This window comes from Pholcus phalangioides, unplaced genomic scaffold, assembly GCF_987345545.1.
Source record: "Pholcus phalangioides strain wild (caught in Gottingen) unplaced genomic scaffold, Ppha-v1.0 ptg000017l_1, whole genome shotgun sequence".
Lineage (NCBI taxonomy): Eukaryota > Metazoa > Arthropoda > Arachnida > Araneae > Pholcidae > Pholcus > Pholcus phalangioides.
In genome coordinates, this window is record NW_028301610.1 from 55,684,647 (window position 1) to 56,202,119 (window position 517,473).

The 517,473-nt window shown below is 37.1% G+C and overlaps 5 protein-coding genes, 2 non-coding genes and 1 pseudogene across 13 annotated transcripts; 5 read left to right on the plus strand and 3 right to left on the minus strand.

Moving 5' to 3' along the window:
- The first annotated feature begins 9,004 nt into the window (after window positions 1-9,004).
- Hexim (Hexamethylene bisacetamide inducible) lies at window positions 9,005-10,476 on the plus strand. The gene has a single exon (XM_089246691.1). It carries the CDS (start codon window positions 9,159-9,161, stop codon window positions 10,065-10,067), a length of 909 nt encoding a protein of 302 aa, XP_089102817.1. The 5' UTR covers window positions 9,005-9,158; the 3' UTR covers window positions 10,068-10,476.
- Window positions 10,477-59,859: 49,383 nt separating this feature from the next.
- Window positions 59,860-59,933, minus strand: TRNAI-AAU (transfer RNA isoleucine (anticodon AAU)). Its single transcript has one exon. It is a non-coding gene; the product is annotated as a tRNA-Ile (tRNA).
- Window positions 59,934-74,616: 14,683 nt separating this feature from the next.
- On the plus strand, window positions 74,617-400,931 carry LOC149074142 (uncharacterized). Of its 7 annotated transcripts, none has more exons than XM_089246470.1 (23): window positions 74,617-75,035; window positions 111,650-111,714; window positions 189,585-189,632; window positions 197,366-197,429; window positions 224,878-224,970; window positions 245,406-245,740; window positions 247,260-247,394; window positions 256,491-256,587; window positions 258,180-258,321; window positions 276,651-276,791; window positions 292,118-292,223; window positions 318,924-319,031; window positions 324,267-324,419; window positions 324,923-325,109; window positions 327,552-327,778; window positions 333,468-333,630; window positions 334,417-334,877; window positions 345,618-345,821; window positions 363,467-363,653; window positions 367,438-368,226; window positions 388,265-388,378; window positions 389,355-389,588; window positions 395,654-400,931. In XM_089246470.1, the coding sequence occupies exons 5-23, from the start codon at window positions 224,904-224,906 to the stop codon at window positions 395,947-395,949; spliced, it is 4,146 nt and encodes a 1,381-aa protein (XP_089102596.1). In that variant the 5' UTR covers window positions 74,617-75,035; window positions 111,650-111,714; window positions 189,585-189,632; window positions 197,366-197,429; window positions 224,878-224,903; the 3' UTR covers window positions 395,950-400,931. The 7 variants fall into 7 exon arrangements, with proteins under 7 accessions (XP_089102596.1, XP_089102600.1, XP_089102599.1 ...); XM_089246474.1 differs by having other exon boundaries at window positions 363,491-363,653; XM_089246473.1 differs by having other exon boundaries at window positions 318,927-319,031.
- Window positions 204,752-205,252, plus strand: LOC149074143 (uncharacterized). The gene has a single exon (XM_089247338.1). It carries the CDS (start codon window positions 204,752-204,754, stop codon window positions 205,250-205,252), a length of 501 nt encoding a protein of 166 aa, XP_089103464.1.
- Window positions 205,361-206,011, plus strand: LOC149074144 (uncharacterized). The gene has a single exon (XM_089247339.1). It carries the CDS (start codon window positions 205,361-205,363, stop codon window positions 206,009-206,011), a length of 651 nt encoding a protein of 216 aa, XP_089103465.1.
- Window positions 215,644-216,402, minus strand: LOC149074145 (uncharacterized; annotated as a pseudogene).
- Window positions 400,932-405,253: 4,322 nt separating the features above from the next.
- LOC149074146 (sclerostin domain-containing protein 1-like) lies at window positions 405,254-441,224 on the minus strand. The gene is made up of 2 exons (XM_089246495.1): window positions 440,713-441,224; window positions 405,254-406,002 (listed from the first exon to the last, which is right to left on the minus strand). The coding sequence occupies exons 1-2, from the start codon at window positions 440,882-440,884 to the stop codon at window positions 405,683-405,685; spliced, it is 492 nt and encodes a 163-aa protein (XP_089102621.1). The 5' UTR covers window positions 440,885-441,224; the 3' UTR covers window positions 405,254-405,682.
- Window positions 441,225-455,414: 14,190 nt separating this feature from the next.
- Window positions 455,415-455,486, plus strand: TRNAW-CCA (transfer RNA tryptophan (anticodon CCA)). The gene has a single exon. It is a non-coding gene; the product is annotated as a tRNA-Trp (tRNA).
- Window positions 455,487-517,473: the final 61,987 nt, after the last annotated feature.

The window sequence follows — 517,473 nt, forward strand, 5'->3', positions numbered from 1 at the left end:
GTCACTCAAGTAGGCCCTGGCACATTTACAGATCCCTTAAGTGACATGCGGCACAGTTTTAGAGCATTTAAGCGGCCCTCAGTGCGGTTCTACATCACTCGAGTTATCCGTGGCACATTCCCAGAGTACTTAAGTGATTCGCGCCACAGTTCCAGAGCATTCCAGTAGCTCGCGATATATTCCTAGAGCACTTAAGCGGCTCACACACATTTCCAGATCATTTGAAAGATTCGAGGAATATCTAGAGATCACTAAAGTAGCTCTATAGAGAACTTATCAATAGGGGAAGTTAGTTCAGTTGCCCACAAACTAGGGAAAGGGTTTTTTCTCGTTTTGTAAAGGGGCCATAAGAATATTTTATATTTTTATAAAGGGTGGTTGATGACGTAAGCATCATTCCAACTTCCAACGCTCCCCTTGTCATCCAAAGTCAGCAACCCCCCCCCCCCCGATGCTGACGTAATACTTGAATAACCCCAAGATCATATAGACATTTTTCACCGAAGTACATATTTTCGGGGAGGTATGTAAAACCGAGTCTACACCGGCCACGCTACGCGAGTTCGGGCTGCGTAAAACCGGTTTTTTTGGGTGTGCTAGCACATAGTGGATAATTTTAATGGTCAATTTTGCGTAGCCACACCAAAAAAACCGGTTTTGCGCTGCTCGAAATCACGTGAAGCGGCCGACGTGGACCAGCACCTCCTAGAGATAGGCGGCCTCCGCAGTGTGCTTGTGACGTCAGTAAGTAGTCCATTTTCCCTCAGAATATTCAGGGGAAAAAAATTCCCTGCTCGTGTCAGTATCAGCGTTATGAGGAAAAGAAATTACTATTTCTCAGAATTGACTATTTCTATGTCCCACATCCAATCACTATGCGGTATTTGTGATCCATTCAGGAAGATTCTACGCCAAAATAAGAAGAAACGAAATAGGGGATGCTGTGTTTCAAAATGTGGCAAACTTGCTAGGTAGTCTGAATGACTTTTATGGCAAACAGTGCACAGGCCTTCTATCTCTAGGAGGTGCTGCGTGGACTCAGTTCAAGCTATACAGGTATTTGTCACAGAGGTAAGCAAGTCATACAGGCATTTTTTACGGTGGTACGCATTTTCAAAGGATGTTCATATGCCATAAGCTTTTCGCGGAGGAAAGTCATTTTCAAGGTATGTTGGGGTTAGTATGCTTCTCAGGGAAGGTGCATAAGTCATATTACTCGTATTTGGGGGGAATTTTGAGCAAGAAAATTTTGGAATCGCAATAAAAAGTCCGCTATTTCAAGACTAAAAACTGGACTATCCTGTTAAAGACGAAACGTATGAGCATCCTAATGATGAGATGAAACCAATACCACACCATGTTTCTAGTGTGATGTTGGCCGGATTTGGGCAGGTGCCCAGGATGCAACAGCACCGGTCCGCGAAGTATTAGGGAGGCCTCTTCAAACTAGAGTGAAGTACATCGAGGGCGTGTTTAATGTTGTCTTTAACGGGCCTTAGATAGCCATTCTGACCGTTTTTGTCTCGAAAAATGACCAAAAGAAGAAAAAAAAATCGAATCATCATGATTATTATCGTACAGCAAAGTTATCGGATAACCTAACAAATCGATGTATTATCAATAAATCACTCGATTCGCACGCGCGCGTCTCCTTTGACAGATGCGTTTTTGTTTTTTTAATAGTTAGTGTTATCAAAGCGTCTCTGAAGCAAGAAATATAAGAAGTTATCTCTGGGAAAAGAAAATGCAGTATGTGATAAGTCTTTAGAGATAAATTACGATAAGACATTTTTGTTTTCGAGGCAAGAAAAATAACAGAAAGTTTCAACGTTAACGTACGATATATTATTCACAAATGATAACGATAATAATAATAATAATAATCTCCACGGACACGGATTTAGAAAGTTGGATTGCGACATCGTCTGTCGTGTCCCGGGAAATGAAAAGAATTCGATCGATAATGAGCTCTGGAATTTTTAAATTTAGCCAAATGTTTTTTCCCTATTTTAAATCAAAGTCTAAAGTATCGAGACACAAATTCCGGTCCACGAAGATATTTGAAAGGATATTTTTCCAATTGATTCTAAATGTTTTTTATCGATTTTAACTGCGTTTTATTTTGCCCTCAAACTAGTTCGGCTTTAATAAGGCGCAACAAAAAATAATTTGCTTATGGGCAATAATAATTCAGCTTTCAAAATTAAATATGGCCCTCGACCAAGTGACTCAGCTTTTATACGGCCCTCCATGGAGTATATATAATTAAGATTTTTTCCATACGGTCGTCAATCACATAATTCAGCTTTAATACAGCCGTTGAAAGAGTATATAATTCATCTTTTACACATCCCTCCCTGAAGTAATTGAGATTCCATAACCCCCTCGATGAAATAATTCAGCTTTTATACGGCCATCGACCAAGTGATTCAGCTCTCTTTTATAGGGTCTTTTATATAGTAATTAAGTCCCCCCCCCGATAAAATAATTCAGCTTTAATACAGCCCTTGAAGAAGTAACTCAGCTTTTATATACAAATACAACGCCACAACAGGCAAATTGCCCAACGAGGTGGCTGACTTAAGAACATCATGGATCCCCGAGCCATTTTTTGGAGACCCTGCCTACTACTGCTACACCACACATGCGCCCCCCCCCCCCGCGGAACCCCCCAACGAACCGGTACATGCGGGAATGTGCGTGTACGTGTAGTGCAACCTGACGTAAAGTTTGTTTCTGTGTAATGCTTGTTATGTGTAGTGCTGTCATATGACCAAGTGATATACATAATTTTTAATGCCCTCCATGGAGAAATTAGGATTTCTCTCTCTCTCTTATAAAGCCCTTATAAAACACGCGCGCACACACACACAAACGACTATAAGTATTTCAAATGCTATAAGGCCCTCGATAAAATACTTAAGCTTTTATACTGACCTTCATGGAATAATTCAGCTTTTCTACTGACCTCGATGGAACAATTCAACGTTTATTCAGCCTTTGAAGAAGTAATTCAGCTTTCATGCTGACCTCGGTGGAATAATTCATCTTTTATACTAACCTCGGTGGAATAATTCAGCTTTTATTCAGCTTTTACACTGAACTCAATGGAATAATTCAGCCTTTGGAGAAGTAATTCAGCTTTCACACATGCGGCCCTTGATGAAATATTCCATCTCTTACACGTACTGACCTCGATGGAGTAATCCAGTTTGTATGCTGTCCTCGATGAATTAATTCAATTTTCATACGGCCCTCGATGAAATAATTCAGATCCCATACGGGGCTTGCGATGAAGTGGTTAAGCTTTCATATGGCCAAATAATTTTTCTTTTATACGGCTCTCGAGCTAAATTCAGCTTTTATTCGGCCTAAAAGGCCGAATAAAAGCTGAATTTTTTAGGTCCTTTGTGAGGTCCAATTTACATATTTGTTTTTTTTTACGCTAGGACTAATCAGAAAGACCCACCGATTAAATAAACGAAATTATTCGGATTCGGTTACAACGTCTTTCAATCAAGTTGTTGGTGCTCTAACCATTCGGTGTGGGGTGGGGGCATACCGTGGTCGTCTTGTCACCATTTCTTTTGCAAGAAATATTTTGACAAGGACTATCAACCTCGTGACATCCTCAACGTCATCCTACCACGCCAAGATGATTCGGAAAGCGCTGTTGCCCCCCTCCATAAAGACAGTGACTCTTATAAGGTGTGTACCGTAAGATAATTTATGTACTTTTATATTTCAAAGTAGAAATCTGGTTCCCAACCAGGATATCACGATAACTTAAGGGTCCACTGGAGTGCCTCAAGATCGAGAAGGGGTGTCGTTTACCATTTTAAAGGATGCCGTGGACGTAAAACTCTGGGAATCTGTGTTATATGAAACTTAATTAACGTGGGTTACACCCAGATTTACATTGCGTCCAGTTTTCTGTCTAGAATTGGCGACTTTTATTTTGGCGTGATTTTATGCTGATAGTGATGATAATAGGCTGAAAAAAATCAGACAACTTTAAGGCGACAATCTGCCACTTTTCTCATATTCTGATTTTATTCTGATAGTGGTAATGACAGGCTGAGAGAGAGAGAGAGAGAAGAAACCAACCTACCGTAAGGCGCTAATTGGCGACTTTTCTCATATTGTGATTTCATTCTGATACCGGTAATTGACAGGCTGAAAAAAAATCAACCTACTGTCAGTCGTCAATTGGCAGCCTCCCTCTTGGTGTGATTTTATACTGATAGTTTAATGACAAGCAGAAAAATTAACCTACTCTCAGGCGCCTATTGGTGACTTTCCTTCTGGCGTGATTTTATTCTGATAGTGATAGTGACAGGCTAAAAAAATCAACCTAATTTAAGGCGCCAATTGGCGAACTTTCTCAAAGTGTGATTTGATTCTGATAGTGGTGAAGAAAGGCTGAAAAATATTAACCCCCCCCCCCCCCCCCTACTGTCAGACACCAATTGGCGACCTTTCTGTTGGAGTTATTTTATATTGATCGTGGTAATGTTAGGCACCGCTAGGTGCCACTTGTGGTGAATTTTCTCATATTGAGATTTTATTCTGATAATGGTAATGACAGGCCTATACAAAAAAATCAGCCTACTTTCAGGTACCAATAGGCAACATTCTTCTTAGAGTGATTTTATACCGATCATGTCAATGACAAGCTAAAAAAATCAACCTGCAATTAGGTGCTAATTGGTGACCTCTCTGTTGGCGTGATTTTATTCTGATCGTGGTAATGGCAAGTTTGAAAAAATCAACCTACAGTCAGGGGCCGATTGGCGACTTTTCTCATAATGTAATTTTATTCTGATAGGGTATTGACAAGCTGAAAAAATAAACAAACCGTTAAGTGCTAATTGGCGATGACTTTTCTGTTGGCGTGATTTTATTCGGATCGTGGTAATGATGAGCTTAAAAAACTTGACCTATTATTTGGTGTCAGTTGGTGACTTTTCGATTTTCGCGATTCCTTTCTGATGTAGTGATTCCCAAAAGGTATGCCATAGACACATCCTAAATAAATTTTTCGGACAAAAGAAATGAAATTTAATTAAATTTATATAATTACCACAACATCAATATTTCAATTTTTGATATGAAATTTCTAATTTTAAGAAATTAAAATTCTTAAAATCCAGACGATCGAATATGGAAAAAATAATCAGCCATTAAATAATTAAAAATGAATAAAATTCCAATCTAATTAAAATTTAAATTAATTAATTCAATAATTATTTTCTTTTTTCTGTACCGACTGGTCCTTAATTAGGCATTCTTTAATAATGGCAGCCCGAAGTTTTTTTAGGGTAAGTATAAAAATTGAAATAAAAGACAGATCCGGTTAAATTCTTAAAAAACAGTGGCCTCAAATTTTATGTATACATTGAGTTCGACGTTGGGCCGCAAAATTATTAAGGCCTTTAACTGGAGATTCATTAATAATGGGGATATTTTAAGGATATTATAAAAAAATTAAAGTTCAAATACAGATCCATTCAAAATCTTAAAACACAGGGGCCTCAGATTTTGTAAATACATTAAGCTCGAGTGGGCCGTAAAAATATTAGGACCTTGTAACAAGATTCACTAATAATGGCAGCTGAAGTTTTAGCGTAGGTATAAGAATTAAAATTAAAAAACAGATCCAGTTAAATTCTTAACAAACAAAGGCCTCAAAATATGTTTATAAATTAAGTTCGAGTGGGCCGCTAGGGCCCTGTAACAAGCGATTCATTAATAATGGCAGCGGAGGTTTCAGGGCAAGTCTAAAAATTGCAATTAAAAGACAGATCCAGAAGAGTTAAAAACATGGGCCTCAAACCTTTTGAAAAATCAAGCTCCAGGGGACCCGCAAAAAAGAAATTAAGGCCCTCTAACAGGACGACTCATTAATAATGACAGCTGAGATATCAGGGCAAGTACAAAAATTGAAATAAAAAGACAAATCCAGTAGTGTCTTAAAAAAATCAAACTTCAAATTCTTTAAAAAATCAAGGTCTTTGGCCCACAATAAATTAGGGCCCCTGTAGCAAGACTTTCAAGCTGAGATTTCAGGTTAAGTACAAATAATATTGAAACAAAATGGCAAATCCGGAGTCTTAAATTCCAAAAAAAAAATTTTAATTAAAGTTTAATTTTAAATAAGATTGAGTTAATCTCAACCTTTTGCTTCATTTTATGAATTCAACAGTTTCCTTTATTTTTAATCAATTTTTATTCAATTACATTGATGTCATGGTATTTTATCATGCGCGTAAGCTGTTTTTAAATGCATTTTTTTTTTAAATTCACAAAAAATTAAGTATCTAAGATATGTAAAACTGTATACCAGCATAGGATAGCACATATAATCAAAAACATATGTAAAACATTTGGAATAAATCGATGGTTAAATAGTAATTTTAATGATATTTCTATTAGAGCATAGTTTTTCACCATGTTAAAAAGCGTGAGACCCCCTTAAAAAACATGGACCTCAAATCTTTTGAAAACTCTATCTGTAGGGGAGGGGGGGGGGGCACAAAATATTAGTGCCCTGCAATATTATGACATTCGTTATTAATGACAGCTGAGATTTCAGAGGTCTTCTTTTCGGTCATTTAGTTGGAAAAAATCCCATCTGGTTGTTTTCATTGTTATATTTTGGTAGTTGTTTTTCTAGTCTTTTTCAAAAAAATTTTCCCGTGTACTAGTAGTCTATTATTAAGGTATCCGACTTAATAATAGACTTTAATAATACCTTTCTTGTCACTTTTCTTTAAAATGGTTCTGCAGTGAACTTTAAATACATTTTTTGATAGAAAGTGCCTCGAAATGGTGAAAACAGTGACAAATTTTGGTCTATCTATTATATTTTCTATGAAAAAGTCGTTTTTATGTCAAATTTTAGGTAAAATTCTTGTGATATTCGAAACACGATTGCAAAAAATTTTATTAATGAAATGCTTTGTGATTTTCACAGTGCATTTAGCTAGTAATGTTGCAGGTTATGAACCAAAATTTAAAGGGTTGCGTGATATGTTCATAAGTTACACCAAAATATGTTTAAGTACGTGTGAATTTTTTGAAATTTCATCCTACATTTTGTCTATAAAACACTGTAATTCAAAAAATATATGTGATAGACCTTAGATTTTGGTTCATGACCTCAACAATATATAGCAAAATATTACATTAAAATTTCGTAAGGATGCAATGAATCAATTTTTACAAATCATGTCACAAAGTCAAGTAAAATGTCAAAAATAGCATTCTTCGTAAAATACGTTTAAAGTCTTTATTCGCGTATTACTTGTATGTAAAAACGCAACACTAAAGTGAACGTAACTTTGATTCTAAGCATCATATCAACAAAACAAGGCCCGTTTTGGAATCACAACAAATAGGACTTTTATAAAAAATAAAAAAATGAAAATCCATATTTTCTTCCAAAATGACGTTTTCAACGTAGTCGGATACCTTAAATTACGCAAAAATACGGAAATGTCCCGGGAAATACTGGACGCATGGTTATCTGAATAATGACTGAAATCAATTCTGGTTGTTTTAAGCCCGATTTCTAGTTGTTTTTGATGAAGAATCTAGTTGTGAAGATTTTTTGGCTCAACACTGGACCCACAAAATAAATCACAGGGCAGGACATTCATTATCAATTAAAGCTGACATTTCAGGGTGAGTATAAAAATTGAAATAAAAAGGTAAATCCAGTTGAGTCTTAAAAAAACATGCGACTGAGTTTAAAAATCAATGTAAAGGGGTCCGCAAAAAAAAAAAAATCGGAGCCCTGTAACAGTACGACATTCATTAATAATGACAGCGGAGATTTCAGGGTAAGTACAAAGATTGAAATCAAAAAGCAAATCCCGTAGAGTCTTGAAAAACATGAGCCTCGAATCCTTTGAAAAATCAAGCTCAAAATTAGGGCCCTTTAACAGAACAAAAAACAAATTAGGGCCCTTTAATAATGACAACTGAGATTTCAAGGTAATTACACAAATTGAAATAAAAAGACGAATCCAGTAGAGAGTCTTAATAAAACATGGGTCTCAAATCCTTTGAAAAATCAATCTCCAGGGGAAGCCCCGAAAAATTGGGGCCTTTTAATAATGACAGCTGAGATTTCTAGGTAAGTACAAAAATTGAGATAAAAAGATAAATCCAGTAGAAAGTCTTAATAAACACGAGCCTCAAATGATTCAAAAATCAAGGCCCAGGGGACCCGCAAAAAAAAATTAGGCCCCTTTAACGAGAAAAAAATAAGACCTTTTAGTAATGACAGCTGAGACTTCAGGGTAAGTATAAAAATTGAAGTAAAAAGACAAATCCAGTAGAGGCTTAAAAAACAGGGCCTTCCCCCCTCCTTTGAAAAATTACGCTCTAGGCATGGCCCGTACATTCTCGATCTGGGTCCCTAGGCTGGGATATTTTTTTGGGCCCCCCCCCCCCAGACCAGACTTTCACAGGCCCCTTTATGATGAATTTATAGCGTGAAAAAACAAAAAATTATGAGAATCGTCCCGGGCCCCAAGGCTCGAGCCCTGTCAGCCACACCCTTGTGGGGGCCATGGCTCTAGGCGGCCGCAAAAAAACACGAGGGCCCCGTAAACATGATCGATATTCTTAAGACAATAACAACACACACACACACGTTACAGAAACAATTACACAGATGGCAACACGAGCACGGCAAGAAAATTTTTTTAACGCGTTTCGGTTTGTGGATCGCGGCTATTGTTGTGTTCCTACGCCGGGAAAAAAAAAAGCGCAACAAAAAAGGACATATTAATTAGAACAAGATAATTAATAAAATTTAAGTTAACTAAGTATACAAAAGACATTCAAATATACATCCGAAATAAGTTTGGGGTATGTTTGGCGATTTTTAGGCAGACAGATGGCGAGTTGGCGAGCGGACTATATCTTCACGCGGAAGGTTACGAGAGTAACGGAGATTTTTAATGTAGGGACTAGTTTGTGCGCTGTCAGAAAAGATTTGGGCGTCGGCGAGTTCGGATCGGAAAATAATCGGATCCCGCTCTCGTTTTTTCGGAATCGATTTATCTCGCGATGTTTAGGGATTTTCGAGTGAATTATTTTTTTTACGGCTTCACGAGATTTTAAAGAAGTGAAAAAAATTGCCGAAAATGAGTCAAGTGGACGTACTTCTACCACAAAATTCGCTAGTTTGCGACCTGCGGAAGTCTTCGCCACCTACCACCAGCACGACCTACAACGTCAAGGAAAGAAGTAGTGCTGCTGGTGGCGGGGAGCCATCTGTCGGACATACCGCGAACGACAAGGATAAACAACAACAACGCATCAACGGAGGAGGCCCGTCATCATCGTCAGCGCCGGGATTCAATACCAAAACCAACGAGCAACGCAAGAAAACGGTGTCCTTCAACGGCGACGCTGCCAAGGTCCAGCAGCAGCAGACCCGCAAGAAAAAGCACCGAAGGGGTAAGAAACGCAAATGGAAACCGTACAACAAGTTGACGTGGGACGAACGCAAGGAACTGCAGGAACGCGAGGCTCGCCGGGCCGAGCGGATCCGGGCCGAAATGTGCGCCTGTGGGCTGACTCTAGCGCCGTACAACACGACGCAATTCCTGATGGATGACCACAACCTGCAGGAACCCGATTACGACCACATCCCGGGCACCCACCACCGTCAGAGGACCTGCGACAACGATTCGTCCGACGAGTTCTACAGCTCGCCGTCGGACGAGGAGGACTTCCTACAGCAGCAGTTCACGGAGACCTACCGCAGCATGCACGCCGAAAGACTCAGCGACATGTCCAAAGAGGAGCTAGTCCAAGAACTGATGTCCATCGAGGACCGGTTGGAGGCCCTCCAGAAGCGGCTGGACGAACTGTCCGCGGGGTCCGCGGCCAAGGAACGCGAATCGTCGCTGAGAGACCGTTGTTTGGAGGAACAGCTCGAGAAGATTCGAGTCTTTAAGGAGGAGATATCCAAACTGACCGCTGAGAATGACAAGCTTCGACAGGAGAATGACGAACTTAAAACGCGTTCGGGATCAGTGTTGTGTTAGTGTTGACGCGTCTTGTGTGGTCAGTGGCGTCAGAGCCAGGGGTTGAGCGTTCAAGGAAATTTGTAGAAAGGGTCCGAGCACCGCAAGAATTGATTCATAAATCAATTTCCTACATGAAACTGAAGACGAGCACCCATGGGTCTGGAACACTTCCGATGCCCCTGGTTTCTGGAATTACCTCGGACCATCTTAATTTTTTCATTGTTAATACCACCGGTTTTTTGTTTTTCATTTTTTTTTTTCCTTCGAAATTTTCAGCTGTCACATTGTGGAGAGAATATATATATATACATATTAATTACAACAATGTCTATGCGCAACAAAGTCAAATTATGAAAATGATGTAAATAAGTAAAAATTGCTCGTATTGTTGCGTGGGTCATCCAAAAAAAAAATTTAATGTCAAATATTTGATGTATTTTGTTCATTTTTTGCAGTTTTTATTCCAACAAAGCGTTGACCACAACAAAAAAAAAAGGTGAGTGGTTATACATTTATTAATGCATTGTTGAAAAATGTTTTAGTTAACCCATTTTTGACCGGTGCTGCATTTGCCCAAGGCTTTGTTTTAAAAAAAAAAAATTCAATTATTTTTCATACAAATTTTTCTATGAGAAATTAACATTTTTGAAAATTAAAAGGTCTAATGAGTTCCACAGAATTTTTTTAAAAATTTGTATACAAAGAAATTTAATTTTTTTTATCACTTTTCTAAAATGGAATTTTTTAAAATTTCCTGATTTTTGATAGAGAAATTTATTTTCTACGACCGTAAACAGAAATAGAACTTTAAAAAAAATTGAATTTTTTCGTGATCGTGAGGTTTCCCAACATCATAATTACTAATAATTTTAGTGAAATTAAGTTAATTCATTTATATAATAATTAAAAAGTTAATTAATTGGAAATTTACATTAATTACAAAAAAAAAAAAACATTCTAAATTAATATTCAATTTTTTGAAACAATTTTTCACGAACAGTTTGCTCATGAATTTGAGGAGAGGTCAAAAATGGGTTGAAAGTGTATTTTATAGGAAGTAAGTATCGGTCAGTATTAAGATGGTCAACCAAAAAAAAAAAACCATCATTGAGTAAGTAATTTAGAAATTTATTCTTGATGGTCAGTCTTAACGGAATGGTTAATAAGGTCATTAAACTTCAAAGAATTTCTGAATTTAAATTAAACAATTTTAAAGTAATCCTAATTCAAAAAAATCCATCATTCTAATAATCATTTAAATGATTTTTTAAAATTATTTTTTGAATTGATTTTTGAGTCCTTTTTTTCACGATGACAGCGGCCATCTTGGAAAATTTAGCTTTCGGGAGTGTTTTTATATTTGTTATTGACAGCAGGGGGGTCCCACATCCTGCAGCCCCCCCCCCCTATAGTGATTTATAGTGAAAGTCCAAAAAGAAAGAATCGTCTCGGCGTAGGGGCCATGGTTCACGGTGCCGTCTTAACACCTGGGCCCCCTTGGACCCGGCTTGAGGGACTCACGGAAATAAGATCTGGTTGAAATTTTCGGGAGTAAGCAAGAAAATTTGCTAGGTAAGGTCAATGAAAAATCTTTTGCCCCGGGGGCCCACGATAAGCTTAAGACAGCCCTGGATGTTGATGGAATTTAATTAATCTCATTAACTAGCTTAATTAGGTCAATATATATGTGTGCTTCATTATTCATCAAGTCAAGATTTTGGGGGGGTTAATTTGAGAGAGAAAAAGTGGGTCATATGCCATATTAGATACACAAACGGCAACTCACGATTTTGCCCTTGCAGTCTATCGCCGCCCTTTCCAGACGCGGGGCCCAGAGATGTCTGAATGCATGATTTCGCCCCCCCCCCCAACCTTAGCCCAGATTGCATATGTTCTCTGGAGGAAGGGAATACCGGGCGTCCAAAAATTTAAACATTTTTTCAAAATACAGTGTACAAAAATGCTGAAAAATATGTAAAAAGAAATAATATAAACACAATTTAAAAAAAAAATTTTAATTGATGAAAAAATAATTCAAAAAACCAATTAAAATTTTCATGTTAATAAAAAAATTATAACCTAATGAAAGAAATTATCTCCAACTAATGAATATTCAGAATCACGATGAATCGAAAATAAGAAATATAATTTGCCAGAGATAATTCCAGAGCATCCATGATAATTCAGAATAAATGAAAATATTTTTGGAATTGAAGGAAATTCGGAATACATGAGAGAAATATTTTTGAAATATTAATGAAAATTCAAAATAAAAGAAATACTTTAGAATCATCGATGGAAATTCTAAAAAAATTCGGAATTTATATGGAGATGCAGAAAATTTCAGAATTATTTCCTCCTAGATTTAAATGCAGTTTTTAGAATTGATAAAAATTTAGAATTTATGAGAAAAATTATTCCAAAATTGATGGAAAATTCAGAATGTACGGAAAAATTATTAATTAATTAATTATTATTATTTTTTGAATAACGTGATCTTCACGTATTCCCGAGGGATCAGCATGATCCGTCCAGGGAATTTGTTAGTGTTAGTAGACATCCATGCCCGAACCGGGATGTTATATATATTGTAAGTATATATTATATATATTGTAAGTACGCCCCCTCCCCCCCAAAATAACGCAGGGCCCAGTGCAACCGCAACTTTCGCACACCTCTAAGGATATGGCTGTAGATCTTATATTTATCGTAACTTATTATTTTCGTCTTATTAATGTGAGGGTTATACTATGGCCGCCCCTTGTCGGACGCGGGGCCCAATACAAAAATAATTTCGGGGCTTCTTAGCCCCGATTTTATGTTTTTTTTTTTGGGGGGGGGGGAAGAAAAACGGCATCAAGATATATGCATTATCACAGAATATACAGGAATGCTCAAAAATATCTACTCACTAATGGGAATTGAGAATTTAAGAAAAAAAACCAGAACTGATGAAAATTCTGAATTAATGAGAGAAGTAATTCCAGAATTGAGAATTCACAAATAATAAGAGAAATAATTCCAAAATGAATGAAAATTCAGAATTAATGAAGGAAAAAATCCCAGAAATGATGGAAATTCAAAATTAATGCGGGAAAAAAATCCTAGAAATGATGGATATTCAGAAATAACGAGAGAGAGTATAATTCCAGAATTGATGAAAATTCAGAATTAATGGGAGAGAATATATTTTTTTCACTTCTCTAACTGCAAGTGCGAGGCCCGGTGCCCTAAGGGCGGCTCTAGTTGATACATTTGAGACCCCCGAGCAGAAGCGAATGCGAGAGGGGGACCCGTGCCCCTCTCTTGAGTTTTCTTTCAGCTCGAAACATCATTGATTGTTTATTTTTTTGTCGTCCATTACCAACAGCACTAAAAGAGAGATGGGCGTTCAGAAAACTCACAAATGACTTCCTGCTGCTGCTGTTTGTTGGCAAAATGCGGAACGATTTTTGCTCGCTTTATTTATTTATTTATTTTTTTGCTTTAACGTCTCTTTGGATCGTGAAAGAAAAAGAGCTCTTGTGAATATTTAGAGCTCTTTTTTACGCTCTTTTAGCTCTTCTTAAAACGCACTTCTTTTCTTTTAGCGAATCGAGACAGTTCGCAGATTCTGTCACTTCTTAAAACGACATCGAATAAGATCGTCGGTGTATTATTTACATCATACATGCTCAACTCATTGCTCGTTGGACAAATGTGGCTCTCCGAGTCATCTCTGATGTGGCCCGCTATTCCAGGCCTTATTTATTTAAAAATGAACTGATTGCGCATATTTACAAACCACCTAAGTGACCCGCAGCACATTTACAGATCGCTTAAGTGAACCCTGGCACATTTTTAAATTACTTAAGGGAGCCGTGAAATATTTACAGATCACTTTGGTACCCTGTGGTACAATTCCATAGCGGGCCGTGGTACATATACAACTGCAAGGCCACAACAAGTAAAATGCCCAATGAGGTGGCTGAGAAAAAGATGCTCATACCAAGTATGGATGTGATATATTACTAAAATACAGCAACCCAATTAAAAATGCAATTACAAACAATATACAGTATATATACATGATAAAATATTATACAATGCCCATAACGAATACTTATGGTTGTCTTATTCTAACTATGGATAGCTTCTCGATTTACCCCAACATGTTTATCGTATTTCTTTTTAAACGTGTAGAATTTACTACCCCCGAGGGTAAGCTGTTCCATTTTATTAACAACTCAATTAGAGAAAAATTCCCTGCGACACCATAACCTAGAATTGTTCCTTGTAAAAGCAGTTGATTGACGGTGAATTAATAAATAATGGTCCATCCTATCCATACCGTTGAGCATTTTGAACACTTCAATCATATCCCCCGACATCTGCGTTCATCCAATGAAAACAAAAATTAATTAACAAATTAATTTAAAAAATTAAGTCTCTCTTCATAGCACAAGCCGTGTGTGTGTGCCAACGAGGACACGCGTATCTCTTCTCTGCACCCCTTCAACCAAATCTATATACCTCCTTTGGTATGGTCTCCAAAACCTTAGAGCATACTCCAGTCCAGGGCGAACTAAGCCTCGGAAAAGCGGAAGAATGACTTCAGGAGAACGCGAAGAGACCTTTTTCAAAATGAAACCGCGAGCATTCTATTCGCTTTTTCGACATCCGCTGAACAATGTGCAGAAAACCTAAGCCGCTCGTCAATGAGAATTCCCAAATCAATCACCCTAGTTGCAGACGGGATAGTGACACCATTCAACTCGTAAGAGAAACGTGGGTTGTTCGAAACAAAATGAGCGACCATGCACTTGTCAACGCTAAACTTCATGCTCCATTCATTTGCCCATGTTCCGATCCTGTTCAAGTGGGTGTGGAGCTACTCCCTATCGCTTTGATGCCCAACTACCCGAATTAGCTTCACGTCATCTGTGAATTTGCTAACAATCCCAGCGATACCCTGATCTAGTTTATCGATAAGAAAGTGAAAAAAGTATGGGCACAGGGCACTTCCTTGAGGAACTACACTAGTGACGCCTGCTCAATCAGAGATTTCACCGTTCACCATAACCTATCTGTGACCTATCTCTAAACCACGGTTCTATCCAATTCAGCAAGGACTTCACCATGTTGGACCCGATCGAATGCCTTCTGGAAATCAAGGTAAACAACATCTACATTTTTGCCCTTACCAAAAGCCGTAGTCACGGGATCATAGAAGTAAAGGAGGTTAGTCACACATGACTTCCCCTTCCTGAACCCATGCTGATTATCCAACAATACACTATTCTCGTCTAGCCATTTAACCAATTGCTTTATGATAATAATCTCCAAATTTTTCGAGAGGGAGCTCGTCAAACTCACTGGACAACAATTGGACACAGCCTCTCTACTACCTTTTTTAAAAATCGGAACAACATTAGCAAGCTTCCAATTTCTTGGGACGATATCCTCAGCAACACTACTCATGTAAATCTGCGCGACTGGCCCCAATTCATTAGTACATTCCCTGAGGACCCTAGGATAGATATCATCTGATCCTGGTGCTGTGCTCGCACATATATTTTTTAGAAGAATTAGAACCTCCACATCTTCCACTTGAATATCGGAATTTTGATTGATTGAAGATTTTGAAAATTGAAGATTTTATTACTCCATGCAACACCCGTACATTGAATATCGTATTCTCTATTGAAAACTGACGTGAAAAAGTCATTGAAAGCACTACACGTCTACATTGCTCTCTATCCTAGACCCTCCTATCGAGAGGGGCGGGTAAACTGTCCCCTTGCATCCATTATTGACGGACCTAAAAATGATTTTGGGTCAGAGCCAATGTTATCTGCCAACCTAGATAAGGGATAGTAAAAGGAATAACTTCCTTTTTACTATCCCTTACCGCTTTCTTCAACGCCCTTCCTGTATCAGTAAACAATGACAGGTCACCTCATCCACTTTTATACCCTCTGAATACTCTTTTCTTTTCAAGATAAAGGTTACGCACGCTATATCCGTGAACTATAGGGGCAAGATGTACTCGTATAACCACGCTTTTTTTCTAACATAGGGAATGACGTCGGGCAAAACAGAAGATAGCTTCGTACTAAATTATTTCCATTGACTTACCGTCCCGGCTGATTCCAACCGATCTTTGAAAACTTCTGCTCACCTTTCTCTCAAATCATCGAAGTTAGTTCTCCGAAAACAAGGAACCATTCTTTTGTTATCAAACTTACTCGAAGAAAAGTTACAGTGAAAACTAACGACACGATGATCACTGGAAGAAATCTCTTCCCCCACCGAAACATGTTCAACCAGATCCTCAGAACTAGTAAGAACTAAATCCAAAATAGCAGTACCCCTTAAGAAAGTCTTTTTCATACTGATCTCTAGATGAAAGATGCTCCCATTGAATACCTGGGTCATTGAAATCCCCTAGTATGAGAACCCTCTTACGCTTACACATGTAGGAAATTTCATCATGAAATTTGGCGATGTAGTTTGAATCCCTATTCGGTGGATTGTAACAAACCCCAACAATAAGTTTATGATGCCTTTTGTTTTCAAGCTCAACCCATATAGTTTCAATATCACTTCTCTGCACGTTACACTCTCTAGCCTTCAAACATGATTTCATGTATATCAACACTCCACCCCCTTTCCTATCAGATCTATTTCTCAAAATGTATCGTATCCTGGGATGTGTAAGAAAGATTCATCCCCATCGTTTGCCCAAGATTCTGTAATGGCTATAAAATCCAGGCCCTCCACAACTATCATAGTTTATAAAAAAAATTTCTTATTACCCAAGCTCCTGGCATTTATTAGCACACATTTTAATTTGCCCGGTGATTTATTGTCAATCGAGAAGCCATCCAAGTCAGAGGTGGGTAATTTTCCCCGTCAGTACTGTTGTGATTATCATTAACTAACACGCATTCTCGACTACGTGGTCTGGGAGTAAAAACCTTACCTAAGACTATCGTAAACCTCCCAAACCCCCTCCTATGTAGAATCCCATCCTAACGAAGCCACCTATCGGTAAATGCGGGAAGCTCCAAGAAGGTGACCCCAAGTGAGGAGGAAATGTCCTTCAGGCCTAAATTGAATTGCTGAATATCCCAATCCTATACCCCTTACTACCCCTTGGCAGTACTGGAATCACAACCACATCTGAACCCCCCCCCCCTCCCTACCGGATAATAGTAAATCCAGGTACTCTGACAGAGACTCACTAATATCTGCTCCTACCTGATTCGTTCCCACCCACAGGATTACACGCAAGGGCAACTTTCTGCGATAAAAAGCGTTTCAAACATTGCCAATCATTCCCCCAGGAGGACAACAGCGCTCGAAACCACGAAAATCCCTACGCATTCTGTTCCCTAGTTTCCTAACCATGGAATCGCCGATGATTAAACTCGTATCACTATCCCTCTCTACGTGATCCACGACCATCCATTCACTCTCTAAACTGTCATCGTTCGTGGAGATTGCTTCTTCATCGACAGGTGGCTCTGTAATAACCGAGCCCTCTAAAGTCCTAACTCTATCTCGTTACGCTTCGACCTCGAGTTCCAACCTTGCCCTATCCAAACACCCCTTACAGTAGAAACTATCACCTACTATCCCCCAGATCAGAGAAACCTCCCGTCGCAAGCCCTGCACAGCACTAATCGAGGTCGAGGCATACTAACACTATTGCTAAAAACTAGATAATAATACTTAGAAAATAGGAAAAATGAGAAACGTTAACAGGAAATTAAAATAACGTAAAATACATTACAATGCGAAATATACGTAGAAGATTGTACGAAAAAATTAAGTTAAATAAAATGCTCAATGCTAAATCTCGAAGAAAATATATATATATATGAAGAATGGAACACACCCCTGAAAAAAGTATTAAGATACAAAGTAAAATTTATACTTTTTAGTTTAGCTAACTATGTATTAACTAACACTAAAACAGTAGGACCCAAAATGAAAAAAAAAATTACTGAGAATACCCGGGAAAAAGTATACACTGTTCGCTAACAGTAACACCCAAGAAACTCACGAAATTGTATCAAAGGAACGGGAAAAACACGAAAATGGCGGGAAACAAAGAACTAATTATTCCCTCCTATAGGAGCACGTGAGCAAAGAAATTGATTATGGACAAAAAGCAACGGTCACAAACCTGGCGAAAGTACAATGAAAATGAAATGAGAACGAGAAAATAAAATATAAGTCGCGCGCGACAGAAAATACAAAACGAAAATTTAAAAGTTGAGAGAATTAAGAAAACACACTTATCACACAAATGCAGCAATGGAAGTCCTAAAAATCTAATGGCAAAATCAAACTAAAGAGAATGAACTCACAATCTAGAAAAATAAAAAAAACACCGCAGAGTTTGATCCATAACAAATAAACACGCTAAATAAAACTCACGACAACGAAAAAAAAACACAAAATGGCGCACCGACGCCACAGATAATCCTTCGGCAACGATTTCGGATATAACTATTGGTCTGCTTGCGGAGCGCGATAAGAACACGTCCGATCTCTACCGTGGCCAAGACGAGAGGGATGGCTTAAGTGACCTGCAATGCAGTTCACATTACATAAATGACCAGTGGCTTATTTACAGACCACTTAAGCGCCCCACGGCACATCTACAGATCTCTCAAATGACCCGCGACACATTCATAGATCACTAAAGTGACCCGCGGCACAGTTCCATAGCACTTAAGTGACCCGTGGTACATTCATAGATCACTTAAGTGACCCGTGGTACATTCATAGATCACTTAAGTGACCCGCGGCACACTTACAGGTCACTCAAATAACCCGTGACACATTCATAGATCGCTCAAGTGACCCGCAGAACTGTTCCAGAGCACTTAAGCAGGTCATGGCACGTTTGGGGCCATTCAAGTATTACGACAGCATCGATGGGGAGGGGGTGTTTGAATGATGCTTACGTCATCAAACACCCTTTAAAAAAATATGAAATATTGTTTCATGCGTTTTCCTTGAGTGATTAGCTGGACTCTCGTACATAAGCGGATACATGCTCTTCGAACGGAAGAGATATGGTTCACCGAGTGTGTGCACGGTGATCACAGGAAAGTTGTCTATTTTCGCCCTGCCACCTATGCTAATGATACAATTTTTCGTGAATGGTGTATCGCCCCCCCCCTTCTTGTACCGTCTATGCTGCTGTATTAGGTGGACGAGAAAACAAGCAGCGATGGTTTACGGGACAAGCGAGGAAACTACAGCTCGTGAAAACAACTTTCTTGTACGCGTTGGGAACCTGTGTCCGAAACCGATTTGTGCGTAGGTAGCAAACGTTTGGTGTATTGATTTACTTGTTGCCCTGAAATATTTGATCACGCGTGCTATGGGCTCACCTTGCACTAGGAAAAAATGGAATCCGGAAATTTCGCCCCTGGCACGTTTCGTCCCCGGTACATTTCGCCTGCCTTGACCGTATGAATGATCGACTGAGTGACCAAGTGAGTAAGTAATTATGTGAGTGACCAGTTGAGTGAGTGTGCTAGTGACCGTATAAATGATCAAGTGAGTGACCATATGTTTGGTGAAGTGAATGCCGCATGAGTGACCATATATACTCACGCACTTTGACACTCATCCGGTTACTCACTTCATCACTCTTTCGGTCAATAACTTGTTTACTAATACGGCCACTCACTTAATCACTCATCCGGTCACTAACTTGATTACTAATATGGTCGATCACGTGATCACTCATACGGCGACTAACGCACTTACTTGGTCACTCAATAATTGAATTGAACCTTGAACCTATCCATAACGGACACCCATGGGACCAAAAAGTTTGTCCGCTAACGGAGACGGGTGAGACGTACAGTGAGAGAAACCTTGTTTATACGCCTTTAACATTTAAATATAAGACATTTGGCTTCGGTCGCAATTTGTTCTTAAAAATATATATGTTACTGTAAAAGTAATACATTGGGGTGGTTTTGCTGGTCACCAATCGTTTCGATATAAAGAAAGTTTGATTAAATTTTACTACATTAACCACTTTAACCGACGATTATGCATAATCTATGTACGTATATGAAATAACAAGTCCTAACTTGACTGATTGATTCATCATCGCCGAACAGAAACCGCTAAAGCTGTAAATATCAGATTTGGTCAAAAGTTTTGTTTCATGGCGTAAATACTCACTAAGAAGGGGTTTCTCGAAATTCGACCCCTGGGGGGGGGGGTCATACGGGGAGTTCAAAGGTAGCATAGAGAAATCACGCCGAGCCGAAACCGCTGTGTAAATTTGATTAGTATCATGAAATTTGGTCAGAAGTTTTTTTTCATGGCGTAAAGGCTAAGCCGGGGATTTTCAAAATTCGACCCCTAAGGGGATCATATGGGGAAATCACGTCGAGCCGAAACCGCTGAAGCTATAAATATGAAATTCAGTCAGTATTTTTGTATTGTAATGCAGAGACTCACTAAAAAAGGATTTTTCAAAATGCAACCCCTAATGGGAGGGGGTTCGAAGGTTATACGGAGCAATCGTCACAGAGCCGAAATCACTGAAACCATAAATATGATATTTAGTCAGTATTATATTTTATATTGTAGTTGCCCTAAGACGGGATTTCTGAAAATTCATCTCCCCAAGCATGGGGAATCATCGCCGAGTAATTTTCCGATTACCAAATCCACGCGAGCGAAGCAATGGGCATCAACTAGTTCCCAAATAAAGTTGGAAAGTCCGATACAAATACAACGCCACAACAGGCAAAATGCCCAACGAGGTGGCAGAGAAAAAGATGCCCATAGCAAATATGGATGTCATATATTTCAAAAATACAGCAACCCAATTAAAAACACAATCACAAAATTTATAAACAATATATACATATGATAAAATACTATACAATGCCCATAAAGAATACTTATGGTTCTTATACTAAGTATGGATAGCTTCTCGATTTACCCCAACATGTTTATCGTATTTCTTTTTAAACGTGTCAGTTGTGTTATATAAATATGGGAAAAAATTTATAACCTTTCTCCTCTTTTCATTAAATCAATAATTTTTGTCCATACATGATACGCAGGGGCGTAGCCAGAAATTTCGTTCGGGGGGGGACCACTTTCATTTCGGGGGGGGGGGGCCAAAGTGACAGAACAATAGATTTGGCCATCTTTTTCCCTTTTTTCGGTCATTTTCTCACATTTCGGGGGGGGGGGGACCAGACCCCCAAGTCCCCCCCCCCTGGCTACGCCCTTGATGATACGCGTACTACACATATTTGGCAATAAAAATTAAATTAAAATAAACCAGATTGCCATTCGAATTCATCGACTATAAAACCGTTTTACCCACATTTAATTCTGTTTTTTTCTCAACTTTCCTCCGTTTTCGGAATTTGAATTTCTAAGACTTAGAAATGTGGAATTTTTTTTTTTTTTTGGCATCAGGAGAGACAGGGCAACAACTTTCTAATTGGATTTTTGGACACACGGGGATCGTATAAAAAGTTAATTTCTTTATTTTCCTAACCATGCAAACCTTTGCGAAATGAATGATATACGGTCGAATCGCGTTATAACGAAGTCCAAGACACCCGAGAAATCACTTCGTTATAATGAAATTTCGTAATGAAGGAATTCCAGGCTTTTGTATTGTCCCTATGTAAACTTATCTGGGGGTTAGAAAGGTGTTCCTTAAAGCGAGATATTCGCTATAACGGTATTCCTTAAAGCGGGGTTCAACTGCGTCTGAGTCTACACGTTATTCGGACACTTTTTCCAATTGAAAGTATGCCCCTAGGATCAACGGTTCGCCAGTAAAATACCGTACGCCCCGTTAACTATGCAACCTGTATGTTCACAAGTATTGTTAGCACCCTGTATATAGACTAGCTGTTACCCGCGGTTTCGCTCGTGTGAATTTGGTAACATGCAAATTACTCGGCGTTGATACCGCCATATCACATTGACATTTCAAGGCCTCATGACACCCCTTGAGGGTTGAATTCTCAGAAATCCTGTCTTAGTGGGTATCTACATTATAAAATATAATAAATACTGAACAAATTTCATAATTATAGCTTCAGCGGTTTTGGCTCGGCATGATTTCTCTATATAACCTTTGAACCCCCCTTATGACCCCCTTAGGAGTCGAATTTTGGAAAACTCTGTCTTAATGAGCTCTTACATCATAAAATTAAACTACTGACTAAATTTCATATTTATAGCTTCAGCGATTTTGGTTCGGCGATGATGAATCAATCAGTTAGGATATGTTATCTATGTACAGGGTGTCCTGTAAGTGCTAGCTCGGCCTTTATCTCATTGACCGTCTGTCGTACAGGTATGATTCCAGTTTGAAAAATGCTCAACAGGCGTTCAGAAATTACCCTGTAACAGTTTTGAGAATGAAAAATACAGTGTGTGGGAAAATTAAAAATATAGATTTTTATACGGTCCCCCTGTGCTTTAATTTCCAATTAGAAAGTCGCTGCCCTGTCTCTCCTGATGCCGACAACAAAAACTTCCATGTTTTGGAATTTTTTGAAAATTCAGAAAAGAACAGAGTTAAATGCACAGAAAAAGTGTTTTACCCGAATTTAACGCTGTTCTTTCCAAAATTCCCTCCGTTTTTCGAATTCAAATATCTGTGAATACTTAGAAACATGGAATTTTCTTTGTTGGCATTAATCGAGACCGCGCAACAACTTTCTAATTGGAAGTTAGAGCACAAGGGGGGGGGGGGACCGTATAAAAATTCAGATTTTTTATTTTATTTTGTGACACACTGTATTCTCACTCTCAAAACTGGTACAGCGTAATTTTTTAACGCCTTTTGAGAATTTTTTTAAATTGGAATCATACCTCTATACGACGGACGGTTGATGAGATAAAGGCGGCAATAGCACTTACAGGACACCCTGTATATAGATAGATGCTGTTTTAAAAAGTTTCGGTTAAAACAATTATAATTTACGTTTATTATTATTTTTTCGTATTGCGGTCAAAATGACCGCTGTCCGCCGGCCTTTCGGAATTCCCGTCGCGTGTTCTAGCGTCAACATATACGAAACACGTCATAGTTGTCTTCACGAGTTTTAAACATGATGAAGACGCCTACTCTATTCAATGTAGGGTGCTACTGTCGAATCATTGGAATCTATCTCCAACGCACATGATTACGGCCTAGCTCTTGCCTTCCCCCGTTTTTTTTTTTTGGTTTTTCTACCTTACTTAACAGGACTAGTTTGTTTTTTAAGAAACCAAGATGTCCTTGAATTTGTCCACAAGAAGAGAGAACACGTTTTTCTTCGCTTATTTACTACTTCGCACTCCAACATCAGCCCGAGTTTCGAATTCGCGATTGACTTTCGTAATCGTTGGTTCAATGGTTATTTTTTTTGTTTCTTTATCATAGCATCATTATTATTCTGAACCGCTTTTTCGAACCATGAACTTATATATGTGTGTGTGTGTGTGTTTGTTATTTATTTATTTAAGAGTTGACTAATTCTTGGACGTTGCAAAACTTCACGCGCGAGATAAAGAAACTGCTTTTTTTCTCTAGGTATAGTGTATAATATATTCCGTAGCGTGACGGATCGACCAAAGGGAAAACAAGAATGGCCACCAATCATTAAAGCAAGGACCGAAGAAACCATGGAGACACTATTTAGTGACATTTTCTCGTCGAAACAAACCAAACAAATGCCCGTTTAATCTCCGATTTGCATGATGAACTCACGCGCTTAAATGGGATTAATTCAAAATGTGTGTAACATCGAGTCGTTTCGACATTATTTTGACCTCTTTCGATTGAGGAGCTCATTTTCAAAAGGGGGAACATTTGCAGTTTTTTTTTGTTTTCCAAATGCACTTTTTAATTGCTTCTGAATCTTTGGGATGAGCTGTGCCGACAACCTTCTATAGCGGAAAGTCTCCGCAGCGAAGCTCGTGACGTCACTGAAGTCGTCCATTTCACCTGTAGGCATTGAATGTACTGCAAAAAAAAGTCAAAGATTTTTCGCATACGTCACGTCGCCCTGCTTTATCCAGTGGCTACAGGTGAAATGGATGACTTCAGTGATGTCGAGGCTTCACGCGGATGCTTTCTGCTATAGAAGGTTTTGGCTGTGTCGTATTATGCAACAGGGTTTATTCAAACGGGAATAATTTTGGTCGTTGACCCCCCGGCTTTTGAAAATACACTAAAAATGGTATATATATATATATATATATATAAAATACACATACATACATTGAGTACATGTTCTTTGCCCCCCCCCCCCCGGGAAAAAGTTGAAATGACGGCCCTGGAGCTCTGGGTAGCGGTCGTCTATCCCTGACAGCCCTTCCATTGTGGTGCCGTGTGAAAGACATGGACTCCCTAGGTTGTGCTCTTTGGCGAGCCTCTCTGTAGTGAATGTATAGCATACATGCTTAATCCATGACCCGCGGGCCCAATGTGGCCCTCGGAGAAATCTAATGTCGGCCGTGACGGAAAACCTAATTTTGTGGGAATGAATTGAACGACACATTTCCAGATCACTTAACTGACCAACGGTGCAGTTCCACAGCACTTAGGTGTCCTGCGGCACATACCCAATCACTTGAGTGACTCGCGGCACATTCCCAATCACTTGAATGACCCGCAGCACATTCCCAGATGACATGAGTGAAACGCGGCATATTTGCAGATCACTTAAGTGACTCGAGACACAGTTCCGGAACACTTAAGTGGCACGCGGCACAGTTTCCAATCACTCAGACAGCCCTCAGAATATTTATAGATTATTTAAGTGACTTACGACACAGTTCCAGATCACTCAAGCGGCCTATGGCACATTACCACATTACTTAACACTTTATTTTCCGGTCATAAGTTAACTCATGTTTTTATACTCATATGTAGCCGGTGTGTGATGAGTGAGCTTTTCCTTTTAACATCGGTCTACAGTTTTCACTTTCCGCTATTACTACAAAGGTTTCGACAGCTGGCTGATGCGAAGACAAATCCAGGAGAGAAAATTCAACTGGCTTTGCGGGAAATCGAACCCACGTCCTTTCACTTGCCGGGTGAGTGCCCTAAGTGAGCAAGGCCATTTGAATTTTCTCCCCTGGATTTATCTTCGCATCAGCCAGCTGTCGAAACCTTCGTAGTAATAGTGGAGAGTGACATCATCCCCGGATAAGTCGCCATCTAGTGGCAGTGTCACAGTGTCAGAAATTGTGAGCTTTGGCTTGAGTTAGGTCTGGTTGTCCATGTACGTTCAGCACATACGAGCTTTAAGGAAAAGGATTCGCTGGCGTCCAGTACGCTCACCCGGCTAGTCAGATAACCTGGGTTCGATTCCCCGCAAGGCCGGTTAAATTTTCTTTGCTGGATTTATCTTCGCATCAGCCAGCTGTCGAAACCCTCGTACAATTTGTTATACTACCCGCGGAACATTTGCAAATCATTTAAGCGACGCGCTATCGGGAAAAACCATTTCAGAGGGCCGCAAAACACTTATGCCCGTCCCTGATAACAACGCGGTTGTCCTCTACTACTACTTCACCAAACACCAACTCTGGCCATATCGCAATTTACTGTCATTAGTGAGATGGGTTGGAAGTGAAGGCGCTGTCTATCGGTGGTCGCCTCGAGTTCGTTAAGGAAAATATCTTATCTAGATCCTCCCTTGGGTTCGAACCCGGGACCCTGACAACAACCTTCATGATGGTAGACGAGCATCTTACCACCATGCCACTCGGGCACGGTTGTCCACTACTGGCGCGTTAAGGGATTTTTTTTTTCAAAACTATTTTGTCCACTAACGAGGAGTGTCCGTTAATGGATAGTTAAATACACCGAGTCCCATCGACGTATTTCAAGTGTCCGTTAGTGAGATGTCTGCTAACAGGAGTGTCCGTTATGGGAGGTTCCACTATAGAATGATAGTGTTGTTTAATCCTGTCATTCACGAGAGCCTTACTTGGCTAGGTGAAAACTTTTGGAATCGACGGGTGGCGTAGAAAAATTTCCTATTTTTACAGAATTAATCAGCTCCAATTTTGATCGAAAGGTAAAATTTCTACTAATTTTCTTTTGAAACGGAACATTTACAAAATTTGAATGTGGATAACTCCCTTGAATGTCGATCAAGAAAAAATAATATATATAAATATTCTTATACTACCTGTTAGGCTATTTTCTACTTTTGTAAAGCAGTCCATTCCGGTAAAAAGGGCTTTTTACTTCGACTGTAAATTTAACAAATATTTTATTTATTTATTTATTCAATATTGCTTGGCCGAGGCCTATACAAGGAAATACGGTGGTGAAGTTTGACAGATGAGACGATTGATGTTACAAAGGAAATCAGAAACGATTGTACAATCAATAATGTTTGACGGGAGGTTGTTTCAGTCGGTTATTGTTAGAGGAAAGAAACTAAATTTGAAACAATCTGTGGATGCAAAGATGAGCAATATGGAAATTGGAAATACGGAAATATTCCTTTTCGAAAATAAGCTCCTCAATCAAAATACGTAGAAAAACAAAGGCAAGTTATGAGTATTTATTAAGGTACTAAAGCAGTATTTTAACCACAGAGTAATAATAATATAGAGAGAGCGCGAGGGTTACAATGTGAAGAAAAGATCGAAGTCACGTGACTCCGGTCAAAAGGCTGGTCAGGGAATCTCGCTGGCAATGCTTTCCTTATGGCTGTTCATACGACGATCTCCACATGCTGTCTTATTTTTGATTACAATGGCCAACACTTGCGCAGCTTTCGGATGTTCTGAACGGTTTAGGAAAGGGGCACCAGTATCCTTTCACAAGGGAATAATTTTTTGCTTATTTCCCTTCTTATAAATTAAAAATTGGAATATTAAATTGACGATTCAATGGATTTCTGGCGTAGTCTCAGTTTTTTACGATTTCATTTTGGATTTAATTCAATTAAAGTTCCAAGTTTTGGTAAAACTCAAATGTGTCACGAGTCATTATTAAATGTTTTAATAGAATTTTCGGTAATAAATGATTGAAGTAATGAGTTTTATTAAGTTTTAACTGAAATATACGTCATCGCATGATTTGGCGAGATTTGGCGAGCTAGCGAGTTCGTTCGAGTTTCGCTCAACTTGAAGAAAATATGCTTTTCAGAATGAGGAATTTATGACAAATATTTTATTTAAATAGAATGTAATGAAAACTCACCCCCACCCTCTGGACAATGGCAGTTTTGCAGCAAAAATAGTAATATTTTTACCCCTCTTCAAGCCTGAGATAAAACTATTACAGAAAAGAAATTTTTTTATTGATTCATTTGTGTTTGTTGTATGTGAAATTGCCCTCAAACAAGAAAATCAATTAATTAATTTTAAGTCAATATCTTTATTAGGACCATCTGAGTTAAGACGTGAAGTCACTACGTGTACCTCTCATTTTAACTATAAAAAAGAATCATTCTAAAAACTATTTAATACTTTAAAAAATGAAGATTCACATATGTATACTTCTAGAGCAACGAGGTTACACACATGTAACATATATTTACATACTTTAAATTATTACATATATACAGTCAAACCTCGTTAATGCGTCATTCTTGGGAGAGCAAAAATATGATTTAGTAAGTGGAGTGACTCGTTAAACGGAGTAAGCCTGGGGTCTAGGTCAATTCGTCGGATGCATTATAATTATATACTCATAATAAATGTATGATTAGAGTAATTGTAATGTTCTTGGAAGATAATTTTTTCTGTTTTAATAACCCCTAGTTAAAATAAATTTTCGAAATTAAAAGTGCCAAAGTGAATGAAGAGAATATTTAAAAATATAAATGAAATAGGCTGTACATAATAGATCGGCTATAGAGCTAAGAGACAGAATCGGAATAAGATTTGAAAACTCAAAAGTCTTAAATTATTAGGAATTATCCCTTATGGAAAATAAAAAATTTTAGTTTTTCAATATTTGTTTATATTATATAATTGATTTTTTTTTTTCAAATCCCACATTCTCTAAATATTTTACAAAAGAATGAATGAAATTCATTGAACAATTGAAGGAAAGTTTTCATCAACTTGATCGAGTCAAATTTCGTTACAGCAACATCCCAGCGTTAACACGAAATCACTGCGGGGGTTCTGCGAAAACGCGCCAAATGTGATAGCGCAGAACCTGTTCTTTCCCCGACAATACTGCTCATCTTTTCTTCACGTTCGACAAGTTTTATGAATAGCGTGCGCCGTTTAGTATATCTTTAGTCTATGATTTTAACAAATTTACCCACGAACCGTAGATATTATGCATAATCTCCGGTAACAGCGATAATTACTTTAGTACTTATCAAATTTACCAGCATATTTTATAATATATATCTATAATATATAATGTATAATGTAATATATATAATCAATACAAATATACATGTATATTTCCACTATAATTCCTTACTTCTTTTTCTTCATTTTGGAAAAAAAACAAAACAAATTAACCTATTGAAATGGATTTTTTTTTTGGCATTTGATTTACAATTGAATGAAATATTTTTCAGTCATTTTTGAAAATCGACTTCAGGGAACCTGACATTCCTTAAGGGGAGCACCTCCAAGTGCATTTTCCAGTGAAAAAAATTAATGTGTTCCCTTTTCTCGTAAACTACAAAAGATATGCCCTTTAAAAATTCGTAAGGTGTTAAAAAATTCATAAAAATTTCAGGAATTGGTATATATATATATTTTTTTTTTTCATCACTGTTCCGCTTACAACACACAGGCGTGATCTTTTCTAAATTATATATGTATATGCATAATTTTCATAAACATTTTAATTATAAATGTTTCATAATTATAAATGTCAAAACCATTTTAATTATAAATGTTTCATAATTATAAATGTCAAAAACATTTTAATTATAAATGTTTCATAATTATAAATGTCAAAAACATTTTAATTATAAGTGTTTCATAATTATGAATGTCAAAAACATTTTAATTATAAATGTTTCATAATTATAAATGTCAAAAACATTTTAATTATAAATGTTTCATAATTATAAATGTCAAAAACATTTTAATTATAAGTGTTTCATAATTATGAATGTCAAAAACATTTTAATTATAAATGTTTCATAATTATAAATGTCAAAAACATTCTAAATTATATATATGCACAAATTTTCGTAGCACATTTTACTACACATTTTCTAACAGAAAATTGACTACAATTTTTTACAGTATGATTTTTAAAATTTCATTTCTGTGTGTTACCAACATAACAGTGTAAAAAAAACATCGCAATATCTTGTGTGGTTTTGAAAAAAAAGGGAAAATTTGTTCAACCTCCCTTCGCGTACAGGCCGTTGGCGATAAATTTGAATAATCTGTATTAGACGTATAGGCGATAAATATGGTAGCCTTGTTCGCTCGTCAAAAAAAGGAAGAAAAGGAAAGAAAAAACCAATAAGGGTGGGGAAGAAGAGTACAGAGACAGTAGATAATTTGATAAGAGACTTACTGAGAGATAATAGATGCACAGTACCTTGATTTTTCCGCCCTCGCCTACGTATTCTATTTTTCGCTTCCATATCCGGTATATAATACTGTAGAAGGATTAGTACCGAGAAAGATACATTATATGTGGGAGGATGCCATGGAGAAGGAAGAAAGGGGGAGAGCTAATGAGAACGGGGGGAACGCGCACACACAACTTTGTTTCATAAGCCCCGTTCACATGTGCATTAAAACATCCCGGAAAGTTCTCGGTAACGGGGATTTTCGCTACAAACCATTCACATGACGTTTAGTTTATGCCGGTAATCCCCCTCTTCTTTCCGGAAGTCGTCATTGATTACGTGGGTTGAACGGAAGTGGTTGATTTAAGATGGCTGACGAAGGAGCTTACAGTAGTTTTCGCGGCGCAAAGGACTATGGGAGAGAAGGTCGGTGTCGACCACCAATCCACCCCAAGAAAGATGGGCTTTTTGATGAGCTTCTCTCCCATCTTTTTCTTCCCTACGAGGGGAAAAAAGTTGTCATGGCGGTAATTATCACCAAAGCGACCCCCACACATGTGAATGGGGCTATAGAGCTACATTAAAGCTTCGCGATGAGGAAAAAAGACGTTGAAGAAACAGTCAGCTGGATTAAATTAATTCCACTGACATTTGGACGCAATATTGCAATTACTTAGAATAATATGGATTATATTACTTAGAATAATAATAATCCATACTTAGAATGAGGTAACCATAAATATTTTTTATGGGCATTTTATAATATTTTACCATGTATATATATTATTTGTAATTGCATTTTTAATTGGGTTGCTGTATTTTAGAAATATATGACACCCATATTTGTTATGGGCATCTTTTTCTCAGCCACCACTTTGGTCATTGTGCCTGTTGTGGCCTTGTATTTGTACTTGCCTTGTATAATAATAATAAGCAATAAAAAAAATGTTTATTTTTTTTCCCAATTTTTTTCGGAGGTGCTCCTCCTTAATTCGAATATTCACCGAGTTAAGAATGTCCTTGAAAAACCGTATGAAACCGACTTGAATCTAGCGCCTCAAAACAGAGATCAATGACGAATAATGGGCTCTGTCTTGCTTAACTTCGTCAAATGGCGATCGATTTCGACCAATGCACCGGCCGGCGGTGGAAACAATGGATGACAGAGGTTTGAAGGAGCCGTGTTTGTTTTGTTGTGTTATTTGACGCGAAAACTTCCAGCCACTATGTAGTTTTTGGTGGAGGGAAAAAGGGATCGTCTTTTCTCTTGTCAAGTAAAGTTCTGGCTCTGAAGACAACAAAGCCATTTTATTTTGGTTCTTTTTCTGACAGCCGATCCGTTAACTCCGCGAAAAATTTTTCCCACCGCACAATTTGCATTATTAATGGCTCTTGGGCATTTTAAACTTTCGTTATTTAAAGATGACAGCTGTCTATTTCGTGAGAGAAAATCTTTTGCATCGACGTTTATATTATGACGTGATCCTCAGATGAGATCTTGTCATGAAAAATAGGTAGGATTACCTTCTTGTCTTGACACGAAGTTCTTCAAACAGCTTTTACACGACGTGGCCAAAAATAAAGTGATAGTATCAGTGTTCCTACTATTCAAGCCTAAGAAAAGAGTATCATCATCCAACACGGTATCTATTTTGGCTGATTTAAGTTCAGCAATACTATGCAGCCTCGAAATAAAGTCGGTATTTAATAACCATTAATGGGTATTTGTTTCTCTGAAGGCGATGGCTCGAAATATAGTGTCCCACAGTCGACTGATGATTTTCAAAATGGGATAGCAAGAAAACGGTGACAGATATTAAAGCCATTCTAGTGGAATATGAATGTGTGAAGTCAGGAATTTCAGATACGTCAGAAGCGTGTGAAAAGACTAAAGTGGAAGAAATCATTTGGACAAAAACTAACCTTCTAGAATCTTTATAAAAACAACTAGAATCGTGATTTAATCCTTAAATGTGCAGCTTTGCATATATATATATATATATATATATATACACGTCAACCCTCGGTTTGTGAACTTAATTCGTTCCTGAAATTTTTCGTAACCCGAGAACTGTTCGAAAGCCGAAACAATTTTTCCTATAAGAATCAATGTGAAATGAATTAATCCGTTTCTGACATTCCAAAGTTTTCTAGCGTGAATTTCTCAGCAGATCCTGTGCATAACGTGGAAACCAATGAAAATAATTAAAATAATAACTTTACTGAAAAAACTAGCCTTAATGTCTGAAAGATACGAAATAAAAACGATGCTGACCATGTCTGGTTTCATTATTATCATCTATAATCCCAGTATTAAAGCTCTGCCCGCAACGAAATCTCACAAAATCCTCCAAGCCGAATTCATAATTCTGTAAAATATTTGCTGCTGAGCTTTGCCAATGATAGCAAATCCATTGGAGAAGTCATTGAGAGTGTTTTATGCTAAAAATTATTGTGAAACATTTTTGAAAAAGTGGTGTAGAGCTTCTTGAAGTTTGAAATGACCTGCTGATCTATGAGTGAATAATAACAGTCGTATTTTGGGGTATGAACACATTACTCAGATGAAATTCATGAACACATTACTCAGATGAAATTCATGAACACATTACTCAGATGAAATTCATGAACACATTACTCAGATGAAATTCATGAACACATTACTCGAATTCTTGAAATATCCTTTTTTTCCGCGCTTTTTGTGTGTTCGTAAAGCAAGATTGATTCGTAAACCGAATAATTTTTCGTTGTTCGCAAACCGAGGTTTGACTTATGCAACGGCTTCGTTAGGCCAATGATTCTTAACCGGGGGCACGGCAGAGCATTTTTGGGGGGGGGGGGGTGCGAGATGGGAATAAAAAACTGTTACATGTTGAGACTGATTTCTCAGAAAAATTGAAATAAAGACCCGTTACAGCGTTAAGTAAGATTAAGTACATAGTTAACTAAATTTTAAGTTGTCAAGTACTTCAAAATGTATGCAGACGATAAGGGCCGTCTGTTAGTTGGTTAATGATTAAGTGATTTAGTAATTTAGTGGTTAAGTGGAATATTGTCGGATCTATTTTTTCGATTAAGTACTAGTTTTTCGATTAGGCATGATGCGCATGCACTAGTGGACGCGGTCTCGTATTATCCAATGAGCATTTACTAAATCACTTCAATAACTGGAAATTTAGTTGGCTACAAAATCACTTAACACGTGTAAACGGGTCTTTACGGGAAGAATTTAATTATCTTTTTACAAAGTATGAATCATACCGACATTTTCACACCTAAATTTTCGGTGACATGAAAAATTCACGTTCTAAAAGTTTCTGTTCAGCCCAAAATATTATGTAGTATATTTACATTCGTACCTAGTGTTATTAGCATGCCGCGCTTAGATTTGATATTGGCGCAAGTCTGACTCAGGAAAAACTTCGGAAAATTTAATAAATGTTAAAAAAACATATATAATATTGTTTTTCCGCCTGGAATCAATAAGCGAAGAACAATTCATTTTGAAGCTTTTCATCTTGAATTTCGAAAAATGTAAAAAAAAATAATTTTTAGTTTAGTTTTTGAATTAATTTTCAAAAAGAGTCAGGACCAACTGTTAACCATAGACCAAAAAATAAATTAAACATCTGTAAAAGAATTTACAAAAATTTATTAATGGATAATCAGTGTAATTTAACTACAAAAATTGAATTTCATAACAAATAGAAAACGCATTATCCAAGTTGGTGAGGGATGAATTTTTTTATATATGATAAATGGTTACTTAAATAACATATTTTAGAAATTTCAAAAAATTGTATATTAATTTCGCATGTTTTTCTTTGTAATTTGCATGTTTTTAATGTAAAAATTTACAATTATTTAATATTTAATTATTATAAATTAATTAATTTAATGAAATAGTTACTGATTATGACATTGGGAAACCTCATGTATAATGCAAAAAATTTTGCGAAAAATATTTTTTCTATTTTTAAAAAATTTGCTTTTTTTCTGTTCAATGGTCGGGGAAAATCAGGGCAAAATTTCCAAAAATTTCATTTTCGAAAAAAAAAGGCATAAAAAATTAAATTTCTTTGCAAACAAATTTTAAAAAATACTATGGCGCTCATGGAACCTTTTAATTTCCAAAAAAATGTTAATTTCATGAAAAAATTTGAATAAAAAAAATTAATTGAAATTTGATTAATCAATTGAATTTTTTTTAAACAAAGCGTTGCGCAAATGAGAAAATCGAAATTTTTACACGGTCCCCTTGCCCCCTAACTTCGAATCAGAAAGTTGTTGCCCTGTATCTCCTCAGGCCAACATGAAGAATTCCATATTTCTATAAATGCAGTATTCGTTAATATATTTGAATTCCAAAATCGGGGAAAAGTTATGAAAGAACAGCAAAAAACACTAACGGACAACACTCCTATCCGTCATTTACACTGTCCTTTCCCAACTTTTCTCCGATTTTTTAAATCAAAATATCTCAGCGAGTACTGCACTTAGAAACTTAGAAAATTTTTTTTTGTTGGCCTGAGGAGAGACAGGGCAACAACTATCCGATTGGAAGTTAGAGGACAGAGGGACGGACCCTGTAAAAATTTTTATTTTGATACACACTGCACTTTCACTCTCAAAACTGGCACCGGGAAAATTTTTGAATGCCTTTTGAGCAATTTTTAAATTGAAACTATACCTCTACGACGTACAGTTGACGAGATAAAGGCCGCATTAACACTTACAGGACACCCTGTATAATTAAAGCACGAAAGGCAACTCATAATTTTGCACTCACATTGACACAAATACTCGAAACGTAATCACAAAAAGAATACATACAATGCAGAAACAATAATAGTAAACAACTCGCGAAATATCAGCTAAACTGATTCCGGGGAGCCGCAGGTAAATCGTGAATCGGGCAAGGGAACCACAAGTGACGAAAGTTTGAGAATCACTACGCTAGAGTACATAGTCGCCTTATTTGCAAGCAACACTTCGGTTGGAAATGCGCGTCATAAACCAAAGGTGCTCAACCTTTTAGAGAATGCAGGAGACACTTGATTCGTTCGCCACGTAAGCGAACTGTAAATGTACCGCGGGACACTGAAGTGATCTGGAAATGTGTCGCGGGGCCTTAAACGATCTGAAACGGCACCTCGGGTTACTTGACCATTTAAGTGGCAATGGCGAGATATCTCGCCTCCATAAAAGCCCCTTATTTTGGCATTGACGAGCCCAGAAATTTTTGTAACGATTTCTCAATGGAAAACTTTTCCCCATATCCTTTAGTTTGCACCTGCAAAATACCTGTGTTCTAATTGCCGCTGGAAGGGTTAAGTGATCTGTAAATGTGCCGCGGGTCACTTAAGTTGTCTGGGAATGTGTTGTGGGTCATTTAAGTGGGATGAGAATGCGCCTCGGGTTAATTAAGTGATCTGGAAATGTGTCGTAAGTGAGTTAAGTGAGAAAAGAATGTGCCGCGAACCACTTAAGTGATCTAGAACAGTGCCCCCAGGTCACTTAAATGATCTGTAGATACCCCGCGGGTCACTTAAGTGGTCTGTTAAATGCCGTGGGTCACAACTGATCAGAAAGTGACCGGCCGGTCACTTAAGAGATCTGTAAATGAGTCGTAGGTCATTTAAGGGATTTCGGAATGCGCCACGGGCCACTTACACGGTCTGAAACAGCGTCGCAGGTCGCTTAAGTGAACAGTAAATGTGCCACGGTTCACTTTAATGGTCTGGGAATGTGTCGCGGCCACTTAAGCAATCTGAAACAGCGTCACAGGCCACTTAAGTGATCTGTAAATATGCCGTAGGTCACTTAAGTGAGGAACGAATGCTCTGCGAACCACTTACGTGATCTAGAACATTGCCCAGGTCACTTGAAGGATCACTAAATATGCCACGGGTCACTTAAGTGGTCTGTTAATGGGACGCGGGTCACTTAAATGGCCTGGGAATGAGCCGCGGGTCAATTAAGTCCTCTGTAAGTGTGCCGTAGGTAACTTAAGCGAGAAAATAATGTGCCGCGAACCACTTTAAGTGATCTAGAGTAGTGCCCTAGGTCACTTAAATTATCTGTAAATATTTCGCGGGTCACTAAAGTGATCTGTGAGTGTGCTACAGGTCCTTCAAGTGGTTTGGAAATGTGCCGTGGGTCAGTTATCTCGAATCTGGTGATGTGCTGCTTAGTTCATTTTCACAAAATTAAGTTTCAGGCCACGGGTCACATCAGATGATTCCAAGAGTCACATTTAGTTCGCGAGTTCAGCGTGTATGACATAAATGGATCCGAACGTAATCGAAAATATTAAGGATATCAACGAAGTCACTCACACCTTTGAAAAAACGGAAAGAGTGACCACCATTCCCCAAACAAATATTCATCGAATCCTCTTCAAAATGTCATCTAATTTGAATAAATTCAGGACATCAATAAACGGTATTCGGTTCCGGGCGAGGAGAAAAAATCGATGTGCGATCGATTCCCTGCCATTAGTGAGTAGGTAAGTGAGTAGCAACGGGGGGAAAAAATGCAAATCTTGCTTAAAAAGAGGAGAAATATTTCAAAAAGCACACACACACACACGTCTCTTGTCTCATTTTGAAATAAGAAGCCATTTAAAATATGGTTCTTAGTATTCAGCTGCGAAAACATCGTAACAGCTGTCGACAGCTGAGGTAGTGGTTTTAGCGATATTTCTCAATTTATATCCGATATCGCGTAATAGCTATTTTCGATGGAGGTTTAGTGACGTTATTTTGAGGTATTTCTGATAAAAACAAATATATTCGATTAGAGCGTCTGATAATCGATTCCAAAAACACGGAGAGAAAATTCGATTATTAATTTCGGCATTCGAAAAATAATCGATTTATTTTCAATTTTATCGCATTGTTAAATACGGACGTTATTGATATAATTTTATAATGTACAAATTGGGACTGGTCTGATTAATCGATTAATCTGGTCGGTTAATCGATTATTTGTTAATCGCAGTTAAAAATTTTATTTGAGTTGATTGACTCGATCAGTTCGATTTAAATTTTTATTAAAAAGTTTGTGAATTAAATTGATTTTTTTTTGAAAAAACCAATTAGATGTCTTTGAAATCACGTTCTATACAGAGCATTTTGTGGATAAGTAACCATATTTAAAAATATTTCAATCATTATTTTGATCAAATTTGATTTTACGAAAATTGATGATTTCAGTTTCAAATTGAGTTTGATGGGAGTTTTAGAAGACGACCAAAAAATGTATTGTCTCCACTATGAACAGTCGTTTTCCATATTCTTGGAAACATCAGCTAATCTCCTCACAAGTACCATTCGACAAGAGTTTCTAGGAAAACATGCAACAGTATAATCGAAAGTAGTTTTTCGAAATCGGTGAATAATAGCCAAAAAAATGATTTTTTAAAAAAAAAACAAGATCCAAAGTGAAGAAATTGTTTTTGGCAATTATGTTCAGCACATTAAATTTCTTGAAGCGGGCAACACAGCCTTAATTTCTTGACCTATTCCTATGTTTGTTTACATCTACCGAATAGGTGAGTGAAATAAATAGGATATATATTTTTATAGCATCTCTATATTAACCCTTCCAATGTTTCTGACGTAATATTACGTCGGAATTTCTATGGAAGAAATACAAACATCATTCTTTTGCTTGCCGAGGTGATAATAAGTTGAGATAAATAAGAAAGTAACCTTGATTGAGTAACCTTTTTTTGTGTGAATAGAGATAAAAAAGGTTTTTTTTTACTTTTGCAATCTTCTTTTCCTTTCTTCCCCATGCTTGTGTTTGCGTGAGGGGTCGTACATTAGAATTATTTCGTATTTAAAACTGACTAGTGTGTGCGTTGTATCGAACCAGAAACGATATCAAGTGCAATATGCAAAGGCGTGAATTTATTGGAAATATTGTGGGGGTGGAGGAAGGATGCGCTAACTCCAATATTTTTATACGTGTTGTCGAGATGGTGGCAAATATTGAAGGGACTCGGGCTTATGGAAAAGATACAAGTATACGCCTACAATAATCCGGCATTATATAGTTCGCTAGCAGTTTATTTGACATTATACATTACCTTTCAATTATATAATACCCAATAGCTCTTTTTCGATAAGGCCGGTATTACACTATAAAAGTTTGATGAAATCCCTTGTATAAAACTCAAAAAATTCAACCAATAAAGCTCATAGGTTGCATTCGAGCAAATGAAACTGATAATCTTATTGGTGGCATTTTTCAAGTTTTATAAAATTACTTTTATCAAACTTGAAAAAACAACCGATAAGACTATTGGTTACATTCGCTCGAATGTATCCGATAATCTCATAGGTTGTATTTCTCAAATTTTATAAAATAATTTTTAATCAAACTTTTATAGCGTAATATTGGCTTTAGACCTATGTGTGTGTGTGTGTGTGTGGGTGCTCATCTTTTAATTTTGTGCTCTAAAACTCTATCTATAAATCTCTTCTGGATATGCTGGACATGGTGCTGCAAAATAATATGGTTGCTCATAAATTCATAGCACCCTCGACTTCGAGCCGCAACTACATGCTTGGTCAGCCGGGCAAGCATGGGTTTTGGCTCCCCCTTACAATATTGAGGAATAGGTTAAAAGGTGAAATTTGCGCCCCCTTCTGGTCCGTACCAGACACGACCCAGGCTCTGTCCCACCCGGGATATAAGCCTTTTACCCGTGTGGGTTGGATCGTGCTGGGGAGAATCAGCCGGGTCGCCCACCGGTGATTATCCGGAAGGCGCCCCCTCCCGGCACCCCTGACCCTCTGACTAAGACCCTAGCTGCAAGCGCGAGGCCTGGTCTTTAGGGTTTTCTTCCTTCTATCTGCGGCAGCAGCCCCCCCCCCCCCGTCCAGGCAGCCAACCACCGGGAGAAGCCCACAATATACATTTGCGCCGTTGAACGTACATGCTGTTTCGTGGCCGCCCAAGCGACACATGCCCCCGCGGGGCGCAGCTTCCTATCTACATATTCCATCACATGTTTCACGACAGTTTTTGTGTTTGATCACTGCTGTCTGGTGTAGTTGTCTCGGTGGACCCTTATTTGGTCGTTGTGGGAAGCCCAGGTGCTGGGCCACTTCCTTGTCTCCACTGGCTTTTTGGCTCGGGTGAGCCCGCTGTTCGTGGCCAGCCGGGCCACTTCCTTGTCGCTACTGGCTTTTTGGCTCTAGTGAGCCGCTGTTTGTGGTCAGCCCAGGTGCTCGACCACTTCTGCCTTGGCTGGTCGGCCGTCTGTCTATTCGAGTGGTCGGCCTGTGTCTGGGCCTCCTTGTGTGATCTGAAAAGAATAGAATTTGACTCTCGTGGGAGGGGACTTTCTGGTGTCTTTTTTGGGCTCTGGGCCTCTTTTTTGGGCTTTGCCTCTTTTAACACCAAGTCTCTTTTTTACCCTAAATCAGGTCTGTCTCGGATACCCAGACAGGGTATCCCCCCAGAAGGGGGTATTCGGCTGAAAACTTCACATATTATAAGCAAAAACACGATTAAAATTGTAATTTTTATAGAAAACATTTATATTTTTATGAATATACGTGCTCAAGAAAATGCATAAAAGTATTTTACGAAGTTAGTGCAATATTTTGTGAAAGTTACAGATTATTTGCATTTTTTTATCGTACAAGGTTGATCAAAAACTTTTCTTTTTTATTTGATTTTATGGTCTGCCTCCCAAATGCACTCGTGACTAAATTTTCACTGGAAATTGTGAGTGCAAGCATAGAACGAAACGCGAAATTTCAGAACGATTTGCCCAGTATTTTTTCTAGAAATTCGAGAAAATGTCTAAACTTCCAAAAAGGATACAGACTTTTGGTAATATAGTGTATGTATATACCTCAGTTCCTAACTAGAAAAGAAGTATATTAAAACCTTTCAAAATGAAGGTATACATATGTGTATCTCTGGAGCGAGAAGAGGTTAAATTCAGAATAATTCTCTTAAATTTGGACATCAGTGTATGTAAGAAGCTTTGCTTTTTCCTCATCTCAATGATTCTCGTGTGTTGTGAGAGAAAAAACGTGGCTTGACTAGTAAACACACACGCAGAAAATAAAACAAGCATGTGTGAAAGGAAAGCTTCAGGCGTATGAAAATTCATACAGCGTAGTAAATAAGCGAATAATACTCTGTCTATACACACACACACAAAACCGGTTGTCGCGTTGCCCTTGTTGTGGGCCAAAGATTATAGTTGAACAACAAGAATAGATACGTAATGTTTATTGCAGGATAAAGTTCTGAATTGTATGTGTATGCAACCATAGAGAAAAGTCCATCTAAAGACTTTTTGCAATAAGCTGTTGCCGCTACGGCTGCCTCGATGAATTCTGGAGAGCCTAGAGTGGCCAGATGTCCCGGATTTTCGCTATTAAATTCACTGTTTCGGGACGCCTATTTTTGTTCCGGTTTTTCTTTGCGCAATGAACGATCGAATGTGAAACAGAATCATTTTCAATTACAGTCCGTTCCGCTTAATTGGGCAACGGATAAAATCTTCTGCAACCAAAATTTCTCACATAAAGGCAATGTTAAGTTTCCCCGCTTACCTAATCGAATATTACGATTCACACGGTAACTGTAAACGTACATTAACCACTATGTACATAATTTGTTTATTATTATTATTATTTTTGGTAGAATATTTTAAAATTATGACAAACATATATTGCCAGTTATGAGACTAAAAAAATCTAGACTTAGGGACTTGAAGTGTCTATATAAGCTGTCTACCGTACATATAATTATGTACAGTACTTTATTTTATTTTTGTTCTCTGTAGAGGCAATAGAGGGCGCTAACCTTTTTCACTGAAAGTAAAAATCTGCACAAATGTCATGGCTTCATGAAATATTTTGAAATTTGGAAAATTACCGATTAAGGATTTCTGTTTGTGAAACAAATTAAAAGCTTTGAATGCAATTTAAAAAAATTGCTCCTCTTCCACGGTGTACGCCTTTCAATTCCGTATACACGGGACGTTCGACATTCATAGCTCTATCCTGATATTTCACTCATTTTGGCGCCTTGGTGTAGAACGGTGATTCTCAACGTGGAGCCCGCGCCCCACAAGGGGACAATTTGAGAATAAGTTTTTCTGTTGAGGCTTGTGTGCGTGGAACTTTTCAGAACTCCCATAATTTTTTTATATCGGTTCAAATTTATACTTTTTAAACAATATGTCTTGACGAATTCTTTCTTTTACCTTTCTTTCGCCGTGTTTTCTTTAGAAGGGGTTTGACCAAGCATTCTTAATGTTTTGTGTTTCACGGACGATTTGTGTCAGTAAGATGAAGTCCACAGACCCCTTGTGCCCTTACAATGAAGTCCACTGACCCCTTGTGCCAATGAATGACCCCTTTACAAAATAATATTCTGTATATAGCAATGTAAAAAAATTAAATTAATTGTTTTTTCCTCCAAGCTCGTGGAGGAAGCCCCTGAAGTTTCTCCAAGGACTCCTGGTTAAGAACCACTGCTTTTTGACTCCCTGAACGTGAGAGTTTCCTTCTTGAACAACAAGAATTACAAGTAACAGGGAAAAGGGTGGGAGGCAAAGCTCCCGAGGGGGTAAATTCAAGAATGAAAGCCACCGATTGGCAAAAGAGGAAAAGCAAAAAAAGAGTGGTTTTTACATTGAAAAAAACTTTGTTAGGGGACTATGAGGTTTCTTGGAGGAGGGGGTGGGGGGTTTCCTTTCCTGACAAAAATTCTAGTTACGGCTCTGACGGGGTGGGGAGGGGAACATCAGGATTTCGGAGATGCTTTGGTGGGGCATGGCCTAAAAAAAGGTTGGGAAACACTGGTGTAGAAGCAGCAGTGTTGTAATATTTTCCTAATACATTGAAAGTTTGCAATTTTATACTGTAATGTCCCCACAAAAAAATGTTTCTGAAATGTCCCGATTTTTATTAATGGATTCAGTGTTTTGTCCCGGTTTTTAATTAGGAATTCCGGGATTTGTCCAGGTTTCTCAGGTACCTCATTCCTTTGATCGTTAGACGTGCCATAACTAACCATAATTATTATGGTTAGTTATGGCTGATTACAGGGCCGCCACCAGATACTTTGTCACCCGGGTCAAGTCGGAATTTTGGCGCCCCTTGCATGTAGAGGAAGCAGTTGAAGGGTGCATTCGGCGCCCCCTTCTGGTTCAGTGCCCGGGACACCAGACCCGCCTGCTCCCCCCTAGTTGCGGCCCCGGCTGATTATAATATAAATGACTATAATTATCACCAAAAAAATGCGCCAACGTGGCGATGACCTCGAATCATAGGGATCGATATAGGGATACATGGGAACAGGCCAAAGCCAGGCGAAAATTTCGGACGTTGGCCGGGTCAACTGGGCTAGCCAGTTCGCAAAGTGGCCAACTTCGGGCTTCGGCAGTAACATTTACAAAAAAAAAAAAAAACACTTTGAACTTGTTTTTCTCAGATTGCAATTTCATCTCTTAAGATTAAAAATAAAACGGCTGCAACAAAAATCCTGAAATTTTTTGCAGAAATGTTCATTTGACATCTGTTAGTAAAATTGACCTCGAACTTTTATTAGTTAGAATTTTATGAATTTTTTAAGTTTGAAAAAATATATAAATCTCGAAAATCTGTATAAAAATTCAACATTTTTAAAAAAATTCTTCTCATCAGTCAATTGCAAAATCCGTGGTCCATTTTACAAACAAAAATGTAGAATAAACATTTCTTCAAAATTTTAGGAATTTTTGTTATAACTTTTTTTAATCTTAACGGAAACTCGAAAACTGCAGTCTGAAAAAACTACTTTCAAAGTGTTTTTTCTTGTAAAAGTTACGATATAAATGTGATATATAAATCGGTTATTATATATAATAACCGGCTGTTACTTACAAACTGTATACTTACAAATCGTCTGGATAAGTTTCATAAATTTATCACTTTTACCGGCGAATATGCATAATTCTCAAGCGTCGTTAGTAAGTTGGATAAATACTTGAAATTTATCGCCCTTATCTGTGATTATGCATAATACCTAAGTGTAATTGCTGAATTTGATAGATATGAAAAAAATTCCGAGTCTAGTATGTGTGATAGTCAGACCCCGATATAATAACCAATTTTACGATCGTACCCCGATAATAATGATACAATACATGTATGAATTATCATGTATAGTATACCATTATAGTATTAGAGATTTATTATGTGTGTTTTCCAACGACGTAGTTATGCATAATCACCGGTGAAAGTGTTACATTCAGAGAAAATTATCAAATTCACCCAAATGCTTCGTAAGTATGCATAATAACCGATTATTATGTATTATAACAGCATATATTTGTCGCATTTACTGTTACATATACATTTACACTATAATTCATTACTTTCTTTCATTTTGAAAGAACAAATGAACCGATTGACACGACATCTTTAGTATTTTATTTGCAATTGAATGAAATATTTTTTGAAGTCATTTTTGAAAATTCGACTTCAAGGGTCGCGACACCCCTTAAGTGATCCGCGGCAGTTTCCAAGATCACTTAAGCGTTTCGTGGCACATTTACAATCACTTAAATGACCGGGTGCTGTTTCAGATCACTTGAGTGGCAAAAAATTGACGTACTGACTATGACGAAAACCGTCGTTAGGCATGTCGAAGGGTCGGATTTTTTTTTTTGACCCAAAAAATTAGTTAAAATTCTCATCGATAGATCGCTCTATTTGGTGGTACATTCTCACTTGAATTAAGTGTAGAGAAGTGAGAAATATACAACGAGGTTCCTTGTTTTTTATGGTGGGGACAGCGCCATCCTATGATGGAAGCTGTAGACACATAAGTGATCAGCGGCACCTTGCCAAACCATTTAAGTGACCCTCGGTTCGGTTTCAGATCACTTAGGGCCGTATTCACCGACATGGTTTAAACTGTAGTCACAATTTTTTGATAAGAGATCGACACGGATTGGTTAAATTCAGGTTTTTAACCAATCTATATTGATCTCTTATCAAAAAATTGTGACTATAGTTTAAACCATGTCGGTGAATACCGACCTTAACCCTTTGAGCAGCATTGACGAGATATCTTGCCTCCTAAAAAGCCTCTTATTTTAGAATTGACAAGCCCAGATATTTTGTAAGGTTGATTTCTTAAGGGGCCGTTCAAGTAAAGCAAATTTACGTAAACAAATTTTTAGCCATTTTTGACCCCCTCCCCCCTCGTCAGCAAAATTTCGTCATCAGTACTGCCCCTCTGAATCCTAATGCATATTGGTGGGATCAGAGACGTACACGGGGTGGGGGGCATAGGGGGCTCTCGTGCCCCCCTCCCACGATCAAAATTTTATTTTTTTAATGCAAAAAAAATAATTTTTTTTAAATTTAAATTTCGGAAGACAATACCTTTATATGTTATTATAATCAATTTCTGTTAATTTCAATGTTATTTGAAGGCTATGAACCCAAAATTTATCTTTAATAAATTCATTGCGACCCACCCTCTATATATACCTATATAGTCAAACCTCGTTAGTGCACCACCCGGTTAACACGTCACTCCGCTTACCGGATCACTTTTTGGAAGTCCCTACTATCTTCAGGCAGGAAATGGTACAGCGCTATGGCTTACTCCGTTTAATAAGTCACTCCGCATATTAAGTCATATTTTTGCTCTCCCAAGAGTGACTCATTAACGAGGTTTGACTGTATATAAGCCATATAATGATAAATCACATAAAGGTCCTTGCCCCGCGGACCAAATATGGCCCTGGGGTTATCTGATGCGGCCTGCCCTCTTCAAACCTAATTTTGTAAAAATGAACTAAGCGGCACATTTACAGATCGCTTAAGTGTCCCGTGGTACAATTCCAGAACATTTAAGGGGCCCGTGGCACATTTTCAGATCACTTAAATGACCCGGGACACGGTTCCAGAACACTTAAGCGATCCGTGACACATTTCCAGATCACTTGGATCCGCGAAACATTTAAAGATCACTAAAGTGGCTCTGTAGGGCACTTATCAACAGGGGGATGTTACTTCAAGTGCTCACAAACTATCGAAAGGGTTTTCTCGTTTTTGGCGCGCCGAGTAAGATGCCATTTAAAATATTTCATATTTTCATAAAGGGTGGTTGATGACGTAAGCATTATCCAAACCCCCCTTGTCATCGAGGGGCAATATAGCACTTAGAAACTTGGAATATTTTCTGTTGGCCTCAGGAGAGACAGGGCAACAACTTTCTAATTGGAAGTTAGAGGACAGAAGAGACCGTATAAATTTTTATTTTTTTTTTTATTTTGTTACACACTGCACTTTAACTCTCAAAACTGGTACAGGGTAATTTTTGAACGTCTTTTGAGCATTTTTGAATTGAAACTATACCTTCACGATGGACGGTTGATGAGATAAAGGCCGCATTACCACTTACAGGACACCCTGTATAATGCCGCGGCAGTTTGCACCAAAATATTTCAAAAATACTTTTAACGCAGGTAGAAAAAAAACTCAAACAGTGTTGGACGCAGAAAATTTTATACTAATTGAAAAATCCTGAAAAACATGTTTTTTAGGAAACAAACCCCCTTAAAATATTTCTTATATCGATGATTTTAAATTGACTTTGGGTCTCTAGCCACTGATCTTCGGCCGGGATTACACTGCAAAAGTTTTGTAAAAGTGCTTTTATACAACTTGAAAAATACAACCAATATTACTGATCGGTTGCATTGGCACGAATGTAACCGATCAGCTTATTCGTTGTATTTTTCAAGTTTTATACAAGCACTTTTACAAAACTTTTATGGTGTGATCCCGGCCTTCGGTAAATTCAATTTCTAACGTAAAAGCCATTATGGAAGTCAGTTATTTATCCAATTAAGATGTCGCTGGAAAATCTTACGTCTTAAGAAAACACCAGAGGTAACGGAATTTCTGTTGACGACATCCATTAAGTATTGATCGTAAATTTCTGTGTAAGATGACTCTGTTACGCTAAATAATAATAATCCATCTCTAATACAGGGTGATCAGCGAATAAGCCCTTATTTCAAAATTAAATATCTCTACAACAAAGATCAGTAGAATTATGCGCTAAACGGTACGTTTATTAGCAGAACTGTAAGAATGTTGTACAGAAATTTCGAAAATTTAGTTTTTTTTTTTAGTTTTTTGAAATTTAAAAAAAAAAAAACTGGAGATTTTGGAGTTCCTAAAATCCTCATTTGTGTGAAGAGAAACCACTGCATTCGCCTAAAGTTACTGCATGGGCTGCAGTATGCGCCAGGGGCATTATCGGCCCCTTCTTCGTGCGAGAAACGATTACTACTGAACGTTACGTTACAATTTTGGAACAATTTGTCAGCACACATGGCGCATACCGCAGCCCATGCAGTAACTTTAGGCGAATGCAGTGGTTTCTCTTCACACAAATGAGGATTTTCGGAACCCCAAAATCTCCAGTTTTTTTTTTAATTTTAAAAAATTACAAAAAAAACTAAATTTTCGAAATTTCTGTACAACATTCTTACAGTTTTGCTAATAAACGTACCGTTTACCGCATAATTCTATTGATCTTTGTTGTAGAGATATTTAATTTTGAAATAAGGGCTTATTTGCTGATCACCCTGTACCTAGAAGATGTCAAGGGGTTTGGTATAAAACATGACAAATTTTTATAAGATTTTCTCGTGTTTGCGCTATTTTTGTTTTTGTTTTCCCGTGGGCTTAATCTTCCGTGATATGAAGTCATTTGGACTAGAAGAAAAGGGATATGACATACTCGCAAAAAGCTTTTGCAGAAGAAACGAGGAAGAAAACAAGAGATGATGGTTTCTCCTCTCGAGAAAAAAAGGGCCATCGACCTGCCGGACGTCTGTCATTGGGAACGGAAAACGGTCAAAAGGCCATTTCAAACAAAATATATGTTACTGTCGAAGCGAGGCCAATTCGCGAAATGGCCGGAGATCCCTGGTCAAAGTTCTGTGTGCTGTTAAGAGATGCTCTGGGGTAGGGTGACGGGTGACATGACGAGGTACCTGAGAAACCGGGACAAATCCCGGAATCAGAGGTGGCTTAAGCGAGGGTACAAGAGATGTGATCTGGGCGGCAGATGGTAAGGAGAGGCAGTTTAGGCTTCCGTTGTTAACCGTTCATAAACATTTGAAAATTATGACAAATATATTGCCAGTTAAGACATATGAAACCCAGACTTAAGGGCTCGAAAGTGTCTAAGGCCGGGATTACACTATAAAAGTTTGATAAAAGTCCTTTTATAAAACTTGAAAAATGCTACCAATAAGATCATCGGTTGGATTTTCTAGAATGTAACCAATAATCTTATTGATGGCATTTTTCAAGTTTTATGGAAGTACTTTTATAAAACTTTTATAGTATAATGCCGGCCTATAAGCAGTCTTCAGTACGTAAATTCAATTACTTTATTTTATTTTTATTCTCTGTAGAGCCAATAGAGGGTGCTAACAATTTCACTAAAAGTAAAAATCTCAAAAAATCTGCTCAAATGCCATATCTTCAAGAAATATCTTGAAATTAGAAAAATGATCGCGAAAAGAAAGGATTTCTGTTTGTGCAAATAATTGAAAGTTTTGGTAAAAATTTTGATGGAATAAAAAAAAACTCCTCCCTTCAATCCCGTATATACGGGACATGCGACATTCATAGCCCTAACCTGATGTTTTACTAATTTTGTCACCTTTGTGTAGAAGCAGTGTCATAATATTTTCGTAAATACCTTGTAAATTTGCAATTCTATACTGTAATGTTCGTCAAAAAAGGGTTTCTAAAATGTACTGGTTTTTAATGTTGGATTCCGCGTTTTGTTCCGGTTTTTAATTAGGAATTCCGGGCACAGGGGCGTCTCAAGTTTACCGGCCGCCTGGGTGTAAAGCCTGATGTACCGCCCTAATGACGACCCTGGCAGGAGGCTTACAGGGCTTTATCCAAGATGACTCAGGGATATACTAAGGGATTTAATTTTGCGTGTTGGACAATTGGCTCAACAGTAATTGTATCCACCAGTTGGATCTCCAACGATCCCTTGGATGGATTCTCTTTCTTTTGTGTAATGTACGTTTTGTTAATGCGATGAATAAAATTGAAATTGAAATATACCTGATCTTTTTCTTGGTACAAAGCCACACGCCATTGCTTACTAAACAAAATATCCGTGACCTTAAGCAGCACCTCCTAGAGATAGAAGGCCTCTGCAGTCTGTTTGTGACGTCAGTAAGTAGTCCATTTTCCCTCAGAATATTCAGGGAAAAAAATTCCCTGCTCGTGCTAGTATCATTGTTGTTCGCCCGAGTGGCGTGGTGGTAAGATGCTCGTCTATCACCGTGAAGCACGGGGCCCTGTATGGCCGCGCCTGTCGCACACCCTTTACGGTGGCTCTGTTCAATTTGGTCGAATGTTAAATATGCATGTAAAATAACTTGCCATGTTTGTTTGTAGTGCATTTAGGGTGTAAAAAAGCAAAATGAGAGTCCTATTTGCTCCTATCCCGCCTTGTATGAGCCATGATAATAACTGCTGACCCTCTTGGGACAGTCATCGGTCAGCTATACATATACAATATAGAATAGTCTCCAATGCGCGGGGGGTGAAAATGTTGGCTGGATCTCCAGGTGTGTCCAACCTTCAGGCTCAGGCCGCTGTGGTGGTCGAGTGGTTATAGTGACGGACTCGCGATGCGAGGATCCGGGTTCGAACCCCACAGTGGTGGTCGGCTGAAGTTGGTTTTCTGTGGTTCCCAACTTCAAGGCGCAAATGCGAGCCGATCTCCCCGTTAAAAAGTCTCGCCACAGAGAGCAACAGTCCTACAACGATAAATCATTCAATCATAACACTTCACTCATAGTTTGAAAAACTGGTGGCAGATGGCAGCACTACACATAACAAGCATTACAGAGAAACAAAAAAAAAACTTCACGTCAGGTTTCACTACACGTACACGCACATTCCCGCATGTACCGACTCGTTGGGGGTTCCGCGGGGGGGGGGGGTGCATGTGTGGTGTACCAGTAGTAGGTAGGGCCTCCAAAAAAAATGGCTCGGGGATCCATGATGTTCTTAAGTCAGCCACCTCGTTGGGCAATTTGCCTGTTGTGGCGTGGTATTTGTATTTGTATATCATGTCAGATGGAGAGCAGGAAGCGTTATGTTGTTCTCAATGCTCAAAATATCCAAGCTCTACAGAATATGTAGGCCTCATGGCCTATGAAATTTAAGCATTAACTTAAAACAATGACGAAATAGGTATTTATGGCAGAAAAAATTCAAAAAGAGGAATTTTTACAAAAACATCGAAAATAGGCAAAAAAAAAGCATTTATGACATGAATTTATGCCTGAATTTTCTGACTCTAATTACTATATATTGAATCTTACTTTTAAAAAAAACAGAGTCCGTAGAATGAGAAATGCCGCGTCCTCAAAATTGCATACGTTTACAAAATAAGTAAACTAGCAAGCAATATTAGGGTGGATTCACATCTACAGACACTGACCGTGTCGTGTCAGACCATGACCTTCTATATAACCTTATGCTATATAGGAGGTCGTGGTCAGACACGGCAAACATTCTTTAACATGAAACCACATCTATCGTATCGTGGCTGAGCAGGCACAGACAAACATTTTTATGTTAAAGAATGGTTGGCACGTCTGACACGACAGTATATAATTTCTATGGCGGAGCGCTTGCTTGACTCGAGGAGCCCTGTATTGTATATAATTTTTATGGCAGAACCTTGTAGCCCTCTCTTATTTACTTATCTATCAGATTTACTGATTCATTTCATTTTCTTCGAGTCGTCGCGGAGCCCCTGGGAGGTGCACACGGAGCCCTTGGGGCTCCGCGGAGCACCGGTTGAGAACCGCTGGGTTAGAGATCCACTACTCCCGAAATCGAAAATTTTCTCTTCTAACTACTATTTCACGTCACGTGACCTCAGGAGCGGATCTACAGCTTTTTCTGTTCGGAGGGCTGATTTTACACATAGCTCAAAAAATTAGCTTCCGCATGAGGTGCCCATATGTCCCGTATTTGCTTTGACAGTCCCGTTTTCCTGGTTTTCTTCCTCCATCCTGACTTTTTTGAAACATGTCGGTTTCATCCGTTTTTTTAAGCTAAGTTTTCTTGAATTTGTTGTTGCAATATTATCATATAGAAGTTCTGAAAATTGCATGAACTATCGCATTTCGCTTGGGTGGGAGGTTGATCACCCTCCTCATATAAGACAACCATAAGTATTCTTTATAGGCGTTGTATAATATTTTATCATGTATATATATTGCTTATAATTTGTGTTAATTGCATTTTTAATTCGGTTGCTGTATTTTTGAAATATATGACAACCATATTTTTATGGGCATCTGTTTATCAGCCACCTTGTTGGGCATTTTGCCTGTTGTGGCGTTGTATTTGTATTTGTATATATCCGCCCGTGCGTGACCTTACGTACCGGTAGTTCGTGGTTCCTCTCAACTACCGGTAGTTGAAGCGGTCCTTAACTTCGATCCTCCGACCGGTAGTCGATTAGGATCGTAGTTCCAGAGATATGGTTTACCCCCTGATGTAAGACGGAATAATTTCTCTGATGTCTTGACCGGAATGTCTAAAAATTCTCAAATTGAAGGAAAATTATTTTCAGATCAGATTTTTTTCCCTTCAAATATCTCCCAATGGTATATTTAGATGTTGAGAGACGTTTATCTCGGTATAAAACTTTATTTGCAGAAATTTATATATATATTACGGGGAATGTGACAAATCGGTTATCATGCATACTTACTAGTCGTCTTGGTAAGTTTGATAAATTTATCACGTTTACCGGTGAATATGCATAAAACCCAAGCGTCGTTAGTAAATTTGATGAATAATAAAAAAATTACCACCTTCACCAGGGGTTATGCATAATACAAATACAACGCCGCAACAGGCAAATTGCCCAACGAGGTGGCTGACTTAAGAACATCATGGATCCCCGAGCCATTTTTTGGAGGCCCCACCTACTACTGCTACACCACACATTCACCCCCTCCCCCGCGGAACCCCCAACGACTCGGTACATGCGGGAATGTGCGTGTACGTGTAGTGAAACCTGACGTGAAGTTTTCTGTTTCTCTGTAATGCTTGTTATGTGTAGTGCTGCCATCTGCCACCAGTTTTTCTAACTATGAGTGAAGTGTTATAATTGAATGATTTATCGTTGTAGGACTGTTGCTCTCTATGGCGAGACTTTTTAACGGGGAGATCGGCTCGCATTTGCGCCTTGAAGTTGGGAACCACAGAAAACCAACTTCAGCCGACCACCACTGTGGGGTTCGAACCCGGATCCTCGCATCGCGAGTCCGTCACTATAACCACTCGACCACCACAGCGGCAAGTGTCGTTGGTAAATTTGATAAACACTAAAAAACTGATCACTTTTACGGGCGATTATGCATAATGTCCTAGTGTAATTGGTGAATTTGATAAATATGAAAAGAATTACAAATGATTCTGATATGTATGAATATGTTCGGTCCCCTATACAATAATTACAAATTTTACGATCGTACCCTGATATAATGATACAATACATGTATGAATCATCATGTAGCGCTGAGTTTTCTAAACTTTTTGTTCTCCCTTCTTCAGAAATATTTTTCTCTCATAGCCCCCAACTCAAGTCACGACCCATAGTATCCTATGTTATTTCCTTATCTTTGATCGCCCCTGGGCCATTCCGCCCCCAGGGAGCGATATTGCCCACTTCAGGAAACACTGAATTAAAGTATATCATATATGTACAATTTATCATGTTTACCAACGACGCGACGCTTGTGCGTTATGCATAATCGTCGGTGAAAATATTTTTTAGTACTTATTAAATTTACCAACGACGCTTGGGTGCTATGCATGATCGCCGGTAAAAGTGATTAATTTAGCGAAATATAACAAACTTACCAAAATCAAAATGTTCGGCGGTTATGCATAATTACCGGTCATTATGTGTAATTACCGGATTTATAAAATTTACCGTAACATATTTGATATATATATATATATATATATTAGAATTCAGATTTCAAAAATTTATTCATAATAAATTGGAAATTGTTGATTTGAAAAATTTCATTTACCGTTTTTGATGGAATGTATTGTTGAGAATAAATTTTTTTGCATGTGATTTTCAATTTCCATTCATTAATTTTATTTCTTACAAAAATTCAAAATCAAAATAAAATAAAACCAGCCAAAAGGTCAAGAGATCCTGGTTGACACATTCCAAATTTACAACAACGATCATTTATAATTGCAACTTATAGCAACAAATTTATAGAACAAACAAAAAACATATTTATAAACAAAATGGAAGAAAAAAGGCAATCATTGCGAGGAAAATAAAAAAAATAATAATCAACCCCCTTCGCGTACAAGCTGTTGGTGATAAATTTGAATGATCTGTATTAGACGTGTAGGCGATGGATATGGTAGCCTTGTTAGCTCGTTAACCCCTTCACGATCAGGGACATAATATTGCATCCAAATGCCAGGGGAATAAATTCAATCTAGCTGACTGTTTCTTCGACCTCTTTTTTTCTCTCATCGAGAAACTTTATTGTAACCCTATAAATCGGGGCCGCTGTGGTGCCGCTGTGGTGGTCGAGTGGTTATAGTGCGGACTCGTGATGCGAGGATCCGGGTTCGAACCCCACAGTGGTGGTCGGCTGAAGTTGGTTTTCTGTGGTTCCCAACTTCAAGGCGCAAATGCGAGCCGATCTCCCCGTTAAAAAGTCTCGCCACAGAGAGCAACAGTCCTACAACGATAAATCATTCAATCATAACACTTCACTCATAGTTAGGTGACCACTTCACTCAAAACTGGTGGCAGATGGCAACACTACACATAACAAGCATTACACAGAAACAAAAACTTTACGTCAGGTTGCACTACACGTACACGCACATTCCCGCATGTACCGATTCGTTGGGGGGTTCCGCGGGGGGGTGCATTTGGGTTGTAGCAGTAGTAGGTAGGGCCTCCAAAAAATGGCTCGGGGATCCATGATGTTCTTAAGTCAGCCACCTCGTTGGGCAATTTGCCTGTTGTGGCGTTGTATTTGTATTTGTATTTGTATTTGTATAAAATGAAGTTGTGTGTGTGTGTTCCCCCCCCCCCAGTTCTTCACCCCCATCGTTCTCCACGACATTCAACCCCCTACATACAGTGTATCTTTCTCAGAACTAATCCTTACATTATATACTACACACTGAAGTGAGAAAGAGAACACGTAGGTGAGCAGGGCCGCAACTAGATGCTTGGTCACCTGGGGCAAGTGCATATTTTGGCGCCCCCTTGTAATGTTGAAAGAGATTTGAGAATAAAATTTGTGTCCCCTCTGGTCCAACGCCCGAGGCAGGAGACCTGCCTGCTCCCCCCCCACCCCTAGTTGCGGCCCTGTAGGTGAGGGCGAAAAGCATAAGACACCGTACATCTCTTGTCTCTGTAACTCTCTTATCTAATTATCTACGGTGTGTACTATTCCTTCCCACCCTTATTACTTTTTCCCTCTTTCTTTCTTTCTTTTTTCACCCACTTCACGTACAAGCGTTTGTCAAAAAAATTGGATTATCACTATTTGCCGAATCGGTGATAAATCTGGTAACCTCGTCCTATCCTAACCGCACGTTAGAAAAACGAAAGAGAAAGGGAAAAAAATATATATAAAGAAAAAGAATAATCGATAAGGTAGATGAGAGAGTTTTTTGTTTAGAGTCTCTTTTCAACCTCACCCTGCGTGTTCTCTTCTCTTTCGCTCATACATGTATAGTAGAAAGATACATTATACAGGGTGTTCGGTCAATGGACCGACAAACTCCATAAGGTTGTTAGTAGACATCAAGAGGAACAAAAACTGCAATGGAACATGGTGTCGCAAACCATGTTGAGAGGGTGAAAATCGCGAAAAACGCATGCAGGTTCTGAGTCCAGAGGAGACGAAAGGTGGATGTCAGTTGATCGCTGAATGCGTTCGTGGGTTCGCTCACCATATCTGACGTAAGCAGTATCGCAAAACGCATGCGCTGGGGTAGGATCACGCGCTGCGGACGGCGTAAATTAGCCCGAACGCTTGAATGGAGCAACGTACTTCGTTTTTCTGCAACATGTCCTCCCGGAATTGCTGCAAAGTGTGCCGGCCGCAGTGCAGCGAGGCACGTCGTTCATACATGATGGTGCCCCTGCACATTTTTCCAGCGAGTTGCGTAATCACCTCGATGTTACATACCCAAGGAGGTGGATTGGACGCGCGGGACCCGTTGCTTGGCCTCCACGTTCACCGGATCTCAATCCGTGTGACTTTTTCCTATGGGGTCACCTTAAATCACTCGTTTATGATATGATGCTTGTGGCACACTGAAGGATCTCATAGCGCGGATTGTTTCCGTTGCGGCAGACATCAAAAGCATACCTGGTACCTTCGAGTGCGTCCGGGAATCGTTTTTACGTCGTTGTAGACTGTGCAATGACGTCAGCTGCCGCCACTTCCAACAACTCTTGCAATAATTAATCGAATTAATCTTTTTGTAGTTATTATTGTACTTTTTGTCATTCTAGCGTGACGTCGAAACGTGCATGCGTTTTTCGCGATTTTCACGCTGTCAACGTGGTTTGCGCCACCATGTTCCATTGCAATTTTTTGTTCCTCTTGATATCTACTAACAACCCTCTGAGTTTGACTGTCCATTAACAGAACACCCTGTCTGTAGGTAAAAAGAACCACTATCAGGAGTATAGAAAAAACGAGGAGCAAAAAAAAAATATGGTTACAATAAAGCTTCGCATGGTAAACAGAGAGGAATGAAACCACAGAGAACTTGTTTGAATTTATTCCACTGGCGTTTGGACGCAATATTATATCCGTGATAGTAAAGAGGTTAAATGCTCATATCTCAGGAAGTACCCAACCCAAGTCAAAAGCAACGATACAATGGCATCGTCAGATGCTCATTGCAAAGGTGCATCCAATGATATCACTCCGGTTTCAATACCTCATCTCGTCTGGGCAGCGGGCCCACTGCCCTGATTCGTAACAAGTTGTTTTACGCTGTATCTCGAGCAGTACACAACGAAAGTAAACGACATTGGTATCGTTTATTAGCTATTCCAAAGACGAAGTCGATGATACCGACATAATGTACGTACCACGCAATACAAGGCATAAAAACGTATTCACGTCCAAACATGCGGCCTTGTCTGTGACACGGCCTACCCCAATTTTTTAATTTTTAGGGTATTTTTTCGAGTTTTTGGGCCATTTTTTTGTGGTCGCTTTCCAAGACTTTTTAGGTCAACAACATCCGGGCCTTACTGATGAATATAGTAAAACCCCGATATAATGACAACAAATTTTATTATCGTACCCCTATATAATGATACAATACGTGTATGAATTATCATGTATTGGTACGATTTATCATGTTTACCAACGTCGCGGTGGTTGGATATTATGCATAATCACCGGTAAAAGTGATAAATTTAGGGAAATATATCAAACTTGCCAACGACACTTGGGTACTATACATAATCACCAGTAAAAGTGATAAATTTAAAGAAAATTATCACACTTTCCGAAATGCTTGGTGATTACGCATAATAACCGGTTTATTATGTACAATAACCGGATTTATCACACACATTTATCGTAACATACACATTTCCGAGAAAAATTTGAAAAAATGTTGATATAAAGGGATTTATCGTTGTATCGAGTATCTTTGTAGCGAGGTTTGACTGTAATTAGTTAAATTTAATTACTAGTTTTTTTTTCCTTTCAACATCAATTCCAAATCATTTGAATATGAAAACTTCCTTAATGTGATTAGATATTACACGGAAGCAGGGGAAAAGAGAAAAACAATGTCTGTTTCACAGTATTATTATTATTTTTTCTGATTGTTGGGTTTGCCACGCTCTGTTGGCTTGATCGGTGTTGTTTCACAACTGTTATCATTCGGCCAAGGACTTTTATTTTATCCTGACATCCTGTCTTGAAAAGTACTGTCCGAAAAATCTGTTTCACATTCAAAACTCGGTTTTAACGACCTCGGTTGTTACGCCGCCTCGGCTATAACGTCAACTATTGATGGTCCGGACTGATGCCCATAGGGCAGGGGTGCGCAACCTCCAACCAAAAGAATTGGCGAAAACCAATGAAGTTGCCAGTTACTGTCAGAAAAAATTGTCGAAGGCAAGTAAAGTTGCCAATTACAGTCAAAAAAATTTCTAATTACAAATAAAGTTGCCAGTTACAGCCAAAAAAGAAATTGTGTAAGACAAGTAAGGTTCACATTTAAAGCCGAAAAATTGTCAAAGGTAAGTAAAGTATGCATTTGCAGCCGAAAAATTAATAAATGCAAATGAAGTTGCAAAAGAAAGTAAGGTTGCAAATTATAGCCAAAAAATTTCAAAGGCAAGTGACTAATTACAGTCAAAAAATTTCAGCTGCCAGTTACAGAAAAAAAAAATTGTGTAAGACAAGTAAAGTTGATATTTAAAGCCAAAAAAATTGTCAAAGGTAAGTAAAGTTGCCATTTGCAGCCGAAAAATTTGTCAAAGGCAAATAAAATTGTCAATTACATCCGAAAAATTTGTCAGAGAAAGGCATACAAAGGTACCATTTACAGCCGAAAAAATTGTCGACGCTTTTAAACTTACAGGTTACGCGTAGAGACGTCACTCTCCTCGTTAATAATACAACAGATTCGGAAAACTGGCTGAGTGAAGAAATATCGGTGTTTCAGGGAAGGAAATTTCATCTCTGCCCTCACGGAGACTCGAATCGCGGTCTCTCGTTTGCCCCCCTCTCCCACTAGTCATTCAGCTTATGTATATGCTGAATGTTGACTCCGTGCAATGGATGGAGGCAACATTCTGCTAATGGTTCGCAAATGACACCAGAGCCACCAGATGGGGACGTAGCCATTCAGCATATACATACGCTCCAGGAAGGGGGGTGGAGAATTCCATCTGTCTCCATAGCTTAGGTGGTGGAGCACTCGTCCGGGAAACGATAGACCGGGGTTCGAGTTCCCGTGAGGATAGAGTTGAATTTTCTTTCCCCAATACCAATATCTCTTCTTCACTCAGCCAGTTTTCCGAATCTGTTGTATTACAGGTTGCAGTCAAAGAAAATTGTCAAAGGCAAGTTGAGTTGTCATTTACAACCGAAAAATTAGTCGAAGGCAACTGAAGTTGACAGTTACAGTCGGAAAATTGTCAAGGACAAGTAAAGTCGCCATTTATAGCCAAAAAAATTGTGGTAGGCAAGTAAACTTACCAGTTACAATCAGAAAAAATTGTCGAAGGCAGAATAAAAAAGTAAAGTTGTCATTTACAGTCAGATGTTACATAATTCCTGTAATCTTTTGCCAAAATTACGGGAATATCGCATAAAATACGGGTCTTATGGTCACATTTCATATACAGCGCGTGACCTAGAAAGATTGTGCACCTCTGCCATAGAGAACAATGTTAAAGAACTTTGCTTATAACGTCGATGAAAAGTAACCCAGTTCGGATATAACGACAAATTTTTCGTCGCTGTGTTATTTCCGTTTCAATGACGTTTTCGAAAGAAATTCTTAAAATTAGAGCCGATCACAATCAGAGAATGTTCGTGGGTTGTTCTATTTATAACTAACGTTGAAAAAATATTGATTGCATGTTTGACATTCGGACATGCTCATTGGCAAAAAAAATTTCCTTTCATAAATTCTGAACTTTCATCAATTTTGGAAATGGTAGTAATTTTTCCGTCATTTTTGCAACTCTGAACTTTGATCACTTTGGAATTATTTCTTTCATTTATTTTGAATTTTAATGGCTGCTGGGGGGGGGGGGGGAATTATTTGTCAATTATTTTTCTAATTTTCAATTCGCCGATCCTGAATTTTCATTAGTTCTCAATTTTTTTCATTCATTGCTCGTGCAATTATTCCATTCATCAATTTATTTAAATTTTTCCTCAGTTCAAAAATTTCATTCATTTTTTTTTTTTTTTGTAAAATTTACATTCAACCGTGTGTGTGTATTTTTTGTATAGATATATTTCCGCATTCCTGTCAGCCATGTACGGATTTTTTCGATGCTAAATTCCCTCTCCCACAGAATATCGGGGGCAAGGGGGGGGGGGCCTGAAATTACGTATTAAGACGTAGAGCCGCAACTATATGCTTGGTGATCCGGGGCAAGCATGCATTTTTGCACCGCCCTTGTAATGTTGTAGGAGATTTTAAAATGAAATTTGTGCCCCTCTGTTCCAGACCCACCTGCTCATCCCAAGTTGAGGCACTATTAAGACGCCTCCGGCCCCTCGTCTGGTAAGGGCATCCCTCTCATCATCCATTTTTTAACGTTTTTTATTTATTTTTTTCACGGATATTTTTCGCTATGAATGATTTTCCTGTTTCACACGAAATTCGAATTTAGGAAAAAAATTCAAAGGTATGGTTCGTTTGGGGATCGAACCCACGACCTTCGCGTTATTAACGCAATACTTTAAACCAGTGTTTCCAAAGTGGGCAATACCGCCCCCCTGGGGGGCGATGGAATGGTTCAGGCGGGCGATAGAAGTGACGAATATAACAGGATCGTATGGGCATGCTTCACTTGGGGGGCGATGAGAGAAACAAGTTTCTGAAGGGGGCGACGGAACAAAAAGTTTGGGAAACTATGCTCTAAACCAGTGTTTCCCAAAGTGGGTAATATAGCCCCCTGGTGGGCGATAGAATAGTCCAGGGGGCGATATAAGCTGCGAGTATAACACAGGATCCTATGGGTTAATTGTTCGGGTTAAAAATTCTAAAGAAGGGGGCGACGTATGAAACAAAAAGTTTAAAATTATGCTCTGATCTAAACCGACTAAGCTAACGGGACGATGACAGTGGACCATCATCGGGATCAAAATCTGGATCGTATAAATACGATCAAAACACAAAATATTAACATCATTTCTGTGTAGAGCCATTTAACTGACGTTGACCCATCTTTTCCTAGTCACAAGCACTGCCTGTACCCATCATGGAAAGAACAGCACCCTTACGGGAAGTTTTACATACCAATGCATGAAATCAGAGAATGATTTCAATCCTTCAATACAATATATACAATATGTTTGTTTGGGACATTGATCAAGTGCTCACGAGCACAAAATCAGACGCGAGCATCGAGCATTCTGGGTGTTTCAGGGAGCAACGTGGTGCTCACGAGCAACGGGTTGAAGATGTCTGTTCCAAAAGAAAGCGGGAAATTTCATTGATTTAGAAACTTACTGCGGGCCACTTGATCTGGAACGGCGCCTCATGTTATTCAAGTTTTTGTATTTTTTGCGCTTACCCGATAAGAGTAGACGCGGTCCAGGACCTGGCCTGGATACGGTAGAGGGCTCACTAGACCCACTAAGCCGAGAGGAGAGATGAAGCCCAGCACCTGGGCTGGCCACAGCGATGCAGAGGGCTCACCCGAGCCACCACGCCGAGAAGAGTAGACATGGTCCGCGCGCAGCCGGGACCTGTCCTGGCCACGGTAAACAGCAAAGGGCTCACTAGAGCTACAAACGCCATGGACTCGAAACCGTTTTTTCTATTTGTAATTTTTTCTCTAATTGCTATTGTAAATTTTTGCTGTATTTGTAGTGTTGTTTTTGTTTTATTGTCGTGCATGTAATACATTATAATTTATACAGGGTGTCCTGTAAGTGATAGCTCGGCCTTTATTTCATCAACTGTCCGTCGTAGAGGTGTGATTCCAATTTATAAAATGCTCAACAGGCGTATAAAAATTACCCTGTAGTAGTTTTGAGAGTGGAAATGCAGTGTTTCACAAAATATAAAAAAATCTAAATTTTTATACGGTCCCTGTGTGCTCTAGAACCCAGTTACAAAGTTGTTTCCCTGTCTCTCCTGATGCCGTCAAAAAAAATTCCGTGTTTCTAAGTACAATATTCACATCGAGATATTCGAATTCGAAAAACGGAGGAAATTTGGAAAAGAACACCGTTAAATGCGGGAAAACCACCCCAGCAGAACCGCCTGTAAGGGTGTTGGGCAGGTCCGGTTGCACCGAGCCCCACGTTTAATATTTCTTTAATTTAAAAAAAAATCAATTTCTAAGAATTCTGAATTTTCATCAAAAAAAATTTCGGAATAATCAATTTTCGTTAACTTTCCTGTTTCTCAATGCGAAAATGAAATTCACAAAAAAAAAATGCAAAACCATGGCCCGTGGGGGGATCGAACCCACGACCTTCGCGTTATTAGCACGACGCTCTAACCGACTGAGCTAACGGGCCGCTGCTTGGGAATCAAAATGTATGCAATCAAAACACAGAATATTCATGTCATTCCCATGTAGAGTCGTTTAAGTGACGTTGAACCGTCTTGACCCTTCGTGAGAGATTATTTCACTTCCAAAGCCAGACAGAACTAGTTTCTGAGATTTGGAAAAATAATAAGAAAACGAAAAACTGCAAAATCTGCATAATTGTGCTGCCATCTAGTGGTGAAAACATACAATAAACACCTTGAAAGTATTTCCCCCCCTCAACAACAACAGCGCGGAAGCAGTTTTTGAAGATTGAGGAGAGAGAAATGGCGTCACGCCTCCATTGTTTGTTTCAATGGCGATCAGAGACGTCACGGTTTAAAAGAAAAGAAAAGAACAACACACACATACAAACAGTGGAATCTCGTTTATACGTCGCTCGGTTATACGACTTTCGCATTTGGACGACGTTTGGCTTCGGTCGCAATTGCTTCCGGCAAGCCCCCTTTTCAACGGCTTAACTGGTGGGCAGGGGCAGGGCCGCAGCTAGAGGGGGGGGGGGGTCTCGGCGCTGGACCCGAGGGGGAGCAAATTTCATTCAGAAACCTCTCCTCCAACATTACAAGGAGGCCGTCAAAATATGCGCTTGCCCCGGGTGGCCAAGCATCTAGTTGCGGCCCTGGGCAGGGCCAGTGGCATATTTATAAAGGGGGCTCATAGCGGGATATAGCCTGGAGCGGTAAATTTGAGAAACGAGGGGCCAAGAAAATTAGCTTGGAGGAAAGGTGACAAAACTTGAAAATAACCTCAATAAATCTGCCTCTGCCCAGACAGCAAGGAACTATTAGGTCAGTGAGTGACCAAAAGAGTGGCCTAGCGTGTTTGCAAGCACATGAGTGAGCAAAAGATTGACTTAGAGCGGAAGCAAGATGTGAATAACCAAAAGAGTGACTTAGAGCGGAAGCAAGATGTGAATAACCAAAAGAGTGACCTACAGAGGGAGGGACCAAGTCAGTGAGTGACCTAGAGGGTGTGCAAGCATGTGAATAACCAAGAGAATGACCTAGAGAATGTGTAAGCGTGTGAATGATCAAAAGTGTGATCTATAAAACAAGGAACCATGTCAGTAAGCTACCAACTAGAGTGTGTGCACTCATGTGAGTGAGCAAAACAGTGTGCAAGCATGTGAATGACCAAAACAGTGTGCAAGAATGTGAGAGACCAAAACAGTATTCCAGCATGTGAGAGTCTGTTTGTGAGGTATGTTTTATGAGAAGCCGATGTTTTTTTTCTTGCAAGCATGTGAGTGACTAAAAGAGTGACTGAGAGACACGAGTGCATTTGCAGGAGTGGGGGTGACCAAGCGGGTTATGCCAATCTATAGCAGAAGGCCTCCTCGCGAAGCTCGTGACGTCACTGAAGAAGGCCATTTCACCTATAGCCATTGGATAAACTACAAAAAGGGGTATAGATGGCGCATTCGTCGGCGAGATGGCCGACGAATGGCTATAGGCGAGATGGCCGACGAATGGCTATAGGCGAGATGGCCTTCAGTGACGTCACGAGCTTCGTGCGGAGGCCTTTCTCTATAGGTGTTGTTGGTTATGCACAGCGTGACGAATTCGAAAAAAAATTAGACTAGAACGGGAGCAGGGCAGTAAAACCTGTGTAGCCCACAGGCTTCAAAACCATAAGTGCGCCTCTGGTCAGGGCCGGACTTAAGCAGGCGCGAAAGGTACATCCGCTAAATTTTAGGGGCCATAAAACGGAATAAAAATTATTTTATTAAGTTATGTTGAGTAACTTTTTGACTGCTTAATAAAGCAATAGCTTCAAATTCTTTCCAAGACCAACAGACTTAATGTTTTGACCTCAAGCCAAGAGTGCACACGGGTTCGGTACTTCGGGTGCTGGACGTAGTCGTCTAACCCTGACAGCCCAGTGAAAAGTCTGACCGAGGGGCAGCCGACAAAGATCCCAGCCTAAAGCCCTGCTCCAGGATGTGAGGGCATGGCTATGGACATAGCCTTCTAGGCTGTGCTTTTTGAAGAGCCCTCAGAACAGATTTTTCCACGGCCTATACTCTTGTACTATAAACCTACTATAGAGAGGAGTGTGAGTTATAAGTTAAAGAAACAAAAAATAAGAATCGCTGCTGCCCTGTCAGCCCCACCCTTGCGGGGCCATGATTGTTAAGCAGTTATTCTCAACTTTCAAGTACCCGGGCCGCGCTTACGATTTTTCTCCCTGGGCGGTGGGTGCTATCGCCCGAATTTATTGAAAAATGTTTTTTATTACCATCATAAAGCAGTTCACAGCCTGATAGTCGTTTTTGGGTACTAGTGTAAATCTGGTGGAGTGCCCATGGATACTGAAAGATCAGGGAGATAAACCACATTTAAGAGGCCCACAAAGCTGTTCTCGCATCGGGCCGCAAAATACTCAAGTCCGTCCCTGCTGGTGGGGTTTTTGGCCCACCATAAAAAATGCTCACTCATGGGCAATGGCCTATTGTTTTTTGTGAATCATTATGACTCCTCTATACGGTTGGATGCCCTTTCTTTGAAGTGGCGCATCAGTTTGAATTTCTTATATAAAATGGCCTGGCTTCCTGTGCACATTAGAGGTTCGAACCCCACAGTGGTGGGCGGCTGAAGTTGGTTTTCTGTGGTTCCCAACTTCAAGGCGCGAATGCGAGCCGATCTCCCCGTTGAAAAGTCTCGCCACAGAGAGCAACAGGCCTACAACGTTACAAATATTCAATCATTACACTTCACTCACAATTTGAAGTATAGATGGCAGCACTGAAATATCATACACAACACTAGCTACACACTCAGACCGTTAGTTGTACACACTCACTTTGTTCCAGACTCTGCCAGGAAGCTGGACTGGAAGAGATCTCGGCAACGGGATAAGTCCGGTGGCAGAGACCCTGGCGTTCATTCATTCATTCATGCGCACATTAGAGTTTATTTTCAGCAGAGTCGCCCTCACCAGACGCGGGGCCAGGTGCGAAAATAATTTTGGGGCACCAAAAATGTTTAGGAACCCCTTTGTCCCTATTTTATATGCAGGGTGTCTCAGCACCAGGTTTACAAACCTCTAGGAGGGATAGGGTGCACCCAGACGAGACTCGAAATCACGTGTAATGCTGGGTCGGATATGCTTTCCTGACGTGTTAGATGGCGTTATACGGGAACGGTGGTTCCGGGAGTTTGGTGAATTTGGGTCTGGTCGGTCAACCGGCTTCTATCATGCCTTGATTACTTCTCCCAGAATCCCCGGACTGGAGACATATCAAAACATTGGTGTATGACACCCCCACCTGAGATGTGAGACCCGCATTCCGAGTCGTCTAGGTCCAGTGTCTATCATCCGCCGGGCCGCAGCCCGATACAATACCTCCTAAATACTACGTCTATTTAGGAGGTATTGCCCGATAACGGGCCCTACCATCAGTCAAATCGGGCCGTCAGTGATTCACTGTTTCACTTTTCCTCATTTATTTTCCATTAGTCGTGTGTATGATCGGGCCTTCACAAAAAAGATATCAACCGGGCCACGGGCTTCTAAAAGTTGAGAATCACGGGTCTAGGAGTACCCTACCCCTCCTAGAAATTTATGAAAATTCAGCCCTGAAGTTAATTTTCAACTAATGCGAGCGAAAACTCCGGTGAAAATTTTAGAATTGGGAAATTAAAAATAATTGGAAGAAATTTCTTTTTCATTGGGCTGAAATTATAATTCCAGAAATTAATGAAAATTCAGAGCCAATGAAATTCCAGAATTGACAAAAGAAATAATTCAAGAATTAGTGAAAGAAATTATTCCGCCAATTTGTAGAAATTTTTTATTTATTTAACGACACAAACACACACACCATACCATACAAGACAAAAATAAAAATACAGATGAAAGACAATACAACAAAACGACACTTACGCTATACAGCTCTTAGGGACCAACTTGGTCCGCCCTCCAGCGTAAAAAAATTCCTGTATACAATTAACGGCATGCTCAAGCATACAAAAAAATTCCGTAATTGATGAAAACTATGAATTAATGAAAGAAATAATTTCAGAACTGATCGAACTATTGAAAGAAATAATCCCGCACTGAATGGTATAAAAAATTTCAGAGTTGATGAAAATTAAGAATTAATGCAAAAAGTAATTTAAGAATTGGTGAAAGTGTCCAATAGTTTACCGTGAGTGCGGGGCCTCACAAAGCGGGGGGAGGGGGCAGTGCGGCCATGCCTGTCACACGCCTGTAAGGGCGGCTCTGATCTTCAGGGATCCCACACCTACATTGCAACCGAGAATTCCCTGGGAATCTGAACCAATTTCCCGGGATCTCGGAAGAAGATTAAAGTTGAACCACAGATCACATTTGTGTACTGAATTAGACACAGGTGCCTGAGAAATTTTCATCACTAGAAGCATATACAATTTCAGAAAGTACAATCAATAAATTTTGAGTAAAATGTATGAATTACGCACAGCATATTCAACCTTTTAGGTGGCATTGACGAGATATCTCGTCAATCTGTTTCCTCTTATTTTAGCATTGACAAGCCCAGACATTTTGTAATATTGAAAAAATTTCCCATAATTTGTCGGACAGTGGGAATCTGGAATAAATAAATCACTTGGATTTTTGTTATTTTTATTCTCCTAAATTCATTTATTAACCCTTTAAGCGGTACTGACGAGATTGCTCGCCTTCATGAAAGCCCTCCGACCCCCTTATTTATAGCTAGTTTATTATGAACCGCACCATTACTAAATAGTATTTTAGGCTTAAAGCACTATTGGCAATCCGCGAGATTCATTCACCCCAACAGACACATTGACCTGTTTTGTGGTCGAACCTTCGGTGAGAAGAGAATAAATTATTTCCATACAAAAATCAATGTACGGTCGAAACCCGTTGTAACGAACTCCAAGAGACCGAAGAAATCACTTCGTTATAAAGGAATTCCAGGTTTTTGCATTGTTCCTATGAAAACTTATCTGGGGGATTAGAAAAGCGTTCGTGTTAAAACGAGATTTTCGCTGTAAAGGTATCCGTTAAAACGGGATTCGACTGTATTTTGCATGTCTGTTGGGCAAAGATAATTTTTTTGAGAAAAAAAATAAGTCTCAGTTGTGCGACTTACGCATTTATACGACGTTTTGACCCGGATACTTGAACGTCGTATAAACGAGGTTCCACTGTACTAGTAATAATAATATGAAAAGAATAGTAGGCCTATATGAGAAAGATAGCAATTGTGAGTAATGGAGTATTCGGTCTAATTTCCTTCATCTAATTACGCATCCGTATAATTTCTATCGTTTCTTTTTCTTTGCAAACAATACCTTTGTGAGCAGTGACCGGTTGCGCGGTGACACGCATGACCGCGATGTGGCATGATCAGGTTTGGAATGATTATGATGGATGGACCATGGACAGCGGCTCATTTATTATCGAACTGATCAGCTGAGACCAGATTAATATATATACAAATAAATTTTATGTATATAGCTGGTCTTTTTTTAAGTGGTAGTTATTGTATCTCTGCAAGTTCAGTTAGATAATGTATCGCATTGTTATCGGCTTTTGTCACTTCCTGTGACGGTCACACCATTGCCATTATTCGTTAGCGATTTTTATTAAATATTAAGCCAGTGGTTCCAAAACTGTTTACGTCGTGGTGCGACACGCTTCTGATAAGAACATGGCGGCACTTTACAAGTACTGCACACAGTTGTGCAATTGTTCGGTGGGGCTTCTCTTTGGCACTGCAAAAAGCACATCTTTATGATGTACACCAGAGGTCTTCAACCTTTTTCTAGTCGCGCGAGCACTGCCTGTACTCATCATCAGAAGAGCACCCTTACGGCAAGTTTGACATACGAATGCAGAATGCATGAAATCAGGATGATTTTAATCCTTGAATATAATTTGTACAATCGGGGGGGAGGTTGATTAAGTGCTCGTGAGCATGAAATTAGACAAAGGCATAGAGCACTATGGGTGCTTCAGGGAGCACCGTGGAGCTCGCGAGCATTAGTTTGATGTACCTAATGGTAGTTGGTACTTTGCTACCAGGTGGATGTTACGTTTTGTCTTTTTGTTCAGAGAAAGAGAAGGTCACCAACCGCCCCAAAAACACTTAATTCAGCCTCCCCACTTCAAGCATATCATATTATAGCCTAACAACAAAAAATGTCACCTATAAGTAGGAGGGGGTTTACCCCAATGTAGCCACTTAGAACATTTGAGAAAAAAATATATAATTTATCAATAATTTTTCTTGATTTTATGATTTTAGCAAATAAGAGAATATGTAGCTGAAAATTTTATAAGTTTTGTCCAGGTCACATTTATCACATTTTTTGGAGATTAAATGAGAAAAATCAAAATTTCTCTGATCTCCTGTAGCTAAAATTTGTTTACATATAAATCAATAAAAAAGTAAATAATTTTGTGCTGCCATCTGATAGGTTTACTGCATCTTAACATTTTTGAACAGGTGGTTTCGTAGCGAAACAGGTCTTACCGTTTAGCAAACGTTTGGAAAGTTTAAACCGAGTACCATGTAAACGGGCCTTTTAGATAATGCAACCACAATTTTTATGGGCAGTGTATTTTATCGTAATCATTTGTTTATATTAGTTTTATTTTAGTGTGTATTTGTTTTCTCGTGATAATTGCTCTTATATTGGGTTGCTGTATTTTCGTTACATTTGACATCTATATATTTTATGGGCTCTTTTTTTCAGCATACAAATACAAAGGCCACAACAGGTAAAATACCCTCTTTGTATATGTAATTTGTATATAAACTAAAAATATAAGAGATCACACAGGTATCCCTCACTTTACGCGATTTCGTACACGATTTTTGAAAATTGATTTTAGGAATTCCAACCTGCAAAATTCGGCGTGGTTTAAAACGCTTTTATCCAACAAGCCTTTGAAATGGGCTTGCAAGTTAAAGACATTCATGGTGCATGGGTAATAGGGCGTATGGCAATGTATCATTTTACTGGCGAACCGTTGAACCTAGACGCTTCCAATTAGAAAAGTATCCAAACAACGTGTAATTCTTTCTCTAACAGATACATTATTCGAATTGGAAGGGGTGGTATAGTTATTGAAAAAATAATAATAACTTTTTTACACAGTCGCCGTGTGCCCAAAAACCCAATCAGAAAGTTGTTGCGCCAACTCTCTTGTTGCCAACAAAAAAAAATTCCACGTTTCTAAGTGCAATATTCACTGAGGTATTCGAATTTGAAAAACGGATGAAATTTGGGGGCGAAAAACTGCATTAAATGCGGGCAAACCAGTTTTTCCGCATTTAGATCTGTTTTTTCCCAACTTTCCTTCGTTTTTGAATTTGAATATTGAACTTACTTCTCGGTGAATATTGCACTTATAAGGAAAGGGTCCAAAGGTGTCATCCTCAAAAAGTTTCGAAAAAATTACCACGAATTCTACTCATTTTACTATGCACATAAATATAAAAACATCCGGTGGAATTATTATGGGTCACTCAAAAACTCAAAAAAAAAGCAACCGAGATTGAAGATTTACAAATTAATGAAGTGGGAAACTTGGTCAGCGCGATATTCTTATCCTCTGAAGACGATACCGATAGCGTGTCGAAATGTATAAGAAATTCTTTAGTATTTCCTGGTATTTGCCTTATTCGTTGACGATTTCTTGAATATTACTATGATTTTCGGGTTAAAAATATGATCTTGTTGCACAGAACGACTTGGGGCGAATGATATTTGTGGGAAGGATGAGATTATGGTACCTCATCTGTTGATGAAGTATGACCTGGTACAATGTGCCAGCCGCCCCCCCCCCCCGAACCCGCCTTCCTACGCCACTGGTTGGTGTGAGGGAGACTGTCGTGGAACGAATTATTTGAGTTTCCATTAGGGTTGCCCTTTAGAGTGTGCGATAGTTGCGGTTGCACTGGGCCCTTTGCTTTGAAGGAGGGAAGCTGCACTCACGGTTATAGAAGTGAAAAAATTTCTTTAAAAATCACCAAATTAAACCTTTTTCATCCAAAATAATTGAGGGATCACAAAAATATGTTTGCCGCAAGTGATCAAATGCATTTCAGATGTGATACAAAGCCCTGAATCTAACAAGGAGACCCAAAATTATTAAAGGCTTTCATCAATTCTGAAAATTCTAGAAATGTAAATTTTCGTCAATTCCTAAAATCTAAAAATTTTCATATATTCAGGAAATCTACATTTTCATCAATTCGGGATTTCTGAATTTTCATCAATTGTGAAATTCTGAATTTCCACAGATTCTGTAATTTTGAGTTTTCATCTCAGTTCTGGAATCGGAATCATCATGGGTGTTGAAATTATCTCTGACAATTGTTTTTCTTATTTTCCATTCATCAATTCTGAATTTTCATTAATCCTCAGACAATTTCTTTCTTTAGGTCCTAATTATAATTGGCTAAATCAATTTACAAAATTTCTAGTTCAAAATTTCCATTAATTTTTTTTTTTTTTGGGGTTTAATTTGTGTCTATATTTTTTGTATGGATGTTTTTCGGCATTTGTTGTATACTGTATTTTGTAATAATGTGCGTATTAATTTTTGGATGGCCCTATTCCTAGGGTTACCTATCGTCCTCCTTTTCAATGTCATTTCATGCGTCCTCCTACGTTTCGGAAAATTCGCCATTTTGTCCTATTTAGGTTTCCGGGCATTATATTTCCCACTTTGCAACATATATTTTTTCATTGGTATGAGTATTTTTTCATAGTAGTTTTTCATTGGTATTTTTTTCTCACAACACATTCACCAATAGTGTTGAAATTCCCAGAATTTTTTCTGTTTCTGCTTTTTTAGCAGTTCTGTTTTGGAGTTGGGGAAATTATTGTTGTAGCCGGTTTTACTGTTCAGAATAGTGGCGCCATCTATTGTGAAAACTGGAATAAGCGCCGTTACTAAGGGTTCTTGCAGCCGTACTCCTTTCGCAGTTTTCGAACCTGCAAACCCTATTCCTATTATTCCTAGAGTATTTGTCTCGATCGCGGGAAGAGGGAAATAGGTAGGGTTACCAGATTCGCAAACTCAGAAAGGAGGACGCCTGTGCACGTACCATTTTGGTGACGTCATTTATCTCGATTTCCCCAATAGATGGCGCTACTATTACGATCAGTAAAATCAGCTGCACTGATAATTTTTCCCCAACTCCGAACCTCTAAAAAAAGGCAGACACAGAAAAAAATTCAGGGAATTTCGACGGTTTCTTGGTGAATATGTGGAAAAAACACCATATAATTAAGATATATATGTTTCAAATTAAAAAAAAAAAATTGCCCCAAGGAAAAAGAAAGATAATTCCGGAAACGTGAAAAGGAGGGCGAAAGGGTGAATTTTCCGAAACGTAAGGAGGACGTTGAAATAACAAAAGGAGGACGGTTGGTAACCTTATCTAGGAATGTAGTTTTGTGTGCTGCCATCTGGGAGTCTTGTTTTAAACGTAATGACAAAGTAACTAAATACAATGACCATACGTCCCGGATTTTCCGGGACAATCCTGATTTTTTCTGTTTTTTGCTTGTCTCGACTTTTTTTTGCAAAAATATCCCGGTTTTTCACATATTTCAACGAAGCCAACTTGACTTTTTATTCTTCAAATCAATGATTAACGTTATCTTTCCACCTCAGAAATTACATTACGATAATTACGACAACAAACAAGAATATTCATTTCACTATTATTATTATTATTCTTTTTTTTAATTCACAGAAATTTGAAGTGGCGCTCAGTTTCCGTGATTGGCGACTTATCTATGATTTTAGCATGAGTTGGCGACTTTGCTTACTTTTGGCATAATTTTTGGTGATGATTCACATTGTCCCGTATTTTCCCGTATTTCGAAACTCAATTTCCCGTATTTCTCACGAGCAAATATGGTCAGCCTATATACAACTAAAGAAGAGGATCTCCAACGCATGACCCCGCGGGCCAATGAGGAATGCAGAATTTGTAGCCCTCAGAGCTTCTTGTACTGGCAGGGGCGTCTCGAGTCAAGTGCCACCCGGGTGCGAAGCCTTATGTACCACCGCTAAAGGCGACCCTGGCAAGAGGCTCACAAGGTTCCCGTCTGGGAGACCTCGAGATGAACCTGATTTGTTCCAGAAGAAAGCCGCACACCATTGTTTAGCGTGAGAAATAAATTCCTGTGACCTTATGCCCATCTTTTAAAGTAGGATTTTTCTGCTTTTTTGGTATTATATGGTATCCTTGGTCCCCACATCCCGGGGCAAGGCCCTAGGCTGAGATCTTTTGCTGGCCCCACAGCAACATCAATCGTCTCTGTCTAACTTCACCTCCGCATTCCCTTGTATAGGCCTCGGCCAACCAATATTATATAAATAAATAAATAAACCTTGTTATATTACGTGTAGCTTACATGTTAGCTTCGTTCATTATGTTGGCAAATTTATCACTAGATTTTTAAAGTGTTAGCCAAATGAGATCTGTTTGAAATTTTTTTTAACTAAAGCAACACTTTTCCGCCAAAATGTGGCAATTTGCTATCCTTCTTTGATAAGTGAGGGAAGACTTTTGAGGGAAGATGCATACACACAGTGCATAGTGTTTACTGAGCAATCGTTTTCTTTTCCGTCTTTCGAATTAAATAACACGTTTGTCAATATGTTTTAAGTAATTTTAAACTTTCATCGGAATTCTGTTACTCGTAAAAACAGCTTCAATGAAGGATGTAAAAATGGTAGCTTCTTGTGACGAAGATGTGACTGGTGGAAACAGTAAAATAATAAATACAAATACAACGCCACAACAGGCAAATTGCCCAACGAGGCGGCTGACTTAAGAACATCATGGATCCCCGAGCCCGTACCTACTACTGCTACACCACACATGCACCCCCCCCCCCCAACGAATCGGTACATGCGGGAATGTGCGTGTACGTGTAGTGCAACCTGACGTAAAGTTTGTTTCTGTGTAATGCTTGTTATGTGTAGTGCTGTCATCTGCCCCCAGTTTTACTAACTATGAGTGAAGTGTTATGGTTGAATGATTTACCGTTGTAGGACTGTTGCTCTCTGTGGCGAGACTTTTTAACGGGGAGATCGGCTCGCATTTGCGCCTTCCATTTGCCACCACTGTGGCGCATTTGCCACCACTGTGGGGTTCGAACCCGGATCCTCGCATCACGAGTCCGGCACTATAACCACTCGACCACCACAGCGGCATGATGAAAAACGATTCATTCAGAAAGTTTTAATCAAACTAATTATCAAGGAAACAGTTATTTTCCGGATATTGTTCTGAGGTGAGCTCGGAAAGAAAAGTCATCACGTCTCCGCCGGGACTCGAACCCAGGCCCTTCAGAGCCTCACGACACAGTGCGTGAAATTTGGAAGGCAGATTCATGTGTCTCCAGTGGTGTAGATGGTAGCATGCTTGCCCGGTATGCAAGAGGGCCTGGGTTCGAGTCCCGGCGGAGACGTGATGACTTTTCTTTCCGAGCTCACCTCAGAACAATATCCGGAAAATAACTGTTTCCTTGATATCTCTGGCTGAGAAAAAAGCCATCTATATCTCTCTAAACCGTCCCACCCGGGGGCCATTTCCTGAAGTGTAGAGAGGCTACTAATGCCTCTACTTCAGCGCCTCACGACACAGTGCGTGAAATTTGGAAGGCAGATTCATGTGTCTCCAGTGGTGTAGATGGTAGCATGCTTGCCCGGTATGCAAGAGGGCCTGGGTTCGAGTCCCGGCGGAGACGTGATGACTTTTCTTTCCGAGCTCACCTCAGAACAATATCCGGAAAGTAACTGTTTCCTTGATATCTCTGGCTGAGAAAAAAGCCATCTATATCTCTCCAAACTAATTATTTTCGGAATTTAGATATTCAATACAATTAGTGGGTTTCTCGGATTTTTTATATTGATTACTCATCGAGTCATATTTTCATACCAATTTATACATGTTCCAACGATGATTTTTGATTTCCTTGTGACTGCAAATCATATTTATATATCGTGCTGAAATGTTAATAAATATACAGGAATTAAAATCAAAACCCGAGAACAGGGAGACTTGCTTGAATTTATTTTGAATATTACGTCCTCTCTTGATCGTAAAGTGGTTAATACAAGTTTGACCGATTTCAAATAAATACGCTGTGCCCGAATAAATATAAAATGTCTGATGCGTTAGTAAGACACGGGAAGTGTTACCAATACGTGTAATATTCAGAGAAAATACAAATACACACACACACACACACACACACACACAGTATATAGACAACCCTCTGTTTATGTACCGTAATTTCACACAACTATGGTCCAAACGCCTGTGCTCACTAAAACATCGATAATCGAAATGCTAACATCTAGTGCACTATTTAATTACTAAAGCAAAGAGCATAGATAGTGCAATATGGAGATGTGGTTAGGAGAGACGCCCTCTCTCCGATACTTTCCCGCGAATCAGCTGTTAGTTGAGGGTTATGTTTTTCATGTTATATTGTCAGCTGCAAACTTAGCTACAAGTTACTACAACAAGCTGTTCTGCGCTATTGATGTTCTGTATATTACAGGTAATTTAGTACTTACATATGTTTAATAAAAATTTTTACTATTGCGTGTGCATAAAAATATTTATAGGAAAAATATTAGAAAATTCTACTTTTTTCTCCCAACTATGATCCAACTATTTTTATTGACCACAAGCTGTTACCAGGGCCGTCTTAACGCATGGGCCCGTCCGGGCACGGCCCGGGCCCCTCAAGAGAAGAGAGGGCCTCAGAAAAACGAGAAGCAGTTGAATTTTTCGAGAATTTCCCAGGTAGGGACAGAAAAATCACTTGGCCCGGGGGCCTATGATGTTCTCAAGACGGCCCTGGCTGTTACCCGCAGCTTCACTCACGTGGATTTGGTTATCTGAAAATTACTCGTCGATGAATCCCCCGTAACACATTTGAACCCACCCTCGGGGATGAATTTTCAGAAATCCAGTCTTAGGGAGTATCTACACTATGAAATATAATTTTGACTAAATTTCATGTTTATGACTTGAGCGATTTCGACTCAGTGATGATTGCTCCATACAACCTTTGAACCCCTCCCTTAGGGGGTTGAATTTTGAAAAACCCTTCATAGTTAGTCTTTACGTCATGAAACGAAACTTCTGACCAAATTTCCTGATGATAGCTTCAGCTGTTTTGGCTCGTCATGATTTCTCTAAAAAACACCCTTTTTACCCCTTAGGGGTAGAATTTAGAAAAACCCTTTCTTCACCTTCTAGCAAAGAGGATAAAGATGGATATATGATATAGTTGTACTACATTCTCTCAACTATGGTTCTTTCGCAAGTGATTTGTAACATGAAATATTTCATGGACTATAGTTGGGACTTCATAACACAACTATGGTCCAAAATTTAATTTTTCAAAAATCCATATTTTAGCTGCATAGGAATAAAAAAGTGTTTAATATTAATGCTTGATCTTTCTACAGGCAATATCAGCAAAAAAACTTTTTTTTGAATAGCTTGAATACAGAAGTTATGATGATTAATGTAGGAAATGGTGTTATTTTAGATCATAGTTATGTGAAATTACGTTACTTAATTCGTTCCTGAAATCCGTTCGTAAACCGAAACAATTTTTCCCCATAGGAATCGATTTAAAATGAATTAATCCGTTCTTTGTACTCTGAAGATTTCTAGTGTGAACAGCTCCTGGCATAAACAATGGATATCATCAAACCTACACTGAAAAAATTACAATAATTTCGGAGGAGATGAAATGCAAAGGGAATGAAAATTATGCCAGCGCACTGGTTTCGTGAATATAAATCATCTATAATGTCAGTGTCTAAGTCAACGAAATCTCCGTTTTCAACACTATTTGGCCACGAAATATACTCCCAGCTGCATTGATGGTTCTTTGTAATACACTCACTGCCAAGCATTGTAAATAAGAACTATGCAATATGTGTAAGATAATGTTTCCAGAAGTTACTGACTGTCAGTTCTAGGTGAGATATTATTGCAAAACATCTTTGAAAAAGCTGTTTCTCCGGAGCTTCGTTTGAAACGACCTACTGATCCGTGGGCTGTGGCAGGAATTTTACTCTGATGAAATATAATTCTTCAATCAAATTCTGTCGAAAAAAAATTTAATCTCAGACTTCTGAAATATGCTACCTTCGGGATTTAGCCCGTTTTTTTCATGTTCGTATAACAAGATTAGTTTGCAAACCGAATTGTTCACAAACCGAGGCGTTCGTAAACCGAAGGGTTGACTGTATATCTCTAATAATGCCAACTCGTCAACCACAGCCTACAGCAGCTGCCTATACAGTCGGCCGTGCGTCTACTCAAGTTATCGCGTTTTCAAAATTACCCATCAACGTTTTTGATTAAAAATAAATTCAAGAAAAAACTCCCACTAAAAAAACGGGGAAAACCGAGACATTTCTGCAAAAAAATCGGGACTGACCCGGGAAATACGGGACATATGGTTACCTCAGGAAATCGCCAAAATTGAGGAAAAATACGGGAATGTCACGATGAATACGAGACGCATGTGGTCAGCGGAATGATAAAAAACACAACTTCACAATCACATGTTACTATAAATACCCGCTGGATGGCGCTCCAATCTCTTGTTTAACACATTTCCTATACTGTTGTATTTCCTCTGTAAAGGTAAGTGCAATAGCTCGAGTAGAAATTCGCTTGAGACACGTCTCGTGAGATGTTATGGTATCGAAAAAAAGAGCATGGTTATTCTTCTCCTTTACGAAATTTATGCACCACTATGCATAAAATTTATTTCATGTTTATGACTACGGTGCTCAGAATTTTTTGAAGTGCTCCTTTCATAGAACTGTGGAAATAAGTGCACATATAATAGGCTCCATTCCCGGCTTTAGTCATTTATATCCTGTGAAATTTTTGAGTGTGGATTTAAATTTATTTAAATTATAAATTACAAGATCAAGAGAACATATACACTCTCTCAAAAATAAGTGCAGCAACTTGGGAAATTGTCTAAAAATAATAGACGAAGTGTAGCATCAACTGCTTATCTGTCAGCTGTTTGTAAAGGTAAGATCATCAAGAAAAATTTACTGAGATACCCCATTGATACTCTTTATTTGTTTATATTCAAATGCACTATAATTGTATTAAATCAAGAAACAGTATATATGGTAAATAATGCTCACTGTAAACATTCCTCGTTATTTACTTGATAGCTAGAAATAATTTGTTATGATCTACTTGAAATGAATGAAATATCTTTTCGGGTATGTTTTACAAATCCCTATATAAGTGCATAAAATACATATATACATTTTGCTTTGCTTAAAATATATTTTCATTCAACCAATCATTATTCGAGAGAAAAGTTTCAGTATACACTACAATCTCTCTTGGCCTGCCTAACTGGGATTGAGAGTCAGCTGTATTAGAGAAAGCCTGCTTTATTGAGAGGGATTCTAGACTTTTTTTTATCACAAAACAGGTGGAGTTTTTTTCCCACCAGCCTTCCTATTTGGCCTATCAGTAAAGAGAAAAAATGTTCACTTGTAGCTAATGATATATTGTATTTTTTTTTTTTTTTGTCAATCATTGACTCCCACCACACTGATTGATACCCTTTTTTTGAAGTAGTCCACCAGCTGGAATTTCTTATAAAATGACCTGGAGAGATTGTTACTAGTTCTATATTGTTTATGTAATAGCTAAAAACCTTGCGCTGTCCACGTTTTCTCCATATACCGACAGCATTAAAGAATTTACTAACTTTTGTAAAGGGATAAACATATCTGAAACGTATTGTTTGGGAACAATGGTAAACATTTCAAAAGTCATTATTCAGGCCCACAAACCATTGTTGCTTGACAATTTTTCCTCAGCACTGACAGTCTTGAAGTAGTCTATCGATAGATGTTCAAGTCAGGTTCTGTTAGGTAGGTTATATCCCCTAAACAGAATGTTTTGCATTGTTCTGCAATGAGCCCTCAGCTGACTGAAAACTTTCGTGGTAAAAACTCCCATAATAGTGTTTTTTACTCTTTAAATTTTTCTTTGAAATTGTTCTGAAGAAACACTGGTCACTCTGCGACGTGTATCACAGTTTTCAGCATATTTTGCTTTGGAGGTGCTATATATGCAAAATTTTATTTTATATGTACAGATTGTATATCAAATCTTTTAGCTGGAGACTAACTTGAACAAATGCACTAATAACTTTCAGTTAAAATCAGATTTTTTTTTCAGAGCAAATAGCAATTTACATGTTAGAAAATTATTGTTCATTGTGTAATAAGATCATAAAAACCAAGCAATATCTGGGTTTCAGATTTGTTCCTTATGATGCTGAAACTTGTTACCTCTATGCAGACAATTGTGCATTGTAATGTTGAACATTTTTCCTTTAGAACAGTATCGATGTAATACCATGATATTTTTTATAAGTAACATTTGCTCACTTTTTTATAAGTAATATATATTTTTTGTAAGATTCTCATGCTACCTTCTACTGAAAAATCTGACTTTAAAAAAATTTCTTTAATTCAGTGTTTCATAACTTTTTTTGGCTGCAAAACATTTCTTTAAGAAATGTCTCTTAAAGACCACTCTCAGTTCCTCAGAAAACAAGCCCTTTGGAGACTCAGCCATTTGATATTAATATGTAAGGCAGGACTTGACAAATTGCTGAAAAATCTTGGCACCAGATAAATTTTTTTTTGGAGCCAAGTAATTTTTTCCATGAGAAACTGGTCTAAAATAATATTTTCTTTCGACTTTTTGAGGGCATGCTGTCCTTCAATATTGATAAATATGCTGATATAAATTCCAAAAATTTTGTTACCCTCAGACTCTAATTTATATACTAGCCACACTTAAAAATTTGTAGGTGCCAATCAGAATGATCTTAAGAGCACTATAGCCTACCGGGCAAAGTGATGTTTTGAGCTCCTTATCTAGCTTGAAGTACAATTCTACTAATTTAAATGCTTACTCTTGAAAATAATTCATACAAAATCTCTTTATCAAGAGGCTGGGTGGGCCCCATGCATGAAGAAAGCTTTGGCAGTAATAACATTTTGTAGGCACCATGGCATCTGTCAAGCCCTATCTTAAGGGAAAAATTCTGGACTGAAAAAAAAATTACTCGATAAGGAGGTTGTGTATTATATGCAATATGGAACACTTAGTTGCAGTTCCCATTTTGTTACATTTTTTGTCAAAGCTGGTAATATTGTAACATTAAAATATAATAAGATGTCTTATGTGAGAGATTAAAATAAGTTAATATTGAAATAAAATGCGTTTTTGAAATAGATGCATTAATTCCATTTTTCAATGTAATGTTCAATATTTGTTTGGCCACTGGCTACTAATTAAATCTGTCACCGAGTTGCTGTGTGAAGATTTATTGATAATCCATTAAAGGTTTATTGATTCATTATATTTCTTGATTCCTTATTGATTGGTTTGGAATTTATTATGACAACCATATTTTTATAGGCTTTTTTTCCAATATTCGTTTTTTATATATATTTATTTTCTCTGATATTCTAGTCACCTTATTGGGCAATTTGTATGTTCTGATTTTGTATTTTATACAATAATGTCACTCATGGTTCCTTGGGGGGGCATTTGAGCTGATGTATATTCATGAATATATAATGCACATGTTTCTCCCTCTTGTCAGAACCACTGATCACATTGCTTGACAATTTCTGCAGAAGTTTTAGAATAAGAATTGTGATGTAACTTATGATATAGTTTGAGGAAATGAAACAAACCGATCCATAAGAGAAGATCTCTGGTATTTTATTCAACTCGAAAGGTATAGATTGTATACTGGAGAAAAGAGCAGGGTGATAAAAAAAAAACCGCTCTTATATAGAGCATTGTGGAATTGATCATAGAAAATGTGACTTTTCTTATGTATGAAAACTGATTTTGAATGGCTAGTAGCAAATGTGGTTTTTTGAAATTTCAATTTGTAGCAATCAATATAAGCATGTGTAGTATTTCACATTTTGCCCAATGAAAAAACATAGTTATCTCTGACTGCTGTTTCTTAGTCAGCCACAAACATGCATCTGTAAAGCTTTTCTACATCATTTGGAGGCTTTTTCCCGTGCACGTGACATTGTTTTAGACATCCACTGATCCAACTAAAGTCAACAGTGAGTGATTGCCAGGGTTTGACAAATCCCAGGCGCCATGGCGACTAGAAAATGGGTATTGACGCCTAGTATTCTCTGCTTGTAATTGCTAGATGCTGCAGTGTATAACATCATTTAGGATAGTTTTTCTTGAGCAGAAACTGTTAGCTAAAAATTTGGCTGATACCTAAATATTTTTTGATTTGTCAAGCTCTGGGGATTAGTCAAAATAATCTTGATGGCTGGCATGCGAACAAGAGATAAGGGGTCGTTCAAGTATTACGTCAGCAGATTTTAGCCATTTTTTACCCCCCCCCCCCTTCTTGTCAGCAGAATTCCGTCAGCTCTGCTCCCTACCTCTTAACGCATATTGCGATCAGAAACGTACGCAGAGGGAGATTTCGTGCTCCTCAGACAATCGAAAATTTATTTTTTTGCTGCAAAAAATATTAAAATTTTTTGGAAGAAAATACCTTTGAATGTTATAATCAATTTCTGTTAATTTCAATGCTATTTGAAGTTAAGCACTCAAAATTCATTGCGTCCCACTCTCTAAGCCATATATGCTAAACCCATTACCGATGCGGCCCGCCACCTCAAACCTAATTTTGCAAAAATGAACTAAGTGGCACAATTCCAACGGCTCGTGGCACATTTTCAGATCACTCAAGTAGTCCCATCGTGGTACATTCACAAATCACCGACCGACCCCCTTTTTTTCGACAATTTCTGTTTCTGTACAGCCCCTTGGTCTATAGTATATGCCCATCCGAATTGCAAGCATAGGTTCATAAGCATGACTTTAAGAATAATCCGGAAAACACTACCAAGGAATGATTCTTAAGGTCACGTGATGGAAAAAATAAAAGAAATCGCTTTCCACTCAGGGAAAGCACGATTTTTTCCTTGGACCGATAACCAATCAAAATTAAGCGTGGTATACACAACTACTATACATTTACTAAATTTTTTTGTTCAACGACGGTGGCAACACAAATTCATTTTTAGTGCACGTGCAGTTTTTGTTTTTTTCACATTTTTTAACGTTAAAAATTGAAAGTGTTAGGGGCTAGATATTTGTTTCCTTTTTTAATGGGTAAGATGGAAAACAGAGGAAGTAAGAGTTATTTTTGTAATTAAATACATATATATCAGTATATGTATATTATTTACGAGGATATTTCAGCATTATAATTAATTTATCCAAGTTATTTAAGCCGTGTTTCAGTTCGTAAAGAACTGCCGAAATCACAGAGATACGGAATAAAAATGTATTTTCTCCCATTGAGTATTTTGGACTTGGGTAATTATTATTTTGCTTCATTTATTTTATGTATATATAATTTTAGGATAATAAATTTACATCGAGTAATATACAGTGAAATCTCGATATAACGATTCTCGGAGGACCAAGAAAAAAAATATCGTTTTATCGAGAGGCAGCCGTTAGAGTACAAGCATTTTTAAAAAAAGACGAAAAAATATAGTAGAGAGATTTGTCGTTATATCGAGTATCGTTGTAGCGAGGTTTCACTGTATACTACGCGGGGTAATGCAGGGTTTTCAAATTTGCTCCCCGGGTAGATACCCATTTTCCCCCCGGGCTGGGTTTTTTTTGGGGGAAAATAGTTTGTTTTCGAAGAAAATGTGTTGCTTTCAGGTTAAAATTTTATTTTAAGGTTAGTTTATGTATTCTAAAAATTGCTGCATAGTGCAGTGTTTAGAATATGTATATTTTAAAGTATTTTTAAAAGATTTTTTTGGGAGCAAAAATGTGATACTGAATTTTCATTCAAAAAATATTTACATGTTTGCATTACATTTTTATAAGATTGTGAATTGTTGGATTATTATTAGAGCCCGGATTATATGCACTTAAAAATGCAGAAATATACACTGAAAAATGCAAAAATATGCACTTAAAATACAAAATGTGCGCTTAAAATGCGAAAATAAGCACTTCAAATGCGAAAATGTGCACTTCAAATACAAAATGTGCACTTCAAATACAAAATGTGCACTTCAAATACAAAATGTGCACTTCAAATACAAAATGTGCACTTAAAATACAAAATGTGCATTAAATACTCCAGAATATGCACTAGAAATCTTGAAAAAGTCAAAAATTTCGAAGTATGTACAAAAAATGAGAAAATATGCATTAAAAAATTTACCATGCGAAAAAAAGCAGATGTGTTTTTAAAATGCATCTTTTCTATTTCGTAGTGCATATGTATTCATTTATAAAAAAATATTCCCTCATATAACACCCGCATATGCAAATAAGTTCTACATATTTTTTATTCAGGCATTTTTTAATTTTTAGTTGTAGTTGCTCAATAACGAAAATACCAGTAACAAAAGAATTTCGACACTATTTCTAAAAAAAAATGAACACTTTAACATCTGTAAAAATAGCCTAACAATAAAACGGCCAATATTCGTAAAATACTTTATAAATATGTATTCACTAAATTTCACCTGCGGGAAAAAAAATCGATGTTATGAAAATATTTATTTGACCAATATTATTTCTAATCAACAATTTATATGAACAACATTTATTTGAAAAATTATAAAAAAAAATTAAGTGAGCTTAAATAAACCTTCAAAAATATGTACTTATACTGAAAATTCTTTAATTTTATGCATTTATATGCATTAATGCTAAAAAAAAAGTCCAAAATATGCAAAAGCATACGCACATAATCCGGGCTCTAATTATTAATCCAACAAATCTAATGCACCCAAAATTCTCAATTTCGACCTCCACTCGGAGTCTCAAGAACCTCATCTCCACCCAAAAGTCCAAGTACCTATTCCACTCTTTACCAAATTACTTAAAAACAAATCCTACCAAATTTTGGAACTTCCTCAGACCTAAATCTGTTGGACCCACTTCTCTCAAAATCTCAAATAAAAAATTCTGCTCATTTTTTTCAGTTTTGATCTCACTCCACCACAATACTCATTCGTTGATTCTGTCCGTAACTCATATCCCGCCCTTTTCACTAAAGAAGGTATTTCGAAGTTACTAAAATAACTGAAACCCCATTCTGTAGGCCTGATGACATTCCAAACTCCATTCTAAAAAAATTGCACGTAAGAAATCTCCGACTATCTTCTAATCTTATTTAATGTCTCACTGAACACCGCCATCCTCCCCACCGATTGGAAAATCAATAAAATTATTCCCATTCACAAAACCGGTCCCCTCTCAATAGACCAATATCTATTAGGCCTACTTCATCCCGTTGTAAGATTTTCGAACATGTTATAGCGAGGGAAAAATCTGCGCTCATTTAGACTCCATTTACTTTTTCTTTCCCAACCAACACGGCTTCAGATGATCCCTTTCTACTGCATCCCAACTGTCCCTTTTCATGCATGACCTTTCCAAAGCCATTGATAACAAGTTACAAACCGATATCATCATCTTGGATTTTTCTAAAGCCTATGATTAAGTTCCATACAATAGACTCCTCCTTAAACTTTCAAATCTTGGTCTTAATGTACAATTGCTCAAATGGTTAGAAGCTTTCCTTAAAAATCGTAAACAATTCGTTCATTTTAAAGATCACGGGTGCAAGCGCCCTTCGTCCATTTTGGAGCAGAAATTTCGAAAATGGAGCAGAACTAAAAACTAACTATATCTGCAGTATCAGATGTAATTTTTCTGTGAAATGCCAAGTTTTGCCAAAAATGGTTGGAACAAATAATTCTAAATAAATTTCATTCACAAATCAAAATCCATTTAAATTTTTTCTGAAGTATCTTTTGTCACTACTAAAACACGCATTACTGAAATGACGAATAAAAATTATTAGACTATCTTCAAATTAAGCACCATGCATACTGAAAATCTAGGCAGCAAGAATTTCTGCTGCTTGAACATCAAAATCTTATTCATCCTGATATAGTAAAAAAGTGTGTGCAGAATATAATAAGGATTTCCGTGAAAAAAAGTTAGCTTCTCACAGAATTTAAAGAAATGATTAAAAGCAAAATGCGAAAAAACGAGAAAAATATAAATACCTCGTTTACTTAATTTCTCAACATAATAACATGTTAATAGATTAAAAATGTGGGGTTTTTTTTTTCTGCTGTTTTCTCAGCCTGAAGCCTGTTACAATATTTTCTATACGAATCACTTTCAGAAGTTCAGCATCTTATTGACAATTTTTTCTGAATTTTTCATGACCTTGAACATAAGAGAGATTTTGTGTCTTATTCCATTAAAGTATTAGACTCGGGTACTCCTCAAGTAGCGGTTCTCTTGCCTTTATTGTTTTCAATATATATAAACAATCTCCCTGAAACCTTCAACTGCACCTCTAGATTTTTTGCTGATGACTGTAATCTACCGCACAATTAATCACAAATCTGATCAAGAAACTCTCCAACGTAATCTTGTTTCCATCTCAGATTGGTGTTCATTTAGGCATATGCCTATCAACCTATCTAAAACAGTTTTCGTGAGAGCTACTCATAAAACTCTTCCCCACGAATTCTCATACTAGATCAATAACCTAACCATATCCCAAGTTTCTCAATTTAAATATCTGGGAGTTGGCTGATCTCTCTCTCCCCCCGTTGGAATAATTATATCGATTATGTCTACCAGAAAATGTCTCAACAAACTTTTTCCTTCGCCGCAACCAAAAACATTCTACTCGTGACGTCCGACTTCTCTGCTACCAAACGTATATTTCTCCCATTCTTATGCAGCTGAGGTCTGGGACCCCCACCCCTCTAATAACATTGACAAACTTGAATCTATCTAAAATAAATCCTCCCGCTTTATTCACGACTGCTGGTCATCTTTTAGTTCAGTTTCCGATCTTAAACTCGAACTTAATCTCCACCCATTCGCTACTCACCGACTTATCTCCCACTTAGCCATGCTTTACAAGATTATTCATGGTCATTTAAATTTCGATACGTCCAGTATTTTGTCTAGGCCTTCCTATGTTTCGAATAGACTTGACCACCCCAAAAAATTAAAACCTATTTTTGCTTCTACAGATTGTTTTAAATTCAGTTTCTTTCCCAATACCATAGGTGAATTGAACAAGCTCCCCTCTACTATTGTTAACTCCCCACGATCTTCGATTTTTTGTCAAATGTTTCAAAGCATGTGTACAAATCTACCGCATCTTTTTGTATGGGCCTTGGGCAAACGATATAGCATAAATAAGTTTTATACAGGTACATCAGACTTTCATAACTGAAATATCAAGAGACAAAAATAACATTATCTCATAACAAAAAGAAAATAACTTTGTGGGATTCTTGAATTGAGCATTGGTAACGAACACCTTCAAGTGAAACAACAAAGTATAGTTTTCTCCAATAATAAGACCTAACCAAAAATAAGCCTTAGCTTGATTTTTCAAGATGCTCATAATATAAGCCCCCCCCCCCGAAAATTAGCCTGTTAAAATTGCCAGCAAGATGAAGGCATTCTGTTGCTGTATATGGCAGGTTGTCTTGTATAAAGTGATATTAATATACAATAATGTTATTGACATTTGTATTTAATGATAATTCACATTATTCTGTAGTTTTAAGTTCCCAAATATGGCTAATTTGGACAAGTGGAAAACACCCCATGGTAATGAATCTTCAGGATGACTGCTATCTTATATCCGTTCTTTTCGTTCATGTTTTGCCAAGCTTGCCATAACCTTCTCTTGCTGAATAATTAAAAAGTCAAAGATGCCCTTGAAATGTGCGCTTTTTAGCTACTAAGAAAATAAAAAAAAAACGTGTATGAATCGGAATGGGATCGGACGCGTTATTTTTTTTTCTTCATTTCAAAAAGTGAAAAAAAAGTACGACCAATATATACGAGGGTAAGGAGAAAAAATGGTGTTTTAACATTTTTTTTCGACAATTTTTATATCTGTATAGCCCCTTGGTCTATAATATATGTTCATGCTTATTCTCACCCCATCCGAATTGCAAGCATAGGTTCATAAGCATGACTTTAAGAATAATCCGGAAAGCACTACCAAGGAATGATTCTTAAGGTCACGTGATGGAAAAAATAAAAGAAATCGCTTTCCACTCAGGGAAAGCACGATTTTTTCCTTGGACCGATAACCAATCAAAATTAAGCGTGGTATACACAACTACTATACATTTACTAAATTTTTTTGTTCAACGACGGTGGCAACACAAATTCATTTTTAGTGCACGTGCAGTTTTTGTTTTTTTCACATTTTTTAACGTTAAAAATTGAAAGTGTTAGGGGCTAGATATTTGTTTCCTTTTTTAATGGGTAAGATGGAAAACCGAGGGAGTAAGAGTTATTTTTGTAATTAAATACATATATATCGGTATATGTATATTATTTACGAGGATATTTCAGCATTATAATTAATTTATCCAAGTTCTTTAAGCCGTGTTTCAGTTCGTAAAGAACTGCCGAAATCACAGAGATACGGAATAAAAATGTATTTTCTCCCATTGAGTATTTTGGACTTGAAAAATTATTTTTGGACTAATGGACTTATAAAACGTGTGTGGGGGCGGCTGGCTGATACACACAAACGTCGTCCCCCGCAGCAAGCGCATCGTGACCCACACACCTGGAATGCCACTTCCGGGAATGTTGGGACGTTTAATAAAAAAATAGCGTTACGGGGGGGGGGGGGGGGGAGATTCGAACCATGAACTTTTCGGTTGCCTTGGATTGTACACGTCGTTGTCGTAACAACTGCTCAACAGTTGCTGCTTGCGACTAATTAAATGTATCAGTTCTTGAATATCTATTTGTTTCTAATGCGCACGTACTCTCTGATTCGACACCTAAATTAACCACTAGCGCTAGACGTCAGTTTCTATCGGATATCCTTTTATAAGTATGGGGGAATACCGATAGTACCAAAATTTCCCTTTTATCCTTATATTGTCATAATCGGTTCGGATACGGATCGCATTCCGTAGTACTAGATAGTACTTGCGCTTGTCCAGCACTAGTAATATCCATATGGGTTCAAATAAAATTATGCTTTCATACTTACGTTCACCATCCATCATCGAGGAGAAAGCAGGATATTGGGGTCTTAAATACAGGATATCACTAAATTTTGCCAAAAATTGTAATTCATTGCTTTAAATGAAATTTGCTAATTGTTAAAATTACTGAAGGCGTGGAAATAAAAAAAACTGCTGCAAATCGCAGTAAACAATCACATATGAAAAAAATATTAAAATGATCTGATGACCATATATCTCATTGAGAAAAATAAAATTCGGTCAACTGGTATCTTAAATAATAATCCGTAAAAAAAAAAAAATATATACGGGACATCGCAAATTGTTATCAAAAACCTTGTCAGTAGTAGGCATGATCACCGATCGTATTTAAAACTCCAAAAATATTGAGGACAAAACGTTAACACCTGACAAATATGAGAGATGAATATAATTTATGATTTTTGCCATAATTATAAATATATATACCACAATATAATTTATATTATGAAAACGCTGTGTATTCACGACTTTAGTAAATATTACAAATTCAAATATATATTGTTGAAAAAATGGGACAACTGGAATGTCCCGTAATACGGAACACGATTGGTCCGTCAAATCGGTTGACATTTTACCGGTCCTTGTTTTCAGAAAGGTTAAGAAACACTGATCTAGGTAATCATTGATACTTGAAATGAAACCCTTATTGTGCATAACATTAGACTATATCTAGCAATCAAAATACTAAATTGTAGACCTAAAATGTCCTTTAAAATGCTGATTATATATAATGCTTGAGAAACTCGTGACTTATTCTTAGTGCAAAGATAAGCATGACTAAGTTTGACTCTGGTATGTATCGACTCTCATTTATAATGCAATGGTTTTCCAATTGACGCCGTATCTAAACATGCAAAACAATGCTTTGAGCATTAAGTCCTGCCAGCTCTGCTTTGAAAATACTCCTTAAAACGTTGGATTTATACATACGCTGGGGATAAATATCTGGTAGATCAGAAAATTTAAAATATCAAAATTGAGATATTTTATACTCGCGGTAATTATACGGTAATTCAAAATATAAAACACTTTAATCTACATAAAATAAGTTGTTTATTATTCAACATATCTATCAGATTAAAATAAAGTATTTGACAACATTGACACTAAGTTTTTTGACTGTTTTAATACTGTGTTAGTTTCTGAGGTCAAAAACCTGACCCTGATCTCCTATCACATATTTTGAGTAAACAGCTCTATTTCGCTTAGTAGGCTATATTGAACACCGATAACCAGTAGTTTGGATGAAATGGACCATATAAAATTATGTATATATTACCTGTTCTAGACTCTTTGTGTGTTAAAAAATTCAAAATTGCTAATTCTAATTAAAATTTTGTTTTAATTATTGTAATAAATTGGTATTTAAAAATAAAACGCAATATGCAAAAAAAAAAATTTTCATATTATATATCAATTGTGTTCAAAATATTACCCAAAGGCATTCATTTAGGTTTTTGACAGTTAAAACCAGTTTTTGACGTTAAAAATCCAACCCTTATACACACACACACACATACATGCCATATAGCAGTTTTTCTCAAAGTGCTTGTCGCGGTGACCTGGAGATACTGATTTGTGTGCCTGTTCATGCTTTGAAGGGGTCCTCGTATAAAGAAAATATCTACTAAAGTATTTTGGGGGAGCCGCATACGAACCACATCAATTAGGTAAGGGAGCTGCGGGTGACAAAAGGTTTGAGAGCCACTGCCATATGATGACGTTATTTCCTTTGATTCAAATTTGTAATAGAGTTGTTCAATTTTCCCATATTTTCCTATCGTACACAGATTCCTAAAAAAATTGTGCCGAGAGATCAGTCGGATGTGCCGCAAAATCTTTTATTTTGAATGTTGAGACTACAGTCGACTCGCAGAGATTACCGCGAATAAACCAAACTTTATGTCGTTCCGCTCATGCTAGAAGCACGAATGTGCAATGTCCTTGGAAAGAAAAGAACGTGAGAAATGGCATTTGAACGTTTACTCTACCCATGTTACTTTATGAAAGTTGTTTTCCTAAAATGTTTCGGGTGCGACAGTGGTTAAATTTGAAACAGCAATTTTTTTTTTTGGGAAATGCATTTTCATCTCTTGCCGTTTTCTTTATATTTCTGCAAAAATATTGGTGTAGGTCGGCAATGCTTCCTCTGCCAATTCTTTCACACACTAAGAACTTGGGTACGTGTCATGAAAATGCCCCATTTCCGATTTGCATACGTATTTTTCCGTTACGAAGGTTCAATGTAGCAAGTCTTCCACTTCATTTGATGTCGCCTTAGCCTCATTAACACTCAGCCCAATTAGGCTGTCTTTTAATAATGTATCAAAACTGCTTTCAGTACTAAAATCATGATTATACAATGTATCCGAAGACATTTGGGTAAAAATATGATAAATCTTTTCTTTTCATATCTTGTCTCAAAGCCAGAGGCTTGTTTCTCTTCATAAGGTGGTGGAAAAAAAGTTTCAGGACAACCGAAAAACCGCAATTTCTGAAAAACTTGTGCTTGTTGGATGCACGAAAATTTTAGAGTGATAACTAAAAGTGAAACAACATTTTCCACTGAAAGTAATTGTGATAGGTGCTGCCCTTTTTCAGAAAAAAATTATTGAAGTTATAGTATATAAAAGTCAAAACCTGGAAAAAGATACAAGGCACGCGTGTTTTCTGATGTCGAAGGAAGAAATTTGCATTTTTCTCATGTTGGCGTAACAGTCGAGCGTGTTTTGATCAGTAATGCTCTGTGAAATCAAATTTTTTTTTCTGAAAGGGCGAAGAGGCCAAATAAAAAATTTATTCAATATTGGAGGGCAAAAAGCTTGCTTTTTCAGAGACATGATGCTTTGTCATAAAATTCCGAACATTATACCTAAAATGACCGATAGCAGTCATTTTGACTGCTACGTCTTTTTAGTGCAATATATTTAATCGCACTAAATTTTTATAATAAAAATCAAGCATTATCGCGCATGGTTAATTTTGAAGAAATTTACCTTTTCTTAAGCATACAGGGTGTCCATAAAATGACTTTCCAACTATAAATATGAAAATTTGGAGGACAACTGTAGACAAGATTTACCATGAAAAAATATCATAGCATTTATATCACATCGTACATCGCTCCATTTTGTGATATAAACCTTTTATATGTATATCACGGTCTTTTTTATTCACTTTATTTAGTAGTTCGCGCACAATATACATATACTACTATGCCTGCCACCTTGAATTTGCAATATCGAGAAAAAACTAGGGCACTATTAAAATTTCATACCAAATTAACTTAAAGAACATACTATCACATTACGTATGTATATACACTGCTGGCCACCGTAAATGCAACACCCTGAAGGAAGCATGCAAATAATATGAAATTTACAACATGCATTAGCGGAGGTGAGATATGCAAATGATTAGAATTTCAGCGCAGACGCACATCACGCGCGCCTGTGGCGCCACTTCAAAGCGCTATTTAAGGCTTGGAGATTTCGACGATTTGAAGTACGGCAATTGTGTTTTTCTTGTGGTTTTTTAAAAAAAAACGATCAATTATGCCTCGTAGAAAACAGCGATCATCTTTTGATCAAGTATCCGAGTTCGACAGAGGAAGGATAGTGGCCTACCGAGATTGTGGATTATCTTTCAGGGAAATCGGTAGTCGTGTTGGACGAAACCAAACAACTGTAATGCGGATATGTGATCGTTGGATGCAGGAGGGTACGACGGACCGACGTGTTCGATCGCATCCACCTCAGTGCACCACTTCACGTGATGACAGGCGTATTGTGCATATGGCAGTGACGGATCGCTCAGCCACATCACGAACCATAGCACAGCACATTCAGTCTGTACCGCATCATCCAGTGTCTGCGCGTACCATTCGACGCCGTTTACAGCAGAGTGGTCTGTCCGCAAGACGTCCATTGTGTCGTCTACCCTTGACGCAGAACCACAGATGTCTCCGCCGCCAATGGTGCGATGAAAGAAGGATGTGGACGGCACAATGGAATGAAATTGTCTTTACTGATGAGTCACGCTTCTGTATGCAACACCACGATGGTCGGATTTGAGTCTGGAGACACCGTGGAGAGAGGATGCTGAACAGCTGCGTTATGCACCGCCACACTGGTCCTGCACCGGGTATTATGGTATGGGGCGGTATTGGATATCACTCTCGCACTCCTCTAGTATGCATTGCCGGTACTTTAAAAAGCCAGCGCTACATCTCCGAGATGTTGGAGCCAGTTGTCCTTCCTTACCTTCAGGGCTTGCCCACAGCCATATTTCAACAGGATAATGCGCGACCACACGTGGCACGCATTGTCCAAAGGTTCTTCGTCAATCGCCAGATTGAATTGCTTCCCTGGCCAGCTCGCTCTCCGGATCTTTCGCCGATAGGAAACATGTGGTCCATGTGGAACATGTGGTTGCTCAACGATTGACCCAGATTACATCCCCAGCTGCCACACCAGATCAACTTTGGCAACGCGTGGAAGCTGCTTGGTCTGCTGTACCCCAAGAACACATCCAAAGTCTCTTTGAATCAATGCCGAGGCGTGTGGCAGCGGTGATCTCCAACAATGGCGGCTACTCTGGCTACTGATTTTGGCAGGAACCACACTTCACAGAAGTCTATAAATTTAATCATTTGATGCTTGATCAACATGTTATCTACAAAATATATATTGTTGCGATATCTCTTGTCTTTCTTGGTGTTGCAATTTGGGTGGCCAGCAGTGTATATAATATATATATATATTTTTTTTTTTGTCTTTTTCATCAGTACTATCTGATTCAGACCATTCCGAAATCATTACTTTCTCTTTCGGGTAAATATAGCAGAAAATAATGATTTTCGTTGTCTAAGTTTGCGTCGTGTGTGTCTCAGCCTCAGATTTATGTCTGAAATATCATTTATTACTGACAAAATATCGTTGTTATAATGCACCCGTCTGTTAAGAGCCGTTTCTGCACACTCTGAATGAACCCGTTTTTTAGGGAGCTTTCAAAGCAGATGGTGGCATGAAGAGTTATGAAATGTCAAACAAAAACTGAGCTTTGCCAGGTGAACGATCAGAAAAAAAGATTCCTCAACATTTGATAACAGACTATAGCTAAATAATATAGTGTTTTGATTGTGGATACATACTGTCCCTGTCAATAGACATTTTAGACTGTCCAGTAACAGGATGCAAAACAAATAAAATTATTTAATTTATTACTTCTTATTGATATTTTACTCCTGAATATATGTTGTGTTGTGTGTGCCATCAGGAAAAGCAAAAGTGTACATCAGTGCATACCACAAAAAAACATACAATTTACACATAGGAGTCAAAATGACTGCTCTTGGCCCCGTTCTAGGTATAAACGTCGATATCTCCGAACGAAACCTTCAATATTTTCAAATTTTGTTACACAGACAAATGCAGAAATAATGAAATGTCACCAAAAATGAAGTGTGTACGTTGAATACTGTCGAGATTATAGCGTTTTCAAAATCGAAAACCGTCAAAATCACTGCTCCGGCCGTTCTAGGTTTAAATGTTACTACCCTATATAATGACAGACATATTTTGGAAATATAGGCATATCAGGACAATTTCGACAATTTCTATTTTCTGAGGCATTTCTCATAACTTTTAGACAGTTTTTTTTTCTTTCAACAGGACAATGAAAAACAGGAAACCCTAAAAGAAACAGGACCTCTTATTGCAGTTGCAAACAAGCTAGGAAGATGATTACACAACTAGTTATTGACATCCCGAATGATAAAGATTATAAACAAAAAGTTAGGACCTAACTAATATACAGAACCTATCTGTTTTGGTTAAAATGAAAATTTGCGCGCAATTTTTAATTGTCTTTATACTTCTTTCCACGTTTTTGACCTTTACTATAATTTTGAAGTGTTCTTTTTGCTGAAACAGCGCAACACTCATCTAAATCATTTTTACTGGAACAAGTTTAGCTCCAATTGTAGTTATCACTCTAAACTTTTCATACATCTACAAGCATTCGAAGTATCGCAGTTTTTCGGTTGTCTTTAAACTTTTCTCCACCTCCTTACTGATGGATGTTCTCCGTACCTTTTTCTTCGACAACAGTGCGATTTCATCAGCGTTTAACACTCGCTGATGTGCATAACTCGCGTGAAATATGTTGTCTTGATTATCTTGGGAGAAATCCATTAGAGGTTTATTTCCACAAATTTTTACGTTACGTATGAGCGTAAGCTGAATCACATTCGAAAATTCCGAACTTTTTTTGCCAGCAATGCGAAATTTGACGCTTCATTAGTTTTTTTTTCTTTTACAGAGGAATAAAATATCTTTTCCTTTTCTTTCAACGTCTTTAAAATAACAGAAATAAATCTTATAGCAAGCTATGTACAAAAATGAAAAAAAAAAAAGTTTTGTATGAGAGCCATCCCATTGCCGATTGCAGAGTAATACTTTTTAACTGGGTAAAATTATGATAAAAAAATATGGAAAGAAAATCACAAACACCAAGCGTCAAGGGTATATTTAAATGGTAAGTAATAGACACCACACAGTTCTCGTTCTAAACGAGCTTGATTTAAATCAGATACTTTTGATATTTCAAGCTATTTTAAGTAATATGATTTTTTTAACTTATATGATAAGTAAATAAGAGATAATAAGATTCATATGTTATTTATTTGCACAATATCTAAATAAATGTGATAGACATTTATTTTTTGGGTGAAAAGTCTGGTTGCTGTATAGAATTACGTTTTTCTCAGGTGGTTAGAAACCTTTTTCTAAAATCTTCTGAAGTCTCTTCCAAGAACTTTCTTTCCCATAGAGAAAGTGAAGTCATTAAAGAGAGCGTTAACTGTATAAACAAGATTTCTATCCCTGGAATATGGAATTTACTACAGGCTTTGTGGAAGTGGCCAATACACTATTTATGGAAATAGTTGTCGCAGTTGGGAACGAGATATGTTTCTTTTCAAAAGTAAATTTCAAAACTCATAATAAAAACTCAATTTTCCACAACTCTAATCCCCTTCCCCTCCATGCTTTTTCAATTATGCTACAACATAGAGAAATTTTTCATAGCTCGTAATAAGAAATTTTTGTCATTAAAGGTGGTCCTTTTTTTTCAAAGAAAAGGAAAGTTCATGGTTTCGCAGTGATATTTTATAAAGATATTACTCCAGAATATTTAAATTCGTTAAATTAATGAATGTTAGTTGCATATACTGTATAACTATGTGCTTTTTGGACTTTTCTTACCAAGTACACATTTCAATATTGTTTTAAACATAGACTGATTTATTCTTGGATACCATTGGTATGATAAATGGGATTTTTTCGTAGTTTAAAATGCTAATGCGATTTTTTAAAATAAATGCAAGATCTTTAGAGCTTGATATTGTTGTCTATAAGTCAAAATGTGAGAACTATACCTGTTATGAAAACTATTTAATACCCCCTAATAAGTCAACATTTCAAACTTTAATTTAAAATGTGTGAGTAAATATTGAATTTAAATTTAAAAAAATGGAATTGATTTGATTTTTTGAAAAAAAAAATCATGATTTAATTAACCCTGGACTTGATAAAGGATAAAATTAGCAGAAATTTTATAACAATTTTCCCTCTATATAATATGTTGCGCTTAAAAGCACTCTTCTCAACTATTGCGTGTTTTTTTTTTAAATTTCTGAAGCATAAGCAAACGGACCAATTGAGTGTTATGCCGGATACTAATCTGCATACTCACTGTCCTATTCTGTTTTCCCTCTTTTCTCCTTTCGTTACATTCTTTTTTTTCTGGCTAAGTGATCCGATGTCGAGCAATAAATTTTTGTTCTATGTATGACTATGCAATTATTTTATCAAGTTCAATATTGTCTAAAAAATTGGTGTTAGTCTGATTTCTATACTTAAAAAATATACTCATCTTTAGGATTGAATATTTTTCAGTCATATTTAGACACAATATTTAAATTTAAAATTTATTACTTAAATTTTAGGGATAATATTTACAAAAATTATTTTGTAAATAATTATTATTAGAGCCCGGATTATATGCACTTAAAAAGTGGCAAAATATGCTCTAAAAATATTCTGAAATATGCAATTAAAAAGGCTAAAATATGCACTTAAAAAGGCTAAAATATGCACTTAAAAATGCCAAAATATATATATATCTTTACACTCATCCACCATCTTTTTTTCTGCCACCTCGTTATGCAATTTGCCTGTTGTGTCCTTTGTGTTTGTATTTGAAAAATCCTGAAAGAAGTTAAAAATTCGAAAATATGCGTTAAAAAATCACTATGCAAAAAAAGCACACGTGTTTTTGAAATTCATATTTTCTATTTGTTAGTGTATATTCATTTACCTTCTCATTTATGCATATGCAAATAACTTCTAAATATTTTTTATTCAGTCATTTTCAATAAGAAACGAAATAACAGTAAAAAGAATTTTGAGACTATTTCTAAAAGAATTTAACATTTTTGACGCTAACGCTGAAACAGTTGATATTTTTAAAAAAAAAATCTTATCTGCGGGAAAAAACCCGATGTTATGAAAATATTATGAGCAATATTCATTTGGAAAACTATGAAAAAGTGATTGAGTTTCAATAAACCTTCACAAAAAAATATGCACTTCTGAAAATTCTTTGATTTTATGCATTAATGCTAGAAAAAGCCAAAATATACAAATGCATATAATCCGGGCTCTGATTATTAAAATTTAAAATCTATTTTTTTAATTTTAAAAAAAAATAGTGGTTCTTATCAATCTTGATAAGCGTGATTCTCAATCAGTTCATCACGGACATTTGGAGTGCCGCATAAGTTTTTCGAGATCGACAGACGTGCCACAAGATATTCAAAAGTTTAAATCACGTATCCAACGGTACCGCGGATGTAGAAAGTTAGGAAATCCAGATTTGAAAGGAAAATCTAGATTCACTCATTATTCTCTAGCACGTTTCATGTATGCTTTGCGTTATGTAAACATTTTTCATTTTATCATTTTTTTTATCCATTGCCTGACCATTTTTTTCAAGTTATTTTAATAAATTATTGTACTTTTTTTTGAGAAAATATATAAGCTTAAGAATTTGGTCTAGAGGAATTGTGATTTCTAACCGTTACTTTTACGTCCACGTCAAATTTTCAGTAGAGTCGGCAGCGGTTTCGACTAAGCCATCTCGTTTGTCCAGAGGTGACCAGTCACAAGAGAATGGGATGACTACATTGCGGAGAGCAGGAAGACAAGCTCAACTAATTTATTCTTTTGTGTTCATCAGTTTTATTAAACTGTCCGGTATTACTGCGTTTAGAAAATGCACGTTTGATTTTCTGTGGATTTTTCAGGTCGCCATTAAATTGACCAGCATCCAAATTTTCAAGCACCAAAAAAAAAAAGCCTTTCGAGTGAGCCAAGCCCTTTTTCATCTTGTCCAAAAACTAAGCCACTCTTTGCAGTAAAACCACTGACGCGCGGAAATTTCGGGAAAAGGTCTCGTAGAAACTTCATTCATGCATCCGATGGGACACCGCTTGGTAAGTACTGGGGGGTTTCCAACTCTAAGTTCCAGTGACCCAGGTGAGTTGGAACAAAGTGACTTCACTGTATGATAACTACAGAGGGTATTCTCTTATTTGGTTGTGTTACGCTCAGGTCCAGTCGTTCCGATGACAGACGTTTCGTCTTTTTCTCAGTGCCGGTCTAGATTTTGATATTCTATAAAGTTGGATGCCACATCTTGCTTGTATATAAGCACGGCCGTCTTTACTTCATATATAAGACGCTGAAACAAAGAAAATTTCAATGGGAGATTTTAATTGGAACCTAAAGTTTTTCGCCACAGATATAGGTCTAGACCACGGTTGGCCAACTTTTTTCCAACTCGCGCCACAACCAAGATTATTTTCGATGCTCTTGCTACTCTGCAGATCTTAAACGGGACGTATGTTCTGCTCGTTTCACGAGACATGACCATTCTCTCCGTTCTTGCAAAATATTGTTCGGCTGTTCTTATTTTCCGTAAAGATGTACAGTTTGTTACTCTTTTGAGTTCTAAATTGTTTTTATTTTTGAGTTATATATAAGTTCGATTATCGCAATGCAGATTATGTATATCTGTAGAAGTTCATCTAACCTACACTATGTTGGGCATACATGCCAGAACCTGAGGACTCGGGGTGCTTGATTTCCCCCTCCAATAAACTCATTAAGAAGGCTTAGCCTCCACTCCTAAGAATTCATGGAAAAACAGGGTATGTCCCTCGTGAGAACTATTTTGAATCTTGTACACATGGGACATCCAGCAACTATGCCCAAAGATGAAAAACAGAACAAAAACGCATTGACTAGAAAGTCATCACTTAGTAGTGATTTATCATTTTAAGAGTGCATATATAATCATATATATATACACACACACACCATACTAAAGGTACAGGTTTACCACAAGATCACAATTTATAACAAAAGGATTGTTTAAAAGTTGGGGAGAACATCTTTTTGATTCAAAAATGAAATAAAATTTCTTTAATTTTTAAAAAGCTTTCGCGTGCCACTCGTGATACCATGATGTGCCAGTTGTGGCCACCCCTGGTCTAGACGAAATTTTTAGAAACCAAAATTGCTTTAGATCATGGCTCTTTTTCTGGAATTTACTTACCTTTACACCGTCAGAGAAAGCCTGCATTCACGAAGTAATTGATACCGATTTGTCATTACATATCTTGTTAGGATACGATAGTTTGCCTGATGTTTTAGTCATTAAAACACTGGAAAAATGTGATTTATATTACAATGTGTTCGGCTCAAATTTTTAGGGAGAAAACAGATGCCCTTTGTGCTGGTTTGTTTAAACTTCATTTTTTTAGATTTTTTTTTCACTCGAATCGTTCCAGTTTGCGATTGATTTTCATAAAATGCCATGCTATGCCATCTCGATTGCAGATGCTTTCCAGATATCAAGGAATGAAAACACAACGTGAGCAAGTTCAGTGTTTGCTTCGGTTAAACAGAGTGAAGCTTATCGAATCAAAGCATTTGAGCCAGTGAAGGATTCATTGATAGCACGCAAGGAAACGCGATACATTTCGCCATTGAATGGCAATGTTCGATGAAAAATAGTTATTCTCAAGAGTGTCGTTCGTAAGAGTTTCGTGATAAACACGGCTACATCATCATGCATGTCTAGGAACCCTGGGGAAATTATTGGCATTGAATTTGATGTTTACCAGATTTCGTCCATGTTTATCGAACTCTACTTACGAATTCCTTCAGTGTCGATCAGAACCACCAAACGATATTCGCAAGTGGTCTTCGGCGAGGCAAATAAGATTTTTTGTGATGCTATAAATGATTTTCCTCGGAAGGTGGTTGTAGTAATTGGATATGACATTTTGCATGCAAGCTCTTATAAAAAACGATTGCTAATCTAAAATATGAATTAATGGACAATTCAATATTTCACATAAGAAGTGATAAAAAATGCAATGGATGAAGGAATAAACAAAAATCTAGACGGAACTGTCACATTAACATTTAATTCCCCTGAATACTCGGCCTCGTTTCGAATACACATCCATCATCCACCTCCATTCACAACAGTTCAGGAATTTTTTTTAGTACTTTGTCTGCTCGTGACTGCCTTGATCTTCATCCTAAAGTGGAATTAAGACTGTTCAATGTTTTTGTTCCCCAGGAAATTTTCACATCAGCAGCGATTGGCAAGATTGACACAGCGTTGCCGTCATGGAGGATGAAATCCTTTCCCGATTTCTCGGTTTGTCTTCTATGTTTGTTATTATTGACTGGAAAACGCAGCGGAATGCTTTCAACACATACTAGAGCTATGCTGAACAACAATTACAGTCTGCTATCCAAAAATGCACTGACGAAGCTGACGTGAAACAAAGGCGCACCGATCACGAGTTTACTCGTGGCCGGTAAGCAACGTTTTGGCATGACGACACGAGTTAACTCATGACCGGTCAACAATGTGTTAACAATGATTGGGCCTTTTCGAATCCCCTTCAAAGTCCGAAATTTCTGTAGAGCAGCTACTACGGAATCAGCTGTTTTGGCAAAACAATTCTACTAACAAAGCGCGATCTCGTAAACGATCAGTACAAGTAGCAAGTACATTGAAAACAGGATCTCCGCGAATGTTTGCAAACAGCTGCGGCGTGACGTCGAAAACAAATTACATGTATACTACAGGTTTCCAAAGTAATGCGCCCTCAAGGGGCGATATTTGGAACTGTTTTGTTGGCTGAAAAAATTCCCATCTCTTTATAATGATGATATTTTCCCCCCTCCCCTTTCATTTATTACACAAAATATTGTACGTAAATTTGACGGTAGCAGTTAAATTGCCTGAAGTGCATTGAAAAGAAAAAGATTCATAATTGCTCTGAGTCTTCTACAGTTTTCACTTCTTTTTTCGAGTCACTAGCACCCATTTGTCAACTACGTTCGAATCGGCATAATGCTAATCGTTGATTGTAATCTGAATGGAGTGTTTAGAGTATTAATACCTCGTGCGTATGAAGTCAGACACAAGCAGTGACCATGAGTGATCTAAATCAACTACCTGACTAACCACAGGGTATAATCGCTCCAAGCACAAACCTTCGGACTCGCCGAGTGACCACCACCTTATAAAATGGACATTTTTCAATAGGGTTGCCCTTACATGACATGCTTAGTTATGGGAAGCGCCAATTTATTTTACGGTGATAACTTCAATTCAGACCGTTTTCCTAGATCAGTGATTCCCAACGTGGGCGTTAACGCCCCGTGGGGGCGATGGAATGTTCCGGGGGGCGGTAGAAGCTACAGGTATAACATAGGATTCTGTTGGGGGGCGATGGGACAAAAAAGGTTGGGAAACTATGCCCTAGATTGTTTTGGAAGATACGTTTGTGTCTTACATAAGACATCAGGGAAAGACGTCGATTTCTGTACGTGTCCCCATTGGTTCCTTATCTAAGCAAGATGGACACCGTTAAATCCCTCTTTGCTCCACCTGAAGAGGCGATCCCTGCATTGAAAAATCTGAAAACTAGCTATACGCTGCCCTTCAAAGGGGAAAAAAAAGATTCACAGTAATGTCTCGATACAGTAACTAATTTTTTTGTTATAAACCTACTTTAGGGTAACATATATAAAGGACAAAAACTTGGGGCAAAGAGAAGTAGAATTAACTCAATGACGACTGACAGATTATGTCGGTGCCCAGCTGAACAAACTGTCTGCTATCTCTCATCAAAACATGCTAATCATTGAAATGCAATTTCATCAGCTTGGTTTTGCAGATTTCTTTATCACGTGAAATTTAATTTTTGAGATAAAAGACTAGCGAACAAATGTAATACTATAAAACGTAATCCCCGATGGTGAATGTGGATCCTTTGCTTAGTTTAATAATTGGCTTCTTGGCCACAAAAGGCACCGTATGGTTAGAAGATGAACGTTCAGTTCTACAGGGCCGGGTAAAGCTTGCTTTTTATTTAACCAATTTTAATGCTATAAAATTACTTATGCATCCAAAATATAACAGGAGAAATAAAATTCTCAGGAATTAAATAGCTGCTAAAAATAATGATGGATCACTATCATTTTTAAATATTGTGCTGGTTGAAGTGAAAACTTTTATACTAATCAGTGTTTCCATACATAGCGTATTCAGTTTTTTGGCAGAATTGAACGTGATTCCAAAATAACTGAAGTTATTTAAAACTGCCCCCCCCCCCCATCCATGAATTTATTAAAAATTTGCATTGCTTCATTGTGTTATATATTTACCCCTGCAAAACTTTAAGTTAGACAACTAAATGCTACATCAAGACTGATTCTGTTTTGTCGCACCATGTTGCTCAGAGCTGATGATAATAATGTCTCATTTTAATTGTTATTTATGCCATAAAAGTCATTAAGGTTCCTGCGTGTCGTGAATAAGTGCGAAGTGATATTCAAATGTCAAGTGCTGAAGTTTTCCCTCACCGTAAGTTTTGGTTAAGGACTAATGCTTTCTTGAATGGATTTTTTTTCTGCATTTATGCTAATTTTGTGAAATCGTGCATTTCTGTCATTTGTCTGTAATGACCTTGTGAATAAGCGTGTTAAGAAATCCACATGTATCTGCAACAAATTTCGTTATTTGTGTGCTGTCTTTCCCAATATTGATCCGCGATTCGTATACGTATTGGATTTTCTGCAATATTCACGCACTTGACAAATCTGAATAAAATTTTGACAACAAGCCAATTTTATTCGACTTCTCTGAGACTCAGCATGCCTACCATCACGGAAAGGAAACGTCGACATAAATTCCGAAATTTTTGTGTTCACTTTAATTTTAGCATTCACGCAAATTTTTTACTCACCATACATCTGGGATTTTTTAATCCCTATCCATGTGTGATACGGTTCTTTTGATACGAGTAATGTGAAAAGTGTATGATTCTTCCACTTTTCTATTTAGGATTCTTAATTATTGTTACATCCGAAAGCTTGTCCAATGCATTTTTTTCCTCAATTATCACTTTTAAGACTTCTTGGTCAAACACTAAAGAAACTAAGCCCCTCCGTTGGCTATGACTATGTATATACTCTAATTTCTGCTTTTTATGGACCTATTTTTTTTAAATATCACCGGTCTAATGAAATGAATGTGTTGCGTAGACTGTATAGTATTTTTTATTAATAACCTGTTTTCTTTGAGAGGATTTTTATGTACGTGTATTTCCGATTGTTTTATGAAAAACTAGCTGTTACCCGCGGCTCCGCTCACTTGGATTTTCTGAAAATTCCCCCTTAAGAGACCTTTAGGGGACTTAATTTTGAAACATACCTTTTCTTAGTGAGTTTCCACATTATAAAATAAAAGTGACCAAATTTCATGTTTATACCTTCGGCATTCGACTCGGTAATGTTGCCCCATATAACCTTTGAAACCCCCAACCCCCGCTTACAGAGAGGTTGAATTTGGATAAATGTCTACTTAGTGTGTCTTCAGAGTATAAAATAAAACTACTTACCAATTTTTATATTTATAGCTCCAATATTTTCGGCTGAGCGATGATGAATCAATCAGCCAGGACATGGTATTCTGTATGTATAAATTACATCTGAAATACTCTTTTGCAAAGAAAACTAAGTACCCCTAAAAAGTAATTCGATTATCTCGAAATTTTGCATGCAGATTTCTTTATACGGTCGACGTTCGATATAACGACCCCATCTGTCCCGTCGAAACAGATGTTATATTGGGAGTGTCATTATATCTTAAGTAAAATATGATAGTCGTTCTGTAAAAACATTTGGGACTTACCCTATTGGTCGTTGTAATGGAATTGTCGCTATAACTAGCGTCGACTGTAGCAAGTCCAGTAACAGCTTTCTTGGATTTGTAACGTCTTGCTGTTTTTTTAGTGTTTTTTTATAATGATAAATTACGTGTGTATGCAAGTGATTTGCATTTTTCACAGCCAGTGAATGTTAACTCCAGTTCTATTGCACAACTGAAATAGCATTAAACAGGTAACAATGGTTTATCTTTTCTCGTTGTTGGCGTTGCATTTCCCTGAAGAGACAACTTTGCTGTTGCGACGGACCTTATTGCCAATTGGATGATTTCGAACGTAGTTGCATAGTCGAGATGCTTCAAGCTGGTTCGTCTTACCATGCATTGGCTACCACCAGCACAGTATGGACACTGCTATGTGAAGGTGCTGGCAGCCATGATTGCTGCAAGAAACTTGGCGGAATGAAGGCTTGGGAAGGCCTGACGTGAAATTTTTTTTTTGTTTCTCTGTAATGCTTGTTATGTGTAGTGTTGCCATCTGCCACCAGTTTTGAGTGAAGTGGTCACCTAACTATGAGTGAAGTGTTATGATTGAATGATTTATCGTTGTAGGACTGTTGCTCTCTGTGGCGAGACTTTCCAACGGGGAGATCGGCTCGCATTTGCGCCTTGAAGTTGGGAACCACAGAAAACCAACTTCAGCCGACCACCACTGTGGGGTTCGAACCCGGATCCTCGCATCGCGAGTCCGTCACTATAACCACTCGACCACCACAGCGGCAACGTATTATCACGTATACAAGCATGCATATCGCCGCCAGAGATTTTACCAATTACTGATTTGAACACTCCATGTGCAGTTGCTTGCCATTAATGGTTCGTTAATGGTTCGTTTTGAAGTTAAGTAAAAGATATTTTATCAAACGTTTATAAAACTAAAAAAACCCAACCGATTAAGCTCTTGCGTTACATTCCAACGAATGCAACCGATAAGCTTATTGGTTGGATTTTTCAAATTTTATAAAAGGACTTTTAGAAAACTTTTATAGTGCAATCCCGGTCTTACGCATATTTAATTTCAGTGGAAACCATAATTTTCTTTCATGGTGCTGTGTGTGTGGTTTTTTTTTGCAAAAGAGTATATAGATATCCTCCCCTAAAGCACAGAATGCTTTGCATTATTCTGCAAACAAGCCCTCAGCTTGTTTTCAGACGGAAAATATGTTCTACAATAAAAATTCCTAAATAATGCTTTCTAAATGGATGGCCGGGATAACACTATAAAAGTTGTATAAAAGTTCTTTTATAAAACTTGAAAAACGCAACTAATAAGCGCATCGGTTATTCGCTTGAATGTAGTAACCGATGCACTTAATGGTTGTTTATTTTTTCAAATTTTGTAAAAGAACTTTTATAGGGTAATCCCAGTCTTATAATTCTTCCAGACACACTTCTACAGCAGCACTCATTGTTCTGCGACGTACGTCGCAATTTTCGGAACGTTTTGCTTTAGGGATATCCTAATGTTACTGATGGAATGTTTTCAAATTGGCACTTACCCGAAGACCTCTTGATCAAACACCGATCCGAATGGTCTAAGGCTGGGATTACGCAATGAAAGTTTCATAAAAGCTGTTTTATAAAATTTGAAAATTTTAACCGATAAGGTTACCGGTTGCATTTGCTGGAATGTATCCCATAAGCTTTATTGGTTTGAATTTTTCAAGTTTTATAAAAAAGATTTTCAAACTTTTATAGTGTAATCTAGGCCTTGGGCCGGGATTACACTGTAAGAGTTTCATAAAAGTTCTCTTATAAAACCTGAACAATGTAACCAATAAGCTGATCGGTTACATTTGAGCAAATTCAAGCTAATAGATTGAATTTATGAAGTTTTAATAAAGTTATGAAGTTTCATCAATATGATGACTAGGGCTCGAATGTTTGACCTAAAAGTCAAATATGCCAGCATTTATGACCTAAAAATATGACCCTATGATTTTCCCATTATTTTATCTTCTTTTTCAGCTATTGTTTCTTATCTTATTGTGTTAAAAAAACAAAAAAATCATCAATTTATCCTTTTAATTAAAATTCTCTCACCAGATTCAAATGAAAACCATGCCTACCTTATGCTGAATACTGTTCTTTGGTACGTTCTAGAATCATCCTGAATTTTACGAGAAGCAGTTTCAGATGTTAAAAAAACTTCTGTTTAGTTTCTTCTAAGAAATATTTGAGGAAATTACTTTGCAAAGGTTTTTTTTAATTCGATAAAAATTACCAGATGGAGTAATATCTGAAGGCGGCTTGGCATAAAGCAGACTGGTTTCTGCAATCTCGTTGATTGTTTCTCAAGCTAAATCGGTTTTTTGCTGGAACTTTTAACATATTTTTAACAAAATGAAGTACAGTGTGGTACCATTGCACCTCCTTTTAAACCAGGCACAATTTCGGTCTACCGTCATCGGGCACAATTTACTACCACTTTAGATGTGAGTTGTGCCGCAAAAGTGTGTATATGTTCCAATAACTTATATACTTAACCGTCCGCGTGTGTATCTAGTGTTGTGCGTTAGTGCTTCCATCTGTATTTCGAATTATGAGTGCAGTGTAATGCTTGAATATTTGTACACTTGTAGGTAGGACTGCAATTTTTGTTTTTGATTGCGGTCATGGTTGCAGGATCTGTTGCGAAACTTTTCAATGGGCAGATCGACTCGCGTTTGCCCCTGAAAACCAACTTCACCCAAAAGCCAAGGGTGGGATTCGAACCCAAGTCCTCGAGATGCAAATCTCTCACGATTTACTCTTCAGCGGCTACCATCGATGCTGAAAACGTTCTCCCCAATGGGCTGGGAAAAACCCCTAACTTCTTAACATTTTTAACTATTGCAAACACATGCAAAGTATACTAATAGAATACACAATGAGACAATGCACGCATGAAATTGAGCACACACACGCACACGAGATATCTATGTGGCTCCAAGGAACAATTGTCCTTCCAGGAAACCTACAAGGTTGATATCTTTTGAGTACACAAGCAAGGAAAAAAATTAAAAATAACAAAAAAAATTAAATAAGTTATATATGTACATATATTTTCTTTTGAATAAATGAATACAAATACAAAGGCCACAACAGGCAAAATGCCCAACGAGATGGCTGAGAAAAAGATGTCCATAACGAATATGGATGTCATATATTTTTAAAATGCAGCAACCCAATTAAAAATGCAATTACGAAAACTAAAAATATATACAGTGGAACCCCGTTATAGTGAACCGTCTGCGGACCCAATAACAAAGTTAACTATAACCCAAGGTTCACTGTATCCTATACACAATTCCTATAAAGAATACTTATAATTGTCTTGTCTACGAATAGATAGCTTCTCGACTTATCCCAATATGTTTGTCGTATTTCTTTTTATACGTGTCAAAATTGTGCTAGAATTGCTACTCCCGGGGGGGGGGGGGGGGTGGTAAGCCATTCCATTTATGAGCAACCCTATTAGAGAAAAACCCCTTGCAGCACTACAACCTGGAGTTGTCCCGTACCAATCGATACTGCTGCCCCCATGTCGAAGCAGTTGATTGACGGCGTATTAATAACTCGTGTTCTTATCCTATCCATCCCGTTGAAAATTTTTAACAATTCTATCATATCTCCCCCCCCCCCCCCCCAGAAACCTACGTTCACCCAATGTAAACATATTCAAAAAATCAAGCTCCCTTCATAACTCAAGCCCCGTGTGCCAACAGCGACACGCGTAGCTCTTCTCTGCACCCCTTCAACCAAGTCTATGTCCCTCTGTAGGCACTCCAATGCAGGACGAACTAAGCCTCGGAAAAGCGGAAGAATGACTTTATGGAGTTATGAATATTTCACATTCGTTTAGCGGCCAATTTGAACCAAAGTACATTACAATGTTATTAGGTTTTCTATTTGCATGAAAACAAAGTATTGAGATAAAATTTATTAAAACATATGTAACAGACAATTGACTCAAACACTAAACTTTAGACAGCACCCGAATTAAAGTGGGGGGAGGGCAAGATTATCGGGAAAAAATGGAAAAATTATTTTTATTTAAAAACGTAATGCAAAGAGCATTGTTATAGAGCTTTGGAGTTTTACAGCATGTGCAGAGATACTGGGGGGGGGGGCATTGCCCCCCCCCAAAGGTGGAGTCGACTGATCTAATGTATATATGAATTGACATCATCGTGCCCCCGCCCCCAGACTTCCAAGTCTATCTCCGCCTATGTTTTACAGTGATGAGGTGCAGCACTGAAAAATCAAACAACACTACATATGCACTCAGACTGTTAGGTACATACACAGTTACACCTCCGGCACAACTCACTAGGTAGTAAATCACCCATAAATGGTGATAGACCGAGTTGTGCTCGGTTTGAAAGAAGAAAAAAAAGTGATGAGGTGCAGGTGGAAAAATCAAATCTGCCCCTCATGACAAAAATCCCCGTGTTTAAATGCATGATGGAAGTGCATTGAACGCGAAGATTTGGAGAGTCCGAACGGATAAAATCTTTCGAAAGTGCTTGGCGTGCCATTCAGAAACATAGCAAAACGATCCTCCGAAAACAAAAAAAGTGGCTACTCGGAATGCAAAACTTTTTTTCCCAAAAAAAAAAAAGTAAGAATTCATTGCAGTGTATATATAATATATGTTAATATATAATATCTCTTTCTGAAAAAAAAAATGGCCACAGATTAAAATGTTCGGTAACAAGGACCAAAAAAAATCGATTGCTTGAAAATTCATAAAATATGACTGATCGCTCAGAAATGCTCAAAATATAGCCAATAATAGCTCGAAAATGGCTAAAATATGATGTCTATAAAAAAAATGACGCCATAAAAATTCCGAGTCCTAATGATGACCCTAATTTCTGCTTTATTCTGAAAAACGTGCCGTAGACCCCTCAGCAAACCACCTGCAGACTACGTTTTAAAAGCCACTGATCAAGTAGACAATTTTCTCTCTTTTTATACATATTCTATGGTCGATCTTGGAGAAATTTTTTTTTTAATTATTTATCAGATTCCGATAAAATTTCCGAGAGAGAGAGAGATTTAATCATTGTTATTTTATCGGATTCCGATCATTCCGCTCATGTCAATTGGATTTATTACCCATGACACAAGCCCTGACATACTGATCTACGTCAAGTCCAGTGAATTGTTTGGATGGTATGTTATTCGCTATTGTAACGGTCAGTAATATTTTCTTCAGTAATCATACACCAGATATACCTTCAAAAATAAAATTTCTATCGGTGGTAATGGAACTATATGGAGTTATGTATGAAATGCAAGCATTTTCCCAATAGAGTTTCAGCATAATGATCTTGCAAGGCTATCGCCGTTCATTTTTTGTTAATGGCTGTTGTGTGACGTAGCCTTTCAGTGGTGGTGGTAGATTGGAAATGGCGAGTTCATTCTATATCATTGCAAATAGTATTCTCTCTTTGGCGGATTCCCTCTTTTGATCAATACAGAACCGTCGTTTTCCTCCAATGCGCTCCCGGATCCTTTGTTTTGTATCTACCTGCGATGTAGTGCTAATATCGTGCTGGTTGTATGTGTATGTAGCAATGTAAGTTGAAGTTTTGGGTGGTTGTGGTGTGTTCCTGCCTCGACGGCTGGCAAGTTTTTATTTTTTGTTCCTGAAAATCCGGCGTCGATCCAAGGTCGCTCACGTTCTGCTCCTGCGTTATTAAGCTCTCGAAATCGCGGCCGCGTGACCCAATTCCCGGAGACAGTATCGTGACTGTTCTCTCTCTCCTGATGATGGTGGTACCGTTTTTTTTTTCTTTTTTTTTCCCATTTGGCTGCGTGCAAGTTGCCGTTTCTTAGGAAAACGCTAGGGGAAAAAAACGATGCTTTCACGTCAGAATTCCTGGGAAGTGTGCGTTACTAAGAGGAAATACCGCACACATAATAACACCCTATTTATCAGAATTGACAGCACTCCATGGCTGATGTTATTGAATGGTACTAATTTCAAAATTCTTTGCACCGTGTGTGTAAATGTTGTAGATGAGGTTTCCATTAGTAATTCCGTCAATCGTTTCTAGATAGCTGTATAAGAGTTTTTGCCGGAGTGTGTGCAAGTTTTTTTTTTCTTATTAGGTATGAGACATGCGTAACCTATTGGAAATTGCGGTCCACTTCGGGTACCCGACTGTTTAAAACGTTATTTTTGGAAGAATATTTCGATTTTTATTTTTTATGAAAGCTCCGTTTTGGTCGTATGACATTAAGAGCTGAAATTACGCTCACTTTAGTGTTGTGATTTTACATCAAGTAATCTGTGAATAAAAACTTTAAATGCGTTTTATGAAGAATGCTAATTTTGACATTTTTTTACTTATGATTTCTAAAAATCTATTGAAACTTATTTCATTGTATCATTCAAAACTTTTAATGATATTCTTTTATATATTTTTATGAACCGAAATTAGGTCGGAACCGGGTTATGAACCGAAATCTGTGGTCGATTACATGTATTTGTCTAATTAGTGTTTTATAAATTTCGATAAATTCACATGGACAATCAGATTTAGGTATAGCTTATGAGAATATCATAAAATCCTTTAAATTTTGGTTCATAACTTTCACCATTTCTAGCTAAATGTACTGTGCAAATAACATTACATTCATAAAATTCTTTGCGCTCGTGTTTTGAATATTATATGAATTTTGATTAAAATTTGACATAAAAATGACTTTTTCATAGAAAATGACATTAGGTAGTACAAAATTTATTGTTTTCACTATTTTGAGACACTTTCTATCAAAAAATGTTATTAAAATTTACTCTAGTACCATTTTGTTCAAAAGTACTATGAAAGGTACAGGGTGATCAGCGAATAAGCCCTTATTTCAAAATTAAATATCTCTACAACAAAGATCAATAGAATTATGCGGTAAACGGTACGTTTATTAGCAAAACTGTACAAATGTTGTACAGAAATTTCGAAAATTTAGTTTTTTTTTTAATTTTTTTAAAATTTAAAAAAATAAAACAAAACTGGAGATTTTGGGGTTCCGAAAATCCTCATTTGTGTGAAGAGAAACCACTGCATTCGCCTAAAGTTACTGCATGGGCTGCGGTATGCGCCATGTGTGCTGAGTAACTTTCAGTAGTAATCGTTTCTCGCACGAAGAAGGGGGCCGATAATGCCTCTGGCGCATACCGCAGCCCATGCAGTAACTTTAGGCGAATGCAGTGGTTTCTCTTCACACAAATGAGGATTTTCGGAACCCCAAAATCTCCAGTTTTGTTTTATTTTTTTAAATTTTAAAAAAATTAAAAAAAAAACTAAATTTTCGAAATTTCAGTACGACATTCTTAAAGTTTTGCTAATAAACGTACCGTTTACCGCATAATTCTATTGATCTTTGTTGTAGAGATATTTAATTTTGAAATAAGGGCTTATTCGCTGATCACCATATATTTGGATACCTACTAAGAGGCTTGAAAGAAAATGAATAAAAGAGATACTTTTTGGGAATCAAACGCAAAAAAAACTACGTGTCAATAGATTTCTTGAATTAAAGAACACAAAAGAAAAATTATAAAAATATTAAGAAAATAAATCTGAGCATGATTTTCTCAGATTCACTACTTTAAAGCTCCAAAAATTACATAGAAAGGTTTTAGGAGTTCGCGAGATTGAAAAAATATATTGCGCTAAAATTGTTGAAATTTTCCTGGAGTATTTATACGGCTTGCGTTAAGGAAATCAATCTCCATTTTTGATGTCCGATAATTTGTCAAAATTTTATTAAGTTAAAAATTTTTTTTAAATTTTAATACTTTGGTTTGTCGCTAGAGATTTATTTTATTAAATCCCTCTCACAAACTTATTTCATGCCATAAAATTGATTTTATCGGCTTTATTTCTTTCAGTACGCTTACGGATAATTGAAAATCTCAGCTTGAGATTTCAGAAATATTTTATTTGATTCGAAATCGTGCTAACGAAAATAAAATTGCTCCAAACAAGCAGATTATCATCAATGAACTTGTAAAATAATTGAATTTATAGGAGTAGATTTACTACTATGTATCAAAAATAAAAGAAATAGGGTAATATATTTTTGATTCACGTAAAGGCCACACTTCACGTTTCGGTATACTTGACGTACCGTATGTATAACGACCAGGTCTTCCGTACATACGTTCGAGTTTTCCTGTACGGGCGTACTGAAACGTGTATCCCTTTCAGGCCCGAACATTCGTTTTTTTGGAATTTTCAAGATGCTTTTGCATTTTTGATACTCAAAAAATACATTAACATAAATGTCAACAAAAAATGTTTTTTCACGTTTTTGTGAAGAAGTTCACTTGGTTCGTTTTTTTCCCAGCCAAGATGATGTAGGGTATATTCATCTTCACAATTTCTTTCCAGAATTATATTGCTAAATTTCATGCAATAAATCACACTTTTCCCGGTGGCACTTTCTCCTGGAAGCCATTTTGAAAAACTCCTGAAAGTTTAGCTTTAAGTGCTGCCCCCCACCCCCCGGTGGAAGCCCCCTAAAGTTCATATTCACTATATTTCTAACTCAAAACTTACACAATCCTTTAAGTCTGCTTAACTCCGTGAGGTAAAAATGTAAAATGAAAAAATTCTACAGTGAGGGAAAGTAACCCACACATCAACGCCACACACTTGTGGCACCAGTGTCAAAGGGGTATAGTGGCCCGAAAAGTCGTGATGATACTTAAGTGATCAAGCAACTGATTGCGGGTCACAAAATGATGTGGTGCAGAGTTTCGTTTTTAAAAAATATTTTTAATGCCACAATGAGGATATTGAACAGACAATCAGGATCATAATTTTCAATTCCAAAAACTATATCAAAGTGGCAGCGTGTATTGGGTTTTGATGTTGGCCTACAGTATTTTTCAACCCAGACCAACATAATGCTTACATAACAGGAAAAATTGAAGCATTTACCATCTCTACTTCAAAATATGGAAGATGGGTAGCAGCACCATCAAGAACACGAAATAAGCCCAACTCTGATAACATGAATACGTTAGGGACACGCATATATGCACAACACGTTTCAACATGTACCGATTTGTTAGAAATTCAGCAGAGGAATGTGTACGAGGTGCATATACGGTTCAGTAGTATGTATTTTTCACTACAAGTCCGTTGGCATTGACAATAGAAGCTGGAATTTAGCAGAAGATGGCATTCGATCTGTAGCCAGCAGCCGGTATTCCAAGAATCGAAAACAACTGCTATCGGAAATTATAGTTCCAGAATATGCACTCTATAATTATTAAACTCAAAGTAATTGATCTTTTATGATCTAACAATGTTCTCATTTTTTATTCAATACTGGGCAGTCCTGAAATAACTTTTTTTATATTGTCACGAAGCAAATGAGACGAATAGATTTGTCGAATCTAAGCACTACTAGCGTTACAGGTAGACTGACTGCCATCTCCGTTTCAGAGGAATATTTATACAGAGAACAGGAAATCGATACATGCAAATCAAATGGAGAATAGTCTAGAAACTCCTAGAACCAACACAGGAAATGAAATAATGCAAATGAGAACTGGTTCAACAATTAATGAAAAATTTCCATCCATCTGGATAAAAGCTGGGCTGGAACCCACGACTTTTCGACTATCAGCATATGCCTTACATCAGTCGGCGCAGTTGGATAACTTTTCTAGCTGGCAATATACGAGCTCCTAGCAGCAGCAAAAATCAACGAATGTGAATTAAATTCAAAATATAGTTGTTTCAGAGTATGCGCTGGAGAATGAGATGAGAAAAAAAAACATAGCTCGCGGTTACGGTTACAGCAATGAAATTTCTAACAATGCAAATGGGCAACGCTCACTTTCAAGCATCGTAGAAAAATATCATTAATGGCATTAGAACGGTACCTGTAGCACCATAAACGCCGGCGCTATAAGCAAGCAAAGAAACGTGTGAGAAAACAATCCAAGATCACATTTCTGCCGCTGGAAGTTCCCCGCCGAGCGTTAGCACACCAACCCCTCGGTGAGATCTTTGTCTGCGTCGGCGTTTATGGTGCTATAAGGACTAATGCCATTGATGGTTGTTTAATGTGCCGATCAATCTGTCATGCATGAAAGTGAGTGTTGTCGTTCGAATTTTTCGAAATTTTGTTGCTATAATCATAACCACGAGAGCTAGGTTTTGGTTTCTCTACTCATTCTCGAGCGCATACTCTGAAACACCTTAATATCATTTGTATTCGTTGATTTTTGCGGTCGTTAGGGGCTCGTGTATCGGGAAAGTTATTTTATGACCACCTTGTATATTCGGACCACTAGCTGAACATGTATGGCATACTACATATATACAGGGTGATTCAGAAAAATATCCCTAAACTAAAAGGGCAATTCAGGCATACGATAACAATTCAAAATCTCATAGGACCATAGGTGCGTTAACGCCATCCGGAGCCGCAGCAGGGAGTTGTTGCGTCACACACTTTTAAAGCAATCCCAAACTCAGCGAGCATGAAGTCGCAATTCTGACGACATAAATACTTTAAGAGACACACGTACTCAGAATACACATTCCGGCATGGAACTGCATGCTTGCTACTACTACTTAGCCGTACATTCCTCGGCGAAATTTCTAATGAATCAGTACATGCTGGAATGTGTGTTCGGTGTATGGCCCCTAACGTATTTATGTTGTCAGAATTGCTGAGTTCGGGATTGCGTTAAAAGTGTGAAGCAACAACTCTATAGCGACTCCGGTTGGCTTTTGCGCATCTATGTTCCTATATGATTTTGGATTGTTATCGTATGCCTGTGAATTGCCTTTTCAGTTTGGCGATATTTTTCTGAATCACCCTGTATATACATATTCACACCATATTTGGTATTGATGTACGAAAAAATTGTCACTTTTTGTGATACTGATATTAATTAGTTAATCGCGGCAGTACCCAATTGTCCGGGGAAAATATGTAAAAGTTTGTATGGTTTTTTTTTTTACACAAAAAGTGTTCCAGACTCTGCCACGAAGCTGGGCTGGAAGAGATCTCGGCAACGGGATAAGTCCAGTGGCAAAGTTCTGGCATTCATTCATGTGATACTGATATTCGTGTTACTGTAAATTTCAGGTACACGTGGCTTGATCGGGCTATACCCTGGGTTTCTTGAGAAAATGCTAAGGAACGGGGGAAAGGTAATTATGTTCTGTGCAATATGCAATTTTGTTTAGGCATTAATAATGCATAAAACTTATCGAAATCATTTCCGCTAACGTGCATTATGGCTATGCCGCCAGTGTTGTATTGATAAATCTGTAAATTACTATAGTTATACTAATTATGAGTTTGTTTTTTGTTTTGCTGTAAAAAAAATAATTTAGTTTGTTATCCGAAAGATTAACTTTTCTGTTTATAGAAAATATATTAAACATTTTCTCCCTGATGAATTTTCGCCAGCCATATTGTCCACTCAAGGGAGAAATTGTCAGTATTTTTGCTCTTGTAAAATCGAATAATGCCGGTCTTTCAGCGTAATCACCATAGACCGACATCGTATGAAAAACAAAAAGCAGTATAAGGAACTATTAACGGAAGAAGTTCCGGCAAAAACAACATAACCTTCTGATGATTACCTTCTGCGCCACTATTACCGAACTCCGGACATTTTTTTTTTTTAAGTCTAAATATATTTTCTAACTGCTCCTCTCACAGTTACCATAGCAGCGGTTCGAAATTCGTGTCTGTAACGTGTTAACTGACCATTGCCAGGATATCGCAAGACATGCTCATTGAGGAACTTGACGTCAAGATGAAAAGGCGGAGCCTAATGTCGTTGCCAAAATGTTTGCTTAACCGCCCTCCCCTTTTATTTTTAGTGTTTCCGTTATAATTTTGAATTGGCATATATCTTACACATACATAAAACTAGAGGGTTATTGTGATATTTAGGATGTGATCTTTTTTCGCTATACCCTAACTTGTAGTACTGATAAGCATATATTGTGGGATTCTGGACGTATTTATACGTCCGTTATCGAAAATTTAGCCCTAAGTTAAGCCCTTAGTTGCCTTTAAAAGCAAATTTTAAGAAACATTTATAGAAATATGAATGGCTTGCAGGTGGATTTTGTTTTTAAAAGTAATAAATATAAATTTCCGTGACTGAGGGGAATATATATCGAGCATTATTAAAGAACCAAACCAATTTTTAAAACGTGTGAATGACTCGCCGGACCGTTTTGAGAACAATAAGTGTGGTCAGAGGCGTTCATTACTTTTTTTTTCCTTCTCTCCCGTGAATGGTATCCAAAGTCCATCTGACATTTGCGTGTTCAACTCGGTTGCCACTTGAAAAAAACTGAAGCTTTTGACATCGTTATTGTAAAGCAGAAAGGTAATAAAACAGAGAAGTAAAGTTGGTTCGTGTGGCGCACCTTGAGCCAGTAAATCAGTAAAGTCTCGTGATATATGCTGTCTTTCAGGCGTGCAACCTTGAAAAATCGTTCGTTTTGGGTGTATTTATATCACACTGCGAAAGTACAATTGCGGATAATTAGAGGGATATTTATAACTCTTTAATCTTCGCAGGGGTTTTATGACTTTTAAAAACTCTCGTGGACCCACTACCGGTCTCTGATGAGTTAGCTGCACGTGAGTGAATTGTTATTCATTTTGTCCTAGCTGTGGAAGCGAATTATTATTTTTCCATAATTTTCGCTATTGTCGCTGAATTTTTCCCTCACAAGCTATTTCATAGGCTTTTTTAATGTACAATATTCAGTTAACACGAGATAACGAGATATACTGGAAATCCTGTTAGGAAGTCTTGCATACGCTGCTAAATGCCAAATTTTTTTATTCATCAATTCCATTCCTGTTGCCATTTATTTCTTGGTGTTATATATATGTGTGATTTTTTTTTTCTTTTTTTCTCTGGTTATTTATGCCGACAGATATGTATCGGATATTGTTTTGTGGGCTCACAAACTTGCATAGCCCCTAAATGTTTTGTAACTGTGTTTAAAAATCTTAAATAAAGGAAATTTGAAAGAAAAAAAAAGTATGAAAGAGAGATCTGGTGGGAAAGAGTAGAGCCTTATTAGAAAATCGGTAAGCTGGAATTATGTTTGATAGCTGTTAAGATAATTAATACCGAAAGCAGCCATGACTCTTCGGCTCTATCTCGAAATTAAATATAAGCTCGTTATCCTGAAGAATTGGATCATGTTGGATGTGGATATTTAATAAAAAAATATATATTTACTGCCAGCTAACTAAGTATATACGACACTTAAATTATATTTCGGGCGGGCTAAGGCCGTACACAATGAGGCGACCGCGAGGTACAGGAGTGCATAATAGGGACTAGCGACGAAAACAATTGTATTCTTTTGTTCTACACCGCACGTACTGGAGGAGCGAGACAAAATAGAGGAAGAGAGCACTCAACGAGGTGTGCGACTTGAACAATCCTGTTTTTGTTTTCACCTCGATCTGCTGATTTTCGGTGTTTGCTGATTGGTCCGTTTCTCCCTTTTTGTTTCCCTCTTCTGCGGAGGGATCATCATCACACCTTTACATTTCAGAACCCCTCCGGTCATTTTCTCTATCCTCTCCTCCACCCTATGTATTTTTTTCTTCCTAGTCGCTATTCTTGGAACTCTTATCTCTTCGCTCCAATATGACCGCAGCCTAACGACGACATGGGAAGAAGGATTCCGCGAAAAAAAGAGAGTTCCAAACGTCACTGATAGAGTAGGGATGGAACGAATAGTGATTTGGGCCGAATATTCGCCTGATGTCTTGACCGAATATTCCGCGGGCGAATATCAATTTCCTTAAAATTAATCAAAATTATAAATAAAATTGTCATTTTTAATTGAAAATAAAATTGTCAATTTCGAACAGTATGTGAGACTGGTTTCTTCAAACTTCTGAATCCTGCCTTTCAAAGCATTAACTAATAGAGGGCTTTTACGTAGGTTGTGCCGGTTTCTAAACTCACGAAAAGCGGCGTCTGCATCGTACGGATGAAAATGGAACACTTCCACAAGTAAATGCGCTCTGCTAACCTAAGGCCTGAAATACACATGCTACTAAGTAGCACGAAAGCATGCCATTTTCTAACATATTCACCCGATGAGCTTATTGGTAACATTTGCTCAAATGCAAACAATAAGCTCATTGGTTGCATATGGTGAAATGCAAGCAATAAGCTTATTGGTTGCATATACTCGAAAGTGGCATGTTTTCGTGCTAATTAGTAGCATGTGTATTCCACGCCTAAAACGCTTTTGATTTTTTATGATTTTTTTTTGTAAGGATTTTGGAAAAAAATTCTTAAAAAAAAAATGTCCCTTGATCATTGGGTTGCCAACTTCTACCGTATAGTAATCAATGGAAACAAAAATTATTTAAACTAGTTTTCTTGAAATACTGTGAAACCTCGATATAACGGTAATCTGCGGACCAATAAAAAATAGTTGAAGAGGGATTGTCGTTACATTGAGAGGCAACATTATCACCTGTCAAAATATTTATGTTGCAGTTGGCATCTTTTCTAAATCTCAGCGTTGTTAGTAAAACCAAAGATTCGCTTTTGAGTATTTATTCGCCGTGAAAAATTTCAATTGATTAGTTGATAAACAAAATTCAGTTAATGTGTTGCCCCTGTAAAGAGGTTTATTGCAACACACTTTGATGTATCGCACAATACCGAAAACGTCAACACTTTTGATGATCAAGTGGTAGCAAATACCGATATTATTAGAGGCGTCCTCGATATAACTAAAATATGTAACGAGTTAAAAAATATATTGAATATTTCGAGCGAAATATAGAAAAATTTCGTTGTGGATTCAGAATATCGTTATAGAGGAGTTTATCGTGGTAAAGAATATCGTTGTATCGAGAGGAGTTTAACGTTAGACTATAGGCGATTCCAGTATCCAAATAATGTGTCGCACACAGATATGTCATTCATGTTGCAAGGGGTTGTGTAGTTATTAAATAAAAAAAATTAACTTTTTATACGGACTCAAAAACCCGAGCAGAAAGTTGTTGCCCTGTGTCTCCTGATACCAACGAAAAATATTCCACGTTTCTAAGTGCAATAGTCGCTGAGAAATTCGAATTCGAAAAACGCATGAAAGTCGGAAAAAAAACAGCGTTAAATACGGGTAAACCGTTTTATCCGCATTTAACGCTGTTTTTTCCCAACTTTCCTCCGTTTTTCAAATTAAAATATCTCAGCGAAAATATCTCACTTGGAAATGTGATTTTTTTTTTTTTTTCGTTATCAGGAGAGAGAGGCAACGACTTTTTAATAGAGCACCGGGTGTCCGTATAAGAAGTTAACATTTTTATTTTTAAACATTTTTTATTAAAATAAAAAAGGTTGTTATTAAACAAATTAACAAATTTTTATTTACAAATTAACAAATTTTTATTTACAAATTAACAAATTTTTATTTACAAATTAACAAATTTTTATTTACAAATTAACAAATTTTTATTTACAAATTAACAAATTTTTATTTTAATACAACCCCTTTGCATCATGAATGATATATCTGAGTACTACCACTACCTCCTATATACATGTATATAGGAGGTAGTGGTACTACGCGCTATTTGGATACCCTTTCTAATTGGAAATATGCCTCTAGGATCAACGGTTCGCCAGTAAAATGTCATACGCCCTGTTACCTATGCACCCTGTATAATACAATGTCTCAAAATAAATGGGATTATAGAAATAAACTCGCAACATTGTATTTTCAATATTGACCGGTATGGGTGGGAAAAAGGCTTTTTGTGTTTAGAGTGATTTCCGATGCATTATAGGATTATCTTACTTAATAATCTTCTCGGTCTAATTAACCTTTTTATCAATTTTTGGTTTTTTTTCATTTCTCTGCGTTTTTAATTCGCTTTCCACGGACTATTGCCGTGAAATTCGCCTTGAGATATCCCTAAAAATAGCCTCTGTGTGATCAATTGAGTAGACTGCGTGCTTAACGAGGATTTATTTTTAGACTCGGGGAAGTTTTTAATATCGTTATGGTACTACAAGGATGCGTGCAGCGTTGCGTGATTAGTTATTGTACATGTTCTGCCATACTGGGTGTTTCGAAAATGAGCGGCGAAATTTTAGACGGTGGCAGGTGGGTCTAATTTTTTTCTTTTGTTAGAGAAAGTGAAAATTTCATGTTTAGGTTTTAGGGGGCGCTGTTTTTTTTAGGTGATTTGATAACATCGTTTATATGGTGTAAGGCATATATGCCCAACCCATGGCCCAAATATGGCCCTTTATGTCATCTGATATGGCCGCTACCTCAAATCTGATTTTTTAAAAATGAACTAAGTGGCTTACATTTACTGACAACTTGAGTGACCGTGGCACATTCACAGATCACTTAAGCCTTTGCTGTCCAGAGGTTTTTTCGGCAGTTCGTACTATGAAACGCCTCTCACCGCAATGCAAAAGGCCCTTGGATGTTTGTCCCTTTTGCAGTTTTTGTATAGCTTACGAGTCGTGCTAAGAAGCCGAATTCACACGGGACCCTTCCTATTTCCGTAAGGAGCCGTCGTAACAATGAAGTACCGTTTTCCTATGTCGAGTCCACCTCGACTTAAGACTGCAAAAAGTTAAGTAACTTGAGGTGCAGTTCCACATTGCTTAAGTGACTCGCGGCATAATTCCAAAACTCTTAAGCGTTTCGTGGTACAGTGGCCCGCGACACATTTCCAGATCACTCAAGGGATCCGTTGCATATTTACAAGTCACTAGTGGCCCGGGACACATTTAAGCCCCGTTTACATGTGTAATATTGATGTAGCATTGGGAGTTCAATGTTTCATGTAGAGATGCTCATTTTTGGAAAGAAAAATTCACCTCCGCCTCTACGGGGACACGAACCCACATCCTCTCGCATTCCGAAAGAGTGCGCCACCACTACGCTATACAATCAGATAGAATATTTCTTCCTCGAAACGTATATATATGTTAAACGGTACCGTGCGATGGACGGTGTCAGTAATCAGCTAATACAGTGGTTCTCAAACTTTTGTCACCCGCGGCTCCCTTGCCCACTTCATGGTTCCTCTGCGGCTCCCCAAAATAGTTTACTGCGGTGTTCCCCAAAGTGGGCGATATCGCCCTCCGGGGTGACGTAAAGGTCCAGAGGGCGATAGAAGCTCTGGATTTAGTATAGGACCCTATTGGGTTTTCTTGAGTTAAAAGGGTGGTTAGAATAGAAAAATTTTGAAGAGCAATGGAACAAAAAGTTTGGGAAACACTCGTCTATAGTGAATATTTTCACTTATGAAAAATAGGCGCACAAATTAATATCTCAACTCGCCGCGACGTATATTTCTAGCAACATTGAACACATTGAGCTTATGGCTCGTAATCAAGGCCAACAGATGGTGACTTGAATGCACAGAAAGATGTTCTCTCCACTTGTTAATGCAAGATATAGGGAAAACTGGCTGTTATGTAGATTCTGCTATTTTTAGAAAGAAAAATTCACTGCTGCCTCTACGAGGACTGGAACCCACGCTTCTAACGCACTGGTCCGGAATGCAAGAGGATGTGCGTTCGAGTCCCCGTAGAGGCAATGCTAAATTTTTCTTCCCAGAAATCGGCATCTCTATATAACAGCCAGTTTTTTTGTTTATCTTGTACTAACAAGTAGAGAGGACTCCACTTTGCCACAGGTTTTTTAAATACCCGATACGTGAAAAGAAACCAAAATTTTTCTTAATGCGTTGAGACGTCGCGTCGGTTGTGGCGATAATTTTTTGGCTTCGGGCCGCATTGGTCAACGGCGCTTGCAGTGTTGAGTATTCGAGTACCGGGACGATAAAATCTTATCTTAAACCGTCGTTAACATACATACGTAACCACTTCTATTATGTTAGTATCTCAGTCGCAAGTCATCTCCAGAACGTCTTTGCTCTAGAACAGTGTTTCTCAACCGCAGGGCCCCAGATATGAGTCAAACCGGGCCGCGATACATTCCACTTAGTATTCGCAGTTTTATTTTTCCCATTATTTCCTAATTTCATATTCCATGAATATTTTATAATAATGTTGTCCCTGGTTTATTGCAGAATGCAATTGCGGTGTCTGAATCTATCATTAGAATAATATTAGTAGGACTAGGATTTTTATGATTTTGCATATTTCGTAATTTTTGTGTGAGGTTTTTTCACGATTTTCTGTCATTTTAAAAATATTTTCAAATTTTTCTGGTGATATTTTGCATATTTAGGAATTTTCATTAAAAGAACATTTTTTTTTATTTGCCATCCTATTTTCTACTGAAAGCCTTATGTAAGATTAAGATGATAAAGACAGTACCATCTCTTTCTTCAAGCTGGAGTAGAATTAAACTGAAGCGCACACCTGTTCACACACCAGGCATATCCTGAAGGTCGTCTAGTGCAGTGGTGCTCAACGTTTTTGCCCTAGGGCCCCGTCTTACCCAGGGCTCCCTACCCCTCATGCAGGAGCGACACCCTTTCTACCTATTGAATTTAGCCAAAACTGAATTTCTAATCAACACAATTTTATAAGATCATGCTATGGAACCCTTGGCCAGATCAAGAACAGGTGGGGGTGTTGATCATTGCTCCCTCCCAAGAGCCGAATTACAGTGAAACCTCGATATAACGATTCTCTGTAGACCAAGATCTCTGAGACGATCTAATGAATAAATCGCCCTTCCGAACACATCGTGGGTCCGCGCCTACCCTGGGCTTTTTTAAAGTCCTTTTGTGGAAGTTCTGTGCATGGATCCCCGGCTAGAGTGATGTTCGGGGGCCTCGTTCTTAGCTGGAAGTATGCATGCACCCAGCTTACATATTTACATACATTCGAAAGTCAAAGTACCAAATCTCATTATGTGCCCCCCTCGACATGATGCCCTGGTTCCATGGAAAGTTCCGCTTTATTTTGAAAGTGCGTAGTCATATTTTCCCTTAAAACTTAAAAAATTTATTTCTTCAGATTTCTCTGTGGCCTCATTTGTCGTAGTTCCCCTTTCATTTGATTTTCACCCATGGTCCCTTATATAATATCCCAGGACCGCAAAGGGCGCCGTATGGTATGTGGGCTAATATTCCTCCTCAACGGTTTTAGCAACTTGTAGAGTTGTAAAGAAATTATATTTGCATATAATATATAAATTATATATTATATGTCTAGAAGAATATCTGCTGTCATCAAAGCCAAAGGAAGTCCCACACGATATTAGTGGTGAGTAGCAGGGTGTTCCTAATATCTTGGCCACTGGGTGTATGCTCGTGTTTAAATGGTAGTTCGAAATGCTTAGCAAAATGCCTGACCACGTGGCTGAGAGAAAGATTCCCATAAGAAATATGGATGTCATGTTTCAAAAATACAGGAACTCCTAATTAAAAATGCAATTACAGAAACTAGAAACAATATATATACATGATAAAATATTATACAATGCCCATAAAGAATGCTTATGAATGTCTTATTCTACGTATGGATAGCTTCTCGATTTACCCCAACATGTTTATCGTATTTCTTTTGAAACGTGTCAGGAAAATTTAGAAACCACTTGAAGGGTTAATTGTTTGCAGTTGTAAAGGAAAAATTGTCTTTCATATTTGCTATGATGCCGTGGTAGTCCTCAAAGCCGCCCCCTTCATTTCTTAGCATAAAAGTTTCAACTATAAATCAATGTCTCAATATGTCCGGTAATCCAAAAAATTTTCTTTTCGTTTTTGGCCAGCTCCGAAAAAAGTATGCCAATCACTGAGAGTGATCTGTAAATGTGTCGCGAGCTGTTTGAGTTATCTGAAACTGTGCCGTGGATTACTCAAGTGATCTGTAAATATGCCACAGGCCTCTTAAGTGATGTAAAGCTGCACCGGGGGGGGGGGGGGAGACTGCCCCGTGCGGAAAACTTTAGAGATGCGAAAACTTTTAAGAAATAACAAAAAAATGCGGTTATAAAATCATGAAATTTTACAGTGGGGGATAGGTGAAGTTGGCTTTCTGTGGTTTTCCGGCTTCAAGGCACAAATGTGTGTGAGCCGATCTCTCATTTGAAAAAGTCTCTCCGCAGAGAGCGGGCAGGCCTACAACACGATACTGACAAAACATGAAAATTCAAGCATTTCCATCCTTACTTCAGAAAATGGAAGCCAGATGGCAGCATGAACACCAAATAAGCGCAACTCGATAACATAAATACCTTAGGGCCAAGCATTCACTGAGAACTCACATTCCGGCATGTACCGATTCGTTAGAAATTCCGAAGAGAAATGTGTACGAGGTACATGTTCGGTTAAGTAGTTGTGGGAGGGGACAAAATAATGTTTTGTACCCACTCACAAATGTCCTAGTTATGGCGCGGTGTGGACTGCTTAACTGCTCACATATATTAAATTCTATTCATAACATTAACAAAAAGTACATTGCTCAAAACAAAGAAAATCCGTCGAAAGGATCGTTGTCGACTCATACAATTATTATTTAGTTAATTTTCAAACACGAAAAAGTAAATAAACTAATCATAATAAAAACAAACAGGAAACAAAAGGAAAAAAAAAAACACAAGACAAACATCTATGAATATGACAAATACATACACACACAAAATGTCACGTCGACTTAAATTAAGATCGGGGATTTTTTTTTTAATTCATACAAATTAATGAGAAATAATGAGAAGCAAATAATTAGTATTAAAATAAATAATGACAACAACGGAAAGTGCGATTCAGAAATTTTTGAGTGATGGGGTAGTGTTTTGTTTGTTTTTTTTTTAGCTCAATTGAAATGGGGGAAAATATTGAGTATTAAAAATAGCTTTCAATATCATTTATGGAGAACATTGTTTGAGACGTTTTTTTATTACGAATAATGAAGTGCAGTCAAAAATGTCGAATGGCAGTTTGTTGTAAAATTTCGGAATAAAAAATGTGAAACGATTTCTTTTTACTGTTTTATGAATAAGTAGTATAGATAAAATGTATTGCTAAATCTACTCGATGTTTTTGAAGTATTGAAAGGTGAGTTGATTTTTATTTAGAAGGATTATCGATCTGTGAAAATATAGATAACGAAGAGGTAGGGATATTTAGGTGGCCAAAAAGTTCTGATGTGGGAGTGGAATCGTTAGTAAGTATTTTAATTATCTTTTTTGTATTTGAATAACGGAGCGTAAAGACTGTTATCGCTCCCCCACACAGTGAGGTCATATAATTTGATGTGAATGAATAACGACAAAATAAAATGACTATAGGAAATATATATACAGATATATGTACCGTAAGTTTTGGAAGAAACGTTCACACACACACAAATCTGAGTTTAAATTAAAACAAAAATTGTACTACTATATATTCTGGCCAATTTCAAGTGCCCAGATTTTGACACTGGCTGTAAGGGTATGGTCGCAGAGGCACCGACATCGGTCATCCGACGGGCTGGTCACAGTACCTCCGACAGTTCGGAAACCAAAAAAAGGGTATTCCATCATTTTTGAGTTTAGAAACTAGTCCCACGTTAAAACATTTATTGTTAAAAAAGAGGAAATGTGTGTGACAACAATGACGTTTGTGAATAGAGAAAAGCTCTGAGAATTTCGTACGTGTTTCACCGAGTACTCAAACAGGATGACAAATTTTTCAGGTGTATGAGCATGATTAAATGAATTTTTTATTAGATATTGGAGAACAAAATATAAAAGAGGTATATGAGAGATCGAAAGATAAAATCCAAAAGCACAGTGAAACTTCATAAAGTATGAAATAATTTTTTTCACCTGAAGAGAGAATTATTTCATAATGAAACGATATACGTCGATCGAATCGGCCCATAAAAACAGAATGACGGGTGCCTGACGTCGGTGTAATGTCTGGACACACATTTCCGTACCGGGCCAATACCGTAGCTTAGTCCTTTGTTGGCCGTGTACTCGGCTTGTCCCCCTTAAGACTGCTAGCTTATGTCAGTCCGAGCTGTGTCAGTCTTTGTTCCATGTGGTTCCCAACTTCAAGGCGCAAATGCGAGCCGATCTCCCCGTTAGAAAGTCTCGCCACAGAGAGTAACAGTCCTACAAACAGTACAAATATTCAGTCACTACACATCACTCACTTCACTTCTGAGATATAGATGGCAGCACTGAAAAATCATACACAACACTAGATACGCACTCAGACTGTTAGGTACACGCACTTACACTTCCGGCACAACTCACTAGGTAATAAATTGCCTATGGCAATAGACCTGAGTTGTGCTCGGTTTGAAAAAAAAAAAAAAAGTAAGTCTTTGTTCCATTAAAATCTGGTGCGTGTGTATCATAATTATTCGGGGTGTTTAGTCTGCCAGAAATTTTTTTTTTTCAAGCTCATGTGGCAACTATGGAAGTTGTACTCGATGTTAAAATCTCGCCAGGATTCGATAATTTAAAGCACTCATTGCCGAAGTTCCACTCGCTGAAGCATCCATGTCGGATATTTAGCACAAGGGTACTCAACTTTTTTGGAGTAACGGCCACCTAATTGGTTTGGAAATATGTCGCAAGCCTCTTGAGTTATCCGAAAATATGCCTCGAGCCCCCAAAATGATTTGTAAAAAATCCACGGGGCGCTCAAGTGATTTGTAAGCTTGCCTCGGGCCACTCAGTGATCTGGAAATGTGCCGCCAGCTACTCAAGTTATCTGCAAATGTACCACGATCTACTAAAAGGGACTCCTTTTATAGTAAAAAATTTTCTCATGCAGTAGGGTATTCCATCATTTTTATGATGATTTATATTATGAAAAAAGTATTATTTATCTATTGATTTATTTCTCTCTCAAATTTTTACCACATATATTTGATTGTATATGCTATCCTATGCCAGTTTGCATATTTCTAATACTTAAGTTTTTTTTTTAATTTTTAAAAAATATTAAAAACAGCTTGCGCTCATAAAATAACATAATACAAATACAAATACAAATACGACGCCACAACAGGCAATTTGCCCAACGAGGTGGCTGACTTAAGAACATCATGGATCCCCGAGCCATTTTTTTGGAGGCCCTACCTACCACTGCTACACCCCAAATGCACCCCCCCCGCGGAACCCCCCAACGAATCGGTACATGCGGGAATGTGCGTGTACGTGTAGTGCAACCTGACGTAAAGTTTTTTTGTTTCTGTGTAATGCTTGTTATGTGTAGTGCTGTCCCCAGTTTTTCAAACTATGAGTGAAGTGTTATGGTTGAATGATTTACCGTTGTAGGACTGTTGCTCTCTGTGGCGAGACTTTTTAACGGGGAGATCGGCTCGCATTTGCGCCTTGAAGTTGGGAACCACAGAAAACCAACTTCAGCCGACCACCACTGTGGGGTTCGAACCCGGATCCTCGCATCACGAGTCCGCACTATAACCACTCGACCACCACAGCGGCATGTAGACGCGAATGAAATTAATTCAATATGAAAAAGGAAACTGTTCAGTTCAATAAAATGGCGAGAAAAGATTTCGCAGATCCATTCGTAAATACTTGGATTATAAACAGATTTTTTTTCAAATTTGATCTTGAATGAGATTGAGACGATAAAATCACAATTTTTTCATCATTTTATGATCTGAAGTTTCCGTTATTTTGAATCTATTTTTTATTCAATTACATTGATTTCATGCAATTTTATCATGCGCACAAGCTGTTTTTAATGCATTTTTTAGAAAATTCGTAAAATTTTGTACTGGCGTAGGATAGCATACGCAATCAAATATATGTGGTAAAAATTTTTAATAAATCAATGTTTTCAATAATATTCCTGCATAAGAAATTTTTTTACCATGTTGAAAGGTAGGAGTCCTTAAGTTAACTGAAGGTGGTCCGCTGGTAGATTAAGTGATTTTTCGAAATGTGCTTGGGGCCACTTTTTTGTCAAGGGCCACATCAGATGATTAGTATTTACGAAGGCACATGAGATGATTGGGACAGGTTGAGCATTTATGAAGTAGCATGTTGCGTGATCTGATGTAAGTACTAACATTAAAATGTCTCCTATATTGTCATATACGGTTAAAAAAAATGTTTGAACCGTTTTTTATCTATATAAGTGCATGTGCAAACCAAAATAATGTTTCATTTATAGAAGCTTTGGGAATTATAACTACAATTATTTTATCAAGCATTTTGACAAAAATCTCCCCGGCGCAACTTCGTTATATGCTATGAAACATAATTTTAAACTTAACTTTTGCATTCAAAGTTGTGAAAATGTTTTTCCATGTGTTTTCTTTATATTCTGTCAGGGCCACCTTTACTAGACGCGGGGCCAGGTTGCGTCTCAACAATTTCGGGGCACAAAAAATGTTTAGGATCCCTGCCTCGATTTCATAAATTTTGTGGGGAAGGGAGCATACAGAATATACATGAATGCAGAGAAATATCCATAACAAAAAAAATACACAAATGTAAATTAACACAAAAATTGATGGAGGTAATTTTATTAAGCAGAGATGCCGCTGACGCGTCAAATACTCAGAATTTTGGGAAAGGACGCATAAAAATTTTGTTCGCGTCCCACGAGTTTTGAGGAAAAGGTATGGAGGGAAAAACCCCTTTCTCTGTACTTTTTTCTTTATTTTTCTGACCGTCTATCATTATTGCGCTACGTCGTGACCTTGAAAAATATTTCACTAGTACAAAAGGAGTACTATACTATATTGGTATAAAATAAAGCCCCGCGGGCTATCACGAATAGGCTGACGAGGTATCAAATTGCGTCCAAGAATGAGCGGCTATTATACCGAATTTTCCAATTTCTGAGGGTTGTATATCGGAAATTACGGTACTTTCGGCTACTCACCCACGTCAGAGACGGCGTATTTACCGAGTAAATTCGCTTCGTTCCCACAAGATTGAACATAAGAATCGAATAGGATTGGATCCCCGTTCGAATTTTAAGAAAATTTTCCGAGATTGCAGGAGAAAAAAAACCGAATCTGCAAAAGCTGGATCATCAATATCCGCAGTTTTGTTATCTAGCGCGTGGGTTTCTAACTGGGGTGCCGCATGATCAAACGCCATGGAACCCTTAAAAATCCCGGGAACCATGACAGCTTTCAAAGAGGAAAACTCTTTTTTGTCACTAATACTTGCAAAGATGTTCTTTATTCTGAACTTAAACGAGATAACTGTCTTTTAAAAGAGCCAGACCACGCATTGGATGGCTGAAAACTTTCATTTTTTCACATCAAATTTTTGAACCAGACATTCATGAATGTCATTTTCCGTTTTATCAGGAAATAATAAGTTATAAAAACGCTGCTTTTGTTTTGAAAATTTTCATCCCCTAGAAGTGACAATTCTTGATAAGATCTGACTCAATAACAATGAATATGTAAGTTAAACAGTGGTGCCTAAGCCCTCTTTTATTTTGCCCTGGATCTATGAGGCTGTTGAGACGGCAGTAGGAGAACACTTTTATTTTGTACAAGTATTCAAAAATTTGAGTGTAGAACAATCTCATTATAATCAAGGGTTCCGCGGGAAGTTTTACGTATGAAAACAATGATCTAGCGGGTATTTGGTCGTGAGTTTCACATCGCCAAAATCCGGGTGTGGGACCCTCTCTAGGTCATAATTTCCCAAACATTTTGTCCCATCGCCCCCTTCTTTGGAAATTTTTCCCTCATCGCCCCCTCCATAAATAAAGTGAACCCATAGGATACCATGTTATACCCGTAGCTTCTATCGCCTTCCCTAACCATTCCATCGCCCACTTTGGGAAACTGCCCTAGGCCGTTAATGCGAAGTGGATTAAGATTTTCTGAATTTTTTTATTTTTCAGTTGGCTATCCTTTTGAAAAAAGATCTGTTGCCACGACGCAGAGGTGGCTCTTGGGATATGCGGCCACACGGGGTGCCGCTCTAGGAGGGTCGCTGAGTCCGAAATGAAAGGGTGAAAAAAGTTATATTTTTTTCAGGGGATAGAGAACAATTGAGATGGGGGGAGGCAGGAGGGGTGCCCGAAACAGGTCCTGCACGGGTTGAGATTTTATCTCGAGCTGCCCCTGCCATGATGGTCAGCAGACCTACAACGCAAATATACATTAAATTGTAAATCCACACATTAGTGATTTGGAGGATGGATAGCACCACTAACAATGCCAAGACACTCTCAATCGTGGAGACACAAGCACCCTGTAAGGTTTCACCAACACAAATCTGACATAGCTTCCATATTCAGGTGTGAAATATGTGGCGATTAAATGGGAGTAAACCACATAGATGTGGACCATCAGGGAAGAAAAAGATCCTTCCAGCTGGACACATTGCTAAAAAAAAAAGGATTTACAGTCGATCCCGCTTATAACGTTCCCATTTACAACATTTTCCCCAATTTGTACGACTTATTTTCGTGGTTCCAACTCTCACAAATTCTCATTAAGATTTCCCGTTTAAAACGTTTTCCATGACGATTTTTTTTGAAAAAGGTTATAAGTGGAATATATATCCACTGTATATGAATTTGTTTTACATGTTAATTCCTCAGTCTTGATGGGTCTCTGTAATTTTTCTGTACCAGTAGAATATTTAGCAACGAATTCAAATTAAAGGTAGTTATACTAGTAAATTACATTTTTTGTGAGTAAATCTTTAGACTGAACATTTTTTCAGTAATGAATTATTTGTTTCTCAGGGGGTACCTGTAAATTATGTGATAGTGTTGGGTGCCTTCCAACTCCATTTTCTTTTTAATTGAAACCTACTTTTACTCAAAAAGGACCCAGATTTTGCCAATAACCTGGGTCCCGAGACCCATGTAAATTTAGAGTGGAGCGGCATCTCTGGTGAGAAACCATTTCCAAAACTAATGAATAGAGCCCGGAAGTTTTTCAGGCAAAATTCCATAAATTCCCTTTTTTGCCTATTTTCAATTTTCTTTGTGAAATCGCCTTTTTTGTATATTTCCTGCCATAGATGCCTATTTTAACATTTTTTTAAAGTTTATTCGTGAATTTCAGAGGACATATTATGTACAACTTGGATATTTTGAGCATTGAAAACTTCAAACGAATTGCTCTTTTTGAAATCTCTAGCTCAGTATCACAGTAATTATTATCAGAAAGGCCCCCCACGCGAATTATACCGTATTTACTCGCACATAAGACCAGGAATAATTTTAGCGATCGAAATAAAGTAAACTAGATTTACTAATTCAACTCCGTATTTCGTTTATTCACAGATAATAGCATAAGATTTTTAGGGCGAGACACATAGGCTCCTCTACACACATTTAGCTCCTCTGGATCTGACGCCACAGTCGGGATCCCTGCGTCTGACCCAGGTCCCTGAATCAAACGGGTCCCCAAAGGTACTGAAAACTTTCTGAAATTATGCCTTTCGTAAATTCTGAATTTTCATAAATTCTGGAACTATTTCTCATTAGTTCTAAATTTTTCATGTGATAAATATATAATTGATGGATTAAAAATAATTGAAAGAAATAATTCTCTAGTACCAATGAAAATTCATAATTGATGAAAAAAATAATTCCGTAATCGATGTAAATTCAGAATTAAAAGAAGAAAAAGTTGTAGAATTGTTGAAAATGCAGAACCAATGAAAGAAATGTCAGGATTGATGGAAATTCGGAATTTACGGAAGATGTCCAGAATTACTGAAAATGCAGAATTAATGAACGTAGTGATTCCAGAACCGATGAAAATGCAGAATTAATGAACGTAGTAATTCCAGAACTGATGAAAATGCAGAATTAATGAACGTAGTGATTCCAGAACCGATGAAAATGCAGAATTAATGAACGTAGTAATTCCAGAACTGATGAAAATGCAGAATTAATGAACGTAGTAATTCCAGAATTATTGAAAATTCGAAATTAATAATAGTTCCAGAATTGATGAAAATTAAAAAAATAAATGAAATTAACAATTTCCGCAATTGATGAAAATTTAAAAGTGAAGTAAAATAATATAAACGAGCTTTTTTAAAAAAAAAAACTAAAAGCTGCTCGCCGAGACAGCACAGTCACTGCAAACTGAAACTAAACTATTCGCTGACGGCTCAGACTCGTTGCTGTATCGGCGCTCAGCCGAGATGCGGAGATGTGTGAACGGCAGCATTGTTTAGTATTGTGCAATTTATTTACCGAGTGATGGCGGGCACGGTGCGGATGTGTGTCCAAACCTTTAGTCATTCCTCATTTACACGAAAGAATTTGTCATCCTGTTCGTAGGGTTGTTGAAACCAACATATGAAATTTTTCGTACTTTTCTCTATTCATAAAAAAACGTGATATTTCCTCTTTTTAACAATTAATGTTTTAACGCGAGACTTGTCTCCAAACAAAATAATGGTGGAACATCTATTTTTTTTTAAATCTACAATCACTGAACTGAAGTGAATAACTGTCGGAGGCAATGTGACCACCATACTATCGGCCCATGTCAGAAAAATTAACCGACAGCAATTCACCGAATGGAAAATTTATCGCTGGGAAAATTCACCGACAACAGTTCGAGATTAAAGGAGGCTACAGTACCGGCCTGTCACTAGAGCTAGCTCGCTTTCGCTCACTCACTCGCTTTCGATGACTCAGTCAATCACTAGGTAGCTCATTCTATCACTCACTTGCTCACCAGGCTATTCATTCACGATGTCACTTGATCACTCTTTCAGACGGTCGGTCACTCACTTGATCTCTAGGTCGTTCATTTACTCCCTAGGTCACTCACGCTATCATCAACTCAATTAGTCGCTCATCACTCGCTCACTTACTGACGCCAACGTCTGACGAAAATGATCGGGTGAACGATGTCGGTGCCAATGTGATCATGCTTAATCGGGCGATGCGGTCGGAAGCAGTGAGACAACCTGTATACCTTTTGCTTTGTTTGAAATGATCGAGTGACGCCGGCCGTCGGTGAAATCACCCGATGTCGGTGCCACTGTGACCATACTCTCATACACACAAAAGATCTAGTTATGAGAAACTGTGGGCTTACAAAAAGCCGTCCGAACCTACTGTACGCCAGCTTTCCGCTACAAGAGAACAAAAATTATTTCAAACACTTTGCAATGATCTTTTTGGCGTGAATACGTCTTTTAAATCACCTGACGATACTGGGGAGCATTCGCAAAAAGTTGCGTGACAAAATTCTTTAAACGCCCATATCTCAAAAAGTACCCAACGCAAGTCAAAAGCAATGGTAGCGTGAAATGTACATGGCAAAGGTGCATCTCCAGTGACATCACTCATGATATCACGCCAATTCTTTCAAGATCAAACTGCTATTCGGTCATTTTTTTTGATAAAATATTTCTCGAGGTGTTACTGATTTTCGCCATGTGCTGAATAAACAGACAAATCCATTCCAAAGCTTAAACATTGAAACACCGAAACTAAACGAATGACTGTTGTGTGTACGCCCAACGTGACTCCACTACCACCACCGCTGTTTAAGCAACAAATTCTCGCTCACGTGCAACATCTGGTATTTCATGGTGAATAACGTTTTCATGTATTATATAGTTTAGCCACACTTTTTTTTTCTTCTCTTCCGAACATCTTTTCTCGACAACTGATAAAAGTTTCAGAACAGCAGCACTTGTACAACTCTTCAGAGACTTTGAAAGCTCAGGTTTATATTTAGTTGGCCGTGTCGCCAGGACCGTCAGATGTTTCTGACAGCGCGCAAATCCTTGAATATTATTCCCTAAAGCCTTTAGGAATAGAACATAGCTTTTTATCCGGTAGAACAAGTAGATGAAAAGAAATGGGTTTAAAAAAAAAATGAACAGAAAAAAACGAGCTCTTCTACCTACTGCAATCCTGTTCAGCCTCGTATCATTTCCGCGTGACTTGTTTTCTATTGGGAATCCTAGTGGGAGAAGAAAATGTTGAGCTTTTCTTATTTCTCAGAAAACTCGCAAATCTTAAGCATAGCTTCTTAGTACATCGCTACTGACCGTCCAGAGAATAGAGCCGAGGTAAAGACGCTGTTTTGACGTCTATCCTGCCATTATTCCATTTATTTATTAACTGCTTTTATGACCTGTTTGTTTTGTCTATTAGACGTGATGTCGGTTTTTTGGTTGTTTTTTTTTATAAATTCAAAAAAAAAAAATGTTTTTTTCATCCGTATAGTGGCATATGCCTTGAAGTTCAAGAGTGAAACAATCGCTTCTGAGGACGACAAAAAAAGTATAGTCGGCGATCAAAATTGTCAACCACCCAAGTACATGTTTGTGTGAATTTTTTCTTCCAATAACTGCCGTTATTGCTAGTATTTTTCTTTTTTTTTTTTTTTCCTGCTTAGTTATTTTCGCTAGATCTTCCTGTTTGAATGTTTATTCAACAGCAAAAATATTAGATTTCTGCTCTTTCTCTTTGCAAGAATTTTCAAAACTATATTATTTATGGGCTGACGAAGGAGGAGGTAATTAGTCTTATATTGATGCTGTGTGTGTGAGTGTGTATTCATAATTTTTCGTCACGTATGTAAGTGCAGCCGGACGTTTTTGTTCATACATGAGATTCAGTATTAAATGCTCAAACTCTTCGTTGATTCCTGATCTAAGCCTGTGAAGTGCTGCTCTGGAGTGAAGTTTAAACGATCGGAATTTATATAATTTATGAAATATTACAATCTCCGAATTTGAGAAACAGACTTATGTCAAGACATGTTATTTTATATACAGGGTGCATAGCAAACGGGAGGTATGGCATTTTACTGGCGAACCGATGATGCTAGAGGTATACTTCCAATTAGAAAAAGTTTCCAAATAACGTGTGTGTGTGTGTGTAGTACTCAGTTCTGTCATTCATGTTTCAACGGGTTGTATAGTTATTAACATTAAAAAAAAACTTTTATACACACAGTCGCAGTGTGCCCCACAACCAAAGTTGTTGCCCTGTCTATCCTGATGGCAACAAAATAAATTCCATGTTTCTAAGTGCAATATTCCCCGAGATATTCGAATTTGAAAAACGAAAGAAATTTGAATATCTCAATGAATATTTCACTTAGAAACATGGAATATATTTTGTTGCCATCAGGATAGACAGGGCAACAACTTCCTAGTTGGGTTTTTCAATCAAAGAAACTATACAACCCCTTGAAACATGAATGTCAGATCTGAGAACTACACGTTATTTGGAAATTTTCTCTAATTGGAAGTGTACTGGCGAACTGTTGATGCTAGAGGTAAAATGCCATATCCGTTTGCTATGCACCCTATATATAGATAAATTAACTTTTTATATAGTCCCCGTGTGCTAAAATTTCTAATTATTGAAATGTAGATCCCGCTCAGAAAAGTCATTTCCAATTAAATTCACTTTTTTAAATACAATATTTATCGAGATATTAAATCCCAATGTGTTTTGGCAACTTATTGATAATGTTGGCTAGTTTTAATTTCCTCAAAAGTTGCCATTTTTAGGGACTGTACACAAATAGAATTAAACTCAACTATTTAATTTTTTTCATTCATAAATAACATTTACATTTTTGACAATTACAGAATTTTACAACTTTGACTTTAATTCACGTTTCGCCATTCGTGAATCCCGCCCTCAATCGCTGGAAACTTCAAAGTCTGTCTCCGTTAATATCGCATTTAACAAATTCAATTTTTTGTAAATGACTTCTCAGCGACGCATTTACATTTCCCTGACTGGAAGTTCTAGCACAGGGTCTACATAAAAAGTTTTATTTCCCCATTGTGTTATGTATACGACCCCCTTGGAAAATTTAAGATATTGGGAGCAACCGCACGTCATTTGAAAAGTTTTTGCAATTAAAAGTATGTTTCTAAAGTGAACGATCACAGATAACCGCTGTGATAACAATTTGCGATAGCCTGTATAATGACTTTGCTGAGCCAATGGCATGGGGAGATACGAGGGGTGGGCATGGGAGGCGTTGCCCCCCCCCCTTTCCCCCAGCGTCAATGACGGAAGTGACTTATCTAATGTACAGTGAAGCCTCGCTACAACGATACTCGATATAACGATAAATTCCTCTACAACGATATTTTTTCAAATCTTGTTTGGAATTGCCTGTAGTCTAAGGGTAACCTACGCTCGATACAACGATATTCTTTACTAAGACATATCCTTCTATATAACGAGATTTTTTAAGATTTTTTAAAAACCACTACAACATTTTTTAATAATTTGCTCAAAATCGTTTTGAATTTGATTTCAACTTCGTCACTTGTTTTTGTTTTTCTGAATGCCTCTTATTACATCGGTATTTTGCACCGCAGGATTACTGAAAGCGTTAAAGCCGGGTTTTCCTAGGAGCCTTTTTACAGCATTTACTGCGTGAAAACGCTGATTGGTGAAAAAACTTGAATTTCAGGTTTTTAACCAATCAACATTTTGATGCAGCACACGGCGCAGAAATTCTACTCCTAGGAAAACCCGGCTTAAGGAAGTAATTGGTGTCGCTACTTTTTGTGTATGTGGCATCACAAGTGTAACGTGGTAAACAACTTTACGGATGGCGATGCATCTGACATTTATTAATAAAGTAATTAATTATAATTTTTTTGCGGCGAATTAAATGCATAAACGCACAGTCTAGTGTTACTAACTGTGCCGATTTAGAAAAGATAATATCATAAATTTGAAATGTGATCATGTTGCCTCTCGATATAACGGTAATCCCTCTACCAAGATATTTTTCCTTGGTCCGCAGAGTATCGTTATATCGAGGTTTCAGTTTATATGCATGTTACTGTATATGAATTGGCGTTATCATACCCCCACGTTTTTCATGTCTATCTCCGCCTATGGCCAAGGATCTGTTATGAATGCTAATATTGCATTGCCATTCTTTAGATCAATGTTTCCTAAACTTTTTGAATCGCGACTCCTCTTTTGACCAAAAATTTTCTCGGTGACCCTGTACATAGACATATCTCAGAAAACCGGGACATTCCAATTTTTTTTTGCTAGTAAACGTATTGTCCCGAAATCACTTATCAGAATGCTTGTTTCGGTAATCTTAATACATTTTAATTAGGCGATATTGAGTTTTAACGGTGTTCAATATTTTTTAAATATATAAATGTATTTTTTTTCACACTTGTCTTGGCCGCGTTAGGGATCGGACGTGCTTTTATCGCGCTCCACTATCCGACCAATAGCAGTAGTTTTATCCGGAACTGTTGCCGAGGAATTACGGAAGGATTATCTGTCACGTCGGTGCGCCATTTTGCGTTTTTCTTCGTTCTCGTGAGTTTTATTTAGCGTGTTTTTTTATTTTGGATCATGCTTTGCGGTATTTTCTTTATTTTTCTAGATTTTGTGTTTAATTTACTCTTTAGTTTCATTTTGTCACCGGATTTTTAGGACTAAACATTGTTGGATTTGCAAGATAGGTTTTTTTTTAAATTGCTCCCAAGTTTTTAACTTAAATTTTTTTTCCTCACTCTTCATTTTCATTGTACTTTCGCCAGGTTTGTGTTTTTCCCGCTGCTTTGAAATAAATTCGTGGGGTTTTTTTTTTTTTTTTTTTTTTTTTTGGACGTTAGTGTTAGCGAACAGTGTATACTTTCTCTCATTAACTGTTTTTTTTTCATTTGGGCATATTGTTTTAGTGTTAGTGAATAGAGATAGTTAGCTAATATATACTTATAAGTATTCGCATCATAATGTATTTTACGTTATTTTAATTTCCTGTTAACGTTTCTCATTTTCCTATTTTTTAAGTATTATCTAGTTTTTAGCAATAGTGTTAGTCTGCCTCGACCAGTGTTGTGTGTGTTTCTTAGTGTTCCCTGTTCTAGGGGGATAGTAGCTGATAGTTTCAAGTGTGAGGGGTGTTTGGATAGGGCAAGGTTGGAACTCGAGGTCGATGCGTTACCTGAAAGAGTTGGGGTTTTAGCCGCCCTGGTTATAATGGAGCCACTTGTCGTAGAACCACCTGTTGATGAAGAAATCTCCACGAACAACGACATTTTAGAGGGTGAAAGGGTGGTCGTAGATAAGGTAGAGGTGGATAGTGATAGGGGTTTAATCATCGGCGATTCTATGGTTAGGGAACTGGGGAACAGAATGTGTAAGGATTTTCGTGGTATCGAGCGCTGTTGTCTTCCTGGGGGTGGGGAAGATTATCAACGTTCGAGACGTTTTTCATCGTCGAAGGCTCCCCGGGTGTGTAATCCTGTGGGTAGGAGCGGATATTAGAGAGCACCGAGACTTCTGATTCCCCCTCCCGAGCGGATAATATGTGGCAGTGATTACAGTACTTCCAAGGGGTAGTAGGGAGTATAGGAGTAGGATCCACCATTTCAATTTAGCCCTGAAGAACATTTGATCCTCACTTGAGGTCACGTTCTTGGGCCACTGTGGTGGTTGAATGGTCATAGTGACGGACTTGGGTCGCGAGGTCCCGTGTTCGAACCGTCGCCACAGTGGTGGTCGGCTGAAGTTGGTTTTCTGTGGTTCTCAACTTTAAGGCGCGAATGCGAGACGATCTCCCTGTTAAAGTCTCACCACAGAGAGAAACAGACTTACAGCGTTACAAATATTCAATCATTACATTTCACTCACAATTTGAAGTATAGATGGCAACACTGAAATATCAGACACAACACTAGCTGCACACTCAGACCGTTAGGTGCACTCACTTTGTTCCAGACTCTACCACGAAGCTGGGCTGGAAGAGTTCTCAGGAACGGGATAAGTCCGGTGACAGAGCACTTTTGGCGCTCATTCATTGATTCGGTCACGTTCTTGGATCTTCCCACATTTACGGATAGGTGGCTTCGATGGGAGAAGATCCATCTGAATTGGAGGGGGCAGGGGTCTGGGAGGTTTACGATAGGCTTAGGTCAGGTTGTTAATAAATAGAATAGCTTACACCCGAAGGGGTGGTGCTAAATTCTAACACAATTGACACGTATAAAAAGAAATACGATAAACACGTTGGGGTAAATCGAGAAGCTATCCATACTTAGAATAAGACAACCATAAATATTCTCTATGGGCATTATATAATATTTCATCATGTAAAGTATATATATTGTTCGTAATTGCATTTCTAATTGGGTTGCTGTATTTTTGAAATAGACATCCATTTTTGTTATGGGCATCTTTTTCTCAGCCACCTCGTTGGGCATTTTGCCTGTTGTGGTCTTGTATTTGTATTTTTTGATGTACTTAGTGTCCCTTATGCAAGATAGAAATGTAGCTAGGTATATGCGCTCCTTGATTTTCAAACACGGTGATTAAGAAAGAATCATCCTACACTTGAAGTCAACCGTTAACAAAAATTGTTCATAAAATTGACATTTCCCCCAACAACTCATATATATGTTATGTATACCATTAGTATCATACATATTATGTACAGGGCGTCCATAATTAAAAGACCCTATTTTAAAGTTGTCTACAGTGCGAATTGCGAAACCAGTCATCAGAAAAGTGCGAAATTTTGTGGAGGACTTCACGAAGTGATGGGAATTTGTTTCGGGGAAAAAATTAGTTCCACATGTCGACATTAGAGGACGTTTCACTTTGAATACCTGTAATAAACATCTAAATTTATGTGATGTCACGCAGCAGCTGTTATAAAACCTAGAAACATTCGCAGAGATCTTGTTTCTCAATGTGTTTGCTGCTCAAATGACGATAAGTTTACGAGATCGCGCTTTCTTGGTCATTGTTTAACCAAAACAGCAATTCCGCAGTAACTGCTCTCCTCAAATATCGGACTTGGAAGAGGATTCATAAAGGTCCAATGAACGTTAGAAAACTTCGAAACCACAGGATGCAGGATGGCCTTGGAATATATTCTGGACAGACGAATTGTATTGTCACTTGGATGGTGCAGTCAATACTTACAACTGCCGAATTTGGGAACAGAATATCCGCACGCTGTCATAGAGGTTCCGTTGCATTCACCAAAAGTGGCGGTATGGTGTGAATTTACTGCATCATTTATTCTCGGTCCCTACTTCTACGAGGAGTTACGTTCTACAGATCCAGTGACATGTTCGATCACCGGGAAGTGATATGCATTGCTGTTACAGAACGAAATTGTTCCGGCTCTGCAAGCACGTCACTGTCTTGCAGACACAATCTTTATGCCAGATGGAGCTTTTTCACACTTTGCAGTGTGTTCAGAATGTTCTTAAAACACATTTTACAGAAGAACGTGCCATCAGCTTGCACTTGCCTAATCTATGGCCTCCCCGGAACTTAATTTATTCGATTTTTGGCTTTGGGGGTATTTGAAACGTCTGGTAAGTCGTGACAATCAAAGAACTTTACCTGACCTTAAAAGCAGCATTTCACCCCACGTGCTGTACATTTCCCCGCACACACTTCGGTCACTTGAGGAACATTCCATCTTGCGATTTCACACGGTATCTGAAAATGGCCATCATGTGGAACATGTTTTGTTGCAGTAACAATTGTAAAAGTGTTTAATAGTTGTTAAAATTGTAAATGTTTGCCTAAATGTTTCTTTTCTTAATAAAACGCTCTCTGGTGGTGACATGTGCACCTAATTTTCCCCCTGAAACAAATTCCCATCACTTCATGAAGTCCTCCACAAAATTTCACAATTTTCTGATGATTGGTTTCGCCTGTAGGCTACTTTAAAATATGGTCTCTTAATTATGGACGCGCTGTATATCATATCATTCTGTGTTTTTGATTTTTAAGAAATATACGATTTTGAAATCGGGTGATTCTGAGTCACCCTGTATAAGTATTAACTTGATACACATATATATATTGATTGTTGTACAAGTAGAATTTGATACAATTACATTGTATGATGCATGGCAATTAGCTCAGCTGAATAAAGGCATTCTTTAGTTTTGACATTTTTAAAATAAAAATGAATTTCTTATTTGGGCGATTTCATTTTGGAAATTCTCTTGCGACCCCCCATAGTTCATTGACGCGGCCACCCAGGGGGTCATGACCCGCACTTCGGGAACCATTGCTTTAGATGATTCTAATGAGTGAACGATCGGAATCCGAAGAAAAATACGTGTTGAAAAGCTTATAAATTCGGCTAAGGTTAACTATAGTTTCGTTGCTCAGTCTAGTAAATATATATAGCTCTTGTTTCGAAAAACTAAGTCTATTCTTTACGAGTGTCGTGATGACTGCTGTATTTTGACTACGATTTTGGATTGGGGATTTCTTTTTTTTGGATGTCTGTTTACGTAGTTGCTCTCGTTGTCTTGACCCACTGTGGAAAGCTAATAACGCCGTCAAATAGGGAAAGGACCTTGGCCTCGGCTGGCGGCTGCTTTTGCTACCGCTCATTTTCAGAAACTGGGTCAATCGTTACTGCAATCTGGAAAAATTTGAAAAGAGAAGGAGAGAGAGTTGTGTGTTGTGTATGGATGGGCTTGAGTTAGATGGCGATGTGTGTGCGGTGCGCCACCCAAATCTCTCTTGATAGTATCGTTTGCCGCCTTGTTTGGAAGTCTGTAGGATGAGACTATCTCAAGACAATGAAAACGAGTCCTTCAACTCGATATACAGTCAAACTTGATTAATTCGAAGCTCAAGTGGACAGCAAAAAAAGTTGGAATTATCCGATTCATCCATTATAGGATAACGACTTTCACAAAAACTCGTAATAATTATTTTAAAATCTATTGAATGCTTTTTTTATTGAATCACTTTTTATTCACTTTATTTGCTTTACTATGCCACTTTCCTTGTTATTCTATTAAGTGTCCGTAATCTTAAACGATCACGAAAACTATTTCATTTGCAATTTTCATTTTTCTTCTGGTTTTCATTTAATAACATTGTACAAAATTTTCAAGTTTATTCAAGAATGAAAGATGCGATTTTGAGCTTTAGGAATCGAACCCTTTTCTAACTTGTACGCAGCTTCTGCAAGTAATAAGAACCTCTATCGTTTTCTTAGGCCGGTATTGCACTATAAAAGTTATATAAAATTCTTTTATAAAACGTGACCAGTGGGCTTATTGGGGTTTTTTTCAAGTTTTGTAAAAGATCTCTTGTCAAACTAATATATAGTTTAATCACGGCTTTAGATCTGTTTTCGTACGGTTCATGCGATTCTATTTTTTAACCGTATCCTCAAGTCAACCACAATTTTGCTTTTATAGAGTTGAATAAACGTATGAATGTTGATTGAACATGGTGAAAAATATTGCTAAGCTGCATTGATATACCTGAATAAATGAGCAATAATGCTAGAAAGGTACGCGAATCTTAGGAAACATTTTCATCAGGGGAATTACAGCACTCAAGGTTTTAACAATTCTGTCTAATAAAGTTGATTACTACACACGCACTTTCGTATTTTCGGAGTAGTAAGTAACATGTGTGCTACTTGCTACTCCGAAGCTTACCTACTACGTCATTGAAGTCATCCAAAAGATCCATTGAAACTCTAACAGACCGTGAAAAGACAATAGCCAGTGTGTATGTAGTAACGAAATTATTGGTTCTTGCTTGCAGCCGCATCAGAAAAGTTCAGATTTTGTTGATTGTGACTCCTTTCTTTTTTAATTTGTTGCATATTATATTCTGGGAAAGATCAGTAAAGCACGGAATAAGGAAAAAGATGACAAAGTTAAGAGAATTTGCCGGTAGTTCTTAGAAAAGACATTTTGCATGTGGCATACCCGATTCAAATTTCCAGTTATCCAAATATTAGGAAAAAAATCGAATTAAAAGGGTAATTTCAATGGTAAATTGAATAGGAAACTCAATGGGAATTTTTGAAATTCAAATTAACCAAATTCCACTGTAATTTCATTTATTTTCGAAAAAACTACCAGTTACTTTCTGGGTTCTCTCTCAAATGCTTTCGCCATTATAGTTTCGCCCTCGGCGTTCAGAGAGGATTTTGTTAATTTTTGTTGACCATCGAAAAAAAGGGTTAAATCTAATTTCTCAAAATTGCCATAAAGTTCATTCAATCCTGCCAGAAGTGTTAAAGAATGATGTGTATAATACTTGATAATTTACTTAGATGAAAAGCTTAAATGTACAAAGTCCGTCATAAATTCATCGTGTACATGCTGTTCCGTGGAATGTGGTATAATTTTCTGCGTTTATAATGATTTGATAATCGAAGACATGATTTCTGAATAGACTGGTGTTGTCGTAGCGCTTCCGGGTAACGTGAAATCGGCCAGGCATGCTGCGAAATGTTTTGGTAAGAAAATTATATTAAAAATGCGGTATTAAAATACAGTGAAACCTCTGTTAACTGTCACCCCTCTAGTACGGCTAAATGATAGTTGAGTTTTATTTCCAAGGTTTCAATAGGAACCGCCTTTTTCGGACGATTTTTTTTTTTTTTTGCCTCTCCAGTGTACGAAAAAGAGGGGTTTTACTGTATAAACATGGTAACCTCGTTCAAACTTTTCTCCAACTCCCAACCCCATCTCGTCTAAAATCACAAAATTTGTTAACCGCGACAGTACCCAATTGTCCGGGGAAAATATGATGTAAAAAATTTTGTATGTTTTTTTTTGACACAAAATAAAGTGTTCCGGACTCTGCCACGAAGCTGGGATGGAAGAGATCTCGGCAACGGGATAAGTCCAGTGGCAAAGTTCTAGCGTTCATTTATTCAGTAGCCCCGTTCACATGTGCAAATATTGCGGTAGCATTGGGAGTTCTAGCACCCACTTGTCGACTTTTTTTTCCTTCGTAAAGATGGAAATGGAGAGCAGTTATTGGTGAAAATTCTTGAAAATTCTATTTCCCATGTGAACGGGGCTAGTGAGTAATTTCCAAGGGAGGGGTCTTGGCAATCTAGAGTTCTTCTAAACTGCATCAAGATCTTCTTTCATCTTTAGCTTCACTTAAGAGCACCCACTTCTAAACTTATTGATCAGGTGCAAAATATGTAATCTCTACCAACCATCGTATTGTTAGAGATGTACAGTATATTCTAAATAACTGCGGCTGTGGTGTTCAAGTGGTCATAGTGACGGACTCCTATCGCGAGGATCCGGATTCAAACACCCTACCGTCGCCTTAGTGGTGGTCAGTTAAAGTTGGTTTAATGGGGTTTCCAACTTCGAGACGCGAATGTGAGCCGATCTCCCCTTTACGATCAGAGACGTAATATTGCGTCCAAAAAAAAACGCCAGTGGAATAAATTCAATTCATCTGTTTCTTCAAACTTTTTTTTTCTCATGGCCAAGGTTTACTGTAACCCTGTGAAACAAAGTTGTGTGTGTTTTTCCCTCTCTGTTCTCTCACCACCATCGTGATATCTCAACGAGATAACGATGGTAGCGGTTCTCCTCAGCTTTTCCCCCTCCTCGTTCTCCACGCATTCCCCGCCCCCCCCCCCAACACATACACATATAATGTGTGTGTGTGAGCTATTCCTCAGAACTAATCCTTCTATTGTATACTAGAAAGTAGAAGTGAGAAAAAGTAAAACAACCACAAAACAAGTTTGCAGGTGAAGTACTAATACTCTTATCCAATTATCTCTGTACTGTTTCTCCCTACCCTTATTTCTTTTTCTCCCCCTTTCTTCACGTGGAACAAGACTACCCCATTTATCGCCTATAGGTCTAATACAGATCATTCAAATTCATCGCTAACAGCTTGTACGCGAAGGGGGTTAGAAGTCTCCACAGAGAGCAACAGCGGTACAATTATTTAATGATTTCATTTCACTCATGGTTAGGAAAAGCGATGACAGATGGCAGCACTACACATAACAAGCATTGCACAGTGACTAACTTCACGTTAGGTTCACAACACGTACACACACATTCCAACATGTACCAATGCGTTAGAAATTCCTCCGAGGAATGTGGATGCGGTGCATGTATGGTTAAGTAGTTGTTATATTTTAAATTTCTTCCGTTATTTTAGTGTTTTATGGTGATTTAACCATGGGACTTCGCATGGTGATTCAGTTTGCGCTACTATCTATTTTTTAAGTTAGGAGTGTTTGAACGTAATGCCGGATTATTCCTTTAAGCGGCACAGCAGTAATCACTAAACTCTTTATAAAATGTCATACTTTTTTTAAAATAAAGTACGCTTTCTTTCGATTTCCACCAGGCACAAAGTAAGGGAAAGCTTTTCGTTGAGAAATAAACTTATAATTATAATAAATATGTGGGCTTGTCGATGCGCAATTGAGAGGCTTTTTAAGAGGCGAGTTATCTCGTCAATGCCTTTGAAAGAGCTAATGTATTTTCTTGTTAAACATTTCTATCTGGTAAGCGATCAATTCAACAGGTTTGGTTTTGAACATGGCTATATCGATCCAGCCAAACTCGGAATCGGCTATAAATTATTGCTCCAATTTGATCAACTCAAGTTCTTGAAAAAGTGTAATGTGATAGAACGTGAAATTAGTTTCGTTAGCGAAAATGCTTTAGGAAAAAATCTCGAGTCTCGTGTGAGTTGCACAACATGCTGTCTTTTACAGTATGATATTTTTGATAGGTAAATTGAAGCAATGTGAATTAAATCGTGAGAGAAGAAACAAATGTTCCCCCCCCCCGCTGAAAATTCGTGTATAATTGCATTAATTGGAATATAAAGTTAATTAAAAGGCTTCTTTGATAGAGAAATATTTTTTTCTATCAATTGTTTCTTTTTTTTTAAAGACCTAAGAAAAGCTTGTAATTGGCTGTTGGTTGCCACTCCTTTATCATGTTCAGTCAAAAGTAATTCTATTTTATTTTTCAAAGAGAATTAGTACTGCTGCAATTTAGCAGCAGTATGGCATTTTTCTGTTGTAATTTTTTAGAAGATTGTTTTCAAGTTATTTTTTATTTATTTTTATGGGTAAACAACAAAACTTACTTGTTATCTTCTGAAAAATAAATGCGTGTTTATTGAGATTCACTCGTAATAATAAATTCGTGATTATTGATCGGTATGATAAGAGCAGTGTGTTTGGGTAAAAGATTAAATATATGGACTGATTATATAGGGTTAGGCAAGTTTCAAATACAAATCGCACGCATTGGAGGAATACAGTATTTATACACGTAGGAATTTTTCGTTCTTTAGATTTTCTGAAGTTATCGGAAACTATATCTGCTGTATCGTAACTATCCGATTGGTTCGAATTTTTCCGCTAGTGTGTGCGTGCATATTTGCTAAAATTTTGCCTTTTGCACTGCACGTTTTCTAGCCCTACAATTTTCTGCTTTTTTTTCTTGCTTCAATGAAATAGAATATGAAGGACTAAAAGGAACTTCTCAAATTTTTGCAATTGAAAAATGTAACTTTCAATGACGAATTTAAAAAATTTCAATGGAAAATTAACGAAATTTTTTTTTAGCGTTGCAGTAAGTTTTCATTTTAAAACAAATCCTTTTCTAAATAAAATTTCATTTCATGGAGGCCAATATTTGTATTTTATACGAGTATTCTCTTTGTGGTGCTTTTCCCCACAAAATCTTCAATTGCGCAGAGAAAACGTTTCCATTCTCAGTAATATGTCATTTTTGATGCAAAAACTATCGAATCAAATTGTTTTTTTTAACACTTAAACGACCTCTCACGAGATTTCTCGTGTTTCAATGCTGAGACGTAAAAGACCGGCAACGAGATTTCTCGTGTTTCAATGCTGAGACGTAAAAGACCGGCAACGAGATTTCTCGATTTTTAATTTCCTATATGTATTTGTTTTTCATTTCCAAACGAGAAAGTCACCGGTCTTAGAGTAAGCCTACGGGAAATAATACGCGGTAATTTAAGTGTTAAGACCAGTTGCTCGCTCGTATAGAGATTGAAGGAAGAGCGATTTGGCCGAATAACCGATTACCGACTATTCGGTAAATTTCGTGGCCAGAAATAGAATTTTTTTCTTAAAATTCATTACAATCATAAATGAAATTGGTGATTTCAGTTTTGAATTGAGTTTAATTTCAAATTATTGTGATAGATGTTTTGGTGCCTGCGATTAATTTTTTAAACATTATAAAAAACTGAATTTACTTCGATGCTGTGATACCGATAAAATCAAATGGTGACGGAAAGGGCCAATATAGCCTACCGTCCCCTCCTAAGCAAAATCGTTAATTCTGAAAATTTGTTTAGAGTTACAAATAATTAAACTGATTTAAATAACACAGCTCTATACCTAATAGTGCTGCAAGTGTGATAGTGCTAAATAAATTTTTCCTAACCCAAAAAAAAAAATCAAACAACGCAAATTTTGGATTTTCATTGAAAGTGTCTTAATTCCGTTTCCCCTTTGAAGTTATCTACACCTTTATTTTATTTATTTATTAGTTGTACTATATATATAATAATATATACAAAACTCAACGTACAAACTTTTAGGGGAGGTAGAAAACACACAAAAAAAAAAACAATCACATAGGAATGTATGACCGGAAGCCCCAACATGATGAGCTGGATGATAAATGAAGATGCAGAAATGACAAGCCAGTGATGGATGAAAAAACTTTTAATTTAGCGATACTTTACACGAGGACAGTACGTGCACACGTTAAGTTTCACAACTCAACAACTGCTCAAAGTTTGTACGTTGCGTTTTGAATCACCCTGTATATACATTATCTGGCTATGTGTGCACAATGCCACGCGTGTGTATAGGATGCCTAACAAACGGGGTATGGCATTTTACTGGCGAATCATTGATCCTAGAAGTATACTTCCAGTTAGAAAAAAGTTTTCAAATAACGTGAGTAGTAATTAGATAGATATATGTCATTCATGTTTCAGGGAGTTGTGTAGTTATTAAAATAAAATAAAAAATTAATTTTTTATACAGTCCCTTTGTGCTTCGAAGTTGATTTCACGCTGTAACAAGTTGTAGCAAAAACTATTTTCGAAAAGTCAGAGCGTAAATGAAGAGAGGAAAGCAACTTGCGTCACTGCAAGTAGTCAACTGAATGGTTCTGAAGAGTTTCCTGGCGCTTCCGTAAGGTAAAGCAGCTCGGCAACTCTCCTAGAGGTGTACTTCCAATCGGAAAAAAGTTTTCAAATAACGTGTGTAGTAACCAGATATGTCATTCAGGTGTCAGGGAGTTGTGTAGTTATTAAACTGTACATGCAAATTAGACGGGGGAGACGAGTACGAGTTTCGGGCGCTTTCCCTTATACTGTATATCGTATTTTAATAGTACTAGAAGTATTAATTTTTTTATGAACACTTATCACAATTTTAGAACAAATCAATAGCACCTAAAAACCTAGGGCTCGACAAATTAGAAGCCAAATATATTTATTTCTATTAGTGAAATAGAAATGTCTTTGAAACTTCATATAATTTTTTTTTTCTAATTTACGATATTTTTGAAGACAGATAAATAAACATACAAAAATAGCGTTTTACAGAACCCTATAAGGGTACAAATACAGTGTAACCTCGATATAATTATGCTCTACGGACCAAAAAAATATCGTTGTAGAAGGGTTATCGTTATATCGAGAGGTCTTCTGATTTGGCGTTGTTAGTACCACCATAAACGCTATTAATACGTATTCGCAAAAAATATTCTAACTGATTTCTAACTGATTGCTTGATTAATAAAATTCAATTGGTGGTTTCATCCTGTGAAGTGGTTTACCGCATAGCACTTCGGTGAACTGCACAGAGTGGTGAAAAATACCAATGTCATCTAACGTTCTCGAAGGAACAAAAACTAAGAATTTCGAAATATATTTAAGGTAATTTTGAGCGAAACACAAAAAATATTGTATAAGTTGCTAAATCTCTTCAAAAAGTATAGTTATAGATATTAGTGGTAATTTGTAATTTCATTGTAATTTATCGTAGTTGTAGATATCGTTATATCCGTGATATATTGTGATCGTTACATCACACCCTCTATGGTTCACGGATAGCGTGCGGAACCTTTATCTTGAAAAGAAAAGAGCATTCAGAGAGTATAAAAGTGGACGTGGTGACCTATCATTGTTTACTGATAAAAGAAGACTGTTGAAGAAAGCGATAAGGGATAGTAAAAAGGAAGTTGAATCTAGGTTGGCAGATAACATTGGCTCTGACCCAAAATCATTTTTTCGATACGTCAATAATGGATGTAAGGGGGCAGTTTGTCCCCTCTCGATAGGAGGCTCTAAGGTAGAGAGCAATGTAGGCATGTGTAGTGCTTTCAATGACTTTTTCGCGTCGGTTTTTAATGGAGATAATGATATTCGATATACGGGTGTTGCATGGGGTGATAAAACCCTCAACGATATTCAAGTAGAAGACGTGGAGGTCCTAAATCTTCTAAGAAATGTATGTGCAAGCAAAGCACCAGGACCAGATGATATCTATCCCAGGGTTCTCGGGGAAGGTGCTAATGAATTGTTGGGGCCAGTCGCACAGATATACAGGAGTAGTGTTGCTGAGGGTATCGTCCCGAGAGATTGGAAACTGGCTAACGTTGTTCCGATATTTAAGAAGGGTAGTAGAGAAGTGGTGTCTAATTATCGTCCAGTGAGTTTGACGAGCTCCCTCTCGAAAATTTTGGAAATTATCATCAAAAGGCAGTTTGTGAAGTGGATAGACGAGAAAAATGTATTGTCGGATAATCAGCATGGGTTCAGGAAGGGGAAGTCATGTGTAACTAACCTCCTTTGCTTCTATGATTACGTGACTAAGGCTTTGGGTAAGAGCAAAAATGTCGACGTTGTTTACCTTGATTTCCAGAAGGCATTCGATCGGGTACAACATGGCAAACTCTTGAAGCGTTTACACGAGATTGGAATAGGGGGCAACTTGCTGAATTGGATAGAATCGTGGTTAAGAGATAGGTCGCAACGAGTTATGGTGAACGGGGAATTCTCTGGTTGGACAAACGTCACAAGTGGAGTTCCTCAGGGAAGTGTCCTTGGCCCCATACTTTTTTCACTTTTTATCGACAAACTCGATCAGGGTATCGATGGAATTACTAGCAAATTCGCAGATGATGTGAAGCTAATGGGGGTAATCGGGAATGAAAGCGATAGGGAGTTGCTCCAGACCAACTTAGACAAGATTGCAGCATGGGCAAATGAATGGAGCATGACGTTTAGCGTAGATAAGTGCATGGTCGCTCATTTTGGTTCGAACAACCCACGGTTCTCTTACGAGTTGAATGGTGTCACTATCCCGGATGCAACTAGAGTCACCGATTTGGGAATTCTCATTGACGAGCGACTTAAGTTTTCTGAACATTGTTCAGCGGTTGTCAAAAAAGCGAATAGAATGCTTGGTCTCATTTTCAAAAAGGTCTCTTCGCGTTCTCCTAAAGTCATTCTTCCGCTTTTTCGAGGCTTAGTTCGTCCTGGACTGGAGTATGCGGTAAGGTTTTGGAGACCATACCTACAGAGGGACATAGACTTGATTGAAGGGGTGCAGAGAAGAGCTACGCGTGTCCTTATTGGCACACAGGGCTTGAGTTATGAAGAGAGACTTCATTTTTTGAATATGTTTACATTGGATGAACGCAGGTGTCGAGGAGATATGATCGAAGTGTTCAAAATTTTCAATGGGATGGATAGGATGGACCATGAACTTTTAGTACACCGCCAATCAACCACTTTTACAAGGGGACACCAGTATCGATTGGTGAGGGACAATGCAAGGTTATGGTGTCGCAGGGAATTTTTCTCTAATAGGGTTGTTAATAAATGGAATAGCTTACCCCCGGAGGTAGTAAATTGTAACACAATTGACACGTTTAAAAAGAATTACGATAAACATGTTGGGGTAAATCGAGAAGCTATCCATTCTTAGAATAAGACAACCATAAGTATTCTTTATGGGCATTGTATAATATTTTATCATGTGTATATATTGTTTATAATTTGTGTTAATTGCATTTTTAATGGGGTTGCTGTATTTTTGAAACATATGACATCCATATTTTTATGGGCATCTTTTTATCAGCCACCTCGTTGGGCATTTTGCCTGTTGTGGCGTTGTATTTGTATTTGTATATCAAGAGAGTTTAACATGGACACTAAGCAATTCCAAACAAGACTCTTTAAATTTATCCTCTCCAAACTAACCATTAAAAAAAATTTCTGATGGATTTGTGTTTATTGTAGGTGAAAATGCCCTTTAAAAAGAAAAAATTAATTTGGGTCGATATCTTTACCAGGACCATTTGAGTTAGGTACCCTTACGCATACCTCAAGCCTTAATTTTAAAAAATAATCATTTTACTGTATAAAACCATTTAGAACGAAGGTACACGTGTTTATACCTGTGGTGCAAAGAAGTAATCGTTGTGTATAGACTATCGTTGTAACGAGGTTTCAGTGTAGTTATTACAATTTATACAAAATTTGCAAGGTAGATGCCAGCGCCAGCTTCACGCAACACCAGTTGCGTACTGAAACTGCTTGCTTACGCATACTTCTGGCACAATTCACCTCTGAAAGGTAGCCAAAAGGGTGACAGACCGAGGTTGTGCTCGGTTGAGAAAAAAACTCAGTTCAGAAAAAACTCGGTTTAAGGAAATTTTAATAGTTTTATGGTATATTGGGACTGCTGATCCCGAATCTGGCATTTGTTTTGTCAGATTATCTCAAAAACTAGAGCCAAAGTGAAAATCAAATTTCTCAGTGGCAATGCATAAGTACACTGGTGTAAGAAATTAAGAGAATTTGCAGACTTGGTCGATTATCTCTAGAACTACTGTACCGATTTTAATGAAATTTGATATGTACATACATTGATACAATACAAAACAACCCTTCAATAATTGTAATACCCACGCATGATCGTGCGTAACACTCGTTGGAGTCGGAAGGTATGAAACAGCGGTTGCAGAATAAACAAAAAAATAGGTTAATAGGGGGTATGGTCCCCTCTTACAGATATACAGGTCTCGCAGCGTGATTTCATACTTGAAATAAGGCAGTTTATCATTTCCTGTGGCAATTGGTCCCACACGTTCAGCAACGCTGTTTTCATTCCCTGGATGGTTCCCGGAGGAGGGTTGCGAGTTGCAATTGCCCTCCCCAGAGCGTCCCAGACATGCTCTATAGGGTTAAGGTCTGGAGATCTGGCTGGCCAATCCATCCGGCGAATATCTCTAGAAAATCGTCGAGCAGAAGAGCTCTATGTGGCCTCGCGTTATCGTCCATTAAAATGAACTCAGGGCCAACTGCACCCCCGAAAAGGCGAACATAGGGCTCCAAGACCTCATCCCTATATCTCACACCAGTCACAGTGCCTCTTTCAAAGACATGGAGAGGTGTGCGGCCATCCAACATGGTGCCTGCCCAGTCCATTAAACCTTCTCCGCCATAATGGTCGATTTCGCTGACATTGGAGGGTAGGTAGCGGGTCCCTGGTTATCTCAATATGAACGTACGGCGAGAATCAGTGCTTAGGCTGAACCGGGACTCATCAGTGAAGAGAACGGTCGCCCATTGATCCATACTCCAATCTCTATGCACCATGATAAACGGATTCCCCTGTCCGTAGAAGTGAGCGGGACGCAAACAGCAGATCTTCCTGCAAATGACCCTCTCTCAGGAAGTCTTTTGGAAACAGTCACCCTTGATACACGGGTTCCTGTGGCTGCATACAAGTCACGAGAGAGCTGAGAAGCTGTAGCACTCCTGTTACGCCTCGCTATAATCGACAAATGGCGATCTTCTCTGGCCGTCGTGGCTCTTGGACGACCTTGCCCAGGCTTTCTCTCGATGGATCCGGTATCCTGGAACTGTTTCCATTAGTTACTCACGACGCTGGGCGTTAAATTGAACTCTCTACAAATCTGGACTTGAGATTGGCCTGCTTCTAGCCTCCCCACAATTTCCCACCTCATTCCATCATGGTGGTTACTCATTTTTACTGTTACAATTTGAAATTAACCGATTGCTGCAAAGTAATACCAAGAAATTCGCCGAGGTGTGCTAGCGAACGAAATGCGTCTTAACTTACGCGCGCTTATAAAGCCTGTTTCTCTACTGGCTCCGCCTACACACACGTGTACGCTTACGTATTTGACGTACAAGATTTGCATTTTTGTCTAGAAGCAGTGGTTTTACATTCAGTTCAGTTCTTTTCATGAAATTCGATAAAATATGCAAATTCTCTTAATTTATTTCACCAGTGTAGTATAAAAATCACATTAAAACTGTACGTATTAAATACACTCATGTCCATAAATTAAGGATAATTCAGAATCACACGGAAATCGAAATCTAAATTAAAAATTTTACCTGTAGAATTATCACACACATCTGCAAGAATGATATGCAAATTTCAAGAAGCCACCAGATGATGCCGATAGTACGTCACAATGACGAGAGTGTAAGGGGGGGGGGGGTATATAAGGAATGGTGGCAAAGAAGTAAAATTGTTCACAAGAGTTCTGTAAGGCGCTCAGTGCCATAAGCGAATAGTTATGACACAGAGGACGCATGTGGATGATTTTTTATGTGGTAGAATTATTGGCTGCCTGGAATGTGGGCGTACTCAGATGGAAGTATCCGAGGAACTTGGAATTGCCCAAAGTGTCATCTCTAGGCTTTGGCAACGATTCCAAGATAACGGAAATGTCAGTAGACGTTACAGTACAGGTCACCCCCGAGTTACAACGCCGAATGAAGACCGGTATTTGGCAGTAACTGCCAAAAGAAGCAGACGGAGCACAGCATCCGACCTGTCTCGTCAGCTATCTGCAGCCACGGGCACCACAGTTTCAAGGCAAACCATGTACAGACGTTTGGGAGATATTGGTTTATATGCTCGCAGGCCTGTCAGATGTGTTCCGCTCACGGCAACTCATTGTCGGCAGCGATTAGCCTGGAGTAGAGAACATGCAATGTGGACATCGTCACAGTGGGCTTGTGTGATGTTTTCCGACGAGTCCAGGTTTAGCTTGCAGTCTGATTCACGTCGGACTTTCATATGGAGAACGCCAGGTACCCGTTACCACCAAGACAACATTGAACGACACCGTTACGGTGGTGCAGCATTGCTCGTTTGGGGTGGAATTATACTGGGTTCCAGAACAGATCTGCATGTTCAAACCGGAACCATGAAAGCCCAAATTTATCGGGACATCATTCTGGAACAACATGTACGTTTGTTTAGGGGTGCCATGGGCGCAGAATTTGTGTTTATGGATGACAACGCCCGTCCTCACCGAGCAAACATCGTAAACGAATGCCTTGAATCTGAGGATATAACCCGTATGGAATGGCCAGCATTCTCACCTGACTTGAATCCGATAGAGCATGTGTGGGACATGCTTGGCCGACGAGTTGCAGCCCGTCAACCACCTCCTACATGTGTACCGGAACTTCGGAGAGCATTGCTTGCTGAGTGGAGTGATCGTCCCCAAGATCAGGTCGATAATTTGATACTCAGCATGCCTAGGCGTTGTACGGACTGTATTTCATCGCATGGGAGACATACAATTTATTAACCATCATACCAACCATGTAATAGTATGTTTTTGTAAAGGTGATATTTTTTACAATTGCTCCAGGGAGCAAAAATCGTAGTTTTTATGAATAGTATCATACATACACCATCGTTTTTGCTCTTTATCTTTTGTTTAATAAATGGGTTTTATGAATAAGTAACGTTTGTTTTGTTTCTGAACCTTTATTTGCCGGAGCTGGCATTATCCTCAATTTATGGACATGAGTGTAAATACAGTAAACCATCGGCAAAGATATTTTAGTGATTTTGGGACGCTAAATTCGATTCTGGTATTGGTTTCGCCGAATTAGCTCTAGTTTTTAAGATGAAGTGAAAATTAAATTCCAACGGTAATGCCACACAAGCAGCGTACAAACCACGGTGAAACTGTGTTATAAATAATTACAGTAAATTATTGACAAAGATATTTCAGTGATTTTAGGGTGAGTTTAGAGTGCTGATTCCGAATCTGGCATTGGTCTTGTCTGATCGACTCTAGTTTTCGAGATACCATTTAAATTTAAAATTTCCACTTTAACGCATAAGCATCATACAAATCACATTGTTGAGAGAGTGCATTATCCCAAAAACCAGAGGCAATTTAGTAAATTTAATGCTAGATTCGGAATCAGCTCCTCAAAATGACTGAAATCACTGAAATATCCTTGCCAGTGATTTACTATTTTTGTTTATAATGTACAATTTCAATGTGATTTATACTCTGCTTATGGTATTATATTGAAATTAAATTTTCACTTTATCTCAAAAACTAAAGCCAATTTGACAAAACCAATGCCAGATTCGGAATCAGCGGCCCCAATATACCCTAAAACCACCGAAATATCTTTGAGATCAAAATCAGTGTTGAGCAATGTTATCATATCCATCATCTGAAATTAAATTCTCACTCGCCAAGATTCACATAAACATGGTACAAGTCGTTGAATTTTCTTTTTTCAATGACCACATGGTATGGTTTTTTTTTTCATCAACCAGATTTTTATCTTTCTTCGAAGTGGAAGGACTCTGTCTATAAAATGTCTATCTATTTATCTTTTTGGAGATTAAAATAAAATTTTTGTTATCTTCTAGACATGTATTGTTTGTGTAGATACTGGTGTTCCTATGGGTAGCCTGTTTTCGATTGGATGTTTGTGGGTACTTGGGCGTAGCAAAGTGGGTTTGATCGATCACCGTCTCGTGATATCAAAAGTTTCCCCTAACATTTGTTAAAAGTTTATGAAAAGTTTGGAAAGTTTCGGGAAATCGCTATTTTCCATCGACTAATAGCATGCCATTGTTGGGGAAACTCGGTGTTTTCTCTTTGAATATCCCACCCACTTCAAAAATTACTTTTATCTTACTCTTCTGTTTTTTTCTATGCTCGGTCTACGCCGATGGTTGTTGATCCAAATAACATCAAATAGAAAATCATTTTCCATGTTAATTTTTCAGCCGTAGCGAGTTGTTTATTAGGCCAAGAATACTATATTTTCTTGCCTGCCGTGTGAACACACTCAGTTTGATCAGCGATATTTAAAACAGAACTGCGTAATAAAATGATAGGAACTATTCAAAATCATTTATGAAATTTTTCACTTTTTAATGTTCAAGTCAGCATCTTGCTGTGATTTGATACGTAAATGTATTTATTATACCGATACATTTCATATACAGTAGTTGTCCCCAAAGCAGAATGTTTTGTGGTGTTCTGCAACGAGCCCTCAGCTGACTTAAAATGTTCTGCGGTAAAAATTTGCATATACATAATAGCGTTTTTCTACACTTTTCTTAAAATTCTTCCAGATTGTTCTGCAACAGCACTGGTTGTTCTCGACGTACGTTGCACATTTCGGCATATTCTGCTTTGGGGGTATGTGTAATTACAAAAGTGATGAATCCGTTGATTTATGGATAATCATTTCAAACTACTAAACATAAACTAAATATCGGATTTTCCGGACGCTATGTCAGTCTGGAATAGTGTCGTGAAGTAATTTCATTTTAATGAGATTTATTTTATTCCATCTTCGTCATATGGCTGTACTACAGTGTGACATATAATTTTAAGAGGCCACAAATAGTCACGAAAAAAACGAATATTATCACAATAATGAATTTCATGTACATGTATATCGGTCATGTTGTTTACAATTGTGAGTGAAATTCAAGCACGTCCAAGGAAAGTTTTTGATATTTTAATATTTTTGGGAATTCCAGTTAGAAAATTTAAGGACAGAAAGATGACTTTTTCATTTCCACTATTTTACAGTAGTGTAGCACTGCGTTACTTTATACAAATCGTTTTGTTACGTCACTTCTGTATCACTGGATACTAAACTAATAAAAATATATCCTTTTTACTAACTATCTCATTTTCAACGGGATGAGCAGGATGCACCATGAGTTATTAACCCTTTAAGCGACATTGACGAGATATCTCGCCTCTTTAAAAGCCTTATTTTAGCATTAACAAGCCTGGATATTTTGTAAAGTTGATTTCTCAATGGAACACTTTTCGTTATATCTTTTAGTTTGCACCTGCTGAAAATCGGAAAAAAGTATTTCATTCAAAACGATATAGCATTCCTCTTAAATCTTATCTATTATATTATATTAATTATTAGTTTTTTCTTTCATGATATATGCTTTTATATGGGCTACTGTATTTTGGTTATATTTGACCTCCATATTTTTTTTGTAGCCACCTTTTTTCAGCCACCTTACTGGGCAGTTTGCCTGTTGTGGAGCTTTTGTGTTTGTATTTATATTTAATGAAATAAGTTACTTATCAGGGATTGTGTTAAATAGTCCGTACTGATTTTATAAAATGAAAATAAAACCCTCCAGTCGCCTAATATCGAGGATTTGAATATAATTGATCTGGAGTGGGAACTTTTAAATACCTAATCCTCACCTTTTTGTGGCGCCTCCCGTAAATAACCATGAAGGTAAAGTAAGAAGGCTTCTTTCAATTTGATCATTTTTGTCGCACCATGGTCATTTTCTGCACACAAGGGGTAATTAGACAGAGATCTACAGTTTATTACTGATTCCGAACGGCACCTTTTTTATACTCACTGAGAGATTTGTGCGCTAACCCCTCGATGTGGGACTCCCTGTAGTAGCAATATTTTTCTGTGGTCATGTCGCCGTTTCTGTTGTACCCCTGTGCCAGAAAAGGCTTTCAACCCATAATGGTCAGCAGACTTCGCCAATGCTCATCTGGATTCTTGATTCACACATGAAAACTCAATATATACTACTACCAATTTCGTTGAGGAGTAAAAATGCTTCAAATTGCAGGTATTCGCTCAATAGTTATTTCTGTTTTGCATTTAAAAGCAATCCCTCTTTTTACAAAAAAAGAACCTTAAAATTTTGAAGAGTCAAATTACAGAATTATTTTTTTCAGATAGCACTGCTGGTCAGCGTGGGTATTTTGGCCAAAAACAAAAAATATAACCTAAAGGAAACCTTTAGGTTATATAAGGCGGGACTCTGGCCAAAAGTTTACATAAGTTCGGCGTTCTGCTGTTTAACCGCTTCGCTTACAAGCGATTGACAAGAAATTTGCATTATCTCTGTTTGACGAATCGGCGATAAATATAGTAACCTTGTCCTAACCTAACTATGTTAGAAAAAGGAAGGAAAGAAAAAGAAAAGCAAAAAAATGAGAGATATATACTTATCCATTATACTCTTATCTTCACTCCCCAACCAGTGATACAGATGATAGAGTAGGTACACGAAGTAGATTTTTCTTTCACGCACATATACATGCCTGTTCTCTCGCTCTTAGATGTATATAGTAGAAGGATGCATCGCGAAGGTAAAAATAACTGTTTTTTTCCGTAGGGTTGCAACAAAGCTTTGCGATGAAGAGGAAAGAAAACAACTTTTTAAATTTATTCCATTGGCGGTTGGACGCTGTATTACGTCTTTGATCGTAAAGAGGTTTAGAATACTCACTCTCAGCAAAAATATAAAATGTTTCCCAAAAAATAAATTCTATGGCTTTTCAACCAAAAATGGAGAATAAAATTCATGACATCTTGATATGACATCTCGCAGTTCAAACCAGCGCTTATGTTTCATAAATTCAATATAAAAGAGCTCCAATAAACTAAACAAACCAATTGAACGCGAAAAGACGGTCAGCATCAAGCTAGAGATTACGTAATTCGGCATGTGGCCGAATTTAGTTTGCTTGCCGCCTGGACAACGAAAGCACCGTTGTGTTATCTGGGTTGTCGAGTCTCAGAAGTTTCGGGGCGCCCATTCACTTACAGCAGTATTTCTCAAATTGGATGTCGTCAGCCTCTCTTAGGGACGTCGCGGCGAGCTGGATGCATCGATTTGTGTGCCTATTCACGCTTTGAAGTGGTTCTTTTATAAGTGAAAATATCCACTAAACCAGTGTTTCTCAAAGTGTGCGTCGCGGCTCCCAGGGGTGCGCCAATTTTTGTCCAGGACGTCGCTACGAGTTGAAAATATTGTATTATATATGTCTATTTATACTTTGAAGTAGTTCTCGTATGAATGCCCAATATCTGAACTACTTTGAGGAGCCGCAGATGAACCTTGAATAGGCTAAAGGAGCCGCGACTGACAAAAGTTTGAGAACCACTGCTCTACGATAAGCCGGCTGGATTTGACTGGATAACAAAAGGATCTAAAAGAACAATATAAAAATTTAGAGGAGCCCTGCATGGTCATAATGGGACATCCCTTATATAAATAAATGATTAAAAAATTTTTGAAAATTGAAGGAATTGTTATATTTGAGTGCGGTTTGCGAAAGTTATTCTCAAGAAGAGGGATTATTGTCGATAGAAGCTGCACGGGACCAAATTATTGGAAGTATGCAAATCAGAGTCCTATGAAATGCAGGGTGTACGATTATTTATTTACGCACATTTGAATAGGCAAGTATGGTCCAATTATAGAGGTCGAAGAGAAAAGAAATACAATAAAATAAATATAAATGCATAAACAAGTGGAATGATTAAAAACACGATACCGAAAAATGCATAAAAACCTGGTACAGAAATCCAAGACAGATTGATTCATAGATGCAGGTAAATAATAGTGATATTCAAGGAAACAAATTCAGTAAATAAAGGGTGGGCAAAAAATCCGTAAAAACCGGAAAAATAATCGAAATAAAAAACTGTTTGCAGGGATAGCATCGCTAGGTCACGGGAATATTTTAAGACAGGAAAAAAATTCAAAAAACGACCGATAGGTGGTGCTGACGTACACAAATCAAAGAAAAGATACGCAAATAAAGAACAGAATTCCCCCAAATCGTTTATTACAGCAGTATGTGTTCCACATGACCAACCACCACATTTGCATATCTCCACCGAAGTCGCTCGTACCAGCGTCACCTATTGGCTGTTTTTTGTTATTTTTTTCCTGTCAAAAACATTCCCGTGACCTAGCGATGCTAACCCTGAACCGTTTTTTATTTATTTTTCCGGTTTTTATTCATTTTTTAAGTTTGTACGGACTTTTTGCCCACCCTGTATACGTATTTTATTTTATGTATACGGTATGGTGTTTTACCGGCGAACCGTTGATCCTATGGGCATACTTCCAATTAGAAAATGTATTCAAATAACATGAAGTGTTCAGACATGTCATTCATGTTGCAGTGGGTTGTATTAAAATAGAAAAAGAATTAACTTTTTATACGAACACCCTGTGCTCAAAAACCCAATTAGTAAGTTGTCCTGTCTCTCCTGATTTCCACAAAAAACTTCGAGTAAGACGAATACTGTTTTACCCGCATTTAATGATGTTTCCCCCCCCCCCCACTTTCCTCCGTTTTTCGAATTCATATATCTCAGCAAATATTGCACTTAGAGGCGTGGAAATTTTTTTTGTTGGCATTGAGAGACGGCAACAACTTTCTAATTGGGATTTTTGGACACAGGATGTCCATTAAAAAGTTAATATTTTTATTTCAATAACTTCGCAATATGAATGACACATCTGAGTACTACATGTTATTTGGATACTTTTTTAATACTACTTTTTATAATTGGAAGTATGCCTCTAGGATCAACGGTTTGCCAGTAAAATATCATACCATGTTTGCTACGCATACTGTATGTATGATATAAAGAGTGCATATCAAACGGGGTACGGCATTTTACTGTTGAGCCGATGATCCTAAAGGCATACTTCCAATTAGAAAAAGTATCTAAATAACGTGTAGTACTCAGATATGTCATTCATGTTGCAAAGAGTTGTGTAGTTATTAAAATAACTTTCTATACAGTACCACGTGTGCCTAAACACCCAATTAGAAAGTCGTTGCCCTTTCTCTATTGATGCCAAGAAAAAATTGTTTCTAAGGGAAATATTCACTGAGATATTCAAATTTGAAAAACTAGGGAAAAACATCGTTAAATGCGTAAAAACCGTTTAACCCGCATTTAACGGGGGTTTTTTTTTCAAATTTATTCCGATTTTTGAATTCAAATATCTCAGTGAATATTGCACTTAGAAACATGGAATTTTTTTTTGTTGGCATCAGGATAGACAGGGCAACAACTTTCTAATTGGGTGTTTAGGCACACATGGAACTGTATCTAAGTACTACACAGTTCCAGTTCGAAACTTTTTCTAACTGGAACTATACCTCTAAGATCAACGGTTCGGCATTAAAATGCCCTACCCCCTGTTTGCTGTGCACCCTGTATATACCTGTGTATTCAAATATTTAATACCATTAAAAATAGAACATAAATTTAAATAAGAATACATATTGAAGAAACTTAAAACAATACGATAAATAGAATTTCTTATAAAGATAATTGAAATTTTTTTTATGCCTTTGCAATAAAACGTTTTTCATATGAAATCTCGGCTTACATTTCACTTTTTCGTATATTTTGATTGAGAATAGATACATTACCAGTTATTTTTTATACGTCCCGATATCACATTTGTTAAAATGATTTATTTTCTTTAGTTTAACATAGAAAGTTTCGTATTTTCTGTCCACAATTCATTTTTTGTTCCCTATTATTTTTCAATTTAATTTGAAATTTGGTCTAGAATAGAGGTAACCCTAGTAATGTACAAATCGGCAAAACTATTTCGGGAATCCCTATGAAATTCTAGGAAGGCATCTCCAGCTTACTGGTTCGTCATTCCGTTGTAAATAGGTCACCCGATATTCACAATAATCGAATGTATGCGGCATCAAATGGATTTTTCTATTTTAATGCCAAATAATGAAAAGATACGAAAAACGAATAGGTGCAAAAATAAATTTTATATATATATACAGGGTGCATATAGCAATTTTTTGTGTAACTCGAGATAAACCGTCGTTATTTTGTTTTGTATTATATGAGGGAACAACTATAGCGCGGGACCATCAAAGTGGTCGAAACGATATTGTCTCAGTAAAAATGTAATTTGAAAAACAATGTTTGATTTTTCTCTTCAATAATGCTCGGATTACACTGCAAAAGTTTGATAAAATATCTTTTGCAAAACTTTTGCAACCAATAACGGTGTGAGTGGCAACAGCGAACGATGTCAGTTGTGTTTACTTGTCGCTCCGTAATGTTTCTTCATATTTATTCATTTTCAAGTAGTTTTGTGGCTTATTTTTGATTAATAAGTTCAAATAATTGTCAGTGAGTCGATTATGTGAGTAACTAAGCTCCATTCATTTAATTACATCGTTTAATCATGTTGACGTATGACACGTGCTCGGATCGAGTTGAGGTTTCCGATTCACTAAAATGCAACGTGTGTCAACAAAGTTTCCATTTTACGTGTGGCGGCTTCAGCGGTATGACCATGCGAAAATTTTCACGGGATAATCAGAAGAAATGGACTTGTGTAACGTGTACGTCCTCTCACAATAATTCTTTTGCTGGCAACGGTGATTCCACGAATATTTCTGATTTCGTGGAGAAGATAATGCAACAAAACACCGAACTCAGGGACTTCGTAACCAACTAGCTGGAACAATTCAAACAAGTGATTGATTTCAATAATTCTCTGTCGTAAAATATCTGAAGGATTCTATAGTTCAGCTACAGAACAAAAATAAAGAATTGCAATCCAGAAATGAGGCGCTCGCAATCGAAAATATGGCGATTAAATCCGAAATGAGGGGAAACGGCAATATAGCATTACGGAGTTGAAGCAATATTCAAGACTCACTAACATGGAGATTACTAATGTCCTGCAATCAGAAAATGAGAATCTGTTCCAGATCCTATCGAAGATTTGGCTGAATGTAATATGATCAACAACATAGTGGTCGCTCACCGTTTGCCTATTATGAATAAAGGCAAACCTGAACCGATTATCTTTCAGTTCTCGTCCAAGCTGGTGAGTGATCAGATATTGACGAGAAACTGAAAGATAAAAAAGAATGTACATCACACACAAATCAATTACCGATTTTCTGATATCCCGATATATTTGAATGAGCATTTCACTTCTGAGCTGAAGTTGTTCTTCCTTATACGGAAACTCGAATCTGAACATGACTAAGTTTGGTTGGGGTACGTGACGGCAAAATTTTCTTACAAAAGAAAGAATCATTCAGAGTTTTACGAATAAACTTTGATAAGAACTTATCTCTTCGATTTCTTAACTGATATAGTACCTGAACATGATAGTAAAATTATCTTGCTCTTTGCCAACCAAGTACAATTCAAATATATTTCATATAAATATTCAGTCTGCGAGCTAGCTATGATAATTTTTTAGCCGAATTTTTAGGTTGTTTAAACAAATTATCTTTATTAATTTTTTTATGAAATCTGAATTTATAGTAATGAAGTGAACTTTTGTAAAATAAGTAGTTTTTCTCTAAAACTAATTATTATTACGATGGAATTAATATATATTTGATTAGAGACTTCGCTGTAAATAATGTATTTAGAGCACCAAGTTCATAAATACCCCATTTCAACTTGTATTTCATAAGTCACTAAAACGGGCTACCATTACTCTCATTTCTAAAGCTGACGATAAAAATTCTCTTCTGAATTATAGGCCTATTTCAATTTTAGAGGATTTTTCTAAAATTACTGAAAACATTCTTTCAATTAAAATCTAGAATACAAAAAATTATATTTTTTTTTGCTAGACACCAATTTGATTTTATAAAAGGACGAGGGGCTGAAAATAGCCTTTTCAAAATTTATTTATAATAGCACTGACAAGAGCAAATTTACTGTGGCAATATTTTTAGATATTTCGAATGCTTTTGAAAATACAAATACAACGCCACAACAGGCAAAATGCCCAACGAGGTGGCTGATAAAAAGATGCCCATAAAAATATGGATGTCATATGTTTCAAAAATACAGCAACCCCATTAAAAATGCAATTAACACAAATTATAAACAATATATACACATGATAAAATATTATACAATGCCCATAAAGAATACTTATGGTTGTCTTATTCTAAGAATGGATAGCTTCTCGATTTACCCCAACATGTTTATCGTATTTCTTTTTAAACGTGTCAATTGTGTTACAATTTACTACCTCTGGGGGTAAGCTATTCCATTTATTAACAACCCTATTAGAGAAAAATTCCCTGCGACACCATAACCTTGCATTGTCCCTCACCAATCGATACTGGTGTCCCCTTGTAAAAGCGGTTGATTGGCGGTGTACAAAAAGTTCATGGTCCATCCTATCCATCCCATTGAAAATTTTGAACACTTCGATCATATCTCCTCGACACCTGCGTTCATCCAATGTAAACATATTCAAAAAATGAAGTCTCTCTTCATAACTCAAGCCCTGTGTGCCAATAAGGACACGCGTAGCTCTTCTCTGCACCCCTTCAATCAAGTCTATGTCCCTCTGTAGGTATGGTCTCCAAAACCTTACCGCATACTCCAGTCCAGGACGAACTAAGCCTCGAAAAAGCGGAAGAATGACTTTAGGAGAACGCGAAGAGACCTTTTTGAAAATGAGACCAAGCATTCTATTCGCTTTTTTGACAACCGCTGAACAATGTTCAGAAAACCTAAGTCGCTCGTCAATGAGAATTCCCAAATCGGTGACTCTAGTTGCATCCGGGATAGTGACACCATTCAACTCGTAAGAGAACCGTGGGTTGTTCGAACCAAAATGAGCGACCATGCACTTATCTACGCTAAACGTCATGCTCCATTCATTTGCCCATGCTGCAATCTTGTCTAAGTTGGTCTGGAGCAACTCCCTATCGCTTTCATTCCCGATTACCCCCATTAGCTTCACATCATCTGCGAATTTGCTAGTAATTCCATCGATACCCTGATCGAGTTTGTCGATAAAAAGTGAAAAAAGTATGGGGCCAAGGACACTTCCCTGAGGAACTCCACTTGTGACGTCTGTCCAACCAGAGAATTCCCCGTTCACCATAACTCGTTGCGACCTATCTCTTAACCACGATTCTATCCAATTCAGCAAGTTGCCCCCTATTCCAATCTCGTGTAAACGCTTCAAGAGTTTGCCATGTTGTACCCGATCGAATGCCTTCTGGAAATCAAGGTAAACAACGTCGACATTTTTGCTCTTACCCAAAGCCTTAGTCACGTAATCATAGAAGCAAAGGAGGTTAGTTACACATGACTTCCCCTTCCTGAACCCATGCTGATTATCCGACAATACATTATTCTCGTCTATCCACTTCACAAACTGCCTTTTGATGATAATTTCCAAAATTTTCGAGAGGGAGCTCGTCAAACTCACTGGACGATAATTAGACACCACTTCTCTACTACCCTTCTTAAATATCGGAACAACGTTAGCCAGTTTCCAATCTCTCGGGACGATACCCTCAGCAACACTACTCCTGTATATCTGTGCGACTGGCCCCAACAATTCATTAGCACCTTCCCTGAGAACCCTGGGATAGATATCATCTGGTCCTGGTGCTTTGCTTGCACATACATTTCTTAGAAGATTTAGGACCTCCACGTCTTCTACTTGAATATCGTTGAGGGTTTTATCACCCCATGCAACACCCGTATATCGAATATCATTATCTCCATTAAAAACCGACGCGAAAAAGTCATTGAAAGCACTACACATGCCTACATTGCTCTCTACCTTAGAGCCTCCTATCGAGAGGGGACAAACTGTCCCCTTACATCCATTATTGACGTATCGAAAAAATGATTTTGGGTCAGAGCCAATGTTATCTGCCAACCTAGATTCAACTTCCTTTTTACTATCCCTTATCGCTTTCTTCAACAGTCTTCTTTTATCAGTAAACAATGATAGGTCACCACGTCCACTTTTATACTCTCTGAATGCTCTTTTCTTTTCAAGATAAAGGTTCCGCACGCTATCCGTGAACCATAGAGGGTGTGATGTACAAACCGCTTTTTTCGAACAAAGGGTATGACGTCGTGCAAAACAGAGGACAGCTTCGTACTAAATTCTTCCCATTGACTTACCACCCCTATTGATTCCAACCGGTCTTTGAAAACTTCCGCTAACCTTCCTCTCAAAACAATGTAAACCATTATATTCTCATTCAAAAACTAAAGTCAGTTGGTATTCGTGGTTACGTTAAATTGGTTCACGTCATATTTATCGAATAGAAAACAGTCACAAAATACAGTACAAATTGAGTAATTATGTCCAAATAAATATGAGTCCCACAAGGATCTATATTGGGTCCTTTGATTTTTCTGCTATTCATTAATCTATGTAATTTAGAATTTTACGGTTCAATGATAACTTGTGACGATGATTCTGTATTAATGTATTCGTGTGATGATCTTGACAGTCTTAAGAATTATATTAACCACATCATTTTGATATTTATTCAAAAATGGTTCTATGCTAATGATATAAAATTAAATTTACAAGAAAAACAAAATACGTTAACTGTAATCTTATGTAAATTTATTTTACATCTTAATCTTATAATTTCACACCCTTGCTTGTGATTTGCGACCTCATTGTAATTGCAAGTCAATTCAAGAAGTAAATAGTATTATAAATACTTGAGTTTAAATATAGACAGTAATTTGAAATGTAAATTCCATGTTTATGAATTAGTTAAAAAAACTTCGTAACTATAATTTTTAATCTATAATTAAAACTTTTTAAATTATCATTTTTATTATATAAGTAAGAAAGTTTCAAATTTTTCAAAAGTCCTTCACTATGCAGAGTCTTATTCACTTACAAATTACAGTACAATTATATAGGGTGGTGATTATAAAACTAATTTGTTGCCTGTATTTCCAATCAAAAAAAGGATGTTCAAAATTTTGAGTTGGGGTCAGTTTCATTATTCTACAATTTTTGGAAATCTTTATTTTTTGCGCCATAATGCTCTTTTCAGTATTATTCTTTTCTCAAACCGTAATAAAAGCTTATGCAATTTAAAAGATAATGCATCCGATCGAAAGACCTCATATAATTTACCTTATTCCTGCTTTTAGGAAAGATATTGTTCGTAAACATTTTTATTATTTAGCTCTGAAATTAACAGAGAAACAACTTCAGCCGACCACCCCACTGTAGCGCCAGTAGGGTTCGAGCCCGGGGACTGGCAATGCCAGTTTGTCACTGTGATCACTCGACCGCCACCACTAGAAATACAGAATGCCACGCACGCTGCATTTAAAAAAGCGTTATTTAAATTATTAATTTTATTAGACGATGTAGACTCTTATTTTGACCTTTTAGGAGGGCTCCTGTTTGTGTTGTCTATGGTATAAATGTGCGGTATTCTTTTTTTCCCCATGTATTTTTATTTAATGTTTTGTTTATTTCACATTTCTGGTCATACGTTTTTGTCTTTGAGTAATTTTTTTTAATCATTACGTTTTGGCCTTCATAATTTTGTCTTGGTGTTGTATATGTGCCTTTTTTTGTGTCTGTTTCATGTGGTATTTATTTTATTTCATTTTAAGTTTTCGATCATTCGTGCAGGCATCGTAGCCTCTGGATGGTAAATGTTTTACAGAAATTAATTTTAATTCTTTTTGTGTATGTGTAAATGAATAAATTTAATTTGATTTGAAAAATTTGATCTTTTTCTATCCCGCAACTACCATTAAATATTAAAATATGCGTATCTAAAAACACGTCATTTCCAATTTATATAATCACCTCTTTTTCTTTAAAAAAATGAAGCCTATTTTCGCTCGAATGCAACCGAAGCGCTTACTTGTTTTTTTTAAACTTTTGTAAAAGATACTTTATCAAACTTTCTAGTGTAGTCCCGGCCCGGCCAAAAAATTGAAAAAATTATACAATAGTCTTAAGGCCGGCATTATACTATAAAAGTTTTAGAAAAGTTCTTTCATAAAACTTGAAAAATGCAACCAAATTAGCGTATCGATTACATTCGAGCCAATGTAATCAACAGGCTTATTGGTTGTTTTTTTTCCAAGTTTTGTAAAAAATATATTATCGAATTTTCATAGTGTAATCTCGGCCTGGAAAACAGATGGAATTTTGTGCGTTGTCAAAGTGTTAACCCTCTATAGTCCCGTGTGTATTTGAGTATATATGGTTAAAAAACCCATTACACTCCATTCGTTTCTCAATTTTTTTGGTTTTTTAGAAAGTTTATAAAAAATATCGCCTAATAAGTATACAATAAATTACCATATTTTTAAATATTACATATTACGAAGTCTTTGGCAAAGAATATAATATTTTTCCCATAGGATTAAGTTCCATATAATAAGTTATCTTTCAAAAACAAAGTATGAATGTGATTTCTTACTTAGTTTGCGACCCCTTTAAGATACTCTTATATTTTGTTTCTTGATTTTTTTTCCTGAAAAATCATGCCCCTCCCCCAGCTCTCAACTTTCAAAATGAAAGCCATCTCTTTACTGTTTTTTCCTTCTGAATATTGTTTCATTCACACATTCATGACACACATGAGATACCGTAAAAATTTTGTACTGTATTTGTTAGGCTTCATCTTGACAATTTGTAACTGATCGATTTCATTCAACAAGATAATTGTGTTAATCAAGTTAATTGCTGTGATTGCATCTAAATCTTCGGGAATTTCTAAATTGGAACTGGCAAAGAATTTAGTCTCAAAATTTTTATAGTGATACTTTATTCATTTAAACAAGACATCAAATACAAACACAAAGGCCACAACTTACGAATTGCCCAACGAGGTGGCTGAAAAAAAGATACTCATTAAAATATGAATGTCGTAGAAAATAATTAAAATAAATGAACACAGACGTTGTGCAACTTTGATCAAAGCAAAAATATTTTTATTTTTGGGTATAATAACCACGTAAAAATTTGAAAAGTGTACACACACAAGGGAAAAAAACTGGTTAGCTTTCTCGATTTCTCTTAGGTTTAATAGAATATTACCATCTTCAAAAAACACCAAGTTATACAATTAGCGAAAGGACTCCGCTTATCCATGCGAAGCTTTTTAACAACTGGCTATTGCGAAGATGAATTTTTGAAAAGAGAGAATTCAAGTGCCTTTGCGGGGAATCGAACCCACGTCCTTTAACTTTCCGGATGAACGCACTATACTACAAAGGCAACGAATCGCTCAATCTTTCTTTGGAGCTCATGTGCACCAAAGCCGCTTGTAAGTACTCTTAATGCAGCTTTGGTGTGCACCGAAAAGGGACCGTACATGGACTGCCGGACCCGACTGCTGACGCTGCCACCAGATGGCGACTTATGAAAAAAAACCTTCATATTATACGTTTAGTGTACGTTCGGTGAATTGGCAGTATTATGAAATGACGTAATCGGTTTTTAAAGCGTTATAACTCCATAATTATTGGTCAAAATCAAAAAACGGACAACGGCGGAAATCGAGACACCCCGCTACGCTTTGCTGATCGTGAGAGCGCGGACACGTGACGCTGCTGTTGAGCCGCAGTTTTTCATGTTTCACTTGCCCTTTTCTTCGGATAGTCAAATTTCTCTTTCTCGAAAAATAAAATCCTTTCATTTACAGTACTAAATCAATGCATTTTCTCGAAGTTATTTTCAAAGAACTCTCTATCTCGAAGGTCAAGCCCAATGATAGTGAAAAGACGGAAAATTCCCTTTCTTTCGCTTAAATCTGGCTTTTCTCCGGAGGTAAAAAAAAACTGATAAGAAAGGAGGTATTCGTATCACAGCCAGCCGTCTTAAAAACATCATGGGCCCTCGGACCAAGTGGTTTTTCTGAGGCCCTACCTGATAAATTCTTGAAAATTTTAACTAGATCTCGTTTTCGTGAAGCCCCCTCTACTCTTGAGGTGCCCGGGTGGGCCCATGCTTTAAGACAGCACTGATCACAGCCCATTGTGTTGATGGATCTTGTTGATCACAGCCCATAGCTGGACAAATCCCAGGCGCCAGGTCGCCATGGTGACTAAAAAATTGGCATTGGCACCTAAAATTTTATTTGCAGTTTCTAAATTGCAGCAGCATAAAATGTTTGGACTTCATAGCAGCATATTTTCCAACGAAAGAGTCGCTATATACGCCCTCAAATAGTCAAAAGTAGTATTATTTTGAACCTTTTTCTTCGAGAAAAGATTTTCTTCGTGCCTAAGAAATCTTTCTGGCACCTAGGTTATTTTACGATTCGACCAGCCCTGTCATAGGATGGAGTGGATGGCTTGTTTAGCATGACAAAAAGTCGACCAACAGACAATTCAAAATTGCTTCCAGAAGAAGCTGCGGTCAATCATCTCAATATGAAGGAATCGGATCTGGTAGTTCACTCGAATTGCGTGAACCACCAACTATGCGGAAAAACCGTTTTAACCGCATTTAACGATGTTCTTCCCCGAATTTCTTTTTTCGAATTCGAATATCTCTATGAATATTGCACTTAAAAACATGGAATTTTTTTTGTTGCCATCGGGAAAGACAATGCAACAACTTTCTAATTTGGTTTGGGTGCACACGGGGGCTATAAAAATTACAAATTTTTATTTTGTTACACTATTTTTTCACTCTCAAAACTGGTACAGGGTAATTTTTGAACGCCCGTTGAGCATTTTTTATATTGAAATCGTACCTCTACGACGGATGGTTGATGAGATAAAGGCCGTGCTAGCACTTGCAGAACACCCTGTATAATCACTGGTAAAAGTGGTAATTTTTTGGGATTATTTCAGCAATATTCTGGAATTATTTCTTGCACAAATTCTACGTTTTCCCCAAAATTCTGGAATTTTTTCCTTCAATTTTGATGAAAATGCAGAATTTGTGAAGGAAATTGTTCTAGAATTTTGATGAAAAAATGCAGAATTTATGGACTTACAATTCTGGTATTCTGCATCTTCATCTAGAAAGAATTAATTCTAGAATTCTGTGTACTTTCATCTGGAAAGAATTATTTTTGGGATTGTTTCTTTCATAAATTCTGAATTTCCACCAATTCTGGCGTTGTTTCTTCAATAAATTGTGAATTTTCGTTATTTTTGGAATTACGAATTTCCATTAGGTCTAAAAGTCTTTCTTTCATTTATTCTGAATTTTCATGGGTGCTGGAATTATCTGTTGTTTTTCTTATTTTCGATTCATTGAGTCCGAGTTTTAATTAGTTCTGTCTCTTTAATTAGGCTTTTTTAAGACATGTATAGGCATTTAATGGCGTATATATATATTTTTTTTTTTGTATGGTTATTTCTCAGCATTCCTGTGTATTTTGTAGTAATGAATGGTTTTTTTTTTATGCCAATTACCCTCTCCCACAGAGTGTATAAAATCGGATATGGGGGGGCACGAAATTATCATGACCCCTCTGGCCCTGCTATAATTTTCGCAACCCCCTCCCCGCGTACAGTAAGGGCAGTCCTGACGATATAGCTCCCTCTACAATATTTTTTCTTGGTCCGCTGAGTATCGTTATATCCAGGTTTCACTGTATTTACGAATTTATGAGGCACTCGGTTTTACCCTTTCAGACCATTCATTTTTTGGAATTTTCAAAATGATGTTGATTTTTTGATACTCAAAAAATGAATTAAAAACCTAAATTTCAGCAAATCTTTTATTATTTCAAATTTTTCAATTTTTTTTGTGCAGAAATTATTCACTTCGTTCAAAATTTTTTTAGCCAAGATGATGCAAGATATATTTATCTCCGCATATAAATTTTTCCAGAATTTTACTGCGTAATTTTATGTAATAAATCACTGGAATGCACGTTCCCCTGGAAGCCATCTTAAAAAACCCCTGAAAATCCAAAAAATTCAACTTCAAATGCTGCCCTCTGATGAAAGGCCCAAAAGTTAATATTCGACATATTTCTAACTCAAAACTTAAACAATCCTTCAAGTCAGGGCTGAGGTTAAAAAAATTTCTACATCCCTGGTAAGAGTGATAATTTTTGTAGTATTTATCTAATTTACCAACGATGTTTGGGTATTATGGATAATTGCCCGTAAAAAAGCGATAAATTTAACAAACTTATCGAGACGATTGTCGATTAGGCATAATTAATCGATTTATCACATTTACCGTAACATAATGATAACCTCTCTACAATATTTTTCTCTTCGTCCTCAGTATCGTTATATCGAGGTTTCACTGTATTTGAGAATTTATGGGGCACTCTGTATAACGTGCATATACGGGATTCAAAAAAAATAAACTCGAATAGGTCTGCGAGTTGCGTGCGCATAGAGAAGAAAATTGTTATTTAATAATTGAATTATTTCTTTACAGTTGTATATCTAAAAACCTTTTCGATGTCGTACTCTCATGACAATAGTCTTTTAATTTTTTTTTTGCTGTATATATTATACATATATCTCATACCCACACGAACCACAGCGGTCATTTCTTTTATAAATTCTGAATTTCATCAATTCTGGATTTATTTCTTTTATAAAATCTGGAATTGTCATCCTTTCTAGAATTCTGATTGTCATTCAATTGTGGAATTTTTTGAATTTTCATCAGATCTGAAATTCTGAACTTTCATCAAATTTGGAGAATTCTGAATTTTCGTCTAGAAAGAAATATTTCTGGGTTGTGCGGCCCTGACGATAACATAACCTCTCTATAATATTTTTTCTTGATCCGCAGAGTTTTGTTATATCGAGGTCTCGCTGTATTTACGAATTTATGGGGCACCCGATATAAAGTACACATGAGGAATGCAAAAAACTAATAGGTCTGCGCGTTGCATGTGCATAGAAAAGAAAGTTATTCCACAGTCAGCCGATGTAATTGATTTTACAAGTAAGCTTCAGTTTTGTGCAAAACCGTCTCGAAGTCGTATTCTCACGACAATAAAAGAAAGCCTTTTATTTATTTATTTTTTTATTTATTTATTTTTTGCTGTTCTTTATATTATATATATATATATCTCGTACCCACAACATTAGCCACAGCGCTTTTGGAAAAAGGCAAAGGTTAACCGATCAGCGGTATCCAGCAGCGGCAGCCGAAGGCACAGGTAGGTAACTTGTGCGTAGGCGATTCGAAAATTTTCTAGTGGTGGCCGTGTAGTAGTGTGCCTTGTGCTGTGCTCGCTCGCAAGTCGCCACTGTGTGTCGTCGTGTGTTCTGGCAGCAGCAGCGCTCCTCGATTCATAAAGTTCTGGAGAGTGAGCCATCGGACATATTCCACCCAAGAGAGGCCAACAGATCGCTGACGCGCGCAAGCCAACTACTCCTTTTTGTTTACCAAACTGCTCGAGCGTGCTCTATCTTCGTTCTCTTTTTAACTATAAGCTCCCTTTTTGAAATATTTATCGTCTATCGTACTGGATAAAGACTAGATGGACGAATTTTTTTTTTTAAAAGGTATGTGTTTTCGTTTTCAGATTCATTCGTGTTTTTCTGAGTTTTTATTTCCCGCGTGTTTTGCTCTTACTATTTCTGTCAATCAGCTGCTGCAATTCGGTTGCTGTTCTCCGTGAACCCGAATCTTTTTTCAAAGGTAAGATTCATTGTTGGTGACCGACCAACTCCGGGTCAGAGTTCCTGAGAGAACCGACTAACTTCAATAACATTTTTTTTTCTGATAGTGTCCCAAAATGGTAAACAATAATAAAATTTTTGGACTGTCATTTTGCATGAAGAAGTCCTTTTTTATGCTTCTAATTCATCTAATATTCAAAACGATTGCAAAAAATTCTTATGAATTTTTTTTTTTTCGCAGCACATTCAGCTAGTAATGATGCAGGTTATGAAGCGGAATTTAAAGCATTGTATGCTCATAAGGTACACCCAAATCTGTTGATATACGTGTCAATTTTTTGAAACTTCATTTTATATATCGTGTATAAAACACTTTAATTAGACTGATACACGTGAATAGCAGATTTTGGTCCATAGATTTTCTGAAATCATGTTTCTTACTCAAATAAAATGTCCAAATAACATTCTTCGTAAAACGCATTCAAATTTTTCATTCATAGATTACTTGACGTGAAAACACAACACTGAAGTGGAAGTAACTTCGGTTCTAAGCATCATGTAAACAAAATAAGGCCCGTTTCAGAATCATAAGAACTAGGGCTTTCATGGAAAATGGCAAAAAAATCTATATTTTCTTTTAAGATGACGTTTTCAACGTACCCTGTGATACCTTAAAACTTTTTATTTCTGTCTCTTTACTACTTCTGATTGATCCTAGTCAGTCTGAATGTTTTCTTTCCTGAAGAGCCTGATAACTTATTTAATGAAAGCAGCCGATGTTCAATTGACTTTCTTTGTCTCTGTATAAAAACTTTAGAAGCAAAGCTAGAAATTTCTGAATATCCCTCGCAAATATGACAATTATAAATTAATTAAAATCGTTTTCTTCGATTAAAATTCTTATTCCATTGTCAATGTGTTACCAAAAGATGATCATGGGTGAGATGAATTTGAGCGTTTCTTCTCTCGATACTCATCAACAAATCCAACTCGTCTTGTCATTTTAATTATGTCATGCTGCTAATTTGCAAGCCCATTTTCAAGATTAAAATCATAGTGATCATGATTCAAAATTTTGAAATTTCATTCATCTAAATCATGATTTTATAGTTATAGCGAAATCGCGTAAAACGAAACAGCGTAAAGCGAGGGATGCATTTTCTAATTCGTTTTGAGTAATTGTGTCAATCAGCTGCGGCAATTCGGTTGCTGCTCCGAATCTAAATCCTTGTTTTCAAAGGTTAGATTCATAGTTGATGACTAGAGCCCGGAGGTTCAGGCAAAATGCCATAAATGCCTTTTTTTTTTTTTTTTGGCTATTTTCTTTTTCTTTTTTAAAAAAACGTCTTTTCTGAATTTTTCCTGCCATAAATGCTTTTTTGACATTGTTTTAAATTTATTCGTGAATTTCAGGAGCCCTGCAGAACTTAGATATTCGAGCATTAAGAACTTCAAAAAAATTTCTCTTTTAAAATCTCCAACTCCTTGGTATTAGTTATTACCAGAAAGCCACTGTGTTGCCATGCATCAACTTTACTTTGGCCAAATTGCGTTAGACACATAGGCATACGCAAGGGTGTTTCTCGGGAATGGGGTCGATTTTTTTTTTTTTCTTCTGAAGGGGGGTTTACCCTTTTTTCGGCTAATCTCAGCTCAATGGGGGAACTCCCCCCCCCCCCTATTGCGTACGCCAATGCTTAGACATGAATGTTTTTGTTTCAGATGAATGCAACCCATGTATGATAACTTATGATGAAAGATGCGATGAATTAGTCCACATAATCCAACAAAAATTCCTCCACATGCTTCACATAACACATCTTGCTCACGCATTGGACTGCATTGCATAGTTGACTGATGACTGTCCCAAGAGGTCATCGTTTGTCTCGGGTAGGAGCTGACGGGGCTCTGGCCCTGTAGCCCACATGCTATTTTGATTTTTTTTTATTTTTTTTGCACCATAAAATGCACTGCAAACGTCCATTGATATTCATTTTAGATACATATTGAGTATTCGATTAAATTTACCATAAGTTTTTGGTTAATAATGGTAAATTTACCATTAAATTTACCTCAGAAATGTGCGACAAGTGTGACCACATCGTCCTAATCGACCTAATCCTAATGAAAGACAAACACGTTTTTTTTTGGCGTGAAATCAATTCATAATAACTGCATTATTATCTGTGTTTAACTATAATTAAAACAGTAGAGTGAATGCAACAAATTTTCAGCAGGATTGCGGACCCTTGATTTAGTGGTTCTCAAAGTGTGCGTCGCGGCTCCTAAGGGCGTCGTGGTGAGCAAGCGATATGGATTTAGGCCTGTTCTGTGCTAAAAAGATTTGAGATCCATTCATAAATACATTTGTTATAAAAAAAAGAATATATTTTTAGATTTATATACATAAAATTTAATTTTAAACAAGATTGAGTAATGGATTCTCAATCTATTTTATCATTTTATGAAAATTGAACAGTTTTCTTTAATTTCAATAAATTTTTATTCAATTACGTTGATGTCATGCTATTTTATTTTGCGTGCAATATGTTAATAAGACATTTTTTTTTTTTAAATTACAAAATATTAGGTATTGGAGGTATGTAAAACTTTGTACTGACACATAGGACAGCACATACACTTAAATATATGTGTATTAAATTTGAAATAAATCAACGGTTAAACAATATTTTTAACGATATTTCTTTAATATTATAACGGGAAAAATCTTGTGATCTGTTTTTTTTGGGAGAGGGATTTTTACGAAGCTTAATCCAGAATAACAAGCGTTTTTTCGTGAAATGTAAAACATTTTTTTTTCACTTACGTAAACGTGTGAACACGTTAAGCCCCTATTATCTAAGGGGGTTCGAACGCAAAGATTCGTCGTGACTGACGAGGTACTCAATTTATCGTTTTTTATTTGCATCAATCTGCAATTGGAAGTTTATTGTGGTTATTACAGTTTTTATCACTGGGTGCACGATGAAAAAAAATCGTTTCCATTATCAAGAAATAATTTGCGGGAGGAGGGGGGGGGGTTCTCTGTGAAGACTGGCCTTCCTGGAGAAGCCGATGAAGTCTTCTGGGTTTTAGAAGGTACGTAAAATCCCAAATTTGCATGACTACAAAAGGTTTTTTTAACATTATATTGGAAGAAATCGGACATGCGGAGGTCTGAGCAAAGTTTGGAAACTTGGGAAAACCACGAAGAATGAAAATTTAAAAATCCCTGATAAATGTCTAAAAGGAGAGTAGTTTTGATAAATTTCTTTAAAACAAACTTGAAAATCAAGTGATACTGATCAGCGTTTCTAAATCTTTCTGAACTTAAGGACCACAAGTGTGAAGCAATTCAACTGACCAGTAATCTAAATCTTTAACTAAAATAATGTATCGAATCGGATGAAATAATTGGGTCTATGTAATATATTTGTGTGGCATACAATTTCGATAGTTTTATTGGAGATCAGTTTCAAGTCGCCCTGCGGACCATGAGCCGGGTTTTCCTAGGAGCAGGTTTTCTGTGCCGTTCGCAACGTGAATCGCCAAGCGCGACACGCCGTCGACTCAGCGATAAGAAAAGCAGCCTGACTGTTTTCCTACAGAGTGCAATACGGCTCACGACAGCGTTTTACGTCAGGCGTGGTTGACCGACTGCTTCTGGAGGAGTCAAATGCGTCGTGCGCCGCGCGGTTTGCCGATGTTCTCTTCACTCTCTTGTTGTCTTTCTTTCTCTTTCCTTTAAACCGGAGCATGAAGACGACAGAGTAACTGTTGCCAAGGCCATATATTATGATATAGCCGCCCTGATCTGATGCGCCACGCTAGGAAAACACCTATGCGTAGCGTGATTATGTAACACGTTTCTGCCGGCGCGAAATGGTTTAATTCAGTTCACACAGCGCAAAATCCTAGGAAAACCCAGCTATACTCTCGCAAACGCTGATACAGGTGATGCTGACCTTAACGTGTTAACTGTGATATCTCTATCGCTGAAGTTGAAGGAGCAAGCAGTTAAAAGAAAGTGAAAATGTGACACTTCGTATTTTTGTGGCAATGAGAATGAGCAGAAATTCTGGTGTATTTTATGTTTGAAGTGTTGAATGATTCAGGTAATCAGCAAATCTCTGACATTTAGAAACAAACTATTTTTATGATGTGAAAAATGTTCCAACTGAATTTTTTTTTCAGTGTCATTCAAGGACTCGCTGAATTATAAGAAAGATAGTTTTGGCCACGATTTAGATTAACCCCTTAACTGTAAAATACACTTCAGAAAAATGCCTCCAAATTACAGATCTTTTTGACGTGAATACGTCTTTTAAATCATCTGACGATACTGGGAGCATTCACAAGAAGTTGCGTGACTAAATTCTTTAAACGCTTATATCTCAGAAAATACGCAACACAAGTCAAAAATAATGGTATTTTCAGATGCATATTGCAAAGACAAATCCAATGATATCACTCTGGTTTTAATATCTTGCCCCGTCTGAGCACCGGGCACGCTGTTTCTAACAAATTGTTTTCCACTATATCTCGAGCTGTTCACAACGAAAATGATGGCATTGTCTTTGGAATAGCTAATAAACGGTAACAAAGCTGAGATGATAATGACAAAGTTTCATGGGCGCGGTAGCCCAGGTCGATAAGATACTCGCCTAAAGTACCAAAGGATGTTTACGGGTGTCGAGAGTTCGATACCCGGTTCGTCCTTGTCAGAAAAACTTCCTGACACAGGGGTGCAGCAGAAACGGCGACATGACCGCAGAAAAAATTGCTACCGCAGGGAGTCCCCCATCGAGGGGTTAGTGCACCAACATCTCGATGAGTATAAAAAACAAGCCTGCCTTTCGGAATCGGTAATAAATTGTACGTTCCGGTCTAGTTAGCCCTCGTGTGCAGAAAATTACCATGGTGCGACAAAAATGATGACAAAGTTTCTTCATGTCTGTACCTACCGCACGATACGAGGTACGAAAACCGTATTCACGTCAAAACTTGCGGCTGTGTCTTCCTACCCCAGTTTTTTTTTTCTTGTTTAATTTTGTGTATTATGTCAATAAAAAAATTAAATGAACTCGATGCGGCTTTCACGGAAAAGAATTTTTTTCTCGTCATACAAATAATCGTCTGATCACAAACATTGCACCTTTTACCTGCCCGAACTGGGTTCAAGTGACGCAGGTAAAGGGTTTCAATAGAAAGTACTAGAGGTATGACATTTCTTAAGCTTGAGCATAGCCAAAACAAAGAAACTTCATTCTATCCAGGAAATTTCACTTCCAGCAGTAGAAGATATGACAAATCAGTTTCGAAACAAGTTACCGGAAGATACTGACTTGATTCTTCTCTCTCAAATGACATCATCGATCGCAGAATCAATGATATAGTAGATAACATTGAACTCCAGTAAATCGTAAAAAGTTGAGAGCCTCTAGTTTGCGTCACAAATAGACGAGACTGTTGACGTTACAAATGATTCGGGTGATTAGGTTTGCACGTGATAAAAACTTTCATGAATGTATTTTGTTCGGTAGACCTTAGCAAACCCCAAAAAGTGGAGAACAAATATTTCACCAGTGGCATTAGATTTATTTGTTTCGTACATTTTGAAGGTTGAGAAATAATTGTCTATTGGAATGAAAGACACATATGAAGGGCGTTATCATACCGCAGATGATTCCGAAAAGCCCCGACCAGTGAAATTTCCGTTTAGTAAACCACTATTACACAATTGTTGTTTTGCGAAACAGCAGCCTGATTTGATTTGGTCTTGCACATACTTCTCGGAAAATATTTGAGTATTTTTGATGTTGGATAAAAAATTTGATTTGCTAGCTTTTTTTATTGTGATATATGAATAGTTACGTTACAAAGTTTTTTCGAAAAAAAAAGAAATAGAGAGACATTTTTTTCAAGATTTCAAATTTATTCTAGTATTTTAGCTCCTCAAATCGCAATGTGTACAGGCTTACAACATTCGACTTCATTCACAGATGTTTTTGTCCTCAACATGCGTTATGTTCTCATTTGTTCACTATTTCAGTATGAAGCGGTGTTCTTTTTGAAGCAACCTGAAAACACGTAAAACTTCTTTTAGACGAAACAACTTCGAATTGTGTAAAGGTTAGTTTATATGTATAATACTGTACTTTTTCACTCGGGTCAGTCTTTACGCGTTCAGTCTGGCTTCAGGTATGATAATGTAAGTACTTCATGAATAGCATTCAAAAAAAAATAATAATGGGGAAAGCTATCGTACATTTTTTTCTGAGTTTATTGTGTATTGTGATAGAATTCGCTGGTGTGTGTGGCCACTTCTATAAACCGGACTTAGTTGTCACGTTTTCTTTTTTGCTCATTAAATACGTTTTCTTTGTGTGTAAGACTATCGCTGGAACTACTTCCTCCCTCATGATTTAAAATACGACTTGAAACTTTTGTGTTCGATGCGATTATATGCTGATTTGCTATAATATAAACCAACTTTCGTCACAAGAATCTGCGTAGCTTGTACATTCAGGCAAAGATAGATCTGTTCGCCTGAGATTTCTTACTTCTTCTTTAAGGTACGAGCATAGTGGCTGCTAATTTCTGATTCTGCAAGTCGGTGCCGTTATGGATCGGTTAAAAGAACCTGAATTTTAGGTTTTTTAACTAATCCGTAACGACGCCGACCTGCAGAATCGGAAACCAACCGCCACTGTGTTTGTAGACTTGGATGTTTTAATGCGGAATGTGGGCAGATATGAAGGGAAATGAGCGTATGATTTGATAAGAATTATCTCACTACGTCGTTTTATTGCTTTTTTCCCCATTCGGTACGTGACATTTTCTTAATCGTATAAATTTACGTTTAGATGCATGGAGATACTAATCTCATGATTATTTGCGAAATGGGTCCGTTTCAGCTCAAATAACTGATGAACCGAGTCAGCTACAGCCATGAAAGTGGTGTTTAGGTATAGTAAAATGGATATGCGCTACACAGTGGAGTAGCTCCTTACTTATAGCCTCCTAGTGATAAATAAATAAATAAAAAATAAAAAATATAACTTCGGACGAGTGGGCATTTCGTATCCCGAAAACTAGAAGATACGACAAAACATCCCATTACAAAGTTGTAGAATATTATCGATTTAGTAAGAAAAAGTATATTTTTCACATGAATATGATGAACAACCGCCTATACTACCAAAAATATCCGAAACCGATGCGAGACGTTTTGTTTACTTAAAAAACTTGAATTTTCTCCGAAAGCGGGGCGAGAAAGTTTTTTTATATATAAGCGTTGGTTAAACCAAAAAAAAAAAAAAAACACAAGCGTATGCAAATAATTACGTAAAAACTTTTTCCAACATCCTTTCGACGGACGAGTGGGCATTTCAACGCGATGCGTATCGAACCCGACTTCAGCACACGTTATTAGCGTTTACAATCCCGTCTTTTCTCACTAAATCACTAATGCTTTACAACTTTGTAATTGGATGTTTGGTCATATCTCCTATAGTTTTCGAAATACGAACTCTAACTCGGAAATTTACCGCTAGGGAGAGCTGTGAGATACTTCATTGTATAGCGCATAGCTTTTCACCATTCCAGAGACCAGTGATGGTAGCTCGTGGGAAATTTCCCATATTCGTGGGAAAAATTCACCAAAATTGGTCCATTTGGGAAATTTCATGGCGTTTGTGGGAAATTTTGAGAGTTCAACAAACAAAAGAATTATAAATAAAAATAAATGCAGTTCAATACTTTCCTACTGTAAAATACTTGACTCTACGTATTTCCACCGATGGATGACAGCACAGTTTTCGAAATGTGTGGAAAAAATTTAGTCGAAAAGGAAATTTGGCTTGACATGAGGTTACCATCACTGGGCTAGAGACCCCATTATCAATTATTGGAGTCGAAACGTACTTCAGTTTTCACAGAACCCACACAGCTGCACTACGCAGCTTCAACCTGCGGAAAAAACTATTTTGAGGTGTAGCTAGCACACGCGAGCTATTTTATTATTCGATTTTGCGTAGCAACTCCACAACCAGTTTGGTGCAGCTCAGAATGGCATAGCGCAGCTGGTGTAGGCCCGGCTGCACGGTGAATATGATGAATCGATAATTATGCATAATCACCAACCGTCTCTGTAAGTTTGATGAATTCATCGTATAACTTTTACTGGCTTTTGTTTTCCAAGTGAAATTGGTGAGCTTGATCCCATCAGAAACATTTTATGTAAAAACTGAAGCCAAGTCTCGAGATTATTTAGCCGTAAAAAGTTGTGATATCTGATGTAGAGCCAAGTCTAATGCTGTTATTTAACTGTGAGACTTCGATTCACAAATCACCCCAAGCCTGTACACCTTTAGTTGAGGAACATTTTGGGACTTGGCAGTTATGCAGCATGAGAATGTGTCGGTCGTGGTTACATTTTATTATTCACGCCATTAATCAAATTCCATCAAATACTGTTTATGTAAGGATATCTGTACTTTTAGCGTTGACTTAATTTTACATAAGATAGTAAGATGTAATATGTGCAGTCCAAGTCCCAAAATGTTGAACTAACGGTGTACAGGCTTGGGGTGATTTATGAATCGAAGTGTCACAGTTAAATAACAGCATTGGCTCTACATCAGATATCACAACTTTTTACGGCTAAAGAATCTCGAGACTTGGCTTCAGTTTTTACATAAAATGTTTTTGGGATTTCACCTTTTTGTAAGTGTAGTCCTCTTTTTTGACGTTACATACTTTTGGACACCGTTTTATTTATTTTTAAAATTATATTTCGTACGTTTTTTCACCATATAATGTAAAGTACACGAGTTGAAAAGCCTCGCTATGGTGACTGCATGATCCGCATTTTAAAGGATATTCGAGCAATTTTTCTGTCCCTACCCTACTTTTAAAAATGTGTTCAGGTTTTTCCAGAGGCGCATTTATGGTTTTTCCGCCTGTGGTTCTACACGAATTCTGACGCCCTTCTCCCATTCTAGTCTAATTTTCTTGACTACTCTTCCCTCGAATTCGCCACCCTGTCCGATAACCCGCTTATTCCCCCCCCCCCCACTCCTCCAAGTACAACTGTGACTCTCAGTGCGGTATTCACCGACATGGTTTAAGCTGTAGTCACAATTTTTTGATAAGATATCGACACGGATTGGTTAAATCCAAGGTTTTAACCAATGTATGTTGATCTCTTATCCAAAAATTGTAACTACAGGTTTAAACCATGTCGGTGAATACGGCCCTAAGTCACTCCTTTGATCATTCCCATGCTAACACCCTCTCTTAGCCACACTTTGTCACTCACGTGCTTGCACATTGTTTTGGTCAATCACATGCTTTCGCACTGTTTTGTTCACTCACATACTTGCACACGCTCTAGGTCACTCTTTTGTTTGCTCACTGACATGGTTCTTTGCATTATGGATCACTATTTTGATCATTTACACTTTTACACATGCTCTATATCTTTTTTGGACATTCATATACTTTCACTCAAGATATTTTACTCAAGTCGTGTGTGTGTGTGTGTGTGTGTGTGTGTGTGGACAAAGATAATATGCATAACTTATTATATTATGATAACTGTTAAAAAAAAATTGTGTATGTTCATCTCATATTTTTGTCGTGCATATCAAATACACACATTTTAACATTTTATAGGCCGAATTCAGATTTGTTTTCATTATTTTTACCCTTCTCATACCCTTCTTTAGAGAAAATATCATCCGAGAAGTTCATAAGGAAAAATATTTCCTGTATGTTTTTTGGATTCGTCTTTTTGTCCATGAAACAAAATTGGAATAAAAATTAGATCGTTTTTTCGATCAGGGAAATGGGTGATTTTAGGAAAATATATCAATCATAATAGTGCTATAATGAATAAAATTTTTGTTTTCGAAATTAACACTGAATTTATATATTGAGACAGCACTAAACCAACACCACTGTCGATATATGTAAAAAACTTCTTTCCCGGTCTTCGGCAAATTTGGAACAATTTCAACTCTACTTGGCAATCTTGCAATCATTTGGCATTGTTTTTTGGCGACAATTGGTAATATCCCGAATTTTCCCGTAATTCCAATCCTGAGGGAATTTTCCGGATTTATTTAATTTTTCCTTGCTTTGTATCCTGAACACTATCCTCATACCAAATTTCATGTTTCTAGGGCTGCTAGAAGTGCCTGGGAGTGTGGATGATCGGTGAGTCAATGTCAAAAGAACGAAACTTTGAGTTCAAATTCCTCAAGAACTACAAATGGTAAAAAAGTGAAATTAAGATTTAATTGAATTTGTAAAATGCTCTGGTCGGGGATTATGCCATGATCACCGGATTTATCACATTTACCGTAACATATATATATTAAAGTCACTCATACGGTCACTTGGTCACTCACTATGTTACTCCTGCGGTCATTCCTATGGTCACTCATACGGTCAGGGCAGGTGAAATACCAGTGGGAAAATATCATTAATCAAGGTTTTTAGGCATGATTGCGAATCACTTGAATAAGTATAGAATGAGGAGTTATTTTAGAAACCCGTTTCTACAAATGGGATTGTTTGCCATTCATTTAAATAATCAATAATCAATTCTGTACCTGTATTTAAATAATGTTTCTCAACCCACCGAATCCTGGAATTGTCATTCAATGGTTCTCAAAGTGTGTGTCGCAGCTTTCAAAATGCATTGGCAAAATGCCCAGTGAGGTGGCTGAAAAAAGATGCCCATAAAAAATACGGATCTCAAATATGCAGCATCTAAAATACAGCAACCCGAAAAGGTAGCGATCATCACGAAAAAACTAATAGCTATGATAAAATATAACACGCTGCCCATTACAAGATTGTTTGCGATATCTACGTTTGGATAGCGTCTTGATTTATCCCAATATGAATATTGTATTTCTTTTTGAAACAAACACTAGTAAAATTCACGACACTCGAGGGTAAGCTATTCCATTTATTCACAACCTTATAGGAGAAAAATTTCCTTGCGACACTTCAACCTGGAGTTGTCCCTTTGTTGAAGCAGTCGATTGATGGTGTATTAATAAATCAAGGTCCATCCCCTAGAAAATTTTGAACATATACCCCTGCCACCTGCGTTCTTTCAATGTAAACATATTCAAAAAGTCGTCTTTCTTCGAGGATATACAGGTTGTAAGTAAACTGATGGTCAGAACTCTAAGGGGTGATCGCTAAACAAAACTCTTCTCTCTTTACTTTCACCATACAATGTGGGGTTGGAAAGCGAGCCGCGAGAGAGCGCCTTCTTGATGAAAATGGGGAACACATTTGAAGACGAATAATGAAGGACGAAGAATTTTTATTATCGAAAAATTTGCAACAAATGCTCAAATGAGCGACCACCAGCTGCAATACAGGCGTCACATCGGCGTCAGAATGAATCTCGTACACGTTGGAAGATTCCTGGCATTTCACTAACGTCTGCAGCTGCGACGCTAATTCGAGCAACAAGGTCCTCTGGTGACTCGATGGGCGACTCGCCCATCGGTCACCAGACGCAAACGACGTCACCCAGCGAACGACGCTTTTTAGCTTGTCTTTAAAGAAAAAATATCTAGGCAAGATAAATCGGGTGGCCAAGCGACGGGCCCACCGCGGCCAATCCATCTGTTCGGAAAAGAAATGTCCAAGTGGTTCAGCTTGATCCTGGGAAAATGTGCTTGAACCACTTAATCCACGAGTTGCCTGTGCAAGTGTTGAAATGTTCTCCGATCGGGTACTGCCCTATTTGGAAATCGCTCCTGGTAAAGTCTTGGGGTATGTCCACACTCATATACAAAGTCGCGCAATAAATCGCTTCATTTGTCGATCGACAAGTCGCAGAACACGTGTTGCGCGATTTTGTATGAGTGCGGAGGTGTTCTGCGACTTTTCGTAGATAAGTCGTGGAATACCCGATTTATTCTGCGACTTAGAAGAGGTAAGGGTGCGTTCACACTCATATACAAAGGCATTGCCGTTTGCAGCTCCGTAAATAAGGAGCATATCGGCCTTCATTGCATTCGAATATTGCCGCATCTCTGGCGACGAATAGCAGCTGAATGACGGTTTCTGCGAAAGACGACGTTTCATCCACCTCAGAGAAAGCGCCCTCTTGCTGCTCGCTTACTTTCCGATACCACATTGTATGATGAAAGTTGTTTGTTTTGGCAAGTTCTATCACCCTTTTGGTTCACGGAAACTTTGCCCCCGACATCTTGCCCCTAGCAAGTTTCGCCCCGGACGTTTCATCCCGACATTTCGCTTGCCCTGACCGTGTAAGTGAGCAATGAATGAATGAACGCCAGAACTTTGCCACTGGACTTTTCGCGTTGCCGAGATTTCTTCCAGCCCAGCTTCGTGGCAGAGTCTGGGACACGTATGAGTGATCAAGTGAATTGAACATTTACACCCTGACATTTAATCTGCCCTGACCGCATGAGCGACAGTACGAGTAAACATATGAATGATGATACGAGTGACCGTATGAGTGATCACGTGAGCTGACATTTACTCCCTCACATTTAACCCTCCCTGACCGTATGAGCGATGGGATGAATGATTAAGTAAGTGATATTTTCCCACTGGTATTTCACCTGCCCTTGACAGTATGAGTGACCGCAGGAGTAACATAGTGACCAAGTAAGTGACCGTATGAGTGACTACGTGAGTCGAACATTCAGTCCCAGATATTTCATTTCAAAACCGGTAATTTGTCCCTTGTGTAAATGTTAGGTAAGCGTGGCAAAAATTTGCACATTCAGCATATAATATCTATTGCTGTCACAAATGCATGGGACTACGTAGGAAACGTGAGGGGGGTACCTTAGGGGATTTTAATGTTTTATTCTCAGGACTGTTATAATTCAGCTTATGTTGAAAAATTTCGCAGCAACGTAAATTCGGGAAAAAATAAATATTTTATGCTTCACTGCAAATTCCAAATTATCAGGGTTAATTAAAGTACTACGTAACCACCTATGAGAAGGGAGATCATCTTTACAGACACTCAACCACTCACTTGGTCACTCACTTTATCAATCACTCACTTTCTAACTCATACAAGCAATCACTTGGTACTCACACGGTCAAGCAATCACTTGGTACTCACACGGTCAATCACTCACTTGGACACTCATACAGTCACGTGGTCGGTCATTCTGTCACTCACTTAGTGATTTGTTCGGGCATTCCACGAAACAAAATTCATCCAACTTAACCACGACCTCCTAGATTACACACCTATATTATAAAGGGTGCCCATATCAAATGTCCCTATTTGATCAGTTCCTACACTTAACAAACTGTTTGAAAGGGTGAAAAAAGTATATAAATCGAAAGCAACGCTCAGTTTTGATAAAAAAAATCGGTTCACTTCCATATGTGCTTTTGCTGCCAGGATGAAAAATGGCCCAATGGCCATATCACGTGAAAGCTTTCGCCACATACTGATTTTTGAGGTTTTTTCTTTGCACTTAAAAAATTACATGGGGGATTTTCTGAGCCCCGAATTTAGCAATTGTATTTAACCCTGTTAGACACATGAAATGTTGCCTCGTCTGAAAAAAGATCCTGGAGTGGAAATAAGGTTAACCGACGACGAGAGAGAGTGTTAACATATCCACGCAAAACAATTTGCACTTTCTCTTATAGTGACACCATTTTTCTCTTTGTCTGCTCGTAATAACGCTTTCAGAAAACTTTTAATAAGCTCTCAAAGATAGTTGGACAGCCAGATTTTTCTAATATCGACACCCTTCGTGGCATTACTGATTTTTAATCGCTGTTTGAAATTAGGGACATATGATACACCCTATATATTTATCAGGTTATCTAGGGCAGTGTTTCTTAACCGTTTTTCGTTCGCGGGCCCCCGTTGGACCATATTTTCTTCTCATGCTCCCCCCCCCCCGCCCCCATCCAGGAGTGAAATAATTTCTTATTGAGTAACTTTCGAGTGAATTTTTGGTTTTTTTTTATAAATAAGGTCAATGTCAAGACCCCAAAGCTAGTTTTCTTGGGTGATTGCTCCATGCTGGGCCATCTCAACATCATGGGTCTCAAGCAAAATGATATTCTGGGGTTTCTAGAATTTTCCGAAGGTCCATTTAGGTGGAAGTTATCCATCTAATGTTGTAACATAAGTTGCATATTTACATACTTAAACTCGAAGGTCATCGCACCAAATCTCATTGTGCAGCTCAAGACAGCCGTCTTAATAGCACCGTGGCCCCTTGAAGAAAGTGATGTTGTGGGGGCCCCAGATTTTGTGGATTTCCATTAGCTGGAAGCTTTCAAGGGCATTCGACTGGAAATACCAATTTACATACATGAAAAAAATCGTAGCATCATATCTCATTATAAAAGGAGACAACTATCTGAGACATGCCCGAAAAGACCATGTCCCAGGTTAGAAAAGATAGCCCTGCACACGGTCCTCGTTCTATGAGCAAATCTGCTGGATTCTAATAGTGGGTCACATCTTTTTTCCACAAATGTTTCATTTTAAAGCATAATTCATTCAGTCCCCCCCCCCTTGTAAAAGCTCTCTGGCCCCCTTCCATTTGATTTTTACTCATAACACCCCTCAATGTCTCGCTACCGAAAGTGGATCATACAGTGTATGAGAAACACTGATCTACGGAGTCGTGGCTGAACACAGATGTTGCAGCCGTCCAATCGTTACGGTTTGAAGAGTTTTCTTTATTTTCGGATAATCCGATACTGAGAATTGTGTCGGAAATGTTTCTCCAGGAAATTCCCACTATACATGTATCACGCCACAAACATTCATGATATTCTCTATAGCTATGCATCCTTATGTAAGCACACGCCTTTTTATTGATTCCAGCGATGTGTTTCTGGATCATCATGTTGAGTGGAAAAGAATTTACTGCTTTTTACTTCTTAATCATCTCGGCTGTTTTCTATTATGTTCTATCTTAAAAAAAAATTTCTACCCTTCACTCTCGTCATCTGTTAGTTGTCTTAGATATACATAGCTTGTTTAACTAAAAGCAAATTTGAACGTGATGAGGTTTGCTCCATAAAAAAAACTGTAAAAAATCCTATCGTCACAATTGTCTTTCTTTTGTTTACTTGTTTGTAAAATGTATTAGTGAAGTATGTGTGTGGGTTTACTTCAACATCCAATAATTATTTAAATGGGTATGTAGTGATAGTTTTTTTAATGGTAGACCAGTTTTGTACGTGAGAAGAGATTTGTTTTTGTGGAATCGTAGAATTTTCATACCAAGGCGGCCGTTCAAGTATTACTTAAGCAGAATTTTGACAATGTTTGACTCCATCCCCACGTCAGCAAAATTTAGTAAGCTGGGCCAAAACCATCTAGACTGGTATTGGTCTCTATCCAGGAGGCTTCAACGAAAAATTAAAACGTTTTTGTAAAATAATTTAAATATTCAAGAAAAAATGACTTCATAGTCTGTTATAATGAAATTCCGTAAATTTAAAATCATTTTTCGGAAGATGGTAACTCAACACATCTCTGAAAGATTCGCCTTGTGACCCTCTAACCTTCAATCTACTATTGTGCCCCCCCCCCCCCATAAAGATGGGTCTTATGTATGCCCTTCAACCATAAGTGGATACGGGCTCTTCGAACGGGGTTGAGGATCAGTAGGGAACGGGAAGTGCGGATTTTCTACCTATGCCAATGATACCAATTTTTTGAGGAACGGGGGGTGGTCAAACCTACCTCTCTCCCGTATCCGCCTATGCCTTCAACCTTTTATTCTCCCACTGATTGGAAGAACCTTAGACCTGAATAGACCTGGCATTTCTCGGAAGAAAAACCGATATAGAACTAGTCAAACGACACCTCGGCTATAGCATCAATAATTAGCTGTTCTGGCTGCTTCCAACAGACAATAATGTTGATGAAACTTGCGTATAACGTCAAGGAAAACGTAATGACCTCGGATATAACAACATTTTTCGTCGCTTCCGTTTCTATGGCGTTCTCCCGAGAAATTTCTAGAATTAAAACTGATCATGTTCGCCTGTCATTCTATTGAACGAGAAAAAAAAGCGATTTATCTCATGCTCGTTGATGTGACATTAACCGTATACGGGACATTCCCGTATTTTCGCCCTTCGACTTTTTTTTTTTTACAAAAATATCCCGTTTTTCAGTTTTTTCAACGAAGCTTTTAATTTATAATCTTTGCTAAAATCGGGGATGAAGAATATTTAAATAATTTACCACACTTCGCGAAGTGACTGAAGATTCCTGGCCAAAGTTAGATGTGCTGATGTAAGACTGCCCGGTAGGCGCCACATCTATTTTTTTTCGTTGTCCGCATCGCGCCAGATGATACGCGTCAAAAGAAGAAAACGCCGTCCAGATAAAATTGACACGAATAAGCCAATGTCTTTGATGTATGTACTTCCAGTGGAACGCACTCCTATGAGAGTAAGGACACGCAATTTTGCGCATCGTACACATTGACCGCGCTCTCGCAGCTCACCCCGAAAACTGATTTTCTGCTGCTCAGTGCTCGAGTGTGGATACGTCTTCAAAGAAACTGGCTCATTCTTGCGCATTCTATTTGGATGGCGTTTTTTTCTCCCCGTCCGACCCGAATCGCTGTCTGGTGCGGTGATGGTTGATTGGTATAAAAAACTGATCGACCACTCTTAAAACCTCGTTCCGTTCAGTGTTTCTGCACTCTTCCGCTCTGAGCTCTTCCACTTTTAAGCGGGCAAGCATAGGCGGAGATAGACTTGGAAGTCTGGGGGGGGGGAACAAGATGATGGTGATAATTCATATATGCATTTGATCAGTTGACTCCACCTTTGACGCTGGGGGGGCATATCTCCGCCCATGCGGGCAAGCCTGCGTTCATAGTGGAGCGAAGAGATACGATTTTCAAGAAGAGTGACAGGGAAGAAAAAATTGCATAGGGGTGGAAGAAGAGATGTCCGCACATAGTAAAAGGGAAGGAGGGTAAAGAAAATGGCCAGAGCGATTCTGAAATGTAAAAAGTTTAATGATGATTGATCCCGATAATAATGCAGAGGAGAGAAAGGAAAAACGGACCAATCACAGCAGATAGTGAAAATAAGCAGATCTTGGTAAAAACGAATCGGAACAAACAAGTTTGTTCAAATCGCGCACCTCGTTGAGTGACCTCTTTCTCTTTTTCGCCTCGCTTCTCCAGTATGTGTGGTGTAGAACAAAACAGTACAATTGTTTCCGTCGCTAGTCTCTATTATGCACCCCCATACCTCTTGGTTGCCGCACTATATGCACAGCCTAACAGTTCGTGCGCGCAGCGGGTGTGTACCCGGCTTTACTCAGCTTGTTCGTGTGCTGCTTGTATGGTTTCGATCATCTCTTTCTTAAGCCGAGTCTACACCCGCCGCGCTGCGTGACCCCATACCGCGCAAAAACTGATTGCGGCTGAAAGCAGAGCAGAAGATTGCAGAATAACTGAACGGAGCGGGTTTTACTAGTCAAAGGAAGCTTGTTCCATGTAGAGCGTGCCCTAGTACTGATCATCGTACCAGACAACGATACACGCCAAAAGATCACGCCGTCCAAATAGTGTAGAATGCACGCGAATTAGAATTTCTTTGATGTATTGACTCCTAATGGATCGCGCTCCGACGAGAGCGAGGATACGCAATGTTGCGCTGTTCAATGTCCACATCAACCGCTCTGTGCGCAGCTTCACCTTAAACACCGGTTTTCAGTTCTCATGGTGCGTTTGTGTCTTACGAGTTTGGAAACCTCCCGAGTCTTTTTGGTGTATTTTATATGCAGCTTTAGTACTTTTTGGCAGATTCTCCTATTTATTTATTAATACTTATTCAATTTTACGGGGAAAACATGATATTTTAATTATTCATGAGGCCGTCTGGGCAATGTGATATTCTGTGACACCTATCTAGTTGGCAAGACACAATTCACATGTACTTATTCTCGGTCATAGGACCAAATCTTAATATCATAAAGGCTCTTCTTAGGCACCTGAGCCGTGCCGTCTTAACGCTTATTTATGTCCAGTCCAGTCGAGTATGGTCCGGAGGTGGGGGCTTGTGATGAGATTTTGCGCAGTGACTTTCATGAATGAGTAGCTTATATGGATTTTATATATATATATATTAGGCAAGCACTTTCAGCTAGGCAAGGCCGGATTCATATGTTTGGAGGCCCTAACCACTTGAATGGTTTTGGTGCCCCCCCCCCGTCCCTAAAAGTATATTTTACTCGATATTGAATCTATAAAGGGGGAAAAATTTGTATGTCAGAAGAAAAGCTAGTCTAAGGCTGCATTCATAGAGGAGCGAAAAAAGTCAGAGTTCCAAAAATATATAAGGTTGTGATGATCACTCCGCAGAAGAGGGAAAGAAAAAAGGGAGAAACGTGGACAAATCAACAAATAGCGAAAATCAGCAGATCGAGGTGAAAACAAACATGTTTGTTCGACTCCCATATCTCGTTTAGTGGCCTTTTTCCTCTTTGCCTCACTCTTCCAGTATGTGCAGTGTAGAACAAAACAATACAGTTGGTTCTTTTTCGTCGCTATTCTCTATTATGCACTCCCGTACCTCGTGGTCGCCTCACTGTGCACGGTCTAGGCTCTAAGGCAGAACTGTGATGTGAATATTTCTAAGCACGGTCACATTGAAAGTCTCTTCCTCCCTTTTTTTCTACTTGCAGTCTTTGATAATATCTCTTGGGATTTTTTTTTTAATATCTTCCAAAAAAAACTTTCAATTTTTAAAAAATTTTAAGATATTTTTAGCCATTGGCGGCTTGTCAGGATTTCATGAACCAGCTTCAAAAGCAACTACTGAATCTTGGCATGGCCGATGTTACTCAGAGGTATCTTATTTCTGATAAACCACAGTCGTTGGGTACCTTCTTTTCTGATATATTTTCAAGTTGTAATATGCATCTGTAATAAGCATTTCTTTTACTTCTACGGTGGATCGAACTATGACTGGGATTACACTATAAAAGTTTCATAACAGATTTAAAGACCCACATTATGCCCCTAAATAAAAGGTATCAAGTTGGTGAGATATCTTGTCAAAATGCTGCTGTAAGGGTTAAGAGATGGATGTTCTGGTTTACTTCTTCCAAAACTGTTTTTGGACTGTCTTCTTCATACACGCATGACTATTCTTGATCTGGCTCATTAAGTAATGTTGCTTCTCAAAAATGGATTACTATGAAGGTCGATCAATTCAAATTTATTAACGCAGGTTAAAGGTAAAAAAAACAATGCTAGATATTAAATATTACTAGTTGCATAAATGCAAACATAAGCTTGCGGTTTGCAGTGGTTTAAGATGGTTCCACCCTGAGCATTAATAGCAGCCGGTTTTTGTAGATAGTCTTGGAGTGGATATATATACAATATAGCAACAGGAGTGGTGAAACCCAGCCACAGAATAACATCTCTTTTACTTGGAGGCAACTTGTTTTCTGCAAATTTTGATGGCGATCAGTTAGTGTATAAATATATGTTGGGGAAAACACATCACACACTGGTGAAGAATATTATGGGAGGGGCTCAGATAACACTTCATATCATTTTGCACCAATGATGTTTCATAGATGTCTTAGAAAACCGCCAAAAAATTCAACCCAAGAAATTGTGTACAGATGTGTATATATGAAATAAAAATTTAGGCATGAAGTGTTATTGTGCCATGGAAAGACAAATCCAATGTGTTACAATTATGCTTTTGAAAATTATTTCCAGTATTTCAATGTTTCTCAAATTTCTTTGTTTATTTTTAGGATTTTCATGATTTATTCTACAGCTTATCTGACGATGGGGTATTTTAAGTAAGCATTCCTTTTACACATTTTTAATTTTAAGTAATGTGTGTGTGTGGCATGACCAGACACAAATACAATCGGTACACATTACATTCTCTATAAAGGTTTCAATCTAAATGTGTCCAATAATTTTATTCCAAAAATATGTGTGTAATTGAGTGTCTAAAATAAATTTCTTTCAGTTTCCCAGAAACAGCAAGATTATGCTTATCAGTTTTTCTCTTCCCATTATGAAGCACTTTATTCTCTCTCATAGCTTGCAGAGTCCATTTTTCAAGGGAAAAAATAGTACATGATGCACATGTGAAGAAAAACACATGACTTTTGGCTCTTTGGAAAATTTTTAGCGCAATTGCTTTTTACCATATTTTTTAACAATTTCATCAGTGGAACCCTGTTAATATGACATTCGAGATGTAAATAGCAATTGCTGATAAATAAATGGAGATTCAAAGGAGAATATAATTAGATTCACTCAGTATAGAAATCAGACCAACACCGATTTTTCAGAAAACATTGAACTTGATAAATAATAGAATAAGTGCATAGTCAAACATATAGAACAGACATTTATTTATATATGCATAGAGGGAAAAATTTTACAAAATTTCTGCCAATTTTATCCGTTACTAAGTTTGAGGTTGATGAAAAATCATGATTTTTTTTTCAGAAAAATCAAATAAATTTTTTTAAAATTTGAATCAGATTTTTTCTTAATTCTATATTTACTTATTTTTAATTTTGAAAAAAAAGTTATTTAAAGTTTGAAAATCTAACTTATTAGGGGTATTAAATAGTTTTCATAGCAGTTATAGTTCCCATTTTAACTTATAGACGGCACGGTAGCCCAGGTTGATAAGATGCTTACCTAAATTACCAAAGGATGTTTAGAGGTGTTGCGCAAGTTCAATACCCGGTTCGTCCTTGTCAGAAAAATTTCCTGACACAGGTACCACGAAAAACAGTGACATGACCACAGAAAAAATAGCTACCGCAGGGAGTCCTCCATCGAGAGGTTAACGCACCAACCCCTCAATGAGTATAAAAAACAAGCCTGCCATTCGGAATCGGCAATAAATTGTAGGTCCCGGTCTAGTTAGCCCTTGTGTGCAGAAAATAACCGTGGTGCAACAAAAATATATATGATCAAATGATTAACTTATAGACTTATATTAAGCTCTAGTGATCTTGCTAATAAAAAGTCCCATTGGCATACTAAACTACTAAAAATCCCATTTATCATACCAATGTCATGTAAGAATAAATCATTCCATGTTTAAAACAGTATTAAAATTTATACTTCATAAAAAATTCCTAAGCACATAGTCATATTATGCAACTAACATTTATTAATTTAATCAATTTAATGCCGCCGTCCATGTCCCAAGCCTTTCGACATATATATATGCTCCAAGGTTAAAATATTCTGTTTCCATAGCTTAGTTGGTAGAGCACTCATCCGGCAAACGAGTGAATGGGGTTCGAGTCCCTGTGGGGGGACAAGAGATGAATTTTCTTCCTTGCAATCATCATCTCTACAAATAACCAGTCTTTTGATGAATCTTGTATTAACAAGTGGAGAGGACATTTCTATATACATGTGGCCATCTGGTGGCCTATGCCATTCAAGAGCTATTAGTTGATTGCTGCTACCATCCATGTACAGAGCCTTCCAACATAGAATATTTCAACCTCGGAGCATATATATGTTTCTGTAGCTCAATTGGTAGAGCACTCATCTGGCAAATGAGAGGCTGGGTTCGAGTCTACAAGGAGGGGCAAAGATGAATTTTCTTCCTTGTAATCATCATCTCCATAAATAACCAGTCTTTTGATGAATCTTAGTGTATTACCTACTTGTGCAAAGCCTGTAGTAAAATATCAAACACTTTACTCAGTCTTGATAAGTGTTCTGTTGGATCCCCCAACTGCAATATCATCCTGGACAATCTTCCTCCATTCCAACAGGGAACTGATATATCAGTTTCTGGAAAATAATTGGAGCACATGATATTCCAAATGGCATGCCGGTGTAATGGTAATAACCCCTATGTGTCGAAATTGCCAGATACTTCTGTGAACATTAGTTGACTAGAAGAAATGTGTCCCTTCAGATCGATGACGCTAAACTCTACACAGCCATTCAACTTTCAACATCCTCAAATGTTGGATACAGATATGACTCAGTTATCATGTAAGGATTTATTGTGGATTTGAAATCTCCACATAGAAGAATTTGTCCAATTCTTTGTGACATAAACAACAGGAGAAGCCCATCCAACAATTCATTGTTTACATCCACTTGTTTTAGTGTTTCATTTTGTACCAGCCTGTCAATTTCTTTGCAACACACAAGGCATAAGGAACGAGTCGTGCTTTCACAATTTTAAGCAATGTCTTTTCACTAAGCTTGATGTTGACTTCAAAGCTATTGACTGTTCCCATGTGTGACTGATCATAAATGTCAGGATATTCCTTGAGGATTTGTGACAGTTTCTTTCAAATCTGAAACTACAGTATTTACAGAATATGTCGGTCCAATGTGGAACACCTTCATGAGATCTTTTCCCAGTATAGAAACATTCTTTCCAGGTACCGCTGTGACGTAACATGTTTTGGTTGTTGTACCAATTCTAATGTTCACTTTTGCATCACCAAGTGTAGCAATAGGTTGGTCAGGGTATGCCAACAGTTGTTTTGATTTAGACAATCTTGGTTTCCCGCGATTTTGTTATAAAGAACTTCTGGGATGAGTGATTTTCCTGACCCAGTGTCATACTGAAATTTGGCATAATATCTGTTCACCAAGGCATCAATTTCATACTTTTTATCATCCTGACTGACACGAAAAATATGCACGAACTCCGCGTTTCCAGATTTCACACAACTTTCTGGAAATGGCTTTTTCCAGAACATACTTTGCACAGAGCATTTTTGGCTTTACATTTCGCCCATTTCCTGTGTTTCACTCCTGCGCAACAGATGCACACCTTTTGTTTGTCTTTTCCCTCATGATTGGGCATCACTATGATCTTTGGCTTGTTTTTCCTTTGATTTCACAGTGTTATCACAGACGGTTGCATAGTAGCCAACACGCGTTCAGGCTTAATCCCGGATTTGACAGCTTGTCTGTTAAATAGAGCAGATTCATTGTTGGCAGCTGATTTTCTTGACTTCATTGAGCGTTGCAGCTTTGTCAGTGTGTTTGCAGAATAATAATTCTTGGATTTGTAAATCGCTGATTCCCAGAATGAGTTGATCCCGTAAATGCTCATCCATATTAGTTTTGAACTTGCAGTTCTCCACTAGCATTCGCAGAGCTGATACATATTCCTTGACTGTTTCTCCACTGTGGTGATATCGCTGCATGAACTTTGTACACTCTGCATGTATGTTCGTGGCCGGTTTGTAATAAAAGAGCAAAAAGTCCTTGATCTCAGCATACGTTTTTTCATCCGGTGAGATAGGATCAAAATCCCTGTTCACCAGTTTGAAGCGATGCAGTCTCATACATCGGAGAATAAGATCATATTAATAACTTCACTACATCGTCCGTGATTCAGAAAACATGAATAAATAATGATGTGAAAAAATAATTTCAACTCAAAATAGTGAATGTAATGGCGTATGTCATCTTTTCTGAACACAAACTCACCAAAATGAAATTTGGTCAGATCACGTGGAGTTATTGTTTCATTCTGGTCTACTTGCGCGGCAGTTCATGTTGTTCAGTCATCTTGTTCATTCTTTTCCTCTCTGCCTGAAATGTATGGTATTTGTTTTATTAAGCTAAAGTTACTTAATTCAAGACTGAAATACAAAATAGAGACGTTCCCATTCTTCGAGACGGACCATATGTCCGTATTCGTTGTTGTCTATCTATGTTCTCTCTGGGTCTTGTCATCGTTGGCACAGTAATACTGTTCTTCGGTGTTGCCAGATACTCCAGGTGGTAAGAGGCTGAAGTATGTTTTTGCTAAGACTTTAATTTTGAAAATCCAACAGAACTTGCAAATAAATTTACTCAAGAGTTTATCACAAGAAATATAAATGATGATGAGGAAAATGCAGATAATTGTACTTGTATAGAACAAGAAGGCTCAAACACATCAATAAATTCCATGTTCTACCGCGAAACAAAGTCATATACTGAGACAAATTGTGGCAAAAATTAAAGAAAATAAAGCAAGAGTGGCTCTTACGATCGAATCACACCAAAAATGATGAAAATTATCTCTCACTACCATATACAAATACAAATACAACGCCACAACAGGCAAATTGCCCAACGAGGTGGCTGACTTAAGAACATCATGGATCCCCGAGCCATTTTTTGGAGGCCCTACCTACTACTGCTACACCACACATACACCCCCCCCCCCGCGGAACCCCCCAACGAACCCCCAAGGAATCGGTACATGCGGGAATGTGCGTGTACGTGTAGTGCAACCTGACGTAAAGTTTTGTTTTCTGTGTAATGCTTGTTATGTGTAGTGCTGTCATCTGCCCCCAGTTTTTCTAACTATGAGTGAAGTGTTATGGTTGAATGATTTACCGTTGTAGGACTGTTGCTCTCTGTGGCGAGACTTTTTAACGGGGAGATCGGCTCGCATTTGCGCCTTGAAGTTGGGAACCACAGAAAACCAACTTCAGCCGACCACCACTGTGGGGTTCGAACCCGGATCCTCGCATCACGAGTCCGGCACTATAACCACTCGACCACCACAGCGGCTAGATGTATTAGGATTTAGTGGATTCCTCAATAACAAATGGAGTATTTTATTCTGAACTAAAAAAAAATTCCCTCGTACATCCTATACTTAAAACTTTAGATTCCAATGATACTAACAACTATAGACCTATCTCAATTCTCCCGGTTTTTTCAAAAATTTTAGAAAAATGTTTGAAATACCAACTGCTCAATTTCCTGAATCATCAAAAATTCTTTGCAGCCAATCAATAGGGATTCCAAAAAACAAAAATACAGACATGGCAATTCTAAAATTAATGGGCTTGATAAACAATGGAATAAATAAAAATAAATATTCGATAATAGTTTTTTTGGACCAAAAAAGAGCATTTTATTATGTAGATCTAAACATTTTAACAGAGAAATTATATTCAGCCGGTATAAGAAGAAATATCTTAGAATGGTTTAAATCATACTATTACACTAGACGACAAGCTGTCATAATAGAGAAAAAATTAGCAATTTTCAAGAAGTAAAAAAAGGCGTCCCACAGGGGTTGATTTTAGGGCCGATACCATTTTTAATTTACATTAATGAAATGAGTAAACTAAATCTAAATGGTAGCATTATATTTTTTGCAGATGAGACAGTTTTATATGTTGAGGATACAGAAACATAATTTGGTTAAAAGAACAGAGACATCTAACAAAAATATATCACTGGCTAATTAAACACAAATTAAAAATAAATACACAAAAAACTAAATTTATGTGCACAAAAACAAGAAATGTAAATGACAGTACACAGAAATCCACGTAAAATTACACACTCACTGTCAATCTCAAACTATATCAGTATGCAATTATGAAGAAATAGGTAGTGTTCAATTATGAATACTTAGGAATAGCTATACAAGATAACCTAAAATGGAACATACATAGTGAAAAAATGATAAAAACTCAGAATGTATTCACAAGTCATTTATAAACTTAAATACATAGTTGATAATAACTTCTTGAAACATATCTTCTATGTGTGGATTTATTCAAATATAAATTATGGAATATGTGTCTGGCGAGGAGCATATTACGAAAACATCAGCAATCTAGACAATCTTTACAATAAATTAAGAGAATTAATAAATGTTCCAATAGAAAACAAAAACATACAGTACCACATATTGACACTGAGACAGAACTACATGTACAGAATTTATAAATTTATCATCATGAAGAATAGTTAGTAAAAAATGAAAATGGAACTTCAAATAGATATAAAAATATCTATCATATGCCTAAAAGTAACAAAACATCATTTCAAAAAAGTTTTTGTTACACCGCACCAAAAATAATGAACTTCATCTATTCTAGTAATTACAGAAATAGTAATTTATTATGATCAAAAACACAGATATTAATGCAGTACTTCGAAATAAATTATTGCACCAATGCATATATTATATACTAAAATACATCTAATGAAGAAAAGAGCTGTTGCTGAGGGAGAAAATAATGTAATAAAAATCATATATGGCCTGCTGGAAGGACTCGTAGTCCCTTGGGGCTACATAGTGTATGTATTATATGTGTGTGTTTTGTGTGTCGTGTAACATATGTTTATATTTGTATATTGTATTATATATTTGTATATCGTATTATATATTTGTATATCGTATTATATATTTGTATATCGTATTATATATTTGTATATTGTAATTTGCTGTTTGTTCGTTTTAATTTAAAAAAAGGGGGCCCCCGGAACCACTGTTCCCTTATAAATACATCCCCATAACGAAACTTCATCTGAAAAATTGACAAAGTTCTGCACAAATATCATATAGGCTGAAATAGATTTTGAAGGCGTCAAATTATTTCTCGTGAAAACGGAAAGTAAATTTATCAAAACAGCACGGTTTCATGAAAGACAAACTTTCGGTGTTATAAAAATGAATTGCAGTCACAAGGAAATGAAATTTTTTTATTGTAACTTGTGTCAATTTTGTATGAAATATAAATAATCAGTAGGAAAAAAATCTAAAAACACTAATTGTTTTTAAAATGTAAATTCATAAAATAGTTTTATTAAAAGTATCTAATTGAATCATCATCATTATTAATTTACTATTTCCACCAGTCACACCTTTGTCAAGCTACCATTTTTCATTGAAGCTGTTTACATGTAATAGTTGGGATTGAAAATTTAAAATTACTCAAAAAATATTGCCTGGTTTTATTGATCAACATTTGGTTTAATTTAAAAAAAAAAAAAAGAATGAAAACTATCTTGCAGTAAGCACGTATGCACCTTCCATCAAAAAAATTTGACTTGACAGTGAAGGAGAGAATTAAAACATTTTGGCAAAAAAGTATTGATTTTGGTTAAAAAAATTTTCAAATAGATCTCATTTGGCTAATACTTTGCAAATCAGGTGATAAATTTGCCAATATATTGAGTGAAGGTAATGCATAATAATATCACTCTATATGAAGCGAAAAAGAGGTAATTGGGAAAAAAGACCGAACATGTCTTCTAATGGATTGAATATTTCAGTTAATTTTTGATATTCATTTAACTTTCAGGTCACAAATTTACTTATGTTGGGTGTTTGGCGTATAACTGACGGATCACAAAACTTCAAAACGTTATAACTCCCAAAATATTTTTCTGATCCTAGAATGGAAAACACTTTTCTGTATGTTCTCTGTATTAGTTTTCATTAGGAATCACATGTGTAATTATTGGGCGGTTGATACTATGCACCCTGCATAATTTTTTTAAATAAGATTCTGAAAAAAAACAATGCAATGAGTTAGAATATTTTAGTTTTCATATATTTTTGGATATTCATTAAAATAGACATCACTTTTCAAATTGATCAAAAACTCCCAAGAAAGACATTCTTACTCCAACATACTGAATTGTTAATTCATTAGGATTTGATCTGTAAAGTTCACTGAATGGAAGTTTCTCTTAGTTTCTATTGATTAAGATTCTCATGTGTATGTATTAAATTTATCATCTGATTTAATTATTTACTCTTTTTATATAGGATGTGATTACAGACCAGCTCGTTTTTGGGAAAACCACAACATATCACCCTTTCTATGAACCTAGTAAGTAAATTATGATATTATATCAAAGTGTTGCAGAACACCAATAACATTTTTAAGGTAAGGTTAAGGATAAAGGTTCATTTATAGTCCATGAAAACAACCTTATTTCTTTGAATTTAGAATTTTCCAATGAAATTTTATTTCAGCTGTGTATAATTAAATAGTTTTTATATTGCATATACAAGGGAAAATTAATCTGCTGTGTTTGAGAGAGAGGTCTTTCACATCAGTTGGGCACAGGAGTTGGTCATCAGGAGATCAAAAGTTGTGTGAAAAAAGCATGGAACAGATGAACCCTCTTCATATTAACAAACTTTATACATGTTTGAGCTTGGAAGAAACTAGCTTCCTATGATTAGTCACAATAAGTTACAAAGTAATATGTCATGAGCTGTAGAGCTGTAGGCAAAACACCTGCTGCAGTAAATAATGCAGACTTATTTTTTAAAATTGCAAATATGGTTATGGAAATGGCATAACCCAAAATGTGTGGTCCTGAAAAAGACCTTTTTGTTACATGAGTAAAATAAAACACCCATCAAATTTAAAATAAAACAAATTGAAAAACACTAGCATCTGCAATGATAATAAATGAACATAAATTCAATGTTCTTGGCATCATTTCAGGCAAGTATGGCTACAAATATGAAGCTGAACCTCTCTTTGTTGTTGTGACCGCATCTATTCATCAGGGTAGGCTCTTGACTAATTTTTGATATACCATCGGCTGAATTATTTTTTATTCTTCAGTGTGGTAAATATTTCCTGGTTTTTTTTTTGGCCAAATAGGCTTTCAACGCAATAGACGTTCCAGTTCATCAAGTAGGATGAATTGGATGTGCAATAGGATTCAATGAAACTTTCAGCAGGCCACTAAAACGATTTCACATGATTATCTCCTCACTACGTATCAAAAGTCTATGCTTTGTTAACAGGAGCATTATCCTGCTGATAGAGAAAAGAGCCTACCCTGAACTATTGCCACAATGTGGAAAGCATGCTATTGCACAACTCACCTTCATATGTGTCTGCGTTCATTTTGATTCCAATTAAAGCTAATGGGCCAAGCCCTAACCAAAAGAAGTAGCTCTGTACCATAATGCTTCCACTACCAAGTTTCAGAACCAAAACTATGCACTCTGGCATTGAACTAATACAACAGTTCAGCTAGTAACTGGGAAAAAAATGGTTCATAACAGTTATGTTCTGTCTGTGACCTCTTCTATGCCTAATTGGCATTGTAAGTCTTTTGCTATTGCAGAGAGTGGTGTCTGGGGAGGGTTCCAAGAACACACTTAGTTGTACAATTGAATAACTGACGTTAGATTAACCCAGGGCCGGTCTTAGATCTAGTGGCGCCCAGTGCAAAGAAAACAGTAGTTAGCACCCCAAGTGGTTTTTCTGAGGCCCTACCTAGTAAATTCTAGAAAATTTTAACTAGATCTCATTTTCGTGAGACCCCTCTACTCTTGAAACTCCCCGTCCACACCCAGGTGGGCCCATACGTTAAGGCGGCACTGGGAAGGAGTTGTTAAATAGTTTTTTCCTCTCCATAGATTTTTTTTTTTTTCAGGGATTTCGACTTTAATTTCAACGATAACGCATAGTTCTTGAAGTTTGAGCTGAACATCCCTGATGTTAAAAAAAGAATATCTAAATTGAAAAGCAGCAACCCACAAGTTTGTGCATACTAGGTCTAAAAGGATTATGCATAATTACCGGTAAAAGTGATAAATGTTTGCAAAATTTATCAAACTTACAGAGACGATTGGTATTTGTGAGACTTGCACAGAGCGAACTACTCTGAAAAAAAGAGTTTGATTTATGGTTCTATTATTTCGAATTTTTGCTCAGTTAATCGTAACTTCCAACTGTTCTTCCTGCATCTCCTTGTAATGACAACAAAAAACCATCTAATCTGCTTCTGGAAAATCTTGCATTTCTCTCTTTTTCAGATGTTATTTTTCTATTTCCTAATACGTGGTCATAAAAATCACACTAGTTCTAGGACTTCTTTTTTCTTGTTTCGCGGTGCCAATCCAAATATTTTCCAATACGTTTCCCAAATGTTTTCCACTGTGCCTCAAATCGTAATTAATACATAAGCTTACCTTACAGTTACAGGCAGCTAGATTTAGTTCACACAATAATTCGTATTCCTAAATAATGTATAACATAGTGGAAAAATTGCATATTTTAATAAACTGGCACACTATTTAATTAATAAATCTATTTAGTGAGACATATTATCTCTTACAGCTAGTACCTTACCAAGGTGCAAAACAATGACCTGAAGCATATTTTAGGGACAACGATACCAATGGAATAAAACAATACATATTTTGCACCTCAAACTTTTTTCTTAGTTTCAAAAACAGAATTGAGGGGATCATGATTGTGTAATCTGATTTATAAAAAGCTGTTTAAAAAAATAAAATTTAATTTCTAACATACGTTCCTCATTAGTTTCTTCAAAGGGAAAAGATGTCTTTTTAAAGTCCCTTTGTGGCCACACCTTACCAAGGCCTCATAGACAGACATACCGTCTAGGAGCCAAGCCTCATAGGAGGCTTTACCGTTACTCACCGGGTATCTGGAACCAGATCCATGAAACTCCAAAAATATTTTCAGTTGTGTATGTGCGGTTTGTTACAATTTTCCACACACACACACCATACGTTGGACTCAGGGGCAGCTCGAGACAAAATCTCGACCCGAGCGGGTCCTATTTTTCGACCCCCTGTTCTCCCCAATGAAAAAATTTTTTTTTTGTTTCAATCACTTCGTTTTGATGCATTCAAAGGAACAGCGATATTTTATGTCATAACATGTATCAAATTTTTTTGCCCTTTTACCTTGGCACTCCTCCTAGAGCAGACAGAAATCATTTTCCCATTTTTTCATCCTTTTACCTCGGACTTAACGTGCCTCCTAGAGAGAGCACAAATAAGTTTTCTTAACTTTTTTTTTGCGGTTCCACTTCAGATATCACGCCCCTCATAAAGCAAGTAGAGATCATTTTCTGTAATTTCTTTCACCCTTTTACGCCGGATTTGATGCTCCTGCTAGGGGGGGCAGAAATAATTTCTCTTTTTTTTGCCCTGTCTACTTCAGACTTGGGCGCCCCTCTTACAGTGGGCACAAATAATTTTCCCCAATTTTTTTGGATCTTTCACTTCGGATCTGACGCCCTTCTAGAGCACACCCAGTCCCTGGTTGTGCAAATAGGAAAGTCTGGCGAGTCGGGAGACTGTCCAGTGATCGGGGACGCCAAAGTGCATGGGTTTTCTCGTGTGAGCACATTTTCTTTCTCCTCTTGTGACAGGTAGGAACGGGGCCCAAGTGCAGGATCCCTTTCCAAAATGGTCAGCAAATCATAGGTTTTAATTCATTCATTGGTTCTTTTTAAATATTTATTCAATATCTTTTTTTTCGAAATACTGTACTGTATTGGCGATTCGATTCATCGTTTTAAATAAAAGTAATACAAGTCGGGAAAAAGATTCATGAAAGGCCTTCTAGCTCAAAATCTTTCCCACATCAGAAGACAACTTCAATTTTATTGTTAGTAGAAAAAATTAGGTGACCGAGGGCGATTACTCCATTATTTTTTACTGCACAACAAAAGAGAAAGAAATTGCATTTCCCCCAAAATCTCCTGCAGGGGTAAACGAAAAGAGCTCAAGATAGAGAGAGCCTGTATTTTATCTGACCAAAATCGCTATGTACTGCACGTATATAGGCGCAATGCCCATCGATTCTTTTCTTTCAAAAAATAACCCTAATATTATATACACACAAACCTCCAATTTTTCTCTCATCTCAGTCATTTTTCACATGTATATTTTATAGTTATTTTACAAGATATTTTTCTAGTGTAATGTATATTTATAGCGTTTTGGCGCCCCTCCTCATTTGGTGCCCGGTGCAACTGCACCGGTCCCACTGCCCTTAGACCGCCCCTGGATTAATCCGAAATTCCAGAAAGAACACGGCTATCAAAATTCCAGAAAGAACACGGCTATAATAATTTGGGTTAATCTAATGTCAATTATTCAATTGTATTTTCAAACCCAAAAGGTAATTCATTTCTGTTATATTATCACTTTATTTAAATCATGAAAAACATCACATACACAAACACACAGAGCATATCATTACTTGTCCGTTACCCTTCCCATCCGGACGGCTTTGACTGCCCAATTCTTTGGCTGGTGATGATGATTATTACACATCTCCCCCCCCCCCTCTTTTTTCATAGGTTGAGCTTATTAGGGGGATGAACAATCCTCCCACTTCTAATGACATAAGGTGCCCTGACAGCTGAGTTGTCACTCAAATTTGACGGAGTTGCTGCAGGACAGTGTTCTAATGAAGGAAAGTCCAATTCTTCTTTTTTCTCTGAGTGGAAATTTGGTGATGGGATTAGATGTCTCCCATTTCTTCTATAGATGTTATTTCCCGATTTAATCAGATAAGATCTTGGGAATGAAGTCTTTTTTAGTACTACACCAGTAGCTCTTCTGTCAGTTATCAATACTTCTCCTTCCTGTAATTTCTTGAGATCTCTCACCCCATGTCTTTGATTGTAGTTTTGGCACTGTCTTTTGACTCTTCTTTCTTCCTTGACCTCGATGGTTTTTCTATCCACTGCTTGTGGTTACAATTGACCTTTAGCTATTGGCAAAGTTGTTTTAATCCTTCTACCCATTAATAACTCTGCTGTACTGAATCCGTTTACTAGGAGAGTTGCTTGATATGTCATCAAAGCAATGTATGGATCTTCCGACTTCTTAATCAGCATTTTAACTGTTTTAACTGCCGACTCAACCAGTCCATTACTTTGAGGAAACTTTGGGCCACTAGAAATGTGTGTGAATGCATACCCTTTAGAAAACGTTTGAAATTCTAATGTTCGCACTGGATTAAACTGAGACCCATTGTCTGATCGAACAATATCTGGAATGCCATGTCGAGCGATTATAGACTTGCAATGGTTTATGATTTTAGCAACTGTCGGTCTATCAAGTTTTGCAATTTCAAGAAAACGAGAATAGTAGTCAGCTAAAAGAAGATGCCATGAATTCTTGTACTTGAACAAGTCCATACCAATCATCTCCCATGGTCTCTCAGGAAATGGTGTTGGAATGAGAGGTTGGTACCTGTACTTAGATTCTTGGATACAAGCCGTGCAATTTTTTTACCTTTTCTTCTATTTCTTTACTTATTCCAGGCCAATAGACACAACATCTGGCTCTAGCTCTGCATGTTGTAATTCCAAGATGACCTTCGGGAATCTGATTTAGAACTTTGATGTGATCGAGGAATGATGATTCTACAGCCTCTCATCACTATCCCATCTTGAATGGAGATTTCGTAACAATGTTGCAAGAAAGGTAGACAAGAGGAATAAACATCTTTCTTTGCAGGCCATCCCTTCATTATATATGATGAAAGTTTCTGACAAACTTCGTCAGCAAGTTGTGCTTCTTTCAGTTCTTCCAGTCTTTTCGATGAAGCTGGTAGAGTCTCTTTAACCATTTGAACATATGCATCTATTTTGTCTTCCAATTCATTTGTCTGGTTTGGATACACTTGAGGACTCATGGATAAAGCATCTGCTGCATACAGTTCCTTTCCTGGAATGTGAACGATGTCATAAGAGTATCGCATCATCCTCAATTTGACCCTTTGTAGCCTTGGTGACAAGTCATCCAAATGTTTTCTGGAGAAGATAGGAATCAGAGGTTTATGATCACTCTCTATCTTGAAATGAGTTCCTGTTAGGTAATCCTTAAATTTCTCACAACCCCATGCAATAGCTGATGCTTCCTTTTCAATTGTTTATGATGATCACTCTATCTTGAAATGAGTTCCTGTTAGGTAATCCTTAAATTTCTCACAACCCCATGCAATAGCTAAGGCTTCCTTTTCAATTTGGGTGTAATAAGTCCCAGCTGTGGTTAAAGTTCTGGAACCATAGGCAATAACACCAATCTGACCATCATCTTGCTTTTGGCGTAAGGTGGCTCCCAAGCCATATAAAGATGCATCGACAGTAATTATGGATTCCTGGTTGGGATTGAAGATTTTCAAAACAGGATCAGATGACAGTATCTCCTTCCATTTGGGAAACGCATTTTGCTCTGAGGTATATCCCAGACAAAATCTATTTTGTTGCTGAGAAGCATAGTTACAGGAGAAGGCTCGTTTCATTCCAAATTATGGAAAGTGCTAAGTAATTTGCCATGTCCAACATCTGTTTCAATTCCTTCTTATTTGTTGGTGACTTATTCTCCTTGGGAACAATGATTTTCTCATCATCTGGGTGAATTCCTTGGCTATCAATGATGTGACCATAAATTTAATTTTGCTCGTTGAGAAGATACATTTTTCTTTGTTCAAAGTCAAATGAACATCCTTCAGTTTCTGGTAAACTTCTCTCAATCTCATATCATGCTCTTCTTGAGTAGACCCCCCCCCCCACACTAGTATGTCATCCATGTGACAAACTGTTCCACTTGTGTTTTCCAGAATTTGTATCATTCTTCTTTGGAAATGTTCTGGAGCGGAAGAGATCCCAAAGAGCAGTCTAAGAAATCTGAATCTTCCAAACCGAGTAATAAATGTTGTGAGATAAGATTTGCCAGAATCCTGAATTTGCATCCAGTTTTGAGAACACTTTAGCACCAGATAAAAGAGACTTAATGTGTATTCCACTTTGGGTAAGGGATGTAATTTCCGTAGAACATTTTTGTTCAGCTCGATCAGATCCACACAAATTCTCACCTTTCCATCACTTTTGGGCATTATGACAACAGGAGACCACCACTCTGTTGTTTCAGTTATGACTTTTTGTTCGACCATCCTTTTTATCTCAATTTCTGTCTTTTTCAAAAGAGGTATAGGTACTCGTCTTGGCGATGTTACAGCATATGGAATAGCATCAGGCTTGAGTTTTATGGAATAGCATTCTTTCAGGTGTCCAAGTCCTTCGAACAGTTCAGGAAATATATCGCGCGCGCCGTTCGATTGCTGGGCGATTCGAGTTCTGGCGGCCATGGCGGTCGGTTGTGTTTCTCCGTAGCTATTGTACTAATGTTGGAATAAAGCTTATTTAGGGTATTGTGTAATTCCACATGCTCCTTCACTCTGACTCTTATAAATGTCTGGTGAGAGACGTTTCAGTGGCGACGAAAGATGGGATTATCGTCATTCTGCAGGAGTTGAAAATCATTGTCTCGGCAGGACAGGAACAAGATAGAAGCAAGCTCTACTGACGTAGGCTTAGTTTCTTCAAGCGATTTCCTCATACGCTCCGGATGGCGGGTTTCGGTGTAATCGGAGAATTCGACCGCGCGAAAGAACCGTTTTCGGAGTATGCTGAGCGATTGTATCAGTATTTTGTTGCGAATGAAGTTACGGATGACGTCCGCAGGCGTGCGATATTCCTATCGCTGGTGGGTGCACCGACGTATGGCTTGATCAGAAGTCTGGTGTCCTCAGCCTTACCCACGGAACGAACGCAAGCAGAACTGATAGACGTTCTCAGTAATCATTTTGAACCGGCTCCGTCGGAGATCGTAGAGCGGTTCAAATTCAACTGTCGCTGCAGGAAGCCGGGAGAATCTGTGCCAACCTTTATAGCCGAACTTCGAACTCTCGCCAGGTTTTGCAATTATGGGTATACTTTAGCGGAAATGCTACGAGATCGGCTCGTGTGTAGGATAAATGATGACGGCTGTTGGCGGACAGAGATGTCTTTCGATCGGGCGTCAGAGATCGCGATGTCGATCGAAGCGACCTCAAAAAAAGGCCTCTAACATGCGTAGTGACAACGCGTCTTCGCGGCAGTGCTGTTTGTAAAGCAAAGACAAGAAAAGCAGCCACGGAAGAGTTTCAGAGTTCATCAGCCGCCGCAAGCCAAGGTTATGTTTTTCTGCTATGCTTGTGGTGTGAGTGGACACAAGTCCTCAACTTGCAAGTTTGCCAAGAGTACGTGCCATTCATACGGAAAGACGGGACACTTAGCCAGAGTATGCCAGTCAGTGAAGAACAGATGGAGTGTCGGAGTCAAAGGCCAAGGACGCTCTGCAAACAGAATCAATCAAGTCGACCAGCTGGATAACTCGTCTCCTGCGTTCGATGTGTTGACGTTGAACTCGATATCTGATTTCCCACCACCTTGTACCGTGCAAGTCGTGATTCAAGGGCTACCTATGGTAATGCAGGTGGACATGGGAGCACCTTTTTCGGTGATGCCTTATTTGATGTTCAAGAAGCACCGATGTCGATTTCCACCTTTGAAAGACACTCATACCAAGCTCAGGTCTTTTACAAGGCATAGCCTGAAGATAGTAGGCGCGATGGATGTTTCTGTGAAGTACGAATCCAAATGTGAAATGCTTTCGATCCTGGTGGTGGATCAGTGTTCCGTGATCTTGATGGGACGACACTGGATTCGCGAACTAGGGGTGTTGAGCACTATTGATCCGACTGGCTCTACAAACACGATCCAGGTTGACGTGAAATCTTCGATGATGAACATCAAGAACTGTTTTCGGGGGGCCTCGGGAAGGTGAAAAATGTGAGGGTTCGTCTGAAAAGAAAAGACTGTGCTTTACTGAAATTCTTCAAAGCTCGTCCCGCGCCTCACGCTTATAAGAAGAAGGTAGAAGAAGAAATAAGTAGACTTTTGGATTTAGGTGTCTTGGAACGAGTGTCGTCATCAGAATGGGCGACACCTGTAGTACCAGTCCTGAAGGCGAACGGTAGGATTTGCTTGTGTGGTGCCTTCAAGCTCACCACCAATGTTGCTACAGATCTTGAGAGGTATCCGTTACCCAAAGTCGAGGATTTGTTCGCTCGTCTTTCAAATACAAATACAAATACAACGCCACAACAGGCAAAATGCCCAACGAGGTGGCTGATAAAAAGGTGGCTTTCAGGGGGAGTGACTTATTCAAAGGTCGACTTATCGGATGCGTACTGTCAATTGGAACTGGATGAAGCTTCCAGGGACTTACTAGTAATTAACCCTCATAGACGTTTGTTCAGGTACATGAGATTGCTTTTTGAGGTTGCGTCAGCTCCATCAATTTTTCAGAGAGATATACAAATACAAATACAAATACCACGCCACAACAGGCAAATTGCCCAACGAGGTGGCTGACTTAAGAACATCATGGATCCCCGAGCCATTTTTTGGAGGCCCTACCTACTACTGCTACACCACACATGCCCCCCCCCCCCCGCTGACCCAAGTAACCCCCCAACGAACCCCCAACGAATCGGTACATGCGGGAATGTGCGTGTAGTGCAGCCTGACGTAAAGTTTGTTTCTGTGTAATGCTTGTTATATGTAGTGCTGTTTGTTATATGTAGTGCTGTCATCTGCCCCCAGTTTTTCTAACTATGAGTGAAGTGTTATGGTTGAATGATTTACCGTTGTAGGACTGTTGCTCTCTGTGGCGAGACTTTTTAACGGGGAGATCGGCTCGCATTTGCGCCTTGAAGTTGGGAACCACAGAAAACCAACTTCAGCCGACCACCACTGTGGGGTTCGAACCCGGATCCTCGCATCACGAGTCCGGCACTATAACCACTCGACCACCACAGCGGTGGTGGTCGAGCGATATGAACAAGCTCTTGCAAGGGTATGAAAATGCTTTGTGCTACCTATACGACTTGGTGATAACAGGCAGCTCTGTTTCGAATCATTTAAGGAATTTGAGCAAAATGTTGTGTACTTTGCAGGAAGCTGGTATCAAGTTGCATCCCTCAAAGTGCTCGTTCATGCAGACGTCGGTAGAATATCTGGGGCATAGAATCTATACAGAAGGACTACATCCAGTGCAAACGAAGTTGGAAGCCATTGAGAAGGCTCCCGAGCCAAAGAATTCGGATGAACTGAGGTCTTTCATAGGTTTGCTGACGTATTATGCAAAATTCCTTCCAAATATGTCCTCTATACTGGCACCATTGTATAAGTTGTTGAATAAGAACTCCTGTTGGAAATGGACTGAGCAAGAGAGGAGGTCCTTCCAGGAATCAAAGAAAAAATTGTCTACGTAGTCTTTGTTGGTCCACTTTGATGAAAGTAAGGAAGTGCGTCTCGAATGTGTGTGTGTGTGTGACGCTAGTCTGTATGGAGTAGGAGCTGTGTTGTCCCATCCCTTAGCTGTGGGCGATCGTCCTATTGCTTTTGCGTCTAGATCCCTGACGAAAGCAGAAAGGAACTACAGCCAAATCGAAAGAGAAGCCTTGTCGTTGGTCTTCGGGGTTACATGGTATCGGAAATATCTTCTTGGAAGAACATTCACTTTGGTAACCGATCATCAGCCCCTAGTAAGCCTATTTTCTGAGACTAAACCAGTGGCTCCAATGGCTGCTTCTCGCATTCAGCGATGGGTGCTTGTACTGTCAGGGTACTCGTACAACAGTGTGTATTCGAAAGGATCTTCTCATGCTGATGCTTTCAGTAGGCTACCTGTGCAAACCACTGTGACTGATTCTCCAACGCCTGCTGATGTAGTATTATTGTGACCAGATTTTATTTCCAGAAGGAGTTAGATGCTGATCCTGTTCTGTTGAAAGTGAAGAAATACATAGCACAAGCCTGGCCCAGGCATGAAACGGCTGAAATTCGTCCTTTCTGGCTCTGCCGAACTGACTTGTCGGTGGAAAACGGTATTATTATACGTGCGAATAGAATATATGTGCCATCAAAGTACAGGAAGTACGTGGTGTCAGAGCTTCATGGGGGTCACCAAGGTATGGGTGCTCTCAAAGCCTTGGCTAGACAGTCTGTGTGGTGGCCGAATATTGATAAGGACATGTACATATCAAATTTCATTAAAATCGGTGCAGTAGTTCTAGAGATAATTGACCAGGTCTGTAAATTCTCTTAATTTCTTACACCAGTGTATGAAAATTATTTGGTACTTGTTGTTTCCATTTGATTGTCCACACCATTTTGAAGTACTTCGAGAACTTAACATCAGTGATTCCTGTGACATTTTTGACCTCACTACCACTTTTTAACAGTAAAAACCAGCCCCTCGACGACCATCTCGAAGCTACACACAAGTGAGCAGAGCAGTGAAAACAAAATATCTTGAATGCATTGCTCTTGTTGCTGAGTTCCCGTTCTGCTGTGGTGCGTGGCACTATACGCAGGCACATTGGAATCTGTGTTTGATTTCGCTGCTCAGATCTCTTCTCTCCTCGTTGCTGCTCTCCGTCTTACTATGTGTTCAGCCGAAGATCTCACCTCTTTCTTGAAAGACACTTAGTTTTTGTTTATTTGAACATCAAACACATGTTTTATGCTGAAGCACTGTTTCCTTTCTCTCGTAGCATTAGACACATGGTATTGCTTATCTGATAATACTGACAGCTAATTCTTGAAATAAAAATCAAATCATACAAATAAACTAAGAATTTGTGTATATCAGCCTTTGAAATCGTTAAGACAGTTTTATAACCCTGTAAGAAATAATGCAAACTCGTACGATTCCTTTTGTAACAATTTTCCTCCCACCAGTCACAATTTTTTTCAAATGATTAAGTGCTAGTTGAGATTTATTTATAATATAGGCTGGAGAGTTTTTTTGAGATGATACAAAAGAGCAAGGGCCTTTCAGGCAGTCTTTCATGGGCCTGTGCTTGTGCTGTGGTGTATTAAAATTAGAGAAGAAAAATTGTTGAGATAAATAGTGATATGAATAATGAAGACACGCATTCCAGACATGGTGTCCATTCAGCGACAAATATTTTACTGACATCTCCTGTTGCCTACACACTGAAAACTAAATAATATAGAACAATCAATGTCTATCTAAAACTTTATAGATATGTATCATATTTCTCCCTTTTTATAAGTTGAGTCTCTCTCTGGAGGTTTTATGCTTCTTTTAGTGTGCTGTAGAGCAGGGGTGGCTTAAGTGAGGGTGCAAGGGGTGCGATGCACCCGGGCGGCAGTGCAGACTTTAGACCCTAAAATTTAACACAGTAAAAATGTTCATGGCATCACAATTTTGAGTCATATCTCGACAATGGGAACGTTGAGAAAATAGACGGCCTTTAATAACAGAAACAAGAATGTGTAAGCTATCACAGCTGCTCAAGAAATCTGCAACCGTGCTTGACCTATTTTTTGCACCTATTGCCTCCACGCCATAGCTCCTACATCGTGCGTCAGGGACCTTAGACTGGGATCTTTCGCTTAACCCAAGCCAAGATTTTCCATGGGGGCCCCTCTACAGTTAATTTATAGTGTGGAAAAAAAAGCAAAATTATAATGAATTAGTCCTGGGCTCTCATGGAGCCGTCATCCCTACCTTTGGAGGTCATGTCCCTCCCTCACGACTTATCAAAGCGATTCCTAACAAAAAAATTTCTTTTGCCCTTTTATCTCGATTTTGCACCCCTCCAGAGCAGACAGAAAATTTTCTTTGATTTTTTCGGGCAGTGGAACTTTTTTACCCATTCATCTCTGATTTAGCATTCTTCTTGAACGCCGCCCTGTGTAGCCCCAATGGGTCGCATGGCCAAGTGCCGCTCCTATATTCTTATCCCAATGAGCAAGTGCCCATTTTGGTTACGTCACCCTTGGCCCCCACAAGGGCAGGACTGACAGAGGTCTAGCCCTGAGGCCGGACAATTCTCATAATGTTTTGGCTTATTCACTCTATAAATTAACTATTGAAAGTCCCGTGAGAAGTCTGACTGAGGGACTCGCAAAAGATCCCAGCCTACTGGCCCCCGGCCTGCTCTAGGAGGGGGGATTGCCATTCCCTCACCCAGAATTTGTTCCAGAATAGTCAAATGAAAGCAAAGGAACAATTCGGCTTCTCACTTGGCTGGTCCCTGGAGCACCAGAAACACCTTTGAAAAAAATTTCTATGTAAAAATAATCTTGTTACTTATCGTTACAGGATACGTGATGGTGGCTCACAAAAATAAGTGCTATTTCAAGGATCAAGTTATCTAGCATTATTAAGAATGATAAGGTAATTCTGGAATTTAAAAAAACCAGGACAATATACTTCAAAAGCGGGACATATGGCCACGCACATTTTTTACACAGTAAACAATATGATGTGCAGCTTTCTTCTGAAAAAAAATGAGGTTTATCTCGAGGTCCCCCTTCACTGAAGCTCTGTCAGCCACCTGCCCAGGTCGCCATTAGAGGGGGGGGGGGCATATGAGACTTCACACCCGGGCAGCAGCAGGGTTTAAGCTACGGTCGCATTTTGCAAAAAATGCGACCGTAGCTTAAACCCTGCTAAAATCATAGAATGCAAAAAAAGTAGCAGCCACTTTCGCAAAAATGCATACAGGAGGTACGCAACAAGACGTCCAACCATCAATCATTACATTAGCATTGCAGCATTTTGCTAAAGCTCCCCCCCCCCATTTCCGCTTTTTTGCGAAAGGAATTTTTTATCCAGCTTAAACCCTGGGCAGCAGGTAAGCTCAAGCCGCCCCTGCCAGAGAGCTAAAAGTGTCTGGAGATTTGAGAGCAGGATCTGGTACTTTAACAGAACGTGGTTGAGTGGTACTGCCTGCAGGTTCTGGGGATAAAATAATTTAGTAAACAATAATGGTGCTGGTGATGAACCATATGTTCCCTCAACATGGGCGAAAATATGTGGGGGGGCCCCAGCATCAAAGGTGGAGTCGACTGATCTAATGCATATGGGTATATATGAATTGAGATCATGCATAATGACTGTGCTCCCCCCAGACTTTCAGGTCTATCTCCGCCTATGTCCCTCATATGATAGTGTTGGCATAATAGCTCAGGCTAAAGATACAAATACAACGCCACAACAGGCAAAATGCCCAACGAGGTGGCTGAGAAAAAGATGCCCATAAAAATATGGATGTCATATATTTAAAAAATATAGCAAAAAAGGCAATTAACAAAAATTGTAAACAATATATACACATGATAAAATATTATACAATGCCCATAAAGAATATTTATGGTTGTCTTATTCTAAGTATAGATAGCTTCTCGATTTACCCCAAAATGTTTATCGTATTTCTTTTTAAATGTGTCAATTGTGTTACAATTTACTACCTCTGGGGGTAAGCTATTCCATTTATTAACAACCCTATTAGAGAAAAATTCCCTGCAACACCATAACCTTGCATTGTCCCTCACCAATCGATACTGGTGTCCCCTTGTAAAAGCAGTTCATTGGTGGTGTACTAAAAGTTCATGGTCCATCCTATCCATCCCATTGGAAATTTTTAACACTTCGATCATATCTCCTCGACACCTGCGTTCATCCAATGTAAACATATTCAAAAAATGAAGTCTCTCTTCATAACTCAAGCCCTGTGTGCCAATAAGGACACGCGTAGCTCTTGTCTGCACCCCTTCAACTCTCTCTGTAGTCCCTCTGTAGGTATGGTCTCCAAAACCTTACAGCATACTCCAGTGCTTTACTTGCACATACATTTCTTAGAAGATTTAGGACCTCCACGTCTTCAACTTGAATATCGTTGAGGGTTTTATTACTCCATGCAACAGCTGTAAATCGAATATCATTATCTCCATTAAAAACCGACGCGAAAAAGTCCTTGAAAGCACTACACATGCCTACATTGCTCTCTAACCTAGAGCCTCCTATCGAGAGGGGGCCAACTGTCCCCTTACATCCATTATGGACGTATCGAAAAAATGAATTTGGGTCAGAGACAATGTTATCTGCCAACCTAGATTCAACTTCCTTTTTACTATCCCTTATCGCTTTCTTCAACACTCTTCTTTTATCAGTAAACAATGATAGGTCACCTCGTCCACTTTTTTACTCTCTGAATGCCCTTTTCTTCTCAAAATAAAGGTTCCGCACACTATCCGTGAACCATAGAGGGTGCGATGTACAAACACGCTTTTTTCGAACAAAGGGTGTGACGTCGTGCATAACAGAGGACAGCTTCGAACTAAATTCTTCCCATTGACTTACCACCCCTACTGATTCCAACCGGTCTTTGAAAACTTCCGCTAACCTTCCTCTCAAAACATCAAAATTAGTTCTCCGAAAACAAGGAACCAGTCTTTTGTTATCAACCTTACCCGAGGAAAAGTTAGTGAAATCTGACTATATGATGATCACTGGAAGAAAACTCTTCCCCCACCGAAACATGTTCAACAAGATCCTCAGAACTAGTAAGAACTAAATCCAAAATAGCAGTACCCCTAGTGGCTTCTGATACATGCTGATACAAAAAATTTTCGAGCACCAACTTAAGAAAGTCTCTTTCATACTGATCTCTAGATGAAAGGTTCTCCCAATCAATACCTGGGTAATTGAAATCCCCTAGTATGAGAACCCTCTTATGCTTACACATGTAGGAAATTTCATCATGAAATTTGGCGATGTAGTTTGAATCCTTATTCTGTGGATTGTAACAAACCCCAACAATAAGTTTATGATGTCTTTTGTTTTCAAGCTCAACCCATATAGTTTCAATATCACTTCTCTGCACGTTACACTCTCTAGCCTTCAAACAGGATTTCACGTATATCAACACTCCACCCCCTTTCCTATCAGATCTATTTCTCAAAATGTATTGTATCCTGGGATGTGTAAGAAAGATTCATCCCCATCGTTTGCCCAAGATTCTGTAATGGCTATAAGATCCAGACCCTCCACAACTATCATAGTTTCTAAAAAGTTTTTCTTATTACCCAAGCTCCTGGCATTTATTAGCGCACATTTTAATTTGCCCGGTGATTCATTGTCAATCGAGAAGCCATCCAAGTCAGAGGTGGGTAATTCCCCGTCAGTACTGTTGTGATTATCATTAACTAACCTGCATTCCCGACTGCGTGGTCTGGGAGTAAAAAACCTGACGTAAGACTATCGTAAACCTCTCAGACCCCCCCTCTTATTTAGATGGATCCCATCCGAACGAAGCTACCTATCGGTAAATGCTGGAAGCTCCAAGAACGTGACCTCAAGTGAGGAGCAAATGTCCTTCAGGCCTATATTGAATTGGTGGATCTTACTCCTATACCCCCTACTACCCCTTGGCAGCACTGGAATCACTGCCACATCTGAGCCCCCCTCCCTATCGGATAATAGTAAATCCCGGTACTCTGACAGAGACTCACTAATATTCGCTCCTACCTGATTCCTTCCCACCCACAGAATCACCCGCAAGGGCAACTTTCGGCGATGAAAAACATCTCGAACGTTGTCAATCTTTCCCCCAGGAAGACAACAGCGTTTGAAACCCTGAAAATCCTTACACACTAGGTTCCCAAGTTCCCTAACCATAGAATCGCAGATGATTAAACCCCTATCACTATCCCCTCTACCTCATCCACGACCACCCATTCGCCATCTAAACTGTCGTTGTTCGTGGAGATTGCTTCTTAATCAACAGGTGGCTCAATGACCAGAGGCTCCGTTATAACCGGGCCCTCTAGCACCCTAACTTTTTTCTATAAAGCTTCGACCTCGAGTTCCAGCCTTGTCCTATCCAAGAACCCTTTACAATTGAAACTGTCAGCTACTATACCCCTAGACCAGGGAAACCTCCCGTCGCAAGCTCTACACAACACTAGTCGAGGTCGAGGCATACTAACACTATTGCTAAAGCTAGATAATAATAATACTTAAAAATAGGAAAATGAGAAACGTTAACGGGAAATTAAAATAATGTAAAATACATTACTATGCAAAATATACGTAAGAGATTATACGAAAAAATTACGTAAAAAAAGAATGCTCAACACTAAATCACAAAAAAGAAAAAATATATACTGTATATACTCGTGTATAAGCCGAGTTTTTTTGTGGAAAATTCGTTCCTCAAGTGGGGGGGTCGGCTTACACTCGGGTCAGTTTTTGATGAAAAAATTTTTACCCCACAATCAGTAGTCATTTTTTGTAGCAGTGTTCGAGTAACCGGCATTATTGCTTTGGGATATGTTCAAAACCCCGATAATGTCAAAGACGAGGTAAAGAAATCGAAAACATCATTGGCTTTGACAAAAAGTGAACTAATGTCGATTGTAAAGCCTTATGTCAGCATCAACAAGTCTTTCAAAGACTATTTGAGGAATTTGTGCATCAAATGGATGAGTTCCGATAAAAAAACTACAAAAAGTGGTGCCTTTAAGAAACCTGACATTGGCCTAGTGTGCCAATGGGTACAGGAGGCGTGAAATTCAGTTTCCACCGAAATTATCATCCGATTTTTCAAAAAGTGTTGCATTAGCAATGCGATGGACGAAACTGAAGATGATATCCCTTTTTGAAAGTGACAATGGCGATGAGACATCCCAGATGAAGATGAAAACAAAGATGCCGCACTCCCTATGATGATCTGATGGATTACGATGAGCTTGCACACTCCTAAGAAACGAATAAAGTTTGAATCATTTTCTATTGTAAATTTCCATAAACTATTAATTTTGCATGAAAATATAAGATTTTTTTTCCCCTGAAATGCATGGATCTTTTGGGGTTGGCTTATACATGGGTTTTCAATTTATTGCGATTTTGGTGGTCCTAAAGTGGGGGGGTCGGCTTATATACTAGTCGGCTTATACACGAGTATATACGGTATATATATAAAGAATACAACACCCTCTAAAAAAAGTATTAAGCTACAAAGTACAATTTATACTTATTAGAATTAGCTAACTATCTCAAATCACTAACACTACAACAATAGGCCCAAATGGAAGGAAAAACAAAGTTATTGAGAGTACCCGGGAAAAAGTATATACTGTTTGCTAACACTAACGTCCAAAAACCTACGAATTTATATCAAAGAAGCGAGAAAACACAAACCTGGTGAAAAAACAATGAAAATGAAATGTGAACGAGAAAAATAAATTCAAGTCAATCAAAAATACACAACGAAAATTTATTCAAATTATTAAAGTACGAGTGAGCAGAGAAACGAATTGAAGTTTAATGGATACACAAAAAAAAAAAGCTGTCCGAACTGAACGAAAGCAAAACAACGAATGTAAATAAAACATGTGTTGCCACAAATAAAGTATTAAAGTATATCATGGTTAACAGGTAATTTTTAAATATTCAATATTCCCCCTAAAATTAAACATGCTAACAAATCAAAAAAAAAGAAAACAACCAATACATAAGCACAGATGCAAGAATACTGAACGGATATAAAAGGAAAAAATATATATATATATAACGATACACAATGCAACACATCATTTTTCTTTCAATGCACACATCCCTATCATTTCTTTCAAATGATTAAACCTTCCACAAGGAAGTGGCTTAGTGAATAAATCAGCAGCTTGCTCTTGAGTCGAACAGTTATGCACATCTAGTTGTTCTTTCTGGTACAGTTCTCGAATGAACTTGTATCTCACATCAATGTGCTTGGTTCTGCAGTGAAACTCTGGATTTTTTATGAGTCTGATGGCACTCTGGTTGTCGACCTGTAGCAAAGGAACACCACTTGAAATACCAAGTTCTTGAAACAAGTAATGAAGCCATACTATTTCTTTTGCAGCTTGACTCGCCGCCACAAACTCAGCTTCAGTTGTAGATAGAGCTAGGCATTTCTGACGTTGACTCTTCCATGTTATTGCGCCACTGCTGCACAAAAACACCATGCCTGAGGTTGATCTCCTTGACACAGGATCCCCTGCGTAATCTGAATCACTGAATGCTTCTAAAGCACCAGCTTTGGAATCAGATGAGTACAAAATACCCCAATTCACTGTACCCTTTAGATATTTCAATGTCCTTTTCACAACATTCCAATGACACTCTTGAGGTTTGTCTAATACCCGAGAGAGCATACCAAGCGTGTAAGCTATATCAGGTCGAGTGACTGTAGCTAGAAACATGAGGCTCCCAATAGCCTCTCTGTAAGGAACATTACGGGCTGGAGCAGCAGACATCTCTGCTGTTAAACAACACTTTTCAATAGGCGTGCCTACCGGATTTGCATCTGTCATATTGAAACGGGCTAAGGTTCGTCTGCAATAAGATTCCTGATGGATGAAAATCGATCCATCATCCAAATAATTAATTTGCATACCCAAAAAGTACTTGGCATTATCTATTACAACTGCAAATTTAGATCTGAGTTGGTCAAGAAATATATTTAGCATTTTTAAGTCCTTGGAAAATATCAGACCATCATCCACATAAAGGATAAGAAAAAGGTTTTCTCTGCATTAGCAAACAAGCATGGATCTGAACTTGAAGATTTTAAGCCATGATTTCCTAGAAATTTGCTGAATTTTTCATTCCAGCACCTGGGGGACTGTTTCAGTCCATAGATGCTCTTCATCAATTTGCAGACCTGATTTGAACCATTCTCGAAACCTTCTGGCTGGTTCATGTAGATTTCTTCTTTTAGTTCTCCATGAAGAAATGCTGTTTTGATGTCAAACTGAGCAACCTTTAATTTCTTCTTAGCAGCCACGCTTAACATCGTTCTCACAGTATCCCAGCGAACAACTGGACTGAACATTTCAGTGCAATCTACACCAGGTATCTGTCCAAATCCTTTAGCGACCAGACGTGCCTTATATCTTATCACTGCACCATCTGCATTTTTCTTAGCTTTGAACACCCATCGACTTCCTATGGCTTTTCTATCACTTGGCAAATCCACCAGCTTCCATGTCTTGTTTTCAATTAGAGAATTCATCTCTTCTTGTAAAGCAGCTTGCCAATGACTTGAATCCTTTGATGACATTGCTTCTGTGTAAGTGACTGGTTCATCACATTCTGCCAGCATGACATAATCATCAAACTTGGATGGCTTCTTCAGCTTCGACCTGTCTCGTAAATTATATGTATCTGTGTCTGGCTGTGATCCAACTTGCTTGGAACCATCTGTCTCTTCGGTAACTTTTTCAGTAAACTCTGGATTGTTGATGAAAATTTGCTTGCTCGTGATTTCATTCTTGAACACAACGTCCCTCGAAAGCACTATTTCATCTTTACTGGGTATCCATACCCTGTAGCCATCTTTATCGCCACAATACCCAACAAAATATCCTTTCTGAGCTTTCTTATCAAACTTTTTTCTTTTCTGTTTTGGAACATGCTCAAAACATTCAGCACCAAACACACGTAAATGATTGAATGGTGACTCTTTGTTATACCACAGTTCATAAGGAGATTTTTCCTCAACACTACTCGGTCCAGTTCGGTTGATAACATAGGCTGCGGTATTAACAGCTTCTGCCCATAGCTTTTCTGGCAATTCCTTGGCATGTAGCATAGTCCTGGCAGCTTCCACAAGAATCCGATTTTTCCTCTCAATTGCTCCATTTTGCTCTGGTGTGTATGGCATTGAGTTTCGGTGAATCAATCCAATTTCTTTTACAGTGGATTCAACTTCGGAATTCTTGAACTCTGAACCACCATCAGTTAGTAGCTCTTTAACAGTATGACCTCGAGTTTGTACTTCAGCAAGAAAATGCTTCACCTTTGAAGGAACTTCAGACTTTGCCTTCAAGAAGTATACCGATCTGTACCTCGAGAAGTCATCCTTGAATACAACATAATATCTGCTTCCACCCAACGATTTTTCAGGCATCGGCCCACAGACATCTGCATGGATCAGTTCACCAACTGTAGTTGGCCTCGTTGTTTGGGTACCGAAACTGAGTCTATGCATTTTACCATATGCACATGCATCACAAAAATTTCGACTGAACTGAATGTCCATACCTTTACTTTTGAGGAATTTCTGTACATGTTGATTGTTCTGGTGACCTAGTCGCTCATGCCACAGTTGAATATCAGAATTTTTCACAGCAAGACAAGCTTTAGAAATTATGACACGCATCAAAAGCTTGTACACACCACTGAGTTGACGAATTCCAACAGCAACAGTCTGCTTCCCATTTCTGAACTCTCTTGTGCTTTGTGTAGCAACTTCGATGAGACCATGATTCAGAGCAGATCCCGATGAGAACAGATTCTGGTCAGATTTAGGGACATACCAAGCATTTTTCAATTGACCTGGTTTCCACTTCCCACATACCAGCATTTCCACATCAATCGTGCCGTATCCTTCAGCATACATGAAAGTTCCATCACCGAGACGAAGCAGTTTTGGCTCATCAAAAGGAACATACGAAGAGAAGAAATCCGAACGAGTCGATATGTGATGAGAAGCCCCCGAATCAATTATCCAACAGTCCTTGTTAACATCTGTGATGGACATGAATGCTTGTCCCTGAGAACTCTGGTCAGAAGTTTCATAATCTTTACTTGAACGGCAATTCTTTTTGATATGACCGACTTTCCCACAGGAGTAGCACTTCACAATTTTCTTCTTCGGCTTTTGAGTTTTCGAAGTTTCGAGCTTTTTCTTAGCCGTCGAACTAGCATTTTTTGCAATAAATGCTACAGTGCCCGGTTCGGAACTGCTAGATCTCTGTTCTTCAAGTTCTCTGTTCGTGAAACCTGAGACGTTCAGTCAAAGTCGCTACACTTGTTTCGTTATGCGGAACTGACTCCCAAGCGTTTTGGAACTCCAGGTACTCACTCGGAAGAGTATTGAGTATCCTATTCAGCAACATTGAAACAGGAAGACTTACATTTTCTTCTTTGAGCTCCTCTTGCAAATCTTGCCAAATTCGTCGCAGTTTTGATACATGGGAGGCGCTACTGTCAGCTGGATCCTTGGTGTAGTTAAATAGCTGCGAATACAGTAAGTCCAAGCGTCTCTCATTTTTCTGTTCGTATACAGTGTGCTATGCATTCCACATATCTCTGCCAGATTTGCAGGTAAGAATATGCTGCTTTGACTCACCACGAACACTCGACCCGATTATATATTGTGCAATAGCATCAGCCTCCTCAAAAGCTTTGACATCAGTGGCAAACTTCGTGCGTTCAGGCTCGGTTGCGTTTTCATCCAACGAAGCAGGATACGTGACTTGTCCCGAAACGACCGGCATCACTTTTTGGATAGTCAGCTGTAGTTCCACATCGAATTTCCAGCTTGTCCGGTTCTGTATACCTTCCAACTTATCGATGGAATGAAGCTTCTCCATTTTCCCACTTGAATTGGAAACTTAAGCTCGAAAAGTAAACAGATACTAAATTTCGTTTCCGAAGTCAAAATTCCGCAACCGTAGACACACGACCATTAAACAAACTCACTACGAAGTGGAGGGTCACTGGGCCCATAACCTATTCAAATTATTAAAGTACGAGTGAGCAGAGAAACGAATTGAAGTTTAATGGATACACACAAAAAAAAAGCCGTCCGAACTGAACGAAAGCAAAACAACGAATGTAAATAAAACATGTGTTGCCACAAATAAAGCATTAAAGTATATCACGGTTAACGGTTAGCAGGTAATTTTTAAATATTCAATGAAATTTTAAAAAAAATAAGAGCAATATAATAAAAAAAACACTTATCTCGCAATCCAACGTGAGCTAAAAAAAAAGAAAAACACTGCGGAATATATGACCCAAAAATAAACAACACGCTAAGTAAAACTCACGAGAATGAAGAAAAACACAAAGAAAGACACAAAATGGCGCACTGACGTGACGGATAATCCTTCGGTAATCCCCCTGCAATGGTTTCGGATAAAACTGCTACTATTGGTTGGTGAGCGGAGCGCGATAAAAACACATCCGTTCCCAACCACGGTGAAGACAATGATACTACACAATACTGAACAAATTTGGTCACTATTTCTTCTCCCTAGCTGATTTTGTATCGATTCAGTGTACTGTAGTCTCTGGTAATAACAACACCGAAAATCCACTTCTTGTACGGAGATCTGTAATCTCTTACAGACATGATTGACTTATCTCCTAAACATGATCAAGACATGTGGCTCTTTCTGGTATTTGCTTTATCTTCTTTGACGATATCAAGCCGTGATCAGTCTAATCTAGTATGTAATTCCCTTTTTATGAATAAGGAAGCTTGGCTATATTCAATAAAAACTTGGGGGTTCTCTTCTGTAAGCTAGAAGGAAGATAGTATTTTTTGTAAAGGCAGGTGTTTATTTTTGAGACATCTAAGGCTTGCATCTCAAGTTGAAAATATGTCGTTTCGCCTGTGTCTATTTGAAGCTGCATGAAATGAGGTGATGTATGCCACATGACTTCAGGAACTGTTGAATTTTGCCTCCCAAAAACATACTTTGATTGTCAGACTATTGTAACAGGCATTCCACAGAGGGCAAACAAAGAGTCAAAATTACTGATCAATGTGTTCGGATTCGTGTTGGGAACAATGAGAATTTATTGCCACTTGAAATAAGTATCAATAATTAAAGGGGTCATCAGCTTGCTGAATGTTTATGTATCCGTTTACAATAATGCTAAAAATTATGGCTTTTCTGGCGATAATATTCATAAAAATATTCATTTCAGTGACGTCTTTTGCTACCTACAAAAAAAAATGTAAATCCTATTGACAGAAATGAAACTTTTACAGAGTTTCATGGTTCCAATTGAAATAAAAATGCCATGTAATTGATGTTGTGCGTCTAATAAATTAAATATTTTAACATTAATATGTATAGGAATAAACTGCAACCGAAACCAAACATGTATAATGAATGAGTAAATGAGTAAAAGTCGTATAAATGAGAGTCGTATTAACAAGTGTTCCACTGTATTGTGGTTTTATGAGTGTTTCTGTGTATACTGAACCCCACTATGTGAGTATACAATACTTGAAGAGTAACTCCGTCACTATTGAATCTCAAATGTTTGTACAAATGAGAGAGGTGGGGAAGGGGAGAATGGCATGGCATCTCTTGGGGGGGATGTGTTGGTGACAGTATCTCTGGGATGAAGCTAGCCAATGGGCACTCTCAAGCAGGCCATACAGTAATAACTAGAGATGTGAAATTCTCGAGAATAATCTTTCGGAGAATATTCTTATCGATGAGAATATTTCAGAATATTCTCTGATAGGACTACTATTATAAATAACTTGAGAATATTCTTAGAAGTTTTTGATGAGAATATTCTCTGGTTATTTGTAATATAGTTGCATATAATATCCTTGAGAATATTCTCTGGAAGGACTACGTTCATAAATTATGGGGGAATATTCTTATAGAAAATAATAAGAATTATTCTGAAGTTATTAATAATAGTCCTTCCAGAGAATATTCTTCAGTTACCAAAATCTTTCCAGAGAGTATTATCAAGAATCAGGCCCTTCATTTGGGGGGGGGGGCCTGGCTTTTGAAAATACATTAAAAATGGCATACATATATATATATCATTATAAATACATTGCGTGCGTGTTCTTTGCCCCCCCCCCCCGGAAAAAGTTGAAATGATGCCCTTTCGAAAATATATGTAATATACATATAATAATCTCAATGAATAACTTGAGAATAATTATTATTTTTGATAAGAATATATATATTCTCTAGTAATTTATAATAGTAGTCCTTTGAGAGAATATTCTTGAGAATATAGACTACTAGTATACATACTTGTACATATTGAAACCTTGAAAAATTATTTTAAAATTAGATAAATTTTCAGAAATACGTTCACAACAAAAGAAATTAAATCAAAGTTGACTGATAAAGGAAGCTATTCTTATACAATCACCTTCATTCTAAGAAGATACAGAACTGTTGTTTTCTTCAATGTACATACACTTAAATTCTGTATCACTCACATTTCTTTAAAAGTTGTGCAATTCAGCCCTGTTGGCTTAATTTTCTTGATTCAAACTTTAATATTGTGGTCTACTAACTTAAAGGACTACTGTCTCTCTTCCCATCAAGAAGATCAGAATATTGAAGTTTGTAGACCACAATATTAAAGTTTGAAAGCAAGGAAATTAAGCCAACAGGGCTGAATTGCACAACTTTTAAAGAAATGTGAGTGATACAGAATTTAAGTGTATGTACATTGAAGAAAACAACAGTTCTGTATCTTCTTAGAATGAAGGTGATTGTATAAGAATAGCTTCCTTTATCAGTCAACTTTGATTTAATTTCTTTTGTTGTGAACTTATTTCAGAAAATTTATCTAATTTCAAAATAATTTTTTAAGGTTTCAATATAAAGGTTTATAAAATCTTTATAACCAAACTTTTAAAACCTCTCATCATGACCTGGAGAAGATTCTGAGAATATTCTCAAACTTAAATTTGTCATTGGGGGTGATTACACCAAAAATTGTTTTGTTGTAAATATTTCAGGCAATGAAAACTGATTTATATATCACAATATAACAAAATTAGTAAAAAAATTATTCAATTTTCTTTTAAATAATTTAATTCTCGATTATTCTTTAATTTTTACATGCAGGAGAATATTCTCACCTCACATCTCTAGTAATAACAAACCATAAAAAAATACCAATCAAGACCTGGGTACCAATACCAATCTGACCAATATGTCAATGGATTTTTAGGAGCTGTGTTACGCAAGATGAAATTTAAGATTATTATAACCAGTAATTTCATGCTGAGATGCAGACTCATGTAAAATTTCTTTTTGTTTGATTTTTTTAAATTGAATATTTGTTTTTCCTCTTTTTTTGCGTTCTTTTTGGATTGTTTTCTTGTTATCATTGAAAAATTATAGAAATCAACATCTACATTTTAACATCAAAAAAACATTTTTCCTTGTTTTTATTTTCCATTTTAAAGTTTCAGTGTTTGCATGTGTTTCTTTAGTGCCTGCTCAAGCTAGAACAGTGTTGACAGCTTAGTTATTTTCCAACTAGATTAGGCGTTTTTCTTAGCCATTTGGATGGAAAAATACCCATCTAGTTGCTAGTTGTTTGTCCTTTTCAAAAAAATTTCCTGTATGTGTACTAGTAGTCTATTATTAAATCATGTGAAAATACAGGAATGTTCCGGGAAATATGAGACGTATGGTCATTGAAATAATGATTTAAATTAATTTGATAAAGAGATGAATCTATTTTTTGAAAAACTTTATAATTTTTCTTCATATGCTATACAATGTCATCTTGCTTCCTTTTGTAGTTGCAGTAATTTTCTACCTCGCATGTTTTTTATATTGTTTGGAATCAATGTCAGCACCATGTAACCCTCTCTAATCATGTTGCATACTCTTGTTTTTTCCTATTTAGTTAATTTTTTGCATACCTTCGTTTATCTATTTTTATAAATGTTGTACACTCCTGTTCTGCATGTGCTATACAATTTCACCTTCTATCCTTTTGTATATGTAATAATTTTCTACCTCACATATGTTTTTTATATTGTTTTGAACCAATGCCAACACAATGTGTCATTATCCCCATTGTCATAATTTTTGGTTGCAGCTCGCTCTGTAAACTTCTGATAGATTTCTTGCTATGCTTTTTTCAAGTTTGTACATCGCCACCCTCCCTGTTTTGCATATGTTATGCATTACACAGAGAGAGCAAATTATAATTAATGAGTTTAATAATTTTATTAGTTAACACTTTTATTAATTAATTTGTTAATATTTTTATTATGATTTGAAATTTTTGCCTGCTATGTCATTTGTACGAACATACTGGAGCTTACTCCACTTCGAGTGCCCTTTTTTTTCTAGTGCCCCACCAGTTTAAATTTCTTATAAAATGGCCTGATGTGAGTCCATCACCATGTCCACCTGACCCCCACAGCTGCTGCAATTTAACATTGTCCATTCAAAATAGTTCACAACAAGCAAGTAGAAATCGTGACAGACAATCTGCTTTTCCATTCTTTTTGGATTTCCTGTATCAAATATAAAACAGAAAATTTTGTAGGAGAGCAGAGAAGTACCCGTGTAGCACATAATCCTAGTAATCAAGGGTTACAATGATCAATGTGAATCTGCATCCCATTCGGTAATAATGAAACGTTTCAATATCCTATTTTATTGCAAGGCCAGTATTATACTATAAAAGATTGATAAAATTTCTTTTACAAAACTTGAAAAATGCAACCAATAAGCATATTGGTTATTAAAAACTTCTCATATTGAATTCCAATAAACCTACTCATGTTGCGAGAAATCTCTATTTTATCAAGTTGAAATCTGTTTAAACTTTCAAAATTTTTCCTAGTCTTTTGAGACATTGCTTGTTTATCCAGTCAATACTGGTTCAAGTTTGTGAATACACTTGTGAACCAAATTACTCATATTTGGAAGTTTTACTTTAAATATAGCTTATTGGTTTGGTTATTTTTTTTTTTCTTTATTGCCATTGTTTAAGAACAAAATCAAGTCTTTACTGTGTTCTAATTTCCTCACATATAGGTATAGCATGGAATGTATATGTTACATGTTATAAAATACTTTGCATGATTTGAATGCTCTTGAGTGTCTTAAGTTTTTGAATTTGTTTTGTTGCATTTCTTGTTTTATTTTGAAAATCTGTTACATTACCTTTAACCAATATACTCACTGTGTTCTCTTCAAAATGTGCATGTTTTATTTTTTTCTCTCTTTAAGCATGTTCCTCTTCTTTTGTAGAATTTTGTTAGCTTGAAGTAATTTCCATGCCGTTAGCTATAAAACCTCAAATGTATTCTTTGACAGATGCATGTATGGGTTCCAAGTTAAGGAGTAAGTAGTTAATATATTTGAGATTTTCCTTCATAACTTCATGATGCATATTTAAAATATCATTTAGTGAGGTATGAAAGCAATTTTTTTTCTTTGTTATCTCATTCACTGTTGTTGTAAATTTTAAAGCTTTGATAGCTTAATGTGTCACTGGAACATATTTACCCCTCGTATGTCAATACTCTATTGCAAAATGTTACAATCACTATGAATTTTTTCAGCCCACCACTATAGAGTAACACATAAGACTGTATGAAGGTTTTTAACAGCTGGCTGATGCGAAGATATATTTAGAAAAAAGAGAGAATTCAACAGCTCCAAGCAAAGATCAATATATTCATTGCCTTTGTAGTCTAGGGTGCTCACCCGGCAAGTGAGATGACGTAGTTTTGATTCTCCCTAAGGGCAGTTGAATTTTCTCTTTCCTAAATATATCTTCGCATCAGTTTGTCAATAAGGTAAGGAGGTACACCTCTGAACACCTATATATATACATAGTCTTGTAGGTTGATAACCATAACATACGGGGGAAAAAATAAATCTAGTTCAACCTCAGCTTCAAAATGTGTGAAAAAAGCGTTCTCGCAATGTAAGAAAATTGATAACATAAAATGAAGTCCGGGTAATCTATGGGGGTAATCTAATACTATCTCCCATGTTGGTCCTTTCCATACTTTGTGAAAGTGATAACAATACCCTAATTTATAACATTATTCGTAATTCTGTTAAGCGGCTTCTATTGTATTACCCTTACTTGTGATTTTTACATCATATTTTCTGATAGTAATCCTTATGCCTTGTTTTTAACCCTCAGGCTAATATCACACTTTTTTATTCAGCCATTGTGAGGAGTTAAAATGAAACCATTTGATGTTGGAGATTTGCAAATAGTTGGAGATTTACTTACGTCGTCTGCTTGAGTAATTTTTTTTTCAGATTTATTTTATAAAAAAACTAGCAGTTACCCACGGCTTCGCTCACATGAATTTGGTAATCTGAAAATTACTCAACGGTGATTCCGTAAATAAAATTTAGCCCCTTATGACCCCGTTGGGGATGAATTTTCAGAAATCCTGTTTTAGAGGGTATCTACATTATCAAATATTATACTGACTAAATTGCATATTTATTGCTTCAGTGATTTTGGCTCAGTGGTGGTTTCTCCATATGACATTTGAACCCCCTCACTAGGGGGTTGAATTTTTAAAAATCCCATCTCAGTGAGCCTCTACGTTACACTACCTGTTAGAAAATGCTGACCAAATTTTATATTTATAGCTTCAGGGGTTTCGGCTCAACATGTTTTTTCCATATGAATCCTTTTAGGGGTCAAATTTCAAAAACCCCTTCTTAGTTAGTCAATGAATATAAAATGTCGATGTCATGAAATTAAACTGCTGACCGAATTTCATGAATGCTACCTTTGAACTCCATTATGACCCCCCTTAGGGGTCAAATTTCAGAAACCCCCTCTTAGTTAGTTTCTACATCATGAAATAAAACTTCTGATAAATTTCATGAATATTAGCTTCAGTGGTTTTGGCTCGGCGAGATTTGTTACCTTCGAACACCCTTTCAAATTTTGAAAAACCCCTTCTTAGTTTGTCTTTACGTGATGAAATAAAATGTCTGATGAAATTTCATGAAATTCAACCGTTTTGGCTTGGCGTGAGCTGTTACCTTTGAACCCCCTCATTTAACCCTCTCCCTTAAGCCCCATTTACATATGCAAGATTTAGGGTTGCTTTGGCCATTATTACTTGCATGGTAACTTTTTACCCTCGTGGGGAAAAAAGGAGGGATGAAGATCTGTCAAAAGAGTTCTATCTTTGTTGCGGAATAATGGTGTATGACTACAACCTCCTTTCCCATAATCCTTTGTGCCGCGAAAACTACTGTTAGTTCCTTTGTCAGCTATCTTGAACCAACTACTTTCATTTAACCCACGTGACCAGTGATGGCTTCCGGAATGAAGGAATATCAGCTTAAACTAAATGCCATGTTAATGGGTTGTAGCAAAAATCCCTGCTACCAGTTACAACCCGGGATATTTTATTTCCCATGTAAACAGGATTATAAAAGGGGTTAACAAAAAGGGATTAAAATAAGGTTAACAAAAACCCTTCCTATACTTGGTCTTTGCCCCATAAAACAAAACTTCTGATCAAATTTCACGGATTTTGCTTCAACTGTTTCATCTGGGCGTGATTTCTCTGTTACCTTTTTGAACCCCAAAGCAGAATATGCCATAATCTGCAACGTACATCGCAGAACAATCAGTGCCACTGCAGAATGATCTGGATGAATTTTAAGAAGAATGTAGAATTATTATATGGAAATTTGTGCTGCAGAACATATCCAGTCAGCCGATGGTTCGTTGCAGAACAATACAAAATATTTGGCTTTGGGGCCTTTAAATCCCCTTTTAACCTCCTTGGGGGTCAAATTTTGAAAAACCCCTTGTTGGTGAGTCTTTACGTCATGAAATAAAACTGTTGATCAAAATTGATATTCATAGCTCTAGGGGTTTCGGCGCAGCATGATTTATGATATATATCATAATATATATATATTATGACATATTTATATAACCTTTGAACCCCCTTAGGGGCCGAATTTTGGAAAACCCCATCTTAATGAGTCTTTACATCATGAAATAAAACTACTGACCAAATTTCATTAATATAGCCTCAGAGTGGGTTCAGTTCAGTGATGATGAATCAGTGAATCAGTCAATCAATTAATCAGGACATATTATTTTATATGTATAGATAAATGCAATCAAACATAAATCCAATAAAATTGAAAAAGTGGGTAATACAATACAAGCAAACCTGTCAGAGAAGAAAGAAAAGGGGGGGGGGAATAGAACATTCATATTAACAGTAAAACACCTTTTGCAGCCACCGGCAGGGCAAAAAAATTCTTCCTTGAAAGAGGGGTGACCGTTAATCAGGGTATGAAATGCATCCATACTTTTATTATATAAGGAGAAATTATTATTTGGCCATAAAAGAAAGGTGACCACATCTGAGGGGGTGTCCGTTCAAAAGGGTTTTACTGATCCCTTTTTTGCTATTAGTGAGCTTAAGAATTTTCTAAAAAAAGCAATCAATAAACATAATCATTGAGTCATTTATCACTGAACATAATCATCAGAAGATGATTAAGCAGATGATGAATATTCATTATCTGCAGACAATGGGAGCAACTTAAGAGTTAACATATGTTTATCTGACCAATTCCTTCATATTATTTACCCATTCATATTGTACTTGAATTGTGTACAGTTGAAACCTCATATCAGTCATATATTATCATCATACAGGATGATTATAATTAAAGTTGCTACTGCTGTAAAATTAGAACCACTTTTCAGAATGGCTTGAAAATTATGAATACTCCTTGAAGCAATGGAAATTTGTTTGGCAAAGGAAGAAAAAAAAAAGTAAAAAAATCAACCAATAGGTCTCTCTGAATTCGCGAAACAAGAGAAAAATGGGTTTGGAAAATAAAAAACAATAGTTGGCCGAGGTAAAATAACTATTTAATTAACATGCCAAAATTTCATAACTCATAGAAACAGCACAAATGAAGTCACAAAAACGGCAGGAACTAGAGGGGAGCAAATGGGGTAACTGCCCTGTGCCACAAACTCTTTTGCACCAGTATGAGGAGGTGAACAACTTTACATCAATTACATTTCTCCCAATATTTCAACACAATACTAAAATACATTTCTCACAATGTATAAACATGATTCCCCCAAATATTAGTACAGGACTCAAGATGGGAATTTCCTTAGAGGTATCATGTTACTAGGGACGTCTTGTCTCCCCTCTGGCATATAAGCCGCAACAGTAAAACTTCCCGAGAAACTCAGATTTTAATATGCCATGTGTAATGTTGGCTAATATAACATGTAATTTAATTAGTGATGCTTTTACCCTTGGCCAGAAAACCTAAAAAAAACTATCTCTACCCATGTGGGACCTATTTTTTGTGGTCCCTGTTTACATTTCCCAGGCTGACAAAGCTTTCTTTTTTGCCCTTTCAACTTAGATTTCGTACCCCTCCTGGAGCAGCTGCTGCGCAGCCCAAGAGTCACCCTTGCTCTCAATACTGCATCAAAAATTAGTTTTCTCTGCAAATTCAATTGTGTACCTTCATAATTTAAATTCTAGAAACAATTGTTTGTTTTTCTGCAATTGTTTTTTCCTGAACATGATTTGGCACCCCTCCAATAGCAGCACCCCATGCGGCCACCCCTCTGTCATAGTGGTTTCAATCACGAAAATCTGGGTCAAACACCCACACATTTGCAGTGGCTGAATATGACATTTTTTTGGTTGAATATGAATTTTTGTGGTTTTTAAACATTAAGGGCTCTCATACCTTTTAAACATAGTGAAAAACCCTACTCTAATAGAAATATTAAAAATACTACTTAGCCATTGTGTAAAAAAATTTGAAATAAATCATATTTTTCATTATACCAACATAATATAGTATATATAAAGTTTTGTATACCTCTAATACACTCAATTTTTTGCAAATTTTAAAAAAATATATATTAAAAACACCTTACACACATAATAAAATACCATGACATCAATTTAATTGAATAAAAATTGATTCAAAGTGAAAGACACTGTACAGTTTGTGAAATGCAGCAAAAGATTGAAATTTCATTGACTCAATTTTATTTAAATTTTTAATTTCAAAATTTAAAATTCAATTTCAATTAAGATTGTGTTAATGAAATCCCAATCTTTTCCTTCATTTCATGAACTGAACAGTATCTTTTGCTTTGTATCAACTTTTATTCAATTAAATTGATGTCATGGTATTTTATCATGTGCGCAAACTGTTTTTAATGCATTATTTTGAAAATTTGTAAAAAATTAATTATTAGAGATATGTGTAAACATTAAGTATTAGAGATATGTGTAAACATTAAGTATTAGAGATATGTGTAAACATTAAGTATTAGAGATATGTGTAAACATTATACTGACGTAGGATATCATATATAATCAAATATGTGTAAAAAATTTGAAATAAATCAGTGGTTTAGTAGTATTTTCAATGATATTACTTTTAGGGTATAGAGTTTTTCACCATGTCAAAAGGTAGGAGGACCCCCTTAAGTCTGCTTTCCCTATAAAAAATGGTTGCAACAAAAATCAAGACTTACAACACAAAATAAATATACAGTATATATATTCAGTTACATATCTACTCGTATGCAATTTGGCAGATAGTTGGCATCAATTACTGAACATGCAATTTTTATTTTTATATTTTAAGATTTTTCTATAGAATGATTATTAATTTAAAAAAAAATTGAAAAATTATGATACAAAATTTTTTCAGCCAACACAAACTGCTACTGTTCTAGACAACATTCCTTAGCAACCAAAAAAGTGTGAGTCATGTCTTTAGGAAAAGTTTGTCTCCATGCAATATGACAATTTATTTTTTTGATACGTTTTTGTTTATTTTTTGTTATCAATGCTATATATATTGCAGCTTCAACATTCATTGTTTTTTTTTCTAAAATTAAATTTTCTTCCCTAAAAACTGTTCCAAAAAGGACTTCCCTGGTATAATAAGAGCGGTGGCGTAGCAAGGTCTGGTGGCACCCGGTGCGGAGTTTTAACTTGTCACCCCCCACGTCCACCAAAATATAAAATGAAATTTATTGATGAAGTAATTTTTTTTAATAAGACAACAAATAAGAGGCAAATACTAGGAAATACTAAAAACTTTGTTATGCATTTCGGCACGCTATGGGCAGGGACGGCTCCAGCTTACCTGCTGTCCGGGTGTGAAGTCTCGTATGACGCCCCTAATGGCGGCCTTGGCAGGTGGCTGACAGAGCTTCAGTGAAGGGGGACCTCAAGATAAACCTCATTTTTTCCCAGAAGAAAGCTGCACATCATATTGTTTACTGTGTAAAAAATGTGCGTGACCATATGTCCCACTTTTGAAGTAGATTTTCTTGGTTTTTTTAATTCCAGAATTACCTTATCATTCTTAATAATGCTGGATAACTTGATCCTTAAAATAGCACTTATTTTTGTGAGCCACCATCACGTATCCTGTAACGATAAGTAACAAGATTATTTTTACATAGAAATTTTTTTCAAAGGTGTTTCTGGTGCTCCAGGGACCAGCCAAGTGAGAAGCCGAATTGTTCCTTTGCTTTCATTTGACTATTCTGGAACAAATTCTGGGTGAGGGAATGGCAATCCCCCCTCCTAGAGCAGGCCGGGGGCCAGTAGGCTGGGATCTTTTGCGAGTCCCTCAGTCAGACTTCTCACGGGACTTTCAATAGTTAATTTATAGAGTGAATAAGCCAAAACATTATGAGAATTGTCCGGCCTCAGGGCTAGACCTCTGTCAGTCCTGCCCTTGTGGGGGCCAAGGGTGACGTAACCAAAATGGGCACTTGCTCATTGGGATAAGAATATAGGAGCGGCACTTGGCCATGCGACCCATTGGGGCTACACAAGGCACTGTTCAAGAGGGGTGCTAAATTCCATATGAATAGATAAAAAAAAGTTTCATTGGCCGAAAAAAATCAAAGAAAACTGTCTGCTTAGGAGGGGCACAAAATCCGAGATGAAACGGCATAAGAAATAGGAATTTTTTGATAAGTCGCGAAGGAAGGGCATGACCCCCCAATGGTAGGGCTGACAGGGCTCCAGCTTGGGAGCTCGGGACTAAATCCTTATTTTTTTTTCAAACCATAAATTACCTGTAGAAGGCCCCCCATGGAAAATCTGTCTTGGGTTAAGTGAAACATTCCAGCCTGAGGTCCCTGATGCATGATGTAGGAGCTATGGGGTGGGGGCAATAGGCAGGAGCAAAAAATAGGTCCTGCACACGTAGAGTCCCTTCGATTGCTTACAGTTTTGTTTTTTGTATTACAAGCCCTGTCTATTTTCTCAACGTTTCTGCTGTCGAGGTATGACTCAAAAGCGTGATGTCATGAAATTTTTACTGTGTTAAATTTTGGGGTCGTGACTAAAGGCTGCGCTGCCGCCCCTTACTACCTACTAGTAAACCAGACATGCACCTCGTCCATATTCCTCCTTGTCTATATTCCTCTAACGAATTGGTATATGTTGGAATGTGCGTGCACATGTAGTGAAACCTGACATGAAATTTGTTTCTGTTTAATGCTTGTTATGTGTAGTGCTGCCATCTGCTACCAGTTTTTCTGAGTGAAGTGTAATGATTGAATGATTTATCGTTGTAGGCCTGTTGCGCTCTGTGGCGAAACTTTGGAGAGATTGGCTTGCATTTGCACCTTGAAGTTGGGAACCACAGGAAACCAACTTCAGCGGAACCACCACTGTGGTGACGGGGGGGGGGGGGAGTTCGAACCCAGATCCTCGCGATGGAATTCGTCAGTATGACCACTCGACCACCACAGCGGCGCCCCTTACAACCTGCTGCCCGGTTGCACTGCACCCCTTTCACCCTCACTTGAGCTGTCCCAGCCATGGCCCCCACATGCTAGTGCCGGGCCCCCAGGCCAGGATTTTTTGCGGGCCCTACTTCCCCCCCCCCCTGAAAAATTTTGTGCACCTCCCTTGAGAAAAGATTATGGTGTATTTTTTCAGTAAAAAAAAAAAAAGAAGCCCCTTTCGGGAAGAAAAAAATGTTAAATGCCCCCCCCCCCCCCATGAGAAAATCCTGCATACGATACAGCATTTGTATATGCAGCAAAACATCGCTACAACAATAATCGATAATAAATACATCTACAATGATATTTTTTTCAAATCTTGTTTGGAATTGCCTGGCTTAATGTTAAACTCTCAGTACAACGACATCATCTACTATGATAAACCCCTCTATAACCTGATATTTTTAAGAGAATTTTGAAATTGCTACAACAATATTTTTTATATTTTGTTCAAAATCGTTTTGAATTTAATTTTAACTTCACCACTTGTTCTCGTTCTTTTGAAGACGTCTGATGACATCAATATTTTGCACTAAATGATCACAGAAAGCTAACATTATTTGTATTGCTGCACTATGTGTACAATACAAAAGCACTATGCAGTAAGCTTCTGTACAGGGACAATACACATCCAAGTGAATTTTATAAATAAACTAATCAATTACAATTTTTTGTAACGAATAAATACATAAAAGTGCATTTTCTGATGATATTAACAATGCCGATATAGAAAAAATGACAATAGCATAAATTTGATCACACGTGAGGATAATGTTACCTCTTTAATCTATCTAATACAATATTTTTTTTGGTTCGTAGAATATTGTTATATCGAGGTTTCACTGTATATTTAAAGTAAATACTAAAATATAATTGTGTGTGTGTGATAAATATTATCACATTTCGAGATATGATTATGGGATTTGTATATAATTTTACACAATACAATAGAGCTCCCCTATGGGCCAGTTAAGAGAACGAATTGGTTATGATATGGTTGGAGATATGGTATTCCCATAGAAACTTGTGATTGCCATAGGCGTATTGCCATTTTCACGAGGGGGGGGGTTACGTTCTTTTTTCCTGTGATAATTTTATAGTAATTTTCCCTATAATCTCGGCTCTGGGGGGGGGGTTAGAACCCTAAACCCCCTTTGCATACGCCAATGGTGATCGTGATTCATGGCCGGCAGGGCCGCAACTGGGGGGCAGGGGGACAAGCAGGTATCTTGCCCAGGACCATAAGAGTGTGCAAAATTCACCTTTTATATAGCCTCTTTAAAATTACAGGGGGGGGGGGATGTCAAAATATGTGCTTACCTCAGCTGATCAAGCATTTATTTGCGGCCCTGATGGCTAGTGTTTAATGTCAAAGTCTCTCGATTAACGATAATACCTCTATTATGGTATTTCTCTTCGTCCGTAGAATATCGTTATATCTATATATAATATATATTTGATTAAAGAGTTTGCTGCAAATAATATCGCATTTATCACAAAGTTCATAAATACCTCATTTCGATTTTCTGTTTTTCCTGAGTTACTGAAATGAGCCACTATTACTCATGTTTTTGAAGCTGGCGATAAAAATTCTCTGCTGAAGTATAGGCCTATCTCAATTTTACCGGTTTTTTCTAAACATAATGAAAAAATTCTTTCAATTAGAATATGTAATTTTTTATATTCTGTAAATTTTTTTTTCTAAAAACCAATTTGGTTTTATAAAAAGACGAGGTGCTGAAAATACCCATTTGGCTTTTTCGAAATTTATTTATAATGCCATTGACAAGAGTAAATTTACTGTTACTATATTTTTAGATATTTCGAAGGCTTTTGACAATGTGAACCATTATATTCTCATTCAAAAACTCAATTCAGCTGGTATTCGGGGGTCGTATTTTAAATAGTTTCACTTAATATTTGACTAATTTATATATGTCCATAAAAATAGAGGAGGAGAGACAAGGATCTATATTGGGTCATTTGTTTTTTCTGATTTTCATTAATGACCTTTGTAATTTAGAATTTAACGATTCCATGATCACTTATGCCGATGATTCTGTATTCATGTATTCATGCGATGATTTTGACAGCCTTAAGAATCGTATTAACCCCGACTTCATATTAATTCAAAAATGGTTCTATGCTAATGATTTAAAATTAAATTTACAGAAGACAAAATACGTTAATTTCAATCTTATGCAACCTGATTTACATCTTAATCTTAAATTTCACACCCTCGCTTGTGATTTTCAATCTCATTGTCAATGCGATTCAATTCAAGAAGTAGATAGTATTAAATACTTGGGTATAAATGTAGACAGCAATTTAAAATGTAAATCTTATGTACATGAATTACTTAAAAAACTTCGTTTTGTTTTATATAATTTTTATTATATAATTAAGAAAGTTTCCACTAATTTCTTAAAAGACCTATACTATGCTTGGTTTTATTCACTTATAAATTATGGTACAATTATATGGGGTGGTGATTAATATAAAACTAATTTATTGCCTTTATTTTCAATACAAAAAAAAGAGTTTTCAAAAGTTTGAGTCGGGATGTCTCATTCTTCTACAATTTTTAGAAATCTTAATCTACTTCCTTTATGCCATAATGCTCTTTTTCGAATTATTCTTTTCTTAAACCGTAATAAAGGATTATGCAGTTTAAAAGATAATGTTTCCGAGTGAAGACCTCATATGATTTACATATTCCTACTTTTAGGAAAAATTTTTGTTCGTCAACATTATTATTTAGCTTGGAAATTATATAATTCACTACCACTAGAAATACAAAATATACCCACACACGCAGCATTTAAAAAATCATTATTCAAATTATTAATTTCAATAGACGATGTAGACTCTTATTTTGACCTTTAGGAGGAGCAATAAAATTTATTCACTTTAGCTTTGCCACTTTAATTATGTATATTTTTTCAATTAAAAACCAAAATTGTTCTTGTTTGTCTTGTCTATTGTATGTGCGAGTTTCATTTTTTTTCATATATTTTTTATCTAATGTTTTGTTTATTACATTTCTCGGCATGCATTAATAACTGTCTTTTTTGTGTTCTGTGTGAATGTTTTTTGGTTCTTGATTTTTTATCTTTAAGTTATTTTTTATTTGACATTGATAATTTTGTCTCGTTTATGTTGAATAAGTCTTTTTTATGTTTCTGTTCAATGTCGTATGTTTTATATATTTGATTCGTTAATTACCATGTAAATTTTCAATCATTCGTACAGGCATCACAGCCTCTGGATGATAAATATTTTTTAAAAAACTATTCTAAATTGTATGTTGAAAATGGGTATAAATTTTTTTTTTTTTTTTTTTTGTTCTCATACATCTCTATTTGTTACCAGTTAATTACACTGCTCAAAACAAGTAGGGGAGCAATCAAAAAAGCGAAGAAAATCATGCGAGACAGCCACGTATTGGCATACAATGGATAGTACACGGGTATCAATGCGCAATACAGAAAAAAGACGTAAAAAAATTTGGAATTAAGCTTTAATTCTTTGAAAATATGGAAAAAAGATGATTTAGGGCAACAATTTGGTTACATGTAAACGATAAAAAAAAAGTACTGTTTAGACATGATGCATGAGTTTTAATAGGGCGTGTGGTCTCCTCGAACAGCTAAGACTGCTGCACACCTGTTTGCCATGGATGCGATGAGGTTATCGATCAGACTTTGGGGAATACTGTTCCACTCCTCAAGAAGTGCAATCTGCAAGTCTCGGACAGTAACAGGCGGCCTTGGTCGTGCAGCAATGCATCGTCCAGGATTCAGGTCAGGAGAGCACGCTGGCCATTGCATACGCTGTATTGTTTCAGCTTCAAACATGTTCTCCACCAGACGAGCTCTATGCGGTCGGGCATTATCATCCTGGAAAACAAAGGAATCTTCAATGGCTCCAGCGTAAGGGATGACATGAGGTCGCAGTATCTCGTCTGCATACCTTCGGGCCGTCAAAGTGCCATTCCGAATGATATGCAGGTCCGTACGCCTGCCTATGTTGATTCCACCCCATACCATCCAACCAGCTCGTCTGTATTGTGACCTTTCACGAACGAATGCGGGGTTATTTCGAGTGCCCCTGTCCCTCCATACCAGAACACGTCGGGTGTCACACTCCAGACTGAATCGGGACTCGTCTGTAAACAGCACTTGGCTCCAGTCATGTTGCTCCCAATCTCTATGTTCAGCAGCCCATCTTCTTCGGGCCGCACGGTGGCATGGGGTCAACGGAATGCAGACCATTGGCCTACGTGCATAGAGCCCTCCCTCATGAAGCCGATTACGTACTGTTTGGCTGGACACCCTTCGTCCGGTTGCCAAGAGCAACCGTCTTTGCAGCTGCGTAGCATTCTCTGTTCTGTTTCAACGGGCTGTTAACCGTATATACCTGTCATCAGTTGCTGTAGTGGCGCGTGGCCGACCTTGCCCTGGTCGACGTCTAACATTTCCTGTTTCTTGGAATCGATTCCACAGCCTTGCAACAACACTTCTGGAGACTCCAACAGTGTCCACGACACTACGTTGTGTTTGCCCGGATTCCAGTCTGCCTATAACACGCCATGCCATGGATTCCGGTAAATCACGTTGTTGAGACACCAAGTCACCTTGTCTCAAAAAAAAATACTGGCTACACTCAGCGGATTTTTGATATGGTTATGTACACCATGATTATCTAAGATTGTCGAACTCTGTTTGATCAGTCTGCAGTTCACTAAAGCCTACATTTCTAAGAATGCAAGAATAAAAACGTACTCACCCAATATAAACAATCCACCCAAGAAAGCACATTCCTCTTTGTCACATTACTCAGAATTAGCCCCTATACACATGTTAAATGATAACAACACCCTGGGGTATGAACGGGAAAATCGAAGCAGCGCACTGCAAATTAGATATCCCTAGAATCCCACTCTCTTGAGAGGCCAATGTTTCATAAATGGAACATGCATTTTTGAATGCGCATAGCTATTTAATTTTTAACAGTACAAAGAAATTAATTGATTTACTTTGATTGATATATTAAGTGGTAGAAATGCACAAAATAATTTTCAATTTACTTCAAAATTGAAATTTTGGCAAATTTTAATCGAAATGGGGAAAATATACCCCAAAAATTTCAAATTTCCTTGAAAAAAAAATTTCCTTGATTGATAATGAAAGATGAACTTTCATTATCAATTTATAATTCTTGTTGAATTCTTCCGAAATTTCCAGTTTTTTAGAGAGAGCGTTTTTTGTTTTTTCCGACATTACGAACGACGAATTTGACACAGTCAGCAAGCAGTGCCGTCTGAATGCATGGACCCACCTGAGCACGGCCCGGGGGCCTCCAGAGAAGGGGGGGGGGCTCACAAAAATGGGAAGTAATTGAAATTTTCAAGAATTCTCTAGGTTGGGCCTCAGGAAAATCAATTGGCCCGGAGGCCCATGATGCTCTTAAGATGGCCCTGTCAGCAAGCAAAGCACCACATCGATAGAAAGTTCTGCAGGAAATGATCGAAAGAACTTACTGTGCATGTGTATTTATTTTCGGCAGACCTGTACCCCCCCAAATGCTTACAGTAGACTTTTTCACCCTCTCTGGATAACGTTGAAAACATAGGGAGAGAAAAAATTCTGAAAGGTCATATGGCCGTCAAAACAATTGAAACCCATTTCTTCGGGACTCTCTACATCTGCGTATTCTCAGAAAGAGGCAATAAACAAATCACCTAGGTGTCCACTCTAAATGGTCATCAGCCATCTCACTGGCAATTTTCGTATACGTCAGCAATCACCCTAAAATTTATGTCTTTTGCGGTGACAATATGCTAGAACTGTTGCAGCAACGTTTTTTCACTGCATACAAAAATTTTGTGCACATTTGATGGATATAAATTACGTTTTTCTTTTTTCAAAAGTTTCCGAGTTTGAGTCGAAGTGAAAACATCGAATAATTGAGGTTTTACGTTAAATAAATGAATGAAATATTTTAACATTAAAATGTATTGTTACCAATTGCTACCCAAGTTAAACGTCATATAAACATGAAAGTTTTATAACTGAGTGACGTATGAACGAGGTTACTCTGTAATTTGTAGATATGCCCTATTAAAAATGATCGTTTTTAAACTTTATGAAACACAATTCAACAAACATTGCAACTGGCCTCGATACAGGGACAAACTCTTCTGACATAGATTTATTATAGTTAACTCTTAATGCTCAAAATAAAAATTTTAACAAAAATTCAAATTTTTAGCTTTGCTTACCGTTCTTTTGGGTTAGAACCGTAGGATTCATCCACGTGGGAAAAAATCAATCCTTTATGTACGTAAACTCGTTCAACTATTTTACTAAAAGATTTCGAACAACTGTATTTTTGCAGACGCGAACCGTAAATATTTTTCTGTGTCACAATATCGTCTGTGAATAGAAGTTTTGAGGGGAGATGTGTCCTCAAGACAGTACAGCGAATAAAAAAGGCCAATGCGGAATGTAGCCTTTTTTTTTTCAGAAGCAAGGAAAAAACCCCTTGATTTGTTCAGACTGGGAGAGGGAGGGGGTTACTAGAGGGGCCGTGAGCGAAATCACGTGATTCAGTACACACGTCATTACAGCCATTTCGTAGAATACTTTTTGCGCGAAAATGCTTTAAACGAGAAATCTCGATGAGTATCAGTAATAAGAGTTGGCACCAGAGAGTTGCAGGACACAAGGAAGAGAAAGTAATGCGGGATCCACTGTATACAAAAGCTTGCAGCAAAGCTGTCTCAGTATCGTAACCCGCCCACGATAGTGGGGCTGGCGGAGCTTCAGGCCTGGGGCCTGGACCATTCTTGTCATTTTTTGTCTTTTTTCCACACTATTAGTTCACTATAGAGGGGGTTCGCTGAAGAGCGCAGCCTATGGGCCCCTATTCCAGGATGTTGGGGGAGGGGTTCATGTGCTTTATCGGCACCCAGAGGCAATTTCACTGTGGAATACGACATCTGTTTATTCCAATTTTCATTCTATCGAGACATTATGGCCTTCTACGAACTGAAACAGCAGGGGTCGCGCGGTAGCCCTGTAGGTCCCTACACACGCTAGACGACTAGATAAGGATTCTTCTAGTGGCCTCCCTTATTCTAGTGGCTATAGTCCTAAGGACACACAAAATGCTGGTGTCCTTGATGTCTCAGTAGCCATGACGATTACAATGTCTTTTCTTCCTTCCTAGGAGAACGACTGCCATGAGAGCCGGGGGGGGGGGCGTTGTACAATGTTCTTTTCTTCGTTTCCGGGTTTTTTTCCGTTTACTTGTACATGTGTATAGTTAAAAAGAATCTCAATGAGATCTACGGTACGTAGTTGAAGATATCCGTCCATACGAGTACAAATTGATATGATTGATATTAAAGAGTTCTGTCTATTTTCCTATGGGACATATCTGAAAGAAAGAAAATCAAAAAGATCTTTCCGCGGGCCCCCCCTGACTCCCGGGCTCCAGGGCCAGAGCCCTGTCAGCCCCCCCCCCCCATGTGGAGGCCTTGGCCCCGGTTATGGGCGTCATCTTCAGAGAATAATAATACCACACTGACTGAACACGCAGGCGCTTTGCTTTATTATTGCCACTACGTTTTGAAGCGTTTGTCTTGCATTTCCCTGTTCTTTATTAATTTAACCCCAGTGATCATTTGATCATTGAATGGATGACAATAATGAATGGAACAAGACTTTAGTTAAATTATAAACATTTATTCTATTAACTATTAATAATTAGTACAATATTTTTACAAGTTATCTTCTCCGTTAGCCTTTTCTCTCAAACATTACAACGAGACAATAAAATAGCACTCTCTCACAGCTTGTCCAGGTATTCATGTATTAGTTCACATCGTCCACAAGACACTCCAAGATGTCTCAGTCAATCAGTGGCCTTCTATACACTACGGTAGGAGAGACCCTGATACCAGGTTCAGACGGGTTAGAGTCTTGAAATATCTGTTGAGACTATAGGTCAGCCATTGTGTAGGAAACAACTGGAAGCAGACGTCAAGAGAGGTCCAAGGGTAGTTGGTCTGGCCACGAATCAATCCGCAGGCGATGGGATCATGGCGACGTTTGATTACCACATGAGCTCAAGCAATGAGACGGGTGAGGTTCCAAAGGCACACCTTCCCGAATTTAACACATTGTTACAACTGAGAGACTATCTGGCTCACACCTCAACAGGGCGTGACACCTTAGTAACGAAGACAGGAAATTAGACGGAAGAAGTAGTCATCGTGCACATCTCTCTATCTGGTTTTTATGCAGGAGCATTCCCACAATGCTTCATGACAGAACCAATCACAAGATTGAAGGTACAGTATTGCGCTTGCGTCTAATTTACATAACTTCATGAGAGGAAGGAAATATTGTAAAAATATAACACCGAATCTGGGAACCAAAATAAAGACTGTGGCCAACCGGTGGACATAGGATCCCGCCAATCGATCCAGGAAACAAAATAAGGTAAAACAAATTAAAATCAATTAAAAATGACTAGAATAAGGACGATTTCCACGTGGGCCTAAAAGGTAATATTGCAGTTTGACTCCTATAGTACTCTTTCCGCTGAGCAACCGAGATTGAAGATTTGAAAATCATTCAAGTGGGGAAACTCAGTCAGCGTGATATTCTTATCCTGTAAAGACGACACACCCATAGCGTGTCGAAATGCATAAGAAATTTTTTAGTATTTCCTGGTATTTTTGCCTTATTTGTTGACGATTTTTTGAATATTATGTTCGGATTAAAACTACGATCTTGTTGCACAGAACGACTTGGGGTGAATGATATTTGTGGGAAGGATGAGATAATGGGTCACCAGCAGGGCCACAACTGGGGGGTGCAGGCGGGTCTGGTGCCCTGGGCACCGGACTAGAGGGGGTGCAAATTTTACTCTTTAACCTCCCCTTCAACAGTATGAGGAGGCGCCAAAATGAGTGCTTGCTCCGGCTGACCGAACATCTAGTTGCAGCCCTGGTCACCAGGGTCAGCTTTTTGTTTATTTGAGCACCAACACAGTTCAAAAGAAACGAGACAACACCCCCTCCCTTACGTACTTCGCAATAATACTAAATTATTACAGCATCACATCATTCACCCACAATTTTCTGCAATTAGCGATTGTAAAGGCCCATGTAAATTATTTGACATGTTATTTTATGTAACAAAAAAGGCACATTAATATAAAACTGGTAATTTTTTGTCACCCCCCAGATCTGGTACCCAGTGCGGGCCATACCCCCACACCCTCCTTCCTATGCCGCTGTATAAGAGGACCTGGGTTTGATTCTAAAATTTGTTTGTCCCACATTTCTTTCTAAAGATTCATTTCTGCATAACATGCAGAAAATTAATTTTTTAATTTATATGGGTCATGTCACGAACATATTAAATTAAAAATAATGAATGCAGAGGAAAACTTGCAGAGGCATTACGTAGTTGCATAAATCATTTATTTGGTTCAAATATATTTTTAATTACTTTTCTTTTCTTTCAAACTGAGCGCAACTCGGGTCTATCACCATCTGTGGGCTATTTACTACCTATTCAGTTGTGCAGGAAATGTAACTGTGTACCTAACAGTGAGTGCGTATGTAGTGTTGTGTTTTATTGGTTTTTCAGCGCCGCCATCTATATTTCAGAAGTGAAGTGAGTGATGTGCTATGATTGAATTACATTTGTACTGTTTGTACAATAATTGTACTGTTGTAAACTTGTTGCTCTCTGTGGTGAGACTTTTTAAAGGAGAGATCGGCTCGTATTCGTGTCTTGAAGTTGGGAAATACAGAAAACCAACTTCAGCCGACCACCACTGTGGCAATGATGGGGTTCGAACCCGGGACCTCGTGACACAAGTCCGTCACTATGACCACTCGACCACCACAGTGGCATTTTGAATTACTACTAAATTCTTCAATCCAGTTACTAAACAATTAAATTGGGACTTCAGCCATGGTGAAAGAATGACAAAAAGGAAACTTCACCTTTGGAAAAATCATGTTAAAAACCGCTAACCTTAGATTTATGCTAATCAGGACTGCACTATAGTTTCAGCCTGTTGACTCATCAACAGCTAGTAATGACATAACCATCCAGATAGCAACTTGCAACAAAACGATAAACCTCTCCATTAATTATACAAAGCATAATTGCCTGGATACCAAGCGAAGATGAATTTCAGAAAGAAAATTCACATTCCTCTATAACTTAGCAAAAAACACCTAAAAAGCACTAGTGTACGTAAGACTCATCTACCATTCATTTTCTGTTTTTGGCTTCTGTGGCGGGATATACTCTCATGTGCTCTACATTTTATAATTTTTAAAACACACACAAAAAGATTAACTTTAATAGGCAATAGACTGACTGTTCCTGACATTAGAAGTACACCACAAAGTGTGGCATTATCAAGAACCACACCTACAGATATTTTTCTTTTTGGGGATGTTTATTGCTAAAGATGATCACATAGTAGTTTTTTGGCATTCATCTAGACGACATAATAGAGATAATTTGTTTTGGCTGCAGTGAAATCCAAGAAAACAAGATAATTTGATATAGAGGACTTCAAGAGCATAGGCGGACATAGACTTGAATATCTGGGGGGGGGGATTGCGATAATTGCTGGAGAGGGCATAATGATGTCACTTCATATATACTTTGCCTTTTGCCCCTCCCCGGTATTTCTGCCAATGTTCATGAGGCTTTTGCCAAAGATAAGTCAAGACAGCAGGCTGTAGATCAGTAAGAAGAGCAGAAGGAAAGTTTTTCAGTATGATTTATTATTAAAAGAAATTTTATAAGTACTTAAGGAATTGAAAGTATATAAAAGTAATTATATATATGTGTGTGTGTGTGTGTGTGTGTGTATATATATATATATATATATGTATAAAAAGGAAAATGCTCTTGTTATACATTTCAGGCCAAAAAAAAATTTATATACTGTCGCCATCTGGCACAACTATGTCTGCACTCCATGCTTCAGACTAATAATGTGTGTTAAAAGGAAATGTTGATTATGTTTCTCATGGTTGATACACTCAACCGGTTTCCAAGAAGACTGGGTTAGATTCCCAGAGGAGGAAAACTTTTTTTTTCCAAAGATTTGTTTTTTTCTGCATAACATCCAGAAAACCATATTTCTCAAGTCAGTTGAATATTTTAAGTGTTGTCAAACTATCACAGCAAAGCAGCACAAGCCCAGCCAGACAGCTGCATCAATACTTCATCCTTGACTTCAAGATCACTGATCGATGAAGATGTTCATCACTCATGCAAAGTGAAACAAAAGTTTTACCACATATTCAGTTTTCAAACAGCCCATAACCCTTCTATCATAATACAATCGATAGTCACAAATATTTTTCATCCTATAAAATAGGGTCAAATATAGTAAGACATCTACCTCACTGTTCAGAAAAGCTGCCAATCTTTTTATTTTCATTGAAATCTCAAAACATTTCATTCAAAACATGACTTATTTGCTATTGAACCTAAATCCTCACTGCTCTCTCCTTATACGTACAAAATTTGGAATGTCTATTAACTGCAAGATGAATTTTTTATATGTATACCAAGCAGAATCTGGCTTGGACACATTTTTTTCTGCCATTGCTGATAATCTTTAGCATATCCTCTAATAGCTCGACATATACCCTAAGAGGTATATCCACCATATAGGTTACATTAAAAAATCACTGGTTTACATTAAAAAATTAACAAAATTTGACAGATTTCTGAAATCATCAAAACACTAACAGCAACAATTTCTTAGCTTGAATAATAACTTTAAATGTTTTTCTTTAGTTATGGTTCCCAAATATTTTTTCAAAAACTTTTGTTTAGGCTGGACACAGTCAGGTGGAGAGCAAAGAAATGAGAGAACTTTGAGCAAAGCTACAAATTCAAGCAAATGAATCCCTATCTCACACACACACTTGGTAGTGTGCACTGCAGCCTGACAACAACTCAACAGTGCATACAATTGTGATTATGTTCTTTTAAAACTCCTAATGAAAATTAAAAACATAAAATTTTTCAAAAACATTTTATACAATGTTTTGGCATGGCCTTTTAATCCTCATATAAACAGGGTTGAACTGTATTTTATCATCAAGGGAATTTTCTTTTTTACACATAATTATTAGTAGGGTATGAAGTAATATTCTCATTATGAGTTAATATTCTGACTTTCAGCATCTTCCATCCAGATATTTAGCTTGGCTGCTATATATAGTGTGAAGTGTGATTTCGTAATTCCCCTTTCTGCATTTTACTGTCAAACTGTTGATCTTAGAGAGAGAGAAGCATACTTCCAATTAGAATAAGTATCTAAATAACATGTAGAATTCTGATACCTCATTCACATGTTGCAAAAAGTTGTACAGTTATTAAAATATGAAAATTAACTTTTTATAAGGCCACCCTGACCTCAATAAACCCATTTACAAAGTTGTTACTGTTTCTCCCAAGGCCAAAAAAAAAGTTGCTGAGATGTTTGAATTCAAAAATTGAGAAATAACAGCATAAATTAAGACAATACTTCCCCCCCCCCAATTTATTCTGTTCTTTCCTGACCTAAAATATCTGTGCCAATATTGCATTAAACGCGTGGATTTTTTTTTGGCCTTTGGAGAGACAGGACAACAATTTTTTAATTAGGTTTTTTAGGACAGGGATTCCATATAAAAAGTTCATTAATATATTTTAGTATCTATACAACCCCTTGTATCATGAATAACATATCAGAGTATATTTGGATATTTTTCTAATTGGAAGTCTGCCCCTGGGATCAGAGGTTCACGAGTAAAATGCAGCAAGGAGAATTACAGAATCACCCTGTACATTTTTTTAATTTTACTGTAACACTCAATTTTTCTTATGTAAAGTATTTTATTTATTTTTAGTTCCAAGTTTTGTGGTGCGGCGTAGTCGAGGCTGTGCCGATAACTACATAAGTATGACTCACCAATATCCATCAAGTAGACCTCCTCGGCTGGAGAAGCAAGAAGAATTTGAAGTTGAAGATGATGTGGTGTATATGCCTTCGCCAGTCACAATACAGATTGAAGATGGAGGAAGCGGAATGGAGGAGGGGACTGGCGGTGAACTGCTCCATCGAATAAATGGAGACCCAGCTGAAATCTTGGATAGTAAAGAGGGTAGTGGTGATGAAGTCTCAAGTGAAACTAATGTGGCTGTTGAGAAAGGTAGCGAGGAAGAAACCAAGACAGACAGAAAAGTTAGTCTTAATTTTTTATGAATAAATTTGAGTTATGTCAATTATGACTTGTGCATTTTTATTTTTTACTTTCATGTGAGAATAAAATATAAAAATTGGAAACTAAGATTTTATATAAAAATTTATTTATGTAATTTTTATCAGATTTTTGCATTTTTATAAGACTTCTGTGATCAAGACAAGCAACTAGCAGTAAAAATTTGAAAAGGTGCCTATTCTTGGTGGCAGCTAACAGCTTGACTTTCAGACAGTAAGAGGATTTATGAGCATGAACTCTGAACTTCTGCTACTGGACTTGCCCCATTGCAGTGATCTCTTTGAACTCAAGTTTGCTTTGTGGCAGAGGAGAAAATGGGAATGATAGCTATTAGAGAAAACTCTAGGATTTCATTAGGATGAAGAATGTGCTATTGTGTTAGAAGTGATTAAAGGGCTTTCGCCATGTCATCTTTTATCTTACACAGGATATATTAAAATGGAAGTTTATGAGAAGCTTCAAAGAAAGTGCATGGTAGTCCCAAACAAAAAAAAAAATCAGTAAAATATTTTTGCTCTCTGTACTTTACTCCATGGTACTTATATAAAAATTCATTGATATAGCACTGCAATCACTGCATTCTAATCATTTTCTCTAAATGATGTAAGAATATAAATTAAAATTTGCATGTGCATAAATCTTAATGGGTTAAATTTGTTTTGATATACTGGAGAAAGTCCAAAAATTTTACTAATTGGGCTTTTTTGATTGGAGACAATATAAGAATTTTAATTATATTTCTTCTTATTAGCTAGTGGGAATGAGAATGCTATGGTTGATTCTTGTGAAGATTCTTTGTTAAATGCCTGGTGTATACATGTCCATAAACACACACTTGTACATTTGACCTGAAAATTTGAAAATGATACAAATAAAATTTTTTGTTCTTGTTCTTTAATTATACATTGGTGCATGTACTTCATGCATGGAACTTGTATGACTCAGAAACTAAAATGAAAAAGTGAGCTCTTTCTGATAAGCGAAACTTCTCAGCTTTTGTACATTGTATGCAGACATTGACTGCAACTAGAAACAAATATGTACTTGGTCACCTGTGGCAAACATGCATTTTCTTCCTCTTTTTATGCTTAATGGATGGTGAAAGGATAAATTTTCAACACACTTGAGTTCATTGTTGGTGTGCCAGATACACCTGCTAGCACCCGAGTGGTGCAGTGGTAAGATGCTTGTCTTCCACTAACGAAGGTTACCATCAAGATCCACAGGTTAGAATCCAGGTAAGAACATTAGAAACAAGTTCTTTACCTACCAAGCCTGGGACTACCACCTATAGATGCCCCCTTCATTTCCCACCCAACTCCACTGGTTGGTAATTGCACTATGATGATATATGACTGGAGATAGTGTGCAGTAAAGTAGCAGGTACACCTGCTCCCGCTCCCTCCCAACTGTGGTTTTGATTGTACCTTTGATGAAAATTACATTTTATGTGCATTTATTATGAACTAATTTTTTTTATAGGTTTCTGGCCGAGTGAAACTGTTAGTTCGGAGTCAAGCTGTCCATGATGATGCATCACCTCCACCAGATCTAGATACAGTAATAGCTAACTCAAATATGCTCAGTGTCACAAATGCTCCAGCATTTGCAACTCAGGTGAAATTTCATTAAAAACAAATTTCTTAAAAGTTCTAATGGTAACAGAACATATAATTATCTTATTGCAGAAATATTTTTGTCAGCTATTTATACCAACCCACTCACTCTTTTTCTGTGTGTCTATAAAAAGCTGTAATAAAAAAAATCTCTCCCTCTCGGGAGCTTTTAATCATCAAGTTTATTTGTGTTCCATTGCAAAAACTATTTTTATTTTATGAATAAAAAATACAGAATGACTGATAACTCATGTAATGCTTCTTCATAAACAGTAGTATTAAAATATATATTGCTAGTTTATGAACAGCACTAAAATATATATTGCTGACTGAACAAGCAATATATATTTTAGTACAACAAAATTTCGTTGATTAAATTTTTTATTAATTTGAATTTTACTAATTTGAATTTTTGGATGATTCAAATTTTACTAATTCCTCTTGAGTTTCCCATTCAATTTAACGTAGGAATAAAATTGTTTAATTCAAATTAGTTTTCTAATGTTTTTGGTAATTTGAAGTGTGATTCAGATATGCCATTTGTCTCTTTTCTCTGAATTCCTAAATTTCAGTCATCTTATTCTTTGCTCTACAGCTTACTTATTTTTACCAGAATATAACATGTAGCTAACATTTAAAAAGTTACAATTTTAACAATCACTTTTAAGTCACTTTTGCAACAAAATTCAGATTTTGTTGTAAAAGTGACAAAGCTTTAATTTTGTTTTGGCTCTAAGTGAGATGCAATGATTTTATCATCAACACTCACACACTGGGTTTTGTTTTTCTGTTTACAGCTAGAGTTTTACCGGATCTTGGATGACTTAATTAATACCTGCCAATGGCAGATGCAATGAAGGAACACTACTCAGGCATTAGCTTGGTCAGTAGTTTTATTTCATGTCGTAAAGACTCGCTAAAAAATGGTTTCTCAATTCAACCCTCAGGAGGTCATGGGGGGGGTGGGGGGGTTGAAAGGTTACATATAGAAATCGCACTGAGCCAACACCATTGAAGGTGCAAATGTGAAATTTGGTCAGTGGTTGTATTTTATCACATACCCACTAAGAAGGATTTTTTGAAATTCAACTCTGGGAGAGGATGTCATAGGTAGGTTCAAAGTTTATATATAGCGAAATCATGCCAAGCTGAAGCTACAAATATGAAATTTGATCCATTTTATTTCATTAAGTCCAAACTCGCAAAGAAGGGTTTTTCGAAATTCAACCCCTCAGGGCTCATAAGGGGGTTCAAAGGTTGAATAGCGAAATCGTGCCAAACCTCGAATCTGCTAAAGCTACAAATATGAAATTTGTTTGGTAGTTTTATTTCATGGCCTAAAGACTCACTAAGAAGAGGTTTCCGAAATTCCACCCACAAAAAGGGGTCATAAGAGGGGTTATATCAAGGCATCACAACAAGCTGAAACCGCTGAAGTGAAAAATAAGAAATTTGGTCAGTATTTTTATTTCATATTGTGGAGACTGAGAAGGGATCTCACTGTGAAGTAACTCACTGAGAAATGATTTTTCAAATTCAACCCTTGGCGGGAGGGGCCATATCAAACTGTGAAGTGCTCATAAAATTTGTACCTTATTATATTCAAATAGTACCTAGAACAGGGGTGACCAACCCACAGCACACATGCCATAAGTGAAACATCATGGTATGAAAAGCGGCATGCAAATGCTTTCTAAAAGTTGAAGAAATTCTATTCCATTTTTTAATCAAAGAAAATCCCTTCAACATCTAAACAATCCTTTTCTTATGTCTTATGAATGATAGTCTTATAGGCTGCCAAACTTATTTTCAGCATCGTAGGCACCATGGGCGGAGATAGGGGGGGGGGACATGGGAGGGCTGACCGATATTATCAGGGCTCCCACTCGTCCTACTTTTCCTACTTTTTGGTAAAATGTCCTACTTTTGTCCTACTTTATCGGTTTTGTCCTACTTTCTAGTTTTTGTCCTACTTTTCCTACTTTTTTACCAAATCCTATCGACAAAATTTGTGTAATTGATTTTAATTGAGCAGAAAATCATTGATATATTGCCAAATATTACAAATGTTGAAGAATGCAATTAATGATTCTGCCAAAGCAGAAATTTCATCATTTTGGGGGGGGGGGGTGTATGTGGACCATTTAGTTGATTAATTTTTCATTTGCTTAGTTTGAGGGTTCAACAAGTATAGTGGTCATAAAAAACTTCTGTCTGGATGGGAAAATAATTTTGCATTTATTACTTCATGGTCTTGGACAGTAACTAACATTCATAATTCAAAATTATGTTGCAAATAGGTGAAGCAACAGTTTGCATTTCAAAGCAGTTGGATACATAGGCCTATTCTAGGTTTGATGATTTTGATGCTACCCAATAGCATTCAGTTGTCTTCTGTATTTTTAAGGCATTAAGAGGCATAAACAATATTTACAATGTTCAGCAAAGAGCTAGAAATGGAAGTGCTTCATTTGTCAAAAATTATTACACTAGCATTTTGAACAGTAAAATGTGAACAAATCCCTTTAAAAAATGATGGGCAACTCAGAAAAACAGGTTCACCTTGACTTATTTACATCGGATCTTGTAATCTACACATTTCCACTGTGCTTTTGAAAGGGGTCTCGAAGGAGCGTCATTCTTAAAAAACGTAAGTCTTCAAAATTTGCTGTGCCTTGCCAAAGAGAGTTGACAAGCACTGCACTTTGGAAGACTCCAAAAAAAAGAATGCTGTCTCTCCTCATATGTATTACAAAGAATTATCTTAGCAAGAATTAATTATTGCGAGTACACTGTTTTGGCCAAAAATTGGTTTTGTAACCAAGTCATTTATCATTTTGCTTTCGCTTAAGTCAATCTTATAGGAAACTGAAATAGTGCTATGAAAAAAAAAGTTAATTCAAAATAAATTTTTTTTTTTTGCAAAAGAAAAGCCCCCCTCACCCTAAAAAAAATTTTTTTTTAGGAATTATTTTCCATTATGCTATGATTATGTTGTCTAAGAGGGTTACCCTACCCCATCCTACTTTTTAGTCCTGCGATTTCCTACTTTTTCTCATTTTTTGAGTGGGAGCCCTGTATTATGTTTATTCATATATATTAATTGACATCATCATGCTTTCCATGGCCCCCACATCCTGGAGCAGGGCCCCTAGGTTGGGATCTTTTGTGGGCCCCCGACCAGACTTTCACGGGCCTCTTTATGATGAATTTATATCTTGAAAAAGCAAAAAAATTAGGAAAATCGTCCCGGGCCTCGAGACTGGAGCCTTGTCAGCTCACCCCTTGGGGGGGCCATGATGCTCCCCCCCCCTCAGCCTTTCAAGTCTATTTCCGCCTATGGAAGGCATTCTTAAAATAATAAATAAGAGTTTCAATTTAAATGTGGTTTTCTGCAGTTCTGCAACTTCAAGGTGTGAATGCAAGCCATTGTCCTATTTAAAACGTTTTTCCACAGTTCAAGCAGCCCTATGACATGATACTCACATAGCATGGATAATTCAAGCATTAACCATGTTTACTGTAAAATATGGAAGACACGGTGTAGGAGCATATGTCTAAAATAAAGTTCCTTCTGAAAGTTTATGTGAAGAAATAGTTTTTTAATATAAAATACATTAAAAAAAATTAAAATTTCAAAAGAAAGTACCTTTATATGTTGTTATAATAGATTTCTGTTAATTTCAATGCTATTTGGAGGCCAAGAACACAAAATTTCTCTTTAAGAAATTCATTGATACCCACCCTTTAAGCCATATATGGTAAACCCTTGACCAAATGTGGCCCTGAAGGTTATCTGATGTGGCTTGCCCCTCAAAGTTTTTTGAGGGGCACCCAATTTTGTAAAAATGAACTAAGCAGCACATTTACAGAGCAGTTAAATGACCCGTGGCACAATTTCAGAACACTTAAACAATCGTATCACATTTAGAAATCCCTGGAGTGACGTGGCACAATTTTAGAGCACTTAAGTATCCCCCCCCCCCCCCCGTGTGGTTCTACATCACTCAAGTTACCCACAGAACATTCCCAGATTACTTAAGTGATTTGTAGCATAATTATGGATCACTTGAGTAATGCATTGCACAGTTCCAGAGCACTTAGGCGGGCCGGACACATTTCCTGAGCACTTGAAGAATCCTTGAAACATTTCGAGATTCCTGAAGTGGGGGCTCTGTAAGGGATTTATCATTAGGGAGAATGCTGGTTCAAGTGCGCACAAACTAGCGAAAGATTTTTCTCATTTTTGGCGCACCGAGTGTAAGATTACTGTTCATCAAAGGCTCATTAACCATTTAAATGCCAATTTTCCATAAATGGAACATAATTTGTATCTGATATATTTGTAAAAAAAACCAGATTCGAACATTTCCAGTTTTTTAACGCAAGTTCAAAGTATTTTTTGAAATCAATTCGGAAACTTCAGGTTGATACAAATATTTTTGACACGATTTTGGAAATTTGAAATTTTTGGGGTATATTTTCCCCATTTCGATTAAAATTTGCCAAAATTTCAATTTTGAAGTAAATTGAAAATTATTTTGTGCATTTCTACCACTTGATATATCAATCATAGTAAATCAATTAATTTCTTTGTACTGTTAAAAATTAAATAGCTATGCGCATTCAAAAATGCATGTTCCATTTATGAAACATTGGCCTCTCAAGAGAGTGGGATTCTAGGGATATCTAATTTGCAGTGCGCTGCTTCGATTTTCCCGTTCATACCCCAGGGTGTTGTTATCATTTAACATGTGTATAGGGGCTAATTCTGAGTAATGTGACAAAGAGGAATGTGCTTTCTTGGGTGGATTGTTTATATTGGGTGAGTACGTTTTTATTCTTGCATTCTTAGAAATGTAGGCTTTAGTGAACTGCAGACTGATCAAACAGAGTTCGACAATCTTAGATAATCATGGTGTACATAACCATATCAAAAATCCGCTGAGTGTAGCCAGTATTTTTTTTTGAGACAAGGTGACTTGGTGTCTCAACAACGTGATTTACCGGAATCCATGGCATGGCGTGTTATAGGCAGACTGGAATCCGGGCAAACACAACGTAGTGTCGCGGACACTGTTGGAGTCTCCAGAAGTGTTGTTGCAAGGCTGTGGAATCGATTCCAAGAAACAGGAAATGTTAGACGTCGACCAGGGTAAGGTCGGCCACGCGCCACTACAGCCACTGATGACAGGTATATACGGTTAACAGCCCGTTGAAACAGAACAGAGAATGCTACGCAGCTGCAAAGACGGTTGCTCTTGGCAACCGGACGAAGGGTGTCCAGCCAAACAGTACGTAATCGGCTTCATGAGGGAGGGCTCTATGCACGTAGGCCAATGGTCTGCATTCCGTTGACCCCATGCCACCGTGCGGCCCGAAGAAGATGGGCTGCTGAACATAGAGATTGGGAGCAACATGACTGGAGCCAAGTGCTGTTTACAGACGAGTCCCGATTCAGTCTGGAGTGTGACACCCGACGTGTTCTGGTATGGAGGGACAGGGGCACTCGAAATAACCCCGCATTCGTTCGTGAAAGGTCACAATACAGACAAGCTGGTTGGATGGTATGGGGTGGAATCAACATAGGCAGGCGTACGGACCTGCATATCATTCGGAATGGCACTTTGACGGCCCGAAGGTATGCAGACGAGATACTGCGACCTCATGTCATCCCTTACGCTGGAGCCATTGAAGATTCCTTTGTTTTCCAGGATGATAATGCCCGACCGCATAGAGCTCGTCTGGTGGAGAACATGTTTGAAGCTGAAACAATACAGCGTATGCAATGGCCAGCGTGCTCTCCTGACCTGAATCCTGGACGATGCATTGCTGCACGACCAAGGCCGCCTGTTACTGTCCGAGACTTGCAGATTGCACTTCTTGAGGAGTGGAACAGTATTCCCCAAAGTCTGATCGATAACCTCATCGCATCCATGGCAAACAGGTGTGCAGCAGTCTTAGCTGTTCGAGGAGACCACACGCCCTATTAAAACTCATGCATCATGTCTAAACAGTACTTTTTTTATATCGTTTACATGTAACCAAATTGTTGCCCTAAATCATCTTTTCATGGTTTTTCCATATTTTCAAAGAATTAAAGCTTAATTCCAAATTTTTTTACGTCTTTTTTCTGTATTGCGCATTGATACGCGTGTACTATCCATTGTATGCTAATACGTGGCTGTCTCGCACGGTTTTCTTCACTTTTTTGCTTGCTCCCCTAATTGTTTTGAGCAGTGTATTTATCCAGGTACACGTTGTCAACTGAAAAAAAATGTCTGGTCATTTGATGGCTATTCTATTCTGTCCGCGACGCAAGGACAGTGTGCGGTTTGCCAAAAAAACATTGTATAAATGCTACCAATGCGACAAACGGGTCCATCAGATATATATGTTTTATTTTCTTTTATCACAGACATCAGAAAAAAAATTTGAATTTCCTGCACACATTTTTATGTTCAATGAACCAGTATGTGTTGCAAATTTGAATTTGTAGCAGAAAATAGGAAATTTCGTATGATAATTGTACTCCAGAAATAAATAACGTGAGAATATAGGCGATACCAGTTTCCACTTTCAGCTCTCCACAAGTGCCAATGTTGCATTTATAGAACATTGTGAAAAACAAAGAAAAAATTTTTTTCTTGAAATTTCAAATTTGATCTATGTATAGGTATGCAAAAGGACCTCAAATTCCAAATTTCAAAACAATGAGTGACTTTGTTCATAGTTCGGCCTTTAAACAGTTAAGAATATTTCATATTTTCTTAAAGGGTGGTTGATGACGTAAGCATCATCCAAACCCCCTCCCCCCTTGTCATCAAAAGTCAGCAAACCGGAAACCCCCTTCCCCCATCGATGTTGATGTAATACTTAAATGACCCCTAACTATACAATATTGAAATTAAAATGAAGAAAACTGTTCATTTTTCATAAAATGAACAAAAGATTTCAGATCCTTACATAAATATTTGTTTAATAAAAAAGATAAATTCTTTTTTTAATTTTTGAAAATTTAAATTTTAAATAAGAATGAGTCAATGAAATTTCAATATTTTAGTTCATTGTGTGTGTGTGTGTGTGTGTGTGTGTATGAAATGAACGGTTTTCTTCATTTTAATTTCAATACTGTGTGGTTACATGGATGTCATATCATTTTATTATGTCGTGTGCATAAGCTGTTTTTAATGAATTTTTTTAAAACTTTTTAAAAAATTAAGTATTAGAGATATGTAAAATTTCATACTGGCATAGGATAGCATATTTAATCAAAAATGTGGGAAAAAAATTTCTAATAAATCAATGGTTAAATAGTATTTTTAAAGATGTTTTAACTTGTACCAATGTTAACCACTTCATGTACAAGGTTTTGGCAAGAAATTTGGATTATCTCTATTTAACGAATCAGAGATAAATATGGCTACTTTGTCCTAACCTAACGGCATGTTGCAAAAAAGAAAAAGTATAATAGATAATATATATATATATATATATTCTAACTTATATATTTATATATATATATATATATATATATAGAGAGAGAGAGAGAGAAAATTTTTGTTTTTATAGTCCTCTTTTCACCCCAACCTACGTATTCTCTTTCACTCTTACATGTATGTAGTAGAAAGATACATTATAAAGAAAGTAGGGGGAAAGAAAAAGCAACAAATTTATTTTACTGGTGTTTGCACGTAACATTATGCCCATGATTGTAAACAGGTTAAATAATATGTGATCTCTTATTAGAAATATTTTGTACAATAAATATTTTCCGCACTGAAGTAATCAAATTTGTACATTTTGGTTCAGTTAGTTATCGTAGTCTGCAGAATCGCCATCAGATGCATCGACAGTACATAATTACATAATTGCAAATTTATGCATTTTTTTTCATCCCCTTCCATTTGCACATTTCTGTACATGGGAGTTGTGCTGTAACACCAGAACACCTCTCAGTTTTACACATGCAATTATTAGAGCCACATGCAGTTAGTTCTATTATAGCATCTGGCGCAGGTGTTAAGTCAGTCATAACTGGAACACAACAGTTATCTTCTTTTTCCAACCATACAATTCTAGCGGAGGCAGAGCTGCCATTGGCCAAAACTAAAGCTTGATTATGAGCTTCAAGTGTGTGATGTTTAAGAGTCTCTCTCTCTCTGGATGTCTTCAGGATCCTCCACATGGGGACATGCATTGTATGATAAAATTACATTATATACCCATGAATTCTTGGGGAAGGGGCTAAGCTCTCTTAGAGTTTATTGGGGGGGGGGGGGAGCTGAAGTACCCAAATCCTCAAGTTCCGGTGTCCAACATGGTGTAGGCAACTTTCACTAATATACATACATAATCTGCATTGTGAAAATCGAATTCATGACTCAAAAATAAAACAATTTAGAACTCAAAAGAGTGACAAATTGAACACTTATACGAAAATATAAGAATAGTCGAACAATATTTTACAAGAACGGGAGAATGTTCTTGTCCCTGTAACGAAATGCATGGTCTGTGTGTTAAAATCCATAGAGTGGCATGTGCATCGAAAATAATCTTGATTGTGGTATGGCTTGGAAAAATGTTGGCCACCCCTGACCTAGAATATACTTTTTTAAGTTTAAAAAATTTCAATTCTTATTTATGTGTATACTTGTTTTTCTCATTTTGCCAATTTTGCTTGATGTATATAATGTGTTATCAATGTTGCTTACAGGTAATCATGTATTTTTCAAATATTAACAACAAACAATTTTCTTTTACGTTATTATGGTATTCAAGACACCTCATTTTCTCTATATAACTCTCAAGGCCGGGATTACACTATGAAAGTTTTCTAAAAGTTATTTTATAAAATTTGAAAAATTCAACCAGAGTAAGATTATGGGTTGCATTTTCTCGAATGTAACCTATGAGCTTTATTGGCTGGATTTTTTTGAAGTTTTATAAAAGGGATTTTATCAAACTTTTATAGTGTAATGCCTGCCCTAAAAATTTTTTTTTGCAAATTTCAATGTTTACCAATTAAAAAATTAAATATCTACATTTTTAAATATTCATGTGAAGTTTCCTGATTTTTGCATTTAATTATTTCTAGACCCAATCAAAATCACCTAATAAAAATCGATTAGGTCGTCAAGGTAGCTCTCAAGGAAGCCAAGGAAGCACAGAGAGTTCATCGGGATTATCGAGAGGTAGGTTTCTTTTTTTTTATCAATGAGTATTTATTTTGGCATATTTTTTTTCCTATGTTTAATGGATATGTATTTTTGCTCTTTATCAATCTTGATCAAGTTTTCAATGGGATTGTTAGTAAATTTGTATATATGAGACTAGTATAGTTTGGAATTTGGACTTTGGGAAGTTGCTCTAGACCCAGCGGTTCTCAACCGGTGCTCCGCGGAGCCCCAAGGGTTCCTCACACACACTTCCCAGGGGCTCTGCGGCTACTCGAGGATAATAAAATAAATCCATAAATTTTATAAACAAAAAAAGGCATAAAGAGTACCGCCACATAAATAATATACTAAAAAGGGCTCTCCGCCAAAGAAATTATACACTGAAAAATTCTCCACGAGTCAGAAAAGGTTGAGAACCACTGCTCTAGACTGATTAGTGAGCAATCGTAGTATGGGCAGATCAATGCATGACTTTCAGTGTTGACAAGTGCATGGTTGCTCATTACAGTTTTAATGACCCACAGTTTACTTAAACGTCGAATGGTAAAATCATGCTAGATGAGACTGGACTGATTTAGGATTTCTAGTCATTGAGTGGCTTAGGTTTTGTGAACAGTGATGTTAAACAAAACTAATAGAATACTGAGTTTCATACTTGAAGAATCTCTTCTTGCTTTCCTAACATTGTCGTTCTGCTTTTCCATGGCTTATTTCATTGAGGCCTGAAGTATGCCATACAATTGTTGTACGTTGTATTTGTATATAATTTTGAAAGCTGTATAGGTTTGATGCTGGAAGTAGTGACGCCATCTTGTATAAAAGTATATTTAATTCATCTATGTATATGGCAGGAATAAAAAGACTGAAGTGAAATAATATAAGACATTCTTCCTGACAACTGTGGCTATTGACGAGCGCATTTGAAAATCAACTAATTACATTGTTGACCACCTGGACTCTGGTCGTGTGTGTGCGAGATATATATATATATCACCTTGTATCGTTATGGAATTGTGGACTGTCCTGGAAGAATCCTGGTATTAACTCCCTCTGAAATACCTTCACACACTTCACACATTAAAGGGGTCCATGCCATGACTTATGACAGTTCTCCCTGCTGGAGGGGGACCTACACAATATTAAGTTGATGTACCAGTCTTTCTGGCACTTCAGTGTAGAAATGTTTCTGATAAAAATTCCAATTTTCATTGCATGTTTTATGCTTATAACATGTGGAGTTTCCAACCAATTTTTTACAAAACTTAAAAAAAAATTGATGCCATACATGCGAGACACCATAAAAAATATTAAAATTTAACAATTTAGTGTTTGATAAGAGACATGGAATTTTTAAGTAAATGATTTTTACTTTATGCGTGCATGAGAAATATCAATTTATTTTTTTCATAACTTGTTGCCAGATTTATGCAACTTATATAAAAGTTTTAATAAAGTGGCTACACTCGGTGTATAATTGGATGTCTACTGTATTGCATTGGATTTTGGTTTTTGTGGCACAAGCACCAATTAAGTCAAACTGTGCCAGTATTGCTCAAAACAATGTATTATATTTTGCATATGAACACTTTAACTTATTCATATTTCAGATTCAAGTACTGAAACATACACAGATTCAACAGGTGTAGACCTGCAGCAATTCATTATTGATACATTACATAAAAACCAGAAAGACAGAATTACAATGTTCAAAATTGAACAGGATCTTATTGCATTGATAAAAGACAGCAGGTATGACATTTTTCCATCAAAATTATCTAATGTATTTTAAAGTATTTTTATTTTATGATACATTGTTGCATAAAACATGGTGATAAACTTGCATCAAATATGTACGAACATATGTAATATATACAGAGCCAGGACTGCAAGTAGAAATGAAAATTGACTCTGTTCTCTAAGGTCAGTATTTATTTTATTGGGGCTCACTCCCTGTAATTTTAACCACAAAAAGTAAATTCATTATGTTCCTTGGTCCAGGACGCGGGGATCTAAACACCTCTGCCCTCCCTTAGTTGCAGCTTGTACAGTGTCTCCACTTTTACAGTTATCCAATAGCTAATTCCTTAATTGCTAGTCTTAGATGAAACTTTGTAAATGTCAATCATCATTGTGGAAATCATTTCAGTCAAAAAAATTTTCTTTAAATTTCTCGCATTATGGAATTGAATATTCATATGCTTTGTGCTTCATACAATCTTTTTTATTGTAAAACACTGATCAATTTGAAATAAGAAAATTTGAATCAAATATCAGACTTAATGGAGCCTAATTTCAGGTTGTTTGCAAAATTCAAATAAAATATTTATTTAGAATAAAAAAAATTATAGTTTAGACCGAAACATAAAAAATTGAAGATGCATAAATAAATGCAAACCTGTGATTGAAATATTGGTTGAAAAAATGGATATTAACATAAACACAGGTAGTGTGAGCAAAAAATAAATCAAACTAACAGATTTGTTTCCATATGAAATAGATCTAAGAATTTGCGTACTGTATTTATCTTGAATAGATGATAGGATCCATGGGGACTAGATTCAAGGGAGGTTATTTTTTGCTTTTGTCTTGATTTTGGTCTTCTGTAAAATTGGGTACTGTGCCATAATAAAGCATATTCCTTTGTGTCTATTGAAATTTTCCTCGTGTTTATATATCTCTGTTGCTTTGCGTTTCAGATAGGCTAGTAATGTGATTCAGGAGAAAGGATGTTGGTGTTTGGTAAAGGCATGTTCAGTGACAGATTTTTCTATTAGTCCCAGGTGATAGTGGTTTTGGTGTTCAATGATAAGGGTTTTAATAGAGCATAAAGTTATGTTAATAAAGACAGATCCATTGTTTCCAACTGCTACGGCGAGGTGACAACACCATAAATCAGAAGGACAACACCATGCCAGGTTATTTAATCAAAACAAAAACAACTATTTCATATTGAATGTTAAGTAAAATGTAAGGGAGTGAATACTAAAGCACAGTCCTTTTATCTGTGACTCTCTCCTGATCACTTGCTGCACTATCTTATTAGCATGTGTATACGCCACATACTTCCCTCTCAGTATACCAGCGGTATGTGGAAACTAACTTTTCTACCGCTTTGAGTATGGTAATCTGAAGTTTTGCACTGGACTCCGCTTGTTGGTCGAGTGGAACAGAATGGGCAGGCAAAACTCGTTGCTTGACATAAGTAGGCTCACACAGGTCCGATGATCCGGCTTCTGCAGGAAGATCTTCCTCCAATATGTGTGCTGGCGTTATGCTATCTTTGGCGACAATCTTCTTCCCTGCCAGGAGCTTTGAGATAGCCATGATCTGTGCTCTCCAACACCTCGAACAGACCATCATATGCCGGTTGTTTTGCCAGGACCCCTGTGAATAAAAACATACTTGCAAGTATTAAGTTCTTTAGGAACATAAGTTGTTTTATTGCCATGTCAGACTACCGAAACTGGTCTAACTTGTTGAAATAGTCATTTTAATGACTTTACATACTTAGGTGCATTTATATTAGTGGGACTTCGTATGAAAAAGTCTCCAGGGAGCCTTAGTGTTGCTCCATATACAAACTCGGCCAATGAGGCACCCAAGTCTTTGTGAAGAGTTGTCCACAGACCAAGCAGGACCAATGGCAAGGCATCCACCTAGCTGTCTTTTGCGTGACGCATGATACCTTGCTTCAAAGTCCTATGGCTCCCTTCCACAAGCCTGTTTCCTTTGGGATTGTAGGTGACTACACTGCATATTTTTGTGCTTAGCATTTGGTTTAGGGCCTTAAATAGAAAAGATTAAAATTGAGATCCTTGACCACATGTAATTTTTAATGGAATTAAGTACCTTGAGATCAAGTTCATGATAAATGCATGGGCCACAGATTTGGTTGTGCTGTCCTCGAGAGGTATAGCCTCTGGCCATCTCGTAAATTGATTAACCATAGTTAAACAATAATTATAGCCTTGACATGTAGGCAAAGGCTTGACAAGATCTATGTGCACAAGAAAGAATCTTTCACTTGGAATATCAAAGTCACACAAAACGGAAATTTTGTATGTATATGAACTTTAGTCCTCTGGCAAGTAATGCACGACTTGCACCAGGATCTAATATCTTTATGCATATGTCTGGTTGTGTTGCGGAAATGCCAGGGCACGCCACATTGTGAATTGATCACTTGCTGCACTTGTAGCGAGTAGTGTATTTACAGGAGGCTAAGTGGGCTAAAGCCCAGGGCAGCAAATTTGAAAGGGCGGCAAATTTTGAGTATAGAAAGAGAGGAGAGAAACTTTTTTTAAATTCACATTTCATAAACGCGGGGAAGTGCCATGTGTCATTTCTATCGTAAATAATATATAATTAATATAGCATATTACTTATTTTTATTTGTTTGTGTTTTTTCCACACAAAATGCTGTTGAAGCAAAAAAATACAATTAATCTAATGTATGATCTAACCTTCGTGTTTACATTGTTATTCGCTACCTTCACAAATAGTATTGCCACAAGTAGTGTTGGGAGGGTGAGTAAGCATCCAGCAAAGTAAAGCACTGAAGGTGTTGGAAAAAAAGAGTTCAACCAACATCCCTTAAAGAAAAGGAGGTGGTATCTTCTTTTAAGGGCTATCTTTTAGAGCTGGCATCTGCAACCTGTTGCTCCAGAGTACCACAGTGCTCCAAGAAGCACCCGGAGTGCTCGATGCTCATGTCAGATTTTGTGCTCACATGTACTTGATCAGCGTCTTCATTGAACGGCTTGAAAAAGTCCATTCAAAGATTAAGATCATCCTAATTTCAGACATACGTATGTCAAATTTGCCGTATAAAGGCAGCTTCTCACTATGACTGGGTCCAACACAGGGTCAGGTAATTAAGGTAAAAGATAATAAAAAGTCTTGAGAGTTCTTAGCCTTCTAATAGCATTGCTAACAAAAATTATAATAACATATATGATATAGTTTTAAAGCTTAGACTGGAGTTAACGTCTTTATTGAACATACCGGACAAATACACAACACACTAGTACTAATACTGTGAAAATAGAACAAACATGAACAACAATGTGGAGCCATCTGCCGAGGACTTCACAAACTCAAATCATTTAACATAATTTACTTCAACACTTTCCCCTGTTAATTGTTTGATTTGTATCTTATAAGTCCCATTTGACAACATAAAGTCAATAGTCTTGACTTCATTAGGGGTTTAGTCAGGATATCTGCCACCTGTTCTTCTGTTGACACTTGTTCAACATCAAGTTTTCCTTGGAGCACTTTCTCACGGATAAAGAAGTGTTTCAGTTCAATATGTTTAGTACGCCGATGGTATTCAGGATTATGTGATAACTTTATAGATGCCCCGTTGTCCACTTGAAGGATGAGAATGTTCTTTGAATTCACAATATCTTTGAGAATCCTCTGGAGCCAAATAACTTCCTTGGCTGCTTCTGATGCTGCAACAACTTCAGCTTCAGTTGTTGATGTGGCTAAAATTTTCTAAAAATAGTGAAAAAATATGTTCAAAGTCATCTAAAAATTTTGATGCCCATACTGGGGTCCCATGAGAGAACTGATAGAACTAGAGAATGAAAAAGTTTCAATGCCACCTTAACTGAACAAACCTTTGTCTTTGTCAATATCGGCCGGGAACTCTTCATCGCTGTTTTGGCCTTTGCCAAAAATATACTTTTTGCAGCGCAAATTTAACCAAAGCTAGAAAATTGAACCCCCAAATATGTATAATTTGACACTACTTCCAGCTTTTCATTTCTGTAGAACCAACGCTCGTGTTTTGTCAAGTGTCCACCACGTCTACAAACCATAATCTTTGTCTTGCTTATATTAATTGACAGACAAAGAATTGATAACATTTGAGAAGTAACATGAAATAACATCGGTAGACCATGACGAAAAGCTTCCAGGGCCAAATCTGGCCATGCGTTGACCTGTCAATGCATTTTTTTCATTTTACTCAGCTCTTTTGACCACCAAGGCGCTAATTTCTGTGATTCAACATTGGTAGTCTTACAATTTTTTTTAAAAAGATTGGAGAATGACATGTTGCAGCTGGTAAACAGACTGCTCCAAATCGAGTATTGAGGTAAACTTTCCAAATTGACCAGATGTCAAGGCTTCAAGATCCTCTTTGTAAGCAACCCAATTAGTTAACTTTGGGTTTTTCTGCTTACTGTTACTGTCTTAATTGGTCCTGTAACAGAGTAAACATGATCAGACGGTGGGCTGACTACATGATTTCATTCCATGATTTCAGTCTTCAATGTGATCATAATAGCATGAGCTATTATATAATGTAATGTCAATAACCTCAATTCTATTAAGAGTAACAAAAGCAGGTCCATTACCTTTATTAAGAATGTACAGATTGTAATGTAATATATATTCTAAAAGATCCTAACCTCGTTTATTGCAATCACTGCTCCCCCATAAAGCATGGTGAGCATTATCATCGCAACCAAGGATGAGTTTCTTTTTACCCACACTGCAATACAATTACAATTATTACTGCAACAAAACATGTTCCACATGATGGCATAATTTTCAGATACTATGTGAAATCACAAGATGGCATGTTCCACAACTGACCGAAGTGTGTGTGGGGGAAATGTTCAGCACATGGCGTGAAATGCTGCCTTTAAGGTCACGTGAAGTTCTTGGATTGTCAGGACTTATCAGATGTTTCAAATGCCCCAAAGCCAAAAATTGCATGGATTAAGGTCTAGGGATTCGGAAGGCCGTAGATTAGGGAAATGCATACCGAGGGCAAGCTTGCATAGCATGCACATGGAGCACCGGTTGAGAACCGCTGCTTCAATGGGAAGTTTCCCAAACATCTTGTTCCATAGTCCTTATCTTTCAAAAAAATTCCTTACTCATCACTTCCCCCAATTCACGCCCACCCATAGGATCCTATACTAAACCCCCATAGCTTCTATCGACCCTCTGGACTATTGCACACTTTGGAAAACACTGCTTTAGTGGCCATTCTTGGTTATTATATAACTTAATTTAATGAAAGGTCACCCAGCAGGGGGATGGGAAATTGACCTTTTTATTTTTGATTTTTTTTTTTTGCACTATTTATAAATTTGTTATGATTAGTCCTTTTTTTTTTGCATTTACATATTTTAACCTCTTTTCAGCATTAATGTGTGTATAAATGTATGTAATTGAAGAATTTTCAGAATAAGTGCATATTTTCAAGTTGTGCAGAAGATTAATTACATTTTTATAATTTTTAAAATTAATGTTGCTCATAACACAATAAAAGTTTGTTATAATGACAGCTCACAATCACGAGAAAAATTTTCGTTGTATCTTTTAGTCCGTCCTTCACTTTTTAGTCTATAAGGACACAAAATTATTGAAAATTGCTGCTTTATCTGCATTGCAATGTCGATCATTTCATTCTAATATTAATGAATGAACAGAACTCTAGTCATGAAATTGATTTTACATCTCAAAGCAGTTGATTCTCTAAGACATTTTTTCATAAAATTTTGTATCAAAGCGGTTTAGATGACCAACTGAACAATTAAGAGTCTGAACTATTACATTCATTATCACAAAAATTTGAAACTTTGCCTGGTTTTAATTTGAAAACGTGACAATTTTCGTATAAATATTACATTCATGCTCACTTCCATGGATATATGGATCTGTCAACATTCCATTGAATCGGAAATTCAACATTTTAAAATAGTTTCATGTTTGGCTGCTCAACTCCAAGGAACTTCTAGCTACAATGGGCCATACCTGAAGCCTAGGTGCTTTATTTGCTTGCTTTTTTTTCAAGTAAAAAGTAAAATCTCTCAGGAGAAAAATCCGCCCATGTTTGACACTATTTATGTTTTGTTACTAGTGTGCACGTGCAGTTTGCTTCTTTTTCAAGCAACTTTTTCTTTCTATTAGTGAGCAGCTATAGAACTAGTAACTAGAAATTCCTAAATAAAATATGTATAAGTCATTTGCATGAAAATATTTTTCTGCAAATGAATGTGCATCAAGGCAAATAGAAAAGATGCATTTAAAAACGTATTTGCATTGTTACTTGTTCTTTAATATATTTTCTCAGTTTTAGTGCATATTTTGCCATTGTTTAGTAGGAAATTCAGGCTCTAAATTATAACAGTCAGTTCATGAATTGTTACCAAAGTGAATGGGGCTGCCCCTGAGCAGGAGCGTACCCAAGACCGATCTATGGGGGGGGGGCACAGAATTTCTTCCAGAGAAATTTTGAGTTGGTGCAAATTTTCCAAAAGCATTTCATTAACAAATTTATTTTATTGTGGGGCATACACCTCTGCCATTGAGCCCTATTTTAGTTTGATCATGGTCCAAGTAAAAATATACATTCATTCTCTTTCATTAAAACCGAGCATAATGCCAGTCTATCGCCATAAAAATCACCACTTTGTATACATTACAGCTTCATATGAAGGCAGAAACACATTGTACTAACATGACAGGATTATTCCGAGTCTAGGTGTGTAAAACGTATCCATGCGATTTTTTTTTTTTGGTGGGGGGGGGGGCCTCGATCCCATTGGCCCAATGCAAGTTTACGCCTATGACAGGTTCCAAGCACTTCCCTGTGAAAAATCTGGGTCCTTGGAAAAGATCTCGGTCTAAAAGCCTGGTCCAACGATATGTAACTCGGAGACAGGATCATTTTAGTCATGGAAGGAAGAATATGTAATTTTTTCACCCTCTCCACTGAAAAAAGTAGATAAAAAATGGTATTTTTTATCTCCCCTCCCCCCCCCCCCAGAATTAGCAGCCCCTCTCAAGATTTCTGCCTGTTAAAACTGCCTTCTTCCCTAGTTCCACCTTGGCTACCTAAGTGCTGGGTTACTGGAAACTGGGCTGTAACTGGGGGGGGGGGGGGGGTGTATCAAATGCCCAGGGTGCCGGACCAGAGGGGGGCACAAATTTCACCCTTCAACATTACTGGAAATATTTAAAATTTCTAAGAGTGCTGCGAATGTAAATAGTTTGGGAATCCCTGATTTGTAAGGAGGAAATTTCATATTCCTAGTATTTAGAATGCAATGGTCCCTGACGCAGGTGCTTCGAAATTTTCCATTCATTTTTTGTAATGGGGCTGAGCCTCCCCCCAATATTTCTGAAAAACAATGCAATGCATCCTCTGTTTCCTTCATATGCGCTTGAGTCCCATGTATATGGGACGGCCAGCAACTTTCAGTGCCCTCTTCCACCCAATGTTAATTTCCTCATGTTGGCGCCTCTGTTTTGAAGGCTGGAAAAATTTTATGGACCTTCAAACTTGTTAATAAGCTTATTCGTTGTTCACTTTACCTCCTCCCACTTTTTTTTTTCTTTTGTCTCGTGTCCCCTTCTCCAAGGGTCACACTCAACAAAAGAAGAGATGCTCTTGACACTACAAGCAAGAGAAAACATTTCCCCCTCCAAGATATCTCCAGAGGTGCCCTCAGGCAGCAACAATTGGCAGCACTCTGGGAGAATGCAATTTTGGATGGATGCTGGGGTGATTGTGAGATAGGATTACTATTTTCATAGAACAAGATTGTCATAGAACAAGTGGATTGAGATTTTAAGGAAAAGTAAAAAAATAAAATTTCGAGTGGATTTCTACTATTTAGAGAAATTTTTTGTCAAAAAGTTTTTCTGAGTCAAGTGTAAGAAACAAATCCACCCAAATTTTTGAGGGGGGCCGAGCCAGCTCTTCAAAACTATTGGCATTACACAGGGTGTTTCAAAAAGAATCATTTGATTAAAAAAATCGTAACTGTTCAGCTTTTATTCCATTTTGATCAAATAATGTATGAGTAGAAAGAGGGAAATCTCGAGTTTCACACAGTTGCTGACAGATGCTCTTCCTTCTGCCAGCCACATTCAACAGAATGTTACCAGTAGTCTGATTGGTTGCTTTTTTCACGTTTTGTAAAAGATTTTTTATCAAACATATATAGTTTAATCCCAGTCCTAGACCTGTGGGTGCTCATCTTTTAATATGGTGCGAAAATTATATTTATAAATTCCTTCTGGATGTGTTATAAGCCACAGTTATACCCAGGGCCACAACTAGATGCTTGGTCAACTGGGTGAAGCATGCGTTTTGATGAATATTGACGATTCCTTGATTATCGTGACTTTTCCACTTTAGGTGAATATTTGCCAGGGAAGGAAAAATGAGTTTCACGGAAAAAAGAAAAATTCTAGGGGTTAATATAATTGAAATTAAGTAGAGGAAAAATTGAATTTGTATGTATGTATATATATATATGTATTGAAATAGCTGTACCCTGCTTCAGGTTATTTCTGAAATGGTTTTTCAGCAGCTGCTTCACTGGTGTTGTGCCCTTCTATTGTATCCATTCTGTGAGTAAAATTTCGAAACTCTACAAATACAGTGCTGCACCTATCAGTGAATTTTTAAGATTTTTTCCTTGGCTAAAAATTCTATTGCTGCAGGAGTATTCATGCAAATTTTCAAGTCATTCTGACCAATGGTTCTTAGTTTACTGCATTTTTAAATCGGAACTTTAGTTATAATCCTCATGCATATAGCTGATTGTTTTTCATAAATTACTTACTATAATTCAGTAGAACCTCAATTTAATGGGGGTAATGGTGAAAGTATAACAAAAAATAATAGATATTAACCCTTACAGGAGCAATCCCCAGATGTCTCAGGTTCTTAAAATGCTCTGAATTTGGCATTAACGAGCCCAGATACAGTTTTAAGTTTTCTTCTCCTGATAACAAGTTTTTCTCTCCTCCTGTTATTCTACTGCTAGCGGGCAGTTAGCTTTTGTTCTAATTCTGATAACAGAAAGGGAGAGACAATGTTTTTGTTTTCTCTTTGAGGTAGTACAGTATTGTTGCATATAGCGTAAATAACAGAAAACAATAGTTTTTTCCTTTTGTTTCTTTTACTATTAATATTTTGTGTGGGAAGTGAACACATTTATCAGCTCGCAATTGAAAAAAAAATCATCTTGAAAATAGGCGGCAATTTTGTTTAGAAAGTTATTTCCAATTTGGCAGTTATAATTTGGATCAGGAAAATTTTAAAACCCACTTAAAGAATTATGCCTGGTGGTGGTATATTATATGTGCTGCTTCTTATGGAAAGAAAATGTCTGAGGTAATGAACTACTCTACATTGGTGTTTGTCCTTTATGGCAGTAGGTGTCATTATTGGATTATAAGGCCATCTGTGTGTGTGCCTCAAGCAGGTGATGATAAAGTCACTATTGTTGCTTCTTTGTGGGAAAGAAAACAAAAGTGTGTGAGATGAAATGCCACTTCATATAGATGTGTGATGCAATCCTCATTCATGAACTTGCTAACAACAGAATGTAGTCAAGGTTAGAAAATGTAAAAATTAAAAATTTTGGCTGCTATATATAACTTTCAGTAACTTAGATATTTTATTTGGAAAAAAATATGTATATTTTACCCACTTTCATGAAATTTTTTGAAAAAAAACTTTTCACTTTGTGAAAACCAAACAATCGTGGTCATGAGTAAATGCTGTTCATTTGTTTCTAGTTGAGAAATATCAAAGAAATGGCAGGGACAACACCAACACAAACATTTTTCAATGGGAAATAAAAATATTTGAGATTTTGAATTTTTATAAAATTTATTCTCTGGGGAATTTTAATTTCGCAGCAAAATTTTGAAATTTTCTTCAGCATCCTTTTAACAGTAATCGAAAAAAAACCTTATTTAAGACACATGGCATAGCCTACAAGACTATTATTGATAAAAAAAAAGATGAAAATTATAAAAAATTGGACAGAATTTCTTTGATTAAATAAATATAATTTCTGGGATTTTTGAAAACCTTCATTTGCCACTCCTGATACCATGGCGTGCCACTTGTGGCTACCCGTTGTTGCCCTATGCAACTTCTAATCAAACTAATTATTTTATGAATTTTCATATTCAATATAGTTAGTGGTTTCTTCCACATTTTTTTTATTGATTATTCATCGAGTCATATTTTTATACCAATTTATACATGTTGCTATAAATATTTTTGATTTCCTTCTGACTGCAATTGATATTTATCGTGCTAAAATGTTAATAAATATACTTTACCTTTTTATGAGAAATATTTTGACACAACTTCAAAATTTATTCCAGCCTAAATCATTGTCATTTTTTGAGATGAGTTTTTACATTCTGGGCGTATTTATTACAGGGCTTTTGCTCCGGGCCCTTAGCAGACATGGACTTCTGGCTCTTGTCACCCTAGACAGAAATTTTACCACCCCTTTCGAGATGCTCTTATATTTTGTTTCTTAATTTCATTTTCCCTGAAAAATCGTGCCTTTTCCCCCTTAGCTCTCAATTTTCAAACTGAAAGCTGCCTCTTTACTGCTTGTTTTTTAAATATGGTTCTGAGTATTGTATCATACACACACTCATAACGTAAATGAGATGTCTTAAAAATTTTAAATTGTATTTGTTAGGCTTCATTTACGCTTGTTGTAACTGTGATCAATTTTATTCAACAAAGCTTATTGTGTTAACCCTTTCCAACTAAGTGTGCCCTATCTGGGCTCACCTAAAAATCCATTTTCAAGCACTGAGAAAATAAACGATAGATAAAATGAAAATTAGTATAGGGATTACTTTGAACCTTTTTATCAACACTAGATAAAGACTGGCACCACACAAGCTGATCTATACTTTTGGCCTGTGTTGAAATGGAATTCAAATTTAAAAGAATTTTTTTTTAATATTTTGTTTATAAAAAATATTTCTGGAAAAAAAATGTATTTGACATTTTGTTGGTTGTATACTAACCTCTTTATTCTGTATAAGTTTTAACTTTTTACATTGGAAGCTTGCCTAAAATTGAGTCCCGAATTCAAAGTGTGCCCTCTTTGTGTACACCCTCAAAATTAAAATGGTAAGTGCAATCTTTACAAAATTATAATTGTGTACTCTTCTATGCTCGAATAGACTGCCTACAATTTTTTTTTTTAAAATTCCAAATTTAAAGGGTAGTGTGCCGGAAGGGGTTAACCAAGTTAATTGTGTTACAGAATTAAGATCAAATTCCTCTATGCAAAATGTAAATCTCCCAAAACTTTCAAATTGCAACTCAAAAAAAAATAATTGCATCTCAAAATTGTTAGCGATATTTTATTCATTCAAGGAGTGTTGTGACCCCTGAAGTCGATTTTTTAAACATGACTAAAATATATTTCATTCAAATGAAAATCAAATGCAAAATATTTTGTCAGTTGGGTTAATTTGTTTCAAAATAAAAAAAATTATACATAGTGCAAACGTGAACAAGAAAAAAGCCTAAAACATGATTCTCTCAAATTATAGTTTTTGATATATTAAAATGAATACAAATACAAGACCACAATAGACAAAATGCCCAACGAGGTGGCTGAGAAAAAGATGCCAATAGCAAATATGGATGTTATATATTTCTAAATTACAGCAACCCAATTAAAAATGCAGTCATAAAAACTAAAGACTATATTATAAATGCATGATAAAATATAATACAATGCTAATAAAAAATATTTGTCTTATCTAAGAATGGATCTCTTCTCGATTTACCCTAACATGTTTATTGTATTTCTTTTTGAAGGTGTCAATTGTGTTACAATTTACTACCTCCGGGGGTAAGCTATTCCATTTATTAACAACCCTTTTAGAGAAAAATTCCCAGTGACAAGACAACCTAGAATTGTCCCTTACCAATCTATACTGGTGTCTCCATGTCAAAGCAGTCGATTGATGATGTATAGGCCTCCGACCACGAGATGAATTTTTGCTGTGTCATGTCACGTCACGTCACGTCAGATGATTTTATTCGATTTTTTTTGGTAAAACGATTGCACATCGAGAAAAGTTCACCAGTGACTGAGCTTCCACGATTGGCATGTCATTCTAGGATAAAATAGAACCGTTTGACGTGACATGACGTGCCGTAGCCAAATCTCATCTCGTGGTAGGAGGACTATATTAATAATTCATGGTCCATCCTATCTATCCCGTTGAAAATTTTAAACAGTTCATTCATATCCCTGACACTGCGTTCTTCCAATGTAAACATCTTCAAAAAATAGTCTCTCTTCATAACTCAAGCCCCCATGTGCCAACAAGGGCAGGTGCATAGCTCTTCTCTGCACCCGTTCAACTAAGTCCATGTCCCTCTGTAGGTATGGTCTCCAAAACCTACAGTACTCTATCTAGTCCAGCATGAACTGTCTCTAAAAAGTGGAAGAATGACTAAGAGAACATGAAGAAACCCTTTTAAGGATGAAACTGAGCATTCTATTCATGTTTTTTTTCACCACCGCTGAACAATGTTCAGAAAACCTAAGCTGCTCGACAGTGAGAATTCCCAAATCTGTGACCCTAGTTGCATCCATAAGAGAAACGTGGGTTGTTTGAACTAAAATGAGTGACCATGCATTTGTGAACACTAAACGTCATACTCCATTCATTTGCCCATGCTCCAATCCTGTTTAAGTTGGTCTGGAGCGACTCCCCTATCGCTTTGATTCCCAACTACCCACATTAGCTTTATGTCATCTGTGAATTTGCTAACAATCCCATTGATACCTTGATCGAGTTTATCGATAAATGGTGAAAAGAGTATGGGGATAAGGACACTTCCTTGAGGAACTCCACTTGAGATGCCTGTCCAATTAGAGAATTCCCTGTTCATCGTAACCCATTGTGACTTATCTCTTAACCACGATTCTATCCAATTCAACCAGTTGCCCCCAATCCCATTCTCGTGTAAAAATGCTTCAAGAGTTTACAATGTTGGACCCGATTGAATGCCTTCTGGAAATCAAGGTAAACAACATCTACATTTTTGTCCTTATCCAAAGGGTTAGTCACGTGACCATAGAAGCAAAGGAGGTTAGTTACACATGACTTTCCTTTTCTTAGCACATGCTGATTATCCGACAATATATTATTCACTTCAGTGGTTGCTTTTTGATAATTTTGAAGAGATTAGCTCGTCAAACTCAATGGATGCTAGTTGGACACAGCTTCTCTACTACCTTTTTTAAATATCGGAACAACACTAGCTAGCTTTCAGTCTTTTGGGACGATACCCTTAGCAACACTGCTCCTGTAAATCTGATTACCAAACACGTAAAAAAAACAACTGCTTCACCAAAAATTCTGAAATTTCAGAGGAATATTTATTCATGTCTTAGTAAAATAAACCATGAACTTCAATTTCTGATTATCAATTAGAATTTTATGAATTTTTAAGTTTCAAAAATCTGAATTCAACGTTTTTAAAAAATACTTCCCACTGGTTATTTATAAATCTGAGGTTCATTTTACTAATGCATTGTGAGTAAACATTTCTTTGCAAAATTTTGGAATGTTTGGGGCAGTCTTTTTTTTAATCTCGTGAATGAACTCAAAAACTGCAATCAAAAAAAATTGTAATAACAATCACATAAAAATTTGAAAAGTGTAACATACACATGACAGAAAAAAAACTGGTCTTCTCTCTCTTAATTTTCTCTTAGAATTAACAGAACATTAATACCTTCGAAAATGTTAATTTATACATTTGTTGAATTTAGCAGGATTATGAAGTCATATCATCAGTTTTTGATGCATTATAATTCATTAATTATTTGTCACATAAAAACACTTTCTGATATTACTTTTTCACAAAGAATCACGCGAATAATTATTGGGCAGTCGGTCATTACCACCCTGTATATACAATACAGTAGAACCTTGATTATTCATGAGTAGATTAACCGTGCTACAAAAGTTTCATATTCAGTACTTTCCTATTCTGTTGATGTTTTTTTTTCTTTCCATTGGCTATGTGAGATTATGTGAAGGTTTGTGATGCAAACAAACATTCCGATTTTGTAGAACTACTAAACCATACATGTGCTTCGTCCATATTCCTCTGTGGAACCTTTAATGAATTGGTACATGTTGGAATGTGCGTGTGTGTGTAGTGAAACCTGACGTGAAGTTTGTTTCTGTGCAATGCTTGTTATGTGTAGGATTTCGTAAAACTGGATTCTTTCGTTCTTTTGCAGAACCCCCCATTCTGAGAGCTGATCTCCCATGTCAACATGTTGAATGAAATAACGGCCCCCATATGCATACACGAGAATCAGCATTGTCTTGGAGTAATCTGCACTTCAAGATTTACAGCTGATTACCAGAAATGCCAGGAAGTTAGTTAAAATATATTGCTTTTTTTGCAACTGAAAGATAAGGCACAAGAATGGTGTAACTTTGAATGTGGTTGCATAATCTATGGCTCATTGGCTGGACCAGCATTATTCCTTGTTTGTGTCATTCTCGTAGTACATTTTATAACTGTGTAGAATCAGAGATGCCACCGCTGTACTCTAATTTACCTGTGTCCAAGGACCCAGGTTATTAGAAAAATCTGGGTCCTTTTTGAGTTATGCACCCCATATAATTCACCGGTATCTCTATGAATTTTCTTCCAGCATGCCCCAGGTCTTTGATCCACCTGCTTATATTTCTTCATTGAAACTCAGTGGTGGGCCATGTTCTGGGTAGGAGGAAATATTTGTGAATCGAGTAATTCATTTCTAAAAACATGTTCTATCCAAAGGTAATTTACTTTAATTGTCTACTAGTAGGAAAAGCTTGCAAAGAAGCTCATTAGCACTGAGAATTTAAACGTATAGAATTCCTCACATGTAATAAATCTAAAACACATATACAATTGATCCCGCTGATAACGTTCCTCCGATTTAGAACGTTTTTTCACTTAGTACAACTTATTTTCATAGTTGTAACAATAAGTAATTCTCATTAAGATTTCTCGTTTAAAGTGTTTTCCTGTTTACAATGTTTTTTATGACAGTTTTTGAAAAACGTTATAAGCAGGACCGAGTCTAATTAACAGTTGGAGATGCACATTTATATATTTACTAATAAATGAATCTATGAATTCCCTTCTGATTGATTTTACATTTTGTTAAAAAGATCGTAGTATTTCTTTCAATACCTCCTGATCAAATTTAAAACAAATTCGATTCTCTCTCAGACACTTAACTTCTGATTCCCTATTCATACTTTGGTTTTCCTGGTAAAATGATTTTTTCCCCTCACTGATGTGGTCCATCACTCTGATCCGTCGCCATTTAACAGACACATATTTTCACACCTGAATATGGGAGCTGTCAGATTTGTGTTGGAGAAACTTAACAGTGTGCTTATGTGTGTATGCCCAGCATTTGGTGTTTTGTGTTCAGTAGGTGGTGCCATTTGTCTAGCGCTGCAACTAGATACTTTCTCAAATGGGGCAAGCACACCCATGTAATGTAGAAGAAGCAGTTATAAAGGGTGAATTTGGTGCCCCCCCTCTAGTCCAGAGCCCGGGGCACTAGACCCCCATCTTGCCAGTTGCTGCCCTGCATCTATCCTCCAAACTGGTAATGTGTGCATTTGAAATTTAATGTATACATATTTATGTTGTTGGTATGTGATCGCCGTGGCAACCAGAAGTCTTTTCAAAGGAATTGCCAACTTAATTTCTTTTATACTATCTTTTAATTTAAAATTGTTTTCCAGTGTTAGTGACCCAAACTTTCTGTGAAGAATCAGATCCTTGTGCCCCTCCAAAAGCCAATTCTGCTTACACAACCATGATTTTCACGATGCGAAACGGTGACTACCACATAGCAGCTAGAAGAAAAAACTGGATATTCAAGGTCGAGTTTTTACAGAGATTCGGTTTTTTCCATGATCTCGCAAAAGTTTTACAATTAGAACGGACATTCCAATCCTTTACGATTTAAAAAAAAAATGTGCATTCACAATATTGTAGGAACAAGGAGAATTTACGCCGTATAGACGCTGTCTTTGAATGCCGGCACATAACTGCAAAAGTACCATAATAATACGTAACCGGAAGGGGGAAAATCTGCAGGGGAATAAAAATCCCAAAATTTCAGTACTCATATTGTCGTATTCATGTTGCTCACTGAGGAAGGTGCTAAGCAAGATGGCACGAGTGATCCCTAATTGTATATATTCCCCAACATAAAATTTCTACTTTGTATTTTTTTCATCAAATTCACCGGAGAGACTGAACTCAACCCAATAAAACTGATGCTGGCTTCTAGTCCACAAGTTATTGAACCCATTTGCTCACCAATAAGGTGTTAAATGAAATGACTCGCTCCGATGTATATTTTATATTTCACAATAAAAGATTCTCATTTCGTTTTTTTTTTTGTATCCTGTATATATAATATGGCAAGTGTAAGATAACAGATGAAATGGCATGGGGGCTCCCTCAATTGCTTTTAAAACATGCCTTCAACCTAATATGTGTACATTCATCCGTCTTAACAAAACCCAGAAACTTTTCTTCAACTCCCAACCCCATCTCATCTGTAATCACCACAATTTGTTAATCGCGAAAGTACCCAATTGTCCGGGGAAAATATGTTGTAAAATTTTTTTTTTTTTCTTTTTTGACACAAAATAGTGCTCCAGACTCTGCCACAAAGCTGTGCTGGAAAAGATCTTGGCAACTGGATAAGTCCAGTGGCAAAGATCTGGCGTGCGTTCATGCCCCTCATCAGGGACGTAGCCAGAAATTTCGTTTCTGGGGGGACCACTTTCATTTCGGGGGGGGGGGGCCAAGGTGACAGAACAATGGATTTGGCCATCTTTTTCCCTTTTTTTTGGTCATTTTCTCACATTTCGGGGAGGGACCAGACCCCCAAGTCCCCCCCCCCTCGCTACGCCCTTGCCTCTCATTCAGGGAAACAACTAGATATCCCTTATCTTATTCTTCAACAACCCGTTTGTATATCAATATAGTACAGTGTACAAAGTAGTAAAATCACTTTTTCAAGGTCGTGCAATCATGATACATGGTAAAAAGAAAGGGGAAAAAAGTTGGTGGTTTTTCTCTCTACTTTTTTTCTTCTTAGAACTAGAAAAGAACGCATCTTGAAGTATGCCTGAACAAAATTCTTATGCGTCCTTTTCCGAAATTACGGGTATTTGATGCGTTATAGCATGTCAATGGCATCTCTGGTAGAATGGCTGAAAGGAAAAGGATAACCATGTTTTTTTTTCGGTTATCTGTGGTTACCTTCCCCAACATTAGCCCAGATAATCTCACTCCTGCATTTCTACCATCAAAGAAACCCAGTATATTAGTAGTGTGGCTATCTTTCAATAAGTGGAATTTTTTATTAGATTTGTTTTGCATTGATAATGTGAATATATAGGCCTATAATGGATAGTTATTTTAAATCTTTTTTTTACTCCCAGCAGTTTAAGTTTTTTTTAAAAATTATCCTTGTCCACTTTCCTCACCATTAGTCCAGATAATCAGGGTTCTACTGTACTAGTTATTTTAGTTTTCTCTTTTAATAGAAATTTTTGTGATTTTGTCTTTTTATAAACTTCATTTCTAAAACTCAATATCTTGAAATTTTCTTTGTTCCTGTCAGTTTTGAGATAGGTTCTACTGTGAACTTGTCATTTTCCAAGTTAATTTCCAAGTGTGTGGTCAAACATGAAAAGTTATTAAATAAAATTGAAAGGGGTGTGTGTGTGTGTTTTGGAACTATTGGGAAATTTTATCAACCCAAAATCTCAACCTATGTTACCAAATTGAAAAACAAAACCTCCCTTTACCAGAAAAACATACGAATAGACGTTTGACGTTCCCCAAATCATAAATATTATAAAAAATTATAATTAATATTATAAAAAGTTAATGGCTGATAAGGAACAGAAAAAAAAATTGCTGATTCCACTTGCGGATGCAATTGGGTTGAAAATTGATAATTATTTCCAGCTTTCATTTTATGGAATCACAAAAAATTTTGCTTATCCAACTATGTAGTGTATAAATTATTAAAAATATTCTCAGTCTCGATTCTTGTTCGCCCCATTGGTTCTCTTTGTAATTTCCTAAGTAAACTATCCCAAAACTCATGAGAAGCTTCTTATGCATTCTTGTTTTTCTGATAATTTTTTCTTTTTTAAATTTGTCAAGCCTTGGCACATATATATTATTTTACTTACAGAAGACATACCCAGAAATTTGGCCAAATGAGCTCGTACAATAGAATGTTGGTGCACAGAGTAGCTGCTTTTTTTGGACTAGATCACTATGTTGATCCAAGTGGAACGGCAGTAGTTGTAAACAAGACAAAAAGTACTCGAATGTGAGTTTTTATTTTTATTTTCTACATGAATTACCAAACAGTGGAATTTAAATCACAATTTTAGCAATGCAGCACTTTAGTCACAATTTAATGTATATAATATTTAGCGTCGAAGCAGAATGTTTTGCATTGTTCTGCAATGAGCCCTCATTTGACTGGAAACGTTCTTCTGTAAAAGTTCTCATAATAGTTTTCTACACTTTTCTTTAAATTATTCCTGATTGTTCTGTGATGTACGTCACAGTTTTCGGCGTATTCTGCTTTAAAGATATTTAGTTTCTTTTTTATTACTAGTATTTTACTTACAAAAACCCATCTGTTGACAAATTTTTTTTACATGCAAGTGAATCTTGAATTATGAATGCATACAATTTAAAAGCAAAGCATATCCTAAATATTTTAATTAAAACATGAGAGCAAGTCAAAAAATATTCTTCGAAACCATTGTTAACTTTTTCATGGGCCATGGGATCTATACTTCCCGTATACTTCTTCTTAAATACTTCTTCGGGAAGTTCATATCACACTATAATAGTTTTTGGTTGTCATTATATGACTGGGATCACTTGTTGCCACCTGAAGATTGTGAATTTTTTGGGGGAGGGGGGTAAGATAACTCCACCCCAAAAAATTATTGAAGTCCAATATATTTATAGGAGAGTGTGATAATGAATTTTATGTATTCGACAGGAAAAAGCATTTATTGATGTTGTAATTCAGAGTGTGAAAAATGGTAAATATACATAACTATTTTGTTTGGTTATGACAATCAGAATGTTTTTAAAGGAATCTATTAGGCATGACGAGTTTGTGTGAGTGTTTGAGATAAAGTCATGAAGTTGTTGAATTGAGACTTCTTCGTTTATTCCGGCATGATACTGACACAAACCGCAAACAACAAAAAAGTAATTGGTGACCAAGAGCATGATTAAAAGGACTCGACTGGAAAGTGATGTTGACTCATACACAAAATTCTGATATGGCGGGAAATTTTGAAATGCAAGTCGGCGAGGTCAGTATCAAAATTCCTCCGTTTTGGGTGGACAAGCTGGAAATTCAGTTTTACAAAGTTAAAGCGTAGTTCCAAATAAATGGTATTTCAAAAGAAGACAGTGAATTCAACTATCTTGTAGCGCAACAGAAACCCATGTGTGTGAATAACATCTGGGACATCATCAGACAAAAAAATCAGGGTTAAAAAAAAATTTTAAAAATTAATTTTTTTTATTCAAATCTGATTTTTTTTATTAAAATTGACTGCTTATTAATTAAAACAAATCTTGTTTCTTATTAAGAATGCATATTTGTTCACTCAATCTCTCAAATTTAATTAATCATTAATGAATAAACAAACAATGAACAAACTACAAACAAGAAATATGAACACCAAAAATCTTTGTTTATGTAACATGAAAGGTCGTTGAGCCTGAATTAACTTTATAGATTAACATTTTTCTTGTAGAATGCTTTTATTCATGAGCCCCCTCCCCTTCAAAGTAAGTGTTTGGTGGTGACTCAGTATCACATGTAGAGACTTTCTCAATTCGCTGAATGTACAACCTGAATGTCATTCAGCATGAACTAAATGAAGAAAATTCTACTGATAAGATTGTTTTTTCCCTATTGATGGATGCATTTATTATAATGTGTTTACAACTTGCATGATTTGTTGTTTAATAATTTACACATTTTCATTCCTTCACAGATTTAATGAATTTTGTTAAAAAATAAACTCCTAGATTTTTCCACTTTTTGTATTAAAATTTCAAGTCCAATGGCATTGATGTTGGCACAACATCTATTATTTTAAATCAGCAATTTTGGCATAGAATTCAAGTCTTAAACAAAAAATAATTTCTCTCTCGATTTTTTTTTTATCAGGGGAACTTTAGCACCCCATTGTAATGTACTGTGAATACTTGATGCAGTTTTATCTGCATTTAGCTTCCTATATTTTTTACAATATTTTTCCATACACAAAATCTTGAGACTGAACAGCTATCTTTCTGCACCGTATCTAGGGATTAGGTTCAAGTCTATATTCACCACACATCTTCTATATTTCTTTTAATCAAGACCTTTATATCGCATTTTAATAACATGCATATCATACTAGGTTACTTTTACTTCATTATCATTGAAGTTAAATAAAGAAAAAATTGAATTTAAATTTTGTGATTTAAATCAATTTTTAAAAAAAATCAAGGTTATTTAAATCAGCGTACCCTGCAAAAAACCCAACAAATATTTGGAAGCCAAGAAAAGACTGCTTGGCATGCTTCAAGGAAAGTTAAAATAAGATGATCAAGAAGCTTATCACAGGACTGGAACTGGTAGACATGGGGGGAAAATCTGCTACAATTTCCGACTTCTGCTACAATTTCGACAATTTGCCCTCATTTGCTACATTCTGCTACAAAAATGCAGAAAATTCTTGAATTCTTCGCCATCTTGCACCAAAAACAAAATTCTCTTAAGAAACTTTGAAGTTGTGTCACAATAGAAGCTGACTTTTTGATGACGTCATTTGTCCTCCCTGCAATTTTATTTCCTGATGCTGCAAATGGAATTAGCTTGAAGACCCCCTCCCCAGGATTTGGCACCTAGGCTTCCAACAACATATGAAATTGAGTCAAACTATGCGAATTGCCGTTCATCCATAGAACAAAAAAAAAAAAAACCCTTCAATTGCTGTTTCCAGCTATTTTTTTTCAAAAAAAAATCGACTCCAATTTATTTTAACAAAAAATTCAATCTGAGTACATCTGTTTTCACTCCCTATTTTTGACTGATTTGTGATTGTTCCATGTATTTTATTTTTTAGCATCTTAAACAGATTTTCAGTCTCTCGTTTTGCTTCCAAGTTTTCTATTATTCATTTTCTTCTATTTTTTCCCTTGATATGTCATTTCCCTTTTACTCTATTCACCAGCATATTTAGTGTTCAATGGAAAATGGTTTCCAGCTGTGCATTAATTAAAATTACCTTGTTTAGACCATGGTCGTGGTTAGTTTGAAAAGGGTATTTGATGTAAGATTTCAGCAAAGCTTATTTAGGCAAACAAGCAGAGGTCAACAAAAATTCACAAAACTTTCCTTTAGGTATGTAGTAGACATTCTGATAATGAAAATACAGTAACAAGCTAGCATCCCTCGCAGCTGCAGTGAATATTTTTGTCACATTATCATATTCTGCATACCAAGGCTAATTGTATTGGGGTCTACAGTTTATCGCCGATTCCAGAGGACGATGATCGCCCCATCCAAGATCTGAATACTATGAGAAACATTGGTCTGCATCATAAAATACGAGATGATCTAGCAAACCTATGAAGTAAGTACTCTGGACCTGTCCTCTTTTTTTAATGGCCATCACACATAGGCTACAGTGCTTTGAGATAGAGCAGTTGTATCGACAGCTAGGGGCTTCCACATCTGGGAATGTGTGTGGTTTGCCTAGGTCATTATTTTATATAGACACTCGGGTCACAATTTTTCATGGGTCCCTTTATTAAAAAAAAGAATATAATATTCCCAGTGCAATCATGTGAAGAAGCAGGGAAGGCTTGAAACAAAATTCTCACCGGTGCAAGACATAATTTTGGTGCCTCTCTGGTACCATGAGTAATATGGCGAGAGACAACATAGGTAGTTTAGTCATTAAAGCTCTTATCCTCATTATTCACTTACTTCATCAACTTACACATATCTACTGTATATTATCCGAGTTGTGTTCCAGCTAGATGAAATAAATCAGAAGTTACAATGGTTTCTGCAAATTTTCCATCCAATACAGGCATATATTGAAATTTGCAGAAAAAAATTTCATTTTCATTCTCCTTTTTGATTTGGAAGATAGATGGCACCATTTTTTTGAACCCATAACAAAAATGCAACAGTTAAATTAATTATCTTTTCATTCCTTTGTGTGAAACCAACTACGACCATGGTCTAGACCAGTGATTCCCAGCCTGGGCATTAGCGCCCCTGGGGGACGATGGAATGTTACAGGGGGCAGTAGAAGCTATGGGTATAACTTAGGATCCTATGGGTTAGATTGCATTGGGGGGACCATAGTTTCCCAACTTTTTTTGTCCCATTGCCCCCTTCTTCAGGAATTTTTTTCTCCTATCGCCACCAACACAATCTAGCCCATAGGATCCTATGTTATACTAATAGTTTCTACCGCCCCCTGGAACATTCCATCACCTGTGTTGGGAATCACTGGTCTAGAGAAAGTAATTTTAATTAATGCTCATCTGGAAACCATTTTCCATTGAACACTAAATATGCTGGTGAATGGCTTAAAAGGAAATGGAATATCAAGAGAATAATTAGCAAACTTGGAAGTAAAACGAGAGACTGAAAATCTGTTGAAGATGCTAGAAAATAAAATACATGGAGCAATCACAAATCAGTTAAAATAGGGAGTGAAAACAGATGTACTCGGATTGAATTTTTTGTGAAAATGGAATCATTCTATCAAATTTCTAATAGTTTAATCATTATTCTATAATTTTTATTTCTATAGTTTAAATCACAAAAATAATTTAATTCCATAGTTTAAATTAAAAATGATTTTGTCCATAGTTTTTAATCACTCTATTAAATTTCTGAGAATTTCGAATAAATATTCTAAGAATGACCCAGGAAAAGAAGTCATCTCAAAGTATGTTGAATCAAACAAGAGCGAACTCAAAAAGAAACACTTATTTTAAATATGAAATGGGTAAATTATGGGTAAAAGAAGCGAGATCAAACATTAAAAATGCTTGAAACTGAAGAGAACAGAAGCACCACTTTTAGACTTGCATCAGCAGCAAAAACAAAGAAATCACTTTTCTAATGAGTGTTTCGAGCCTTGTCTTTAGTGATTTTTTTAAACTAGTGATTATCAAGTCTACAAGCTATATCTAAAAACACTCATTTTCAAATTAGTTTTGAAATCTGAAATACCATATGTGAAAATGTCTATCTTAAAAGCCTCTCATTTGTTGATATTGTAGAGAATGTAAAAATATAAATATATCAAGAAGTGCCGTAATTTTTTTGATTTAGAAATTAAAAAAAAACTTTCTTCTGGAGGAGTAGATTATTTATTATACTATTTATTACACTATTTCTTCTCTCTGTATTTTTCGCCTTGGGGTGGGGGGAAACCCCCTTCTGAGCTGAGATGACACTTTTTTTTAAGTGAAAAGTAATCCTGTGTATAGGTTAGGTTTTTCACTCCCAGACCACGTAGTCGGGAATGCGGGTTAGTTAATAATAATCATAACAGTACTGACGGGGAATTACCCACCTCTCACTTGGATGGCTTCTTGATTGACACTAAATCACCGGGCAAATTGAAATGTGTGCTAATAAATGCCAGGAGCTTGGGTAATAAGAAAAACTTTTTAGAAACTATGATAGTTGTGGAGGGTCTGGATCTTATAGCCATTACAGAATCTTGTGCAAACGATGGGGATGAATCTTTCTTATACATCTTAGGATACGATACTTTTTTGAGAAATAGATCTGATAGGAAATGAGGTGGAGTGTTGATATACGTGAAATCCTGTTTGAAGGCTAGAGAGTGTAACGTGCAGAGAAGTGATATTGAAACCATATGGGTGGAACTTGAGAACAAAAGACGTCATAAACTTATTGTTGGGGTTTGTTACAATCCTCCGAATAGGGATCAAAACTACATCGCCAAATTGCATGATGAAATTTCCTACATGTGTAAGCGTAAGAGGGTTCTCATACTAGGGGATTTCAATTACCCAGGTATTGATTGGGAGAACCTTTCATCTAGAGATCAGTATGAAAGAGACTTTCTTAAGTTGGTGCTCGAAAATTTTTTGTATCAGCATGTATCAGAAGCCACTAGGGGTACTGCTATTTTGGATTTAGTTCTTAATAGTTCTGAGGATCTTGTTGAACATGTTTCGGTGGGGGAAGAGTTTTCTTCTAGTGACCATTGTATAGTCAGATTTCACTGAACTTTTCTTCGGGTAAAGTTGATAACAAAAGACTGGTTCCTTGTTTTCGAAGAACTAACTTTGATGTTTTGAGAGGACGGTTAGCGGAAGTTTTCAAAGACCGGTTGGAATCAGTAGGGGTGGTAAGTCAATGGGAAGAATTTAGTTCGAAGCTGTCCTCTGTTATGCACGACATCATACCCTTTGTTCGAAAAAAGCATGTTTGTACATCACACCCTCTATGGTTCATGGATAGCGTGCGGAACCTTTATCTTGAAAAGAAAAGAGCATTCAGAGAGTATAAAAGTGGACAAGGTGACCTATCATTGTTTACTGATAAAAGAAGAGTGTTGAAGAAAGTGATAAGGGATAGTAAAAAGGAAGTTGAATCTAGGCTGGCAGATAACATTGGCTCTGACCCAAAATCATTTTTTCGATACATCAATAATGGATGTAAGGGGACAGTTGGCCCCCTCTCGATAGGAGGGTCTAGGTTAGAGAGCAATGTATATGTGTAGTGCCGCGGTTCTCAACCTTTTTTGACTCATGGAGCCCTATCCAGTATATAATTTTTATGGCAGAGCCCTTTTTTGTACATAATTTTTATGGCAGAGAGAACCTGTAGGCCTCTTTCATTTATTTATCTATCAAATTTACTAATTTTTATTTTCCTTGAGTCGCCGCAGAGCCCCCACTGGTTGAGAACCCCTGGTGTAGTGCTTTCAATGACTTTTTCGCGTAGGTTTTCGAAGGAGATAATGATATTCAATATATGGATGTTGCATGGAGTAATAAAATCCTCAACTATATTCAAGTGGAAGACGTGGAGGTTGCAACGTATGTCTCTATCTGCCAATGAACACAACAGTTTCGAACAACTATTTATTTCTATTATTACAAATTAAAACACATTAGTTAAGACATCAATTCAAGGGCAAACCCTTCACTAGTAGGAAAATCGCAAAGTATACTTATGGTGAAACGACTAGGGCGGAAGTGACACTCAGCTATGGTCTTCAAGAAACGATGCTCGACCACAGATGTCAGTAGAGTCACACATAGAGCTCGGCGACGAACCCAAGGCGTCGACGAGGCGGCAGAATCGGATCATGGACGTCGACAGAACCACACTTGGTCTTCACCGATCAAGCAGTAGAAGTCAGATGACAGATATCGTGACGAACCCAGGGCGTTGATGAGGCGATATTAGATCACGAACACCGGTAGAACCACACAAGGAATTCAGCGATCAAGTGGTGGAATCCAGTTAACGGATATCTCGACGAACCCAGGGCGTTGACGAAGAGGCGTCATTAGATCGCTGGGATATATTTCCCTAATCGGGTTTCCTGCCAACTTGGCAAAATCTCTGTAACAAGTTTGGTGAGTTTCATATTACCCATAAAATCAATTTCAATTCATTAGTTCTCATTTAATTGTAAAATCGACTTTTTCTTCATATTCGTGACATCACAAGATGCTATGACGTCACATAGAGCTGTTCTAACACAGCTGCCACATATAAGCAAGTATCACACATTAGCGAGAAAAAAATTTCGCCAAGTTGGCACGAAACCCGATTATGGAAATATAGCCCCTAAAACAGTTCATGACACGTCGGCACTGAAAACGTCCGTAAGTAACAAAAGTTTTTTTAGTCGACAGAAAATAATTATAAACATAAAGTATATGATAGACATAACACAAACTCAATAATAAAACATAACACATGCACTACCATTACATAAGGGGTAAAGGTCAGGCGAGCGCCAACAAGGCCATGTTACAAGGTCTTGTTGGTTGTGCCTACATCTGCTGTGAGGAGACATCTTTCAAACTTCCTGACACATTCTCAATTTATTTGGTGGAACTGTACGCTATCGTTCAGGCTCTCCGTCATATACGGCTCAAATGCCACCGACGATGCATCATCTATAGTGACTCTCTCGGCTCATTGCAGTTACTGTTCCTCTGAGTTTCATACTCATCCATTCATTCATGCTATTTGTCATGAATTACATTACCTCATCCATCACGGTACCACAGTAAAATTTTACTGGGTACCATGTCGGAATACCGGGCAATGAGAAAGCAGACACTGCAGCTCGAACAACAACTAATATTGACTTGTTGCCTTTTGGTACCTGCCAATGGCCACTTCTCAATCCTCCGAGAAGTGCTGCATTGCCACTGGCAGGATCATTGGAACAATCAAATTAATAATAAATTACATGCCCTCAAGCCCACACTTGGTCATTGGCATTCGAGCTGCAGCACTAACCGAAAGGAAGAAGTCTTGCTCGCCCGGTTGCCTATAAGACACAGTCGCCTCATGCAATCTTATCTTTTATTAAGAGAGAGTCAACCAGAGTGCCCACATTGTCGAAATCCATTGACCATTGCTCATGCTTTTACTTGTTCACATCATTGTCATTACTTTACGACCGCTTTTGGTCATAATCATCTTTCACTTCTTGACATTTTAAATGCCCATCGCAATGCATCTCAGATTTCTAAATTCATCAAAGCCATTGGTTTATATCACAAATTATAGTTTTTACAATCTATGTCATTGTTTTACGTTTCATGTATACTTTTACCCTTTAGCATGACAAGAACAAGCCTTGTATTAATTTTATATGGACATTTGTTTTGACGCAGCTTGACCTAGATGGTCCTTGTGCAAAAACAATCAAAATCCAATCCAACAACGATTATTAGAAACTGCTGAAACGTGTTCTTCAAAACATGTAGGGCAGAAAAAAGTGTAACACTCGTGAACGTTTTGAGAAAAGGCAAGATAGTTATCAGCAATCCAGAAAAAAAAACATTGCATGGGATAAAAAAATTCTTTCTAGAATTCGATCGAAACCTCAGCTCTGGATTCCATTGGGAAAGATTTGCCATATGACCATTATAGCATGTTGGAAATTCATTCAGAGTTGCGAGAAGCAGATCTTATTTTGCATTTGGAATTACGAAGAGAGTTGGCAATGAACCTTCTACTGAAGGAGGGGTTAATTATTCACCCAGGTCCATTTTGTCAACAGTGGCGTAGCCGGGGGAGCGATTGCTTCCCCCAATCGAAATTTTGCCTACATTGGCATAATGACTTTGGATCTTTAAAAAAACTTGAAAAATATTGACTTTCATTTTCTACCTTCATTGACTAAAATGATGAGTAAGGGGAAAAAATCTACATTTATATTTGCACCTCTTGCAGTTTCACAGTGATTAGTACAAACCCAATCTTTAAAAGAAGTAAAAAAAGAAAGTGGAGGTTTTTCATTACCATTTTTGACAATTGCTTTCAAGCTCTTTATCTGGAAGCATGTTCAGATCAACCTCTGTTTCCCCACCTTTATTAAAGGACAGAATCTTGCCTGCTTCTAGCTGTAACTTTTTTCTCTTGCTATTGGTCGTTCTCGGTATAGCTTCTAGAAATACCTTTCATGGGTATGAGGATATGCTGTTCACAAAATGCTCATTCTTCTATTCTGAAGGGCCACCAAGAGCATTGACTAAGGTGCCTTTTGAAGAAATTAGGCACAGGAACCTATGAAGTAATGGCTAGGATTCAAGCTCCAAGAAGTATTGCATTTTGTTTGGGCGCCTTAGGTAGTTTGAGCTGATATTTTCGAAAAACCTTTGTCAGTGGTGCCCCTGACAAAGATTGGAGGCGCACCAGGGTGTCGCGGTGCACAGTTTGAGAACCCCCTGGCCTAATGTAAAAAAACAAACTACAAAGAACTGAATGAGCATGCATCATTACACCAACACACTGAGACGTCCCTCAAAAAATGGTGGCGATGAGCTAGGAGCACACACACTTTGAGAACCCGTTGAATATTTCTGAAATAATATAAATGCACTATATATACTCATTGCTTTTTAAAGCAGAATTCCGGGCATTATTTGTTTCTTTATTTCCCACAACAACACATAGGTGGTCTACGCAGAGTCATCTTATGAGCATCAAAGGGACTTTTCTAAGGCCCTCTACCTGTTCAGAAATTCCTGCCTAACAGTTCACTTTCGAAAACGTTAACTGGATCTCATCTTCATGAAGTCCCTTTTGCATTTGAGGCGCCCATGTATTATGAGGAAAGTTTAAAAGTAACTGAAGATACATACATATAGTATCTCAGAAAAACAGAAAGTGTCCACAAAAACCTTTGGGCACTGTTGAACATACCAAAGGTTTTTCAAAGAGATTCTTTGTTAAACTGCTCTGGGGAGCCGCGGGTAAGCATTGATTAAAGTAACAGGGCAGCACGGATGGAAAAGTTTGAGAACCCCTGCACTAGTCTGTACCATTCATCACTCATATATTTTCATTCTTCTCTGATTTGTTATAAAACACATCGCATGAATTTATTTCACTAGAAATAAATATACATATACTATGCACAATGCCTTTTTAAGGTTTTCAACTTCAAGCAGAGAACTCCCCTTTAAATAGTATCTCCAAAGGAAGCCAGAAGCCCAAGTTGTCGCCTGACGTCAATAAAAACGTTTTTTGGAAGTCATAAAATGTCTCAAACATGACGTGATAAAATGGTCATTATGACCATTTTGCAAACGTCAAAAATAACGAAAAAAAAAGACCATTTGCAAATAGTTCGACTTTCAGAAGGTAGATGGCACTATTTGAAGAGACGGGAGGAAAAAAAGTATGATTTTCAGGCGCAGGTCGGATTCAAACCCAGTTCATTCGAGGATTGTCCCTATGTATCTCACGCCATGCCTCTACCGATCGCGCTATCATAGCGGTAACCACCGGGTGTTATTTAATGAAGACTTTAAAAGTATTGATTAGTTATATTACAATTACCGTTTAATTTATTGCTGAGTTTAGCCGATGGCAGTTATTTTTTCGTTTTCTTTTATTTTTTTATCCTTGAAAAATATAGTAATATAATTATAAATATAATTATTTGCGTTATTTATAGTTATCGAAAAAAAAAAGATTTTAAAAAAATTCATTTTTTTAGTTCAACGTACACGTCAAAGAATTTGTTGCATCTTTTTCAATTGTTGACAGATTCACAGACCCTCTGATCTTCCGTAAAAAACATGATATGGCTGCAATTATAATTTATATAACGTGTTGATAAATTTATATGAACAATTACTCATTGAAAAATTTTGCATTTCCACTCAAAACAAAATCGCAATTAAAAGTACTTCATTTATCTTGTGACAACCAGTAGCGAATACGCCTAGGGTAATTTTTAAACACCCTCTGAAGGTTCATTGACAAACATTTCGGATAATTTTGATATTTTCATCCGGAACAGAATTTTTCAGTTGGAAAGAAATTCGTGATTTTTATGACGCAAAATCATTTACGCCATCAAAAATCACGTCATTTAATGACCTTCATGGCTAATAAGGTCATGAAATGACCTGATATTTCATTAAGGTCATCAAGAGTCACGTTGTTTCCTGACCTTTACTGTTCGTGGTCATTAAATGACTTTTAAATGACGTGATTTTTTTTTGACTGACGTCATTCAGAGAAAATTACCAAATTTTCACGTCATATTTGACGTCAGGCGACTACTTGGGAGATAATAAAACAAAAAATATTTCAATCAATTCATACACCTGCCACTTTCACTTTGATTCGGAAAATGAGCAGTGGCATTACAAACATGCCTCAGATATATTTAAATAGATTACTGACACATACAGACAATTTCTCGCGCACACTAATTCATTAGAAGAAGTGGTTACTAAACCTTTTTGGATTCAGGCCACCCTCTGCTTGTGCATCTGCAGTCTAATGGTATGTGATAACCACTGCAATCGTATGGGCATCATGATGGATTCATCCTGGTGTGAACCCCACTAGTGGCACATTGGCGGTTGACTGAAGCGAGTCTTTTTTTCCAATTTCTAGGTGCGATTGCTAACCGATCTTTCGTTCAAAAAGCCTTCCCGCAGAGACCAAGAAGGCTGTCACCGTGGAATTTTCATAACACGAAACTTCAGGGATCTGCCAGTTTTACTTCTAATATGGAAGACAGATGGCAAAACTTCTCAAACTGAAACCATGCTTAACTATGACGTCATATATACATTATGGTCACGCATAATATAAGAAAGAACTTTCCGGCGTGCATTAATTTTTTAGAAATTCCATAAGAGAAATGTCTTCGAAGTACATGCAAAATTGAGTAGAAGTAGTGTACATGTGATACGTGCTTAAGATAAGAGATACATGATAAAAGCGATTAAATGGAAGCATGAATATTTCTCTGTACTTTCATATCTTGGAATAATTTTAGAGAGAGAGAAAATATATATTTTTCCCTTTTTATTTTATTCTATCAATTTTTTATTTTTTAATCTAAATAAGAGAAATTTCAATTTTCAAATTTAAAATTTTTTTTCAAACTACCTTTTAGGGTGACTTCCCAGTTGTTTTTGGTGTTTGCATTTGTATAAGTACACAAAACATAAAATGGAGTTTACATTTTTAAAAATTAATTAAAAATAAAAATATATTAATCAATTGAAAGGTAATTAATTTAATTTGAAAAATAACATCAACTGAAAACAAAATAAATTTGGTTTTTTTAAATTGGGGAATTTAAAGTTCTTTCCACTAATGCACAATTTTAAGTTTGCACCTAAAGCACGAACAAAAAATGGCACCTTTTACAATTTCACTCCCCCATGGACCAAAACCTGGCTATGCCACTGGTTGTCAACTGAAAAAAGGTGCCAGGTCATCTGATAGCCATTATATTGGGTCTGCAATGCAAGGACTGGGTGCGGTTTGCCAAAAAACCCTAAATGCTATCAATGTGACAAACGGGTCCATCAAATATGCTTTCCTTCTTTTATCACGGACATTATAAAAACTAAATTCTCTGCACACATTTTTATGTTAAAAAATCAGTATATATTTGTAGTAGAAAATTTGAATTTGTAGTAGAAAATAGAAAATTTGAATTTGTAGTAGAAAATAGAAAATTTCGTGTGATAACCGTACAGAATAAAAAATTGTGAGAATATAGGTGATACTAGTTTCTCCGCTTTTACCTCTCCCCAAGTGCCAATGTTCCATTTATGGAGCATCGTGGAAAACAAAGAAAAATTTTTTTCTCTCAATTTCAAAGTTGATCTATGTATAGGCATGCAAAAGGACCTCAAATTCCCAATTTCAAAACAATAAGTGATTTTGTTCATAGTTCAGCCTTTAAATGGTTAAGTAAGTAAAACTTATGGGAAAAAAAACATTGATGCCCATTGGATTTAAGTTGCTTTGAGTTATTTTTAAAATTTAACTTCATTCTTTTTACCATCTAGAACGCAAATAAGTAATTTTTTTCTTTAGAATCATTCTGCTATAAAAAATTTTTATGCATGTTGAAAACGGAAATTCTGTTATAATGAAACTTTGTTATAGCAAAGTGATTTCTTTTGTGTCTTGGAGTTCATTATAATGGGATTCTACTGTATTTTTTATAGTATTTTGTGTCGAATATGAAAAAGCTGTATTACAAACTGAATCAAGGATACTATGTCACATTTCAAAGCGTTTCATGTTCGACTGTGAAAGGGATTAATACTTTATATAACTAGAATCATTATTTATGATTTTTCTTATTTTGTTAATGTCGCATATAGACAACACTTTTGTTTTTTTTGTATTGCTAATGTTGTGCTTACAGGCAACATCCCATATTTTTTTTAAATATTGGCAATAAGTTTTCATTTTATGATGGCATTCAGTGTGATATCCTTAGAAAAATGTTTTGCAAATTTCAATGCTTGCCAATTAAAGGGTTAAACAATCACCTGTATGAAAAGACAATATTTAGAGGAATAAGGAGATGCTCTTTTTTAGAAGAATTTTTACAGTATTAGCATGAGCACAAACAGAGGGAATCAAGACCATAACAAACTTCGCACAATGAACAAAATATATTAAAAAATGCTCATAGTAGATTAGTCAACTCTCTTCTATGCAAATTTGCCACCACCCAACCATGTAATTTTATGGGCTACATGTTTCATATAAAATTATGAATACCAATGTTTTTAACTTCATAAGAGTCCACAATTTATGCTTTGTTAAAATGATCAATATCCATCAGAGTGCTGTGGTTGATATACTCTAATTAGTAAAAAGCTTTGCAGCACTTTCTTCACACATGGCACACACATAACACTAAGTTGCTGAGGGCATACAGATGACCACTGATCACCTAGAGCAGCGGTTCTCAACCTCTTTTGACTCGTGGAGCCCTTTTAAGTAAAAAAATTCTATGGCGGAGCCCCCGTAGGCCAATTTTTCTTATTCATCAAAAAGTTACTGATTTATTTTTGCTATTTAAAAATATTTATAATTATTTTTTTAATTTTACTGTTTTTTTTAATTTTCCTCGGGGGCCGTGGAGCCCCTGGAGAGTGCGCAAGGAGCCCCAAGGGCTCCGCGGAGCACCGGTTGAGAACCGCTGACCTAGAGAGATCATCTTAGGATGGTTTGTGCTCTTTCCCAAAGGGATGAACGGTCTGGGAGTTGCTGAGTACAGTAGGTACGGCTTATACAGGGTGTTCTATTAATGCTCATAGGGTTGTTAGTAAGCATCAAGGGGAACAAAAATTGCAATGGAACATGATGCCACAAACCACGTTGAAAGGGTGAAAATTGCAAAAACTACATGCAGGTTTCGACATCATGCTGGAACGACAAAAAGTACAATAACTACAAAAAAAATGTATTGAAAAAAAATATATTATATTAATAAAAAATCTAATTAAAATTTATTTGATTCATTATTACAAGAGTTATTGGAAGTGGTGGCCGCTGACATCATTGCACAGTTTACAATGACATAAAAATGATTCTCGAAGGCGCTGCTCAAAGATACCAGGTATGCTTTTTATGTCTGCAGCAGCGACGACAATCTGCACTATGAGATCCCCCAGTGACATAAGCGATGCTGCTTATGTCAGATATGGTGAGCGAACGCATTCAGCAATCAACTGCATCCACCTTTCGTCTCCTCTGGACTCGGATCCTGCATGCATTTTTTGCAATTTTCACCCTCTCAATGTGGTTTGCGACACCATGTTCCATTGCAATTTTTGTTCCTCTTGATGCCTACTAACAACCCTCTGAGTTTGTTGGTCCATTAACAGAACACCCTGTATTTAAGTCATTTGTATAAATTCATTTTCTAATATTTGAAGTTTATTCAATTCAAGATGATGAAAGTAATGGTTTTGAAACTTTTTTGTAGTTTTTGTTTAATTTTTTATTTGGATTGCTGCAATTCTAATTTGTAATATTCATTTTTTTTTATAAGTTTTTATTGATATAAATTATATGTAAATTTTCAGCCCTGATTCTCGTTTTCAAGATTATTGTAGAGATGAATTATTTCCTGAAGAGCCTAAAAAGTCTATACTAAAACGTGATAGTATATCTTTTGAAGAAGGGAAAGAAGTGAGTTTGTTGCTGATTACTTAGTAATTGTGTATTTTTAGATTATTTGGCCATAGTTAATTTTTTTTAAGGAAGTAGATTGTTGGTGTAATTATAGGTTTGTGAAGAAAGTACTATATTTTTTACACCGTGCCCTTATGTTTTTAAAAACAATTTTTAAGGCACTTCCTCTGATGTAGGGCCTAAAATAATTTTTTAAAAATCAGTCTTCAATTGACCATAAACATTATCTTAAAATATTCAAATATCAACTAATTAAATTGCATTGAAACTGTTCAGTAATGGATCTTAGAATCTATCAACAATTCTTAATATCTGTTTGTAGAATATGAAAAATACTAATTACGCTAAAGTTAAAATTTTTTCTGGAGAAATTGGTATCTCACCCTAGTGCTGCACATATGTTGAATAACCTTAATTTTTTGTGTGTTTTTTCTCTTATACTGCAATAAGCCAGATAAGAAATATAGTACCATGAACATGGGCTACTGGAACATGGTCCTGGGATGTTGGTTTGTCTCAAAATGAAAAAATGATGTGCGCCACACAAGCTGGTTGCTTCAGGTTTGCATAGTAGCCAACAATTCCATGTCCCATTTAATGTCTCTAAAACCCAGTGCATGCGGTTTTATGTTGAACCACGAATTATAAATTTTGCAGACATTGTCACTGACTCATATACTCATTCAATCACTAACTCTATTAAATTTCTTGGAATCAACTTGCAACATATAAGTTAAACAACTATTATACATAACATTTGCGCCATCTCAGAAAAATATCTGGACTATTATATCGTAACAAAAATTATATGAACAAAAAAGTTTTTTCAGTGCTTTATCATTCACATGTTCAATCTCACATTAATTATTGTATATCTGTGTGGAGTAATCCTAATTACAGTTGCTTTGATTGTTTTCACAGAATCCAGTGCCAATTCATGAAACTCCATTCAGAAATCTCATAATGCCTAATCTCATAACATAATCACGATCTTGTAACCAAAATAATCACCCTAACACAAATGAAACTAATCTTCTGGTCATGAATAGCCTTTATGCCTTGAAGTTATGTATAATAATGTTTCAATGAATTAAAATGAACAGATATCATGACATCATATGCAACAGCTCTCAACATAACTATGCCACAAGGAATTGTAACATACTCATCCCACTCCAAATCAAAACCGAATATATGAAATGCAGTCTAAATTTTGTTGGTCCAGTGATGTGGAACAAACTCCTCAGCGGTCTCAGAAATCTTAGCTTTTCAATTTTCAGGAAATATTTAAAAACATGGTTACTCAATAGAAACACTTTTACAAATTAATATAGATATCGCAAAACATGTTCAATATCTATTTTGGATTTTATAATATTTTCTTTGCTTTTTTTTTCCTTGTTTGGAATGAAGTGCTATATAATTCTGGAAATTGAGAAAAAAATCCAGCCTTTCTCTCTTTTGGTTAAATTTATTTGTAATATTTTAAGACCTCTTAATCCTGGAGTTCATTGTTGCCAAATGTGGCAATGGGAACCAGTCAGGGCATACAATTTTCCTTTTTTCCCTCTGCCAGCTCAATAACACTCACAGAACAATAATCATGATCAAGTTTCTTTTTTGTTCATTAGCATTGGTTTATGTGAATTGCCCGCTTGCTTCCATAAATCTGACTTTTTTGTCTTTGCCTAATTAATTTTTGAAGTTCAAGTTCCTCATCTTGGAGCTACATAGGTGACATCTGCTTGTAATTGATGATAAGAGGTGAAGAAATAGCATCAATCTCTCTTCTTGCCAGGGTGTTAGCAACAATGTTTTCAGAACCAGTGACATATCTACTGTCAGTGGAGAATTGTTACACAAAGTCTAGGTACCTTATTTGTCTTTGTGAACACTTATCTAGCTTCTGGTGGAAGGAAAAGAACAAAGGTTTTTTGATCAGTGTAGATGGGGATTTCTGGCCTTCAAGTATGTGCCTGGATCTAGAGACACTGGTGTAGATTTCTAACAACTCTGTCTGAATGGAACTTGTGATGATACCAACATATGTCAAATGCTCTCGTGGGACTTTTCTTTTGGAAATGGGTCTGGCTCCAACCCAGAGAATGACTGCTGGCTTGTCTCAAATATACAACTTCTTGTCACAGTTGTTGTATTTCCCCATCAGCTCTGAATTGAAGGAAACAGCGCTTGCTTGAGAAATCAGGGGTTTTGTAACCTCTTTGATTTCAATCGGCATTGACTCCATGATCTGATCCACAACTTCATTTTCTTTCTGTGGCGTGAGAGGTTTTACAGAGGCTAGAACCAACATAACATTAGGCAGAAGCTTCTGTAGGAAGAGTTCCAAGAGAAGCAAGTCAGCAATGCTCCGATTTGCTGCCTGATGCTGTATGATTTAGAGAAGTTTGGTTGGTTTCCGGTCACCCAACTGTTCACCAGAGTGTAGATGTGTGATTTTTCTTGTGTTTTAAATTTGCCACATCATTTGATGATGAATGCTTTCAATTTTTTATGTGATTGTCTTTTCTCCACAGCATGATGAAATTGTGTATCATGGTGGCTATTTCTGGAGGCAGGTGAGAAATGCAGTGGTTGTACCTGGTTTTCGATTCTGTTATCAGCTTGAGTGCTGCTAGTTTGAAGGTGGCTTTGCACATTGCAAACATCAAGGTGGGATCCAATGCAATAAAAATCTGTCTATTCTGTCTATATCGCAGATGCTTGTCATGCCGAAAGGGGTAAACGATACCATAAGACCACAAGGCAAATGAGAAACGATGGAAAAATAGTTCACATACCTAAAATGGCTACTTCTATGTCACCCTTGTTCTGATGATGGGTGATGGGCTTCAAGGAATGATGATTATTCATGTTCAATAAAATGTACTAAAATTTATTAAAATAAACTTATTTACAAAACATAATTTGAAGACTGCTTCTTGCTTATTGCTATTGCAGTGGTGGAGAGCAGTTGCCAAATATCAGCAGTTAGGCGACATATGTTACTCTGGTTTTATCCTCTCACAGTGTGGAGACTCTTGTCTCTTCAATTTTCTGTCGCTGATTTTCACTTAAAAGAGCTGCATCTATAACATCTTTCTCATCTTCAAATTCAAATATATCTTTGTCAGGGAAGTTAAAATCTGTGTCTCAAATATAAGACTCATCATATCTGAGACAGTATTATATTCATCCTTTCCTTGTGTTTATTCATTCACTTTTTTTGCCCTTGCTTTCCTGTGACAATCAGATAGATAAAGTTAAGGGGGTTAATTGAGAGGGAGAAACACTTCTGCCAGCTTCCCCATTTATAATTTTTTTTGGCCTACTTTTTTATTCTTGGGTTCGAATTGGTGTTCTTTGAGGAAGTCCAAAAAGTGATTCAGCAATGGCAGTTTCTGGAGTGAAACCACTTTTTTGTGAATCTTGATAATTTACAACTTTTGAAGCCAAAATAAGTTAATTTTGCTGAGCACTTGAACGCTAGATTTTTTTATTAAGTAGAGTACTTTAATAATTAACCTTGTCATTAAACTTGAAAAACAAATTGTGTTGTTAGTTCAGTTCACTTTTGGAAATGAATTTAGAACTTTTGATTTGGGAAATATTTTTCCAATAATGTGAAGGTAGGCAGATATAGACTTGAAAGGCTGTGGAAGCACAATGATGAAAGCTTGGGAGGGGGGCATGATGATGATAACAATTCATATATATGAATATACATTATATCAGTTGGCTCCACCATTGATGCTGTGCCTCTATGCCTCCCACCACTGTATCTCCATTTCCCCCCACATGGGCATGTTGAGACTTGTTTATCAGCTTTCCCTTCAACTGCATACTTTCAAGCACAGAAAAATAGAACATTGTTCAATTCAGTAGCGTACTCTTCAATAAAATTGCTTATTTCAAATACATGTGCTAAAAATTTGCTTATTGGTAGCATAAGTTCAAAAGTAGCATGCTTTCATGTTACTTAGTAGCAAATGTATCATGGGCCTAATGAACCATTCCTCAAAGTCCTTGGAAAAGGAGGGCTACTTTTAATTTACAAATTGTACAACTGTTTTGATTTATACACCATGAATGATTAAAACAAATGCCCAGGTCCTGTGCCTGCATACTTAATGCTGGTACACACTTAATGCTTTCCTAGTCATGTACACTGTGAAGAGCTTATGATATGATCAAAATGTTTCAGTCCTCATTTCGTTCTACATTTCAATTTCCCTGGGGGTGAACAATCCCACTTTCCTTATATAATGCCCGTTCAGTGGTTGTCGTTAAGGAACATTCCAAGGAAAATTCCTTAAGCTGCACTCTCCCCTTTGCTTTGAACATTGTCCTTATGATCACATGACTGGTTGCGGAGGAAAATACTTGTCTTTTGGTTCATTCATTTGGCTAGACAAGTTTATTAGAAATGTTAAATTACAATTTTTTCTGAAAGATAATTTTAATTTCTCATGGCATATTACCAGTTAGAGGTTAATACAGCAGCTGTGTCATACTCATTCATGGGGGGGGGGGGGAATATTGAATTATTTTCCAAGTCTATGAATTTATTGTTCAGGTTTTAATGTTAATGGTACTTGGATTTTCTTACTTGGGAAAATGCATTGCGATTTCATTTATGTATCCATCCATCAAGTCTTCATATGTTGGAACGGTAGCTATTTTCCCCCTTATATACATATTTTACATATACCATTCATGCTATATATTTTGATATTACTAGAGCCATGTCATTCTGCACCATATCTTGCAATAAAATTTTAATTTTTCTTCAATACTCCAATCATTTCATTAATTTTTTTGACAACATAACAAGCTATCAACTGCAGTGGATCCTGCTTATGTTTTTCAAAAAAACTGTCATGAGCAACTTTGTAAGCAGAAAAACACTGCGAACAGGAAATCTCGATGAGAAAAGGTAAAAGTTGCGACCATGAAAATTAGTCATTCTAAATGGGAATGTTATAAGTGGGATCCAATTTTTTATACATATGGTATAACGTTACATTTGCACATAAAAAAACCTTATTCTAACTGTTAATCTAACTGTTTCATAATTTCAGCTGCATCTAATAAAAAAAATTATAGCTCTAGATAAATCAAAATCAACATTTTATTCCATCAAGCTGTTTAAAACAGTGTTCTATGTAACTAATTCTAGATTTATTGTAGTAGAAAAATAATTGAACATTTGTAAATATTTTTCTAATTACAATCACAAAGGAAACAAACTCATTTACTGCTTATGATCATGGATAAATTTTGTTAGATAAATGTGTGTACAGTATTAAGTATTTCATACACATATGTGATTGCAACTGTGTATGAATATACATATAAGTGCTGGTTAAAAAAAGAAAAATGGAGTTGTTGCTCAAAACAATTTCTAGTTTTACACTGGTAGGCCATAACTTGTGTCATTGCAATCAACGTTTTTACCTGAAATGAAAGGGGGGAAGGGTAAATTAAAAATGTTTTGAGTATTGAACTTTGTATACATCATAAAAAGTTCCAAAGATAAAAATGAAAAAGATTCAACATACCTGAGAAATCTATGGCTAAATTCATCAGTACACTCCATGAGCACCAATTTCTATGTCTTCAATAGTGATGTAATGTTTCCATTTTGTTACTCTCTCACTTAAATAAATGGTGAAGAACCTAATAAGCATTTCAAATAATATATAACAAAGTACCAAAATATATAAATAATAGTTATAAACATATTTTAATGTATGCATTGTGATAGAATAAAGTTACATGTTAGTTGTCAACTAAAACAATTTGCCAACAAACTGCTAGTGCTATTAAACCACATATGAACGTGATAAAATTTTTCTGAGGAATTTCTAATTGACATTTCTTAGAAAGTGTTATGCACATACATAAGTTTTTGTGTTCCTAGGAAATTTGTTCTAGCCCCAAAGCTGAATGTGCCGAAATGTGCAACGTACGTCGCAAAACAACCAGTGCTGTTGCAGAACAATCTGGAAGAATTTTAAGAAAAGTGTAGAAAAACGCTATTATGTATATGCAAATTTTTGTCTCAGAACATTTTCAGCCAGCTGAAGTCTCGTTGCAGAACATCGCAAAACATTCTGCTTTGGGGTATTCTAGTATCTGAGGTATGCATGTTTCATGTTTGACGTACTATCATCTATTTTCCATACTGAAAGTTAAGATGGCAGGTGCTTGAATTTTTGTGCTCTCTGAGTACCGTATTATCAGGACTGGCAGAAATTTTGCCTTCACCAAGGGGTGAGGGGGTGCTCAAAGTGAGGGGGACCCTTGAAGGTCACCCCCTTATGAAGAAAAGAAGAGAGAGAAGGAGGCGAAAGGAAAAAAAAGGCAGTCAGAGTTTTGGCTGGTGAAGAGAGAGGAGGCAAACAGCAAACTCCAAGAAAGAGAGATGGGCGGAATGCTCGGTCCGCATCTTGGCATTTTTCAATGTGCACAATATGCGTGATATATACATACGTATGTAATATAAAAATTTCAATATTATTTAATCCAGAATAAAATGTCCAGTGAAAATTAACTAGTTTCGTCTCAATTATACTATGGCACCGAAGAGACAGACTGACACGCTAACCGACATTGGTGCTCAGCGGTGCTATCGATAGATCTAATGCGAATCCTGAAAGAATCCTATATGGACACAAAATAAATGGTCTTTCTGGACTGTAGAACAGGAAATGGACAATCCGTGCTGACTGAGGTTTTGCTACCTTAAAGGTGATGGTGAACTATCATGCACAACTTTTATGATCTTCGAAGCTGCCGTGTGAACTTTATCGTCAAACTTGACGTTAATCCATTAATGAGTTCTATCCGAGGATATCCTGGAGATCGGGAAGGAGCATTCCGGCCTTGCGCATGCAGTAACGGTAAGTGACAATTGCTTCACTTAACGCGATCGCGGGGAATGACGAATTTCCACATTACAGTTTCGTTTCATATTATTACTATTTTTTCTTTGATGTTTGCATACATATGTGTGTATATATATATTTCTTTTTTGACGTAACCCTTGCTAACTCTGCATTATGGCGTTCTTATCAAAGTGCCGGAAGTGCGATCTAGTAATGCTGGCTGAAGAGCTAGGGATCGTGGTCTCGCCGGAGGTTAAGGTCCTCGAGTTAAGAAATTTCATATTAGAATGTGAAGCATTTGAGAAGGAGTCGGCCCAAGTTGTAATGAGAATTATAGAAGGTGACAGGAAGGCGAGGGAAGAAGAGCAGCGGTTTAGGTTAAACCTGGAAAAGGAAGAAAGAATAGAAATGGAAAAAATTAGACTGGAAATAGAAACCAGATCAAACAGTAGCCCTACCCCAGGACAGAACCCGACGGAGAGGTCCGTGGAGGAGATGGTCAGGACAATACGGGTCCTGACGGTTAAGGTACCACTCCAGGCAGAGGGGTGGAGTTATTTTTTTCGAGCCTGGAAAGGGCATTCGCGAATGAAAATATTACCGAAGGGTACCAAGCCAAGATCCTCATAAATTTGTCGGGGGAAAGGGCAGCCAAACTGTTGGCACTCATGGAGGAAGACCAGTGTGGGTGATTACGAAGAGCTAAAAAAAGATTGTTCTTAGGGAGTACAAACCATCTCCTCAGGTGTGCCTTAAAAATTTCAGAGAGGCAAGGAGAAATCCAGAGGAGACTTTTGTGCAATACTCCACCAGAGTGACCTCCATGTGGGACTACTATATGAAGCTTAGAGGCGTATCCGATTTCGATGATCTCAAATAACTCATAGTGTCCGACAAGGTAATAGAAGGTCTAGACAACGAGACCGTCATACATATTGGCCTTAAACAAGGAGACAATTGGCTTCCACCGAGAGATTTAGGAAAAGAATGTGATGTGTTCTATTCGGCGAAGGGGAAATCGTATGCATGGAGGAGAGAGGGCAATGGAAATCTTCAGGTAACAGACTCGAAGATTAAAGCCAGGCATAGCCAAATGGAACTGAGTGGGAGGCAGGAAAACCCGGAAAAAGGTTTTAAAAAATTATAATGTTTTGTTTGTGGATCTAGATCCCATCTCAAGCGGAATTATCCCAGGGCAGGGAAAGAAAAACGGAATTTGCCAGAGGAGGGGGAAACACTACAGGAACGGGTGGGTCCGTAGTGGGCGCAAGGGTAGATCCATTGAACAGGGCCTCCAGGAATCCAACAAAGGGGCTATGCGAGCTGCAAAGAGTCACAATCAGCGTGAATGGAAAGGCAGCGTTGGCCCTCATCGACTCAGGGACCAAAATTACGGTGATAAGGAAAGACCTTGTATCTGATGTGGAGGTAGAGGGGGGGAAACCTCTATTTTTTTTAAAGGAATTTTTGGTCCAGCTGTAAAATGCCCATTAGTTCATGTTCTCTTATCGGTTCACATGGGTGGCAGCATCAATATCCACCAGGAAATTCTCTGTGCTGTAGGGGAAGGGCATGCTTAGGAAGTTTTATTGCCCCCAGATGTTTAAACCACATTGAAGGGCAAGGTACCACCCTTTTATGAGATTAAATCTTCCTTATATGACAAAGGAGTGAAGTCTGTCTTCAAGGGAGAAGGCGACATCCAACAACTAGAAGTAGAATACGTGGCGGCACCCACAGAAGTGAGTGGAAAAGGGAGATTTGAGTCATCAGCGAGTGATGAAGGGGAAGGGCGGGATCTGAGAAAACCCCCCAAGGAAATGAGGATGCGAAAGAGAACAGCAAGAAATCTGAGAAAATGGGAATTTCTATTGTTGTCCGATTCCTGAAAGAACAAGAAGGCTGTAAACCGCTGGAGGATGCCTGGGGCAAAGAAAGGGAAAGATGACTACTAAATTGCAGAGGGTTTTTTTTTGTTTCACAAAGAACGAGTGTGGGAGGAAGTGCTAGGACAGCTGGTCTTCCCAGAATGTCGTAGGAATGAAGTTATGGAGCTTGCCCACTGTTCGGTGTTTTGGGGACACATGGGAGTCCGAAAGACCTTGGAAAGAATACAATACTCTTTCTTTTGGGAGGGATTGAGGATGAATGTTCAAAGGTTTTGCCAATCATGTGAGAATTGCTATCTAAGGAGACCACTGAAGGTGAAGGAAAGAGCGCCCATTGTCCCGATAACGAGACCCGAATTACCGTTCCAGATTGTAAATATAGATGTTATTGGACCCATCGATCCTCCCAGCTCAAGGGGTCACAAGTATATCTTAACTCTTGTAGACCAGCACACCAGGTGGGCCGAGGCGGTCCCACTCACCAGCTTAAATACCAAAGTCACATGCGAAGTGCTATTGAGTATATTCTCCCGCACTGGCATCCCGAACGTGATAGCCTCAGACAATGGAACTAATTTTAATGCTAAATTGACTATATGACTATAGAGTTTGAGACACGCATAGGATCTTGTCCTCCGTTCTCAATGCTGGTGTATGTCCAGAGAGTCCAATGGTTTAGTTGAACGCTTTAATTCGACATTGAAGAAAATTCTCCATCATGTGATAAGGGAGGAAGGCAGGGGTTGGCATCTGCAAAATCCATGTGTGTTGTGGGCGTATAGAGAGATACCCAACACCACCACGGGGGTATCGCCATTTCGACTGATGTATGGGTGACAACCTCAGGGTCCACTATCAATATTGAAGACATCCTGGACAGGCAAACAGAGTGCTGTGCAGTTAGATTCCACCCCATTACATGCATATTTGCATAATTTAAGAGAACGGTTAAAAAAGGCTGCAGAGCAGGCCAAATTGACAGCCCTGACCGAGCAAGAAAGACTGCCCATCATTATAATCTTAGGTCACCTGTAAGAATTTTTGAGGTTGGGGATAAGGTAGTCATTCTGATCCCAGATTCAGCCAATAAACTGTATGCGAGGTGGCAAGGTCCGGGAACGACTGTGGAAAAGAAAAATATACATTCATTTATCATAGAAAGGCTGGATGGCTCTAGAAAACACATTCATCAGAACAAAATACGCAAATATGTGGCACAGGTAAAGGCTGTCAACGTTATATTCGAAGGGGAGGAAGAATTTGGAGAAGTTGAGACTTTTCCAGAACAAGGTAAGGTAATGAATTTGTAAGGGCGGTAAACGGGCTAGTGATCCCAGATTTGACCACAAACCAGGCTGAACGATTGAAAAACGTAATCTTACAACATAAATTGCTTTTCACTCATCCCGTTCAACCTGCAAACGTAGGAGGAGCACACAAGAACTGATCCCAGAAGTCGAACGCCGTAGGCCTCATAGCTACAGTGTACCAGTTGCGTATCGCCAGGGAGTGGACCGGCAAGTGAGGGAGTTGTTGGACTTGGACTTGATTGAGCCATCAGATTCGGAAGTCACCCATCCCATAGTCTGTGTAGCTAAAAAGGATGCTACTATGCGGATGTGCGTAGATTTTAGGGCGCTCAATGCCGTCACCAAAGTTCCAGCGTTCCCGATGAAGGAGATCCCAGATCTAATTTTTGAAGCGGGGACGGCTCATTGGTTGACCAGCCTGGATCTCCTGAAAGGATACTGGCAGATTAGGATGGAGGAAAAGAGCAGGCCACTGACAGCATTCACCACCCATAGTGGAGTATACCAATGGAAAACCATGCCGTTTGGTCTGTCCAGGGTGTCGGTCCCATTCCAGAGAGAGATGAACTGGGTATTGGGGGAGCACAGTGGCTATGCCCAGGCTTACATGGATGACGTGGTTGTTTCGCTAGAACTTTTGAAGAGCATTTGGAGCACTTAATGCAGGTTCTTGATAAGTTAGAAGAACTAGGATTTTCAGTAAGAATTGACAAATGCGCTTTCGCAGCAAAGAACATCAAGTATCTCGGTCATACCATAGGAGGGGGGAGTCACGCTCCAGAGGACGGGAAGATTGAAGCCATAAGAAAGCTTAAGAGACCCAACAGAAAAAAGGAGGTGAGGTCTGTCTTGGGGCTGATGGGGTTTTATCGATCCTATATCCCAAATTATGCTGCCATTTCAGCTCAATTAACAGAGCTAACGAAAAAGAAATGCCCTACAAAAGTTCACTGGGGATACCGAAGAAGCGGCCTTCCAAAAGCTCAAAAGTATGTTGTGTGAAGTAACAGCTTTAGCCACCCCTAATTTCAAGTTACCTTTTCAAATTCATTGTGACGCTTCAGATTTGGCCGTAGGTGCTTGTTTAACCCAGGTAGATGCCAACGGCAACTATAGGCACATTGCCTTTGCCAGCCAGAAACTTTCACAGATGCAAAGGAACTGGTCAAGCATCGAAAGGGAGGCTTGGGCTGTACTCTTCGGGTTGAACAAATTTGACAAATGGGTTTTCGGTAGCCACTGATATCTGATAAGTCCCAAGCTGACTAGATGGACTCTTGCGTTCCAGCGGTATAATTACTACATTGCACACCGACCCGGCATGCAACACCGCAATGCCGATGCTTTGTCTCGATTGTGAGAAGGCGTGGCATATTGCACGCTATTGGATCTGATGTGTATACATTTTCCATTGTTCATGCACATTCTTTGAATTTTTATTTAATGGTGGTATATTATACATATGTGATTTTTTTTTTTTTTTTTTAAAGTTAGAAATGTGTTGTATTTTATTAGCATTGCGCACATATTTTGCATTTTTACCTTGTACATATGTGGAATTTGGTAGTAACCCTGGCAGATTGCTGATTTAATGATTTTTTATTTTTGTAATGAAGCAATTGTCACTACGTGAAATGAAAATTATCACTTTGACAGGAGGAACAGACCAATTTCTGCCATGTGATTTGTGTGAGTGAAATCAGCTTAGAAAAAGCTAATTTCATGCTAGGTTGGGGCATGTCAGGACTGGCAGAAATTTTGCCTTCACCAAGGGGTGAGGGGGACCCTTGAAGGTCATCCCGTTATGAAGAAAAGAAGAGAGAGAAGGAGGCGAACAGCAAACTCCAAGAAAGAGAGAAGGGCGGAATGCTCGGTCCGCATCTTGGCAGTTTTCAATGTGGACAATATGCGTGATATATACATACGTATGTAATATAAAAATTTCCATATTATTTAATCCAGAATAAAATGTCCAGTGAAAATTAACTAGTTTCGTCTCGATTATACTATGGCACAAAGAGACAGACGGACACGCTAACTGACACCTATTAAGGGTCTATCTGTTTTCTGCAGACAGATATATTTCTTTTCGGAGGGTTTTTGGCCGTAATCCTCCACACTGGCCAGTGTGGGTTGAAGGAAGCCCATCTGCATCCATTCACTATGTGTTAAACATGGCTATTTATAGGCTGCACCATGAGAAGGTGCGGATAAGACTTTAAGCCTCTACTCCTAGTCGATTCCTTTAAGTCCTCATAATGAAGCAATTAAAGGGCCTTCTCCTAGTTAGCAAGCAAAGACTATTCAACAGCCCTTATATATACTTCAGCCACCTCGTTGGGTATTTTGTTTGTTGTTGCCTTTGTATGTATATATATAATTTGTTACATAGGACAAAAAATATACCTAGAAGCAAATTATTAATGAATAATCTACCCTCAAGTCAATTATACCATTCAAACAACTATATTTAACACTTGTAACCATGTTTCTACTTAATAATTATAACACAGTAGAGAGAGTATAGACAATTGTTTCCTCTAATTTTTTTTCATAGACCCATTAATACGAAGAATTTGTTCTTTATAATTTATTATTTTTAATGCTCATGGGGGGACCAAGCAAAAAGACCCCAAACTTGAAATCCTTTTCCACCAGTGATTTCAACAAGTTCATGAAACAAAATTGTACAGGCCAATTTTAAATGCATCATTTAATGCAAATGACAAATATTGTGCAATATATCAAAAGATTTAATACATAACAGATAATATTGAACATTTTTCAATCTATGTCTGAACCAACCTATCACTAAGTGTACTGCAGTAATTTAATGATTAGAAGTTCCTCAGAGAATGTGGAGGAGGTGCTTGTGTGATTTAGTTGCACAAATGAGATCTTCATGTAATTTTTGACAGCAAGTATGTAAATTGCTCAGGTATTTCTAATGTAGGTGGGCTTCAGAAAAATCATTTGGCCTGGTGGTCTATGATGCTCTTAAGATGGCACGAAAATATGTACTAACACAGAAATATAAAATGTGACCTTATCGATATAGTACAAACATATAATACATTGTTATTGTAATACTTGCTTTCCATGTTTATGAACAAATTTAATATTTATGAATATAGCTTGCATATATGATCTTGCTTATCAGTATATATTTTAGGAGGTTGGTCAGTAGGATTTTTTTACCCAGTCTCAATTATTTATAAAAAATTCACTCATTTTGAATGAATGTTAATGTCATGTTATGAAATCAATTTTTTTATTTTTCTTAAGTTAACACCTACCCTCCACTCAATAGTAAGTCTTGTCTTCATCTATGTCTCAAACTCCTTACCATGGCCCCACGTGCTAGTGCCGGGCCCCCAGGCTGGAATTTTTCATGGGCCCCGCACCCCCCGAAAAATTTTGCTTATCTCTCTCCCTACCCCGAGCTGAGATTATGGTTTATTTTTGCAGTAAAAAAAACAAAACCTCTTTCGGGAAGGGGGCACCTCTCCCCAGCATCAAAGGTGGAGTCGACTGATCTGATGTATATATGAATTGACATCATCGTGCCCTCAGACTTCCAAATCTATCCCCGCCTAGGCCCCCCCCTCCCCAATGAGAAAATCCTACAGAGTTTGTATATACAGTAAAACCTCGCTACAACGACACTCTATGATAAATGTCTCTACAATGATATTTTTAAATCTTGTTTGGAATAGCCTTGTATAATTTCCAACTATCGATACAGCAATATCCTTCACTACAATAAATCCCCTCTATAACGATATTGTTATATAGAATTTGAAACCAGTATACAAAGATATTTTCTTATTTCTCAAAATTCCCCTGTCATGTTTTTAAATTCTTCAACAGTTTTTGCTCTTTTGAGCATGTTTGATAAACATTGGTATTTTGCACTATCTACCTTTCGAAAGTGTTTATTAAGCTGCCGTGAAGCTATTTTCTGTGTAGTACACAAAAGGGCTGTGCAGTTAATCATTTTATAGTATGGAATTTTCTGGTAGTCCATGGTCAGCGGGGCCGTAAGTCGGGTGAGGGGAACAAGTGGGTCTCTTGCCCCGGGCCAGAAGGGGGCTAAAATTTCACTTTTTAACATCTCGAACATTAAATGGGGATGATAAAATGTGTGCTTTCCTCAGCTGATCAAGCATCTAGTTGAGGCCCTGGTGGTCAGTATTCAATATGAAGGGCTTTCAATTTAACAATAACAGCTCTACTATGATATTTTTCTTCGTCCATAGAACATCATTATATCGATATTTCACCTATTTTTATTATGAATATACACTATCAAATTTATCCTCAGTTTCTCTCATATATCCACCGCATCTCATCAGTTTCTTTGTTCATCAAGCAATATACTCGTACTATTCTGCAATATTGTTGGAAATAATGTATTTTTATAAAAAAAATATATTTATAAAAATTTACTACAGAAAAATCGTTTTTCCATTCAGAGTAATTTCAATATTTATAGAACAATCCTTCGAACAATTTGAGCTAGGTACAGTGTACTCTCACCTATACACCCTCTCACTTAATATGGCTTTAAGAGAATTTTCTGCACTCCCGGTCAAAGATATATGCTATTCCATTATACGCTTCTCTCACTTATGCGTCTTTTTTTTTCTTGTTTCCTTGCGCCGATGCTTAAGTGAGAGATCACTGTTCATTTTATATTTCAAAATTAAAAAAACACATTTTATTGACTTAGTTTTGAAACAGATTTGCCATTGCAAAAAGATTTCACATCCTGAACTTACAGTGGCCCACTAGTTAATGAATGAATTCAAATGAATGAAAAATAAAGACCTGATTCAAAGTTACTTGTTTATTCTAGATTCTTACTGCCAATCAAATTAATGGAAGTTTTTTTCAACATTTCAAAATGTCTGGGCTGGTCTGCTAAAATAAGGGGAAAGAGATTCACTAGACATCTCATCAATGTTGCAAAAAGGGTTAAATACACTGTGCACTGGTATGCAAGAGGGCCTGGGTTTGAGTACGGTGGAGACAAGATGACTTTTCAAGTTCATTTCAGCATAATATCAGAAAATGTTTCTTTGATATCTTGGGCTGAGAAAAATCTCTTTCTACCGTCCCACCTGAGGAAGGAGGGGTATTTCCTAAAGTTAAGAGAAACTGCTAATGCTTCTACTTCAGCACCTCACACCACAGTGCATGAAATAAGGTCTCCAGTGGTGTAGATGGTAACATGCTTTACCGGTATGCAAGAGAGCCTGGTTTTGAGTCCTGGTGGAGACAAGATGAATTTTCTTTCCGAGTTCTTATCATACTATCCAGAAGATGTTTCCTTGACACTGTTGGCAATTGAATAATTTATCTAATAAGATCAATTTTATTCAAAATTTAATGATTGAAGCTTCTAAAATGCATGCTTCTGGTGATAAAAATTACTTGGGTATGTCAACATATGTATGAAACTAGAGTCTCTATATAACAAACCACTTTGAACAGTCTTTTACACAAAACAAAATTTCTATATAAACTTTCAATTTTCCTTTAATTTAGAAAAAAAAATCAAAGGTTATATTCCTCTTATGTGAATTTTCTATACAAGGCTTTTGTGGATAAAACAAAGTGATTCCGTTATGCCAGGTGATTCACTATAAGCGTCCAAAAAAATGAATTTATTGCATAGGCGGAGATAGACTTGGAAGTCTGGGGGGGGCAAGGTCATTATTGCTGGGGGGGGCATAATGATGATGATGTCAATTCATATACACACATATACATTAGATCTACCCAATCCACTTTGGGCAGATCTAATTGGGGGGGCAGAGATACCCCCCCCCCCGTATCTCCGCCCATGATTTATTGAATGAAAGATTAAATGGCAGGACCGTAAATAGGCTAAGGCAACCGGGGTACTGCCCCTGTACCCCAATCCAAATGGGGGCCCCACAAATGTTTAGATTTGTTTAGCATAATAAGAGGGACCCCCAAGGCAAAGGCTGCCCTGGGGCTCTGAGAAAGCAAACTGCGGCCCTGGTAAATGGAAATAATACTGAATAACTATCTTCATTGGCCTTGGTCAAAGCATTGGCCTACAAAATGGAACTGAAATAATACAAATATTCATGTTCACTCTACCTATTCAATGAAGCACTGTCTTCTTGACAATTCTGTTAATTTGTAGATATGGCCTATGAAAAATAAACGTTTTACACTTTATGAAACACATAAGGCCGCAACTAGATGCTTGGTCAGCAGGGTCGGTGCTCCCTTAAAACGTTGAAGGAGAGATTAAAGTGTCAAATTTTTGCACCTCCTTTGGTCCACCACCAGGGGCACCAGACCTCAACTGCTCATATCCCCTGGCCCTGGAAACACAATTCAACGCTTCAGCCGTAGATTTATAGAGAGTTAACTAGAGATGCTCAAAACAAAATTTATCAAAAATGTATATTATTTTCATTGTTGCTTATCATTCCTTTGGGTTAGAAGAAACCATGTTGAAAATTCATTTACGTGAAAAAAAAAATTAATCCTTTATGTACGCACCTTGATGTACAACTAACTTACTAAAAGATTTCTAACAACCTAATAACTATTTTGTCACAGATGTGAACAATAAATATTTTTCGGTCCAACCCAGAAGTTTTGCAGGGATATATGTCCTCAAGATAGTACAGCGCCTTAAAAAAGATCAATGCAGAATGTAGCCTCTTTTTTTCAGAAGCAAGGAAAAGAAACCCCTTGATTTTTTTGGACTGGGGGAGATGTATTGTTATACAAACGCTTGCAGCAAAGCTGTCGCTTTATCATGGTCTGCCTACAAGGGTGGGGTTGACGGAGCTCTAGGCCTGGACCATTCTCATCATTTTTTATTTTTCCACACTATGGATTCACTATGGGAGGGGTGCCATGTGATTTATCGGCACCAACAGGCATTATTTCACTGTGGACATCTGTGTTCATGGAAATTTTCATTTCATTCGGACATTATGGCACTCTCTTCTACGCATTAAAACAGCAGGGGTCACATTATAGCCCTGAGGTCACACATCCCAATGCTGGTGTCCTTGTTGGTGTAGGGGAAATACTGCGGTTGTCAGTAGCCTTCGTTGAACGATAACCACAATGTCTTTTCTTCCTTCCTTGGAGAAGGAATCCGAGAGTGGTGCCTTGTAAATTGTTCTTTTCTTTGTTCCTTTTTTTTTTGGTTGCTTCACCTTTTTTTCAACAACACCCAATAAAAAGAATAGTAATACTTAGTTCAAGATATCCACTGATACACATACAAATTGATACGACTGATGTTAAAATGTCCTGTTTCTCCTATGGGGCATATCTGAAAGTAAAAAAATGAAAAGGTCATCCCACTGGCCCCCTTGACTCCCGGGCCCCTGGGCTGGCGGCCATGCTTCTCACATAGCTCGCTGTATTTTTTGTTACACTAAATATTTTTTACATTAAATGTGTGTATCAAGCATTAATAGTATGGAAAAACAAGAGAATTTTTTTAGTCAAATATCTTGATTATACATAGTGACCAAGGGCGTAGTGAGGGGGGACTTGGAAGTCTGGGCCCCTTCCCCCAGAAATGTGAGAAAATGGCCGAAAAAAGAGAAAAAGATGGCCAAATCTATAGTTCTACCACTTTGGTCCCCCTCAAAATGAAAGGGGTCCCCTGAACGAAATTTCTGGCTACACCCCTGATCATGCCGTCATTACAGAGAATAAAGTTGTCCTTTTACACTGAACGAGTGAGTCTTTGTTATGTAGGGGAAAAAATTATTTCTTATTTAAGGAAAGGCAAGCACGTTGTGCTGAAATGTTCCCTTTTTTGTTAAATAATGACAAACAGCGGGTGTAAGGAAAAAAATCTCTCTAAGGACAATCCAGGTTCACTCCCTGGATTGTCGGATAAGTTAGTTTCACCAAAGTTTATGAGATTTTTATTGCGTATGTCTTCCCATTTCAAGGTTGTTGAGGAACTCATTAATTTATTCTTTGCTCACCTCCACTCTTGATGTTCTGCGCAAATCTTGTGTAAAAAGTTTGTGTGTCTTGCCGAGAAGGGAATGACCCAATAGGATTCTCAGGAGTCATACTATCAGCAGATTGGCAACTCTTATTCCATTTCACATCAAGTAGTTTTGCACAAGCAACTGTAATTTTTTTTCTGGTAACTGGGAAACCCCACTCTGATAGGACTTTGAGGCAAACAATAAAAACTGCTTCCATGCTTATATCTAAAGCTGTTTGCTCCTGATGAAAAAAATCTTTCCTTTAGTTAGTTAGTGATAATCACAACAGTACTGACGGGGAATTACCCACCTCTCACTTGGATGGCTTCTTGATTGACACTAAATCACCGGGCAAATTGAAATGTGTGCTAATAAATGCCAGGAGCTTGGGTAATAAGAAAAACTTTTTAGAAACTATGATAGTTGTGGAGGGTCTGGATCTTATAGCCATTACAGAATCTTGTGCAAACGATGGGGATGAATCTTTCTTATACATCTTAGGATACGATACTTTTTTGAGAAATAGATCTGATAGGAAATGAGGTGGAGTGTTGATATACGTGAAATCCTGTTTGAAGGCTAGAGAGTGTAACGTGAAGAGAAGTGATATTCAAACTATATGGGTTGAGCTTGAAAACAAAAGACATCATAAACTTATTGTTGGGGTTTGTTACAATCCACCGAATAGGGATTCAAACTACATCGCCAAATTTCAGGATGAAATTTCCTACATGTGTAAGCATAAGAGGGTTCTCATACTAGGGTATTTCAATTACCCAGGTATTGATTGGGAGAATCTTTCATCTAGAGATCAGTATGAAAGAGACTTTTATAAGTTGGTACTCGAAAAAATTTTTTGTATCAGCATGTATCAGAAGCCACTAGGTACTGCTATTTTGGACTTAATTCTTACTAGTTCTGAGGACCTTGTTGAACATGTTTCGGTGGGGGAAGAGTTTTCTTCTAGTGACCATTGTATAATCAGATTTCACTGAACTTTTCTTCGGGTAAAGTTGATAACAAAAGACTGGTTCCTTGTTTTCGAAGAACTAACTTTGATGTTTTGAGAGGAAGGTTAGCGGAAGTTTTCAAAGACCGGTTGGAATCAGTAGGGGTGGTAAGTCAATGGGAAGAATTTAGTACGAAGCTGTCGTCTGTTTTGCACGACGTCATACCCTTTGTTCGGAAAAAGCGAGTTTGTACATCACACTCTCTATGCTTCACGGATAGTGTGCGGAACCTTTATCTTGAGAAGAAAAAAGCATTCAGAGAGTATAAAAGTGGACGAGCTGATCTATCATTGTTTACTGATAAAAGAAGACTGTTGAAGAAAACGATAAGGGATAGTAAAAAGGAAGTTGAATCTAGGTTGGCAGATAACATTGGCTCTGACCCAAAATCATTTTTTCGATACTTCAATAATGGATGTAAGGGGACAGTTGGCCCCCTCTCGATAGGAGGCTCTAGGGTAGAGAGCAATGTAGGCATGTGTAGCGCTTTCAATGACTTTTTCGCATCGGTTTTTAATGAAGATAATGATATTCGATATACGGGTGTTGCATGGGGTAATAAAACCCTCAACGATATTCAAGTAGAAGACGTGGAGGTCCTAAATCTTCTAAGAAATGTATGTGCAAGCAAAGCGCCAGGACCAGATGATATCTATCCCAGGGTCCTCAGGGAATGTGCTAATGAATTGTTGGGGCCAGTCGCACAGATATACAGGAGTAGTGTTGCTGAGGGTATCGTCCCAAGAGATTGGAAACTTGCTAACGTTGTTCCAATATTTAAGAAGGGTAGTAGGGAAGCGGTGTCAAATTATCGTCCAGTGAGTTTGATGAGCTCCCTCTTGAAAATTTTGGAAATTATCATCAAAAGGCAGTTTGTGAAGTGGATAGTCGAGAATAATGTATTGTCGGATAATCAGCATGGGTTCAGGAAGGGAAAGTCATGTGTAACTAACCTCCTTTGCTTCTATGATCACGTGCCTAAGGCTTTGGGTAAGAGCAAAAATTGTCTACGTTGTTTACCTTGATTTCCAGAAGGCATTCGATCGAGTCCAACATGGCAAACTCTTGAAGCGTTTACACGAGATTGGAATTGGGGGCAACTTGCTGAATTGGATAGAATCATGGTTAAGAGATAGGTCGCAATGAGTTATGGTGAACGGGGAATTCTCTGGTTGGACAGACGTCACAAGTGGAGTTCCTCAGGGAAGTGTCCTTGTCCCCATACTTTTTTCACTTTTTATAGATAAACTCGATCAGGGTATCGATGGGATTACTAGCAAATTCGCAGATGATGTGAAGCTAATGGGGGTAATCGGGAATCAAAGCGATAGGGAGTTGCTCCAGACCAAGTTAAACAGGATTGCAGCATGGGCAAATGAATGGAGCATGACGTTTATCGTAGATAAGTGCATGGTCGCTCATTTTGGTTCGAACAACCCACGGTTCTCTTACGAGTTGAATGGTATCACTATCCTGGATGCAACTAGAGTCACCGATTTGGGTTATTCTCATTGATGAGCGACTTAAGTTTTCTGAAGATTGTTCAGCGGTGGTCAAAAAAGCGAATAGAATGCTTGGTCTCATTTTCAAAAAGGTCTCTTCGCGTTCTCCTAAAGTCACTCTTCCGCTTTTTTGGGGCTTAGTTCGTCCTGGACTGGAGTATGCTGTAAGGTTTTGGGGACCATACCTACAGAGGGACATTGGTTGAAGGGGTGCAGATGCAACGTCCCTTATGGGAGTTGCTTGCCCGGTTCGAAATATCCAGTAATAAGGTGGCAAACGACAAATGGAAAATGATTGCAAATAAACTTTCGCATGAAATATTATTTATTAATTTCAATATAAAGTTAGTCAATTTTAACAATAGATTAGTACAACATGGAGCCCTCTATTTGACATTAACAGAAAGATACTGGCTCACCAATTGATGATCATCAACAGTCAAACTTTTATGCTGATCGGACATCCGATATTGTTAGTCACTTCGACGTAGTTTTTCCCCACAAGTATCAGTGAAGGTCTCTCGGTTGAGAGCCGGATCGTTTTGATTAGCACCAGGAGGCCTCTCAGTTGAGGGCCGAACCACCTTGATCAGCTCCAGGAGGCCTCTCGGTTGAGGGCCGGACCACCTTGATCAGCTCCAGGGGGCCTCTTGGTTGAGGGCCGGACCACTTTGATCAGCAATGAAGAATTTTGACTGTGAAGATTAATTAATGTTTTCGATTCCGGACCTGCCAGGAAACAAATTCAAATACTATAAACTATTTCATTTTAACTAATTATCAGCTTATTTTCCCAGCCTAAGGCCAATGGATACGGTAGCAAGACGGTGAACCGTCCTACTAGAGGGCTTCAGTTGAAAAGAACAAACAAAGGATGAACACAATGTGAGAGACAAAGAGGGAGGAATTTATACTCCTATTTCACAAGAAATTTGGGACCACATGTCCTCGCAAGGCCTTTTCACCTCAACAAAAATATCGGATTTACATATTCATGCGTCACTATATTATAAACATTACAATTGAATTATTACATTGGAATCTGGCAACATGACACAATCCGGAGAGCTGATCAGACTCTCCCGATTATGTAAACAATACCAACAAGACAATAAGAAATGAAATGTTCCGACGGAGGTCTGCAGCCCCCCGCCGAAAACAAGTGAGTACAACACTATATTTTCCGTACAACGAGACTTGTAACAACTCCCCCGGGAGGTTCTTTAATAAAAATATTTAACCTGGCAAACCCTTAAGCCTAGCCCAAACTATACATAATCTGGACCAGACCCCTCCACGAAAATAGCGACATCGTCGTCATGAGGGAAATTAATTTATGTGGGACATCAGTAGCCCGACCTCTGGCCCGTTCTCGTTCGACAGCCGAAAGACCCCACCCGTCGACTGCCGAACTAAGCAAACATTCTGGCCATTACCGGTTTGCCAGCGGGTCCTCTGGTGGTTTTCGGTAACTGAGAGGTCCCTGGGGTCTAAAATAAGAAGGAATTTCCCACATAACGACAAGATCACCATTAACGTAGAGGGATCGGATCCTGATACGTTACATTCCCCCTCACCACGGAAGAATTTTTCCCCAAACGAAAAAATTCTATAGGTTAAAAAAAAAAAACCTAAATTACATAATTACTTGCAAAATACTATGTTAACATATCACCTGGTATATTAAATTTCCCGTTAAATGAAAAGTTATCGACAGCCAAATCAGTATCCCGATTTTGTAAGTACCGCGAAATTTCAACACTACTTCTGAATTTAGTCCCTTCGGGAGAGTAATAAGACGTCAATACAAGGTTCTTTTTTCCTCTTAACAAGAACCCTTTGTCACCCTCTCTGAATCGGAACCAAAAACCTAGAGTAACCGACGGAAGATTTAATGAAATTCGTTTTTACCAACTTAGGAGTGGTGTCTTCCTCGGGATTTTGCCGGTTAAAAGACATACTAGCGTTAGTGCAGTTAGCACTATTTAAGGGCGTTTGTGAAACTTGATGTCGACTCGTATTACTGGAAATGTGCTGTTCAAGGACCTCTTTACTCTCAGGTGACTGCGGGACAGTTTCAGGAACGATTTGGTCACTACTAACGAATCATTTCAAGTCACAAGCATTGACTTTATAAACATTATCATTGGACAAATCCACTATCAGGTAGACAACAGGTGAAATTTTTTCCAGGACCCTACACGGGCCGTCCCATCGTGGTTTCAACTTCGCCATAACATTGCCCTGCGCACTAGAACGGAAATGTGTTGTTCTTAATACCAAATCATCCTGATTTAAAGTGTGCAATATTATTTTTTTGTCATATCTTTTTTGTCTCCTTTGTTGTTTTTTGACATTTTCCTTAACTTGTTTAAGTAAGTTTTCGGGCAAACTCACCCTTTCCCAAACCGGTATGTCCATAGTCCAGTCAAATGGTAAAACTAATTCTCTACCAAGAAATAATTTAGCTGGCGACTGACCCGTAGTTTCCGAGGGAACCGACCTAATAGCAAGACCAAAAAAGGTTAAATTTTTGTCCCAGTCTTTGTTTATCACCAACATAAAAGGAGATCATATGTTTAATTGTCTTATTAAATCTCTAGGTAAGGTTTGATTGAGGATGATAGGGGGTTGTGAACCTTTGCTTGACCTGGAGAACTTTACAAGTTTCCCTCATAAGGTTTGATATAAAACAAGAACCATTATCGGAAACTAATCTTTTTGGAAAGCCATATCTCATGCAGTACTCATGACCAAACTTTTTAGCAACTGCACTTGTTGTAATTCGTCTTAGTGGAAACAACTCTACCCAATTTGTAATAATCGACTACGACTAACAGATGCATGTTCCCTCTGGAAGAAACGGGAAAGGGACCCATGGTGTCACTCCCAACCATTTCTCCTGGATGCTTAACAGAGGTTGACACCATGCCTCCCCATCAACTCGTATTGTCGAATTTGCATGTTTGGCATTTTTTACAGGACAGGACAAATTTTTTTATATCTTTACGCATACCGGGCCAGAACGCGCGCTGTTGGCATCGCTGAAGAGTTTTATTGACTCCCATGTGACCTGAAATGGGACGCGTGTGCATTTCAGTCAGAAATTTCTCTCTGCATGGTGGAGGAATTACTAGCAATTTTTTATTCCTGAATCTAAAAAACAATTTTTGATTTTCAAAAAGGTAATACTTTTCAATTTTTTGTCTTCCGACAGATTTATCATTAAAATATTGTATAGTATCTTGGTAATTTTTTTTCTGTTGAACAATTAACTCAGGTAAATCCAAAAACGAGAACAAATATAATTTTATTATTTGAGATGTTGATTTTTTAAGGAAGGAAAAAACTCATCTCTGCCTCTACCGGGAGTCGAACCCGGGTCCCTCGATTGCCGGACGAGTGCTCTGACCACTAAGCTACAGAGGAGATAGAGATTTCCCTTCGCTAGAGCGTATATATGCCGAACGGAACCGTGCAATGGACGGTGAAACCGATCAGCTAATAGCTCATGGACGACGAGCCACCAGCGGGCTATATATATGACATGAATGTCGCTCTCCACTTGTTAATACAAGATATACAGAAGACTGGATGTTGTGAAGATGTCGTCCATGAGCTATTAGCTGATCGGTTTCACCGTCCATTGCACGGTTCCGTTCGGCATATATACGCTCTAGCGAAGGGAAATCTCTATCTCCTCTGTAGCTTAGTGGTCAGAGCACTCGTCCGGCAATCGAGGGACCCGGGTTCGACTCCCGGTAGAGGCAGAGATGAGTTTTTTCCTTCCTTAAAAAATCAACATCTCAAATAATAAATATCTTCACAACATCCAGTCTTCTGTATATCTTGTATTAACAAGTGGAGAGCGACATTCATGTCATAAATATAATTTATTATCAATATTTTCCTCAAAATCAATTTCGACGGTGACAACAGCGGGCATTCTGGACAGGGCATCAGGGGCCTGCATGGTCGAACCTTTTCTATATTCAAACTTTAAAGGATATTCCTGTAGTAATTGAGCCCATCGGCTTAACCTCCCCTTCAATTGTTTAGCTTCAAAATACCAGGCGACTGCCCTGTGATCTGTTACTATAGTAACGGGTTCTCCTAAAAACCAGGCTCGAAATTTATTACACGCCCAAATAACAGCGAGTCCCTCCTGTTCTGTTACAGAATAATTTTTTTCTGCTGAATTCAAGGTACGACTGGCATAGGCTAACGGCTTTTCCCTGTCAGGCTCAACTTGCTGCAAAATGGCTCCAAGCCCAATTCCTGAGGCATCTGTGTAAATTTTTAAAGCACAATCTTTTTTTCTTGTGGTTAGAACAGGAGCACAAGACGAGATGTTTCAATTTTTCGAACGCCTGTTGGTGTATTTTGCCCCATTTGAACCTTTGCCCTTTTTTTGTCAGGCCGTAGAGGGGGTTAGCGACATCGTCGTCATCAGGGAAATTAATTTATGTGGGACATCAGTAGCCCGACCTCTGGCCCGTTCTCGTTTGACAGCCGAAAGACCCCACCCGTCGACTGCCGAACTAAGCGAACATTCTGGCCCTTACCGGTTTGCCAGCGGGTCCTCGGGTGGTTTCCGGTAACTGAGAGGTCCCTGGGGTCTAAAATAAGAAGGAATTTCCCACATAACGACAAGATCACCATTAACGTAGAGGGATCGGATCCCGATACGTTACACAGAGAAGAGCTACACGAATCCTTATCGGCACACAGGGCTTGAGTTATGAAGAGAGACTTCATTTTTTGAATATGTTTACATTGGATGAACGCAAGTGTCGAGGAGATATGATCGAAGTGTTCAAAATTTTCAATGGGATGGATAGGATGGACCATGAACTTTTAGTACACCGCCAATCGACTGCTTTTACAAGGGGACACCAGTATCGATCGGTGAGGGACAATGCAAGGTTATGGTGTCGCAGGGAATTTTTCTCTAATAGGGTTGTTAATAAATGGAATAGCTTACCCCCGGAGGTAGTAAATTGTAACACGATGGACATGTTTAAAAAGAAATACGATAAACATGTTAGGGTAAATTGAGAAGCTATCCATTCTTAGAATAAGACAACCATAATTATTCTTTATGGGCGTTGTATAATATTTTATCATGGATATATATTGTTTATAATTTGTGTTAATTACATTTTTAATTGGGTTGCTGTATTTTTCAAATATATGACATCCATATTTTTATGGGCATCTTTTTATCAGCCACCTCGTTGGGCATTTTGCCTGTTGTGGCGTTGTATTGGTATTTCATACCCAATCTCAGTGACTCCCCGTAAACATTATATTCAGCAGCAGCTTTTCTGAGAGACATCCCTTTTTTCACAGCTGCATCCATGATATCATTACATTTAATGCACTTTGGCCTAAGAATATACATTTAATGCACTTTGGCCTAAGAATATACATTTAATGCCTATTGGCCTAAAGAACATATTTTTGAGACATTACTTCTTATTGAGGTGGGGTGAGAATTGCCAAAAATCGTGTGACAATACTCTCCCCAGAAATCCGGCATGATTTCACTAATTTTTTAACAATTAGTGATGTGATGTGATTTGAGCTTTGAAATGAAAAAAAAAATAGTTTACCTTCTTTCCCAGCAATAGTAACTAGAACACCACATAAGTTTTAAATTTTTTTCGATAATGGGGCAAACAGCCATTTTAAAAGTGATACTAACATTATAAAAATGGAGCAGAAGAGCTAAGTTTTCTGAAAAAAATTCTACAGAAAATTTACTGAACAATATTACAAATGTTATATGAATGTGTTATTACACATTTCAGAATAAATAAAAGACCAAACAAAAAAAATGGGTAATTTGTCTGGGGATATTTGGGAAACCAAATTTAGATTTTCCTATACCATCTGATCATTTTCTCCTTATCTGACAGCATCTTTCAATTCATCAAAAATGAAAAGACAAAAACTCTACACTATTTTAGTGCTTTATTTCAATTGGTTGATTTTCTATTAAATTTTTAAAATGTTTCAAGAATTTTTCACTCCCTTTGTATTTTGAATTACTCTTATTTATACTTTTGACATTTATTCCAGCAGAAGAGTCCTGATAGGCAGTCCTCCACTGATAGCAGACGTAGTAAGTCATTTGAGGAACGGGAGGAAGAATATGAAAAAGCTCGGGCAAGAATTTTTAATCAAGATGCAAGTAGTTTTTTTATTTAGATAGTTTATAACTGAATAATTTTGTGGCACTGCTCCGGTCATGTCTGGGTCACCATTTTGTTGGGGTTTGTGCTAAACTCCACGATGGTAAAGATTTGATTCCACGTTGTTTTCAAATGCTGACATTAAGTTTAATGTTTTATACACACTTTTAAATTAATATAACAAATTTAAACTTCCTAAAAACATATTAGCAAAAACAATACATCCCCTAAATGTGTCAAAAAAATTAATAAACATCAAAATTATAAATATCGTATCCAAGAGAGCAAGCGCATAACTGAAGAACTGGATTTTTTATTAATGTTAGGTACGAGTCTCATCAGCTTCCTTTGTGCAAATGTGGTGAGCGATGTCAGAGATTGAAGCAGTGCCACAACTTCATGATTATTAAAGAAATCACTATGAAGGCTTTTATTGAATATATCTTGCCTTATCAATTAACCTCTTCTTTTCCAGTATTTTATTTACAACTTAATATCACTTCCATAACATATAAGGAAAGCGGGATTGTGTCTCCATTGGTGTATATGGTAGTGCACTTTCCCAGATTGCAAGAAGACCTAGGTTTTATTCCCTTTGGAGACCAGATGACTATTCTTTCCATGTTTACATCACAATATCCAGAAGTCTAATTCCTTTAATCATCTTATATTTAGAAAGGTAGTCTCTTCTCTATACCTATGAGCAGTCAGGGAGACAATCAAATACATGGAGTGGCTTATGGCCATTTAACATGATTTCTGTGCAGACCATGATGCCTCTGTTATCTTAGTGGTTTTTTTTCTTTTATGGAATGGCATTCTTTTTAGATCAAAGTACACAGAGAATTAAATGTTTGTACAGAGAGTTCAGGCTTATCACCGACAGACAAACGAACTTGAGCTTATAAGTTGTGTCCAAGACTCACACTATGCCAGACATGCTCTTTTTGTAAGGGAGTGAGTGAGGTCCAAACAGCAAGTCTTCTAGTATTCACAATTTGCAATACAGATGACAGCACTAACTTCATACAGAACACTAGATATGCATGCAAACTTATATACACTTCTGGCACAACTCACTTCTGAAAGGGGGTAAAATGGTAGTAAATTTACCCAATGATAGACTGATATTGATTATGTTGGGAAGTAAAACTAACATAAGTACTGAGTTTTAATCATTAGTGTATTCATATTGTCAGTGTTTTTTGTGGCAAGTCCTGGAAATGAAGCAAAGGCGTAATGCATGATATAGCAAAATCACAAATTTATCGTTGGGACAACTGTTTTCACTGAGACTAACAGTAGTTTAGACAGACACATCAAAACATGCTGATTTACACCAGCAATGCAGCTCAAACAGAGCTTTCACACTCAGTTAGAACCAAGACTTAACTAGCTCACTTTCTTGCTTTACTGTTGAGGTCCATGATCTTATAAAGGAAAACTTTGAAAAGTAATAAGATCCACTTTCTTTCAGAATAATCTAGAACTCTACACACCTCTCAGGAATATCTGTGAAGTCACTAACTTGGCTTGATTTACAAGAATTACGACATTTTTGTCTTATTTTTGCAGTGAAAAAATTATTTTACAATATTTAAATAAGAAAAGTTGGCATAAGCAACGATAAATTAAAGCACTAATTACAAATATTTTATAATACTTAATAAAATATCATTAATTTAAAATAATTTCTAAACTGAACAATATATATAAAATAAAATATATTTAGAATACCAGATAATTACAATGTTTCGATGCTAGATAATAGTTTTCACTCTTTAAATCGCAAATCTTTCTACTCATAGACAAACCAAAACTCATATATGTAATCTCTTAATATCTAATGATTTTTGTATCAACAATATAAATGGTAATATAATCATGTCGATTTATCATTAAAAGATTTGTTATCCACAGGCAACATTTGTCTTGAAATGATCAATGTGGAAATCATTAATTATGAAGGTTTCTAACGGTTGGCTGATGCAAAGACATATTTAGGAAAGAGAGAAAATTCACCTGCTCTTGTGGGGAATCGAACCCACATCCTTCCACCTGGAAAGTGAAAGGATGTGGGTTTGATTCCCCAAAAGAGCAGTTGAATTTTCTCTTTCCTAAATATATCTTCGCATCAGCCAGTTGTTAAAACCTTTGTATGGATAGCGGAGAGTGAAATCATTCTCGGATGAATCATTAATTCACAACAAGCATTTTTTTCTTTTAAATGATGGCAGTCTCTGAACATTGCAGTTTCAAACACTAAGTTTCAAATTTTTCTGCATGATTGATAAAATGTTTTAATTCTAAGCATATCAAAATAATGTGTCTCATAAAACATTCAATCTAAAACAATATTTTGTTCAGAAATTTAGAAATTATAGAACTAAAACAGTAGAGTGAAAATTAAATCACAATCACTTGATTTTATGATGTTCGCTAATAGCTGTTTAGCTGTAACATACTTTCAATCATGGAAAATATGTGGGTGTATACAGAACTTATAAATACGCTGACCATGACTAGAATGCCACCATATACAAATACAACGCCACAACAGGCAAAATGCCCATTAATTATGCCCATATTAAGAAGTCACCAATGAATAAGGCAGATACATGAAAAATACACAAACTCCTAATGCATTTGGTAATTCCATTTTGCAAGTATTCAATCAAGATTTTGCATTAGTCTTTCATGCTGGCTCTCAGCTTCATTCTGACCATGACGTTTGAAGTGAACAGACATATTTTTTCCACTGAGAGTTAAGATTTGGTATCCGATCCAAGTGGGATTTTTGGTCTCATAAGTGGTTGAATTTTTTTCCCTCTGAAGATGACACCCATTGTGTGTCGAAATGCATTAGGAGTTTTTGTATTTTTCGTGTACACTCATGTGCAAAATTAAGAGAATTTGCACATTGCATCTATTTTATTTTCACAAAAAGTACTGAACCAAAGGTACTAATAATGCCACCGAAGAAGTATGCAAATATTCAGTGTCAAATACATAAGCATACACATGCATGTGGGCAGAGCTGTGACCACGGAGGGGATGATAAGGGTACAAGGTGTTTTCCACGATTTGTGTGCTTATACTCCTCAGCAACATCGCTGTGTTTCTCGCAGAAGTTTGGTAAATTTTATAAGCTATCGGGTAAAATGAGTTGCCACAAACGTATGGATGACGGAATGAGATGGAAAATCATTGGTAGATTGAAGGCAGGGCAATAAAGTGCAGGTGGCTACAGAGCTTGATGTTATGCCTAGTGTCGTCTGCAATTTGTGGAAAAAGTTTCAGGACACTGGATCCATATCAAGAAGACCTGGACACGGTCGTCGAAGATCCACAACGACCAATTAGGACCATTATTTGGCACTTTCAGTGTGGTGCCAGAGGACTATTACAACATCACAGCTCTCACGTGAGCTGCATGCTGCCACTGGAACTAGAGTTTCACAGTTTAGTGTTGCCCGAAGGCTTCATGAAAGAGGGCTTTATGCCAGAAAACCTGCTGTTTGCATCCCGCTAACTGCAGCACGCAAGAGAGTGTGTATAGTGTAACATGAGGACCCAGGATCCTTCACAAATTCCTTCATTTTAATTAAATTTTGTTTAGGCCCCAGGGACCTCTCGGTTACCGGAAACCACCTGATGTATCCACTGGCATTCCGGCTCGAGCCAGTTATGTTTGCTAAGTCTGGCAGTAAGTGATGGGGTCTCCTGGCTGTTGGGCGAGAACGGAACCAGAGGTCGGGCTACCGATGTCCCACATAAATTCTGTTTACAAAGTGTAACATGACGACCTAGGATCCTTCATAAATTCCGTTTACACTCGTGTGATGGATCCTGAAACTTGTTATATTACCTTCTTCTCCTGATCCTAGGGTCCTGCGGATTGCAGGTGGGAATCCCGCAGAGTCGTCTAACTCCATAAAATGAAAATATTAATGTGCAATATCGAATTATGATTAATGTTTTGCAATGTAATTATTCTTGTATAATTACATTAGACGACTCTGTGGGATTCCCACCAGCGATCCGCGGGACCCTAGGATCAGGAGAGGAAGGTAATACGACAAGTTCCAGGATCCATCACACGGGTGTAAACGGAATTTATGAAGGATCCTAGGTCGTCACGTTACACTTCCATGGTGCAGACAACATCAGCCTCGGACCAGACTTCAGTGGAGCACCGTGCCCTTCATAGATGAGTTGAGATTCAGCCTGGACACTGATTCTCGACGTACGCTCATCTGGAGAGAGCTGGTACCCGATACCATCTCTTCCACATCAGGGAAATTGACCACTATTGTGGTTGAGGTGTCATGGTCTGGGCAGGCATCATGTTGGATGGCCGCACACCCCTCCATATGTTTGGCAGAGGGTCCGTGACTGCTAGAAGGTATAGAGATCTTAGAGCTCTATGTTTGATTTTTCGTTGGCCCTCGGTTCATGGACGACAACGCTGGTCCACATCGGGCTCACCTGGTCAACGATTATCTGCAAAGTGAGGACATTCAGCATATGGATTGGCCAGCCAGATCTAACCTAAATCCTATAGAACACGTCTGGGATGCTCTTGGGAGGGAAATTGCATCTCGCCATCCCCCTCAGAGAACCATCCCGGAACTGAAAACTGCGTTGCTGCAGGAGTGGGTCCAATTGCCACAGGGGCTTCTCAACTGCCTCGCGTTCAGTATGCCGTCGTGCTGTGTGACCTGTCTGACTGTGAGAGGAGACTATACCCCATATTACTCATTTTTGGTTTGATCTCGCAACATGGATTTTGGATATTCCTGCAATGATGAGCTTTACTGACAATCGTGTGTGTACTATGAATTTTGCATGGTACATCTTTCTCTGTTATAACTGTGTATTCATACCAAATTTCATTAAAATCTGTCCACTAGTTTTTCAGAAATTCAACATAATGTGCTGATTCTCTTAATTTTGCACATGAGTTTATTTGGCCTTATTCGTTGGTGACTTCTTAATATTCTTGGGCAAAGTTGCTCTACTCTTCCAGAATGCCACCAATTGTGAAATACTTGAACAATTTGTAATCTTAAAATTAAAAAGAATCTAATTTCTTCATACATGTCACATTGATTTAATTCATTTGTAATGTCATGCTTCAATTAATAAACTTTTTTCATTGAAATCCCTAGGCCATTGTTCTTTACATTTTTACTGATTTTACAATTTATTTTTTATGCAATATATGTAGGACCTGGGTCTTGGTGAATCTCCTGTGAGCAGAAGAAGCAGTCAAGAAGATATTCGGTGGCCAAGCAGTGATACAAGGCCTTGGAGCAGTACAGATTCTGATAGTTCAGGAAGGCCACTTGGTGCTAAAGCTGGTAGTAGCTTTGAGACAGAGGTAGGTCTTAGTGCTTTATGTCATATTTCTCTTGTGAAAACATTTACAAGTTTCTTTATTGAAATAATTGAGTCAGTTTTTTTATAATTGTTATCACTAGCTTTTTTCAACTACCTCATTGGGAAATTTGCTGTAGAGGCCTTTGTGTTTGTATTTGTTTTATGCAGCAATGTGTGCGATATTAACTGAAATTAATTCAAACAAAATTATTTTTCTCATTGTATAACTTATGACGTGTAATGCTGCAGTTGCAAATGACTAGTAGGGAGAGAAAAAAAACCAGTCAGTTATGATTCTGTTAGCACTCTGTGATCTTGTCTTCTGTAGCTATTTGTATTGTATGAATAAAACTTGTGTATTTTTATGGTATTTCTTGAATCTATAGTTGCACATGTACATAAAAATCTGAATTTTAATCTACCTCAAGCACAATAGCAAGTTATAGCTGTATTGATTATATTAAAATATTATGCATTAAATTATATGAAAATACTATGTTATAGCCTTCTGCAGCAAAAGCAGATCGTCCGATGGCTGTGATCTCAAAAGATGAAAACCAGCAGGAGCTGTTGATTCCAAACCGAACGGTCCGTCCTGTTATGAAAAAAGCTAGTAGTTTTGGAGGTATATCTGTCCTTTCTCGAGAAGTGTCAGGAGGGAAAAATGTCACTCCACGAATAACCAAAGCTGGTAAGTGGTCACACAGTTTTGCCAGCATTTTTTCCCATTTTTATTGAGAGTTGTCACACTCTGCTATTCATACAAGGTATAGAAAAACTACAATGTAGAGATGTATACAATTTGAAGAAAAATTCTGCACAAGCCTGTGAATTTTCAATCCAAAATTCATCTTCACATCATAATCCAATTCTTCTGTGACTTATACATTTTTATATAAAAAGACTTCTATTGTAAATGATTCATTTTATTGATGAATGATTTTCATATAATTTGAGTCACTGCTCTGTGGCATAAAGGCACACTCACAAATGTATTAGTGCAAACTACAGTAAAAACCACTGGTAATTAATGAGGTATTTTTTCTTTATTTTATTTAAATCAAGTGCCAATTCCTGGACTCAGATTTTTCAGGATCTATTTTGTAGTAGATAAATTGTATGTATTACGTAACCCAACTATTAATCTTTAATGTGACCCAACTATTTAATCTTTAATGTTACATTTGTAATTAATAACATTCCAATTGATGTTTTGAAATGTTATTAAAAATACTTGAGCTCAAATGTAAGCCAACTTACCCTCCATAAAGCCTTGCTACAGTATATGCCAAGCTCATAATATAAAAAATAAATTTGTCAGACATTCACTGCTAATGTAGGTAATAGATAACAGCATTTAGATAGCACTTATATCACACAACACTATACATAACACTGTTAAGGTGTTCTATAGCCCAACATTTTACTGGTGAACTGTAATGTAAACTGGTGAACTGATCTTAGAGGTATACTTTCTATTTAAAAAAGTATCCAAATAATGTGTTGTACGCAGATGCCATTCATGTTGCAAGGGGTTGTGTAGTTATTAAAATAAAAATGTTAATTTTGTTTGTACGGACACCCTGTGCTCAAAAAATTGAAAAAATTGTTGCCCTGTCTTCTGATGCCAAAACAAAGAAAATTACATTTATAAAGAATTTTTTGAATTTGACTCTTGTCTACAACAGCGTGTAACTCCCGCTATAAGGAGTTTTTTCAATATTTTCTTTCCTCTTTGTTTCTGCTACTGATGAAGGAACTTCATATAGTTCTGAAACACGTATAGCTGTGTTCTTTTTGGAATTTTGGGTATATCTAACATCGATTATTCAATTGTATTATCAAACACAAAAGGTAATTCATTTGCAATGGATTGCTAGATTTGCTGCATCTCGATTACAACCACCAACCCAAGATGAAAGTTCCAGTCCTCACTCTTCTCAAGTGTTCAGTAAATTCATACAATGCCATATGATACTGTCAGGTCATGCACACCTATCTACATGAAATAAAAGCATCATTAGACTTTGAATTTTTCAAAATTTGTGAATCTATTAAGTTGAAATTTGTAATATAACAAAAAAAAAAATTGGGATTTTCATAACTTTGACCTTAGCAGATGGCCCTTCAAAGAACTTATCAAGGGATGCAGTTCCTGGAGGATGGGGAGGGGGCCATGAAATAAAATATTTCCTTTCTTGCAGTTATTTGAAATTCCATCAAAGGTCCTGTGAGAAATATTGCAGTAGGGCCCACCAAAAATCTGATCATAGAAGCCCGGGTCCAGAATGTTGGGGTATGAAATATATTTTCTGTAATTCTAAATTCCATCCAACTGTTTATTCATTAAAAATTTCTTTTGTTGAAGGACAACATTAAAAATGATTCACAAATAGTACAGCACCATGATTATCAACTAACTTAGTCCTACTCTTATGTATATGAGTTTATGAAAGTTGGGATTATGAGATTAATGATGTTTGTGATATTACAGAATATTCATCAATGCACTTCATGCAATAGTAAAAAGATGAATTCGCCTGATTTTATATGCAGTTCTACAGATAGGCCTATAGTTCCTTCACCTGAAACAAAGCTCGTTGGCAGCCGGATTAGCTGTTGTTTTTTCAACCATTCTTATAAAAGACAACAATATTGTTTATTGCTTTCCAAGAAATTAGTAAAATAAGCATTTACACAAGAAATCAAGCATTAAAAAGGGGTGAGCATTTGTGTGATAACGAACCGCCGTTGTAATGGCAAAGATCAGGGACAGGCAGCATCAGTCTGGGCGAGTGTGATGATGACACCAAAATGTGATGATATCATGACATAGAAAAGATTGCCAGTGAAGGTTTTTTGCTATAGCTGGTGTCTCAGTATTACAGTCCACATTATTTGGTTACTTTTTTCTAATTGGAAGTAATGTGTCTCTAGGAGATCAACTGTTTGCCATGTGTCCTATTACCTATGCATTCTTTATATTGCAACACTACCTCTTCTCAAGGAAATGATTATAAATTGTCTTTTTATGTCAATAGGACAAATTTGTGGGTGGTTAGGAATGAAAATGCGATAAAATAATTATTCTAAGTTTCCGATTAATTTAAGTTTTTGCTCTTTTTTTTTTCAGAATCATTCAACATGACAACTCTGTCTGATTCTGTCAGTTTGGATTGTGATACATCTCATTCTCTCCAGCCTGAAGTGACAGTATCTTCTACTTCTAGTCCTTCTTTGGTGACTTCATCTACTGATTTGAAATCAACTTGCCCAAGCCAGATGAGCACTCCGAATTCACAGAATACATTCCCTTTGGTTGCTGGCCAACCAACACAGCTTCATATACCTATTCAATCAGTAATTTCATATAAGTTAAATTTTCATCTGTTCACAAAATACAAATTATTTTTATAATTATTATTCAGCTGGATTGTTTTAATTTTTTAAATGTGTTTGAAAGTTCACATGTGTTCTCTCTCTCTTTCTCAATCAAATCCTATCACTTGATACAGAAATACATGGCTCAACCATGATAGTTCAGTGATCAAAAATATTGCCATCATTAATTTTCTACAAATTACTTATTAAGTTTCTTTTGTGATAGATCATTCGTTAAATGTCTTTTTGAAACAGAAGAAAAACAGAAAATATTCCTTTAAAGCAATTTTCAGTCATAATTATTGCCTCTTGATTTTAAAAATCTACTGCTACCTGTAAACTATTTTTTGAATACTGCATTTATAAAGAAAGCTGTGATTTTAGTTAAACAAAACACATCTGCTGTTTGCTGCACTTTCTCTATGTTTTGTAAAGAATTTCCATCAAGATGTTTTTAAAGAGTGCAAAACAGATGGATTTGTATATAATAGGCTGAATAATGTGGGTAAGGAATTTTTTATCCAATCCAAATTTCTGTCAATTCTCACAGGTTCTTCTTGCATGAAGTCATTTCAGTGAAATAGTTCACCTTTTTCACCAAAGCAAAACATTCAACCAGCACACAGTGCAGCTCATAATTTCAAATGCTTGCAGTGGGTTTCCATTGTAATTGTTTGGTTTTATAGAAGTAATTCAGAACAGATTATACCACCCATATCCCATCAAACACAAAGCATCACTTTATGTTGATGAAGTTCTTGTTTTGCCAATGTTCCCACCAAACCTATTGTAGGCATTCCTGATGTTTTTACACTTAATGTTGTAGTAAAGGATCCACTGTCTCCCATCAGTATTGAATAAATAAAATGATCCCTTTCTATAACAGGTCATTAGTGCACTGCTTCTGCTGTTTTATCAGTTGATAGGCTACACATTTTCCAAGTTTTGGCACATATCCAAGATGTTGAAGATGGTGAATTGTTAAATTGGGGTGAGAAAAGTGCCAAGTACCGTTCATTGTTTTTTCAATTGTCTAACACAGATGCTCCTCAACAGCTTCTCTCAGACTGTCACTGTCTAGCTCAACAGTTCATCCCTGTTGTGCCCATGGAGTAAGTCTAGTGTTTCCAGGCTGAAATTTGGTGGATTACTTTTAATATCTGTGTATATCATGAAATCATCATGTGGATATCAAATTAAATGTAGTATTGATGAACTTTTAATAAGTAGTGTCTAAGAAAAAAAAAAACCTGTTCTCTAAATTCAATGGACAAATGAGAAACTTAGCTTTCAAATGCTTGTGGAGTTGGCACATTTCAATTAATTTCTGCCTAATGCATTATATCCAAAAGTGGTCTATCTTTTCCACGGGAAGTGTGGGAGTGGATCAGTAGAGGTAGAAGTATCTACTGATGCAATATAAGTGCTCATAAGGAGTGTGGGGGTACTAAAAATTTTTTTTCCTCAGGAGTGATATTATGGAGTTTGGGAGACTTAGATCTAGAAATATTGGCCAATGCACATAGAGAACATACAAACACTCATGGATTGGATGGGCAAAAGCTGTGAGAAAGAGATTTAACTTTGCAAATAGTTAGAAATATACTTTGGGGCTGTTCAAGTATTACGTAAGCAAATTTTTGACCCCCCCCCTCCTTGTCAGCAAAAGCGCTGACTCCCTCCCTCATCCCCTTGTCAGCAAAATTTCGTCATCAGCTCTGCCCCTCTGAATCCAATTCATATTTTCATAAAGGGTGATTGATGACATAAGCATTATCCAAACCTCCCCCCTTGTCATCAAAAGTCAGCAAATCGGAAACCCCCCCCCCCATCGATGATGACGTAATACTTGAACGGCCCCTTTTCTGTATGCACAAGGAAAGAAAACTAATTTTTCCCCTTTACTGCTAGTCAAAAGGAAGTGATTTAGAAGGCTACTATATGCTTATTATGTATACACAGTGTCCTGTAAGTGCTAATGTGGCCTTTAACTCATCAACCATTCATCAAAGAGGTATAGTTTCAGTTTAAAAAATGCTCAAAATGTGTTTAAAAAGCCCCCCCCATACCAGTTTCTTTTGAGAGTGGAACTACTGTCTTACAAAATAAAAAAAATCTTAATTTTTATATACTACTCCTGTCCTCCAAATTCCAACCAGAAAATTTCACTGTCTCATCTGAATCCAACAACAAAAATACAATGTTTTAAATTTCAATATTTGCTGAGATATTTAAATTCCAAAATCAGAGAAAAGTTGGGAAAGAACACTGTAACTGGAGGAAGCAAGCATTGTTCGTTAGTTTTTGCTGTCATTTTCCAACTTTTCTCCAATTTTTGAATTTAAATATCTCAGTGACTATCATAGTTAAAAACAAAATTTTTTTGCTGGGCTCAGAAAAGACAGGATAACTTTCTGATTGAAATTAGGAGACGGGACTGTATTAAAATTTCAAAATTTTGTCTTGTGACACTATTTCTCCATTCTCAAAACTGGTACAGGGTAATTTTTGAATGCATTTTCAGCATTTTTAAAATTTGAATCGCACCCCTATTGAACAGTTCATGAAATAAAGATGATATTAGCACTTACAGTACACCCTGTATATGTTGGGAGCAGTTTATTAAGTGTTGGCAAACAAAATTGTCTGAATTATTCCACACATCAGAAAACAAAGTCAGAAAATGAGATGACTTGAAATTGTTTAAAATGTTCAGGATCACCTGATTGTGTGCGCCTCACTATGTAATGTCTGTATTTTAATGGAATGAAAGGAAAAAGTCCTGCCTCCTGGTAGTCCAGTGGTTAGGGAGCTAGCTTTTGACTGCGCAGGTCTGGGTTCGAATCCCGGTTCGGGCATGGATGTCTACTAACACTAACAAATTTCCTAGACAGATCGTAAAGATCTCTTGGGAATACGTGCTGATCGTATTATTTAAAAAAAAAAAAAAGTGTTGTGCATCAAGTTTTAAACTGATATATGAGGAAGTGCAGCAGCTTCTACTAAAAAAAGTTAAAATTTGATTTTATTTGAATTTTGCAAGATTTTCTTTATTTTTTTTTTTTGAATGAAAATTACTGGTGACATACAAATCTGCATCAATTCTACAATTTTTTTTCAATCATTTCCTGAGTGCAGCTTGTACATCCCAGTGAATTATTTCCAATAATCATATTTAATTTACTGGACTACAGGATGCCTTGAACCAGCCCATTCCTCTGGCCTAATTTAACAAAAGCTGAGCTCCATGATTTGGGTTTATCTAAACAATTTCAATGTTGCTATGTATAAAAAGACAACCAAAATACAGTTAGGAAATCCAATGATCTTCAATATCATCCGAAAGATATATACCAGGAGCACTTCCTTTTACTCAAATCCTACAAAGCTACGTTAATCTCACTAATAGACATAGAGGAGTCAAGTTGGAAATTGCATTCAAAGGCATGTATTAGAATAATTTTTGAAGTGCTTGCAGTAGTGGAAGGGGCTTACTTTGAATGAGTTAGGGATCTATACTTATGAGATGAATTATTTTATCCCCCAAAGAGGCTGAATTATTTTTAGATAACTATCATATATCAGTTTTATGAGTGTTAATTGTTCAGGCGGTTTCGCTATCCGTCTTCCTATTTGAAGTTAGAAATTGACAAATTAGTTGATCTTGGAATGATGTTAAGGTTTTGAGATGAGGGTTTGTTGCTGTCTGTAGAGACATTTTTTTTCAAATACAGTGGCTGCCTCTCATATTCAAGTGAAAAAACACAGAAAATCCATTTTTAACTTTTAACCACTAATTAGACATATATATATGTCCTACAATGATTTCAAAAATTACTACTGGGACAAAAATTGTTCAGAAGCTAATTGTATTATATCCTAGTCACAGAGCCAGATCAGTCACTCATGTTTTATCTTCAGTTACTCAGATTGCACTGCAGAAAAAATCCCCCCCCCCCCAAAAGAAAGAAGAAAAGTTGAAAAAATCCCCCAAACACACATTGAATTTGTTATATTTGTGACCTATTTTGTCCATTTCTGTAGTAAATGAGGTCAAAAAATAAAAACACGTAGTGTCTCTAAGGGTTAAATCAACAAGCAAATTTTAACTCTTTTGCTTTATTTTTTTCACCTTTTATTTCATTTCTGGGTTTTGGTACATAGTCTGTGGTAGAGCCAGGCCCTGGCTTGTGCATGATAGTAAGTGGATGCTCTGATATTTCATTTCATAGCTAGATTTTTTTTATTCATGCTGGGGGGCAGGTAATTGCATGTAAGAAATGCTAACTTATATTTCTTAGAACCAAACCATGGTCCATTCCAGACAATTCAGCAAATTGTGCTTTATGAACAAAGACATCAGTATTTTCTCAGTATCAATTTTTATCAAGGCAGAATAAAAGTTTTGGAATTCATTAGGAGCTAGATTATCCAAGCTAATGTGGACTGGACCTAATTCAGATAACCAAAACCCCAGATAATATGGACTTCACAGTATTTTGAGATTGAATGATAAAAATAAAGCCTTAAATGGTGAAAATATGTTTACTTAAAAGTTATTTCTAATAACTTTAGAATGCTCATGAAAAAAATACAGTATTTTGTCTTTCAATGTCCTCTGTCATTGATCATGCTTAAATATTTGCGAGCCAGTTTGTCGCTATGCAAAAACATTTTGCAAGTCATTTTACTGTATCTAATTTTTGAAATCAATTGATAAAAAGTGCCTTGGATAATTCTAAAGTCAAATTGTTTGACTGTGCATCTACAGTGGAACCTCCCCTTAACGGTCACTCCCCATTTTCTGATCCCTGGTCCTGTGGAATAGGGCTTTGATATATTTCACTTCCCGTTAGAGGCCACTATTGATAGTGGACAATAAAATCGGGCGCACTAATTTTCTTCCTAATTGTAATGTATGAATTTTTGGTCATAAGTCATGAATTTATCATATTCAACTAAGATTATGTTTAATCCCTAGCTCATGTTGGCAAATATGATAAATCATAATTACTTAATTAACTGAACATAACTATGGTCCAGGATGTTGAATTTTTGAATGGTAATGTTGGTTTTGTTTGCACAAAATGTTGTTGAAACTTGTGAAAAAAAAGTCAACATTACAGGACTAATAATGTTGTTATCAATGTTTGTGTCTTAACACTTATTTTAGTTTTTATTGCAAAATATGTGTAATGCACGTATCGTGCACAGGTAAAAATAATTAGTTGGTTTAACTAAGTGAAAAAACATTGTAAATTTTTCTATTTATCAGACTTTCCACATTTATTTAGGAGTCGTGCATAATCGTGAAAGTGCCCTGTAGTGAAATTTTATCGAACTTTCTTTATCGAGATGTTGGTCATTATGCATAACCACCAGTGTATCACTTCCACACAGTAACATACATTTTTACATTAAAATGTATAGGAATCAATTCAATCGACTGAATATATATTTTTTTAAATATCTGTTTGCCAATTCACAGATTTTGTTCAAACAATGGTTGCTTCATAAATAAATCATTATATTAAAAAATTTTAACATATTAATAGCACCAGTAAGTAAAATTTAAAGCAAGCATGAGTCAATGAAATTCATTTGTTCTCTTCAAAATTAAACGGCTGGTTTGCTTCATGAATGACTTAATATAGAATTTCTTTTTCAGTTTTCTAGTCAGTTTCCAGGGTGGCCAGCAGGAAGTGCTGACCCTGTTATCAGCAATGATTTTGCAGGACAAACTGCTGTTGGCCAGCATCCAATAATATGGCCTGTCACTACAGCACCTGATTTAGTTTTTCCTAGTGGCATTCTCATCAGTCCGCAAGCTGGTAATTTTCTAATCAATTTATAAAAGTCATGAGATAAATTTTAAGTTACCTTAATTTAAAACCCAAATAAGAGTTCTACAAATTTATTTATTTTTATATATATATATATATATATATATAAAATAGGCTAGAACTATCTCAATACTTCTATCAATCTGACCATTAAAAATATTACTATAAGGTCTTGCATAAATCACTCATATAGATATATTTAAGGCTCATTTTAGAGGCTCTTATTGTGTATCAATCTTCAAGTGATGCATTGAATGAAACACTAATTTAATTTTTTTTTCTGTAAATCATGCTTTAGTAGGTGCAAAATACTGTTTTAATGATTTGCAGATGTAGAAAATTTACTACAACATATGTTAGTTCTATTCTTCACTATACTTATTCACTATTCTTTTTAGTGATTCCAACATAAAATCACATCCAAATGACCAACACATTTTTCACAGGGTTTGAAGATATGTTGCCACCTTAGACTCTTTAGTCAAACCATCTGTATTTAATATAAAAAAAATTTAAACTTATTTTTCTTTTTATTCAAGGCTGTATTGATATGAAAATGACAAAGAATTCTGAAACTAGCCTTTATTCAGTCAAATTTTTTTTATGAACCTGTTAATCACTAAATGCAAGATATTTTGAATTATGATTGACTGAATTACGAACTCAAATTTCAATGGTACTTGAAATATTTTTGAAAACTATTCTTTTAAACATTCATTGGTTAATGCAATTAGGAAAATGAGGTTTTCATCAGTATTTTTAATATATTTACAGGTATTCCTTGTGTGAATCTTGAGAATGTTGTATATCGGTATAAAATACCTTCTAATTCAGGTGATCAAACAGTCATGCTTGCACCTTTTCCACAGATTACAATGCCAACCCCTAACCAAGTGCCAATATCCAGTCATGTTTCTGTTAGTTCTAGTATTTCCCCACCGAATCAGCAACAACAGCCTCCCCATCAAGGACAGCCTACAAACATTCAATTGAACTTGCCATCGCAGCAGCAAAACTCATCTACGCCATCAGTGCAACAACAAACTGTTCACTTAACGCAGTCCCAAACCCCTGCAATAGTGTATGTTCCATATATTCCTTCACAAATTCAGCAGCCATTGTTGCCTCAGCCAAGTGGTGCCTCAAGTACTGGAGTGCAAAATGTTCAGCAGCAAGTGCAGCCACAGTCATCTCCACAGTCACTGGTAGTTTCTGACCAGCGGACATATTCTGGGGTGAGAAGAAATTTCATTTCCTTTTTTGAAATTAACTTTATGAAAGAATGGTTTTTTTCACTAATTATGTCTCACCGCCATCATTATATTGTTCCGGATGATGTCTCACAAGCACTCAAAGTGGCAAAGCATGAAGCAATTCAAAGGACAACATAGATTTATTTCACAGAACAGCTATTTACACGTACTTACAAGCAGAGATTTTGATGAAACATACTAACCAGAGAGCGAGTTCTCTCCATACAAGAAATCTCAACAAAATTGCTCATCGTTCTCTTCTGGCGATGCCATTATATAAAATCAGAGAAACGCTTCTAGAGAGTTCTACCATACTCTCGTAAGATCTTTACATTTCTTTTGGTGCTATGACAGTGCAAAATCATCAGAGCTGTTGCCAGATTTACTGAGTTTGTTGTAAATTTGGCGAGATTTACAGAGAAATGCATTAATGATTATTTACAGACAGGTGATAAATGACATAATAAATGGTAAATAATCACCATTTACATAATTTTTGTAACTCTGCCCCCTCCTTTAGAATTGTTTGCCCTGGCATTTCAGTCCTCAAGTCGGTGGATCATACTTGATCACTCACTATGGTAAGGAGTTAGCCTGTTGAGAAGTGGACCACCATGCACTTTAAAAACAGTGCCCTTTGAATCCGAACTATGACATTATTCAGTTTCTTCACAAATCTGTATGGTCCTTCCCATGGCAGAGTTTTGGGCAAAGTTCCTTACAGCGCTTTTGGTTCTAGAGCCAGACAAGGTCTCCTTCCTTGACGTCATGAGATGTGGCGTTTGCATCATAGCTTTTCAGAACCAATGTTGATCTAGTCTCTGGTAATTCGATGCATATCCTCAAGGTGCACCTGGAGTCCCTAGACATATTATTTCGGTGGAAGAAAGGCATCTGAGAATCACAGATCTCGTCCCCTGAGCATATGTGGTTTACAAGAATCTGGTACTTTTGTGGGCAGTTTTCTGTAACGGTTCCAGAATGTCCAGGGCATTCTCTCAAATGGCGCACCAACATTGTAGCTTTGAAGGTGGGGCCCAAGTGCACTTCAGAGGTCCCTTGCGAGCAGTGCAGACATCACAATTCTTGCACCACTCTTCCACATCGGTCCTCTGGACTTGTCCCAATAGAATCATTCACGCACCTTCTGGAAAGTCTGCCAAAATATCCACTGGTTGGGCTTCCATGCAGAGCTCATTCAAAACATTTTTCACATAGCCTCTTGTTAGGATGGGTTTCCATTTGAATGTCTTTACATCCTCCGACTCCCATTTGCAGTATAGCACTCCATCTCTCATCTCCAGGAAGTCCCATAGCGCCCAGTATCTTTTGATCTTCAGACTGGAAGAAGTGACTTGTCACGTTGGTTTATTCTTGGTGGATTCTTTCAAGTCCATTATTGGTCGTATGTCAGGATTTTCTAGTGTGTTCTCGTGGCCTTCTGGGCATTCTTGTTGCTACAAGGATTGTCACTTGAAATGTTATGCCTCACTATAGGATTCACCGGCTGATGCTTCTCTTCTGCCTTGAGGCAATGGTAGTTCTGTTCCATCAGGGCATCTAAATTTCTTTGCACTGTTTCTTTATCAGGCTGGACCTTCCTCTTCATGCTATCTGACTCTGGCGAGAGAACAGGTCTGATTCTAAGATCGCTAGTGACCTCGTCAGGGATGAACTCTTTTTCTGCTTTTGGCCATCACTTTTTGTGGAAGAAATTTTTCATGATCACATCTATGATGTGTTCACGATGATGTGCAAAGCGATGTGTTCCCTCTGCGTCTGCAACTGATTATTCCTCAGGTCTATGGAAAATCCGTGATTTCTCGAGAAGTCCAGTCCGATGATACACTGGTCTTTCATGTCGGCCGCAAAGACGGTATGTCGATAGAGGCGACCAAAGTGTGGACTTCACTGAGACTTCCAATTTTCTGCTTTCCGTCAGTTTTTCTCCTGTGACTGTCTACAGCATCAGAGATGGTAGCACGTAGAGAAGTCACTGCTGGAATTTTTGAGCCAGTTCCATCCTAGTAATACACACATTAGCTCTGGTTTTGGATGACCATTCAACATGGAAGTCCATCAGTTTTGCCCCTGAGGTAGAGTGTGATCTCCACCATGCAGTGCAGCTGTGAGACATGGTATACTCTGCATATACCTTGTCCACGATGCCTGATTTCATCAGTTTCATCACAGATATCAGCTGGTTCAGTTCTTGCATTCGTTCATGTCTCCATCCCTCTGATCTTTACCATTCAATTCATTGAATTATACCATCTCTGACACCAAATTGTTCCAGATAATGTCTTTAACAATCACTCCCAATGGCAAAGCACACAAACTAACTTGAAGGACAACACAGATTTATTTCACAGAACAGCTATTTATACGTATTTACAAGCAGCGATTTGACTAAACACACTAAACAGAGCACCTTCTCACATCCAAGAGATCCCGTATTATAAAACTCAACAAAATGCCCATAGTTCTGCTTTGGTGGTGCTGTTATATAGGCAAAAGAAAAGTTCTCAAACTTCTCATATTTTTATGAAATCCACTCCTTTCCTTCAACCTCATGACATCGTCAAATTATCTTTGCTGTCCCCAGTCTTGCTGAGTTTGTCAATTTGGCAAGATTTACAGAGAAATGCATTAATGGTTATTTACAAAACTGTCAAACATTATTTACAAAGATGTCATTATGAAAAATGACATAGTAAATGATAAATAATGACTATTTATACATAATTTTTGTACCAATAAATATAGAGTTTTGTTAGAAGTGAATAGGACTGAGGTTGCTTCAGATTATCAAAAAACTCGAATTATCTGAAAACAATAAAAAAATGTTTTAAATGCTGGTTTTACTTTTAAAAAAAGGCAAACCAAAAATAAATTACAAAGCAGTACTAAATGAATTAGTACTGCTTAATGGACCCATACTTATTGTATTTCCTACTTTTTAATTGTTTTACCTCTATCCAGTCTTTTTATAGCTTCAAACTTAGCATAGAAACAAACTTCCTTTTACTTGATGAATATTCTTTTACTTGATGACAAAAAATACATCTCGAGGAGATTACAGAGTAGAGCTCTTAGCCATACGATGTGTTTAAAAAAATGAAAAATGTGTAAAGGAGTGCGAAAAGATGAGAGTGTGATCAAGAAGAGTTGGGAATGGGATAGATGGTGAGCAACACTGAGACACTGATAGCTATCAACTGCCTTTCCAATGATTTTACATAAGCAATTAGGGAATAATGTCATTGTCCACCAAATTACAAAGAAAATTATCAAACTTGATCCTCTTTCTCAGCAACCCCCCTCAAAAAAAAATTAAAATGGTCTATGTCCATTCAAGGGAGGTTAATATTTTATTACACCAGTTACCCATTATAGGGCTGTCTAGTCCCTTTCAAACTGAAATTACTATACAATACATATGTACTATTTAATGTTCCTGAAAAAAAAGAAGTTTGGTTCTTGGGGAGGAAAAAAAAGAGGTCTCAAGAAGGAAAATTGAAAATTTTCAGTGCCTCGGATTATCTGGAAACTCTAAAGGCTCAGATTTGTGAAACTACCGCATGTAAAAACTAAATTGAGATTTATGGTTTTTAATCTTTATTTTGAATAGTTGGTTTTTAGTCGAAGGTCTCTATGTTGCGGCATGTATTTGAAGCTATATCTGTGGAATCTAAGGTTGGTATATTAACCACTTGCCTGCCAAGACTAGCAAGACAGCAGTGAATAGACTATTTGCTTGATTGGGAGGTTATATACACATTAGATATTCATTTACATTTGCTCATTTTAATGTAGTCTCATTGTTAACTACACTGCAAGGTTCCCAGCAACCTGGAAAGTTTGGGAAATGAAAAATGTACTGTATATATTTGGCAAAAGTTCTTGTGAACGGGAAAACTAACTCAAAAAAAAATTTAGAAGGTCAAGTTTTTAAATTATGTTTCTTTATTCATGGGAGTTTTGGTCAGGGAAATGTGATCAAGCAAATTTTGCTGAAAACCCTGTGTTGTATCAAAAAATCTGTCTTTCTGCCAAAAAAATTCTTCCCCCCCCCCCCCATAATGCTAAATTTCCTATATTAATAGTAATAAATAATGACATAATACTAATAATAGTATAATTAATAATACTAATAATAGTATAATTAATAATACTAATAATAGTATAATTAATAATACTAATAATAGTATAATTAATAATACTAATAATAGTATAATTAATAATACTAATAATAGTATAATTAATAATACTAATAATAGTATAATTAATAATACTAATAATAGTATAATTAATAATACTAATAATGCCATATTCTCAATTTTTTAAACAAAATTATACTACTGAAAAAAACCCATGATTAAAAGAAAATATGCTTGGTGATCTCCAGTAATACAATAAAACTTCATGTACAAACAAGATGGTAATCATTCGCTCAAGATGTAAAAAAATTTATTTTGCCTATAAATGAATATCGGCTATGAAGTCATAATTTAAAAAAGGTTGAATCTCCTATGTGTAGTAATGTAGGCTTGAATTTGGCATTCAATCCATCGGGAAAATTCTTGATCACATTATGATGTAGATCATTTTATCATGAGTTCAGATATGGTGGGCAGTGATGAGCCAAGTCATCTAATGCATATATGCATGTACATAAATTGATATCATTATGCCCTCCCCAGTTTTTCAAGTCTATCTCCGCCCATGCATTTTATGTACTTCCAAAATGAACATGTAATTCTGGTGACAAACCTCACCTGTCTAAGTGCATTGGAAAGTCTGTCCAAATATTAATAAACCCCAGACATGCTTAATTAGAGATAAGTATGAGGGAATGTGCAGAATAAGAAAGTTGCTTTTGATGCTCAAGCCATGTAGGGCTAGTGTTATCTTGTTTGAGTATTTAATTTTTCATCTTGACCAAACAAAGTGTTCCACCATGTCTGCCTTCATAGAGAAGCAATCAAAATTGAATACTTAAATTTTCAAAGGGAATTAAAACTCCCTTAAAAAAATAAATAAAAGTATTAAAACTTCTATGAGTTTCCCTTATTCAAAGGTGTATTTATCAGCATTCCTGTTCAAAAAGACAAAGATCAGGACATTCATTCCTTAAATAGAGGTATCCTTTATTTAGAATGTCTGTTAAATGGAGACAACTGTATATGAACTCAGAAGAGAGATACTTAAGTGATTATAACCACCGGTATGTATATTCATTCATTTATCTTGATTAGAAGAATGGGAAAAAAGTCTGCAAACACACTTCTTCTATTTTTGAAACGCGAACAAAGAATAGTTTCCCAGATTTACCAACTGCTAGGAATTGTCCATTGTTGCTATGGATATCTGTACTTAACTACAGAACTTCTGGAAATACTATCAATACTACAGAAATGGTTGTTTTCTTCAGATAATCTTTTTTTTGCTGAAAAAATCATGTCTTGTGAGCTACTTGCAGTATTTTATTTATCATGCGTAACAATTATTTTTTTGGAATTGCGTTGATCTTTACCACTAACAATAGTGTAATGACAAATTTTAATGTGCATACAATGGTATGGAAAAGTTCGAGAGAATACGTTTCATCTGACTCAAGAGTCTGTGATTGAGCCGACATTTTTCACTATAAAGTGTAAAGCAACATTTGGGCCTAATTTAACCTTTTTTGCAGCATAGTAGAAATCACCAAACCCTTTGTAAAAAATGTCATATCTTTTTAAATCAAGTAATCTTCCAATTTTCAGCTGATACAAAGTAAGGGGTATAAAGAAGTCTTTTATATATTGAGAAATCAACTCTACAAAATATTTAGACTTGGTAGTGCTAAAATAAGAGGCTTTTAAGGAGGTGAGTTATCTTGTCAATGTGTGCCGCTTAGAATTTAAGGAATATTGTTACAAGCTCATGATCGATTCAGGTCTAACAGAGTAAATAGCAAGCACACAGAGATTGAGAGATGGAAAAATGAAAAAAAATATGAAGAATTTGTGAAGTGCCTCCTACAAAAGGGCTCTGTCTTTATTAATGCACTGATATGTCTAGTAAGAACAGTTCTGGATATACAATGCCAACAATAATGAGTTTCTGGCTCGATTCACTAGAGAATTTAGATAAGTGAAGGCAATATTGTGTACAGTTAAGAGTTCCACGTTTTTGCCACATTTAGCTGCCTGATGTAGTGCCACCAAAGCATAGAATAAAGCTATTACTCCATTCAAGGAAATTAATGGAAAAGCAACAGAGAATGTCTACTTTATGATGATTTTGGCACTTATAAGCAAATGTTCCCTCTAATTATTTAAATATTTTACCTGTGCTGATCTCTCATGCTTGCATGTGGTAAGATGATCAATCATATGCACCAATGGTATATTTAGCAGTTTTGCATGCCCAGTACCAGTTTTCACAGTCCACAATCATTTTCATGCACATTAACAAAAGCATTTCATCGTAGGTGCTGCAGGAGCTTAAATATGAAGAAAAATAAGGGGGTGTAGAGCCTCTATGAACCGTCTGGAAATATGATCCGCAATGGCATATAAGAGCAGGGTTACATAAAATATTCATGGATTACTGAGGGACTGGGTGAACTTGCGAAATTTCTTGGGAAAGGAAACACTTAAGGGTCTCCAAGCTCCTAGTACCTACAGGGGTATTGTATTTGAAAGAGAGAGAGAGAACTTAAGTTTTTTTAAAAATCACATTTTTTGAGATTTTTAAATTGGGCTATAGTTATGTTGCCCGAGGAGTGAACATTGCCCACCCTCTGTAAATATCAAATTGCTGCTACAGACAGGCTTCATGTGCATAGGCAAAGATGGACGTGGAGTTTTGGGGAGGGACATGATGATTATGTCAATACATTTCCAGTTCATACATGGCCAGTTCAAAAAAGGCAAACCAGAAAATTGCCTTTTTGAGTTATGCATGTCATGAGAAGACTTAAGTTTTCTGAACATTGTTCAGCGGTTGTCAAAAAATCGAATAGAATGCTTGGTCTCATTTTCAAAAAGGTCTCTTCGCGTTCTCCTAAAGTCATTCTTCCGCTTTTTCGAGGCTTAGTTCGTCCTGGACTGGAGTATGCTGTAAGGTTTTGGAGACCATACCTACAGAGGGACATAGACTTGGTTGAAGGGGTGCAGAGAAGAGCTACGCGTGTCCTTATTGGCACACGGGGCTTGAGTTATGAAGAAAGACTTCATTTTTTGAATATGTTTACATTGGATGAACGCAGGTGTCGAGGAGGTATGATCGAAGTGTTCAAAATTTTCAATGGGATGGATAGGATGGACCATGAACTTTTAGTACACCGCCAATCGACTGCTTTTACAAGGGGACACCAGTATCGATTGGTGAGGGACAATGCAAGGTTATGGTGTCGCAGGGAATTTTTCTCCAATAGGGTTGTTAATAAATGGAATAGCTTACCCCCGGAGGTAGTAAATTGTAACACAATTGACACGTTTAAAAAGAAATACGATAAACATGTTGGGGTAAATCGAGAAGCTATCCATTCTTAGAATAAGACAACCATAAGTATTCTTTATGGGCATTGTATAATATTTTATCATGTGTATATATTGTTTGTAATTTGTGTTAATTGCATTTTTAATTGGGTTGCTGTATTTTTGAGACATATGACAACCATATTTTTATGGGCATCTTTTTATCAGCCACCTCGTTGGGCATTTTGCCTGTTGTGGCGTTGTATTTGTATTTGTATAAGAGTGAAGAATGCCTTTAAATATTGCAAAACAGTAACAACTTGCAACCCTGTTTATACACTACCTACTGTAATTGAATCTGAGTTGGTTCCATTCCCATTCAGTTCCATACAAAGTGAATCTTTAAAATGCAGATGTCTTGAAACATAGAATTTTGAATTGCTGCCTTTTTGAACTGGGTCATCAATATATTGAGCCTATATATATACACACACCCAGTGACCAAAAAATTAGAAACACTGCTATTCACCATTGATATTGTGTGGAACCTCGTCTGGCTTTGATGACAGAAGATTCTAGCTTAGAGTAGACAGCTGATTCTAGGCATAGACACTATACAAGTTGCTGAAACTGTTGAAGAGGAATATTTTCCCATGCTAAAAAAATGGCAGCTATTAATTCCGTCAGATTAGGTGGTGTTTCAGATCTTTTAAGACTTTTCAACCTCATCCAACAAATGCTCAATTGGGTTGAGATCGGGTGACTAAGGGGGCCATTGGAGCAATTGAAACTCTGAATCATGTTCTTCAAACTAATGTGAGATAATTCCAGCCCCATGGGAGGGTGCACTGACCTGCTGGAAATAGTCATTATCAGGAAACATTATGGCCATAAATGGGTGCACATGGTCATCAACAATGTAGAGGTAGGGGCTGAACAGAAAACATTCATGGATGTTGCTAATGGAAATAAAGGACCTTTCTTTCTTTCAAACTGAGCACAGCTCAGGTCTATCACCATCTATGGGTGATTTACTACCTTGTGAGTTGTGTCAGAAGTGTAACTGTGTGTGTACCTAACAGTATTTGTGTATGTAGTGGTCATCAACAATGTAGAGGTAGGGGCTGAACAGAAAACATTCTTTCAAACTGAGCACAGCTCAGGTCTATCGCCATCTATGGGTGATTTACTACCTAGTGCCGGAAGTGTAACTGTGTGTGTACCTAACAGTCTGAGTGTGTATGTAGTGTTGTGTTTGAATTTTCAGTGCTGTCATCTATATCTCAGAAGTGATGTGATGTGTAGTGACTGAATATTTGTTCTGTTTGTAGGACTGTTGCTCTCTGTGGCGAGACTTTTTAAAGGGGGGGATCAGCTCGCATTCGCGCCTTGAAGTTGGGAACCACAGACAAGCAACTTCAGCCAACCACCACTGTGGCGACTGTTGAGTTTGAGTGGAAATAAGGGACCAAGAGTACCAGGAAAATGTTTCCCAGACCGTAATTCTGCAACCACTCACTTGAACAGTTGTTATGGGGCATGCTGGATCTATGGTTTTGTGCTGCTTGCACCACACATGAATCCTGCCATCAACAACATGGAGAAGAAATAATTTTGACTTGTCAGACCAGACAACATTCTTCCATTCATCAAGTGTCCGATTTTGGCATTCTCTAGATCAGTGGTTCTCAACCGGTGCTCCCCGGAGCTCTTGGGGCTCCATGTAAACTGTCCAGGGGCTCCGCGGCTGCTCGATAAAAATATAAAAACTGTAAATTTGAAAAAAAATATATAAATGTTTTTGGAATAATAAAAGTAAATCGGCGACTTTGATGAATAAATAAAAAATATGCTTACGGAGCTCCGCCATAGACATTGTATGGGCACATAGACAATGTATCAAAAGGGCTCCACTAGTCAGAAAAGGTTGAGAACTGCTGCTCTAGACTACAAAAGCTGTTTACTTTGGTTTTGCAGCAAAATCAAAGGGACTCTTGCTGGTCGCTGGCTATTAAAACCAATTCATTTTAAGATCTGTCCTTTAGAGCATACGGATATGCTTCTCCAGAGTTGTATTGCATTACAATTTGTTGCATTGTAGCTCTTTTTGCTGCACATAATGCATGTCATTTGCTCGGCATCTCTTTTGTTCACAAGCGATTTCCGTCCACTATTCCGCTTTCTGCTCGAAGTTTTTGTCTTAGCTGCCATTCTTTGAAGACTCGAGATATTGTTGTATGAGAAAAGTCAAGAAGGTTAGTGGCTTTAGAGATACTGGAACCGTCTCTTCTTTCAGACCATACACAACTTGTGCTCTGTCCCTTATGTTGCATTCAAAGTCGCTCAAATCTCTCATTTTCCTCATGAACAGGCAAATTGCAATCTTAACTGGTGCTTCAAACCAGGAGAAAGCTTTTTATCAGCAAATCCAGTTTATTATGTCAGCACACATGTTGCACATGAGTGAAAGTTTGAGTAAGAGGTGTTCCTCATTTTTTGGCCACTGAGTGTATATGGGTCACCTGTTTACATCTTTGACTTGTGTGGGAGGGAGGTTGGAGTAACCCACCCATGCCATATTGCTATATACATGTCTGGTTGCCACACTATGGACTGAGATCATGGTCTTCTGCTTGCAACGTGTTAAATAACAAATGAGTTATCTTACAGCATTTGAAACTGATGTGCTGTGTCCTTTCCATGTGCGTAAAATAAATTTGATAAAAATTTTTTTTTTTTGATAATTTACTTGAGATCAAACATCACTTTCAGCAACATTTGTATACAGAGTTTCCTGACTGTAACAAATATTTTTACAATGGAGCAGAGCTTGACAAACTGAAAAATAATTTGGTCATCAGCATAATCTTAAAAGCCAAGAATATTTTATTTATGGAGAAAGTTGGTTTAAATTTTATTTTTAAACTTTAAGAGGACTTCATCACTCTTTTTTGTGTACGTAGACATGCTGACATAATTTAAAAAAACAAAAAAAAACTGACCAGTTTTGCAATTACACACCTAACATTTTGGGTGTGAATGCCAATTTTTTTAATCAACATGGCTACCTGGTACCTGGGATTTGTCAAGCCCTGCAAAAGAGTGTATATGAAAGTATTTCATTTCTTGTTGATTTAGATTACATTGTTAAATGTTTTCAGAACAAAAAAATCAGAATAATGTATGTCATTTCCTTTAAAAATAAGTGTTCATTATCAAAAAAAAATTATCTTAACCAATTCATTTCTTTCAGAATCCAAGCTCATCAGTAGATGAATTGAATTCACAGATCACATTGAACCTCATGCCTTCTCACATATCTTTGGCTCAATCACAAGAAACACAACCATCTGCACCTCGAAACATAGTGAACATTGATTCTTCTGTACCACAAAATTTTGTTATTCCAGCATATAAATCTCAGGGGTTTCCCAGTCCTCAAGGAAATATGGCATCTGTGAGTTATTTTGTGCTTTTAATTTTTTCTAACTTTTCATATAAGCTCAAAGTAATGAATATTCAGTATTTTTACATGATTACAAATACATTCACCTTCACTGAAAACAAATATGTATAAAGCCAGGATTATACTATAAAAGACCTTTTACAAAACTAATTGTATTTAACCAATAAAGCCAATAAATGTAAACCAACAAATGTAACTAATAAGATTTTATTGGTCACATTCACTCGAATGTAACCGATACGTTTATTGGTTGCATTATTCAAATTTTGTAAACGATCTTTTATCAAACTTTAATAGTGTAATTCCGGCCTAAGGTATACTGAGGTAAGTGGGAAATTGGAGTAAGTGGAACCCCATATAATTTGTAAAATTTAGTAATCCTCTGGGAATGGTTTCTGGAAAAAATTTTCTTTTGTACTTACCTACTCTATTTTTCAATACAAATGATACTAGGTTGAATTTGCACTAATGGAAAAAGAAGTTCCAATTACCTCAGTGTATTTTATCTTTTGATTTTGCTGGAATTTGTTGAGAAGCTTGGATGAAAACAAGTGATTAAATTTTTTTTATTTTCAATATTTGTCTAGAACAGTAGTTCTCAACCTTTTTTCGACTCTCTGAGCTCTTTTAAAATCAATTTCTGTGGCGGCGCCTGTGTTTCATTGTTTTTTTATTTTAGGTTCAATTGCTAATTGCATGCATATGTCCGGTTCGGTTACACACATAGACAGCTTCTGCATTTTGTTTCATCACCTGTATGAGCACGAAATTCATCTTCACAGAGTTAGCAAATTGATATTACTGTCTTTCTCACGGAGACAATTTTGAATTTATCTTGTAATTGCAGCCAAAACTCTGGTAGACTAGTTTGGAATGTATGGGTTTTAGTTCATTGCGAGACATGAGATTTATCAAGACCTCGTATTCAGCTGTTTTTTGGCTGAATGGTCTTTTGTCACACTGAACACATTCAGTACCCATTTTAAGTTAATCAGAAACATCTTTCGAGCTTTGGAAATAATGTTCAAAAAAAGCTTTCAAAGCTTTGAGGTGCATCTGAATATTTTTATTACTCTTTCTTGAATCTTAAGGTTTTCATTTAAGAAGCTCTTTGTAAGAGGGAAGCAATTTATAGCCACCTTTTACAATGCACTTTAACCAATACATGAGTTTCTTCTTTAAGGAATTCACTTTAGTGCGCTTGCATCAAAAACTGTAGCAGTTACAACATGGAACAACAGATTCACTTCATTTATTCTGTTAAAAATAGCCAAATACACAAATTTTCACACCGTCATCTTTTTAAAACCATCCCCAATAGAATGTTACGTTTGTTCCATTAAAAATGTGACTACCTCTGCATAAAATTCCTTCAAATATGTCAACGTGTTTCCTTCAGACAACCACCTTACTTCAATGTGCAGTAGGAGGGAAGCATGAAGCTTCCCAAACCTTCACACATTAGTTTGAAGATCCTAAGAAGATTTAAGCAGTCAAGATTTTTACATTTTAGGGCATCATTCAACACATTTGATGAGAATTCTCATCCAAAAATTATTTCACTTCCTGATATGTGGGTTGGTAGTGGTCTGCAAAGGTCTTCTTGAAAGTTTTGTGAGCACTGAAAGCATAACAAACAAATGCTATTAAAACTGGCAGACCCAGCAATGCTAGTCAATTCATCCATTTTTGGTATGAATTTGGTGCAGTTGATAAGTAAATTTTTCGTATCATCAGCTCTATTGCTCATTCAGTATATGCGGTTTGACAAGGAAATGTATGTCTAACTTAACAGCATTTATCAAGTCAACAATTAATAATACTGACTGAACAAGGTTCAATAATAGTCTGAAATTATATGACTTATACTCCAAAATGACACTGTAGTTTAGCTGGAAATATGGGCCTGTTAGTAAACACATTTTGCAAATAACAGAGGCCCACCTTAATTTGTTTTCATAAATACTATATTCAAGTAACTTTCTTTTTTGTTTTGTTTTCATTGAATGGTATCTTTCCTGCAAACAGGGATTAAGATAATATCGCAGATTCAGAGTTTTTGTTGTTGTGGAAAACATTTCATACAGAAAAATGCTGGAATGCATTGCTTGGTTATCTTTCGGTGGCTCATCTGGATAAGTTATGCATGAAGCTGCTCGTTTGTGCACATTTTCAAATTTCACTTTTTTTTCCAAGTATCTGTTTGCAATGACCCTTGTCTAAAGAAAAATGCTGGAATGCATTGCTTGGTTATCTTTCGGTGGCTCATCTGGATAAGTTATGCATGAAGCTGCTCGTTTGTGCACATTTTCAAATTTCACTTTTTTTTCCAAGTATCTGTTTGCAATGACCCTTGTCTAAAAAAAATCACGTAGGAATATGAGAATAACACCTTTATCATTCTCTCATTCTGTACTCTCATTTTTACAATCAAAGTATTGGCTGTACCTGAAAATTGGCAGAGTAGTTCTATGATAGAGCCCGACGTGTGTGTTAATGAAAATTAACAATTTTAGGGGCTCACTCAAAACGTTTGGGAACAATTATTTGTCTGTTTTTTTTTCAACGATAAATTTTATTCTTTCAATAGTTTTATTTATTGCTGTGATTAATAGTTTTATTTATTGCTGTGATTAATAGTTTTATTTATTGCTGTGATTAATAGTTTTATTTATTGCTGTGATTAATAGTTTTATTTATTGCTGTGATTAATAGTTTTATTTATTGCTGTGATTAATAGTTTTATTTATTGCTGTGATTAATAGTTTTATTATTATTATTTCTTAATTTTTTTGAAACTCAAAGATTAATCTCGCATATTTAATTATAAAACTGGTTTTGTTCTATGCTACTATTTTATACCAAAAGCTATCAAATTATACAAACATTATGTAAAAAATTGGATGAGAACATTTTGAATTTAGAACTCAACGTTTGAACGATAATATTATAATGTTTTCCTGTGACATTGAAATTATTTTTTGTTAAAAATAAGTTAATACTTTTTTGTTTCTCATTCTTTGATTTAGTTTCATTTTTATTTATTTTATTTTCTTGGATCAGTCACGGAGCCCCTTCGAAGTGAAGGGCTCCATGGAGCACTGAGAACTGCTGGTCTAGAATAATATATATGCATTTTCAGAACCTTTAATTCCAGGAAGACTGGTCCAGGGCCGTCTTAAGAGCATCATGGGTTCCCGGGCCATGTGGTTTTTCTGAGGCCCTACCTGGTAGATTCTAGAAAATTTCAACCGGATCTCATTTTTGTGAGGTCCCTCTTTTCTTGAGGCCCCCGGGTGGACCCATGCGTTAGGACGGCACTGGACTGGTTAAGGATCTATACCTAAAATGACGAGGGGTGTGTGTGACTCCATAGATTTGTATTTTTCATTATACTTCAATATTTTTCAAGTTTTTGAAATAACTGTGTGGCATCCTATGTTATACAACACCATCCAATTCTACAGGATGTGTCAAATTGTTTGCACAGCAGATATCTGCAAATGTTTACTTTAGAAACAAACTTTGAGTAACAAGCAGCTTTCAAATGACATGCATTTACACAAAATGTATTAAATTTCTGAAGGGGTCATATACATTAAAAATAGAAAAGTTAAATTTTTATGTAAACCCTAGGCTAAAACTTTCAATTAGTGAAATGTAAATGCCGTTCTGCAAAGTCATTTAAAATATATTGCATATTTTCAAATGCAATGTTAGCGGAGATATTTGACTTCAAAGTTTTCAGCATTTATCGCCAATGATTGAGAAAGTTGTTCACATATTATGTAACATACAAAAATTAAATTCAAAATTGTAAAATTCTCTAATTGTCAAAAAATGTAATTGTCATTTATTGTGAATTAAAAAATGAAATTGAGTTAATTTTATTTGTGTACACTTCTTAAAAATAGCAACTTTTCTGCCAATGAAAACTTGCTGAGACAGTGATAAGTAGAGCCTGGATTATATGGCAAAATATGCTCTAAAAATATGCAAATATGCATTTAAAATGCCAAAATGTACATTAAAAAACCTCAAAATATGCATACAAAACCAAAAATACACACTAAATATTCCTGAAAGTTAAAAATGTCAAAATATGTACCAAAAATGAGAAAATATACATTAAAAAAATCACCAATGGGAAAAAAGTTATTAAAATGCATATTTTTTCCATTTTTTAGGCTGGCAGTATGCTATTTTAAAAAATTTCTTTTATAAAACTTCAAAAATGCAACCAGTAAGCTTATTGGTTACATTCGAGGGAGTGTAACCAATTAACTGATTGATTGGTTATTTGAATTTTTGTAAATGATTTTTTTTAATCAAATTATTATAGTGTAATCCCACCCTTAGTTTATATTCATTTATAAAAAATATCCCACATATGTATATACTGCCATATGCAAATAACTTCTACGTATTTTTTATTTAATCATTTTTTTAGTTTTTTGTAGCTGCTCAGTAACAAAAGAATTTTGACACTATTTCTAAAAAAATTAACTCTTTTCATATATTTCTAGAAATCGCCTTACAATAAATCGGTTGATATTTTGAAAACACAGTATTACAAACATCTCTATTAATTTACTATATTCCAGGGTTGTTTGGTTTAAACCTTGGTTTTAACCAAGTGGTTTTTTTAAAAAAACCAAACCAAACTAAACTAAACCAATTTGGTTTTTTTTCAAAAAATCAAATAAAAGTGGCCTAAATATCATTTTTTTCCTTGAAAAATATCATATTGGTTCATTGTTAGCCAAAATGTTTCATTTTTACCACATTTTATATCCTTGGGGTACATTCTGATGGTATATCTTTAAATGACATAAGATTTTGTAAGTGGTTTTTTTTCAAAAAGTCCCATAAAAGTGGCCAGAATATATATATATTTTTCATATGAAGTATCTTAGTTATTTAAAGTTATATACAGAAGCCAAAATTTCTCATTCTTGCCACATTTTCTAACCTTTGGCTACATTCTGATGCTCTATCTTCAGCAAATTCATGAATAAAGATTGCATCACACATCTAAATGTAGTGGTGTATTTCTCACAGGTTTCTTTTTCCCTTCACAAAGAAGCAGCAACAGTAGTGACACCATCATGCTAGGGGCAGGTGGTCTTATAATCCAATAAAGACACCAGCTGTCCTTAAAGGACAAAGACTAGTGTACTAGTAGTTACATTACCCTCACATACATTTTTATTTTCTTTCCCATAAGAAGTAGCACATCTACTGTATATCTCCCATTCTTAATATTCGTTAATAATAATAGTTGTTTTTTTTTATACTTTCATGGTTAAGCCCAGTTAATCAAAGGTTCTACTGGATAGTAGTAACAGATTTATGAAAAATAATCAGCTATATACAGGGTGATTATAATTAAAGTTTTGATTTCAAAAATACCGGGCAACGAAAAAGCAGACAACGCAGCTCGAACAACAACTAACATTGATAATGGCCTTTTGATACCTGCCTGTGACCACTTCTCAATCCTCCGGGAAGTGATGCATCGCCGCTGGCAGGAGCACTGGAACAATCAAATAAATAATAAACTTCATGCCATCAAGCTTACACTTGGCCTTTGGCGTTCGAGCTGCAGAACTAACCGAAAGGAGGAAGTTCTGCTTGCCCGGTTACACATAAGACACAGTCGCCTAACACAATCATATTTGTTATTACGAGAGAGTCAACCAGAGTGCCCTCATTGTTAAGGTCCATTGACCATTGCTCATGCTTTTACTTGTTCACATCATCGTCATCATTTTACGACCGCTTTTGGTCAGAGTCATCTTTCACTTCATGACATTTTAAATGACAATAGCGATGCATCTTGCATTTTTAAATTCATCAAGGCCGTTGGTTTATATGACAATTTATAGTTTTTGCAATTTATGTCATTGTTTTACATTTCATGTTCCTTTCTATATGTTTTAGTTTTTTGACACGACAAAAGGACATTTTTCTTATTTTTATGTCATGTTTTGGCGCAGTTTGGCGAAATTGGTCCTTGTGCCAATAAATTGAAAATCCAATACAATTGATTCCAAAACTATACAATAAGTACTGGTCAGAATGACTTGAAAATTTGGATGGATACTCCTGGAGCAATGGAAGTTTCTTTCGCAAAAGGAAAAAAGTGCAAGTAGTGCAAAATGTGCAAGTACATAATGCAGTACACTTGGCCAGCAGTATAATCTATTTTGTGCAACCACATCATTTCGGCACTTCCACAGCATCAGTGTGTGGATAGAACAACTTCTTGCACATTGCAATACCAGCAAAGCAGCTGCTGAAGACCCATTTTGACAATAACAGGATGCAACTTAACCCTTGCAACTTCTGGGGGGGGGGGGTGCCACAAAATGTTACGAGCAGTGGTCAGATTGCAAACTTTGGTGAATTGCAATCTCCAAACTTTGGTTAATTGCAACCTCCAGCGCATCAACTCCTATATGTTAGCAGTTCCTCAGGAATATTAATGGGGGTGGGGGGGGAGAGGTCGGTTCAATAAAGATGAATTGCAAGCGCATCCACATCATGACCATGGGGCATACTCTGTTGTTGAACAAGAATTTTTGTGCTTTCACCTCATATCCAGAACACGGTGGACAACATATTTAACATTTCTTGAGTAAGTTGTAGTTGTTGATTACTTCGTTTTTTTGTGATGTTTCCATTAATTATGAAATCGTGAAATGCTATAATTATCATTTTGCCATGACTGACTATCGTTTCCGTTCTGTAAGCAAATTTCCCACGTGTTGGATGTCGTTAATTTTAAATTTTTAAGTATTTTTTTTTTCCTTTACCAAATAAAATTCCATTTCTTCAGGAATATTCATGTCAATTTTCAAGTCATTCTGACAATCGTTCTTTTTTTACAGTGTTTTGAAATCAGAACCTTAGTTATAATCACCCTGTATATCGTAAATCATTGCTAATTAATCTGCATTATTTATGCTTCATTAAATACATTATATTCACCTAATTTTTATTAGTTTTTGCAAAATAGCTTTCTAATTAAGTATACTGAAAGTAACTGGAGAAAAAAACCTTTATATATTATATGATTAATAATAACATTAAAAGAATTTTCATACACACAGTGATCCATTGAGTTGCAAAAAATAGTTAAATTGCAAAAGTTGGTTTTTGTTAAAATGTCAGAAATATTTATTTGTTAATTAAAATGGGAATAGTGTTAATTACATTAATAAATATTTTATTTTAATTAATTATTAGAAGTTTGAATGATTTTTTAGAAATTTTACTGTTTTTAATGTTAATACTATTTAAAACAAAAAAAACCTGGTTTAAACCAAAAAAACCCAGTTTTTTGGTTTTTTTTTTACCAACCCTGCTATATTCAACCTGCAGGAAAAAAAACTGATATGAAAATATTATGAGTAATATTTATTTTAAATATTTATTTTAAATATTACAAAAAGGTAATTGAGCTTAAATAACCTTCAAAAATATGCACTCATTCTAAAAATTCTTTGAGTTTATGCATTAATGTTAAAAAACACCAAAATATGCAATTGCATACCCATGACCTAGCGATGAAAACATTGTTAGGTCACAGAATTTTTTTAAAACAGGAAAAAACAGCCCACAGGTGGCACTGGTACAAGCAACTTTGGTGGAAATATGCAAATGAGACGGTCATAAGAACTTGCGCTCCTAATCCACAACCAGTTCACCATTGTAAACTGAGTATGTAGACTTGCTGCACTCTGCCGTTGCTGGATTTGTCACTTGCCTGCAATGTGTTATCCCCTGTGGTGGTGGTCACGTGGAACACACATTGCTGTAATAAATGATTTGGGGGCATTCTGTTCGTTATTTGCATATCTATTCTTTGACTTGTGTACATCAGCGCCACCTATCGGCTGTTATTGAGTTTTTTTTCCTGTCTTAAAAAATTCCTGTAACCTAGCGATGCTAACCCTGCAAACCATTTTTTATTTCTGTTATTTCCCAGTTTTTATGAATTTTTAAAGTTTCTATGGACTCTCTGCCCATCCTGCATCAATATCTCAAGATAAGTATTGCATTTGAGAAATATGAAATTTTTTGCAAATGACTTTCAGCTGTACAAATGGTATGGAATAGCCTGTATGTAAGATGGTATTCAAAATCAAAGGAAAACTCACATTTTTTTCTCAAAATATACCAGACAGAATTTAATAAAATTTGGTATGAATACAAAGACTAAATAAAACTAAACCTCAAAATTTCATGTTTTAATCCTTTCTTCTTGCCAAAGTATTTGAACTCAAAATTGCGGGGAAAATTTAAAGTCCAGAAAATTCATTTTTATAAACAGTTTATGAAAAATTTTATTTTCAGTTGATAAACTTTTCTTTTTTGCAGATTCCATAAAAAATAGTCATTTTTCAAAATAAATTTATATGTTTGTAAGGTCTTTTTCAACACATGGGTATTTTACTTTATATGTTGAAATGATGAACAAAAGATGAATTAAAAATAGTTTCCAAAAGGAACTAAGGTAAAAAAATGACTTCTTACAAAAAAAATTAAATTCCAAATTTTGCTGGTTCGAGTCCCAGTGAGGGCAGAAATGAATTTTTCTTTCCCGAAACATTGATATCTCCTCACTCAGCCAGTTTTCTCTATTTGTCGTATTGACACGGTAGTGACGTCTTTCGCCATATACCACAAACTGTTGGCCCTGAGGTCATCTGTGAGCTATTAGCAGAATGTTGCCACTGTCCATTGCATGGAGCCATTCAGCATATATATACGCTCAAAGGAGAGGAAATTCTGTCTTCATAGTTTAGTTGGTAGAGCACTTGTCCAGCAAATGAGAGACTGGGGTTCAAGTTCCTGTGAGGGCAGAGATGAATTTTCCTTTCCTGAAACATCGATATCTCCTCACTCAGCCAGTTTTCCGTATCTGTCGTATTTACAAGGGAAGAGTGACGTCTTTCATCAAATATAACTATTCAAAAATAGGAGAATGAGAAATGTTAGGAGGAAATTACAATAACCTGAAAGACATGAAGCAAAATATCCATAAAAGATTATACAAAAAAATTAAGTAAGGTAAAATGCTCATCACTCAATCATAAAGAAGAGAATACAACACACCCCTAAAATATATTAAGATACAAAATACAGTTTATACTTATTTGTATTAGCTAACTGTCTTATTAAAACAATTAGACCAAAGCAGAATTAGAAAAATTACTGAGAATTCCTGGGAAAAAGTCTAGAATGTTTACTGACACTATTGCCCGAAAAGCCCATGAAAAGTAAATCAAAGAGAAGCGAGGAAAAACACAAAAATGATGGAAAGCAAAGAACCAGATATTCCATCATAATAATGAGCATGTGGGAAAAAAATTTGGGATCCGGAAATTTTGCCCAGACATTTCGCCTCAGACATTTTGTCCCTGACTTTTCGCCTCTAAAATGTTTTGTCCACGTCACATTTCACCCCTGGAAATTTTTCCCTGACATTTTGCCCTAGTAGATTTGACCCCTGGTATGTTTCGCCCCCGATTATTTTGCAGCTGACATTTCACCTGCCCTGAACGCATGAGTGACTGTGTGAGTGACCGAGTGATTGCTTGTATGAGTTCCAAGGTGAGTGACTGAGTGATTGACTGTATCAGTCACCAAATTATTAACCACATGAGTGACCAAGCTATTAACACTTGAACCGCGGAGTGGGTCAATTTGACCCAAATCAAACTTTGTTTTCATTTATCTCAAAAACTTAAGCGCAGATGATAAAAAAATTTTGTTACTTTTCATGATACATGAATATTAATTCACGAAAATTTTATTCTCTTCACATTTCGTGTTTCAGAGCTATAAGCACTTATATCTAGAACTGCAGTTTGGGTCATTTTGACCCAACATACTATTCTATAGGAAAAAGGGGATGTATTCTTTTCTTGGGAGTGGTTACCCTTTCTAAAAAGTATTTCTAAATGAAGATAGTGAAGAATAAAGGTCTTTCAAGGTCAATTTATTGTCCGAGGAGATTATCTTTTTTTTTCAATGAAGGAACGGCAAGTAGAGCTAAATAAATCATATTAATAATTCAGAACACATAGTGAGAACAAGGGCAGAAATGCTTCAACCGACACCTTTCACTACATTGAAGCTGGCTCAAATGCTAAAAACCCAAAAAAAAACGAGCTTAGGGTGGGTGAGACGAAATCAAAGGGCATAGTGAAACTACAGTTGCATGAAACATAGCTACTGGGATACAATGATTTCATAATGAAAATTTATAAATGAAGATATTTATCAAAATTTATCAAAAATATAAAAATGTTTTATTTCTCAGCACACTTCATCTGATCAATATCGACAGAGAAAGCCCCAAAAAGCTTCCAAAAACTATTTCACACTTCAATTCAATGCAGTTTGCCAAAGTTGTAGCCGATCAAATAGCAAGAAAATATTCGGTGGAGGTTGAATCATGTGGGTGGCCTGTCCACATTTTCTACAAACATCCTAGATCTCACCATAAAAAATTTATTTTTTATTGAGCAGTACAGAAGGCCAGAACTATTTTTCAAACACATTTTCTCTAAAATCTTATTGAAGTGCTACGTTCATCATGCATGTTGCCCTTTCGCAACAGGAAACGTTCGTGGGCTCTTGAACGTGTAACTGTTCGTGAGCCATCAAAAAATAAAATAAATAACTCTGGTGTGTGTGTGTGTGTCCAGTAACATCAAAATGTGGAAAGAAAACTTAATTTTTTGCATGGGCTGTGCAACTTCAACATGCGGTGAATGTGCAAGAATAATGAAAAAAAATTGCTCGAACTGCTCATCATAAATTCCATTTATCGATAAGAAATCAATACTTATTTGACAGAATCATATTATGGACTTTCTTTGACTAAATTTGACATGCTTATTTTACATCTTTGTCATATTGTGGGATTACTGAATTTTTTTTAATGAATAGTGTAAATAATGTATACTAAATCTTACTTTTAATGAATTACATCATTTTTAGCTAATTTTGAAGCCTATTTTATATGCATAAACAAATATAGTTTCCCGTTATGAATACACAATTAAACAACATTGAATGAAAGTAGAGAAAATCTCATGAACTGAAAAGAAATTCCTCTTTTCACTATGAACCACGTTTCTTCACGGTTTGAGCCTATTTGACCCAGTCCGCGGTTCTAGGTATACTGAATGTGTCACGGGGGGGGGGGGTTCTAGTGTTAACCACATGAGTGACTGAGTGATTCACTGTATGAGTGACCAAGCAAGTAACTGAGTTATTGACCATGTAAGTGTCCAAGTGAGTGACTTAGTGATTGACCAAGTGAGTGATGGTCTGAGTATCCAAGAGAGTTACTGAGTGATTAACCATATGGGTGGCAGAATGAGTGACTGTGTACTTATTTGAGTTTCCAATTGAGTGACTGGGTGGTTCAGAGGGTCAATTGTAGTGTAAATTTCTGCCGCATACTCGCCCAACATTTACACAAGGGGCAAAATATTGGGTGTGAAATGAGATCCAACTCACGTTGTTGCTCACTTGGTCACTCATACAGTTGCTCACTTGATTATTCAAACAATCACTTACTTTGTCAATCCTGCATTCATTTCTACAATCAGGGTCACTCATACAATCAGGGCGTTTAAAATGCCAATAGGTAAATGTCCAACTTGATCATTCATGCGGTCACTCATACAATCAGTCATATGTTTACTATATGGTCATTCATACCATTGCTCATGCGTTACTGCAGGTGAAATATTAGGAAGTATATGTTCAACTCACTTGATCACTCACAGGGTTGTAACAAGCTACTCGCTAACTTGTTACATTAATTTGTAGTTAAATTTTAATGAAGCCTTTTAGAATATAATTTTATTTACGACGCCAGACAGTCTGGGAACTGGGTTGGACTTTTATTCAGATATTGTGTATAGAAATAGGTGAGGCACCTATATGCACAGGTGTTACCTCCAACGCCTTTTGCAGATTCTCAGAATTGACCCTGCCCTTTGGGCAGTGGTACCTTGAGAAGGAGTGGCAGATGGATTTATCATTGGTATGTAGACATCGGGGCAGCAGCGAGATTCCAGTAAGGGATTCTAGTCTGGGACCCACAGGGGAGGGGGTGTGAGGTTTAGAAGACGGAACCAATGAGAGGGAAGCAGGAGGAAATTGGATGAGAGAAGGTGGTTGAAAGAGACAGAACGAACTAGGTCTTGATGACCTGATAAATGGTGCCGTGACCAGGATGTCCCAGAGCTGCTCTCAGCGTCTGGGGCTGATACTCGAGATACCAATTAATACCACTCAATTATTCAACCCTTGTCCTCAGGTCGGAGTAAATTATTATTTATTTACAGCTATAACAAATAATGTATATATGAGGATGTATTTAAATTACATACTTATAAATCAGTACATATGTTTTATGCTACTACTCCTTGAGCGAGAGAGGAATTGAGAAAGCAATAGGTCAAGACTTACCCCAGACTTTCGTCATCTTCCGCTCCTTCCACTTTCCTCCAAAACCCCCGGACAACCACCTCTCATCAAGACCTAGTTCGTTCTGTCTCTTTCAACCACCTTCTCTCGTCCAATTTCCTCCTTTTTCCCTCTCATTGGTTCCGTCTTCTAAACCTCACACCCCCTCCCCTGTGGGTCCCAGACTAGAATCCCTTACTGGAATCTCGCTGCTGCCCCGATGTCTACATACCAATGATAAATCCATCTGCCACTCCTTCTCAAGGTACCACTGCCCAAAGGGCAGGGTCAATTCTGAGAATCTGCAAAAGGCGTTGGAGGTAACACCTGTGCATATAGGTGCCTCACCTATTTCTATACACGATATCTGAATAAAAGTCCAACCCAGTTCCCAGACTGTCTGGCGTCGTAAATAAAATTATATTCTAAAAGGCTTCATTAAAATTTAACTAAAAATTAATGTAACAAGTTAGCGAGTAGCTTGTTACATTCCTCCCCCCTTAGAAAAGAACCTGCAGAGAAACGAGCAGGTTCGGGAAAAAAAAAACGCGGCCGTCTTTCTATCCTTGTCCAAACCAAAACTAGGCAAAGTCCTACAATAGGTCAACCCAATCTCCTCCTCTTTTCACAAAGAATCAGTTGTCTGCTCCTCCCTTGGACTTGCGATAAGTAGTAAATGCCAATCAAAGAAGAGGTATTTCCGTATGTGCTTTCTCCCTTCCCCTCTCTTTGTTACAGAACAATGAACCACAGCACCTTGTGGATGCTTATCACCACACAAAAATTATACATGTTTATCAAAGAACAACATTTCGAACACCAATTAACACATTCAACCATAAAAGAAGGAAAACAATTTGAACAAGAAATTACTTGATACCTAATTAACCTATCTATGCAAAGATAGAATGTATCTGTAGCTATAAAATCAATCTGCGTCAGTGAAAAACGTTCTGCTGAAATCAATATTACATCCGAACATTAAAATCAAAATTTTAACTTTGTTCTTCAAATATCGCAGAGTCACTAATATCACATGAGTTTTCAAAGAGAAAATAATTATATAATTGTAATGAGAGATAATAAAATATATGACGATAGTTATTCACAAAGCTGAAAAAAAACACACACACACACATACACCAAATAGCACTCTAATTCTTATAGATGCATGAAGAAATATCCAAATTGTATCGAAAAGTTCTCTACAATCGATCAGTTCATCTTCACCTGAGTTTTACCAACGGTAATAGACAGCATCGCTTGCTGTCTATGATGACACTACGATCACACTACTCGCGATCCACAACTATGCATCTGTTGATGCCCTGATGAGATGAATCCACTCCTAAGACACAGCTTTCCAACCACAGTACGAAAACTACAGCAGGGTTGTTTTTCACGCACGTAACTAAATGTCTATTATGTAATTTCACATAAGTAGAATTAGTCTAGTGAATGTAGAGAAAGCTACTCTACTTAGTGTGGCGGGACCTTCCCACGTTTCAGTTGGCAGTCAATCAGCTACTGTCTAGGTAGGGGCAAGTGTTCTTTGAAATTCGGTAAAATGTATAACAGGCACAAGAACCGCTAAGCTACGTGGTAGTTCTTTCCCTCAATAACATACAGCTTATTGGGTTCCTGAATTTTACCAGTCACGGGTTGCGTCGAGGTATGTAGCACTTTCTGACATATCGGATCGTTATACCTCGAGTCGAGCGGTAAACTTTATGAGCACAACATTGAGCCAGTACCTGTTTCGGAGCTGTGAAGACGATTAGTGCAGAGATGTGAAACCATGATAGTTCAGGTGATCTCATCGTAAACGAGTTTGTCTTTGAATTCGGCATGGAGACTACATTCAGACATGAAGGCTCACTTTGAATCATCGAAATGAACAAAAAGGGTAAAGTCTTACAACTAATTGCCATCACCACTCTCTCTCAGCTCATTACAATATTATTACTTTTTTTTTTTTTAGAGAATAAATATTTTGATATACACAGCAAAATGGTTATCGAGGACAAAAACAAAAATTCACATGAAAAGTTAAATGAGCTTATATTCAAAAATTGCTATTGCACTAGAAATACGATCAATTGCGGTCTAACCTTGTTTTCTCGGTTCCATTTATGTTTAGTGGTTGTCTGATCCACGAGAAAAACCATTCTGACCATCCCTGGTCAGAATCTGGGCTCAAGGTCCCTTGAATGAAATTGGGAGACGAATGAGCAGAACTACTACTTGAAGCAACGCCAGCTGTCTCGTTATATTTTGATGTCCCTGTGGTATGCATTGTTCTAACCTGAACCGCCGTTTTTGCTCGCCCTGTTTCATCTCTATCTCTTAGATTATAGGTATGAGTAGAGCTTGGCGGGAGAGGAGTTACTGGACGTGTTTGATTAGGGTAGGTTGTGGGTATAATGGGAGATATCGGATCCCCCTCATCTTCTGAAACAGTTTCAAGATCAAAATTGTCTCCTAACTTCAGGCCCCCTCCCCTTTGGGTCCCAGACTAGAATCCCTTACTGGAATCTCGCTGCTGCCCTGATGTCTACATACCAATGATAAATCCATCTGCCACTCCTTCTCAAGGTACCACTGCCCAAAGGGCAGGGTCAATTCTGAGAATCTGCAAAAGGCGTTGGAGGTAGCACCTGTGCATATAGGTGCCTCACCTATTTCTATACACGATATCTGAATAAAAGTCCAACCCAGTTCCCAGACTGTCTGGCGTCGTAAATAAAATTTTATTCTAAAAGGCTTCATTAAAATTTAACTACAAATTAATGTAACAAGTTAGCGAGTAGCTTGTTACAGGGTCACTCATATGGTCAGGGCAGGTAAAGTGTCACAAGTAGATGCCCAACTCACTTGATCTCATACGGTCACTTAATTGGTCATTCATACAATCTGTCAGGGCAGGTGAAATGGGAAGGGAGTAAATTTCCAGTTCATTTGGTCACTCATATGGTCAGGGCAGGCAAAATGCCATTGGAGGCAAAAAATGTCCAACTTAGTCATTCATATGGTCACTCACCCCATCATTTGCATGTTTACTCGTACGATCATTCATACGATCAGGGCAGTTTAATTGTCATGGGTTAATGTCCAGCTCACTTGGCTATTCGTATGGTCAATCACTTGTGCCATCATTTATATGTTCTCTCATATGGTCAGGGCAGGTGAAATGTTTGGGTGGGGTAAATGTCCAACTCACTCGATCACTAATAGGGTCACTCAACAGGTTGCTCATATGGTCAGAGCAGGCGAAATGTCCTGGGTGAAATGTTGGGGTGAAATTTCCAGGGTCCAAATGTAACGGGTACAAAATGTTGGAGGCGAAATATCAGGGCAAAGATTCCGCGAACTAAAAATTTATTAACAAAGAAACAACGGAAAAAACCTGGCATAAAGTGCAATGAAAATGAAATGAGAGCAAGAAAAAACTTTGAATAAATGGAAAATATGCAATAAAAATTAAAAAAAGTAGAGAGTAATAAAAAACACTCGTCTCCCAAATCCAAAAATGTTTGTCTTCTTGAAAATCTGGTGGCAAAATCTCAAACAGATTGAAAAAAATCACAAAATGGCGCCTATACATCACAGACAATACCGCCCTCGGTGAAGGTCGCAGCTAGAGACTGACAGGCTATTGGCCAGTCATTGCCGTCTTAATGCATGGGCCCACCCAGGTATGGCCTGGGGCCTCATAAAAATGAGATCTGATTAAAATTTATTAGAATTTACCAGGTAAGCCCTCAGAGAAACCACTTGGCCTGGGGGCCCATGGTACTTGTAAGATGGCCCTTTGGTCAGTAAGCGGAATGCGATAAAAACATGCTCGATCCCTTCTGTGGCCAAGACAAGGATAAAATGTTTGATTTATTATTATATTATATTCTTTGATTTATTATTATATTATATTCTTTGATTTATTATTATATTATATTCTTTGATTTATTATTATATTATATTCTTTGATTTATTATTATATTATATTCTTTGATTTATTATTATATTATATTCTTTGATTTATTATTATATTATATTCTTTGATTTATTATTATATTATATTCTTTGATTTATTATTATATTATATTCTTTGATTTATTATTATATTATATTCTTTGATTTATTATTATATTATATTCTTTGATTTATTATTATATTATATTCTTTGATTTATTATTATATTATATTCTTTGATTTATTATTATATTATATTCTTTGATTTATTATTATATTATATTCTTTGATTTATTATTATATTATATTCTTTGATTTATTATTATATTATATTCTTTGATTTATTATTATATACTGTCAGGTTTTGGAGACCATAGTTACAAATGAACATTGATGTGGTTGAGAGGGTACAGAGAAGAACTATGTGTGCTCTTGATGGCACACTGGGCTTAAGCTATGAAGAGAGACTTGATTTGTTTTAAATGTTTACATTTGAAGAGCGAAGATGTTGGGGGTATGGTTGAAGTGTTTAAAATTTTCAACAGGATGGACAATAAGTTATTAATACATTGTCAATCAACTGCTTCAACAAAGGGACACCAGTATCGATTGGTAAGATATAATTCTTGGTTGTGGTGTCACATGGAGTTTTTCTCCAATAGGGTTGTGAATAAATAAAAAAGCTTACCTCTGGGGGTCATGAATTCTAACACATAGTTAGCACGTTTAAAAAGAAATACGATAAACATATTAGGATAAATCAAGAAGCTATCCATACAACCATAATTTTTTATGGGCAGTATATTTATATTTCATCAATAATTTTTTTTAATTTTCATATTAGGATGCTGTATTTTTGATATAGTTTAGATATATATTCAACATCCTAATTTTTTTATCGGCATCTTTTTTCAGCGAGTTCGTTAAGCATTTTGTCTGTTGTGACCTTTGTATTTGATTTTTTATTGAAAAAATGGAAAACAATGTGCAATAGAAGCATTGCAATATAAATAATCAGTAAAACTATATCAAAAAACACTAAAATAGGATATAATTATTTTACCCAAGTAATTTAAGAATATTTTCTGAAAAAAGAATGTATGTATATATACCATTTATATATATAATAGAAACAATTTAGTAGTTTTTTATTTGATTTTTTTTTCCAGTTTCCCATTTATTATATGCCGCAGGTTCAGCAAACCTCTAATATACATCAGGTTCGTTATGTGTTCCCTTCCAATCCATCCATTTCCCAACAGCCTGCACCTAGCCATGGCCAGAATGTTGGGATCACTAGCCAGATGGTATCTGATGTTCAGTCTCATGGTTCTCAGAACAACTCTCAAGTTACTGGTATGTTTAAAGTTTCACTTTTCTGAAATACTGATATTATTATTCTTACTAAACTAGTTTTGAATTGAAACAAATTGTGTAGATAGGCTATTTTTAATGACACTTTTAGCTGCCAACATAAATAACTTTGTGACATTTTAAATATAAACAAAGGTTAAATGTAATCAGCAATTAACATTTAATTCAATAAATTTAAGACAGCTATTTATTTATACAATATTGTTGGCCATTGATTTTGGACAAAATACTAGTGATAGTGGAGGATTCAACCATAGACCTTGGAGTTTTTCCTTTCACCGATGGTATGAGGAAAGAAGCTGTATTTAAAGCAGTCAGTAGAAGCAAAAATAGGTTTTTTTTTGTAAGGGAATGGTTGAGTCTTCTGGAGATGTAGGATGAAGTGTGTGCAATCAGTAAGTGTGACTGAAGGTTACAAGGTTTATAAAAGCCAACTGCAACAGTATTATACAAGTAATATATATGAGAAAGTAAATGAGAAAGTGCATGAGATCCCTCAAGACCACACAAATATGCAGAGAGCACATTCAAAATATCAGCAATTTGAAGGTCATATTATAAGAATAATGTAGGAATTTTTTGCATTTTCCATATATTTGCTTTATTTGTTGGTGATTTTTTCATATTCTTGAGCAAAGTTTATCTTATCTTCCAAAGGTCATACCATGCATCACCACATACTTCATAGTTTTAGTTTTTTTTCAAAAGAAACTAATTCTTTCAATTATGCATTCTGACATGTGAATTCAGGCATTCTGAATTTGAGAAGACGCAATTCAAAATTTGAATTGTCAAGTTGGGCAATTTTCAAAATTCCCTTAAATTTATTGATAAACATTTATTTGTTTAAATTTCAAAACTCTGAAAACTGACCTAATATTCATAGTTTATTAAATGTAGCCCCTCCCCCCAGTTTTTTTTTGAAGAAAAATTTATGAAAAATTTGATGGACATTTGTAAGTAAATCTTTCTCGGCAACCTTTTTTTTTAATGTCATTTGTTGCATTCCAGCACAAGCAAATCTGTCAGTCACTTAAACCCTCTCAAAAAGTCTGTACAGAGAGCAGACAGATCAGAAAACAAAATTTGTTCAAAAAAAATTAATTATTCTATTATTTCAATTTAGTGCAAACTCTTGAAGTTGTCCCAAAATGTTGTTGCCTATGATTTGCATTTATGCTGTTTGCTTATGCAGTTTTTAGGAAATCAGTCATTTTGGGTAGGTCAACTAATTTCAAAACTAGTTTTAATTAAATTTAAAGGTAAATCTCTTAAAGGGTGTTTTGCTTCTAAATGACTCTGGAGGAAGCTGATTTTTCTGGAATAAGAAAACTTGTCTAAAGTGAAGACAGCTTGATATTATCTTCTAAAACTCACATCAAAGAGTATGAAATTGTCTCCAACCAGAATATCATTAGACTTGAACAAGAAACGACAATGGTGTCCCAGAGCTGTTCTCAGCACTTGGGACTGGCTCATGATTATATACACATAACACCAATTACTACCAAATAAACTAATCATTACCAAGTTGGATCAAAAGAATGTTTTCCTACAGGTATAACAAATGTATATATAAAAATTAATATACATATATCTCTCTTTATGCTATCACTTCTTGAGTGAGAGATGAAGAAAGCAATAGTACAAGACCTGCTCTTCCAGCTGATCCATAAGTATTTGCCTAGTCCTCAAAAACTGCCACCAAAATCCCAGTTGCTTCTGCCTCCTTAAAAACAACCCTTCCCCAACCTATTTTTTTTCCTGCATATATATACAATATCTGCATTGAATACTTGAGAGAGAAGATGAAGGAAACAGAAAAGCCTTGCTTTGTCAAGGGGAGAAGAAACAAAAACAGATGAGCGTTGCAAGCAATAGTATTAATCTTTCAATGGGCAAAGCTCCATAAATCCAGTCAGGAAAAACCTTTTTATTTCATCAATCACAAGCCTAGATATTTTGCAAATCTGATTTTTCACTGCAGCACATTTTCTCATCCCTTTTACTTTGCACCTGCTGAACCTTTAATCAGAATCAGTCCTTCTAGGTATAACAAAATGGCGGTCTTGCTATTGTTGATTGCATTATTGTCATCAACTAAACGAAATATTTTGAACATGATTAACTGGTGGATGGATTAATTGGATCAACCCTACTACTAAATTGCACAAGCATTGTAAACATTCCTCTTAAGAATGCTTAATGAGTTGGTGCATACTAGAAAGTATTGTATGTAATTACTTGGCTATTACTCGTGGCTTTGCTCACAAGGATTTTGTAATCTGAAAATTCCCCTTTATGACCCCATTAGGGGTTGAATTTTGAAAAATTTCTTCTTACTTAGCCTCTACATTATAAAATAAAGTGACTTGCTAAAGTCCACATTATAGCTTCAGTGGTCTTGACTCAGCGATGATTTCTCCATGCAAACTTTGAACCACCCAGCCCCCTTTATAGGTTGAATTTTGTAGAATAACTTCTCAGTGAGTCTCTAAATCATGAAATAAAACTACTGACAAAATTTGTTTATATCTTCAGTGGTTTTGGCTCATCGATGATGAATGAATCAGTCAGTCACGACATGTTATTTTATATATAGATTCATGGAAGAATACAATACAAATACAACGCCACAACAGGCAAATTGCCCAACGAGGTGGCTGACTTAAGAACATCATGTATCCCCGAGCCATTTTTTGGAGGCCCTACCTACTACTGCTACACCAAACACCCCCCCCCCCCCCCCCCCGCGGAACCCCAACGAAACGGTACATGCGGGAATGTGCGTGTAGTGAAACCTGACGTGAAGTTTTTTGTTTCTCTGTAATGCTGTCATCTGCCACCAGTTTTTCTAACTGTGAGTGAAGTGTTATGAATGAATGATTTATCGTTGTAGGACTGTTGCTCTCTGTGGCGAGACTTTTTAACGGGGAGATCGGCTCGCATTTGTGCCTTGAAGTTGGGAACCACAGAAAACCAACTTCAGCCGACCACCACTGTGGGGTTCGAACCCGGATCCTAGCATCGCGAGTCCGTCACTATAACCACTCGACCACCACAGTGGCAAATCATGTCTGTTCATGTCTGTAACATATTTATAAATGTCTAAATTGAGCTTTTCATGTATTTCAAATGCTGTCATCTACCTTCTAAATAGGAAGTGAAAGTGATAGAAGCCTGAATTTTTGTTCTTTAATTATCGTGTTGTGGGTCATCCCGCTCTCTATGAGTTGACTTTCTTAACCCTTTGATGCTCAAACTGCTGATATATTGGTTTCCCCTGTTTTAGTGTGAGAGCAAAAGTGTAAAATGGGAAAAACTGCTTACATCTCAAAATTGGAAAATCACTTGAAACAAGCTTCAGCTATCCACGGCAGTGATGATGGGCTGAAGTTGCCAGTGGGAATCAAACTTTCACTATGCAAATCAATCAAGATAAGCATGGTAGCCTAGAAATACATTTTATAACAATGTTCTGCTGTATAATGATTGTTACATGACCTTAATATTATTTGCATGATATTTAAAATCACACATAATAATGCTATTTAAAATATCAAGATAAAGTTAAAATATGTAATAAATTTCAAAAATGTTGAGAAACATATGCCATACATTATTTTGGTGGATATAAATATCTAACACAAGGTTGTGTGGCATGTGTCAATGGTGAATTTAAGTTAAGAGAGTGATTTTGTTTGTGGATGATTAAGTAAAATCTGAGTCAGATTTATTATGTTGTTATTACTGATTGTATTCACAGGTCCACAGTATCTGCCAAGCTACCCTATCATGGCCTTGCCTCATACTGGTGAAACTACTGTCTCCAATGCCTTTGTCAGTTACACATTAGCATCTCAAACAACATCTATAACTTCAACCACATCAGTCCTTGTTCCATCTTCACCAATCTCCATGTCTGTTTATCCTTATGGCAATATGGTGATTGGAAATTTGAATAATACCACTCAGACATCATTCACTCCACCTGTTACCACACAATCTAACCATCAAGCTCCAACATATGTTCAAACACCCATTGCAGTACAAACACCAACCGCCGTGCCCATGTATGTTATTACAACTAGCTCTGCACAAACTCCGATTGCTCAAACACAAATTGGCAGCAGCTGTGCTGCAACATTTGCTTCATATCGTTCCCAGTCTCTTCCGTCTGCTCCATCTGGTGGCTCTACTGGTGCACAATTGAGTGGTAGCTCTACAGCTTTAGGTTATGCAATTTATTCACCCCCTCACTTCCCAACTGCTGCTCTTGCTACACCACATACTTCTGCAACTGTAGTTGGCCAAGTTACACATACTACTCAGACTTCAGCACCAATAGCTCCTACTATTCTAACCACATTTCAAGTTTTGAGACCCAATATACCTCTTGTCAGTAATGTACGTACTGGCACACCACCACCAAATGCAGCACAAAACATAATGGCACAGTATGCTGCCCAGCCTTCTACCAGTAAGGTGCCTCTTTGTTTCCCACTGGTGAAACAGGCCAGTGACCCAGGGGTTGATTGTTTTGGCTTGGGAAACGGTAGGTCACTATCCATGTTTTTGGAATGCTCTTTATCTTTTTTTTTCTTCCTTATTTCTTGCATGAAGCATGAACTATTCTGATTTTTTTCCAGTGTAAAGTTTTTCATATTACTAGCATGCATCTGGTTGAATTGATATGTACCATAAAACCAGAGTGTTTCTTGGACTTCAACATTTTTAATATGTGGGAAAGGAAAAAGTACCACACATAACGTAATACATATTATTGCTGTGGAGATGACTACACATTCAACACTAGAAAGATGGATGGGGTCTGTGTGACCCTGTGCGCTCTTTCTGCTCCCATACCTCAAGTAAGAATGAACCAAAAGTTTCAAACTTTCTAGACATTTCCTGAATTATCACATTTTTAACATACACCAAAACGAACGATGGTCTTCGAACCCGAAAAAACAATTTTTATCAAATGATGGCCGCGAAAACCTTATCAACTGTTATACACCAAAGCTTTTTTCATTATTTTTCTTAGCAATGGAGATGAGAACAGATATACTTAGAAAGACGGAAGGGAGTCATGCTGACCCTCCCATATATTTTAGAATACATCAGCCATATAGTACTACCAACATTGTCACAATTGATTTTGTAAGGTCGAAATTCTTCTGATAGTCTCTTTGTGTATGTAATATGGTATAATCCCCATTTATGATACTTTTTTTACCTCCATTCAGCTTTGTTAAGTATTTTTGTCATTTTGTCCAGAAAATTGTTTGTTGATCATTTTTGTCGCACCACGGTCATTTTCTGCACATGAGGGCTAATTAGACTGGGACCTACAATTTATTGCCGATTCCGAATGGCAGGCTTGTTTTTTATACTCATGGAGAGGTTGGTGCACTAACCCCTTGATGGGGGGACTCCCTGCGGTAGCAATTTTTTGCTGCAGTCAAGTCGCTGTTTTTTGTTGTACCCCTGCATCAGGAAAAATTGTTTGTTCTGCAAAAAAAAAATGTTCCATGTTCTTATGATTGCTGTTAGAAATGACAAAAAAATACAACACTGAAAATGAAACTTTTCAAAAGTTGGCCAACTTTTGAAAAAATTTAACTTCAGTGAATCTGTATCTTTTTGCCACATAAAACAGCAGTGCTGATGATGATAATTTAGAGAGAGTGAAAACTACCCTGTGCAAAACCTTTGTGAAGTAAGCAACAGTATTGATAATGGATATGTGAATCAGAATGAAATTATATCTCCAAAAATGTCTTAGCTGATGCAAAATGAAATGCTACTAGAAACAATTAATACAAACCACATTGAAAAGCCACCAATGAAAACCTGAACTACACCAAAACATCAACTGATTTCCATATATATTGGAGATCTCAATAATATCCCGTCTGTCTGTAATGAAGAAACTGCTGGAGATGAAAATGTAAGAAAAATCATGAATCATCAGGGCTGTAACTAGAGGGGGGCAGGGTGGGGCAACTGCCCCGGGCAGCAAAATTGAGGGGAAGCAGTTTCAGATAAAAACAAAGAATACCGTTACAAAATTAAAGAATTTTAAGTTGGGGGGGGGGGCAAAAATCATAGTTACGGCCCTGTCTTCATCAATACGATGCCGAGGATTCCAAAATATTTTACGAGAAACTGATTCCACATCACTGGAATTATGTGCATTTTTTTTCAAATCTAAATCAAAAAGCTTTGTTTAAGCCCTTTGGAAAGGGTTTTAAATGCATTCCAACAAAAAAAAAAAAAAAATCACACATTCGTTGATCATATTCACAACCTAGAAGCGGTGCAACACTAAGATCTTATCAGGAATGTATGGAAAATACAGATCAGCCAATCTCGAGTTTCTTCCACACTGATGCTCATCAAGAATCAAGAGAGGTTGTTTGCGCATGCACACACACACCAGAATCCTTTAAAATTAAATAATGATAAAATATATTAACATGTCAATGGTTTTACTCACTAATCCTTTGTGGTATAACTCTATTCTGTCATAAAAATATCATCCATTTTCAATCCACTGCTGGATGAAGGTCTTTAAATTTTTCCATGTTATTCTGTCTATGCTTTAGCCATCTAGTTGACTTCAGCTACTTTTCTGATCTTATCAATCCATCTTGTGTGAGGACGCCTTCTTGGACGTTTAACACCATGGGGGATACCAATCCAGAATACTTGTGGTCCATCTGTTACCCAGTCTTCTTGCAATATGTTCAACCCATTTCTATTTTAAACATTTGATTCTTGTCATTTCCAATGTGAATTTAAGCTTATATGTCTTTGGTACTTTGAAGATTTTATAAATTACTGATAGAGACTGACTGATTGGTCGATAATTCTTGAGATCATTTTTTCGCCCTTTTTGTAAAGAACCATCATTGCGTTATTCCAATCTTCAGGCACATTTGATTTTGTGAGACAATTTGTGAATAAAGTAGCTAACATACTGACAAATTCTTCTCCTGCTTCTCTAACAATGTCTATAGAAATCTCATCTTCACCTAGGCATTTCCCTTTTTTTTATACATCTTATAGCTTTGTAGGCCTCTTCTTTCAGCACAGGTGCTACTTGTACAAATTCTGCTCCATTTTCTTTTCTTCCTGCTCCTTTTCTCTGTTCTGATCCCTTTCTTCATGTTTGTATAGAGTGTTATAAAATTCCCCTCAACAATACTAATAATTTCATTTCCATCCTTTGTGATGGTTTCATCTTTCCTTTTTAGTGAAAAAGTTTAGTTTCTCCCAACAGTTATATTATAATTATAAGCTCCTATTATCTTCCAGTACTTTACAATATCACAATTAAATTTCCTGACATCATCTCAGGCCCACCATTTGGGGGGGGGGGGGTCGGGGCAACGGCCCCCTTGGCTTTAGAAAATACACTAGAAATAGTATATATATACAGTAGGATAAAAATACAAGAGAAATGAAGATAAAAATGCAGAGGTAGTGAAAAGATATCTTTTGAATTTATATATATTAAAATATATACAACATTGAGTATATGTTCTTTGCCCCCCTTGGAAAAAGTTGAAATGACAGTCCTGCATCTTCTGTAATCCTCTTTCGTACTGTCTTACAAAGTTCTGCATATTCCACTTTTGATTTAGGGTCATTCTTCTTAATCTGAAATTCTCTCTAGTCTTTCATCAGTTTCTTTGTTTCTTCTGTTATTTTCTTCATTGGTTTGATTTCTTTTACTCCAGTGACTTCTTTCGCTGCTACTTTTAGGGTAGTGGTTAAAGTTCTGTTGATCGTGGTGATATCTTGTCGATCTTCAGTGGCGTTATATAACAAATCAAATTGGTTCCTCAGCTCTAACTGGAGTTTATATCAATGTTCTGGAAGATTTGCCATATCTATGAGTGTTCTTGTATTTATAAGTTTTGCTCTTTCCATTCTAGTGTTGAGCATTATTCTACATCTAACCAGTTGATCACTTCCTGTATTGAATTTGTTGAGAACACAGCAGTCACGGATGTTGCACCTGGCAAATTCTCAAAAATTCAAACAGCTCTCATTTTTGTGAAGCCCCTGGGCCATGCCGGGTTGGCCCATGCATTAAGACAGCACTGGGATCATATGCTTCTTATTAGATAGGATGTAGTTGATCTCGCTTGTTCCAGTTGGGCTTCTCTAGGTCCACTTTCTTTGGAGTTTTTTCTTAAAAAATGAATTCATGATGCATAACTGTTCGCTCTCTGCAAATTTGAGTTTGTTTTCTCTGTCATTCCTTACACCATAACCATGACTTCCAACTGAGCTTTAACTATTTCTTCTCTCCCCAATTCTAGCATTGAAGTCACCCACTACTATTTTGATATGGTTTCCTTTACTATTCATCTCATCTAATTCCTTATAAAAGTCTTCTACTTCCTCAGAACAGCTTGTTGTTGGTGCATAGACTTTTTTAATCTGTATCCGGTTTCTGCTTGATATTCACATAACCAACTTTGCAACTCTATCAGATGTGCTATCTAACTCAACAATGTGATTTTTCAACTATTTCTGAATGAGAAATCCTACTCCACTAGCTCTTCCATTATCCATTCCTCTGTAGTAAAATTCATGTCCACTGGCAAGTTCAATTTTCTCCTCTCCTTTTCTTCTTACTTCACAAATGCCTAATATGTCCCAATTTATTCTTCCCAGTTCTTCTTTGAACTCCTGTAAACGATTTTCTGATGGGAGATTGTCCGTTATACATGGCCAAGGCCATCATCTTATGGCAGCCTGGTCCAACCCAGAGATTCTTAACACCCTCTGTCTTCATGTCTGGCTGATTGCTTCTGTAACCAGGGACACTCAGACTGCTAGGGACTGAGAGCCTTAGTTTATAGACATAGTTCATATTTCTTTTTTTTAGAGAGTTTTTGGCCTTAATCCTCTATGCTGGTCAGTGTGGGTTGGAGGAAGCCCATCCTTGTCTGTTCACCACGTTTTAAACATGGCTACTTACAGGCTGGACCATGAGAAGGTGCGGATTGGACCTTAAGCCTCTACTTCTAATACATTCTTTTAAGTTCTCATAATGAAGTAATTGAAGGAGCTTCTCCTAGTTAACAAGTAAAGACTATTCAACAATATATTATACCATGCTGTAAGATATTAAAATGTACAAAAATTTCCAGAAAAAACAATGGGATCACACATATCCCCACCCGTCTTTCTAGGCATAGCCCCCCGATCTTTCTAGTGTTAAATCATTAAATTGACCAAATTGTGTTCATGTGTATGACACTTTGTTATGCTATTTCTTATTTGAAAGCACACATTTAAAAACGCAAATTCTTAATATTAAGACTAACTGGCATGTCTTAAGTTTTTAACTGACTTTTTAAAAAAATTTCCATGTTGGATTTGTTGTTATTCCAAACATAAAATGTTATAAATCCTGTCTGGCTTTACAGATATAAATACTTTATTTTTTTTAATATATCTTTATCTCTTGAAATCATTTGTTCTAGGTTTGTGTGTCATTTGGTTTCAGTATCTCTGTTATCTGTTTTTTCTAGTACCTTCTCTAAATGTAAAACAATCTTCCAAACTTGCTGTCTCTTTCTCAAAATGTTCCCATCTCCTTCTTACAAAGCCAACCAATAGGATTCTATGTTGTATCTATAGTGTCTATTACTCCCAGGGGGTGATATCACCCATTTAGGAAAAGCTCTAAGCATTATTTTTTCCCCCTTGTGCGATTTTGTTTTTCATCTTCAATTCCATTGTTATATACCATCCCCCTCATGCTAGAAGCACTAATGTGCATTGTCTTTGGAGAAAAAAACATGGGAAATAACGTTTGACTGTTAACTCTACGCATGTTACTCTATAGAAGTTATTTTCCTAAAATGTTTAATAACGTGTTTCAATAGAAATACACATTCACGTTTCAGACAAAAATTAGGTAGCAAAATAATTTATCCAACCAGCTGATAAAAAAAAGGGGGAAAATTTGCACATTTGTGATTCTGGCATGCAGGGGAAAATGTTAGTACAGAAACAAAAAATCAGCCGGTTCATGAAAAGAGATGCCCACAAACAATTAAAAAAAAAAATGGATGCCAAATATAACTAAAACACAAAAACCCAAAACAAGGACAATTATCACAAGACAAATACATGCTAAAATAAAACTAAAACAAATGATTATGATTTTTAAAAAAAATTATGGTTGTCTAATGTAAGTATGGATAGCTGCTCAGTTTATCCCACAAAAAAAATATGTTCATCATATTCCTTTGTGAATATGTCAACTGTGTTGAAATTCATGATCCTTGAGGGTGAGCTATTCCATTTGCTCACAACCCTATTAGAAAAAAAACTGTGACATCACAACCTGGAATTGTCATTTGCTAAACAATAATGGTGTATTATTGTTGTTGACACAGTTGTTTGACAGCGTATTAATAACCATTTTCTATCCTATTCATCCCACTGAAAATTTTAAACACTTTGATCATAGCCCCTGACACCTGCGCTCTTTCAATGTAAACATATTTAAAAAAATCAAATCAAGTGTACCAACAAGAGCACATACAGCTTTCCTCTGCACCATTCTGACTATTTCTATGTGCCTTTGTAGGGATGGTCTTAAAGCTAAAGGCATACTCCAGGACAGGATTAACTAAACCCAAAAAAGCAGATGAATGCCTTTAGGGGCATACGAAGAAACTTTTTCTTTTTAAAATAAACTGAGTATTCAGTTTGCTTTTTCGACCATTGTGGAACGATGTTCAGAAAACCTAAAACACTCATCAATGAGAATTCCCAAATTGGTTATCCTAGTTGCATACGGAATAATATCACCATTCAACTTGCAAGTAAGACATGATTTGTTTGAACCAAAACGAGTGACCATGCACTTTTCCATGCTAAAAGTCATGCCCCATTCATTTGCCTATGTTGCAATTCTACTTGCGTTGGTCTGGAGCAACTCCCTATCGCTTTGATTCCAGACTATCCCCATTAGTTTCACATCATCTGCAAATTTGTTGAAAATTTCAGCGGTTTCCTGATCAAGTTTATCAATAAAAAATGAAAAAAGAATGAGACACATGACACTTCCTTGAGGGACTCCACTCTTCGCAGATGTCCAATCAGAAAATTTCCTGTTCACCATAATCCATTGTGACACATCATAAAACCACAATTATGTCAAATTCAATAAGTTTCTCCCAATGCTAGTCTCATGTAAATGTGTTAAGAGTTTAATATGTTGGACCCTTTTGGTATAAACAAAGTCGACGTTTTTGTCCTTTCCCAAAGCCTTAGTGATGATCATAGGAGCAGCCTTTTAATAATAATTTCTAATATTTGCAAGAGGGAACTTGTCGCACTTACTGGACAATAATTGGACACAGCTTCTTTACTACCCATTTAAATATCAGAACCACATTAGCAAGCTTCCAATCCCTTGGGATGAAGCACTTATCACCCCTCCCCCATGATGTACCCATAATCTTGGATATTACCTTCTCTATTAGCCCTCTATTGGGTGCAGCTGATCTAATATGCACAGCCTTCACATTTTCTCTACTTTCCTAGATGGCACTAGCACTATTGAGTAGCTGTCTCATCTACTCAGGTTTGAGTGTGTCACAATCAGTTCACTCAAAACTTTACCAAACGTGAGTGGTGACCAGAGTGACTGCTAGTCTCATTGCATCTGATTATGCAACATTTTAGAAGGTTAGTATTTTTCCTTCTATTGCATGGGTTTGCTTCTGTGAGACCCATGCATATTTATTTTTCTCATTTACTGACAGGTGGCAGGAACAATTGTCTAGATTTTCTCACTAATTTTCCTCCATCCAGTATATTTGATCTGATGACCACAGCACGGTAATCCCCCTCTTACCCCGCTGCATTAAAATAATTTGTTTGACTGGTTTTATGTCAAATGTTTTTTTGCAGAAATTTCTGTGTTTTTTCTTCTATTGACACCCCCCTAATAATGATGTTAATCTGTAGACAGTTGTATAAATTAACATAATTAGATGTTTATTATGTTTTCTGATTATGTGTCCAATAGGCACATTGTACCCAAACTCAGCAATCAAGATATTGCACCTGATGGAAGGTTAAAAACTGATGCAAAAGAGTCATTGCCTTGACCACAGTCACCACGCATGTCTACATTGCTCTTTTCCCTTCCTCTAGACCCTTCTATCAAGAAGTGGCCCAACTGTTTCCTTATATCCATTGCTGACATACTTGAAAAATGATTTTGGGTCAGTACCAATGCTATCTGCCAACTTAGATTTAACTTCTATTGCACTATCCTGTATTGCTTTCTTCAAAACTCTTTTTTTGGCAAATGATGACAGGTCATCTCTTATATTTTTATACTCCCTAAATGCCCTTTTCTTTTCAAGATATAAGTCATGCACATTATCAATGGACCAGAGGGGGGTACAGTGAACAAACACAATTTTTATGAACAAAGGCTATGATGTTATGCAAAACTGGGGAAAGTTTTGTCCTAATTTCTTTCCATTGACTTACCATGCTCACTGATTCCAACTGTTCTTCAAAAACTAGTTAACTTTTGTTAACTTGGTTGGTTCTTCAAAAAAAAAAAAAAGAAAGAAAGGAACCATTTCTTAATAATAGATTTACCCACAGTGAAGCTACAAACCAAACTAACAACCGGATGGTCACAAAAGTTGTCTCCAACCAAAACATGTTCAACAAGATCTCCAAAACTCTCCAAAAATAGAAATAGCCTTAGTAACTTCTGATACAAAAAATTATCGAGCACCAACTTAAGAAAATATCTCTCGTATTGATCTCTAGCTGAAAGGTTTTCCCAGTTGATATCTAGATAGTTCGAATCCTCTAATGTAACTACCTTCTTATGCATTACACATATAGGAAATTTCATCATGAAGCTTGGAGATATAGTTTTATCCCAATTCAGTGGGTTATAGCAAACTCCTAAAATAAGCTTATGATGCTTTTTGTTTCCAAGCTCAACCCATGCCCAAAGCAGAATATGCCAAAATCTGCGACGTACGTCGCAGAACAATTAGTGCTACTGCAGAACAATCTGGTAGTATTTTAAGAAAAAAGTGCAAGAAAACAGTATTGTGGGATTTTTATTGCAGAACATTTCCAGTCAGCCGAGGGTTTGTTGCAGAACAATGCAAAACATTTTGCTTTCGGGAACCCACGCAGTTTCAATATTATTTTTCTTTATGTTAGACTCTCTAGCCTACAAACATGATTTCATGTAAATCAAGACTCCACATCCTTTGCTATCAGATCTATTTTTGAAGAAAGTATCGTATTCTGAGATGTGTAAGAGAGATTCATCCCCATCGTTTGCCCAAGATTCTGTAACATCTACAAAGTCTAGGCTCTCCACAGCTACTAAAATAGTTTCTAAAATACCTTTCTTACTACCCAAGCTCCTGGCATTTATTAGCATACATTTTAACTTGCCCTGTGGTTTAGTGTCAGTCGAGAAGCCATCTAAGTCGGAGGTGGGTTGTTCCCCAGTCAGGACTGTTATTATCATTAATAATTCTTGCCTATGTGGTCTGGAAATAAAAAAATCTGGCCTAAGCCGCCTCATGAAAAAATTATGCAATCATCATTCAACCCCCCTCCCCTTTGTCATCAAAAGCCAGCAAATCCAAAACCCCTCCCCTCGATGCTGACGTGAATACTTGAATGGTCCATAATCAGATTTATGTAAGCCTTAAAGGTCTATAAGAAAGTGACTTATTTTTATATCAGGGTTGGACAAATCCCCAAAAAATCTAGGCGCCATAAAAAATTTTAACCCAGAGGAAAAGGTCCAAAATAATGCTGCTTTTGATTTTTTGCAGGCATGGTGACTATCTTTCATGTTGCAGATATGCTACTATAAATTGCAAACATTTTGTGCTGCTCTCGGCCTGCACCATAGGCGGAGATAAACTTGGAAGTCTTGGGGGGCATGGTCATTATTGCTGGGGGGCACAATGATGATGTCAATTCATATATGCATATGATCAGTCGACTTCACCTTTGGTGCTGCCCCCCCCCCCTGTATCTCCACCCATGGCCTGCACTTTAGTAACTACATAAAGGAAATGTTTTAGACACCAATACCAATTTTTTAATCACCATCATGAACAACCTGGCGCCTAGGATTTGTCCAGCATTTTTCTATACACAGTCAAACTAATTTCACATTTAAGAGAGACTGCAAAAATGATAGGATCATCTTAAATTCAAATATTTGTAATTCATCAATACACGGTTCATAAATTGACTGGAAATTGTAACTACATCATCAAAACTCACATAGCAGTGTCGGCTATTAAACTGAAGAGCCAAAAAAACTTGTACAGGTATGCCTATGTAAATAAAGAGATATGGAACCAATCAGAGTACTGCGCTGTGGTCGGCAACGCCTATATAACACAACAAGTGTCTGGCATAGTTGTTAGATCGGTTACTGCTGCTACAATGGCAGGTTATCGTGATTCAAGTGAGTTTGAACGTGGCGTTATAGTCGGAGCAGGAGAGATGGTACATAGCATCTCCGAGGTAGCGATGAAATTTGGATTTTCACGTACGACCATTTCACGAGTGTACCGTGAATATCGGGAATCCGGTAAAAAATTAAATCTACGACATCGCTGCGGCCGGAAAAAGATCATGCAAGAACGGGACCAACAACGACTGACGAGAATCATTAAACGTGACAGACGTGCAACCCTTCTGCAAACTGCTGCAGATTTCAATGCTGGGCCATCAACAAGTGTCAGCGTGCAAACCATTCAACGAAACATCATCGATATGGGCTTTCAGAGCCTAAGGCCCACTCGTGTACCCTTGATGACTGCACGACACAAAACTTTACGCCTCGCCTGGGTCCAACAACACAGACATTGGACTATTGAGGACTGGAAACACGTTGCCTGGTCTGACGAGTCTCAATTCCAATTACTTCGAGCTGATGGACGTGCACGGGTATGGAGACAACCTCATGAATCCATGGACCCTACATGTCAACAGGGGACTGTTCAAGCTGGTGGAGGCTCTCAAATGGGACTTTTTCAAAAAAATTACTTCTCCCCCTTCCTGACAGTAATACAAAATATTATGTATAAATTGTATGTAATATTATGTCTGAAGTAGTGCTGGAGGTAATTGACACCATGAATCCTGCAGGACTGTCCATAAATCCGTAGGAGTAAGAGAGGGTGGAGATCTCTTCTGAACAGCACGTTGCAAGGCATCCCAGATATGTTCAATAATGTTCACGTCTGGGGTGGCCAGCGGAAGTGTCTAAAGTCAGAAGAGTGGTCCTGGAGCCACTTTGTAGCAATTCTGGATGTGTGGGGTGTCGCATTGTCCTGCTGAAATTGTTCAAGTCTGTCGGAATGCACAAAGGACATGAATGGGTGCAGGTGATCAGACAGAATGCTTATGTACCTGTCATCTGTCAGAGTCGTATCCAGACGTATCAGGGGTCCCATATCATGCCAACTGCACCAGCCACATGCCATCACAGAGCCTCCACCAGCTTGAACAGTCCCCTGTTGACATGTAGGGTCCATGGATTCATGAGGTTGTCTCCATACCCGTACATGTCCATCAGCTCGAAGTAATTGGAATTGAGACTCGTCAGACCAGGCAACGTGTTTCCAGTCCTCAACAGTCCGATGTCGGTGTTGTCGGACCCAGGCGAGGCGTAAAGCTTTGTGTCGTGCAGTCATCAAGGGTACACGAGTGGGCCTGCGGCTCTGAAAGCCCATATCGATGATGTTTCGTTGAATGGTTTGCACGCTGACACTTGTTGATGGCCCAGCATTGAAATCTGCAGCAGTTTGCAGAAGGGTTGCACGTCTGTCACGTTTAATGATTCTCGTCAGTCGTTGTTGGTCCCGTTCTTGCATGATCTTTTTCCGGCCGCAGCGATGTCGTAGATTTAATTTTTTACCGGATTCCCGATATTCACGGTACACTCGTGAAGTGGTCGTACGTGAAAATCCAAATTTCATCGCTACCTCGGAGATGCTATGTACCATCTCTCCTGCTCCGACTATAACGCCACGTTCAAACTCACTTGAATCACGATAACCTGCCATTGTAGCAGCAGTAACCGATCTAACAACTATGCCAGACACTTGTTGTGTTATATAGGCGTTGCCGACCACAGCGCCGTACTCTGATTGGTTCCATATCTCTTTATTTGCATACGCATGCCTGTACCAGTTTTTTTGGCTCTTCAGTTTATATTTGACAACAATATTTTTTATGGGCTTCTTTTCTCAGCAGATGATTTTCCCAACCTTGTTGGGTAATTTGTATTAGTATTATGCCAAGAATCTTTAGCACAAAGTATAAATTCAATTTTCGAAAACCTTATTCTTCCACGTTAGCCAGCACGACAGAAAAGTGCAAGGGAGACCAGAACATACCAGGAAATCTGAATCAGACTTAGTAAAATTCTTCACTAGACTCTAATAATAATTGATTGAATTGAATCTAGTTTTCTGCATTTTAGATCTTTTGTCTTACGAATTGTTGTTAGGTAGTCATAGCCAGAGCCATAGCGTACGTTCTTGGGGCCCAGGGGAGGCCCCTTAAAAAGAAAAAATATGTAAAATAAGTACAAAGTTATTGAGGCCTCCATTCAGCCCCGAGCCCCAGGGCAGTGCCCCGGTTGCCTCATCCTACTTTTATGACTCTGTTCATAACTGTATTTTTGCTTTTGCTACCGCAAATTTTTATTTACTAAAAAATTCTTCTTTATGAAATAATTTTATGATTATTTGTTATGTAAAACTTGTTCCCAATATCATCTATTCATTTCAGAGTCGTCAAGAAGATGCACTTTCATTTGTGCATTTGCTTTCTGACATTTTTCCCATAATTTTAGTGACAATAAAAATGTTAGAGATTTTGAATTACACCTTGATGCATAGTTTGAGTGATGAAGTTATATCAAGTGGTACATAATCTCAAATGTATATTGACTGAACAATTTTAAAATGGGTGAAAAATCATCGATAAATATTAAAACTAATAATGAGCATTGTGAAATTTTTATTAACTGAGCTATAAGCTATTTCTGAAATAGCTCACTAGTCATCCAGGCTTTATTCTTGAATTCATATTGCATAGATTTTTTTTTTATGGATTTAAAACATCTTGGTTTCTATGATTTTCTGATTTTTAACATTAGTAATTTTCCCTTATTGAGTTGTTAGATGATAAATGCTATGGAATAAGCAATAATAAAAGTTTAAAAATTCTGATGTAATTTTCGCACACAATCACCATTTTAGAAATGAAGGAATAGTCACAGTATTCTCCTGCATCAGCTGGCATGCCATAAAAATTGGGCTCATCAGCTTTTTAAATGTTTGTGTCTGATCAATACCCAGCATGCCAAGAAAAGTGAAGGTCTATATGAATCACAGAATATATCTAAAATACTGATAAAAATTCATATTAAAATCTGAATAGATACACAAAAAAATTAGAATTTAAAAAACAGTTTTTCCGTGAAACAAACAAGTTTTACATTGGAATTGGATAATAAAAATTGAGCAATTATTTATTGTTCTAACTAATGTCTATTTAATTCATCTAATTTACATGAATGAATATGCTTAGTATCTAACATTTTTAATACATTAAGATTTATTGTAGCAAAAACAAAAATAAATATAGCTAGAACAACCAAGCAGCAACAACCAAAACAGAGTATCTAAAATGCAGAGAACTGGGTTAAAACAGCTTTGATCAGAGAGAAATGGATTCACGCTATGAAAGTTTGTATATCAGCTAGTAAATTAGACTATAAATATGCTCTGGTAAATGTGTTTGTGAATGAACATCATACCAAAAACTAGAAAAAAAAATCTGTTTTTTGAAGAGAATTTAAAAAAATGAAATCGTGTAAATACTTAAACAATCACCAATGAATAAGGCAAATGCCAGAAACTCAATGTATTTTGACACGCTATGGATGTTGTCTTCAGAGGATAAAAATGTCAGGCTGACCAAGAGAGAGTATCCCACTTGGATTGATTACCAAATCTTCAATCTCGGTTGCTCAGCGGAACAATTAAGCTATACGTTTGCCTAAGTGAAATGACATGGCAACAGTTAAGCGAAGCACCTGCATGTAAGTCTTTAGCAACAACCTGATTGGTTGCTTGCAAAATGGAGATATCCGATTGGTCTCTTAAAATTTTCCTGAAATCTCAGCTGGTAATAAATTTAAGCCATGGCACTGCGTAATCGGTGGTGTTGATTTATTATCATTTACTAATTTAGTTTTGAAGGCCTACTTCATAGAAGTCTAAATTGGCCGTGGACTTGACTTTGTGAAAAACTCACTTCCTGATATTTGAATGTCGCTCTTTTGCCAATGTGAGCTGTGATGATTTTTTCATTTTTGGTTTTTAACACAACGAGCATGTTCATTTTACCTCTTTTTATGGGTGTCCTTGTTTGTCCTATGTAGCCAAATGGGCATTCATCACATGGAATATAATAAATGCCCTATTGTTTATTTTGGGGTATAGCATTTTTGGGGTTTGAAACAAAAGTTTTTAGTAGGCAACTCTATGGCTGTTAGGTTAAACTTATTGAGAATTGGCTTGATCTTGAGTGAGAATATTGGATCATAAGGTATAACTACGCTTTCTTTCAGTGGCCTCTCTGATATTTTCTAAAGTAGTTCCTCTTGTAGGTTTCGTGAATTTTCTATTCACTCATTTTCTATGTACTCATTTCGTCAACGATTTTGGTGTTGAACCCCATGTTTTTAGCAATGGCTCTGATGGTTTCTAGTTCACGGTCTAATGTGTTGCGATCTGAACAGAGATTAAATATTCACATTACATAAGTGTGAAATGACGAGTATCTGTTGAATGGGATGACAAGATCTCAAATGAGATGGTAGTGAGACCAAAAAAGCCTTACGATAGACAGGTTTGGAAATATGATTTTTATTTAGTTATTTGTATGTCCAAGAAAGGAAGTTCAATTCACAGCTGAATTTGAAACAAATAATGAACATGAAGTAGAAGAAATATGCAATCTGGCATTCACATGTGTCTCACAAACAGCCTTCAGTTTCAATGACAAGTTTTACACACAGACAGATGGTCTAGCAATGGGAAATCCAATCTCCTCGATTTTGTGTGATATATACATGGATGAGTTCGAGAGTAAGCTATTGAATGTTGTGCCATTCTCATTTTATCAGAGGTATGTGAATGATACTTTTGTGCTTTTTGATGGTTCCAAAGATGATTTAGAGCAAGTGTTACTCATTATGAGTGATATAGACCCTCAAGTTCAGTTCACAACTGAATTTAAAACAAACAATAAGCTTTCTTTCTTGGATGTATTAGTAACTAAACAGAAATCACATGTCCAAACCTCTGTCTATTGTAAGCCTTTCTTGGTCTCACTACCACTTCATTTTAGATCGAGTCATCCCATTTTGTACTTATGTAGCAAGAGTATTCAACATCTGCTCAGATCGCAACACATTAGACCGTGAACTAGAAACCATCAGAGCCATTGCTAAAGACATGGGGTTCAACACCAAAATCGTTGACGAAATAAGTAGAAAATTCATGAAACTTACAAGAGGAACTATAGAAAATATCACAGAGGCCACTGAAAGAAAGTGTAGTTATACCCTATGATCCAATAGTCTCTCTCAAGATCAAGCCAATTCTCAAAAAGTTCTCCAATTCTCAAAACCTAACAACCATAGATGTGCCTACTAAAAGCTTTAGTTTTAAACCCCTTAAAGATGCTATACCACAGAATAAACAATGCGGCATTTATTACATTCCATTTGGTGATTGCCCTGTTGGTCACATAGGAATGACAAGGAGACCCATAAAAACTAGATTAAATGAGCATGCTCGTTGTGTTAAAAATCAAGAATGTGAAAAATCAACCTTCACCGCTCACTGCTGGCAAGAGGGTCATAGCTTCCTGAAATTTGAATCTGAGGTTTTCTACAAAGTAAAGTCCACATCTGATTTAAACTTCTACGAAGGAACATACGTTTGGGCCTTCAAAAATAAATTAGCAAATGACAATAAATCAACACGATCGATCGCAGCACCATGGCTAAAGTTCATTATGAGCAGGATTGTAAGAAAATTTGAATAGACCAATCAAATAGCTTTATTTCACAAGCAGCCAATCAGGATGTTATAGAAGACTTAACGCAGTCACTCAGCTTCCTTTTGGTCACAACGTTTGATGTGGACAGATGTATATTCTTTTCTTTCTACTGAGGAGATTTAAGATTTGGAGAGTTAAGATTTTGTAATCAATCCAAGTGAGATCCTCGGTCAGCTTGATAGTTTATCCTCTGAAGACCACACCCATAGCATGTCAAATGCATAAGGAGTTTTCCTAATTTCCTTTTATTTGCTTTTTTCATTGGTGATTTTTCTGAGTATTACTAAGCAAAGTTTACCTACTCTTCCAGGCATCAGTATCTTTTAATAAGGGAAAATTCCAAGTTGTGTGGTGTTGCAGGGAGTTTTTCTCTAAAAGGGTTGTCAATAAATGGAATAGTTTACTTCTGTTGGTTGTGAATTTTAACGCATTTGATACGTTTAAAAAGAAGTATGATACACATAGTTTTGATCAATTGAGATGCAAACTGTATTTAGATAAGACAATCATAACCTTTTTTATGGGAAGTGTATTTTATATTATTATTATTTATTTTTTGGTGATATATGCTTTTATATTGGGTATTTTGGTTCTATTGGATATCCATATTTTTGATGGGCATAATCTTTTCATCTGCCTTGTTGGGCAATTTGCCTATTGTGGCTTTTGTATTTGTATTTTTAAACTTTTAAACTTACTAAGAAATTCCAAATATGTTTTTAAAATTCGAATTTCTTTAAATTCTAATTATCTGATTTCCACTGTAAATGGGATATTGTTTATTGGTAGTGTTTGGTTTTTAATTCTTTATTGTTTTATTTATTTTTTATATACAGTAGACTCTCTGTAACTCGACACCCTAAAAATATCGACAAACATGTCGACTTAAGCGGATGTCGAGTTAGCGGGGTTTCGCTCTAAATTTTTGTCCGATCGTTTTTGTGTACGCAATTATATGCATTCAAACAATTCGATTGAATAAAATAATAATTCTCTCATTAATTTTAATTCGGGATTGCTCATAATAGAATCAAAACATATATAAACAATTCACCTCATCACAAATAATCAAGTATATTTGTTTGTGTTTCTTTCCGCAGAGAGAACAAAAATTCTTCTACACTTTTCAGTTTATCCCACGATTGTTATTCTTTTTCCTGAGTGCGTAGGAATCGACGTATCACATCTACAGCTTATAATGCATCATGGCGAGATGGTGCACATACTTCTTCATCTGAACTTTTTGTGTGTGATTCTATTTTTTCGGAACATGAAGCACTTCCTCTTTGATTGATTGATTCTAGAATATCATCGTCTTCTAAAAGTCCTGAAGTTACAAAGTCAACGTTCAAAAATTCATCCTCTATAAAATCACCTGTAGCGTTATTTATGCTTTCTCCACTCGTAATTTGAGAGGAATCTTCGGAAAAACTATCGTTTTCCAAAGACTCGTAACAAAAACCAGCATGATGAAAGCAGTTCCGAATGCTTTCGTCGTGACTGACTTTCACGCAGAATCAATCATTTCAATAGCATCTAAAACTGAAATTTTTGCATCCATTGCAAATTGCTGTTGAATTAGGTGGTAAAAAGCATAATTTTATTGCAGAAAGGTCCGCTATTTTTGGATGTGAGCAGTGCAATTATCCAAAATAAAACTTTTCTCACTTAAAAATTTTCTATCTAACTTCCTCAACCATTGTTCGGAAATCTCTGATGCCATCCATGTCTTTTTGTTGCCATCATAGTCCACAGGAAGAGTTTTAACATTTTTAAAGCACTGCGGGTTTTTTGATTTTCCGAATAACTAACGGTTTCAATTTTTCAGAACCGTCTGAGTTTGCAGCCAAAAGAACTGTCAAACGATCTTTGTGTTTTTTACCTCCTTCACATTTTTTGCCTTTGAGGGCAAGCGTTTGATTAGGCAAAATGCAGGAAAATAAACCTGTCTCATCACAATTAAACACATCTGCATCTTTATACCCTTCTATCATTAGTTTCAGAATATTATTTTTCCAATTATCAACAGTCTCTTGAGATGCAGATATGCTCTCTCCACAAACTTTCCTAAAAACAATGCCATGGCGCTCTTTGAATCGGGTCAACCATCCAAGAAATCGTAAAACTGAGTTCCACCGAAAACATTCTTTACAACAGACAATATCAAAACTCCCAATAGATAAGATTTTCATCATTATTGGATGTTGACAATATCCACACTTTTTTTGACCATGAAAAGAATGAAAGACCTTTTTTGGAAACTCCACTAAAATGATAAGCCGGCCAACAGGTTTTAAACATTCATTCTTCACGTACACGCCCCCCCCCCACCCCCAATGCAGAAAAGGGACCCATCATAGAGAAGAAAGAAACAAAGGATTGTCAAAGTACCCATAAACAATGTCAAAAAATTCTTAGAACTGGTAACAGAAGGCCAATTTTAAAAACTAGTTGTGGTGAAGGGACAAAAATCATAGTCGACTTAAGCGGAGTTAAGCCAAACATGTGTCGAGTTAGAGAGGTGTCCCTACATTGAAATTAGTATTGTGCCAACCAAGGGAATAATAGGTGTCGAGTTATCCGGATAGTCGAGTTATCCACGTGTCGAGTTACCGAAAGTCTACTGTACTTAATTTTTTTACTACCTAGTTAATATTCTTGTGTAGAATCAGAACATAGGATGATTTAAAAAATGTTTAATAAATTGCTTCACTGATATACAGGGTGTCCTGTAAGTGCAAGCACACCCTTTATCTCATCAACTGTTTAACAACCTTCATAGAGGTATGATTCTGATTTAAAATATGCTCAATAGTTGTTAAAAAATTACCCTGTACCAGTTTTGAGAGTGAAAATACAGCATGTAACAAAATAAAAATCTAAATATGTATATGGTCCTTCTGTGCTCTGACTTCCGATTAGAAAGTTGTTGCCCTGTCTCTCCTGATGTCAACAAGAAAAATTCCTGATTCTAAGTGTAGTACTCATAAAGATATTCAAATTCAAAAAACAGGAAATTTGTGAAAGAATAACATTAAATGCAAGTAAAACAGTTTTTCTATACTTAACGCTCTCTCCCAAATTTCATGTTTTTGAAATTTGATTATCTCTGTGAATATTGCAGTTTAATCAGGAGCGACAGGGCAACAACTTTCTAAAAGGAGGACCATATAAAAATTTAGATTTTTATTTTTTTACACATTGTATTTTCACTCTCAAAACTTATACAGCATAGCTGCCAAATCTCCAGAATTTTCCGGGAGTCTGTCAAATTTTAGCTTCATCTCTCGACCTTCCAAAAAGTTCTTAAATCTCCCGAATTTTTACAAAAATCACAAAAAAATAATCCCTAATTGTTCCTAAAATTCTGTACTTCATTTAAAAAGAATTCCCGCTTCTGAAAACAATCCCTAAGGAATTTCTTGTGAGGCAAAAAGTCATTTGCCTTTGTTATTTTTCCTTTTCAAAATGACGTCACGCGTCGTAAATGGGGGAATAGTGGGAAATTCTTTTTTAAGGAAGTTTTACAAACCCTCTGATGGTAACAAGAAAAGTTGTTTGTCTTATCGTTCAGGGAAATAACTTAGCAGCCAATAGTCCTGGATAATAATTGAAGATTATAGCGACACACATGTGGTCAAAGCTTTTTCTTTTGTTGTTGCGTACGTGCAATAACAAAACATGAATACTGATAAGCAAAAATTATTTAATCTATTTTAAAGATACTTATTCCGATGAATTTCCTTTCATCAAACGTTCCAGAAAAAGACAGACTTTTTCTTTTTGTACAAGTTATGTTAAGGACATAAACATCGGCCATGGTGGGAAGACTGACATCACCCATATGAAATAAAAAAAACATGAAGCAAGTGTCACAAATAGTCAGTGTTCTTCAAAAATTGACGTTTTTTTCCTTCATCTTCTGAATTCTCACAGAATGTTGGTTCACATTGTTTCTGATTGAACACAATATACAGTATATATATATAGTTTAGATCACCATTGAAGTTTTGGCCTCTAATTTCACTTATTTTTTATGTAGGGATTTTATTCCCGAGGGTTTAACTTCCATGTGTGTAAAGTCCGTATTTTATTTGAAAAAAATTCCTTTTGTATTAGGGAGTGGTTTTACTATTAAATATATGGGTCCACGTGAAAATCTCCCTAATTTTAATTTTCAAAAGTTGGCAGCTATGTTATACAGGGTACTTTTTAAGCACCATTGAGCACTTTTTAAATTGGAATCATACCTCTACTATGGATGGTTGATGAGAGAAAGGTTGTGCTAGCACTTACAGGACACCCTGTATAATGTAGGTTACAAGTATTACGCTTTTATATTTGTTTTATTTGGAGTGAAAGAAAAGATATTTCATATGTTATTCCAGGTCGAGCTGAGCAATCAAAGTATGTCAGAACATCACATATACAGGGCATGACTTTGTCTCATTGTCGCCCAACAAGTGGTCTAGTCTGTCAAAGAAGTGTTCCCATTATGCAAGGTAAGTTGTTCTTTAAATTAAATTTGTAAGAGAGACACAAGATGCATATGTTTTTATGCTTTTGGAGTATGTAGAGGAAACTACCAATTTGGTCCTTATATGATATATACTAAAGTTTAGTGCAATTAAAAATTGACCTTTTCAATAATTATCTTGGAAATTCCTGTCTTTCACCTTCATTTTTTTTTAATCTGATATCTTCATGTGGTTGTTCTTCGGTAACAAAGTGAATAATGCTCATAGTGTAATGCTAATAGTGTTGATGTGCCAGTGTTCCCCAGTAGTGTTTAAACACATTGAGAGTGGTGTATACTACTAAATAGTTCTGTAAATATGATTTTTTTGTGCTACCCCCCCCCCCCCCCAACACTATTAAAATTTGACGATTTTATAGTGGTGGTTTTGTTCCTTCCCAAAATCAGCAGTCCTGGGCAGTTGTCCCCCTCTCCATAGTTCCGGCCCTGCTACTAAATCATGCCAAAATAAATTATGATGGGGACAAGTCCAGATATCCTTGAATTTTTCTTTTGGAAATTGCCCTAACCCTTCAAGTGGCATTGATGAGATATCTCACCTCCTTAAAAGCAGCTTACTTTAACATTAACAAGCCCAAATATTTTATAAAGGTGATTTCTCAATTAAACACTTTTTCTATACCCTTCACTTAGCAACTGCTGGAAATCTGAAGGAAACCTACTTTCTTTATTTTAAAAAAGGTATAGCATTTTTTAAATGGTGTTTAGTGATTTCTACCATGTGCGAAAAGGGTTAACCCATGTATTTTCAGTTTTTTAAATTTCTTTTTATATTTTTATTGAGTGCATATTAAGTTTTTTTAAGTTCTTCAAGTATTTATGCGTCACATGGTTGTCTGGTTTGGTTCATATAAAAATGAGATTTTTTTTGAAAGTGTAAATACATTCATATATTGCATGTGTTATTATGTAAGATATGACAATTTTTTTTTCTTTGTCAGATGTTTGTTTGATTGGCCATCCACTTCAGCATCACTTCAGTCCACTAATGCTCTCTCCACAACGCCCAATCTCGAGGTTTATACATCCTGCTGGCTCAAATACTTTGCCTTCCATGAGACCACCGAAAAACAGAAATAGGAGAGGTAAAGGAGGCACTTTGTCTGGTTGTGTTAGTGGTGCAAGCAGTAGTGCAAGACATGGAGCTTTATTTCAGTTAATGCAGGATGTACCAGGTAAAAATCTTTCTTATCCTAAATCTTATTACTTGTAGAAATTGTACCATAATGGTTTCATTTGTGACAAAAAATTCAAATTATTAGAAAATTAAAATATGAAGCAAAGAAAGTTATTTGAGTTATTTAAAAATTATAAAACATGAAGTTTATTTAGTTCACTATATAAAACAAAAGTAAGTTAATCAAACTTGCTGATATTAAAATTAATTAATTAATTTTAATTTTCGATATTTTGATACCAAACTGAATTTTAAGCAAAGCTCAATAGATTAAATTTGCTGATTGGAATCTTGTTTGTTCTAAGAATGCCTGTGTCCTTTCTGTTTTACCGTGTTCAGATAGTTTGAGCTTCATGTTTTTTTCCACTGTAACCTTGACTTATTAAAAATTTCAGAGACATTAAATAGATACACATTAGCTATGTTAAAGCTTTTAAAATACAAGCTCTTGGCAAAGTAAATTAGTGATACTAAATTAAAATTATGACAGTAAATGATTTCTGTAACTTATGCCTTAATCATGTTTGGAAGATGAAACCATATACATTGAAAGAATTACACAGTAGAACAAGATATTGCAATACAAGATTGAAACCATATTCCATTCATTTCTGAACATGAAAAAAATACATTCTAATGCAAGAAAACAAAAAATGTTTTGCATTAGAACAGAAATCATAAAAATAGAATATGCACTTAAACACATTGATTGGGCACAAGGAATCCCATAATATAAGTTTAATCATGGAGAGATGTGCAGAAATCTTGACATCATGGCTGCAGAGCTGTGGCTGACAGTTGTCACCAAAACTGGTTAAAGAGTAAAGCATTGTCACTGCTATGAAAAAACTGGTTGCGAACTATGCCACTATTGGCAGAAGGGCAAACTTACAACAAGGATTTTTTTTTTCTTTTTCCTCGTTCACCACCATTTTTTCTCACAATAACTTATTTCCCATGTGCTTGCTCTTCTATCATTTCCATCTTATCTTATTTTAAATTTCATATCATTTTCAAAAGGCCCTTATAAGGGCCGAATTTCTTTCGTGTTATATTTGTTATTTTTTAATCTTGTTACTTTTGTTTTTTTATTATTACCTTTGTTGATTTTTTTGACGTTATTTGAAATTGCGAGTGTTGGAGCATCGAATTATTGTTGCTTCTTAGGATATAAAAAAAGTTCATGAACTGAAGGGGCTCATTTCTTTCGCTTTCCAAATGACAGCAGGATAGCTTGAATTTCGGCTGGTAAAAGGTTAAGACCAAAGCTGGTTTTAAGACATAATATGCACCGTAGTGGAGGAGCTAGCCTTGAAAGTGGAGTGTCAATGAAAATAGACATGGGCGTGGTCATGCAGAGGAGCTCGCACTTGTTTCGCCTGTCGCACTACAGATGGTGCTACAGTTTTCTTTGCACCAACCTTCAATGCATTGTGGGAATGCTTACTCTTTCCCCAGCTTTGGTTGCCACTCATACAGGAAGTAAAAAAAAATAATAAATATTTTGGCAGTGTGTTGCCATTTATAATTCATAAACCATTAGAATATAAACTTCAACACATCCATCTATTCTGTGGTTTACAAGTTATACATATAAACAAACTAGGGGAAAAAATTCTTGAGCATGTGATGTGTGTGCGAATAAAAATTATGATATAACTTTTCATACGGAGCATACTGTGTGACTATATCTATTAATGTTCTGTAAACCTGTTCTTTCCTACATCACCTTCTCCTCTCATCCATTACTTTTTTGAAGGAAAAAAATATATAAAAGCAATGTTGCCAACTTTGTTATTTTCCAACTAGATGTGGTCTTTTTTTTGGCCATTTAGTTGGAAAAAAATGCCCATCTACTTGTTTTTTCTTGTTTTGCTAGTTGTTTTTGTAGTCTTTTTCAAAAAAATTTCATGTGTACTAGTCTTTTATTATTAAACTACATGAAAATACAGGGATGTCCTGGGAAATATGGGACATTTAGTAATCTAAATAATGACTAACATTAATTCTAGTTGTTTTAAGCCTGGTTTCTAGTTTTTGATGAAGAATCTAGTTGGAAAATTTTGACTGTTGGCAACACTGATAAAAAGGAAGATGACACTTTGTGGGTGTGTATTTCTTGGATTGAAAACTTGTGTTTGTAAGAATAAAGATGATGGAAAACGAGAGTTATTTCTCATTAACATAGGACGTACTAAAGCAGAATATGCTGAAGACTGATATACATTGCAGAACAATCTTGGTGAGAATTTTAATAAAATAAATCTTCTGTGTCGAAAACACTATTAGGAGATTTTTTAATGCAGAACATTGTCACATACACACACAATCAGCTGAAGGTTTGTTGCAGAACAATGTAAAACATTCTGCTTTGGAAGTCACAGCTCCTCAGCTGATCTTGAACCTAATGTTGATTTATGGTGGCTCATATCACTTTCGTAAAGTCAGCATCAGAATAACCAATCAAAGTAGATTCACCACAGTTCTGTACAGCAGTGGTTTCAACCATGGGCTGAGATATGGGGGGAATGGGGGGAGGGCATTGTCCCCCAGCGTCAAAGGTGAAGTCGACTGATCTAATGTATATATGTGTATATGAATTGACATCATCATCATGCCCCAGACTTTCAAGTCTATCTCCGCCTATGGTTTTAACCTTTGGAAGCCCATTGCCCAGTTGAATTTTTTTTTAGTAGAAGGCAGATCACATGCATAAACATGATTAATGGGAAATAAATGGGAAAAATGATATGAAATTCAAGGTCTAGTGGTTGAAAAATGCTGCTGTAGAGTATGCTCAATTGTGTACAATGCCTTTTAGGTATGTAAAAGATTCTTTTCATTGCAATTACATAGTCCAGGATTTTCACAGTATCTGTTCACGACATTAACAGCAAACATTATGTCAGGATGAGTAGTGATAGCTAGTAACATCAATGTTCTGACTGCTTCTCTGTAAGGTACTGAACTTTTTTCAAGTGGTGTTGAATCTGCAAAGATTACAGTGTAGTGGTACCTCCAGCTAACAAAGATATTTCATTCATTCCGGAATCAGATTCTTTAGCTGAAACATGATTTCCCAAGGTTTCTATACAAAAATAATTCAACTCATTTCAGGTACTGCCAAAAAATTAAAGATATATTTTTTTTAAGCACTAAGGAGGGCTATAAAAAGACAAAACTGACTGAAGGTTAAAATGAATAGCTATATCTTAGCTTTAGTCTAATAAAGCTGATGTTGACACAACCCAGTCAAGTAAGTGTCCCCATTCATTTGTGATTTGGTTAGCTCATTTTTGTCTCTGATACATGAACTAAAAAAGAAAAGCTCCTAGAATGTCCAGACTATTCAGTTTAATGATGACAGTCTTGAATTGAAAGAATACATACTCTGGAAGCATAGGCTCCTTTTTTTTCAATGCATTTTCTGTTAGCTGAATTTTTCATTTTACATGAAATAGTTTAAAGGACTTTCAGAAAGAGAAGTGAAGGTACATCTCTATAAAAAGATTCAAAGTGGTCATGATTTAATTGGTCTCACAAGCAACAGTAATTCTGATGTGTGAGATGATTAGCGCTAAAATTCAGTTCATGACACGACTATTTTTTGTTACTGCAAGCATTCCATATCAACAAAAATGTTAGTGTTAGCTGAATCCGTGTATTCATTAGTGGATATAAAAAAAATATCATGTGTGTGAAAAAAATCTTTGTTTGCTGAAAATTTTGTAAGGCATCACTGTATTAAAAGTGACAAGATTTGCATCCTCAAGTGAGAATCATTTTAGATTAATTTTAAAACACCTTTTAAACAAAAAAACCATTGTAGAATATAACTTTTTAAATGAATGGAGATAGTTTTGTTTCTGCATAAACTTTATATAAACAAAATATCCTTTTTCCTCACACCACTGGTTTGAAACTGTTCTTGAGATTGGTGACTATTTCCATGAGCATATCTTTTTCACAAAATAGCAAACTGTCATCTACATATATGTAGAAAAATGTCTGTACAGAGATTGCTAGTAAACTGGTATTTTCTTTGAATGCACCAAAAGGAACTGAAGGATCTATAACTAATTGTGCAGAGCTGAAATATTTCAGAAAATCTGAGAATGTCTTGTTCCAATATCTAGAAGCTTTTTTTAGATCATGCACAGCTTTCTTTAGTTTACATACCTTGTTGTCATTGCTTGTTAATCTTGGAGATGATTGAACATATAGTAATACCTGGGCTTACAAATTTTTTGGCTAATGAATATTTTTTACCCTGGCTAACAAATAAGTGTTGGACTAACAAACATTTTAGGTGACATGGATGCACACTCTGACACAACACATGGTATGCTACCTGGTCAGTGATATCTACATGACATATTGTATGGCTGTAGGAAGTGATGGTCTCGGCATACACTTTGTATCATCACTGATATTGAGTGTAGGGTGAGAACTCTGCACAAGTCCATTTTATTTTGAAAAGCTGCTGGCATAATAATCTGCCTTTTTTAAATGCAACATAAAATGAAGAGACTTTCCTAGCTTTGCATATGGCAGAATTTCTCACTAGTCACTTTGATGAAGGATTTTTTTTTTTTGATATGTTTTGCCCAAATCTGAAATTTGGGCAAAAGTTTTTTCATGACTAAAGACTAAGTAAGAAGGGTTTTTTCGAAATTTGAACCCTAAGGGGAGGGGGTCAGGTCATAAGGGGGCTCAAAGTTAACATAGAAATCACTCTGAACTGAAACCACTGAAACTATATTCATGAAATATGGTCAGAAGTTTAGTTTTATGCCATAAAGACTAACTAAGAAGAGGTTTTTGGAAATTTGACCCCAAGGCTGTCATGAGAGAAGGGGGGGGGGTCATAGGTAATGCTGAAATCACACCAAGCCTAAACTGTTGAAGCGTTATCCATGGAATTTGGTCAGAAGATTTATTTCATGACATAAAGACCAACTAAGAAGGAATTTTCCAAGATTTGATATTTAAGGGAATTGCATGGGGATGCTCATGTAACAGAGAAATTATGCCAAACCAAAACCGCTGAAGCTATGTTCATGAAATTTCGTCAGTAGTTTTATTTCATGACATAAAGACTAACTGAAAAGGGGTTTATCGAAATTTGACCCCCAATATTCGGTTATAAGGGAGTTCAATAAAAAGTTATATGGAGCAATCACTGAGCCAAAATTGCTGAAGCCATAAATATGAAATATGCAGTCAATATTATATTTTATAATGTAGATACCCACTAAGGCGATATTTCTAAAAAAATCATCTCGAAAGGCAGTCGAGGGGTTAAAATGTTATACAGGAAACCATCGCGAGTAATTTTCACATTACCAAATTCACATGAGCAAAGCTGCAAGTAACAGCTAGTAGTCAATATAACAGAATATGCTAGAAAATAAATAAAATCACTGGAAAAAGAAATAGCACAATTATGTGAATAGATTTTGTCTTATTTGCTTATTTTGAACCCTCGTCATACTTATGCTCATTTTGAGCCCTTCCGTAATCCTAGGTATACAGGTTGAAATCTCTGATTCTGAGAGGATTAGATGTAAATAAATGTATTCTTGAAGGAGATAAATAATGAAATATTTAAGGCTCTGTTTGTTGGAAACAAGTTAATTTTCTCACACAATGTTTTTTTTTAAATTTGAAATGAAGCAAATTGCAGAATTCAAAAGTATTTATGAATCCTTAGATTAAAGGTTTGTGAACATTAATAGAGATTACTAATTTTACTACTATATTAGTTTTTCAACTGAACACAGCATTCTGTAAGCAGGCACATGTAAACTTACATGGCTAGGAGTAATGCCATCAATTTAAATTCTTTGGTTTGTCAAGTCATGATTCATACATTTGGCTTAACCAAAGTGTTACTATCCAAAATAACTGTTTAATTTAAATTTTTTAAATAATTTCTAATAAAAAAGGAACATGTTATTTATTTATTTATTTTTTTTTGGTAGATATGTAATTTTGTTATATTGAAGATGAGAATTTATTTAAAAGGATGTTATTGATATGAATTTCATCATTTTCATTTAGCTAATCATATCTTGGAAATAGAAGGACTGCCAGATGGAATGAAGCGTAATGAGATAGAGCGCTACTTGGAACTTGTAACATGTCATGGGGCCATGATTAAATTTTTGGATGCTGAAACTGGCCATCTTTTGCCTAGTGATACAGACTTCATTATGTGTTCACGTCATCTGGTGGTAGCAGTTTTTGAATCGGATACAGCAGCACAAAGTGCTCTTCTGGGGATCAAGACGCCAAAGTTCCAACTTCGCCCTCCACGAAGGAGTGTTTCAGATGTATCACAGAAGAAATTTAGCTAGCTGTTTATCTTTTAATAGTCCCGTTGAATACCGCTCTAAAGATATTTTTTATACAGAAATACCAGAGTAATGTGACCAGATGTTTTTCTGTTTCAAAGAGTTTTCATCCATGTTGACATACTGAAATACATATTTTGTTGAAAATTTAAATTTAATTTGTTAAAAATTATTTAAGAATGTTTGTTATACTTTGCATATTTTACAGAAAATTTTGAGTTAAATTTTTTTTTATTTCTGCATTTTTCCACCTTGTTCTTTGAGACATAGAAAGGAAAATACAAGTCATTTCCAAGTATTTTTTTATGTTAAATTGTCATTTAGGATACCATCGATGTGGAAATGTTGATAATATGTTTGTTGTTAATGTACAAATAACTTTTCTCTGTTGGCTTTCAGCTGTTTTAACAGCATTGAATATTTTTGAAAATTTTATGAAACGTTGGAATTATGGGAACATAAATGTTTGAATTAAGTCCATGTATTGAAATACTGAAGAGAGAAATTGCAATTTGAAGGCTTTTTTTATTGTCATTAGTTTTGCAACACCTAAACGTTTATTATTTCATATAAGTGAGATTTTCCTTTGAAAAATTACAATTTTATATGATGTGTTTCTCTTTTTTTTTCAAATATTTGGTGTGATGAAATCATTTTAAAATATTTGGTACATTTATCTACAACTCCTATTTATTAATTAAACAGCATAATGAAATATTTGAGAAGCTTAATTTTTTTTCTTTTACTATTTAATATGATATGAATGATATGAAAATGTTTCCTGCAATATATATAAATCGTGTGTATATGTGCATATGTATGCAGATAGATATTTTCGTAGTGTATATGCATATGTATGCATATACACACACTCATGATTTATACAATAAATTATGATTGCATTGCAATTAAGCCGCATAGTAAATTAAAACTGACACTTATTTTTAAACTGCTCCCATCATTAATGATTTTAATCACCTTAAATACTTTTGAAGTTCTTGCAATGATGTATAGATGATATATCAGTATGTTCTATTCCTCTTTGCTCTTTCGTTGCCTTTAGCTGGTTCACAGGTATATAAAAACTAGTTTATTTGCAAGTTAAAGATCCAACAATTTCTTGTGCAAGCACTATCTTTCCTAAAAGTTGAAGTACTGGAACAACAAACAGTGAACTCATTCAATTCTAACTTACCCGTGTCTCTGAAACCTGGATATTAGAAAAACCGGGATCCTATAGAGTAAAATTTTACTGTGGAATGATGAACTTAATTTTTCTTTTCCAAAATTTTTTTCATTTCATGCACTATAACATGTCAGTAATAAAAAAGATATTTTCTTGACAAGTGAAGTAAACAAACTTCTGACTATTTGTGTTATTAAAGGTGTAAAGAAGCAAACTATCCATACACATGGATAGCAAGTAATTTCTCTTATCACTTGATAGATTTCAGAATTAGAAACTGACAGAGACTAATTTTTTTTTATTTTCTTATCACTGCAGGGAGGAAAGAAAGAAGACAAATTGCAAAATGATAATTTTATTCAAATGTATAATATATATTGCAGTAAACACTGAAAAATTATTATACTAATAAATTTTAACATTCAATTTGATATTCAATGAATTATTACATTTATATTGTTTGGACAGAGAAGTTTCAGAATTCTTTTTTCAAGTTTAGCGGTTAGAACTTGTACTTTTCCTGTTTAAGATTGTCAAAAATTTCAATAAAATTGATCATTAGTTTTTTTCATTTCTGTTAATTATATTTTTGAATAGTTTTGATAATAAATAGTTTAAATATTTTTGGAAGAAAATGTCAGTGAAAAGAAAATTCATTTTATCCCTGGTTGATGTAAATTGAAATTATATGATAAATGTTTTTTTGGCTTGTTATCAGAAAGAATATATGTTCAGTGTTGATGCTTGCTTGTGTAACATTTTCTATAACTCAGCCCATAGATATTCAACGCTCTAGCAATCGAGTGGTTGAATTGTTCATTTTAATCCACATGATTTTGATTATTTACAGTTGATTTGTTTTGCAGAGAACATCAGATGTGTGTGTGGGACTGAAATATTTGATTATAAGTATGTTGATCACTTATGAGAACCATTTTACTTTATTCATCTTTACAAAAAAGAAATACCAATAATATATAAAAATTATAGCGATTGTGATTTAGAATTGTTAGTTTGTTTTTTTTTGCATACAGTTAAAAACTTTTTATGTTTAATTTACAAATGATTCATTTTAATTTATTTGAAATGAGAGAGATGATGAAAAAGAGAGAGTACAGGTTTTATAAATGCTGTTGCAAGTGAAAATGAAGTAAGTGAATGGTTGTTTAATATACAGTTTTTAGTCTGTTTCTCTAGTATTTTAATAATTGCTCTCAGGTTTTTCCTTTGTTTGTACCTATGTATGTTACATTCCATGAATATGTCAAAACACCCTTTCAAAAATTTAAAAAAAAACTTTATTGTAGTCATTGTGCTAGGTGATTTTGTTTGCATATCACTTGTTATAACTTATCTTAGATTTGACTATTGAACCATGATTGATAAAAGCTTGTTGGGAATAAACTAAAGATTTGTGTGGTTGATAGGAATGAGAAAAATATTAATTATTTACTGAAAATTTTAATATTTTCCTAGATATATTTGTTTTTACTGTAAAAAAATCTAGTGCAGAATATTTTTTGTTAAAGATATCAAGGCTGAGACACTCATTGTCCATCTTTTTTTTATGTTGCCACAATTTATGTGTACTCATAGTAGATGTTGCATTGAGTTTGAAACATTTGGAATAAAGTTGAAATTTCTTTTTGTAACTCACTTTGCCAAAAGAAAATTTGAAATGTCTTGTATTCTAGTTGAAATTGTATAGCAATTTTTTTTTCCATGTAAGTATACTTATTCACACATATTTGCAGCAACACCTATCATAAGTGTCAGTTTTTAGTTTTATATCACTAATGCTCAAAATTAAATTTATACACATCTAATTTTCAGTTGCTTTCCAAAAAGGAAAAAAAATAGTACATTGCAAAAAACGAATTTTGGATAGCAATGTATTTTTTACAATGACGTTGAATTATGTTGTAATGAAATAAATTATTTGAATTCCCCAATTTGTCTTGAACTTGAAAATTCTTCCCATATAACAATAAACATAAGCCATCTTTAGGTAAAACCTAAAACAATGAGTATCAGTCATAGTAGGTGTACTTTCACATAACATAACTACATGTATTTTGCTTTTCTCCACGTTATTAGATCGACCTGGAAAGTCAGGGAAATAGTAAAAGAAAATGTGAAATATTTGGCAAAAGTCAGGAAAATATCGAATTACAGTAAAACTTCCATAGGCGGCCACCTCTATTCCCAGGCTGGTGAACAGAGGTGGCTTCCCTTCACTGCTAGTTTTTCTTGGAAAGCATAATAGGCTCCATACACAAAAGTAAAGGTGTATTTAGTTTTGCCACCTGTGAGATAACCGAATTTTGTCACCCTTCTCTCTATGTACTCATTTTCTTGACCACTCATTCCTTAAATTCTCCACCTTGTGCTATAACCCGCTTAGCCCCTGCCTGTAAATATGTCCTTGTCTCCAAGTCCTCCTTTTGGCCACTCACATGCTTGCATATTGTTTTTGTCATTCACATGCTTGTATATTCTTTTGGTCACTCACATGCTTGCATACTCTTTTGATCACTCCCATGTTCACACACGCTCTAGGTCACTCTTTTGGTCATTCACATGCTTGCACATGCTCCAGATCATTTCGCTCTGTTTTTCATTCGCATGCTGTGCATGCTGTAGGTCACTCTTTTGTTCACTCACATGCTTGCAAACTCTCTAGGTCACTCATTGACTTAGTCTATTGCTCTCTGGTGGATTCGGGCTATAAAATTTTACCACTCTTCTCCCATTATGTACTAATTTTTGTGGCCACTCATCCCTAAAATTTTCTGCCCCTTTGAACTTGCTGCCCTGGGCTATAGCCTTCTAAGCCCCCTGTAAATACGCCACTGCACATAAGGCAAAAATCACCTCTATTCTGCACCCACCTCTGTATGCAGTCAGTGGCCAACCTGTCCGTGGTCACTTCCTTATACATTGGAGTTTAAAGAAAACAAGTTTTTGTACATTTTCTTCCCAATGCATTCAGGGCTGGTGGTTCTTTTTGTATAATCTTTATACATCAGCATAAATACTTTTTTGTATCAATCAGATTTTTTGTTCATGTATGACACTATCAGGTTGGAAACATTTGTAAATAGGATGACAAAGGCTAATGATATACGGTTGCTGCTAGCTGGTGAGACAGTTTAAAAATTTGCTTCCTGGGTGACAGGATAAACCAGACAAATATAGTCTATGATCTTTACTGAACAGGTAAAGGATGTGGACGTTTTGGCTTTGTAGATACTTTCTTCACATATCGAGAGGCAACATCATCATTACATGTCATCAAATTTATGCTGCTGTTGGTGACTTTTCTAAATCGACATTCTTAGTATCGCCAAAAAATACACTTCTGAATATTTATTTGCTGCAAAGTTTTTTGATTAGCTGATAAAAGAAATTCAATTAGATATATTGCCTTGTAAAGGGGTTCATTGAAACACACTTTAGTATATCACACAAAAAAAGTAGTGATACAGAACACTTTCGGTGATTAAGTGAAGCCCAATATTGGCATGTGAGATGAATTAAAAATATACTGAAGGATATTTTGAGCGAAAAATAAATAAAAATAATAAACATCTCACAACAGTTTCAAAATCCTCCAAAAAATATTGTTAGAGGTGTTTATCATAGTGAAAGATATCGTTGTATCAAGAGAAGTTTAACATTATAGAAGAAATCCAAACAAAATGTGAAAAAATACTATTGTAGAGGGATTTATTTTGTTATATCGGGTGTCGTTGTAGCAAGGTTTCATGTATCTATTTTTTGGGGATTGTAAATAAATTAAGATTTTTTTGTGACTTTGAAAACCATTATTTTGACATGCCCCCTGGAATGAATTTTTTCTGTCGTACAAACCTCTATTCGGCTGTCACTTTTTTGCAGAATGCTGTGTGACCGTGTTAGAGGATTTTCATTGTATTTGATACAAGTCAGGAAAAAATTCTGTGTAGGGGAAAAATAAACTTCAAAATTCTTATCTTCCAAAATTTTTTTTTAAATTATATTTTTTTTTGGAGTTATGGTCACGGAAATGATCAAAAAGATTTTTCTTGGAGCCCTGTATATTAGCAAAAACTGTAAATACTTTTTAATTCATGCTTATCTAATTTCAAAAATCCCTCTATCTCTCTTCAATGAACGCATTATTGCTCGTTAAGCTTTACTAAATCTTAAAAGCACACAATATTTTTCTCATTCTTGCAATGAGTATATAATTATAATTTTCTCAATTTTTGTATGATAAAATTTAAAAATATTACTTTTCAATGTGTTTGAAATGAGATTTTCAAGGCCGAATTTGATTTCTTCTCTTATTTTTATTTTTTAAAAATTTTGGTATGAATCGGTGATAAATACGAGTTTTGATAACCTTGTTCTAATCTAATGGCATGTTAGAAAAGGGGGAAAAACAAAAAAGAAAAGTAAGAAAAACAGATGAAAGGAAAACAGTATATTACTATATACTCTCATGTATTACAGTAGTATAATAGTAGGTATTAAGTATATTTCTTTTCTCACCCTCACCTGTTTATTTCCCTTATGTATATAGAACAACCTATTTCACCTTAGAATTATTTTTAACAACCTTCAGCCCAAAGGCAAAATATGACTCATGATAAGCATTTATATACAGGGTGATTATAAAAAAACTATCCCGACATATGGGCCCCTAACTATCATACCATTCACAGAAACTGAATGAAATTTTGGCATAAGGTATTTTGAGGTATGCGCTCAAGAATGATATGGAAAACAACAGTGTCACTCTAACAGTTACGGTTACAGTGAGAAAATTTCGAAAATATCAAATGGGAACACCAAGTTTTTTGTATTGGAATGCGATCTCCATACTGAAAAACATTAAATAGCGTTGTAATGGCACCTATAGCACGAAAATCCCCGGAGCTAGGCAAGGAAAAAGGACTTTGCCGTGCACCAGAGGATTAATGTTCTTTTCATTCGTCACACCGTTTCTTCGGCTGAGATCCCAGCCTGATTAGTCCTCCACAAGGTCATGTGGAAAATTTGTGAAACACAATAAAATGCTTCATTTTATGCTGCTTCTCTGTCCTTATTGGTTGTCCTCACTTTTAGCCTATCTACCGCCAGTGATTTTCATGCTACGTAGGGTTAGAACGCTATTTAGGGTTTTTCACAATGGAGATCACATTCCAATACAAAAAACTTGGTGTTGCCATTTGATATTTTCGAAATTTTCTCACTGTAACCGTAACTGTTAGTGACACTGTTGTTTTCCATATCATTCTTGAGCGCATACATCAAAATACCTTATGCCAAAATTTCATTCAGTTTCTGTCAATGGTATGACAGTTAGGGGCCCATATGTCGGGATAGTTTTTTTATAATCACCCTGTATTTAAAAGTATCTATTCACACCTCCTAGTTTTGATTCTGATAAAGTTAAAAAAGCAATAACTGTCAAAGATATAAACATTCAGGATTATTCACCAGTTATTGCTATCTTTAGTTTTCATTTTCTTTACACATCTTTAATTTAAACATTAAAAGGCAAAACTAATATCAAATCTGTTTTATCTAATGTTTTAATTCCCCAAATCAGTAGTCCACAACCTTCAGCCCAAAGGCAAAATATGACTCATGATAAGCATTTATATATTTAAAAGTATCTATTCACACACAACTCAAATACACCAGTTTCTGGCTTGGTATCGGTAGCCATTTCACATACAAGGTGATTCAGAAAAGATGGGAAAAATTTTAAAAGAGGTGATAGTACACACCAATACCTAATTAATATACCAATAGCAACAATAACAATTGAAATACAATAAAATATAACACCATTAACAATTGTCATCAAAGAATGCATGGTCTAACAGGAAACGCAAATGCCCTAGCGCCTTTCGAAACGGCCGCTCCACAAACGTTAAAACGGCGTTCCTGTTGAAATTTATCGGGGGGAAAAGAACACCACACATGCATGTGCAAATGTAACGTGGGGAAAAAAGGAAGAAATTGTATGCAAATCTTTTTTTTCCAAGTCAAATACAACTCAGGTCTATCGCCATAGACAATTTACTACCTAGTGAGTTGTGCCGGAAGTGTGTGTGTAGTGTTGTGTATGATTTTTCATTGCTGCCATCTATATCTCAGAAGTGAAGCGAGTGATGTGCAGTGACTGAATAATTGTTTTTAGGCCTGTTTCTCTGTGGCGAGACTTTTTGATGGGGAGATCGGCTCGCATTTGCGCCTCGAAGTTGGGAACCACAGAAATCCAACCGACCACTGCGGCGACGGTGGGGCTCGAACCAGAGCCCTGCAATGCGAGTCCGTCACTATGACCACTCGACCACCACAGCGGCCGTATGAAAATCTGCGTCACGGTGAATAAAAGGCGCTATTATCCCGTACGTTACAACTTTTAGAACATTTGCACGCTGGAATAACTTTATAGGGCTGTCGTCCGCGCCTTTTATTCACTGTGACGCAGATTCGCATACGGTTTCTTCTTCCCCAGGTTACATTTGCATGCACGGTGTTCTTTTTCTCCCGATAAATTTCAACGGGAATGCCGTTTTAACGTTTGCGGAGCGGCCGTTTGTAAACGCGCTAGCGCGTTTGCGTTTCATGTTAGAACATGCATTCTTTGATGACAATTATTTGTATTGGTGTGTACTATCACCTCTTAAAGTTTTTCCCATCTTTTCTTAATCACCCTGCATATGACCCACAGACTGGAAAGGTTCTGAATTCCTAATCCAAATTAATAAGGCTCAGATTTTTAAGTACCTAAAGATGAAACGTCGTTGCTGATTGGTAAATTCAAGTTTTTTAACGTATCGGCAACGACGTTTCACTTTAGGGCATAAAAATCCGAGCCCTACGAATTAAAATTGCGTTTTAAAAAAATATACAAAGATGCTTTAATATAGCCTTCATTAGAAATCGAGGTTTTTGGTTAAACCCAAACAACAAATTCAAATTGTGAAAGAAATATTGCATATACACTGGCAAATACGGGGGAGGGCGGCTCCAAATCAACCCCTTCCTTCCCCTCGTGGAAATCATGTTTATACTACTGTGCTTATAAGGGGCTGTTCAAGTATTACGTCAGCAAATTTTTAGCCATTTTGACCCCTTCCCAGCAAAATTTCGTCAGCTTTGCCCCTTACCTCCTAATGCATATTGGTGTTGTCAGAGACGTGGGGGATGGCAAAAAAATATTTAAAAAAAAATTTCGAAAGAAAATACCTTTATGTGTGTGTGTCTGTTATAATCAATTTCCGTTAATTGCAATGCTATTTGAAGGCTAAGAACTCAAAATTTCTTATTGAGAAATTCTCATTGTGACCCCCTCCCCTCTAAGCCATATATGATAAACCCCTGACCCGCAGGCCAAATGTGGCCCTCAAACCTAATTTTGTAAAAATGAACTAAGCGGAGCATTTACAGATCACTCAAGTCACCCGTGGCACATTCAGACTACGTAAGTGACCCACGACACAGTTCCAAACGATTCGTGGCACATTTAGAGATCCCTTGAGTGACGTGGCACAGTTTTAGAGCACTAGTGCAGCCCCCAGTGCGGTTCTACATCACTCAAGTTACCCACGGCACATTCCCAGATTACTCAAGTGATCCGCGACATAATCACGGATCACTTGTACGGCACGCAACACAGGTCCAGAGCACTTGGATCCGTGAAACATTTAGAGATCATTAAAGTGGCTCTGTAGGAAACTTATCAATAGGGAGAATGTTAGTTCAGGTGCTCACAAACTAGCGAAAGATTTTACTCGGTTTTGGCGCACCGAATACGATGCCATTAAGAATATTTAATATTTTTGTAATGGGTGGTTGATGACGTAAGCATCATCCAAACCCCCTCCCCCCTTGTCATCAAAAGTCAGCAAATTGGAACCCCCATCGATGCTGACGTAATACTTGAATGACCCCTAATTATAATCTCGTATTATATTTCTGAATTCTAAAAAAAATTAAAAGATTTCTTGCAAAATTCCAAAAAGTCTCTGTAGACCTTATGATAAGGATCATGTGTTTAAAGTTTCAATCTAGCTGAGTTGACATCCGCAGAAAAATGTCTGTTTCTAGTCGCACAAATACACACAATTCTTTTTTAATGCATAAAGAAATATTACAACAAAAACATTTCACTATAAAATTACTAAACAAAATAACAATTTCTAATCTGTGAGTATGACACTTTGTTTTATACAGATACATGATGGTTTTTCTTGGTACGGAAGATAAATGTTTGAAATAGTCAAAAAGAAATGATTTTATTCTCATTTGCATATAAACAGCAACACCAAACCTGACTGCATATTAAATTGTCAAACGTGTGAATTCCCGATGTTGAGTGACGTATCCTGTGTCAATGTTCTGGTCTGTGTAGTTTGTTTAGAAAAATACGAGAAAGAGAGTTTATATATATAGCCACAGTTGGTCACAGAATATGAAATCAACATAGTCTATACAATTTTTCAGATTTTCCCCTTTACTTGTTTGTCATCTTGTCTTGAAGATGTGTTAAAACTGATTGTGGTGTTTTCGCGTATGGTTTTTCTTGCATTTGCATGATTTTACAAGACGTACTTTGTATGATCTTAAAGTACCATCTTTACATATAAGCTGCACTCTTTCTCTCACTGTTTGATCATTGACGCAACGCCATTGCCATGCAACGTCTCTGTAAGACTTTGTAATAATCAGTTCTGAGTACCATGGTAAGTCGGCTACCGGCAGACATACACCTGAACATACTACCTCGAGAATAGGCTTCACTGATGTGCAGGTACCATCAGAGATGTATTTTTTAGATCTGAGTTCTTTACAACCTAGCTGGACATCTGAAAAATGATAAGAAATGCAATGAGGTGGATGTATCATAAAAAGATATATACGCACATAAAAAATTCACTTATTCAATGCCCCCCCCCCAGCATCAAAGGTGTCAAAGGTGAAGTCGACTGATCTAATGCATATATGAATTGACATCATCATCGTGCCCCCCAGACTCCCAAGTCTATCTCCGCCTATGTTTGTTACTGATATGAATGTAAATAAACTAATTTTAAAATCTCACACAGGAAATTTAAGTACAAAGTTTTTGTTAGAGAGGCCTGTATATAGTAAGGTGTATGAATAATAAAAATCACTAAACAAACAACAATGTTTTTATTGTGCAATCGATCTCAAGCTATCAGGGTTCTGGGATTTTTTGGGGTTCCGTCACTTTTGATTCCGCGGAACTCCAAAAATGCTCTCACGAAACCCTAGTAACCCCTCTAACGGATAGGGTTCCGTGGAACACCAGTTGGGAAACCCTGACCTAGAGGCATCTGATGTCCCCCTCTTTTCTATCGTCTTCCGCTGTCTTCATATTCATACAACCGCTTCAAACTAAACAGGCATTTTGCCGTTTCAGTAGTATTTTTAAAAAAAATCGGTAAAAATGGTGAATTCCGTAATGTGGATAATATAATTATTAATTCATAAATAATTATTATACACAGAGGAAAGCATTTTCAATTGGGAATAAAATAAAAATAATCAAACGCGTATTGAAAATGGAGCCAATCAATCGGCGATATGCAAGGAATTTCCCTTATTGAAATCTATAGTTTCCAACATTCGGAAAAATCGCAGTATGAAAATCGCTGCTCACGAAAAAAACCTGAATGGAGCAGAGACAGGGCCGTAACTAGGATTTTTACCACCCAGGCAAACATTATTTTGTCCCCGCCACAACTTCAAAATTCGATAATTCTATAACGGTGTTCTTTGTTCCGACCTAAAACTGCTGGTCCCCTCCAATTTAGCCCCCCCCCTCCTCTAGTTCCGGCCCTGAGGAAAAAGCTACATTGGTCTCTGAAGTGAAAGCAGCAGCAAACATTCTGAATACTTTTTTTCTGCGTAAATGTGGACAAAAAACTTGGGATTCTTTCCTAATCGTCGGGATAAGAAAATTGATGAGCTTTACTTAAAATCGAAATGTATTCAATCAAAAGTAATATATTCTTTCCATAGGATGTAAATATATATACAAGTAAGTAATACTACACAAAATTTTGCCTTTCTAATATCTCATTAATTCTCTATTTAAGTGATTAATTTATTAGTACACTGCTGGCCACCGTAAATGCAACACCCTGAAGGAAGCATGCAAATAATATGAAATTTACAACATGCATTAGCGGAGGTGAGATATGCAAATGATTAGAATTTCAGCGCAGACGCACATCACGCGCGCCTGTGGCGCCACTTCAAAGCGCTATTTAAGGCTTGGAGATTTCGACGATTTGAAGTACGGCAATTGTGTTTTTCTTGTGGTTTTTTCAAAAAAACGATCAATTATGCCTCGTAGAAAACAGCGATCATCTTTTGATCAAGTATCCGAGTTCGACAGAGGAAGGATAGTGGCCTATCGATATTGTGGATTATCTTTCAGGGAAATCGGTAGTCGTGTTGGACGAAACCAAACAACTGTGATGCGGATATGTGATCGTTGGATGCAGGAGGGTACGACGGACCGACGTGTTCGATCGCATCCACCTCAGTGCACCACTTCACGTGATGACAGGCGTATTGTGCGTATGGCAGTGACGGATCGCTCAGCCACATCACGAACCATAGCACAGCACATTCAGTCTGTACCGCATCATCCAGTATCTGCGCGTACCATTCGACGCCGTTTACAGCAGAGTGGTCTGTCCGCAAGACGTCCATTGCTTCGTCTACCCTTGACGTAGAACCACAGACGTCTCCGCCGCCAATGGTGCGATGAAAGAAGGATGTGGACGGCACAATGGAATGAAATTGTCTTTACTGACGAGTCACGCTTCTGTCTGCAACACCACGATGGTCGGATTCGAGTCTGGAGACACCGTGGAGAGAGGATGCTGAACAGCTTCGTGATGCACCGCCACACTGATCCTGCACCGGGTATTATGGTATGGGGCGGTATTGGATATCACTCTCGCACTCCTTTAGTACGCATTGCCGGTACTTTAAAAAGCCAGCGCTACATCTCCGAGATGTTGGAGCCAGTTGTCCTTCCTTACCTTCAGGGCTTTCCCTCAGCCATATTTCAACAGGATAATGCGCGACCACACGTGGCACGCATTGTCCAAAGGTTCTTCGTCAATCGCCAGATTGAATTGCTTCCCTCCCCAGCTCGCTCTCCGGATCTTTCGCCGATAAAAAACATGTGGTCCATGGTTGCTCAACGATTGACCCAGATTACATCCCCAGCTGCCACACCAGATCAACTTTGGCAACGCGTGGAAGCTGCTTGGTCTGTTGTACCCCAAGAACACATCCAAAGTCTTTTTGAATCAATGCCGAGGCGTGTGGCAGCGGTGATCTCCAACAATAGCGGCTAATCTGGCTACTGATTTTGGCAGGAACCACACTTCACAGAAGTCTATAAATTTAATCATTTGATGCTTGGTCAACATGTTATCTACAAAATAAATATTGTTGCGATATCTCTTGTCTTTCTTGGTGTTACAATTTGGGTGGCCAGCAGTGTAAATTATGTGTTATCGCAGGGAATGATTCCAATAAAACCACCATCAAATGCTAAGAAATATCATTGTTTCAACAAATTTGGATAAAGTGAACTTTTTATTGGTTCCAAAGATGGTTCACTATAACGGGGTTCGACTGCATTTGCATTTCGTATTACGCTGGTCATAATTAGGTTAGAGCGTAGGTTTAGGTTAGCAAATGCTTAATTTTTATTATCGTTATCGAATTCCTGGACAAAATACGTTTGCTACAGAGTGAAAACTATTATTTTATTTCGCTCCGCGTATTCAGTACCGTATAATGGAGTGAAATTATGCTACTTGTGGTGAGGATGTGCTGCCATCCGGAGATTCAGCCCACAAGTGTCCTCTAGTGGCTTGTTATTAACGTTATTAGTTTTCCCGATTAGCAGGAGAAAGTTGTATGTTCAAAGCAACAAGCGTTATCAGACTTCTCTGATGAGAACTTGGTTGATTTGGTTGTAAACATATGGCACCATAAGTAAAAAACGTGCACATGATGGGATAAGATTGCGCTACCTGTTTTTTGTTATTTGTTGTACTGGAATCACTGTTTTTCGTTGTTTTACCAATAGGGACGTGTATATGTGAAGAAAGCAGGTGTCATGGGTGCACCAATGAATTCATGGCACGAGTTTTGGAGGGAATAAGAGGCAAAAAAAGTTTCTGTCAGGGAAGTGGCTGAATGTGTCAAGGCAACCACAGCAGATTTCGATGTAGGTGACTTCGTAGCCGTTTCATATGAAAGGAGAATCTATCCGGGTAAAACGCACACCAACTTTGATGAAAGTGGTATGCATTATGGGGAGAAAGTATGGTGGCAAGTATAGTGAGAAAAGGAAAATATTGGATTTGTGGCAAAAAAAAAGGCTGATGAACTTTGGTATTATGACTGGGCTGGAGAGCCAAATCTCCGAAAATTTATGCAATAATGTCACATGCCCGCTCGAGCATGTGACATTAAATAATACGTGACTGAATGAGTATTTTACATGCCCGAAAAAATGTTCCTAAATATATATTATATATTACCGGATTTACTTATTCCATTGTAAAAATGCATTTGTCATTGTTAAAAAGAACACACAAAATAGCTTCATATAATGGTTATTCGCATAATCTTCTTCAAGAAAAATCATAATCAAAGAACACAAAGTTTTTAATATAAATCATCATCTGAATCTGGCTTATTACCACTTCTGTGACTGTTGATATGATGAAAACCAGCACAGAGATTTCCAATCTTATTCGCACCCCCACCATTTCTTTCTAAGATATTCCATTAGATTCCGAGTCGAATTTGTCAAGTTTTTTGACTGTAGATCCTATCTTCACAAAAATTAATGCGGTCACCAATTGATAATCTAAGATCAGTCAATTATAATTTTTCTCGCTGTTGGTTCGCTGAAAAAAAATTCGATAAGTTACTGTTTACTTCGATCGTGGAATCATGGCCGATTTACGTTCCGGGACCAGACTGGGAAGTTGCGAGGGACGCAGCAGCACCAGTGTCGTATATGCGGGGGGGGGGGAGGCTTATATATAGTGGCCCAGGGCGGCAAGTTCAGAGGGGGCAGCAAATTTGAGGAATGTTTGGCCAAAAAAATTAGTAAAAGGGATAAGGACGGCAAAATATGTATAACTCTCAATAAATTCGCCTCTGTCCACACAGTAAGGGGCTTGGTCAGTGAGCGACTAGAAAAGTAACCTAGAGAGTTTGCAAGCACGTGAGTCAGCGAAAGAGTTACCCAGAGCATGTGAAAGCATGTCAATGACCAAAAGAGTGACCTAGAGCAGTGGTTCTCAACCTTTTTTGACTCGAGGAGCCCTTTTCGGTCTATAATTTCTGTGGCGGAGCCCTGCTTGACTCGAGGAGCACTTTTTGTGAATAGTTTTTATGGTGGAACACTATAAGTCTCTTTTTTTATTTACTTATAAAATTTGCTAATTTATTTTATTTCCCTCGAGTGGTCGCGGAGCCCCTGGGAAGTGCACACAGAGCACCGGTTGAGAACCGTTGACCTAGACCGTGTGAAAGCATGTCAATGACCAAAAGAGTGACCTAGGGCGTGCGCAAGCTTGTGAACAACCAAAACAGTGACCTAGAGTGCGTGCAAACATGTAAATGACCAAAAGAATGACATTTTCCCTACAGAGCGAGGGACCAGGTCACATTGAATGACCTAGAGCGTGTGAAAGCATTTCAATGACCAAAAAAGTGAGAGAGTGTGCGCAAGCTTGTGAATGACCAAAACAATGACCTAGGGTGCTTGTATGCATGTCAAGACTAAAACAGTGACCTAGGGTGCGTGTATGCATGTCAAGACCAAGAGAGTCACCTAGAGTGAGTGCGACCATATGAGTGACCAAAACAGTTTGCAAGCATGTGAATGGTTTCCCAGTAGCACAACGACATGGTACAATATCTGGACCATATCGTTATACATCGGAATGTCAGAGGAATATCACATGTCATATCTCCGATATAGGATGATCTCGTCCTATATGGTGCAAATTATTTATGATATTAATTGATTATGTCTTTAATTTTTCATTTGAATATGTATTTGATTCCACGTGAATAATCTTTGCTTTGAAGGACAACAAGTTGGAACAATAAATTATTTTAATATAGTTTGAAATAAATAGAGATCTATATCGTGAATCTGATAAATCACGATATAGACCTGTGTTATCATAAGATAGACCTATCTTAGGAGACAGATCTATATCCTGAACCCATATATCTATATCATGAACCGGACAAAGATTTATATCAGATTCAAGATATAGAACTGACCGGTTCCGTTCATAATCCCGACATACGAAATCCCGAGGAGCCACAATCCCGACAGACGAAATGCCGACAGGGTCGAAACCCAGACACGGTAGAATTGAAAAATTCAATTTTACCGTATAAGCCGCATTTCGCTCTTTCTGTCGGGATCTGCAGTCCTCGCGGTAAGGGGGCATTGGAGCGCAGATAAACATGTTAAACTGCGGTCAAATAAATTTTGGAATTTTAATTTTCACCGTATAAGCCGCACTTCGCGCTTTCTGTCAGGATTTGCATTTCTTGCAGCATAATATTTTGTATGTCTTCTTCTTCTTCAAACCGAGCACAACTCAGGTCTATCGTCATAGGCAATTTACTACCTAGTGAGTTGTGCCGGAAGTGTAAGTGTGTGTACCTAACAGTCTGAGTGCGTATCTAGTGTTGTGTATGATTTTTCAGTGCTGCCATCTATATCTCAGAAGTGAAGTGATGTGATGTGTAGTGACTGAATATTTGTTCTGTTTGTAGGACTGTTGCTCTCTGTGGCGAGACTTTTTAACGGGGAGATCGGCTCACATTTGCGCCTCGAAATTGGGAACAACAGAAAACCAACTTCAGCCGACCACCACTGTGGTGACGGTGGGGCTCGAACCCGGGTCCCCGCGATGCGAGTCCGTCACTATGACCACTCGCCCACCACAGCGGCTATTTTGTATGTCTGCAGGGGGGGTGGGGGGAAAGAGAAGAGTTATTAAAAAAATTTCTCAGTTATTCGAGACACATTTATACGGTGTTTTGACTCGGCCTCTTGAACATAGTACAGTACATAAATGAGGTTCACTTTGTATTATGCGGTGGAGTCGGAGAGAGGTGACGTTATGTCCTGTTATTCTGCAGCCCATTCGACTTGCTTTTGCCGAATGGAAGCTTTCCATAGCTAAGCTGCTTGTAAATGTTTACATTGCCATTATTAGTAATTCACCAATTTCACGATGTAAAAAAAAATATATATAGATTCATCATGCTGTTGCAATATCAGCCTTCTCATGTGAGAACTATGCATGTAGTACAGGCTAGTGCCGCGACACTGCGTCTGGCCATTATTTTGGCCCTCGAACAGAGAGAAGTTGGCCACCCCCTGATCTAGAGGCAGATGATTGGAAAAATTTATATTGCAATTAAGGAAATTATAATACAAATAAAAAAACACACACACAACATAAAGACAGAATTATTAATGTATTAAAATTGATGTATTGTGTAATGTACTAATTATTTGTTAAAATTTTAAATTTATACTAATAAAATAAAAAAACCATATGCAACACAAAAAAGTCAAAATTCTCAATGTAGTGTAAAAAATGAACAAAACATCAAAACACGAAATAATTAAATATTGAATAATAATTAAATTGAAATAATAATTATAAATAATTAAAAAAAAAAACACCACACAACAAAACACAAACAAGAGCAAATTTTTCTAAATCAAAAATTATGTACAATTATAAAGCGGTAATTAATTAAAGCTATGGTGGATCTTGCTCCTCCTAAAATACCAACATCTACGGATATAAAACATGTACAACATACAACACATAATATGGATTCAAATATAACTGAGAAGAAATTTTTTTGATATATCAACTATTGTATAGGGGGTCATTCAAGTATTACGTCAGCATCGATGGAGAGGAAGGGGTTTTCGATTTGTTGACTTTTTGATGACAAGAGGGAGGAGGGAGGTGTGGATGATGCTTACGTCATCAACCACCCTTTATGAAAATATGAAATGTTTTCTTAATGGCATCTTAGTCGGTGCGCCAAAATAAAACGAGAAAAATCTTTCGCTAGTTTGTGGGCACCTGAACTAACATTCTCCCTATTGATATGGCCCTTACAGAGCCACTTCAGCGATCTCTAAATGTTTCACGGATCCTTCAAGTGCTCTGGAAATGTGTCCGGTCCACTTAAGTGCTCTGGAAGTGTGCAACGCATCACTCGAGCGATCCGTAATTATGCCACGGATCACTTAAGTAATCTGGGAATGTTCCGCGGGTAACTTGAGTGATGTAGAACCACACTGGGGGCCGCTTAAGTGCTCTAAAATCGTACCACATGTCACTCAAGGGATCTCTACATGTGCCACGGTTCGTTTAAGTGTCTTGCAACTGCGTGGAAGAACCCTGGTCACGGGTTACTTAAGTGATCTTTGAGTGTGCCACGGGCCACTTAAATGCTCTGGAATTGTACCACAGGTCATTTAAGCAATCTGTAAAAATGTGCCGCTTAGTATATTTTTACAAAATTGGGTTTGAGGGAGCAAGCCACATAAGATAACCTTCAGGGCCACATTTGGTCCGCGGGTCAAGGTTTTACCATATAGGGCTTAAAGGGTGGGTCGCAATGAATTTCTTAAAGAGAAATTTTGAGTTCTTACCTTTCAAATAGCATTGAAATTAACAGAAATCGATTGTAATAGCACACACACACATATATAAAGGTATTTTCTTTCAAAATTTTAATTTTTAAAAAATGTTTTTTACATTAAAAAAATATTTATTTTTTTCGTCTGGGGCGGGAGGCGCACGAGCCCCCATGCCCCCCGCCCGCGTACGTTTCCGATCCCACCAATATGCGTTAGGAGGTGGGGGGTGCTGACGAAATTTTGCTGACAAGGGGGTGGGGTCAGAGTTTTGCTGACTTCTGCTGACAAGAGGGGGGGGGGGGGAAGGGGTCAGAAATGGCTAAAAATTTGCTGACGTAATACTTGAACAGTCCCATATCTGATATACAGGGTGTCCTGTAAGTGCTAGCACATCCTTTATCTCATCAACCGTCCATCGTAGAGACATGATTCCAGTTTTAGAAATGCTCAACAGGCGTTCAAAAATTACCCTGTACCAGTTTTGAGAGTGTAAATATAGTGTGTACAAAATAAAAAAGATCTAAATTTTTATACAGCCCTCCAGTGCTCTAACTTCCAATTAGAAAGTTGTTGCCCTAGTTTCTCTTTACGAAAATGTTTCTCTTCTCTCAATTAATTGCTATTCAAATTCTCACAAATACATTTTCCGTGTGGAAAAAAATGGAACAACCCATTGAATGAATATTAAAAATAAACTGAATTGAAAATTTCTATTTTACAATTTTGCGGTGGCCAATTGGAACGTCTAAGAGGGCCGTAGACTAACCAAAGAAAATAATTTGGGTATAACATATTGCAGAAACAAAGCCTTGAAAAATATTAGTCTGAAACCGACATATTTGTATGCGCGGTAGATATCCGAACGTTTTCTCACAAAAAAAGCATTAACGAAAAATTTCATTACATAAATAGTTGCAGTTATTGTCTACAGATGACGCTACAACAATATTTATAACTTTATTGCTATCTGTCGGCAAAAAACGTAACTATTCTGGCAACAAATTTTTATGTAATGAAATCCTGTCTTTCTGCGCAAACTTAGTCGTTTATGTTTTTCAAATTATTGAATTTCAAATTTTTTTGTTACTTTTTTGATTTCATTATGGATATTTATTCAAGGAAAATTTCCCTCAAAAAAATAAAAAATTGGTAAAAATGAATCCTTGGGTAAATTTTTCGCGCACATATTGAAAAATGTGCTGCCAGCTATCGGTGATAATATACAGGGTGATCAGCGAATAAGCCGTTATGTCAAAATTAAATATCTCTACAACAAAGATCAATAGAATTATGCGGTAAACGGTACGTTTATTAGCAAAACTGTAAGAATGTTATACAGAAATTTCGAAAATTTAGTTACAAAAACCGTTAACAGATGGCGCTCTGCGCTGAAAACTCTTTCTCTGAAAGGAGTCTAAAACAAAAAAAATAATAAAGTCATCAGTCTTTGCAATCAGAACACAATTTTTTTCAAAATGTTCACCGTTCGTAACAATGAGGTGGCGTAAACGAACAATGAAATTTGACATCACGTCTTGCAATGTCTCAACGCAAATGGAATCACATGCAACACCAATCAACGATTCAAGCTCATCCAGAGTAGCGGGATTGTTGCGATAGACAGTGTCTTTCAATGCGCCCCACAGAAAGAAGTCACAAGGAGTCAGATCGGGAGAATATGGAGGCCAATCTATTCCTGTGTCAGTAAATTTCGGATAATCTAACGGAATTATTCTATTCCCAAAGTATTCATGAGGAAAGCGAAAAACTTTATCTGTTCGATGTGGTCGAGCCCCATCTTGCATGAACCAGTCGATACCTGGTCGATCCTCCAACGCTAGATGTGTGCTGACAAATTGTTCCAAAATTGTAACGTAACGTTCAGTAGTAATCGTTTCTCGCACGAAGAAGGGGCCGATAATGCCTCTGGCTCATACCGCAGCCCATGCAGTAACTTTAGCCGAATGCAGTGGTTTCTCTTCACACAAATGAGGATTTTCGGAACCCCAAAATCTCCAGTTTTGTTTATTTACGAATCCATTCAAGTGAAAATGTGCTTCATCTGTGAACCAGATGCAGCCCACATCAAATCCTTTGTTGTCTATCATTGTGAGAATCTGATTCGCAAAGTCAACCCCTTGTCAAACAGCTTTCATGGGTATGGCCTGATGACTTTGGATTTTGTATGGAAACATCCGTAGGCTATTTCTGAATATTTTTTGCGTGCTCGTGTACTTCAAACTAGTCTCTGATGCAATTCTTCGGATGCTTTTCCTAGGATTTTGCTGAACAATTCCCTTTGGCTGCATTTTTAGGAGTGACTACAGTTTGCCTAGGCCCAACATTTCCCTTTCGATCATCATTCACGCTGCCAGTCCGTTCGAATTTGGCGAAGAGCATGCGAATGGTTTTCGCATCGGGTCCAACTGGAACATTGAATCGGTTTTGAAAACTGCGCCTTGTTGCCGTAGGACTGTGTTCTAATCTGTGATATTCCAGTACCAAAAAAACACGTTGTTCAATGGAATACATTATTTCAATTTCTACACGCTAGCCTCTTTTCACTATCCAACAGTCATACTGATCGCTTTAGACTTCGAAGCACGTATTAAAGGCTATTTATAGGTATCGCTCCGATTACAGCGCCATCTGTTAACAGTTTTTGTAACTAAATTTTCGTCATTTCTGTACAACATTCTTACAGTTTTGCTAATAAACGTACCGTTTACCGGATAATTCTATTGATCTTTGTTGTAGAGATATTTAATTTTGAAATAAGGGCTTATTCGCTGATCACCCTGTATATAGTCAAGTACGCTTAGCGATTTTTTGAAGTGCATGTATAATTTTGGAAAATTTGTTTGTTTGGTGAACTCAAAATTCTTCCACAAATGCCAATGAAATTCTCGCGTAGATCAATTTTTCTTAAGGAAATGGGAAATTTATATCACTATTTACCATCACTAAGCGCGGGCTCTAACCCGCCCTGTAAGATATAACAAACTCGTGGGATTTTTCTTTTCCTCTCTACTGCTACATCCTTACTTGCAGAACTATATGGAGCCAGGCGAAGATGTGAACTGAACTTGTAGTTTAGTTGAATCTTTTGCTACAAGTTCTAGATAATTCTCCCGCATATGAACACCATATTTCGATTCAGAATATTTTGTCAATCAAACAGTAATAAAACCCACGGGATATATAACAGTTTTGAGAAATTAAATTAACATTCAGATAACTTAGGACATCAAACTGACGACTAGAAATTTTCTTGGGGGGGGGGGCGCCTTCATTGCGAGCCACCCCTGTTGATTTGAAATGTTCAACATTTCCAAGTCATTAAATAGTTATTGAAAAAGCACATTCTTTTGTTTCCCAATTTATTTATTGAAACCTTAAAAAACTTTTAACATTTTTTTCAGCTTAAAAAGGAGTCAACATTCACTGGAGTGTGTATGTATGACACACGATCGATTCCATGTTATCAATAACAAAAAGAGGTGGCCTAATCATAGGGTGAGATTGTGTCCAAAAACAGTAGTCAGCCCTCGGTTTACGAACGTCTCTGTTTGCGACATCAGAATGATTCGGTTTACGAGATAATCTTTGTTTACGATCACTCGAAATTGATTAAATCTCGGAGGAAACATTTCAGAATACAGTGGAACTTCGGTTAACGAGCTTTATTCGTTCCGCAAACCTGCTCGTTATACGAATCGCTCGTTATTCGAATCAAACTTCCTCATAGGAAATAATGGAAATTTCTATAATTCGCTCCATAATTATTCATTCAAGTGAAAGTGACTGATAAAAACGTCATTCACTCAGTAATGCAACATAATAACAATATAATAAATAATACAATAACATATTTTAAAAACAATAACGCCATAAATAAGCATACAGTACGATAATATTTACAAATTAACTTACTCTAAACAACCAAAGAGAGGAAGACTATCGTTTAGGACGGCTTACGCACGGCACTATGCACTCACCGTCAGCGCCGTCTTAAGAGTATCATGGGGCCCCGGGCCAATTAATTTTTCTGAGGCCCTACCAAACAAATTCTCGAAAATTTCAACCAGATCTCATTTTTGTGAGGCCCCTCTTCACTTGAGCCTTAATGCCTTAAATGCCCACCTAATGCCATGGGGCCACCTGGCCCCATGCCTTAAGGTGGCACTGCTCACCGTCAGTAAACTTTTTCTTTGTGTGTGACTTTAAAAAGGAACCCTATAAATGACACTTGGTTTTGCCTTTTTTTTTTTGGAAGTGGGAAATCGCGCTATCGTTGGACAGATTTATTGCTCGCACTGCACTGCTACAACTTTATTTGAGGTGATTCTCTTCTACAAAGTTTTGCACAGATTAATACGCGTTCTGCTCATCTCTTAATCTCATTTGAAGTGACGGACTCCTCATTTGTCTCTTCGCCTTCCTTAGACGAGATCCCGTGCATAAGCTCTAGCTGTTGCACGCAATGGAGACCCATCACTTCGTCTGTGGATATGATCATGTTCCTCCACTAGTTGTTGAATGTCGGGGCTCATGCACCTCCAGTCCCATGGTCTTGCTCAATGGCACAATCTCTTCAGAAATTGTGGCCCTTGTTCATGATTTAGCTCTGAAGTCACGTTCAATAATGCAATCAGCCCACAGTTTTCTCCAAGAAGAATTAAAAAAAAAATTCAAGCGCACATACGCGTGGTTAAAATGCTAAAATGCTTCGTATCGTAAACAGTCTCGTTCGTACGGGTGTTCATTTTTCGAGTTGAGCACGCTGACCGAACACTGTAGGGGAGAATATTACCCATAATTTCACAGCACGTGTGTGGACGAAAGTGGAAAACCATCAGCTCAGTTGTGATAACGTGAAAATTAATGAACGAAGCGCAATTGCTCGTAATGCGAATCATCGCTCGTTAATCGAATCGGAAATTTGTTCGAAATTTTTGCTCGTTATGCGAACTGCTCGTTAACCAAAGTTCCACTTTACTCTGACATTACATTTTTTTTCTCGAAAGAATATGGTTGAAGAATTATATTTCATCAGATTGAAATTCCTGCCACCAAATACGGCTTCTGGAACAGACGTCACCAAATATCCAGCCCAGGGCTGGATTAATTACACTGAAGAGTCAAAAAAACTGGTTCACCTGCCTAATATCGTGTAGGGCCCCCGCGAGTCCGCAGAAGTGCCGCAACACGACGTGGCATGGACTCGATTAATGTCTGAAGTAGTGCTGGAGGTAATTGACACCATGAATCCTGCAGGGCTGTCCATAAATCCGTAGGAGTAGGGGGTGGAGATCTCTTCTGAACAGCACGTTGCAAGGCATCCCAGATATGTTCAATAATGTTCATGTCTGGGGATTTAGGTGGCCAGCGGAAGTGTCCAAAGTAAGAAGAGTGTTCCTGGAGCCACTTTGTAGCAATTCTAGACGTGTGGGGTGTCGCATTGTCCTGCTGAAATTGTCCAAGACCGTCGGAATGCACAATGGACATGAATGGGTGCAGGTGATCAGACAGGATGCTTACGTACCTGTCACCAGTCGTATCAGGGGTCCCATATCACGCCAACTGCACACGCCCCATACCATCACAGAGCCTCCACCAGCTTGAACAGTCCCCTGTTGACATGTAGGGTCCATGGATTCATGAGGTTGTCTCCATACCCGTACACGTCCACCAGCCCAGGCAACGTGTTCCCAGTCCTCAACAGTCCAATGTCGGTGTTGTCGGGCCCAGGCGAGGCGTAAAGCTTTGTGTCGTGCAGTCATCAAGTATACACGAGTGGGCCTCCGGCTCCGAAAGCCCATATCGATGATGTTTCGTTGAATGGTTCGCACGCTGAAACTTGTTGATGGCCCAGCATTGAAATCTGCAGCAATTTGCGGAAGGGTTGCACGTCTGTCACGTTTAATGATTCTCGGCAGTCGTCGTTGGTCCCGTTCTTGGATGATCTTTTCCCGGCCGCAGCGATGTCGTAGATTTAATTTTTTACCGGATTCCCGATATTCACTTTACACTCGTGAAATGGTCGTACGTGAAAATCCAAATTTCATCGCTACCTCGGAGATGCTATGTCCCATCTCTCGTACGCCGACTATAACACCACGTTCAAACTCACGTAAATCTCAATAACCTGCCATTGTAGCAGCAGTAACCGATCAAACAAGTATGACAGACACTTGTTGTGTCATATAGGCGTTGCCGACCGCAGCGCCGTACTATGATTGGTTCCATATCTCTCTATTTGCATACGCATGCCTGTACCAGTTTTTTTGGCTCTTCAGTTTATTAAGCGAAATAAGCACGTGCTTAGAGGATCAAGAGAAAAGGGGTTTTACCAAAAAGTGATCAAATACTACTTTTTTTAAATTAATTTTTTTTCCCAGCATCAACCATACGGCAGAAAATCCTAAAATTTTAAGAGCACTTGATTGCACAGTTGAAGATCTATCGAAAGGTTTACCAGAGTTGCCACTACGGGAGGACAGGGAGGGCGTCTGGTGCTTGGGCGCTGGGCCATTAAGCAGTGCTGTGACTAGGTTTTTTGCCGCCCTGGGTAAACATTATTTTGCCACCACCACAACTTTAAAATTCGATAATTTTATGCAACGGTGTGTTTTGTTCCCACTTAAAATTGCCGAGCCCTAAATTTTGCCGTGGGCAGTTGCCCCCCCCCCCCCAGTTCAGGCCCTGCATTAAAGGTGCTGAGTTTACTCTTTTTTAGTTAAAAATTGTGGGGAGGGGGCTCCAAAATAGATACAGATTCCAGAAGTAACGGTGATGTCCCGTTTCGTATTTTCCCGATTCATCCTTAGGTCAAACTAGTCCCGTTTCACCCGATCTCTTCTCCTCCCCAACTTCCCTGGATTACTGTCAATCAAGATATAACCAGGGCCGCAACTAGGGGGGGGGGGGGGGAGCGGGCAAGTCTCGTGCCCCGGGCGCTGGACCCGAGGGCGTGCAAATTTCATTCTGAAACCTCTCCTTCAACATTACAAGAGGGCGTCAAAATGCGCGCTTGCCCCGGGTGACCAAGCATCTAGTTGCGGCCTTGGATATAACACCCCGCGGTTTCACACTGAAAAGAAAGGCGAGTGATTGGGGTACCAGCAAAATGTCTGAAACATTTCCATGGACCACTAATCTACAGCTTGAGTGGAGTAACCATATGTACAGAACATATAGATTCAGGAGTGAAATATACATATTATACAGGGATATCCCGTATTTTTAGCGATATTCCTTTGTTTTTGGTCGTTCTCACTTTTTTATACACTTTTCCCCGTTTTTTTTTCAGCGAAGCATATTTGAATTGGCAATCTTTACTGAAATTACGAATGAAGATCATTTTCATAACTTGTAAATTATACTATGATAATTACGTATAAATATTCCTCTAAACATATTTGTTATATTCCAAGTTTTCTTCCCCGTGAACTACATTGCGATTTCCAATATAAATTCTTCATTACCCTCTAATTCATAATTTATGAGCAATAACTGGCGATTTTGTCATCTTATGACCACGTTTTTTGTTGAAAATTACCGATATTCCTTATTCTACAATATTTAAGCTCCCAATTTTTCGTATTTTTCCGAATGTTGGGTGTATAATAGGATATACACCCAAGGCTTGAAACATGGAATGTACACGGGACCATAGAGTGTCAATTATGTTGTGCGATGCATATCGAACTACGTTTGCAACACATTTTCAACCATTTTTTACTAAAAAGAAAGAAAGAAATATAAGCAAGCTTTATATATTAAAAAAAAGAGCCTGCACTTGGATACCAAAGAACTCAACAATGACATATTTTTTCCATCCTACAAATTTTATCTGAATAAGTTTTTTTAAGAACCAGTGATTTTTGAATAACCGAATTTTCAGAAAATGGTTTTACTCTAATGGCGTTCGTCAATTGTCTCTACGATAGAAGTCGTTTCTATAGAGCAGCGTTTGTCAACCTGTATGGCACAGGTGGTCCGCAGGCAGATAGGGTAATTTCATTCTAACGGATCGAAAAATTACTGAATTGTTGTAATTGATATAAGCACAGTAATACCCTTATGATTTAAAATAGAAAATTTGACCTTTTTTCATTCTAAGGGTAAGCATATATCTCAACGAGAAAAATACGGGAGATTGCTATCCATAATACGGGACATAATTGTAGCCAAAACTTCAATTTACGACGAATTTGCTAATTACTGCTGAAATTCCTGAAGGACATGGAAGTAAAGAATTGCTACAAATCACAGTAAAAAAACATTTTAATAAATATATTTCAATAGAATTTATTTCATCCTGACTTGGGTGTATACTTTATTACACACCCAACATATTTCATTTAGAAAAATACGGGAAATTGGAAGATTAAGTATTGTAGAATACAGAATATCGGCGATTTTCACTAAAAACGTGGTCATGAGATGACAAAATCGCCAGTCATTGCTCATAAATTATGAATTAGAGGGTAATGAAGAATTTATATTGGAAATCTCAATGTAGTTCACGGGGAAAAAAACTTGGAATACAACAAATATGTTTAGATGAATATTTATACGTAATTATCATAGTATAATTTACAAGTTATGAAAATGATCTTCATTCGTAATTTCAGTAAAGATTGCCAATTCAAATATGCTTCGCTGAAAAAAAAACGGGAAAAAGTGTATAAAAAAGTGAGAACGACCAAAAACAAAGGAATATCACTAAAAATACGGGATATCCCTGTATAATATGTATATTTCACTCCTGAATCTATATGTTTTGTACATATGGTCACTCCACTCAAGCTGTAGATTAGTGGTCTGTGGAAATGTTTCAGACATTTTGCTTTCAGACAATGCTGGTACCCCAATCACTCGCCTTTCTTTTCAGTGTGAAACCACGGGGTGTTTCATCTTGATTGAGAGTAATCCAGTTAATGGAGGGGGGGGGGGAAGAGATCGGATGAAACGGGACTATGTTTTGGCCTAAGGATGAATCGAGAAAGGACGAAACGGTACGAACAGGGTAAATTTTAGTTTTTAGTCGCGGCCCTGAGGGTGACACAAAAGCAGAGAAACTAATTTAATTGCGAACAAGAACTCGTGTTAGTACTCAGTTTTTAGATTGAAATTTTACTCTATTTCCATAAAGTAAGCCCATAGCCGTCTCAACAGCATCATAGGTCCCCGGGTAAAACACTTTTTCTGAGGCCATCCCCCGCTATAAATACCTTCTCCTACAAATTTTCATATTTAATCTCTCCAAAACTTTAACCAGATCAAATTGTCATGAGGTCTCCCCGGCATTCGAGGCTCCTTAGTGAAATGATTTTTCTGAATTTCCACCCACTTAAAAATATCTGCTATGATAAAAACGAATTTTACAAATGAATGACAAACATGCAACAAATTCTCAAGATGAAGGTCAAGTCCCAATCAAAATTTTTTACTGTTACTCTATACATGCAAGGTAGGTTATAGATTTATATTTTATTATCAGTTTTATTATTGAAAAATATAGTCGGTATAATAGGATATATTTTGCCCTTCGTTTTCAAGGAAAATGTCAATCAAAAATAACGGGGGAAAAAATGTCAATCAAAAAATCGGGAAAGGGGATGAATCCCATGATTCCCTGCATATCTAGAAAACAGAAATTGAGTTTTCTATTTATAGCAGCGCCATCTGTTATGCTTCATAACGGTATGAAGCCATGTACATTTAAATAATTGGTTGCGTTCAAAATTACATAGTATGTATTCTTTCAATTTTTGGGTGTGTTACTTATTCAATACTAATATCATATTTATCCTATTCTGTTAAAAACTTCAGAAATATAGATAAAATTTTAACTATTGAATTTTTTTAAAGGCAATTTTTTATATATAATTCGAGCTTGATGAAATTGTTGTTCAGAAAGTGGTGAAATTGCAAAGTTTCATAAAACCTAGTTGGTGTTCCCAATTGGGTTAGCGTCTGATAGCCTACATTGCACGTGCGCAGCAAGCAGTTCTTTCTCGTGATTTATTAGCGCTATTGATACGTGGTATTCCACACAGGACCAGTAACTTTGAAAATAAATAATTCGGAAACGGATACAAGCATGAAATCAGTGGTATGTGTTTATTGAAAAAACCGTAAGAATCTCATATGCGAAAAACCTCAAAATTTTAGTTACAAATGGCGCTGCAGACGGCATTAATATAAGCAGGCTGTACATAGTGAGTAATGCAAGCAGCCCTCGGTGCATTCACATCAAAAGCAATTCAAAATGTGCACCTTTCACACGACACACATGTCGCAAACGAAGAATGAAATTGTCAGTGACTCTCTAAAGCCCCTTTACATTTTTGTGCAATAAAATATCCTGGGACGTTACCCATAACAGGAATTTTCGCTACAACCCGTTTAGTTTATGCCGGTATTCCCCCTCGTCTTTCCGGAAGTCGTCACTGGTTGCGTGGGTCAAACGGAAGTGGTTGATTCAAGATGCCTGACGAATGAGCTTACAGTAGTTTTCGTGGCACAAAGAATTATGTGAGACGAGTCCCTCCTTTTTCCCCCATAAAGAAAAAAAGTTGCCATGCAGGTAATAATCACCAAAGTGACCCCCAATCTTGCACATTTAAACGGGGCTTCTGTAGTGTGTCACCGGAAATCGACACACAAGCTTGAAAAATAGCCTCCTTTAGCTCGTCGAGTGTTGAAGGATTGTTGTGGTAAACAATGTCCTTCAGTGTGCCCCACAGAAAGTAGTCGTAAGGGATGCGGTCGGGTGAATATGGAGGCCAGTCCATGCTTTTCCCTTAACTGTCGAATAGTTCAACGCAATAACTCTATCATCGAAGTATTCGTCCAGAAAGTCAAAAACGACTTGTGTACGGTGTGCTCGAGCCCCATCTAGCATGAACCACGCCGTACCTGGTCGATCGTCCAACGCTTGTTGAGTGGCGACAAATTGTTTCAAAAGCGCAATATACTGGCCAGTCGTCACCGTTTCTTGCAAGAAAAAGGAGCCCAATGATGAATTTGCAGGAGATTGCAGCCCAAACGGTAAGTTTTGGGCAATGGAGTGGTCGTTCGTGAGATAAATGTGGGTTTTTGGTACCCCAAAATCACCAATTGTGTCTGTTAACGACACCATCCAGATGAAAATGCGCCTCGTCTGTAAACCATATTCGGGTGACATCGAAACCAGAGCCATCAATCATGTTGAGCATCTCGTTAGTGAAATCCTCTCGTTGTCGTTCAGCTTCAACTGGTATGGCGTGCCGGCATTGAATCTTGTACGGAAACATGTGTAATATTTTCCGCAGGATTCTGTACGTGCTGGATGGCTTAATTCTGGATTCAGCTACAAGTCTGCGGACAGATTTATTCGGATGACGCTCAATAACTGCAGCAAGTGTCGTTGCATTTTCAGGTGTAACGACGGAGTGGGTGGGACCCACATTTCTGACTGACGTATCGGCCACATTGCCTGTCTGTTGAAATTTTTTGAATAGCTCACGAATCGTTTTCCCATCTGGGCCCTTCGCGACTTGAAATCGTTTTGGACACTTCTCCTTGTGGTAGTAGAGCTGTGATTTAATCGGTGGTACTCCACAACACAATAAACACACTTTCCTCCATGGAATACTTCACTTCTGGAGTTTTTTCACTATACGCTAACAGCGGTCACGTTTCAACGGCGAAATCTTCGACGACTGATCGTTCTCGGCGTCTGAGCTCTCTTTATAGGGATCTGTAATGCCACCGGTGGCGCCATCTATCGGCGCAATTTGTAATCAAAATTTTGAGGTTTCTATATCAGATTCTTACGGTTTTTTTTAATAAACATACCACTGGTTTCATGCTTCTATCTATCACTGCTTCAGAGTTATTTTCAGTTAGGGGTCCATCGTGAAACACCCGGTATATCTAATAAGAACGTTAATCGGCAACCATTTCTGGTTCTGTCAATACAGCACAGGTCCTCTCAATCGAGAGGTTATGGGTTCGATTCCAGCTCGTAACATCTGTTGCACTTTGAAGTGAAACTTCCGTAGCGACATAGAGTGAATTTCTGTGAGAGAAAGGAAATTCATCATAAAAACTGAAACACTTTTTTTTTCAAAACCCAACTTTCTTTTGGTATGGGTGGTTTGTGTAGGACAAAGACAGTTTATTACCTTTTTCTACTCCCCGTGACGCCGCACCCTCCTGGTCCTAAGAAAGTATATACGGCGTATCACACGTGAAGCAACACCTTCTATACCAGAAAGCCTCCGCGCTAAGTTCGTGACGTCACTGAAGTCGTCCATTTCACCTGTAGTCATTGAATATACTGCAAAAAAGCTAAAGATTTTTTTACAGTATAAAGATTTTTTTGCTATATCCAATGGCTACAGGTGAAATGGACGACGTCAAAGCTTGGCGCGGAGGCTTTTTGCTATAGAAAGTGTTTCGCGAACGCAAGTTTTGTGACGTCACAGTTCCAGCTCCTAATTGGCTGCGCTGTCATAACGCATAATTTCTTCCATTTTGAATACCAAATTTTTATTCAATTACATTGATGTCGGGTTATTTTATCATGCGTGCATGCTGTTTTTGATGCATTTTTAAACTTTATTTGACATAATTTATACAAATACAAATACAACGCTACAAAATGTCAAACGAAGTGGCTGAGAAAAAGATGCCCATGAAAATATGGATGTCATATATTTCAAAAATATAGCAACCCAATTAAAAATGCAATTAACACAAATTATAAACAATATATACACATGATAAAATATTACACAATGCCCATAAAGAATACTTATGGTAATCTTATTCTAAGAATGGATAGCTTCTCGATTTACCCCAACATGTTTATCGTATTTCTTTTTAAACGTGTCAATTGTGTTACAATTTACTACCTCCGGGGGTAAGCTATTCCATTTATTAACAACCATATTAGAGAAAAATTCCCTGCGACACCATAGCCTTGCATTGTCCCTCACCAATCAATACTGGCGTCCCCTTGTAAAAGCAGTCGATTGGCGGTGTACTAAAAGTTTATGGTCCATCCTATCCATCCCATTGAAAATTTTGAACACTTCGATCATATCTCCTCGACACCTGCGTTCATCCAATGTAAATATATTCAAAAAATGAAGTCTCTCTTCATGACTCAAGCCCCGTGTGCTAATAAGGACACGCGTAGGTCTTCTCTGCATCCCTTCAACCAAGTCTATGTCCCTCTGTAGGTATGGTCTCCAAAACCTTACAGAATACTCCAGTTCAGGACGAACTAAGCCTGGAAAAAGTGGAAGAATGACTTTAGGAGAACGCGAAGAGACCTTTTTGAAAATGAGACCAGGCATTCTGTTCGCTTTTTTGACCACCGCTGAACAATGTTCAGAAAACATAAGCCGCTCGTCAATGAGAATTCCCAAATTGGTGACCCAGGTTGCAGCCGGGATAGTGACACCATTCAACTCGTAAGAGAACCGTGGGTTGTTCGAACCAAAATGAGCGACCATGCACTTATCAACGCTAAACGTCATACTCCATTCATTTGCCCATGCTGCAATCCTGTTTAAGTTGGTCTGGAGCAACTCCCTATCGTTTTGATGAATCCCTCTCCCCACTTAAAAATACCTGCTTACGATTTTACATACTTATTCTAGAAAATTGTAAACAGATCTAATTGCCATGAGGTCCCAGGTTATGCGTTAAGCTTAAACGTAGAGAGAACGGGAGAGGGGCACCAAAATCATTTGTGTGCTTAGGGCCTTCATATGGGTTAATCCGGCCCTGATCCACAGCCCATGGATCAGCAGGTCACTTCAAAACTTTATGAAGCTCTGGAGAAAAGAACCTTTTCAAAGATGTTTAGAAATAATATGTGGCATAGAACAGATCGCCAGTTCTATGGGATATTTAGGAAATATTTATGGAAATATTATTTTATCATCCTACATTGTATAACTCTTAATAACCTAAGCCGCTCGTACCAGACTTGTTTACCAAGCTTTGCAGCGAGTGTCTAAGGTCGGTATTACACTATAAAAGTTTGGTAAAAGTTCTTTTATAAAACTTGAAAAATGCAGCCAATAAAGTCACCGATTGCATTTTCTAGAATGTGACCAATAACCTTATTGGTTAGATTTTTCAAGTTTTATAAAAGGGATTTTATCAAACTTTTACAGTGTAATACCGGCCTAAGGCCGGAATTACTCTATAAAAGTTTTATAATAGTTCGTTTATAAAACTTGACAAATGCAACCAATGGGCGGATCAGTTAAGTTCGCTCGAATGTAACAGGTGTGCTTATTGGTTACATTTTTCAAGTTTTATAAAAGTCCTTTCATAAAACTTGAAAAATGCTACCAATAAGATCACCGGTTGCATTTTCTAGATTGTAACCAATAATCTCATTGGTAATATTTTTCAAGTTTTAGAAATAATTTAAAAAAACCTTTATAGAGTGTGGCGGCGCTGCATTCCATATGCAAAGTGATGATGCAATCGTTTCCAGTCATCTATTGCAACGCCCTCATCCACTATATAAGAAAGCCGCACACTTCAATCAATGCTATAATATTTTTACTGCATAATGTTTTAACATTGTTTGGTTAACTAATAATTTTTGTTCAAGTTTAAATAAATCATGTTAAGTTAGAAAGTTCTCAGAGTTTGACGTTCTTGGATATGCCTCTCGTTTAATCGAACACAAGCGGTCAGGTTGAGACCTTAAGGGCCGTATTCACCGACATGGTTTAAGCTATAGTCACAATTTTTTGGTAAGAGACCGACACGGATTGGTTAAATTCAGGGTTTTAGCCAATCTATGTTGATCTCTTATCCAAAAATTGTAACTACAGGTTTAAACCATGTCGGTGAATACCGCCCTAAACCAACCAAAAGTGTAATCCCAGCCTAGAACTTAACAAAAACAACCCCAACAAGGCCGGGGCTACACTATAAAAGTTTTGTAAAAGCTCTTTGATAAAACTCGAAAATTCAACTAATAAGATAACCTGTTGCAATTGCTCGAATGTAACCAATGCGCTTATTGGTTGAACTTTTCCAGTTTTATAAAAGATCTTATCAAAATTTTTTATAGTGTAATCCCGGACTTCGGCTGGGATTACATCGTAGCTATGCACCCTGTATAGATATGTGCGTACTTCAACTATGTCATTTGAAGAATTTTATCTTGAAAACAAATTCTAATCATCACAGGATGATTGAGCTGGCTACTGCGTTCATGGGAGCACTGCGAGGGTAAAGAATCTAGTTTAGAAGTGGACAAAACTATCTTTATGAATGTGATTGTAAAATTCCCCCCCCCCCCCCGTATAAAGATCCACTCCTTAAGTACATCCACAGCATTCGTGGGCAAAAATTATGATTGCGGCGCAACAAAAATGATCAAAGGACTGGGAATCGTCCAGAGTAAAACGCAACCTTATCAAGTATGTATGGGTACAGCTTGTGTCTGGACATCGTTGTTGGTCTCGTGAATCTGTTAGCAACCATAACGCTCCGCCGCGCTATGCAATCTTGTGGGCATCGTGATAGACTCGCCTCACGAGGATTCAGGTTCGAACCCCTGTATGGCCTACTGGTGACTTGGAGCTGGTTTTCCAACTTTATGGCGTGAATGCGAGCAGATTCCCCATTAAAAAATATTCTCTCCACAACGAGTAATGAGGACTGCAACATTTTTAAAATTCACACATAATACAACAGCAAAAATAACCTGTCGAGTTGTTTGCATCCAAATTTCAATTTGGATGCATCTTCTCATTGGTAACACTTCAAAAAAAAGATATTTTATCCCCTTTACACACACCTCTCGGCATTATCTTTTTTATTTTTCTCTCTCACGGTTTGGCGAGTAAAAAAAATATACTTTATACTATATACAGGGTGATGACTTGAGTCCCTTAACCACAAATTACTGATGAACCGTTGAACTTAGAGAAATATTTCAGTTAGAAAAAGTATCCCAATAACGTGTAGACCTCAGATACGGCATTTATATTGCAAGGGGTTGTATAATTATAAAAAAAGTTGCCTTTTTATTTGGTCACCCTGTACAAAGTTTTTGCTCCGTCTTTCCTGAGGTTAACAAAAGCATTTTTCACGTTTCTAAATGCAATATTTGTTCGTTGAGATATTTGAATTTAATAAAAAAACGAAGGAAAACCATTTTGACCCTAGTTGTTTTTATATGATGCAACATATGACTTCGTACCGTTTTGTTGATTGCCTTCAACAGCTTTTTGTAGGCAATCAAATAATGCAGACACGCAGCTGCTATGCTGTTGATATAAATCTTTGCCTTACTTGAATAGTTTTTATTTAATTCTGGACCAACACACCATTCTGTAGATTGTTATTAATACAACATGGTTAGGAACAGTAAAAAAAAAACGTGAAAACGTCAATCGTTTATAGTAAATTTCAATTAAAATTATGTATATTAATTGTCCACACCCGGGATCGATTTTAAAGACTTTCACGTCAAAGAATATTTTTTAAAGTAGTTGTCGGCCCCGGTGCAAGTCCAACTTCAGGCTCCCGCCACCGCATTGCATTGGAAATGCAAAAAGGTCGACCTAATACAAATACAACGCCATAACAGGAAAAATGCCCAACGAGGTGGCTGAGAAAAAGATACCCATAACAAATATGGATTGGACTGCATTTAAACATTTTACTGGCGCAAGGACCAATTAGGTCAAGCTGTGCCAAAACAAATGACCACACATACAAAACTAACACAAGACTTGTTCTTGTCATGTCAATAGGTCAAAGTATGTATGAAACGTAAAACAACGACATAGATTGTAAAAACTATAATTTGTCATATAAACCAATGGCTTTGATGCAACAAATATGGATGTCATATATTTCAAAAATACAGCAACCCAATCAAAAATACAATTATTAAAACTAAAAACTATATATATACAATGATAAAATATTATGCAATGCCCATAAAAAATATTTATGGTTGTATTATATTCTAAGTATGGATAGCTTCTCGATAAATGGCACTGTCCATTTCATCGTAAACGAAAACCACGGCCATACTTGATCCACCACTCTACGAACTAAGCTATCGGCGGTTAAAAACAGAAACAAACTTCACGTTAGGTTCACAGCATGTACACGCACATTCCAACATATTTCAAATTCGTTAGAAGTTCCGCAGAGGAATGTGGGCGAGGTGCATATACGGTTAAATAGGAGTGCCATACTTGATCCAACCTCGTCAGATGCCGCCAGAGTCGTCCAAGCGTGCTTGCGTTCCTTATATTCGCGGCAGTACTGCGCATGGGTGTTGGGCTCGAGTCCGGCGATTTTGGTGTTATTCTCCTTGCCATTTTGTGTTCTACGCATTCATGCCAGAGTTTTATAATTTTGGTTGCACTTTGCGCTCATGCATTGCGACATTTTGAAAAAAAAGCCGGAAATGTTCACACTTTTTTAAATTTACAGCCTTGTATCCTTTCAAGTGTTTAAGATACAAATTTAAAGCTCAAATAGCACATATACTCTTTTTCAAAACAATACTTGGTTCACTGGGCTTGGATTAGTAGTTTCTGAGATATGATCCCGTTCATAGACACGTGTTGAATCAGAAAACTCGAAGATCTTTAATTCAATTTGCATGTGCGCAGTGCAAATTGCCTCTTCCTGACGTCAGCCACAAATATAAAAATGATACTAGCACAAACTTTTGTCTTTCCTATTTAAAATAAGACCATGATAGCAGGACTGTCTATTTTTGATGGAGTTATTGGAGTCTGAAATTAGTTCGACAAAAACTGTCGCTCATTTGGACACGATTGCTTCCCCGCAACCGCTATCGATTTTAAAGACATTTTCATGTCAAAAACTCTGAAGAAAGGAAATAAACATAACGTGCTTGTCCGTTGGTTTGTGATTCTTTCTCTTTCACAGCGATTTTTGAATTCATATATCTCAGTGAAAATTGCACTTGGAGACGTGGAAATTTTCTGTTGTTGTTTTCAGGAGAGACAGGGCAACAACTTTCTAAATGTGTTTTTTTCAGACAAGGTGTCCGTATAAAACGCTGATTTTTTTTATTTTGATATAATTATATAACCCCTTGCAAAAGCAATGACGTATCTGCGGTGTACTCGTTATTTGTATTATTTTTATCATTGGAAGTATGCCTCTAGGATCAATAGTTCGCCATTAATTTGCGATCAAGGGCGGGACTTAAGGCATTGCCCTGTATATATTACCTTTATTACATATAAATTACGAGGGAAGAATGGCTGGAAGAATAGGAAAGAATTGAGAAAACCTTTTGCTTCTTACCTTTTTTCTCTTTATTTCCTAATAAGCTAACAGTAATACCAGTTTCGGGGATTCATCTCTTGTAATTCAACTTGTAAATCATCAAAACTTGTTGTCAAAAGTCTTTACGTGAAGGTGTTAAAAACGTACCCCTGATGATTACGTTATTATTAAACAGGGAGGAGAGTAACTTTGGGATAGCAGATTATTTTCGTTTTTCGAATTTCCAGCCAATGTCATGCACTTTATCAGTTCGCCGCTACCGATAAAACGCATGGCATTGGCTGGAAATTCGAAAATAATTCGCTATCCCAAAGTTGCACTCTTAGTCCCAAAGTTACCCTCCCGGTTTACAGTACTGTATATTGTGTTTCCATCGCATATTTTGTTTCCACAGACGTACTGTGTACAATCTCTTCTCGCTATACTCATTCTTATACTTTTTTTTACAAGGTGAAAGAATTTTCGTTGCCTTTCGGACTTGAATTAGCCCTCGTAAGCATAAAATGACGTCAAGGGCAACAAGAGAAGATCAAATATTCCACATTAGCCGAGTATATATATATACATAAGTGAATCTTCAAGTCGCTTTTGGTTGAAAAAAATTCGCGTGTGGGTGTTTGTATTCATTCATTTGAAAAATGGGCTAAAAGTGGAAAGAAAGTCGTCAAACTGTCTGCCAAGGCAGACAAGCTCAGGGTTCGTTAGGTTCGTGTCATTTATTTTCTTCTTCCGCCATTTTGTGGTGAAGGGTGTGGTTGGCAAAAATCCCAATCGCTACTGAAATTTGGCCGACGACGTTTCGTTACTCATTATACCACGGGATTCTTTTAACTCTCTCTCTCTCCCTCTCTCTTTTATTGGTTTCATTTATTTATTTTTTAATTTTACTCTCCATCTTTTCCTTTGGAAAAAAATAATAACAAAGAAAATGTGCTTATTATTCGACGAATATCATTCGAGTAACAAGTTTCAGTATTTTGATGATGTATAACAGTGCATTTGTTTTAACTCTACGTTAGTTCCGATCTAGATCTTCAAAATTGGATTCCCGCCAGTTTGGAAAGAAATATTTGTTATTTGTATTTCCCAAAAAATATATAAATGAGATATTTTTTTCTTTCATTTGACGATGCTCCGTTTTTTTTTTATTGATGAAATTGGATGTCTTTTCAACGAAATATATGTGTGATATGAACTAGAACGGAAGCAATTGGGTCACCATATTTCTACTGCTATTGCGATTTCGTCAATCAAGCTTCGAGTGAGGGCTATATTCCATTTATAAGGACTCGTAGAAAATTTGACGGGAAACTTGAAGCCCATTGGATAACTAATGCTTTGGTTTCCACAAATCCTTAGGTTCCTGATTTTCCAGATTTAGGAGATGTTAAATTTTAGACTATATAAGACTAGCCTTTATAATAGCATCATCAGGGCCCTGGGTGAATCTCTTCACCGTTCGCTGAAAACAACCTAGTCCAATTTACGTTCATTTTAAAGATAATTTAAAGATTTTTCAACTTTCCTAGGCTTTTGCGTTGCACCGTTTATAATTGTATTGTATCTGGAACATCTATTTACCAAAGACTCAGGAGATGAATTGGCCCTGCGTTTAGAAATAAGTTGGGCACACATTAAGAAACAATGTTTTTCACCCTACCTGCAATAAATGAATGGAATACCTCTGATGCTAGTGTGTAAGGTAGGTCAGTTTATTTTTTTTTCAGAATTTTTTTTTTTTGCCTTCGTGTGTCCCCTCCTGTCTTAACGTAATCCTGGCTCCACTGGCCACTTTTTCCAAAGCATGTTTTTTTTCCATGGTCTCTGTCTCTCTCGACTAGTACCCATACTATAGTTACCAGTCAAACCAGATTTCTTGGCCCGATATGAGCGTAGAAACTGCACCTGCAAAAATTAGCTTTAAGCCCGTCTGGGGGGTCGTTTTACTGACTTTTCTGGTTTTTTTAAATTCTTACCAGTTTTCAGTTATTTCACTCACTTCAATGAACCCCATAAATATAATTATATTCGTAATCACGCTAGAAAAGAGAAAACAAAACTTAATTATTAGTTTATTTTTTCTTATGAAACATTTCGAACCCTTATATTAAATGATGGAATTGAAGAAGACAAGACGAATTATGCAATTATTATTATGAATGTTTACCCCCCTTAAATTTCAAGGTACTTATAACGGGATAGAGCTAGTCTAGTAAAATATGTGCGAATAAAAAAAAATAAAACACTAGAATGAACCAGCACATCTTTGCACGTGGTAATGTTAGAATTAGAGGAAGAGGAAACTTGATTAACTTGCGAAAAAAAAGTCATTAATCATTTGCTGTGAAATCACACATACAAGAGCTTGCCTTTGAAGTATAAATACAACTAGAAAATTCGTGCACGAGAAACTTCTCGCACATCAGTTTTAAATGAGTCTTGTTTCTTCACGCTCAGCTATTACATGAGCAATTTATGATTTCAAGATTCCTTTTAACGAGGACCAGGTGTTCTTCTCTCTCTTTTCTTCATGTAATAATCTTACATGCCTATCACGTTCTCTCGAGATACCGCAGACAATAATAAAAACTGGAAGGAAAATCATCTTGACCCCTAGTTGTTGTTGTTTTTATATGATGCAACATGCAACTTCGTACCGTTTTGTTGATTGCCTTCAACAGCTTTTTATATTAACTTTGCATTTAGAACTGTTTATCAAATAATGCAGACACGCAGCTGCTATGCTGTTGGTGTTAATCTTTGCCTTACTTGAATAACGTAAGTACAAACAGACAAGCATCATTCTGTAGATTATTGTTATTAATGCAACATGGTCAGGAACAAAAACACCGTTCCATTGATGTTTTTTTTCTTTTTTTGGTGCACAAACGTAACACTAGAAAATGTTTATAATACGTTACTTTTCTTCCTGACTATATGTTGCATGATAGTAACTAATCAAAGTATAGTACATTTTTTGCAACTAGGAAAAAAAGAAAGAAAGAAAAAGACTGACAGTTCTGCGTGTTTTCGTGATTTTCAAATATGAACAACCAATTTTATTTTTTTGAGAGACAAAATTGTTTTCAGTAAAGGGTGGTCAAGCTCCTATTCTTTTCGGTTTGACTATTGATTCGACCATGGCCCCCACAAGGGGTGGGCTGACAAGGCTCCAGACCTAGGGCCCGGGAGGATTTTAATAGTTTTATTGTTTTTTCACACTATAAATTCATCATAAAGGGGGCCCCGTGAAAGTCTGGTCGGGGGGCCCGTAAAACATCCCAGCCTAGGGGGCCCTGCTTCAGGATGTGGGGGCCATGGATTCGACCAACTATTGGAGAGGGTGTTTTGGGGAAACGAAAACTTTTCTACTAAATTTTAGGAAAAAACTTTTGAGTTTGATATTGAATTTCTCAGTTTGATATCCAATTGGGTTTAAAAGAATGTCTTGCCAGATACACTGTATATATCTTTTTTACTTTGATTCGAAGAGCTTTTCTGAATTTTTCTTTAAAAAAACGTGAGCCTTTAGATTCGCAGCAATAATTTCAGCAAAAATTAAATTACGAGCTGGCGAAACGCTCGAAACCATTTTCCGTAGATTCTGGTGCGATGTATAATTTTCGGGGATTGATTATCCATCCATACATGTACTTGTGTGATGCGGTGTGGTACAGTCAATTCGAGCAGAATCATCGAAACAAATTTCATGGATCGGCGATCTACCGAAGTTAATGAATCTGATGAGTTTTTAGATGCAAAATTTTCGAACGTTTTGGACGCGAATGATGAGATTCATCATCATTTTAGCCCCTAGCCTTGTTTCGAACGAATATCGTGTTTGCTGAGGCAGGATAACAGTAAACAGTTGAGGGATGGTTGGTGAAATGGTGGCGGTAAACTGGTTCCGAATGAAGTGTATATATGGTTTTTTTTCTTTATATTCCTCAGTTTTTTTGGTTGCTCAATCTGTCATTCACCATCGGGCATGATTGAGTTGTGGGATTCCTTTTCTCTTATTACATAGTTCCTTAGATTTCATACGAGCCGCATTTTTTGTTTCAAGGACAGATGATAATGTTATTTCCTCCTTACTCGTTGTGTGTGGATTTTTCCTCATTCATTAATAACTTCTTTGTCCTATATCAGTAAAATAGTCTCGTGTAGTCTCAGATCTTCGACAGTGGTGATCTTGAAAAACTGGAAGCCATGAACATTGCTGAAAAATATTTATGAAGTTACAACTAAAACTGTCCTGAAACTCATTGCTCAAGTTACTTTCATTTTTATTGGATAAAACGTATCACTATAAGGTTTCAGTTTTATCTTTATGATAACTCATCCATCGTAAATAAAATAATGGACTTTAATTTATAATTTGAAAAAAAAAATTTTAATGACTCGTTTTATATCAGTAAATAATACTTATTAATAGAGCCCTGGAGTTCAGGCAAAACGCCATAAATGCCCTTTTTTGCATATTTTCAAGTTCTTCTGTAGAAATGCCTGTTTTGAACTTTTTCTGCCATAAATGCCTATTTTTACATAGTTTTAAGTTTTGGTGCATTTCTGAGGGAAAACTTGAATGTTTTGTGCAATTGAGAACAAAAGAAATGTTTTTTTTTTTAAATTTTTCTAACGAAATCTCAGTATTAATTTTCATCAAAAAGTTCCCTTCCTCCCCTTCCAGCCCCATTTTAAACGCGAATAAAAGTGATCTGAGAGATAAGGAACTAGCGGTTGCCATGAGTTAACTTTGCTTTCACCGGATGGTGTTAGACGTGGTGTTTCAGATGAATGCAGCCCATGTTAGAAAAGCAGAGAAAAATTAGAAATTTTTTTCTTGACATGCTTCACATAATGTCTCGCTGAGGCATTGGACTGCATTGTATACGTATAGCTGACCGATGACTGTCCCGAGACTTCATCAGTTGACGTCATTGCTCACACAACGGCGTAGAAGACAGGGCTCGTGCTGTTTTGATTCTGTTTCTTACACGAAAAATGCATTGCAAACAAGCATGACTATTTATTTTAAATACATATTTTTTGGTGTATTCGATTAAATTGACCAGAGTCGCCCTCAGGGGTGTGCGACAGATGCGGCCACACATGGCCCCAGTGCTTGGAGGAGTCCCGCATATGTGCATATGTGGGAACACAAAAAAAAGTAAATTTTTTTACAACAATAGAACAAGGTAGCTATGCTTCAACTATAGAAATGATAGTGATTATTCCAAATAATACATCAAATGAACGAGAATTATTCGCAACTCAAAGGAACCCCATAGATAATTTTCTCTTCGGGCTCTGCGTCCGGTAATGGTGGCTCTGGAATTGACCTGAAGAACCTCAAATATACTTCATTTTGGGCTTGAAATCAATTTAACTTAATCATACGGTTATTATAAACTCTAATTGAAACAGTAGACGGATTAAGTGCAACCAATTTTTTAGCTAGTTTTTGGACCCTTTTGATACCTTAGTTTTTAGTTATATTTTCTTCCTTTTAATTCTCCTTTCTTCCGATAATTATAAATTACTTTTTTTATTGCCTATTTTAGGTATTTTCACTGCCTTTTTGCCTAAACTTCCGGGCTCTACTTATAAAAGATGTGTAGGGTTTGTTTGGTTACGCGAACATTAGTTACTGATATTCGGCCTATAAGACACAACAATATAAATCCATTCCACCGATAACATTTTACATTATTTATTATACACTGTCCTAGTCACGTCCTATTCATGATGAATAAGTAGAACAATTCATCAATGTTATCTTCCGTCGAAATCATGTTTATTCTGTTTCAAGGCTTTTTCTTCAGGGAGGCCTAAAAGTTGGGCCTTTATCAGCAAAAGAGGATCTAGCTCATTAATAAAAGAGTACTTCAATACTCTGATATGCGAAAAATCCATTCAATGGTGAACTCTCTATTGAAGGGGAAAGGGCTTAAAAAAGCTTCACTAATTTTATCATAAACTACAGCAATGCCCAATTATCTCACGGTATCTTCGAACTTTTTTCCAAGTATCCTTCTTTAGGCTACACTTTCTACTTGCACGTATTGTCATCGCGATGCGTATCAGAAGTGTAAGCACATTGAAAGACAAACTTGTTGGTCAATACAAGTGCTATTATGGCTTATGGCTAGCTTTTTTTAAATAAACGATAAGTTTTGCTTATCTTTTCTTTTTTTGACGCCTGCAATTCACTTCCAAACATCTTCCCACGAACAATCCCGAGCACGATTGTACGTTAAATTTTTACAATACGACGCTGCGCACTGACTTTCTCGTTGAATTGTAACGGGCAGACTAATTTGTGAAGATTTGTAAACCACCCCCTTTAATAAAACCACAGGACGGAAACAGATGAAGAAAATTATAGCAATTAGCACTTGAGAGGAGTGTCAGAGTTCCTGTATAATTGGATACGACGCATCATCTTATGCTGATTACAACATTCAACGGCTCTTGAAGGGAAAAGAAAATGAAAGAGAGAAACAAGAAGTCATTACCATATCTATCGCTTGGTCTTCGCTACTGTTCCGTATTATACACGCATCCATCTTATCTCCCGCCAAACTCCAATATCTGATTTCTTCGACTTGATTAGTATTCGTGTCAAGTGCCCGATATCAAGTTGTGTATATAATGATGAAATTATTAATAAATCTTATAGAAGGAGGAATCGCCTCCGAAGTGATGGTGGTGATGATATCTGATTTCAGTCCGCGAGTCGCTCTCAAATCGTGACAGAATCTCTCTGTGTGGCGGTTTGTTAAAAACAAATTGATGATTATTGGAGATATAATTTCGGTAGTTTTTATGTTCCAAAACTCGACTTCTCAAACAACGCCAATTGTTGGAATACAACACATACTTTGAATACCACGGCACTCCCCTTTTGTCGAAGTTCTAGTCTAGACGCCATGGTCATATCCGTACGCAAATTTATAACTATTTCCAAAGATTGAGAGATACCACAAGGGTTGGTTGTATATTAAAAACAAGTCTATATAGGGTTTTGCGACCGCACCCAGGCAGAAAGACACTCCTAAGGAGACACAATATGTTGTCAGAGAGAGAGAGAGAGAACGATGGTTACAAATTTAGATTTCCAGGGTTGATTGGTTGCGTAGATATACAAGTACCTCTTAATCCGCAAATAATAAGTAGTATAGACTCATCCAAGTTGTTCGTGACAGGAAATAACGACTAGATGAAAAAAAAATTAATCTTCTGGAAAAGTTAAAAGATGCGTTTGAAAAAAAAAAAAACCCTCACAACAGAACCCTGTCCATGGCAAGTTGATAAATGGTCTGCAGACATGCTTCGTTAAATAGTCATTTGAATAACAAAAGGGATATGATGAGGCAATGAAAGAAGATTACGTTTGCTATATAATCTAGTTCTGACATAAATACCTTTGGTATGGTCAGAGAGAAAGACTTCTGAAAAGGATTATTTCTTTTGTGAGCCCATTTATCACTTGTAGAAAAGTCTTATTCGGCGAAAAAAAAGTCATCACGCACTATGCGAACGCATTGCAAAAAGTGAAGTGGCTCGTGGTTGGTGAGTAATGAATATACGAATGCTATTTCCATCGGGGTTTAAGAAGAGGTCATTCAATTAAAATTTCTAAAGAATCATCATGAAGGTGTGAAATCACACAAAACACCTACCCTACAGTTATTAATATATCTCAATAACTTAAGAGAAAACTACTAAATGCAAGAATAGATTTTAAGCTTTTTCCCATATTATTTATTATATTAACTGATATAAATAAGGTCATGGGAATAATATCGGTTGATAAGAAGCTTTTATGTCACGTGCTTGTCGAACATTTTTTTATTATTAATGCAAAACAACACACAAAAAATACATGAATACAAGTAATAAACAAAATAAAGACAATAGAATAAAAACAAAACATACACTCTTTATAGACAGAGCTAAGCAGCTCTTAGGGACCTAATCAGCCCGTCGCACAGCTTAATAAAAATTTTCTGTATTCAATAAGCAAAAATAATTATATTACGTGCAACCCATGGTCCCTCCCCATCCCGGAGCAGGGCCCCCGGTCAGACTTTCCACGGGCCATTCTATAGTTAATTTATAGCGTGAAAAAGCAAAAAATGATGAGAACTGTCCCGGGCCCCAGGGCTAGAGCATAGGTGGAAATAGACTTGGAAGTCTGGGGGAGCACGGTCATTATTGCTGGGGGGGGGGGGGCACGATGATAATGTCAATTCATATATACATATATACATTAGATCAATCGACTCCACCTTTGACACTGGGGGGGGATGCCCCCACGCCTTCCCCCCCCCCGTATCTCCACCCATGGTCTAGAGCCCTGTCAGCGCCACCCTTGATGGGGCCATGGCGCAACACTGTAAACACAAAAATGTGAAATTATCCATTGGCAATGGATGTATAATTATTATAAAAGAAATATTTTGTTTGTATGACTCACCTTTGACAGTGAAGTTTTTGTTCTTCCAATGTCTCTCCAACTGATAGTTCCAGTACTTATGCCTGTGATGTACTTCGTTCGAAACCGTGTCTCTGCCTTGCTGTGGAAACATCACCGCAACGCAAACAGTGAAAATAGCCAATAAGCTTGCAATTAACCAGAAGAATTTCATATTTTTTACAGTTTTGTAGTCATGAACAATGCGTGCGTAATTATCGTAATTATTATCGATAAAAACGAAGCCGGTTATTCTCGGTGATTTCTCATCCTCATGGCAGTTGATTGACGAGCGAGAACCACATGTTCTTGTTCACCCTCTGTTGAAGTATAAACAACGAGGCTGTAGAAGCTTCTTCTCCTCTTGCTGAAGACAGACAGACAGTGCAAGAAGTAATAATCATAGAGAACTCAGATCCAGCAGCCACCAAGTCAAAGGGGGGAGAGGAAAAAGTTTTCTTTTCTTCTGTTATAGACAGGGATGAGGTTGGATAAGGACGTCTGCCTTGATCGCCAAATCTTCGCCAAAAGTACCTTGATGATAAGACGATCCACCTGCTCATCATTACGAATAATGCCTTTTGTTTTAAGGTTGTTATTGGTGTATTTTGTACACTATTTTCTTCTTTGTTTCTGTCGCGCGGTTCACTTTTATTTGCAGGCATCTACGAGCGCTTGCACCAAGACTTTTGTGGTTCCAGTTTTCATCGGAGATTTTGCCAGGTGACCCATGAAATCTTACCTCCTCAGTACTTGATGCAAAGGCGCCGAAATGAAGAAAACGTAGGGGGGGGGATCAAAGTTGTCTCGTATGTACGGGACTCATGCCCTTATGCAGGAGGAGGAGGGGATGCGTTTTTGAATTGTATGTTCATTAATTATTGGGGGATGGGGGGGGGTGCAAGCAGCCTCTTGTTAGTTATTATCAATTCTTGTGTTCATTCATTACGGTCTGGGTCCGTTGGGTCAGTCTGGCATGTGCTACAGAACTGCATGAGCTACAGAACGAATTACTAACGAGTACCCAGGTACCACTGTAGTTCAGTACATCTTTGTCTGAAGGGGTGACAAGGTAATGATTCCACGACTACAATTTCACTGAATATAGGGCAGTAACCAGGAAGGAGCAGGCAAGCCAGGTTCCCCGGGCGCAGGAGCGGGGGCCAGTTATCTATACTTCCTATTAATCTGACACTGCTAATTAGATATCAGGGGAGGGGTAAAATGTGTAATTGCCCTGGGTAACGAAGTATTTAGTATACCACATTTTGATATCATCTGATCCTACGTTTCGGAGATCAAAATTCATATGTGAATACTAGCTGTTACCCACGGTTTCGCTCGCGTGCATTTCGTATATAACCTGAAAATCCCCCCTCCCCACCATGACCCTCTTTTGGGGTTGAATTTTGGAAAATCCCTTCTCGGTGAGTCTAAGAATCTACATTAAAGACTAAAACTACTGACCGAATTTCTTATTCGCATAGCTTTAGCGGTTTCAGCTCAACAGTGAAATTACTCTATGTGAACTTTGAACCCCCTTATGACCCCTTTAGATATTGGCTTGCGGAAAATTCCTTCTTAGTGAGTATCTACATCATGAAATAAAACCACTGACAAAATTTCATGTTGAAAGCTTCAGTGGTTTCGGCTCGGCGATGAGGAATCATTCAGTCAGTCAACTTTTAAGCAGCCAAAGTTACTTTTAAGCAACACGTTAATTTTATATACAGGGTGTCCACGCTTATCGTTGTCCAATGGTTATTTGTTGAACCGTTCGTTTTAGACAACTTTCAATTAGAAAAAAAATGTTTTAAATGATGTCGCTCATAACTGCCGTTCAGGTGAAAGAAATATTAATAAAAAGTTACCAAATTTAAATTTTTATACGGTCCCCTGTCATCTAACTTCCAATTAGAAAGTTGCTGCCCTGCCTCTTCTGAGGCCAACAAAAAAATTCCATGGTTTCCACATTCAATGTTCGCTAAGATGTTTGAATTCAAAATCAGGGAAAAAAGGCAAAAGAACATCATAAATAAGCGTTATTCGTTAGTTTATATGCTATTATTTCTCCTTCTTTCTCTAATTTTTCAATTCGAATATTTCAGCGAATATTGCACTAAGAAACATGAAAAAATTTTTTTATCCTCGGGAAAGACAGGGCAAAAAACTTTTTAATTATAAGCTAGAGGACGGGGGACCGTATAAAAATTTAAATTTTGCAACTCTTTTAATCAATAATTTTTTTCACTTGAACGTCAGTTATGAGCGACATCATTTAAAACATTTTTTCTAATTGAAAGTTGTCTCTAAAACGATCTGTTCAGCAAATAGCCATTGGACAACGATAGGAATGGACACCCTTTATATAGATTGTCATAGATTTTTTGTTTTTCACTCGCAATTGTAACTTTTATAGGACATCCTAATTAACTTCTAGCGAATCTTAGACTGAGGCAATTTGTACCAACTTATGGACCGATTCCACAGAGTATTATCCAATCCAAACATTCATGGATTACCCAGCGGCGTTCAGTACTGAGGGGGAGGGAAAGAGTGGAGCTAAGCGGGCTAAAGCGGCCTAGCGTGACAGGTTCGAATGGGTGGACGAAAATCTAGCGGCTTGTGCCCAATTATAAAAAGATGAGTTATAAAAAGTGTGGAATTTAATTCTGCGTGGCACAGCACCAGAAAATTGAAATAAAATAAGAAAAGTGACGTAAGCTTTTATCTTTACAAGGTTTACACAACTTGCTTCTTCGTTTACTTTTCTTTGGAATAATTAGCGTATCCACTTTCAACTAATTACTCTCCCAGTAATTTATCTGATAATACATTTATATTTACTTTTCCACTCTCAGCGTTTTTACCAAACTATCTTTTAATTTTATTTTTCCCGTTCGTCTGTAGGCTTTCTTGATATACTGGAATGTAATCTCTTTAAAAGACAGCAGAAATAGAAAAAAAATAGCTTCGTAAAAAGAATCCATGTGCCAAAGAGACTCGAGTTTTAATAAACAGGTAAATGACCCCCCTCGAATGTGAAAACTGAATATTCATTCTTAAACCAGTTACATCGGAATTGAAAGAGTAAAATAAATATCGGATTTTTGAATATTTATTTCTCTAAGGTGATTATTTGGCAGGAAAGATCTTTTTTCTATTTGTGGAGGTATTACTACCGTGGAATCTCGTTCATTCGTCGCTCAGTTATACGACTCTCACGTTTATACGATGTTTGGCTTCGGTCGCAATTGGTTCCTATATACACTTTAGTGTTAAAATAATTTATTTATTCGAGGTAAAACATCAGTTATTCGACGTTTTCACTTCGACTCGAAGTCCGAATCTTTTGGAAAGATGTCATTTATATCCATCAAATGCCACAATTTTTGTATGCAGTGAAAATGCGTTGCTGCAACAGTTCTTCTTGTCACCGCAAAATCCATAAATTTTAGGGTGATTGCTGGCGTATACGAAAATATGATGGCCATTTAGAGTGGCACTCAAGTGATTTGTTTATTGCTTGTTTCTGAGAATATACGCAGGCTCGGCGAGACCCCCAGAGAAACGGGTTTCACTTGTTGTGACGGCCATATGTCTTTTCAGAATTTTTTCTCCCATTGTTTTCAGCGTTATCCCCAGAGGGCAAGAAGGTCCACATTGTGAGCATTTGGAACTTACAGGACTGCCGGTAAGAGACACATATGGTACACTACACAGTAAGTTCTTCCGATCATTTCATGTAGAATTTTCTTTCGTTGTTGTGCTTTGTTTGCAGGCTGCGTCAAATCCACCGTTCGCTATGTCGAGAAAACGAAAAAAACGCTTTCTCTAAAAAAAAAACTGGAAAAATTTTGGAAGAATTCGACAAGAATTTTAAATTAATGACGAAATTTGATCTTGCAAAACAGTTGAATATCCCTGTGTTAATTTTGAAAACGATTATAAAGCAGAGAAACAGATGTTACTGGTTGCAAATTATCTACTGCCAAAAAGAGTCGAAGATGGAAAGTTTTTCCACGCCGAAAAAATTTTGTTTCAATTTTTTACCCAATGTCGCGTCCCGAAGGTGATATATATTCTGCTAAATTTTATTTCTTTAAGTGCTTTGAAATGTGATTTAACTTTTTTCTACTCAAGTATGATTGAAATTATACTTTTTTTTATAACAGAATTGGAGATGTAATTAAGCACATTCAATTTCATAATATTTTGTATTTCTGTCGGGAAGGGGGGGGGGGGGAGAAGTAATTTTTTTCAAAAAGTCTCTCCTATTTGACTTGGCCTCTTGAACGTTGTATAAACGAGGTTTCACTGTATAGGACGCCAAAAAGAACACGAAAGAAAATTGGACTAAAAATAATCTGAAAGCTTGTTTCGACAGAAGAACCACATTTCTTTGAATCCAGCTTCATCTTCACATTTCAGATTCGAGTGTAGATTAACCCAAATAAAATGTTTCAAATCTGAAATTTTGATTCAATTTAAGCTGCCGCATTCAATTTGATATCATTAGTAACAAGTAAATAAGCAAAAACAGTAACCTCTACTGTCAACTACATCGTGCGACATTAATGCAACAAGTTTTTTTGGGGGGATGAGGGGCTTTGATATTCAGCATTTTGTAAATATTTCGACCGATATTTATTAGTGACAAACGTTAAATTGTTTTAGGCGGGGATTACACTATAAAAGTTTTATAAAGGATCTTTTACGAAACTTGGAAAAAACAGCCAATAATCCTATCCGAGGATGATGTTCTACGGAGCTGCCCCTGCGGAGTTGAATTTTCTCTCTTTCCAAAATATATCTTCGCATCAACCAGCTGTTAAAAACCTTTGTATGGATAGCGGAGATTGACATCATCCTCGGGTAAGTCGCCATCTGGTGGCATTGTCAGCAATTGTGAGCTTTGGCCTGAGTTAGGTCCGACCGTCCATGTACGGTCCCGTTCAGTGCACACGAGCTCCAACGAGAGATTGAGATATTCGTTGCCTCTGTAGTCTAGGGCGTTCACCCGGAAAGTGAAAGGACGTGGGTTCGATTCCCCAGAGAGGGGCAGTTGAATTTCCTCTCTTCCCAAAATATATCTTCGCATCAGCCGGCTGTGTTAAAAACCTTCTTATGGATAGCGGAGAGGGACATCATCCTCGGATTCATTCTATGACCGAAAAAATATGCTTGGGAAGCCACTTATTCGAAAAAGGCGATTATAATTTGCTTTTGATTAGCTAATGATTTTAATAAGCATTAAAAGTAAAACCTGCCAGGAATTCGATCGAATTTTATCGAGTGTTTTTTTTATCATTGCAAAACTACTGAAGTATGTGTTCCTTGTTGAAAAAGGATCGAAGCTCTCTCGATTCTCAACAGCAAAGGACTTGCGGTGATGACGTCGACGACGAAACCAGAACAAGAGAAAATTAAGGTATTTTCTCTCTTTTTCTTTTGTTGTTGAACAAGAAACGGGTTGGTTCATCAATCAAAAGGAGAGCATCCATTTTCTCATCTCCTTCTTCAAAAAGAAAAGAAAATCCAAGAAACTGAGCATCATTTGTTAAAACGTTCTTCCGCTGGCAGTTTTTAGCTGGTTGTCTGAGCGGTTGGCACTGCCCCCTACACTTTGCGTCATTGTTATTTTTTGGGTAGGTTCGTGTCCACGCTTCTGAACGAGAAACAAACCCGGCTTTAGATAGTTTTTAAGAAAATATTTTTTGCCTTATTTTCAAGAGCAGTGATGTTAACAGTAGAACATAGTCTCATAAAATTTTTGTTCCATCGCCCCCTTCTTCAAAATTTTTCTTTCTCTCGGCGCCCCCAATTCAAGCAAACCCATAAAATCCTATGTTAAATCAATGGGTTCTAATCGCCCCCTTTGAGAAACACTGCACTAGAAGGACAACGCCGGCCATTCAGACTTCTTTCGATCTTCTCGCTCGATTTTCACAATGAACCAGATTGTTTGGATTGCTGAAATTTCACGAATTTTCCTGAAAATACTGAAACATTATACTGTGGGGAGGATAGCAATAGGGGGGGGGGTTGGTTTTCTTCAGAAGAATTAAAATAATTGAACCTAACAGCGAATTTACTTTTTTTTGATGAATTAATTATTTAAACTCATATGAATAATATAATCCCGTGAATTTAGGCAGTATGAATGAATTAAATTGATACTTTTTTCTGTCTTCACTACTTCTGATTGATTCTAATGAGTGTGGATGTTTTCTTTAATGAAGAGCCTGGTAATGATAGGTTGATAACTCATTTTATTGAATCAGTCGAGATTCTCGGCTGACAAGTAGCATTTTTTGTCTCCTTATAAAAAAGTTAGGCGTTAGTAAAAAAAGCCAGAGAATTCCTCATATTTCTAGCAAATACGGAAATTCTAGTTTCACTGGAACCGCTTTTTTTGATTAAATTTCTCACGGCATTGTCAATGTGTAGCAAAACGTTGTTCATTAGTGATATCTGGTGAGTTGTATCTGAGAATTTCTCTCACATTTTGCCTCAGTTACATCATCAGACCCAACGTATTTCGTCGCCAAAGGATTTAACTATGTTATGTATATCTTTAATTTAATCTTTTAAATTGAAATTGAAATTTAATTAACACATCAACACAAATACAGAACACAAATACACAAACACATATTACATTCCAATATTAACCCAAGGGATCGTACGATCCGTCCAGGGTTCTTTAACTGATAGTACTTGGCAACAGACCAACCAGGTAAAAAACAGCACTCGTATCTGGACTTGAGTAGATAAAAATTAGTATTCGCTGTGCTTGAACTTTGAGAAATTGATATCATTAATTTGCAACCATAAATTTATCATGCTCACTGAAATTTAAAATTGATCAGATTACAAAAAAACAACAACAAAAAAACATACATACAGTCAAATATAAGGTATCCAAAAAATAAGAGTGAGAAAGGCAGATTGCATTCTACTTGTTACTCAAGAGATTTGATTGATATCATTAATTTGCAAGCCCATTTCCAGGAGCGGAATTTTGCAGGTCAGAATTCCTAAAATCAACTTTAAAAAATCGCGTTATAGCGAAACCGCGAGGGATACCTGTATAGAACTTTTCATTGCATGCACAGAAAATACAGTATTTTGTGGAATCGTGACATCAAATTTCTTCTAATACATACCGCTTCGTTTAATTGAAACCGTCCTTACTGATGACTAATGATGAGATAAAAATCCTAGTTTGGCCACAAAAATGTGGTAAGGGGCCGTTCAAGTATTACGTAAGCAAATTTTAGCCATTTTTGACCCCCCCCCCCCCATCAGCAAAATTTCGTCATCAGCTCTGCCCCCTCTGAATCCTAACATATTTTCATAAAGGGTGGTCGATGACGTAAACATTATCCAAACACCCCCCCTCCCCCCTTGTCATAAAAAGTCAGCAAATCGGAACCCCCCCTATCGATGATGACGTAATACTTGAATGATCCCTAATGCGAAACACTGAATCTTATCTGAAAGCTGGAACAAATGGCCACTTGATAATTTTTTTACTTCACCAATACTTACTGAAAAACTGAAACAGAATAATACTGCCTGGTTAGGTGTAATTGTAAAAGATCGAAAAGAAATTTCTCGTGAGTTCAAAACAAGGTTTCCTTTATAAGAGAATGGCGTATGATAACATATGAAGATGTTACACATATGAATTGGATAGAATCGTGGTTAAGAGATAGGTCACAACGGGTTATGGTGAACGGGGAATTTTCTAATTAGCCAGGTGTGAAGAGTGGAATCCCTCAATGAAGTGTTCTTGGGCCCATACTCTTTTTTTAGTTTTTATCGATAAACTCGATCAGGGTATCGATGGGATTGTTAGCAAATTCGCAGATGACGTTGAGCTAATGGGGGTAGTCGGGAATCAAAGCGATAGGGAGAGGCTCCAGACGAACTTGAATATGATTGCGGCATGAGCTAATGAATGGAGTTAAGTGTTGATAAGTGCATGGTCGCTCATTTTGGTTTGAACAGCGTACGTTTCACTTACGAGTTGAATGCTATAACTATCCCGTATGCAACTAGGGTGACCGATTTGGGAATTCTAATCGACGAGTGGCTTAGGTTTTCTGAACAGCGGTGGTCAAAACCTCGAATAAAATGCTCGGTTTCATTCTTAAAAAGGTCTTTCCGCGTTCCCGACGCTTGGCTAGTCCCGCACTGGAGTATGGCTTAAGGTTTTGGAGACCATACTTTTTTTTTTAAACGTGATTCTAACGTGTTCCCAAGGTATCAGCATGATCCGTCCATGGAACTTGTAAGTGTTAGTAAACATCTATGCCCGAACCGGGATTCAAACCCAGACCTGCATAGTCAGTAACCACTGGACTGCCAGGCGGCAAAGGGACATGGACTTGGTTGAGGAGATGCAGAGAAGAGCTACGCATGCTCTTGTTGGCACGCAAGACTTGAGCTATGAAGAGAGACTTAATTTTTTGAATATGTTTGTATTGAAGGAACGCAGGTCTTGGGGGGGGGGATATGACAGAAGTGTTTAAAATCTTCAACGGGATGGATACGATGGACCATGAGTTATTAATACACCGTGAATCAACTGTTTCGACAGGGGACACCGGTATTGTTTAGTAAAGGGCAATTCCATGTTGTGGTGTCGCAGGGAGTTTTTCTCTAATAGGGTTGTCAATAAATGAAATAGCTTACCGCTGGGGGTGGTAAATTCTAACACAATTGACACGTATGAAAAGAAGTACGATAAACATAGTAGAAAAAATCGAGAAGCTATCCATACTTAGAGTTAAGACAACCATAATCTTTTTTACGGGCACTGTATTATATAGTATTAATTATTAGTTTTAAATTAGTGAATTTTTAATTAGTGAAAAAAAGGAAAATATTCTTCTACAAAGTTCAATACATTGAAATTTTGAAATGTAGTCAGCCCCGTTTATTCTGATAACGGATGAACGGATATTTCGCTTATGCGAATAAAATTCTCCGGAATCAAAATTTTACCCATGGAGACAATGCTAACCTTCCCCGCTTAATCGAACCTTACGATTCACACGAAAACTGTTAATACACATCAACTACTATACATATAATATTTTTATCGGGTTAGGAATTAATGGCAAATGTATTGCCTTGGTAAGACTTAGAAAAAGAAGAACCTAGATATGAGAGTGGGTAGTGACCTCGAAGTATCTAAGTCCGCACATTGTCTTCAGTCCGCACATTTAGTTTATTTTTCCTCAATGTCGAGCCAATAGAGGGCGCTAATTTTCGCAAAGAAAAGAAAAAAATCTTAGGTATTGTTACCGTAATTTAATATAATTTTCATTTCATTTTGATGTCCGATTCATTTTCAGAAGCTTTATTAATATTGATTCTTCATCCAGTGGCGGATTAAAGTCGGTCGAGGCCCCGGGCGCAAAAGAAAATATTGATCCCTTGAATTTGAAAAAAGTGTGGGTTTTTCGGGGCCCTTTAGAAGTCGGAGCCCCGGGCTCGCGCTCGGTGCGCCCGCCGTTAAATCTGCCTCTGCCTTCATCACTCTTTCAATGTGCAAACTATGCTAACTGCACTAAACAGCAATTGAATTTTCCCTGCATAATCGAATACCCCGCTTAGCTTAATCAGATACTGTATTGAAACCGTAGATATTCGTTTAAGCGGTGCCGACTGCATATGTTACGGTAAATATGATAAATTGGTTATTATGCATACATACCAATCAATCGTCTTGGTAATTTTCATAAATTTATCACTTTTATCGGCGAATATGCATGATACCCAAGCGTCGTTGGTAAATTTGATAAATATTGGAAACTTTATCACTTTTACCGGTGATTATGCATAATAACCAAGTGTCGTTGGTAAATTCGATTAATATTTCAAATTTATCCCCTTTATCTGTGATTATGTATAATACCCTAGTGTAATTCAAAATTTCATAAATAAGAAAAAAAATTCTCCAAATGAGTCTAGTTTGTGTGATGAATATAGTCGGACCCCGGATATAATGATAAACAATTTTACGAACGTACCACGATATAATAATACAATACATGTATAAATTGTCATGTATAGTATATCAAATAGTACGACTAGCTGTTACCCGTGGCTTCGCTCGCGTGGATTTGGTAATCTGAAAATTACTCGGCGATGTATTACTCCCCCATATAACATTTGAACCCGTCATGACCCCTTGGGGGATGAATTTCCAGAAATCCCGTCTTAGTGAGTATCTACTTTGTAAAATATAATATTGACTAAATTTCATATTTACGGATTCAGCGATTTCGGTTCAATAACGATTACCCCATATAACATTTGAACCCCTCCTTCCTTAGGGGGTTCAATTTTGAAAAATCCCTTCTCAGTGAGTCTCTACATTACAATACAAAAATACTGACCAAATTTCATATTTATAGCTTTTTTCTCTCTCTCTCTCAGCGGTTTCGGCCCGGCATAATTTTTCCATATGACACTCACCTCAGGGGCCGAATTTCGAAAATTTCCGAATTTGGGGGTAGCTTTGGTTGATTATTACCTGCATGACAACTTTTTTTCCTCGTGGGGGGGGGGAAGGTGGGACGGAGATCCGTCAAAAAGAGTCCCATCTATATTGCGGGATAATGGTGGGTGACTTCGACTTCCTCTCCCATAATCCTTTGTGTCGCAAAAACTACTGTAAGCTCCATCGTCAGCCATCTTGAACCAACCACCCGTTCAACCCACGCGACCAGTGATGACTTTCGAAAAGAAGGGGGATGGAGGGACACCGGCATAAACTAAATGGCATGTAAACGGGTTGTAGTAAAAATCCCTGTTACCGGAAAATTCCCGTGATGTTTTATTGCATATGTAAACGGAGCTTAAAATGTCGATGTCATGAAATGAAACTGCTGACCAAATTTCATGAATGTTACTTTTGAACCCCCTTATGACCCACTTAGGGGTCGAATTTCGAAAAACCTCTTCTTAGTTAGTCTTTACGTCATGAAATAAAACTTCTGATCAAATTTCTTGAAATTCAGCGGTTTCAGCTCGGCGTGATTTCTCTATATTAGCTTTGAACCCTCTTATGAAACCCTTAGGGGTTGAATTTCGAAAAGACCCGTTTTTACTTGATCACACCCCCTTGTTACCTCTTGAAACAAAACTTGTGATAAATTTCATGAATTTAAGTGGTTTCGGCTCGGCGTGATATCTATGTTACATATGAACCCCTTATGACCCCCTTAGGGGTCAAATTTTGAAAAACTTCTACTTAGTTAGTTTCTACATCATGAAATGAAACTTAGAAAATTAGAAAAATTAGAATTATAAATGCGTTGGTCTTTCCTGTCTTTATGTATGGATGTGAGAACTGGACACTACGGAAAGCAAATAAGAAAATAATTGATTCCTTCGAACTTTGGTGCTGGAGGAGGATGCTGAGAATTCCATGGACAGCTAAAAGGACTAACAAATCGGTTATCGAAGAAGTCAAGGTTGACTATTCTACTTTGGCCATGTAATGCGCACAGAAGGCTCACTAGAAAAAATGGTAATTCTTGGAAGAATGGAGGGAGCGAGAGGGAGAGGCAGACCAAGCACCAGATGGATAGAAGAGGTGTTGCAAAGCACTAGAATGAAGCTAGCACAACTGAGACATGCTGTGAATGACAGACCAACTTGGAGAGCCATGATCTATAGAGTCACCAAGAGTCGAAATCGACTCGATGGTTCATAACAACACAATACAAATTTTGCCAATCTTCTATCTCCCATTCTACTAATTTTCTTGGCCACTCATTCTTTAAAATTTTGCCCTGGGCTATAGCCCGCTAAGCCCCCCCCACCGTAAATACGCAACTGTCTGTGTGCAAACTATAATAGGTCATTTCAACTTTTTCCGGGGGGGGGGGGCAGGGACCCCACAAGGGTGAGGTTGACAGGGCCCGGGACAATTACCATCATTTTTAGTTTTTTCATGCTATAAATTCACTATAGAATTGGCCTGTAAAAAGTCTGGCTTGGGGTCCGCTAAAGATCTCAGCCTAGGAGCCGTGCTCCAGGATGCAAGGGCCATGGGGGGAAAGACTACTGTATGTTACTCCCAAAGCCCGAAGTTGGCCACTTCGTGAGCTGCCGGCCCAGTTGATCCGGCCAATGCCCGAAATTCGGGCTTTCGCCGGGCTTTGGCAGGCCCCTATATGCCGATCCCTATACATTCCTAAATATGGACCACTGAGATATAGATATTCAGATTCCTTTGATCGTTAGGGTTGCCAAAGCTAACCATAGTTAGCTATCACTGATTATGAACGCCCATAATTATAACAAAAAATACGCCAACGTGGGGATGATAGTGTGGCCGAATCATAGAGACTGATATATAGGGATCACAGGTGCCGACATGAAGAAACATTAGGGGGAGGCGGCCGAAAGGTGCTGGTCGTCCCGTATATACGGGATTCAAGCGCGTACGTAGGATCGGGGAAGGTGCATTGCATTGTTTTTTCAGAAATTATTGGGAGGGCTCAGCCCTCTTTCAAAATTTATTGGTTGGGTTCTCTCTCAAATATCCTCAGCACTTGGTTCTGGCGCTTATGATAGAGATCTATACATAGGGGCCGGCGAAAGCCCGAATTTCGGACATTAGCTAAGTGAACTGGGCATGCCCCCCCCCCCCACATCATGGGGCAGTGCCCATAGGCTGGGATCACTGGCAGGCCCCCAAGCCAGTCTTTTCACGGGCCCTTCCATAGTGTATTTGTAGCATGAAAAAACAAAAAAAATGATGGGGCATTTGTCCCGGCCCCCAGAGCCGGAGCCATGTCAGCCCCACCCTCGGGGGGGGGGCATGCAACTGGGCTGGCCAGTTCGCGAAGGGCCAACTTCGGGCTTGAAAAAGCTTGATACAACACTATTATATGTTCCAAAGTGACCATAAAAGCCTTATATACCGAAACGGAATAGCTCAAACAAAGATGGTGGCGCCGAGGAAGTTCATTTTTCGAATAAAGAGACAAGTTCTTGAAGCGTTTCGGGGACTTTTCAAGCAAGACATAATTCTTACATGGGGGGCCCCCATTAATGTAGGGCTTCAATTTAAACAAAATGTCTTTGTTGATAAACCAGATGTTTTTTCCCAGTTGAGAAGGCTCTCTAATATCTGTTTTGCCCCGCCCAGGGACCCCTGAAGTCAAAATTTCTCCCTGTGTTAGAAATTACTGATTCAAATTCAAATCACCGAAAATAAATTTGTCATGCACATATAAAACTAATGTGCATTAATTTATGTATGCATTAAACTGTGTTGTGTGTGTAGAGCAGTGTTTCTTAACCTTTTTCAGCTCATGGTCCCCCTATGGATCACATTTTTTTCTCGTGGCCCCCTGTCCTATCCAGGGCCCCCTCTTCCAAGAGTGAGATACTTTCTATTTTTTTATTGTGTGAAATTTTAATAAATCAAATCAAACTCTGGAATCCTGGCTATTCACGGATTCAACGATTATCATCTCTCCCAGGAGTTAAATTATAAGGTAAAAACGGTCTGTGTGAACCGTTGCTCTGGCGGCCCTCCATACTAGGCCCTTAAGAGGCCCCTGGTTCTATGGACGGATATGATGAATTCTGAAAGTAGTAATATTTTTCAACCATGTTTCACTTTTAAAGCTTTTCTCTTCACATCTATCTATGACTCCCTTCACCACCTGTCGTGGATCACCTTCCTTCTGTGGCCCCTAAAATATCCCAGGACCGCAAGGGGGCCATATGGCCCCAGGAATAACTGTTATAGAGAAATGCTAACTATTCTAACATTTGCTCTAACTAGTGTAAATCAAAAAAATACTGGTATAAATCGTAAATTTACCAGTGTATTCAACTATAATATGGTGAGTTGAATAAGGGCCGCCTTAAGAGCATCATGGGTCCCCCGGGCCAAGGGATTTTTCTGAGGCCCTACTTGGCGAAATCTCGAAAATTTGAACCGGTTCTCATTTTTGTGAGGCCCCTCTTTTCTTGAGGCCCCCGGGCCGTGCCCGGGTGGGCCCATACGTTAAGACGGCACTGAGCTGAATACTAAGAATAAAACGCTAAAAAAGTTCAAAAATTCGTTTTATGTCTTTTATTATCTATAAACTTTTTTTAATGTATTGTAATTTTAATTCATATTTTGATAAATGGTGCATTTAATTAAAATTTATATAATAATATTTTAAAATTTATAAACATTGGAACTGACGGCACTCCGTTTAAGTCGTCACTCCGCTTAAACTGTCAAAATTTCTGGAAAACTTGAGTTGGCGACTTATCGAAGTTTTACTGTATATGTTTAACCTTGTGTTTGTCCATTCTTATTGTTTTTTTAAAGCTGGGGTGGGGGCCTGCCCCCAAATAACGGCTTGCCTATAGGAAAAAGACCAAACATTAGATATTAGTGAGACCAGAGCCTCTGGCATGGCCCCCACAAGGGGTATTCTGACAAGGTTCCAGCCCTGGGGGCCCGGGACGATTTTAACCATTTTTTGTTTTTTACGCTACAAATTCATCATAAAGAGGGGCTCGCAAAAAGATCCCAGCCTGGGGGGCCCTGTTTCAGGATGTGGGGGCCATGGCCTCTGGCCCAGAAGATACCAAGGCCCGACGTTAAATTCATCCAACAATGTTTATTCAACCCGTTTTTGAACAATTGACGAATAGATATCTGCAAGGGCCCGGTGGCGCAACGGTAGCGCGTCTGACTCCAGATCAGAAGGTTGCGTGTTCAAATCACGTCCGGGTCAATTAGTGACGTTTTTTTCCCGTGTAAATGACGTACCATCGGAACGTCTAATTTTATTATAAAATTATTAAGATAACTAATTTACCCAAACACACGCACGTAAACGTCGGAAATCGGTGATTTCATTGACTCTCGTGACCGCGATATTTAAAAACGAATGATCAATTTCAAGTATTTATCGATTTGTTTTGGTTTCTTTTCCCGGTTCCAGAAAAATATTATATTTTTGAATTTAATTTTTTAATTTATCTTCAAAATAATTTGTTGTGAAAATTCGCAAATATTACAAATAATTCCTTGATTTTCGATTATTGCTACAGAATATGAAATAAAAGCGAGAAATAATCATAGTGCTGCCATCTCGGAGTGGTATTTGAAAGTATAACATTATTATGGATTCCTTAGCGCACACGTGTTCAGCGCATGGCCCGCGGGCCAAATTCGGCCCTCGGAGTCATGTGATGTAGCCCGCGACCTCCTAATTTTTAAACATGAACTCAGCGGCACATATAAGCATATCACTTTTGTGGCAGAAGGTACATTTCTAGATCAGTCGAGTGAGCTGCGGCACAGCTTTAGAGCGTTTAAGTGAACCGAGGCAAAGCTTCAGATCGCTTAAGTAACGCGCGGAACATTCCCAGATCACTTAAGTGACTCGCGGTGCAGTTTCACAGTACTTGAGTGGCGCGCAGTATATTTGAAGATCATTTCACTTGACCCTCGCTACATTGTTCTAAAGCACTTAAGCGGCTCGCGGTGCAGTTACACATCACTTTGGTTACCAGTGGCACAGTTTTAGACCACTCAAGTGGCCCGCGGCACATTCCCAGATCACTGAAGTAGCCCGCGGTGTGTTTATATATCACTTGAGTGACCCGCGGCATAATTCTAGACCACATAAAGTGTCCCGAATAACATTTACTGATCACTTAAGTGGCCTGCGACATATTTTAAAATCAATGAAGTGGCCTACACTCACGTACAGGTTGAGCACCCTTGCACGAAAGCTAGGGTGCTCAACCGGTACGAGAGGGCTGCCCTTTTTATTGGATCGAAAACGTGTCGCGGGCCACATAAGTGATCTCGAACAGCGGCGCAAGTCACTTGAGTGATCTGTAAGTGTGCCGATAGTAACTTAAGTGGTCTGGAACTGTGCTGCGGGTCACTTGAGTGATCTTTAAATGTGCCACGAGTGACCTAGAGCGTGTGAAAGAATGTGAATGACCAAAAAAGAGTCATCTCGTGAGAATGCAAGCATCGGGTGACCAAAATAGTGTGCAAGTATGTTAATGACTGAAAGACTGACCAGGAGAGTGAGTGAGTGACCAAAAGAGTGGCCTACGGAGCGTGGCCGCTCAAGCACGGGCCTCAAGCAGTACTCGCAAAAAGCAGTACTCATGAAATTCTCTACATATTCTTGGAGCAAGAAAACATTGATTTTTTGAAAATTGTTTCTTTAGGTAACGGTATATGCTATAGATATTTTGATCTCATAGTGCTTCTTTGTTGTGTATTCACTCTGGAATATCAATCAGGATTCTTATACATGAATAGTATAACTTTATACAGATAAAGTTGACGTATATTAAATTGGATTAAATGGTACGCTATTGTGTGAAGAACTGTTGGTTTGTAGAATCTCACGTCGAAAACAGTCAAAGATTATCTACAGTACAGATTGAATTTTTATATGTTCCCTCCCAAACTTGTAGTCCATATAAAATACGTGGGAACACCCATGCAAAAAACACTTCTTTCAAACTTTAGTGTGAGATGATAGCCTTCAATTTATACCTCATTGCTGTAATTGCAATTTGACAATTTGATCAGTATTGATCTTTCCATTTTAAAGTTAGCCGAAATAATTCCAAGATATTTATAATGCTGTACTCTTTCAATGTATAAACAGTTACATATAGTATTTGAAGGAAAGTCGTAACATATTCATGGAATTTCATTAAATCTGTCTGTGTGCTTGAGTTTGTTAAGTTCAAAAGAACCCATTTAATTTTGTTAGCATTTATCCTAAGGCCTGGATTACACTATAAAAGTTTTGTAAAAGTCTTGTATAAAATTTGAAAAATACAACTAATAAGCTGATCGGTTACATTCGAGCCAATGCAACCGATCAGTTTATTGGTTGTATTTTTCAAGTTTTATAAAAGCGCTTTTACAAAACTTTTACAGTGTAATCCCGGCCTTCGTCGAAGATTTCGAATTCTTTTATTTATTGTATAGATGTCTTTTTCCAAATTTTTTATCAGTTCTTCAGTTGTTTCAGTGGGGGAAACCAGAACTGTATCATGTGCGGAGGAAACAAATTGACCGGAAATATTGATATTATGAATTTCATTAACGTAAATAGTATTGGGCCCAGGACCGATCCCAATACGTTACTTCATCCATGTAGATACTCATGTAGGCTGCTCCTACGCCGTCCACGGTCTTGGAACCATCTGTGAAAACAATTCGATTTGTTGATTCTTCAGGATCTGTGGTCAAGACCTGTGCTGGCAGAATATCTTTCACCGGGCGATACGTCCATGTTTATGCTCTACATCTGTAGGAATATATTATGTTACATTATTTATTTTAGTTTCACGCCCGATCCTCAAATTTACTTTCTGCACTTCGTTATTCAAAAGTATATGTAGCGGAGGATTGTTAGTTAATACTTGTAACGCACTATTTGGTGTTGTGGAGTAAGCACCAGTGATGAATAGAAGAAATTTTCTTTGAAGAGAGTCTACTTTTGTTCGTAATTGTTGTTTGGGAACATTTTGAACCATGCAATAACACCATATGCTATAATGCGGACGGCGACAACTTTATAAAGCGTATTTCTAATACATGTATTAATGCCCCGTGAGGGGCCTGCAATTCTTTTAAAATTTTGTGAACATTTCTGTGTTTTCGTGATCAGATGATTGATTCACATGTTTGAACCATGTCAGGTTTCTATCAAACATTATTCCTAAATATCTGATGTTTATATTGTGTCTTATAGGATTGTTTCGCAGTCTAATGGTTGGTCTTCCCTTTTTGTGAGAAATTAGATTCTTACATGGTGTTTCAAGTGGATAGATGGATTATGGTAGTGATAATAATAACAATAATAACGCAAGAAAAGAATCGAAGTTATTGTTATCTCCTTTGGCAACACCATCGCAAGGATGTCCATTAACTCTCATCAAAACACCACGTGACCTGAAGGCACAACGAAATGAAACGTCGACGAAGGCATTGGTAAAACAAAATTATGGACAAAAATTGTTCAAGACCGGGGCAATGTTCATACCCATGTAGCGCGGGACACTTTCGTGATCACAAAATTTGCCGTGGGTTTCTTGAATGATCAGGAACTGTGCCGCGGGCTACTTACGTAATCGATAAATGTGTGCCACGGGTCATGGGTCATTTAAGTGATCTGCGAAAGTCCAGCAGGTCACTTGAGCGATCTGTAAATGTGCCGCGGGCTGCCTGAGTGATCTGGAATCGTGCCGCAGGTCACTCAATGATCTGTAAATATGCCGTGGGTTATTCAAGTGACCTGGGAATATGCTGCGGCACACTTAAGTGATCTGAAAACGTATCGCGCGGGCCACTTAGTTAAGTTATCTGAAAATGTGCCACTGGTTACTTAAATTACCTGTAAATATTTCGCAGATCACTCGAGTGAACTGTAAATGTTCACTTAAATAGTCTGTAAATGTGCTACCACGTTCCACTTGAGTGATCTGCAACTGTGCCGCAGGTCACTCAATGATCCGTAAATATGACTCGGGTCATTCAAGTGATCTGGGGATATGCCGTGCCACACATAAGTGATCTGAAAACGTGTCGTGGGCCACATTATTAAATGATCTGCCGCCGGTTATTCAAGTGACCTGTAAATGTCCTGCAGTTCACTTCAGTGATCTGTAAATGTTGCGCGTATCACTTAAGTGATTTGTAAATATCCTGCTGGTCACTTAAGAGATCTGTAAATGTCCTGCACGCCACATTAATGACCTGGAAGTGTACCGCAGGTCACTCAATGATCTCTAAATATGCCTCGGGTCATTCAAGTGATATGGGAATATATACCGCGGGGTCTCCCCACGATCGATTTATTTATTTTCACCCCAATAGCTTGAAGTTGAGAAATTCAATATACGTTATGTACAGGGTGGCCATAAAATCACTTTGCCCGTACACAAGCCCCTAACGGCCACAAAAATCAACGAATGCAAATGAAATTCGAGATTTAGGTGTTCCAGAGTATGCGCTCAAGGATAAAAAGAAAAACAAAACCGTAGCTTTCTTGGTTACGGTCACAATAAAATTTCGAAAACTTCAAATGGAAACACTCACATCGCTGAGTGATCGGTGCAGTGAAAAACCATAAATGGCGTTGGAACGGTATTTTTAGTATCATAAACGCCGGTGCAGGACACCGACAAAGGAAGATCTCACCAACATGTTGGTGCACTAAGCTTTTGGTGGGGGACTTCCTGCGGCGGCAGTAATGTGATCGGCGTTGGTTGTTTCTTCATGTTTCTTTGCGTCTAGCGCCAGCCTTTATCATGCTACGGGTACCGTTCCAACGTCATTTATGATTTTTCACTACGTCGATGCACAAAATGTCATCGTCTTCGCCGTGGTTGGGAACGGACGTGTTTTCATCGCGCTCCGCTCACCGGCAATAGTAGCAGTTTTATCCGAAACCGTTGTCGGGGGATTACCGAAGGATTATCCGTCACGTCAGTGCGCCATTTTGTGTCTTCCTTTGTGTTATTCTTCGTTCTCGTGAGTTTTACTTAGCGTGTTGTTTATTTTTGGGTCGTATTCTGCGGTGTTTTTCTTTTTTTCTAGCGCACGTTGGATTGCGAGATAAGTGGTTTTTTTATTATATTGCTCTCAATTTTTTTCAATTTTCGTTGTGTATTTTCGATCGACTTAAATTTATTTTTCTCGTTCGCATTTCATTTTCATTGTATTTTTGCCAGGTTTGTGTTTCCTCGCTTCTTTGATATAAATTCGTAGGTTTTTGGACGTTAGTGTTAGAAAACAGTGTATACTTTTTCCCGGGTACTATGAATAACTTTGTTTTTCCTTCCACTTGAGCCTATTGTTGTAGTGTTAGTGATTTGAGATAGTTAGCTAATTCTAATAAGTATAAATTGTACTTTGTAGCTTAATGTTTTTTTAGAGTGTGAGGTATTCTTTATATACATATATATTTTCTTTTTCGTGATTTAGTGTTGAGCATCTGAGTAATTTTTTCGTACAATCTCTTACGCATATTTCGCATAATTGCATTATTTTAATTTCCTGTTAACGTTTTTCATTTTCCTATTTATTATTATTATTATTATCTAGCTTTAGCAATAGTGTTAGTATGCCTCGACTAGTGTTGTGTAGAGCTTGCGACGGGAGGTTTCCCTGGTCTAGAGGTATAGTAGCTGATAGTTTCAATTGTAAAGGGTGCATGGATAGTAAAAGTCTGGAACTCGAGGTCGAAGCTTTACGGGAAAAAGTTAGGGTGCTAGAGGGCCCGGTTATAACGGAGCCTCTGGTCGTCGAGCCACCTGTTGATGAAGAAGCAATCTCCACGAACAACGACAGTTTAGAGGGCGAATGGGTGGTCGTGGATGAGGTAGAGGGGGATAGTGATAGGGGTTTAATCATCACCGATTCTATGGTTAGGGAACTTGGGAACCGAGTGTGTAGGGATTTTCGGCGTTTCGAGCGCTGTTGTCTTCCTGGGGGGGGGGGGGAAGATTGGCAACGTTCGAGACGTTTTCCATCGCCGAAAGTTGCCCTTGCGTGTGATTCTGTGGGTGGGAACGAATCAGGTAGGAGCGAATACTAGTGAGTCCCTGTCAGAGTACCGGAATTTACTATTATCCGCTAGGGAGGGGGGTTCAGATGTGGCAGTGATTCCAATGCTGACAAGGGGTAGTAGGGGGTATAGGAGTAGAATCCACCAATTCAATATAGGTTTGAAGGACATTTGCTCCTCACTTGGGGTCACGTTCTTGGAGCTTCCAGCATTTACCGATAGGTGGCTTCGTTCGGATGGGATCCATCTAAATAAGAGGGGGGGTCTGGGAGGTTTACGATAGTCTTACGTCAGGTTTTTTACTCCCAGACCACGCAGTCGGGAATGCAGGTTAGTTAATGATAATCACAACAGTACTGACGGGGAATTACCCACCTCTGACTTGGATGGCTTCTCGATTGACAATGAATCACCGGGCAAATTAAAATGTGTGCTAATAAATGCCAGGAGCTTGGGTAATAAGAAAAACTTTTTAGAAACTATGATAGTTGTGGAGGGTCTGGATCTTATAGCCATTACAGAATCTTGGGCAAACGATGGGGATGAATCTTTCTTACACATCCCAGGATACGATACATTTTGAGAAATAGATCTGATAGGAAAGGGGGTGGAGTGTTGATATACGTGAAATCCTGTTTGAAGGCTAGAGAGTGTAACGTGCAGAGAAGTGATATTGAAACTATATGGGTTGAGCTTGAAAACAAAAGACATCATAAACTTATTGTTGGGGTTTGTTACAATCCACAGAATAAGGATTCAAACTACATCGCCAAATTTCATGATGAAATTTCCTACATGTGTAAGCGTAAGAGGGTTCTCATACTAGGGTATTTCAATTACCCAGGTATTGATTGGGAGAATCTTTCATCTGGAAATCAGTATGAAAGAGACTTTCTTAAGTTGGTGCTTGAAAAAGTTTTGTATCAGCATGTATCAGAAGCCACTAGGGGTACTGCTATTTTGGATTTAGTTCTTACTAGTTCTGAGGATCTTGTTGAACATGTTTCGGTGGGGGAAGAGTTTTCTTCCAGTGATCATCGTATAGTCAGATTTCACTAACTTTTCCTCGGGTAAAATTGATAACAAAAGACTGGTTCCTTGTTTTCGGAGAACTAATTTTGATGTTTTGAGAGGAAGGTTAGCGGAAGTTTTCGAAGACCGGTTGGAATCAGTAGGGGTGGTAAGTCAATGGGAAGAATTTAGTTCGAAGCTGTCCTCTGTTATGCACGACGTCACACCCTTTGTTCGAAAAAAGCGTGTTTGTACATCGCACCCTCTATGGTTCACGGATAGCGTGCGGAATCTTTATCTTGAAAAGAAAAGAGCATTCAGAGGGTATAAAAGTGGACGAGGTGACCTATCATTGTTTACTGATAAAAGAAGAGTGTTGAAGAAATCGATGAGGGATAGTAAAAAGGAAGTTGAATCTAGGTTGGCAGATAACATTGGCTCTGACCCAAAATCATTGTTTGGATACGTCAATAATGGATGTAAGGGGACAGTTGTCCCCCTCTCGATAGGAGGCTCTAGGATAGAGAGCAATGTAGGCATGCGTAGTGCTTTCAATGACTTTTTCGCGTCGGTTTTTAATGGAGATAATGGTATTCGATATAGGGGTGTTGCATGGAGTAATAAAACCCTCAACGATATTCAAGTAGAAGACGTGGAGGTCATAAATCTTCTAAGAAATGTATGTGCTAGCAAAGCACCAGGACCAGATGATATCTATCCCAGGGTCCTCAGGGAATGTGCTAATGAATTGGTGGGGCCACAGTAGCACATATATACAGGAGTAGTGTTGCTGAGGGTATCGTCCCAAGAGATTGGAAACTTGCTAATGTTGTTCCGATATTTAAGAAGGGTAGTAGAGAAGCTGTTATCGTCCAGTGAGTTTGACGAGCTCCCTCTCGAAAATTTTGGAAATTATCATCAAAAGGCAGTTTGTGAAGTGGATAGACGAGAATAATGTATTGTCGGATAATCAGCATGGGTCCAGGAAGGGGAAGTCATGTGTAACTAACCTCCTTTGCTTCTATGATTACGTGACTAAGGCTTTGGATAAGAGCAAAAATGTCGACGTTGTTTACCTTGATTTCCAAAAGGCATTCGATCGGGTCCAACATGGCAAACTCTAGAAGCGTTTACACGAGATTGGAGTAGGGGGCAACTTGCTGAATTGGATAGAATCGTGGTTAAGAGATATGTCGCAACGAGTTATGGTGAACGGGGAATTCTCCGGTTGGACAGGCGTCACAAGTGGAGTTCCTCAAGGAAGTATCCTTGGCCCCATACTTTTTTCACTTTTTATCGATAAACTCGATCAGGGTATCGGTGGGATTACTAGCAAATTCGCAGATGATGTGAGGCTAATGGGGGTAATCGGGAATCAAAGCGATACGGAGTTGCTCCAGACCAACTTAAACAGAATTGCAGTATGGGCAAATGAATGGAGCATGACGTTTAGCGTTGATAGGTGCATGGTCGCTCATTTTGGTTTGAACAACCCACGGTTCTCTTACGAGTTGAATGGTGTCACTATTCCGGATGCAACTAGGGTCACTGATTTGGGAATTCTCATTGACGAGGGGCTTAGGTTTTCTGAACATTGTTCAGCGTGGTCAAAAAATCGAATAGAATGCTTGGTCTCATTTTCGAAAAGGTCTCTTCGCGTTCTCCTAAAGTCATTCTTCCTCTTTTTCGAGGCTTAGTTCGTCCTGGACTGGGGTATGCTGTACGGTTTTGGAGACCATACCTACAGAGGGACATAGACTTGTTTGAAGAGGTGCAGAGAAGAGCTACGCGTGTCCTTATTGGCACACGGGGCTCGAGTTATGGAGAGAGACTTCATTTTTTGAATATGTTTACATTGGATGAACGCAGGTGTCGAGGAGATATGATCGAAGTGTTTAAAATTTTCAATGGGATGGATAGGATGGACCATGAACTTTTAGTACAGCGCCAATCGATTGCTTTTACAAGGGGACACCAGTATCGATTGGTGAGGGACAATGCAAGACTATGGTGTCGCAGGGAATTTTTCTCTAATATGGTTATTAATAAATGGAATAGCTTACCCCCGGAGGTAGTAAATTGTAACACAATTGACACGTTTAAAAAGAAATACGATAAACATGTTGTGGTAAATCGTGACGCTATCCATACTTAGAATAAGACAACCATAAGTATTCTTTATGGGCATTTTATAATATTTTATAATGTGTATATATTGTTTACAATTTTTGTTAATTGCATTTTTAATTGGGTTGCTATATGTTTGAAATATATGACATCCATATTTTATGGGCATCTTTTTCTCAGCCACCTCGTCAGGCATTTTGCCTGTTGTGGCGTTGTATTTGTATTTGTATAAAATTATCTTGTGTTGCAAACATAGGTAAGTGTGATGTTGTTGACACGGCGCGCATTTGTCCTCATTTTTGAGTTTCAGAATCGTTTAACCCTAGGTCTCTGATTCAGAAAATATACCGACGACATAGTTCAAAAGGTAAAAACAAATTGCAGTCCCACCCGACTCTATTTCTTTTTCTTGGAAATGACTGGGATGAAGCACTTGAGTAATCCTAATGGAAATTGGTAAAGGTAGCCGAATGGTATAAGCAGGGATTTCACAAAGAGAAGGCGGAAAGAGCTCTAGGGATCGTATGTCTAATGGAACAATTAAAAAAAAAAATTCTACATGATAATTTTCCAGAAATCAATATGGGAGATTCGTCAAAAATCTCCTCTTTTCATGATGTCGTGACTTCGGTCGTAAGTGAATACTGGTGGTTAGATAGACAACATCGGGTTTTGAGAGAACTTTCGCTGAAATTAGTGGTGATGGTAAGGTGACGTAAATAAAAATGAGATTACTACACCTATATATATAACAACCACCACCGATAACCTTCTAACATTTCTTATTAGCTGATCAAATCGCAGTGCAGTCTCACTTCCATGTTATAAGTAACACCTGGCAAATCTCTCTTCAGCAATGCTTACGAGAGCATTCTCAAATCAATGTGCTTAATTTAACACCCATTTTAGTCTCACCCGTTGCAATAAGTAACACCTGGCAACAATCAGCAGATTTTCGAGAAAGCTCTCTCAAACCATTATTCTTGATCATCCCCCCAGTGTGGTCACACCGGCTTTATAAGTAACACCTGGCAAATCATTGGCAACGATTACGAGAGCACTCTCAAATCGTGCTTGATTTAACACCCACTGTAGTCACACCCGATGCAATAAGTAACACCTACTACTTCACTGCACGCCAACTCCGGTCATATATCGCCTTCATAGCGGAAGACGAGCATCTTACCACTGTGCCACTCGGGCGCAATGGGTAACACCTGGCAACCATCAGCGATTCTCGCAGAAACTCTCTCTCTCTCAAACCATTATTCTTAATTAAACCCCCCAGTGCGGTCACAACTGTGGCAAATCATCAACAACGCTTGCGATAGTTCTCTGAAATCAATTTGCTTAATTTAACCCCCATTGTAGTCTCACCAGGTGATATAAGTGACACCTGGCATTTATCAACGATTCTCATGAAAGCTCTCCCAAACCAGCATTCTTGATAAACCCCCCTCCCCCAAGGAGAAACCAACACCAGGTGTCATAAGTAACACCTGACAAATAATCAACAACGCTTGCGAGAGTTCTCTCGAACCAATGTGCTTGATTTAACCCCCATTGTAGTCCCACTAGGTGCCATAAATAACAGATGAAACAAGCGTGTTGTGATGTTCCGGCTTTTTTTGAACATATGAAACGAAGAATAATCCCTCCTTTACCGTCTCGAAAGGCGGACAGCACCGTAGCATAATTTACATGCCACACTACTGGCTAACTTGAAGCCGTCAAGCTAGCACAGCACACGGGACGGATGACAGTTAACGCATATCAGATCGATACCATGAATAACATCTGGCAACCATTACCAATTTTCACAAGGGCTCTACCAAACAACTGTCTTTGATCGACCAGAGTCGATGACAGTCTAACCTAAACTTTTCTAGGTTAGACTGTCATTCTGCTGCTCGGTGTGAAAAACAGTTTTGTGATGCTGTAAAAAATACCTATATATATATAAGCACTATAAATACTCTGCTATAAGGGAATGAGGCAAGGCTCTATCAGCACCTCCTAGACATAGAAGGCATCCGCACGCTGCTTGTGACGTCAATAAGTAGTCCCTTTCCCCTCAGGATATTCAGGGGAAAAAATTTCCTGCTCGTGCCAGCATCATCGTTGTGCGGAAAAGAAATGATAGGGCTCAGAATTGGCGATTTCTATGCCCCACATCCAATCACCATGCGGTATTTGTGAGCCAACCAGGAAGATTCTACTCCAAAATAAGAAGAAACGAATAGGATGCTGTGTTTCAAAATGTGGCGAACTTGCTAGGGAGTCTGAATGACGTTTATGGCAACCCATGCTGAGGCCTTCTATCTCTAGGAGGTGCGGGCTCTATTCCCAAAGTCCCAGAGAGTTGATATTTTGTTCTATTATTTACTACATCCATTTATGAGGGGCCTATTGGAAGTTTTGGCTTGGGGAGGGGGGTCTGTCAAAAACCCTGCTCCAGAGGAGTTCACGCATATAGGCTCTATCTGAACGCATGGGCTTACCCGGTAGGGCAGGATCACCTCCTGTTAACGAGACCAAACTGTAAAAAAATAGTAATAATTAAATCGAGAAGGCATTATCCAAGTTTTCCAAATAGAGATGGCTGATAGTTAAAATTCTTTTGCAGAACCCTCGAGAATCTTTTTGCCCAGAGGCTTTCATGGTACTGTTAGCACCATATAGCCTCCTCCTCTCCATGAGGAAGGCCAAGAGGACTGGAGGGCCCAGTGATCGATACATTTTTCATCGGATATATATACTCATCACTCTTTTCAAATTAGTTTTTCTACCAACAAGTAGATTTTTTAAAGACATTTTATTTCCACGCTACTTAGATTAGTAATTCAGAAGGGGAAATAAGAAATTTTACGTTTATATCAGGATTGATAATGATAGTTATTAATTTGAATTATCAGTTGCAAAAGTTTTGAAATTTACAAAATTAGTGAACATGCATTTAAATATATATTTTTTTAATGGTCGTTGCTTAAACGAATCCTTCAGAGGAAAAACTCACCATTTCTCCTTAAGCTTCGGTAATTTTTGGAAGAACTGTTGAATATTTACCCTTTAATTACGTCGGAAATTGCAAAACATTTTTAGCTGCAAAAATTTCTGAGATGGAGGAGAGGAAAAAAAAAGTAATTTGAGGATAACACTCATGAAAAAATAATAATAATTACCGGTATGAAAATTCTTATCTTATGGCATTAGAAAGTTTTTTTTTTCCTCCTTGACACAAATTAGATGTGGCAAACACGTTAAGGTGCTAATTTAGGCGGCATTAATTTATGGTAATTTACTCGGATGGCGAAACATTATACAGTATATTTTTTATAATTTTCCTACCATCTTGTATCCTTTTGAATAGTTCAATATGATTCATATGAAGAGTACAAGATGATCGAAGAAATATCGGGAAAATTATCAGTTGTTGATTTTTTTTTGACTGGTAATTATTCATCATACACAATCGTTATCCAGAAAAATACAAAAATAACAAGAAAATACGAAATGTCACCAGTTCTTGCCAAAAAAGTTACCAAACGTGGGAAAACTCGCCAAGTATGGCTAAAATTGCTTCTGGTTAGGCTGACCATATTTCTTCGAGAGAAATACGGGAAATTCAGATTCCAAATACGGCAAAATACGGGGCATCGCCAAGTATCGCCAAACATGATGCCAAAAGTAAACAAAGTTGTCAGATATTGCTGAAATCAGAAAAATCAAAATGGCGGGAAATGAAGCATTACTGCAAATTGCAGTAGATTAAAATGAATTCCACGAAGTAAAAAGTTCAGCACAAGACAAAGATGTGAGATCAATATTTTATTAATAGTTGCAATCATCATAATATAATGTATGAGATGAAAAATAATTTCAATCTTTGACTTCAATAATAAAAATTCAAGTAGGCTTCGTGCAAAAAACGGAAAAAACCGGGACATTTTTACATAAAAGTCAGGACGGCCAGAAAAACAGAAAAAACCGGCGACTGTGCCGGAAAATACGGGACGTATGTTCACCCATCATACGAAATGCAGTGAATTAAAAGGCATTTCACGAGAAAACATGAATATTTATATTTTTTGTTATTATAATCGTAACGTAACTTACAAGTGATGAAAATTATCGTTGTCGCGAATTTCAATAAAGAGTAAAAATTTAAGTGGCTTCATTATAAAAACAGAACACTTCTAAGAAAAATAGTTGGGATGGCCGAAAGGAAAGAAAAATACGGGAATGTCTCGTAAAATATGATTACCTTACAGCAGGGTTGCACAACCTCCGTCCGGACCGACAAAGGGGGTTCCATCCGGCCCGCGAAAGTTACTCCGGCAGAAAAGTAGCAATACACACAATCGGATGAATACTTACGCTGACCGTATTTTTTTCATAAAAATACAATTTGCCACCAAAGAAATTGTCAAATGCAAGTAAATGTATCAGATACATCCCAAAATTATTTTTAAAGACAAGTAAAGTTTTCTTTTACAGCCAAAAAAATTGTCAAAGGCAAGTAAAGCTTCCACTTATCCCTAAAATAGCTGAAAAATTGTCAATAGAGGAAAATGATGGGTAATTGCAAGTCTCTCTCGAAATTTAATTCTCCATAGAAACGTTTATATCTGAGAAATATGTGATATGAAAATATATTTATTTTACTGTAACTAATTATTAAAGGCTCATAAATATAACATAATTTATAAGCCATGAAAATAATCTTAATGATGGATTTCTTAAATGCAACTAAGACTTTTTGAAAAGAGCGGAAAAAAACGAGACATTTTATAAAAAAGTTGGGATGGCCGAAATCACGGGAACGTCCTTTAAAATAAGGGTCACTCTTTATATACGAGTTTCAGGCCCGCAAGTGGCAGAAATATCGCATATCATGCCCGCGGACTCTTGAGGTTGCGCATCCTGCCCCAGGGTGTGAACATAAAGCGTCCGTATTTCAGATTCTGGAAAACCCGCGTCGTCTCCGATTGGTTAAAAACCCGAATTTCAAGTAAAAAAAAAAGTTGAAATTCTGGTTTTTAACCAATCGGAGACGACGCGGGTTTCCAGAATCTGAAATACGGACGCACTATGTTTACAACCTCATAGCATATAACTGCAGTGGGAAAGACATGGGACCAGATAAAACCGTCCCGAATCGACTGTAAACTCTAGGTGCCGGTCTAATTAACTCCCCGCAATAAAATTCATGCGCAGCACCAGATACGCACTCAGACTGTTAGGTATACACGCACGCTTTCGGAACGACTAATTCGGTAATAAATTGCCCACGGCTATGGACGGGAGTTGTGCTCGGTTTGAAAGAAAGAAAAGGTCTATAAAATTCATACTGTGGATTGTGTGTGTGTGTACATAAAATGACAGTGGTGGACAAAAATGATTGTTGTGAGTATCAATGTAACCACGATTATATAGAGCTTAAAACATAGGAAAAATACGAATGCGATGGAACCTGGATTTGTAGGTTTATACAGGGTGATTATAAGTAACGTTGTGATTTCAAAACGCTGTATAATAGGAACCACTGATTATAATGACTTGAAAATCTGCATGAATATTCCTGAAACAATGAAATTTGATTTTGCGAAGTAAAAAAAAAAAAAAACGTATATTACTCGCATATGAGACGATTTTAGAGATCAAAGTAAAGTATATACAGGGTGTCCTGTAAGTGCTAATGCGCCGTTTATACATACATCGTCCGTCGTAGAGGTATAGTTTCAATTGAAAAAAATGCTCAAAATGCGTTCAAAACTTACCCGTTACCAGTTTAGAGAGTGAAAATACAGTGTGTAACAAAATAAGAAATCTAAATTTTTATACGATCCCCTTTTCCTCTGACTTTCAATTAGAAAGTTGTTGCCCTGTCTCTCCCGAGGCAAAAAAAAAATATTCCAAGTTTTTATGTGCAATGTTCACTGAGATATTCGAATTCAAAAATCGAAGAAAAGTTTGGAGAGGACAGCATAAATAAGGGAAAAGAGCATTGTCCGTTAGTTTTTGCTGTTCCTTCATAACTTTTCTTTGATTTTTGAATTCAAATGTCTTAGCGAATATTACACTTAGAAACATGAAATTTTTTCTGTTGGCCTCAGGAGACACAGGGTAACAACTTTCTAATTAGAAGTCAGAGGACAAGGGGACCATATAAAATTTATATTTTTCATTTTGAGACAAACTGTATTTTCATTCTGAAAACTGGTACAGGGTAATTTTTGAACGCTTTTTGAGCGTTTCTTAATTGAAGCTGTAACTCTACAACGGACGGTTGATGAGATAAAGGCCGCATTAGCACTTACAGAACACCCTGTATATAAACTACATTTATTAATTCAACTCCTAATAATTTATTCACAGCATAAGATTTTTAGGGCCAGACGACGTAAATGCAGGTTGACTTAAGTGACTAATTGTACAGGGGATTTTGTATAGAGGGATAATTGTATAGGGGATAGGATACCCCTCTGAATAAATTATGCGGGGGGGGGGGGTGTTCAGAATGGTTTAAAAAATGCTTTGGGTACTTGAGCACCCACTGCATTCCCGGCTCCGACGCCACTGTCGGGATCCCTATGTCTGGCCGATGGCTCTGAATCTAACAGGGGCCCCCAAAAGTATTGAAAACTTCAAAATTCTTCAAAAAATTATGTTTCCTCATAAATTCTGAATTTTCATTTTAGTTCTGGAACTATTTCTCCCATTAGTTCCCGATTGTTTTATTCATGAATTTTTGATAACTTCACTTCCTGATTTTAATTTCACTGAATCCCGAATTATCCTTTTCAGCCAGTCAAAGTTATCATTAGTTCTGGAGTTATTTCTTGATGTAATTCCCATTTTTCATTGATTTCTTTGTCTTTTAGTAATATTTTTTGTTTTAGATAATCGCCCACACGCATATACAGGGTGTCCTGTAAGTGCTAATGCGGCATTTATTTCATCAACCGTCCATCGTAGAGGTATGATTCTAATTTAGAAAATGCTCAAGAGGTATTCAAAACTTACCCTGTACCAGTTATCATAGTGAGAATACAGTGTCACAAAATTTAAAAAAAAAAATCACAATTTTTATACGGTCCCCTTGTTCTCTAACTCCCAATTAGAAAGTTGTTGCCTTGTCTTTTCTGAGCCCAATAAAGAAAATCTCATGTTTTTGACTGCTATATTCACTGAGATATTTTAATTCAAAAATTGAAGAAGAGTTGAAAAATACCAGGAAAAAAAAACGGAGAACGCTCATTTCACTCATTTATGCTTTACTTCTTCAAGATTTTTTTCGAATTTTTGAATTCGAATATCTCAGCGAATATTGTAGGTAAAAACATAGGATCTCTTTTGTAGGACTCAGAAAAACCGGGAAACAATTTGGATTAGTTGGATTTAGTTTTAATCGTAAATTAAAGGACGGGGGACCGTATAAAAATTTAGATTTTTTATTTTGTGACAATGTATTTTCACTATCCAAACTGGTACAGGGTAATGTTTGAACACATTTTGAGCATTTTTTAAAGTGAAACCATACCTCTCTACGACAAACGGTTGATGATCTAAAGGCCGCATTAGCACTTACAGGACACCCTGTATAAGACGACCTAGGTTTTTCAAGCAGTGAAAATTGAATAATAACATCGTCCTTATACGCGAGTAAAAACACGGTACTTAAAATTTCACCGATAGGTGACGCTGCACTCGTGAAACATGGGAAATTCGCTCGCAGAATGGAAACAATAATCAGTCGAGGCAAAATGAAAATTTAATTAACATTGCAAAATGTACGATGTTACAAAATTAATGATTACGAATTTCCTGCTCTGGTGACTATTGCTCCCATTCGGCGATTGAATTTCCCGTATTGCTTGAGTAGAACACCACCTATCGGTAAATTCTTAAGTAAAGTCTATGCCGCTTATTAGAATCATGGATAATGTTATCATTTGGGTATTGCTGCTAATTTTTGAAAAAAACGGAACGGACCAATATCATAACAGGAAAAAATTCGTTTATAGTTAACAAGACTTCGGATAATGTTGTCTTTTTTTTTCGATCGCAAGTTTTTTTGCAAATTCTGAAACTAAGGTTCAACCAAACTTATTTTTTTTCCCTGTAAGTTATCGTTATCAGGTTGCAAGACTATGTAGGAGGCTAGAAGGTGTTTTCTGCCCCTCCATTATTGACAAATATTTTTTTTTTTTTTTTTTTTTTTTAAATAAATAAATATTTTATTTGTTTCCAAAGTTAAATAATACATGAAACAGTGAAATCTCAATATTTGTTGTCAAGAGGCCTGAGCCTGTACAGAGCAACTAATTAAAGATAAATACGAAAGAAACAAAAAAAAATAACACAAAACTTATAATAATAATAATAAAAAAAAGTAAAATAATGAAATGAATTTTCAAATAAATTTTTGTAATAATTACGCTGATATACAAGTTCACATTTGATATAATAACAATTGATATGAGGCAACTACAGGCGTATGGATAATAATATAATTCGCTTCTATAATTGAAAATATACATCTATATCGTCTATTGCTATTAGAAATTCAAAAAGTGATTTTTTAAATGATGCAAACCTAGATATATTCTGCATTGCCAACGGTAAAGCATTAAATAGTTTAGGAGCAAGGTAGTAAAAATGTTTGCGAAATATTTCTTTTCTAAATGAGGGTATGCAATAAATTTCGTTTGGTCTTCTCAATGATATGGACTCTCTTTGAGTGCATATTGATTTATTACGGTAAATGTAGAGTATGATTCGGTAGATGGCGTTATGTCTTATGGGGAGTAGATTTAAATTTCTATAAATTGGGATTTGAGAACGAGCACTGTAAATAGTTTTAAAACATCTGTTTTGAATAGAACAAATAGGCAGCAGATTTGTCTTGTAATCGCCACCCCAGATGATGATACCATAATTGACAATTGAATAAAACCAGGCATAGTAAATTTCTCTCAGAAATTCTGCTGTTACCTTTTGTTTTAGATAATAGAATTTATATACAATAAAACGTAGTTTTTTCGCTATTTCTAGTGCATGAAGTTTCCATTTTAGATTGCTACTAATATTAAGTCCTAGATATTTGATATTTTGTACCTGCTGAATTTTTTGGCAGGAACAGTCGAGGTTCATCAAACATATTGGGCTATGGAATTTTAGATTAAAATCAATTTCAGAGTAAATTAAGTTGAAATGAATGACTTTAGTCTTTGAAAGATTTAGGGTTAAATCATTGGCTAGGAACCACTTTCTGATTAAGCACAGGTCTTGATTTATTTTAGTTGTTAGTGTATTAAGATCGTTGGAAGAATATAAAAGAACTGAATCATCGGCGTAAGTAATCATAGTACCATGAATATTTAGTTTACATAAGTCGTTTATGAATATTATAAAAAGTAAGGGGGCTAAATTTGATCCTTGGGGGACTCCTCTCTGTATAGTGATATAGTCACTTAGTGTGTTTTTAATTTTAACTCTTTGTTTACGATTGGTTAGATATGAAATGAACCAGTTCAATGTATTACCTCTAATTCCAGCAGAACTGAGTTTCTCAATGAGAATTGAGTGATTTACATTGTCATAAGCTTTTGAGATGTCTAAAAATATGGCCAGGGTAAATTTACAGCTGTCAATACTGTTATAAACAAATTTAGAGAAGTTTAATAGAGCGTTTTCGGTACCACGTCCTTTTATGTAACCATATTGATTTACAGCAAAGAAATTTGTTAGGTTAAGGAAGTTATAAATTCTAGATGATAAAATTTTCTCTATAACTCTAGAAAAAATTGGGAGAATCGATATAGGTCTGTAATTAAAAAGGGAATTTTTCTCTCCAGATTTATAGATCGGAGTGATGGTTGCTCGTTTTAATGAATCAGGAAATGTGGCTGAATAAAAAGAAGTATTAATAAATTTTGTTAGAAATTCGACATTATTTCGTGCAAATTCTTTAATAAGATATATACTGTTTCCATCGTAGTCAGGTGTAGATTTCTTGGAGAAGCTGTTTAGATTATTTAGGACTTCAGTATTATCTACATCAAACAAAACAAAAGAATTTACAGTTGGATATAAATAATTTTTGAATTCATTAGCGTGGTTAAAAGCTAGATTACCATTGTTGATATCTTTAAAATGGGCGTTGAATTGATTTGCAAGTTCCAAGCTGTTAGAAAAAATTGGAAAAATTGAATTTTGGTTTTTATGATTGATGGTATTATTAATGAATTTCCATTTCTGATGGTTTGAATTACATTTAATAAATTGTTTTCTATAATATTCGTTTTTAGTGTTTATGATTTTCAATTTCAGTTCCCTAGCTACACAATTATAAGCAGTTTTAAATAATAAATCATGAGGATGTTTCCTTAATCTGATATATAATTTTTCTTTTCTCTTGATCAGGGCATAGATTTCAGACGTCATCCAATTTTTTTTAAATTTGTTGTTACGATATGTTACAAACTTAAAGTTATTGTTAATAGAGTTCAGAGTGGATGTAAAATACTGATATTGTAAATTTAAGTCGATATTATTCAACCAGAGGTATTTATAATTGTTAAAATAAGTTGAAAGTTTTTTTTTATCTAATAATTTTAGAGGGGGATTTTCATTAGATTTGGAAATTGGAATTCTGTCATAATATAATTTTAAAAGAACGGGATAGTGATTCGTTTAAATCGTTGATATATATTCCAGACGAAAATGATATTCTGTGATTTTGATTTTTTATAAAAATATGATCGATACAAGTCGAGGTATCTTTAACTCTGGTTGGTTCATTTATTAAGGATTGAAATCCAACCTGAAATAGATTGTTTTGATAATCAAGTACGTCGGGATTATTTGTCAGTAAATCTATATTCATATCACCTATTATTATGATGTTTCCATAATTTAAACTTTTTAAGACAGAATCCAGTTCCGTGTTGAAATTTGAGATAGTAAAACTGTGAGAGCGATATAGTGATATTAATGCAATTTTCAATTTTTTGCTGTATGATAATATCATTTCTGCCGTTGACATTTCACATTCAATTTGATTGAAATTCAGCAAATTTTGTGTATAAACTGCAATGCCTCCCGACCGATTACTATCTCTGCATTTAAAATACGAATCAAAGCCTTCAATTTTATATAAATCGATTTCATTACTGTAGATCCAAATTTCGGAAAGAATTAATATTGAAATATGATTCATATACTCTGATAGTAAAGCGGTTAAGTTATCAAAGTTAGCGCGTAAGCTCTGTATATTTACATGGAACATATTGCAATATGACTTACAATTTGTTGGTGCAGACGACAAAAACTGTTTTAACTCATTCAGGTTTGTTAGAGTCATACAGTTGGATTGGAAATCATGGTTTATCTCAGTCAATGGATCTGTGAATGTAAGTCGTCTTCAGATTTTACACGAAAGATCCTGGATGAATCGTCTTCACGTAAGAATATTTTGCCGTCACGGGTCCAACAGTACTTATAGTTGTGTTCCACTTTAAACTTTCGCGCGTTAAGGAACAGTGATTTTAGTTCAGGTGTGAGATGTTCACTGAAATAAACAGAGACGTCCATAAATCTTGGATTTATTTCAGAAGCCTTGATTCGGCAATCCTTTAATTCTCTCAAGATTTTGTCACGGATAATTTTTGATGTGAATTGTAATATAATGGGTTTTGGCCTGTCCTTGTTGAATGTTGGTACACGATGAGCAGTCACTATATTTTCGCAGATATTTGTTTTCGCTAGTGCATCAATATTCGTGAAAATTTGTTGGAGGTTTTCATTCTCAGTTTCTGGAACATTTGAAATCTCGATGTTTGTACGTCTGGAATACTGCTTTAGTTCGATCATGTCACAACGCAAATTTTTCATTTCCCTTTTCATCTCGATATTTTCTTTAGAAAGGAGTTCGTTTTTGGAGATCAGTTCATTGTTTGTTTTTTGTAGAGTTTCAATAGTTGTTTTTAGTTCTTTGATCGTTTCATTGTTGAAGTCTATTGCTTGCGTAAATTCATCCATCTTGCGGGAAACGAACTCTTTAAGTTCGTTGTTCTGTTGAATTATTTTGTGAAGGATGTCTTGAGAGGATTCTGATTCACCATCTTGTGATCTTGCCGATGAGGTCGTGGAGTCTTGAAGGCACATTGCACATAACCATTTTTTGTTTTTATCGGATGTGAATTTTCTGAAAGCTTTTTCACTGATACCACCACACAGATAATGAAAATTTGATTTACATTTAGAGCACTGGACTCGGTCAGAATCCACTACTATGATATCCGAGCAGGACTTACAAGACATATTTCGATTAGGCATACCTTAGACGATTTTTGTATTTAATGAAGCAAATAATTAAAATTTACCTGTAATAATTTTGAGCGGATATAAACAACTAGTAAACAGGGATTATTATACGTTTGAAAAAAATATACAGTATAATTTTTTTTTGAGGAGCGAAAATAAAACGTGTCCGCACAACGTGCCTGCTGTTGCCAAAAAAAACCATTTCTGCAATAGATGTCCTAATCAGTCCGTAGTATTTGCTGTGATTCATGTACTCGTGTAGCTGCTTTTGTAATGGACTTCCTGTAGTGAAGGCAAATGTATAACAAAAAAAAAAAAAAATTCTTCCCTTCAGTTCTTGATTAGTTTCTTTCAGTTGAGCAGATTCGAATTTATTTTTCTGAGAGACTTTCTCAAGAGATCTATGAAACTTCTTATACATTAAAAAATATCATAATTCGTGATATACACGAGTTCAATTCTAACGGTTCACAATGGCTGAACAAAAAAAAAATGAAGGAACGATTGACACATTTTGCAACCAATTATGTGGGAAAGAAAATCAGTTATTCCGTTCAACCAATACTTTTTACCATTCCCAAACGTGATGTATGGCCACCTTACTTGCAAACTGGACTTTTTGAGGCTATAGTCATCACTCAGTTATTGTTACCAGAAACCCCGAGCCCCGCAGTGATCATATTAAGTGACGTGGACTGTATTTTTTTTACTCCACCAAAACAAATTCAATTGTTTCAGGAGTATTTCTGCAAATTTCCAAGTCATTTCGACCAGCGGTTTTCACTTTAGAGCGTTTTTAAATTACAACTTCAATTATAATCACCCTGTATATATAAAAGTCCTTGAAGAGCATTTTTACTCCTTTTCCTGCTGCTTCGTCTTTCCAACTTAGCAGCTGCTTCTTTTGCATTTTTGGCATGTATATTCGAACCAACCAAGCAAGCGCCCACCACCGTTTCCAGTAAGTAAAGTCACACTACCAGCCCGTGTCTTTTGCTATCTGAACGAAGGGCTTGTTCGTAAGATAGAAGAGGAGCTTTTGAGTCGCTTCTTTAACGAAGTCTCTCCTTAATTAATGTAATGGCTGCAGCCTCTTTTCAATAAGAGCCGAGAATTATTGCCATCCTAATGACCTTCCTCAGCAACCTTTTCTCTTTCCTGCGCAACAACAAAGAACTGTAGTATGGCGGTCATTATGCTAGGCTTCTAATTAAAAAGTGTCGCGCTGAATCCCTTACACTCGCTTCCAACATGCCTTTTACCTCCCTGGAAAAGTTTTTTTTTTCAATTTTTTTCTAGTCTCTTCATCTTCTCTTACCTACAACGCACCATCATCACTCCGGTATTTGGTTATAACTCTCTCTTGGTGAATGAAATTCCATCATAAGCGCTATATTAAAAATATTATAACTTACGAAATGCGAAAGATTTAATTTGCAATGCTGAAAAACGCATGACACTTCCCCGGTTCTTACAAACTTGTCTTGCGTCTATTATTATTATTATCATCAATTTTTTCCGGTATATTAAATTGAAAATATGTGAAATAGTTTATATCTCGAAAGTACTTATTATCTGGAATATTGGGAATTTAATAAATATTCATTGACCAGTAATGAAAGGAAAAATTGAGGCCGTGTTGGTAAATGGAGACAGAAGAAAAAGGTGCCGGACAAAGAAAAAAACTGTGTGGAAAGGATGGATCCATTATCATACATCAGGTTTAGAACACCGCCAAGACGGTCTTATTGGGAAAGAGGTTCAATTTGCTTCTCATTAAGTTCTTTCATGCATAAAAAGCTGTTTTATAAAAGCTGTTAACTTTGAGTGAACTGAGAATTTACGAGAGTATTGGAGAAAACATCACACGCGCGTATGCTATTCTGCCTTCACGTATGTTGAAAATATTAGTAGCGTTAACAAATACAAGGCCACAACAGGCAAAATGCCCAACGAGTCGGCTAAAGAAAAAGAGAGGAAGAAAAAATGGAAGATGCCCGTTGAAAAAGATGCCCATAACAAATATGGATGTCATATATTTCTAAGGCCGGGATTACACTATAAAAGTTTGATAAAAGTTCTTTTATAAAACTTTAAAAACGCAACCAATAAGACTATCGGTTACATTTGCGCGAATATAACCGGTACGATTATTCGTTGCATTTTTCAAGTTTTATAAAAAGGCTTTTATCAAACTTTTATAGTGTAATCCCGGCCTAAGATACAGCAACCCAATTAAAAGTGCAATTACTAAAGCTAAACGCTTCATATACATGATAAAATATAATACACTGCCCATATAAACATATTTATATGTGTGTTTTTTTTTTTTTTTTTTTTTTTTTTTTTTTTTTTTTTTTTTTTTTTTTTTTTTTTTAATTATATAAATCAAATTTATTGTTATCATATAACAGTACAAAAAGAAAAAATTTACCAAGGAGTCAATCAAAAAAATGACCCATTCTGGTAAATGCTAGTAAAGATTAGTATGGAAAACAGAATAGTCAACTAAAAAAAAAAAATCAAAATTATTCAAATTAAAATAAAAATTAATGGCAACAGAGGAGTGCAATTTAAAAACAGTTCTACATGCTGCAACTAAAAATATAATTTTTTTAGATGTTGGAATGAAAGCAAAAACGACTAGATGCAGCATGTAGTTAAATTAAACTGTTACGTTATTTAAGGATTATATGAGCAACAGAAATAACATTAAAACAAATTTTCTATACCATCTAGTGAGAATATGTATTGCTTGACACACTTTTTAAAGGATGATAAATTAGTATTGTGAGTGATTTCTGGTGGTAATGTATTGTAGAATTTTGGGATAAGGTAAGTAAAATGTTTCTTCAACAGTGTTTTATGAGGCAGCGGAAGTGAATACATATTATTTAATCGATTTGAAGATCGAGATGTATTTAAAGGCAAGGAGAATTGACCTTTGAATAGGAGGAGAATAGATTTATAGAAATATAATTGACGTAATGTAAGTATTCCAAGATGTTGATGAAGTTGTATTGATGGTGTAGTAAAGTTATTTGTGATGATTCTAATTATTCTCTTATGGAGGCTGATTATAGGGTAAAGGGTTGAAAGGTAGTCAGAACCCCAGACAGTTAGACCATATAGTAGGAGTGAGTGAAACAAGGAATAATAAAGGGTTAATAAAAACGACTGATTCAAGTAAGATTTGAGATAGTAAAATTTATAAATTGCTAGTCGTAGTCTTTTTTGTAAGTACTTGATATGACTCTTCCATTTAAGATTGTGATCAATATATACTCCAAGGTATTTAATTGTAGTAACTTGTTCGAGACATGAACAATTACAATCAGAATTAATAGTACAATTGCAATTATGGAAAATTAAATTAGGGTGAAAGTGAGTGTTAGATTGGGAAGAGAAATTTATAAACTTAGTTTTTGATGTATTTATCTGAAGGTCGTTAGCAACAAACCACTTTCGGATTTTAATTAAATCAGTATTGATTAGGTTAATAAGAGATTCAAAATCATCAGATGAGTAAAGTAATACTGTGTCATCGGCGAAAGTTATGATATTGCCATTTATGTTTAAATTACATAAATCATTTATGAATATTAAAAATAATAATGGTCCCAATACAGATCCCTGAGGGACGCCTTTCACTGTTTCCAATGGGGTGCTATGGCTATTGTGAATTTTGACTGATTGTGTTCTATTAGTTAAAAAAGAAGCAATTAGATTCAGAGTATTACCTCTGATTCCGATATATGACAACTTATTGAGTAATATATGATGATTCACGCTATCAAATGCTTTTCTTATATCAAGAAATATTGCAATGGTTTTTTTAGATTTATCAATATTTTCAGCGATAAATTTAGTAAATGTTAGTAGAGCAGTTTCTGTGTTTTTATTAGGAAGGAATCCAAACTGGTTGTTAGAAAAGAAACTGAAATGTGACAAGAAAGAAAAAATTCTATTTTTGATAATTGTTTCAAATATTTTTGAGATAGAGGGTAGAACTGAGATTGGTCTGAAGTTGTTAAAATCATTGGGATCTCCAGATTTATAAATAGGTGTTACGATAGCTGATTTTAAAGACCTCGGGAATATACCATTAGCCATACATATATTTATTAAATCTGAGAGAGTATTCAAAATATTATATGGTAGAATTTTCAAGACCTTGGTATTGATTGTTTCTGCAAAGGATCCAGAAGTGGGTAATTTTTTAATAATTGTCAAGATTTCATCAGCAGTTGTTGGAAAAAGGTATATTGAGTGAGGATTCGATTTCATGTATTGCTTAAAATCTTCATTTATGTTGATATTGAGTGTGGAAATATTAACAAAATGGGAATTAAAGTTTTGAGCCAGAGAAATAGGATCAGAATCGGAGGAAAACAGTTTATTATGACCATCAGTTTTTTTAATTATACCATCAATGAATCTCCAGCGTTTTGTGGGAGTGTTACATTTTGAAAATTGGTAGGAAAAATATTCAAGTTTAGCAGATTTTATTTTGGATTTGACCAGCTTTACAACATTTTTATAGGCTATATTTAATGGGATATCGAATGGAAATTTTCGTGTTTTATAATACAGTTTTTGCTTAATTTTTGTCAGGTGTCGTAATTCATGAGTGATCCAAGGATTCAGCTGCGATCTATTGTTTTTACAATTGATATATCTAGCGTGATTGTGTACTATTGTTTCAAGTTTAAGTAAAAATTCTTCAAAATTATTAGAAGGGTCAATATTATTGAATGAAAAATTGTAATTTTGAAGAAAAATATGAAGTTTCCGATAATCAAGTTTTTTAAACTGACGGTTAGTTAGTTTTGATCTGATAGTTGAAGTGGATATACTAAAACATAGCTTACAAATTATTGCATAATGATCTGTCAAATCAGAGAAAAAAATAGAAGAATATATATCAGAAATATCAGATGAATTCCGTATGAATATGTGATCAAGACATGTGTTTGATCGAGGTCTAGTTATGCCTTCGATATATGGCTGAAATCCTTTACTACACAATAAGTTTAAGTATTCAGTAGTAATATTAGAGTTAGAGTCAAGAAGGTCAATATTGATATCACCAATAATTAGAACATTTTTACATTTGATTCGATCAATAGTAGTTTTCAATTCGTTAATGAAATCGGTAGATAGAAATGAATGAGATCGATAAACAGATAAAATAGTAAACTCCAAAGATTGGTGAAACAATACAACAATCTCAGCTGTTTGCATGGTGATTGAAGTTAAATGTTTTAGGCTTAGGAAATCGTTAACATATACCAGTATACCACCCGAATTATTATATTGTCTACAACAATGAAATATTTCGAATCCGGGAATATTGAAAAAGTTTATTTCGTTGTCAAAAATCCAGACTTCTGAGAGGACTAAAATATGTATGTTTTGAATATTGGTACCTAAAGTTGTTAGCAGTTGATTAAAATTCGATCTAACACTGCGTATATTTATATGGAAAACGTTAAATGAGGAAAATGTAAAGTTAGTATTATTTAAATTTGAATTGCTGGTAGAGAAGTATGTTTTCAGTTCATCCAGGGTGTTCAGGTCAGTGTAGTTTAGATTGGGATTAATAATTAATAAACATTATTTAAGTCATTTACATGAGTAATACTGAACACCCTGGAATCATCGTATTGACGCAAAAATACCTTACCATCTCTGATCCAGCAGTGATTGAAATTCCTCTGTTGCTTGAATTGTTTACAGTGATAATAAACGTTTTTCATATATGGACATAAGTGGCAATTAAAATATACAGGCACCGATTTAAGTCTGTTATCAATTGATGACGCTAACAATTTCTTTGTTTTTGCTTCTTTTAAAAATTTGTCTCTGCTGGATTTCCCATCAAACTGTACAATTATGGGCTTAATTTTGTCCTTTATCTTCGTTGGGACGCGGTGAATGGCTGTGATGGTATTTGACATCTCGGGATCTATTAGAGAAACAATAGTCATTTTCAAATTGTCGATATTTTCCTCTGGTGTCTCTGGCAATCCTTGTATTTCGATGTTGCATCTTCTTGAGTATTGTTGCAGACCACCAATTTCACTTTGGAGTTTTGTGATTTCGGTTTTCAAAACTGAGTTTTCGGATATTATTTCCTGGTGTTTGTTTTGGAGGTCAGCTATTTGAATTTGATATTGATGGTTCTGTTGTCCCATCTAGGTATAGATAGCTTCTCGATTCACACCAATATATTTGTCGTATCTCTTTTTAAACGTGTCGGTTGTGTTAGAAATCACGAACACCGTAGATAAGCTATTCCATCTATTTAGAATTCTATTAGAGAAAAATTCTCTGCGACACCACAACCTGAAGTTGTCCCTTACAAATCGATACTGGTGTCCCCTTGTCGAATCAGTCGATCGACGGAGTATTAATAATTCATGGTCCATCCTATCCATCCCATTGAAAATTTTAAACACTTCGATCATATCTCCCCGAAACCGGCGTTCTTCCAATGTAAACATATTCAAGAAATCAAGTCTCTCTTCATGGCTCAAGTCTTGTGTAGCAAGCAGAGCACGCGTAGCTCTTCTCTGCATCCCCTCAACCAAGTCTATGTTCCTCTGTAGGGTATGGTCTCCAGAACCTTACGGCATACTCCAGTCCAGGACGAACCAAGCCTAAGAAAAGCGGAAGAATGACTTTAGGAGAACGCGAAGAGACCTTATTAAGAATAAAACCGAGCATTCTATTCGATTTTTTGACCACCGCTGTTCAGAAAACCTAAGCCGCTCGTCAATGAGATGATATGCTCGTCAAAAAATAATAAGAATCGTGTCGGGCCTCCACAAGGGTGGGGGGGTCATGGTGACACCTGTCCAATCAGAGAATTATCCGTTCACCATAACCCGCTGTGACCTAGATTCCATCCAATTCAGCAAGTTGTCCTCAATCCCAATCTCGTACAAAAAAGAGTTTACTATTTACTCGCTTCAAGAGTTTACCATGTACTCCATCGAATGCTTTCTGGAAATCAAGATAAAGTAGACAAAAACGATTAGTTTGGTGTTAAATTGTGCGGTAAATTTATTTATTCCTGGAGTGAGACATGTGATACAAATATGTATTAAATGTTTGCAATATTACCAAGTTGCAATAGCAATGAAAAGCAATAGAACATCAATTCGATATAGGAATATTTATTAGATGCCAGGAGTCAATAAAAAATTATTTAACATTACAATTGCTCCTAAAATACTAAATCTGTTTCCCACTGTTAACCATATGAATAGTAATATGAACTCCAATTTCAACATTTATTCATTTGAAAAAGACATAAACAATGAAGCAATCATGCAATAAATGCAAATGAATGGGGGGGGGGGGAATTGATAACAGTAACAGAAAACTAATGTAATTTTATCACGTTATCGATGTATAAAGTTTTGAGTATGGTCATAATTATTTTGTAAATACTATATATCGCAAGGAATTGACTTTTTGGACTTTGACCATTTTGCGTATGGTTACATAATCTTTACAATAATTATATATAGTGTTAATATGGTTATGTTTTTTTGTATCTTCTTTCAAGAGTATATTTCAAGTTTATATATTGATGAAAAAATGCATATGTATTGATTACACTAATAATATACAGGGTGTCCTGTAAGTCCTAATGCGGCCATTATCTCATGAACTGTTGGTCGTAGAGGTATGATTCTAATTTGAAAAATGCTCAAAATGAGTAAAAACTTACTCGGTACCAGTTTTGAGAGTGAAAATACAATGTGCCACAAAGTAAAAAAAAATCTAAATTTTTATTCGGTCCCTTTGTTCTCTAACTCCCAATTAGAAAGTTGTTGCCCTGTCAATTTTTAGCCAATAAAAAATATTCCATATTTTAAGTGCAATATCCGCTGAGTTCAAAAAAACGGAGGGAAGATGGGAAAGAACAGCATAAACTAACGGACAATGCTCCTTTCCCTCATTTTTATGCTGTTTTTTTCGAACTTTTCTTCGATTTTGGAATTCCAATACCTCACTGAATATTGTAGTTAAAAATATGGGATTTTTCTTTTTGGGCTCAGAAGAGACAGGGCAACAACTTTTTAATCGAAAGAAGTTAGAGAACGGGGAACCGTACAAAATTTAGATTTTTTGTTTTGTGACACGTATTTTCACTCTCAAAACTGGTACAGGGTAAGTTTTTAGCGCATTTCAAGCTTTTTTAAATTGTAATCATACCTCTAAGACAAACGGTTAGTGAGATAAAGGCCGTATTAGCGCTTACAGGACACCCTGTAGAATGTACATGTACACATTACTTGCTATTAAACGGCTCATTCTGTTACTTTATATTTAAAGAAGGGAAAAAGATGTTAAGTGAAATTACATAATTTTTGGCAGACCTATTGGAAGGTCACCCTAATGCCTTGGGGTTGTCAGTCATGTCAAACTAGTTGTGATGATTTTGTTGTTGGTGTTGAATTAAAAAAAGAAAACTAATTGATCTTGCAGCGATTCATTGGAATCGGAATATGTTGCTGAATTGCTTTAAAACCGAGTCGCTTCGTCAAATGCAGTTTTTCCGCCCACCTGGAATTCCCAAGTGGGTGGTAGAAGCGTATTATAGGATCCTATATGGGTTTTTGGCTGAAGTTGCGGAGCGATGACAGAGAGCAAGAGAAAGAACTCTTGCCAGAAAGGGGAGGGGGGCGGCGGAAGGTAGACCAAAAATGTTTAGCAAAATCTGGTCTGATGTATCCGAGGACGTTCCGGAGATTCTTGAGCTCGTTACCTGACCAGAGCGTCTCAGGAAAAGAATATCTCATATCATGCGAGAATATCTCATGAAAAACTTCACTGTATTTCTACTTGAGGAAGACGAATGATGTCAACAAAAATACGAAAGGTGTCTCGAATCGAGCACTTGACGCACTGACCTCTGTACGAGGGACGTGGAAGAAATTGCAACCGTTCAAAATCAGAACCAAACTGTAAACCAGAGATATCGTACGAAAGTTTTCAACAGCTGGCTGATGCGAAGATTAATATTCTCTCTTTCCTGAATTCATCTTCGTGTCCCCCAGCCTTTGAAAACCTTCGTATAGATAGCGAAGAGTGACATCCTCCTCAGATAAGTCGCCATCTGGTGGCAGTGTCAGCAATTATGAGCTTTGGCCTGTGTTGGGTCCGACCGTCCCTGAACGGTCCCGTTCAGCTCTCAACCGGCAAGTGAGAAGACGTGGGTTTGTATCCCCGCAACGGCAGTTGAATTTTCTCTGTTTCCCGAATCCATCTTCGCATCAGCCAGATGTTGAAACCTTCGTATGGATAGCGAAGAATGACATCATCCTCGGACAGAGAAATCATGCTGTAAATCTTAGTACATTATATAGTGTGCCCTGTAAGTGCTAATGCTGCCATCATCTCCATCCGTCGTAGAGGTGTAGTTTCAATTTAAAAAAATGCTCAGAAGACGTGTAAAAATTATCTTGCACCAGTTTTGAGAGAGAAAATACAGTGTGTCACACAAAATATAACAAATCTAAATTTTTATACGGTCCCCTTATCCTCTAATTTCCAATTATAAAGTTGTTGCCCTTTATCACCCGAGGCTAATAGGAAAAAGTCCATGTTTCTAAGCGCAATATTAGTCAAGATATTTTTGAATTCAAAAATCAAAGAAAAGCTATGAAAGAACAGCATAAACTAACGAAAAACGCTTTCCCCACTCATTTATGCTGTATTTTTTTCAAACTTTCCTCCATTTTCTGAATTCAAATATATAAGCGAATATTGCAATTGGGTTTTTGAGCATAGGGTGTCCGCATGAAAAGTTGATTTTTTTTAATAACTCTACAACACTTTGCTATGATTGACGCATCTGAGATACACATACCTTATTTGGATAATTTTTCAAAGGCGGGATTACACTATAAAAGTTTTATAAAAGCACTTTTATGAAGCTTTAAAAATGCTAACAATAAGATTATTAGTTACATTTTAGAAAATGCAACCGATGATCTTAATGGTAGTATTTTTCAAGTTTTATAAAAGGACTTTTTTATCAAACTTTTATAGTGTAATCCCGGTCTAATTGAAAGTATGCTTCTAGGGTCGGGATTACAATAGAAAAGTTTGATAAAAGTTCTTTTACAAAAGTGCAATGAATAAGCGCATCGTTACAGTCGAGGGAATGTAACAATATGCTTATTGGTTGTTTTGCAAAAGATATTTTATCAAACTTTATCAGCCTAGGATCAACGATTTGCCAGTAAAATACGGTGCAAGATGTTAGCTATGCACTTTGTACAATAGAAACATGATGTGCATTGCATAAAATGATTGACAGACTTTTAATGAACACGACCAAGTTTAAACGCTACTTCTTTGTATGTGACTCCAGATTTTTGCCGAAACAACCAGGGCCTAAAGCAGGCACCTTCAACCCGTTGTTCGCGAGCACCACGGTGTTCTCTGAAGTACCCAGAATGCTCGATGCTCGTGTGCGATTTCGTGCTCGTGAGCACTTGATCAACGCTCCAATTAAACACTTTGTACAAATTGCATGCAAGGATTGAAATCATCCTAATTGTATGCATGCCAAACTTGCCATAAGGGTGCTCTTTTGATGATGGGTATCATCAACCCAGGCCTGTCAAAGGATAACTTACTGCCTGCTCCCCCGAGGGGGTGGGTTGAAGCTTAAAATCACACTCCGGAGCCTCAGACACCTGCACGGGCAACGCCCCTCCAAGCATCTGATTCCCCAGACCATTCCATCAGAGTAACCCAGTGGGTCTCTGCTCACCTCTCGGCTGGACCACAGTCTCCCAGGACTGTTTAGTGAATTCAAAATCGGTACATACAAAAATGGGCATCAGCTGCGGAAACAGAACATCGCAGGCTCTACGCAATTTCCAGATTATATGAAGATATTTACAAAGAATATAAGTTTTGACTATGGGGAGGATTTTGTTGTTGAGGATAATTCCTCTTGGTGGGCCCCAGCCTGACACCAAGCGTCTCCTGCAGGTTTGGGGAGCGATGGTTCCTCCTGGTGGGCCCATCCAAACACCAGGGGTCTTCTCCAGAACTAGGGAACGGTGCTTCCTCCTGTTGTGCCCGACCTGGCACCAGTGGTCTCCAAAGGAGTTGGGAACAATGATTGTTCCCCCTTGACCAAGGGGATATGTTGGTCTCCAGGTAGATACCTGATTCTGGTGAGAAAAAACCTAAAACTCAGAGAAGCAAAAAAGATTAGTTAGGAAATGATGGATATAGGCATGGCCCCCACATCTTGGTGCAGAGCCCCTAAACTATAAGATGGCTGGGATCTTTGGTGGGCCACCGAACCGGATTTTTCACGAGCCCTTCTATAATGAATTTATAGCATGAAAAATCAAAAAATGATGATAATTTTCTCGGGCCCCAGGGCTAGAACCTTGCCAGCCCTGCCCATTTAGGGGCCATGAGTATAGGCCAGTGGTTCTCAAACTTTGTCACCCGCCATTTTCTTACCCTATTCATGGTTCGTCTGCGACTCCCCAGAATAGTTTAGTAGGTATTTTCACTTGTAAAAAAGAATCACTTCAAAACATAAATATCAACACACAAATCAATATCTACAGCTCGCCTCGACGAACACTTTGAGAAACACTGGTATAGGCAGTATATACGACTGCAAAAAAATTGAAGAACACTGGCCTAAAATCAACGGTTTTTCACGAGAAAGAGGGGCTTTTATAGAAAAAATGTCGGGTAAAAACAAACAGAAAATTAGAGAAACGATTCCGGACGCACACCCAAATATTACATTTTTTATTAAGTTATCGCCATTAATATCTGTATAGGGCACCTCCAGCTCCTCCTGTAACTTATGCTTGAAAATAGATATGGAAGCCTAGACGTTCTAGAATTGCCTGAATGTTCTCCAGCGATATTTATGAGAGATCTACTGGCAACTGCGTCTTCAGTTCGCTATATCTTGGTAGTGAGAATAACGATATAGCTGAGCTCGGCAAATTTTATTAACCGTAAACCTCGAAACGAGTGCGCCAGAGTTAGGTAACCGATAAAGTGATCCTGGGCTACAATTTTCCCCCACTATAAACACAGGTGGTTGGAGCGGCGCCAAACCATTAAAACAACTAAAATCTTTGCTTTGCACCGAAATTCCGATTTACTTCCGTTTCAATGTTTCCGCTGTTCACGCTGTTTCGAACGCGAAACCGAAATTAAATTTCGCTCTTCTGCAGACAAATATGTATAACTTAGCGAACTAGGTTGTGCTTTTGATTAGATTGAGTTGAAAATGACTATATTTAGAACATGTTAGCGTCTCCTTAACACCGTGTTGGAGTCCATGATACGATACGGCTTCGAAAATTCCCTAGGATACACGAATCAAATGCCTACATTGAACGATCGATAATAATGCTCGAAGGTCTATCAATCTAACTACATGCGCTCCCGTTTTTCAGTAGAATTATTCTATGTTATGACTATTGCAACGTTATTATCATGTATGTGGAATATTTTGCCTAAGTATTTACCAAGTTAAAAATCACTTTAATCAGGAATTATACCGCTGTTGCCTCGCCAAGTCGAGCTAAACAAGAACGACCGTAATATCCTTTTCTGGAAGCAACTCGAGGTACTTTTGAGACCCCATATCTCCGTACTAGAGTTGTTTAGGTATCTGGAACACTTGGCAGATCTACAGCTTTCTGCAAACTAAATTGAATTTCTGAATTTCATATTTCTATCATCTCTATAGTTAATGAGTAATTTGAACTCAAATTTTCGTTATTTTGACACTGATTGACTCACGATCATCAAAAATCCTAGGCCCTTCTAGCAGCCTTAGAAACATGAAATTTGGTATAAAGGTAGTATTTTTGAGTTACAAAGAAAGGAACAATTAAAAAATCCGGAAAATTCCTCTCAGGATCGGAATTACGAGATATTAGGAAATGTTTCCAAAAACAATGCCAAATGATTGGGAAATCGCCGATTACATATGGTTGAAATTTCTCAAAATCGGCTGAGGACGGGAAATAATAGTTTTATTTCCGTAGAATTTATATATACGGGATGATAACTATCTATCGCCCAATAATTACACACGTGATTCCTTGTGTAATTATTGTTTAATTATTGTTAATTATTATTTCCTTCCTAAAACTAATATGGAAAAGCGCTTTCAGTTTTTATTGGGCAAATATAATTAATTAAAGGTCTTAAATTTGATGACGTCACTTCATAATCCTGCCGAATTCATCGAACGTACACCAAACGCAGGGGCGTAGCCAGAAATTTCGTTCGGGGGGGGACCAAAGTGACAGAACAATGGATTTGGCCATCTTTTTCCCTTTTTTCGGTCATTTTCTCACATTTCGGGGGGGGACCAGACCCCCAAGTCCCCCCCCCCCCCTGGCTACGCCCTTGACCAAACGTATAACTTGGCGTTTCTGAAGGTATTAATATTCTATTAACTCTAGAGAAAATCAAGAAAGCGAAAAACAGTTTTTTTTCCTGTCGTGTGTGTGCGTGTTGCACTTTTCAAATTCTTATATATGTGATTGCTATATTACGATTTTCTCAGATTGCAGTTTTTGAGTTCATCCGCGAGATAAAAAAAAAAACGACTAGACCCCAAAAATTCTGAAATTTCGCAGAAATGTTTACTCAACATGTGTAATGGTAAAATGAATCCCATATTTTTAGAAATTAAACCTTGGAAAGTATTTTTTTAAAAATGTTGAATTTTCAGATTTTTGAAATTTATACATTTTTTTAAAATTTAAAAATTCATAAAATTCGGAAGAATGATCCGATATCGAGTTCGAGGTTCATTTTACTCTATGATGTATAAAAATAAAAATAAATTAACCCATTTGATACGAAATATTTTGCATTTGATTTTCACGTGAATGAAATATTTTTTAGTCATGTTTGAAATATCGACTTCAGGGGGTTGTGACTCCCCTTAAATGAATAAAATATTGCAATAATTTTGAGATGAGATTCTTGTTCCAGTTGCAATTTCAAAGTTTTGGAAGATTCACATTTTGTATCGCAGGTTTTGATTGTAATTCTGCAACACAATTAACTGAATTAACACAACAAGCTTGTTGAATGTAAAAAAATCACAGTTACAGCAAGCCTAAAAAATAAAATTTAAAATGTTTACATCTCATTTATGCTATGAGTGTGTGTATAACACGGTACTCAAAACCATATTTAGAAAAATAAGAACTAAAGAGGTGGCTTTCATTTTGAAATGTGAGAGCTAAGGGGAGGGGGGGGGATTAAGAAATGAAATATAAGAGCATCTCGAAAGGGCCGCAAAATTAATAGAGCCTAAGGCAGCGGAGCCCGAAGTCCATCTCTCTGGGAAGAGGAGTCCCTTCATAAATACACCCCAGAATGTGAGAAAATTCTTCTGAGAAAAAGGTTAAATGATCTAGAGGCTGGAATAAATTTCGAAGTCGCGTCAAAATATTTATCATAAAAAAGTAAAGTGTACTTATTAACATTTCAGCGCGATAAATAAATATCAATTGCACTCACAAGGAAATCAAAAATCTTCGTTGCAATATGTATAAATCGATGTGAAAATATGACTCGATGAATAATAAATGGAAAAAATGCAAAACAACCAATTATATTGAATATGTAAATTCATAAAATAGTCAGTTTGATTAAAAGTTTCTGACTGTGTGTGAATCGTTATTATTTTACTGTTTCCACCAGTCACACTTCGTCAAAAAGCTACCATTTTTACATCCTTAATTGATACTTTTTACGCGTAACAGTTCTGATGAAAGTTTAAAATTGCTCAAAACACATTGCCGTTTTATTTGACCAAAGTGTGATTTAATTCAAGACGGTAAAAAAAAACTAAACGATTGCACAGTAAACACTATGCACTGAAAAAATGCACCTTCCCTCAAAAGATTTCACTTATCAGTGAAGGAGACCACACATTTTGGCGAAAAAGTATTGATTTGGTTAAAAACATTTTCAAATAGATCTCATTTGGCCAACACTTTACAAATCTGTTGATAAATTTGCCAAAATGGTGGATGAAACTAACACGTAATTACACGTAAGCTACTCGCAATAACAAGGTTATAATATCACACTACATGGAGTGAAAATACGTCAATCGTGAAAGAAGAATGCCGAACTTGGCTTCTAACGGATTGAAATATTTCAATTAATTTTTAAGAAGTGACAACCCGCTGCTGGAGGAGAAATGTACTTTCATTCGGTGTTTGGCGCGTAACTGACGGTTAGAAAAATGACACGTCACAAAATTTCAAAACGTTATAATTCACTTTATATTTGACCGATCCAAAAACGAAAAACACTTTTCCATATTAGTTTTTCACAAGGAATCACGTGTTCACTTATTGGGCGGTCGATATATATATAGTTTGCCCTGAACGGATCATACTGATCCCTTAAGCACAACAGAAATGGACCATGTATGTAAAAACACATGTTTATATATATATGTCGTATATAGCGTATGTTAGTATATATGTGGTATTGTTATTACTTTGTGTATTTATGTATTTTATATGTGTATGTAAGTAAATTTGAGTTTCAGTTTTCATAATGTGTAGTCGAATCGCAATAGCAAATACGGTACAGGGTGTTTTTAGGGAGTTCACAATGGCATTTCACCAAAAGAAAAGATCGTATTTCCCGACGTATTGCCAAGATATGCACTATCAACCACTAGAGGGTGCAGGAGAGTTGTAATGTGGCAGACCTCTTCATGGTGTAACCTAGGTAACGCAAAATTTACCACAAGACATTATACCGCTCGTCATTGTTTGGCGCAGCATAACCTTGATGGTTCCCACACGTATAAAAACGAAACTTCAATACAAACCGAAGGTGCATTTGCATCAATAAATAAACCAAACTTTTTTTTTAATCAACAATTTTGGTTCTCACGTGGAGCATCAAGGTCCTGCTGCACCAAATAACGACAAGCCAGGCGTGGATCATAGGCAGAGATAGACTTAGAAGTCTGGGGAGGGGGCACGATGATGATGATGTCAATTCATGTATACATATATGCATTAGATAAATCGACTTCACCTTTGATACTGGGTGGGCAATGTCCCCCCCCCCCCGTATCTCCGCCCAAGGCGTGGATCCAGAGAAATGTACGATTTATTTTGTAGGTTCGTTTGATTGCTCTCTGTAAAATATGGAACACAGCAATTTTTTTACATATTAATCAACTCTTGGGAGGAGTGATCGTTCCCAATCGCCCCTCTCTAGATCCTTGCTGCGATAAGTGGTACAATGACTTGTAGTAGATTTTGCGTTACTCAGGTTGCCTACCACATTACAACCCCCTGCACCTTCGAATGATTGATAGCACATATCGCAGCAAATACGTCGGAAAAATATATTTCCTTTCGGTGATGTGCACTCATTAAAAAAAACCTTCTACTGGATTTGCTATGACGATTTGACGCACATTTTATGACCGAAAAGGCTTTCTAGGTATCTCTTTTATCACCTCTCAAAGTTGGTCCCATGAATTTAGAATCAACCTGTATTATCATCCGGATATCATTTTGCTGTCTATAAATTTTGTGCAAAAATGACTGAAATTTTTCCGATACGGCCATGCCCTCCGGGGCAACGCGCTTAAATTGCGCAAGCGACAGAGCTTGGCCGTGTTCGGTTAGTAAGTAAGCCGTTTGTTTTTATGCTCATGTTATTGCCCCGTTATGCTAACGTTGGAGTCAGGAACATGACTCAGGTAGGTGCAACAGCCCTTCGTTGCAGTTTGGAGAAGTTGATGTATAGCAAGTTTTTTTTTTTTCCAAATAAATTCGCATCAATGTTGTTGTTGACTGAAGAATATTCCACGTTATTAATCTCAGGAGAAAAATAAAGTCGTAGAAAGAGTGTCAGTGACATATTCGCGTTCAATGTAAGGTATAGATTAGTGAGAGTTTCGTTGGTGGATAAGATCAGGCTGGAAAAGCAATTTGTGGCTGAGGAAATGAAGGAAATGACTTGGAGAAACTTTATTTTATTTTTTTGAAATGGTCGCTTCATCGCTGTTTGCCCGATATCGATTTTTCTCCCTTCCGACATAATCAAAATGGGTTTTTGAACTGGCAACTTAAACTAGTATCTTACATTTAGAGCGATGGCCCAACTAGAGACGAAGCGTCAAATTTATCAGCTTCACTTTTCAGTTTAACAAAATGAAAAAAATTAGTTTTTGGAAGATTGAGTTTATATTTGTTTCTTGTAAGAAGCAGTATAAGGTACAAAATATCAAAACATCTAATTTTTTTTATAAGTTGCATTTTGAACCTAACATGGAAATTAATCTTTTCACCAAAAAACAAAGTTATAAAATTGAAAAATTGTGACTTTTTATAGCAGTAAATTTTGACTTTATAGGAAGAAATCTCAACCATTAACCCTTTAATTGGAATACATTGGAATATCCAGAGGAGAAAAATTTTGAGAGGTTATATTAAGCAAATGTGAGGGGTACTCTGAATGCTATATTGCATGATAAAAAAATGTATTGTTAATATTTAAAACAATATGGCATTGCATACACTTCAGGGAATAAGCTGTATTTATATAATTTATATAGATCGAATAGTAAAAAAATGTCATTTATTGTTTTTGCCATCATACTTTTTTATCATTGTTGAAGAATGCACAGCAATATGTCTTCTCCACACATGGAATTTCCGTCAAAAATGCAAGGGTCAAAATCATTCTTACTTGGCTTGTCAAAAAAAGGTGACGCGCACCTATGAGCCATTCTGCTGGTAATGATTGAAACTTCACGAACAGTTCATAAGTAAAAATCGAATATTTAGGAATTGCTTAGAAGCATCAATGCCGAAACGAGCTCAAAATATACGATGCGTCTACTTCAAAAATATAAGAAAACCATGTTTCTTTTATTTTGAAGAGCAACACTGTCAAATAAAGAGTTAACTAGTATAAAATACAAGAAAATAATGGTTTTCATGGAGTTTTCAATCACCGGTCCAAACAGCAATGGATTCACTTGCCAGCGTCATGTAGCTACTTCAACTGTAGGCGAAAACATAAATAGGTGCACATGTCAAATTTAGTGGCACTTAAGGGAAACATTTCCCTCCCCTACCCGCCTTTCACGTTTTTCTTCCTTAAAATAACTGAAATTACACTTGAGACTGCATCAAAAATTTCTGCGAACTTACTGGAACTTGTGTACCAAATTCACAAGACCAGGCGTCAAATTAACGGTTTTAAAAAATTTATAAACGTTCAGTCTTTGTGTTTCCTCTTCTATAATCTTACTGAAGTTGTTTCACGGGTAAAATGCATATGCAGCTAAATGTTAATGTTAAAAAATGCTTTGAATGGTTTTCTCTGCATGCCAAGAACAACAACCAAGTTGGTACCTTGCCAAGACGTTAGAGGCAGGCTCATCAATAGCTAGAGATTCGACCAGTAACTTCATTGTAAGTTATGGTGGAAGTTCGGTATAGGGCAAAGATCTCTCCCTTCTTTTTATACGCAGTTCCAAACATCGATTATGCAAATGAGACTTAACACACATGTGCCCCCCATTGACGTCGGAGCTCCAAACGGCAATTTTGGGAAACAGATTCTTTTCCCAGAAGGGCAGTTCGAGATTCCTCGGCATCGAAAACGCGTCTAAGTAAACTTGGACATAACAACCTCTCATGATCAAAAATAACTTCTAACAAAACATTATATAAATAAAGTTTTAACTCATGTAAACATAGCTTATACAGGATGTGTAACTAAACCGACGGTCAGAACTGTAAGGGGTGATAGAATTCGCCAAAATAAACAACTTTCACTAAACATTGTGGGGTCGGAAAGCAAGCGCGAGAGAGCACTTTCTCTTTAGTGAATGAACCGTATAAAAATTTCAATTTTTTTATTTTGTGACACACTATATTTTCACTCTCAAAACTGGCATAGGGTACGGCATAGGGTAGGGTATTGAACGCCTTTTGAGCATTTTATAAATTTCAATCACACCTCTATGACGGACGGTTGATGATGTAAACGCCACTTAGCACTTACAGGACACCCTGTATGCTTAGTATATTATACACATTATTTGTGTACAATTATTACATGAGGTCAGAAGGTCAGGCGACTGTTAATCAAAGGTATGTTAAAGTGAGCGGCACGCGTACAACCATGGTCTATCGACATAGAGCAATTTACTCCGTTTTACCTTCGAAAAGTTCAAATTCATCACAAAGAAGTCATCGGTCACTCTCTCGGTAAGTTTCAGCACCATCTTTTTTTTTTTCGTAGAAAAGTTAAAATGGTTTCTTGAGATGTTTTTTAGAATAGGAATAGCGTTTCAGGGAATTTTGTGGGTACAGACCAGCAACTTCTGTAATTTCTTTGGTACATTTAATCAATTGCAAAATCCGTTCGGACTGTCTGTGTTGTTTTACGACTTTCAATGTTGATCACTTTCAAAAAATAAAAATAAATCTAACAAAGATATCTTCTTCTATTTCTCTTTTAACAAACAGCACAAAAAAACTTCCCAGGTGAACTTTTAAGAGCGAGTCAGAGTCGTCTGTTCGGCTTTTTTCTTGTTCCTTCTGGTTGCAGAGCTGAAGGAATTTGCGGGGAAGACGTATTTCAAGGGGTAGGGAAGGCAAGAAAAAAAAGTAGCCACATCCATTTCAAAAGCCGTTCCTTTTCATTGTGTTTCATTGTTTTGATTGGTTCTTTTCTATTTTCTTTCTCACCGTGCTCATTCTCTTTTTATCCATGGATATTTTTCTTTCTTGCTATTGTCTATCTTGGTTTCAATTCCTCCGCAATAAAAGCCACTCTGCGGTCTGAGAATGTCTATCCACCTTTTGGCAATTTCCAATTTACGAAACGGAGAAAAAGACCACTTCCTGAAGTTATTTTTGTATTTTCCCGTTTCTTATTCTGGCGGGAGGAGTGGGGGGGGGGGGGGTACTTATTCTCCCTGAACTAAGAACACCCACACCTGGGCGCCCGAGTGGCGTGGTGTGGTGAAGATGCTCTTCTACGACCGTAAAGGTTGCTGTCACGGTCCTGGGTTCGAACCCGAGGGAGGATATAAATAAGATATTTTCCCTAACGAACTTGAGGCGACACCGATAGACAGCATCTTCATTTCCAACCCATCGCTGTAAATTGCAATGCAGCGATATTGCCAGAAGTAGTAGCCTGGACACTACGCACACACCTGGACTATCGCTATAGGGCTTTACGTTTCACCACAGCGAATGAAATTTAAAAAAAACTACAACGTGTTAGCGAAAAATAATTTCCCCACTTCAAAAAGTTCTGCTGCTCCAAATGAGAAAATTTGCACTACATGTAATTTAAATAATACGCTTGTCATTTAGTGGATGAAAAATAGCACAAGAATCCATCGATATACTTATATTTATATAGGTGGCGGCGGAACACACTAAAAATGTTGCTTATACATATAAAATGCTTAATATGTAGCATTAAATCTATTCAATGTCTCCCTTCATTTTGAAAAATGTGCTCTAATCACACAGGACAGCATTCGACGTCATGTTTTGGATATTTCGGCAGACTTAACGCGTCGGCTACGGAAAATAAGGTTTTGTGATTAGAGCACATTGTTCAAAATGAAAGGGGACATATTGAGCAGCTTTAGGGTTACCTATTAAACATTTATATGTGTGAGAATATTCAATATTTATATGTGTGCTTCAATGACACCTATCAACGGATTTTGTACTAATGTGAGGGTAATGTGGTCATGCCAAGCCTCAGTGATTTTTGCTGAGGCCTCTATTATATAAATTCTGAAAAACAGATACTGTTGAAAATACTTTTAATCGTTGTTAAAAGTAAAAATATAATGATCCACGGTGTATTTCAATAGAAAATATGAAAAAACGACGTTCTTTTCAGAGAATCTACCTTTTGGCCATATTTCCAACAGGTGAAGGTAATATGGTCAACGAAGTCCTCAACATACATATCTCAACAAATTAACAGGTATTTTAACGAGAACTTATTGCTTTTAAAATTTTATTCAACTAAGCAAACTTTTAATTGAAAATTAAATACAAAAGTGTGTCCAGAATATACTTCGCCCAAAAAATAAATTTCGTAAACTTCAACTAAATTAAAATATATAAAATAAAAATGAATTACAAAAATTTAAAATTTTCAGGGGAATTAAGAGACATTTTGGACAGATAAATCGTTTTTCTTCCTTCTCACAAGGAAAGAGCCCCAAAATTTTCCTCCTCAAAATATTATGAAAAAATTTAAGCGCATTCATCGTACCCAGAAACGCACGAATAAAAAAAAATTAGCGGCGGAATGCAATTAATAAAGCCGCAAAAAATGATTAAAAATGACAACAGTGGGCTACTCATCGCCTCTCGTGCCTATTGGTGGTACTATCAAAAACTTCTTTTCACTTTCTTTTTTTTCCTTCTTTGTTCCAGAAAAAATAGTTATTTCTCTTTGTTTTTTCTTTCTTTTTCTGTGCTATACCTAGTCATGATCATTTGATCATTTTTATCTCACCACGGCCATTTTCTGCACACGAGGGATAATTAGACTGGGATCTACAATTTATTGCCGATTCCGAACGGAAACATTTTTTTCATACTCATCCAGAGGTTGGTGCGCTAACCCCTTGATGTGGGACTCCCTGCGGTAGCAATCTTTTTCTGTGTTCATGTCGCCGTTTCTCTTGTACCGTACCCCTATACCAGGGAAGTTTCTGACCAGAACGAACCGGGTATCGAACTTGCGACACCTCTAAACATCATTCGGTACTTTAGGCGAGTATCTTATCGACCTGGGCCCTACCTAATCATGTGTTGCTTGAATGACGTCCCTCTAACATTCTAGGGATGTGGGATTTTTAAATTCACTCTAGGTCTCTATTGGCGTTCAAAATTATTAATATTCATTTTTCAACCGGAAAAATAACCGAAATAAAAAACGGTTAGCAAGGTTATTAGCATCGCTAGGTCACGGGTATTTTTTTAAGACAGGAAAAAACCTTAAAAAGCAGCCAATAGGTAGCGCTGACGTACACAAGTCAAAGAAAAGGTACGCAAATAACGAACAGAATGCCTCCAAATCGTTTATTACAGCAGTATGTGTTGCACATGACCACCACCACAGGGGATAACACATTGCAGGCGAGTCACAAATTAAGCAACGGCAGAGTGCAGCAGGTCCGCTGAACAAGTTTCAACTCACGACACAAAACACACACGGCAGTGTTGAATACGCAACGAAAATATTAAAGCACATAATCAAATAGCATTAAATTGCTCTCAGTGGCGATGAATAGAAGGTACGCACTTTTGGGAATTTTTACAGTTCGTCATGAGTCCATGAAAGTTGGAGACCATAATTACAGGGGGGACATAGACTTGGTTGACTGGGTGCAGAGAAGAGCCCCGCGCATTCTTACTTTTCTGCGCATGTTTACATTGGCAGAACGCAGGTGTCGGGAGGATTTGATTGAAGTTTTCAAAATTTTCAACGTGAATGGATAGGATGGAGCATGAGTTATTCATACACCATCAATCGAGTGTTTCCACAATGGGACACCAGTATCGATTAGTAAGGGACAACTACAGGTTGTGGTGTCGCAGTTAATTTTCTCTAAAATGGTTGTGAATAAATGGAATAGCTTAAACCCCCGAGAGTCGCGAATTTTACCAAAGTTGATACGTTTGAAAAGAAGTACGATATTTATAATGGGATGAATAGAGAAGCTATCCATACTTTGACAAGACAACCATAATTTTTAATGGGCAGTGCATTTTATTTTGTCATAATAATTTGTTTTATTTTGATGCGTATTAGTCTTTTCGTGATAATTGCTCTTATTTTAAGCTGCTGTATATTTGACATTCATATTTCTTTTATGGGCAATCTTTTTTCAGCCACCTCATCGGGCATTTTGCCTGTTGTGGCCTTTGTATTTGCATTGGAAATGAGAAACACTTTTATTTTTATAGTCGATGATACTGCTTACTGGGACATTTCAATCCACTTTGCTGACTGGCCATAACTCCGGTGTACCACTGTACCACATTTAAGGTAATTTACTACCACGAGAATTGAGTTGAGTAGAGTATTTTTTTATGAAGAAATTATCAGTTATGTCACTAGCAGTAGCATCATCGTGGGGATGATTGACGCCAGGATGGGGCCCTGTACGTGGAGCCGGTGGACATTGCCAACTTTTCAGAATAGCAGATTCTAATATACGCTAGCCTCAGCCTGCGATCTCCCACCAGGGTCTCTCCTTTCGCGCATTTCAACTCTTTTCTTGGCAGCTTTGTTTCCACTATCTGTGCCCACATGGGTCTTCGCAGCTACACTGCCTCATGTATATGTCGAAAAGCCTCGCGCGGCAGGGGCGTACGCAAGATCGACCTGTGGAGGGGGAACAAAAATTTCCTTCCCGAGAAATTGTGAGTTACCACCCTTCGAAAATCATTTAAATTAACAGAAATTGGTTTACATAGCATATAAAGGGTATTTTCTTTCGATATTTTAGTTTTTTCACCGAAATATTATTTTTTTCTCTAACTTTTGGTGTGTTTGGAGCACCCCACTGCGTATTCCTCTTCCGCACGGCTATTGTTGTTGTAAATATTGTTGGCTATAATTGTTGCATTGCCAGTTGTGCTAATGTTTTATTAGTATTATTATTATTAATTATAAGGCTAATTTTGTATTAATATCATTGGTATTATTGTTATTTTCCTCTCCCCGTTTCCTTGTTTACCCGGCCGGACTGCCAGCTGGAATTTTTTCCCACACAACCATACCCTACGGGGCACTGAGCTTATGTCGCTGGTGCGACAGATCCTGGTCGTGCTCAGTTCAGTTATGCCACTACCATCTATATTTCTGATTTAAAGGGAGAAACTGGCAATGAGTGTTTACTGTGCTAGTAGCGAGATTTTTTTGAGGGAAAATCAAACTTGAACTGCGAAAAACAAAACACAGAGGATCGAAGTCATATTTGAACATTATAGTTATATAATGCGTGAAAAAAATGGCGTTTTAAGGTTGTGAAAATCTCGATAAGAAGAGTCTTTGTTTGTGGATTTTCCCAAAAGGGAGAAGAAATTATCGATCCAAGTTAGAATCAATCTATTGGATTCCCGTGAATTCGAAAAACATAAATATGATTATCACGTATTCCCAAGAGATCTTTACGATCTATCCAGGCAATAAATATAAAAGATCGTTTTTATTATTTGGACTGAATATAATCATGCTAATTCAGGTTGTTGCTTTGATTTCAAAGATGTTTATAAGATGGAAGACACTTCCATGGATCAGGTGCTATGCTCAATAATTTGCATAATTGTTTTGTTTATATCAACATCTGAATGGGTTTTTTTTATCATTGGATTCATCGTTGGTATTTTCTTTTTATATTTTTAATGATAATCCAACTAAACACGTTTTTGCTCATTTAAATGATGTCAATATTTCAACACTTTGTAAATAAGAAGCATTCGCTCATTTGTAATGAGCTCGGGGATCCATGATGTTCTTAAGTCAGTCACCTCGTTGGGCAATTTGCCTGTTGTGGCGTTGTATTTGTATTGTATTGTATTGTAAATTTGAGACACTTACTGAATGTGTAGATTTTTTTTTTGAATGTGTAGATTGAATCTTTCTGTATGCTCTAAACCAGCGACACTAGTCACACACACGCTCACTGTTAATATTCACTAACAAAATACCGGAGGGAACCTATCATTAATGTCGGCGTTGTTCTGAGCTTTCTACAGCTTAACTACTCATCAGAAAATTATGAGATTCCAGAAACTTCGTAATGGAAACATGAGGAGAATTTCCGAAGATCTTTTAAAGACCGAAAAATATCCACATATCTTTTGGTGTGGCATCACTTTGTTCGTGAAAGAGTTTCACCAGAAAAGCACGCTCTTGTAAATTCAACGTCATATTCTCTTTTGTAAAGAAACGAGAATGTATATGGTTTTTTTCTGTGGATATGTTTAGACACCTTGCAATAGAGTTTGAGCAGTTTTGTCACGTTTTCAAAAAATTAGCTCGTGAACAATAATAATTTGCGTAAAAAACTCCAGTCGTGTGAATGTTGGAACTTATTTCGCGTGTTTGTGTTGTAAATTTCTTTTCTATCCCTTCATCAAGACGTCCCAAACTTCCATGGCTTTCTGATGATTGGTTAAGGCTGTAGACATTTCAAAACACGCCATATTTAATCATAAATACTCTTTATTTCGATTCAAAATCGTTATTTTGAGGGAAAATTGGTAGTAAATTGCCCGAACGGCGAAAACTGTGAGCTGTCACGTAAGGAAGAGACAAAATTTTTGGACGTGGATACGTCTTATGCAAATTTAACCCTACTGAAGTTTTTTAAATATATCCACAAAGAGCACTTGCATTATATATTTTAGGCAGGTTGGAGTAATGCATTAAAATAATTGGAGTTGCTTGAGCAACATCAGAATTAAGGTTCCGGCATCCCTGTGTTTTGCATCTCGCTACGGTACAAGGCAACAGAAAACCTAAAGAGATATTCATACTAATATCATCAGACTTGTCGACTATATTTGTCCGTAGACACCTTTGACTTTCATCTGCACTGCGTACTTACTTAGATGTAAGTGGCTCACGTAAGATCTGTCTCCGTTACAGTATAAGGCAGCCAGTCTTATATTGCATATTGCACACAAACTTGCAGACGTATGCTTATGAATGATATATCATTGCATATATCTCCACAATATATATCCGTGAACATCATCACTTTAATTCAATCTGGGCCTTTCATTTTCAGATACACCAGAGTCCAAGGTGTGATTGGTTTTTGTCAGGATACAGATCGTCTGGTCTGCAAACCAAACTTGAAAACGTTGCACATGAATGAGGAATCATTAAAATTGTCTTAACGGGATCTACCCACAAATGGTTTCCACGTGAGTAGTACCAGTATACGTTGTGATGTAGAAACCTATATCCAGCTTTCATTACGATATAGTTGACTCTTGGGATATGTCACCGCCGAGGTAGAAGATTTCAAAAACTTAATTCACGCGTCATTAACGGCCGTATTCATCGACGTGGTTTAAACGATAATCTTAGATTACAAACATGGTGCAGGCAAATTTTCCGATTCTGACAGTCGGCGCGCTACGGATTGGTTGAAAAACGTAAAAAAAAACCCACCTGAATTTCAGGTTTTTAAAGCAATACATAGGGCGCTGACTGTCAGAATCTGAACATCTACCTGCGCCATGTTTGTTGCATAGCATTATTTTTTTTAACACTAGGTAGATACGGCCGTGAGAGGAGTTTGCATCATACAAAAAAAAGAAAAATAAATCGAAGATGTTACCACGGCAATACCTCAAGATCATGCTTATTTATAGAACGAAAACCGTCGACAAGTGAGAGATTGTCGATTACGAACACAAAGCATGAAATCGTCACGATTGCTTTTTATTACACCGACAGGGACGGTTTCTTGTCTCATATCGCAGTGAATGTCAGCCTTTTATTTCATTATGTGGAAATTTTCTCTTATTTCCGATTGGAACAGAATAATCAACTCTCGTCTAAGGTCAAGGGGTAAATTTCCTTCCGCGTTTGCTATCATTTCCTGTTTCCGAAAGACAACTCTGTCGTTATTTTTATCACCCCTAGTGGTAACAACTGTTTCCAAAGAACATTCCGATGTAATGATAATGTCACTTGGGCCATTCCTCTTTGCTGATACTTTTGCGATGAGGAGAAAAGAAGAAGAAGCAGCACTTCATCTCCAAACTCGGGGAAGATGACTAGAAACATTCAGACCTACTACACCCAATGAATCCTCGAGAAAGCAATCGAGTCTCCTGTGAGTTGCTTATGGCCGTTCGAAGTTGTTTGCCGCGGGTTTTTCCCTAAGAATATCTTTATATAGACATATACATATATCTATCTCCCTCTTATTGAGTGTTACGAGAAGAGATACGATAACGGATAAAGTGTTACTGATTCCTGCGGAGGAAAAGGATTCAAGATATAAGAAATAATGAAGATATTGTTTCTGCTCAAGGGCGAATTGTTTCTGTTAAGAAAAGATATTATTTGGTACCGATGCATTTTTGCTTCATCTCTATTTTGATGTAATCACTATATCTTTTGTTTAACCCTTTAATTGGCAAGCATTGAAATATTCAGAAGAGAAAAATTTTGAGGGTTTACATTAAGCAAATGAGGTACCCTGAATGCTATTACATAACAAAAAAATGTATTGTCAATATTTGAAAAAAATAATGGAATGTCGCAAATCAGAGAACACACTGTATTTATAGGATTTACATAGATTTTAAAAGTATCAAAAAGGTTTAATGAAGTTATTTATAATGGATGAAAATACTCAAAAATGAGTTTTCGAGAGTTGTTTACAGATTTTAGAACCTTCGCCGAGTCTGGTGCATGCAGTTTGCATACAGGTGCATTAAGGTGTGCCCTTGCCATACCTGGACATGCTTCGAACACGATAGTACCCGAGACGTTGTTTGCTATATTTGATACTTGCTGAATGGAATGAGAACGCTTAAAGAGTAATAAAAACACTGTTGAGAAATCGTGGTTGCAGTTTATTCTACTAGCACTCAGGATGAAATAGCAAGTGACAATGATCCAAAATCTACCAAAAAATGCACTTTAGCTCAAATCTTGAGCACACTAGCATCTGCTACATCAATGATGAAGAAACCTGTTTGTTACAGTGATTCTTGTGCAATGAACGTGTACACAAAGTGGCTGGCAAATGACACAATCCACCTCCAGGAGGTAGAATTTTCCAGCATTTATACAGGAGGTGACAATACGGGTTGAGCGCATAATAACACGGCTAATAAATAAATGTGCCATCACCGTTCTATGAAATTATGACACCAGTACAACAACCGAACTTCAACGGTGCTATGATGTGTTCAGAACGTCCTTGTGGTGATTCTACCCGAGACTGGTGCTGTAAAATTTCTTTTTCCATAGAAAATGTGTCACATCGGCAGAATAACAAGAAACATTTTTTTTTAGAAACTCCATACGGTTCCTAGAACTTCAAAAATTTGAGTTTGCTCCGTTTGCAAAAAACCGTCTTCTCAGCATAACCATTTCGGCTGCGTTATGTCTGTTATGGTAAATGTGATAAATCCGGTTGTTATACATAATAACCGGTAACTATGCATAACCGCCGAGCATTTTGGTAAGTTTGATAAATTTCCCTAAATTAAACACTTTTACCGGCGGTTATGTACCTAAGCGTCACTAGTAAACATGATAAATCGTACTGCATGATGCTATACATAATGATTAATACATGTATTGTATCATTATACCAGGGTACGATCATCAAATTTGTAATCATTATATCGGGATCCGACTACATTCACCTCACATACTAGACTCATTTGCAATTCTTTTCGTAGCAATTCTTAGGTTGTTAGCATAATATAAAGGTAATGAATTGCAAGTTTTTACCAAATTCACCAACAACGACTCTTGGTTGTTATGCATAATAGCCGATTTATCACATTTATCGTCACATATCCATGAGCATGGACGGAGATACGGGCGCGTGGGGGCATTGCCCCCAGCGTCAAAGGTGGAGTGGACTGATCAATTTTTTTTTTTTTAAATAACGTGATGCTCACGTATTCCCAAGGGATCAGCATGATCCGTCCAGGGAATAAATTATCTGATGTATGTATGATCTAATGTAATAAATTGATCTAATGTATATATGTAGATATCAATTGACACCATGATCATCATGCCCCCCAGAGTTATATCCCCGCCTATGTCCCGCCTACTGAGAAAGTCAGTTTCTCAGATATGCATTCTTTGTAATGAGGGAAAATATTAGAAAAGTTTGAGTTTCAAATACAAATACAAATACATTTCCTTTTGATTTTTTTTATTAACCCTTTAAGCGGCAATAAGAAATCACTGAATCCCTCTCCAAAGTTCCATTTCTTTTTTTAATGAAGTTTGCTTTCTTTCGATTTTCAACAGGTGTAAACTAAGGGGTACGGGAAAAAAGTTTTCCATTTAGAAATCAACTTTACCAAATATCTGGTCTTTTCAATGCTAAAATAAGAGGCTTCTATGGAAACGAGATATCTCGTCATTGCTGCTTAATAACGCATTGGGCATGGAGGTTCACGGATAGCATGCGGAACCTTTATCTTGAAAAGAAAAGAGCATTCAGAGAGTATAAAAGTGGACGAGGTGACGTATCATTGTTTACTGATAAAAGAAGACTGTTGAAGAAAGCGATAAGGGATAGTAAAAAGGAAGTTGAATCTGGGTTGGCAGATAACGTTGTCTCTGACCCAAAATCATTTTTTCGATACGTCAATAATGGATGTAAGGGGACAGTTGGCCCCCTCTCGATAGGAGGCTCTAGGGTAGAGAGCAATGTAGGCATGTGTAGTGCTTTCGATGACTTTTTCGCGTCGGTTTTTAATGGAGATAATGATATTCGATATAGAGGTGTTGCATGGAGTAATAAAACCCTCAACGATATTCAAGTAGAAGACGTGGAGGTCATAAATCTTCTAAGAAATGTATGTGCAAGCAAAGCACCAGGACCAGATGATATCTATCCCAGGGTCCTCAGGGAATGTGCTAATGAATTGTTGGGGCCAGTCGCACATATATACAGGAGTAGTGTTGCTGAGGGTATCGTCCCAAGAGATTGGAAACTTGCTAATGTTGTTCCGATATTTAAGAAGGGTAGTAGAGAAGCTGTTATCGTCCAGTGAGTTTGACGAGCTCCCTCTCGAAAATTTTGGAAATTATCATCAAAAGGCAGTTTGTGAAGTGGATAGACGAGAATAATGTATTGTCGGATAATCAGCATGGGTTCAGGAAGGGGAAGTCATGTGTAAGTAACCTCCTTTGCTTCTATGATCACGTGACGAAGGCTTTGGGTAAGGGCAAAAATGTAGATGCTGTTTACCTTGATTTCCAGAAGGCGTTCGATCGTGTCCAACATGGTAAACCCTTGAAGCGTTTACACGAGATTGGAATTGGGGGCAACTTGCTGAATTGGATAGAATCGTGGTTATGAGATAGGTCGCAACGAGTTATGGTGAACGGGGAATTCTCTGGTTGGACAGGCGTCACAAGTGGAGTTCCTCAGGGAAGTATCCTTGGCCCCATACTTTTTTCACTTTTTATCGATAAACTCGATCAGGGTATCGATGGGATTACTAGCAAATTCGCAGATGATGTGAAGCTAATGGGGGTAGTCGGGAATGAAAGCGATAGGGAGTTGCTCTCGACCAACTTAAACAGGATTGCAGCATGGGCAAATGAATGGAGCATGATGTTTAGCGTTGATAGGTGCATGGTCGCTCATTTTGGTTCGAACAACCCTCGGTTTTCTTACGTGTTGAATGGTGTCACTATCCCGGATGCAACTAGGGTCACCGATTTGGGAATTCTCATTGACGAGCGGCTTAGGTTTTCTGAACATTGTTCAGCGGTGGTCAAAAAATCGAATAGAATGCTTGGTCTCATTTTCAAAAAGGTCTCTTCGCGTTCTCCTAAAGTCATTCTTCCGCTTTTTCGAGGATTAGTTCGTCCTGGACTGGGGTATGCTCCAAGGTTTTGGAGACCATACCTACAGAGGGACATAGACTTGGTTGAAGGGGTGCAGAGAAGAGCTACGCGTGTCCTTATTGACACACGGGGCTCGAGTTATGAAGAGAGACTTCATTTTTTAAATATGTTTACATTGGATGAACGCAGGTGTCGAGGAGATATGATCGAAGTGTTTAAAATTTTCAATGGGATGGATAGGATGGACCATGAACTTTTAGTACACCGCCAATCGATTGCTTTTACAAGGGGACGCCAGTATCGATTGGTGAGGGACAATGCAAGGCTATGGTGTCGCAGGGAATTTTTCTCTAATAGGGTTGTTAATAAATGGAATAGTTTACTCCCGGAGGTAGTAAATTGTAACACAATTGACACGTTTAAAAAGAAATACGATAAACATGTTGGGGTAAATCGAGAAGCTATCCATACTTAGAATCAGACAACCATAAGTATTCTTTATGGGCATCGTATAATATTTTGTCATGTGTATATATTTGTTTATAATTTTTGTTTATTGCATTTTTAATTGGGTTGCTGTATTTTTGAAGTATATGACATCCATATTTTTATGGGCATATTTTTCTCAGCCACCTCGTTGGACATTTTGCCTGTTGTGGCGTTGTATTTGTATTTGTATTTGAGGCTAAAGTCTATAACACATTCCTCCAAACACTCTAAGAACGTTCTGGGATATCATAAACGAAATACACCAAGTCTTTGTCCAACTTCCCTCTGACCAATAAGTAAAAATTCTATTTGCGAGAGAGAGATGGCGCCACTAGCATATATCTAACGGAAAAAAACTGCCATTCACTTCATATGCAGCGATAATTTTTCTTTATTGATAAAGAAATGCCGGAAACACAGGGGTAATAAAAACTGAAGCTGAGAATGGGTGTTGTGTTACAGACATGAAAGAAACAGAACAAAAACGTTTTCCGCATATGTTGCGACCATTAAAGTAATGAAAGTGCGTCTGGTGTATGATTACAAAACATTTCTATTATGAGATTCCCTTTAGGCAAGAGTTATACTATTACGATGAATACAAAGGAAAGGAGTAAAACGAAACTTGAAAATATTTGATTTGAACGAAACTCAAAAGACGGTTTTTGCATTCAAAAATTTTCCAAAAAATTGTTTTCTTCGCGGTTAAAAGAGAAACAAGTTCCAACGAAGAGAGGACTCGATATGTTTATTGTCAGTTTTCTTAGACATTTTCCCTCAAGGATTATGCATATGCGCTTGTCACTTGAAAATAGAAGGCAACTTTCAATCTCATCGTTCTTCTTGCTCTTTGTTTGCTGGAAAGAATTTAATTGAAATCTTGTGACAGTTGGAAAGCTTTTGACAGTGTCCCCTTCCCCCTGCGTGCCATACAAGTTTCTAACTTGTGTATTTTTGTTACCTGGATTTGATATTTGGTGATATTACGGTTTCGACGATGCAGTTTTGAAGAAAATATCCTAGACACACGCATTCTTTAGAAACAGATAATGCCATTATATGAGGTAAGACACCGTTTTAAATGAGCAAAAATTATTTCATTCTCAAAGTTATTCAATGTATTAAGAAGATTTCTGGGCTGGAGAGCCGTAGTCCAGAGGAATTTTGATTCGTTTACAGCAGGGGTGGCCCGCGGGTCAAATGCGGCAAGAGTAAAGTGTTCCAGTAGAAAAGTATCGGCACACACACACACACGCACGCGACAAGCGTTTAGGCTGACCATATTTCCTTCATAAAAATACGGGAAATCAAGATCCGTACGGGATATCACCAATTATCACAAAAAATTGTCAAATGCAAGTAAAGTTGTCAATTATTGCCAACAAAAAAAAATTGTTAAACGCAAATGAAATTGCCAATTACAGCCAAAAATTGTGAAAGGCTAGTAAAGTAGCCAATTATAGCCAAAAAAGTTGCCACAGGCAAGTAAAGTTGCCAATTTCAGTCAAAACAATAATAATAAAAAAATTGAAAGGGATTGATCCATAAGTCATGAAATGAATCAAAATTCTTCTTTCCAAAACAAGTAGGCCCCGTTGAAAATAAGGGGAAAAAAACGGGAAATTTTTTATGGAAAAAAATTGGGATGACGAGAGAATATTACTGGAACGTCCCGCAAAATTACAGGTCATATGCAGTGTCTATTTCTCGCATGGGTAAATAAGGCACGTGCCTAGAATTCCAAAAAAATTTAGGCCTCCGCCATATTTTAATATTTTCTCTCCTTTTATGTAGAATATTGATAAACGTGGAATTTGTATCGATAGCAATTATGCATAAGTGTTACATAATACAGTAGACTCTCGGTAACTCGACACCCCAAAAGTATCGTCAAACCAATACCAAAGCAGAAGGTGAAGCAGAAGGTTCTTGCTCTAGAAGGTGTTGGTCAAACACGCCAACCTAAGCGGATGTCAAGTTAGTGGGGGGTTTTTCACTCTAAATTCTTGTCCGATCGTTTTTTGCGTTCGTAATTATATACACATTCGAACAATTCCACTAAACAAAATGCTAGTTCTCATTAATTCTAATTCGGGGTTGTTTCAGAACATAAAAATAATCAAGTACATCTGTTTGTTTTTCCTTTCCGAAAAGAAAAAAAACAATTCTACACTATTCAGTTTATCCCACGATTGTTCGGCTGAATTTTCCTGAGTGCGTAGGAAGTGACGTATCACATCTACAGCTTTTAATGCATCATGGCGAGAAAAGGTGCAGATACTTCTTCTTCTTCTGAACTTTCTGATTCTATTTTTTCGAAACATGAAGCACTTGCTCTTTGGTTGATTGATTCTAGAATATCGTCTCGTCTTCTAAAAGTTACAAAAAAAGATCAGAGTCAATGTTCACAAATTCAACCCCGGTAGAGTCACTCTCGTAGTGCTGCTATTTATGCTTTCTCCACACGTAATCTGAGAGGAATCTTCGGAGAAATTATCGTTTTCGAAAGACTCAGAACAAAAACCGACATGACGGAAGCAGTTCCGAATCGTGGCACTCGTGACTGAGACTTCTATGGAGAATCAATCACTTCAACAGCATCTAAAACAGAAATTTTTGCGTCCATTCCAACATCCACAAATTTTTTTGGTCTGCAATTTTCTGTGAAAAGTTTCCATACTTAGAATAATTCCTTGACACAGCGGTTGTATTAGATAGTAGAAAAGCACATAATTTGATTGCTGTCCGTTATTTTTGGGTGAGCGGTGCAATTATCTGCAATTTAAAAAATGAATAGAACTTTTCTCGTCTCTCTTGAAAAATTTCTATCTAGCTTCCTCAGCGATTGTTCGAAAACTTCCGATGTCATCCATACCTTTTTGTTGCCACAGGAAGAGTTTTAACATTTTTAAAGCACTGCGGGGTTTTTATTTTACCGATGACTAACGGTTTCAATTTCTCAGAAGAGTCTGAGTGCGCTGCCAAACGATCTTCGTGTTACCTCCCTCACATTTTTCTCCTTTTGAAGGCAAGAGTTTGGTTAGGCAAAAGGCGAAAAAATAAACCAGTCCCATCACGATTAAACATACCTGCATCTTTATAACCTTCGTCATTAGTTTGAGCATATCATTCTTCCAATTTCCAAAAGTTTGGGGCCGTTCAAGTATTACGTAAGCAAAGTTTTAGCCATTTTTGACTCGCTCCCCCCCTTGTCATATCTCAAAAAATTTTTTTTTTAATGCAAAAATATATATTTTTTTTGTAAATTTGAAATTTCGGAAGACAATACCTTTATATGTTATAATCAATTTCTGTTAATTTCAATGTTATTTGAAGGCTATGAACTCAAAATTTATCTTTAATAAATTCCTTGCGACCTCTAAGCCAACGGTTCTCAACCTTTTTTGACTCGCCTTTTTAGTAAAAAAATTCAATGGCGGAGCCCTGTGGGCCCATTTTTAATTATTCATTAAAATTACTGATTTATTTTTACTATTTAAAAATATTTATAATTATTTTTTTAAATTTTAATGTTCTTTTTATTTTCCTAGAGCGGCCGCGGAGCCCCTGGAGAGTGCGCAAGAAGTCCCAAGGGCTCCACGGAGCACCGGTTGAGAACCGCTGCTCTAAGCCATATAATGATAAATCGCATAAAGGCCCTTGTCCCGAGGACCAAATATGGCCCTGGGGGTTATCTGATGCGGCCTGCTTTCCTCAAACCTAATTTTGTAAAAATGAACTAAGCGGCACATTTACAGATCGCTTAAGTGTCCCGTGGTACAATTCCAGAACATTTAAGCGGCCTGTGGCACAATTCCACAGCATTTAAGCATCCCGTGGCAAATTTTCAGATCACTTAAATGACCTGGGACACAGTTCCAGAACACTTAAGCGATCCGTGACACATTTAGAGATCCCTTGAGTGACATGTGACGTAGTTTTAGAGCACTTAAGTGGCCCCCAGTGAGGTTCTACATCACTTAAGTTACCCGCGGCACATTCTCAGATTATTTAAGTGATCCGCGGCATATAATTGCGGATCACTTGAGTGCTGCGTGGCACATTTCAAGAGTACTTAAGCGGCCCGGACACATTTCCAGATCACTTGGATCCGCGAAATTTAGAGATCACTAAAGTGATCGGCTCTGTAGGGCACTTATGAAGGGGGGGGATGTCACTTCAAGTGCCCTCAAACTATCGAAAGGTTTTCTCGTTTTTATGTGTGGCGCACCGAGTAACATGCCATTAAAAATTGTCTAAATCGTCCAATAAAAAGTCTGATTTTCTTATGCGGTTTCTGCTTGGTTCGTAAGAAGATTCAAATGCTGACAAAATTTTCCGACTATTTTTAGCAAATTTTGAAAAATAGTGTTCCGCGCAACTTCATATTCTTTGGCGAGTTCACTCCGAGTTTTACCTGATTTCAGTTTTTTTTTTCGAAATTCCGATTTCTGATTTTGAAGTTAAAATACGAAGTTTGCGTGAAGCCATTGCATTCACGGCTGTCGATACTCACGATGAAAACCAAATGACATATTCAGCGTATAGGTGATCTCTCTCTCTCTCTCTCTGTGGGGATTATTTTCATTCTCCGCTCTCTTCCAAGCGGTCTTTTGATCAATTTGGATTTTTTTTTGTGAATTCGTATCCGTGATTATAATCCGAATATTGAGAGAGAGAGAGAGAGAGAGAAGGAGAAAGATAAGATCAGAGATAAGTGCGCACCACTGTAGTTAATAAACCGTTTCTGAATTATTCCACACATTGTAAATAAACCCCCCCCCCCCCAAGTATAGATATATACTGAATTCTTCTACATGTATTCATTTACTTATCCGTATATATGTATATACAGTAAAACTTCGATAAGTCGTCACCTCAAGTTATCGAAAAATTGTGACGGCTTAAGCGGAGTGACGACTCAAGCGGAGTTCCGTCAGTTTTAATGTGCAATGTTATGAAAATCTTATAATTTTTAAAGTAATATGGCATTTATTAAAGTATGAATCAAAATAGCAATATCAATAGAATTTGTAGATTGCAAAAGAAAAAAATAATAGCAATTTTTTATCTTTTTTATCTCTTATTACTTAAATTATTGCGGTGAAATGCACTGTACACTTTGATTTATACCAGTAATTTTTAATTTAGACTAACAGAGCAACTGTTTGAATAAGTAGCTTTTCTTCGTAACAGAACTCTCTATTGCACATTAATTTTACATATACATCAAATTCAATTTTAGTGTTTGAATTCTTCATCAGTAGTTCATGATGCAACTACAAAGTAATCTCGAACACTTTTGACTTGGTGGAGGGGCCCTGGGCAGGGAAAAGTAAACAGAAGACCTCAACTTGGGAAAGAATGTCTAATTTTTTTCAACAAAGATATTTTGTTTAAATTTCAAGCCCTAAATTAGTAGAGCCCATGCTTTCTATGATTATTTATTATCCTTGACTATATAATTTATTAATTTAACTTGATTAATTTGATTCTTCGATTTACATAATTTTTGATTTCCTTGCACTATATGTAATCTTTGACATATCAATAAATTTTGGTTTTGATGGAGATGCCCTGCCCCCCGGGTGGGGGGGGGGGAGAAGTGCTTACGTTGCTTCTTGCGACAGAGCTTTGGGTGTCTCGCGGTTTGTCCAGTTTCTCTAATGGATCCCAGGCAGAAATGAGATCTAGCTTGAACAGTCCCCAACGTTCCAAAAAGCTTAGTCGGCAAATGAACTTCCCCAGCGTAACTTTCGTCACTTAAACTGTTCCGTTTGGGTATATAGGATTTTATGGTGACTTTTAAGCATATGGCAATGCTGTTAACACACAAGCTCTTTTTTTAATGGGAGCCATAAAAATAGTCTGTTCCTCTTTCTCAAACTTTTTCATAGTGACGACTTAACCGAAATTAGCGACGAGTAAACGAGGGTTTAATAACATTGTGGTCTATGAGAGCTGGAAGGGTCTGAAGAAAAATGACGACTTAACCGGAGTGACGACTTAACGAGGTTTTACTGTATTCAGTATATAGTGTTGGTAAAAACGATGAGTTAATTCAAGGAAACAGTTATTTTTTCCGGATATTATGCTGAGGTGAACTCGGAAAGAAAAGTCATCACGTCTCCGCCGGGACTCGAACCCAGGCCCTCTTGCATACCGGGCAAGCATGCTACCATCTACACCACTGGAGACATTTATTTCCGAGTTCACCTCAGCATAATATCCGGAAAATAACTGTTTCCTTGATATCTTGAGCTGAGAAAAAGCCATCTCTCTCTAAATGAGTTAATTGTTTTTTAGTCTCTACACGCAGCCCCCCGAAATCTCTCCAAGGACCCCTGGTTAAGAACCCTTTCTATAAATAATCAATAAACGATTAATTGTCACAGTACATTATTTGGAAATAACGTTTATATGCATTTCGGTGAATAATTTCGGGTAAATTTATTGAAAATAGGAGTCATTTCAGAAACAAAATTGCGAATTGGAACAATAGTCGAAATATTTTTAAAATTTTATTTCGATTTCTTTATTTGATATGAAATTGTAACAAGTTGAATTCAAGTGAAACTACGTAATTCAACAGTCTGGGAAGTAAATGACACAAAAGATGCAGGTTAGCCATAAAAATAATTTTACCGACACATATGAGTCCCTAGCTGCGACAGAAATCAACGAATTCGAATGAAATTCGAGATATAGGCATTTCTCATAGTATGTGTTCAAGAAGAAGTAGAGGAACAAAAATCTAGCTCTCTCGCGGTTACGGGTACAGCAACAAAATTTCAAAACTTCGAATAGCATCGCTCACTTTCATGCTAAGTAATCGGTGCAGTGATAAACCATGAATGGCGTTGGAACGGTACCTGTAGCACCATAAACGTTTGTGCTATACGTAGACAAAGAAGCATGTAGAAACAACCAATATTCTGCCGTCGGAAGCTCCCCTCATAAGAGTTAGTGCAACAACTCCTTGTGGTGAGATCTTCTTTCTTTGTCTGCGTCCAGCGCCGACGTTTATGGTTCTACAGGTACCGTTCCAACGAAATGCATGGTTTTTTACTGCGCCGCCAATTAGCATAAAAGTGTGTGTTGCTATTTGAACTTTTCGAAATTTTGTTGCTGTGACCGTAACCATGAGAGCTACGTTTTTTTCCCATCGCATACTTTGGAACCCTTACATCTCGAATTTCATTCGCATTTGTTGATTTTTGCGGCCGCTAGGGACTTGTGTATCGGCATATCGACAAAGTTATTTTATGACCACCCTGTACAAAGTAAGCATGATGGATAGTTAAGGATGATTATTGTAGGTGATAAAACAATGCCTAGTACTTCTTATATCTTATAGTCTATTCTCTGGAATCTATAGATTTATGCATCGCTTAAGCCGAGGCTACACTCGTGTCAAGGCTGGCCCAATACGTTCTATAGGAAATTAGTGTGGTCGCTTCACCATTGGCAATGATCGTCAAATATTAGTAGGCTGTTCCAGTACCTTCCAGCATCCTACATAAGTCAAAGGTGCCGCCTTTTTTTTCCCCGATCTTCCAATCTGCCTGGCCACACATTGGTCGGAGAACGCCAACACTCACAACACGAAGAGTGTTTTGGAAAAACCGGTCCTGTTCTTTTTCTTGGCAAATATTCGCCAAGGAATATTGGGCAAGTGTGTAGCCAGCCTATGCCACTGTTGTTTCTTTGCATTAGGGTAAAGGCAAATATTGGAAGCAAATATTTGCGAATGACTATTGGGCCAGCCTTGATACGAGTGTGGCCATGGTTTTAGCAAACGACGTGAGTGCAAGGGAACGGAAGCGTCTCGCTGTAGTGTTGTGCAGGTCAAGCATTGTCAGAACGCGCATGCGCGTGATTGGCGCGTGCGTTTCTGGCGACCGTTGGTTGACGCCAACATATTTCCTGGCGACGTTTAATATAATGGATATACTTAATTCTACTAAGGTTCGACATACACATTGGTACAGTGACCATCTTCGTTTTTTAATGTGTGTGTGAGATCTTAAATTTATTTTTTACTTCAATATAATTTAATTTTTGGACAGGTTAAATGTGTCTCATTTACATCACCAATCGCCACATGCATTCCGGTTGTGGTGAAAACAGAGTTGACATTTTCAGTCCGGGGGGCATGAGCCTCCTTTAACGGCCGGAAGAGCGAAGCGACGTCCAAGCCCGAACGAGGTCTATTTACTAATAAAGTAGTCGAAAATAGCGAGTGTTTGGCGATAAGTTGCTAAGCGTTACAGCCAGACACACTCGCGCATGCGCGTTCTGACAGTGCTCAACCTGCACAACACTGCAGAGAGACACTCGTAAAGGAGCAAACCGTGAGTAAAAAAATTCCTAGGGGTGACTTCAGTGACTTTTTGAAAAAAAAAGCTGTAGGCAATCTTTGGACTTGAAACCACACAACCTAAGAAGAATTTACTATTCTCTACGCAGGAAAATCGAGATGATTCGTATGACCACTGGCGTGTACATAGATGAAAGGGACGATGCTGCAGATTATGCGAAAATGGGAACTGAACTGTGTTTTGCTGAAATCATAAAAGAGTTTAGTGTTTTGTGCCACGTAGAAATTTTTTCAAAACATTCCATATCAAACTGTAAGTGTTCAAAAAATGTGTACTATAACCGTGTTCAGTTCTGGTTTTAATGTAATCGGGTTTAGATTTTTCGTTTATTTAAATTGATTGTATAGCATTCAATTAATTTTAGTTTTCTTGCGACGAATTGGTTTAAATTATTTTGGTTTAAATAAATAGATTTTCATTATGAGGGTTTTATTCAGGAGTTCAAAAGGAAGAAGCCAGGTGCCTCAGTAAAATAATTTAAGGGAATTTAAGGAGGGTATAATATCAAAGGGAAACTAAAAGAGCTACCGACTCATCGAAGAACGACCTTAAAAAGAACTCTCATTCTTCCCCCGAATCGGTACGTTTCAGGAGGTGCATCTTCCGGGTGTTAAGTTTAATTTTGGGAATAAACGTAGCTGTAAATCGCGAAGAGCCTTTGATGGGTGCACCTGCATGCAATTCCATGTTTTGTGCAATTGGAATTGTTTGTGTCCTTTTAATTCGGCACCTACTTGTGTGGTTCGGTCCCATCTCTAGTTTCGGTGCTCCTTTTACATTTTCTGTGTTAACTTTGTCCACGTTACACGAATTTCCTCTGGTAACTCTCAACTAGGTACGGTTTGCTAAAGACAATTGCTTGATATTGTCAGGGTGAGAGGTAGCGACAAGAAGAAGCACCAATTGATCTTTTATTAGACAGGCGGCAATTTCGGCGACGGTCGAAGGTGGCTTTAGGGTTCGAACGGGTCAGGTTCTTGGGATGAACTTTAGGCGGGATGAGGATCGGTCAGCTGTGGGTGAAAAGGAATGAAATGAACCGACGAAGGCCAGGGGTAATTTTTCGGGAAGAGGGATATTAAGTTAGGAGATGGAAATGTTCGGGAGATTCAAAGTTGATTTGGGCGTGAGAACGTTGGTTTTGAGGGAGGAAG

What these genes read in the sequence shown, in the direction of transcription:
- Hexim (XM_089246691.1), top strand. Translation starts at nt 9,159, where the DNA reads ATGAGTCAAGTGGACGTACTTCTACCACAAAATTCGCTAGTTTGCGAC.
- LOC149074143 (XM_089247338.1), top strand. Translation starts at nt 204,752, where the DNA reads ATGGCGGGTTTCGGTGTAATCGGAGAATTCGACCGCGCGAAAGAACCG.
- LOC149074144 (XM_089247339.1), top strand. Translation starts at nt 205,361, where the DNA reads ATGTTTTTCTGCTATGCTTGTGGTGTGAGTGGACACAAGTCCTCAACT.
- LOC149074142 (XM_089246470.1), top strand. Translation starts at nt 224,904, where the DNA reads ATGCCGTTAGCTATAAAACCTCAAATGTATTCTTTGACAGATGCATGT. An exon ending in AAACCAAGACAGACAGAAAA is followed by an intron (nt 245,741 to 247,259) that starts GTTAGTCTTAAT and finishes TTTTTTTTATAG; the next exon opens with GTTTCTGGCCGAGTGAAACT. An exon ending in CTCCAGCATTTGCAACTCAG is followed by an intron (nt 247,395 to 256,490) that starts GTGAAATTTCAT and finishes AATTATTTCTAG; the next exon opens with ACCCAATCAAAATCACCTAA.
- LOC149074146 (XM_089246495.1), bottom strand. Translation starts at nt 440,884, where the DNA reads ATGAAATTCTTCTGGTTAATTGCAAGCTTATTGGCTATTTTCACTGTT. An exon ending in CAAAAACTTCACTGTCAAAG is followed by an intron (nt 406,003 to 440,712) that starts GTGAGTCATACA and finishes ATCATTTTTCAG; the next exon opens with ATGTCCAGCTAGGTTGTAAA.